Source organism: Ambystoma mexicanum, chromosome 1q (genome assembly GCF_040938575.1).
Source record: "Ambystoma mexicanum isolate Mex_15411 chromosome 1q, UKY_AmexF1_1, whole genome shotgun sequence".
Taxonomy (NCBI): Eukaryota; Metazoa; Chordata; class Amphibia; order Caudata; family Ambystomatidae; genus Ambystoma; species Ambystoma mexicanum.
In genome coordinates, this window is record NC_090922.1 from 220165603 (window position 1) to 220742318 (window position 576716).

At 46.6% G+C, this 576716-nt stretch overlaps 1 protein-coding gene across 1 annotated transcript; it reads right to left on the reverse strand.

Moving 5' to 3' along the window:
- Positions 1-52645: 52645 nt before the first annotated feature.
- Positions 52646-440279, reverse strand: LOC138526811 (sulfotransferase 2B1-like). Its single transcript, XM_069637513.1, has 7 exons — positions 440182-440279; positions 335595-335737; positions 296959-297161; positions 123534-123660; positions 68415-68509; positions 56711-56891; positions 52646-53286 (listed from the first exon to the last, which is right to left on the reverse strand). The coding sequence occupies exons 2-7, from the start codon at positions 335728-335730 to the stop codon at positions 53171-53173; spliced, it is 858 nt and encodes a 285-aa protein (XP_069493614.1). The 5' UTR covers positions 335731-335737; positions 440182-440279; the 3' UTR covers positions 52646-53170.
- Between the last annotated feature and the right edge of the window lie 136437 nt (positions 440280-576716).

A 576716-nucleotide genomic window follows, 5' to 3' on the forward strand; every position in this document is an offset into this window, starting at 1 on the left:
CATACACATTTTTCACACCCTGAGGGAGTGCCAGGGTGCGAATAGTGATACCCCTGTGTTCAGAGGTGATCAGGGCTGTTACCAGTCATGTGCCATTGCCGAGACTGCCGCTTCACTTGTGCCTACATTAGTCTCACATTGGAGGGCCAGTACCAGCCCCCTATGCCCCTAAACATGGTGGGTGATTGCTTATTTCAATCTTACCATCGCCTTTAGTCTGTACCTGTAAACTAGCACTGGTGCCCCCATCTGAAGTGTTAGCGTACATTAAAAAAAACTGTGCATCTCAAACAGGTCTATGCATGTGCATTGTAGTACAATAGACAACTGTGGAGTGTAGTCAAATCAAAATGGCACTCGAAAGCAGAAATAAACATCTCTGGAGTTTTTATGGTGCTGCCAAAACCCTGGTGAAGAACCTATGATTCTCTAAAGATGCCTGTGTGTTCCCCTCTCAGCCCTTCCTCTTCTAAAATGCTGCAAGCCTTAGAAACCCAGCACCTTGTGGGGAGTGAAACAAGAAGCAGAACATGGTATCCCACTGGGGTGACTAATGCCGCCTTCATTTTAGCCTCCCATCCAAATGCTGATGCTGGGCGATATATAGTCCGTGGTTACAAACCCTTTTGTTAGGGTGAGTGTTGGGGAAAAAATTAAATGAGCATCGCACCTTTCGTCTACATTGTAAACATAATTCTTAAGACCCAGCATCGCTACCCGCAATTTATGTATGTATTCGGCAGAACCATCCAGACTTCGAACACGACCGCTCGCACTTCATTTGATTTCTATACCTATGTCATTAGACACGCACTTTTACACATTGATATTTTCCCGTCATTTTTTCTGCATCACTGGCTATTACATTGTCAAAGGACTGCAATTCACTTTCAACTGTATTGATATAAATTATATTTTTCCTCACCTTGGCATGCCAACACACACTATAAATAATTGGAAAAAAATATGAAATATGTATTTCTTTAGAAAATAATGATTGAATTTGGCCATTTTCATTTTTGGTGAAACCGATTCCTGGAGTGCTAGATATCCAGCACAAACTCCACCTAAATGATCGACTCAGGCTCAAGAAATGACATTGTACTAAATACTACTAGCTGGAAAATTGCGTATTAAGTTATAAAATAGTGGAATTACGTTCTCAATATTATGGTATTACAGTGCACACAGAGAGGTCAATCACCAAATCCTCTGCCATCATTTGAAATCAGTTGCCCACTTTTCTGAAAAAGCAACTAACTGGATTAGCTCCTTCCTGGACAATAGACAGGTGAGAGTATTCTCACCTACCTCATCGGCAGATCCAACCCCGGTCCCCTGTGGAGTCCCACAAGGGTCTTGTGTATCCCCTACACTTTACAATGTATTTATCAAACCTTTGTTTGATGTGCTTGACTATCTGGGTGTCACCTACACCAACTACGCTGATGACATCCAGATACTCATCCCTATCACTGGTGACTACATAGCTGACTCTAAAGCCTTGAATGACATCTACCAAGTTGTCCAAGCCTGGATGGCCCAACACGAGCTCTGTCTCAACGATGACAAGACAGAGCTCCTCATCCTGGGCACCCAACAAAGACTCAATAAACTTGACCCCTCGTTTAACACTTTCAATATTGATGGCAACTCCATCAAAGTATCCAAAGATACTAAAACTCTGGGAATTTACCTCGATTTTACACTCTTCTTTAATAGACAAACTAGCGCGGTTGTCGCTGCCTCTGCTTACACATGTAAGATGATCACAGCCTGCTGTCCATTCCTATCCATGATACAAAGGGGGTTTGTCCTAACGTCTGTGTTTCTGGGGTCTACTTGTTGAATGCAGTAAACCTAGACTTGTCCTGTCATGTAACTTACATGCAAATGCATTCTGTTTGTAGTAGTACTCATAAAATAGAGAGTGCAGACAAAGATAGAGGATACAGCTTTTATTTATTTGGCTCTTTCATGCATTTCTTAATCATGCATTTGGAATTCTTTAAGATTGTTTTGTTGAGATGCATTATATTAAGGATAGTTTGTTCTTAACATTCAGGGAATGTTAACCAAACAACCAAACAGAAAGCAGTGTTAGGTCACCCTCCAGCCTGGCTATGTACAACCAATTGTGACACCATTTACTGCTTTCTGTTTGGTTTTATTCTGTATTTGAACTATCACTTGTCACTAAAGGTGGTGGTTACACATTAATTCTAAAGCACTACTTTGTTTTAGCTTTGCACAACTTTATTCAGTTGCCATTTCAGCTATGTTAAGGTTCTCTGAATGTTAAGAACAAACTATTGCCTTCACAGGCCATCTGATCTTCTCCTCCTCGCCAATCTGCTTGCCAATCTGCACTGCTATGTACTTTACTGTTCTTGAATGTAATTGGTTGACTATAACTGTATTCCATGCCATTCATATACCTGTTGCTCTAAGATATGCGCCCGGCTGCCCTCGCAACCGCCATACAAATAAATAAAATACCAATACAAATACATAGGTTTCTTCTGAAGGACACCTGCATACACTCCAAAACGCAAGAGATCAATCTTTGGGGAGGGTGCTAATTTGGAAAGTACAAAACTAGATTTACCATTAAGCAGCACCCCAATAATTATAACTTGATTCAAGTTGTCTCGTTTTCAGAGTAGTGTGTGACCTGTTCTGCCCTCGTTAATTTCTGTGCTACAAAGTTTGACCAACTAGACAGTCCACAGTTGGTAGAATTCAGGCGAATTACATGAGATGTCCTTGACAGAGCAAATCACAGGAAAGGAACTAATCACATTGTAATCGGGTGAAGGAATTGTTATGTAAAAATGGGTCAGGGGATTAGAGGAGAATGACTATTGACCAGAGGGGAATGTCCTATGGGATATTCCTATTCCACTTCTCCATGGTCCTTCGTGGATTCACAGTAACAACGTTCACAGCATTATTTCTGGAACATGGATGAAGAAAGGTGAATTTTGGTCTGAGTCCAGAAATTGGCGGCATGCAGACCTTTCAAAATGGCAAAATGATTCCATAGCTAGGGCTTGTGATTTGCAGCTCGTCATTGTGATAAGGTCCAAGAGTGATATTTTATAACGCGCTTAATACCCAATGGTTTCTAAGCACGGACCCGGGATCGAACCTGTGGTGCTCTGTGTCGTCTTGCTTCCAAGGCAAGCACGTTGCCCCTGAGCTATCCTCCCAAGACAAATTAATTACCCTAGCATACTTTTTCAGCAAATATTAATATAAAAAATGTACTATAACTTAATGGCGATTAGTAACAATAAAGGGGTTTGAAATGGTTCACCTTTGAGGAACAAACTGTCCACAATAAGATTGTTACTGAGTGGAAGCAGCTTAATCAGGTATAATAAAAATGTGTAATTTATTTTGCGCTTTCGTCCAAGCTCTATACATGGTACATTTATTATTATTTGATTATTATGGTATTTATTGTGCGCGGACCTAGCTTCGAGAAGCGACGGAGCACTTTAAGTCCTGAGGGGGGCAGTGGCTGGGAGGATGGGTCAGGAGGGTTATGCGAGGGGCCCTCATTATTTAAAAAAAAGTAAACGTGAAAAGCGACAACGTAGAACCGTTTTTTGGATTATGTGTTGTAAAAAGAAATACATTTGAAACATGAGAGGTTATCCTTTGTACTCACTGTTGTATTTTGTGGCAATCACTGGCTACTTATAACATAAGAACATTTACATGATTTACTTTTCAGATCCGCCAGAGCACCTGGAGACCGGGTAAGGGGTACGTGGTATAAAGCCCATAACTTCTCCCAGCTCGCTTCCCTGGCCCAACTGATTATATATTCTCAACTAGGCCAGAGAAGCACATGACGCAAGTTCACTTCCCTGGCCAAACTGATTCTATGGCATGACAAGGAGGCTCATATTATGTAAAACAATCTCTACTACTGACACATAGCAGCAAAGAGAACTTTTGTAAAATCAATAACTTTTCTTTAAAAACAGAAAAAACACAATGGGCCTCATTACGAGTCTGGCGGTAACCGAGCCAGAAAAACCGACAGGTTACCGCCGGACCCATATTACCATTCCGCCTCCGTGATTCCCGGAATTGTGCAAATCCCCATTCCCATGGAGCCCCTTAGGTCTCCATGGGGATGGTGACAATGGAAACACTGGTTCCGTCTATGACAGAGCTGGTGTTTCCATGTCCGCCTGCAGGCGGGTGGTGTTAAACCCGTCAGGTCAGACCTGGCGGGAGTGACACCTCCCGCCTGCAGGACTCTTAATCAGCCGGTCTGGAAAGAAAGGTGGCGGCGGTTTTACCACCACCGTTCTTTCCGGACCGGCAGGGTCATAATGAGACCCAGTCCAAGATGGGGCTCAGAACTAGCCCATGTAACCAATCAGGGTGAACCCACCACCATAAATGTCCCTTCCTCTAAACACAACTCCTCTTTCTTTGCTGCTGACACATTCAGATAAGTTATTTCGTGACACGCTGCATACTTATTCTGTGTGAATTGTTTTGTGATACTTTGTATCTGGGGTTTAATTGTTCCATTATTGCTTGGCGGCTGCGGTCGCTTGCTACATCGTTTGAGAGACATTATAATTGTTCCTCTGAACATTCGCTGTGAGGCGGAGTCTTCCCCTCAACGACGCCCTGTCTGGGCCTTCCCCCCTTTTTCCCTCACTACCCCTGCTGTGTCTTATTTTGCCTGCTCGGCGTTGTGTGAAGTTACACTTTTGGGTTAATTTATGCGCTGTGTGCACCGACCCTCCCTTCCTTCCCCCATTACACGGCCTGCTCGGCAGCGTTTGTGATTGTTTAGGTGGAGCGCTCGCCTGCTTGGGAGCGGCTCGAGCGTATTACAGCTCTCAATACCTTCTGTGTGGAGATTTTTTTCTTGAAAGGTTCACTTGCTCAGCCCCTCACACACGTGTTTTTTTCCTGCATTGCTAATGCTACAATTATAAATTTGTGTTGCACACGCGTTTACAGGCCCAGTGTGACAGTGTCTCCATATCAAATTTTACGGTCTCTGTGGCCTGACCTGCTTGGTTTCCAGGCTCAACCTGGTCAGTTTTAAAAGCTCCAAAGGGGCTGCTGGTTGGTCTGCTGCACCTGTTTTCCTCCTCCCTTGTTCAGTTATTGCCCATACTGTTGGGGTACATTGTGCCATATTTATTCGTATTTATACTTTATTCAAATGACCATGCAGTCAGCCAAAGGGGCAGAGGGGTCCCCTTAGCTGATGCTAGCAACCAAGTTTTTCCTGCTTCCAAGAAAACGGACAGGTCTGTGGCAGAGGAGGGTATGAGGGGGTTGGGGGAAGCCTCCCTGGTTCCACCCCGTCTGTCTCTAGAGCTTTTAGGGACTCTATGGACACTGCCCTGTTGAATTTTAATTCCACTTTGGCCCTGGCATTTGATAGGTTAATAAACAAGATTGCCGACTATCATCCCAATTCTGATCAGGGTCCTTCTGTAGCGCCCAGAAAGTGTACAGCCAAGTCTAAACATTTGCAAGGGCAACTAAGCCCTGTTCAGAGCTCTCCCTCTTCTCCCATTTCCCCGGTTAGGACCTTGAAGCGTAAGTTTGGGGAGGGTCTTGCGCAATCTTCAGCTCCAATTAGGGTTACCTCTACCCCCCCTATCCTCTGCCTAAGCGGCTTAAAAGGAAGGTTTCTTCTGTGGGGTTATCCCAGGCAACTCAAGGGCAATTGTTGAATGACAGTGGGGTCCCTTTTTTCGACCCCTCTCTCATCCAACACCCTAAATCGGTGGAATGGTGCCCTTCGGAGGCGGTTTCCTCATTCCTGCATCATTGGATCAGGAAGCCCCTTCCAAAGGAGGACAGGAAGAAGTTAAGATCTCAATGTCCTCACCCTGTCATTCCTGATAAGGTGGCTGTGACCCCAGTGATCGATCAATCTATGGTGGCTTTCTTGTCACAAAAGGGGTAAGATCCAAAAAAGGGAGTTGACGTGGCACTTCGGGGCTGTCAGGATAAATTGTTGGACATGTTGGGGCCCTTCACCCAGATCTTCGAGCTGGCGGAGGAGGCCGCTCATAATGATTCCCAGATTGATGTCCAGGCGCTTAGGGGCTCGGTGCAGCGTTCCTTTTTGGCTGCTCGGCAATGCCAATACCAGAATACCTAGAGAGAGGCGCAAATCTCTCCTTAGGCGCATTGTCAAGGCACTCTGGTCCAAGGCACATGAGCGACGCAATACCAACCACCCCCGCTATGGTCGTGGAGCCTGCAAGTCAAAGCTTACACAGGCGACCTGGACCAGAGCACGGAAGGAGGGTTAGGGTCTCGATGGTTGGATAGGTTTGGGGGAGTTTAGGGAAACCGGATTGAGGGTTGGGTAGAGGTTGTGGGTAGGAAGGGGAATTTTAGGGAAAGGGCTGACTATTGCACACTTTTGATGTACTTGGTACCAGGTAGCTGTTCGCACATCAATACCACATTGTTAGGAGTTAGGCCCCCTCACTGGTCAATCTTACAAGTCTAACCCATGCACTTAGATAAGTCCACAACTAAACAGCATTGTTTCCCAGCATGCAAACTTAGCTCTGGCTTTCAGTGTCCAGTCTGTAGTTGAGCCGTCAAGTCCAGTGGCAGGTCCGTGGTGTTTCACAGCTGGTCCAAGCTAAAAGAAATAACGCATGTTAACATTTTGTCCTCTGAGTTCTGGTAACATTCACACTCATTCCTCATACACATTCAAACTATTGAAGTGGGAGAATGGAACAAAAAACTCCCACCAATCCCCTCACGCCACTGGCCTAGAGGATCGCGGCCCAGACACCCGCCACGAGAGGAGTTTGCCTATCTACCAGACGACCAAATACCCTGGTACAGGAACATACGGATGTGCCCACCAGCCTGCCCACCAGCCTGCCCTGCCCATGCCGACACCTGCGGCATGGATGAACTCGACTGAACCATTCAACAGTAAATGAACACATTGTTAGAGATGCCATGACGACCTAGCCAACGGTCGGCACACCCGTGCAAACATGCACACTGGACACTCCCACACCAATCCACACGAAGAACATATTCAGTGCTATGACGTAGGTGACGGTCACACCCACTGACGCGCATCTTTATTATTTTTCACATAGGTTTTTCAAAATGCAGAAACACAAGACGCACAACGAACTCATCTAAAATGCTTGCTGACGCTTCTCCTAACCCATGCATAGCAATGATAAATATAACGAAGACACGATACTGGGGATAAGGCAATATGATACCATAACCTAAAGCGCCGTGCATCAAACATCCCCACCTATGCACCAGGCCAAGTAGGCCACAAGCAAGAGCCTCCATGAACATTGAACGAGCAAGAGTACAATTGATGACCCTGCAGAATGAGCCCGGCGAGAACAGACAGTCAAGGGCGCAATGTTGCAAACTCGCATCCCACAAGCCGAAGCCAAGGTCACACCTGCAAACTAAGCCAGACACACAGTGGAAAATGCAATATTAAATGTGCAGAATTCTGCCTCAACCACGGTCTCTCCTCACGTGACCAAGCCGAACCTGACAGGGTGCCAGACCCAGGAGAAAGGAGGCGCCTGGATCCCACGTTTTTGAGACACAAGCAGCAACAATGAAGCGACTCAATGGACATCTGCGGCGGTGGGAGTAGTCTGCCCTCCAGCATATGAACAAATCTTCGCATTGTCTGCACATACCCATAGTAGCGCGTCATACTAAGGTAAAAAAGGGCCTGCGAGCCCCACGAAGAGAGAGAGAGTCAGGACGGACGCGTACGATCCTTTACCCATCCCTGCCGTTGTTTAATAAACAGCAGAACCACCTTGCTTCTTGTGTGTGCCTCATACTCATTTTTGGGATACGCGGGAGGAGTTGGGGCCTCCCTGCCCGGAGGTCCGCGGACGGCCCAGCTGACCCTGGGAGAATTTCCCCCCGACACTATTCAACGTTCATCTGCACCCATCCATGCCCTGAATCATGCGTGGATGGTTATGCCAAGGTTGTGCCACTCTTTTTGGGGCGTTTTCACTGGTTCCTGATAATGTAACTGCCAGCGCTAGTCTCCCACAGTAGCCTTTCTTCAGGCTGCCGCGGGCAATTGTCACGTATGTTTTCGCCTCATGTGCGCCTCGTTTTTCCAGGTCCCAGGAAGCGGGAACACACAAAAACTTGGTGCGGGTATTTCCGAACACTTTCGCTTCCCCACAACAATACAGGCGCGATATGGCAGCGTGCAAAAAACACGCCCACTTATCTCTTTGGAAGGCGCAGGGGCTTGGAATGGGCGAGCGATAGCCCCCTGCACTTCGTCTCCGATCCCTCTGATTCCCAAGGAGGTGAAATGAACTTATCTTGTGGGAGCGAGGGGCCGGGCTGCTTCTCCGGTGGGGCTGGGCCCCTTGCGAGTGATTTAGCCAGAGCTGCGGTCTGCACGTCCTCTCTCCCTGAAGTCTCAAGCGCAAACCCCATGCCTCGGGGCTTGCGCATGCGCGTAGACGAGCCACACCCGGCTGGGCTTCTGATTGGTCCATAGCGACCCCGGGCATGCTGGGAATTGTAGTTAGAAGACAGCTTCTGCTGGGAAGTGTAGTTTTTTAGGGCTGCTTTTCTACAAAGGGGCAAAGCAGTCTTTTATATGGATACAACTTCCTAGGAACTTCCCTTAAACCCTGTCTAAGCATCACAATCCCCACTACACCCCTCTGTGCCCCTTGTCTTGGTCCAGTTTTGGCTTTAGCCCTGACACGCATAGACCCTAAACTGCACGATATGGCTGAGGGGGAGGCTGGCCCCAAAGCCCACAGTAATCTCTTTGGTGACAAGTTCATTAAGTACCTCTCAGCATATGTCCATATCTTTACTGCACTGGACAAAGCCCAGGCAAACATTCAGAAGGTGTTTGCGCCTAGAGTTTTTGACAAGGCTGGAAGAGGAAGAGCCGCTCTTCAGGTCATTCCTCTTTCAGGGCATCTACCCACCTGCAGCAGTATGCCTCCCGGGTGGCTCATCACTCTTCTCAGGGTTCTCAGATGCCCTTCTACCCCCAGAGAGGAACTCAGTGGAGAGGTCGCAATGGCAGAGGTGCAAATAGAGCGAGATCCGCTCCAGGTTTTGTCTCGTCTCGTAAATGTTTCTTCCCACAGAGGTTTGGGGGGCATGTTGGCACGATTTCTTCATCGGTGGGAGGGGCTCACCTCGGGTCCTTGGGTGTTACAAACCGTTCAGGGTTTTCAGATAGAATTCTACTCCCCTCCCTGTCAGCTCTCTCCGCCTCCTCCTCGTGTGTTCGATCAAGAGAAGCAAAGCTGGTGGATGTGGAGATTCGAGATCTCATTTTCAAGGGTGCGGTGGTTCCGGCCACCTTCAGGGCCTCCCAGTTCCTCAGCACGATTTTTCTGGTTCCAAAGCCCGAGGAGGGCTTTCGCCATGTGATAGATCTCAGAGCCCTCAACTCATTTGTAGTTTACCATCATTTCAAAATGGAGGGCATTCACCTTCTAAGGGACACCCTTCTTCCAAGGGATGGATGATCAAGTTGGACCTCAAACATGCATACCTGGTGGTTCCTGTCTTTCCCCCACATCAGGAGTTTCTCCAATTCTCTTGGGGGGGGTCGCCTTTGGCAGTTTGCCTCTCTCCCGTTCGGTCTGTCGTCAGCCCTGTGGTGTTTCACCAAGCTAATGAAGCCGATGATGGCATTCCTCAGATCGAAGGGGGTCCAGAGTATAATGTATCTATCCTGTGCCAGGAGCATGCTCCTGGCACAGGATCTCCAGGTTTCCATATTCTGTCCTACTCAATGCATCCAATTTCTGGGCTTCAGTATAGATTCAAGGCAGTGCATCCTCCTTCTTCCAGACAGCAGACTCTCAAGAATTCGGAAAGAAATTCGCTTTATCCTAAGCAAGGGGATTGTGCCTCTCCGTCAGTTAGCAAGGGTAGTGGGAATGTTGTCCGCCTCCATTCAGGCTATCTTTCCGGCACCGCTGCACTACAGAGCGCTTCAGCGTCTCAAGGGGAGGCATCTGTGCAAAAGTCTGTCATATTCTCAGATGGTAGTGCTGTGTCCCGAAGCCAGTTTGGAGCTTCTATGGTGGCTTAAGCATATGGACGCCTGGAATGGCAGAGCGATCTTTGGGCCATCCCCAGATATGGTTTTTGAGTCCAATGCCAGCAGAGCCGGTTGGGGGGCCAGAATAGGTCACACTTCCACTGGAGGGAAATGGTCAGATACAGAGAAATTACTTCATATAAATTGTCTGGAGTTGCTGGCGGGTTCCTTCGCAGTCAAGAGCCTTGTCAAAGACCAAGGGAACTGCTGTGTCCTGCTCCGGATGGACAATGTTTCCGCAGTGTGATATATCAAGCACCGGGGGCCCTAGCCGACTTAGCAAAGGACTTTTGGCATTATTGCCTGGACAGGAACATTCTTTTACAGGCAGAGTATCTGCCGGGAGCCAGCAATTTGGTGACGGACTGGAATTCCCGTTACCTTCAGGACAGGAGCGACTGGATCCTGAACAAGGCGATTTTTGCCTTGATTCAGTTTCTTTGGGGTCCCATTCAGGTAGACCTTTTTGCTTCCCGTCTCAACTGTCAGGTTCCTCGGTTTTACAGTTGGAGACCGGACCCCTAGCGCTAGCGACCAATGCGTTTCTCCAGGATTGGTCAAGCCCTCTGCCCTATGCCTTTCCTCCATTCACCATGATACCCAGGGTCCTGGTGCAGTTGCGCAGGCAGTTCGCTACCCTGGTAATAGTGACCCCGTTTTGGCCCTCTCAGGTGTGGTTTCCCGCTCCTGGAGTTAGCGGTAGATATTCCTCGTCTTCTCCCTCTCTACCCCCGGATCCTCACGAACCTGTCGGCTCTCCCGCACAACCTGGTCCTTCAGGGGCATCTCTCCCTTATGGCCTGGAAGAATTCAACTCTTTCTGGTGCTTCAGAGGCCTTTCTCAGGACTCTATTAATGTCATCAAAGATTCCTGGGCATCCTCCACCAAGGCGGGGTATTCCTCAGCATAGGGCCACTGGGTTAGCTGGTGTGTGGCTAGGCACCTCAATCCCATTTCTGCTCCTCCAGTGAATGTTTTGGTTGAATTGTTCAAAGAGGGCAAAGCCTATAGGACAATTAATGGGTTTAGGTCGGCGATCTTGGTCGGCCATGTTTTGGTTAAAGGTGAACTGGTTGGAAAGCATTTCCTAGTGAGGAAAACCCTTAAGTCAATCAGAGTTAAAGTTCCTCCTAAAGCCAGGTATTCAGTTCTGTGGGATGTTAATAAAGTGCTGAATTTATTTCTCTCTTGGCCTCATAATCAGGAATTATCTCTGCAACAACTTTTTTCAAAGCTAGCCATGCTTCTCTGTCTTGTCTCCATTAAGAGAGTGTCTGACATCAGAGCTCTTGACGTGGACAACACGGTTTTCTCTCCTCAAGGGGTGACTTTCTTTGTGACCAAATGAACTAAGTGCATGATTTCTTCTGTTTCTTATCCTGCGTTTCCTGAGAATGTTAAATTATGTGTGGTACAGTGTTTGAGACAGAAGGGCTTCGCCCCCCAGGTACCTCTCAGCTGCTTATTTCCTACCGTAAACCCTATAAGGCAGTGTCCTCAGCTACTTTGGCTAGATGGGTTAGGTGGGTTATGGAAGAAGCTGGGATTGACATCTCTTCCTTTGGGGCACACTCTGTAAGAGGAGCTATGGCCTCAAAAGCGGCCTTCCTCGGGGGAGGTTTGGAGCAGATTCTAAAAGCAGCTGACTAGTCCAGGGAGTCTACTTTTAAAACTTTCTATCATAAGCATATTGATCATGTGGTATTTAATGTGATGCAAGGGCTTTGAACTTGCATAATATAAGCCTCCTTGTCATGCCATAGAATACCTAATCCCTCACTATCGTGAGTGGGGGTTTATATTCTATTAAAGACAAGGAGGCGTGTATTATCCCACCCACCAACCCGTTGCTAATATTTCTCTTATTCACAGCTTCGGGTTGAGGAGTTTGAAGAAGATCTCTGGAGTTCGTGCCTTAAGAAGTTGGCTGAGCTGTTCTTCGGTTGGACTGTGGACCTTACTGTTTTGCTTGCTATGGCGTCAGATTGCAGCTTCAGAAGAGGAGTTGTGTTTAGAGGAAGGGACATTTATGGGGGTGGGTCCATCCTGATTGGTTACATGGTCTAGTTCTGAGCCCCATCTTGGACTGGGTTCCTGAACTGTGTGTGCTTATGAGACATTGGGCCTCATTACACGGATGGCGGAGAACCATGGCGCTATTAGCGCCATGGTTCATGCCGGTAAAATACCGGCACCGCCTTGGCGGAAAGGGGAATTACCGCCCCATTCCAAGGTTGGCGGGGCGGTAATTCCCCCTTCCACCATTGCCCTTCCCCATTCCCATTTTTGCCCCATAGGGCATCATGGGAATGGGGAAGGCGCTAATTACGGTACCGCAAATTGCGGTACCGTAATTAGCTCCCTGGGTCCCTTTGCGGGTTGGTTTTTAACACCTGCAAAAAGCAGGCGTTAAATTCTCCAACCCGCAAAGGGACCTCGTAGTAAGGCGGTAAGGATTTACCGGTACCGTTAAATACCGGTACCGGTAAACCCTTACCGCCATCCGTGTAATGAGGCCCATTGTGTTTTTCTGTTTTTGAAGAAAAGTTATTGATTTTACAAAAGTTTTCTTTGCTGCTATGTGTCAGTAGTAAAGATTGTTTCGCATAATACTCGCCTCCTTGTCTTCAATAGAATCTAAACCCCCACTCACGATAGTGCAGGGGAATAGGTATTATATATTCACAACTAGGCCAGAGAAGCACGTGACACAGTCTGGCTTCCCTGGCAAAACTGATATATATATATATATATATTCACAACTAGGCCAGAGAAGCACGTGACGCAGTCTCTCTTCCCTGGTCAAACTGATATGTATTCACAACTAGGCCAGAGAAGCACGTGACGCAGGCTCGCTTCCCTGGCCAAACTGATGTATATTCACAGCTAGGCTATAGAAGCACGTGACGCAGGCTCGCTTCCCTGGCCAAACTGATGTATATTCACAGCTAGGCTATAGAAGCACGTGACGCAGGCTCGCTTCCCTGGCCCAACTGATATATATTCACAACTAGGCCAGAGAAGCACGTGACGCAGTCTCGCTTCCCTGGCCAAACTGATATATATATATATTCACAACTAGGCCAGAGAAGCGCGTGTCGCAGTCTCGCTTCCCTGGCCAAACTGATATATATATATAGGAGGATCAGTTGAAATCCATTAACCCTAGTGCAGAGGGTAAAGCCATAAGAACCAACATGGAAAAGGGCTTTAAAACGTTTGAGGATGACATCAAGTTGCGCAAACAACGCAAATTTATACGAGATAAAGATGATTATGAAAAAGGAAGAGTATTCACCTTCGCCAAACGCTTCGATACCCTGAGACTCAAATTACCCACAGGTCCACAACCTACAGTGCCAGAGCCACTGGCCGCCTGCTCATCCTCTGAAGTGGACACCACAGAAAGTGAAAGCGAACAACCTACACGTAAATTGAATTTTTTAGAGGAGATGCAGTTGCTGGGGATGGACGTGCGGAACAGCAACAAAAAACTAAGAGGCAAAGGCCGGGGAAAATCAATGGCACAAAGAGGAGGAAGAAAACGAGGAGAGGTAACAGATTCGGAACCCGGAGACAAGGATCAGGCAGCACGGAAGACTCGCTCTGGAACCAAGAACTTATAGAAACCAATATGGAGCAACAAGATTTGTCTATAATCAACCTCTCCTCGCATACACTCTCCACAGACCATCAAAAAGTATTACGACTGGGACTCAACTTTTGCCCTACAAGTTATTATAACTATGCCGAGACGCGCATAGATTTTGATAAATACATGCGCAAAGTACGGCTAAAAAAGTTTTTTGCAATGAATCCGTCCAAACAATCAGCTCAAGAAACACCAGGAGGGTATACTCCTGTTACCATTGAGGATATGGCAACATTTGGTAACCTTATCAGCCTGGGATCTGAGTGCACACCATCTGAGGACGTCAGTGATATAGACTGGGATTCCATGAATATACATACAGATTGGCCAGGGACCAGTCTATTAAGGTGCAAATCCAGATTTAATCCAATGTTTAATCCAGGAGGACACATTGAGGCATTCCAGGACCTAGTAATAAATGATCTGAAAAGGATCAGGCAGACCAAATGGAATCACAAAGGAAATCTCACCCATCATGAACAAAATGTTTTGAAAGATCTCAGTACCCTGTCTAACTGTATTATTAAACCCTCGGATAAGGGCACTAATATTGTAGTGATGAACCGTGCCGATTACATCAAGGAGGCTTCTAGACAATTGAACGATCGTTCCTGTTATGCAAAATTGGACACAGACCCCACAGCAGGTATGACCATGAAACTTTTTGATTTGCTAAACATATATAGGGAGAATGGGCTACTTGAGGACGATATGTGCAAATTTTTACAACCAAGATTCCCTGTTATGCCTACAATCTATTTCTTGCCCAAAGTACACAAGAGCATGAGTAAACCCCCAGGACGTCCCATTGTGACACTCTGTGGGGCTTTATATGAGAATATCTCCAAATTTGTGGACGAGACTTTGGTGTCTTTTGTTACTACATTACCATCGTACTTGAGAGACACCAAGGATTTTTTGAACAAAATAGATGGAATTACTTGCGAACCCACATATCTACTCACCACCTTAGATGTAGTATCCCTATACACCTCCATCAAACATGCAGATGGTCTACGAGCATGCGAATACTTTCTTCATACAAGGTCTATGAACTTTTTGTCACACAGCCGTATGATATTGGACATGACTCATCTCTGTTTGACAAACAATTGTTTCTTATTTAACAAAGAATATTATGTGCAACTTCAGGGAACTGCCATGGGGACCACATTTGCTCCGTCCTATGCCAATTTGTTTATGGGATGGTGGGAGAAGTTTGTTGTTTGGGGTACAGAGAATAATGAGTATGCAGCCAAAATAATACTCTGGTTGCGGTACATAGATGACTTATTCATCATTTGGGATGGTACTAGCTCAGAGTGGTTAGAATTTGTCCAGAGGTTGAACATTAATGAACTAAATCTCCAGTTTACGGAAAGCCACCACAAGACTGCCATCGTATATCTCGATATTCTTGTTAAGGTGGCTCAGGAAGAACTTACTACAGAACTTTATCGCAAACCGACAAGCTCAAACATACCACTACATGCGAAAAGTAATCACCCTACCTCCCTCAAATGGTCTATACCATATGGCGAATTTATTCGCATAAGAAGGAATTGTTCCAAACTGGAGACGTTTGATGCAGAATGTGCATACATGGCTCTTAAATTTAAACAACGGGGGTATCCCAAACGCATACTTGAAAGAGCCTTTCACAAAGCTAGGGACCAAGACCGTTCCTCACTGTTAACTACTACAGTGCAGTTACCATTAAATGACCAAACAAGTGAGACACGACTCATACTCACTTATGGTACAAATTCCCAGCAAATACGACGGATTATGCGGAAACACTGGCATATCCTACAACTGGATGAACATTTAGGAACGATCTTGGGCGACAAGATGAACATTACATTTCGACGCTCTGTCTCACTTAAGGACAACCTTGTCTCTAGCTTCATGAGCCCTACCACTCCATCCATAGGCTCTACTTGGCTAAATACACCAACTATAGGCTTCCGTAAGTGCAGGAAATGTAAGGCCTGCAAATATGCAACAGATGTCTCCAATTATGAACATCCGATTTTGGCTAAGAATATTTCTATTATGACACGTATCACTTGTGACACTGAGTATGTGGTTTATGTGCTCAGGTGTCCTTGTGACAAGTGGTACGTAGGCAGTACTATAGGCAGACTCAAGCTAAGAATGCTACAGCATATCAGGGCGATCAAAAATGTGGATGTTACTTACCCCATGGCAATGCATTTTCAAGAAGTACATAACAGCAAATTGGATGGTTTTACATTCTTTGGCATTCATACCATAGCTAAACATCCGAGAGGTGGCAACAGACAACTGGCATTGAGACAATTGGAAACCAAATGCATTTTGGACCTAGAAACTAAAAAACCAAGAGGCCATAATTTGGATGAAGAACTTTATACCTTTTTAGGAACTTAATTATGATTTTTATGCATGTTTCCTTGATTACATATGACACCATTTTGTTGATGTATTTTTCTCATGCTACTGTAAGAACTACTAGATCAGCAAATTATTTTTCTCTTGTTCCACCTTTTGATTGATTTTTTGTAGGTGATTTTTTGTAGGATTTTTTGTAGGTGATTCTTTGCAGGTGATTTTTTGCAGGGGATCCCTTGTAGAATTTTTTGCAGGACAACTTTTCTGGTTGTTTATCATTGTACTATTATGTATAAGTTGTAATTTAGTTACGCACTCTAACTCTGGTTCAAATGTTGGTTGAAGAGGTTTGTAAATCATGATGTTGGGTTATTATTGCAGTCTGTACATTCAGTCTGTTCTCTCCGAGTTGGGTTATGTGTCTCCTAGTCCTGGGCCGTTCAGGTTCTTTGTAACTGGAGGGTTCATAAATGATCGCACTGTTTATGTAATGGGGTACCTTCTCTTTTACATTTTAGGTTGGTCCATTGCTCATGGCATATTTGTTGTCATCCCCTTTACATAACAGAGGAAAATATGAAGCTAAGGAGGGGTTTTTTTAAATTAGGACATACGTCCGCATGTCCTATCTTAAACATCTATTTAATTTTTCTGTTCCTTGAACAAGTGTATTTGGGCTCATACATTTTTAGGTGTATACCTTCTTTTGAGATTTTCTTCTCTCTTTCCCCTGTCCTTCCCAGACTATTTGATAATCTTTTCTTTTAGATTCTATTCCATTTATAGGCTTTTTTTGCATATGCTTATGTTTGATTTTGTGGGACCATGTGGCTTTGCTGTTCAGGCTGTCCTGGGTTAATATTTTTCAAGCAGTATTGGGCACGATGGAAATAACAGGCATCATATGTATAAAAATATCTTTTTTGCTTTTTTGTACAGATCAGTTACTAGATGCTAACTAGCTGTTTACATGCACCATGCACTTTATCATGCAAATGCACTATGCACTTTATTACATCTAACTCTAGCATCACATCTAAGACTAGGTTGCTTTGCATATTTGCACGGATTCAATATTTAGGTATTGAATGCACTGAGCACTTTAAATACCTCTATGTAGGACACATCACTAGTTGCCAAATTGCTAATTGCAGTCTGACCATAGGGGCTGGTTATTGCAAATTCGCACATCCAGGCATTCGCATTTTTTATTTTCCTACATAGGGTACATTTAAAAAATTGCTGTAACATGCACTATGCACTTTATTAGCAATAGACTGGTTTATGCTGGCAGATACCATCATCCAGCTAAGTATTAGGCATTTTATTTATTGATGCCAGTAATAGAGGTTTTTCCATTGGTTACCCATTTGTTTAGTACCAAGTGATAATGGCAAGTGACTTCATAGCCAGCATCTATTTTGGGGCTATTATGTTATGGTTCCCATATTTTACATGTTGTCATGATTTTCTTGACATTATGAGTTGTTTGGCGCAAGTGGCATCTTGAATCATATCGCTCTAGAGTAGCATTTCTGTACATCAGCTTTTAGAGTTCCACTGCCTGCACTAATTATCAATGCTCGACAAATGGTTTGTAATTTACGAATGTTGAGAAATGTTTTGAATTTAGCATTTCATTACGCACTTGTGAGCATTTGGTTCTGCAATTATTTTACGCAAACAAAAACTACAACAAAAACATGCAAAGTGCTGAGAATGAGTCTGATATGTATTTATTATGGGAATCGTGCAATGTTTTGTAAGTGTTAAGATGTCTGCCATGTTAGGATTGAGACAGCAGTCAATTGTCTTGGAGACATTCTACATTGCGAACAGGGAATAGAGATATATGAGTCCATATATAGTCACCTTGTCTATGTTTACACTGTTCTACGTGATCAAGCGGTCTGTGTACCGTGAAACGCGTTGTGTTTTGTGCTTTTTCTCATCCATGCTGACTTTAAAATAAAGGCATGTCAGTCTGGACCAACTTGGGTTTTTTTTGCTTAAGTATAGAGAGTCATTAAGGCCTTCTCTATTCGTTTTCTTTGGGAGTGCATTCCGCTTATCTCATCCCGTTTCCATTCCGGATCGGGTAATGGGTTTTTTAAAAATATATATATATATATTCACAACTAGGCTATAGAAGCACGTGACGCAGGCTCGCTTCCCTGGCCCAACTGATATATATTCACAACTAGGCCAGAGAAGCACGTGTCGCAGTCTCGCTTCCCTGGCCAAACTGATATATATATATATATATATTCACAACTAGGCTATAGAAGCACGTGACGCAGGCTCGCTTCCCTGGCCCAACTGATATATATTCACAACTAGGCCAGAGAAGCACGTGACGCAGTTTAGCTTCCCTGGCCAAACTGATATGTATATATATTCACAAGTAGGCCAGAGGAGCACGTGACGCAGTCTCTCTTCCCTGGTCAAACTGATATGTATTCACAACTAGGCCAGAGAAGCACGTGACGCAGGCTCGCTTCCCTGGCCAAACTGATGTATATTCACAGCTAGGCTATAGAAGCACGTGACGCAGGCTCGCTTCCCTGGCCCAACTGATATATATTCACAACTAGGCCAGAGAAGCACGTGACGCAGTCTCGCATCCCTGGCCAAACTGATATATATATATATTCACAACTAGGCCAGAGAAGCACGTGTCGCAGTCTCGCTTCCCTGGCCAAACTGATATATATATATATATATATATATATATATTCACAACTAGGCTATAGAAGCACGTGACGCAGGCTCGCTTCCCTGGCCCAACTGATATATATTCACAACTAGGCCAGAGAAGCACGTGACGCAGTCTCGCTTCCCTGGCCAAACTGATATATATATATATTCACAACTAGGCCAGAGAAGCACGTGTCGCAGTCTCGCTTCCCTGGCCAAACTGATATATATATATATATATATATATATATATATATATATATATATATATATATATTCACAACTAGGCTATAGAAGCACGTGACGCAGGCTCACTTCCCTGGCCAAACTGATATATATTCACAACTAGGCCAGAGAAGCACGTGACGCAGTCTCGCTTCCCTGGCCAAACTGATATATATATATATTCACAACTAGGCCAGAGAAGCACGTGTCGCAGTCTCGCTTCCCTGGCCAAACTGATATGTATATATATTCACAACTAGGCTATAGAAGCACGTGACGCAGGCTCACTTCCCTGGCCAAACTGATATATATTCACAGCTAGGCTATAGAAGCGCGTGACGCAGGCTCGCTTCCCTGGCCAAACTGATATATATATATATTCACAACTAGGCCAGAGAAGCACGTGTTGCAGTCTCGCTTCCCTGGCCAAACTGATATATATATATATATATATATATATATATATATATATATATATATATATATATATATATATATATATATATTCACAACTAGGCTATAGAAGCACGTGACGCAGGCTCGCTTCCCTGGCCCAACTGATATATATTCACAACTAGGCCAGAGAAGCACGTGACGCAGTCTCGCTTCCCTGGCCAAACTGATATATATATATATATATATATATATATATATATATATATATATATATATATATTCACAGCTAGGCTATAGAAGCACGTGACGCAGGCTCACTTCCCTGGCCAAACTGATATATATTCACAACTAGGCCAGAGAAGCACGTGACGCAGTCTCGCTTCCCTGGCCAAACTGATATATATATATATTCACAACTAGGCCAGAGAAGCACGTGTCGCAGTCTCGCTTCCCTGGCCAAACTGATATATATATATATATATATATTCACAACTAGGCTATAGAAGCACGTGACGCAGTCTCGCTTCCCTGGCCAAACTGATATATATTCACAACTAGGCCAGAGAAGCACGTGACGCAGTCTCGCTTCCCTGGCCAAACTGATATATATATATATTCACAACTAGGCCAGAGAAGCACGTGTCGCAGTCTCGCTTCCCTGGCCAAACTGATATATATATATATTCACAACTAGGCTATAGAAGCACGTGTCGCAGTCTCGCTTCCCTGGCCAAACTGATATGTATATATATTCACAACTAGGCTATAGAAGCACGTGTCGCAGTCTCGCTTCCCTGGCCAAACTGATATATATATATATATATATATATATATATATTCACAACTAGGCTATAGAAGCACGTGACGCAGGCTCGCTTCCCTGGCCCAACTGATATATATTCACAACTAGGCCAGAGAAGCACGTGTCGCAGTCTCGCTTCCCTGGCCAAACTGATATATATATATATTCACAACTAGGCTATAGAAGCACGTGTCGCAGTCTCGCTTCCCTGGCCAAACTGATATATATATATATTCACAACTAGGCTATAGAAGCACGTGTCGCAGTCTCGCTTCCCTGGCCAAACTGATATGTATATATATTCACAACTAGGCTATAGAAGCACGTGTCGCAGTCTCGCTTCCCTGGCCAAACTGATATATATATATATATATATATATATATATATATATATATATTCACAACTAGGCTATAGAAGCACGTGACGCAGGCTCGCTTCCCTGGCCCAACTGATATATATTCACAACTAGGCCAGAGAAGCACGTGACGCAGTCTCGCTTCCCTGGCCAAACTGATATATATATATATTCACAACTAGGCCAGAGAAGCACGTGTCGCAGTCTCGCTTCCCTGGCCAAACTGATATATATATATATTCACAACTAGGCTATAGAAGCACGTGTCGCAGTCTCGCTTCCCTGGCCAAACTGATATATATATATATATATATATATATATATATATATATATTCACAACTAGGCTATAGAAGCACGTGACGCAGGCTCGCTTCCCTGGCCCAACTGATATATATTCACAACTAGGCCAGAGAAGCACGTGACGCAGTCTCGCTTCCCTGGCCAAACTGATATATATATATATTCACAACTAGGCCAGAGAAGCACGTGACGCAGTCTCGCTTCCCTGGCCAAACTGATATATATATATATTCACAACTAGGCCAGAGAAGCACGTGTCGCAGTCTCGCTTCCCTGGCCAAACTGATATATATATATATTCACAACTAGGCTATAGAAGCACGTGTCGCAGTCTCGCTTCCCTGGCCAAACTGATATATATATATATATATATATATATATATATATATATATATATATATATATATATATATATATTCACAACTAGGCTATAGAAGCACGTGACGCAGGCTCGCTTCCCTGGCCAAACTGATATATATTCACAACTAGGCCAGAGAAGCACGTGACGCAGGCTCGCTTCCCTGGCCAAACTGATATATATATATATATATATTCACAACTAGGCCAGAGAAGCACGTGACGCAGTCTCTCTTCCCTGGCCAAACTGATATATATATATATTCACAACTAGGCTATAGAAGCACGTGTCGCAGTCTCGCTTCCCTGGCCCAACTGATATATATTCACAACTAGGCCAGAGAAGCACGTGACGCAGTCTCGCTTCCCTGGCCAAACTGATATGTATATATATTCACAACTAGGCCAGAGAAGCACGTGTCGCAGTCTCGCTTCCCTGGCCAAACTGATATATATATATATATATATATATATATATATATATATATATATATATATATATTCACAGCTAGGCTATAGAAGCACGTGTCGCAGTCTCGCTTCCCTGGCCCAACTGATATATATATATATATATATATATATATATATATATATATATATATATATATATATATTCACAGCTAGGCCAGAGAAGCACCTGACCCAGGCTCGCTTCCCTGGCCAAACTGATATATATATATATATTCACAACTAGGCTATAGAAGCACGTGACGCAGTCTCGCTTCCCTGGCCAAACTGATATATATTCACAGCTAGGCTATAGAAGCGCGTGACGCAGGCTCGCTTCCCTGGCCAAACTGATATATATATATATATTCACAACTAGGCTATAGAAGCACGTGACGCAGTCTCGCTTCCCTGGCCAAACTGATATATATTCACAACTAGGCTATAGAAGCACGTGACGCAGTCTCGCTTCCCTGGCCAAACTGATATATATTCACAGCTAGGCCAGAGAAGCACGTGACGCTTCTCTCGCCTAGTTGTGAATATATATCAGTTTGGCCAGGGAAGCGAACCTGCGTCACGTGCCAAAGCGCAGGTTGGCCATCGAGGCCTTGTCACATTGCTCCTATGAAAAGGTGGTTTCCTTTTAGCCTCAGGACCAAACTGAAAGCCGAAAACAAGTATAGTGCGGTGCTAAGACCAATCTTTCGTTTTATTTTACATCTAACAACAAAACAGAAGTTAATCCGATTTGAAAGAGCCTCAATCTCTTCTACCTAGTAGGGAGTACTATTACTGCAACAACAACAAAAAACCTCCGATCCTTGTCACGTTCGCTGCTTGTTCCGTTGTGAATATTCACATAGCAATAGCGCCTCCAGGTGGAGGAAGGTGTCGTTTTCACGACAGAGTTACAATATCTTCTTCTGGGCGGAGCACGCCTTCTGCTAGCCCTTCTGATCTACTATGTAAATAATGTACATAAACCCGGGTACGCATCAATGTACATGTTATCAAATGAGCATTCCATAAAATACATGCTTACATTAAATATCTCATTGAAACTGCCTAATCATCCAACATAATACAAATGTGAGCTAGTGTGTGTGTACATTAAGAGCCTTTATAAACCACATAATCCATACCTCGAAAAAAATAAGCATTAACTAAGAAATAACTCTTTTATCTTTCTTGATCATATTATAAAGACTAATAACCATCACTGGCGTGAGGGGAGGAGTCGAATCTTTCAAAGACACAGACGGGAGTATTTTGCATTATTCACTTTACCCTCCACTGCTTTTCATATTGTTTTTTAATGTGTTTCACTCCCTTGTTCCCTCCCTTGTTCCCTCCTATGTCCTTTCACTTTGAAACTGTATTTTACTTGCTGTATAAGCGCCTAACAAGTGAATAATAAATAAATATGTGGCCAGCAGCAAAAAAAATGTGTATGTATATAAATGTATACAGGATGCAACAAGACTGTAACTTCGGAGTTTGGGGGGGGGGGGCTGAAGGGGAGACTTTCAGTCGCCAGGGCAAATTTACTTGTAGGGTGACCCATTCCCGTTTTCCCAAAGTAATATTTTTGGAAACTAGTGTCAAATTAGCAACCAATGGTGCAGTAGCCAGTGATATTGCCTAAAAACATGATATGTTTTAAATTCAAAATGCACATATTGGTGGTAACTGCAAACATGGGGATGCTTTGGTTGTGTTGTGGTGCGTTGTTCAATTTGTCAGTTGTTATTTCATGAAGCTTATCTAGTTGCATTGGACCTTAATCCCAGGCAAGACACACTGTCTTTGAGGTGTCAGTGGGCAGTCCGAAGGGAGGTCACAGAAAACTGAATAGATACTGTGGTCCCTGATTTTTTTGTCATGGTATAGTGTCACCTGACATAGCATCCACTAACCTCAGAACACATCTGAACACACCCCCCCAGCAGCAAAACTACTTGAAATGTACACCAACTGAAGACAAAGTTCTATACTAAATTTCCCTCAACACAACATTTACCCACCAGCAATAAACCAACATATTTCTCCACACTCCTTACACACCATTCTGACGGACATCACAGTCAACGACACAAAAACAATTTATGCTAGCAACCTGGAGCACAAATTAACCAAAGCTCTAAACACGTCACACAATTGCTTAAACTCACACTACAGACAGCCTTAGCTTTTCAGATCTGTACAGATCAAGTTTGACACAACAATCTTGCCTTAACCTGTGTTAGTCCCCTACCCATGACTAACACAGGTTAACTGTAAATAAATGGAGAAGGTGTGTTATGCAAGACACAATAACATAGCTTTCTCATTGACAAAACTCTCATTAAAGTCTCTGAAAATGTCAAAACCTTGGGCGTCTTCCTGGATGCAACACTCTCTCTCAATAAACCAATCAATTCCATAGCCTCATCAGTCGCGTACAGAGCTAAATGTAGCACAGCCTGCAGGCCCTTTCTCTCCCATACCAGTGGTATCACCCTGGCTAGAGCATTGATACTTTCAAGATTGGATTACTGCAGTGCCTTATACATCCGTACTAGCTGTAATAACCTCACAAACTACAAGTTCTATAGAATAACGCATTAAGAGCGCCGCTCAGCATCCCCAAAGCCAATCACATTACTAGCACGAGACACATGGTTCTCTGGCTATCAATTAAAAACAGAATAGCCTTTAAAACACTATCTTTAACACACAAATGTCCGGCTGACAAAACCCCTAAATATCTAAATTGAAAATTCACCAAGACCCAATTAGCTAGACCCACTAGAACTGCCCATGTAAATCATCTACAAATACCTAGATATAAGCCAGTCTTAGCATCCAAACAGTGGAACTATCTGCCACCTAGCATTAGAAATGAGACGTCGTACTGGACCTTCAGGAAAATACTAAAATCCTGGCTATTCAAGCACGGAATAGTTTGGTATCCAAGCACTAGAGTAGCACCACAAGTGTACCACCGTCATCCTCTTGTCTAGTTTACACACCTTTGCCAGGCTCTCCTGCCCATTCTCCCTAGCTCACTACTGTAATTAAATTGTAACATTATTGTAAATGTAAATATTCTACTAATGTACAGACTCGGATCAAGTTATGTTGATACCGACTATCCTGCAATGACGTCATGTAAATACTATGTTAAGTTAATAGACCTGTACTGTCTATTATATTTTGTAAGCATACTCCCAGATACCTTTGGGTTAGGAGCGCTATATAAATAAACAAATAGCATAACTGGGCATAGCAAAAGGCTTCAACCATTCTCATCTGGAGTAGAACAATGAAAGGCCTCAGCAACTTCAGAGAGTGATGGCAAGAGTGCAGGAAATAACGTTAGTCTGCAATAATCTTGTTGAGGGGACTTGCTGGTTAGCCTTTATTTATGCCTGTCAAATTAAGTCATGTCGGAACTGAGGGACAGTCACTGCAAAAATAATGCAATTCTAGGTGGCGGCCTCAGGGGGCCACTAATGGAGGAGCACAAGGAGACACCATTTTGTCATTAAAATCGTGAAATCTGCCCCACTGTAAGGCAGCCTTTTTTTAATAGTGTAAACTTAATCGCTGCTAAGGGCCCAATTTTCTACACTTAAACCACAGTGAACTTACACACTTCGTTTAAGCAGTGAATTTAGGATTTCAAATCCTGCAAATCAAATTAGGCCTTTGACCACATACCTTCTGAGCCCTACTTGGTTCAAATATTTAAGTGTTGGCAATTAGGAACTACAGTAACACTCTCATAGAGTTTTGTCGAAAATTACCCCAATCCTACATTAAAGCAACCTGATAATATGCAAATACTTATTATTGAAACATGTTAAGCCAAATCCTTTCGTTGTGCTTCTATTGTCCACATCCTGAATGGAAAACAACATGTCCTAGAATGCAAAATGATGATCGCCTGAAAGATTTCAGCACCTAAAGAAATACAGCAGGTCCTTTTACTTAAAAATGTAAATTGCATGGAGGGAATTGGTTACATTTGCCTTTGCATGCAAATAGTCCCCTGCATGCAATTTCTTTTAATTAGCACTCTGAAGCATAAAAAAAGGGGTAAATGCAGGCGCAATCTCCTGTCTGCCTTAGGTTATTCACTTTGCAGTGCACATTGTGTAAAGGCCTCTTGCTATTTACACACGTCAGGCATTGTTTGCAATGGAATCCTATGGAATCTGCCTGCTTTTAGCTGGCGCAAAAAGCAGTCAGAATCCATAAGAATCTAAAGCATTTGTGGCAGCATGAACATTTCACGCTGTTATAAATGCTTACTCCTATGTATGACGGAGAGGGTGGGGATTGCGCAAAAGTCAATTCCGTCATGTACCTTCTCTCCACCATGCAAATGAATGAAAATATGGCACAGAATAAAAAGCACACATAAAATGTATGCATATACATTTTTCACATTCTTTTTACGCTATGTCACAATAAACACGGTCCCCACTTTAAAAGAAATTGAGTAAACAAGTCACCTGGTATATGTCACACACTTCCAGCTAGCAGTAATGCATGATGTTCAGAACTTTTCTGTTATATCCTGCTTCAGTCCCTGGATGCGTCAGGTGATGTCATGGAGAGAATGTTCTCCAAGTGAGTGCAATATTGTTGACTGTGTGTTCATTTGATGGTGTGAGTTCCAGCTCAGGCAGTTATAACCATGTAGCCTGCGGTGGGGGGTGGGGCGGGGGGGGGGTTACTGGGCTCATCGGCCGTCCTGCTCTAAACTGCTGCCCTACTCTGTTCCTAGTGCTGTAACCTGAAGACCTCAATAAAGGAACTTATACCCAACCGCACCTGCTGCCTCAAGAAGTGTAATTTTTAATAGTTTCATATCCACATCAAATTAAACCCTTTTTTTGCACGTCAAGGTACTTTCTGGATATCATGAGTGGAAACCAATCTTTAAAAGGGAGCTTTATGTTCACACAGTGTAAACAGACACCGATTTGCTAGGAAAGAGAAGCTGCATGTGCCCCATTGCAGCGCCAGTTGCCTAAACATTAGTGCCAAAGAAATGCACTACTGAGTACAAAAGGAAAGTAATTGGACAGTCACAGACTCTGTTGAACATCTACATTTCGTCCTCTTCAGGATGACTCCGAAGTAGGGTCGGACTGGGCCATAAAAGTGTCTCGGGCACCAATGAAAAAGTGGCCCACAGTTGCAAATGGGTATTCATTCCTTTTGTGACACTATTTGCAATAGTACCCAAGGCAGAGTTTTTGGATCAAATGTGATGCAAATTGTGCATTTTAAAGAATATTTATTCAGCAATACTGGCCAAAACTTCTAGCCACATGGTGAAGTAACTCATCAAACTGGCCGACATAAGCCCAAAAAGTGGCCCACACCAGCATTTTGCGTTTTTGGTTTGGCCATGGGCCTATTGCCATATAGGCCACGCCGGGCCTGCTCCGGAGACCTGCCAGTCTCTTTCGCAGTGGCCTGGAACTTTGGTGGGATCTGGGTGAGCGCTGCAGCGCAAGTAGCCCAACGGTGTTGCGCCCCTGATATATGTGTGTCTGCATGTAAGCATGTGAGTGTGTGTATGCATTCATGTATGGGTGTTTATCTAGGTATGTATTTGATATATAAAGTGCAAATCTAGCTTGAAAGCAAGGGAGTGCAGTACACAGCCGACATACCCAGCCGCTCGGGTGCAGAATTAGCAGAGGAAGCTGGGATGAGTGAAGGGGTTCTGCGGGGATGGGGCCATCAAGATTCTTATGTAAATCTCAATTCAACACGAGGAAAAGCAGTTTCGGATTTCGTGACAAATCTTGATCCTGGGACCAGCAATCACGATGTATGTGACGCTACACAAGGCCATGCTCCATGCCCTTCTTATTATTCTGAAACCCACGTACTCGCAGAAACAGCCACCAACACCAGGAAATAATAATCCAGACAGATGGCATAGGCCAGGAAATTGTAAAGACCTCAGCCGTGTTTTCTTTCTCGTGCAAGTGCTGTTAACTCCAAAGCAAACCACAAAGGGTAGGTGGGAGGGATAATACTTGCCCCTGGGTCATTAACAAACTCTGCAACTCCTCACAGTGAGGATAGTTACTATCCACTGCCCTCATCACCCAGTGGCCAGGGGAGATGAAGATGCCAGGAGGTGAGGCCATCTGTAATAATCAGCTGTTGGGAAGCTGTCCGAGGATTAGAAACAGCTGCTCTATGCATAGCTTTTTTGGATAAATGAATGCCCCTTAACTGAAAACGTGTGATAAGAAACTTCATGTGGCGGGGTGGCTGAAACCCTCTTGTCAACGTCAAGAGCCTTAACAGAAGAACGAGTGCAAATGCAACGTCTCATATGGAAAGATTGTTATTATCAAGCCAGGACAAACACATCCAAACATCCCACAACATAGAATACTTATGATTTGGGGAAATGTGCATTCATATTGATTCTAAAACCTTTCTAAGTGAGAGAGCTGTATCCACTGGGTCACCTCTTACTGGCCTTCCCCGAAAAGAGAAGCCAGGTCACTTGCGCTACAGGAGAGGCGGCAGAGTTATTGAGATTCCCATCCACTTACCAGCTGAGCAAGCATGTCCCTGCTGACCCCTAAAAGGTTACATAGTGATCAAGATCCCATAATGACCTACAAAGACATGTAATCTTCCAGCTCATTAGAGTTAGTTAGTCCTGTAACGCTCACCTGATTCTCGCAGAGGCGCCGGTCTTGACTGGGCGACTACCGTATCTTCAAAGGTGATGTGTAGCACCCGGTTGGCTCTTTGGGCTGGACCTCTGTGCACTGTATGCCTGACGTGTAGAGTAAGATGTCTGCAGATAGAAAATATGGGGTTAATGAACTGGGGTTATTGGGGTGTCCCTATCTCTTTCCTCTTCTCCTCTCCTGTAGACCCCCAAAGGTTAACGCTCTCACCTTAGGTAAGTGAATGCCGAGCTCTCCATCTGCCTCGGGGCAGGGTGCTGTAACCAGTTTCTTCACTGGATAGGTAGCGCAGGCCTCTTGACTTCAGAGGACTGCTGTCCGTCGTTTACTGCACGAACGGTAAGTTTCGAGTCATTCAAATGTCTTTAAAGTCTTTAGTAATGATGTCTCTTGTTTTGCAGGGTTCCGGCGATGGCGGATGACGGGCTGAAGTGAGTTGAAGATGGAGCCCGTGTGATGAATAGAAGCGCCTGGAAGCACGTAAGTAAGCGCTTGTTGCCTGCTTCACTATGCGCTCTAACTGTCTTTTTATTTTGCAGGTACGAGTTCGGAGCGGCTGCAGGGTGCCGGAATACCCACTGGATTAGATGTGGAAAGGAGTAATGGCACGTGAGTATTAAAGTTCCCCAATGTCTTTAAACGCACCTTGTTTTGTCTTTCAGATGCCGGAATGCAGTGTGAAGACCTCCGGAGCGCACGAAGAGTAGGTAAGCCTTTGCCTTTCAGATGCCGGAATGCTAACCTGTTCTTTCTTGTCTTTATAGGTGTTGCTGAAGACTGGATTCAGGATGGTAAGCCTTTGCCTTTCAGATGCCGGAATGCTAACCTGTTCTTTCTTGTCTTTATAGGTGTTGCTGAAGACTGGATTCAGGATGGTAAGCCTTTTTCCTTAGGCCCAGGACCGGATGCAGAAGACACGATGAGCGTTCTGCTGCAGAGGTTGCAGAATAACGCAAAGCAAGATTCATCCACCGGGTGTGGTTTAAATAGCCTCCTGTAGTGCTTAGGTGTCTCCTTCCACAGCCACGCCTAAGTAAGAAAAGAGTTCCTGGTAAGAAAAGAGTTCCTGCCTTCCAGAAGAGTTCCAGTGTTCTGAATCTAGGGAGTGGCTCCAGCCCCACCCAACAGGAAAAGTAGTTCCAAACAGAAGAGGATCAGAGGCTCAACTGGCAGGCAAGTAAGCAGCATGGTCTGCTGAAGGTAAGTCCACCCAAGCATTATGAGCCCGGCGCTTCCAGCGCTGGGACTGGGCATATTTATGAGCCTGGTGCCACTGGCGCCAGGACTGGGTCCAAAAGGTCCCAATTGGGACTGGTTGGCACTCGGAACCTGGGTTATGGATCTGCTTCCAAGGGAGTTGGGAAAACCCTGACCTTTTGGAAGCAGAGATCATGACAGTACCCCCCCTCAAGGCCCCTCCCAAACCGGGCTTCTCCGGGGGTTTTGGCTTGTCAGGAAATGTTCGGTGAAATCTTTTGATTAGGCGAGGAGCGTGGACATATTCAGCAGGTTCCCAGGATCTCTCTTGGGGGCCGTAGCCTTTCCAGTCAATTAGGTAGAATAGTTTAGATTTGGAGATCTTGGAGTCCAGAATGCTTTTGACTTCAAACTCGAGTTCTCCATCCACTAGGATAGGTTTTGGAGATTTGGTTAGTCGGGTTTGAGGTTGCACGGGTTTTAATAGAGAGACGTGGAAGACCGGATGTATCTTCATGTGCGGGGGCAAGTCCAACTTGACCGCTACTGGGTTTACTATGGTAGTGATGGAATAGGGACCAACGTATCTTGGGTTGAATGTGCGTGGCCCTTTTAGAGATAGATATTTGGTGGATAACCAGACTTGATCCCCTACTTGATAGTGAGGGGCTTCCTTCCGATGTTGATCTGCTCCTTTCTTGTATTGTTCTTTAGCCCTTTGAAGGTGAGAAACAGCTTCCTTAAAGGCTTGGGTGATTGTAGAATGCAGGTAGTCTACTGCTGGTGTTTCAAGATCTTGGAGGGGATCCAACTCCGAGGTTCGAGGGTGACTGCCGTACAAAAGAAAAAACGGGGTTTTCCCAGTTCCCGAATGGACAGAGTTATTCCAAGTTTTTTCAGTTTGTAGCAGCATGCACCGTAAATACTGTTCCAGAGTTTGATTGGTCCTCTCGGTTTGTCCGTCGGTCTGAGGGTGGTGACTGGTCGATAGTCTCACATCAATTTGAGCCGACCGACAGCAACTTCGCCAAAAATGAGAAATAAATTGACTACCTCGATCCGAAATTAGAACCGAAGGAAAACCGTGCAGTCGGACGATGTTTTCGAGAAATTCTCGGGCCAGAGTTGCTGCTGTTGGCAAGCCTTTGAGCGGAATGAAATGCGCCATCTTGGAGAATAAGTCCACGATTACTAGAATCGTATTGTATCCGGAGCATGGAGGTAGATCGGTGATGAAGTCCATAGAAAGCGTATGCCAAGGGCGAGGTGGGATGTCAATAGGGCGTAAGAGGCCTGCTGGTCTTTCCTTTTGACTCTTGTTTTGGGCGCATACTCCACAGGACATTATAAAGTCTCTGATATCTTTTTTCCAAGACGGCCACCAGAAGTAGCGCTTGATCTTTTCTGAGGTCTTGGCTATACCGGGATGACCTTCCATTAAAGAGTCGTGATAACAAGAGATTACTTTTTTCTGTAAATCTGTGCTGGGTAGGTATAATCGTTCTTGGAAATACAATAAGTTGTCCTTTACTGCAAAGTCCTTTCCCTGCAGATGCCAATTCTGTATGTCTGCTGGAGTTACAAGTTGCCTGGCTTTATCCTTAACTTCCTCTATGGATTCTGTGGCGATTACACCCAGAATTCTTTGTTCGGGAATGATTGGTACAGGTTTAGGGTTGACCAAGTGTTCTTCCACTCCCATCCGAGAAAGGGCATCGGCTTTACCGTTCTTTGTACCAGGTCGATAGGTAATTATCAAGTCAAACTCGGCAAAGAATAATGCCCAACGGAGTTGTCTAGAGGATTGGGCTTTTGCGGTCTTCAAATATTGCAGGTTTCGGTGATCCGTAATCACAGTAACGGTGTGTCGGGCCCCCAGCAGATAATGCCGCCAAGCCTTAAAGGCAGACTTGATAGCCAGAAGTTCCTTGTCAGTAATCGTGTAATTGATTTCAGGAGGCGAGAATTTGCGGGACCAAAATGCCACGGGATGCAACTGATTGGTTACCGGGTCCTTTTGTGATAGAACTGCCCCCATGGCAAGGCTTGAAGCATCAGTTTCCACGATGTAGGGGAGTTCGGGGCGAGGGTGTTTTAAGATTGGTGCAGAGATAAATGTAGTCTTCAAATCCTGGAAAGCTTGTTCCGCCTCGGTAGACCATTCAAAACGTTTGTTTTTCTTTAACAAGGCAGTGATGGGCTGGACTATTCGAGAGAATTCGGGGATAAACCTGCGGTAAAAGTTAGCGAAGCCTAACATGCTTTGCACACCTTTTACGGAGGATGGTGATGGCCATTTGAGAACTGCATCGACCTTCTTTGAATCCATACGCACTCCGCCAGGTGATAATATGAATCCCAAGAATTCAACTTCAGTCACGTTGAAAACACATTTTTCCAACTTAGCGAAAAGTTTGTGTTGACGCAATTTTTCGAGGACCATTTTCACGTGTTTCCGATGTTCAGATTCCGATGAAGAATAAACGAGGATGTCGTCAATGTAAACAACAACACACACATCTATGAGCTCTCTGAGGACATCGTTCATAAAATATTGAAAGGCGGCCGGGGCATTGCAAAGTCCGAAGGGCATGACCTGATATTCAAATAGCCCATACTTGGTGCGGAAGGCCGTCTTCCATTCATCGCCCTCTTTTACTCGTACCAAGTGGTAAGCTCCTCTAAGATCCAGCTTTGTATATATGCATGCTTTTCTGACTTGGTCCAGGAGTTCAGGGATCAAAGGTAACGGATATCTATTCTTAATGGTGATCTGGTTCAGGGAGCGATAATCGATACAAGTTCTAAGGTCTCCTTCCTTTTTTGGAATGAAGAACAAAGCTGAAGAAGCAGGGGACTTGGAAGGACGAATAAACCCATTTGCCAGGTATTGATCCAGGTATTGTCGAAGGTGAAGGTTCTCAGGCTCGGTGAGGGCATAAATTCTACTACAAGGAGGAGTAGATCCAGGTATCAGGTCTATCTGGCAGTCATAAGACCTATGAGGAGGTAGAGAGTTAGCCTGATCCTTCCGGAAAACATCTTGGTATTCTAGGTATTCGGGAGGTAACTGGGGAGTCTCTGAAGAAATTGCGGCCAGTGCAACACCAGGTGGAGGGTGACAAGTAGAGACACATTCTGGAAACTGGACCGTTCTTGCTCGCCAATCGATCAGAGGATTGTGTTTCTCTAACCAAGGTATTCCTAGAATAATCTGAAACTGAGGGGCCTTGATCACATCGAACACGATCTTCTCATGGTGTCCATCTTGACTTACTAGCGTCACCTCTTGAGTGGTATGCGTTACTGGCCCGGAGGCTATCTCCGTACCATCCACCGTAGTAATGACGTCCTTTACAGCCTTGGGACAAAGAGTTAGATTCATCCTCAAAACCATTTCATGATCCACATAATTGCCGATGGCACCGCTGTCGACGTAAGCTTCAATTGCATGTAATCGATCCGGATTATCAGGGCTAATGAGGACCATAGGTATCACGAAATGCGAGGTCACGGAACTGGTTTTCACGCTCGGCAAGAGGACCTCTATTCTTGTCGGGCGAGGTCGTTTCCCTGCTCAGAGTTTGTAACTTTGGTAACTGCAGCTCCTACTGCCTTCTTGGCAGGTTTCACCGGACAATCTCGAAGAAAGTGCCCTGAGTTTCCGCAATATAGGCATAATTGCAACTGTTTCCTCCTTTCCCGCTCCCTTTGTGTTAGAGGACCTTTCAGACCCCCTATTTGCATGGGTTCCCCGGAGTCTACTCCTTTGGAAGGAGTTGGCGGTTTGGAAAATACTCGAGCATCAAACTTGGAACGATCGGCCTTCCTGTTCTGCAGCCTGTGATCTATTTGAACGACCAAGTCTATATAATACGAACAGTCTTGTGGGGGATTCACGACTTGGGCTAAAACATCTTTGAGCTCTCCACGTAGACCTCTATAAAACAGCGTAATCCTTTTGTCCTCAGGCCATTGAGTTTCCACTATTAGTCTATTGAAAGATGCAATATAAGCCAAAAGGTCTTGATTACCCTGTCGCAACGAAAGAAGCTCATTGTCCAAGGCCTGCCCCTGTGAATGTCTTGCGAACAGTTTTTCCATACTAAGCTGAAAGGCTTGAAAATCATGGAGAACCGGATCATCTTGATTAACTAGAGGGATCGACCAGTCTGCCGCATTGCCACTAAGGTACGAAAGTACAAAAGCTACTTTTGCTTGATCAGTTGGAAAGGCTGCTGGCCGGCATAAGAAGTGCAACCGGCACTGATTGATAAATACTGCAAACCTCTTTGGGTCACCAGAAAATCGTTCGGGCGGAGCCAGAGGTACATTCCCAGGTAGGTTGATCTGCACTGGATTCATAGAGGATGTTGAAGGAAGATTTGCCCCTGATGCGGGTAACGGGGTCTGTCCGGCTTGTGACTGTAGCACTTGTCTAGCAAGATTGTCTGTTCTCTCCTTGGAAATAATTAGTTCCCTTCTTAGAGCATTCGTTTCCTGACGAGCTGCATGCACTTCTGCCCTTAGTTCCCCAAGTAACCGGGCTAGGGGGTCAGTATCCGAAGTTTCCATAGCGCCTGGGCGAGAGTTTTGCGGTAGGCTTTGCGTTCTGTAACGCTCACCTGATTCTCGCAGAGGCGCCGGTCTTGACTGGGCGACTACCGTATCTTCAAAGGTGATGTGTAGCACCCGGTTGGCTCTTTGGGCTGGACCTCTGTGCACTGTATGCCTGACGTGTAGAGTAAGATGTCTGCAGATAGAAAATATGGGGTTAATGAACTGGGGTTATTGGGGTGTCCCTATCTCTTTCCTCTTCTCCTCTCCTGTAGACCCCCAAAGGTTAACGCTCTCACCTTAGGTAAGTGAATGCCGAGCTCTCCATCTGCCTCGGGGCAGGGTGCTGTAACCAGTTTCTTCACTGGATAGGTAGCGCAGGCCTCTTGACTTCAGAGGACTGCTGTCCGTCGTTTACTGCACGAACGGTAAGTTTCGAGTCATTCAAATTTCTTTGAAGTCTTTAGTAATGATGTCTCTTGTTTTGCAGGGTTCCGGCGATGGCGGATGACGGGCTGAAGTGAGTTGAAGATGGAGCCCGTGTGATGAATAGAAGCGCCTGGAAGCACGTAAGTAAGCGCTTGTTGCCTGCTTCACTATGCGCTCTAACTGTCTTTTTATTTTGCAGGTACGAGTTCGGAGCGGCTGCAGGGTGCCGGAATACCCACTGGATTAGATGTGGAAAGGAGTAATGGCACATGAGTATTAAAGTTCCCCAATGTCTTTAAACGCACCTTGTTTTGTCTTTCAGATGCCGGAATGCAGTGTGAAGGCCTCCGGAGCGCACGAAGAGTAGGTAAGCCTTTGCCTTTCAGATGCCGGAATGCTAACCTGTTCTTTCTTGTCTTTATAGGTGTTGCTGAAGACTGGATTCAGGATGGTAAGCCTTTGCCTTTCAGATGCCGGAATGCTAACCTGTTCTTTCTTGTCTTTATAGGTGTTGCTGAAGACTGGATTCAGGATGGTAAGCCTTTTTCCTTAGGCCCAGGACCGGATGCAGAAGACACGATGAGCGTTCTGCTGCAGAGGTTGCAGAATAACGCAAAGCAAGATTCATCCACCGGGTGTGGTTTAAATAGCCTCCTGTAGTGCTTAGGTGTCTCCTTCCACAGCCACGCCTAAGTAAGAAAAGAGTTCCTGGTAAGAAAAGAGTTCCTGCCTTCCAGAAGAGTTCCAGTGTTCTGAATCTAGGGAGTGGCTCCAGCCCCACCCAACAGGAAAAGTAGTTCCAAACAGAAGAGGATCAGAGGCTCAACTGGCAGGCAAGTAAGCAGCATGGTCTGCTGAAGGTAAGTCCACCCAAGCATTATGAGCCCGGCGCTTCCAGCGCTGGGACTGGGCATATTTATGAGCCTGGTGCCACTGGCGCCAGGACTGGGTCCAAAAGGTCCCAATTGGGACTGGTTGGCACTCGGAACCTGGGTTATGGATCTGCTTCCAAGGGAGTTGGGAAAACCCTGACCTTTTGGAAGCAGAGATCATGACAGTCCTGAAGGACTAACGTCTGCAGATAGTGCCAGGGGTCTGTTAGGAGGTGAGGATGTGATAGAAAACCTGGGAGACTCCACAGACTGTTGCAGAAGAGTTGGAAAATAAATGTCAAGAGGCCAAAATTGAGTTAATGAAGCCAAAGTGTGAAGCTATCTGTTGAGTTGTACCAGTCCTGAAGAAAATGATCTATTGTGCATCTAGACACAGGCCCAGCTGATCAACTAGTGCACCTGTCGGATGTTTTAATTGAGCGACATCTAATTCAGGGGAACTCTTCACCCACTCCAAACCAGGTGCCCACATTTTTCCTTTATTTGATAAAGTTGTTTTTATGAATCTGGGAGCGGCCATTTAACAAAATTGGTTCCTTACAACTTCCCTCCCCTTCTGGGACAAGAAACACACAGGTCTGCAAGAAGGTCTATTTATTAACAAAATAGGAATAATTAAATCATTTTAAAGATAAATACGTTATACATCCATGACATTCTACTGTCAATGATACAAATGAATTAACAGGCTAGTCACCTTAGTTTTCAAAGCTACAGTTATAGAGAGAGCCTTTTATAACTCACACATCACAACTTATATTGTAATTGTAATAGTTTATTTGTATAGCCCTTATACACAAGTGAAGTGCTTCAAAGCGGGAAGGGACGTCATTCTTAGGCCATGAAGATTCTGAATGATCTAACAACAATATCTAGCAGACTTGGCACAGAGGCAAATCTGCTAGTGAAGTGCTTGACAAAGGGTGAGGGGATGAGAGAGGGAACAAACAGATCATGAACAACATGAACTACAGTACTGGTCTGGTGAACAATTCAGATTGCTTGGAGGTTGGTCATCCAGTGCACCGCTGCATGAGTATTTCAATCACGACCAGAACTGGGGAGGAGGGGCAAGAGGGAGTATTGGACACATACTTCAAGTTTGAGTAAGTGGGCAGAACAGGAAGTGTGAGGGAGGGGGAAACGTGTGCCCAGTTCAGCAGGGCCAGGATGGTTGCCCCTATCGTGGGGCATATTGCAGTAGCGCTAGAGACAAGTGCAGAGGCCCGGAGGCAAATGCAGGACTGGTGGGGGAGCCTGGGACCTGTGAGGTTCTGGAGGTGCACCAGGCAACCAATCCGCTAACTGAGAAGGGGGGATGAGAAGGAGGGAGGGAAACTAGCGGAAAGAGGGGGATTAGCAGGGGAGAGGGAGATAGAAAGAGGAAGAGAAGAGGAAAGTCTTGAGGAGTTTCCAGAACTTGAGGAGGTCCAGCTTAAGATGAAGAGAGGTATGGAGGCTGTTCCAGAGGGAGGCACCTGCAGAGGATAGGGATCTACCCCCAAATCTCTGTTTGGAGATACGGTTCACCCGCAGAGAGTTGGAGGAGGCCGAGCTAAGGGCTCTAGAAGGAGAGTATTTGGGAAGACAGCATTGTAGATAGTAGGGCCCAGGCCCCGGAAAGCCTTGTGAACTATGCAGAGGGTCTTGAACTTGATCATTGCTGCCACTGGGAACGAGTGGAGAGATTTTAGCACCGGAAAGATGCAGTCCCCGGGCTTGAGGCTAAGGATAAGTCTTGCTGTTCTGTTCTGGATAAGTTGAAGAGGGTGGAGAGTAGAAGTATGCAGATTGAGAAAGAGACTGTTGCAATGCTCAAGTCTGGAGAGAATCAGGGCTCTGGATACAGTGAGCCTCTGGGGGAAGGTGAGAAAAGGCAGAATACATCTGAGGAGGTGTAGCTGGTGGTGGGACATTTTGGACATGTCCGAGATGTGAGAAGAGAAGGAGAGAGTAGAGTCGAAGATGATGCCCAGGTTTTTTGCCTCACTGGTAGGTGGGGACTCATGTCCCAGGGAGGCCAGCCAGAGTGAAAGTGGGAAAGTGGGAGCGGGGTCCTAATGAGGACGATCAATCTCTGTCTTTCTGGCATTAAGGCAGAGGTCGTTAGTAGCACACCAGGACTACATTGCGGACAGACAGTCAGAAATGAGGGAGGAGGAGGAAGAGGCCGAGGGTAGCCAGAAAGAGAGCTGCTCGTCATCCGCATAGCACTTAAAGTTGGAGGTGAAAGCAGAGATTGTGTGGGCCAAAGGGGCCATGAAGACATTGAAAAACCAAGGGGATAGATTAGATCCCTGGGGGACACAACAAGTAGAGAGGCTAATAGAGAGAGAGGTCCCAAGTTCCACCTGGGAAGGACGATCAGAGAGCAAATACACAAGCCATGCCAGAGCATGATCTGTGATGCCCAGGGAATCATAGAGACGGGAGATCAGGATGTTGTGATTTACTGTATCAAAAGCAGAGGAGAGGTCAAGGAGAATGAGTACAGAGGGAGAATTTGAGTCAAGGTTTAGGATCAGGCCTTCACAGGTGTTCAGAAGAGCAGTTTCCGTGCCTCTGAATGCTCTAAAGCCAGACTGATGTTCATGAAGACAACCAACAGATTCAGTGTGGAGGGTAAGTTGAGAGATAGCCAGCTTCTCCAGGAGTTTTCCCAAGAAAGGGGTGATGGAGATAAGGCGATAGTTAGCCGGAATGGAAGGGTCAAAAGAACAGGGTTTTCTGGAGCAAAGGGTGCACATGAGAGTGCTTGAGAGAAGTGGGGAAGACTCCAGGTGCAAAGGAGAGACTGCATAGGTCTGCCAAGGCTGGAGCTAGGGAGTCAATGTTGTCCTTGATGGTTTTGGAGGGGCAAGGGTCCACCTGTTTAGAGGAGGCTTTCATAGACCAGAAGTGTCTAGAAACCTCATCAGGTGTGCCAGCAGAGAAGGAGGAGAGGAGGGGGGAAATCAGTGGGGGAAGCCGAGAGGGGCCCAGAAGATGATGGTGCACTAGTGGGTGCGGTGGAGAGAGAGGAACGGTTGTCCTTTGTTTTGGCGGTGAAATGTGCAGCCCCAAAAATGTGCTGCCCTTTGCAGGGCACCGCAAACGGCCTGGCTGGGTGCAGTAGAGGATGAGGCTGCAGTAGGGTTGGCCAGCTCCTTACAGACTTTGAAAAATGTGGCCATATTGTTGGAAGCCACAGAGATACAGGCTTGAATATGGTCTCTTTTCTTGTGCCGGATACAGAGTCTAAATTGCCTTTGCAGAAGGCGGCAGGCCAGTTTATCAGAGGGTGCACCTGAAGATCCCCATTTCCGCTCCACTGCCCTTCACTTGCATTTAAGGTCAGCTAGATCAGAGTCGTACAAAGAGTTACACTTTTTGGCAGGCTTCACTCGGACCCTCATGATAGGGGCAAGGATGTAGAGCGTATTTGTGATGGAAAGGTGCAAGTTGGAGAGGGCTCTGTCATGGTGGGTGTCAGCTGAAAGAGTAGGCGGAGGGGAGTAGGTGGAGGAAAAATGTTTTGTTTACCCTGGTCCTGCATTCACCATTGATAAAAAATGCTTCAGAGTCCAGGATAAGACTTTCATTTGTTAACAAAAAGAAATGAATTCTAAACATGCCTGCCACCAATTCTCTCTACTTCACCTTCATTGCAAATAGATTCAACCACCCCTTACTCAATAGACATGTCAGAATTTCAACAGAATTCCACAAACTCAATTTCAACCAAATTATGGAACTTCATGTATGTATTCGTATTTGCATTTTATTAAATTTGTATAGCACTTTTGCCAAAAGCTCTAACACAGGAACAGAAGAAGACGGAACAGTTCAAAATGAACAATGCATTCCAGATAAAAATCAGAAGAGGGAAGAAAGGTAAAGCTTAGTTATCGAGAGGAGATGGAAGGTGAGCTTTGAGATTAGACTGAAAAGTAAAAAAGCAGGGGGAGCAATGAATAGAGAGGGGCAGGGAGTAGCAATGTTTAGTGCGAAGAAAGAGAAAGGCACGAAAGCGAGAAGACACACATGAAGGTTTAGGAACAGAAACAAGGAACTGGCTCTGGGAACGGAGGGGCCAACATGTGCAATAGAGTGAGATAAGAGATGAGGGATAAAGATGAGCGAGACCATGGATACACCTAAAGACGATCAAGAGAAAATGAAAAAAGGAGACAAGACTCGAAAGGGAGAAGGGCTATCGAAAGTATGCAAGGTGTGATCGAAGATCAAGGATAGAGAGAAAACAGAAGAGTTATGAATTGAGCAAAGAGGAAGAAGATGGGAAGCAGGAAGACCAAAGAGGAGAGATGAACAGTAATCGCTATACGAGAAGACTAAACAGGAAAGAAGAAGCAGGAAAGAAGAAGCTTAGTAGCATGAAAAGAAAGATAAGATTGGGCACAACGATTATTAAAAAGAGCATAATGACAAGATTAAGTGGTAGAAGAAATAGGAAAAGAAACGGAAAATGAGGGGTCAAAGATTACAATCAAGTTTACGAGCAGAAGAAGAAAAAGAAAGAAGAAGGGGGGAAAGAGAGGAAAGGAGGAGGACCAGGGGGTTAATCGTAGTGGCAGTAAAAAATAGAATCTCCGTTTTTGAAGGATTAAGATGGACAAAGTGTGAGGACATCCAATTCTGAACTTTAGAGAGGCAGTCACAGAAAGTAGAGTGTAAAGTGTCTTCAAAACAAGAGAAAGAAAAGAAAATGTGGTTATCAGCATAAAGATGAAAAGAGAGATTAAAAGATTAAATGAGGGCAGAAAGTGGGCAGTGCAAAGGGAGAAAAGCAGGGGACCAAGAACAGACCCCCGAGGAACATCATAAAGAAGAGGATGAGATGGGGAAGTGTGTCCAGTCCACGTAACTGAATAAGAGTGCTGGGAAAGACAAGAGTGGAACCATTTGAGAACCGACTTGCCGCTTCATTCCTGCAGCGTTGGCAGTTGCCGTGGAGACATAGCGTTTACCGGGCCAAGATTCGAACGGGTCACATGCCCAGTCAGCTGATCGGGATGCAGCAAGGCAGACTCCGCCCCTTAGCAAACATACATAAGCGTTTGCTTCCCGGAAGACGCCACTTCTAATTAGCGTTCTTCTGTCCTACTTCGTTTTGGACTGATTCATTGTATTTTGGACTCTTTGCTTGCCTACTCGACTTGCTACAGCCTGCTCCTTCTGTGTTTTGTCGAACCGGACTTGCGTCTTTGACGCATTCGAGCTTTCGTTCATTGTTCATTACCTGCGTCTCTCGGGGCGCTCTTGTTTCCTCCTGTTCCCTCTGGTGGTTGGCTCCCTACTCCGCTCTTGGGGACGAGTTCTTGCTACCTGGGAAACCATTCCACTTCGCTACATCTAGATCAGTGTACAACTCTCCTTCCATTTAACTACTGTCTTCCGCTCCAACCAATTCTTCTCTCCTGTCTGGACATCCTCTTCTGGGGTAATCATACGACCCAACCCTGCTGCAGCTCTGTTTGGATACCTACATCTTTGGAACTATACTATACTTTATTTGGATTGTGCTGTTTGATAAAGACACTCTTGGAACCAACGTGCACTCCTGGACGCTACCCTGATTTGTGCACCACCCCGACTCTAGTTGGCGACCCTCGTGCTGTCCGGGAAGTAGTACCCTTACTAACCCTTCCTTTTTTTTATTTTGTACCTCTGTTGTTTCCCTAAGTCCTTTTACTCGTCTACATTGGGTAAGCTGATTCAGTGTTGATTACTATCTTTCTGACTTATTAGATAGACAACGTTACCCATCTTCCTTTCTCTTTTTAGTTGCAGCTCTTCTAAAAAGGCACTACCCTTCTGTTGTTCTGTCCAACCCTACCAGGTAGAGCCACTCTTTTAGGGCATCCTATTGAAGAGGTTATATCATCCTGATATCTAATATCTCACATTTTTTCTTACAGCATTGGGACTGCGGTGTGGACATCCCCGCTCTTTTGAGGAATCAACTCCTCTGTCTGGGTTTCTTAAGACAGAGGGGCGTATTGCCTAAAAGAGCTCCTCAAGTTGAGGAGGCCTGGTTCTGGGGATCCCCTAGTGGGATCACCCCAGCTTGGGCTGAACTATTCAACTTCGCTCCCTCTTGTCTGTTGATTAGAGGTGGGAGCAACGCCCCGGCCTGGCCATCACAACCGCGAGTAACACCGAGCCAGATAGACCAAGGGTGAAAAGGGAAGAAATGAGAAGGGAGTGGTCGACAGTATCGAATACTGCAGAAAGATCCAAGAGGATAAGGATAGAGGAGCACTTGGAGTGGTGAGCTGTAAGAAGAGCATTGGAGATGAGCATTGGAGATGTGCAAGAGGGCAGTCTCAGTTAAATGAGAAAATCAAAAGTCAGATGGAAGAGGCAGAACAAGAGAATGAAGATTGAGGTGGGCAGAGACTTGAGAGTAAGCAGCATGTTCAATACATTTAGACAAGAATGGAAGAAGAGAAGACAGCCAACAGTTAGCAGGATAGAGGAATTAAGAGATGCTTGTTCAAGAATGGGAGAATGAGTGCATTCTTAAAGAGTGAAGGAAAGCAAGAATTAGAGAATGAAGGAATGATATGGAAAGTAAGATAGGGGAGAAGATGCAGATACATTTGGGAGATGATAGTAGAAGGAAGAGGGTCAGAAGGTGAGGCAGTAGGGTAAGCACAAGAAAGAAGAGCAGAAGTGTCAAGGTCAGATAAAGAAGATAAACATTATGGAGAGTAAATGGGTGGGTCTATAGGGGAAAAGTAAGCCAGGGTAGGAGTAGTAAAGGAAGAGTGCAGAGTAGCTACTTTAGATGTAAAGTAGTTTGCAAAATCAGAAGATGAGAGAGGTAAGAAAAGAGGTATCAAGAGGTTGAAAGAGACAATGAGGATGATGGGAGAGGGAAAGTCTGAGTTTGGAAAAGTATGATTAAAATGCAGCAAGCAGAGCAAGATCATAAGAAGGGAATTGTATCAATTACTATGACTCTACAATGTCACCCGGTATGGAAATTGCACCTTTGTGCACTTCAAAAATCCTGACTCCCATTACTGCACCCAAGCAGAGCAGAGGTTGCAGGGGTGTCCCCCACTCTCCTTGGTCACACTAACAGGAGTCAGGTTTGCGGGGGTGTCCACCACTTACCATTATGGTAAGCGGGGGACAGGAAAAAGAAAACAATCAATTTAAAAAAAGAACCCAGCGGCATCAGCACCGCCCCGCGTAAGTGGGAGGAACTGACGCTGCAGGGGTACAAGGGAGTCAGTGCGGCATTATAGGTAAGTGGGGGCTTGGAGGATTGCGGGCAAAAGTGATCTATCTGATCACTGCTCTGTGCCGTAATTGGCGTCAACATTTTCATCGGCACAGTTACGGGTGGCGCAGTGAACACATAGATTCATAATAAGAGTGTAGAGAAGAGAGTGCAGAATGATAATCTGGAGAATGAGACTTTTTTCACCACCATTCAGCTTTGCATAAATGGTAAAGGAGAGAGGTAAGAGCCAGAGTAAACCATGTTTGAAGGGGATTCCTTAGTAGGTAAGAAGGGATGAGCACAGTAAATAGAGTCAAGAGCAGATGGTAAAGTGGAGTGAAGAGAACTTGCAGCATCATCAGGAGAAAGAGAAGAAAAAGAGAGAATAGAAGGGAGGCGGAATGAAGTAGAGAAAGAAATGAGTCAAAGTTAAAGGAACCAATTTTACGATGAATAAAGGTGGGCATAGAGAGAGGGGGTGGACTGAAAAAGGAAGGGAAAAGAAAAAGAAAGTAGATGATGGTCCAAGGAATAAAGAAGGTGAGCAGAGACAGAACCAGGAAAAGAAAGTGAAGAAAAGATAAGATCAAGGCAAGAGCCAGATTGATAAGAGCGGGAGAGGGAAGAAGATATAATTGGGAAGAATCAATGAGTGACAAAATCGAGGAATAAGTAGAAGTGGTAAGAAGAGCGAGGTTAAATTCACCAAGAAGAAAGAAGGGCATAGGTGAGAGAAGAATGGAGGAAAGAAGGAGGTCAGGATGGTCAGTGAAATCAGCAGATTGCCCAGAAGGTCGATAGATGGTGAGAAACAAAACAGGGAAAGAATTACAGAAGGAAGAAAAATGATACCCAAAAGAAGTAAAAATAGGGGAGACCAGAAGGAGGAGGTAGGAGAGTCCAGGAAGAGTAAAAGAGAATACTAGTGCCACCACTGCACCCAGAGAGGTGAGGGGTATGGGAGAAGTGGGTAGACGAAGTATGAGAAAATGCAGGAATGGAAATGCGGTCAGGAGTGATCCGGGTCTCGGTGAGAGAGAAAAAGTGTAGGTTAAAATGAAAAAGAGGTCAAGAATGAACTGAGACTTATTACAAACGGAGCAAGCATTAAGAATACCATAGCTGAATAAGTAGAGAGAGTCTGAAGAAATAGGATGAAACGCAAAATTAGAAGGATCACAGGTATGAGTATATGAAGGCTGGGGAAAGAAGTGATGGGAAACCCTAGAAGCAATAGAGCTTGGCATGAAAAGCAGCAAAGAAATAATAAGAGGAATTAAATATGTAAATGGCTTATGGAAAGTAAACTGTGCTCAACGTGTATGTATGCTAGATTCCCTTCAGTGATGTTTCTATTTAATTGCTGTGTAAAAGCATACATTTTTCACTTTTAATGGGCAACTTAAAAGCATGACAGTGGGTTGTGATTAATCATCTTTTCCCTTTTGCCTGGAACAACTTAGCATTAATAACAATATTCTAATTGATGGCACACCCAGGAATTACTGCAATTATATTCTTTTTCTTGGTCTGCACACAGTGAGATGTCCAATTAACGCTGCAATAATTCTTCTGAGCTAGATGTCACTACATGGCAAAACCATGGCACCTAGTCTATAAAATATATATTTTTCCAGGAGCGCATACATTTGTGAAATGTTCACTAATGTCTCGGATGCCCAATCAATTCATATATTGCCACCCGGTATCCGGTTATTTTTTCGAAAACATTTTTTCGAAATACAATTATGTCGAAAACATTTTGCTGAATTTTTTTTTCGAATGTCTTTTTTTAGTTTATAGTTTTTTTGTTTGTTTCGTAAGTAAAAAAAAAGGTTTTAAAAAAACATTTGAAATATTTTTTTTAGGCGAAATGTTTTCAACATAATGGCATTTGAAAAAATGTCATTCGAAATAATCACTATAAACCTTGCCACCCCTCAGTACTGACAAGTCACAGGGGCCAGGGTTTAATCTAATTCCCTTTATAGTATCGATCCCTTAGATTTATTTCCCTTTTGATCATACTCACATATTCATCTTTGGCTGTCTCACAGAATTGTCGGCACCATCATAAGGACTGGTTCAATTCTCCCACTCTAGGAACAGGTGGGAATAAATCAGCAAGATGGATCAGCTTTCCTCCACAGCCTGTCTGCTGCCGCTTCCTCTAAATAAGGCCTAGGACTTTTACTCCTACTAGGCATACTAGTAGGGCTCTGGTACAAATCCCAAAAGTGTCCAAAACAAGAGAAATGAATGCCTTTGCTTTCCTGTTGTTATCAAGTCTCCTTCTTCCTCTACAACAGTCAGTGAGTGAGCGAGTAAATCTGTCCCTAGTGAGTGTGTGTTTGACCTTTTATAGAATGAAAACTCCTCCCATTCGCGGTGTGTATAATTTCTGCAATACAATTGGTCAATGTATGTGATTGGAAAGTGTTCCAAAAGGGACATCCCAGTAGACCTACGCCTCTATGATAATTGGGAATATTAATGAAGGGGCAGTCTGATGGGAGTAACGTCTACAACCAGCTTCCCTCCCATTTAATGTGATGTCCTCTTAGGGATTACTTGCTGTAACCATTGTAACTTGTTGAAAAATTAAATTCCACCCATATGACCACTTTACTAATGTGCTCCCCAGATTTCTCTGTCTAGCACAAATCAAGCGGCACAATGTTTATCACCATAGGACAAATGGTTAATGACTTCCAGCGATGGCTTATAACTTGCTTATACTTTTCATACACAAATTATCTTTCCATATCAAAGTAATGAGCTCGCCAATGCGGACACTTGGACATTTATATCACTGGAGTGCGCAGTTTTGGCTTAACAAAAAACAAATTCACCTAATTTGTGTCTTTGCTGTTAGTTCAGAGCTAAAGGTATTTATGACTTCAGTGTGACAGTGGTACAGTCTGAAGTTCCTGGCGGTTTCCAGGGCCTGGCAGATCTTCGATAAAACATTCTGTGTTTCCAAGAGTCACGATTCCTTTCCTCAGGAATGCCTGACAGATTGAAATAGCAGATTAGACAAGACAGATCCCCTGGTCAAGCTGAATTCTTAATATTTTTGTTTTAAATGTTAAGCCCACCATACACAGATGCAGGCCAGAAAGAAGGCCCCATAGAATGTATAGCAGGTTTGGCTTCCCTGTAACCTAGTCACAGGACAATCTTTATAATTATGACTCAGCTTTAACTGAATTCCAACGGCTTGACAGGGGAAATTATCTGTATTCCAAACGTGTTTGCTGAGGTTGCGGAGTTGAACAGAATACCATAGGTCAGAGTTCCTGGCTTCCTTTAATTTGGTCACATTCAAAATTGCAGCTTTTAAATGTAAATGTTTCTGTTCTCCTAGATTTCCCCGTTTCACCAAACATTTTAGTTAATCTACTGTATTGGTTTATCAAACTCCTATGAAAGGTCCACACATTCATAATCTGTAGGTTTCCTCATCCTAAATCTTCATTTCTGTAAAGGAAAACAAACAGCAGCAGAAAATGCACATTTGTTTTTCTCTGCCACTTTTGAATGCTGTGAGTTTCCACTCAGATTGAATAGTTCTCTATTTTAAAAAGGGTTGCAGGATATTTTTTTGTACTTGAAAATATTTATCTCTAGCCTTGTCATTATATTTTGGTTGGACGGCTGCAAGATATTGCACATTTTGCATGCATGCATGTTTTTCACATGCTGTGCGCAGGCCACAGTTTACAAGTTTGTTTTTAAAATGACACCTTGCTCAGCATCTTTTGATATGAATTAGATTTCCCTACAAGCCTGACGTTTCCGGCGAGGTTCAAACAGAGCCACATGCAGGTGATCCCATTCCAGCTGAAAGGAGAGAAGTGTAAAGCACTGTCCAGCCCTAAAACTTTTCCTTCACTGAAGGTATCTGGTGCGGCTGCCTGTCGCAGCCATAAATAGACATGGAAGATATTCCGGAAGTATTTTAGTCCAGGCAGAAAGGCCAAAAACACTCTGCTACATAAGCTCTCTTATTTGGTTACCCCCACATGGTTTATTTATTCTGTCTATGAAATGCTTATGGCACAACAATGTATCTGATCAGTCACTCAACGTTTAATTGCAAAGGAACCTGCAAGCACTCTAGGAAACTGACACATTTGAAACACGCACTCCACCTCTGCCATTTTCTCTCCTGTGAAAAAATCTCCCCTTCTCTCACCCTAACATAAACCGCTGGCATTGGATTTCAGTACAATATCCGTAGAGGCATCCAACATTGCCCATTCTGTTCATAGGCTTCAGCCACTAGAGGCGTTCCTCTCTGGCAACCATATCATGTGGAAGTTAAAGAGCCTTGGAATGGAGGGCACCTGGACATATCGCCTGATTTGAAGCAGAGAGAATCCCTGCTGCATGATCAAAGATCATCTAGAATCAAAGACATCCTTTTTCAGAACTAGAGTTATCTTTTTCTTTATCGCTGTAATTCACAAGTATAGAAGATGAAGAACATATCACATTAAATTAACAACAGAGCCTAGAAAGTCAATGGACTGTGTAGGAACCATAATTGTTTTTTGTCATTTACGACAAGCCCCAGATGCTCAAGGACATTGTCTTCAATATGTGGGGTTTATTGTAAATGACAAAAACAACTATGGTTCCTACACTGTATTTTGGAGATGCTGCCTCAAGGCCATGTTGCCCTCCAGGGGTCTGCAACCTTTGGCTCCCAGATGTGTTTGGACTACCATTCCCATGATCTCCTGACATTGACTATGCTGTACAGGCCGGATGGGAATGGTAGTCCAAACACATCTGGGAGCCAAAGGTTGCAGACCCCTGCCGGGCGAACAGCAACATGTTATTCTGATGGACAATCAACCACACTCCTCCGGTGGGGTGCACATTGGCTATGACTCGGTAAGGGAGTTTTAAGAAACACACTGGGACAGATGAAAGGCTGAATGGAGGGCACGAACCTTATCAGGCCTCTCACTGCCAAAGAAACTGGAGGCATTCTTGATAGGGGAAACCACTAGATAAACACCTTTCAAATCCACTTGTGCCGTCCAATTCCAGGCAAGAAGTGTATCTCTAAGGAGATGAATAGCCTAGATTATGAAGTGTTGTACGCATTAACCGTGTTCAGGGCTGTTAAATTGATCACTGAGAAATCCATTAATCCAATTTTGAAATCAGAATAAATAATATTCAAGATGCGGGTTGCAAAATCAACTACTGGAACTGCAACCTCCTTGTCTGACACGTATTCAATCGCATTGTCTACAAGAGTATTTTGCTCCTCATTGAAATAAAGAGGTTGGATCAATTGGGAAGGAAGAGAATAATCTCTATTTCATTACCTTCATCATTTTGAAAAACCGTCTCTGGAGTGGTTGTTTTCCAGTGGTAAAAGAAGCATGCAAGCCTCTTACGCCACCTTTCTTGGGGTGACACATTGGAAGGTATAAAATTCACCTGTTGATGGACCAGTTCAATCTTGGTTCCTCAAATGATCTTCTCATTGTGGAAAGAAATAGTGTTTTTTGCTGCATCCCTGTATGACAACAGAGTCCACAGAAGGAGTACTGAGAGAAGTGGTTGGCACAGCAGACGAGGCCTCTTCCCACCGTGGTGAAAATGCTGTCTGTGAGATTAAACACAATTTCATAATTCTTACCACTTTGATAATCCAAATCTGGAGCTATTGTCTCACAAAATGGGCTCCACAGAAAGAATACTCTGAGAAGAGAAGTAGTTGAAAGAGCAGGCCCTGCTTCTTCCCGCCATGTTTAAACACAGGGGGAGAGAACCTTCCTAATAATTGTCTGTGCTTTGTCTAAAGTGATGGAAGTGTGCATTAAGGTAGACATATGTTTGACATAATTTGTGCATAACTGGCCTCTTGAGCGTTACGGCCCACTTCTGTAGGAAACATCTACATTAATTTTGGATTAACGAGATAAGCAGAGCGTTACAACTGTCCCCAGAAACGGTTGTACTGGTGTCGTAAAGCAGGTGAATAAAACTTTGTATCCAATCTTTGGGGGTGGAGAAATCTAAAGGACTGTTTTCCCACCATACAAACCTTCATCAACTAAAATAATCTGTTTAAGGGCCCAACACATTTAAAGGCCTGTCTCCTGTTGGTGCTTGAGAGCTTTCGCAGTACACATTTTGGGTTCCTTAATGTTCTTTGAAGAAAGTCACCAGGGACCGGTCTAGTGCAAGAGTTTGGAAGGTCTCATGGTGGATAATGAGCTAAGAGAACTCCACTCATAGTTTACTCTGTATATCTCTATCTATGAGTTATGGAGTCTATCTCTAAGAAATTGAGTGACTGCATTTAAAGGATGTCGGAATGGGGGTCTTAAGTAGAGGAGGGTTTAGAGAATGGAGAGGCAGGGTCATTTAGAAAAATATTGTCATTGGAACTAGACACTGAGGAAGGGACTTAATGGAATTGTTTTTCTTTTAGAAATCGATTCCGATTAGAGGCTGAACCACTAAAAGAATTCTCATAGATGAAAGTACACGAGATGGAGTCTGCGTGCTTTAATCCTCGCTAGGAGGGACCAGTTCCTAGCTTTTCCATTTCAATATGTTCCCCATCTTGGTCCTTTGCAGAAGGCGCAGAATAGCCCCAGGGAATTCTTAACACATTCTCCATCCATGGCCAAATATTTATATGTGAAAGAACGATAGTGGGATCTTACAGCAACTTCATTATCCAAGTGTCGCAGCAGAATACAAAATGCTTTGGTATCCTACTACTTTTTAATCAACCTATCAAAGGCAGATGAAAATTATTATTGAGCTCACGCATAAGGGAAACCATGGAGTCTTGCAAAACATTGGCCACACCAATGGAGAGATCGAAATACGGATTTGATGAGCTGGAGATAAAGCAGCTCCTCGGTATCCGGCATAAGAAATAAAGCAGGAGATACCTCTATGTGACAAGAAGCTAGTACAAAGCGACTTGCAAATCAAACATTTATAAAATGCACCCTAAATCAAACATTTATAAGATGCACCCTATAACTATTTGTCCATAATCTACGACCCGCCATACTTTAACACCCATCTATTTGTGTCTCAATTCTGCTTTATACACATGAACTCTACATGTTTAGGAATGCCAGCGAGGTATGTTTGTGGGGCAGCAGTTGGTTTAGGGAGTTAAAAGTAGCTCATGGTAGCTGTTCGTGTCAAGTTAACAAGACGCGTTCATACTGCAAGCAGGAGCTAAATAGCTCCCAGGCCCTGGCAATTTTGAACCCTGCAGAGTCTAATCCCTTAATGGAAGGAGGTGGCGCAAGAGAGCCGACCGTAATGGCTGCTGCTTCTCACTGAGCTCTGTTGCTCTGGAGAGCATTTTCTAATAAATCCTGCTTAAATCCGATTACCCCGTTGTCGTGAGGAGATGTGCGGTGCTCTTAGGGTCCTGCGGCACCGATTGCGGTACAGTGTAGAAGGGTCAGAATATCGCTTACCTGACACTGCCTCATTGACACTGTACTTCGCTGATCCGGCGGGCCTGTTGTGTTGGATGTGAATGCGGCCCAAAGCCTCCATTGGAAGAGGGGGCTGAGGTATGTGGGGCCCGGCGTGGATTGTACCTGCGAGGGGCTGTGCTACTGGTGGCCCAGACTGGCGTGCAACTTCGAGGGTCTGTGGTGCTGGTGGCCGTAAGCAGAGAGCAGTCACTGTGCTGGTGGGTCCCAGCGTGTGTGTGGCCGCATCTCTTTGTGCTGTGGGCTTCCGAAGGACGTCAGAACGTGTCAGTCGCACTGATTAGTCGCTGCAGGCCCCATAACTTGCAGCAAGACTGGATCTTTGGAGGACGGTGTGCCCCCTTCAGTGGGTGTTGGAACTCTGTGTTCTGCTGGGGGTCATCGGTTGGAGTGAGGAGGCTGCAGGGAGACACCGGTGTGCACTCGGGACCTGGTTGCAGGTATTGTATGTGGCGGACAGACTGCGAGGGAGCTATGGCCCTGTGCAGGTAGCGCTGTAAATCTGAGGGAGGCTGGCTACGCATGCTAGAGTTGCGGCGTGGGTAGGAGGATCAGGCGATGTGATCCAGGCCTAGCCTATCTGCTCTGGAGGAACACTACTCAACTATGTGGAGGTTGGTTTACCTGTTTCCTTAGTGTGAAGGGTTCATCGCGAGATCTCTGGTACACTGCCAGTCCTGTTAGGGTGGGTGGGTGTGTATAATCCCCTTGAGGAAGCATTGTGGTGTGGACTGCATCTCAACACGAACAATGGTGGCCCAGGGGTGGCACGGCGGGCAGCATGGTTAAAGGCCACCAACAGCAACAAACATTTAAGCAATGTATGGGGGGGTAAACTGAAGCGGCCCAAGTCAAAAATCCCTCTGGTGGAGGAGAGTAAGGGGCTGGAGCTGATGGTGAGGTGACTATGGGTCAGCTCCCGGAGGGCAATACAAAACACATGGACGTCACTGGAAGCCAAGGTACAGGCGGTGGACATCATGCTGGTGAGTGCTGACTTCCAGAAGATGGGTGAGCGTGTGATGGAGGTAGAACAGAGAGTGGGGGACACAGAGGATACAGTGAGCATGTTGAAGGCCCATGTTGATGTGCCCACGGTGGCCACAAGGGCACTGGAAGTCTGGGCTGAAGATGCAGAAGGCCGCTTGCGACATAGTAACATCTGGGTGCATGGGATAGCCGAAGGACAAGAGGGCCCGAGCGTAGAACTATATTTGGAGCAGCTTTTTGTGGACACTTTGAAGATCAGGGATCTCTCAATGTGGTTCACCGTTGAGAGGGCCCACAGAGTCCCTGAACGGAAACCTCCTATTGGTGCCCCGCCACGGGCAATAGTGGCAAAATTTAAGAACTTCTGTGACCGAGATGCAACCCTTCAGGACGCCAGACGAAACACAGTCTACAAGGTTCTTGGGATGAATATATTGGTGTTCCCTGCCCTCACACAGGAAATGCAAAAACAGTGGAAGTCATATGATGGAGTGTGAAGGAGATTGAGGGAGCTTGATTACAAGTACATGATGGTTTTCCGGGCAAGGTTGAAGGTACTGGCGGAGGGTCGCTCCCTCTTTTTTCACCGACCACAGGAGGTCTGGGACTGGTTGGACACAGTGTTCCCTGTAGAGAAAACTCATGAGGTCAATGCTTGACAACAGTTTTGTCTGATTCCCTTCACTGCAGGCAGCCGATGACAGATGTCATTTTACTAAAGAGCCTTTTCTCTATGGTGAGGCAAAGCCTTTTAAACAGCTACAGTGAATGTTGCAGCTCAAACCTTTTCATAACACTTCATAGGCAGCCCACAAGGAATCCAATTTTACACATTTGCCCACAGAAATGTTGAGCTTGCATCCGGAAAAATAACCCTGTATTTTAGAAGGAGGAATACAACATATCGCTGGGTTCCGTGAAGCGATCAGCCCATTGCATGATTGACTTAGGTGTGTGTACCCCTTAAAGGATTGGCACACATTATCACGTTTAGCAGCTGTGTCTGATAAATCAACTCAATTTTTAAAAACTTTTTTGAAATTTCATCAGCACGTATTTCGATATGAGACGTATATTTATATGCAAGATTGAAAGTCTGTCCTTATCCCAGTTATCAAGAAAAAAAAAACATAGTCTTGCAAAGCCATGGAAAGAGATTGGAAACTTTACTAACATAGCCTTATAGACTGGGGGAAGGGCCATTATCGTGGGATAAGGACCCGCCACTTTGCCTCGGGCCAGAAGTTGTAGAAAGGTCATTACCTCAAGCAATAATGACCCCTCCCGAGGTCTGGAAGGCTATTTTGGAGTTTCAGTGAAGTAAAAAAACCTTAACATTCTTAAGTAAAGAGTCAATTCTGTTAGTAAATTAAATGTAGTTTTATTTTGTAGTATTTAAATAACAAGGTTGTCTTCATAAGCATTTTATTTGAAAAGGTGGTTACAGGAAAATGTTTAACATGAGCATACATTAGCTGTAGCATAAAAGTAAATGATTTATCTTAAATGAAAGTGGAAGCATTTTCCCAAGTTTTAGCTTCCCCTTTGGTGTGTTAACGTAACTGTTCCAGTGAAATAAATATCTTCATAGAAATAGAGAGGGGGTGTATTTTTGAAAAATATATTGCCCCAAAATTGCATTGTTGTTTCGCTGTCTGCTTTAGAAAGCGAGTGTGTCCAGAATGTTGTCAATATCAGTAGTTATTGACTGCTCTCTGAACATTATGGTTGGCTGGGAGGTCAATAATGATCTTCATGTGCTAATCATCTTCGACAGTGAAGAGTGAGAGCATTTATAGAAGCATCAATACAAGCACATCCAATAAAATCATCATAAGTAGGCAATATGTAGGCATTGACAACTTCCAAATAAAAATGCATGTGTGCTATTGAATAGCATTTTTGGGCATTCTTCAAATTCATTTCTTCTCCCAGAAGAAGTTAAATCCACAATCTTTCATATGTTCTTGGTAGACTTTGTCAAAGTGCTCATTCTGGGCCACGGTGAAGTGGTTTTTCCAGTCCCCCGAGATTCCTGCAGAACCCACAAAGAAAAGAGACTATTTAGCAGGGCATGTTCAGAATGTATCACATGTGACCATCAATTAAGGACCCCCGCCAGTGGTGCTTAACCACAACCAGGGGGCAACCAATTGCTTCTTAAAGGCACTGTTCAAACATCATTGGTCAAATATCAATGGCCATAAACACAGGTTCTGAATCCAAACAAGAAGAAGCCAAGGCACTACGATATTTGCTCCTCGTGCCACTTTTGTCTGTCCACATTTGTGGCGCGATGTTTCCTTTTCTTGCCACAACCTGTTGACCTCAGTGCCACTATATCTAGGGGCCGGGAGGGTTTTCTGACTAAGAGTGCTTCCTCTGTGACAGCATTGGGTCAGGGGGCACCCATTGCCTTTCACATAAAGCAGCCTTTAGAAATACTGACACCAAAGCATTACCGCCTCTTGTTAAGTGACATAAGTGCTTTGAGAAAACCTGGCATTAAGATGAAGCACCTTCTACTAGGGCCAGTGAATACCTGGTGCACCGAGAGTGAGAAGTAGTGGCCCTGCTGTGTCATATCAGAAGGCACACAAATCACACAAACACCAACGTTCCCTGGGGGTGCGGGGTCCCTCAGAGAGAGGCATAGTAGGTCAAGTTTGAAAAAGACACTCCTGCATTTACAGACGGGCCCCTTCCATTCATGCTAGAAATCATACCAAAATGTGTCAAAGTGTACATATTGGGGTACAAATGGCAACCAGCACATCACCAAAATTCTGACCTCCCCTTTTTAAAGTGCAAACCGCTCGCTATCGATGAGGATCTTCCCTCCTGACTTCAGGACACCTCCAGTAGGGCCAATTAGCACCATATGCAGAGAATAATTACCAACAGCCCCCCCCCAATCTCTTGAAGGACAGCCCCCTGAAATAAGACACATTTATTTAATTGGTTCTTTATAACGCGCTTAATACCCAGATGTTTCTAAGCGGGACCGAGGGATCGCACCTGTGTTGCTCCGCATTTTCTTGCTTCCAAGGCGACCATGTTGCCCCTGAGCTATCCTCCCGAGTGAGACAAGCTATCCTCCCCTGCTCTATACCTGCATGGGATTTCATGATTCTTTTAAGAACTGCATAACCTTAGGCTGAGGGGCAATGCAGCCTGCTCCCTGCGATACATTGAACACCCTCTTGCCGTAGCCTCAGCCATAACCTGGCACCAGATGTGGGCATCCTTCACATTCCTTGCCTCTTGGGCTAACACATCGTGTTCTTGGTTGCATTTGTTCTAGTGCCTTTTGCCATGGTCCATTCCTTAGCGCCTGCACAGAGCTTTCTAATGTGATCTGTCAGATGCCAACACGTAGTGAGGGTCCACAATGCTGCAAATACAAGATTGCTGTGCTGGGGGATTGCCATCCTACCCTACAACCTCCTTTCTTTCACTGTCACCATGCTTTGCTTCACCTTCTTGCCGCTGTGGCACCTTCTTTAGGAGAGGGGATGGCTGACTTAGTTTTGTGGACCACGTTAAGGACCCCACACTCCACCTTTCATCTTTAAAGTTCTTCAAGTCATCAAGCTCCTTGTGAAGAACCCCCTGGCGGGATGCAGCATCTCTCTGACACCTGAAAGTTATGGGGTTACCTCACCTCCCGGAGCGGGCAGGTTCTGGGATGCATTTTTGGCCCAGTGCTGTGGGAGGGTGGGGATTGAGTCCTTTTGGGAGAAACAGGCAGGTATTTTGGCCGCAACCCTGGTTACCGACAGAGTTTCCTAACAGTAATTGTCCGATAATCAAAGGTCCCAGACGGGGCCACTAAATGCAGCACCTGTGGAACGTAGAATGAGGCTCTCAGCCTGCCAACCAGCATACTAAGGACGGTGATGTGCATGCCTGGGGTTTTCGTATCGCAGGCAGCCCTTTCTCTGAACCTAAAGCTCATGCCTCCCATAAGCCTTGCAACTTCGCTTAGGTTAATAAGTAGAGTCTTCCGTCAGCCTACTCCCCATATCTGCCAATTCCCAGTTCCTACTTGCACAGAGTGTAGACTGCATCTCTAAAAGAGAAAGGGAGAGCAAGTGAGAGAGAGAGAGAGAGATTTTGACAGTGGCAAAGCGAGAAAGAGAAATGGCAGCCGTCTGCAAGGTCCAATGGTAGAAGTGTGGATAGACCATACTGTTAAACTTGTTTTTCCTTTTTATGCTTTGCTATGACTTCTAATGTTCTGTTATGTCTTGCCATGCCGTAACCATGCCGTGCAGCGTTTACCATGCTATATGTGCTTGATTGCATGCCTCATTCAGCATTGTAAGTTGTAACTTTATACTATACTGCCCCTTGGTATCCCACTGTGATCTCACCACCTGGTGCCCAATGCGGTGTGTACTCTATTGTGGTTTGGCTTGTCATTCACGTGACTGGCTCCTAGATATCGCACCATGCCATCGTTGCATGCTCAGCTGTTCCTAGGAACCCGACTGCAACTCAGCCCTCTCTTGAATGTCTACTCTGAACACCCCACAGAACTATTCCCACCTACTATCTATTTGGTAACCACTGCTGCATGCGCTACCTATATTTTCCACGTCTCCCAGTTCTTCCCCATCCTCACAAAGTGCCAGTCGCGGCACATTGTCCATTTCCAAACATACCAGCCCACTCCTTGGAGCCTCAGGACGTCTCACAAGTGCCTTGTCCCACGGTCACCACTAATGAGACATGTCCCAAGGGGAACGGTTACCAAGAGGTTGCCATGGCCACCCAGGAGGGATGCACCAAGTTGGCCAACAGGCCCTCTATCCTCCTCCCCACACAAGCCATTGCAACCTCTATGCTCCAGCACATGCTTTCCAACTAAGCCACTTGCACATGGCAATTGAATAACTCTCCCAGCAGACATATAAATACCGTAATGCTACACCTCTACAATAAAGCTACATATCACCGTTCTTGCCCAGGCTATGCTGCAGACATAACTGCGCTCGACGTACTTTCCAGCCTCCACGCATCAGCACAACAGCAAAGCTTTCTTCCATTTCCCCCTCTCCCCACTAACCTGCCTCACGGCCTCCCTTTCAGAACCACATGAGCACCTGAAAATGGCGGTCGTGCATGGCTTAAATCCCAATATCAAAGCATAACACAACATAGTTAAGTGGTGCAAAGAAAACGAAGTCTTTCTGGAGAAATTGAGCAACAAAGTCATTGTAAAGCAGTACGGTTTGGGTTAGGGCTTGTCTCACGAATTGGGGCTATTATACCAGCCATCGATGGACTTATTTATTTATTCTTGTCTTTTCATCAAGAAGCACATGCAATCAGCTTTGCAGGGCTTGCCAAGGCTACAAAAAGTCCCCTCTTCTGCAAGTACTCAGACCATCTGCCACTCATTCATGCTTTTCCATATATGCGGATAGCAAACAAATATGTTAGATTAGTCTAACCTTTTCGGTAGAAAGCGCTTTTTGATTCGTCTATGTAATCAAGTTTCAAATGACTGTAGTTGGACATTTCATTCTCCTTCATGGCTTTGAAGGTGGAATTCTCCACCACAGAGTCGATGGCAGCATCATCCAGGTCCTTTCCCAGGAAATTGCAAATCCGAACCACGCTGTCCCTTGGGTCCTAGGAAAGTGAAACGGGACAGAGATGGAGAGCAGGCATCAGTGAACGATGGTCTACAGATTGCAATCCGGCCCAACATAGAGACCAGGGCCGGTTTTACACCAGATTGCACCTCAGTCAGGAAGCATTGTTGGCGACCCCCCACCGAAAAATTACATAACAAACATTGTATGTTACAAATGTTGTAAACAGGGCACTCGATAAAGAACTAGCTCTACATAAACAACATATAATTTCAACATAATGGTTGGGGGCTACCTCCCTAGAGTAAAAACACTCTGAAGCACCCGGGTGCATTATGCATACATTGCAATGGCGAAAAAGATCGGGTTAATAGCTGCTGATTATCACGAGACAGCCAGCCGCCAGGGAGCTTAAAGATGAAATGCCCACTGAAGAGCTATAAACCCTTCTTTGTCAGCAAATGGAGTACAGACCTTGATAAACCATGGTTTGTTATGTTGCTACAGAGCAGAGGTATTCAAAATCTCCCAGGGGCGTGAGCCCCAGCCTGAAAAGTAGATACAAAATAAAAATAAGTGTGTTTCTGATTTTTCTAAGGAGCAAAGAAAATGCGAGGCTGGGGGGAGCCCTGGGCAGGTGTAGCTTGTCCACAATGGGTGAGGGGCGGAGACCCAGTGGCCCCCCCACCCATTGTGGTGGAGCTGAGGAGTCAGCCCAGTGAAACACTGAGTGCTCCCTAAGATGCTTTTTTCAGCTGAGGGAATGCTCCTTGGCTGGGTGAGCTGTCAAAGGGGAACACTGTTTCACTTTGACAGCTCAGTTCCCCAGCCGTACATGCTCAATAAGCCATCTGAGGATCGGGGTGCTTTGCTTCGCCAGCCTTGCATAGCTCATTGGAAATGCTGGCTGGGGAACTGCATGTCTGTATGTGCGAGCGGGTGCTCCTGCACCTCCTTGCACATACAGACAGGGCAGGCTGTAGCAGGGCGTTTCAGCATCCGCAGCTTTTGCTTCCCGATTCCTGTTCATGGCACAGGAGCTGGAATGCTGGGGAGGAAACTTCAGGACCAGAGCAGGAGGTAAGTTTATGTTTATTTTTTATTTTTTTATTTATGTGTATGGGTGCGTGTATGCTTGTGTTATGAGTGAGTGTATGATGATGGGTGCTCGTGTGAATGATAGAGTGCTTGCTCTTTGAATGTGTGTGTGTGTGTGTTTGTATTGGTCCGTGGAGCTGATTTTGGCGAGTGGAGGGGACGAGGTTGTAGAACAAAGGCATTTTAGAAATACGTTTGTTACACAATCCCCTTACCCACCTGCTAAAGTCAGCTCTACTTATGGGGCGCTGTGGAGCACACGGGACAGGGATGATATCTTTTTTAATGGATATCTATTATAGATGTCAAGTAAAAAATACCATGCCTGCCCCTTAGGCCCCCCCAGTGCCAATTGCAAATTGTTTGGCTTTTTACTGAATGCAACATTTTGACCCAATGTCCCCCAAACTCCCCTTGATTGGTTAGGGCTCCCTCAATGCTATCAGGTGCTGTGGCATATCTGGGAGAAATAATTATGCCCCTCCACTTAAAAGGTCCACCAGCTGCCACTGGCCCTGCGACTGTGCTGGGAGCGGCATGGGGCGAGCCCAGGGACTGTGAAGGGAGTAAGACACGGGGAGCCATGACATAGTGGTGGAAGGAGGATGGGGGAAGCCCAGGGACATTGGTGGGAGCAGGGTGGAGAGGGCCCAGGGACATTGGTGGGAGCAGGGTGGGGAGAGCCCAGGGACTGGGTTAGGAGTGGAATGAGGAAGCCAAAGACTGTTATGGGAGCAGGTGAGGTAGCCAAGGCACTATACTGGGAGTAGGGTGCAGTGACCGCGCGCAATAGTTCATAGCCATTTGGACCTACTGTCCATTTGCCATTTTCGGGATGCTTGGCCTGCCCACATTTTGCTCAGGGGGGGCGAAGCCCACAAAGTTTGAAGACCACTGCTATAGAGTGTTGTTTATCCATGTGCACGTGTGTGTATATTTGTTCCTGCAAGGAGGGGGCAAATATTTTCTCACCCAGGATACTGCCTGGGCAAAGTGCAGCTGTGCTAAGCGGATAGAGTCAGCAGCAATTGTCTGAGTGGCCACAAAACCTCTAAGTTGCTAATGTAAAGGTCCAAAAGTGATTTCGTTTATCAAGGCCTATTCCCTAAAGCCTCTCTATGCCATGTAAACAAAACATGTAATTTATTCAAGTTAACCAGCAGCCCATCTGGCCAAAGTACATCAACACCAGATCATAAGCTGATGACTTGTTACCAAGTGCAAGTCAGATGCAGGCAAGTGGTGCAGGGCTGCTGAGTAGGAACACAGAAGACAGTGTCATGGATAGTTCTCAACAAAGAGAGCTGACTGAAGTTCGCAATAACATGGAGAATGTGGTTAAACATTACTGAATCTCATTATTAGAACACTGGGTGCAGAGAGGGAAGTTGTTCACTCAAAACTGTTCATAGATATCCCGCGGAGTAAAAATACCATTTTAAAAAAAGGGTCCTAGTCTCCCGCAGAGCAGAAGCGGTCCCTCAAAAAGCAGTTTACTTCCCAACACTGGGAAGCAGATTACTTAAACATGTTCATGGCTCTTCCACAGTCCAGGTCCATTCCTACAACGTCGTCTTGGCACTCTCACTGATGAGATTTGCTCCCTCAAAACAATTTGATCTTTCCCACAGAGGATAAGCACATCCTCAAACGCCAGCCTCTGTCCCGCCCCCTTATCTATTTACCAGTGGGTGGGATGTCAGACTAGTAGGTGTCTCTACAATGCAGGCAATGCACGCAAACTGTGCCTGCGTGTTGGAACAGGTTTAGCTACTGGATACCAACCTATGGAGCTTTTCTGGCTGTGCTTCTGGCGAAAGCTCACAGTATTTGTTTGCACGTTCCACCGCAGCAGCCCGACAATGTGGCGGTCACATTGCGTGCCTGATGCTACTAGCAGATGAGTTTGCTTGGTTTCTCAGGCCCTTTGGCTGTCTTTACACCCCTAGGCCCCACTGGCACCATGGTTTTCCCTGCTACCTGCCTCTGATTAGCCTTGCCAGCCCTCGTTCGATCCCCGCTTCCTGGTCTCCCACCTCCCGCCTCCCATCCCGCCCACCGACCCTGATTGGGCCTGGCGAGAGGGTCCAACCCTCATTGCTAGTCCCCCCAGGGCAGCCCTCTGCCCGGCAGCCCATCGGCTAAGGACCTGAGGCAAAGGACGGTGACAGCGCCAGGTCGTATCTGCAGGTATCCGCAGGAGAAGCAAGAAGCCAACAACAAGTAAGTGTGGCAAGGGCGGGGCCAGAAGCAATAGCCTCTCTGAGAAAAGTTGCATTTAGAAGTTATACCCAATAGCATATGTGTGTATTTAGAAGTTGTGCCCAATAGCCTCTCTGAGGAAAGCTGCATTTAGAAGTGTACCCAATAGCATATGTGTGTATTTAGAAGTTGTGCCCAATAGCCTCTCTGAGAAAAGTTGCATTTAGAAGTTGTGCCCAATAGCCTCGCTGAGAAATGTTGCATTTAGAAGTTGTGCCTAATAGCCTCTCTGAGAAAAGTTGCATTTAGAAGTGTCCCCAATAGCATATGTGTGTATTTAGAAGTTGTGCCCAATAGCTTCTCTGAGAAAAGTTGCATTTAGAAGTTATGCCCAATAGCCTCTCAGAGAAGGCTGCATTTAGAAGCGTACCCAATATCCTCTTTGAGAAAGCTGCATTTAGAAGTGTGCCCGATAGCCTCCCTGTGAAAAGTTGCATTTAGAAGTGTATGCCAATTGCACTTAGAATGGTACCCAATTGCACCTAGAAGCTGTGCCCAATAGCCTCCCTGAGAAAGTTGAATTTAGAAAGTGTTCCGAATTACACTTAGAAGTGTACCCAAGTGCATCTAGAAATTGCATAACCGCCCTGAGAAAGTTACACTTGGAAGTATACCCAATTGCATTTAGAAGTGTACCCAATTGCAGTTAGAATTATAAACAATTGCTTAGAAGCACCAATCAATCTTTGACTAGTTGATCCTGGAACTGTACCTAAAAGCGTGAGTCACCGATCCTAGAACTACAACCAGAAAACCCTCCTAAATCAACCCAAAGCTCACACCAATCATGAGCGCACCAACTCCACCAGTGACTGTCAGAAACAACTCCCGTGGACCTCCTCCATTCTCCGATCTGCCTTCCTTCCCACCACCCCCCTCCGCAATCCCTGCCATCACCCTCTCCAAACACCAAGCCAGGGGGGCACCCCACCCCACGACCTCTCATCCCCTGAACCACACCGCCAACCCGCCAGCACCGCCCATGCCCGCTCCCCTCACTACCACACCCCACCCTGCAATCACCCACCCCCCGCCTTGCCATCATACCCCTGCCATCTTCCCCCCCGACTGCACCCTTTCCCCTCCCTAAAAACTGCGCACCTAGCCCTAGCGAGAACCGAAGCTGCCTCCCTCTCTCCCTCTGACCCCCCTACCCTCTCTCTCACACCAGTCGCTGCAAAGAAACTAAAGAGGAAACGCTCCTGGTCCCCCTCAACCTCTCTGCTCTCCTCGCCTCCCTTGTCTCGACCCACCAACTCTCTCCCACAATCGCCCCCCTCTCCCTTGACCTCTCCCTTTCTGAAACCCCTCTCCCTCGATTTCTCCTCAACTGCAACTGAAACTCCCAACCGCCCACTCACCATCCTCAAATCCCCCACCCCAAACCCGATCATCCTATCACACACAGCCACCCAACCCCGCCCGAAACCTGCAAAACCTTCGGCTCGCCCAAACTGACTCTCTTACAGCCAACCGACAATCCTCCACCCGTACCAGCCAGCCCGTCAGCTGCAACCTCTACCCGACCAACGTTCGAATCCTTTAGTCCAATATCACCAGAACAATTTCTCAAACTTCTATCTGCCCGCAAACCATCTGGATCCCCCCTGTCCAGCCACAACCCTTAAAGAAATTTTTGCTTCCACCTGCGCTGGAGAACACGCAAGATCTATCATAAATGCCTCCCTTTCCTCCAGTATTTTTCCCGAAGCATTCAAAATGGTACATGTCAAACCTCTAATTAAAAAAGCTTCGCTCGACCCTCTCGAGCCCAAAAACTACCGACCAATCTCAAACACCAGATTCCTTGCCAAACTCATTGACCGAACCGCCTACTCTCAACTAAATGCCTTTGTCGAAGCCAACAATCTCCTCGACCCCGCCCAATCAGGTTTCAGAACACGTCACGGAACTGAAACAACCCTAACCTCGATCTGGGACGACCTTAAAATGACAGCTGACTCTGCGGGATGTGCCGCTCTAATCCTTCTCGACCTATCCGCTGCCTTCGACACGATCAATCACTCAATCCTCCTAGACCGCCTCCACTCCCTAGGAATTCGTGGAACCGCTCTTAAATGGATAGCTTCATTCCTCAAAAACAGGCACCAAATAACGACACTCTCCAGCTTTACCTCCCAAGCTCGACCAGTCGACACGGGAGTCCCTCAAGGAGCGTGTCTATCCGCCCTCCTGTTCAATCTCTACCTGATCACCCTCCCACCAATAATTCGTTCTCACAACATCCTTTGTTACAACTACGCCGATGACACTCAACTAATTCTAAAATTCCTGAACTCAAAACCCAACTCCCGACCCGACCTGGCATCCTGCCTCCTTAACATAGAACGCTGGATGACCCAAAACCACCTCTTGTTAAACCCCTCCAAAACTGAAATCATGGTTTGCGGCAACACCAATCTTCTTCCTCACCCACTACCCTGGCCACCTGCCATGGGCAACTCACCTACACCCTCCAACACAGTGAAAAATCTTGGGTGCACCCTGGACTCCGACCTAACACCCTCGCGCCAAGTCAACAATGTCTCAAAGTCCTGCCACTACCACCTTAAAACCCTTTCCATACTCTTTCCATACCTCTCATTTCTCAACAGAGTCTCCGCTGTCCAATCAATCGTTATTTCCAGACTGGACTACGGGAACCCCCTTTACCTCGGAATCCACGCCTACCAACTGAATAAACTCCAAAGAGCACAAAACGCGGCAGCCAAAATGCTACTTTCGCTCGGTCCAAGATACCACGTATCGCCAGCTCTTAAAACACTGCACTGGCTTCCAGTAGCCCGTAGGGTGGCTTTCAAAACCTTATGCCTCTCCCATCGAGCACTGCATAAAACTGGACCTCAATATCTTCAAGACAAACTAATACCTTATCATCCCACTCGCACCCTAAAATCAAGCTCAGCCAGTCTCCTGGTAATTCCCAAGACGAACTCAGTCAGGCTAGGCGGATCATCATTCTCAGCCCTGGCTCCAACCCTGTGGAACTCACTCCCACCCCACATCCGCCTAACTGAGGACTTAATGTCCTTCCGCAAACTACTGAAAACCTGGCTCTTACCCTAAAACCAAGCTAGCATCATCACAATAATACCTACCCAACAAACTACCTGAAGCGAGAAAGGACCGCCAAATAAACTCGAATGTAAACTAGAAAGACAAACGGATAATATGAATGAATCAGTGAAAAATGAACCGATGTAGTTGAGCAGTGGAGAGCGACTGAGTGTATAAAGCGACTGAGTGTATAAAGCGACTGAGTGTGTAAAGCGACGGTGTGTGTAGAGCGGAGGAGTGTGTAGAGCGGAGGAGTGTGTAGAGCGGAGGAGTGTGGAGAGCGGATGAGTGTCGAGAGTGGATGAGTGTGGAGAGCGAAAAAGTGAATGTGTAGTGTGGATGAGTGTAAGGAGTGGATGTGTATGTGGAGCGAATGAGTGCTTGGTGCGAATTAATATGTGGAGCAGACAAGTGTGTGAAGCGGGTAAATGTGTGGTGCAGATGAATGTGCGTAACAGATGATTGCATAGAGCGGACAAATATATAGAGTAGGTAAGTGTGTGGAATGGGTGGACATATGGAGCAGACGAGTACTATTGTCAAGCCGACTAGTAGTATGTTGTGCCGATGAGTAGGTGGACCGGATGATCATTGTCGACTGAACGAGTGTCTAATCTGGACGAGTATGTAGACTGGACGAGTGTGTAGACTGGACGAGTGTCTGGAGTGGACGAGTGTCTGGAGCGCACGAGTGTCTGGAACCGACGAAGGTCTGGAGCGGACGAGGGTCTAGAGCAGAGGAGTATTTGGAGCGGACGAGTGTATGAGGAGCTGACGAGTGTGTGGAACGAACGAGTGTGTGTAACGAATGAGTGGAGCGGATGAGTGTACAGAACTGATGAGTATGTAGAGCCGATGAACGCATGGAGCAGATGGGTTTGTAGAGCGAACAAAATGCATAGAACGAACCTACCCGGACGGAACTGTGTGACATACATATTATGCCTTGGAATGAAGGGAACATTTGAAAAACATACTTCATACCACACCCCACGCTTACTCTCTCCCTTACACCACCACTCAACTAGAACACAGAGATACTATGACACCATTCGGTATAACTGTTCTCATATCTACATTCTCACGCTCACTCCAAATCACTCTATGTAAACATTGCTGGTTTTACACCCCCCAGCCAGGCGTCCTCCTCAGGCCTAACGCAGCCACACTCATTCTGGATAAAGCCGGCCAGACCGAACACATACTCCTGATCTCTCAACCACCACACCTACCGCTAAGAAGCAGCTACCACTTGAATTCCGCACCAGCTGCACACATACCTGGTGCACACACGCACCTTTTAGACTCTCTCTACTCTCTATACTGACCTAAACTTCGGTTCCCAAGGGCGTTCAACCTACCAGCGCCTTCAGACCATACCAATGGTATATAAGGCGCTATATAAATGCAAAATACCATAACATAACATAACAGATGCGTGTTCTGCATCCCTTGAGGTTGCTTTAGGTTCATCGCCGCAGGGAGCATGTGGTGTTTATATCTTGGAGTGTTCGGAATGTCTACCACTCTGGAGGTGCACAGGGATGAGCAGTAAAATAAAACTCCTACTCTGCCCCACACTACTACTAAACCAACAGTGATCTCAATCAAGCAGGTGAAAGAGGCACTGACCGACAAATATACCACCTTTCCCTCTTTGGCTAATCTGGGCCGAGAGCAGGCCTGTCTCTTCAGAAGAGGTGTGAGCTGGGACATAAGCAATCAAAACAACATTATTTATATATAAAATTAGAGTACTTAATTAAGCTATCAATACACTTTAACCCACCCCTGTAAATGATAAGTCAGAGAATGGAGTCTTTAAGAAAAAGGGCACTCAGGGTTGATAGCGGTTCACAGGCAATGATGTTGAAGAGGAGTTTAAAAAGGCAGACTATGGGGACTTAGATGGCTTGAGGTACAATATATTCTCTGGGTTCTTCTGGGCTACTAAGTTGCTGGGGACACAGGCCAGGATACAGGAAGCAAGAGACATCTTCATTCTTCCCTTCCATGCCAAGACGGTCACCAGAGGGCACCTACAGGGATCCTTCACGTTCAAGGATCAGGATGTGTGTCCAGTGTTTACTCTGCAGATAGCCCTTGGGCCACAGCAGGTACCCGTAATATTCCCCCGGGATTGTTGGGGGGGAAGAGCTTGCCTCTCGGTTGGAGATACTGGTCTATACAGCTCTGGCAGAGGAGGACATTGGATTAGGCTGAATTCCAAAGTACGTTCCAGATGAATCCTTCAGATGACTCAACTAAGGAGAGGACCTGCCCAAACGCCACAATGGATTGGTCCATACCAAGCCTGCTGAAAGGGTCTAGTCCTGGCAGCTGTAACACGTGTCCTTTGCTTTCTGATGTCTTACCCAGAGTGCTCTGTCTGCAGAAAGAGAGGAGGAGGCCTGGACGTTTGGGATTCCTGTCAAAATCCAAGATGATGAGACCCATCTGTGCACGGACACTATCCCCTGGACTACAATAACTCTGCCCCCTTACTCTGTTTGCCTACAAAAGGACTTCAGGTCTCTGGGAATTGTGCATGGCATACTCATCACCCCCATGTTCCTTATCCCAACCCACCATTCCAAAATCATCACATTTATGTATGGCTTGTAACAAAATAAGACCACTTTTATAGAGCATATTTGCATTAATTAAGAGCACACAAAGGGTTAATTACAGTATTATTTGAAATCTGTTGTTCCTTCTTGAGAATCACAGGATTCTTTGGCAGGTTTACACAGTGTCTTACCTCACGCAAGGTGAAAGGGTGACTATGCACTGAACTGCATTAAACATCGCCATGCTGGAAGGAAGATTTTAGAACTGTCCAGACTGCAGACAATTGGGAAATCAAAAAGAGCAGGGACTATCCAAGCATGTCAAATGGAGTGCATGCTCACACGGCTTTCAATCTCAGGCTAAACCACAAATTCATTCTCCCTCAGCTGCTTCTCATTTTGGGAAATTATTGGTTAAGCTCTAATAAATGCACCAACCCATGCTGAAAAATGCTGCGTGAGAGAACTTGATGCCCACCGATGAGATAAAAGACCCAAACAGCAACATTTTGAGCAGGTTGAAACAATGGTTTACGGTTTGTACTTTACATTTAAGACCTACGAAAATGGCAACAGGTATGCCCAGACGTGGGTCCCGTGCCTGCTGAGCATAGAAACCCAAGCTACTCCTCACTCACGAGGCCTAATGAGGCTGAAACATGTCTGGGGAGGCATGTGGTCTCCTGCAGAAGGGATGTGACCAAGCAGTTCGGTCTTTCCCCTTTTGTAATGGCTTGGTAGGCGAAGAACGATCGTCTGGAAAGTTGCCCAGAGCAATGCCAGCGGTTGGGATAATTTCCAAACCTTCTAGCCATCACCTCTTTTGTATTGAACAAATTTACAATAACACCTGTTACACCATGGCCATAATCAAATTAGTGTGAAATTAGATTGTACCAACAGCACCTGTAGCATTGCTTCACTACTTAAACTAATCATACTTTGCAAGAAGTGACACTTTCACTTAGAACTCTAGTCACCACAGCAAACGTCTATCCAGTGTTTCTCACAGATGCACAACATATTACAACTAAAATTAATTTCTGAATATCTGTTAAATATTGTATTAATTTGTGTTTCCTTTCAATCGCAAAACATAGAGGAGCTCATTTTCTCATGAGCCGTAACATAAACGTGTGGCGTAAACGCCTTGTTAGGGCCTCATTACAACCTTGGTGCTAAGTGCACCAACTTTACCACCATGGTGTAAACTCCGTTTACACCATGGTGGATGGCGGATTTACCGCCCCATTCCAAGGTGAGTGGGGCGGTAAATCCCCATTTCCCATTTTCCCTTCCCCATTCCCATTTTTGCCCCATAGGGCATAATGGGAGTGGGGAAGGCGCTAATTACGCCACCGTAAATTACGGTGGCGTAATTAGCACCATGGCAGGTTAGAATCAGGCGTTAAAATCAGAATCAGGCGTTAAGGGTTAACGGTGGCGTTAACCCTTAACGCCTGAGTTGTAATGAGGCCCTAAGTCTTTTACGCCAAGCATTAATGTCACAGCTAATTTTAACCTATTTCTATTGTGGAAAGGGGGGGCGCAAAGCAACTTGTGCTACCGCCGCCTCCCTTTCTTTCCTTCATACAAATGCCCCAGCATTTGCACTGATATGCATTTTCATTCCGGTGCAAATGTTGGGGATCCCTATGGAGCCCTCCAGTTTTATGCACCTGCATAAAGCGGGTGAACTCCATAGGAATCCATTGTAAACGCTGCCTGTCATGCACGCATGGCAAGCAGCATTTAATTGTAATTGTAAATGCTGCAAGCAGGCAGCGTTTACTCATTTTGAACGTAGAGTGCAAAAGTGCATGGCAAATGGCGGCGTACACATTTGTGCACCGTCTTTTGCCCTGCACTTTTGCATTCTGGCTGCAATTGACCAACATTTTGCAGCAGGGAGCCATTAACGTTGCATTGCTAACACAACAGCTCGCTGCTAGCAAATTATGGCCTGGAGAAAAATGAGCACCAGACTAATCCAACTCGCATGAAAATCAGAAGAGAGCTTGTCTGACACAAGTAAACCAATACACACAATTTTGCTCCAGCAGCTCTTACTAAGAAAGCAAAACACTGATTAATATTTAGATCAGCAAAGCTCAAGAAACCCATGTCACTCCAAAATATGCACTTAGATTATTTAGATTATCAAAGTCAAAGAAATATAATGGTATACTGTTGGCCATTCCCAAAATAAATCCCATGACCACCCTCTATGTCCTCTGTGTACAATCATACCCCATGTCAGATGGAGTAATGGGCTGACCTTATTAGTATCTTCCCTAGACAGAGGTTGTAGAAATGATTAAGGATGTTGTAAAGGCTGACAAGCTGAAAGACATGCTCTCATTTGGTTCATGTACAAAGCAAGAATATGCGACTAATAAACTGATATCACTTGGTATATAGTGATTCGCGATGGATACGCCCTGCTTTAAAGGAGGTGCCATTGTTACCATATTAATGGAATATGTATAACTAGGGACAGGTAATAAGTGCCTATGGATAATAGCGAGTTCCGGGTTTGGCCCACACTTCACCTGCAGGAGCTCCTCATAGGTGATGTAGAAGAAGTTGCCCTCGTTCTTCATCTTCATCCAGCCTTTCACGTGATCAAACCAGCTGCCGTAGAGGACTGAAAGAGAGAAGGGCAGAGTGGTGAGTTTCCAAGAGTGAGGAACTCCAGAATGCCTTGAGACGCGCATGTGCAACTCCAAGATATTGTTTGCCATTAGACACCCCACAGCAAGGCTTAGCCGACTTCACGTGGAATTCAGAGGAATGCAAGCAGGCAATACACCAGGACACTCACTTAACCAAAAACTGGGTTAATACTGCAGATTGAAGCAATTTAATTCTGGGGGTTTCTGCTTCAAGGGCACAACTAATCTATAACAGGTGTCAGTCCTCTGAAGACATCAGGTGGTGACTAATGTGCGTCCAAGCTGATCCCCAGCACCTTCAGATGTAAAACTGAATTGAAACATCTACATATTGGGCTCGTTATAAATCTGACAGCATTAATTCTGCAGACAGAAATAACATTACCACCAAAGAGGTCTGCAGAATTAGTGCCATATTCCGAGGCCCTGACCATGCACCAATCGACGTAGTTGTAAAAGTAATTCCAACTTGCTGAATTAGCACCAAAGACCTTACCGATTGCCAATAGCATCACAACCAAAATGGGAAGCTGCGCAGCAGCCATTTTGAAAAGTCCAACTAATGCAAAGTCACCCTTTTGCAAGTGTCATCGGAGGCCAAAAGATGGCCAAATCATGTCTGCCCAAAAAATCCAAATGCAAGGTATCGAGAATACGGCTCAGAACACCAAAATGCAGTGCTGTGCTGGCAGAGCATGTACTGGACAGGCAGGCGAGCTGTTTAGAGGCCAGAACAAAAAGACCACACCTCAGAGGGGCACAGCCATCTGGGACAAAATGTGCAACAATGTGGTGGCTATGGGGACAGTTTCCTGGGACTGTGAGGACTTATGGAAAAGGTGGAATGACCTCAAGGCCAGGTTCCATACCATTATAGCCTGTCACCGGAGGAGGTACAGTGAAGCCCCTGCACCAAACATCATGGGAGGAAACGGGCAGCAACATTCTCCACAAAGTGGCACGTGCCCAGGGCGCTCCCCCTGGTGGGGGTCACACCTGGCTGCCTGCGGAAACGAAGTCAATTTAGATTTTGTATAAAATAAATAACATGTGAAGATGTTGTACAGTTTGCTGCTGAGGTACTAAGCCTGCTGCCTGTTTGTTTGATTAATCCTGTAACACATTCAGTGTTCACTATAGTACATACAGTTTGTACCTTCAATGTCGCACAAAGTGTCTAACACTCTCACCCTCTTTGGGGATACATTGATCACCTGCAATATCTGAATTTGAAATGCATATTCATAATTTTGAGTGTCAAGATGGTTCCGAAAATATGTAGCTCAGTGTGTTAAGCATGTGTTGCAGAGATCTGAGATCATATGCCAGTTTACAGATCCAAATCCTAGCTAGAAAGACTCATCCTTTCCTCTTTCTGTGGCGGATACCTTGAGTATAAGAACGAACTCCAGGCGTGTCACAAAACAATGTACCAACACCAGGAAGCACAATTCATAAAAACGAACATTGTACAATCATGAGGAATATAAAGTGGGTACCCCCAATGGGGAACACAATGAGTTTGTCGGCAGAGAGGATTAGGTACCACATGGAGACAATGGAACCAAAGTGTGGAAACTCATAACCCGGCTTTGCCACCGGATGATAGTGTGATCCTGGACAGATAATCTTATCACAATATGCAGTACAGTGCTGCCATCAGTGATAGCCGGGTGGCATTGTTTAGCCTATTGCATGCTCTTTCTTTGGCTGGGTCCTAATTTCACAGATCTTATCGTGCAGTTTCTTTTGTTGTGGGTTTTTAAATCTGTAAAACCCAGATGAGATTTTTATGCTCACATCAGTTGGTATTCTGGCACTTGCAGACTTACATTTATGACAGACAAACAAGCTACGATAACTTTCCGGTTTGCAGATACGTGCGCCTTCCTGGTCATTCCTAATCCGTGTCCTCGATCTATGCTATAGTGTGTGTACCTTCCTGGTTGCTTCTAATTTGCATCCTGTCTCCATGCTCGAGCACTTTTACATTCTGCAAGGCTGCTACTGCGCGTCCAGCATCTATGATCTATTTGTGTGTACTTCCATTATAGCTCCTAATCCTTGTACTCAATTTGCAGTACAGCATGTGTACCTTTCTCATGGCTCCCGATGAGTATCCTGTAGCCATGCTAAGGACATTAAGCTTTGTGTGGTTTCTGAACTCATGAATTAAAACATAAACTCTGGTATGTGGCCTTTGCAATGCCTACTCTGAGTTTTGTGCATATGCTTGCGGATGTGTACCATTATTCACATGGCTACTGATTTGCGTCTATGCTACAGCCTGTTTAACTTCTTGGTGTTCAAATGTGCCCTTTATCTATGCTAGCACACGGGTACTCTCATCATAGACTGCTAAACATGCCCTCGAAATGCCATTTGTTTATTATTTTGATTCCAGTAAGGCTATTCAAGGGAGTTCCCATGCTTACTTCAATACCTGACAGTTCACTTAATCAGACTATGGCCCTCATTACAACCCCAGCACTAAACCATGGTGCTATTAGCACAATGGTTTGTGCCGGTGTTGTAACCAGTCCGCCATGGTGGAATGGGGAAATACCACCCCATTCCAAGGTTGGCGGGGCGGTATTTCCCCATTTCACCATGGCCCTTCCCCATTCCCATTTTCGCCCCATAGGCCTCAATGGAACTGGGGAAGGCGCTAAGTACGGTACCGCAAATTGCGGTACCGTAATTAGCACCGAGGTCCCTTTGCGGCACCCTACTTTAACGGCTGGTAAAACAGACTATGGCCCTCATTACAACCCCGGCACTAAACCATGGTGCTATTAGCACCATGGTTGGTACCGGTGTTGTAACGAGTCCGCCATGGTGGAATGGGGAAATACTGCCCCATTCCAAGGTTGGCGGGGCGGTATTTCCCCATTTCACCATAGCCCTTCCCCATTCCCATTTTCGCCCCATAGGGCTCAATGGGACTGGGGAAGGCGCTAAGTACGGTACCGCAAATTGCGGTACCGTAATTAGCACCGAGGTCCCTTTGCAGCACCCTACTTTAACGGCTGGTAAAACCAGCCGTTAAGGTCGGGTCCCGCAAAGGGACCTCGTAATCAGGTGTGAAGGGTTTAACGGCGCCAACACCTTTTACGGCACCGTTAAACCCTTAATACCAGGGTTGAGTTGCAATTGCACCAAAGGAGGGCTTTGGACAACCAGAGATCTGAGCCCCTAATTTCTTTGGTTCAGGTCGGGCACCAAATTGGTCTGTGCCCCAAGCCCAACATTTCCTTAAGAATGCCTTTCCTTGAGGGGGTTGGAGCGGCGGAACTTGGAGCAGCCAACCAAGAAAAGACATGTGAATAGAAATGTGGCCATTAAGGCAATGCTCAGACCTTAATTCTATGGCAAGCCTTATGCTTGCTGTCACCCTGCAGAGCCTGCGGCAGGCAATGCGCGTGCACAATTAACCCAATCAAGGCATTCGGATCAGTATCTAGGTCCCAAAGCAGGTGATTCCCTGAAAAGAGAGTTTGCAATGAGAAATAACCAATTGTAAATGTAGAGCACTTGCCTGTGACATGTTGCTTCCTGTATCCTGGAGTGTCAGTGTGGTTCCAAGTCCATCCCTAGGCACCATTGACAGCGACTCTCACACCCAAGTAGCCTCAATGCAGGCTGGCCACTGAGGCCCCAAGCTGACAATCCAATATGCCAAACAGCCATATGTTGAACATATGTCAACTCGGCATGCACCATCCACATGGACGTCAGATGTGCAGACTACAGATGCTAAAGTGCGTTAGGAAAAAGCCCTGTGTGTGATATGATCCCCGCTAACAAAGGGTCACTCCATGACTGGTCCAAGCACACCTCACTGGTGACAACACTTTGGATCACCAACAACGTGCTGGGTGACACCCGTGTACATGGCCAACCATGAGCATGACCAAGCTCAAAGTTCCACAAGACCACTCAGCTGCAATCCAACAAATTCCCAATCTATGCCATTCAAAAGAACCACCCAGCACGTTACCCTGGATGCCAATCCAAGATGCCCCATGTGTCATGTCCTGACTCATCTCTTCAGGAGTTGCATGTAGCTGGCTCAGAATACGTATACAAGTGATGCACACTCTATAACAGTCCAGCAAAGAAAATTACAGCATGTCCCATTTCTCCCAAGAGACACACAGGGCAGACAGGAAGGCCCCAGCACATCCGGAACTCCTGCAAGTCCGTACCCCGCTCCAGACATTGCTGACTTGTCCGGAGATACAGAACGCAGAAAGGCAAGTAGCCTGGAAACAAATGGAAGACACAGTCTGGATCCATTGTCCAATGAGCACGACACCAGCAACCATTGAGCCCACAGGTAACAACCACTGATGTTATGGCCACTAATGCTGGCTAAGGGGAGCCAACCAGTGAAGCACCCCCACCTCTGACTCCTGAGAGTCTGTATTTCAGACCACCACTGACATCTCCAGGTCAAGGGAGTCTGTCCGCCCACCCACCAGTGAGGTAACCACCATCTCACCTTCCTGCCTGCCTGACAACAGAGCCACTCCCAAGCGCTGAGAGACGCTGTGCATGGGGCCTACAGGAACATGGCACCCCCGTTGGACAGGTTGTGCCCGTGTCTGTTGATAGCACTGCTGCCAGGAAAGCCCGTTAGGACAGTTGTAATGCTGAAAACCACATTACACAAATAGCAGCAGCAGAGCCTCAGGAATGTTCTTAAACGGTTGTATCGCTGTTGCGTTTCCTTGACGGAATCCGAAAGACCTTCTTAGACTGAGAACCTTGAAAATCTGACTAGTCTGCCATATATTTAGTATTTAGACGTCAAAAAAGGCAGACACAAGAATTTACCTTGCAACTCACCCAAGTACACACATCCATTTTTAACGTGAATTTGAAATGTATGCATAGGTGTTCAAAATGTTAGGCCTGTGATTTTTTGACTGAAGCTTTGCCAGGAGTATGGTCCCATCACCAGTGCTTGGGTGGGGAGGTGTTAAACAGCAAATATGACCAAATAAGATTTGAGGTGCTGAGAAATGTATTTATAATGTGGCTAGCAGTGACATCTGAATTGGATATTTATTAAATGCAAACAAGCAGCTACCAAATGGAGGACCAGTATTCAAGCCTACAGTGAAATCCAAATGTCAACAACTGTTTTGACATTAATATATGCATGGCTTACATCAAGACAGAGTTGTTTTACTTGTTTCATTATTGCTTGTATTTCCATAGAGAGGACCTCATTAGTAATCTGTATGTGCACAAAAAATATGTTATGCGTTTACTGGGAACCACTGGTGGAAGGCGTTGATGGAAGAAAAGTGTTGCTGGAAGGAAAAAAATCACATTGGGTGTTGGTGTTCTTTTAAAGTATTAACCCATTTGCAGGCATACAGTCCTGTATACAGGGTTCTAAATTGATGGGAACTGGGAGCTCTGCTTACAGTCTAGAGGAACCTGGTTATCTGAACGCCAACAGTTAACAGGAGCTAATGTTGTCTCTCAAGGCCAACTGATGCCAAACAAACACAACTATGTGAATTTAAAAATGTGCATGTGGGACAACCGAGAAACATTATGACACTTCTATATGACATTTAAAGCATAAGGGTTCATACACATTGGATGATACAATGATATGTTACATTTTATGTGGAAGTTGGATTTGCATAATGCTATGTACTAGCTCCTCATTCCCCAGTGGAAGCTCCTGGTGACTGATTACTGCTGGATACCAAGGAGCTGCTTGTAGCTCCTGATTATCCAATCTTAATTTTGAGTGCTGCATATATATGATGTGTCAGTTTTACAAGCAAAGATTAATTCATTAATCTTTTATAACGCACTTAATACCAAAGACCAGTCTCCAAGCACAGGACCGGGATTCAAACCTTGGTTGCTCTGCGTTGTTGTGTTTCCAAGACTAACGTGTTGCCCATGAGCTATCCTCCCGGCCCTCCGTAGATAATCCATACATACTTTTTATTGACCAAGTTGTGGCTATTTGTCTTGAAAGAGTCCCATGTCCGAAACATCAAGCAATCTATTTCATAGTTGAGAAGCTTGCTGTGATTGTGTGTGGTTTAGGCGTGACCACAACTCCCTTATTGGCACTTCTTGGAAGGCTGCGCCAATTGACCCCTGGTCATCATTCATGTCTGGAACATATGATCCCCTATCTTCTGAGTGGTTCTCATCATTAAACAAGCTAGAGCAAAAGCAGACATAACATAGCCTCACACATAGCTCCTGCTAAGCTACACTGCACTACACACCTCTCATTATACTTTATGGTAGTGGGGGAATCCCTTTGTGACTCAGGTCTTAGGAAATAGAATCCACAGGCATCTGCTTTTTTGGACCTCGCTGTGTGTCTTTCCCTTCTACCCAGCCCCTCTCACTTCAAAGCACAGGCAAGTCTGCTGGCCTCCCATGAGTCAACAGCCGTGTAACTTTCTTTATCAAAGGTAGAAATTTGTAATATTACAGAATCACGTTCTTCTGCATGTTAGAAGGCTTTCTGTATCAAAATGTTAAATCTCCTTAAATGTTATCAGGTGCTTCTCTCTCTAAACTATGGCACTCAGATTTGTATATTTGGAAAGTGCTCATCGCAAATGTTTGCATCAACTGGCAACTTCCGGTTCTTGAGTGTAGCGGATAACAATAAGCCGTGCACTGCTAAAAGCTGCCAACTGACCTCTTGTGGTTACGCTGCCAGCTAAAACAGGAAACACACCATTTCCTTGTTCTTAGCTAAACTGGAGTACATACAAACACTTTGCAAGTTTGGGGCCCTGTCTCACACATGCTTTGTTATAGCGCTGAGAAGACATAGCATATGTATGCTCCTTTAAAGTATGCCCGTAAGTGTTGGCCCCATCCTAATAGTGCACAGGTTATGTGGTCCATGAAAGCTGTCTTAAATTGCTATTGGTTCCTGATGCATGTCACCCCCCTCAAGAAAGCTGGCAATAGATCAGAGTAGTGCTTTGAAACTCTTGACACTTTTAGGAGCTATATTTGCAAATAAATACTGTGACAAAATAAAGCATGAAAAAATACTGTGCAAATAAAAGCATGAACATTGTAGCAATTGTGATTCATAGTTACCGCATATAGAGATAAATAAGCTGCAGTGTGCATACCTGAGCACCTAGAAATATTATACGTGCTAAGAAAAACATACATAAATAAATGTGTCTAACATGAAGAGTTGAGATTAATTCCTTCCAGTGGTTATGGCTAAGAAAAGAACATAAATTAATACATGTACTCAGTGTGAGGTATTCAGATTAATTCCAATTCCTACTACTGGCCAAAGCTAATGAAAATACATAAATGAATACATGTATTTAATGTAAAGTATTCAGATAATTCCAATTTCTACTACTAGTCATAGCTAAGAAAAAACATAAATGAATACATGTATGTAATGTGAGCTGTTCAGATTAGTTCAAATTCCTACTACTGGTCATAACTAAGAAAAAACATAAATAAATGCATGTATTTAATGTGAGGTACTCAGATTAAATTCCAAATCTACTACTGGACATAGATAAGAAAAAACATAAATTAATACATGTTTTAAAGTGAGGTATTCAGATTAATTCCAATTCCTACTACTGGCCATAGTTTCAAGGTAAGAGGGGTGGGATTTTTTAAGAACCCATTAGAAATGAACATCCAGCACAAATTGGCTCCTGACTTTCTGAACCAACAAGCCTTGTAATGTGACCTTGAGCTTATGGATGCTTGAGTAGGTTGTCCAAAGTTTACATTGGTGATCTTTGAGGTAGACCAATACATGAGTTGCTCTGCCACGCACAGTGATGCGTAGGTAGAGGTCATCCAATAGTATGGCGTGTGTTCAAACATGGGCCTTGAGGTACAATGTGATATATTTTTAGTTCATTGGAACCAGATTGTGTTTCCAAAATTGGGGGATTCCGCAATAGTTCAGGCTTTCTGAATTCAGTTTTTCTTACTAATCGTCTCTTGATGTGTGTCAGAAAGCAAAATAGTGATGGAAACAGAATTTGCATCACAGCTTTCTGCAAGGACATGGGCATCGACTGGCTATGCTAGGCATTCCTGCAACCAGAAGTATCCATCACCTGTCTCAAATCTGTCGGCTCTTTGGGGCCCAGTGTTAGAGAGAAAGCAGGTGTCATCTGGTATCTGGCTTAACTCAGGCTTTGCGTCTGTTCCACTTGCTGCTGCATTGGTCTCATGGAAGACCTAACCCTCGTTTTCGTCACCTGAGCAGTCTTTTTGACCAATTCCCATGGTGAGCCTTGCCGGCTGGAGGGATTTCAATAAAATCACAGTTGAACACTCAGCTAAAGAATCTCTGGATCCCTCTGGACATACGTCTCTGTGCTTGGACAGGTTTTGGAGAGTCGACCTTGCCAGGCGCAATTCTGTTTAGTTATACTCTGACCCCTACATTCTTGGTGAGAAGCAACTCCTTGGAACATACCATCCATCCATCCATCCATACCATCCATCCGGCAATGTCTAACACCGTTGACTTGTTCCTGATCAATGAAAAAATAAAATGCTTTTGAAATTGCACACATTTCTGGTTCCCCGGATGTCTGCATAGTTCTGCTCTCAACCAAAAACAAGTTGCCTCAAGGTGCTGCAGGTCACAGACATTCATGATTCAGTGTCTAAAGCTGCATACATGAGAACGTCCAAGTATTAGCAGCAGTCCACACAGTGAACCAATCGGCGAATAAGTCAGTGTCAAATTACTGCATTGAGCGCGGTCAGGCCTTTTATAGGGTTTTTGTAGCAACCACAGTGACCAAAGAGAAAACGGGATTTATTCCTGTTAACCGTGAGCTGTCGATTAAAGAGTGCATGGCCTCTTCCACTGTATCTTTAAAGGCTATGAGAGATGCAGTCAGTTTGGCCACTGTGGAGATCGCTTCGAGATAAGACTCCTCACTGCTGCACACTCTTAGACAAATATTTGTAGGCATGCCAAATACAAGCTCAGTTTTGGAAATTGTAAGGGCCTTAACTTGTGGCTTGGCCAGGGTAGGAATCTGAATTGTGATGGACTGGGTGGATTCTAAATAAACCCACAACATTTAACTTGTGTACTTACAGTGACCAGGGTTGGTACTCCCATTTTAACATTATAACAGGATTCACTGAACTGTACAAGATATGAGCCATTTGATACACTATTTACTTGGCTGTGGAAAAATGCAATTGGTGTAACATGGAGTATGCATTCAGTGTTATTTTCACAGGAATTTACATGTGCAGCATGCGCACAAACTATGCGGGTGGAACCTTGGCATTTACATAATGAGTACAGTGTTATTTCAGGACTTGAAGGTGAAACACAAACATGTGAATAAGGCACTACACAGTCCTCCCTAATCCAAATGTTATTACTAAAGTGCACATTACCCCAGGAATGTAGTTCCTGGTAAACCATGGAACGTATAGTTTCAAAGGGTATATTTAAAACAGTATGCAAAGTCCAATTAGTTAATCCCGGTGCACATGCAGATGATGCCACAAAACTTCTGTAAGTACACTAAGTAACAAAAAGGTAGAGCCTGATATTGCCTGGCATGTTGCAACCATGGACAAGTTACGTGCATTTAACTGTTCTGGTCATGAAATCACATTCCAATCTGGGACTTCTCTGCTAAGAGCATCTCGAAAGTCTGTTACAACAGAAAGACTTACTGCTGCTTCTTGGTCACTTCTAATGATAGACAGGTCATTTTGCACCAATCCTACTACATCTGTAATACATTCCTTAGCGCATAGAAGCCCCTCTCTAGCGCATGATCATTAGTATCTGATGGATGGACTCCTTTCGGTCTGCATGATTTGCATTATTGCTTGTGATCAACTGTAAGTTCTACCTGTTACTGACGCTTGTTCCACCTCACAAGGTATTTTAGTGTCAGAGGTGGCACAGGTAGCTGATCTCGTGACACGCCCCTCTGTATGCGCCTCAGAACAGCAGCTGTCTGCATTATAGATGACCAATTCTTTTCTTATATAAAATGATCTAGAGATTGCATAACCTCATTCAGGGGAGATTGTGAAAGCATTTCTTAACACAGCTTACCTATTGATGTAGCTTGTGTGAGGGAAATGTTATGGGAATTCCAAGCATGCTGGTTCCTGTTTTTCTTTTATTGCATTAATTTGCCTGAACAGCCCACAATACAGGATACCCTGATGCATAGGTAATATGCCTGGTGCCATTGTGTTCATTTTCATTTCTATATGACGCACTGCAGAACTCATCTTCTTCCCTTGTCCATGCAGAGTAGAAGCTTAAGTTACTATTACTGCGAGTGGTCTGCAACTGTGTATAATTTAAAAACGACATCAAATGTGGGAATCTACATGCCATGTCTAACTTGTGAACATCTTCGATTTTCCATATTTGCTGACCCCAAGTGGACCAAAGAGGGACTGTTTCCGGCCATGTTTGTCTAGTCATGTTTAAAATGTTTTTTCTGTTAGACACAATGGAACCTGCAACATACATGTACTGTTCATTATCTGGCTCTAGTCGGAACTTATACTGATTTTCAAACTTGTAATCCACTGCTTGGTATGGCTTCAGTGAAATATATGGAAACTGTGCTAGGAATTCAGGACTATCGGTTTGGAGAGGTACTGCAGAGTGTTCCCGGAAAGTATATCTGGGCCACAGGATGTGCTCACGTTTGACAGACAAAAAGGCATTGTAATATCTCACAGAACACACATGGGACCCCATCTCATGGAGATCTTCAATATCATCAAAAGCTCAAACAAAGCATTTTGCAGAAATGTCTGCAGCCTAGTTCTTAACAGTTCACTATATGTTCTGGATACAGGATTACTGGGTGCAAACACTCTGGATTCATCAATCACAGAAAAAGTTTGAACTTGCAGCTGCTTGGCTTGGCCTTTGAATGTTTTAAACAATGGCATCCACAAGGGACCCAGGGTTGGAGGATACATTTGTATTGAGGCTGGAGTTCCTGGCTCCTGAAGCTCTCCTGTCTCTCACGTGTATGAATAACTCAAAGGCTTTTAAACAACTTCTGTGCTTTCAGGGAGAGTGGAAACCTTGCTAAAAAAAATGCCCCAAATCAGTCATATGAGAAATACAGTGAGGCTCAAATACAGCAGAATGAAGTAAACTGCTAGAATTTATGTAAAACCGTTTCGGTAAGTCTGTCCCAAAAAATACTTTCATCATTTTAGAAACCAACAAGGCTTTCTGCTTCCAAATTGGCAGACCTACAGTACTTTCCTAGATTGTGGAGTTGTAGTCAAGTGTGCATATTCTTCATCATCTTGCACGCCAATCATCATCATTTGTCGGATCTCCATCTCTTCTCCTTCTTCCTCAACTGGAAGAAGATGATTGCATGGAAACATCCTAGTAACCATCGGGAGCAGGTTTCAGGTGATCCTCAGAAACTTGTCTGGTGTCTCTCTTGGGTGGTCTTGCGAGCAAGACAGCAGTTCAGGAACCTTTCAGTCTGATTACTTGCACTGCCGGTCTATAGAAAAGGCCAGAGTATTGTCATGGATCTTCTCCAGCACTCAGTCTCCTGCTTTGAGGGTTTCCTCAGGGGTGGCCTCTGCATCTTCCACTTGGATGGTGTTGTCACCAGCAGTTGTTCATGTCTAGAGAGAGGGCTGGAGAAAGTGTGCAGATCAGGCATAAACATTTTCCTTCCAAACAGGAGTTCAGTGGAGTCTTACCGCTGCATAAAGACTGGTGTGGTAAATTGTTTACACTTCTGATCACTAGAGGCACACGGTCTACCCGGTTAACCGCCAAAAGGATGCATTTAGTCAGGCACAACATTATGGAGTGCTTTGCCCTTTCTATAACCTCATTTGTCTCAGGGAGAAACTGGTTACAATAAAGTGCAGCTCTGATCCCCAAGCCTCTAATGCTTTTCTCAGAGCCCGCCCTGCGAATGCTGGACCATTATTAGCCTGCAATGTTTGAGTTGCTGTCATGGCTACTACACTCTGGAGTGCTTGTATGACTGATTTGCAGCAGACTGCTCTTTTCTGAGGAGTCAGTCGTGGGAACCTAGCGCAAGAATCCACTATTACTACAATATATGTGTACTTATCTATTGCTGGTAGTGGTCCTATGTGATAGATATTGCATCTCAAAAGGCAAGGTTGCCATTTTTAAAGGAGCTTCTCTTGGTTTTCTGCAGTGATCCACAGTCATCTTCACACATGTGTCACTGTTTGCTATGTATACTTTAACCTGTTGTCTTAAACCTGCCCACCATTACCTATCAGGAAGCAGCTGTGTGGTTGAAGTAACTCCAAAATGGCTAGATGCAAGTCCAGCATGCATGGCAGCAATTATCCTGTCCCTATCTTCTCCACTGGGGATTAATCTTTGACTAGGATCTCATGTTTTCATAGCAATTGTATCTATTGCTTTGTTATTCTCAATGTCAGAAATGTAATTACTTGGAAAGCCTTTTGGCCTGGGTAGAATACCCAACAATTTTATTTCCTCATCCATTGCAGTTGCTGAGCAAGTTATGGCTGGTACTGTTTTTCTCACTGTGTGCTCTTTGGCATACTTGCCAATGCTATGAATGTGCCTTTTGGTATGTGTTCTTGTGTGCATCAGCCATAGTAAAGGGTGAGTCTGTTTAAGGTCCCAAACTTTTCTCCAGCGCTGTCTGGAAGCAATAGTTTTATGCCTGATGTCTCTAGAGTAATTTTGAATCCATCAATGCAAATCCATATTATAGGCCCTAAAAATATAATCTGAATTTGAGACCGCTAGTGTGGGCTTCTCTGAGTCTGCTTGGTGCAATGCAAGCAACAATCCATGCAATTCAGCAGTCTGGGTGGACATGTCTCCCAGGTGCTTTGCTGCAATATCTGTATGTATCGATTGTTCTTCATGTGTAAAATGTCCTACTTTGATTGTGCATGCATCTGCATACTTGGAATGTGTTCCAACAGCTGGCGTTGTGGAGCCATCACAATAAATTACTTGGAAATAATCAAACCATAGGAGTTCAGGCAATGAGCTGTCTGGCTCTGCAGCCATTGTCCAGGTCAAAGCAGTCATTCTTTGCAATTCTACTTTATAATGATATTTTATATATGGAGCATGTTGAGATGCTGACCATTGAATCCATCTAGTGTGTAATGCATTTGCATTGGGGATGCTAGCTCTTGCAGCAGCCTCAAGTTGAACTAAAGATGTATTTGTGTGTATAGTTATTTTCGCTGCTATGAACCTCGCTTTCTGAATGATAATCTGAACTGCAGAGAGTATCGTCTCCTCAGGTGTAAATCTTAATTCAGGTGTGGAATGCACATGCGATTTATAAGCAATTGGTTTAGTCTTCCCTTAATTACAAACTGTATATGTGAAAACATTAGGGATAGTTTGAGTTATTGATGAGTACACATGGTGCAACATGTGGCAACCAATTAGCAGCTTTGAAATTTCTTTTTTTTTTAATCAAAGCATACAATGGTTTCACTAGCTCTACAAAATTAGACATGTGTCCTGTGTTAGGAGGTCATATCCAGGCACACTTCTGAAGTAAATGTGCTGATTACCCTTTGCCCTTATCTGTAAGAGTAAAACCTAAGAAGGTAACCTCACAATGAGCTAGTCCTGAGTTCTTGAGGTTGATTGGGTACCCTTTTGCAGCCAATGTGTGAATGACCAAACCTACTTGTTGCAAGTGTTCATTGAGATTCTCAGGTGTGATTTAAATGTTGTCTACATATTGCCAACAGTTAGGAAGTTTGCCAGAAAACGCTGTATTCTACTTAAGAGCGTACTCCGGGAATTCATATACAATTTCATTATTCTAGTGAATTTAAAATGCATTCCCTTAAAAGTAAATGTGGTTTATTTCTGTCTTACTGGACTTAAAGGTTGTATAAAAATATCCATTACCTAGATTGAGGTTTGTTTTGTATTTGCATCTGTGTAGGTTGACTAGGAGTCCGAGCTGTGCTGATTTTGTAGTGCTCTGTTTTACAATGGGAATTTTAAATTCTATAATGCAGTACAAAACAATAAGTATCATCTGTATTTAAAACATGTAACACTGGATTATTATGTGGGCCTGTTTGCTTTATAATAACCCATTGGTGTTTTAATTTGAGAATCTATGTGAGGGGAGAGGCTGGCATGGAGTTTACTTGTTCTTGAAGTTGGGGCCTCCCCACTGTGAGCTTGGTCAATTGAACTATGAAAAGTATACTTGCCACCCAGGATAAATGTTGCCAGTCCTCCCCTTCTCCCTTGGTCCCTGGCACAGCGCAGGAACAGTAAGAGAACCCCTTGTTATGGAGCTCCTACCCAATGGAGAGAGTCTGAAGAACTGTCTAAGCAGAACAAAAGCCCTAAAAGAGAAAAACAAACACTGCCCTTTATCCAGAGTCAGTTACATTCGCCTGTTGGTAATAGCATTTGTTCTGATACTGTTTCATGTCATTCAATCACATCAGAAGATTTATTTTAGAGCCCTGACAAGATGCTCCGGGAGCTATTGAGGCCTGTACTTGATACAATATTGCAAGTTCACAAGATGCTCGAAGATCCACAGAGTCCCATGCATCATAGAAACAAGTTTGCAGTTTACCCCACCATGGGTTTCCCCACATATGAATGTAACCCCATGTGGGGGTAAATGAAAAGAAAAGAGAAGAAAAAAAGAGTAAAGGACCCCTGGTGTGTGCTGCCTTGTGGGGGAATTCTTTAATAAGGAAAAAAAGAAAAACCGTTGCTCGCTGGAGCACCGTTGGACAGGGGAAAATCTCAACCCTCACTTCAGAGGGTGAGACCGGCACTCCCCTCTGTGTGGAATTGCTGAAGTCAATGCCACAACCTGGGATTCATTTGAGGCGCTCCCCTGACAGCCAGTGAAGCACCCAAATGCACAACTGCCTCCCGGTGTCCCTGTCACCTCCATGGCCCAGCTTAATGGTTATTCCCGAGCAGGGTGCGCCTCCAGTGACCAGTGCCTCTCGAGGACTGCCTCAGTAAAACGCATCTCTCTCTGTAAAAAAGAGGGGAGCAATGAGTTAATTGAAAAAGAGCCTGCCCTCTGTGTAGACAGCCACAAGTACTCCCCGGATCCGCTTCCGGATGCAACCTTGGTTCAGAAAGTCCCTTGGATCCCCCCACATTGCAATCAATGCCGGGCTGTGCCTGGCATATACCCGGCTATCGCAAATAAGGAGACTCCCCCTCACACTGCTGTTAAATTGCTGGGATGCACCTACCATAAGCCGTCCAGCCAACAAAGCCTTTGGGCCCCCCCCCCGACATGCTACTGCTGCTTTACCTGATGGAACTAATATCTTAAAGAAGGGAAGAAAAGGCTGCAGTACATAAGGACCTTGAGATAGCCCTAGCCAGGCTGCCTCCCAAGTAAGGTGTTATATATAGTTTACAGTGCGCTGCATAGAGACATTTTAATATTTTTTACGGACTTAATATTATATTCTTAAAGAACTTTTCATATTTTTTCAAAGGCTATTGTTAAAGTTTTAAAGTCTTCAATGTTCTTAGTTACGCATCTGCTTAAGGTATAAAGATAGTGTGCATAGTGTCTTGTGATTCCCCGATTTTGCTATTAAAACCTTAAAAAACTGTTGAAGTACTTGGAGAATAGAAATATCTACTTTAACATCCTAAGAAATCATGCACCAGCATTTTGTTTTCTGACTTTCCTGCTGTGTGTTAAAAAGTTATTATAGCCAGTGTTCCTTCGCTAGATTTTTTGGGGAGAATCCAGTCCTAACCTTTGCCTTTTCATCCCACGTCTGCTTCCCACAGAGGTGCACAATGTGACCCAGAGTTTGTGTAAGTGGGGGTTGGAGGAAGGCAAGAGGCGGGTTAAGTGTTTAGCGTTAAGATAAAAGTGTATTGCTGTGCCCACCTACACCCGCCTCCCAGTAAGTGTGTTGGACCCATCCCCCGCTAAATGAAGCAAAGTTACCAATTCATTGTTACCCACCAGAGAGTTCCATCACTGTGGATACAAAGTTGCAATTCTAAAGTGAACCAGCAATTTATATATATTCAGGAGATAACGTAAAAAAAATCATATGCTATAGGAACAGGAGACATGTGCCCTATACATTTAGCCCAATAAATGGGCATAGAGGAAACCTGGAAAACAAGATTGCACACAGGAAAATTTAAGGCTTGGTCCTTGTTAGGAAAGAGTTCAATGTATATGTAATGTTTCCCTCCAGTTGTGGAACCCCCAATGTTTTGCTTTTGTCTGATCATCCTAGCCTGACCTTTACCAGTGGAGCCCGGCCTTCTGCTGTACTCTGCTGGGCTTTTGCTCATCTCATTAAGGGCAAACTGACATACCCTTCAGGTTGTCAGTACTGGGAGCCTTTGTTTCTCTTAGTCTTGCACTTTGCCATTTCTTGATAACTTTTTATCAGTGCACAATGTACCTTCCAGTAGAGTGTGCTGGGGTCCCTTTTTAATTTTGAAGGCCCTAGACACCCTCACAGGATTTTTGGTGAATGTATAAGTGTGACCAGGATGGAGTTGGTGGCACCAGTTACTTTTTAAAGAATTTTGACTCTTTTCAATGGTCCAAACCGCATTTACTGCGTTTGTCCCAGGAAGGTGGCCAGTGCCTAAAATGGCCATGCAAGAAGTCCTTTGTTCTGTCCTTTGGCCATTTTGTCACTTTGCCTTCTCCAGGTCGAGCCAACCAAGGAAATTCCTTATTTGATTCTGCAGGTCCCCGCACAAAAAAACAAGCTTTCACGGCCTTCTGCATGCCTTGTGCTTGTGCACCCAGGATGTGGGCTGGAACTGTTTACTTTAAATACACATCCTGTGCCAGGATGTCTGGTGTGCTGGGATGACTGGGACTACCAAGGTCTGTGATTGGTCCATTTCTGGGATGGTTGAATCTGAGCATATCTTCCATTAGTTGCCCTTCATTTTGGCGTGAAGCAAACTTTGGATGAGAGAAGGCACTCTGCACCCATTCCAGGTTGATTTTCTGAGTTCTCACTGAAGTTAGTAAAGGAGCCAAGTACCCTGAACTGAAGAAACAGATCTATGGAACCGCTGGAGACCCGCTGGAAGGTTTGGCACCCAGACCCCGCTGTAGTCCCATCGGAGCCCCTGTTTCTCATTGATCATAGAAGGCCTGCAAGGGTGCTTCAACCCTTTGGAGTAGTGGTCCTAACTACGCTCGGCACCTCCTGCTTAACCTGCAAATGAGCCCCTTTGGAAAGTGTTCCTGGATCGCCCAGTGAACTGACCAGCTTGCACAGGACCTTTGCTCTGGAATCGTTGCCGTCACAAGTCTTGAGACTTTGGGAACCGTAAGTTCTTGGTAGAATGCACTCTCTCACTGACTTTCGTACACCTAGCATTCCAAGGTCTGGAATTAGGAGAGTCCTCCCAAACCCGAGCCTACGTGGTACCTGTGTCACGCCACTGTGGTGACGAGCTTCGTGGGTACCTTGCTGCTGTGCCCTCCTGTGCCCTAAGATGTCCTGCAGTGGAACTGGCCCGATCCCTTGCCCAGAAGTGAAGAAAAGGCACTTTCCCACCACCAACTGAAGTCCCAGAATGGGGCCCCTGAAAGTCAGAGAGATGCACAACTGCTGGACTCGAACCTGTAAGCGAACTGGACTAGACTGGTGAAGTTTGGTCCAGACTGCATCAAGGGTCGGTGAGTACTTGCAACACTTATACAGTGACCACGAGGTGCATCAATAGACTTTTATGCACGAGTGTCCTCCAAGTGCCACTCCCCTTAGTTATGGTAGTTTGAGCAACCATCCTATTCCTGATACCTGGAAATTGTTCTGCCCTCTTGTGGAGATCCTCCTTGAATAGTGGAACTCTATTCTTCATCACCTCACCCCTCTTCCGGAGACGCTACAGCCTCTTGAAGAAGGCCTTTTTTGTACTTTAATGCACGATTGAGCACATCCGCGATAAAATACTTTTGAGCACAAGGCTCCACACTCCGTAGGGATTGAACTGGCTATTAGTTAGGGTTGTGATCCCTGAAGAATTGCCTAAAGTATATTTGCACTGTCTGACCCTCTTCTGTGAAGAGGTTGCAGTTGCTTAACATTGCTTTAGAATAATAGTTAATGTATATATGTCCACTAGTATAAGGTTGTATTAGAATTGTTGATATTACTGAAGTTTCTTCTTGCGTTTGATTTAAAAGGCCTTTAATAACTGTATATGTATTTTTGATATATACACCTGACTGAGAGTCATTTGTGTTGTTGTTTACTGTGTGTGCTCATTGTAGGCCTTCGATCACTCTCACCCCTCCTAAGACCTAGTCCGCCAATGCTACCTTGATTGGTCTGGCTTGTCTAGAAGGTTATCCTGTTCCTAGAAACTAGGCTGGCCTTCTGAACATCTGCCCATCAGGTCAGAGTTCAGAAATCCATCTTAACAGCCCTAACTGCTCAGCCCAATTTGAGGCCAAATGCACCCAGGAGCAGGAGCCAATGTCAATCCTGACCTAATTACCAGACACAGATGCAGGCAAGCCCAACCAAGGTAGAGAAGTATACAACACAGAGATCCCAGTCATCCACAATGGGCTATTAAAGAAGCTTGTGGTAGGCAGTTGAGGCTGTTGGAGAGTGATGCGAGGAGGAATAAGATGCTGAAGATGTCATGACCCATAGAACTTGCCCTTTCTGGACTTCCTGGTCCTTATCGCGACGGGGCTTGTATTCTTTGTTACTCCCAACATGGCCGCTCCAAGCGACTTGCCTCGCACCAGCCTTCACGTCGCACACGGCACGTTCTATAAATTGGTCACGCCCCCGCGCGTCTCAACGCTATCAATAGGTAGTGACTTGACATGTGTGTGCTGTTCAGCGAATCCACTATTCCTTGTTCCTGGTTCCTTCTTCCTTCCCTTCACCCCTTTCCTCTAATTTGCTCCCAGAATCCTGATTCCTAGCGACCGCTACCTTTTTCCTGGACATCCTGGAACAGCGGCATTTCCGGAACTCTGAACGCGCTCTGCAGCCGGACGAGACTCAAGCGAGCCTATACAAGACCCGATCCGTCCACAAGAGGAATCCTCCCGCGGAACAGAGCAAGAAGCGATCCCAGGTGAGACGGGGGGAGATTTACGACAGTTTGAGACGCCAAGCGACCGACACTGATACTGCTATGGAGAAAGCAGTCCAGGATCTTATGTGTGGCATGCAAGAGCTCACAACTGAAGTACAGAACTTAAAAGCTGAGAATGCTGCGTTAAGGCAGCTTGTTTTGTCTCCCGACCCCGCTAACAGGGACAGTGTTTTACTGGGTGGAGTGGTAGACAAATATGATGGCTCAGCAAAATCCTTATGTGGATTCCTGGATTCCTGCTTGGTGCATTTTACTTTTAAGCCCTATTATTTTTCAACTTCTAGGGCGAAGGTGGGCTTCATAATCTCGCACCTCCGAGGGAACACGTTGACCTGGACCACTCCCTTAGTCAACTCAGGGGATGCCCTCCTGGATGATTATGACGGATTCATTCAGGCACTCAAGACTATGTTCGAACGCCCAGAACAGGTTTTTGATTTCCGACAGGGTACTCAGGATATGCTAACGTACGTTACTAGATTTAAACAACTGGCCAAGGAAGCGGATTGGTCCTCAGAAGCAAGTTTCCCTCTATTTCGCAGGGGTCTAAATGAGGACGTTAAGGATGAATTAGCCAGGGTGGCTCGTCCTAGTTCATTCCAGGCTCTTATGGATCTAGCCATGCAAATAGACTTCCGAATCCAGGAAAGAAAGGCTGAAAGAAGAAAGACCAAGACACCCTTTCAAAAGAATTCCCTTGAGACATCTGTTAAATCCGATTCTGCCCCAACCCCTGACATAGATCCGGAACCCATGCAAATAGGAGCCTTCCGTGGGCCTATTTCCCCTCAAGAAAGGATGAGAAGGATCCACACAGGCCTCTGCATGTATTGTGCCTCGGATAAACACCTTGTTAGAGAATGCCCTCTAGCCCCTCCACGGCGTTCGGGAAACGCCAGCTCCCAATCCTAGATGGAGCGAGGTGTCGGGAGAGAGATGTTTGCTCCACATCAATTCCATCCTTGAAGTCTCCTGGACAAAACAATTTGGTGATACTACAGGCCTTCCTGTCGCCCTCCAAAGACAAGACCTATCCCATTCTTGCCTTGGTGGACTGCGGAGCTATGGGAATTTTCATTGATCAAGACTGGGTTGTTAGTCATCATATTCCGTACGAGACACGAAACACCATGCAGCCGGTGGAGGCAATTGACGGAAGACCCCTCTCTTCAGGACCCATAAGCCTGCAGACTAAAGAGATCCAACTTTCCATAAACCATCATCAAGAGCGGATTACATTCGACATCATTAAGTCAGCCCATTACCCCATGGTTTTGGGTATGCCCTGGTTACAAAAGCACAATCCGTATATCAATTGGACAGCAGGATCATTATTCCTGGGCTCAGAGTTCTGTATGTCCAACTGTCTATCCCTGGATCCCTCCTCGATAACTCCTAAAGAACCACCAAGAGACCAAAAAACACCACTCATGGTTTCCAATATCATACAAGTTCCAGAGGCCTATCAGGGATATGCTGATGTATTTTCTACTGCCATAGTCCAACCCTTACCCCCTCACAGGCACGAAGACTGTGCCATAGATACAGATCCCTCAGCTGTAATTCCCTTCGGCAGAATGTTCATTCTTTCCGAAACCTGAGAAAAAGGCCCTTTGGGAATACCTAGACACCAATCTTGAAAACGGCACCATAAGACCTTTGAAATCTCCAGCGGGTGCTTCGTTGTTTTTCGTTCCCAAGAAGGATACCAAGGAACTGAGACCTTGCCTAGATTATCGAGTCTTAAATCAATGCACCCTCAAAGATCGGTACCCACTACCCCTTATCTCGGATATCCTGGAAGCTGTGAGAGGCACCGTAATATTCCCGAAGTTGGATCTCCGGGGTGCCTACCACTTAATCCGTATCCGGGAAGTAGACGAATGGAAGACAGCCTTTAGAACACCCTTTGGTCACTATGAATACCTAGTCATGCCCTTTGGACTTGCCAATGCTCCCGCAGTCTTTCAGCGTTTTATGGATAGGGTGCTCTCTGATATGTTGCTCCTCTTCGTCATTGTCTCTCTGGATGACATATTGATTTTTTCCAAGGATCCTCTAAAACATGAAGAACATGTAAAGGCAGTACTACAATGACTTCGTGAACACAAACTGTTAGCCAAACCCGAAAAATGCTTGTTTCATGTTACTTCGGTTCACTACCTAGGATTCATCCTTAGCTCAGAAGGAATTGGTATGGATCCTTCAAAGGTAAAGGCCATACTGGCCTGGCCCGCTCCCACTTCTGTGAAACAAGTTCAATCCTTTCTGGGGCTCGCCAACTTCTACCGGAAGTTTATTTCTACCTTTTCCGAGATCGTTCAGCCGATCGTTGCTCTATTGAAGAAAGACACCCCCTTTATCTGGTCTACGCCGCAAGATAAAGCATTCCAACGATTGAAGACAGAGTTCACGCAAGCCCCCTGTAACGCTCACCTGATTCCCGTAGAGGCGCCGGTCTTGACTGGGCGTATACCGTATCTTCAAAGGTGATGTGTAACACACGGCTGGCTCTTTGGGCTGGACCTCTGTGCACTGTATGTCTGACTCGAAGGGTAAAATGTCTGCAGATAGAAAATATGGGATTAAGGAACTGGGTTATTGAATGTCTCTCTCTTCTTCCCTTTCTCTTCTCCTGTAGAACCCCAAAGGTTAACGCTCTCACCTTAGGTAAGTGAACGCCGTGCTCTCCATCTGCCTCGGGGCAGGGTGCTGTAACCAGTTTCTTCACTGGATAAGGGGAGCAGGCCTCTTGACTTCAGAGGACTGCTGTCCGTCGTTTACTGCACGAACGGTAAGTTTCGAGTAATTCTAATGTCTTTAAAGTCTTTAGTAATGATGTTTCTTGTTTTGCAGGGTTCCGGCGATGGCGGATGACGGGCTGAAGTGAGTTGAAGATGGAGCCCGTGTGATGAATAGAAGCGCCTGGAAGCACGTAAGTAAGCGCTTGTTGCCTGCTTCACGATGCGCTCTAACTGTCTTTTTATTTTGCAGGTACAAGTTCGGAGCGGCTGCAGGGTGCCGGAATACCCACTGGGTTAGATGTGGAAAGGAGTAATGGCACGTGAGTATTAAAGTTCCCCAATGTCTTTAAACGCACCTTGTTTTGTCTTTCAGATGCGGGATGCAGCGCCGAAGGCCTCCGGAGCGTGCGAAGAGTTGGTAAGCTTTTGTCTTTTAGATGCCGGGATGCAGTGTGAAGACCTCCGGAGCGCACGAAGAGTAGGTAAGCCTTTGTCTTTCAGATGCCGGAATGCAGCGCGAGGCGTTGGTGACAGCCGATGGACCAGGTAAGTGAAGAGCTGTCACTGAAGACCGTAATGCTAACCTGTTCTTTCTTGTCTTTATAGGTGTTGCTGAAGACTGGATTCAGGATGGTAAGCCTTTTTCCTTAGGCCCAGGATCAGATGCAGAAGACACGATGAGCGTTCTGCTGCAGAGGATGCAGAATAACGCAAAGCAAGATTCATCCATCGGGTGTGGTTTAAATAGCCTCCTGTAGTGCTTAGGTGTCTCCTTCCACAGCCACGCCTAGGTAAGAAAAGAGTTCCTGCTTTCCAGAAGAGTTCCAGTGTTCTGAATCTAGGGAGTGGCTCCTGCCCCACCCAAAAGGAAAAGTAGTTCCAAACAGAAGAGGATCAGAGGCTCAACTGGCAGGCAAGTAAGCAGCATGGTCTGCTGCAGGTAAGTCCACCCAAGCATTATGAGCCCGGCGCTTCCAGCGCTGGGACTGGGCATATTTATGAGCCTGGTGCCACTGGCGCCAGGACTGGGTCCAAAAGGTCCCAATTGGGACTGGTTGGCACTCGGAACCTGGGTTATGGATCTGCTTCCAAGGGAGTTGGGAAAACCCTGACCTTTTGGAAGCAGAGATCATGACAGTACCCCCCCTCAAGGCCCCTCCAGAACCGGGCTTCTCCGGGGGTTTTGGCTTGTCAGGAAATGTTCGGTGAAATCTTTTGATTAGGCGAGGAGCGTGGACATATTCAGCAGGTTCCCAGGATCTCTCTTGGGGGCCGTAGCCTTTCCAGTCAATTAGGTAAAATAGTTTAGATTTGGAGATCTTGGAGTCCAGAATGCTTTTGACTTCAAACTCGAGTTCTCCATCAACTAGGATAGGTTTTGGAGATTTAGTTAGTCGGGTTTGAGGTTGCACGGGTTTTAATAGAGAGACGTGGAAGACCGGATGTATCTTCATGTGCGGGGGCAAGTCCAACTTGACCGCTACTGGGTTTACTATGGTAGTGATGGAATAGGGACCAAGGTATCTTGGGTTGAATGTGCGTGGCCCTTTTAGAGGTAGATATTTGGTGGATAACCAGACTTGATCCCCTACTTGATATTGAGGGGCTTCCTTCCGATGTTGATCTGCTCCTTTCTTGTATTGTTCTTTAGCCCTTTGAAGGTGAGAAACAGCTTCCTTAAAGGCTTGGGTGATTGTAGAATGCGGGTAGTCTACTGCTGGTGTTTCAAGATCTTGGAGGGGATCCAACTCCGAGGTTCGAGGGTGACTGCCGTACAAAAGAAAAAACGGGGTTTTCCCAGTTCCCGAATGGACAGAGTTATTGTAGGCATATTCGGCTATCCAAAGGATGTCTTTTCAAGTTTTTTCAGTTTGTTGCAGCATGCAGCGTAAATACTGTTCCAGAGTTTGATTGGTCCTCTCGGTTTGTCCGTCGGTCTGAGGGTGGTGACTGGTCGATAGTCTCACATCAATTTGAGCCGACCGACAGCAACTTCGCCAAAAATGAGAAATAAATTGACTACCTCGATCCGAAATTAGAACCGAAGGAAAACCGTGCAGTTGGACGATGTTTTCGAGAAATTCTCGGGCCAGAGTTGCTGCTGTTGGCAAGCCTTTGAGCGGAATGAAATGCGCCATCTTGGAGAATAAGTCCACGATTACTAGAATCGTATTGTATCCGGATCATGGAGGTAGATCGGTGATGAAGTCCATAGAAAGCGTATGCCAAGGGCGAGGTGGGATGTCAATAGGGCGTAAGAGGCCTGCTGGTCTTTCCTTTTGACTCTTGTTTTGGGCGCATACTCCACAGGACATTATAAAGTCTCTGATATCTTTTTTCCAAGAAGGCCACCAGAAGTAGCGCTTGATCTTTTCTGAGGTCTTGGCCATACCAGGATGTCCTTCCATTAAAGAATCGTGATAACAAGAGATTACTTTTTTCTGTAAATCTGTGCTGGGTAGGTATAATCGTTCTTGGAAATACAATAAGTTGTCCTTTACTGCAAAGTCCTTTCCCTGTAGATGCCAATTCTGTATGTCTGCTGGAGTTACAAGTTGCCTGGCTTTATCCTTAACTTCCTCTATGGATTCTGTGGCGATTACACCCAGAATTCTTTGTTCGGGAAGGATTGGTACAGGTTTAGGGTTGATCAAGTGTTCTTGCACTCCCATCCGAGAAAGGGCATCAGCTTTACCGTTCTTTGTACCAGGTTGATAGGTAATTATGAAGTCAAACTCGGCAAAGAATAATGCCCAACGGAGTTGTCTAGAGGATTGGGCTTTTGTGGTTTTCAAATATTGCAGGTTTCGGTGATCCGTAATCACAGTAACGGTGTGTCGGGCTCCCAGCAGATAATGCCGCCAAGTCTTAAAGGCAGACTTGATAGCCAGAAGTTCCTTGTCAGTAATCGTGTAATTGATTTCAGGAGGCGAGAATTTGCGGGACCAAAATGCCACGGGATGCAACTGATTGGTTACCGGGTCCTTTTGTGATAGAACTGCCCCCATGGCAAGGCTTGAAGCATCAGTTTCCACGATGTAGGGGAGTTCGGGGCGAGGGTGTTTTAAGATTGGTGCAGAGATAAATTTAGTCTTCAAATCCTGGAAAGCTTGTTCCGCCTCGGTAGACCATTCAAAACTTTTTTTTTTTTTAACAAGGCAGTGATGGGCTGGACTATTCGAGAGAATTCGGGGATAAACCTGCGGTAAAAGTTAGCGAAGCCTAACATGCTTTGCACACCTTTTACGGAGGATGGTGATGGCCATTTGAGAACTGCATCGACCTTCTTTGAATCCATACGCACTCCGCCAGGTGATAATATGAATCCCAAGAATTCAACTTCAGTCACGTTGAAAACACATTTTTCCAACTTAGCGAAAAGTTTGTGTTGACGCAATCTTTCGAGGACCATTTTCACGTGTTTCCGATGTTCAGATTCCGATGAAGAATAAACGAGGATGTCGTCAATGTAAACAACAACACACACATCTATGAGCTCTCTGAGGACATCGTTCATAAAATATTGAAAGGCGGCCGGGGCATTGCAAAGTCCGAAGGGCATGACCTGATATTCAAATAGCCCATACTTGGTGCGGAAGGCCGTCTTCCATTCATCGCCCTCTTTTACTCGTACCAAGTGGTAAGCTCCTCTAAGATCCAGCTTTGTATATATGCATGCTTTTCTGACTTGGTCCAGGAGTTCAGGGATAAAAGGTAACGGATATCTATTCTTAACGGTGATCTGGTTCAGGGAGCGATAATCTATACAAGTTCTAAGGTCTCCTTCCTTTTTTGGAACGAAGAACAAAGCTGAAGAAGCAGGGGACTTGGAAGGACGAATAAACCCATTTGCCAGGTATTGATCCAGGTATTGTCGAAGGTGAAGGTTCTCAGGCTCGGTGAGGGCATAAATTCTACTACAAGGAGGAGTAGATCCAGGTATCAGGTCTATCTGGCAGTCATAAGACCTATGAGGAGGTAGAGAGTTAGCCTGATCCTTCCGGAAAACATCTTGGTATTCTAGGTATTCGGGAGGTAACTGGGGAGTCTCTGAAGAAATTGCTGCCAGTGCAACACCAGGTGGAGGGTGACAAGTAGAGACACATTCTGGAAACTGGACCGTTCTTGCTCGCCAATCGATCAGAGGATTGTGTTTCTCTAACCAAGGTATTCCTAGAATAATCTGAAACTGAGGGGCCTTGATCACATCGAACACGATCTTCTAATGGTGTCCATCTTGACTTACTAGCGTCACCTCTTGAGTGGTATGCGTTACTGGCCCGGAGGCTATCTCCGTACCATCCACCGTAGTAATGACGTCCTTTACAGCCTTGGGACAAAGAGTTAGATTCATCCTCAAAACCATTTCATGATCCACATAATTGCCGATGGCACCGCTGTCGACGTAAGCTTCAATTGCATGTAATCGATCCGGATTATCAGGGCTAATGAGGACCATAGGTATCACGAAATCCGAGGTCACGGAACTGGGTTTCACGCTGGGCAAGAGGACCTCTATTCTTGTCGGGCGAGGTCGTTTCCCTGCTCAGAGTTTGTAACTTTGGTAACTGCAGCTCCTACTGCCTTCTTGGCAGGTTTCACCGGACAGTCTCGAAGAAAGTGCCCTGAGTTTCCGCAATAGAGGCATAATTGCAACTGTTTTCTCCTTTCCCGCTCCTTTTGTGTTAGAGGACCTTTCAGACCCCCTATTTGCATGGGTTCCCCGGAGTCTACTCCTTTGGAAGGAGTTGGCGGTTTGGAAAATTCTCGAGCATCAAACTTGGAACGATCGGCCTTCCTGTTCTGCAGTCTGTGATCTATTTGAACGACTAAGTCTATATAGTCCGAACAATCTTGTGGGGGATTCACTACTTGGGCTAACACATCTTTGAGCTCTCCACGTAGACCTCTATAAAACAGCGTAATCCTTTTGTCCTCAGGCCATTGAGTTTCCACTATCAGTCTGTTGAAAGACGCAATATAAGCCAAAAGGTCTTGATTACCTTGTCGCAACGAAAGAAGCTCATTGTCCAAGGCCTGCCCCTGTGAATGTCTTGCGAACAGTTTTTCCATACTGAGCTGAAAAGCTTGAAAATCATGGAGGACCGGATCATCTTGATTTACTAGAGGGATCGACCAGTCTGCCGCATTGCCACTAAGGTACGAAAGCACGAAAGCTACTTTAGCTTGATCAGTTGGAAAGGCTGCTGGCCGGCATAAGAAATGCAACCGGCACTGATTGATAAATACTGCAAACCTCTTTGGGTCACCAGAAAATCGTTCGAGCGGAGCCAGAGGTACATTCCCAGGTAGGTTGATCTGCACTGGATTCATAGAGGATGTAGAAGGAAGATTTCCCCCAGATGCGGGTAACGGGGTCTGTCCGGCTTGTGACTGTAGCAATTGTCTAGCGAGATCATCTGTTCGCTCCTTGGAAATAATCAGTTCCCTTCTTAGAGCGTTCGTTTCCTGACGGGCTGCATGCACTTCTGCCCTTAGTTCCCCAAGTAACTGGGCTAGCTGATCGGTATTCGAGGTTTCCATTGCGCCTGGACGGGAGTTTTGTGGTAGGCTTTGCATTCTGTAACGCTCACCTGATTCCCGTAGAGGCGCCGGTCTTGACTGGGCGTATACCGTATCTTCAAAGGTGATGTGTAACACACGGCTGGCTCTTTGGGCTGGACCTCTGTGCACTGTATGTCTGACTCGAAGGGTAAGATGTCTGCAGATAGAAAATATGGGATTAAGGAACTGGGTTATTGAATGTCTCTCTCTTCTTCCCTTTCTCTTCTCCTGTAGAACCCCAAAGGTTAACGCTCTCACCTTAGGTAAGTGAACACCGTGCTCTCCATCTGCCTCGGGGCAGGGTGCTGTAACCAGTTTCTTCACTGGATAAGGGGAGCAGGCCTCTTGACTTCAGAGGACTGCTGTCCGTCGTTTACTGCACGAACGGTAAGTTTCGAGTAATTCTAATGTCTTTAAAGTCTTTAGTAATGATGTTTCTTGTTTTGCAGGGTTCCGGCGATGGCGGATGACGGGCTGAAGTGAGTTGAAGATGGAGCCCGTGTGATGAACAGAAGCACCTGGAAGCACGTAAGTAAGCGCTTGTTGCCTGCTTCACGATGCGCTCTAACTGTCTTTTTATTTTGCAGGTACAAGTTCGGAGCGGCTGCAGGGTGCCGGAATACCCACTGGGTTAGATGTGGAAAGGAGTAATGGCACGTGAGTATTAAAGTTCCCCAATGTCTTTAAACGCACCTTGTTTTGTCTTTCAGATGCGGGATGCAGCGCCGAAGGCCTCCGGAGCGTGCGAAGAGTTGGTAAGCTTTTGTCTTTCAGATGCCGGAATGCAGTGTGAAGACCTCCGGAGCGCACGAAGAGTAGGTAAGCCTTTGTCTTTCAGATGCCGGAATGCAGCGCGAGGCGTTGGTGACAGCCGATAGACCAGGTAAGTGAAGAGCTGTCACTGAAGACCGTAATGCTAACCTGTTCTTTCTTGTCTTTATAGGTGTTGCTGAAGACTGGATTCAGGATGGTAAGCCTTTTTCCTTAGGCCCAGGATCAGATGCAGAAGACACGATGAGCGTTCTGCTGCAGAGGATGCAGAATAACGCAAAGCAAGATTCATCCATCGGGTGTGGTTTAAATAGCCTCCTGTAGTGCTTAGGTGTCTCCTTCCACAGCCACGCCTAGGTAAGAAAAGAGTTCCTGCTTTCCAGAAGAGTTCCAGTGTTCTGAATCTAGGGAGTGGCTCCTGCCCCACCCAACAGGAAAAGTAGTTCCAAACAGAAGAGGATCAGAGGCTCAACTGGCAGGCAAGTAAGCAGCATGGTCTGCTGCAGGTAAGTCCACCCAAGCATTATGAGCCCGGGGCTTCCAGCGCTGGGACTGGGCATATTTATGAGCCTGGTGCCACTGGCGCCAGGACTGGGTCCAAAAGGTCCCAATTGGGACTGGTTGGCACTCGGAACCTGGGTTATGGATCTGCTTCCAAGGGAGTTGGGAAAACCCTGACCTTTTGGAAGCAGAGATCATGACACCCCCATCCTGACCCAGCCCGACATAAATCGCCCATTCCTAGTGGAAACGGATGCCTCTAACTACGTCATAGGGGCGGTTTTGAAACAGGAACTCGAGGATGGACTGGAGCACCCCATTGCTTACCTCTCACGAACCCTGACTCCCAGCAAGACACACTATTCCGTCCTGGAGAAGGAACTGCTGGCCATTCGCCAAGCCTGACTGAATGGTAACACCTACTTCTGGGTGCTAGATATCCAGTTCAGGTCCGCACAGACCATCGGAATCTCCAAATTCTACAGTCCTTGGAGTGCAGGAACAGTCGTCAGGCGCGTTGGGCCTACTTCTTTGCCCAGTACCAATACCAAATCACTCATGTTCCTGGATCACAAAACATGATTGCTGACGCCATATCTCGACGTCCTAACTACGTAGCCACTGAGGACAAGGCCTATCCTAAGATGTTTCCCCACCCTATCTTTGTAGCTCAAGCAATCAACCTCCTGGAAGAAATCCGAGTGCAAACCCAGTCCTCTGACCTCTGGAAGGATATTTTAAGGAAGAATCCATGGAATCAAAGAGTTAAGGAAGAATATCTATTCAAGGGCAATGCACTGGTCATTCCTACGCAGAAATTACAACACAGGATAATAAACCTCTGCCATGATACCCTTCACTCCGGTCATCGTGGTATAACTAACACCCTCCGTCTTATACAAAGACAGCTTTGGTGGCCTTGAATGAAATCCGATGTACAACAGTACGTCAAGGCTTGTGAATCTGCAGTCAAAACAAACATGATAACAAGAGACCGGCGGGTCTTCTACTGCAACCATCGCTGCCAACAAGACCATGGGAGTTTATTGCTACAGACTTCATTGTGGAATTACCACCTTCCCGAGGATGCACGACCATCATGGTAACCATAGACTTGTTCACTCATATGGCTCATTTTACACCTTTGTATAAACTACCATCCTCCTCAGAACTTGCTGGAATCTTCTTGGAACATATTTTCCATCTTCATGGACTTCCTTCCAAGATCATATCGGACCGAGGACCTCAATACGTCTCACAATTCTGGAAACATCTGTGTCGTATTCTAGGGATCCAACGTGCTCCCTCATCAGGTTATCACCCACAAACCAACGGAGCCACGGAACTTGTAAATCAAACTCTGGAGCAATATCTTTGTTGTTTTGCCACCAAGGTTCAGGATGACTGATCTCTCCTCAGACTCCTGGCCGGTTTGCCTACAACAATTCCGATCACTCAGCACTCAAGGTCAGCCCTTTCTATTGCAGTCAAGGTTTTCACCCGTCAGTTTTACCTTCTGTTCTTCCACATCCCACTCCAGTACCTACTCTTGACTCATGAATACAGACTCTCATCAACATACACAAGGAAGCCAAGGAACAATTGAAAGAGGCTCAAACACGCACTAACCTTTATGCAGATTCCAAAAGAAGACCAGCGCCTTCTTATTCTGTTGGTGATCAAGTCTGGTTGTCCTCGAAACTATTACTGTGACATCTACGGCCAAACAAATTGGCCCCTCAGTACTATGGATGTCATGATGCCTACCCCCGGCGAACCATACCAGGTCCAGCAACCCCGGAAGCAGGCATCAAGTTATTTTGAGCAAGCCCAAAAACCCCTGCTAGGGGCTGTTTGGGTGCGGTCCTGGCACCTATGGTGCCAGGTTCATACGGAGAGTCAGTCCTGGCGTCATAGGCGCCAGGCTCATAGAGTAGAACTTACCTGATGCAGACCATGCTGCAAGCTTACCTGATGCAGACCATGCTGCAGAGCTCCAAGCCAAAGGAGGCTTGGAAGGGACTATTTTACCTAGGGACTATTTTTTACTCGGGTGGGGCTGGGGAGGAATACTTACCTGGGACTACTTTGGAGGCTATTTAAACCACGCCGAAGAGCAGCACACGCTTTGCGTTATTCTGCATCCAGCAGCGTAACACTCACCGTGTCTGCAAGCCTGCATCCAGTCTTCTGCCACGCCCACCTCGAGTCTGCAGCTCCTAGAAAAAGGGAGCAACAGAAGAAGAAGAGGTTATAATAAGAGCAAAACCTTCGATCCTTACCTGAATTCCGGATCCACCGCGCCTTTTAGCTGGAAGAAAGAAGCATTTTACGCGCGCCGCCTCGCCTGCTGCAGCGCTGCGCTGAACTCACCGGCCTTCGCAGCATCGTCACGATCCACCGCATCCTTCTGCACCTTCCCGCCGCACTCTGGCACCTAAGGGGAACACAAGAACAGCAAAGGTGAGCCAAGGGAATAAACAGAGGCAATAGTAACTACCCCCATAGACTTACCTAATTACCGCCGGGGGTACTATTCCTCTTCACAGGTCGGCGCAGTATCCATTGCATCCTCGCCGTACCCCGGCCTCTAAGGGGAACAAAAGGACAACAAGGTGAGACGAAAGGACAAACAAGGGGAACTCTTCTCACCACAATAGACTTACCTAATTTTACCGCCGGAGGCATTATTCCCCGAACTTCATATTTTCTCTCCACCCCTGAATAAGGGAGCAAGCCACAGGTTACATTCTGGCCTTATCTTATTGAACTGTGTAGGATAAGCCAAATCCTTACCTGAACTTCGCCAGCTACCACGAGGAACTCTTTGCTGGGGTCAAGCTGCAAACTGCAAGGAATCGGACAAGAGTGAAAGTCAGACATGTGAACTCTTACGAACTACCTACTTTTCGGAATCAATATTGTTCTGGAACTCATCAATTCCTTCGAGCCAGTGAATCAACTGGTTATCAACGCGCCCCTGCGCTCAATGCAGGATGGAGAGCTCATCTTTTCAAACCATCAGAAGAATATTCCTACGGGCCAAGCAAACGAAGCTAGGTGGGCCAGTCCAGTCCATCATCTCGGCCCTACGCGTCACATTGGTTAAGACCGCAGCTGTCCAGTTCCGATCGACGCCTCTGTGGGAGCCAGGTGAGCGTAACAATGGACCATTTTCCATAAAGGAAATCATCAACCCTCTCTCATTCCGACTCAAGCTACCCGATTCCTGGAAGAAAATACACCCGGTCTTTCACACTTCTCTATTGAAACCTTGCATCCAATCCACCCGAAAATCCTGCAGAACCAGTCCTATTGTTGTGGATGACCAGCTGGAATATGAAGTGTCCAGAATATGCGATTCCAGGTATAAATGGGGTCGACTTCAATACCTGGTTGAATGGAAAGGATATCTTCCTAGCGAGAGAACCTGGGAACCAGTTTCTAACTTAAATACCCCTCGACTGCTTAGAAGATTCCATCTCATACACCCGGGCAAACCTGGTGGAACAGGTCTTCGGAGGAGGCATGCTGTCATGACCCATAGAACTTGCCCTTTCTGGACTTCCTGGTCCTTATCGCGACAGAGCTTGTATTCTTTGTTACTCCCAACATAGCCGCGCCAAGCGACTTGCTGTCATGTCTCGCTGGCGCCGCGGCTCCCTTTGGCGGCGCTGGAGAGTGCAGACTATGTCTTTGTTTCCCTCTCCCAGCATGGCTCCTGTTACTACGGGTAGCGGTGCAGTGTTTCCGTCTTCAGTCAGACGTCCTCTGACGTCACCACGCTGTTCCAAGGATCCCGGATATGGTGCAGCAGAACCACAGCTCAGCGCGTCGCTTCTCTCCCCAGACGCTCCATAGGTTCGCAGCTAGGGTGCATGTTACCTACATCCTCGCCTTAAAACTTACCTTCTCTCTCTACCTACCTAAGACTTGTGTCCTTATCCAGCCTCCCACTCCCGACATCCGAGACTCCTCAAGACTCTTCATCCTTCCAACTCGCTGGGTACTGCTCTTTTCTCACTCCTGTCTCATTTTTCTATGACTATACTTCAGCTCATACCCTGTTTGTTTAATTAGAATACAGAAGCAGTCAGAGTCCCGCGAATAGAATCCTTCCTGCGTTGAAGAGCAGCATACCGAGGACGATTGGATCCATCTTCGTTCCGGCAGGGTTTTCTCCCCCAGGAGGGTTTCCCTGGGATCCCTCACAAAACCCCTTTTTTCCTTTCTAGGAGAGGGGAGGTGTCAGGGTCCCTAGGGGGCTCCCCAACTGCCTCGTTGATTGCTGCACCATCAGGTTAGTAATTGAAATTCTTACAGCAAGCGACGTCCCATAAAAACAAGTCTCATTATGACAACGCTGCAAGCAGCGTTAGACCAGGTGCAGCAATTAACGACTGCGGTACAAGGTTTGTCCCATGAGGTACAAGCCTTGAAACATGAAAACACTTACCTGAAACAGCAAATATCAGTGAAGCCTCCCACAAGTTCTGAAATCCCTCCGGGTCCATTACCAGGTGGGAAATACGATGGGAATCCTCAATCACTAAGGGAATTTCTGGACGCCTGCACAGTGCAATTCGCATTTAAAACATCTTTTTTCCCCTCAGATAGAGACAGAGTGGGATACATGATTTCCCATCTAACAGGACCCGCACTAGCCTGGGCCACACCTATTGTCACTTCTAATAACGCCATTCTTGATTCAGTGCCCGCTTTTACTGCCAGCCTGAAGGCTATGTTCTCAAGAAAGGAGTACCATGTCTCCACTCAGGAGAAACTGCTAGATATCAAGCAAGGATCCTTAGGTATTCTAGAATACATCACTCGATTCAAACAACTGGCGTCCGGCACCTCATGGGCTCATGACGCTCTGATAACTTTGTTTAGAAGGGGGCTTCATGATGAGTTAAAAGACGAACTCGCACGGGTCTCTAGACCCAATACACTTGCGGAATTGATCTCCCTCACCATGCAGTTGGACTATCGGCTACAAGAACGGCAAGCTGAAAAGAAGAAAGGGAGAAGTCACCGCTTTGGGCCAGACATTGTTTCAGTTCCCAAAACCACTACTCCAGATGAACCTATGCAAGTGGGAATTACTCGGGGACCTCTTACTCCAGAGGAACGTGCTCGCAGGAAAAGTCAAGGGCTATGTATGTACTGCGGCTCTTCCTCTCATACCGTACAAGAATGCCCTATCGCTCCTCTTAGACGGCAATCCCGTTCGGGAAACGCCAGACCCCAGCCACAAAGGGAACAACGGTCGGGGCAACGGGTGCTGGTTCCCACTCTCCAACCCTGATTCCTCCATCATTAGACATGGTAGTTTTACGGGTCTCTCTTTCCTTACCAGATAGAACCGTAGTAACGGTGCCCGCCTTGATAGATTGCGGTGCAGCGGGACTGTTCATAGACGATTTATGGGCTAAATCACAGAATTTACCTCGCTTTCCCAAAGCCTTCGCTATACCAGTGGATGGTACGCCTCTGGTTTCAGGACCCATTCGGGAACAAACGTTCGCTTTAAAAATGTCCATCGGTTCCCACAGAGAAGAGATCATATTTGACATTATTAAAGCCGCCCACTATCCCATCATTTTGGGGTTGCCCTGGTTAAAGCTACACAATCCCTTCATAAAATGGTCAGCCGGTTCCATCTTCTTGGGGTCAGAACACTGTGTTCAACACTGTCTCGCAGACAGCTCTGTAGGATTCTTCACTCCTCCTTCACCTCCTGACAGATCCCATAAGATTGTGGACCAGATCAGCCTTCTTCCTCCCGAATATGAGGAGTTCCAGGACATTTTTTCTTCTCCTCGGTTCTCGGAGCTTCCGCCTCATCGAAGAGACGATTGTTCAATTCGTCTTGAATCTTCACAGCCCATACCTTTCGGTAAAATGTACATCCTTTCGGAGAAGGAAAAATCGGTCTTAAGACAGTATCTTGATACCAATCTTAGGAACGGACTGATAACGGAATCAATCTCTCCGGCAGGGGCATCTTTGTTTTTCATAGCGAAGAAGGACACAGACGAATTAAGGCCCTGCATCGATTATCGGGGTCTTAACAAGATCACCATTCCCGATCGTTATCCGATGCCACTCATCCCTGATATCTTGGAGGCAGTAAAGGGAGCCACAATCTACCCAAAACTGGATCTCAGAGGAGCTTATCACCTCATCAGGATTAAGGAGGGGGATGAGTGGAAAACAGCCTTTCGCACCCCCTTTGGTCATTTCGAGTACCGGGTTATGCCCTTTGGTTTATCAAATGCTCCTGCTGTTTTCCAGAGATTTATCGAACACATATTTTCTGATCTCCTTCTCCACACAACAGTCGTCTACCTCGATGACATCCTGGTGTATTCCAAGGACCCTAAAGAACATCACCAACATGTGAGTCAGGTTTTACACAGATTACGGAACAACCACCTATTCTGTAAACCAGAGAAGTGCAAATTCCATCAGACTACAGTTACTTATCTGGGGTTCGTCCTGTCCTCCTCTGGGATTTCAATGGATCCCAGCAAAGTAACAGCGATTCTGGAATGGTCTCCACCCCGTACCGTCAAAGAACTCCAAAGCTTTCTGGGATTCTCAAACTTTTACAGGAAGTTTATTGCAGGATTTTCTTCTATTGTTCTGCCACTAACAAGGCTGCTCAAGAAGGCGAAGACTTTCGAATGGACAATAGAAGCCTAGTCAGCCTTCAATACTTTGAAAGCCCTTTTTACGTCGGCCCCACTCTTGCGAACTCCAGACCAGAGCCTACCCTTTATTGTAGAAACAGATGCCTCTCACTTCGCCTTGGGAGCCGTGTTGAAACAGGCTCAGGCACATGGACCAGAACATCCTGTGGCCTATCTTTCTAAAACCTTCTCTCCCTCTGAAATCAACTACACGGTTTTAGAAAAGGAACTATTGGCCATAAAACGAGCATTTCAGGAATGGAGACATCTCCTTTTGGGTTCCCAACACCCTATCGAAGTACGCACGGATCATCAAAATCTTAAAAGCCTCCAATACGCAGAAACACGTAACAGTCGGCAAGCTAGATGGGCACATTTCTTTTCTCCCTAAAACATAACATTCACAATCATTCCTGGTAACACCAATCTACAAGCCGATGCATTATCACGCAGAGATCCAACCTGCAAACCTGGTTTTCAGACCGAAAGACTGTTTCCTCGGGCTACATTTATTGCTGTAGTCCAAGATTTCCTTCACTCAATTGCATCCCAAACTTGTCTCGTCAAGGATTCTATCAGTCTTCAAATGGAAAAGTGGGGTCTCTCCTTTGAAGACGGATGCTTTTATCAGAACCATCGAGTCTATGTCCCTACTCTCCAACTCCGTAACGAAGTGATGCATATGTGTCATGATTCTGTCATGGCCGGACATCGCGGTATAGCCAGTACTCGGGAGCTTGTATTAAGGCATTTTTGGTGGGAAACCCTGAGAAAGGACGTGAAAGACTATGTTTCATCGTGCATGGTTTGCCTCCAAGCCAAATCCCCTCACAGCAAACCTTTCGGGAAGTTGGCACTGGTACAGATACCTACCCGTCCCTGGCAACTGATTTCCACGGATTTCATTGTCGACTTACCTACGTCTAAAGGTTGTACCACCATTATGGTAACAGTCGATTATTTTACCAAATTGGCCCACTTTCTGGCTTTGCCCTCCATACCGACAGCCCCACAAATGGCCAGACACTTCATCAATACCATATTTTCTCAGCATGGTCTACCGGACAGTATAGTGTTTGATCGAGGTTCGCAGTACATCTCCCGATACTGGAAGCAAGTCTGTTCCACGTTGGGAATTAAAAGAGCCTTAAGTTCGGGTTACCACCCTCAAACTAACGGACAGACCGAACGCTTGAACAGACTCTGGAAACTTACCTGCGTTGCTTTGCGTCTGCGGCTCAAGATAACTGGATGGAACTGTTACCCTTAGCAGAGTTTGCCTACAACAACGCTCCTCATGCATCCATTAGGACAAGTCCATTCCATTGTACCTATGGATACAATCCCTCCTGTTCTCCTTCCTCCCTTCTCAAAGCTTTGGCATTTCCAGATGCCGACGCCCTTATGGGCGACATCCAACAGGGACACCTTCTGGCCAGGACTGCTTTGTTAGGAGCTCAGGAAAACTCCAAACGCTTTGCGGATTTTCATCGTTCACCATCTCCCGAGATTTCTCCGGGGGATTTGGTTTGGCTCTCGGCAAGATTCCTTCCCAGACACTTGATTCCTTCTAAATTGTCTCCTAAATTCTTTGGACCTTTCACAGTTTGGAGGTCGACGGGCTCTCTAGCCTTTGAATTGCAGCTTCCACCATCTTGGTCCCGAATCCACCCAGTATTCCATGTGTCCCAACTCAAGCTCCATGTTCCAGATCAATTCGGCCGTTCTAAGGTCTGTCCTCCACCTGTGTCAACTGATGATGGTCCCGAATTCGAAGTCTCCGGTGTTTGTGATTCTCGTTATCATCATGGTCGGCTTCAATATCTGATCCACTGGAAGGGGTACACTGTAGCGGACCGTTCGTGGGAACCAGCCTCTGCTGTCCACGCACCATTACTTGTTCGCCGCTTTCATAGGTTGCACCCCGACAAACCCGGTGGGGGGGCCCTTAGAGGGGGGCATACTGTCATGTCTCGCTGGCGCTGCGGCTTCCTTTGGCGGCGCTGGAGAGTGCAGACTATGTCTTTGTTTCCTTCTCCCAGCATTGCTCATGTTACTATGGGTAGCGGTGCAGTGTTTCTGTCTTCAGTCAGACGTCCTCTGACGTCACGATGCTGTTCCAAGGATCCCGGATATGGTGCAGCAGAACCACAGCTCAGCGCGTCGCTTCTCTCCCCAGACGCTCCGTAAGTTCGCAGCTAGGGTGCATGTTACCTACATCCTCGCCTTAAAACTTACCTTCTCTCTCTACCTACCTATAGACTTGTGTCCTTATCCAGCCTCCCACTCCCGACATCCGAGACTCCTCAAGACTCTTCATCCTTCCAACTCGCTGGGTACTGCTCTTTTCTCACTCATGTCTGATTTTTCTACGACTATACTTCAGCTCATACCCTGTTTGTTTAATTAGAATACAGAAGCAGTCAGAGTCCCACGAATAGAATCCTTCCTGCGTTGAAGAGCGGCATACCGAGGACGATTGGATCCATCTTCGTTCCGGCAGGGTTTTCTCCCCGAGGAGGGTTTCCCTGGGATCCCTCACACAACCCCTTTTTTCCTTTCTTGGAGAGGGGAGGTGTCAGGGTCCCTAGGGGGCTCCCCAACTGCCTCGTTGATTGCTGCACCATCAGGTTAGTAATTGAAATTCTTACACTTGCCTCGCACCAGCCTTCACGTCGCACACGGCGCGTTCTATAAATTGGCCACGCCCCACGGCCCCGCGCGTCTCAACGCTATCAATAGGTAGTGACTTTACGTGTGTGTGCTGTTCGGCTAATCCACTATTCCTTGTTCCTGGTTCCTTCTTCCTTCCCTTCACCCCTTTCCTCTAATTTGCTCCCGGAATCCTGATTCCTAGCAACCGCTACCTTTTTCCTGGACATCCTGGAACAGCGGCCTTCCCGGAACTGTGAACGGGCTCTGCAGCCAGACGAGACTTGAGCTAGCCTATACAAGACCCGATCTGTCGACAAGAGGAATCCTCCCGCGGAACTGTTAGGCAGAAACATGTGCAGTTCCCTTAGGGACCACTGCAAAAGATTTAGGACTACAGGTGGTTGGCAGTAAACCCAATTGGTAGCAGTCTGTACCACCCAGATTTATCTGGTAGCTTTGGCTGAGCAGTCAGACCTCTCTCAAGATGAGTTAGGCAGTATGCAGAGTATACACAATAGGTACAGAGACACAGTAGTACAAGCAAACACTGACCAGAGCTTTGGTGTAAAAGTATATCATTATTTATTTAAAGACACACTTGTAAATTACACTAGCACAAAAAAAGGTAAGTAAATTCAATACACAGTCACTATTATTAGATGTACATCCCTTATTCCTTATTAGACAAGTCTTAGTTAACACCACTTATTTCCAGACAGAGGTGAACGCTTAACTAAAAATGATGCTACAATAAGTTAAGAAAAAGGGAGGGAAAAGGCGGAAATTAGGAAAAGCACACAACACAATACTTTAGAAGCACCCAGCAAGGCAGGAAAGTCAAGTCTACTTGTGAGCAAAAAGTTCAGAGGCCAGGCTCCCTCTTAGAGAGAACAGAGCACCAATGCGCCCAAGATCACACAGTTTAAAAGTCTTGAAAAGTCTTGCAGGGAGTTCAGAAAAGAATTAAGTCAGCTCAGAAAAGTTCAGTTAGCCAGCCTAGGGCCAACCCAAGTGGTAAGTGGAGGCTTTAAGAGTCACCCCACACAGGCCGTTGTGAGGGAGGCCAGGCGGACACAGTACCTTCAAAGTGGAGAGGATCCTCCAATGGGGGTAGTTGTTCCTGGCAGCAGGTTCAAGTCACGGCGTCGTCCAGAGGAAGTGAAGGTCTCGACGTGGAGGAAAGCTGAAGGTCGTTGCACTGCCAGGGAAGAAACCAGCCGCAGAGTTCTCGGGTTAAAAGGTATGACCCTTTTATTCGCAGAAGATGGAAAAACCGTGGTATCCCGGTTGCCGGGGTGCTTGGCACAGGCAAGGCGGCCACGAGATGATCCAGGAAGGCGAAAAGACAGGCAAACTGGTTATCCCCACCAGTCAAAGGAAGAAGACGCTCCGGGCTGGAGATCTCCTCTGTCGTCGGGAAAAGTGGTGAGACGGTTCAGCAGGGCTCCACCGGTGGTGTCATCGTTGCAGGTCGGCTCAGCTTCTCCCTCTTCGGATTCTTTAGGTCCTGTGGCGACTTCTGAAGTTCCAGTCCCCAAAGCCCTGCTTTTATGCAGCAAACCCCCATTCATTCAGCCTAGCTGTCAATCAAACATGCTAAGTGGTGAGCCAGGCGTCTCACCACTTGGGCCAATCACACAAGAGTACGACTTGAGTTGCCAAGGCAACTCAGTCCAGGGTGCCTAAACCCCCTCCCACACCCCCTGTGGTACCCAGACAGAGTGGCACCACTTTTGGAGGCTTCTGTGGAGAAGCCTGCCAAAAAGTGGAACAAAGGGCCCAACGTGGGTTGGAGTCACAGAAGCGAACACAAACGCCATTTTGGAACTGAGTTTCGGCAAAAAATACCAACCAGTGATTTTATATTAAATTAATAAACCGCCGCTATGTTCGAGGCTATATTAAAAAGTGGTAGCCTCGAACAATGGGAAAAACCCATAGGAAAATATTCGCGGTCGAATATAAAAAGTAGTATCCACTGCCACCAGCCAAAACTTGATCAGGGGAGACGGAGACGTGCCCCCTCGAACAACAGACCCCGGGGCAATCGAATTGCCCCGACCAGTACGTCCACAATATGATGGTTTGTACTGGTTTCTGTTCATAATTTGGGACTAGTAAAGCCAATGGTGACTTTACATGCCCTGGGAGACAGTAGTCAGTCCCAGGGTATGGAGTCTATGTTTGGGGGTCACTATGACACCCCTGGGTTACTGCACTGAGGGTGCTGTGTAACCCACATACCAAAACCACATGAAGCCCTATGGGGTAAAGGATCCCATAGCCCATAAAACACATTCAAAGTCAAAGGAACACCTCAACTCATGTCTAAGAGTGGGAGTAAAAGAGTCTCACTCTTAGCAGGAGAAAAAAATAAACCCCAAAAATCCAGCAAAGCTGCTGGGGGACTCACTAGGTTTGGGAAATTAGCCTTAACAGAGAATTCTCCCTAACAGGAACAGAGCAAGAAGCGATCCCAGGTGAGACGGGGGAAGATTTACAACAGAAGACAAGAGAAGAATAAGGCACCAGTCAAGGAAGAAAGTGGCCACAACAGAGGAAGAGGAGGTTGTAACAGCAGTAGTGATAACAGTGGAAGATAACCCCATAGCCAGACAAAACAGGCAGCTACCAGGAGTCCAGGCAGTACCAAGGCAAGCTGATGAGGTGGGTCGAGGAACAAGGGCACCGCAAGGAGGCCAGAAGAGCAGTAACTAGGATGACTCTGAGTGGGAAACCCCGGGCTCTGTGGAAGGAATTGAACCATTTGTAATGGCAACTGGAGTGCTATAGAAGGTAGGTGTCGTGCGCTGCCCGTGGTGGTGTTGGCAGCAGTGGAAATACCTGTAGGGTGGTGCTTCAGTTCTAGCTATCTCAATGGTCTAGTCTTCTACCAACATGGCCGGAGTTCTTCCGTTCTCTTTCCTTGCATTTGTTTAACTTTTCCCTCTAAGGTTGGTTTAAGCCCGAACCTCGTGGTTCCCTGTCTGTCTACCCGCACTCTTGCGGCTTTCTTTTTCCATTTTCTCTTGTTCTAACTACTTTCTCTCTTATTCTTCTCTTTCGCCCGTATCCTTTCTGGGGTGGTTTCTGACTATCCTAAGTCCATTTCTTTGTTTGTTTGTTTTATTATTTGTAATGCGCACCAGACCCAAGGGTATCAGGGTGCAGCCGGTACAAGAATATGCAAAGCTTAGTTACGGTGAGTTACAGGTTACAGGCAGTTGTACAAAGCAATACATCACTATACATATTATACAAGCAGGGGTATGCAGATATTTACAGTATGTTACAGGTATTGTACATAGAATGAGGTTAGCGTCAAGGGATTATTAGGTAGGTGTTGTGCGTTGTATTTCAGATACATAGACGTGCGGTTATTGGTCAGTGGATTTTAGCCATAGGATGGTGCTGGTTCTGAAATTCTGATAGGGCTGGTCTACTCTTAGGGAGGGAGGCATGGAATTCCAGAGTTTGGCCGCTTTAACAGGGAAGCTGTTGCCACCAATCGTCGATCTTTGAATTTGGGGATGGGCAGGCAGTCCAGATTTATTGATCTAGTTAGTCTAGAGGATGTCCATTTGTGGAATCTCTCAGAGAGATAGAGCGGTGCGGCATTGTTGAGAGATTTGTGAGTGAGCGATGCAGTTTTTAGTATAATTTGTCATTGGTCCGGAGCCAGTTGTTTTGTTGTCTGCTCTCGGAGAGGTGTTCTCTTCTGGAGAAAACCTAGGGCTGCTCTAAGGGCTTTGTTTTGTAGGGTTTGGATTCTGGTGATGATGAATTTGTTGGAGCCTATGTATAGGGTGTTGCAGTAGTCTAGACGGGATAGGATGAGGGCTCTGGCCAGGATGGTACAACTGTTATTCGAGAGAAATGGCTTGCCAGTTCTAATGAGTTTGCACATGTACTCTGTGGAGGACGCTAGCATGCTGACCTGTTTAGAGAATGATAGGGTGGAATTGAGGAAAAAGCCTAGTGTTTTTACTTCTTGTGCTACCTTAATGAGGTTGACGTCAATTAAGAAGGAGGTGTAGTCGGGTCCTCATTTTTTTAGGTTAGTGGGGGTACCCAGGATGATGAGTTCTGTTTTATCATCATTCAGGCATAGACCGTGTGTGGCCATCCATGCCTGGATGATGATGTACACTCTATTTACCAAGGCAAAATCCTCGTCGTAATCCCTTGTAAGTGGGAGGAGGATCTGAGTATCATCAGCATTGTTGGTGTAGGTGATACCAAGATGGTCCAGATCATTGAAGAGGGGCTTAGTAAAGATATTGTACATTGTGGGCGAGATGCTGGACTCCTGTGGTACCCCGCATGTGATAGGAATGGGATCTGCCGCTGCTAAGGGCGAGAAGACCCTCATTGTTCTGCCGCTTAGGAAAGATCTAATGCATGTTATGGCATCTTTAGAGAAGTGTGCTGCTGTGTCGAGATGGTTACATAGGATTGTATGATCTACCAAATCGAAAGCAGCTGAGAGGTCTAGGAGTAACAGTAGAGCTAATTTGCCATTGTCTCTAAGCTCATCGACTTGGGTTTTTAGATCGATGAGGGTGGTCTCAGTTCCATTTTGTGGGTGGAAGCCTGACTGTCTGGCTCCTAGCAGGTGATGTAGTTCCAGGTATTTTTGAATTTGCATGTAGGCCACTTTATCTAGAATCTTGAGAAGGAACAGGACTGTTGTGATTGGCCTGCAGTTGGTGGGAGTTAATGGATCAAGAGTGGGTTTCTTCAGTAGTAGGAGTAACCACGATTCTTTGAGGTTAGTGGGATGGTGCCGGTGGCAAAGGATGCGTTGATGAGCTTGGATATGAAAGGTGACAGGTCTCGAGCCACATTTCTGATGAGTTGTGCTGGGCAGGGATCACCCTGGCAATTGGTTGGTTTGAGGGATAGGATAATTCTTTCCACCTCTAAGATAGATACTTCAGAGAAGTTAAAGCAGATGGGATGGTTTTCTACGTTGTTCACAGTGTTCAGTGTTCCCTCTTGAGGGTACTGCTCCTTTTACTTCTACTGCATTTTGTTCCGTATTAATCATTTTTGTTCTTACAGAGCTCTCACCGGTCTTCTGGCTTATAGCTACACTCCAGTTTATGTTGCTTCATACACGGGATGGTTATCTTTAAGTGTCCTTCTCCGCTGTGCACGCTTTATTCCTTTCTTTTGCTCACACAGGGTATCTCTTGGCCTTGCATTGCTGATCACCCCAAACAGCACCCATCATTGGTGTCCAGGGACCTCAATCCAGGAGGTCTGAACCCGACTTGGGGAGAAACAGCTTGCTTACCTTCATATCAGGTCTACCGCATTTGCAAAAAGGGAGCTCTCGCTCTGCTTAGACTTTATTCAGCATGAGGAGAGAGGTTTCCACAGCGGAGCAATTCTTCCCAGTCAAGGTCTTTCACAAGGGGTCTCTGAACTACTTGTCATCCAGGGTTTTTTGTGCCAAGGAGGCTTTTCCCTGCATCTGGGGGCTTGCTCCTTCGAGTTCCTCTAGGCTTGGGTGAGTCTTCAGGTCTAGGTGGCCTCCGAGGGAGCTCACCCCTACCTTCATCAAAAGAAGGAGAAGAAACCTAAGGAACCACGTCGGAAGAAGGAATGCGAAGCCCAGGACAGCTCTGTGGAAGACACAGGTGAGGAGGAAGCACAGGAGGGATCCCCAGGGCTTGATAGTAGGTGTCACCTCAGGCCCCAACTTAACTCAAAAGAGAAGCTACATCCATCACACCAGGCTTATTTGGGAAGCCCATATCACACCTAGTGTGAGAGACCTGGTTTTTGAGAACATTGCTTCTCTGTTATTCTATCTTTGTTTGGCTTACCCACAAATAAATCATTTGATCCATAGTTCCCAGGTCCAGTTCCTTGTGCACTCTGTGTAAATCCCCTAACCCTACCTAGGAATTAGGAAGTCATGGGAACCTTGTATGAATAAGCAGGCTAGTAAAATGAAACAAGCAGACAGGGGTATATTAAGGTACACCAGGACTATTGGTAACCACTCTGGCAAACAATTTAAATTCATCAAGCCAAAAGCATAACTCTGGGCTGCTATGGTTCCTCTGTCTCGGGGTACACAGATTCTATATTACTGCAGTGAACTGTGAATCCATTGCTTCCCAACTAATGGAGACTCCGAGGTCTACCTCAACAATTATTGTACCTGCTGAACTGGAATTTGCCTATTTATCCACCCTCCTATCGCCTTGCCCATTGTTTTTTTTCTTCTCACTGTGGAACAATGGATGTGTCATTTTGACCAAACAAATTATTAAAAGATGGGTCTCATTAAACGGTAGGAGGTAACCATGCCGCTATTAGCGGCATGGCTACTCCCTTACCGCATACCGGGTCCGGGTAGGCGGTATGGGGACTTACCGGGTCATTCCGACCCTGGAGGACCAGGTAAGTCCCCATTCCAAATACCATTCCCCATTCCAATTTGAGCCCCCATAGGACCCAATGGGAATAGGGAAGGAGCTAATAACGGTACCAGGCGTTAAGGACGGGACTCGCTGAGGGACCTCGTAGTAGGGCGCTAAGGGATTACCGGCACTGGTGACCTTACCGCTGCCGGTAATCCCTTAGCGCCTACCGTGTAATGATGCCCATTGTCCAATTTCCTGACCAATAGGATTCAATGGGGTCATTCCGAGGTTGGAGGTAAGTACCGTGCTTTACCGGCATGGAGCAAATAACATGTCCGATCTGGTAACAGACTGCTAATAGCGGCCTATTACGACTTCGCGGGCACAAGCTTTGCGCCATGCCGGTAAAGTACCTAGCGCCATGCCGCAACAGGGCCCAAAAAGCCCTTACCGGCATGAAGAGCCCCGTACTTAACACTACCGCCATAGAATAAAGTGGAAACAGCGATGCCCGTAAATAACGTTGCCCGCTAAATAACGGAACCGGAAATATCGTCATCACCCAGGAACGGTAAGGAGCGAGGCGACCATCTTTAAAAACACAGTCCATTGCCATCCTCACCAGGTAGGACCCCTGGGACCATTTTGAACCTTGGGAAAAGCCATCAGAAGCAGCAGGAATGCCAAAAGCACCCAAGAAGACAGCAGACCGGCTCCGCAAGCAGCGATTCAGCCCAGACGAATTGCAGATCATGGTGGACACCCTTGAGGAGCATGCCGACATCGTCTTCAGCAGAGACATGCGGAGAGAGCCGGTGCTCAGGAAGAAGAACATCTGGGCACTAGTGGCCCAGAGGGTGAGCGCAGTCAGCAGCACCCCCGCACCCCTTAGGGCTGCCGCAAGCAGTGGGATGACCTGCGGCTGAGGGTGCGGAGCATCCTCTCGGCCAACCGCAGCCAGGCACAGGAGACCGGAGGGGGCCCAAGTTCCCCCATGAAACTGATGCCATGGGAGGAGACGTGTGCCGGCTTGATTGGACAGGAATCAATAGAAGGTGTCGGCAACATGGAGTGTGGGGCACCGTCGTCCGCTGATGAAGGTGAGTGTCCAAAGTCAACACTGCCAATGCCAATTTCATGATATACACTTGAAAGGCCCGGCCAAGGAATCACAGCATTGTGCCCCCCCCCCATTAAAATCATGCCAAAGAAACTGCGACCCAAGCAAGTTGATGGTGCAAGGGCTTAACGCACATCACACATACTGCATGAAGTTGCACATCCCATGAGGCACACTGTGCAGCTTGTGTGGTCAGTGTGCTAGTCAGACAGCACAGTACCCGGGCCAAGATGAGTGACACCGACACCTGCATGTATATCCCACCCAAAAATTGAACGTAGTGCTGTTGCATACCCAAATGCCCATAAACCCCAAATGACTGAATATATGAATGTAGCCATGAATGAAAGTTGCGTCTCAAATCATCACTCATGCCGTCTCTCTCTTCTACCCCCACAGGCAGTGAGCATGACAGCAAGGACCATAAGACCAGCTGTCCCACCACCTCCAGGGGCAAAGGCAGGGTCCGCCGCATCCCAGTCAGGAAGAGCACACCTGGGACTGGTACACCGGCTCCTGCAAGGTCCATGGAGGGTGCGCCACCCCCACCCCTCCCTGCATTGGCGTCGGGAACATTGTCAACCCCAAGGTCCGAGGAGTCCAGTGTCGCTGGGGAGGTGGCAGCCACGGCCCCCCTGGAATCTGTAGACAGTCCCTTTTCCACCTGTGGAGCGGCAGAGGAGGACACATATTCAGTTGTCCACACCCCAGAGGCCAGCACCTACCCGCAGGTCTCATGCAGCAACTCGGGGGAGCCAGACACACCTGGCAGATGTGCCCGTGGACCAGCACAGGAACAATCCAATCCTGTGCCCAGTCCCCCAGGCGAAGCCCTGGGAAGGCAGGGCAGCCCAATCCCCTGCAGGGACAACACACCATCAGCTGATGCGCAGCGCAGCTCACCGCCCTCATCACCAAGCTGATGCAGGACAATCGGCAGGGCAGGGAGGAGTGGCAGGAGGAATTAAGGACAATGCGGCAGATGGTGACGGACAGCACCAACCGTCTATGTGATGTCCTCGGACGCATTGCTGATGCCCTTGAGGCTGCACATCTTTCTCAGCAGGCTGAGCATGAGGACACCCCGTCGACCAGTCACTCAACCCGGACGAGACCACTGCATCGTTCACTCCGTTCCCAGTGCCGCTGGGACATGGCCCCCCCGGGCCCTGGGTGTGCGGAGTAACTTGACTACCTGCCACATGTGGCCTACATGGACACCATGGGACTAGTGTTGGGGAGTTGGGGGTGAGGGGGAAGGCGGTGAGGGTGTGTTGGGGAGTTGGGGGGACGGGGAGAGGGGGGAAGGTGTGTTGGGGAGTTGGGGGGAGAGGAAGGGGGGTGAGGGTGTGTTGGGGAGTTGGGGGAGGTGGGGGAGGGGGTTGGGGTGGTGGAGGGTTTGTTATACACTTATGCTCGTACAATTTCAATACACTGTTTGTGTTGCAAAGGTAAACCAGTGTGGACATTCATCATTGCGCATGTGTCTTCTGATATCTGATAGTGCATGGTGTACATGTATCCCCACACCCAGTGCCCTATGTCCTCATGTCATGACACCCTCTGGTGACTTGTGTTTCAGTTTTAATGTCCAATCAATGCCTGCCACACAGCAGTCCCTCCTGTGCATCGGCACCATGATGCTGTCCTGCCCCTTCTTCCTCCTCCTACCCTTCATCATCATCTGGTGGTAGCAGTCCCATGTCAGGAGACAGGGGCACATTCCAAGGGATGCACATATTGTGCAGCATTACACATGCCTTGGGGGTCTTGGACACCTTCTCATGCGTGTAGATGGGTGCCCACCCGACCGGCTGAGGCAACAAATTTGTGCCTTCAACAGGCCAAATGCCTGCTTAACCACCACACATGCACGGGTATGGGCACGATTGTAGGCCTCCTCGTGCCTGTTCTGTGGGTTTCAGACAGGGGTCCTGAGCCACGGCATGAAGGGGCAGCCACCATCACCTGCATGGGAAGGGAATGAAGGTGAGTGTTTGTACTTTCATGGTGGACAACTGAACTAGTCTTACATGGCAGCAGGTCATTTCTGCCCAAACGCACATGTCCATGGATGCATTGACCCATTCCTGGCCCCGCTATGTGTCGTGTGCAATGGAATGATGGAGGGGGTAACATCTTCGAGATGGTCTATGGACTATGGCACGAACATCTTGTAGAAGATGCATTGTTTATGCATGCAGCAGTCTTGGAGTAAGATCATTGAAGTGCTGTGTTCTGTGAGATTCGGTAGTAAGGAGTGTTGGCTGTAGTCAGTAGCATATTCATCAAACTGCTCTGATCCGTACTATGGTGACTTCCAGCACTCCTATGGGTGTGCAGAACCAGTGACGCGGTGTGGTATCCCTCTTGGCCTCAGTTCAATGCACTCCCAGGGATGATTCTCCGGTGTGATGATATGCTGGAGGCAGCCACATGGTGCATATGCAGTGCATATTGCTAGATGCCCTTACGGTGTGTGTGGACCGCCGATGAGTGGTGCATGTGTTGTGGATGTGGCCTGGTCACCTGTTGGTCATGTGGTGTTAGGTGTGGGCCTTACTTCATCACTGTGGGATTCGGTAGTCATGTGCCGTTTCACTGGCTCTGTGGCACAGTGTTTGGTGGGGTGCGCATTGTGCACTGGCGTCAACATTTCCACCGGGGTTGAGTATGCAGGCACCCACCTCTTAACACTGATGCACTGCCATGGCCCAGTCAGGCAACTCACCAAGCAGCCAGGCACGTCGTCCAGCATGTCGCTCCATATAGCGTGGTAGCGTGGAGTTCCGCAGGACCATTGAGTCATGAGTTGATCCTGGATGTCGGCCCCACCTATGTGTGATGATCTTGCTTGTGTTGCATAACATCTGCACGTTGATGGAGTGGTATTGCTTGCGGTTGCGATACGCCACCTCCATTGTATGCGGGACCGCCAACTCCACGTGGGTGCAGTCAAGGGCACCTATACTTTTTGGCATGCCTGCCAGTGCATGGAAGGCATCTTTTGTATCGTATATCTCCTGGGTAGTCCATGGTAGGGATTTGTAGTCCCTTGTGTGCTTGAGGGGGTCATCAGCACTTGGTTCAGTGTCCGTGAAATGAACGGTTGTGATATGCCATGCATGTGCCCCACTGTGTGCTGGTAGGTGCCTGTGGCATGGAAGTGGAGCACAGACACCACCTTCAGTTGAGGGGGATGGAGGTGCATATTTCTATGAGGCTCACTATGTCGTCAAGTATCAGGTCGACCATGGTGGTGATGGTGTCACAGTCAAGCCGGTACAGGGTGTGGATCTGCTCAGGGGTTAGGTTGAAGGACTGGACCTAATGCAAGGGATTGGGGGCTGCCAGCGTGGTAACGGTGGCTGCACTGGTGGTGCATGCTGGGCCTGTCTCACACTCATTCTCCTCCTGTGTCTCCTCTGTGGTGGTGCCTGTTGTTGTTGTTGTAGTTGAGGCCTTGCAAGCAGGGCCTCCTGCTCCAGTAATGCTACCACTATTGGTATCATCTTGGTGTGGGAGGGGGTGTGGTGTGTGGGTGTGCTCCTTTTCTGCTGTGGCAGACTCCATTGCCTACACCTGTGCTGGTTGTATGCACCTGTGGCTCTTGGAACCACTGCTCAGGGTTCTTAACACCTTCTCTGAGATGCCTGTATGTACTCAATGCCGCTAAGGTACTTAACGGGCTTCAGGAGGCCGTTATTTGCATGTGCGCATTACTTGTGATCTGCTCCGGTTTACGCCATGGCGCTAATATCGGCATGGCATGTCGCACGCGACCCTAGACCGCTATTTACCGCATCATACTTTACGGTACCGTAAATAGCGGTCTGATTGGTCAGAATAGCTCGTAGAGGTAAGCGATGCCGGTAATCCTTTACCGGCATCGTTTTTCCCTTACCTTCAACCTCGGAATGACCCCCAATGTGGCTATCATACATCAAAAGTAATCTTTCAAAGCCGAGGCTGGCACATTGATTTGAGGACCCAAACGGGATCCCCACATAAAGGAAAATGTGGAGGAAATCTTTTATCAGCATTGGCAGATAGCGAAATCCCAGCTGTGCACAAAATGATCAGTCAGCCTTAATGTGTCATTTGCACAACCCATGGGCATTGCGGATATTTGACTAGACCACAGGCATAGAGTTCCAAGCATATGTTTCAGGGTGGATTTGCTGCAATTAAACTCTTTCCAATCCAGTTGGCAAAATGGTAATAGCCTAAATTATAGCCATGTAGGTAACAGTGAATAAGAACCAGTCGTGCATGTCCTTATGTTTTGTGATTTATATGGCACGATTAGGAAGCAAACCATTTCCATGTTGTGTTGCAGTAGAGGAATCACCAACTCTAATCAAACTCTAATGGCTGTAGCATGATTGACATTACTCCTGATCCCTCTTAGCTTTCTTTCCCTTAGCTGCCTTTTTGACTTCAGCATTGACTCTCAGGAAGAAAGGTTTGTGAAACTGAACTGATGTATTGATGTTGCTATCACTAGGCTTTCTTGGCCCACCATAGTTACTAGGGCCTCATTACAACCCTGGTGTTAAGGGGTTAACGGTGCCGTAAAAGGCTGCGGCGCCGTTAAACCCTTAACGCCAGATTCACACTTTAACGCCTGCTTTTTGCAGGCGTTAAAGTCCATCCCGCTAAGGGACCTCGGTGCTAATTACGGCACCGTAATTTACGGTGCCGTAATTAGCGCATTCCCCATTCCCATTGAGCCCTATGGGCCAAAAATGGGAAGGGGCCATGGTGAATGGGGATTTACCGCCCCGCCAACCTTGGAATGGGGCGGTAAATCCGCCATCCACCATGGCGGAATCCGGCATGGACCATGGTGCTAATAGCACCATGGTCCACCGCCTGGGTTGTAATGAGGCCCATGTAGAGATGTAACATGTAAATTTAAGTTGCCAAGTTGTCTCTTGTTATGGATGTTTATATTTGTAAGGATGGAGGAATGTATTACCTGTGACTGTGTGTGGTCTACTTATTCACAAGATGGATTGCTGGGCATCTACAATGTCTTGGTACAGTTTACAGCAGCGAAAGAATGGTATGTCAAATGTTGAATTGTACAAGCTACACTTTTAAACCTGGCAAATGGTTTATGGAGTGATACACTGAATTCTGCATCTGTTGTATTTTAATTGTTCTTTTATGGAATGATTTTTCCAAAATGAAGATTTTCAACTGATTGATTGATGAGTCATCGGATAATTGTATTATAATCCTTAAGCGCGCAGATAACTAACCCTGTGCTTGGTAAGTGGTCCAGTCAGTGGGGTAGTGCAATATTTTTTTACGCATTTCTAGACCTGGAATTTAGAGTTGATGGCAGTCCCATGCTGATGCATTCTGAAGCGGTGGACAGGAGGACTGGTGGGTCTAGCAGTTTCCTCGAATACAGGTGCAGTGAGGCTGATTGGCTCAGTCAAGCTATTAATGCAGGCTGGATTAACAGCTCAACAGCGCCATAATGATGCCGTCATAGAATGTATGCATTATAATCTCACCACCTGTTTTGGCATCAAAGGTTATGCAAAAGAGACTTTTGCTGTACTAAAAAAAAAGAGGATAATGGAATTCCCTTGGCTTCTCTGTTCGTTTTAACCATGAGTGATTCAAGTTTTAAGGACATCTGATGTTAACATAGCCATATGTCTGACCCATCGACTTTGGTCCGCGAGACATTTTCAAGATGGTCAGATCTGTTTTAACTCCACATTACCACTACACGATTTTGGATGACCCAAAGGACTGGAGATGTCACACCTTCCAGGGAAATGTGTGTGGGATTTCAACGATCGTTATGGTGAAGAACATCATTTCAGAAATGATCCTAATAATTTGTGTTCTTATATAACAGGTGCTTTAATTACCTCATTTTCCGGCACCTTATGGAAACCTATGTGAGTCAATGGCTGTCTTGAGGGTGGAAGTTGTTGCTTGCACATTTAAGGGGACATTTTCAACTGTGCATAGCAGCAGCAGCAGCGACCATAAACAGGGTTGTCACAAGGTGTGGTGAGTCCCGGGGCAAAACGTTTGGTGAGGTCCCCTTATGATTTTTTTGTACTGGGCCACCAGCGGTGCCGCCGCCGCAAACAGGAGATGCGATAAATCTCCCCTGGTATGTGTGGAGGAACCCAAATATGGTTAATTATTATGACAGCAAATCAACTACAGCTAAGTTATGTTTCTCTACTGAAGACGAGTTCACTACAGACTAACATTTTTATGCATAAATATATATAGCATGGCATGACGGTGGGTGGTGTGACACCAGCTTTAGGGAGGACTGCCCTGCCCTGCCCCTTTGTGCACATTAAAAAACACATCATACACAGTGACAGGTAGATGATGTTCAGTGGCGGCTGATTAATTTTTTAACTGAATAATGTCCATGCAGACTGCATCAATCTATTGTATTTATTTATTCAGCATATGTAAAGCGCGCCAAACCCAAAGGCATCTGGGCCAGTATTACCATATAAGGACTCACAGACACTAAAAAAAAAAAAAACATGCCACGGAATGTATATCCAGACTAGCTGCGCACCATAAGTGTTATTACTGGCTAGACTGCCCAATATTCAATGCAGGCCAGTCTAGCCACCTGATAACACTTATGTTTAGGCATGGCTGAAGATGAGTTGGTGCCCATTTCAACATGACGGTTGGGTGCCCCACATTGCTTAGAGCGGAAAACAGTCTGAGGCACCCGTTCGGTGCATACATTATGATGCAGACAAAGAAATACAGCTAGGAGTTAATAGCCGCTGATTATCACAAGACAGCCAGCCAGCAGGGAGCTGAAACACAATGCCCACTGAAAATCTTTAAATCCTCCTTTGTCAGCAAGTGGTTGATGTGGAGGAACAAGTGTCAAAAGGCAACTTTTAAGGCAAGCATTTCAAAGCACTAATTTCATGCCCCAGTGAAGGCCCTGCATAAGTCTCGGTACAGAAAGGTGCAATGTGGCAAGTTACATTGGTCATGGTATTGGAACTATGGCTAACATTCATACTTTCAATGCATTTTCGCATCAGGCCAATTCATTGCCCATGGAAAATGCCATGACCTATTATCAATAGGACAAATATGGCCCTGGGGGCCACAATGCATTAAAAGAACACTTATTTTACTGGGGTGGATTTTGCCGTAGCGCATCACTGCACTTGCACCAGTGTAAGTTTAATGAATCCCACTCTGTCTGTCTATATTTCTAAGTGAAGCACATACGTGTAGTGTAAATGAGGTGCAACAACTTGCATTTTTGACACTCAGTGCAAAAAATATTACAGGCGTTGAAAGGCAAAAACGAAGCGTAAGGCTCATGATTGCCATGAACATTTCCATTCCAGGGATGGCCATGGAAGCCAGGGTACGAAAAAAAAGACCCATTTCTGAATCGTGCTTTCTGCTGGGCCTGGCCTCCAACAGGGCAGACCATATCCAGTAGAAGAAGCCGCAGATATAGGGTATCCCATGCAACATTATTTTATGAATAAGGTATGCACTCAGGATGGAATATGCTTCCCACTCTGCTCGCACACCACATTCATGTGTATGTTTTAGTGTGAACAACAGGGCATGTGCCAAAGTATTGTCCGCCCCGCTCCCCCACCATTTATTCATCAACTTATTATTTATCTTGTTTCTCTCCTATGCTCTGCACTTTCCACTTTCTCCCCCCTGCCATGTACTGTCCCCCTTTTTCCCTTCCCCGTGCACTTGCGCGTTCTCAATGTCACTGGGCCTAGTAAGATCATTTGTTTTAGTTTTCTCCCCTGTTCCCCTTCCCTTTGCCTGGTCACGCTCTGAAACACCTGTGCATGAGCGCGACATAAATAAAATGAATCATATCATGTATGCATGCTGTGCGTTGCGTGGAACTTTTTTGAAAAATCTTTTTTTTTGTTGATCTTCTCTTCTGCTGCAGCCGGCAGCAAATGACATCTCGCACAACGAAATGCCATCCAGACGGCCGCGAGCCCCCCCGCCCCCCCTGAGCGCGAGGCCCGGGGCAGTCCCCCTCCCCCCTCCCGCCCCTGCACCCTCCTCGTGACGGCCCTGAGCATAAAAGGCATGCATAGGATACACGTGCCATGCATGGGCCATGTCAGAAGGCATTTACGAATATTTATGTTCATGTGTGTCAACTAACGTACACCCATTTGCAAACAGCACAGAGGGGATCGCTTCGGCAAGAGTAATCAGAAGCACAACTAAAACGACCCCTTCATGACTGTTCTGAGAAAGTGACCACAAGTTCACATGACAGGTAGCCTGCCAGAAAACGGTGGCCCTCGCTTCTGATGGGGAACCCTGTGAAGTTCATTTCTGCTCTTCAAGTGATTTCAGTGCTGTTGTAATTGACATCGATGCGGGGTATGGCTGCTTTTATTGCCATGTATACCTATGTTCGTTTTGGAATCAAAAAACGAATATTTTAGTAGGTGTGCTGTACATAACAGGGCAGGTGTGAGCACTTTTATCAGATAGTTGCCTAGTACAATATTTGCTCATTTGTATACGAGCGCCTGGTGACCATGTAAATGTCTGCAGCACACAGTACAAATCCTAATAACATAACACACACAGAAATAAGTGTACCATTGAAGGTGTTTACACAATAGAACAAAATGGGCTTCGCCATCCCCCGCTACATGTATGTAATTAGGTCAATACTCAGTGCTGTTCGCCCCAGTGGTTATTTTCCCCCTTCCTATATACATTCTCTTAAATTGTGAAGAATGCACCGATAGGATTGCTAATGCCATGCTTTCTCCCACGGACTCTGCTTTTTTGGGTCAAAATACGTTTGCTTTTAAAAAAATATAATGCACATTCTCCTTGCATTCTCCTCCTTCAGGAGCCTCATTCATGACAGCATCATGAGGCCTGCTCCTAGGAAGAAGTGTATATCCAAAAGCATTGTCCTTTAATGCTATCTTTAGGGTTAATGGTGCCTCAAACAGTGTAAACCCTAACTGTTGCCATCTAGTTCCAGTTCCAAAAGAGTTTGAGACTTTTCTAGTAAAACACTGAGCTGTGTGCACTGTGAAAGAACATGGCCGATATTATAATAATTGCCGGATGAAAGTTTAGTCTGTCTAGATCCACCAGCACTTCAAAGACAGCAGATTCAGTGAATGATGGTGAAGTGTAATCACTGGAAGGGCAGTCGATTACACTTTCTAGTCAGCAATAGAAGGACAGGAGGTTGCCTAGATCCACTCCATAAGTCCTCAGGAGGTAGTACCTGCAAAACGAAACAAATGCCGCCGGCACCATGTATCATCCACTTCCAATTGGACAACAATTACTGAACCATGAAAAATCATCAAAGACACACGAAACGAAAGACAATGATCATGCCAATTTTACTTCTCACCATCCCCTTTCAGGAAGTCCTCTAGGAGCTGCTCAAAGGTTTCTGGATCTTGGTAGCAGCAGACCGACTTTGCAAAAAAGAAGAGAGAAACCATCACATCTTTTGGGTTCCGAAGTGTGTAGATAATCTAAAGAAGGGGATTGTAAAAGAAAATAGAGTGCGATTAGTAGAAGGAATGTGTTATCGACTGTAATGGGACATATTCTTAAAAACTTTTTTCAAACATGTGAACCCATTTGCCCCCGTGTTATACCCCTTCTGGTTCAACTTTCTTGCATACAGTAAATGAGACAGCTCAGCAAAGGGGCACCTGTAGAAAGAAGACCAAAGAATATGAATGTCTGTTTGTACTGTAACTATTGAAATCTAAGACTTCCATTACGCCACTAAGTTCACACCTGTGTTTCAACATGATGCCAGGGACGTCAATGCACCAAATTACCTAGGGTAGTGAAAAAGATATCATAAGCCCGCTGGCATAAGAGGAAGTTATATAACATGACCTTTCACCCTAATGACATGATAAGAAGTGACTTCTCATGGCCTTCGACCCTGATGATGTCCCTAGAAGTGACATTTCGGATTTAAATTAAAACGTAAATAAGCTTGCATTTAAGTTCCTAACTGACCGCTCGTCCCAAGTCTTCCTGGGCATCTTCTCCTCTCCTACTTCCTTCTCCACCTGTGGTGTCCACCAGGGCTCTATTCTCTCGCCTTGGCTCTTTAACATCTACCTTACTCAGCTGGCACTTCTCATCACCTCCTTCTCCCCGAACTTCCAGTGTTATGCTGATGACAAACAACTTTTCTTCAAACTTCCTGCTGACCCTCTTGCACCTTCCATGATCTCTGACTGCCTTTCTGCCATCCAGGCCTGGTGCACTTCCAATGATCTCTGCCTCAATGCCAGCAAAATGGAGATCCTGCCGATTGGGACCCCTGCAACTGACTTCTTCCGTTCACTCTGGTCTTCTTCCATGGGCTCTCCCCATGCTCCCTATTCTGAAGCCAGAAACCTTGGAGTCATCTTTGACTCCTCTCTCTCCTTCCTCCCTCACACTCAGGACATTGCCAAGAAGTCCACTTTCAGCTCTTCCTTCTCAAAGGAATTCTACCTTTTCTCACCTTCCCCCAGAAGCTCAATGTTACCCAAGCTCAGGTTCTCTCTAGACTTGACTACTGTAATAGCCTTCTCTTGAATCTACCCTCTTCCTCTCTACGACACCTCCAGCTAATCCAGAATTGGGCAGCAAGACTTATCCTTGGCCTCAAGCCCAGGGACTGCTTCTCTCCTGTCCTAAAAAGTCTTCACTGGCTCCCGGTGGCTTGACAGATTAAACTCCAATCCCTCTGTTTCATCCACAAGGCTATCTTGGGCCAGGGACCACACTATCTGCAACTCTCTCTTACTAAATATTCCCCCCGTAGACCTCTGTGCTCCTCTGCCACCAACTCCTTGTGTGTAAAGCATTTTGCTAAACAGAGGGCAGGAGGTTGATCACTTTCCTCAGCTGGCTCCCTTCTCTGGAACGGCCTCCTCCTCCCTCTTTGTCTTGAGCAGGACTTTCTTAAATTCCAAAAGATACTCAATACCTTCCTCTTCACTGCCTCCTCCTTCCCTCCCTCTCTCCTCTTCTAATGTCACAGTTGCTTGTTTGGTGCTCAGGGCCCTTATGCATCCTCGGGGCCCTGACCACCCACACTGAATCCCCCCAGCTTCTGTCTATCCTCAGCACTTGCCTCGGCTCACCCTCTACGTTTGGAGGCTTGCACTTACCTTGCATTGCACTTCACCTGTTGCTCACCCATGAGCACCCCAGCACCTATCCCATTCCCTCTCCCGCTTGCACTTGCACTCACAAGGAATAGTAGATTTGTCCCCCTCTCATTGTATTTCATATCTTTTTAATGCATTTTAATTGTTTCTCATCCCCTGTCTCCTCCCTGTTGCCCTGTGGGTGCATTGAAACAGTATTTACTTCCTGTATAAGCGCCTAACAAGCGATCAATAAATAAATAAATAATGCCAAATAATAATTGAGGCAGGTGTAACGCCAGAGACGGACAGGGCTGGGGGGCAGAATGGCAGAATCCCCCATGGATAGGCTGTCCTCTTTGAGATGCAGCTATTCCATTTAGCCTCCCATTGTGTGGGAGGCAGGTAGGCTGGATTGCAGCGTGAGGTGGCTGACAAACTCAGCCTGCAGCATCAAATGATGTAAGTGCCGGTAATGCACCATTGTTGCAAACTAAGCTGTGCCGGAGCTTGCCTTTCCTGTTGCAGATGGTGCGCGGGCCGCTAGAGCTAGGCTTGTTCAATTTCCAGTTATCAATAACAAGGACAAGCGAGGCGACACCTTTAGAGATCACTACTAGCCTCGGGTTGAGGAGTTGAATTTTTCCAGTAAGAAGCTACTTTGTGAGTTATGGCACATGAGCAGAGCACTAAAAGTCATCACAACATGACCAGATTGTGTGTGATTTCTGCACGTATTTTCAAAGCCATCACAGATTATGCCAGAAGAATGCATGTACTGTCAAATGGAGTCTAAGAAGGCAGCAGATCAAGGGGGCTCTGTTAGCACTGTAACCAGTGGGGTCTGTAGAAATCAATATTAGGGGAGGCAGACCAGGGGCAAAGACAGAACATGAGGGGGTGGTGGGGTAACACATCAAATACAGGTCAACAGGGCAAACTGGTTTCAGTAAATATTTTTTTTAACAAGCTGGTTAAAAAAGATGACATTAGGCAAGTTTAGAGTAGGTATAAGACAATACATGTTTTGCATCAGGTTAATCTATTTATCTATCTATCTATCTATCTATCTATCTATCTATCTATCTATCTATAAAACAAAACAATATGTTAGTTTGTTTCTTATGCAATTCCACACCAATCTGCACCAAATTCTGCATAATTGCCTGTTAGGACCTTCCGTACATTAATGGCTACATGACATCTGGACACCTCGCCCCTTTCCCTGGATTTCAGCCCCTCCATATATGAGAGGGTTGCCTGCAATCAGTGAAACATCCATGTGGTCGTAGAAGGACCGGGCAAAGCTCATTTGAACCCTCTCTATGCGAGGAATAACCGTTCCCGAGATATTTGCACCACAATGCACTGCACCGCGCCAGGATGAGGCGAGAGGTGGCGAGAGCACACAGAACATCTCATATGCTGCTGCAGGCCACCTCCTTATCTGCTCTGGGGTATGTCAGCCAGCCACACGCGCTCATCCACAGTGCAGTTTACTTCAGAGTGCAATGCACATCAAGCGATAAGCGACTCAGAACAGCGACCTACAGGATAATTGATTTTCAACAATTGATGAGAGTGTTGGAGTATGGGTACTTTTTGCTAGTATCTCTCTCTCTCTCTCTCTCTGTATATATATATATATATATATATATATATGTTTGTTTCCCCTGGATTTCAGCCCATTCACACAGAAGACAGTTGTCTAAATCAGTGAAACATCAAGGTGGTCGTGGAAGGGCCAGACAAAACTCATTTTAAGCATCAAGATGCGAGGAACAAAACTGGCATGGGACCTTGAAAACCAAGTTTCAAGGCACTAGGATGCACCATTTCTGAGATTTTTACACTGCAACACATCGCAAAGCACTACACCGTGCCGGCGTGAGGCGACAGGTGGGGAGAGCGCACAGAAGGTTCCACTATACTGCAGCGTGCCAAATTTCGACCTCCCCTCCACATCTGCCACCTACATATACATTATAGTTTTGTGTAATGTTTCATTCTCTTTGCAGATGCCTCCCAAAAAGCTTTTGGGCAAATGAATCCAAAATGAAAGAAAGTAAGATTATTAAGGGCACCTGAGACACCTCAACAGTGTCAAACCTGACTTGAACAACAACGGATAAGGCAGGTTGAGTCATCGGCTGTGGCAACAATTGAGCAGAATCAGCACTGGTTTGAACAATGGCGAATAAGGATGGTGTCAAGGAGTTCCCCCTTCTCACCTGAGTCCGATCTTTGCTGGATTTCTTGGTCGATGCCTTCTTGCAGACGGACCGGTCTTGAATAAGGCTGCACGAGTCTCTTCCGACTCCACTGTGCGTTCAAAGTTCCAGGATACAACGATCCAGGAATCCGGGAAAGTAAGAGGGTGCACTACCCAGCACACGAGTCCAGGCGTAAGAAGGAAAGGAGAGGGACTAGGAATGGAGTTTAGAAGTGACAGAATCAGGGAAAACAATACCGCGAGCTACGGAGCAAACGTCTGGTCGCTACTTCGCAATAGCATTGAGCCGCGCGGAGCCGCGGGGGGCATGGTCTATTAATAGAACAGGCTACATCCAACGTGTGAAGCGAGGAAGGTGTTTCACGATGGAAGGCCATGTTGGGAGTACCAGGGAGTGTAAGCCCCGCTGAGACAAGGACCAGGAAATCCAAAAGGGGTGCATTCTGTAGGTCATGACAGCATGCCTCCTCCGAAGACCCGTTCCTCCAGGTTTGCCCGGGTGTATGAGGTGAAATTTTCTGAGCAGTCGAGGGGTCTTGAGATTAGAAAGTGGTTCCCTGGTTCTTTCACTAGGTGGATATCCCTTCCATTCAACCAGGTATTGAAGCTGACCCCGTTTATAACTGGAGTCGCATATTCGGGACACTTCATATTCCAGTTGGTTGTCGACCAGTAGAGGAGCGGGTCTGCAGGATTTCCGAGAGGATTGGATGTAGGGTTTTAATAAGGACGTGTGAAAAACTGGGTGAATTTTCTTCCAGGAGTCTGGTAGTTTGATCCGGTATGAGACTGAATTTATAATTTCTTTGATGGGAAATGGACCATAGTACCGAGGGTCCAATTTGTTTGGCCGTAGATGTCGGGGAAGTAATTTCAAGGACAACCAGACTTGATCACCAATAGCATAAGAAGGCCCTGGTCTTCTTTTGGAATCTGCATTACTCTTAGTCTGTGTTCTTGCCTTCTCTAAGTTTTCTTTGGCCTCCTGGTGTACGTTGATGAGGGTTTCGATCCAAGAGTCGACAGTAAGTACCGGCATGGGATGAGGGAGAACAGAGGGTAGAACCGATGGATGGAAACTGTGGCTACAATAAAAGGGACTGGTCTTAAGTGCTGAATGATCGGAATTGTTGTAGGCGAATTCAGCCACGGGTATCAGGAGCGACCAGTCATCCTGAACCTTGGTGGCTAAACATCGAAGATACTGTTCAGGGTCTGATTAGCATGTTCTGTGGCCCCGTTGGTTTTGGGATGATAACCTGATGAGAGGGCACGTTGGATTCCCAAAATGCGACAGAGATGTTTCCAGAATTGTGAGACGTATTGAGTTCCTCGATCAGGTATGATCTTGGAAGGAAGTCCATGCAGACGGAATCTGTGTTCCAGAAAAATTCCAGCAAGTTCGGACGAGGATGGTAATTTACACAGGGGTGTAAAATGAGCCATATGAGTGAACAAGTCAATGGTAACCATGATGGTCGTGTATCCTCGGGAAGGTGGTAATTCCACAATGAAGTCTGTAGCAATGAATTCCCATGGCCTTGTTGGCAGTGTAGGTTGCAGTAGAAGACCCGCCGGTCTCTTGTTATCATGTTTATTTTGACTACAGATAGCACAAACTTGGACGTACTGCTGTACGTCGGTCTTCATTCCAGGCCACCAAAACTGTCTTGTATGAGGCGGAGGGTGTTGGTTATGCCACCATGTCCGGAGAGAAGGGTATCATGACAGAGGTTTATTATTCTTTGTTGTAATTTCTGTGTGGGAATGACCAGTGCATAGTCCTTAAATAAATATCCTTCCTTGACTCTTAGATTCCATTGATTCTTCCTTGAAATATCCTTCCACAGATCAGAGGATTGGGTTTTCACTCGAATTTCTTCCAGGAGATTGACTGCTTGAGCTACAAAGATCGTGTGGGGAAACATCTTAAGGTAGGCCCTATCTTCAGTAGTTACATAGTCAGGACGTCGAGATAAGGCGTCAGCAATCAGGTTTTGTGATCCGGGAACATGAGTGACGTGGTACTGGTACTGGGCAAAGAAGTAGGCCCAACGCGCCTGACGACTGTTCCTACACTCCAATGACTGTAGAATTTGAAGATTCTGATGGTCCGTGCGGACCTGAACTGGATGTCTGGCACCCAGAAGTAGATGTCGCAATTCAGTGAAGGCTTGGCGGATGGCTAACAGTTCCTTTTCCAGGATAGAGTAGTGTGTCTCACTGGGAGTCAGGGTTTGTGAAAGGTAAGCAATGGGGTGTTCCAGTTTATCCTCAAATTCCTGCTTCAACACCGCTCCTATGGCGTAGTTAGAGGCATCCGTTTCCACTAGGAATGGTCGATTTATGTCGGGTTGGGCTAAGATGGGGGCTTGCATGAACTCTGCCTTTAAACGTTGGAATGTCTGATCTTGCGGTGTAGACCAGATAAAGGGGGTGTCTTTCTTCAAGAGAGCAACGATCGGCTGAACGATCTCGGAAAAGGTGGATATGAACTTCCGGTAGAAAATGGCAAGCCCCAGGAAGGATTGAACTTGTTTCACGGACGTGGGAGCGGGCCATGCCAGTATGGCCTTTACCTTTGAAGGGTCCATACCAATTCCTTCTGGGCTAAGGATGAATCCTAGGTAGTGAACAGAAGTAACATGAAACACACATTTTTCGGGTTTGGCTAAAAGTTTGTGTTCACGGAGTCGTTGCAATACTGCCATTACATGTTCTTCATGCTTTAGAGGGTCCTTGGAAAAGATCAATATGTCGTCCAGATAGACAATGACGAAGAGGAATAACATGTCTGAGAACACCCTATCCATGAAACGTTGAAAAACTGCGGGGGCATTAGCTAGACCAAAGGGCATGACTAGATATTCATAGTGAGCAAAGGGTGTTCTAAAAGCTGTTTTCCATTCGTCTCCTTCCCGGACACAGATAAAATGGTAGGCACCCCGGAGATCCAACTTCGTGAATATTACAGCGCCTCTCACAGCTTCCAGGATATCTGAGATCAAGGGCAATGGGTACCGGTCTTTGAGGGTGCATTGATTTAAGCCACGATAGTCGAGGCAAGGTCTGAGTTCCTTGGTGTCCTTCTTGGGAACAAAGAACAACGAAGCGCCCGCTGGAGATTTTGAAGGTCTTATGGTGCCATTTTCGATGTTGGTATCCAGGTATTCTTGGAGGGCCTTCTTTTCAGGTTCGTAAAGGATGAACATTCTGCCAAAGGGAATCACTGCTGAGGGATATGTATCTATGGCGCAGTCTTCAGGTCTGTGAGGGGGTAAGGCCTGGCCTTTGGCAGTTGAAAATACATCAGCATATCCTTGATAGGCCTCAGGGACATGTATGATTTTGGAAACCATGAGTGGTGTTTGCTGGTCTCTTGGTGGTTCTTTAGGGGGTGTCAAGGAGGGATCCAGGAATAGACAGTGAGACATACAAAACTCCGAGCCTAGGGATAGTGATCCTGTTGTCCAGTTGATATACGGATTGTGCTTCTGTAACCAGGGCATACCCAATACCATGGGTTAATGAGCTGACTTAATACTGTCGAATCTGATCTGCTCTTGGTGATGGTTTATAGAAAGCTGAATCTCTTTAGTCTGCGGGCTTATGGGCCCTGAAGTGAGGGGTCTTCCGTTGATTGCTTCCACCGGCTGCATGGTGCTTCGTGTCTCGTATGGGATATAATGACTAACAACCCAATCTTGATCAATGAAAATTCCCATAGCTCCGCAGTCTACCAAGGCCAAGATCGAATAGGTCTTATTCTTGGAGGGCAATAGGAAGGCCTGCAGTATCACCAAATTGTTTTGTTCAGGAGAGTTCAAGGATGGAATTGATGTGGAGCAAACATCTCTCTCCCGAAGCTCTGCTCCATCTAGGATCGGGAGCTGGCGTTTCCCGAACGCCGAGGAGGCGCTAGAGGACACTCACTAACTAAGTGTTTATCTGAGGCACAATACATGCACAACCCCGTATGAATCCTTCTCATCCTTTCTTGCGGGCATATAGGTCCATGGAAGGCTCCTATCTGCATGGGTTCTGGTTCAGTGACCGAGCCTGGGTTTGTGTCCGTCTTGGTGGTACTCTCAAAGGACACTTTCAGAGGATTTCCTCTGGATTTCTTCTTCTCTGCCTTCCTTTCCTGGATTCGAAAGTCTATTTGTATGGCAAGGTCCATTAGTGCCTGGAATGCGTTTGGGCGAGCCACTCGGGCCAACTCATCCTTAATCTCCTCATTCAGTCCTCTCCTGAAAAGGGTAAAACTCGACTCAGGGGACCAATCAGCTTCCTTGACTAATTGCTTGAATTGGGTTACAAAGGTGAGCATATCCTGGGATCCCTGCTGGAAGTCTAACAGGCGTTCCTGGGCACTGTAGACCTGCTCTGGGCGATCAAGCATGGTTTTAAGGGCCTGTATGAACCCATCATAGTCATCTAGGAGGGCATCGCCGGAATTAACGAGGGCCGTAGCCCAGGTTAATGCATTTCCTGAAAGGTGAGAAATTATGAAACCCACTTTAGCTCTGGGAGTCGAAAAGTAGTAGGGTTTAAAGGTAAAGTGGACCAAACATGAATCCAGGAATCCACGAAGGGTTTTTGCTGACCCATCGTATTTGTCAACTATGGCGCCCAGCAAAACACTTTCTTTTGTGGCAGAATCACGGGATAGAACCATTGCTTAAGAGTGGCGTTTTCCACCTTGAGATTCTGTACCTCGGTTGATAGTTCTTGCATGCCACGCATCAGGTCCTGAACTGCCGCTTCCATGTCCATATCGAGTTCGGTTGGGTGGCATCTCAAACTGTCAAGGAGTTCCCCCCTTCTCACCTGAGTCCGATCTTTGCTGGATTTCTTGGTTGATGCCTTCTTGCGGACGGATCATGTCTTGAATAAGGCTGCACGAGTCTCTTCCGACTCCAGCGTGCGTTCAAAGTTCCGGGATGCAACAATCCAGGAATCCGGGAAAGTAAGAGGGTGCACTACACAGCACACGAGTCCAGGAAGTAAGAAGGAAAGGAGAGGGACTAGGAATGGAGTTTAGAAGGGACAGAATCAGGGAAAACCATACCGCGAGCTACAGAGCACACGTCTGGTCGCTACTTCGCAATAGTATTGAGACGCGCAGAGCCACGGGGGGCGTTGTCTAGTAATAGAACACACTACGTCCAACGTGTGGAGCAAGGAAGGTGTTTCACGCTGGACGGCCATGTTGGGAGTACCCGAGAGTGTAAGCCCCGCTGAGACTAGGACCAGGAAGTCCAAAAGGGGCGCGTTCTGTAGGTCATGACAGATGGCTAAATCAAGGGCTGCTAAAACAGGTAAGCAGCATCAAGACCGGCTTCAAATCGACTGTATGCAACATTCACAATCAATGCAAACATTTAGCTGATCTGATTGAAAATTAGAGGCATTTATGTATGTTCGAACTTACGATTATTGAGTGCATCCGAAAGTTATAATTGGAAAAAAGGCTTTGATATGCAATCACTATCAAGCAAAACATTGCCTTTTGCATTCGCAATGACTATAAACAAAGCTCAAGAACATTTGCTCGGGATAGCAGGCATTAACGGAAAGTCCATGCTTTTCACATGGTCAACTATATGTTGCTTGCTCCACAGTGGGCATGCCTAACCTTTCATACGTGTATGCACCAGAGGGAAAAAACAAAAAAATACTGCGTATCCCAAAGCCGTCGATTAATAAGATTGGCAAGTTTTAAAAATGCATATATGCACTTACTGGACAAGAAATAAATATTACTGAAGTTATTTCACTTCACGCATTTTTTTGAGAATGTATGAATGTTCGTCATGCAACCCCTAACCTATTGATTGATATGAGATGGAGAGGGACAGACCGGGCCACATATCTATATACATAAATAACCGATATGTGTCCTCATAACATGACAAAGTGTTCACTACTAAAAATTACTTAACAGGTTATTTGCGAGTGCTTGGAAACAGAAAAAAAGATATCGATTTCCAAAAATTGGATAGAGTGTTTCTTTATCTGTCTACAGAATTTGAGCGGGGTACGGGTACTTTTTTCTAGTGCACCCTATAAAATGAACTCATACTCAACAGTAGCGAAAAAAACCTAAAAAACCTCCAAAGTGATTTAGTGTGTGTTTTTATTGAACACATTTATCATCATTTGTTGCTTTATCTTTAAAACAATTACTGAAAGATTACATAACAAATAAATTAAAAGTCTGAAATCCCCCCTATGGTATCCTTTTATCAAGAACAATTAAGGTCCAACCCACAGCACCAAGAATGGCAGCCCAGCTAAGCTTGCATGCTGCAACTCCAAAATTAGAGTTCAACTATCTTCCTTAATGTGCCATCTGAGTGTTTTAAACAGTTCATCCATACCAATGTTCTTTCTAACCCTGGTTCATTATATCAAGTTCAACAATAATAATCATATCCTGTTTTTATTTAGTGCTTCATGGCAGATACCTTTATTTATTTTATTTATTTGTAAAGCATGTAATCACAGGCCCAGAGGCATAATAGCGCTAAGACAAGACAAACAACACGTAACATAAAAGCAGGTCAAAATCTCACATCACCATGTTAACATATAAACAGAATGGTTTTCAGTCTTTGCTTGAAGAGTGCAGGTAAGGGGCATGATCTAAGATCAAGCGTAGCGTATTCCAGATCTGTGGAGCTGTGTGTGAGAAGGATCTCTGGGCTATGTAAGAGAGTCTGGTTCCAGGGACCTCCAGAAGACAGGTGTTATTGGATCTCAGTGTTCTACGAGCTGGCAGCAGTGAGATGTAAGTAGATAAATACTTAGGAGCCGGCCCAAAGAGCCATTTATGCGTAACACGTGGAAAGTGATTCTGCTACAGACAGGAAGTCAGTGAAGAGCCTAACTGGCCGCAGAGACATGGTCTGTTCTATGTAAACCCTCAACAATGCATACAATGTTGTTTTGAACAACCTGTAGGTGATTGAGATGGTGTTTTGAGATGCCAAGCAATAGACTGGAACTGGTTCAGTTTGGCACCCATAATTGCCTGTGCATTAAACAATTTCAGATGGTAGCAAGTACTGGACATAAGACTATTTACTTGTCCTTTCATGGTCAATTCTTAGTCTAGTGTGACCCCCAAGTGTTCTGACCTTGGACTGGGTAAAAATACCACAGACAGCAATTTTGAAAGCTATGTACTCTGAGCTAAGCTTAAGCAACTGTGTCACAGTGCCCAGGACCATAAGTTCTGTTTTTGAACTGTTGAGGGCGAGCTTATTTGCTTGCATCCATGTTTTGAAATGCTCGTAGGTGGAGATCAAAGCAGTGGAGTCAGTGGTACAGTCTCCTGAGAGAGAAACAAGGCATTGGGTGTCATCTGTGTAATTCGCGTATATAATGCCTGCCCCTTCAAGATGTTCAAACAACAGGAGTGTAAATATGTTAAAGAGAGTTTGTGACATGCACGAGCCCTGTGCGACCCCACAAGTGACAATTAACTCCTCTCCTTGGGCATCCTTTAAGAAAATCCTAGCCCTACGTTCAGCCAAAAAAGATTTTAACCATTCAGCTGCTGCTGTGGAGAAGTGTGTTGTGCTACATAGTCCCCCTGCCAAAAGGGTGTGACCCACCATATCAAACGTGACAGAGAGATCAGCAGCACAAGCAATGCAGTATGTCCACCTTCCATAGTCTGTATTATGTTCGTTTTTAATTCAAGCAGAGTGGACTCAGTGTTATGAGCACGTCCAAAATCAGATTGTTTGTGGCGAAGAATTTCATGTTGTTAAAGTATATTTCACATAATACTGCCTAGAAACGAACATTGGCCTAAGCACATTCACATCGCATTGAAAATCGGATTTGAATGAACCTGACTAAGGCTGACTACGCTGCCATTTTAAAGTCATCTGCCATTTTGATTAACTCCTGCTTTCTGTCTCATGTTAACTTTGTGTTTTTGCCTCCAACAGAGAAAAATGAACTTTGTACTGGGTCAACGTAGATAACCATGTTGAAGCTGCTGCAAGTGGATTGTTTGTCCTGCACTAAGAAACCTTGGAGCTAAACTAGAGTTGAACTGAACAGTAATTTAGTGCAGAAATCTGTGTGTTCGTTCCTTGAAACTGGATTAACTTTAAGCTTGAAAACAAATCTTACCATTGTATCGTATGTGCAGAAAAACATGTCTAATGGTTGCGGAAAACATTTAACAATTTATAGTTGTTTAAACCTGTATTAATTATGGGAACTGGCTACGAACCCTAGTGAATGTGTAACACAAAGAGTGGCTGGACGATGTGTCCGAGATTATGAGAAAATGTATAAATACTGATGTTTTCGAGATGTCCAACACTCTCTCCCCTCACGGTGTCGGCTGGTACACACTGTGAGGTGCTGGGTGCCAGATAGCTATCTGACCAATAAACTGCATATGTACTTTTGAACTTGTGACAGGCGTATTTAATTTTTGGTGGTATTAAGCCTCAATATTTCTTTTGATCTTTCAATGTTCAGAGGGGGAAGCCTCAATCTGCAGAGGTGCCACTCTGTCCAGTATTTTAAGCAGATAGGGGACATGGGTTAATACTTGACTGGCAGGCTGGGGTCAAGGGAGGGGTTTTTGAACCATGGGCAAATCCAAGCCTGTTTGATACCACTTGGAACACGGTTTTCCCTGAATGAGGCATTCATAAATTTAGTAATGAGGGGAACCAGCAGCGAGGTACAAGACTTTACCGTAATGGCTGGACAGGTGTCTCCTTTACAATTTGTGGGCTTTAACTTACTCAGAATATCAGTGAGATCATGCTCAGAGATTGAATGAAAATGTAATTCAGGACAAGTCCTCTTAGAGTTAAATAATGTCGAATTATTGTGTTCTCTGTTGCCTCAGACATTTTCGCTTTAAATGTTAGACTGGATGTTTTTTAGTTTGCCCAAAAAGGTTTTTTGAATAGTATTACACCACTTAGTGTCTTTGAAGACATGTGATGGAAGCGGACAGGGATCTGGAGGCAGCCTCAAGAATACGTTGGTTGTAGTAATTTACCTGCAAATAATAGGTGGATTTATCCATGTCAGATTTCGTTCTTTCCTGATATTTTAAGGCAATATTGTTGTGGTCTTGTATAGTACATCTCTGAAATGTGTGGTGGCCATTTGGCATGTGGTTTGTCCGGAACAAAAGAGGGCATGGTTATAAGGGAAAGAATACCCTTGGAGATTTTGACAAGCCCAATCTTTGGTGCAATCCATTACTTATTGACATAACAACCCCTATATTGATCAAAAACACTGTTTTAAAGCTAACACAGAACAAAATGGAAAGCAGCATGTCTGCGGTTATGAGTAGGTACTCAATGGGCCTCATTACGAGTTCGGAGGTAGCCATGCCCTTAATAAGGGCATGGCTACCCCCAAACTCCGGTCTGGCTCCGGGTCCTGTAAAAGGGGACTTACCGGGCCATTCCGACCTTGGAGGGCCCGGTAATTCCCTTTCGCGGGCCCCGGAGCCGGTATGTCTCCATTCCCATTTCAGCCCCCATAGGGTGCAATGGGAATGGGGAGGATGATAGCAGCGGTACTGTTCATAACGGTACTGTTGCTACCATCCTGGTCTGCTTGCGGGTGCCGCTCTGCACGCCTGGTCTGACCAGGCGTCCAGAGCGGCACCCGCGAGCAAACTCGTAATGTTGCGGCATGGCAACAAAGGCGCCGGTAGCACTACCAGGGCTGCTGTTGCCTTACCGCAACAGTTGTAATGAGGACCAATATCTGGAAAATAAGCCTGATTTTGGCTTTTAGGGTTACCTACACTGTATTCACCTTCCTAAGCTAATACTTTATACTTGGAATTCAGACTGGGTACTCTCTGGGTTGCTATATTGACCAAGACATGGGTTAGCACTAATGCTAGCACCTGTCCTACATGTGGTTGGTATGAAGAATCAGTACCCATTATTTATTGTTCTGTGCCACATTGATTACTCTGAGAAGAGCTCACTTAAAACCTTGGTTTCATGTTAGGAACATTCGCGTTGTTGCAGACGCTCTGAAGCTCCGATGTTTGGGCCTCGTAACGCTGTTCCCACCTCCTGATAGGAGAAGCTCAGAGATAGAAGTCAAGAGAGAAGAGGTTCGGTCGGCCCACTCAGATAGGAAGAGGGAGACCTGCGCAGGGGTCCTGTAGATAGTAGCGAGAGTGATCAAAAGGCTAGGAAAGATGCAAAGCGTGCAGACAAGACATTCAAAGGAGGAGTAGGATTGGATGGGAATTATAGAGGCAGGGATCCATTGAGGGAAGACAAGGCCACTCTGCCACCAGGCTGGTTAGGCCTGGAAACTTGGAGCGGATCCTGTAGCCCTCAGGAAGAAGAGTGTCAAAAGCAGTGACAGAGCTGGTATTGAACCACATCGAGGACATTGAGGCCAAAGTCTTCAAGGAGGTGACATATGTCACAGGAATGTTTGACAGCAGAGAATTGAGGGTATCTAAGTGAAGTTTGGTTGCCACATTTAAAGGTTTTCCGAGGAGGGGTACAGGGTACCACCACTAGAGGGGGGCAAGATCACAAGCGTTAAGCATCCTTACATGGACTAATTTTAGATGTCCTGTAATATTCCCGCTAGTTATACATGGGATAGTCACCTGCTTTTTGTTTGGAAAAGGCATGCAGCTTGTTGTTTTGGGTGATGTGCATACAAGCAGGAGACAGGATACATGTAATGAGAAGACATCACATTGTTTGACCACCTAATAGTTTGCACTCAGCAAGAGACAGTTTCCTTTTGACTAAACAGCTATCACTCCAGCCTTGGATTCAAATAATGTGTTGTAAGAATGGTGGTTAGCACTCCCAGTACAGCTTCAAATATTACGCACTCAAAAACAAGTCAGTCTAACAGTGTCAGTCTGGCTGCAGAGGAAACAACATTAACTTCAAAGTCATGTATATGAACTGCAATGTTGATAATAAAGTGATCTTGAGCACAATATGGGATCCAGAACTGAAGTTGAATATTTAGAAGGCAAAGTGGCACGCCTTAAAGTAGAAAGCTACCAATGTAGCTCAGTATGTTGAGTGACTTGTTGAGATGTTATACTTTTAAAGCTGTAAATCTTACTGCTTTTTGCAATTCCGTATAAATATGGGTGGTGTAAAATGCACTTTTTGGCCAGGTGATCGGTTGGGGGGGCTACTTGCTCCTGTTCAGGGCAGGGCTCGGGGGGGATGTATTCCCCCCATAGTGAAAATCAAACGCTAGACACCATGAACCCACAGCTCCGTTTCCTAATAATTGCTGTCAGCATGATAGAATCAATTACTTTCAATTTGGTAGTTTGACAAACAAATAACATCTTTAGAAGTATGCCTCACCATAAACCTCAAAGGTAGGTAGGTGAACACAAATCACAAGGTATTTGTGGATCTAGTCCAATAAAAAACTAAACGCAAAGCTAAAGAAAACTGGTAGATTCAAGTTTGGGAAGCACGTTTCACTTTGGAAATGTCTTCTTTTAAGGTTTCAATGACATTGCAAGCTGAACCTTGCCAAACAATGCCCAGCATGTGGGAAGCCTGCTGTTAGCATAGCGGCCTCCACACCTGTGATTTTCATGGACCATCCATTCCTCCCTTCAGGCTAGAAGAAAGGGCAGGCTCAACAAAGAGGATGTAAATATGTGACTGCCCGCAGCTGTTCAAAAGGGTTGTGTGCTGGGGGGATGAGCACCAATAAGCAATTAGGGAGGGCCATCGCCCTCCTTTGCCACCCACTAGGGACGCCTGTGACTCTAACTGTGAAATGTAATTAAAGTGTATTACGAGCATGTGCTGCTCGGGGACGTCATTTCACCAAAATGCCTGGGGCAGCGGAAGTGAAATCACATGACCCTTGACATCTGATGACATCACGGGAGGTGATGTCATTTGACCCCACCCCGAAGTGACATAATGGGAAGTGATGGCACATAACCTTTTTCCCCTTGACAAAACAGGTAGTGGCATCACATAGCATTGTTCCTAAGTAAGCTATGAAAAATATCGTTACAATATCACTGTAACGTGATAAACATTTCATACAAGAATGGATCCCCATATGTATCGGCAGAAAAAAACATGCTATAACTGCAACTTGCGAAAAGCAAAATACATAATGCGAAATGGCTGCTTATTCTACTCTAAATGCTTTTTGGAGTATTGTGTCTGTGAATTTGAGGTGTTTAATAACAGACTAAATCAGTGACTCACCCCTTGAAGTGAGCCTGAAACAAACCTATAATGAGTCTAGTAATTATTGTATGGAATTCCAAAAAGACACATTATTTGTTATTCCAATTCTTTGTTATTAAGGGTCACTGCGCAAAGTGTTACACTTGTGGAACCCCCTGTTTTTGAGGCCTGCACAAGAAAGCCAGCCACTCTAGAAACAAAGAGCCACATGGCATTGGCCACAGTACATTAGCTTCAATTTGTAAAGTCCGTGAGCTTCAATGTTTTAGGGGTAGCAAAGAAGGCTGCCGGGGTAGCATGGGAGACCCCAGGGAGACCCCTAAATGACGTCACTGGTGCTGCTGTGCATTACGACAAAGCAGCAAAGGAAAAGATGGCGCCGTCCACAAGGGCAGAATACAGAGTGAGTGAGAAGGCACAAGCTGCAGTGTTTATCCGCAAAAAATCAAAAGTGGAAACATGGAAATTTGATCAGACTTTCCTAAAGCAACAGGATACCTGTAAGCATGGTGTGAGGATATCCTGATGTAGTGAGTCTGGCAGCTGTTCTCGGGGGTGGCCTCTAGACACTGATTTGGAGAAAAGAATTTGCAGAATACTTTGTTGTATTTCTTTGCAAACGATTCATTGCACCCGAGTCTATTTGCGGCACAGCCCCTTAATGGTGTACCCTTCCATTCCCAGTTTTTGTTTTAATGGATTTTCATTAAGGTATTGAACAGGAGTGCATGAGCCCCCCCCATCAATCACTGTGTAGAGCAGTGGTCTTCAAACTTTTCAGGCCTGCCCCCCCCCCGACACCCCCCCGAGGAAAATGTGGGCAGACCGGGCCCCTCCACAAATGTCAAATGGACAGTAAGTTCAAATGGCTATGAACTATCACGCGCTGTCACTGCACCCTACTCCCAGTATAGTCCCTGGGCTCCCCCGCCTGCTCCCATCACAGTCTCTGGACTCCCTCATCCCACTCCTAGCGCAGTCCCTGTGCTCTCCCCACCTCACCCCCTGGCTCTCCAAACCCTGCTCCCACCACTATCCCATGGATCCCGCCCATCCTGCTCCCACCACAGTCCCTGGGCTACCCCACCCTGCGCCCAGCACAGTCCCAGGGCCAGTGGTGGCTGGTGAATTTTTTAGCTGGAGGGGCATAAATATTTCCAACAGATATGCCATAGTGACCGAACACAGTGAGGGAACCCGAACCAATCAAGGGAGATTCGGGGGATTTCCCCAGTACATTTATTTTACATAATGGTTTAAAATGTTGCATTTTAGAGCAAAATGGGCAAAAAGCCAAACAGTTTGCAATTGGCACTGGGGGGGCCCAGTGGATGGCATGAGATTTTTTTTTTCATGCTGGGCTCTCGTGCCCCCGGGGATGCAGCTGCACCCCCCAGGGGGGGCGTGCCCCACAGTTTGAAGACCGCTGGTGTAGACTGGCAAAAAAGAAAGCAGACCAATCCCAAGAAGGGTGGTGGCTTACATGGTGCGGTGAAGGTGAAGATGCTCATCTGTTAAACACCCTGAACCGCCTATGTGACTCTTGAAATTTAAAGTGATAACCGAGTGGCAGTACTCAGGGCTTAAAGAGGATTTTGGAAGGCCGTAGAAAATTTATCGTTTTTTTGCACTGCGCCAGTAGAACCACATATAGGAGAACGGCACATTCTCGCTTTTAAGTTAATGTGTGGATGGCACTGATATTTTGATGAGGCCCTGTGGGCAAAGCTATAGTCTTGCTGCTGGTCCATGGCACCTACCATACAAATTGTTTTTGTATGGTATATCTCGAAAACTTGCGAAGAGCATGTCATGGTTGCACAACATAGGTAATCTTTCGCCGGTATCTAAGGTCATGAGCCTACATTATACACTACTATACCAAGGTACTGAATTCTTACTCTTTGTCATTTTTATTTCCCACCCCTTATGACCATCTCCCTGTCTCTCTCTCTCTCTCTCTCTCTCTGTCTCTCTCTCTCTCTCTCTCTCTCTCTCTCTCTCTCTGTCTCTCTCTCTCTCACCCCCCCCCCTCTTGCTCTCTCTTGCCGACAGTAAGGAAGGTAGGGGTTGTTTTTGGAGGGAGGACTTCCGATAAAGTTCAAGTCTTGTGAGGGAGGAAGTTGGCGGCAGGAGTCTTGTTGGGAGGAAGAAAGTGCTACAGGGCAGGACACCAGACGGGGTCTTGTGTTGTAAGTGAGGTGGGTGGGGAGACATATTTGTAAAGCCATTAGTTTGGTGGTGTGGCTCGTGTGTGGCTCGTAGAGCGAAGAAAGACCCCCTGACTCGGATCTGTGCTACACTCATCAATTCTATTCTTTGATTTTGTAGGTGTCAGATTCTCCCTGAATCTGTGCTTGCAGGTCCTTGTAGGCAAACACAAATTAGCTAATGGGGGTATCTCACTTCTCAGTGAACTATGGAGGCAATGGTCCTGTCACTCTGTGAAATATTTATGTCACAAAATCATTCTCCTTGTCACATTATGGAAGTGAGTTCTACTTTTATGCTAAATTTTCTAAAGCAAACTCATGACAGACCGTTGGAATGAATTCCCACTCTGCAGTGGGACCCCTCGACTCTAGCATACGTCATTTACGTCATCAAATGGGTTAATCATTCATCTCAGATAACTTCACATTAGTGCAATTATTAGAGGAAGAAGGATGCCCATTTTTCACATTGTTTTTATCAGGGGAAGGCACCAGCCAATCAAAAGCACCAGAACATGTCATTTGATTTCCAGACAACTGCCTGCATTTGCTCCTCCTGGATGTTGCCTTCTTCACTGGCCTCCATATCTTGGCCTGCACCCACCCGGATCCCGGCTCCCTCCTGCCTTACCATGTCCACTCCCCTCTACCCAGAAATAAGTCTTTCCTGCCTGCTCCTCATCACACACTGCATGTCCTCGCTGTCTTCTCTGGGTTTGCCATCCTTCGCAGGCAAGATCTCCACATGTGAAGGAACAGGAAAAGGGGCTCCATAAGGAGCCCCAGCTTCCAACTCCATGGCGGTCATGTATTTTTGTTTTACCCACGAGTCACGTTCTTGCCGTGGCCTATGGAATAATATTTTAAACAGGCCCTTAGCAGTCAGAGGATTTACCCTGGGATGATAATAGCAATAATAATGGTTTCCAAGGGAGTACCGTCAATAAAGTCCCTTGCTTTGATTGGGCCTAATAACTCTGGATGCAGGCCGTTACCACCTGGTACCCTATATCCATCTGGCTAAATGATACAATACAAATCTTGGTATCTTAAGACTTGGATCATTAGTTTGGCTGAATACAAGGTACACTGCAATTCAATTGGCGGACATTAAAACCGTCAGTTAGCAAAGCGGTTGTTTTCCTGCTCATCTTTTCAACAAAAGCAGGTATACTGCTTTGCCATATCTGTCATTTTAGAGTTAGGCAATTGGTATCTTCTGTATCTACCAAACTGCACATTATAGAGCACAGACACTCAGTGTGACCCCTGCGAGGCTACACTCTTACAAAACAACACTTTTGTGTTCAAGTTTGAAGCGTTATCAATGAAGGTTAATTTTGCATGGTGTTTAGTTTTTTAAAAATTATTATTGGTTCATTTTACTATGGAAGTAATATGTTTGACTCTGGAAAAGATTCCTATTGCCCATTACAGGCACAACTGTTAGTCCAGGATGGCCAATTAACTATTTATTTTCCCTTTTCTCTGTTTGTTTTCTAGGCGTCCTCAAGATGCATGATTTGCTTTTGGGTTGTTGCCCATGGCAGTGGGTGGGGCATTGCCCAGTGACTTCCAGGTGCAGGATTGCATCTTTGGGGGTGCGATAAGCAGTGGCAGCTAAGGTGCCTCGTTGCTATGCAGACTGGCATACAGGAGGCGTATCCACACCAGTGCGGCAGTGCATGCAACATAGGCCGCACAGAGCACCCCGATAACACATGTGTCTTAGCATTTGCATTGTGCCCACCACAGTATGCTGCCTAGACACCTAAACGATTGTAGTAAACATTACCTGGAACATATAGGGTTGCGGCTGGGTCAGGCTCAGCAGCTGTGTACCAGTCTGTGTTTTGTAGTACATATTGCCTGTTCTGCCTGAAGCTGGCAACGCAGTGTGAAGTAAATGGGTCTGTTGTGCGGCAGAGGATACCAATACAGGATCCTTAAATAAGTAGCTTCAATGTTCGTTGGCACACCAGACACAAAGCATCCACAATAAGGTACGTTCTTGCTAATGGGTAACTTGACACAGCAACATTGACAAACTACTGGCCATCCACACCCTAGCCAGCCCCAGATGTAACTGTCACTCTGTAAAACATTGATTCTGATCCACACAGAACCTTTCACTCAGACACATTCCATTCTGACCTCACAGTCATGGCAGCCACCAGATACAACACATTGTCCTGTAGGAATATGTAGGATACTGTGGTACATGGCATTATTTTCAATGAAGATAATCAGTAAAAATAAGGGCAAATAGAGACAGAAAATTATTTAGTGCAAGTAGAGGCAGCAAATTAAAAGGTAATACATTAGGTACATGGGGGGTAGTGAATTAGACTTTCAATGGTGTCAGCAAAATGGATGCAAAGACAGCAGATTTAAATGCACTGAGCACGTGTAAAACATGTTCCATATTATAAATGAATTCGGCATCTGTGTAGTTTTGCATTGAAAAACTAACCCAGATTAATCCATTAACAAGTCCCTATTAAATAACATTAAACCCTAATTAGTGTTCCCTTTAACATTGAAATGCAAGGTGGCTCAGATGTAAAATTCTGTTTTTGTTCAGTGGAAATGTGAACGTGCAAGAAGATGTATTTGCTGTATTATTCATTTTGAAAGCGCTATTGTCCTGTGCAAGAAGCACAATTGACACATTTATGCCTTCGCTGGGTGATTGGACCGAGAAATGCTATGGTTCTAGAAGCTTACTGGGGTGATAGAAGACGTCAGGAAAAGGGCAGGAGGTAGTTTTGACTGACAGGGCTGATCGATAAATGAAGGAGGCAGAAAAAGGTGGGACGGCCTGTTTTTGCTGTCCGGGGAAGAAGGGGAGAACAGAGCAGATAGAGGAAAGAGCCGGGCTGTCCAGGCCTTTAGATGAAGCTGGGGCTGTGAGCTGACCTTCGTGGGTGGCAAAATCAACATTCCCTTTGCCGATAACCTCGTCGGAGAGAGGGCTTCTCCTGATAACAGCACAGCGACTTCACAGTTTGATGTGTTTATCTGTGGAAATTGAGGAGAATGCGGAGAGAGTGTAACCTTTTCAGTCAGATAGTCAGAATTAGACTTTTATTTTAAACTGAGCTGTTATTTCTTTTCTCACACTGTAATTGAGAACACTGTGGTTTAACAGAACAAAATGAAAAGTGGCTTGTGCTATATATGTTTGTGTCTTTTCTCTTAGAAAGTACGCTCTGTAATCGCATCGTGTTTCAAGCTTTGGTAAGAAAAAAGATATGTTTTCACTGTGTACAAGATGGCTCATGTATTTTCTACAAAAGTGTTGATTGTGTAATATATGTATCGCAACATCTATTTCAAAATGCTACATGCATAAAAGAAAATAATCGCACACAAATCGAAGCGGTGGGACTGCAATTTTATGTCTCTGTTGGTTACTTTGAATGAGGGGAATAATAGGGAGATGTCATAGTGCAACCGACAGCGGTTAACTTTTTACTTCATGTGGTAAAGTGAAAGTAAATGTTGGAGGACCAGATAGCAAGCTAGAAACCCTGTGATGCATGTGTGTGTGTGTGTTCAGCTGTGCATGCTGGAAGCTGAACAGATCCATTACATTTGGTAGGCCGATATCGTAAATAAGTTATTGGTAAAACAGCTGGGGCTGTTTGTTATGTTCCAGTATGTGTAAGGTCCAATAATCTGCGCTTAGAGTCAATCCCAAACAGAATATAAATATAAGGGTTAGAAGATTTGTCTCATCATATAGGGCAGTACTATAGATTTGCTCACCACTGTTATACCACAATAGTAAAATACCGCCACTTTACTGCCAATTTACCACAATACTAAAATACCACCCAAGTTATGTAATAGCCCTATGACAAAAACCATGTTGTCAACACAGTCCACTATATCGCAAATAAAACTCCGCAGAGGACGGGCAAATTGCAACCAGAATTTGGATTTATTCAATGCACCACTTGCCATAAATCTCTCACTAAAACATTCACCCAGCATCAGGAAGAACATGGCTAGCGTGACCACCCTCAACAGCACAGAGTTCAGCTCCACATGCAAGAGAACCACATAAATCAGGAAATACAAAAAGGTAACCCAATGCATGCAGCCAGAACCCTATAATGAAAAGGTCATCCAATAAAAATAAACTGCCACCCACAGTTGACATTAAAGCAAACAGACTAAGGCTACAGCTCAAATGTGTTCCCTTATTCACAGAAAGTGGTGCCCACAATGAGATGTAACCAGATTGAACAACCTAGACCACGCCACCTTGCGTTCCAGAAAACAAATATCAAGCCAGGCTATATATCAGTAGCCACCAGCCCTTGCAGGTCCTCACTGCAACTGTGAGCACCCACAGAACACCAATCCTAGCCATGTAGAACTCAGCCACATATAAATAAGTCACAGGCCCTTGCATCCTACCACCACAATCCATGATTGTCCCATAGAACATCTAAACCAAACCTCAAAGCACAAAACATACAGCACTTCACTAAACTGATCCATGTAAACATATACCAACATCCATCCATAAGCCAATGCAGCGCCTTGCTGTCTGCAATGCAATGCACACGGCATAAGCCTCGGCCCAAAGAGACCAACCTTCCAGCAATGCACTGCAAGTACCTCAACCCAACCCAACCAGACAGCAGCCTACCACTACCAGTGATTTATGTGGCAACAAACACACCTTGATACAAAAACATACATGGAAGCCAACCATCTATAAAACTGCACAGACACACCTTTCTTCATTCAGCCATGACATTTTACACCCCCAACTTAGACATGTGGTGCACTAGGAAACGTGCAAACACTTCCTCTCACACTAAATAAATGCAAATACATCCTCCTACATACAAACCCGACCAGACTTTTGCATAAGAGACCCTACCAAACTGGACAAGACTAACCAAATAGAACAAACCACAATTAGCACCCTTGGCAGGTGCGTCAGCCAATCAGGTTGCTCCACATCCAGGATGAATCTAACGATCCAAGCCCAGGTTCGGTAGCAACCTCTGTCATGCTTCCTCCTTCAGCCATGGAAATGGAAGAGGGACTCTAAGCAGAGGCCCCCCTTCCATTTCCATCTCCCTGGCCGCGGGCAACAAAGCAGCATGACCAGGTTTTTCTTATTGCTTTTAGCAGCTTGATGTTTTGTCTTGGGGTGCTAACGGCAATAAACCCGCGTTCGGTGGGCTTTGGCCATTACCGAAGCCCACCAAACACATGATTATTGCCATAATGTAACATTACATTACCACATTTCCGTACAGTCACAAAAACAGAAAACCCATGTAAATAGCCCTGCAGCCACATGTCCGAATTCTGATACGATCCAAACCACCCTGCACCCCATGTCCAAATACCAACAAATGTGGACCACCCCACACCCCCATGTCTAGATTCCAATCTATGTGGACCATCATGCACCCACATATCCATACATCAAATAAATTGGACCGCCATGCACCCACATGTCTATATTCCAATTCATGTGGACAACCCCACACCTACATGTCTGTATACCAAATTAAATGTGGACCAATGTCTAGATTCAGATCCATGCTGACCACCCCTCACCCAAATAGCCAGATAACATATAAATGTGCACCACACATCACCCACATACCCAGATTCTGATTTGTTTTCCCTAAAACCCTAAAAATGACTACTGTCCCTGTAGGGAAACAGTGTGCCACTAATTTCAACAGAGATGGTGTGCCACTAATTTCAACGGAGACAGCGTGCCACTAATTGCAACAGAGATGGTGTGCCACTAATTTCAACTGATGCTAATATTACAGCACATTCTGTGTGTGATTTGGTATATTAGTAGTAATGTGTAGCATTGAGGGTAAACCAAGGGGGGGGGGGATTAGATCTGGGGGCTGGAAGCCTTAACATAGCTTACACCCAAAGGCATCATGGCACTAAGGAAAAAAACGGAGAAAACGGGAGCAAAGAATTCAGGAATTACTGAAATAGAAAGGTTTTGAGATGGCGCCGAAAGGTCAAGTGGTCTGTGATTTCACAAAGATTAAAAGGAAGCCAGTTCCATATCTGAGCAGCCGCAATGGAGAAATCTTTGCCGCCTATCCTACCTCGACGGACTCTAGGCACTGAGATCCGAAAGTCCAAAGCAGAACGAAGTGGTCAGGCAAGCACGTAGTGACAGAACTTTGGCTACAGGTTCTCAGCACCTTGGTTATTAAAGGCACGGTGGACCAAACATAGGGCATTAAGCTCAACTCGATGTGCTACCGGGAGCCAATGGATGCTTTGGAGCCCAAGCAAAATATGATTGCGTGGGGAGAACCCAACGACAGCCCGTGCTGACATATTTTGTAGCACCTGTAAGCGATCCAAAAATAAAGTGCATCGCAGTAGTCAAGTGTACTCTGAATCAGCAAAGCCACCAGAGGTGCCCATAGATGGTTGGAAAGAAACGGGAGCAATTCTGGCACATCCAATCCCCAACAGACTTTAGACAATTGTTAAAATTAACAGCCCAGAGCGATTGTTCAGTTTGAGGGGACCTATCATCTGCCTGTCATCTGCATACATATAGCACTGCAGACCAAATGACTGAATAAGATGAGCAAGAGGCTGGAAGTATTTGTTAAAAGAATGGGCGGGATTCCAAGATGGCCATCGAGACCGGGACAGGGTGAAGAGAGAGCTCCTCCTGGCCACCTCAAGAAAAGGGATGAAGGCGCCACCCTGCATATGTGAGGAATACCATGGCTACTTCGTACTAGCCCTGCGACGGAGGAGAAACACGTGAAGGTGACATTTGGTTTTGCGGTGGCAATAGTAGATTGCGTGTTATACGAGAAGCTGACTGGGCGTGGTACCGACCCGAGCGATCTGATGCGAACCGCTCCTGTTTAATTCACGCAAATCCTGCATTACTGCACCTAAGCTGACAACCAGTGGAACATAAAACAGCACAGCCCTCTCAGTGGTAGGGTAGATGTGCGCCCTTTTCATCAACAAGGGCCCAAGGGCACAACTACCCGATCTGGGGCATCAACAGCAGATTTGGAGCAGCACGCACATGTGTGCATTTGTTTGTCTTTTGGGGGAGAGCAGATATTAGGAAAGTGCTGATGCAGAGGTGGAGTGCACGATAACATAGGTCAACAGATGAGTTGCTGTCAACGTTGCTAGGTGCTAGAGGATCTCTCCCGTGCTCAAGGCCTACACTGCTTGGGAGAAGGTGCGCAATATTACCCAAGAACAGTTTGGTGTGTTAATAGCAAAGACTCCCACGGTTAGAGGCCGTTCACCGCAATTGAGGTAGGCATGCTCTTTATTCAGAGTCTTCTACTGAAGCTCATATACAGCTGGTATCACATAAGAGTCTCTAGCGAACCGATAGGTGGATTGTTTTTGGATTTTGATAAAAAAATATTGGGATAATTTGGCCCGAGAATCATTACGGGACAGGACGCTATAGGACCTAGAAAGCACCTCTCATGCATATGGGACGATCCTAGGTAGTGATTCGTACCTCACATGAAAATAAGCAAACATTTGGTGTTATTGAACAGACAAAAGGGAAAAGAGAGGGCCTAAGGTTTGAAAAAGCTGAAACAATAAGTGGTAATAGAACACCTTTATAATGTCCCGGAACAGATCTAAAGAACCAGTTGAGGGGGTTCCTACGCCAAAGCTCCAAGAGAAAAAACAACAGGAGGGGGCTATTTTGAAACTATGGTGCAAAGAAGGAGAAGAGGTGCGTACTGGTGAAAGCTTACTAAAGCCCCAACAATCAGGACCTGTTTCAACGCTGAAGATACTAGAGCAGGACTCAAACACCAAAATAATAAAGAACAAATGACAGAAATGCTTCAAACACCACTCGCTGTCATAAGAGCCAAATTAGCACAATCATTACAGGAGGTCAAAACGATGTTATTGATATAGCTGATCGTGTAGAAACGAAGGAGACTGCGAACCAAGACATATCGGAAGATACACGCAAAATAGATCTACTGACAGATCAGTTGGCAACAGCTACTCAAAACATTGAAATACAAATGGAAGATCTTGAAAATAGACGAAGGAGATCCAACATTCGGGTGAAATTGCTATCCGAAACAATTGAGAACGGGGAATTAAAATCAACAATGCAACAGGTGTTTGCTGATCTGTTAGATTTGGACAAAAGCGAGGATGTCCCGATTGATCAAATTCATTGTATTGGCCCGAAGCGTAAAGATCCAGGAGCACGGCCCAAGATGTAATTGCTGCAATCCAAAGGTATGATCAGAAAGAGGCAATTTTGTTGGCAGCTAGGAAGGCAACCCCTATTAAGCTCAACGGTTTAGAAATCCAATTGTACCAAGACATGGCGCAAGCCACATTGTTGAAACGAAGATTAATGGGTCAAGTAGTACAGGTTTTAATAAAAATCAGGTTTGCTATAGAATGACATTCCCTTTTGAACTTTTTTATATAGTAAGGACAACAACATAGAGTTACTTTGTGCGAAGAAGGCATGCAAATATTGAAGATAGAACAAGAAGATGAGGAGCACCTTCAGAAGGAACCTCAAAAGGTCCAATAAAAAGGGAGATTCAGAAGATGGGAAAGGACTAAATCGGCTCAGGACAAGAGACTGTGAGACGAATATCAAGGAACTGGTGACCGACTACAACTTCCAAGGTCGCAGAGAGGGTAAATGTGAAAATGTTTGTATTATGTACAATAACCAGTAAAATATGGGATTGCAAAGAGGGAGGTAAAACATGGCCATGTAGTGGGGGACAAAAACTTTAAGCAAGGACGCGGCGGGAGGAAGGGATATGTAGTACTTGGCGCTTGGAATCGAGGGGTGTTGGGTACAGGTAGACCCACACAATTAATCCCTGGGTGGTTAGTGGGGCTCGATGCGTGGAAGGCAGGGGAATAGGTTGGGTACGACCGGGGGAAGGAAAGGGAACAGGGAGAGTGGGCTTGGGAGGGGGAGCGGGTAGGTTGGTTAGGGATATGGGTTATAGGGTTGGGGGGAAGGGGTTGTGAGGGGGGTCAGCAACCTAAGACACTTTTAGCCTATATTTATCCAGATGGGAGGTAAGCGTGTAATCCAAGTCCTGACTTTGAACATTACTGGCTTAAATTTGCCAGTTAAAAAACGCAAAGTCGGCTCTTATTTGAATCGAGAGAAGCCAGACATAGTGATATTCCAGGAGACACATGTGGCAAGGAAAGATGTGGATAAATTACAATTATGTGGTTATCCATATATCTTTCAATCTGGTAAGAAGGGAGGGCTCTTGATCGCACTAAAAGGTTGGGTTGGACATAAAATATTAGCCAAAGAACTGGACAAAGAGGGAAGATAGCTATTTATCAAATTCCAATTGGAGAGAACACGATTTACGATAGCTAAAGTATATGCTCCTAATTCAGGACAAGATGCATTTTTATAAGGGGTCCTCAATAAGTTAGAATTGTCCTGACGGGGGGGTTTTCATATGGCCTGGAATCTCCAGGCTGATAGGAGCACAGTAGGACAGATATCGCAATGACCCCCTACCCCAAGTTAAAAACAATCATGAATAATTTGTCATTAGTAGACGCATGGAAGGAAACTCAACACAAAGACAAAGGGTATATGTTCTACTCCTCGGTCCATAGGACATTTTCTAGGATAGATTATGTCTGGGTCTCAGCTTCTTTACTAGGAAGAATCCAACAGATGGATATGGGCCCAATATCTCTTTTTCACCATGCACCATTAAAGCTAACACTTTTCCAAGATCACAAAGGGTCAGGGTTCTGGCAGTGGAAATTTCCAGAAGATATTTTAAACGATCAGAAAATGGGGGATGAAATTAGGGGCAAAATAAAGGAATATTTTAAATTGAACAGGACCCAAGGTACTTCAGAAAGATGGGTATGGAATGCTTTCAATGCGTCCATGAGGGGAGAACTAATAGCAAAAAAAGACTGCAGGGAAAAGATACTAGCAGCTGCCCAATTGGGGTTAGAAGCGCAATAAAAAGGAGATAGAAACAAAGGGGTACAAATCCAGAAAAAAAATATGGGTACCTCAGAGGAGAATTAGACTTATTGCAGACAACACACGAGGAGAAGGCTTTGTTGTATTTAAGGCTGAGCTGCTATGTAAGGGCCAATAAGGCCAACCGCCTTCTGGCACATCAAGTCCGAATGAAAGAGGAAGCTACGATTATCCATTCGATTGTCACTGGGTGGGGTAAAACAAGTTAATCTACTAGCAAAATAACTGAAGCATTCAAAGAGAACTGTTTAGAGATATATTCTTCGGACTGCCCTGATCCTCAAAAACAAACCGAGTATTTGCGACAATGTTGGTTAAATAGACTAGAGGCAGGGGATAGGGAAGACCTAGAATGAGAGATTCAAGTAGATGACGTACGAGAAGCGATTAAGTCTCTACCTCTCAACAAGGCACCTGGACTGGACGGTTTCCCAGCAATTTTTTATAGGACCTATATGGAAGAGTTGTCCCCTATATTTACTATATTGTTTGATTCTTTTAGGTGTGAGGGGTGTATTACACCCTCAATGGAAGAGGCGAAGGTGGTGCTTTTCCCAAAGCCAGGGAAAGACAAGTCTCAACGGGGGTCCTATAGGCCCGTAGCTCTGATCAATATAAATGCCAAGTTGTATACGAAAATATTAGCAACCAGATTAGGAAAGTTAGTATCACAATTAATTCACCCCAACCAATGCGGCTTTATTTCGGGTAGGCAAACATTTGATAATATTAGAAGGGTGACCCATCTATCAGAGAAAACCAATAGGGCTAGATTATCAACAGGTGTGATAATGGATGATGCCGAAATGGCATTTGATCGAGTTGAATGGTCCATCTTATTTTCGACAATGCAAGCCATGGGGTTCAGTTCTAAGTTTTTACAAATGGTAAAAGTAAACCATAACCCTCTGTCTCAGGTTAGCTATTAATGGAGGCTTCTCCCAAGAGGTAAGGGTCACCCGTGGGACTAAACAAGGATGCCTGGTGTCTCCGATACTTTATGCAATACATCTTGAGTCACTGTTGTCAAAAATTAGGGCATAGGAGAAAATCTAAGGAATTCAATTTGGGGGGAAGATCATAAAGTAACGGCCTTCGCCGATGACCTATTGCTGACGGTAACTGATATACCCTCTTTGCTACCAGCCTTAGCATCAGCATTAACGCAATTTGGTGAGGTGGCGGGCCTAAAAATTAACATACAAAAATCAGTAATGATGACATTTCAGAAGGGGAAAACAACAGGAAACAGAGAAGGGCACAAAAAACTATTTGTATTGACGGAACAGGGTACGAGATATTTGGGTGTACAATTAACCGACTACTTGGAATCAATGGGGTCATTACAAGGTTGGATGTAGCCATGGTGTTAGTAGCACCATGGCTACCCCCTTACCACATACCGGGTGCGGGTTCCTCGAATGAGGAATTACTGGGCCATTCCAACCTTGGAGGACCAGGTAATTCCTCATTCAAGGAACCCGGACCCGGTACCTCCCCATTCCCATTCGAGCCCCAATAGGGCTCAATGGAAATGGGGAGCATGCTAATAACGGGCCCGTTAATAACGGGCCCGTTATTAGCATGCTGGTCCTTTAGCGGCTCCCACTAAGGGCGTCTGGTAAAACCAGCCGCCCTTAGTGGGAGCCGCTAAAGGACCTCGTAATGCGGCAGTAAGGGGTTAACGGCACCGGCACCATTACCGGTGCCGTTAACCCCTTACCGCCAAGGTCGTAATGACCCCCAATGTATCAAGCAAATTATCTCCCTCTCCTGGGGTCAGTTAAACAGTGGCCGTAGAGATGTAATTTTCTTTCTATATCGTGGATCGGAAGAATATATGTAATCAAAATGATGGTTCTCCTGAAAGTGTTGTATTTCTTCCAGGCATTATCGATAAAGGTTCCTCTGAAATTCTTTGAAACACTCAATAAGGTAATGAGAGGTATCTGGCAAGGCAAGAAACCCAGGGTCGCATGGAAGATACTAACAGCACCAGTAGCGGTGGGATGGGTGCCCCAGACTTTAAATTATACTATCAAGCGGCCCAATTGAGAATTACTAGAGAATGGCTTAAAGGGGACAAGGAGAAAATATGGGTGCGAATGGATAGAGCAGTTGTGGGCAAACCCCTCCAAGAAGTACTGTGGTTTCCAAAGCGTGATTGTCCAATTGATATGTATCAAAGCAAAATCACTGCGCTGGTGGCACAGGTATGGGATGCGGTGGTGAAACAAGTAGGCATCACTACATTCCCCTCGCCTTTTACGCCTCTTTTTCGTAATCCCCAGTTTACCCTGGGAATAGAGTGAAATGCATTAAGAGTGTGGGAGGAAGCAGGGTGTTTGGAGATGGATGACACATGGCAAGAGATCAGAAATTTTCAACAATGTAAGTTGGCGTTTTTATTGAATGTAAATAAAAGGATGCAGTATGTACAGCTTCGTCATTGGCTGACAGTTAACAAGTGTTTCATAATAAGAGATGTAACCCCCTTTGAAAAATTCCTTTCTTCAAACTCAGGGGACAAGCATGTGGTTGGGGCATTTGTATAGGATATTTGGAGAGAACACAAGTCGAGTGGAATGGGGTTTTATGAAGCTATGGGAAAAAGACATAGGTAAAGCCATTACGGAGACCCAATGGTGGGCGGTATGGAAGGGAATTCCTAAATTGACGCGGACGATTCAAGTTTGAGAAATGTGGATCAAGGTAATGGTACAATGGCACCTTACACCGGAGAAACTATATAATTTTTGTACGAAGGAGTCGGGGGAATGTTGGCGGGGTTGCAAAGCAATGGGAGCTTGGGTTCATGTATGGTGGGAGTGTCCAAAATGCAAATTTACTGGGAAAATGACAATGAAGCAATGTATGAGATTTTTGGCCCCCTGATGCAAAGGGACATGGGGGAGTCTATGATGGGCCTTGGTGATGTTCTGGAGGTTTTAACAGAGAAAAAACTGTGGAAAGCATATATGATACGGATGATTGCTGCTGTCTCACTAATTGCTAAAAAAATTGAAGCAACCTTCACCCCCAACAAAACAGGTGTGGCTAATGAATATCTGGCATTATGTCTTCTTCGAATGGGTTACTTATGTGCTACAAGGCGAGCAAAGTAAATTCAGGAAAGAATGGCAGTGTGTGTTGCACTTTCTCCACTAAGACTTTTGTGAAAACGGGTGCCTGCAAAGAATACAGATTTTGGACTTATTTAACTATAATATACTGGCCCTCATTACAAGTTTGGCGGTAGCCTTGCCGGGAAAAACCGGCAGGCTGCCGCCAAACTTGCACATTTTTCTGGCCCCTTGCAATGGGGAAATAGAGGGCCATTACAACCGTGGCGGTCCCTGTATTTCCCCATTGCCAGGTGCCGGAAACTTTTACTCCCCATTCCCATTGAGCCCAACAGGGCTCAATGGGAATGGTGAGGTAGGTAGCACTGGCACCATTCACAATGGTGCCGGTGCTACCGGCAGTGTCTGCTCGTGGATGCCAGTACGCCCACCAGGTCAGACCTGGTGGGCAGGTAGGCACCCGCGAGCAGGCCTCGTAGTTTGCCGGTCTGGTAACAACAGTACCGGCAAGCTTACCGGTACTGTTGTTACCGGACCGGCAAACTTGTAATGAGGGCCACTGTCTGGTGTACAAATGAATCTTTTTTCTGTATCCGGTAGCTGCCCAAGCGGGGTGGCAGGGGGACTGGGGAAGGAAACTGGGGAGTGGGGGATGGGGGGTGCTTATTTTATATCTTATACTGATTCAAATGTTAATAAAAACAAGATTAAAAAAAAAGAATGGGCGAAAGTGCTGACCCTTGAAGTACACCACGTTGAGGGTGAAGTGAATGGATGAAAAGAAACCATTTGTGAACGGTCAAACAGAAAGGACCAAAACCAGTCCAGCACCGCACCAGAGATGCCAGCCACCGACAACCGGTGAAGCAAGATGGCATGATCAATGGTGTCGAAGGCGGCTGACAGATTTAATAAAATCAGCACACCTCCTCCACCCAGATCAGCCAGCGTTCCAAGGTCATCCATGACCAAACCAAAACCGACTTGGTGCCCCGGCCAGGCCTGAAGCCTGAATGGAATGGGTTTAAAAAAAAAGAGTTTTCCAAAAACGAGCTAAGTGTAGGTGCAACTATGGATTTTATAAGCTTCATCAAATAGGAAAGCAATGAGATAGGTTGCTAGCTAGATGAGAGTAAAGGATCAAGTGAAGCCTTTTTTATGAGTGGGATTACCAAGGCGTACTTAAGAAGATTAGGAATGGAACTGGAAAGAAAAGATTGATCAACAGCCGAAGCAACAAGAGGTGAAATGTAAGGTATCACTTGTTTCAGAACTTTAAAGGGGATAGAGTTCAGAGGACAAGAGGACTTAAACTTCAGAGTATCTTAGATTATATCGTCTGAGCCCACCAAAGAGAAAGCACACCGTGATGAGAGATTGTTACAAACTGCTTTTTGAGCAGGACTGTCCACATGCAAACTGGGTAGTGATGTCAATATAGTCCGAAAAATAAGATTGATTTTATCAACAAAGATTGTGGATAAAGAATCACACAAAGATTGGGTAGGAGGAGTGCTAGTAGTAGGAGAGGGTGCAACAGACATATGGGCCTCATTACACGGTAGGCGGTAAGGGTTTACCGGTACCGGTAAGGGCACCGGTACCGGTAAACCCTTACCGCCTTACTACGAGTTCCCTTTGCGGGACCTGACCTTAAAGGCTGGTTTTACCAGCCGTTAAAGTAGGGTGCCGCAAAGGGACCTCGGTGCTAATTATGGTACTGCAATTTGCGGTACCGTAATTAGCTCCTTCCCCATTCCCATTATGCCCTATGGGGGCAAAAATGGGAATGGGGAAGGTCCTTGGTGAATGGGGAATTACCGGTCCCGCTCACCTTGGAGTAGGCCGGTAATTCCGCCATCCACCAAGGCGGACACGTTAAAATACCGGCGGCAACCATGGCGCTAACAGCGCCATGGTTACCGCACAACGTGTAATGAGGCCCATAGACTTATCATACTTAGAGGGTTCTCTGGCTGGTTGAGGGTGTTTGTAATTTGGCCAGAAAAGAAGATGCATTTAACTTTTACAACGGCCTGTTGATAAATATGAGTAACCTTCAGAAAAATAGCTTTAGCAGGAAAAGAGTAGTCAATCCGCCATTTCCTTATAGCTTGCCTGTGGAGCAAACAATGCTGCGCCAAGTGAGAAGAAAACCATGGCGCAGAGGATGTAGAGGGCGTTAATGGGGCCAAAAGAGCTGCAGTTGTATTAAAAGCAGATATCAATTGTGACAAGTTAATATGTCACCCTTCACAAAGCGAGATCACCTTAGCTGAAATGGTAGGAGGACAAATAGCTGCCCAACTCTGCTTAAAAGATGAAGGTTGAGTAGTACGATCAAAAGGGACAGAGCAACTAATTAAAAAAGGAAGCACAAAATGGTCAGTCCACAGAACATTATAGAAAGGAAAAGTTGTAATCAATGTAGATGCCGAGAAGGCAAGATCAAGCCTATTACCCTGTATATGAGTGGGGCCAGAAATATGCTGCAGAAGATCTAAATCATTAATTGACTGCAGGAAACATATCAGGAGTCATTTGTAAAGAAAGCAGGTTAATGGTATGTGCATGGACAAATCAGCTGTGCTTGTAAGGGTTGGATTCAGCAGAAATTAAAGGTCGAACGTCCTGCTTTGCAAGGCAAAATGCACAATGTAACAAGATGACAGGCCTTAGAAAATAACCATGGTCTTTGTCCTGTGATGAGCGCAGCAAGAGAGAATGGGTTGTTTCATTTTTCTTCCAACCCCAGGAAGTAATTGTGGGTAAGAGTGCAGCTTGCCAAAACCAGAGGGGGCGAGATGGGTGCTAGAAGGCACTGGAATATTCCCAAAGGCTCTGTCATGTTTTGAAGTTGGGAGTGACACAAGAAATGGGTTGGAGTGAAGGAAGTGAAATTGCTAGAGAGATGGATGGAAATGTGCAGAATCTATAAGGCTGATTCATGGAATTAATGTGCGCTGAAATTTTCAGCACAAGCGTGCGAAAGCGTGCGAATCACAGTGCCAGTACGAAAATCGCAGCGAAACCCACGCACAGCGATTCATGGAAGTCCGTGCGTGTGGAAATCCCAGTATGTGCGCCAAAATTCTGCGTGGCGCACGCTGGCGCACACGTCTACAAACAGCGTGCGCTAAGCGCACAGCGAAATCGCACATAGCGCGGCACACACAACAAAAGTAGGAGGAACAGGGAGCGTGACACGCGGAATGGGGAACAACTCGTGAAAATGTGGGCGTCACGGGGAAGTACAGGAGGCAAGTGCGCGGAATGCCCACACGCACGTTCAAAACACGTATTCATGGAATCGAGCGGGGCTAAGGCGTGCGCCAAAAAAGACGTGCTAATCAGGAAACACGTACGCCAGCAGGAAGCAGGCGTACGTGGACCCGCGCAGCATAAAAGTGCACGCAAACAACAAACAAGCACAGACACCTGGATGAATATACAGCTCCTAGCAGCAGTGGTCGTGGGATACCGCAGGAGGAGGAGGAGGAGGATAGTCAGGCCCAGAATTTTAACACCCAGAACCAGCCTTTTTGGGATGCCTGATGACCAGGTGTATGGGAGGTACAGGTTTCCACCTCACATAATACTTGACCTGGTCAGTGTGTGGGAGGATGACCTCACATAACCCACCCTGTGCTCCCAAGCACTCAGCCCCCTGCATAAGGTCCCCAATGTACTGCACTTCTTGGCCACTGGATTATTTCAACAGACAACTGCTATAGTGGGGGGGGGGGGTGTCACAGGCCACGCAGTCACACTGCCTACACCAGGTCTTGGCCATCATGACTGCACGCCCATCAGTCCGCAGGCACATATACCTGCCCAAAACACCTGCAGAAAGGCAGGCTGTCGTCCAGGATTTTTACGGGGTGGCACACTTCCCCAAAGTGCTAGGTGCCATTGACTGCACCCATGTGGCTCTACGTCCCCCCAGGGCATCAACGTCCAGGTAGTATGTGATGCCAAGGGAATCAACACCTCAGTATATGCCAACTATCCAGGGTCCACCCATGACAGTTTTATTTACAGAATGTCAACCCTAAACCGGGACCTAGAAGCTGGGCGGCATGGCGATACATGGCTGCTCAGTGAGTATAACTGCCACAGCACATGCATGCATGTCAGATACTGAGCAATGTCACAACCCCACTAATGATACCCAACACCACCTCCCCAGGGGACAGTGCCTACCCTCTGAGCACCCACATGATGACGCCAATTCGGAACCCTACCACGCTACCCGAGGTAAGATACAAGACAGCCCACATTGCAACCCAGGGCATAGTGGAGCGCACATTCGGAGTGCTCAAGTCTCGCTTTCGCTCCCTTGATCGTTCTGGCGGGCAGCTGTTATACGCTCCCCCAGTAGTGTGCAGGATCATAGTGGCAGCATGTGTCCTGCACAACGTTGTAACACGCCGGGGCCTGCCCGTGGACATGGTGGTGCCCCCACATCCTCAACCACATGCATGCCCGCTGCGCATGGGAGGGGAAAGGTCATGGGGTGAAGCAGCCCGTACGCAGCTGGTGGCTAATTACTTCACCTAAAATCACACCCCTGTGGAGTGCACACAGCCCTGGCACATACCAGCTGACAATCAATGATGATGACATAAGGGACAGTCAACTGTCACAACCATACCAGCCTGAGATTGGTCACCTGGAAGTGTTACATTGTGTGCATCCCTACCTACACATACACCACCAATGCTGCATCATCAAAAGACACACTTCTATGCTGCAAAAATCATTACCCCCTTGCAAAATACAACATGACAACAGTGCCATGTCACCCAACCCCTCCCTAGCACCACCACCTACACACCATGGCATGTCATGCTATGTGAGAGCAAACAAAGCAATCCCCAAAACATGACACAAGTGTCAAAGTACAGTGTCCTTAATGGAAACTGCCCACACACAATATGCTCCCAGTAATGTAGAACTAACAACACACATGACCAAATACTTACCAACAATACAATGCAGCTACACAACCTCAAACATAGCATAAACATGACAGGACGAAGTTAAAGTAATGGTAGTCTTACAACCTGATCATGCCAGCACATCGGCCACTTCCAACTGTACACTGCTGCTGCCACGCAAATGTCCAAGTGCACTGCTTACAACATAAACTCCATCTCCTAAGTAGACGGCCTTGTGAAGACATGAGGAATTAACCTGAAAATTAGGCGAAAGACATGGATGCACAAGCACATAGCAATACACCATGCAGTGTACAATTCAACAACAATATCCACTAGGAATGTATACACAGTATTGACTACAGACTGCCCACACAGCTCATGGGAGTCCTACGTCACTGTGCAAGTCAATGTCACTTGGGCACACCCTATGCAAGCCCATGGAAACGGAAAGCAGCAGGGGTGTGTGTCTCACGAACCCAAGCATCTAACCCAAACTCAGGACAAGCCTGCATGTGCCCAGCCGGAATACAGTGGAAAAAAATCAAAAATCAAAAATGGCCATGTGGGGGATGGGGGGGGAGGCCACCCAGGAGGTCCGAGGACAGGGTGCGCACCAACACCCACCTGTGTGGATGTTGGGAAAAAAAACACCTCCATGGGCTCATGGCCTGCACGGCTATGCCAATGTGGGAGAACAGCTGCTGTCGCTCTCATCACCCTCTGCTGCTGCCACAGGAGGTGGTGCTGCCACAGGAGGTGGTGGTGCTATGGGAGGCAACCCACGCAAAGCCCTGGTATGGTCCTCCAGGGTAGCAAGCATGCGGGTGTGGAAGGTCTCGTTCTGGAGGATTATAGTGTGGAGATCCCCATGCAGCACCTGACGTGATGCCCGGATCTCCTCCCGAGTTGCCTGCATCTCAGCTGAGAGCGAACGTGCGAGCCGCTCCAGCTGCTGTTTTGTCCTCAAGTTAGTGGAAGCCTCAAGGTCAACAAGAGTCTCCCTGAGGTGATGGAGTTCTACCCTCAGGGCTTCCCTGTGGCCCTGGGACTTTATTGATATTGATTGGCGTAGAGTCTCCAGTGCCGCCCGTCTGTCCCTGTTGGACGCCAACATGTCCTCCCTGTGTGATTGGCAAATGGAGTCTGTTGCCTGCTGTAGTAGCTCCATCTGCCTTTCAGGGGGGACAATGGAAATGGCCACCCTCTCCATTGCTTGAGCCATCATCTCAACTGATGCTGCCTGTTGGGTTGCCATACCGTAAATGGATTGTTCCCATGCGGTATTGCCTGGTGGCATACGGCCACCACGTCGGCGGGCACCACACCTGTTTGGGGCAAGGCGATCTGCGCCTTGCTGTGCCAGCACTGCCTGAGGCTGCAGGACTGCATTCCCCCTCTGATCTGCTGGCCCAGGAACAGGATCAGATGTTGTGGAGTGTGACCCTGCATCCGTAACCGCCAAAGGTGGACTTACCAACACTGACATCCCCATAGAGGTACAGGTGGGTTGGACAGAACAGAATCCCTGCCAAGAACACTTACCTGCGACGCCACATAGGTCTCATCATCCGAATCAACACCTGAATAGAGGTCTGGGGAGGTGCACCCAGAGACACCCTTTCGACAGAATGGTCTGCAGCAAGATTGGGTTCTCACCCACCACCACACCACGTCCCCCACTGGTGCCCGGTCGTGCCTGAGATTCCTCCTGGGTCTGCAACATCTCCTCAACCTCAACAGCATCAAGTGCGTCATCCCCTGCAAAAACATGAAAGACAAAAAATGGAAACAGGCATTAGCACCATAGCACACAAATAGGCCTGACAAGCTACAGAACCAGTACATGATTTACACATGTCCCACATGACTATAACCCTCCCATGCATGCACTGTCACTGAGTTTGAAGGGGAAGCAAAAGGCAGACACTGATGACACCAACATGGAAGAGCAACACATTTGCAGTATGCTGGGTAGCACTGCCATCACACATTGGCCTGTGAGTGGCATGTCCAATACACATACATGACACATGCCATCACACAGATGGCATGTACCCTAGCCAGGGTACATTCCACAAGTACATACATATGTCAGTGAATGAATACTGTCAGCCATCCATGTAAGATGGACATGATGAGATGAAAAATGCTACATAGTGTGACAAAATAGGCATGTGCCAGCCACACACTGCAACACATCCAGTGTACAAAAATACAGTGATTTCAGGCCTATGTACACATCAATGGTTTGTCACTTCAACATGACAGGAAACAACTATCATGTTCCACATTCAAACAGGCCCCAACAATTCCTGTGATCAGGCCAATACTCAATTAGCCTGAATGGTCAAATCATTCATCCAACAAGGTAACACATGTGGTCCAATGTGGGGTTCATCAATGACAGAAGCATGTCACAAATGTGACAATAGGGCTGAGGAATGCGTAGCAAAAGTGGGAGAATTGAAACAATCAGCCTGAACGAACACTGAAAAATACAAACAATGTTGTTGCAAGATGCCACTTCAAGGGCAACTGCTGTAATGTTGAGCCAAATTACTAATGTGGGCAGAAGGGATACTGTCACACCCAAATCCAATGTTTTGGATGAAGCACATGGGTGACCCATACCACTCAGGCACACACACCCTCAACTGGCACTCAATCGGAACCCGTCACCCAAACAACATACACATGCATTACACACACATGCATGGTCACTCACCGGACAATGCATCATAATCAGGTAGTCCTCCCACACCTTGGATCTGTTCCTCTGTGACGAAGGCCCCAGCAACAGACTCATGTTCAGTGAGTTTGTTGTCCTCTTGCGGAGACCCACCGCCAGTCACCAGAGTAGCGGCATGATTTGAGGCCAGCTTGTTCTTTGCTCTGCGTTTCAGGTCATTCCACCGCTTGTAGCAATCATCAGCTAAGCGCCTCTCAAATCCAAGGGCACTTATGCGGTCGGCGATGGTCTGCCAGTGTGCCTTACGTTGACCAGGTGTGGTCTTGCACCCTGCAGTCACCAGCATTTCGTGGCTATGTGCCGACACATAGCCCACAAGTGCATTAAGTTCTGGATCATTGAAGCAAGGCTTCCTTGAGGTACCGGAGTGTGTAGCCGTGTCTGGGGTCTCAGCCTGTTGTGCCAGAGCACCCTTCTTCCTCTTCTTTAAAGGTGGAGCAGAGCCAGAGTGGCTTACGCCGCTCTGGTCAGTAAGGGCAGAATCACCGGTGGACTGGGTAGTAGGAGTGTGGGAATGCACAATGACCATAGGTCTTGATGCAGGCATTGGTTGCAGGGTAATGTTGGCAGGGGGAACGTCAGTTTGATGGACTGGGACTGACACTGTCCTGGCTGGGAGAGTCAGAGCTGGGGCGGATGGAGCTGCAGCTGCCCCTGCAGCCTCCCCACCCTGCATACTTGGGGCAGCAGATGACATAGCTGCCCCAGATACACATGGATTGGTGACAACAACTTGCACTGCCACACATGGCCTAGACTTGCTGACCTGGAAGTCAGCCAGGGAGTCATCCTGTGCCAGGTCAGGTGCCACAATGGGCTGGTCCAACAGGGGCTGAGCTTGGATGGTGTCAGCCACGTTTCCCTCAACAATGGGGGGGGGGCATGGGTGTCCCTGATTGTTCCTCCACACATGGGGGCATAGGGGCACCCTGCAAATCCCGGCCACGTCCCCTACCGCGCCCTCCACGGCCACTTCTTGAGGGTCGGCCACCTTTGCCTCCCTTACCGCTTGGTCGCCTCCCAACCATGGCACTGATGTTGTTGTGAGTATGGGAGTTGCAGTAAACTATTGTCCTGGGCAATTGGGGGTCAAAGGGGTAGGATACCAGATGGAATTCGTACCCTAGTGCTCTAACAAGGCTGTCTGTGACCCCTGGGGGAAGATGACGGGTCACGCAACGCACAGGCAGCCCAAAATCAAAAAGTAAACGTGTACGCAACCCCTCATAGACCACGTGCGTGAAAAAATGAACCCGCACTACGCTGTGGCATCCAGAAACACAAAAAAAAGCGTACGCGTAATACACGCAGCCTACAATGACCTCTGAAGGGGAACGCGACACACGGGGCAAGCACAGTTGCTAAGTACGTGCGGAACTCACCGTCTGCCTGGAAAAAGAACGTGAAAAATACGCACGTGTGCGCGTTGGCAACACCCCCGCCAAAAGAAGAATTGTACGCTGTCTGAGGAGACAGGACAAAAGGAGAAGTGAACTCTGTTTGAGGAAACAGGCCCAACAAAAAATCAGAAAAGATCTGTCAGAGGTAACAGGGAGTACAAACTAGAAACGCTGTGAAGTAATCGGGTGTGAACCAACAAGAAGTACCCACTCGCTCTCCATGAAAAGCACGTACAAGGAAATGGCGTCCTACACGCAGCTTTTAAACCGGCCCACACGTACAAGTCAGAGACGCGTGTAGGCAGGCGTTTTCATCCAATTACACGCGATGACACTCAGACGTGCAGTTTTTCCACGTGTGCTCTGTCATCATGTGCTATGAGGGAAACGCCCGCGCGCGTAATGTAACTTACGCGCTTATGCGCTAAGGGCCTTTGGTCCAATGGAATCGCGTGCGTGTGCTGACGCACTCACGCGCTAAGGCCCTTTCCTTGAATTACAGGCTGACGTGCAAGATTTTCACGTGCCAAAACACTCTGTATCAAGCTGGCCACGCGAAAACACACGGAAGACCACGCTCCTGCCCTGAAGGCCATTTTCCTGCCCCCCAGAGCCCTGAGCACGCTCCCACCTGCCATCTGCTGCTGCCTGACTGCCTGCTGCCCACGTGCCCTGCTATTTGGTGCCTGCACATCAGCCATCTGCAGGGGTCCAGTTGCTGTGTCCACCCCTGCTGCAACAGAAGACTCCCGATTGGGATACCATCGCTCCACAGCCCAGCCCCAGGACACAGTTGCCCACCCACGCCTGCCTCGGGGGTTGCCATGTCTTCAGTTAGAAGGAAGTTGGTGTCCTGGTGGAGCATGTCCTGGGGCATTATGATGCCCTCTTCGGAACATCACGCGCCAACAAGGAAGGATGGTATAGGATCTGGGACGACTTTGTGGTTGCCATCAACGCGGAGGGGGTGGAAACCCGCAACATCAAGCAAGTCAAGAAGCGCTGGGAGGACTTGAGGTCCAGGACCCTCATAAAGGCCCGGCGCCTCGTGGAGGGGGGCCGGGGCAGCATGAGTACCATCCAGATGAGGGTCCTGGAACGCGTAAGCCCAGCGCTCCACGCCCAGATCCTCCGGAGGCAGACCCGTCTCGAGTTGAGCGGTAAGTGGCCAAGCATTGCTGTGTGAGACAGGGCATGTTGCAGGGTGCTGGTTGTCTGATACTTGCCTGTATGTGTGACATAGGCCATGTACGTATGTGTGTTGCAGGGACATCATGGTCATGCATGTGAGACCAGTAATGTGTGAACCACATGGTTGGTGCATGTGTTAAAATGCAACATGCGGAGCAGCATGCGGAATGCACACATTAATGCATGCCTGTCTCTGTTATTGGACATGGATGGGGTGTGAGAGATGGGTGCTGCTGTCATGGACATGTATGGTGTCCGTTTCTGTGTGTCTGACTTGCATGTCTGTGACTTGTAAATGCCATGGATTCATGACACATGTCTGTGACAATGTTCAGATTCACTGATGCAGCCTACTCATCCTTGTATCCACTGTGTCTGGGGTGTACGAGGCCAGGCATGACCCATGATGCATGGGAGTTTCAAACCAGCATTGTATGTTTCAAGAGTCCCTTGGACATGTATGCTAATGTTCACAGCATGCGCCATGCCTGTTACTGCATGTGTTTTGACTGCACTGACCCATGTGTTGTGGAGGGACATGATGGAAGTGATGTTTGACAGTGCCACTCATCTGCTATTGCTTCCTGTTTAGGGGACCATTGTACAGTACCCTGATGCTTGTGTTTTATGTCTCCCTCTACACAGCGGCAAGTGATGAAGAGGGCAGAGACGGCGCTGTGGAGCAAAGCGGCGGGGAGGCCCCCACCGGCCATCGACGCAAGGCCCAGTCACCGTCCTAGAAATTACCATCGTCCGGGAGTGAGGGGACTGGTGCTGCATCTGCCACTACGGCTGCAGCAGAAGGGGTGGGTGAGCCCCCACAGGGGCTTGCAACGGCGGAAGATGGTGTGGAGCCATCCAGGTTGGTGGTTTCCACAGAGGAGGAGGAGGCCACTACTGAGACGCACATGGGGCCTGGTGGGGGTGGTACCACTGGTGCAAGTGGTGCAGTCCAGGGGCAGGAGGCAGCACAGGTCGCCGTGGAGGGGCCTGTGCATGTCACTGTCCCTGACACTGTGACTGCACCACCATGCACCAGCAGGGATGCCCCATCCCAGGCCCGTCCGCAAGTAGGGGGGATGTCCATGTCATCTGACACTCCTCTACCTGCGGACGAGGGGACCCCTGACCGTATGGAGAAGGTCCTGATTGGTGTCGCGTTGTACACGCGTGACATTCGTGAAGACGTGCGTGCTTCCCGGGGGGGCACGCACATCATCATGAAGAGCAGCGTGCCAACGTGGCCCAGTTGGGAGTGTCCATGGTCGGGGGTTTTGTACATGTGTCGGCCACTCTGGCGGCCCTCTCCTCCTCTGTGGAGACTATGCGCCAGTCATTCTCCATGCCGTCTTCCGGCCCAGATGCCACCAGGGCCCCCTGTGGACCTGCCCTGACCAACGCAGCCAGCTCGGTGGGGATCCCATCCCTCCCACAGTCGGGAGTCGGAGGTCCAGCGGGGGTGGACACCCCAGCAACTGGACCCCAGCAGATGGAGGATTTGCCGGCATCATCGGGCAGGGCGCGTGCACGACGGCGTCGGTGGATTCCATCAGCCTGGATGCCGTCGTGCTGGCAGAGGCAGTTACGTCGGAGGCAGCGGCAGGCTCAATGTGGGAGGCATCATGGCTCGGGGCCATCTACATCAGAGGGGCAGGCATCGGCCGGAGGGCAGGAGGACCCTGGAATGGGAGTGTCTTCCGTGTGGCAGCGGATGGGCCAGCGGAGCGGCGGCGGGTGGAGGAGGCACAGCTCACAATGGTCAGGGCGGAGAACTCCATGCACAGGGCGCTGAGGGGGGCTGAGTGCCTCGAGGGAATTCGCAGGGAGTTGAAGGTGGACATGGCGTTATCCCTGCGAGACCTCGGGCCAGTGAACAGGCCCGCCTCCAAGACATTGAGCAGGAGTTCGATGATGCCCTGGCCCATGACATCAACAAGTGAGCCGTTGGACTTGCCCGCCGCCATTGTATATAGTTAATTAGTGTTAAGTTTCATTTCTTTTTTCTTTCATTTGGGGCGCATGGACTATGCCCCACATTTTTGTATATAGTTAGTAATTAGGTAGGTTTCATTGTAAGTTTCATTTATGTCGTTGGGCTCATGGACCCTGGATTTGCTATTTGTACATAGTTTTACAGTGGATTTTTCTCCTTCATCTTTTTTTTTTTTCACCATGGAGCCATGGATATTACACTTTTCTTTCCCTTTGGATTTGCTTTGTTGGACGGTGACTTTGGACACATTTTCATTTGGATTAATTTGGATTCTCATTTTATTTATTTATCATTTTTTGGGACATGCTGCATTTTGATTATTATTGGCATTATTGTGTGTTTTGATTTCATTCCCTTCATTTTGACTTGAATACATTTTTGTTTCTTACTTCAATGTGTGGTCTTCTCTCATTGGTTTCATGCATGTCACAATGTGGGTTTTCTCAGTCATGTGTTGCCATTGTGTGGGTCTGACAAACTTGTACTCATGTGCATACTGCTTATTTGTGATCTATCATGTAATGGGGATTTCAATTTGGAGTGGATGTAAAGCTTGGTTGGGTGTTTGGACTGGGGTGGCGTGGGGTGGGATTTGGGTGGCCATAAGAGCCAGGGATCTGGATTGTGATGACGTCTTGGCTGGGGGACCTGAGTGGGGGCCTGCTGGCAGGTGCCCCTCACTGTTGGGGGTGTGGAGGGGGCTGGGGGACATGAGTGGGGTCCTGCTGGCAGATGCCCCTCACTGCTGGGGGGTGGGGGTGCAGGGGGACATGAGTGGGGGCCTGCTGGCAGGTGCCCCTCACTTCTGGGGGGTGGGGGGGCTGGGGGACATGAGTGGGGGCCTGCTGGCAGGTGCCCCTCACTGCTGAGGGGTGGGGGTGCTGGGGGACATGTGTCAGGGCCTGCTGGCAGGTGCCTGTCAATGCTGGGGGGGTGGAGGGGGCTGGGGGACATGAGTGGGGGCCTGCTGGCAGGTGCCCCTCACTGCTGGGGGGTGGGGGGGGCTGGGGGACATGAGTGGGGGCCTGCTGGCAGGTGCCCCTCACTGCTGGGGGTGGGGTGCTGGGGGACATGTGTCGGGGCCTGCTGGCAGGTGCCTGTCAATGCTGGGGGGTGGGGGGGCTGGGGGACATGAGTGGGGGCCTGCTGGCAGGTGCCCCTCACTGCTGGGGGGTGGGGGTGCTGGGGGACATGTGTCGGGGCCTGCTGGCAGGTGCCTGTCAATGATGGGGGGTGGGGTGGGCTGGGGGACATGAGTGGGGGCCTGCTGGCAGGTGCCCCTCACTGCTGGGGGTGGAGGTGCTGGGGGACATGTGTCGGGGCCTGCTGGCAGGTGCCTGTCAATGCTGGGGGGGTGGGGTGCAGGGGGACATGAGTGGGGGCCTGCTGGCAGGTGCCCCTCACTTCTGGGGGGTGGGGGGGCTGGGGGACATGAGTGGGGGCCTGCTGGCAGGTGCCCCTCACTGCTGGGGGGTGGGGGTGCTGGGGGACATGTGTCAGGGCCTGCTGGCAGGTGCCTGTCAATGGTGGGGTGGGTGGTGGGGCTGGGGGACATGAGTGGGGGCCTGCTGGCAGGTGCCCCTCACTGCTGGGGGGTGGGGGGGGGCTGGGGGACATGAGTGGGGGCCTGCTGGCAGGTGCCCCTCACTGCTGGGGGTGGGGTGCTGGGGGACATGTGTCGGGGCCTGCTGGCAGGTGCCTGTCAATGCTAGGGGGTGGGGGGGCTGGGGGACATGATTGGGGGCCTGCTGGCAGGTGCCCCTCACTGCTGGGGGGTGGGGGTGCTGGGGGACATGTGTCGGGGCCTGCTGGCAGGTGCCTGTCAATGATGGGGGGTGGGGTGGGCTGGGGGACATGAGTGGGGGCCTGCTGGCAGGTGCTCCTCACTGCTGGGGGTGGAGGTGCTGGGGGACATGGGTCGGGGCCCGCTGGCAGGTGCCTGTCAATGCTGGGGGGGTGGGGTGGGCTTGGCGACATGAGTGGGAGCCTGCTGGCAGGTGCCCCTCACTGCTGGGGGCTGAGGGTGCTGGCGGACATGAGTGGGGGCCTGCTGGCAGGTGCCTGTCAATGATGGAGGGGTGGGGGGGCTGGGGACATGAGTGGGGGCCTGCTGGCAGGTGGTCCTCACTGCTGGGGGGTGGGGGTGCTGGGAGACATGAGTTGGTGATCATATTGCAATGTGACATGTGGATTGGCTGGGGGGCATGCCCATGGTGGATGGGCTGCCTGCGGGACATGACCGGGGTGCAGGGTAGACCCTGTGGTGTGGGCTGCCTGCAGTGGCCATGGAGGGGGTAGAGGGGACACCTGGGAGGACCCACACTGCCAATTCACATGTAGGACTCCCCGCGCACTCCCGAAATACACGTTCCCCGCTCTGACAGCAAAATCGTGTGTGAAACTTCATGCGCAGCCCAGTAATACACGTACCCTGCTCCAATCGCGTGTAAAACTTCCCGCGCACCCCCGAAATACACGTACCCAGGCCAATCGCATGTAAAACTTCCCGCACACCCCTGAAATACACGTACCCAGGCCAATCGCGTGTGAAACTTCCCACGCACCCCTGAAATACACGTACCCAGCCCAATCGCGTGTGAAACTTCCCACGAACCCCTGAAATACACGTATCCAGCTCAATCGCGTGTGAAACTTCCCATGCACCCCTAAAATACACGTACCCAGCCCAATTGCGTGTGAAACTTCCCGCGTACCCCCGAATACACGTACCAAGGCCAATCGTGTGTAAAACTTCCCGCGCACCCCTGAAATACATGTACCCAGGCCAATCGCGTGTGAACTTCCCGCGCACCCCTGAAATACACGTACCCAGCCCAATCGCATGTGAAACTTACCGCGCACCCCTGAAATACACGTACCCAGGCCAATCGCGTGTGAAACTTCCAGCGCACACCTGAAATACACGTACCCAGGCCAATCGCGTGTGAAACTTCCCGCGCACCCCTGAAATACATGTACCCATCCCAATCGCATGTGAAACTTCCCGCGCACCCCTGAAATACACGTACCCAGCCCAATCGCATGTAAAACTTCCCGCGCATCCCTGAAATACACGTACCCAGCCCAATCGCGTGTGAAACTTACCGCGCATCCCTGAAATACACTTAACCAGGCCAATCGCATGTGAAACTTTCCGCGCACCCCTGAAATACACGTACCCAGGCCAATCGCATGTGAAACTTCCCACGCACCCCTGAAATACACGTACCCAGGCCAATCGCGTGTGAAACTTCCCGCGCACCCCTGAAATACACGTACCCAGGCCAATCGCGTGTGAAACTTCCCGCGCACCCCCGTAATACACGTACCCCACTCGCACAGGCCCTTTCGCGTGTGAAAGTTCCCGCGAACCCTGTAATACAAATCGCGTGTGAAACTTCCCACGAACCCCAGTAATACACGTACCCCACTCGCACAGGCCCTTTCGCGTGTGAAAGTTCCCGCGAACCCTGTAATACAAATCGCGTGTGAAACTTCCCACGAACCCCAGTAATACACGTACCCCACTCGCACGGGCCCTTTCGTGTGTGAAACTTCATGCGCACCCCAGCAATACACGTTCCCCGCTTGGCTTTGCTGTTTGGCAGCCCTGTAAACTGGTCCAGGGTTAGTGCAGCCCTTTGCTCTGAATTGGGAATTTTGATGGCTTTTCCTTGCGCGAGGGCGTTCTTGGGGGCGTAACTGGCACTGCTGCAGGGTCGCTGCGCCACTCTGCGCCACGGCTGGTTTTGGAGGCTAAAATCCATGAATACGCTGTGCGCGGAAATCGATTTTAGAGCATGCAGCTGGCGCAGACATTCGCACGCGCACACTGTGCGCCAGCCGCGTGCGCCACTTTTGTGCGAAATTCTTTGAATTACCCTGTATATGTGCTGGGCTGGGTTCTGGAGAAAGGCATATAATGGGACTGTCAGCTGGAAGGCAGGACGGTTTGACTGCTTTTGACCTGGGCTTTCTGCATAAGTCTGTGGCCTGGGTTTTGCTGCATGACAGAGCCTGCTCTGGGCATTGTGAGAAAGTGACTTTAAAAAAAAACTGGGGCAAGATTTAAAAGTCCTGATTACGAGCAAGGGCTGGGGCTGTGTTTTTTAATTTTGGAAAGAGATCCTTGAGTGAGAGAGCCAGGCTGTTGTCTGTAGCTGTGCTGTCCGAGCATAAAGGTATCTTGCCAGCTCTCTCTGGGGCCTTGAAAGCTGCTGTGAGTGAAGGCGTTATCTGGCTGGCTGGCTGGCTGGCAGGTTCACAATAAATCTGCAGATCACTTTGCCAGTACTGGTTGGACATAGAGTGGGGTAGTCAGTTTTTCTCAATTGTGTATTTTTCTGTTATTGTGCCTCCCGTTTCGAGACACTGGCCCCCGAAAACAAAAATTTGAGAGAGAGTACCTCAGTAGAGATAACTGGCTGGCAACATGACAGAGTTTCAAACAGTGTAGAGAATCCTAAAGTGTCCTGGGCTGGATGATGGGGGTAGCTGCCGAGTGAAGCTCAAACTGTGACCATGCCGGAAGAGCTGGGGCCGAAACAGTATTAATTGAGTATTAAAAGAGACCAAAGTAACTGGAATCTCTTGACAGGGTAATTTGGCTGGGTCAAACTGACCCAAAAGACATAGCTCCCTTTATTTTCTAGGTACCCGGGGATCAAGGAAGTTGCCTGAGTAAAAGTTGGTTGTGGGAATAATTCTGATATGCAAGCGAGTCCATTGTCTCTAACCTCAGACTAGCCCAACCTTAGTTAAGGGGAAAGGGGTAAATAGGAGTTGAGGTATATCTAAAATCTGTTTGCTATTTTAAAAAGGGCAACTAAAGTGCTTACCAGATTGTGCGCTAATTTCATCTCCAATCTAATCTACCAATAGTAAACAAGGGGGACACATTGTTAAGGAATGCCAGTTAAGGTTATTCCAAGAGAAAAAGAAAACTATCCATGTGGAAGCCTATGTTCTATTTTCCTTCTAACACCACGCACAGATGAATTTATGTTTTGCGGGTTGATTTTGTGATGTGTTTCATTTTTCATTTTGAACATGTTTTGTTTTCTTACTTATAGCCAATGCAAATAGAAAGGTAATCACCTTGTTAACAGATCTAAAAATCTTAACATAAAAGTATGTAGTGGGAGCCTGTGTGATGGTCTGTTATTGTATGTTCTATTCAATTTATGACCTATAGGGGCTCATTACGAGTCCGGTGGTAGCCGTACCTGTAAAACCGCAGGTTGCCGCTGGACCCATAGTGAATAACCGGCACCAGAATTACCGGGGCATTACAGCCCCAGTGGTCTGGTAAATCCGGCTCCGGCAATTCTGTTAATCCCCATTCCAGTGGAGTCCCATAGAACTCCACGGGAATGGGGACCATGGAAACACCAGCACCATGTCGTAATGGTGCCGGAGTTTCGGTGCACCTCTGCGGGCTGGTGCCGTTCCAGCTGCCAGGTCAGACCTGGTGTGTGGGACGACACCCGCCTGCAGAACTCATAGTTTGCCGATCTGGAAAACGGTGCCAGTACGGTTCTACCGGCACCGTTAATTCCGGACAGGCAAACTTGTAATGAGGACCATAGTGTCAAAATCTGGTGTATGCCTAATGTAGTACTGAGACTTCTGATGTCTAGCCAAGCAGCCCATGATCTGAATTGAGAGAACAGAAAAGTGACAGGAAATATATATTTTACATCCCCCACTTAACCTAAACCTGAGGCCACAACTCAAACATTCACCAATAATAGAATATGCAGGCCTCAAAGCCTAACATGTATCTTGGCCGATTGCTTGCGCTGGTAAGGTATTGTTTAAGTTGCACAGCACATTTACTTCCACTGGTCATCCTAGTGGTGAAGGCCAAGGCGATGGACTACGTTGCCTGCAATCACCTACACCTCTGATTGCATAAGTGAACACAATGTTCTATATGTTGTTTACTTTAGTGATCAGAATTTTTATCTTAAAAAGTACTGCAATTTTAGTGCTCACTATCCCCAGCAACCTTCCAGCTGCAGGAGAGAATCCTCACATCTCAGATATTGTTCATTTACATTTCCATCCATCCATAATCACAATCTTGTGTATTCATCCATTCGACCCTCGCATTTAATAATGTACCCATTCATCCTCATACTTATTGTTTCACACTTTCGGCCTTACGCAAGGACACACGAGAACTCATTTATCCATCCATCCTCACACATTTATGGCTATACCTCTTTATACAATCATTCACACCCTTTCAGATGGTCATCAATCCATCCACCCATCAAGCCTCACATTTGTATTCATTCTGCTACCCAGCCAGGTTCTCACTTGATTCCTTACTCCAGATGCTCATCCATCCAAATACAAAGCGACAATAGATAAGCAGACAATACAGAGGCCAGATCCATTGACTTTGCCAATCTCTGTTTCTTGCTGTCAGTAACAGGCCCCCATTGTATGCCGGGCACTGGAATGTAATTCGGTTTCCAATGCTCATAGATCATCATGACTGCCAAAATATAATCAGTTGAGGACAATCAAGGAGAAGTTCTCTCAGGAATTTTATTGACCCAAAGGATAGGAATGTATTTTTTAGCATAAATCCATGAATCACATTTATTTTTCCAATACTTCTTACTGTTGATTTTCAGACATTTAGACATGAGCCGCATGGGTCAGAACACACCCCTCAAGCTGACATCATCAGATATACCATTAAGTGTACGCTCATTGTCACCACACCAGTGCACATCTCAATCAAAGGTCCTCTGTGTGCAATCTATTGACATGGCTCCATGGAAATTCCAAGACGCCTCTTTGCTTTATAAATGTCAACAAAGCCTTTCTGATCAGATAACATTGGAGTTTCTCCTGTCTTCTTGTCCATCTATTTCATTCCTCCACGACTCCTTTTTGCTCTGGTCAGCTACCTGACAACTTTCCCACATATGATTTTCTCCTTCAATGCTCAACAATGATGGCCTCAATTGAACCATTCCTTTACGAGCCTCGGTATAGTGAAGTGTAAATGCGTGAGAGAGAAAGACGTCAAAAAGATGGTGACTCGAGTGAAAGTGGTGCCAATCAGTCGCAGGATCCTGATCCTCGTTGCATGGAAAACATTTCCACTTGCTGTATGTGCCATTGATGCGAAATAATGCCAACTTTGGTGGAGAACACTTGCTGCCGAGAAAACTCTTGCTGCTTGACTTATATAGATGAAGAAGAACCTCCACCACTATGCATTATCCAGCTGCATGACTTCAGGGCAGCCTGCCTTACAAGATCCGTGTTGAAAATGCTGATGGTGCAGATACATAAACTTATAGCAACCGTACGCCCTCGTGCTCTTAGTAATGAGTAAGTATTGTGTATAACAGTTTTATCTGTGCCAACCTTGCACTATATAGCCTTTTATGTTTTATGTTTTTCTCTAAGTCCACTGGAATATCATGAGTTCACTCACAAAATACTTGGATATTTATATTTGGATATATTGAAAAATGTATTTTTCTTTGTTCATGCTCAACGATTCCATTTTCTATTTTGAGAATCAACAATATTTTTTTGATCAATTACAAGCTATGACCAAATTATCATCCTATCTTGTTTTTTTCAAAAGTGTGCATACATTGTTATAATACCCTTATTTCTAATATGTTCCACTGTGACTACTTTACTCACAAAGTATGTTTTTGAATTCCTACTGAATTCCTACCTATGCCTTATTGTTTCCAAGATAGGCCAAAAAAGATACATATAATTATTCGATTCATTCAACAAAACTATTTATCTTTTACTCAAATGGTACAGGTTTGTGGCCTATCGAGTGTTTACTTGGTGGATTCATGGACGTTAGGGAGAATTTTCATTTCTGTGCAAGTTCCCTTTAACCTTAGAGACCCCCAGCTCTTTTGCCGGACTTTAGGACTTTTTCATTTTAACCCTGGAGTGAGTGAGCCCTTTTTCTCACTCTCTCATGTGTTTTGAACCGATTTGGATTCTGTTTCCTTTGTTATTTCTGACAAACTCCATAGGCATCTACTTTTTGTATGGTGACACACAGCACCTTCAGTGCAGTGTCACAGAGAAATCCTTTAGATTTCTCCTAAGGTTTAAATACCTTTTCTTGTGAGAACTACTGTTCCCAAGAATAGTAAAGTGAAATTGACTGTACTTACCTTTTCTCTTTGTAGGTCCAGCACACCTCATTTTATGTAGAGTGCTGGGGGTTACTTAGTAGCCCCTTTTTCCTACCTACTAATGTAAATAATTTTATGTTACCCTCACTACGTTAAATGGCTGGTGGCAGTGGTTTAATTTTCCTACCATTGTGCTTTTCTACCGCAGGCTGAATCCTCAGCTGCAGTATAGCACCCATGGGTGACCATTTTGTCAAAATGGCCCTGGTCTTCTTTTTTTCTGTTTTTGAGGTCTTGCTTGGGTTTTACTCTGTGCACCAAGCCAGGTTTGAGCCCTTTGTTCATTTTGCCTTTGGGGGGCTTCAGCACTGAAACCCACCTCTGGCTCCAGTGTGTCTGGAAGGGCAGGAAGTGAGGGAGGTGCCCGAAACTCCCCTGTGCTTCATCTCTAGGGAAACCTGAATGCACCTAGTCCTCATTTTTCAGTGACAGCTAAGCTGTGTATGAATGGGAGAAACCTGCTTAAAAGGCAAGGGTGTTGGGACTAGAGGCAGAGTCGACCACTGGGAAGAACTACCCGACAAAGAAACCATGAGCGAAGCTTGCTGCATCCTCCTGGATTGTTGAACTGCCTGGTGAAGCCCTGCTGCTGTGCTGAAACCCCTTTTTCTAATCGACAAGAGAAGCTCCGGAAGGGATGACTTCTTTCTTCCCTTGGTTTAGTGGGACCAACTAACCCTGAGACAAACTCTGCTGGAACAACTTGCCCGGCTGGGTATACTTCTTTGCTGCTGCAGGAACCGAGTGCCAAGGATCGAGAAATCTGTAGTCGAGTGCAACATCTGTAAGCCGGACAAAGCTCCAGGTGTCTCCCCAGGACCCTCTAGAAGCGGGACAACCAGAGCTCGAGTCCCCTGTAGGACTCAAGTCGAGTGCAGGACTCAAGGTGTGAAGGAAGCCCATCCGGTGTCCAAGATCCGCGGTGGTGCTGTTTACGGAGCGCTGAAACCGGCATGTGCCACTAATTCGAAAAGAGACCGTAGCTGCCGCCGACCTCCGAATTGCTGCCGCAGGAGTACCCAGACTTCCTCCCTCTTGTCTCCATGCCTGAGGCCCAGGAACACAGGATCTGCATCGCTGCAACCAGACAGAAGCCAGCTAGACCCTCTTCTTCTAACAAAAGGTACTGTTCTGACTTGGGGTACTTACCTCAGTGTCTGTAGCTTGTTCTTCTCAGTTGAGAGTTGCAGTAGCTGCTTTTCTAGAGTTGATTTAAACTCTAACCTTCACAAGTGTAACATCTTATGACCCTACAGTGATTTTTCTTCAACAAACTCTAACATCGTGCAAGACGTTTACTATCTAAGAAGTCCTGGGTCCCTACAGACTCTTCTGTTACATTTAACTTTGATTCTTACTCTCCCTCATAGGTGATGCATTGATTTTAAACTAATATTGCTGGGATTTTTTTTTATCTAGACTTCATTGGAAGATTGAAAGTGCTCACATGCTTTGACTACCTGTTTAACCTTTTTCCTTCCTTTAACCTTTCCTTTCTGCCAACCTCAGAATTTACAAAGTGTACTAGTGATATATAAATGCAATTACTGTCCTAGTTAGTGAAGTCACATCAGGGAGTAGGAAGTGTCTAAAAAGCATCACTAAAGAGTATCTACGAGCTTTGTATTGATTCTGTAAAAGTATTTAAAGTATATTTGATTATTGCATACATTGCCCTTTTAAAAGAATGCTTATTTAAAAATTACCGTTAAATAAATACATTATTATTTTAACTACAAACCTTGAGTGTAAGTGTTAGTTGGTTACTTGTATTGGTGTATTTCATTGCTACAGCTCTACTGCTCACATTTACCCCTCTTGAGATAGGTCTGGCTGCTCAGTTACACTACCAACTTGTGTAGTAAAGACCTATACCAATAGGTGGGTTACCTAATACCAAGACGACAAGTGTTGTGTAGTCTCCCACAGGGTTACTAAATCAATTCTTGCCTAACAATGGAAGACTGGGATTCCGCGTTTGACATGTCATACCATGCTCTCCTGTGTCGTTGGAGCAATCCATGAACAATTTCCCAGTGCCTACAGACAAAACACAGGATTTTTACAGACAGTACCACTAAAAGACACGTATAACTTCTAGTTTGCATATACCTTCGTAATTAAAAAATGCAGTTTTTATTAAAATATGTTCCTTTCTATAAAATAAAATATATCTTTAATAATTTTGAATTGTTTACCTTCTAATTATTTCAAGTTAGTGGGCCTCATTATGACCCTGGCGGTAGCCGTGTTGCTAAAAACGGCACGGCTGCCGCCAGAGTCGTTTTTTTTCTGACGCCTGCAATGGGGATTTACCGGGGCATTACGGCCCCGGTTCACCCGGTAATTCCCTATTGCCGGGCACCGTAAAAAATTACTCCCCATTCCCTTTGAGTCCAATAGGACTCAATGGGAATGGGGAGGGCGGTAGCACCGGAACCATTCAGAATGGTGCCGGTGCTACCGTCAAGGTCTGCGGGTGGGTGCTGTTCCGCCTGCCAGGTCAGACCTGGCGGGTGGGACGGCACCCGCCCGCAGAACTCGTATGCCGGTCCGGTAACAACGGTGCCGGTAGCTTACTGGCACCGTTGTTACTGGACCGGCATACTCATAATGAGGCCCAATGTATTTAATTTCATGTTTTTAGTTTAACAAGCAAATTTCAAGTTTTTCTCACATGTTCCCAAACTGAATACAACAAGCCACAAACCCGAAAGTCCCAATACCAAATATGCAGTACTTGCATTTTAAGGGGGATTGTATTTCCTATTCTTTTTATTTCTTCACATGCTACTTCTTTCTTTCAGGTACTCTACATTTTATTTGATTGTACTTAGGAATACAGTCTTTCATTAAATGTTAACAATCCTCACACTTGACTGTGATAGGAAATAAAAGCAATGATGTAATATGATGAAAAGTGAATGCAAGTGTTGTCCAAGTCACCAACACCACCAAGTCTACGAATAAAAATTGTGTGCTATAGCAGCAAGATCAACAAAGTTTATTGCCACTGCCCTGAATGCGTTTCCAATATTAATCACACTTGATCATAGTCTATCCAAACATTTCTCCCTTATCAATGCACGGTTATCACTTTGTCCATGCCTTTATGTTTGGGTTGGGTTTTGGGCTAGCAGATACACCAGATTATAAGTGAACGTGCAACTCAATGTGATCTTGCGTATATCGACACTTGTCCACCCACGACCCAGTGTCTCCATTCCCCCCTTTGAAGACCCTGTCCCTGCAATCATGATGTCTGTGTGCCCTTTGACAAGGTGCTGGGCCTATTTTGCTCGCTGCGTCCAGACCCACCCACTTCCTTATCAAAGGCAGTTCTCACTTGAGCCATGCGCTCAATGGGGATGGGAATGCACAAGGTGCAGAATACCTTGTACAACTCAAAGGGGTCTTTCATCTGGGGACCATTGGCCAGATGGCACCCTAGTCCCTGTGTCTCCATACTCCCCTTTGAAGAACCTGTCTCCGCAATCAACATATCTTTGTGTCCTTTGACAATGTGCTGGGCCTATTCTGCTCGCTACTTCCCGGTCCATCTCGCTCCCTTATCAAAGGCAGTCAGTTCTCACTTTGGCTATGCGCTGAGAAGGGGTTGGATGAATGGGAACGCACAAGGTGGTGCTGAATACCATATACAACTCAAAGGGGTCTTTCACATGGGGACCATTGGCTTCATGGCCTCCCTTGACCCTGTATCTCCATACTCCCCTTTGAAGGCCCCGTCCCTGCAATCAAGATATGTATGTGACCATTCCCGTTGCCCTAGACCTTTTCAGCTTACTTCAGGAAACATCAATGTCTGTTCTCACTTGGGCTATGTGCTCCCAATGGTTGTTGGCATGTGCCCATGTTTTTAAATATAATTTGATATCAATCCTTCAGCTTCCTTAATCTTTACACATACGCAAATATGGCTATGTCCGATAGAATATCACACCCATAAAAAAGCGAAATTCAAGGGCAGTCCTTCCCAACTACATGTAATATAATTATTGCTTATTATAGTTTACTTATTTTCAACTTTGTACATTTGTGGTGTGTTTTAGCCAATTTGAATCACATTTTTCTTTTCATATATCGCAATTTTCTTTACATTTTCAACCTTTCAATGGCCCTCATTACGACCTTGGCGGAGGTCCATGGTGCAATTTGCACCATGGTCCATGGCGCTAAGCTGCCAACTCCGCCATGGGGGTTGGCGGACTTACCGCCCCATTCCGAGGTTGGCGGGGCGGTAAGTCCCCAATCCCCATTTACCCTTCCCCATTCCCATTTCTGGCCCCATAGGGCATAATGGGAGTGGGGAAGGCGTTAATTACGCCACCGTAAATTACGGTGGCGTAATTAACAACAAGGTCCCTTAGCGCCATGGATTTTAACGCCTGCAAAAAGCAGGCGTTAAAATCACCATGGCGCTAGGGCAACTCGTACTCAGGCGGTAAGGTACGCCATGGTTTACGCCGGCGTAAACCCCTTTCCGCCAGGGTCGTAATGAGGGCCAATGTATTTTATATCATGAAGTTTGTGTACAGACCACTGACATATCAAGGGGTTGCTAGCCTGGCGGGTCAGACTTGCTTATGTGCGGCAGAACTCCTGACAACCAGACACGGAATAAATGCAACCGTCTAGGGAAAAAAGCTTGGCACACCTTTTGCAAGGACAACAAGGTTTTACTTCCAAAAAGAAAAATACATGTCAACAGGGGCATTCAAACCCTACTGCCATGGAGCGCACTGGTTAGTTCAAAACAGACACAGCATTTTAAGGCACTACAACATCACTCGTAACAAAAAATGTATACAGTATCATCTCATCATTATCATTGGTGAGGCCCCTATGTACATACAATTGGCCCCTTATTGACCACCAGATGATTGTCTGCCATTGCTTGTGTCGATCTTTTTCCATGTGGACCTTCGCCTCGATAAGTTCACACCCTAGCAACATGATTGATTCATTGGATGAATAGGCTTTTATTTTCACATTTTAACCACGTGATGTGCACCTGGTAATTTAAACATGAGCTCAATTGATGCTCTTAAGGTCAAGATAGCCCTCAGAAATGCGAGAAGCTTTGTTGGATCCCAGACGGGCTGGTGCCCCTGCCATGCCTCACCATCGTTGTCCTAAATTTGTTATGCTCAACCCACGCACCTCGCAGTACAAATCACAGGGCATTCTATTTGGGTTCCCCCTCTGCATCTGTCCCCTCCCTGGGTTGCCTCTAGCAAATGCACTAATCAATCGACAGTTGAGATATTTAGGAGTTTGGATAGTGGGCCTCTGGTAGTTCAAACAGAAAGGCTGGGGGTCTGGGGACTTTGGTGCTCTAAATCTGGGATCCATGTTTTGGCAGCTTCAGACCTCTGCCCTGCTTCTCGTGAGATCGTCCTTCGAAACCAGGCACATAGCTACCAACTCCTAGTTGGGCGCATTCCGTTCAGATTACATGGGCCTACAGTGTGAGACAAGAAAGGGCTCTGTTCCTAATTAGTAGAATAACCTTCTATGCTATTGTCTGGGGTGGGAGCCGGGGTGGGGTTTGGTATTCTTGCATAGGTTTAAGGTCATTATTCTCTAGTACTGGGTCATGGTCATGCAGGGCCTAACTTCCAAAATGACAGTGGTTCACTGCTCCTTCAACACTTAGAAAACCTAATATCTACAAACTCTACAATCCATGGGAGCTCTATTATCCCTTCTATACATCACCCCCTCCCTCCTGCCACCACAAGCCATTAGGTGCGTGCACTCTTAGCGTATTTCTCTCAGTCTAAACCTTTTGGTGGGACATGGGAGCTGGGCTTTTACTTACAGGGCAGTTCAAAGCTCTAAAGTGCTTTGTGTTTGAGAGGATTTAATTGTTGTATTAATCACTGTCATACTTTAACAATTTTTTCTTTTTGTAATTTATTAACTAGAAATTTCTGATCATAAAACAATTCCTTCCTGTTTTATTTTGGGTTGCCCTAATATCAGCCATGATAAGACTCCTGGTACAGTCATGCACATTTTCCCTAAGGACATGTCGTTGATACGAACATGGTTGCTCAACTGTGGATTTCCAGTATCTGAGATTGACAGCAGAGTCAAGGATGTCTTGGAGGACTTGAGGGGTAATCGATTCTGTGGGTGTCATTACGACCATGGCGTTAAGGGTTTAACGGCGCCGTAAAAGGTGTCGGCGCCGTTAAACCCTTAACGCCTGATTACGAGGTCCCTTTGCGGGACCCGACCTTAACGGCTGGTTTTACCAGCCGTTAAAGTAGGGTGCCGCAAAGGGACCTCGGTGCTAATTATGGTACCGCAATTTGCGGTACCATACTTAGCGCCTTCCCCAGTCCCATTGAGCCCTATGGGGCGAAAATGGGAATGGGGAAGGGCCATGGTGAAATGGGGAAATACCACGCCGCCAACCTTGGAATGGGGCGGTATTTCCCCATTCCACCATGGCGGACTCGTTACAACACCGGCACCAACCATGGTGCTAATAGCGCCATGGTTTAGCGCCGGGGTTGTAATGAGGGCCTGTGTCTGCAGCATGCACATCTTGAAAGATATGTATGAAACTAAAAAAGGGTCATCCCAGACTCACTCGTAAGTTAGTTCCCAATGCGGTTCCGACTGTGTTTCATCACATATAGAGTCAAGTGAATGGTAACCATGATTGATTATTGTATGTTTATAATATGCAGTAACCCTATTACGCTGCATTACCACTCCGCCCAATGCCGAGTTTGTGTGGCAAATGGGAGGTTTACCTCCAGCTTTTTACTGGAGGTAAAAACCTGCCCTTGCTGCCCATTGTTTGGTGCTATTACTGCCTGTGCTATTACCGCCAGTAGTAATAGCACCGAAAAAGCCCCATAGAGTTCTAAAATGGGGATAAATGGGAATTAACAGTGCCACCGCAACTCGGTATCTGGCGCAAATTGTGCCGCACCGAGTTGCAGTAGCGTTAATAGCATTGGGCGGTATGCTGTCACATTTACTGCTGGAATACCGCCCAACTCGTGAAGAGGCCCACAATCTCTTGAACATCTGTGCCAATTGCTAATGGGATGATAGGCTCAATATTCTTTTTAATACTGTTATTTATTTCTTGTTGACAATTGTTTATATTATTTTTAATTATACTCAGAGCTTCAATATATTCCAAATGTTTGGATACACAAAAAGTTCACTTCAATGTGACCCTTTATTGCCATCCATGAATAGCAGTATCTGTACTTTGTCTTATGTTTATAATTTATTCATTAAAATGTCTTTAATGATGTAGAGCACACTGATGGAAGTTCAGTCTATTACCTCTGAAGAAACAAAAGACACTTTTACTAACCAAACGGTGAGCCCAGGTGCCATGCACGGAAACTGCTATAGAGTGTATTAAATTGTCTATGTTTTAGAAATAATGTATTGTTTCTATTGACTATTGTCATGAACATATCAACTGAATAAAGGATCAGACTTCATCATCAACAACGATTCCAGAATCAAGAGAAAATTCACTTCGCTTTCAAGTAATATTTTTTTAATTCTAAATTTGTCTTCAAGTAAACTATAGATGTCTAAGGTCAAGTTCAACTGAATATTATTGATAATGTATCTTTTTGTCAATATTTAGAATTTAGTATCTTTCGACAGTGTTGATTTTCTTTTAATTTGATTTATATTGATATACTTTTCTTCAAACATAATTGTAAAAAAAATCTAATATTACATACAGAAGGATGTCAGTACTTAGGCAGCTTACTCATCTTCATTTGGAACCAGTCAGGCAGAGGAGGTATGACACATGATACAACAACATTATTGAATGATATTCTTTTAAGTTGGAACTACTTTACTCAAAATAATAAAATGTACAAGAAATGTATACAAGCTCTCTTAGATTGTGGAATTAATTGAATATTAAACATGTTGTTTACAATCAGTAACAGTATGGAAAAATATGAATCCATGCAATCGTCAATGTAGTGTCATGCACCTTCCAACGTGCACGAATGTCAGTAATCCCTACATAAAACTATGATTGTAGATCAATTTCATGGATTCTGTTATTCTCTAAATGCTCTTTGTATGTTTCTATATATTGTAGAACTAAAGAGCGAGAAATGTAAATTCAATTTATAATACTACATATTTGTGGTATAAATAATTATTACACATTTCTTTAAAGGAGAGTATTGTGCTAACTCTAACGCCAATTCCCTGTGACATCAGTGATGTTCAGCATGTATTTTTCATAATCAATTAATATTCCAAATTTGAGATGATTATAATGCTTGACTTTCTATTTAGGAAAATTCAATGTTTTTCAAATGATAAAAATGGGCATCGTTTTCAATATCATTACCTTGCTTTGGTCTTTGCATCACTTGTTGTTGAAATTCATCATGCATCAAAGATAACTTATCAAGATGTAATTTCTGTTATCAAAAACGTTAACATTTGCATAGCTATTTATTATCCAATGTTTATTGCATGTGTTTTAATGTACTAGGAGTCTACTACTAAATTGGTCGAGATGGAAGAGACTCAAGGACCACAGGTATAAAAATAATACTGACAGTCATCATTTATCATCCTTTGGAATTGAATGTTCATTTACTTTGTAAAGTGTTCATCAAAGTGAAATAGTGTTCTTGTTGTAATTGTACTTTTTTTATTTCTTGGCCTTGAGGATATTACTTTTTAAAGTATTGAGTAATTGAAACTTGATTACAAATTATATATTTAGATTTCTTATTTGTGTTCAATCCATCTCACTTTCTTTATCATTCTGAAGAGGACACATTAGTAGAATCCATGCCATCCATTATCCATGACACTATTCATGGTCAACAGTCATATAACTAAATGGTTTGTGGTAAATTCTATGGCCAAAGATAAAAGTATTGAATGTTAAATCAGAAAGTATTTTTTCCTACTGAAAAGCATTGTCTGATCCTTACTTTGAGTAATTATTTGTAATACAATAGCTTCATAGTAAATCTATTTTCTAATATGTTATACTTTCTTAGAATTGATATAAAAACGTACTTGCATTTTACGGATTGACTCACAATGCATTTGATTAAAAGGATAAACAGCAAATTATGTAGCTATGATATATAGATCAAGAATACTGCCAATCTTAATCATAATATAACAAATTATCACTAGTAGTATAATAAACTTAAATTTGAGAATTTCGAATACATTTACAAATAGTTTGTCATTCAATTATTTTCCTGCTTTGGATGGATTAAAGCACTCTTGTAGTTGACCGTCCACCAACAGAAGGAGTAAAGGTACCAAAAATTCCATTAACGGTAGTTTACAACTTATTGTGAATGTTTCTGTTACAGGTGAGAGAAGAACTCGGCACATCAAGCTTGACTGCATCAAAGCTTGCTAGGAAAACCAAGATAAATATGATTCAGGATTAAAAAACGTCTTCAAAGTGGTTATTTTGGAATGTGTTATTCATTGTTAAATTAAAAGGTTGATATTCAAATGATTTGGAAGTGTGAAAGAAATAATGCTATTAGAGGCATAGGAAGAAGAACAGGAAGACTCAGACCACACCACTAACCAAGATGTTGCTTGTCAAACCAATGTCCCTTGGGAACAACTATTTTTTGATGTTGCAAATGCTCATCCGTATGTTCCGAATCGGAATACTGATGTACAGTGCCCAGAATTTGAACTGAATATCTCCAGCAAACCATGGAAACTAACAATGGATAATTTGCATAGCCCAGAATATCGACTGGAATTGACAGACACCACAAAATGTACTTCAACATTAGTTTCTGATCCTCTGACTAATTATGTCAAAGAAAGACATAATCTTCCCTATTTCCCCAATACATTCTGAAAATCTAGGAATATCATAGCTTGAAATCACTGAGGCATCTTTGGAATTTATAGATGACGATGTGCATGACCCTGACTACACCATGGGTAACGCGGGGAACTTATCCTCCACCATAGAATCTGACACCACTTTATCGCAGGACAATTAGCTATTGAGGGAACCAAAATGCATTCTTTTTGACAACTGCCTGATTGAGAATATAACAATGATGAAATGATACTATGGCAAACTTGGTAGGATTTGTGGGGAGCCATTGGTGATGTTTACTCGAGAAGTCAAAGGCCTCACCCTGAAGATCAAGGGGAGATGTATGCACAAGCATTCAACATTTTTGTGGTCCGCTAAACCCATTCTTGGAAAAGTACCAGCAGTAAATGTAATTAGTTCTTGTGCTCTGTTGTTCAGTGGATCAACGTTTAGTAAGATCTCACATTTCTGTCAATTTTTAGTTAGGACTTGAGTTCATTGCAAAAACTGCATACTACAAATATCAGAGACAGTTCTTGTTCCCAGATATTAGTCCGGTCTAGAATAAGGAACAGATAGCCATACACAGTGCTCTCGCAGGCAAAAGGATTAGGCTTGCTGGTGATGGACATTGAGACAGTCCTGGATTCTCAGCGAAGTACTGCGCTTACCACTTCCAGAACATGGGCACCCAAAAATCAGTTAGCTCTGTCATTGCGCAAGTGTTCGAATGTACAAATATGATTTCATTAAATCCATTGAACTTCTGTAATCAAGGGGATTGCAGATAGAATTGATAGCCGTGAACAAACATGTGGGAATAGCAAAGGTCATGTGAGAGCAGTTCCCGAATATAAATCATCAAGCAATAAGGTCTGGGAGCCCCTCTACCGAGAACGAACATGGCCCAATAAACTGTTGAATGGGAAGATGCTCACTCGGGTGTATCTACAACCACGTTTTAGCTCACTGTACCTTTCACAGAGCAGACATATCAATTTTCGTATTAGTCTGGTCCCACCCACTTGGGCAGTTCAGCACCAAATTACTAGGCAATTCTCCTCTGAACAAGAGTACCAACAGCAACCACAGACAGGTGTTTTGGCCTAGTCGGGCCTCACCAGTGAGGGGATGCTGTGCCTCTCTAAGCACAGTGAGCAAGGTGTCCACGCCTGGATTACCCTGGGTAATTTATGGTGAAACCCCAAGTTCCTAAAAATTCACAATAAGATCTGGGAGCCCCGCTACCGAGAACAAATATAGCCAAATATTCTGTTCTATGCAAAGGTGCATTGAGAGGGTCTACAAACACATTTTTGTTCGCTGTACCTTTCACAGAGGAGAAAAATACATTTGCATATGCTGAACAATTCTCCTCTGAACAAGAGTACCAACAGCAACCCCAGACACGTGTTTTGGCCTAGTTGTGACTCATCAGTGAGGTAAAGCTGTGCCTTTCTGAGCTAAAACGTAGTTGTAGACCCTCCCAAGTGGGTACCTTCCCATAGAATGGGTTATTTGGCTGTGTTTGTTCTCGGTAGAGAGGCTCCCAGACCATTTTGTCAATTTGATGTATGGCATGTCACCAAATCAATAGCCCAAAAAGTAACTGCTGCTGATGGAAAAAGGGTCTGAAGAAATTTTAAAATGCTCACAGTCCATCAGCAACCATTTATGGTGGTGTTCAAAAACTTGTGATGGTTCATTCCAGATTCCAGTTGAAAAATGGCGTTCTCTGCTCCCTTAAAGTTCAAGCATACACGCAAATGTTGAATACAGAGCATTATCACAAGTGTGCACATGGACTTACAAGTGAAGAGCAGGATTGCAGAAAAAGTGGTTGGTGCACAGCTCTTCTCCTCACATAGCCCTTCAAAAGATTGTGTGCGACACATTGCTTACCAAAGATTTGAAGGGGCTAACTGAATTTTGCCACACTGGGATTTCGAGTTTTTCCAAACACGTGCCTAAAGTACTCACAATGAGAAGGTTGGTAGGGAACATGCAAGAATAGCCTGTGCTTTTGGTATGCTTCAATACACTGACGTTCACACACCAAAAAAACGATGGGTGGCCAAGCCAATATTAGAGCGGACGCAATTTGACTTTCTGAAAGATCTGACTTTGACTGTGCTGGCCATGTAAACGCATGGAATAACAACCGATTATGTTGCCAGCAGACAGTCTATTCCGAAGAACATTGCACATTTGGTTTGTCCTCCAAATTCTGAAATTGTGGAAAATATCACATCAAGATTTAAGTGAAGTGATGTGATCTATAAAATGGCTTCCTGTTTTAGTTTGAATAATGATTTACAAAACAATATTTTAATCGTCTTCAAAATAATAAGGGTTAATGAAAATGCTTACTGTACATCGATTTTTGTTTTTTAAAATTAAATAATTATTTTTAGAAATATTTTTAGTTTTTCATTTTATTGATTATGTATATCAAATACATGTGAGTCTATCATTTTTAGATATTTTTCCTCCAAAATAATGTTTTAATTTTTAAGAATAAATGTGAAGGCAATAATAATGGGCCTCATTCCGAGTCCGGCGGTAAGTAACAGTTATTACCGCCATGGCGTAAATACCATGTACGATGTGGTCGGAAGGCGCTATTTCCACCATATTCCGACTTCGCGTGCACGAGTATTCCGCCATGGCGGTAAACTCCCTTGCGGCATAGCGCAAAAGGTCCCGTCAAACCTCTTACCGCCATAAACCTAGACGTAATTAACACCATCGCCTTCGATGGAATCCGTAATTAGCGGAGACCGTAATTTACGCTAGCCGTAAATTACGGCCACCGTTAAATACCGGAAACGCAAATAACGTCATCGCACAGGAACGGGAAGCATCACGGCGGCCATATTTAAAATCAGAATCCATTGCAATCCTCTCTATACAGGACATACAGGACTCCATACAGGACTCAGATCGACCAAATATACAACAGAGAAGATCATCATGCCTAAAGTTCTGAAAAAGGGCGCTGCGCGCATCCGAAAAGAAAAATTCACCCAGGATGAGTTACAGGTCCTGGTCGACACTCTGCTTGAACATGCAGATATCGTATTCTGCAGCGACATGCGTAGGCCCACCATCCTCAGAAAGAAGGAGATATGGGAGTTGGTCGCACAGAGGGTGAGCGCCGTTGGGAACACCCCCCGCAGCACAACGCATTGCCGCAAACGCTGGGATGACCTCCGTCTCAGGGTGCGGGCCATCATGTCAGCAAACCGTCAGCAGGCCCTGGAGACAGGAGGAGGCCCAGGCTCACCCATTAAAATGATGCCCTGGGAGGAAACATGTGCGGAGATGATGGGCACAGAAGCCATCGAAGGTGTGGGCGAAATGGATTGCGGTGATCCCTCATCCGCTGATGCAGGTGAGTGTCATGAGTCCAAACAGTACATGCATCCCTAATGTAATTCACCGCAAAGGGCCGGCCAAAGAGTCACATCATGTTTGCTTCGTAGCCCCCCCCCCCTGCAACCATGTCGTAACAAGTGGGACCCAGGATGATGTCAGGTGCAAGGCTGACACCCATATTGGCCATGCCACACAGAAAGCTGGTCAATGTCACTCACCACAGTACTCCGCCAACATGATTGACCCCGCCAACAGTATGCTTTTACCATCCAAGTCAAGTTCACTCACCGACCAAAATATCACCAAGACGCTGCTCTCCCAATGTGTTACCATAGGCTTGAAGTCATGATGACCCCCAGATCATTGATCATTCTGTCTCTCTCTTGCCCCCCACAGGTAGCGGTCATGAAAGTGAGGAGCAGGAAGGCTCCCGGCCAAGTACCTCCCGGGACAGGGGCAGGGTACAGCGCATACCTGCTGGCAGACATAAGGCCCATACTACACCACCTGCTCCAGCAACCCCCATGGAGGGTACACAACCCCCACCCGCGCACCTGGACATGGCTGCAGTTCCGCCGGAAACATGCCCCACGCTGCACCCTGAGGAATCCAGCATGTCAGGGGAGAATGCTGCCATGTGCCTCCTTAGTGTGCCAGACAGCCCCACATCCTATTCCGTGGTCAACATGGAGGAGACCAACGTCTACAGCCCTGAGTCACCATCATACAGCCAGGTTGCACACAGCGACTCCGGGTCGAGTGATGGCCCAGGTCTCACAGGCGAAGGGGTAACACCTGTCTCACATCAGCCCACTTCCCCTGCCGAAACACCTGAGAGGCCTGCAGGCCCAATACCGAGCCTGCCAACCACATCCCCTACATCGGCCGCAGAAGCTGTGCACTCCCAGAACCTCACGGCCATGATTGAGGAGTTTCTCCGGGACAACCGGGAATCAGGGTTGGTGCATCACAATGACCTGCAGGCTCTGGGCGAGGTCATCACTACATCCACAAACCGGCTCTGTGAGGTGCTCGGCAGGATTGCTGATGCCCTGGAGGCAGCAACCCCCAGACCTCAGCCCCAGCAGGAGGAACCACCCTCCCAGTGCTCCTCCACGCAGACCAGCCCGGTCCGCAGGTCACAACGCACAATGCGAAAATGATTCCTCATGCTCGGGGCGTGCCCATTGACTATGAAGCCACACACATGTGGCCTATGTAGTATTGATGGGATCATTGTGGGGCTGTTGTGGGGGGAGGGTGAGGGGACTGAGGGTGTGCGTGGGAGTTGGGGGGGAGGGGGGTGAGGGTGTGCGTGGGAGTTGGGGGGGAGGGGGGTGAGGGTGTGCGTGGGAGTTGGGGGGGAGGGGGGTGAGGGTGTGCGTGGGAGTTGGGGGGAGGGGGGTGAGGGTGGAGGATTATTTGTACACGTTTTCACATGATTATACAATACACAGTTTGGTGTATCCTGGAAAACAGAGTGGACATTGATCATTGTGCATGTGTCTTTTAATGTCTCACAGTGCATGTAGTACATGTATCCCCACACCCAGTGCCCAATGTCCTGTCATCCTCACCCCCTCAGCTGACTTGTGACTCAGAAATATTGGTCAATCAATGCTTGTCGCACGTGACGTCCCTCCTGTGCATCGGCCCCGTGATGCTGTCCTGCCATTCCTTCCTCCTCCTCCTCCTCTGGTGGTAGCAGACCCACGTCAGAGGGCAGTGGCACGTTCCGATGGATGCACATGTTGTGCAGCATTGCACATGCAATGATGATCTTGGCCACCTTCTCGTGGCTGTAGATGAGGGCCCCACCTGACCGGCTGAGGCAACGAAATCGTGCCTTCAAAAGGCCGAAGGTCTGCTCTATCACCAGCCGTGTATGGGTATGAGATCTATTGTAGTACTCCTGGTGCCTGTTTTGTGGGTTGCGGACCGGGGTCATGAGCCACGGCTTCAATGGGTAGCCAGCATCACCTGCATGAGAGTGGAATGAAGGTAAGTGTTCGTGCAATCATGGTGGAGAATTGGGCTAATCTGACATTGCAGCAGGTGTTCACTGGCCATGCACACATGTCCCAGGATACAGTCACCCCATTACATCGTACAATGGCGTTGACTGTCCCACCCTTATGCATCTCTCTATCCCACCCTTTACCACCCGGGTGGAGTATGCTGACAGCCTACTCACAGCCCCAATGGACTGCCATGGCCCATTCCGGTTACTCACCAAGCAGCCAGGTACGTCGTTCAGCATGTCGCTCCATGTAGCGTGGTAGTGTAGAGTTGCGCAGGACCAAGGAGTCATGAGTTGATCCGGGGTATCGGGCATTGCATTGTGTGATGGCTTTACTGGCATTACACACCATCTGGACGTTGATGGAGTGATATTGCTTGCGGTTCCGATACGGCACCTCCATGGCATGGGGAACCACCAATTCTACGTGGGTGCAGTCGATGGCACCTATGCAATTTGGCATGCCTGCAAGTGCAAGGAAGGCAGCTTTGGTATCATATGTCTCCTGGGGAGTCCGGGGGAGGCATATGTAGTCCCTTCTGTGCTTGAGGAGGGCATCGAGCACTTGGTTGAGTATCCGGGAAAATATGGGCTGTGAAATGCCATGCATGTGCCCCACTGTATGCTGGTAGGTCCCTGTGGCAAGGAAGTGGAGCACAGACACTACCTTTAGTAGAGGGGGGATGGCAGTAATGATTTCTATTAGGCTCACTATGTCGTTATGTATCAGGGCCACTATGGTGGTTATCGTGTCCCAGTCAAGCCGGTACAGGGTGTGTATCTGCTCTGGTGTGAGGTTGAAGGAGGTGGATCTGATGCGTGGAATTGGGGGCTGACGGCGTGGTAATGGTGGCTGCACCGGTAGGGCATGCTGGCCCTGTCTCTGCCTCCTTCTCCTCCTGTGTATCCTCTGTGGTGGGGGCTGTGGTTGCTGTTGTTGATGTTGTCGTCGTTGCTGCCTTGCAAGCAGGGCCTCCAGCTCCATGAATGCTGCGAGAATTGGTATCATCTTGGTGTGGGAGGGGGTGTGGTGTGTGGGTGTGCTCCTTTTGTGCTGTGCCTGACTCTATGGACTCCACCTGTGCTGATTGGGTGCACCTGTTCCTCTTTCTGGCACTGTTCAGGGTTGTTAACACCTTCTCTGCGATGCCGGTAATTACGCCATGGCGTTAAGGTACTTTGCGCCCTTGTGGAGGCCGTTTTTACCGTGTCCGCTTTACTTGGGATCAGCACTGGTTTACGCCTTAGCGTTATTTCCGACGTGGTGTCTCGGGCGCGAGACACTGGTCCGCTATTTACGCCGTCGTACTTTACGGCGGCGGTAATCACGGTGTGAAGGGTCGGAATAGTCCACGGCGGAAAAGGATGGCGGAATTACTTTACCGCCATCGTTTTTCCATTAGCGCCGGACTCGGAATGAGGCCCAATGTTTTTGTACTTCTTGGTCACACTCTCTAAAGGGTATATTTATTGTTAAAAGAAACATACATTTGTGTATTGTTTTATTTTGAAATTTTAATTGTTTCTTTTCAATAGTCAAAAATGAGAAAGGGCACATAGATGTCAAGGACAACATTGCATTGATGAATTCGAAGCATTAGACTCATACTGGTGACAGAAATGACTTTACGTGTTTCTTTTTATTTTCATAATGCATGTGTAAGGAACACCAGAATATGTGTTTCCCACCTCACAATATATATATCAATAAATCAGTACATCTTAAACCATATACACAAGGGAGAACTTGACACTGTTAGCCTGTGGGGCTTGTGAGGCAGGCATGGTATCACAAGTAAGGACACAGACACAAAGGTACAAGTTTCAAGATCTTTATTAAGTTTGACTGGGGTTGGAGACTTCCTAGCTGGCTCTAATTCTATAATGTGAGTAGTCTCAACCATCAAAGTAAAACAAAATGGTCCAAGTCAATCAGTCAATCAAAGCCAAAAGTCTGTGTCAGAAACCTATACTTGCCCTCACGTTTCACAATAACTAAGTGTGGGAAAAGATATGAAAATAAAGAGTGTGTTAAAAGTATTTCAGAATGGCAATACAAGTGGCTCACCACTCCCTTCTCCAAGTTCAGTTTAATGGGGTTCTTACAAAGTTTCTTCAAAACGGGTAGTATGCACAATTCAATGATTTCCCATAAATCTGTTAGGCTTCCCTCGCCTATTTCAGTGTCAGTTAAAAATACATCATAGTTCTCTTCAATAGATTCTTTTGGGTTTCCCTCATAATTGTCAAATAAACAGATATTCACAAAGTTCCTTCTTGGTTACTTTCACAGGCTGCCCTTGCCTGTCTTTCAAACACTTAAACATGGCTGAAACACTTTCCAGCCAAACAGCTACGCTGCACAGAGCTCAGAGAGTACTCGCTTCCCCAACCTTTGTACTTCTTCAAACACAATGTTCACCATATGGGGTTTCACCATAGGTTACCCAGGGTAATCCAGGCGTGGACACCTTGCTCACTGTGCTTAGAGAGGCACAGCATCACCTCACTGGTGAGGCCCGACTAGGCTGAAACACCTGTCTGTGGTTGCTGTTGGTACTCTTGTTCGGAGAATTGCCTAGCAATTTGGTGCTGAACTGCCCAAGTGGGTGGGACCAGACTAATACGAAAATTGATATGTCTGCTCTGTGAAAGGTACAGTGAGCTAAAACGTGGTTGTAGATAGTCCCGAATGAGCATCTTCCCATACAACAGTTTATTGGGCCATGTTCGTTCTCGGTAGAGGGGCTCCCAGACCTTATTGCGAATATATCAAATTGATGATTTATATCCGGGTACTGCTCTCACATGGCCTTTGTTATTCCCACATGTCTGTCCACGGCTATCAATTCTATTTGCAATCCCCTTGATTGCAGAAGTTCAATGGATTTAATGAAATCATATTTGTACATTTGAACACTTGCGCAATGACAGAGCTAACTAAATTTGGGTGCGACATGGTATATTCACCCTCATGCATGACAACTCCTTCAGCAGGGCCCTTATTATCGCCTTGCCAGAGACCTTTGCAACTGCCAAGTATTCTCACCCCTATGTATGACCACTCTGACATTTGGTTTAATAGTATCTGTGCCTCTTGCACTCTGTGCCTCTTGCACTTGGTTTCGCAGAATGAGCCTGCAGACACTCTTTTCCTCGTTTCACAAAAATATCCATTCATTTTCACATTAGCCTTTCTGGATCTCTGCACTGTCAGGCTGCGGGTCCTGAGGATGATCCGGTAAAAGAACTGGAAGCGTCACTGTAGAGTTCTTCCTACCAATGTACCCCTTTGTAATTCTAAAGAAACTACAAAGGGATCAATTAGCCGAAAGATGGGGATCACTGCATCCGTAGTTTTGCAAATTCAGACACCTTTGTTACCCTCGGGTTGGAGACTCCAATACTGATGACTGCCTAAATAGAAAGACCTGAATTCAAAACAAGGTAGTCTCCCAAGAACAATAACAAGAACATGAATACCAGAACCAAGCAAGAACATGAAATAGCCAGGGGGCAAGAAGAAACAAGGAGATTAAGTGTAGCACACTTAACACTGTGGTCTATGGTGAAAACACTACCGAGGAACCCGTACACCATCCAACCTAACCCTTACACCTCGCCGGCAAGAGGGCCCCTATGAAGAAGTAGTCTCTAGTCCAGCGTACTATCCCGATGAAACGAGGATGCCTAATGGCTAATGCGCCAATGATCACATTCTCTAGTCCAGGCGCTTTAGCAATGGGATGGTGTAGGTTCTCTCTAGGCAGTAGTGGAGGCAAAGCAATCAAGGCCACCCAATCAGCCGTAGCGGATTGGAAGCCGTTCCCCAGTCGATGGCGTGTGACGGATGGAGATGAGGCCCGAAAAGAGGAAGCAGGTCGTTGGACGGTCCGGGGTCAAGCAGCGTGCAAGCAAACAGGTAGTATCCGTACAGAGGAAGCAGTTTGATGGGCGGACAGGAGTCAGCAGCGTGCAATCAAAATAAGGTAAGACAAATCCACAATGCAATACAGATAAGAGGAACAGTCCGGAGTAGAGTGCCAAGGGGAGAGCAATTAGACAAGAAGGGCAAGGGGGGAACAAGAACAAGAACAAAAGTTCGAACAACACTAGCCTTGATTAAAAATCAGAAGCAACTAGTGCGGCAACCCGGAAGAGATTATAGCGGGTGATCGCGGTCTCGCTTTCGCTTGACTCCTCCACTGCGGAACGCAATAGCGTTATGCTTGTGGAGGGGATGCCACAATCGCCATGGCAACGATGCTGTATGCGTCCTGAAACGGTTGTGGATGTAGCGGGAATCTGAACGTGACGTGAGTGAGGAAGGGATTCTGCTGGGGATACTGCCGGGTGACAAAAAGGGCAATGAGTGTTTGTGGCCAATCCTGACAGTTCCCCACCTCAAAGAAGACCTCCCTCTCCGCGACCAAAAGTCAGAAACCAAAAGGGGAGCATGGATGTTGTTTGTAGGCTCCCATGTTCTATCTTCAGAACCGTAACCCTTCCAATCCACCAGATACAACCAAACCCCTCTCCTGACCTTTGTATCCAAGATACGACTGACCTCATACTCATCAGAACCTTGCACTTTGAACAAGGAAGGACGCAAAGGTAACCTAGTAGAGGGAAGACAGGGTTTCAGTAGTGAAACATGAAAAACTGGGTGGATGTGCCAATTGTCCGGTAATTTCAAATGTACAGCCACCGGATTGATAATGGCTGTAACCCGGTAGGGACCAACAAAACCTGGCAAAAGGAAGCACCAGCATGGAATATGCAAATTACATGTGGCCAACCAAACCCGGGTACCTACCTTGTAAGCGGGTGTAGAACTCTTATGCGAGTCAGCATGTATTTTATGTTGCAATTTGGCTTTATGCAGTTGAGCAAACACTTCATCTCGAGTCTTGTTCAGGTCACGCACCCAAGCATTCGCAGCAGGGCTGGAGACCGATAGGTCAGGTTGTGTGGGAAGGGTGCGTGGATGCCGACCGTACATAGCGAAAAAAGGTGAAGTTCCTGTAGAGGTATGGAGTGAGTTGTTGTAAGCGAACTCAGCCATACCTAACAAGGACAACCATGAGTCTTGCTATTGCACAGTGAGACATTGCAAGTATTGTTCAAGGGTGGCGTTTAGCCTTTCAGTCTGACCATCCGTTTGTGGATTGTAGGCAGAGGAAAAACGATCCTCGCTGCCTAAAAATGTGGTCAGGGCACGCCAAAAACGAGATGTAAATTGGGACCCACGATCCAAAACAATAATACGAGGAAGGCCAAAAAAATGAAAAACATGATGCATAAAGAGCTTGGCTAAAGCAGGAGCCGTAGGCAATCCCTTGCAAGGAATAAACAGGGCCAGTTTAGTGAAATAGTCTATAACAACCCAGATCGTATCGTAGCCATGGTTGCAAGGCAATTCCACTATGAAATCCATCAATATCATAGTCCAGGGTTCTTTAGGAACCGGTAATGGTTGTAACAAACCGAGAGGTTTAGCTGGAACTGTTTTGCACTGGGCACATGTAGCACAAGAAGCCACATAATTCAGTATGTGTTTAGACATCTGAGGCCACCACGACCATCGTCATAATAGTTCCAGGGTTTTCCGAGCTCCAGGATGAGCTGAAAATTTGGTGTCATTACACCAGTGCATAGCAGTATTACGAGTATCTTTATCAGGAAGGTACACCATTCCATTATGGTAAGGAAGACCATGCAGCAAGGTCAAATTCATTTCGTGAATGCTTTGTGGGTTTACTTTAACCCAGTCTGTTAGAGCAGAACATAAAGGAGAATGAATACCACAAGCACAAACCACCTGAGCAGGAAGAAGAACGGTGCGTTCATCCGTGGGAGGCGGGGAGATATTATGCATCCTAGAGAGAGCATCAGCTTTAGAGAGCCGTGCGCCAGGCCTGTAGGTTGCATGAAAGTGAACATCGAGAAAAACTCATGCCAGCGAGCATGTCTAGCAGCAGTGCAATTCAGTGATTGTAACGCCAGAAGGTTTCGGTGGTCTGTAAAGACCTGAACCGGCATGGCAGTCCCTAGCAGGTGGTGGCGCCATGCAAGGAAAGCATCCCGGATAGCCAATAACTCCTTCTCTGTGATTGTGTAGTGTGATTTGTAGGTAGTGAGTTTTCTAGAATGAAAAGCCACAGGGTGGAGTTCTCCACTTTCTCTACACTGCTGAGAAAGGATAGCGCTGACTGCGATATCCGAAGCGTCTGCCTCTACCACAAAAGGCAGATCTGGATTAGGATGCACCAATACCGGGGCTGTGGTAAAAGATGACTTGAGACTTTCGAATGCTTTCTGAGCAGCAGGATTCCAACCAAATGAACGTTTTGAACTGGTCAGGGATGTGAGCGGGGCAACAATATTCGAAAAAGACTTGATGAAGCGTCGATAATAGTTTGCAAAACCCAGGAATGATTGCAACTGTTTCAGATTCGTAGGCGTTGGCCAGTCCAGTACTGCTTTAACCTTTGTGTCGCTCATTTGGATGCCTTTGGCAGTGATATCATATCCCAGAAACTCAACCGAAGTGACATGGAATATGCATTTCTCCAGTTTAGCGTACAAGTGATTGTCACGAAGTCTCTGCAGAACCATAGAGACGTGCTCTATGTGGGTTGAGTAAGAGGGAGAATAAATCAAGATGTCGTCTAGATACACCACCACATAGGTATCTAAGAGATCCCGAAAAACATCATTTTTTTAATCAAAAAATGTATTTGGTTTTCAAGCATGAATAAACATTGCAAATAACTATACATTGCAGGGAAGGGAAAGAAAAAGGAGGGTAAGACAACAACGGGGAAAAGGGAGGGGTAAAGGGGATATAGGGCCTTAGCCCTTGGGACCATCAAGTTTACGATAAGGGAGCACATGAAACAGTTTGTGCGTACCGGGCTCGCTAACCAGGCGTCGCCTCGCCCAATTAGTACATCTTTGCTTGTGTCATCTCGTCGGGAGCTTAGCTATCCTCATCCCATCTCTGCCATAATTCACTCGCTTTTTGCGGGCATCTCTTCGCAGTGCACACCCTGCGTTCCATTATTACACAAATGTCCACATCTGTGACCCATTGGTCGTAGCAGGGTGTTCTCTCCGATCCCCATAGCTGCGCAATGTTCCTTCTGAGAACTGCTGTTGCGGTTGACCAGAGCAGTTTCTCATAGCGGGTCAGATCGGAAATCCCTAACAGACGCTGTTTTGGTCCCCTTTGTATTGGCTTGCCCAAGACTCTGGAAAGTTTGTCACAGCATTTCCTCCATAGTTGCTGTATTTTGTCGCATTCCCATCCGAAAAACATCATTGATGAAGTGCTGAAAAGTAGCAGTATTCGTAAAGACCGTATTTGGTTTTGAATGCAGTCTTCCACTCATCCCCTGCACGCATCCTAACAAGGTTGTAGGCAACCTGCAAATCGAGTTTCGTGAATATCTCAGAATTGCCTAACTGATCTAACAAAACCGAGATCAAGGGAATAGGATACTGGTTCCTAACAGTAATGGCATTTAACTCATGATAATTGATACATGGACGAAGAGCCCCTTCCTTCTTCGGTACAAAGAACATAGGGGAGGCCGCAGGAGACCGAGACGGGCGAATAAAACCCGTACTGAGAGCCTTGTCAATGTATTCTTTCAGGATGGCATCTTCTCTGACTGTCAAAGAATACACCCTGCCACTTGGTATCTTTGCACCAGGAACCAAATCAATAGGGCAGTCATAGGGTCGATGAGGTGGCAAGACTTCAGCTCCTTTCACATCCAAGACATCTTGAGACTGGCAGTATTCCGTGGGTAATGTGGTAGAAACCAAAGCCCCCACTGAGGGTGCAATGTGAATGAGAGCACGACATGGATTTTCAACAAGACATTGACTGCTTTGACAATGTACACCACAGAAGGTAGAATCAAAAACTACAGTCCCCTTGACCCAGTCGACAGTTGGATTATGCCGCTTAAGCCAAGGTAAACCCAAAATGAGCCGAAACTGGGGTGCGGTAATAACATCAAATGTAATGATTTCCGTGTGCCCGGAATCCGTGATCATTGACAAAGGTTCTGTTGGCTCAGTAACCAAACCAGACTAGAGGGACATTCCATCAACCGCATTAACTACCTCAGTATGACTTTTGTCATTGAAAGTAACACCATTTTCCTGAGCGTAGGAAAGGTCGATGTAATTCCCAGTGGCACCTGAATCTGGTATTGGTTCCCCAATCCAAGAGGGTCCTGACAGAGGCTAAAAGAAGCCTTGAGCGTGACTAGATTAACAGATACAGGGTCCTGAGAGGTGTGACTCAGTAGCGGAACCCCACCTACTACCGAGTCATGGAGTTTCCCGACTTCTTGGGTTTCTTTGGGCACACTTTTAGGAAATGTTCCACTGAACCGCAATAGAAACATAGATTGTTCAATCGTCTCCTCTCCAGTTCACTAGATGTCAGTAGTCCCTTAACGGCCCCTATTTGCATTGGTTCAGGAGCATTGGATGAGGCAGGAGAGGGAGTGACTAGAACTGGCATTATGCTCCTTTTTTCTCCTTTCCTTTCTGCTCGCTGAGCATCGATCTGTAAGACAAGATCCAAAAGTTCATGAAACGCCGTTGGTACCACTGGGACTGTACTTAATGTGTCTTTAAGGGAATCAGACAGACCCTTGTAGAACAGTGAGGCTTTCTTATCCTCAGGCCAGCCAGTCTCTGCAATCAATTGATTGAACTTGGCTATATAATTCAAGAGGAGCGAATCGCCTTGTTGGATTGCCAGTAACTCTAACTCAGTTGCTTGGGTTCTGTAACGAGTATCGAATACCCGACCCATCGCCTCCAGCAAGGCATCGCAATAAAACAACAAAGGGCTACCATCCTCCAATAATGGGTTAGCCCAAGTAGCTGCAGTACCGGCCAAGTGGGATAAAACAAAAGCCACCTTCGTGGTTGAATCAGGAAAGGCCATAGGACGACACAAAAAGTGCAAACGGCACTGATTCAAGAAGGTGCGATATAATCTGGGGTCACCTTGAAAACTCTCGGGATGGACCAACGGGAAATGTGTGGCCATAACCACTGATGGTTGGGTGGCTCCTTGGGGATTAGGAGCAGTAGAACTGGCAGCTGCCACAGGAGGGGGTACCGGTGCTGAAGGTGAGGCCTAAGCCTGCAACTCATCGATTCTCCTTTGAGTAGCAGCGTGTGCGGCCGTCATGTCAGTTCGCAATTCTGCCATGAGTTGCATAAGGTTAACCAGGGTATCATTAACATCCATCTTTCAGTATGTATGGCTTCTGATTATGTCAGACTGCTGGTCCTGAGGATAATCCGGTAGAAGAACTGGAAGCTTCGCTGTAGAGTTCTTCCTACCAATGTACCCCTTTGTATTTCTAAACAAACTACAAAGGGATAAATTAGCTGAAAGATGGAGATCACGGCATCCTTAGTTTTGCAAGTTCAGACACCGTTGTTTTCCTCGGGTCAGAGTCTCCAATACTGATGACTGCCTAAATGGAAAGATCTGAGTTCAAAACAAGGTAGTGTCCCAAGAACAATAACAAGAACATGAATACCAGAAACAAGCAAGAACATGAAATAGCCAGGGGGCAAGAAGAAACGAGAAGATTAAGTGTAGCACACTTAGCACTGTGGTCTATGGTGAAAACACTACTGAGGAACTCGTACACCATCCAACCTAACCCTAACACCTTGCCGGCAAGAGGACGCCTATGCGGAAGTAGTCTCTAGTCCAGGGTTCTAACCCGACGAAACGCGGACGCCTAACGGCTAATGCGCCAATGATCACAGTCTCTAGTCCAGGCCCTTTAGCAATGGGATGGTATAGGTTCGCTGTAGGCATTAGTGGAGGCAAAGCAATCACGGCCACCCAATCAGCCGTAGAGGATTGGAAGCCGTTCCCCAGTCAATGGCGTGTGACGGATGCAGATGAGGTCCGAGAAGAGAAGGCAGGTCATTGGACGGTCCGGGGTCAGCAGCATGCAAGCAATGTAGGTAATATCCGAAAAGAGGAAGCAGGTCGTTGGACGGTCCGGGGTCAAGCAGCATGCGAGCAAACAGGTAGTATCCGTACAGAGGAAGCAGTTTGATGGGCGGTGCGGAGTCTGCAGCGTGCAATCAAAATAAGGTAAGACAAATCCACTATGCAATACAGGTCAGAGGAACAGTACGGAGTAGAATGCCAGGGGGAGAGCAATTAGAGAAGAAGGGCAAGGGGGGAACAAGAACAAGAACAAAAGTTTGAACAACACTAGCCTTGATTCAAAATCAGAAGCAACGAGTGTGGCAACCCAGAAGAGATTATAGCGGGTGAGCGCGGTCTCGCTTTCGCTTGACTCCTGCCCTGCGGAATGCGATAGTGTTACGCTTGTGGAGGGGATGCCACAATCGCCATGGCAACGATGCTGTATGCGTCCTGAAACGGTTGTGGATGTAGCAGGAATTTCAACGTGACCTGAGTGTGGAAGGGATTCTGCCGGGGATACTGCCGGGTGACAAAAAGGGCAATGAGTGTGTGCGGCGGATGATGATTTGAATATGTTTATTTTCTTGTTCACATAAGACTGTTCTGAACAAAACATTGGGCCTCATTACGAGTTTGGAGGTAGCCATGCCGTTTTTACCGGGTCCCAAAAAATGGGAATTAGCGGGCCATTCCGACATTAGTGGGCCCAGTAATTCCCATTTTCGGGACCCGGTACGTCCCCATTTGACCCCCCATAGGGCTCAATGGGAATGGGGAGGATGCTAACAACAGTCCCATTAATGACGTGACCTTTGTTAGCATCCTGGTCTGCTCACGGGTGCCGCTCTGGGCGTCTGGTCTGACCAGGCGTCCAGAGTGGCACCCGCAAGCAAACTCGTAATGTTGGGGAGAGGTAACAACGGCGCCGGTAGAACTACCAGCGCAGTTGTTGCCTTTCCGCAACACTTGTAATGAGGCCCATTAAATGCAATGCTTGTGTAGCCTTTCAGATGTGGATGACAATGTTAAAATAAATGGAATTTGGAACATGCCTGAGATTTTACAATTCTGGGTTTGATCAAATAGGACTGAGAGTATTACATGGAAATACTTGGAGCTCTATTATAGGCTTACCTGATTGGACCTGCTTATTTTTCACCACATCTAAGAAGAGTCAAATAAAAATCCAAAATCGCCCAGAATTAATTTTGCTGGAACTTAACTTCAATATATTAAAAATCATTTTTTTTATATGTACTATAAAGTAATATGGAGGTATAATTTTGAAGATAAAACTAGATTATTTGTGTAATGAAGTTAACACTGAGCATTACATTTCTAAAAATAAAGCACGGAGAAAGCTATCTTAAAGAATGAAACAGAGAACCAACTAAAAGATGTATGGATTGTAAATTACTTAGCAAGTAGCAGTTGTGCTAAAATGATGAGGATTGAAAGAGACCAATAGTATATGGGACACATTGGCGCCAATATTAACAGCAAGAGTTGACACTGGGCCAATAACCATGCATCTCGGCCATAGCCGCTTCTCCATCCTAATCAGTCAGTGTGTAAGCCCATGTGTAGGTACACCGGAAACATTGCTGAAATTGAGGCATGTTTATATCTCCATCTTCTAAGTAGCCTTGCAAGGGATTGAAGCCCTATAGACTGGCTCTTCCTCCCCTCTTCTTCAATACATCTATGACATCAACCACTTCCTCTTGTCCATTTATGATAATCTCCCTCTATATCTATCCATCCATCTCTTTTCATCCATCTCTATCTATGCATCTCTATATCTCACTGTATCCATCTCTCTCCATGCCGACCTGTCTTTGCATCTCCCTGTATGAATAGTTCCGTCTAGCTCCATCTTTATATACATATATTCAGGTGAACAAGCGCTCAGTTGAGCGTGAAACGCGTTGTGTCGCAGGCTATGCCCTAGGGCGTCCTGCCTCTGTTTTTTTGTTGCTATTCTAGCTGTTTCATTTTTAACTTATTAAATTGCTTCTACTCGTATCTATCCCAGATGTGAGTCTGTTTGCTTTATTATTTTTCTGGTGTTGACATTTGGCTCACGGAGAGTGCGTTTTATTTTTCCTTCTTTTTCTCGATATATACTCCATCTACCTATCCATCTCTGGCTCTACATCTCTATGTATCCATACTTCCCCCTCTATCAATCTCTCTATCTATATTCATCTCTGTATGGCCAACGAATATTTATATACATCTATCTTTTTGCTTCTGATATATCTATCCATCGGTTTATAGTGATATAATCGAAATCAAAAAGTCGATTTTATTGTTTTTATTGTTTTACCCATTTTTTTTATTCCTGGACCCCAAAATAAATATATATTTAAAAAAAAGAGGAATTTGACTTTTTTTTTCGACATTTATTTTTCGACATTTTTGTCTTTCGACCTTTTTTTCGATCTTTCTATGTCTATCACCCTCTATGCATTCTCCTATTTACCTATCTACCTATGTACTTATCCATACCTCTATATCTACCTATCCATCTCTGTATGTCTATTTTTTTACATTCCCAACTTTATGTATCTCTCTATTAATATCTCTCTATACATATTACTCAATGTTTCTCTTTATCTATAAATATCAATCTATATATGCATCTCTGTCTATCTGTATACCTTCATACATCTCAAAATATGCATTTCTCTATGGATCTCTGTCAACATACTTCATAGCACAATGGTTCATATATATGGTTCATATATGACTCTAGCCTTTCTGCTCTGTCTTGATCAGCTCCAGCTTATGAAGACGCAGTGTTGCCCAGTTAGTAACTTTTCCTTCCTCCTGCCGCCCCGTCATGCCCCATTTCACTCCACTCATCCCCTAATTGTCTGTGTCACAATGTAAGAGAGTCCTTGGACTTTGCAATTGTAGAGCAAGATGACTCTGTTTTGTGAAACGTTACTACTTTATTCGAATACCAGAATGCACTGTTTTCAATTATCATTGTTATTAAAGTAACCTGTTTTCCTTCTTGAGTTAAAAACAAGTTACTCGTTATTCATTTTACCCAACAATGTGACTGGGAAAACCAGTTCTAATCTCTTTGCTATGTTAAAGTGCAGACCAGAAAGAACACAAGAAGACAGTCCTGCATGTGCATGTCATCTTGTATGCGTATTTCATAACCATTTCACATGGTTTGATTGAGAATATGCATATTAATATTATCTATTTAGTGTATTATGATGAGGAGAAAAAATATTGTCTTCTTTTTTATCTGGTTGTTTAAATAGATATAGGAACATAATATTTTTCATTGCTGCAGTAAAGGCGAAATCAAAAGTCACGGGGACCTCGGAATTTTGGACATCGAATGAAAAAGAAGAGGCTCATTATAAATTATCCCTGAAATGGACGAGATTAAAATTACAAGAATAACAGTTAGTAACTGAGCAGAAAACAATTTGATAAAATGAACTTCAAAGCAACACATCGGGCAAAACGTTTCTATTCTGAATAGCTCTCGAAAGAGAACAACCTGCATTTTATATTGAAAGAATGTACAGCCAACAATTCATGTAAGTTTTGTTTTCATAATTATTATAATATGTGCTTGACACAAACCAATGTTGTACATTTTTTTTCAACTCGACGCAGACTGCATTTTAAAATAAATTAGAATATAAATTAGAATATAACGTGTAGAAAGAATTTTTAAATACAGAATACCCCTCAACACAAGGGCAACTGATATCTTCAAAATGCTACAACTTACATGTGGCCGTCGAATTGCGCATCGTGGTTTTGTCTTCGAATTGAATGATGGAACTTGTAGTTTAGTCAGCAAATTATAATTGCACATTGTAACTCAGGACTTGCTTGAATACACCCCACGTAACATGGAAAGTTGAGGTATGCAGTAAAGTCTGAAAATAATGTATTGCCATACTTTGATATAAACCATATATATTTATTGAAAAGAACAAATCAATATCTGAGGCACTTATATGAATCATTTGTATATGTAGAATAAATAAAAATGTATGTTTTGTTTAAATGTAGGTAATATTGTTAATTCTTTTCACAACGGGTACTAAAATGTATTTGTTCTTTATTACATCTAAATAGTTACGTCCTAAAAATGAGTGTATGTCATGGTCACCATTTGCCCTTGGATGGGTTCTTCAACCATAATTGGACATCACTATCACAAACTGAACTGTTATCCCAATCTTGTGGTACAACCATGCGGCTCCTCTTTGCCAATTTGCGGTGCCCATTATCAGGACCAATCTGGCCGCGCTTCACCAATGACAACATGCGGAAAGCAATGTTCTATTATGGATATGTAACAAATCATTTTTTCTCTCAAACGGAACACCATGTCCTTCGAGGGAAAATGGATAATGGAACTGCATTGAATTCTATGTTACTCTACTGAACTGTCACTTGCAAAATTCAAGTACTGGGATTAAAAACTTGAAGAATTAAATCTGAAAGTTTGGATGGAATGTGACCGTCAGCCTAAACATCATTAATATGGCTTGGAGTCATACAACTAACCTGTTCTTCCATTGATTATGTGTAAAAAATAATTGTAATAGCTGCGTTGCAACATATTCAATTGTTTCCATTGCAAAAAAAATATTCAGACTTATTAAATTCCCGTCTTTGAGTAATTATTGAAAAGTGTAACTTATCTTCTTCATGTGAAAGGTGAGTAAACATTAACTGTGTGTGTTGTGATGAACCCCCGGATGTCATCACTTCTCGCCTAGGGGGAGCCCCGTTCCATGAGGCCAAGGAGAAGAGGCCGCTACCTGATAGTGTCAAGGTTGGCTGGTTTCTCCCCCTACTCCTCACCTGTGTCTTCACGTGAGCTCTCTGGAGTTTCCGAACGCCTCTTCTGTCTTGTTGTCTTAACTTCCTTGCCCTTCTTCTCTTTTTTGTGATGCAAATAGGGACGAGCTCCCTCGGTGGCCACCTTGACCGGATTGAGATCCAGGTCCAGGGGACCGCCGAGGAGCAAGCCCCTTTCAGGGAAAAAGCCTTCGGCAGAAAAAACCCTGGGTAAACAGATCTCAGTCCACTCTCTTCTGTTGGGTGTCTTGGTTGTGTACTGAGAAGCAGATAGGTCCTCCTTAAGTTCAATGAACAGTACGGAGGTACAAAGTTCAGAGGAATCAGCGCTGAACAAGAGGAGGAGCCAAGTGGTTGGGTCTGAAGTACGGTCCAGCCGGAGCAAGACTAATACTGCAGAAAATACGGCTACAGGGCTGCTTGCAAGTAAAAAGGTAAGCAGGGAAAGATCAGAGAATAAGACACGAAAGCAGACTAAAAGCTGAAAAGATTGAATCACTAGCGGAAGGAGGAGCCAAAGACTCTGGCAAGACAACGTGAGTAAACAACAGAGAAATGCTAAGACAAATGGTTAATAGGAGTAAGTATAGATGAAATCTAATAAACTGCAAAGAATAGCCCAACAAAAAAGCTGTAGCAATAGAAGCAGCGTCAAAAGGACAGAAGTATAGGAACCCAAAGAATGGGAAAGGCAAGAAGCTGAAACAGTAAGAAAGAGAAATGCCCGGCAGTGGTGCCGGGGAAATATATTATGAAAGCGAAAGTAACCAAACTTCTGACAAAGCAAGAGAAAAGATCCCCGAAATGTTACCTTAAAATGGAGGCAGATCCCGACTGTGTCGGAAGACAGGGAATGGAACAACAGACGTCTGAAAGACGGCTGCGGGGGAGAAAAAGTAAGTGAGTCACTGGAAAACACAGAGACTAGCAGCGTATGGATACTGAGACGATACAACACACTGGCTCACAAGAGGAATGGACGTAAATACAATCCGGCGGCCATCTTGGAAATTGCATAGACCATCACATTGGAACCCATGTTAGGTGTATTTCCATTTATGCCAGTACTTCCAGGTCTGATGCATGACAGTATGCCCCCCTCAGTGCCTACTTCCACCCGGTTTCCCCGGGTTTAATCTGTGAAAACTTTGAATTAATCTGGGTGCATGTACATGAGATCTGGGTTCCCAAGTCCTCTCTGACATGGGATAACCCTTCCAAAGGGCCAGGTATTGTAAGATTCCATGTCTATAGCGGGAGTCCACCAACCTGGAAACCTCATATTCTTCTGTTTCGGTAGGTGTGGGAGTCTTGATCCATTTAAGAGCCTTCTCAAAGGGATCTTCCTTGTATGCCTTCAGCAGTGATGAGTGCAACACGAGGTGAGTTTGTTTTAAACTGCCAGGCAATTTCAGTTTAAGGCAACTGGATTGATCTTAGAAAGCACCTGATATGGCCCAATGTAGCAAGAGGAAAACTTGCCGAAGTGCACCCACCGTGGCAAATACTTGGTTGCCAACCACACCCGCATTCCCGGACCCATTGTGGGTTGTCACCTCGTTTGCGATCAGCTAACCTCTTATAGGATTTTTGGCTATCCTCCAATGAGTGTAAAGCTTCCTTGTAGATCCTGTCAAGATCTGACAACAAGCCGTCTACAGCTGGTGCCTTGGAAGCAAATGAACTTATTCCTGGAATATGATGCGGATGGTAGCCATAGGTGCATATGAAGGGGCTCATTCGAATGGCTGTGTGGTACGTATTGTATGCAAATTCTGCCATCGGAATGTAATTTGCCCAGTGGTCTTGCTCCTTGTTACAAAAACATCAAAGGTACTGTTCTAAACTTTCATTCAGCCTCTCTTTCTGCCCATTAGACTGCGGGTGATAACCTGAAGAGAGTGCCCTTTGAATACCAAACTTTTCACAGAGGGAGGCCCAAAACCTGGATGTGAATTGAGTACCTATGTCTGAGATCACTGTCTGTGGAATCCCATGCAGTCTTACAATATCTTGAAGAAATATGGTTGCGGTTTCAGAAGCTGTGAGAACGTCAGGTAGCACAGAAAAGTGGGCCAACTTAGTGTATGAGTCGATAGTTACCAGTACGACCGTCTTCTCATTAGATGGAGGTAAATCTAGCACAGAATCCATGGAAAGATTCTCCCAGGTTCGAGAGGGTAAATCTGCTTGCTGAAGAAGACCTAAAGGTCATTGTCGGGATACCTTACACCTTACAAGAGGCAAAGACTGGGCATGAAGCTACATAGGATACCACATCCTGACGCACTGTTGACCACCAAAAACTTCAGATGATTAATTCGTACATCACCTTCTGACCCTTGTGTCCTGCCAAAGGTGTATCATGACATGCTTGCAGAGCTTGTCTTTGGAGTGTACCAGTGGGTAGGAAAAGAGCAGTACCATGAAGCCATAATCCGTTCTCCTTCTGCAGATGAAGTGACTTCAATTCTTTTGGAGTATAGTTCCTCAAATCAGCTTATATAACTTGAAGGAAGGTATTTACCTCCACAAGAAACTTGTGTTCAGGAAGGATTCTTTCCATACCTGATATCCCCTGGTGACCCTTCGGCCAGCTTCTTGACAGAGTGTCGGCAGCACTGTTTTGTGTGCCAGGGATATAGGTAACACTGAAATCAAAGTTGGAGAAATAGTAGGTCCATCGTGCGTGTCTGGAATTCCTACACTCCATCTGTTGCAACACCTTAAGATTTCGGTGATCAGTTCGTATTATGAAGGGATGTGCGGCACTTTGCAATAGATAAAGCCATTCCTCGCAAGCCAAACGCATAGCCAATAGTTCACATTCTAGGACAGAATAGTTCTTTTCACTTGTAGATAGAGTACGTAAAAAATAGGCTATGGGATGTTCCTGCCCATCTGATCTTCTTGGATCAAAACAGCACCCAAAGCACCTCCTGAGGCATCTGTCTCCAACACAAATGGCTTAGACTGATCCGGTTACATAAGAACAGGTGCTGTGGTGAATGATTGCTTGAGACTTAAGAATGCCTTGTGAGCGTCCGTTGTCAATTCAAAGGAAACTCCCTTCTTAAGCAAAGAAGTGATGGGTAACACCTTGTCTGAAAAATGTGGAATGAAACTGTAAAACCAGATAGTATGGAGAAGTCTGGTTTGTTATTATTACTGAAACATTACCCATTGTTAGAGAATCATTACCCATTTAGGGATCCAGTTATGCATCATTCATTCTGATTAGTAGTGACATGAAGTAGTGACATCATTAGATTATCCACATATTATGTAGGCATTTGTATTTGCTATAGAATGAGGCCTGTTATATTTGATGTGCCATGTAGAGACACATGTTATATTTGTAGAGACATGTAGACACATGTAGAGATATGTTATGTATTATGTATGCATTTTAGAGAGACACGCATGAGTGTGCACTTAGAATATGCATTGAGTCTGCATTATATATAGCGCTTGGGTTTGCGAGAGAGAGAGTAAGCACTAGAGAAAGCATGAAGCCATTCCATTGAGACACACAGAAGCGCCGCGGACTGCGGAAGTTGTTATGAGTTAGTGTGAACGAGGAATGCGTAAACAGTTTCTTAGGAGACAGAGATAACGTGACTCTTGTCCGGGTGGAGAAGGGCTGGCTTATCAGGCCCTGGGTTGTGCTTCGCAGACAGAGATGGTGGGGGCCATGCAGGGAGTGCTTTGCTTTGCACAGAGAGACATGCAAGGATAGAGGGATTTCAATGGAGTGAATGGAGAAATATGAGTAGATGGTAGGATGGTGAACGCAGACAGAAGAAGACATAAAACCTCATTACGAGCATGGAGGTAATGAAAAAAGGAAGGCGGAATGGTATTACCGGCATTTTTAACCAGTCCGGGCCATTACGAGCCTACAACCCGTTAATGCCGCCCCCACCCGTACCGTGCCCCTTCTTACCGGCATGTGCGCGTACATGCGCCCCTTTGCGGCGGCAATACCGGGATGCCACTAACAGGAGGACATCACAAGACACGCGGGCATGCACTTACCGGTGTCCTGAAGGCAGTAAATAGGGCCTGCACGATGGCGGTATCACAGGCATCGCGTACCACCCGTAAATAGCAACCTGCAGTGTAGCCAACTGCCACAGGTGCACACAATGACCACAGGTGGAGCCAATGGAGCCTGTCCCAGCACAAAAGGAGCACATGCACACACCACACCCCTTTCAACACTAAAATGATCCCATTAGCTGTAGCAATCCTGGGGCTGGAGGACATGCCTGCACTGCTACACCAGCAGCAACAACAACAACAACAGGCAGCACAGAGGAGACACAGGAGGAAAAGGAGGCTGAGACAGGCCCAGCAGGTCCCACCAGTGCAGCCAGTGTTACCACGTAGGCAGCCACCAATACCTCGCCTCAGAGCCAGTCCATTCAACCTAACCCCCATGCAGATCCACACCCTGTACTGTTTGGACCGGGACATCATCACCACCATAGTGGACATGATAAACGACGACATCGTCAGCCTGATAGAAATCCGCACAGCCATCCCCCTCTACTGAAGGTTGTGTCTGTGCTCCACTTACTGGCCACAAGCACCTACCAGCACACATTGGGCCAGCTGCATGGCATATCACAACCACTCTTTTCACGCATGCTGATCCAGGTGCTTGATGCCCTCCTGAAGCATGCAAGCATCCACATATCCCTACCATGGACTGGCCTGGAGCTCGCTGACACTAAAGTAGGCTTCCATGCACTGGCAGGCATGCCCAATTGCATCGGTGTCCTCGACTGCAACCATGTAGAATTGGTGGCACCACATGCCAATGAGGTAGTGTACCGCAATCGCAAGCAATACCACTCCATCAATGTGCAGATGGTATGTGACTCCAGCAAAATCATCACACATTGTTGCACCCGATATCCCAGATCTACACATGATGCCATGGTGCTGCGGAACTCCACGCTAGCCAGCTACATGGATCGACATGCTGGATGACGTGCCTGGCTGCTTGGTAAGTTGCCTGACTGGGCCATGGCAGTGCAGTGGGTTTGTGAGATGGGGGGGTGCATACTCCACCTTGATGAGATTGGGGGGGGATGCATACTCCACCTGGGTGAGATTGGGGGGATGCATACTCCACCTGGGTGAGAATGGGCGGAGAGTGGACAATGTACTTACAGCTATACACTGTTCGCCTGAATATCCCAACCTGAACATGACACATCAAAGCCATACATAGGACCAATGCTGCACAGCAATGACAACATGCCAGACGCACAAGCAGGCCACCATGTGCATGTTAATACCAAATAGCTGCAGCCATGGCAGTCATTCCTAAAGGTGTCAGGTGACATTTTAACTCACACATACCTCATTGTGCTCACATGCAGGTGATGGAGGCTATCCCTTGAAGCCGTGGCTACTTACCTCTGTACGGAACCCACAGAACAGGCACGAAGAGGAGTACAATCGGGTTCATATCCGTACCCGTGTTGTGATTGAGCAGACCTTTGGCCTGTTGAAGGCACGGTTCCTCTGCCTCAGCAGGTCTGGTGGAGCACTCCTTTATGGGCCTGAGAAGGTGGCAAAGATCACCATGGTGTGTGTCATGCTGCACAACATGTGCATCCGGAGAAACGTACCACTGCCACCTGACATTGACCTGCATGCACCGGGTGAGGATGATGAGGATGATGAGGGAGGAGAAGCTGCACCCCTGGCAGTTCGTGATGCACAAGACGGCCGTGCTGTGCGCCAATCACTGATTGACGATTATTTCTGAACCACAGGGACGTTGATGGATATGTGTCAGTACTACATTGGGCACTGGGATTGTGTGGACATGGACACAGGGTGTGTAGGGAGTTGGGCACTGTAAGCTGTCATGAATTGATTAAACACACACGAAATGAACAATGTCCAGTCATGAAATGAATTTGCACACAACGGGTGTATTACAAAAAATAACAATAGAATGCATCATCCCTCCACCTCTCACACACCCTCCCCCCTCCCCCAAATACCCCCTGACACCTCATACCCCCCCAAACACCCCTAACACCCCCAATAAGCCTTGTTCTATCGAGAGAGGGGCGCCAGCTACCTTTGCAAACCAAATTTCAAGGAACCTGGGATTGGTAACCCTAGGTATCCTGGGGGCAACCAGACGTGGTCTCCCTCTCACTGTGCTTAGAGAGGCATCAGCTTCACCTCACTGATGATCCCCAACAAGGGTGAAACACGTGTATGGGGTTGCTGGTGGTACTCTCGTTCAGGTTGGAATTGCCATTGCATTTCGGTGCTGACTGCCCCTGGGCAGGACAAAGACTGATATGCAAATGGGTATTTCCCATCTGTGAAAGGCACAGTGAGAAAAAGCAGTGGCTGCGAACTCTCAAGTGGTTAATAACCACTGAACAGGTTATCAAGCCTTGTTCTATCGAGAGAGGGGCGCCCGCTACCTTTGCAAACCAAATTTCAAGGAACCTGGGATTGGTAACCCTAGGTCTCCTGGGGGCAATCAGATGTGGTCTCCCTCTCACTGTGCTTAGAGAGGCATCAGCTTCACCTCACTGATGATCCCCAACAAGGGTGAAACACGTGTATGGGGTTGCTGCTGGTACTCTCGTTCAGGTTGGAATTGTTATTGCATTTCGGTGCTGGACTGCCCCTGGGCAGGACAAAGACTGATATGCAAATGGATATTTCCCATTTGTGAAAGGCACAGTGAGAAAAAGCAGTGGCTGCGAACTCTCAAGTGGTTAATAACCACTGAACAGGTTATCAAGCCTTGTTCTATCGAGAGAGGAGCGCCCGCTACCTTTGCAAACCAAATTTCAAGGAACCTGGGATTGGTAACCCTAGGTCTCCTGGGGGCAACCAGACGTGGTCTCCCTCTCACTGTGCTTAGAGAGGCATCAGCTTCACCTCACTGATGATCCCCAACAAGGGTGAAACACGTGTATGGGGTTGCTGGTGGTACTCTCGTTCAGGTTGTAATTGCCATTGCATTTCGGTGCTGGACTGCCCCTGGGCAGGACAAAGACTGATATGCAAATGGATATTTCCCATCTGTGAAAGGCACAGTGAGAAAAAGCAGTGGCTGTGAACTCTCAAGTGGTTAATAACCACTGAACAGGTTGTCAAGCCTTGTTCTATCGAGAGAGGGGCGCCCGCTACCTTTGCAAACCAAATTTCAAGGAACCTGGTATTGGTAACCCTGGGTCTCCTGGGGGCAACCAGACATGGTCTCCCTCTCACTGTGCTTAGAGAGGCATCAGCTTCACCTCACTGATGATCCCCAACAAGGGTGAAACACGTGTATGGGGTTGCTGGTGGTACTCTCGTTCAGGTTGGAATTGCCATTGCATTTCGGTGCTGGACTGCCCCTGGGCAGGACAAAGACTGATATGCAAATGGATATTTCCCATCTGTGAAAGGCACAGTGAGAAAAAGCAGTGGCTGCAAACTCTCAAGTGGTTAATACCCACTGAACAGGTTATCAAGCCTTGTTCTATCGAGAGAGGGGAGCCCGCTACCTTTGCAAACCAAACCCCCAATAAACACCCTAACACCCCCAATGAACACCCCTAACACCCCCCAATAAACACCCCCCAAACACCGCCAACCCCACCTCCCCCTCACCCATTGTCATCCCACACACAATGTGGGTGGACCGGCTATTTCCAGCCTCTTTTTGAGTCTGGGGGCGACATGTCTGTGTACCTTGCGCTGCACCTCATCTTCCGCACAGGGCTTGAGGGAGTTGAGCTGGCAGGTGTGGATGACGGGGTGGAGGTGGTTGGATGTGGCACTGCCGGTGCAGGTTGTTGCTGTTGAAAATGGTCCAGCATCCTGCTAAGGACCTGTGTCACCACCCCTAGACTGTCACGGATGAGTATGGCGTTTGTGTTGATGGCATTTATGGTAGCCGCATTTGCCTCCCTTATTTCTCTGCGTGTTTGCTCACCCTCAGCCACATACTGGCAGACCAGTTCAATCATGGAGTCCTGGCGGACCTCTACCCTGGTCAGGCGTGCCTCCATGTCAGTGGGGGCTGTGGAGGTGGATGGTGCTGTGGCTGGGTGGACCATTGCAGGGCTGCCCTCTGAGGTGCTGGATCGATACGGACTCCTCAGCAGAGCCTCTGGTACCTGCATGGGGCATGCTGGTGTGCCCTGTGTGGAGTGGTGGGGGGTGAACTGGGGGCTTGGTGTATGTGGACATTCCACATGGATGGTGTCGTCAATGTCCTGGTATTCCTCAACTTGCACATCCAGGTCGCTGAGGTCGGCTGTGGCTGCTGCCTCACCTCCCGAACTGGTGGCAGCGGACTGGGTACCATCAGCCTCTCCCTCTGCAATTGTTCCCGACTCTGTATTTGCAGTCTCGTCGGCTATTGTGATCTCCTCCTCAGCCGGCCTGGCCTGCACTGGTGCCCTGGGTTGCACTCTGGCCCGCGGTGCTGCCCCGGAGGTGGAAGGCCGAGTGCACTCTGGTCTGGCTCTGGATGACTTGGAGTGTGCAGAAGTCCTTGGGGCAGGGTCCTGCCCTTCACTTTCTGCATCAGTGCCTGTGGGGGAACAAGAGATGCAGGGCATCAGTGATGGTGTTACATGCAAGATGCATGAGTTGGTGCTGTACAGTATTTCATTTCTCATGCATTGCATTCTTATAGGTGTATCACACAGGGTACTTTCAAGGGGTGGGTTTATTGGCAGAAGCTGTGGCCTCTCCATTCGGTACTGATGTGTACCAGGTGGCATACCGTTGTATTGCAGTTTGTGTAAGGTGTGACATGCAAATGGTCCCTGTGTGTTGGGTGTCTGTTGGTAATGGGATTGGCACGCAGCATGCATTTCATTGTGCCAGGGTTTGGGCCTCCATCTCGACATGGATCTTTATATGTGTGTATGATGGGCCATGCATTGGATTGGCCCACTTTCACATCTGTTGTACTACGTCATGGGGCTAGGGAGAATTCTCTGTTAAGGCTAATTTCCCAAACTTAGTGAGTCCCCCAGCAGCTTTGCTGGATTTTTGGGGTTTATTTTCTTCTCCTGCTAAGAGTGAGACTCTTTTTCTCCCACTCTTAGACATGATTTGAGATATCCTTTGACTTTGTAATGTGTTTTATGGGCTATGGGGTCTTTTACTCCATAGGGTTTCATGTGTTTTTGGTAAGTGTGTTACACAGCACCCTCAGTGCAGTAACACAGGGGTGTCATGGTGACCCCCAAACATAGACTCCATACCCTGGGACTGACTACTGTCTCCCAGGGCATCTAAAGTCACCATTGACTTTACTAGTCTTCAATTGTGAACAGAACCAGTACAAACCATAATATTGTGGAAGTGCTGGTAGGGGTAATTAGATTGCCCCTGGGTCTGTTTTTCGAGGGGGCACTGTGCAGTCCCCCCTCGTCGAGTTTCTGGCTGGTGGCAGTGGTTACCACACGAAGTATTCCACCGGAATATTTCCTGTGGGATTTTCCCATTCATTTTAAACGCACCACTTTTTTGGTGCAATGTTAAAGATACCGCCGGGTTATTTATTTAATATTTATTCCCCGGTTGGGTCTTTTTTGCCAGGACTCGGTTTTAAAATGGCGTTTGTGTTCGCCTCTGTATCTCCAACCCAAGTCGAGCCCCTTGTTCCACTTTTGGCAGGCTTCTGCACAGAAGCCACCAAAAGTGGTGCCACTCTGTCTGGGTCTACAGGATGTGTGGGAGGGGGTTTAGGCACCCTGGACTGAGTTGCCTCGGCAACTCAAGTCGCACTCTTGTGTGATTGGCCCAGTGGTGAGCCACCCGGCACACCACTTAGCATGTTTGAGTGACAGCTACGACTGATGAATGGGGATTTTCTGCATAAAAGCAGGGCTTTGGGGACTGGAACTTCAGAAGTCGCCACAGGACCAAAGAATCCGAAGAGGGAGAAGCTGAGCCGACCTGCAATGATGACACCACCGGTGGAGCCCTGCTGAACCGCCTCACCACTTCCCGACAACAGAGAAGATCTTCATCCCGGAGAGTCTTCTTCCTTTGAACTGGTGGGGATAACCAGTTCGCCCTCTTTTCGCCTTCCTGGATCGTCTCATGGTCGAATCGCCCGTGCCAAGCACCCCGGCGGCCGGATAGCCACGCTTCACCACTACCGCGAATAAAAGGGTAGTACCTTTTAACCGGGAAACTCCGCGGCTGGTTTCTTCCCTGGCAGTGCAACGACCTCCTGCTTTCCTCCACGTCGAGATCTTCTCTTCCCCTCGACGAAGCACTGACTCGCACCCGCTGCCAGGAACAACTGCCCCGCTGGAGCTTTCTCACCATTTCAGGTACTGTGTCCCACCTGGTCTCCCTTGCAACAGACTGTTCAAGGTGTCCCGGAAATCCTTGACTCTCTATCCTGGGGTGACCTGGGATCTGTTAACTAACTTTCTCTGAACTGATCCAACTCTTTTCAAACCATCTGCAAAGACTTTTTAAGTATAATTCAACTGTGTGATCTTGGACACATTCCGCCTTGCTCTCTCCAAGAGTGAGCCTGGTCTATGAACGTTCCTGCTCTACAGTAGACTCTGCCTTTCCTGACTTGCTGTGGTTCTTTTAAAAGTGTTGGTATTGTGTACTTTCCTAATTCTGTCTTTTCCCTCCCTTTTTAACTAACTTATTGGAGTGCCATCTTAGGTTAAGCGCTCACCTATGTCTGCAAATAAGTGGTGGTTTAACTAAGACTTGTTCAATAACTAATCAGGCATGTATATATATATTGATAGTGATTGTGTTTGAACTTGCTTGCCATATTAGTGTTAGTGTTTTTTACAAGTGGGTTTTTAAATAAATAATTATATACTTTTATACCAAAGCTCTGGTCAGTGTTTGCTTGTGCTACTGTATCTTTGTACCTATTTTGTATACTCTATATACTGTCTAACTCTTCTTGAGAGAAGTCTGGCTGCTCAGCCACAGCTACCAGGTCAATCTGGGTGGTACAGACTGCTACCAATTGGGTTTACTGCCTACACCCGTAGTCCTAAGCCTTTTGCAGTGGTCCCCAAGGGAACTGCACAGGTTTCTGCCTAACACATGGTTTGGCCTACTGGGGTTTGCGGGGTCACTCGCCTCCATCTCCCGATGTCGCTGCACCCATCTCCATTTCACCAAAACCCTCTATGGACTCCATATGTATGGTGGTGCTGCAGGTCTCTTCCCAGTGCATCAATTTTACTGGTGAGTGGGCACCCCCGCCTGTGACCATGGCCTCCCTGCGATTAGATGCCAGGATGTTACGGACCCGGAGACGTAGGTCACCCCATCGCTTTTTACAGTCTTTGACCATGAGGGGGGTGGTGCCAACCGCTGTCACCTTACGCACAACCTCCTCCCTTATTTCTTTTTTTCTGAGTTGGACTTCCCTTTTGAGGTTGTTTGCGAACACCTCATCTGCATGGGCTGCAAGAGTATCAGCCAGCATGTTCAGCTCCTCGTTGGAGAAGCGCTTCTTGCGCAGGCGGGAGGTAGTCTTTCGGGTAGCCTTGGACATGCTGGATGGTATGGCCCAGCTCTCTACTCTGTAGCACTGCTGGATTGTGAGGATTGCAATGGATTATGTTTTTAAAGATGGCCGGCGGCGCATTTCCCGTTCTGACGCGATGACGTTACTTCCGGGTCCGGTATTACGAGCCCGGTATTTGCATGATGTTATTACCGGGTCGTTATAAAGGGGTTGCTCCTTGGCGGAGGTGGTATCGGCGGGTACCGTGATGGCACTATCGGGGGTTGGAGGCCCTTTAGTGGCATGGCGGTGCAGCCATTACCGGCATGGGGGTTCGCACGTGCTCGCGCGTTAATAATGAGCCACTATTAGCGGCGTCAAGGGTGCACTGATGCGCTATTACCACCATGCCGGTAATGACTCCATTTTTAGCGGGATTCTCATAATGAGGCCCATGGTATAGATATGATGACAAATTTCATAATGACCAGAACACGCAGTGATTGAGTAGAACTCGCAATGCATCATAGACTTTTAGGCATTGCTCAGATTTAGAAATGCTGACAGATAGATAGACAGAGAGGCATTTTAGCTTAGAGAGACATGTAACCATGGATATGTATTTACGTCATTGAACAGTATAACGAGAGGCAAGGCTTTGGGAGTTTCTAGTTGTTGGAGATGGAGTTTTGGATGGAGCTGCTCTCTGAGAGATTGAGAGATTGAGAATAGAGATGACTTGGAGAGGCGTTTGGGAGTGATTGGATGTACTTCGAGAAGCGGTTTGGGTGCAGCAGAATCGGATGGCTTTGGCTGATAAGCAAAAGGGGAAGCATACTGATGAGAAGTGATGAGATCGATCTGGCAGAGAGAGACCAAGGAGAGGCCCTGACTGACTGGCTGGTTGCAGAGTTAGCTGGAGAGGAGAGACAGACCAACACAGAGCAAAAGGTGAGTATTGCTAAGACACATGCATGGGGAATTAGGACAGACACTCACACAGAGCTTTGATGACATGATAGATGGGGTAATCAGACAGGGATTGTCCTAGAGAGAGAGTGTGAAGTATGGTGTGGATTGGAGAGGAATGGTGTGGATTGGAGTTGCTATTAGATTGCTTGCATTAGAAGCCTGTAAGGCTTACAGTTATTGCAATGCATGGTAGATTTGCACCAAAAGCAGAAAAGGTGCAAATTCGAGATTTGCATAATAGTAGTGTTTGCATAATGCATTGCTGTGTATGAATAAAAGTGTTTCTATTGTTGAATCGATTCATGTTTTTTCTTTGTGTCATATGTTAGTGTGTCCATAGGAGTAATTTAGGAGTAACACAGTGCACAAAGGCCCTGAGATACAAGAGCAGGGGGTGGGGGGGCATAGTGATCCACACACCCCTAGGAGATTTGCTTGGGTGTGACGAAACGGCGATAGAAATTTGCTAATCCCAAAAAACGTTGCACCTCTTTAATAGTAGATGGCGCAGCCCATCAAGTGATTGCCTTAGCCTTATCTGGGTCCATACGTGCTACATTGGCAGATAATATGAACACGAAGTATGGAACTTCAGGAGCCTCAAATATGCACTTCTCTGGCTTTACATACACCTGATTCTTCTTCAGTCGGGTAAAAGTACCTATGTTACATGGAAACGGTGCTCCTCAAGATTTTTGGAAAATATTAGTATATCGTCCAGATATACCACCACAGAGACATATAACATGTCTGCAAATACCTTATCGATGAATCTTTGGAACACCGCTGGGGCATTCACCAACCCAAAAGGCATGACACAATATTCATACAGCCCCAACAGTGTTCTAAATGCTGTCTTCCATTCATCACTGCTCTTTATTCACAACAGATGATATGCACCCCTTAAATCTAATTTCGTGAACACCTGAGAATCACAAACTGCCTCTAAGACATCTCGAATAAGTGGCATTGGGTATCTGTCCCAGATTGTTATACTGTTGAGGTCTCGGTAATCAATACAAGGGCGGAGTTCATTTGAATTCTTCTTAGAGATGAAAAACAAAGAAGCATATCCTGATGATTTAGATTCTTGAATAAGTCCATTCTTGAGATTGGCTTCCACATAATCCTTCAAAGCTTGCTTCTCAAGCAATGATAACGGATACATCTGTCCAAATGGAAGTGGAGCTTCTTCCTTGAGGTCGCAATCTTCTGGACGATGAGGTGGGAGGAGTCGAGGGACCACGTCCTCAAAAACTTCGGAGGAGGCTTGATACTCAATAGGTATTGTCAAAATAGATTTGCACTGTAGAATCTCTGAGAGATCTGCATGTACCTCTAATTGGGGTTCCTTGATACAATGTCTGCTGCAAAATTCGGAGTCAAAGTTCAACTTGTTGGATCCGCAAACAATCTGAGGGTTATGTCATCTTAACCAAGAGATTCCAAGAATTATTGGAAAATGAGCTGCACGTATGACATCAAATGTAAGGGTCTCAATATGGTTACTCATGGAAATCTGAATGGGTAGAGTCTCCCTTGTTATGGGTCAGGAAGACAAAGGGCGACCATTTACCCCTTCCACGGGTACAGCCCTTCTCTTTTCTTGAAGAGGGATGTGGTTTTCTTGTGCCCAGGAAACGTTCATAAAGTTGCCAGCTGTCCCGCAGTCCAACATAGCTAGAACAAGTATAGGAGGTCCGGATTGGACTACCAAAGAGAGCTTAAATACCATGAGACGGTTATCTTCTATTCCCTCCTTTACTGCTTGGGTACAGTTGCAAAGGTTTGTGCTGCTTCCCCCGATATCTCCCTTGCATAGATACGGGGTTCAGCGTTTCCCGGACGTCGTGGAGGTACTTCAGGACAATTTCGTAGTAGTTGTTTAGAGGATCCGCAGTACATACATACATTTGAATCCCTTCTTCTCTTCCTTTCCTCTGGTGTCAAAGGGTCTCTTGCGGCACCAATCTGCATTGGCTCTTCAGTCTGTGCCTTTTCCTTCACCATATAAGGGGGATTAAACAATGGTAGGTAATTACGGCATTTCTTCCGCTTGTGACGTCTCTCTTGTAGTCTGAACTCAATCTGAAGTACTAGCGTCACCAATTATTAGAAGGAGTTAGGTCTTGCCACTCAAGCGAGTTCGTCCTTGATGTCATCCTGTAATCCTCTATGGAAGATGGTTTGTTGAGCTGTTTCTAGCCATCCGGCTAAGGATGCTAGCCTCTGAAACTGAGCCACATATGACTGGATATCCTGTTTCCCCTGCTTAACATCCAATAACGCCTCATGCGTAGAGTACTGCACTTCTGGACGGTCAAAACGTGCCTTGAAATTTTGGACAAACTAATCATAATCATTGACCGATGGGTCTTGATTGGTAACCTATGGCGTTGCCCAGGCGAGGGCGCTTCCAATCATGTTAGATATGGCAAACTCAACTCGAGACTTTCCTGTCTCGAAAGCCTTGGGCCTGAAAGAGAAATACACTGCACAAGCATTCAAGAATTCTTTCAACATCTTGGGATTCCCATCATATTTACCAGATGGGAGTGGCATCGGTGGCAGGTCACTTCTGCCTTCATCTCTGGCAGCCACCTGTTGTCGTAGGGTCTGATTCTGGGCTTGAAGGGTTTGCAACTCTGCTCGTTGCCCTTGGATGGCGTTACAAAGTTCCTAAAATTGCTCCAAGGATGCCATTGGTTCTTCGTGGTGTTGTATACTGTCAAGGCTGGCTGGTTTCTCCCCCAATTCCTCCTCACCTGTGTCTTCACGAGAGCTCTCTGGGGGTTTCCGAACTCCTCTTCTGTCCTGTTGTCTTAACTTCCTTACCCTTCTTCTCCTTTTTGTGATGCAAATAGGGACGAGGTCCCTCAGTGGCCACCTTGACTGGATTGAGATTCAGGTCCAGGGATCCGCCGAGGAGCAAGCCCCTTTCAGGGAAAAAACCTTTGCCAGAAAAACCCTGGGTAAACAGATCTCAGTCCACTCTCTTCCGTTGGGTGTCTTGGTTGAGTACTGAGAAGCAGATAGGTCCTCCTTAAGTTCAATGAACAGTACGGAGGCACAAAGTTCGGAGGAATCAGCGCTGAACAAGAGGAGGAGCCAAGTGGTTGGGTCTGAAGTACGGTCCAGCCGGATCAAGACTAATACTGCAGAAAATACTGCTAAAGTGCTGCTTGCAAGTAAAAAGGTAAGCAGGGAAAGATCAGAGAATAAGACACGATAGCAGACTAAAAGCTGAAAAGATTAAATCACTAGCGGAAGGAGGGGCCAAAGACTCTGGCAAGACAAGGAGAGTAAACAACAGAGAAATGCTAAGAAAAATGGCTAATAGGAGTAAGTATAGATGAGATCTAATAAACTGCAAAGAATAGCCCAACAAAAAAGCCGTAGCAACAGAAGTAGCGTCAAGAGGACAGAAGTGTAGGAACCCAAAGAATGGGAAAGGCAAGAAGCTGAAACAGTAAGAAAGAGAAATGCCGGCAGAGGTGCCGGGGAAATATATTATGAAAGCGAAAGTAACCAAACTTGTGACAAAGCAAGAGAAAAGATCCCTGAAATGTTACCTTGAACTGGAGGCAAATCCCGAGTGTGTCGGAAGACAGGGAAAGGAACAACAGACATCTGAAAGACGGCTGCAAGGGAGAAAAAGTAAGCGAGTCACTGGAAAACACAGAGACTAGCAGCGTATGGATACTGAGACGATACAACACACCGGCTCACAATAGGAATGGACGTAAATACAATCCGGCGGCCATCTTGGAAATTGCATAGACCGTCACATTGGAACCTAGGTATCCATGTTAGGTGTATTTCCATTTATGCCAGTACTTCCAGGTCTGATGCATGACAGATAGTCCCAGTGGGGGTGGTGCTCAGCAGGTGGATTGGGATTAGTTGTATGTTGCAGTTACAGAAATGGCTTTGTTACAAGTTGCTCCAACAGGCGACTCCTTACAATCCCTTAAGATTTCACATAGGTATTTATTGATAAGTGGCCACAATCGCTATGACCGTTCAACAAGTACTGTGAATGTCGCAGGTCACTGGATTCAGACGGTAGAAAAGCCTAACCGTCAACCAAATACAGTACAGCAAAAGGAGACTCCAGGACTTAGCGCTATCAGATGTATGTATGCTTGATTTTACTGGCCAATCAAACAAAAAGTTATAGCCCTTTTAAGGTTGATTACACGTGTTTCAGTTCGCCTGAGCCTTTCTCAAATCTGGGCTACATACACCTGATGTCGCTTAGTTGTATGTTGTATGAGAGTCTTAGCCTTGGGTTAATAGGAATTTTGTGCATTACTTAGCAGTGAATTTCCTCACTTTCCATGCAGTAAGGACTGCACCTAAATCCACACTTAAATTGCAGTATCACCTAAATTTGAAATTGTGCCAAGTGTTTTGATCAGACTTGCAAGCATTTCTATCTTGCTCAGTCTCTTTTTCTTACAATCTGCCTGTGCATCTCACCACTTTGCCGGCAGCCGTCCTTCCAACTCTAAGCTGATTGCACTTGTTGTAGTTCTCAAGAACTGCATCTGCCAGCAACACCAGTCCTCTTAAACATGTCAGCGGTGCGTTAGCGCCGGCGCGTTTGAAGAGGCCAGTTGTCGCTGGTTCTTGTCCCAGTATGGCTGGGCCTGTGAGCTAAAACACTCAGGTAAGAACTTGGTTCTCTCTCTGCATTATCATCATGCCACCTGGCAGTATCAGGTCAAAGACATCTTCATTAAAATATATCTGAAATTAGCCTTGAAACCAAAAACAATCTCTGACTCTAAATGAAACTGAACTATCTCTCTACTCGCATACATCACAGGTTGCAATGCCGCCCCAAGATCACTCTTATGATAATTTTGGGAGCAGGCACTGTGTTACCAACACTGCTTATAACCCTGATCCTCAGCAGTCACTGCCTCAATCCCCTTCTGCTGTGTTGGTGGAGATTAGCAGTGGTATATCGGACATCCAAGAAGTCCCCTCACTGCTCCTGCAACCTGCGGCAGCTAGTCCTGCTACCACCGATAACTGCCAGATCATATCCATGAAGGACGTATTCTGTCCACATGAGGTTGTGCCGGCTGTAGGGGTTTCCCTTACTAAGGTGGACTCTGTGGACGGCGCTCACAAGCAGGCATTTCAGCACCAATTGGTAAAGCATCTACTGAGGCTTATACCCAAGACAATCTGAGTACTTGTCACAATATGGCCTCCTAGCATAACAAACCAAGCCAAATTATAAAAAACCCTCATGCCGAATCCCACACTGGTCTGCGGGAGAGAGGTGGCAAAGACATCCCCATGAAAACCTTAAAATGATACCTCGTAAACACCAGATCTTTAATAAGGCACTCAACCGAGGTGGCTGACTATGTCACTGATAATGAGTTTGATTTCTGTGCCATTACGGAATCTTGGCTGCATGCTGCAGCTGCTCCTTCCTTTAGTCTGGCGTTACCCCAAGACTATAATATTGAGAGAGCAGATCGACTAGTTGGAAAAGGAGGAGTTGCCATAATTTTTCACAAATCAATCAAAGTACATCAGGTCAGGGAGGTCAGTGTATCTGACTGTGAGGTCTTACAACTCAAGCTGTCCATTGAGCACAATACCACCTTAAATATCTTTCTCATATAGTGGTATCCAAACACTATGCCAGACTTTCTAACACATTTTTGCGACTGTATCGCCTCCACAATCAAACCCCAATCCAAATTGATCATTATGGGAGACCTAAACATAGATCTAGATGACCCTATGAACAAACTTGCTAAAGCCACTCAATGAACTCTGGAGGGACTTGACTTTATTCAGCACGTTACACAAGCAACCCACACGGGGGGTAGAACCTTGGATTGGGTAGTTTCTCATGGGACCCCAGTAGAGAATATAAAAATAACCCCATGTCTCTGGTCATATCATTCATTTATTCAATTCCAGCTCCCCTAGATAAAATTTGTAAGAAAACCCAAAGGTCTGCCATCAAAAACAACATGCCGCAATCTGCGGAAACTTACTCCATCCTCTATGTTGCCCTTCCTTACCCCCATTTGGACAACCTGGTAAATTACAACTCAGCTACGGAGCTGGCTAACATTGACCATGACACACTGGCCATAGCAGTAAATAAATTAGCCCCACAGAAATCTAGGTTGATGAGATCGCAAACATCGAAGGTGTGGTTCTCTGAGGAACTCCTGAAAACTAAGCACCATAACAATCAAGCACTCCAGGTTTGAAAAAAGTCCTTGTGCCTGGAGGACAAAACAAACTATGGAATTGCTTCTAAGGCATATAAAACTACTGTCTGTTTAGCAAAAACATTGTCGTATGACAAAAGAATCAAGAGGCATCATCGGATTCGAGGGAATTATTTAAAATTCTGAGAGAACTGGAAGAACCTCAGCCTATTGCCCCCACAGTTACCAAAGATGTAAATTGGTGCACTGCCATCCAGAATACAATGATACAAAAAAATCAAAGGGGAATTCTCGGTTAATCTAGGCACTTTAAACAACCCACCTCTTGTAGATAAAGGTGGCAAACGTCCTAACTCCATACCTTAGTTTAAATTCAGGGAGGTTGGAGAAGCAGAGATGCTGCACATTCTTGAGAAAATAAAAACTACTAACTGTAGAGGTGACGTCTGCCCGGCCAGCATTGTGAAATCCTGTTCCTTTTCTCTTGTTCCCCTTGTTCACCAAATGTGTAAACGTTTGTTTTAGAAAGAATTACATTCCCCCAGAGATAAAACAGGCATGGATCTCTCCACTTCTGAAAAACCCCTTGCTGGATCCAAACCTCCTGGCCAACTAGCGCCCTATTACACACTCACCATTTCTCCTAAGGATACTGGACAAAACTGCCAACTGCCAAATTCAAGAGTTCCTGGCCCTACATAATATCCTGAGTCCCAGAAAGTCAGGCTTCAGAAGCACTCACAGTACAGAGTCCACTGACCTGAAAGCCAACATCTTCCAATACTGTGATAAGGGGAACATCTTGCCTATGATGTTTCTGGATCTAACTGCAGCTTTTGACTTGGTAGTTCATGCCACGCTGGTCACAAGATTACAGGACTCTGTCATTTTCATGCGAAGCATCCTCCTGCGTTCACGAACAGGACGGCTAGGGTCCATTATTAAGAAGCTATGGCAAAGGGGTATGTGCCTTGATGTGGGGTGCCACAAGGGTCCTGCATGTCACCAACATGTTTAATCTCTTTACTCTGCCTCTGTTTGAGCTGCTGGATTCTAAGGGTATAACCTATGCCAAGTATGCAGATGATACTCAGTGCCTTATTCCACTCACAGGTAACCATACTCGTGACACCCTGACCATCAACACCACGTATAACCACATACATCTATGGATAATGCGCAATGGGTTGGCTCTTAACAATGTGAAGACAGATTATGGTTTTTGGTACCAACTACGAAACCTGAATGATGCCTATTGTCCCTTCCAAATTGCAGAATGATCACTGGAGACACTTCTCTGGGAGTGGTCCTTGACCAAGAACTTACCAATGCGGATCAAATCAGAAGCATTGTGTCAAGCACATCTTACTATATAAAGCTTTTGGCTCACATTAGACCTTTTGACACATCGAGTTGTGCCGCTCTAGCCCGTGCCATCATAGGAGCTCATCTGGACTACTGTTCCAGCATGCTCCAGGGCATAGGGAAAGGTGAATAAATCAATTATAGGTGGTACACAACAATGCAGTTCGAGTGTTCAAGGGACTCAGAAAAAGTGCCCATGTCACAGTGGCGAGAAGGGCCTTACACTGGCTACCTATTGGTAAGCGGATTGCGTTTAGGACACTATGCATCACACATTCATGCCTCTATGGGAAAAGCCTGGTCTACCTCTCTGATCGGCTCTCATGGCTTTCCATTAGGCACACCCCGAGGTCCAACAACTCATGCCTCCTGCAGACCCTGAAAGCAAAACTGTCCTTAGTCTTAGCAGGGTGCTTCCTCACAGCCGCTGCTCGTCTGTGGAACACCCTACCTCCTGACCTTAGATCCTGTGTCTCCCTTTCAGCATTTAAATGGAGGCTGAAGACCATTCTTTTTGAATAGCCCGTCGTTCTAAATTGATAAACTGATGCTTCTGCTAATTAACATTACTGTTCTGTTTTGTCCTAGCGCTTCCATGCCTACGGGCTCTGTTCCAGCGGTTTATAAATAAATACATTTTTTGAAAGTGACGACCTGGGGAGATCATGGTATCCCCACAATCCACATCACCCTATCCTACCTTCCTCACAAACCCATGTCAGTACCATTTCCACTGTTCCCACGTGTTTCTGTTACACTTCCTTTATGGGAAGTACTAAGACGAGAAAGAGGAACAACTACCCAAATAGAGTTCCCCTTCCTAATACCAAGACGAGGATGAACTCTATTCATTCCTGGAAGACTGACCCACTTTGTATTGAGATGAGGAAGAGGCACAGTGTACTAACAAGTGACCCGCAAAACCAAAGTGAGCAGTCTAGTAAGAATCGACTTGTTTGGTGCATAAGAAGTGAGGACGGACTCAGACATGAGGCAGACCCTCCCTGAAGGAGCACTGAGAGTCTTAACGGACCAGCAGAGAAGGTGGAAGCTGTCCGGGACACCAAGAACAGAGAGAGAGAGTCTGAGGCCTGTCCAGGACGTAAAGACCATACAGCCACAAGGCGGGCTGTCACTCCGGGCATCCCCAAGCCCTGGTAAGCCCGTAGTGAGTAGAACATGATACCGGGAAGCAGACTGCAGAGCCGCCACAGATGGAAGGAGAATCCAGAATGCCACCGGAGCCCCATGACTGAGGCCAGATACCTTCGAGGTGCTGATACCCGCGTAGACCACGTAAACAGGTACAGGGGTAATCAGAGAGGTGCTCAAGTTCTGGGAAGACCGTGGTATGAGAAAGATTGGGATAAGAGGGTCTGGGACTCTATATCCATGGGGGTGACGCCAGAGTGGACACTTACTTGGTAGTAGAGTAAACCAAACCGACAAAGGGAGAATTGGAAATCAGTAGTAACGAAATAACATCCTCACGACTCTTCATAGTCACAGTACCTGGGAGAGAAGGAAACCAGGTGGGCTGTGAGGGAAGAAATTCAATAATAGAATGTGGTTTAGGAACCCAAACGAAGAAGAGGAAAAGATCCTCATATGTGCATCTTCATAGTCACAGTATTAGTGTCTGGCAGGAGAGTATACCAGACCTCTACTTTGTGAGCCAAAGAGGCAGCTCACATATTAAACATGTGAAAGGCATGGGGAAGGAGACATTCCCACTAGTGCTTGGAACTTTGTTTTGCATCTTTGTAAAAGCCAGAGAAAGGCCAGGTGAAGGGAGAGATTCCCCCTGGCATTGATAACTTTGGAGACAACCCCCCCCCCCACGCCGCACATTGAGAACTTTGTTTTGGTACCTTTGAGATCCTGAGAAGGACCAGAGGGAAGGGAGACATTCCATCTGACAATGGGAACTTTGTTTTATAAAGCATACAGTCCTACAGAAAGGAATTGAAACTATCTTTTGTGTTAGTTGGAACACTGAACTGTGCATCCTGGGACGTTCAGTACCTCCAGAGAGAAACATCTCTGCCTGCTGAAGGGAGTCATTCTTCTGGACCAACCTCCCCCCTTTCTTTGTTAGTTTACTTAAGAATTAGATGTAAGGGAAAGCGTGAGGTTTGTGCACAGAGGACATTGGACTTTTATGATTTCAAACATCCAGACAAGATCCTTAGTGTTTACTTTGAGACAGAGAAATCCCCTCTTAGAGTTAGGGATAGGTAGGTTTTCCTTTGCTTTTTTTAAGCTTAAATAAAACTGATTGTTTAAACATGTCACCTGTGTGTAAGTTTCCTCACTCTGCACCCTTACAGTGTGTCTGTGTATCTTCCGCGTTTTGCATTAGGTAATGTGATGGCGTAGCTGCTGATAGCAGACGTTTGGCTATGCCGTACACCAGTGTCCTGATAAAGGGCATAGCATATCGGTTGAGGTACGTATGTTATGATTTACTACTGCAATGGGCACTTGAACTTAGTGCGCTTGATCAACGGATAAGGTTATCACAAGATGGAGGTTTCCAACCAATGTCATTTTCATGTCTAAATGTCAGAAAATCCAAAGTAGGATGTATTGGAAAAAAGATTTGATCGGTAGATTTATGCTAAAAAATACTTTGTATCACAATATATGACATATGCCAGTTGCTTTTATAATTATTTGTTTCTGAATTATATAATATTATAAGCATTTCAAAATAAATCAGTTTTCAACTGACTGACTGACTTGTGCTATTTAACCTACCAATAACGCCATACTATTATTAAAATCAGGGACCTTGAGCTTTATTAGCAGAGAGGCAAACAAATTTGCCATTAAAGTGACGTCTATGTAATTCGTAGGGTACATATTTGCATTGCTTATAATTTGTCTCAGCCTTTCATCATCCTTAAGTCTATAAGGTGAGTATGATTACAGTGGCCATTGTTAACTCTTGATATCCAAGCACTTAGAGATAATAAATACATTGGGCCTCATTACTGGTCCAGCGGTCACCGTGCCAGTAAAATCGACAGGTTGCCTGTAAATATTTACTGGCTCCTGACTTGCCGGTAACACTGGAGGATTACAACCCCGGCGGCTGGGAAGTGAGACGCCAGTAAAATGTTGTTCCCCATTCCCATAAAGCCCCATAGGACTCTATGTAATAACGGTGCCAGTGCTTCCGTGATACTCTGCGGGTGGGTGCCGTTCCGCCCAGCAAGTCAGACCTGCCAGGTGGGAGGGTGTCACGCCGCCTGCATTGGGGTCCACTTACCTGAAGCGGCGCGCCCCATCCTGGAGGATGTACCCGCGCTTTCGCTTGGGGCTTCCAGGGCTGTCCAGGTCCTCGGGCGCTTCCGGGTTCCCTGGGCATGCTGGTCTGCGCATGCGCGGGCGGCCGTTTCGCGTTCTCCGCGCATGCGCACTGCACGGGGCTCTCGGTTTGGACAGCCTTGCGGTCCACGCCTCTCTCCAGGCTAACCAACGCCTGGGAGACAGCACGGCTTGCGTTCCAAGCCTCCCAGGTGTTGGTAGCCTATTTAAGGAGCCCGGCCATTCATTCAAACCGCGTCTCAACGCGGTTTGATTTGGATCGTGTTCCTCGCCGGTTCCTTGTGCCTTCCTTACCTGTTACCTGATTCCCGTTCTTTCTTGTTCCTGATACCGTGCTGGTACTTGCTGGTACTTCCCGTGGTTCTGTTGTCCTGTCCTCTCCTTGTCCTGTGGTTGGGGCCCCCATTCCTTCCTTCTAGTTGGGTGGTTCCCTTCTGTTCCTTTTAGTTGGCTCTTGCCCCTTGTACCTTGTCTGCCTGCCCGCTCTGCCTCCCTTGTCTTGGTGCCTTCCTTGTGAGCCAACCTCTACCTTCCTCTGCCGGATCAGCCTCCTGCTAACTTCCACTGTGACCTGATCCTTGGGACTTCCACCTTCCGGATCCAGTCCTCCTTGGGCCTCAGGCGTCATCTGGAAAGGCTCCCCCTGTCAGTGCTTGCACTGTCCTGACGCCACGCTAATCAGGGGAGAGCGCACCCGTGGCGATGGGAGCTGGTTCACCTCCAACCCGGTTCCACTCGGGCGGGAGCTGGGCTGGCTTCCCGCGTCATCAACTACATCTCCGCAGGACTCCTGACAGCCTGGCATCATCTTCAAGGTCTTCAACCGGACGAACAGGTACGCAACGTCCTCGTGACGCAGTCTATAACAGAGGGCACCCACTGGGCAGACTTATACTTTGCCGGTCCGGAAATAACAGTGCCGGTAAGCTTACCGGCTCTGTTGTTTCCGGACTGGCAAGGTTAGAGTGAGGCCCATTGTGTTTGTCCTGTAGAAATTGTTGTTGTTATTACTAACCCTCCTCTAATCACCAATAATACACATGAAGAACAAACACATTTAACAGTGATTACTTTTTTAGAATATATCACATTCTGTTGCTGGCACCACTTTCTGTAGCTAAGTCCTCCTCTGACTGTGTTATGTTGTGACCGACAAATAAAATGAGTGCCAATATTGAAAAATGTTAAAAGTACTATTGATTTGAAAAAATGCATATGTCAGTCTTTTTTTGCTAACAACACAGACCAATTTTTGAAAAATACCACATTGGTTATGCTTTTGTTTTTTAAGTGCCATACAGCTTTAGATGCAGTTTCTCCTTAAGCAGAGGTATTGCCATGCCAAGTAGAGAAGGGGAGGGGAGCAGGACCATGGATGGGCATGAAGTTAAGAAGAAGGAATTTGTAGATGGACATAATGTTCATGAATAAGCAGCCAGCATGCAGGCCAGTGGGAGAGGGTGGAGAGAAGCAAGCAGATTGTACAGGGAGCTGGTGGCAACGGGGAAGATTTTGTCAAGGGAAGCAAATGACTAGCTAGGGAGGCCCAGGAGTAGACTAGAGCAGCAGGCAAGTGACTGAGGACCTTGGTGGAGACAAAAGCCTTTGTAGAAAGAAAAGTGAGGTGGTCATACCTTGTGAATTTTAACGAGATTGGTTCTAGGGGCAGCGGCTGGAGAGGTGATGAAGAGCTGACGCTTTAGTTCTCTCCCTGAAAGAACAGCATGGCTTGGGGAAAGGCACGAGGAAGTCAGGGGGAAACAATTGAGGAACGGACAAGAGGAGAGGTGTTAGAGGTTGGGAGATAAATGACTTCAAACTTATAGGAGTTGAGCCTAAAATACCAAGTGGCATCTAGTGATTAATGGTGGAAAAGCTGTTGGAGATCCTCTGGGAGATGTCGGGGTGAAGGAAAGGAAGGTGAATATTAGCTTACCAAGGGTGGAGGTGCTGAACATGAACAGCCATGGAGACAGGACTCAGCCTTGGGTGACTACTTAAAGGAAAAGTGTAGGATCAGATGTGCCAGTGTTCCAGTAAATGAAGAATGACCATCCTAGTAGAAGGCAATGAGGGGGAGGGCAGTGCCCTGCATTTCGAGGAGGGAGGAGAGCTAGGTGTGGGGAGCACAGGACGATGTCAGCCACATGGGCCATTGCAGATTCAGTGGAATGATAGCAGTGTTATCTGTATTGGAGATTGTCACTGAGACAGTTAGTGGCAAGGTAGTTATTGTACTGCTTGAGTCATTCTCTCTCCCTGGAATTTTGGAATAGTGGTGTAGGAGAGAGAGAGGTTGGTAGTTGTTAGGGCAATTATGGACCATAGAGCGCTTCTTGAGGATAGACAGTAAGGTACAGAACAGAGGGAAAGATTAAATCTGGGTGAGAGATAAGCGCACATTTTTGGGGGTAGCTCTGAGAGTTTGCAGAGCAAAGGGGTCGACTTGTGTGCACAAAGATTTGGCTCTCCGGAAGAAGGGAGCCAGCAAAATTAGTGGGGGTGGGGGGTGAGACAAAGAGCAAAGGCTAGTAGGGGTACTGATGAAGGGAGGTGACAGCAAGAGCTGGGAGGGGGAATTAAGTTAAGGGTGTATAGTGTGCCAAAGATATTAAGACATTTTAGAAGAGAAGCTGAGGGTGAACTCATTATCTGGAATGGAAGAGGTTGCAGTGGCAGGACGAGGCAGAGCCAGCACAGCTTTAAGTGTACAGGAGAGATTGTAGAGGGGAGACCAACAAAAGTTGGTATACAGGCAGAGAAATATTTGGCTTTTGTGGAGATTAATGGGGACCTTGTTACATGTTGTGAGAAGTGGAAAAGTGTGAGATTTGCAGCACCAGCGAAGGTGGAGCTTCATATTAGTTTTGACAGCGGTCCATGAAGAAGTCCTGTAACCTCTTCGGCCCAGGACATCCATCAGGCGATACGAAAGTCTGCATTGCAACAGAAGATAGACGCAATAGGCGAGGACGTGGGAATCCTCAGGCAGGATCTGTGCAAGATGTCTTCGAGAGTGTGGGAAGCAGAGCAGAGGATTTCTGACAATGAGGACACGCTGGGCCCGGTTAAGAAAGATACCGTTGAGCTCAAGGACTGAACCAAATTCCTGGAGTCAAAGGCCAAGCATGCGGAAGGTAGGGCCCACCGAAATAACATACGCATCCTGGGTCTCCCCGAGAAAAGTGAGAGAACCTCCATGGAACTCTTTCTGGAGGGGTAGGTGAAAGAATGGATGGAACCCAACTGACTCTTTTTCTTGGTGGAAAGAACTCATAGGATTACCAGCAGGGGGGCTCCCCCCAGTGCCCAGCCGAGGCAGGTTATTGCTAAACTCCTCAACTACAGGGACGTCATCCTGCAGGTCACTCAGAAAAAAGGTCCCATCCAGGTGAATGGGGCAATGGTGGTGGTATTCCCATACTTCGCCAGTTCCATTCAAAGAGCGAAACAGTCATTCCATGCAGTGAAAAGATGGATGAGATTGACAGAGAATAAATGTGCCATGTTGTTCCCTGCGACCTTCTGTGTGATAGGGCCAAAGGGTCATTTTTTTTCACAGACCCAGCGGAAGCTTGGGACTGGCTTGATGGGGAGGTTCACCCATCGGAGGGCTCTTGCTGCAAAGTGAAGGATGTTCTGAGTGGCTGAGTCCTCCCTAACTATGCATTGAAATTAGATAGAGGTGCAGATGTCAATGTGGACATGCTGGGCCTGCCACCCTGGCGTAGCTTGTTGGTGCAGTCCCGCTTGCCAGAGCGGAGCAAGCTCTTGTCCCAAAGTGCTCCCCCCTTAATGGGCATTTCGTTTTTTTGTGTGCACGTTATGGTTTATTCATATATGGTTTGAGTTGGCTCGTCAGGTGCTTCAGGTTGCAGAGAAGCATGGGGTTGGGGAGGGGCTTTGGGCTGGTTGGTGAATGTTTGGTGGGAGCTCATTGGTTTAAGGTACACCTGGAGCACAAGTTCGCTTTTCAGATTTACAGTTAAGGGGGAATCCCCAGGACTCTCCCCTAGATACACCCACAGATGGCTAACACAGCAGGGGTGCACGGCAGTGGTAGGGCTGCCACTTTTAACTGCATGTCCTGGAATGGGAATGGGCTCCTAGAATAAAATTAAGCGAGAGTTGGTCTCCAACTTCCTCAATGTACACAAAGCCGACATAGTGCTATTGCAAGAAACACACCTGTTGGGATCGGTTTGCACCTTTTTGACGAGAGCTAGCTTTGACGATGTTGAACACGCAAGATTCTCCAGGTGTTCTAGTGGGGGGTTACAATTCTAGTTAGGAAGACCCTCCCACTGATAGTGTTGTCGGTAGAAAGGGATGAAGATGGTAAATATTGAATGATCAATGGCACGCTTAGGAGGAACCATTTGTATTATTTCAGTATGCGCACTGCCCTTCCTTCAAGCTACTACCTATATCAGAATACAGCCTTTGCTAGCTAAACATGGGGGAGACATCATGATAGTGGGATGGGACTTCAACGATACAGTGCTACCAGAGCACGATAGATCATCCTACATAGAGGCGTTGTTGGTAGGACTTATATCCAACGACAAAGGGCTTCTCTTTCTATTCCAATGCACATAATACCTTCTCGAGGACCGATTAGGTTTTGGCTCATGCCACGATTATTGACGGGGTAGCAAGGGCAATGCTCGTACTGCGTGGAATTTCGCATCACACCCTTCTCCTTATCACAGTTGAAGGGAAGGGATGTAGGTAAACCGTGGAATGGAGAATTAATATGTATTTCCTTTGTAATACTGAGATAGTGGATTGGCTAGTGCAATCGACGGAAGAGTAATATCAGCACAATGAAGGGTCCGTAGGGAACCGCAGAGTGTTGTGGGAGGCGTGTAAAACGGTTTTGCGGGCGAGATGATTGCAGCTATAAGCACCACAGGTGGGTGAGGCAGTCCCATATGGTGGAAAGGGAGGTGGTTGAGGCGGAGATGGATCATATGAACAGCAGTTGGAGGAGAGTAGAAGCGAACTACTGCGAAGCACAGCCCAGCTTAGATCTTTAGTGAGGGAGGAGGCTAAAACAGCCCACTGGGATAAGAAGGCTACACTTTACGAGATGGGGGACAAGTATAGGAGAATGTTGGCTTGGCTGAAGAGGAGGGATGAGGGGAATAGATGGGTTAGAGAAATGCAGACTGAGACCGGGCAAAAGTTGACGAAGATGGAGGATATCGATGAGGCGTTTGCTCAATATTATCAGGAATTGTACAGGGAGAGAGGTACTAAGGGAACAGAGAGATTTATTTATTTATTAATTTATAGGTTATTTGTAATGTGGCTACACACAAGTGTTTCGAGGTGCAACAAGGTAAGGGGTAGGGGGGGAAAGGGGGCCAAGCAGGGTAGCGATCTTACTAGGCCTTGTGACATTCAGATCGTGCAAGTGCAGTAACGAGAAGTGCAGAGGGGAGAGAAAGGGGGGGAGTGCGGGAGCAGGGCATAAGAGCCCGTTAGAAGGAGAGTGCCAGGGGAGGCCAGGTGGACAGGACCAGTGGGAGCAGAGAAAGCAGAGGACATGAGGGTCCACAAGCTAAGTGCGAGGTAAGGGGCTGGAATGGATCCAAGGGTGAATGTCAGTCAGATAAGTGCAGGCAGGGGGCCCATAGAGGCAATTGAAAGGTGATAGGTGGAGGAGGTGGTGGGTCTGGCGAGACCAAGTGCACAGGTAGACTGCACAGAGGGGGGCCTGGAGCCCTGTATGACTCTTGAATGAATCAGGCCGCCAGTCTAGAGCAGAGGGGTGTTTAGCAGGGGAGGGGGAGAGGGAAGAAAGAAGAGAAGAGGAAAGTCTTGAGGAGCTTCTGGAACTTAAGGAGATCTGGCTCAAGTCTGAGAGTGGCAGGGAGCCCATTTCAGAGGGAGGCACCTGTGGAGCAGAGCGATCTACTCCCACTCTTTGCTTGGCAAAGTGTCTAATCTGCAGAGAGTTAGAGCTAGACGACCGGTGGGCTCTAGCAGGGAGGTATTTAGGCAGAGCGAGTTAGATTTAGCTGGGTCCCAGGACCTAGAAAGCCTTGCGGATGATGCAGAGGGTCTTGAACTTGATCCTTGCAGCAACCGGGAGCCAGTAGAGAGATTTAAGGAGTGGATAGATGCAGTCCCTGGGCGTGAGGCCAAGGATTAGTCTTGCAATCCTATTCTGGATTAGTTGAAGGGGGTCAAGGGAGGAGTTAGGCAAATTGAGGAAGAGGCTGTTGCAGTAGTCAATCCAGGAAAGAACCAGAGCTCTGGAGACATTGAGTTCCTGGGGGAAGGTGAGAAAAGGGAGAATGCCTCTGAGGAAGTGTCATTGAAAGTGGCCTATGTCTGTGACGTGAGGAGAGAAGTAGAGAGAGGACTCAAAGATGACACTAAGGTTTTTTTGCTTCGCAGGAGGGTCAGGGGAGGGGGCCCATGGAGGGTGGGCAGAGTGTAGGAGGGAAAGAGGGAGCAGGGGTCCCAATGTGAAGAACATCTGTCTTATTAGCATTAAGGTGGAGATCATTAGTATTGCACCGTGCCTGAATAGCAGTAGACAGTTAGGAATGAGATAGAAGAGGAGGAGGGTGAGCGAAGCTTGAAGGAGGGCTGCATGTCATCTGCATAACACTGGAAATTAGGAGAGAAAGTGGAGATCAAATGGGCTGGAGGGGCCAGGTAGATATTGAAAAGCCAGGGTGAGAGGATAGAGCACTGAGGGATGCCACAGGTGGAGAGTGAGATAGAGAGCTATCTAGCTGCAATAGAATTGCCTAGGGTTGACGCGGTGGAGAGTCGGTCTCTGGAGTTGCATTCCACTGAAGAAGAGATTCAGGGAGCGATGGGGCAGCCATAATCGGGGAAAGCCTCCAGTCCAATTGCTTCTCAATCAAGCTTTGGAAGGCTGCAAGGCAGAAAGTGGTGGCAGCAATGGGGGAATGTTTCTCTGGCAAGTGCCCTGGGGATGAGGCACTTGCCAGCAAACCTCTGAAAGGCCACGATAGTGGTTGTCCATAAGAAGGGTAAACCCCCAGAGAAGTGCGCCGAATATAGACCAATTTCCTTGCTGAACGGAGGCAATAAATTAGTGAAATTGTTGGCTAAAAGATTACTTAGAGTCATAGATAGACTGAGTCACAGTGGTCAATGCAGATTTCTGCCAGGGAGGGCCACTCAGATACATCTCAGGAGAGTACACAATACCCAAGGCATGACTTCAGGGTTAGAAGGACCACACACCCTCATAGCCCTTGACTCGGAGAACACCTTTGATTCCGTGCAATGGAGGTTTCTCTGAGCAGGTTTTGCACCCAAATTCCAGACGTGGGTATAAGTAGATTGGGTTTTGCACCCAGATTCCAGAGGTGGGTGAAGTTGCTCTATGCCAATCTCACGGCAAGGGTGAGAGTGATTGGGGTGTGCTCCAGAGAGTTTTTTTCGCTGCAGAGAGGGACCAGGCCGGGATGCCCTCTTACCCCCTCTTGTTTCTACTGGCAGTGGTACCTCTGGCTGGGAAGATTAGGGTGGACCCTCACATTAAGGGCTTTCGATGGCTGAGCAGTCAGGATGATCCAGTGTCCCTCTATGTGGAAGATATTTTGACCTACCTCGGGCGACCCAGGAAGTCTGGTCCAGTGGTGATGGACATGGTAGGTGAATTTGGGGAGTAAAGTGGCCTAAATATCAACTGGGAAAAGTCAGACCTGCTACGAGTGACGGGTGGGATGGAGGCAGTTCCGAAGGGATGTACCCTTACGGTGGCACAGGGAACGATTAAATATCTAGGCATCAATATTGGCACAGACGAGCACGGTTTCCTCCAGAATAATCTAGACCCATCCTTGTAAAGGCTAAGGCAGATGTCAAACACTGAGCCACCTTCCGGTCTTGTTTCTCGGAACGGCAAACTTGTTTAAGATGATGGCACTCCCAATGTTGCTTTACTGCCTTCAGAACACCCCGGTCAATGTCCCCCGAAAGGTTTTCCACACCATAGAGGGTTTGCAGAGGGAGGCATTGTGGGGCAAGAAGACTCCAAGAATCACACTAACCACACTGGTCATATCAGTGTGGGAGAAGGAACTGGGGGTCCCTGATGTCAGAAAATATTACTGGGCTTCCCAATTGGCATCAGTAAATGAGCAGCTCTTCGACGACGTGGACGACTCCCCATGGCACTAATAGTATACCAAAACCTCTGCAGGGTCTCACTGCCACTGCTGGGCCAGCACGCAGTCAAAGCTTGGTGTGCTGCTCTTAGGAGGATGGGCAGCGTGAGGTGGTGATGTTGGAGGCATCTATATGGGGTAATCGGGATCTCCCAGAGGTAGGGAAGGTGGGCTACCAAGCTAAATGGGTAAACAACTTCTTCACACCACTCCTACAAAAACTGCGGGACAAATGGGAGAGGGACTTGGGAGTGATGGAAGAAGAGGACTGGATGGGGGCGTTGGGATCCCCTAGGGAAGCTCGTATATCCAGTAGACAGAGTCATTCAGTATAAAATATTTCATAGAATCTATTATACTAGAACAAGCCTGCATGCTATGGGAAAGCTGGAGATCCAAACATCCTGAGGTGCGGGAATATTGAGGCTACTTTCCTACACACCATCTGGGAGTGCTCCAGGATGCAGTCCTTCTGGAGGTCTGGCAGAAATGCTGTGCTAGGGATCCTGGGGAGTCCACTACCGGACTGTCCTAAATTATGCCTGTTACATATTTGGGGAGATACAGCCTTTTCCCACAAGAAACAATGCCTGATCAAAACAGCGCTGATGGTTGCCAAAAGGGAACTGGCAGCGGGTTTGGGTGGGCAGGCAAGCCCGAGGTTATCGACATGGTAAGAAGGAATGGACTATTGCTGCAAACCAGAACCAGAGACAGGGGTTGTCCCTTGAAACATGGTCAAATATGGAACAAATGGCTAGATGCAATTTAAGGGTGGGCTGTGGGGGAGGGTGTAGAAAGAGCTCACTCGGATAGGAGAGGAGACCAGATATTGCGGGGAGTGGACATATGGGATGGAGATCTGGAAGGGGTACATACCACAGTGATTTTATATCAGGAGTGACGCACTGGGCATGGTGAGAACATCGTAATGTGAAAAAACGTATTTCTGTGCAATTCTGCTATTTGCTTTGTACCTTTTTATTTGAAACTAAATAAAAATGTTTTATAAAAAAAATATCCTCACTTTAATACAGTCGTACAAAAATCTTTGTTTGGATGAAACACACTATACTTACAACAGAAAAAAGGAGTTAGAATGAGTGTGAGTGGAAAAGGTGTGGAGAGAGGTCAAGGGGTGGCAAGAAAGAAAGTGAAATTCAAGTTGGTAGGGGAGGGGATTTTTTTCAATCCCCTCCCCCAGGAGATCAGTGGGGGCTTCTGCTATGAATGAGTGCAGAAGAAGGTTAGGATCAGTGAGAAGGAGTTGAGTGACCTGTGGCCTATAGATAAGGCTAGTGAGGAAAGCAGGAAGGGGAGTTGAGTGACAGTGTACTCAAAGGAGAATGGTAAGAAGTCAGATGGTGGGAAGGTGGTCAGGGAGATTAAAGCTGTTGATCATGGGACCAAGCATATTGTTGTGTAAGTGATGTCATTTCTTCCTCCCTCTATCTCTCTCCCCTCTTTGTTCTCCCTCTCCCCTCTCTATCTCTCTCTCTCTCTCTCCCTCTCTCCCTCTCTCCTCCATGCTCTCGCTCTCTCTCTTTTTTTCTCCTTCTCTCCCATTTACAGATTTTTCTTTCATGCATTTGTTAGGATCCCACATACCACACGTGAGAGAAAATATAAACTAAGAAAACCCATGAAGCACGAGTCAGGAAACATATCAAAGTCCAAAGGTACAGGCCGCAAGTAGATTACCCTGTCTTTTTCACCATATTAATTTATTGAGTGATACCGTGGAAAGTAGCCCATGCATACACACATGTGGCAACAGATGAAAAGGTAGGTGCCAGTAAATAGGCTCATTAAGCAAGAAGTACGATAGAAGCTAGAGCAAACATGTATTAGACAAGCACGTTGCAATAGATTCGGGTTATCAACACGACATACTAGCAGCATGAATAGTACTTGCTAATTCAAGAAAGGGATAGCAGCCAGCAAGATGAACATGCACAGATAAGAGCATTCATTTACAGGCTTTGCCACCCACATAATGGTAATGATGGAACACTATAGGAACAGATGTAAGGGCCTAACCAAAGCACACTTGTACACGGTAGCATAGATAGCATGAATAAATGAAGAAAATACACTGGGCCTCATTACGAGTTGGCTGGTAAAAATACCAAACTACCAAATTACTGGCATGCTGGTGCAACCGTGCACTGCTGTCGGAATCAACGGTTGATTCCGAGTCAGTGGGCACGTGCATACCGGCATGCCGGTAACGGCTGCACCGGCATGCCGGTAAGGCCCTCCAAACCCCTGATAGCGGCATCATCATGCAGCAGGCACGGGCTCTGGCATCCTAGATGCCGTAAAGAACGGTACCGTTGATACCGACATCGTAAATACCGGCACCGGAAGTGGCGGTACCAGAAGCAACGTCATCGCCCCGGAACGGGAAATGTGCTGGCGGCCATCTTGCAAAACACAATCCATTGCAATCCTCTGCCTTACAGGACCTACATTTGCATACTGTGTACCCTGCCAGCAAGAAGATGTCTAAGGCTACCCGTAAAGGTAGTGAGCTAAAGACTCTGGGTAAGTCTCTCGTAACCAGGACTAATGTCTGGCAGAGGGACTCCCAGGACCCCCCTTGTTAAATCTGCATATTTAAGTAACTTTGGGTCTCACCCTAAGTTACTAGGGGAATCCAGACGTGGACCCCTTGCTCACTATTCTTAGAGAGGCACAGATCCACCCTACTGATGAGGTCCAACCAGACCGAAACACGTGTCTGGGGTTTCTGTTGGTACTCTTGTTCAGAGGAGAATTGCCTCGCATTTCGGTGCTGGACTGCCCCAGGGCAGGACAAAGACTGATATGTTTGGGATATTTCTTCTCTGTGAAAGATAGTGAGCTAAAGACTCTGGGTAAGTCTCTCGTAACCAGGACTAATGTCTGGCAGAGGGACTCCCAGGACCCCCCCTTGTTAAATCTGCATATTTAAGTAACTTTGGGTCTCACCCTAAGTTACTAGGGGAATCCAGACGTGGACCCCTTGCTCACTATTCTTAGAGAGGCACAGATCCACCCTACTGATGAGGTCCAACCAGACCGAAACACGTGTCTGGGGTTTCTGTTGGTACTCTTGTTCAGAGGAGAATTGCCTCGCATTTCGGTGCTGGACTGCCCCAGGGCAGGACAAAGACTGATATGTTTGGGATATTTCTTCTCTGTGAAAGATAGTGAGCTAAAGACTCTGGGTAAGTCTCTCGTAACCAGGACTAATGTCTGGCAGAGGGACTCCCAGGACCCCCCTTGTTAAATCTGCATATTTAAGTAACTTTGGGTCTCACCCTAAGTTACTAGGGGAATCCAGACGTGGACCCCTTGCTCACTATTCTTAGAGAGGCACAGATCCACCCTACTGATGAGGTCCAACCAGACCGAAACACGTGTCTGGGGTTTCTGTTGGTACTCTTGTTCAGAGGAGAATTGCCTCGCATTTCGGTGCTGGACTGCCCCAGGGCAGGACAAAGACTGATATGTTTGGGATATTTCTTCTCTGTGAAAGATAGTGAGCTAAAGACTCTGGGTAAGTCTCTCGTAACCAGGACTAATGTCTGGCAGAGGGACTCCCAGGACCCCCCTTGTTAAATCTACCCGTAAAGGTATACCTCGGCTGCGTAAGCCCCGTTTTAGGGATGATGAGCTAAACATGCTTTCCGACACCCTGGTCTAGCATGCGGATGACGTGTTCTGTCCAGACCTGCGCCGTGCCGCCCAAATAAGGAAGAAAAACATCTGGGAGGAGGTGGCCCAGAAGACTCCACGCAGTGTGAAAGACTGGAGAAACCATGAGACGATCTGCGGCTGCGTGTTCAAAACATCTTGTCAGCAAACCGCAGCCAGGCCCAGGCAATAGGTGGTGGAGCAACATCACCCATAAAGCTTGCACAGTGGGAGGAAACCTGCAGCTCAGGCCATAGTGGGAGTCGGGCATTCAGAGATGGGAGACGAATCATCGGACAATGTCGGTGAGTGACCCTTAGCGTAATACAAAAGTCACCACACACGCCTAATACCCCAAGTATCATCTTGGTGTCCAATTGGCAAGTAGATGAGAGCAAATACATGGGCCATCACCTCCCACCTGAAGTCAGCCCTAACTCAAATCCTACATCTCTGCCACGAAAACACACTACAAACCCCACTCACACAAACCATATGAGTCCACAAATGTAAACACAAGCAACAAATGCATGCACACACACATATACATCACCGTCGAGATGCAGGCCTCACCACTGTGCCATCTCAATGCATGGTGCACACATCTCCAGTACCAATTGCACACTTGAGACACAACCAAACAGCACATGGCACACAGCCCCCGAGGCATGGCTACATCACGCAAGCCACGACACACCTGTAGATCACCAAACAGACACCATGGACATCATGGCTGTGCCAGAAGGATGCCCAAACAATACACCCCCCCCCAATTGCTGTAAGCACCATGGCCGCCCCTCCAACATGCGCACGACAATATTCATGACTCGAAATGTACTAACATCGATGTACGTAGGATGTACGTTCACCCATGACTGATGCCCTGCCTCTCCATCCCTCACAGGCACGGAATCAGACAGCGATGCGGAACACACCGCAACTACCAAAAAAACACCTGCACGCATGAGTAGAGGGAACGATGACGCCGCCAGGCCGTCGACGTCAAGGGCTTGACCAAGGAAAACCACCACTCCCAAACCAAAGCCCACCAGCCAACAGGGTGCACAGGCCTGAGACCAAGAGGAGCAGCTAGCTCCGACACATAGTCAGGAGCCCTAGCCCGGACACATTGGTGCCATCAATGCACGTATGCCAAAAGGCACACCGGCCCCAAAGGTCACAGCCAGGAAACCTCCGGCCCCCCAGCAGACACCTCATGTTGAGGAGGATGCATCACCTGCAGCCAGTGATGTCGAGGGGCCACAGTAAACGGCCACGAGTGACATGTGTGAGGCGGCACAATCCACCCCACATAGTGCGGAGGAGGACGAGGAACAGGATGAGGCAGACACTGCAGGCCTTTGCATGTCAGAGGTAATGCCACACACCCCTACCATGTCGTCTACACCAGTATTCTCCTCCGAACCTGGCTCGGATGGACGCAGCACTACGGAGGACATCCCTGTGGTAGCACGCATCCCCGGAACCAGGCAGACACCACCACCACCTCCCGTGCAACCACCAGCTGCGGAATCCATCCGGGACTCGGAGGGGCGGTTAACCCACATGGAGAAGCGCCAGCAGGCCATGCAGGATATGGTTAGACAATACATAGCAGAAGGTGAAGCCACATGCAAGGCCATGGAAGATAACACCAACACAATAACCCATGCTGTGTACCGTGTGGCCCGGGGCGTGCGTGAGGGCATGGCAGCGACGACAGAGGCGGTCACACAGGTGGTGGAGCAACATCAGCCATAAAGCTTGCACAGTGGGAGGAAATCTGCAGCTCAGGTCATAGTGGGAGTCGGGCATTCAGAGATGGGAGTCCCATCATCGGACAATGACGGTGAGTGACCCTTAGCATAATACAAAAGTCACCACACACGCCTAATACCCCAAGTATCATCTTGGTGTCCAATTGGCAAGTAGATGAGAGCAAATACATGGGCCATCACCTCCTACCTAAAGTCAGCCCTAACTCAAATCCTACATCTCTGCCACGAAAACACACTACAAACCCCCACTCACACAAACCATATGAGTCCACAAATGCAAACTCAAGCAAAAAATGCATGCACACACACATATACATCACCGTCGAGACGCAGGCCTCACCACTGTGCCATCTCAATGCATGGTGCACACATCTCCAGTACCGATTGCACACTTGAGACACAACCAAACAGCACATGGCATACAGCCCCCGAGGCATGGCTACAGCACGCAAGCCACAACACACCTGTAGACCACCAAACAGACACCATGGACATCATGGCTGCACCAGAAGGATGCCCAAACAATACACCCCCCCCAAATGCTGTAAGCACCATGGCCACCCCTCCAACATGCGCACAACAATGTTCATGACTCGAAATTTACTAACATCGATGTATGTAGGATGTACGTTCACCCATGACTGATGCCCTGCCTCTCCGTCCCCCACAGGCACGGAATCAGACAGCGATGCGGAACACACCGCAACTACCAAAAAAACACCTGCACGCATGAATAGAGGGAACGATGACGCCACCAGGCTGTCGACGTCAAGGGCTTGCCCAAGGAAAACCACCACTCCCAAACCACAGCCCACCAGCCAACAGGGCGCACAGGCCTGAGACGAAGAGGAGCAGCTAGCTCCAACAGATAGTAAGGAGCCCTAGACCGGACACATTGGTGCCATCAATGCATGCATGCCAAAAGGCACACCGGCCCCAAAGGTCACAGCCAGGAAACCTCCGCCCCCCAGCAGACACCTCATGTGGAGGAGGATGCATCACCAGCAGCCAGTGATGTCGAGGGGCCGCAGTCAACGGCCACGAGTGACATGTGTGAGGCGGCACAATCCACCCCACATAGCGCAGAGGAGGACGAAGAGCAAGATGAGGCAGACACTACAGGCCTATGCATGTCAGAGGTAATGCCACACACCCCTACTATGTCGTCTACACCAGTGTTCTCCTCCGAACCTGGCTCGGATGAACGCAGTACTACGGAGGACATGCCTGTGGTAGCACGCATCCCTGGAACAAGGCAACCACCAGCTGCGGAATCCATCCGGGACTTGGAGGGGCGGTTAACCCGCATGGAGGAGCGCCAGAAGGCCATTAAAAAACCTAATGAAGCACGAGAAAACCCATGAAGCACGAGTCAGGAAACATATCAAAGTCCAAAGGTACAGGCCGCAAGTAGATTACCCTGTCTTTCTCACCATATTCATTCATTGAGTGATACCATTGAAAGTAGCCCATGCATACACACATGCGCTGTAGGTATAGCTGTGGCAACAGATGAAAAGACATCATGAACCAGCAAGTATGTGCCATTCTTCAAAATGACATGCACATAGGGGTAGGTGCCAGTAAATAGGCTCATTAAGCAAGAAGTACGATAGAAGCTAGAGAAAACATATATTAGACAAGCACGCTGCAATAGATTCGGGCTATCAACACAACATACTAGCAGCATGAATAGTACTTGCTAATTCACGAAAGGGATAGCAGCTAGCAAGATGAACATGTACAGATAAGAGCATGCATTTACAGGCTTTGCCACCCACGTAATGGTAATGATGGAACACTATAGGAACAGATATAAGGGCCTAACCAAAGCACACATGTACACGGTAGCATAGATAGCATGAATGAATGAAGAAAATACACTGGGCCTCATTATGAGTTGGCCGGTAAAAATACCAAATTACTGGCATGCTGGTGCAACCGTTTCCGTGTTGCACTGCTGCCGGAATCAACGGTTGATTCCGAGTCAGCGGGCATGCGCATGCTGGCATGAAGGCCCTCAAAACCCCTGATAGCAGAATCATCCATGCCGCAGGCACAGGCACTGGCATCCTAGATGCCGTAAAGAACGGTACCGTTGATACCGACATCGTAAACACCGGCACCAGAAGTGGTGGTACCGGAAGCAACGTCATCGCGCCGGAACGGGAAATGTGCCGGCGGCCATCTTGATAAACACAATCTATTGCAATCCTCTACCTACAGGACCTAGATTTGAAAACTGTGTACCCTGCCAGCAAGAAGATGTCTAAGGCTACCCGTAAAGGCGTACCTCGGCTGCGTAAGCCCCGTTTTAGGGATGATGAAAACATGCTTTCCGACACCCTGGTCTATCATGCGGATGTCGTGTTCTGTCCAGACCTGTGCCGTGCCGCCCAAATAAGGAAGAAAAACATCTGGGAGGAGGTGGCCCAGAGGGTGTCCGCGGTGGGGACAACGCTACGCGGTGTGAAAGACTGCAGAAATCCGTGGGAAGATCTGTGGCTGCGTGTTCAAAACATCTTGTCAGCAAACCGCAGCCAGGCCCAGGCAACAGGTGGTGGAGCAACATCACCCATAAAGCTTGCACAGTGGGAGGAAACCTGCAGCTCAGGCCATAGTAGGAGTCAGGCATTCGGAGATAGGAGTCCCATCATCGGACAATGACGGTGAGTGACCATTAGCGTAATACTAAAGTTACCACACACGCCTAATACCCCAAGTATCATGTTGAAGTCCAATTGGCAATTAGATGAGAGCAAATACATGGGCCATCTCCTCCCACCTAAAGTCAGCCCTAACTCAAATCCTACACCTCTGCCACGAAAACACACTACAAACCCCACTGACACGAACCACATGAGCCCACAATTGCAAACACAACCAACAAATGCATGCACACACACATATACATCACAGTCAAGATGCAGGCTTCACCACTGTGCCATCTCAATGCATGGTGCACACATCTCCAGTACCGACTGCACACTTGAGACACAACCAAACAGCACATGGCACACAGCCCCCGAGGCATGGCTATAGCACGCCAGCCACGACACACCTATAGACCACCAAACAGACACCATGGACATCATGGCTGTGCCAGAAGGATGCCCAAACAATACACCCCCCCAAATCCTGTAAGCACCATGGCCGCCCCTCCAACATGCGCACGACAATGCACATGACTCGAAATGTACTAACATCGATGTATGTAGGATGTACGTTCACCCATGACTTATGCCCTACCTCTCCATCCCCCACAGGCAAGGAATCAGACAGCGATGCGGAACACACCGCAACTAACACACCGCAACTACCAAAAAAACACCTGCACGCATGAGTAGAGGGAACGATGACGCCACCAGGCCGTCGTCGTCAAGGGCTTGCCCAAGGAAAACCACCACTCCCAAACCACAGCCCACCAGCCACCAGGGCGCACAGGCCTGAGACCAAGAGGAGCAGCTAGCTCCGACACATAGTCAGGAGCCCCAGTCCAGACACATTAGTGCCATCAAGGCACGCATGACAAAAGGCACACCGGCCCCAAAGGTCACAGCCAGGAAAACTCCGGCCCCCCAGCAGACACCTCATGTGGAGGAGGATGCAACACCAGCAGCCAGTGATGTCGAGGGGCCGCAGTCAACGGCCATGAGTGACATGTGTGAGGCGGCATAATCCACCCCACATAGCGTGGAGGAGGACGAGGAACAGGATGAGGCAGACACTGCAGGCCTTTGCATGTCAGAGGTAATGCCACACACCCCTACCATGTCGTCTACACCAGTGTTCTCCTCCGAACCTGGCTCGGATGGACGTAGCACTACGGAGGACATACCTGTGGTAGCACGCATCCCCAGAACCAGGCAGACACCACCACCACCTCCCGTGCAACCACCAGCTGCGGAATCCATCCGGGACTTGGAGGGGCGGTTAACCCGCATGGAGGAGCGCCAGCAGGCCATGCAGGGTATGGTTAGACAATACATAGCAGAAGGTGAAGCCACACGCAAGGCCATGGCAGATAACACCAACACAATAACCCATGCTTTATACCGTGTGGCCCGGGGCGTGCGTGAGGGCATGGCAGCGATGACAGAGGCGGTCACACAGTTGGTGGCCACCATGGCCCAACATCGGGGCTGCAGAGTCCGACCCTCAACGCCCCACACCCCTCGACCAGCTCAACACCGGCAAGCTCTGCTCAGATGAACCCCGTGCCCAGGTCAATGTGCTGTCTGCGCCGGCCAGGTGTACATCCCCCTCCACCCAAAAGCGGGCATCAGTAGCCTGACACAGTTGACCTTGAAATGGGTGCAGGGGGTGGGGGGCATGTGTGTGTGGGGATGTTGGGGGGAGGGGGTGGTGGGCGTCGGTGTGTGGGGATATTGGGGGGAGAAGGGTGGGGTGTGTGTGTGTGTGGGGGTGTTGCGGGGAGGTGGTTGGGGGATTAGTTTGATGCATATTGAGGGGTCCCTGTTCACTGTACATAGTTCTGAATCATTTAATACATCTGGTGTGCATGAGAAAAACACATGACTGGACATTGCTTATTGAGTGTGTCTCAATTTATTTCTTAACAGTGGCCAGTGCTCAGTGTCCCCCATTCCACGTGCCTTGTGTAACCCAGTCCATCAAAAGTAATGTGCAATCAAAGTTTGCTGTACTACACGTCCTTCATTCACATTGTGCCGTGGTCGATGTACATCTTCTCCACCAAGATCCTCCTCTTCTGGTGGAATCTGGTCCGTGTCAGGGGGCAGGGGTATGTTGAGCCGGATGCACACATTGCGCAGCATGGCGCATGCCAACACTATCTTGCCCACCTTCTCAGGCCTGTATATGGGTGCCCCACCCGACCTGCTGAGGCAGCGGAAATGGGCCTTTAACAGGCCATAAGTCTGCTCAATCATGACACGAGTGTGTGCATGTGCACGGTTGTAGTCCTCTTCGTGCCTGTTGACTGGTTGCCTGATGGGGGTTAGGAGCCATGGCTTCAGGGGATACGCGGCATCACCTGCACAGGAGCAATGGAAAGTGTATTTGTGAACATTGTTGTCATTCCTTGTGTGCAATGCCTGTACAGTGTTCATGGTCACATGCCACAGATTCATCATTACTGCACTTGTCATTCCCTCATAGTGAGACCCAGGTAAGTGCACTTAGGGATGACTCATGCTTGTGGGGTATTTGTGCCATTCACGTCTAAGGGACCTTTCCATCAGTTGAGGCACTCACACAAATGAGTTGATATTGACCATCATCTGCCGAAATCTGATGGGTGTGATGCATTTGAAATTCGTACTATACATGTGGAATGCATCATGACATGTTTGCCTGATGTGCCTCATGATACACTATGGTTTTGTAATCACGTTCACGACTACTTGATGTCGCCATGTACTTGTACATCACTGCCTTCCCCCATATGACCAAGGCCAAATGGCAATGGTGGTATGGTCCGCCAGTGACGGCAAACATTACTGTGAGGGGGATGGGTGTGTACTGCCATGGTGGAGCAGAGGTACTGTGGATGGGTCCTGCGCCACTCACTCATATGTTAGTGGTGGTAACTGATTGGTGATTACATAAGTTACCTTGCTTGCACCATTGCAATTGTAAGTGTTCCTTAGGGATGCCTGGGCGGGTATACTGGTGTGCAGTCTACCTGTAGGGTGGGTGCATTGACAGAGTTTTCCATGTGTGGTAGTGGATTTGCCCCAAGCATGGCTGCATGTCCCGTGATGGACTTTGCTCCACTCGTATTCCAGGCATTGTTCCTGCAGGTTGGTGCATTGTTGTAGCCGTGGTTCATCATGTCTGATGTTGTGCAAGGTGCATGTGCTGGGGTGGGCGCTGTGTTTGTTGCTTCCATTTACACACAGCTGTGTAGGCATGCCACATATGCATCCATTGGCTGTGTCGTACATTCTGTTGAGGTGATTGGGGTCACAGTTTTGCCACACAGGTCGCTGTGCCCCCCCGGCAACACCCTTCATGCCCCAGCCAGCAGACAGGTTACCTATGATTGTGGTCTCTCCCCCTGGCTACACCCCTCATTGCCCTGTTATTGGACTCACCCAGCAGCCAGGTACATTGTGCAGCACGTCGTGCCATGTAGCGGGAAAGCGTGGGGTTGCGCAGCACCATGGCATCATGTGTGGATCCCGGGAATCTTGCACAGCAATGAGTGATTAATTGCCTTGCATCGTACACCATCTGGACATTCAGTGAATGGTAGAGCCGGACTACCAGCTCCACATGGGTGCAGTCGATGGCACCAATTACGTTAGGCATGCCTGCCAGTGCATAAAATGCTATTTTGGTATCATGCACCTCATCCACAGTCCGTGGTAAATACATGTTTCAGGAGGGCATCTAGCACCTGGTTGAGCACACGGGAAAAACATGGTTGTGAGATGCCATGCAGCTGGCCCACAGTGTGCTGGTAGGTGCCTGTGGCAAGGAAGTGCCGAACAGACAGTACCTTCAGCAAAGGGGGGGATGCCTGTCGGATATTGATGAGGTTTACCAGGTCGTCATGGATGAGGTCCACTATTGTGCATATGGTGTCCCTGTCCAGGTGGTACAGGGTGTAGATCTGTGCAGGGGTTAGGTCAAATGGACTGGCCCTTAGGCGAGGTATAGGTGGCTGCCTGCAGGGTACAACTGCCTGCCCTATTGGCATGTTAGCCCTGTTTCAATCTCCTTTTCCTCCTGCGCCTCTGCTGCATTCCCTGGTTCAATGCCTGCTGGGGTAGTAGCAGTGCAGGCATGTCCTCCAGCCCCAGTATTGCAACTGCTAATGGTAGCATTTTCTGTTTGGGGTGTGGTGTGTGGGTGTGCTCCTTCTGTGCTCTGCCAGACTCCATTGCCTCCACCTGTGCTGATTGTGCGCACCTGCGGCAGGTTTCAACACAGCAGATTGATATTAACGGCTGCCCCGCAATGTAATGTGCACTTGCTTACGGCATGCTGTTGTTACTTGCACGGCTGCCGCGTGCCCACACCCATTCCGGGTAGGTGCTACCCGGTCACAACGGGTCCATGCAGATGTCGGTAGCACCAGCATCGTGGGTCATAATGCACCGGTCCGGTAAATGATGCTGGTATTCCCTTACCACTATCGTTATTACCTTACTGCCAACCTTGTAATGAGGCCCATGAGTAGTTAGGAGAATGTGATAGCAACACAAAGTAACCTAGTATATAGAATATGGTACAATACACGGCCTGCGGTAGCGGCCGTGTAGTTATGGTTAAGTTGCTCAGCTCATAGGAAGAGCACTTTTTGGGCGGCTTATAACTTCGCTCCTCCTGGACGAATCCTCACCAAACTTTGCAAAAAAAGTATATGGCCCGCTTTGAATTTCTTTCGCAAGGTTGGTGAGGATTTGTCAAGGGGGGACAAAGTTATAGGGGGGTCCCAAAAAGATTTTTTTTTCGATAGACTGAATGGAAAAAAACTTTGCTCATGCCTACAGCCCAAACCGCTGGACGGATTTTCGCAAAATGTGCAGCAGGCGTGGTGGCGTGGTCCCGAAAGCGTGCTTTTGTAAATTTGGTGGAAATCTGTCCAGTAGTTTTTTAAAAAATATGACCAAAACGTAGGTCCCAAAAAATGTGTGATATCTGTGTTCGGTCCGCAAACCCATTTCCCTGTTTGGTCCACGGACAGGCATCCGATTGGCCCAGAGGATGCTAGGATGTCCGCTGACATCGGACGCGCCCACTGATTGGATGGTAAAAAGCGTGAAGTACGTCAGATTTTTGGGAACGCCCGCCAAGTTTGATTCGCGGACATCAGCCGGTGTCTGCGGACATCGCGGTAAAGACCTATAAAAAACACAACAATGCACTTGTCAAACTTATCAAACAATCTCTGGGGAGGTGAGGGGTTATGATGATGGGATGGGATATGGCCATAAGAAGCCAAAAAACTGGTGTTTTTCACCGATGTTCGCAAACAGTCCTGTGAAGGTCGCGGACACTTACAGGGTTTGGGAAAAGTAATTCTTAGATGGCTTATAACACCACCACTCAATGAAACCGCATAGAATTTTGGAATGTCATTCATGACCCAGTACTGAAAGGTTTTGCATAGTTTTGTGGGATTCTGTGATGAGGGGGCAAAATTAGAGCGGGGGTCCCAAAATAATGTAAAGGCTTATAAATGTGGTGCCATCTGACGAATCTGCACAAAAGTTTGCAAAACGATTTAAAATCTAGATATAAATATAAATGTTTTTGTAAAATTTGGTGAGATTTTCTCAAGAGGGGGCTAAATTAGAGGGGGGGTCGCAACATTTTTAGCAGGCTTATAACTTTGTTGCCGTTTGACGAATGTAGACAAAAGTTTTCAGAAAGATTATAGACCCAACCTTGGATGTTTGTGTAAAGTCTGAATGGATTTTGTCAAGTTGGGGACTAAGTTATATGACTATTGTATGTACATACATTTTTACAATTTAAAAAAAATAAAACATGGGCGGATTTGAAGCAAACTCATGTAAGGAGCATTGGCAAGGACCTGAAAGATTGGTTTTGCAAAGGTGCCCATGTTTTATTTTTTGACAAGTGTCATAATGTAGGTACAAAAAATAGTGATATACCTTTGGTGACTGAGCTATAGCCTGTGGCCATGGGCAGTGGCCAGATTGTCCGGGTCATGGTATAAGGTCATTACTCAGACAATCTGGCTACTGGCCATGACCGCGAGGGGCCGAAAATGGGGTTAAAGTGGCCATGTCCACCTGGGAGTTATTCGAAAGTGGGATAGGTTTGAAAGGGAACAATGATGTGCTTGTGGTAATATGGTCATAGGGTTCTGTCTTCGTCTTCTGCAGGCTGCCATGGAAAGGGAAGAGGGGCTCTGTATGGAGCCCCACCTTCCCTTTCCATGGTGGCCATCTTGGAAAAGGATTTTCCTTCCTACATCAGGAGAAAAATCTATTTTTTAGCACCCTGGGTTCCCGTTTTGGGAACCAGGGTTGCTAATGGCCTTTATCCCCCATCCCAGGGCCTGGAATAGAGGATAATGGTACGGAGCCCTCGTCATTTATTTATTTATTAGTGTTTCTCATGCCCCTTGATTTCAGCTTAAAAAATGCTTTGAAATTGCTTCCCCCTCCAGAGTGGTGTGTTGCAGTATATAAAGAGGACTATTGTCTTTGAAAGATATGCATCAACAGCTTCTTTTATTGCTTGCAAGGTAGCTGGTGGGACTTTGTGTCCCACAGAAGTAGGCTGTGCGGTTACAGTATTGGTTGAGGAAGATGATGTGGAGGAAGACAGCCTACTACTTGCTAAGAAAGGAACAATCTTTCTGAGAGCATTGCAGTGGTTGCATTTGGTGTGGCGGCGCATGCAGGTGGTCCCGTAGGAGTAATGGCCAGGTAGTTCACGACTGAATACAAAGCTGCACTCAGTGCATTTCACTTTTGTAGCTTTAGCCTTTGGTACATTCCTAACAGTGGTAAAGAACGGCCACACCCATGATTCTCTCTGGGTGCTAAAGGTAGGCACTTCCTCTACCTCATCTTCTTGGTTCTCTTCATTGTCTTTGGAAATACAGCGCGTTTATTGTTGTGTGGGTCCTCCAGCTGGTGGTGGTGGTGGCTCTTGGGGAGGAAGGATGGCAATAGCTGATGCCATTTTTAAGATAAATAGCAGTTTTGCTACTATTCTTCCAATGATGTGCTTTGTACTAGATTGTAAATTGATAATGAGTAAGAATAAGTGTAGGAGCTGTGCAAGGGTACATTTTGAGCTTGAAAGTTCTTGGATCAGTAGAAAATGCAGTTCTGAACTGTCCTCGAAGCAAGGACCTGAACGCAAAGTGCAAACGTGTTCATGGACACGTCATCATATCACACGCGAGCGCATGGTCGCGACTGTCCGGGAGGTCCACTATGACGTCAGACGTTCGTAGACGTCGACGGAGGCAAAATCAGTGGAAAAAGTATAGAAGTGTTAAAAATGATGCTAGAAGGTGGGAAATGGCAAAGGTTTAAGGTGAAATTTTGTAAATTGGACAAAAATTGCTATATTGGGTAAGTATAATAGTATGCACTGGTAAACACCCATAAAGAAACTCTCTGAAAAAAAAGCTTTTGTCGTAAATCTCCCCCCGTCTCACCTGGGATCGCTTCTTGCTCTGTTCCGCTGAAAGATTCCTCTTGTAGACGGATCGGGTCTTGTATAGACTTGCTCGAGATTCGTCCGGCTGCAGAGCATGTTCAGAGTTCTGGGAAGGTCGCTGTTCCAGGATGTCCAGGAAAGTAGGTAGCGGTCGCTAAGAATGGGGATTCCAGGAGTCGAAAAGAGGGAAAGGGAGAAGGAAGGAGGAAGGGAACCAGGATCTTGGATAGAAGAATCGCCGAACAGCACACACACGTCAAGTCATTACCTAATGATAGCGTTGAGACGCGCAGGGCCGCGGGGGCGTGGCCAATTTATAGGACGTGCCGTGTGCGACGTGAAAGCTGGTGTGAGGCAAGTCTCTTGTTGCGGATGTTAGGGAGAATTCTCTGTTTAGGCTGAATTTCCTAACCTAGTGAGTCCCCCAGCAGCTTTGCTGGATTTCTGGAGTTTGTTTTTTCCATCCTGCCACTCTTGGACATGAATGTGTGTAATTCCTTTGAATATCAATGTGTTCTATGGGCTATGGGGTCTTTTACTCCATAGGGTCTCATATGTTTTTCTATGTGTGTTACACCGCACCCTACGTGCCGTAACACTGGGGCGTCCTAGCGGACCTCCACCATAGACTCCATACCCGGGGACTGACTACTGTCTCCCCGGGCATGTAAAGTCACCATTGGCTTTACTAGACCTAAATTTACTAACAGAACTAGTACAAACCATCTTATTGTGGACGTAGTAGTAGGGGTAATTCGATTACTCCTGGATCTGTTACTCGAGGGGGCACTGTCCCGTCCCCCCTCGTCGAGTTTTGGCTGGTGGCAGTGGAAACTACTTGTTATGTTCAACCCCGAACATAACCCTATGGGATTTGTCCCATTGTTGGAGGTTGATACTTTTCCTCGTTAATCTCTAACGTACCACCGGTCTACTTATCGTAAATAAGTTTATCGGATGGTATTTTCTGCCAGAACTCGGTTTTTAAAATGGCGTCTGTGTTTCGTCTCTGTGACTCCTAAACCAAAGGTTGAGCCCTTTGTTCCACTTTTGGCGGGCTCTGTCCAGAGACCCTCCAAAGTGGTGCCATTCTGTCTGGGTTACCACAGGGGTGTGGGAGGGGGTTTAGGCACCCTGGACCGAGTTGCCTTGCCAACTCCGGTCACACTCTGGAGTGATTGGCCCAAGTGGTGAGCCTCCCCGCTCACCACTTAGCATGTGTTGATTGACAGCTAGGCTGAATGAATGGGGGTTTCTGCATAAAAGCAGGGCTTTTGGGACTGGATCTTCAGAAGTCGCCACAGGACCTAAGAATCCGACGAGGGTAACGCTGAGCCGACCTGCACGACGACACCTCCGGTGGAGCCCTGCGGAACCGACTCACCACTTCCCGACGACAGAGGAGATCTCCCTGCCGGAGAGTCTCTTCCCCTGACTGGTGGGAACAACCAGTCCCCTTTGCTTTTTATTCGCTTCGGGACGCAGTGGTCGAATTGCCGTGCAGAGCACCTCGGCAACCGGATAGCCACTACCCCTGTACCGCGACCAAAAGGTGGTGCCTTGTGACGGAGCACTCCGCGGCTGGTCTCTTCCCTGGTGGTGCACCGGACTTCACTTTCCTTCGACGACGAGAACATCTCTACTCTTGGCAAAGACCCGACGTGCATCCACCACCAGGAACAACTGCCCCCGCCGGAGCTGCCCTCCACAACAAGGTACCGTGTCCGCCTGGCTTCCCTTTCGATCAGTTCGAGTGAGGTGTCTTAATCCTCTCCTTTCCGTTGGGTCGCCTCCAAGCTTTCTCACGTATTGTTCTGAACTGCTTCAATCTGCCGATAACAATTTGCTACAAAGACTCAAACGCATTTCCTCTAGAGACTTTTGGGACATATCGCCTTGCCTCTCTCCGAGTGGGCCTGGCCTCTGGACTTTATGATCTATTGTGATTCTTGCCTTCTTGCCTTGCATTTTTCCCGTGAAGTATTGAACTGTGTGGCTTTCGTAACCTGCCTATTTTTCTCTCCCGTCCTAACTAATATTAGAGTGCCATCTAGGTTGAGGCATATACCTCTGTCTGTAAATAAGTGGTGCTGGTAAAACCTAGACTTGTTGAAATATTGCTAGGGGGATCAATCGTTTCTTCTTCGTAGAGTAATTGTGTTTGATTTGTTTGCCGTGATAGTGCCATAGTGTTTTTGATAGATGTTTCGTTATAAATAAATACCTTAATATCTTTACACTGAAGCCTTGTTGCGTGTTTGCTTGTCTTACTGTGAAGAATTGTCCTATATTGTATACTCCACATACTGCTTAACTCTTCTTGAGAGAAGTCTGACTGCTCAGCCACAGCTACTAACAGTGAATCTGTGTGGTGCGGACTGCTACCAAGTGGGTTTACTGCCAAACACCTGTAGTCCTAAATCTTTTGCAGTGGTCCCAGAGGGAACTGCACAGGTTTCCGTCTAACACTGGTGTACAGCGGTGGGATTTGTATCGAGTATACAGTTTAGAGTGCTTTTCGTCACTTTAGGATAACTAACCACGAAATTTAGCACAAAAAGCAACTTTAAAAAAAAAACATGTCTACGATGGAAACTTACAGTCAAGAGTCCTTGTTAGGTGAAAATACTGAGAGTTTGCGAGCTCTCTGTAGGCGAGAGAATCTTCCTGTAAGAGGCAAGAAGTTGGAACTAATAGAGAGATTGCTGGCGAACCAAAGTCTGGGTACTGGTTCAGAGGAATCAATTACGCCAGCAAATGTAGAGAACAGCGATGGTGTTGATCTAAATCGTAATTCTGATGATAGCGATGAAGAGGCTGAAGAGGAAGGAGAGGCTAACGAAACTGTCTCCCCTGCTCCTCTACCTGCCTTACTAGCTGTGCCTACAGGGCCCATACCAGGTCCCACAAGTAACCCTGCTTATTTTGAACTTGAAAAAATGAAGCTCGAATTAGAATACAAACGGTTCTTGGCTCAATCTGAACGAAACCAAGAGCTCGAGTTCAGACGGATGAATGCCCAGGCTGAGCAGAAGCAAGCTGAGTTAAGACTCAGGGAAATAGAACTTAATCACGAGTTAGAGATGAAAAAGTTGTCTATGGAAAATGCTTCTCTCTCCTCTGGTTCCTCTAGTACCTCCAGTCCCAAAAGACCCCGGATGCCGAAGGAATTAGTGGGTATGTATGAACCGAGATTGGATGTGTTGGATTGGTTGAAACTGTTTGAGTACAATCATGGGCTCCAGGACATCACCGGGAATGATTTACTTCCCTGGTTGTTCTCTAGGCTCCCTCCTGTTGCGACTGATGTGGTAATGGAGTTGGGGGAGGCGGATAAGACGGATTACGAAAGTGTGAAACTGGCTTTGATAGCTAGATTCGGGAAGACCCCTTCCCAGTATCTTAAGAGGTTTAGAACCCTCAAAAAGCATGATGGTACCCCTTGGGCTACCTGGGTGAGTGAAGGGTTGGAAAACTTAGAGGGATGGATTAAGGGTTACAAAGTGAACACTTATGAGGGTATGAGGAATCTTTTTATGTTGGAGTCTATTTATGATGCCTGTTCCCCTGAGCTCAGACAGCACTTGGCTGATTCGAAGGAATTGGATTCCCGGAAGCTAGCTAAGGCTGCTGACTTATGGGTGGCCAACCGGGCTACTCCAAAGGATTCTGGGGCAACTCAGAAAAAGGATGAGGGAAAACAGCCTAAAAAAGACTCAAAAGAGAATTCTAATAGCTCAAATTCCAAAGAGGGCCCCAAACAAAACCAGAAGGGTAGCCCACAAGGAAAACCACAGCAGAATAGTGTGTCTTCTGGTGCCAAACCGGAAGGAGGTCAGAACAAGCCACCATTCCAGAAAGCATTCGGTAAATGCTTTGTTTGTGGCTCGACTGACCACGTGAAAGGAGATCCCAGATGTAAGGGTAAACCTTCAGGGGTCCAGCTTGTCTCCTTAGCCTTCGCTCCAGAGGAGGAAGTCCAAATGGCAAATGGAAACTTTCTACTGCTAGCTGACGAACCAATTGGAGTCTCAGCCAGCGTTTCTTTAGTATCTCTGGGGTTGTGGGAACAACAGAATTTAGATGTCTATAATTCTATCCCCGATAATACTAAAGAGTATTATAAGGACAGTGTCCAGGTGAATGGTCAGGAGACTCCTGCCATTAGGGACACTGGGGCCAGCATAACTGTGGTGGATAAATCGTTTTTTCAGGCTGAGGATGTTGCTAAGGCACCCAAACGCCTCTCCAAGTTAGCTGGAGGGCCTGTGCAGATGCTTCCCCAATTACCAGTTCTCATCCAGTGTAATGACATGACTGTGAAGATACCTGTCAGCATACAGAGTGAGGTACCAGGACATGTACTGTTGGGTAACGATTTGAAAACTCTCGGAGTTGTATCGCATACTCCCAGACCTCCTAGTAAACGGTTACAGGAGCTAACCAGACCCGCAAGATAGAGGACCATGCGTGGTACTCTCCAGGAGATGATGAAGAAAGAAATGGTTGCGGGTCAATTGGTCGAAAACATTTGGTCGACGGGACAACTGGTCGACACCATTTGGTCAAATGCCAAATGGTCGAATTTTGTTTTTTTTTTTTTACCCCTTTTTTGGTTTTTTTTGGGGGGTCCCCCCCCCCAACCCCCTTTTTTTCTTTTTTTTTTTTTTCCCCACACGAAAACCCACAAAAAACATATATAAATAAAAAAAAAAAAATTCGACCATTTGGCATTCGACCAAATGGTGTCGACCAAATTGCAGTCGACCAGTTTGTTGTCGACCAATTGACCGGACACCGAAAGAAATCACTCCTGCTCCACTGGAATTGTCGGCCGCTGTCTCCAAGAAATCAGAAGCAAAAGGGAAACCTAAGACTTCTATCCCGAAACCAGCAGCCAGCATTCCAGTGAAGCCAACACGGACTTCCCCGCGGTTGTCCAAAGTTACACCCGTAACTCCACCTCCAGTCGAGGCTGAGAGGGAGGTACAACCCTGTGTGGTAGAATTAGACTCTGAGGAAGAGCTAATGGAAGGCCAGGAACTCATTGGAGATCTGGATCCTGTTGACCATCCTGAGCTGCAGTCTTTACTGGCAGAAGGTGGGCCCAGCAGGGCAGACTTCAGTAAGGGACAGAGGGAATGTCCAACTCTGGAAGGTCTTCGCCACCAGGCAGAAGCTCAGGCTGAAGGGCAAGAGCCTGGGAAATACAGGTTGCACTGGGAAGATGCCCTCTTCTACAGTGAACCGACCAAGTCTGCACCTGGAGACTACAAACGACTTGTAGTACCCCAAGAGAACAGACCACAGTTCTTGCAGTTAGCCCACGAGATTCTTTTGGCTGGTCACTTGAGTTTCAAGAAGACTAAGGAAAGGCTCTCACTCTACTTCTATTGGCCAAAGATGGGGGCAGAAGTAGAAAAACACTGCAGGAGCTGCCACACCTGCCAGACCTCTGGTAAGGTTGGCTCCAAGAATGTGGCACCTTTAGTGCCTCTCCCAGTCGTGGGAGTCCCGTTTGAGAGAGTAGGGATTGACATTGTTGGTCCCCTTGATCCTCCAACCTCCTCAGGCAACAGGTTTATACTTGTTGTAGTAGACCATGCTACTAGGTATCCTGAGGCAATTCCTATGAGGACTGTTACAGCTCCCGCTGTGGCTAAGGCCCTCCTTGGTATTTTTACTAGGGTCGGGTTTCCTAAGGAAGTAATCTCTGACAGGGGGTCAAACTTTATGTCCCACTACATGAAAGCCATGTGGAAAACCTGTGGAGTTACTTACAAGTTCTCAACAGCGTACCACCCACAAACCAATGGGTTGGTAGAACGGTTCCACCGAACCATGAAGAGCATGATAGGTGCTTTAGAAGAACCCCTTAAGCGTAAGTGGGACCTTCTACTGCCATGCCTTCTCTTTGCTTATAGAGAAGTCCCTCAGGAGGGAGTAGGTTACTCTCCCTTCGAACTACTCTATGGTCATCCCGTCAGAGGTCCATTGGCCCTGATTAAGGAGGGGTTGGAGAGTGCTCCTTCCCCCAAGCCAGTCAGAGTGACTGACTACGTGATAGGTCTCCGGAGGAGAATGTCACACATGATGACGGAAGCAAGCGATAACTTGAAAGCTGGACAAGCATTGGTCAAGCACTGGCACCATCAAAAGGCTAACATGGTTGAGTTCGCTCAAGACCTTGCAAGACAAGTGGATGGGGCCCTTCAGAGTTGTGGGTAAACTCGGAGAGGTCAACTATCTGGTGGACTTGGGCAATCCCAAGGAGGCTCCGACAGTCTTTCACACCAACCGACTTAAAGCGTATGTCTCACGACCTGATGTAGGAGCGTTGCTTCTAGCATCATCCGAGGAAGAAGAAGAGAGTGAAGCTCTTCCGGATCTCCTCAGCGGCTTACCTTTAGAAGAAAAAATTGAAGGAGTAAATCTCTCCTCCAATCTGACACCCGAGCAACAAGAAGAGTGCAAATCTATGTTGAATCAGTTTGCCTCTCTGTTCTCGCTTTTACCAGGCTTGACCCCTTGGGGCCAGCACGACATACTCACTGGTGACTGTCTGCCAGTCAAAAGCAGAGGATACCGAATGTCAGAGAACGTACGAACCCACATCAAAGGTGAGGTCCACAAGATGCTTGATCTCGGAGTAATAGAGCCCTCTACTAGTCCATGGTCTAGCCCAGTTGTGTTAGTACCAAAGGCCGGATCTAAAGAACTTAGATTCTGCATGGATTATAGAGCTCTTAATGCAGTCACCAAGACTGATGCCCACCCTTTGCCAAGAACAGATGAGTTGGTGGATAAACTTGGCGCCGCCAAGTTCCTCAGCACATTTGACTTGACGTCAGGCTATTGGCAAATAGCCCTGACAGACCATGCCAAGGAGAAAACTGCATTTTCTACCCCTGTTGGCTTATACCAGTTTAAGGTAATGCCTTTCGGATTGAAGAATGCACCTGCTACGTTTCAACGGATGGTAAACCAGGTTCTGACTGGGATGGAGGACTTCTGCATGGCATACTTGGATGACATCGCAGTGTTCAGCAATTCCCGGGAAGAACATGTAACCCACCTGAGAGATGTTTTGCAGGCTCTTGGATGAGCCAATCTGACCATAAAGGCGAGTAAATGCCAACTTGGACAGAGTAAGGTAGTCTATCTTGGACATGAGGTAGGAGGTGGAGAAATAAGGCCTTTGCTCAGTAAAATTGAAGCTGTGCAAAATTGGACAACACCGACTACTCAAACCCAAGTGAGAGCCTTCCTAGGCCTCACTGGGTATTACAGGAATTTCATAGAGAACTATGGGACCATAGCTTCTCCACTGAATGTCATCTCCTCGCCCAAATTTCCTAAAAAGGTTAGATGGAACGAGGAGTGCAATCAGGCTTTTGACAACCTGAAAAAGGCTCTTTGCCAAGCCCCAGTACTCAGAGCTCCTGATTACCGCCAACACTTCATTGTGCAAACAGATGCTTCAAATGTAGGAATAGGTGCCGTACTCAGTCAACTGGATGGGAAAGGTAGGGAGCACCCCGTTTGCTTCATCAGCCGCAAGCTGAAGGATCCTGAAACAAGGTGGGCAACAATCGAAAGAGAGTGCTTTGCTATCGTGTGGGCTCTGAAGAAGTTTAGGCCGTACTTGTATGGTTCTACTTTTGTCATTCAGACTGACCACTAACTCTTGAGATGGTTAATGCAAATGAAAGGGGAAAACCCAAAACTATTGAGATGGTCGATCGGGCTGCAAGGGTTTGATTTCACCATTGAGCACAGGTCAGGATGTCACCACCAAAATGCTGGTGGTCTCTCTAGGATGTATGTCATCGACTAGAGGTATGAGATTCATCCAGGAGTGGATTAAATCCTCCTGTCCCTTAGTCTGGGGGGGGCGAGTGTTAGGGAGAATTCTCTGTTTAGGATGAATTTCCTAACATAGTGAGACCCCCAGCAGCTTTGCTGGATTTCTGGAGTTTGTTTTTTCCATCCTGCCAAGAGTGAGACTCTTTTCCTCCCACTCTTGGACATGAATGTGTGTAATTCCTTTGAATATCAATGTGTTCTATGGGCTATGGGGTCTTTTACTCCATAGGGTCTCATATGTTTTTCTATGTGTGTTACACCGCACCCTACGTGCCGTAACACTGGGGCCTCCACTAGCGGACCTCCACCATAGACTCCATACCCGGGGACTGACTACTGTCTCCCCGGGCATGTAAAGTCACCATTGGCTTTACTAGACCTAAATTTACTAACAGAACTAGTACAAACCATCTTATTGTGGACGTACTAGTAGGGGTAATTCGATTACTCCTGGATCTGTTACTCGAGGGGGCACTGTCCCGTCCCCCCTCGTCGAGTTTTGGCTGGTGGCAGTGGAAACTACTTGTTATGTTCGACCCCGAACATAACCCTATGGGATTCGTCCCATTGTTGGAGGTTGATACTTTTCCTCGTTAATCTTTAACGTACCACCGGTCTACTTATCGTAAATAAGTTTATCGGATGGTATTTTCTGCCAGAACTCGGTTTTTAAAATGGCGTCTGTGTTTCGTCTCTGTGACTCCTAAACCAAAGGTTGAGCCCTTTGTTCCACTTTTGGCGGGCTCTGTCCAGAGATCCTCCAAAGTGGTGCCATTCTGTCTGGGTTACCACAGGGGTGTGGGAGGAGGTTTAGGCACCCTGGACCGAGTTGCCTTGCCAACTCCGGTCGCACTCTGGAGTGATTGGCCCAAGTGGTGAGCCTCCCCGCTCACCACTTAGCATGTGTTGATTGACAGCTAGGCTGAATGAATGGGGGTTTCTGCATAAAAGCAGGGCTTTTGGGACTGGATCTTCAGAAGTCGCCACAGGACCTAAGAATCCGATGAGGGTAACACTGAGCCGACCTGCACGACGACACCTCCGGTGGAGCCCTGCGGAACCGACTCACCACTTCCCGACGACAGAGGAGATCTCCCTGCCGGAGAGTCTCTTCCCTTGACTGGTGGGAACAACCAGTCCCCTTTAGTTTTTATTCGCTTCAGTACGCAGTGGTCGAATTGCCCGTGCAGAGCACCTCGGCAACCGGATAGCCACTACCCCTGTACCGTGACCAAAAGGTGGTGCCTTGTGACGGAGCACTCCGCGGCTGGTCTCTTCCCTGGTGGTGCACCGGACTTCACTTTCCTTCGACGACGAGAACATCTCTACTCTTGGCAAAGACCCCCAGGAACAACTGCCCCCGCCGGAGCTGCCCTCCACAACAAGGTACCGTGTCCGCCTGGCTTCCCTTTCGATCGGTTCGAGTGAGGTGTCTTAATCCTCTCCTTTCCGTTGGGTCGCCTCCAAGCTTTCTCACGTATTGTTCTGAACTGGTTCAATCTTCCGATAACAATTTGCTACAAAGACTCAAACGCATTTCCTCTAGAGACTTTTGGGACATATCGCCTTGCCTCTCTCCGAGTGGGCCTGGCCTCTGAACTTTATGATCTATTGTGATTCTTGCCTTCTTGCCTTGCATTTTTCCCGTGAAGTATTGAACTGTGTTGCTTTCGTAACCTGCCTATTTTTCTCTCCCGTCCTAACTAATATTAGAGTGCCATCTAGGTTGAGGCATACACCTCTGTCTGTAAATAAGTGGTGCCGGTAAAACCTAGACTTGTTGAAATATTGCTAGGGGGATCGATCGTTTCTTCTTCATAGAGTAATTGTGTTTGATTTGTTTGCCGTGATAGTGCCATAGTGTTTTTGATAGATGTTTCGTTATAAATAAATACCTTAATATCTTTACACTGAACCCTTGTTGCGTGTTTGCTTGTCTTACTGTGAAGAATTGTCCTATATTGTATACTCCACATACTGCTTAACTCTTCTTGAGAGAAGTCTGACTGCTCAGCCACAGCTACCAACAGTGAATCTGTGTGGTGCGGACTGCTACCAAGTGGGTTTACTGCCAAACACCTGCAGTCCTAAATCTTTTGCAGTGGTCCCAGAGGGAACTGCACAGGTTTCCGCCTAACAGCGGCCATGTTGGAAGTAACAAGGAATACAAGCCCCGGCTCAATAAGGACCAGGAGGTCCAGAAGGGACAAGTTCTATGGTTCATGACAGCATGCCTCCTCCGAAGACCTGTTCCACCAGGTTTGCCCGGGTGTATGAGATCGAATCTTCTAAGTAGTCGAGGGGTATTTAAGTTAGAAACTGGTTCCCAGGTTCTCTCGCTAGGAGGGTATCCTTTCCATTCAACCAGGTATTGAAGTCTACCTCGTTTATACCTGGAATCGCATATTCGGGACACTTCATATTCTAGCTGATCATTCACAACAACAGGACTGGGTCTGCAGGATTTTCGGGAGGATTGGAAGTAAGGTTTCCATAGGGAGGTGTGAAAGACTGGGTGTATTTTCTTCCAGATATCGGGTAGCCTGAGTGGGAATGAGACAGGATTGACGACTTCCTTTATGGAAAATGGTCCATAGTACCGAGGAGCCAATTTGTTTGGCCGTAGATGTCGGGGTAATAGTTTCGAGGACAACCAGACTTGATCACCAACAGAATAAGAGGGCGCTGGTCTTCTCATGGAATCCGCATAGAGCTTAGTGCGTGTTTGGGCCTCTTTCAATTGTTCCTCGGCTTCCTTGTGAATGTTGATGAGAGTCTATATCCAAGAGTCGAGAGTAGGTACTGCAGTGGGATGTGGAAGAACAGAAGGTAAAACGGACGGGTGAAAACCTTGACTGCAATAGAAAGGGCTGACCTTGAGTGCTGAGTGGTCGGAATTGTTGTAGGCAAACTCGGCCAGGGGTATGAAGAGAGACCAGTCATCCTGAACCTTGGTGGCAAAACATCGAAGATATTGCTCCAGAGTTTGATTTACACGTTCCGTGGCTCCGTTGGTTTGTGGGTGATAACCTGATGAGAGAGCGCGTTGGATCCCTAGAATACGACAGAGATGTTTCCAGAATTGTGAGACATATTGAGGTCCTCGGTCCGATATGATCTTGGAAGGAAGTCCATGGAGACGGAAAATATGTTCCAGGAAGATTCCAGGAAGTTCTGATGAGGATGGTAATTTATACAAAGGTGTGAAATGAGCCATATGGGTGAACAAGTCTATGGTTACCATGATGGTCGTATACCCTCGGGAAGGTGGTAACTCCACAATGAAGTCTGTAGCGATAAACCCCCATGGTCTTGTTGGCAGCGATGGTTGCAGTAGAAGACCCGCCGGTCTCTTGTTATCATGTTTGTTTTGACTGCAGACAGTGCAAGCCTTGACGTACTGTTGTACGTCGGTCTTCATTTGAGGCCACCAAAACTGTCTTTGTATAAGACGGAGGGTGTTAGTTATACCACGATGACCGGAGTGAGGGGTATCATGGCAAAGGTTTATTACCTTGTGTTGTAATTTCTGCGTAGGAATGACCAGTGCATTGTCCTTGAATAGATATTCTTCCTTGACTCTTAGATTCCATGGATTCTTCCTTGAAATTTCCTTCCAGAGGTCAGAGGACTGGGTTTGCACTCGGATTTCTTCCAGGAGGTTGATTGCTTGAGCTACAAAGATAGTTTTGGGAAACATCTTAGGATAGGCCTTGTCCTCAGTGGTTGTGTAGTCTGGATGTCGAGACAAGGCGTCAGCAATCATGTTTTGTGATCCGGGAACGTGAGTGATTTGGGACTGGTATTGGGCAAAGAAGTAGGCCCAACGGGCCTGACGACTGTTCCTGCACTCCAAAGACTGTAGGATTTGGAGATTCCGATGATCTGTGCGGACCTGGACTAGATATCTAGCACCCAGAAGTAGGTGTCGCCATTCAATGAAGGTTTGGCGGATGGTCAAGAGTTCCTTTTCCAGGACGGAATAGTGAGTCTCACTGGGGGTCAGGGTTTGTGAAAGGTAAGCAATGGGGTGTTCCAATCCATCCTCAAGTTCCGGTTTCAAGACCGCCCCTATGGTGTAGTTAGAGGCATCCATTTCCACTAGAAATGGGTGATTGGTGTCGGGCTGGGTCAGGATGGGGGCTTCCGTGAACTCTGTCTTCAATCTTTGGAATGCTTTATCTTGCGATGTAGACCAGATAAAGGGGGTGTACTTCTTCAATAGAGCTACGATCTGCTGAACAATCTCGGAAAAGGTAGAAATAAACTTCCGGTAGAAGTTGGCGAGCCCCAGGAAGGATTGCACCTGTTTCACAGAAGTGGGAGCGGGCCAAGCCAGTATGGCCTTTACCTTCGAAGGGTCAATGCCAATTCCTTCTGGGCTAAGGATGATTCTTAAGTAGCAAACAGAAGTAACGTGGAACAAGCATTTTTCGGGTTTGGCTAAGAGTTTGTTTTCACAAAGTCATTGTAGTAGTGCCTTTACGTGTTCTTCATGTTTTAGAGGATCTTTGGAAAAAATCAATATGTCATCCAGATAGACAATGACGAAGAGGAACAACATATGAGAGAACACCCTGTCCATAAAACGCTGAAAGACTGCGGGCGCATTGGCTAGTCCAAAAGAAATGACTAGGTATTCAAAGTGACCAAAGGGTGTTCTAAAGGCTGTCTTCCATTCGTCCCCTTCCCGGATTCGAATTAAATGGTAGGCTCCCTGGAGATCCAGCTTCGTGAAAATTACGGCTCCTCTCACAGCTTCCAGGATATCCGAAATCAGAGGCAGTGGTTATCGATCTTTGAGGGTGCATTGGTTTAAGCCTCGATAGTTGAGACAAGGTCTGAGTTCCTTGGTGTCTTTCTTGGGAACGAAGAACAACGAAGCACCCGCTGGAGATTTTGAGGGTGTTATGGTGCCGTTTTCAAGATTGGTGTCGAGGTATTCCCGAAGGGCCTTTGTCTCAGGTTCGGAAAGAATGAACATTCGGCCGAAGGGAATTACAGCTGAGGGATCTGTATCTATGGCACAGTCTTCAGGCCTGTGAGGGGGTAATGCTTGGACTATGGCGGTAGAAAATACATCAGTAAACTCCTGATAGGACTCTGGAACTTGTATGATATTGGAAACCATGAGCGGTGTGTCTTGGTCTCTTGGAGGTTCTTTAGGAGTTACCGAGGAAAGGTCCAGGGAGAGACAGTGGGACATACAGAACTCTGAGCCCAGGAAAATTGATCCTGCTGTCCAATTGATATACGGATTGTGCTTTTGTAACCAGGGGATACCCAAAACCATGGGGTAATGGGCTGACTTAATGATGTCGAATGTAATCCGCTCTTGATGATGATTTATGGAAAGTTGGATCTCTTTAGTCTGCATGCTTATGGGTCCTGAAGAGAGGGGTCTTCCGTCAATTGCTTCCACTGGCTGCATGGTGTTTCGTGCCTCGTACGGAATATGATGACTAACAGCCCAGTCTTGATCATTGAAAATTCCCATAGCTCCGCAGTCCACCAAGGCCAGAATGGGATAGGTCTTGTCTTTGGAGGGCGAGAGGAAGGCCTGTAGTATCACCAAACTATTTTGTCCAGGAGAGTTCAAGGATGGAATTGATGTGGAGCAAACATCTCTCTCCCGACACCTCGCTCCATCTAGGATCGGGAGCTGGCGTTTCCTGAACGCCGTGGAGGGGCTAGAGGGCATTCTCTAACAAGATGTTTATCCGAGGCACAATACATGCACAGGCCTGTGTGGCTCCTTCTCATCCTTTCTTGAGGGGAAATAGGCCCACGGAAGGCTCCGATTTGCATGGGTTCCGGATCAGTGTCAGAATCGGTTTTAACAGAGGTCTCAAGGGAATTCTTTTGAAAAGGTGTCTTGGTCTTTCTCCTTTCAGCCTTTCTTTCCTGGATTCGAAAGTCTATCTGCAGGGCTAGATCCATAAGAGCCTGGAAGGAACTAGGACGAGCCACCCGGGCTAATTCATCCTTAATGTCCTCGTTTAGACACCTGCGAAATAGAGTGAAACTTGCTTCAGAGGACCAATCCGCTTCCTTGACCAGTTATTTGAATCTAGTAACGTATGTTAGCATATCCTGGGTACCCTGTCGGAAATCAAGTAAGCGTTCTTGTGCACTAAAAACCTGTTCTGGGCGGTCGAACATAGTCTTGAGTGCCTGAATGAATCCTTCATAATCATCCAGGAGGGCATCCCCTGAGTTGACTAAGGGTGTAGCCCAGGTTATCACGTTCCCTGTGAGGTGCGAGATAATGAAGCCCACCTTCACCCTAGAAGTTGAAAAATAATAGGGCTTAAAGGTAAAATGCACCAAGCAGGAATCCAGGAATCCACGTAAGGATTTTGCCGATCCATCATATTTGTCCACCACTCCACCAAGTGTTCTTGTTAGCGGGGTCGCGAGACAAAACTAGCTGCTTTAGCGCAGCATTCTCAGCCTTTAAGTTCTGTACTTCAGTTGTGAGCTCTTGCATGCCACGCATAAGGTCCTGGACTGCTTTCTCCATAGCTGTATCTGTGTCGGTCGTTTGGCGTCTCAAACTGTCATAAATCTCCCCCCGTCTCACCTGGGATCGCTTCTTGCTCTGTTCCGCGGGAGGATTCCTCTTGTGGACCGATTGGGTCTTGTATAGACTCGCTCGAGATACGTCCGGCTGCAGAGTGCGTTCAGAGTTCCGGGAAGGCTGCTGTTCCAGGATGTCCAGGAAAGTAGGTAGCGGTCGCTAAGAATGGGGATTCCAGGAGTCGAAAAGAGGGAAAGGGAGAAGGAAGGAGGAAGGGAACCAGGATCTTGGATAGAAGAATCGCCGAACAGCACACACACGTCAAGTCACTACCTAATGATAGCGTTGAGACGCGTGGGGCCGCAGGGGCATGGCCAATTTATAGGACGTGCCGTGTGCGACGTGAAAGCTGGTGTGAGGCAAGTCGCTTGTTGGGGCCATGTTGGGAGTAACAAAGAATACAAGCCCCGGCGCGATAAGAACCAGGAGGTCCAGAAGGCACAAGTTATATGGTTCATGACAGTTTTGTTAAAGAGACTTTATGGTTAAGTTGCACTAATAAAAACCGATGAAATTCAATGAAAAAGCTTTGTCAAAGGGACGTTATGGTTAAGTTGCACTAATAAAAAACCTATGAAATTAAATGAAAAAAGTTGTTAAAGGGACGTTATGGTTAAATTGCACTAATAAAAACCTATGAAATTCAATGATAAAACTTTCTTAAAGGGATGTTATGATCAAGTTGCACTAATAAAAACCTATGAAATTCAATGAACAAACATTACGGTTAAGTTGCACCAATAAACAACTCTAAAATTCACTGAAAAAACTTTGTTAAAGGGAGGCTATGGTTAAGTTTCACCAATAAAAACCTATGAAATTCAATGAAAAAACTTTGTTAAAGGGATGTTATGGTTACAAGTAAAATTGAAAAACCTCAGAAATTCGCCAGCTATGGTAAGCTAAGCAACCATAACTCGCATCAACCACTGTCCACTGCTAAGACTGTTGTTTCATTGAATATATGCCATTATCAGCATTCGTAGGTGCATAAACCTTAGTAGGCCTCAAGACTAAAGACATGGCCTAAGCCTATAGAAGAAACATCAGACATTTTTCCACACAGCCAAGGCAGTCAATTTAGGACATTGCAAAGTAATGCAATTGAAATATCAGCAGCCTTGAGCAAAGTGTAAAGTCACGAAGTGATTGGTCAGAAGTATGAGGTGAAGCCCTTTCCCTCTTCTTGCTCCCTCTATCTCTCTTCTCTCTCTATCTTCCTCCTCTTCTACCTCTCATCTCTCTCTCCTTCTCTCTCTCTCTCTCTCTCTCTCTCTCTGTTCACCCTCTGTTCTCTCTCCCATGCATAGATTTTTCTTTCATGCACTTCTTCCCCTCATGTACAATACCTTTCCTTTCACTTCTATTCCTTTCACTTTCAGCATATAGTTGTATAGTCTCGGGAGGATAGCTCAGTGGCAACGTGCTCACCTTGGAAGCAAGATGACATGGAGCAACAGAGGTTCGATCCCCAGGTCCATGCTTAGGAACCTCTGGGTATTAAGTGGGTTATAAAAATAACCTATCATATCATAATTGATGCCCCATCTCTCTCTGTCTTCCTTCTCCTTAGCCCCTCTTCTCACTCCCTTGATATCTCCTCATTCTCCTCTTTCTCTTCCCTCTCTCTCAATTATAAATTTGCCTTTCATGCATTCCTTCCCCTCATGTACAATACATTTCAATTCATTTCTATTCCTTCCACTTTCCTGCATATAGTTGTATAATTGATGCACCATCTTCCTCTAGCTCTCTCTCTCCCCCTTTCTTCTCCCTAGATCCTGCTTCTCCCTCTTCTCTCTCCCTTTATCTCTCCTGTCTCTCTCTCCTCCCTCTTCTCTCTCCCTTCTGTCTCTCCCAATTATAGATTTTTCTTGCATGCATTTCTTCCCCTCATGTACAATACATTTTCTTTCACTTCTATTCCTTATACTCTCCGGCATATAGTTGTGTAATTGATGCACCTTCTTTCTCTCTCTCTCGCTCTCTCTTTCTCTCTCTCTCTCTCTCTCTCTCTCTCTCTCTCTCTCTCTCTCTTTGCCTTTAAAGCTAAGCTCCTCCTTCTCCTCTCTCTCCTCCCTCTTCTCCCTCTCCCCTCTCTCCCTATTACCCAATTATAGATTTGTCTTTCATGCATTCCTTCCCCTCATGTACAATACATTTCCTTTAATTTCTATTCCTTCCACTTTCCATCATATAGTTATATAATAGACGCCCCATCTTCCTCCCTCTCTTTCTCTCCCTCTCTCTCTGTCTCTCTCTCTCCCTATCTTTCTTTCTCACTCTCCTTTCTTCTCCATAGCTCCCGCTCCTGCCTCCTATCTCTCCCTATATCTTTCCTCTGCTTCCCCTCTTTCTACTTCCTCCTCTCACTCCCCTCTCTCCCCTCTGTCCCTCCCAATTATAGATTTTTCATGCATGCATTCCTTCCCCTCATGTACAATACATTTCCTTTCACTTCTATTCCTTCCACTCTCCAGCATATAATTGTATAATTGATGCACCTTCATTATCTCTCTCTCTCCTCTTTCTCTCTCTCTCCCTCTCTCACCTCCTGCTACTCCCTCTCCCCTCTCTCTCTCCCTTCTCCCTTTCCTCGCTCTTTCTCTCTCTTCTCTCTCTTCTCCCTCCCTCTGCTCTGTCTCTATTCTCTCTCTCTCTCTTTCTCTATATGTTCCCCCTCTCATCTATCTGCCCCTCTCTCTCTCTCTTATATCTGCTCTCTCTCCCTTTTGTATATTTTTCTTCTCCATGTCTCGCTCTCTCTTCTCCCTTCTCTTCTCCTTCTCCCTCTCTCGTCTCTCCCCCTGCTCCTCTCTCTCTCTCCCTCACGCTCTCTTTCCCACCTCTTGCTTCTCACTCTCCTCACTCTTCTCTCTCTCTTCACTTACTTTCTCTCTTCTCCCTCTCCTCTCTGTCTCTCTCTCTCTCTCTCCTCTCTTTCTTCCCCCCATCTCTCTCTCTCTACTCCCTATTCTCTTTCTTTCTCTCCTCGGTCTCCTCTATCTCCTAATGCTTCTTTCCCCTCTCTCTCTCTCTCTCTCTCTCTCTCTCTCTATGGGTGTAGTATTGTGCAAGTGTGATGAAAAACAATTGTTCCCACACAATACGGATTCTGCTGTCACTGAGCACTTCAATGACAGATGGGGTTCTGTGATTAATTTGTGGAAAGGTTTGAGCCGAATAAAGCAAAAAGGCATGAAAGAATAAACCGGAGGCACCCTTCTCTCTGATTCAGACTGCATCACGAATTGTACAAAGCAATCCTGGAATGTCAGGGGCCTTTGGGAAATCATGGAACACAGAAATAACAATCGCTACTTTTATGACTAATAGCTATTTGTAAGTAAAAGACAGTGTGCCTAACCTAGGTGTAAATACAGTCTTTGCCCTACCTATCTTGCTCTAGAGCGTGTGAGTCTTGGCTGCAACTATCCTTCTTGTTTTTGTCTTGGTCTGGGATTTGGCTCTTCCCCTTGCCTCAAATTGCTCTCTTTTTCTTCACGACTGGGAGAGGTCGCTGCCCAACAGAGTTTCATGTCTTCAATGTCAAAGTAGTGGTGGTGCTAAGTGATTTTTGTTGGCATCTGAGATGTTGTCCCAGATGCCACTCTTCTTTGACCTCACCGCATGCCTGCAGTTGGGGAGAAATAAAAGGCACACTAGCCATCAAAGAAGCCACATATTCACACATCTCACTACCGAAAACATCAGAACAGAATGTGCATCAGTTAAAGCCTTAGTGGGAGGAACCAGAGGGAGTCACATGCACCACCCGGTTACCACCTTGTGTGCCGTTAAATGATGGTCAGACCCAGGCTGGTTGTGCAATGCGAAAAGGGTGAAGGGCATACAATGGAACAAACTCTTATTTAGAGTTGGTTTTATTTTAGCTATTTTTTCTTTCAACAGGCCGTTTAGGCATTCACACACTCCATTCACTGGAAAGCCTATGCTGTATCCCTTGTAAAGTTGTGATGTGCTGGAATACTTCTTTGGCAATGTGAGGACCATTGTCAGACCACAGGACCTCACCCCCCCAGCATGGGAAAACCTCTCTAACCAAGAATCTTGCAGCTCTAAGAGCATCAGGGTGCGTACAAGGGCCTTCCTCGAACAATCTGGAAAATGGGCACACAACCAAGAGTATATAGCGGTAGCCCTGACATACTTGGATCATATCGATGTAATCTACATGGAGATGTTGTAAAGGAGCTAGTTGATGAAGCATGGCTCCTCTCACTACCTTTAAGGTATGCCCTGCAGTAAAATGTTTAAAGGTGATACAATTATCTACAAAGGCAGTCACATGTTCCGCTAAATTGGGACGAAACCACTCTTCCCCAAAGTGAGCAGCAAGTACATCCTTCCCTATGTGGGTATGATGGTATAGTTGTAGGAGTGCAGTCTGTAATAATGATAGTGGAATCCCCAGCTTGCCTGTACTTTCCTGTCGCCATAAGGCATCTGACGGAGATATAGAGCATCGCCTTCTTACCCATAATTCCTTTTCTTCTATTGGAGCACTTCCCTGTAACTCCATTATCTGTGTCACTGGCAGCGGGCTGTACCCTTCCTGTAACAGCATTGTATGCACACGACTACGTGTGTGGGATGGAGTATCAAAATCTGAAATATCAACAAAATATGCTGCACGCTTTGCTTCTGCATCTGCTGCTACATTGCCTCTGGAGACAGGGTCCACCCGCCTTGTGTAGGTCTTGCACTTCATGACCGCTATATCTGCAGATACTGTAGACGTCACATAGGCGGAGTCCAGATACACTCTCACTTCCTGGTCCTTGCTCTGCTCTAATATCCGTATAAGAGCCCCTAATTCTGCTGTTTGCACTGATAAATGTGATGGGAACAGTGTGCTTGCTACTACTTCAGATGCCCTGTCTGTCTTTATCTTCACTATTGCCGTTCCTGTGTGTCTCTCTCTCCCATAGTCTGGTCTATCGTTGAAGAACCGTCAATGTAAAGCACTTCTCCCCCTCAACTGACTTTTCTCCTACTTTTTGGAAGGTCGCCATGCTGCTCCATGTATGTGGTGCAATCACGCATGTAGTCTCCCTCCTCTATTGGTTCGGCTACAAATGTTGCCGGGTTCACAGTCCTGCATCTTATTATCTTTATGGCTGGATTTGAGAGTATTACCTCTTAACCTGAAGCCCTCTGTGTGGTCAGAGTACTCTTGGGCCATTTGAGCATTGCAAAGAGAGCATACTCCACATAAAGAGTGGTGCTGCACCCCATCGTGATACTCACTGGCTTCTCTACTGTGAATGCAGCAGCAGCCAGTGCTAGCTTGCAAGGGCAATGTCCCCTCATCACTGGATCCAATTTCCCACTATAGTATGCCAATGGCTTGTGTCCTAAAGTAGTCTTCTGTATGAGTACTGCGGTTATCTCTACTCCATTGGAGTGTGAGAAGAGATAACATTTGTCCTGGTGATCTGGTATCCCTAACACAGGAGCTGTGTATATTGCTTTCTTCAGCTCCTTGAATGCAGCTCCTTCAGCTTCTCTTCAGCTCCTCTAAATCTGCCTGCCTCTACTCTTCACCCTCTACAACTTATCCAGAACAGGACTGCAAGACTTGTGCTTGGCCTCAAACCCAGGGATCTTATCTTTCCAGCCCTGAAATCTCTCCACTGGCTCCCTGTGGCTGTGAGGATCAAGTTCAAGACCCTCTGCATCATCCACAAGGCTTTCTGGGGCCGGGGACCACACTACATCCAACTTTCTCTTCCTAAACATCTTCCTTCTCTAGCCCTCCACTCATCCACCTCCAACTCTCTGAAGGTCAGTGTTACACTTCGGGCTTCCCCGCGGCCTCCTTGCAGAATACGACCTCTTTACAAGCTCCTCTGTGGACCAGATACAGGCTGCCATGGTGCCTGTGCAAACTATGACGGACTCCGGGTCAGCTGACACGTCTTGTACGTGGAAGACATACGGCGAGACACGCCCCTTTATGACTATAAAACCACCGTCTTTCAAGGGGCTCATTGCTGCTAATTAGCGTTACAAGCTACACGCGGTTACGTCTGTTATTTCTTCGTGTCTTCCACACGATTCCTCATCTGAACTCCTGGTTTTGACCCTTGCCTGACTATTGGATTGGCTTGTCTCCTCATTTATTCCTGTCGTGCTCGTCTGGTTTGTTGACTCGGAACGTTACTGGATCCGGCTCCCTTCTGTCTCTTGCAGTACTTCATTCCAGGCTGCCGCTTCCACATACGGAACCAAAGCAGAGGACTTGCTTATCAACTATCCGGAAATTTTCTACACCTACTCTGGATGCATGTGTGCTCAGGTACATATTGAATTGGCAAATCCCATCTCTGCTACTATTTTCTCTCCACGACTTGTTTGGATATTTGTCTCCTGTTGGATTCTGGGACATTGGGTGACTATCCTGTTAACTTGTCTTCAAGTGCATATAAACGCTCTGCTGAAACTGCACCAACCCGGCACTAGTGCGACCCTCGTGCCGTCCGGGGCTACTTCCCTATACTAACATTCCTGTTTGTTATTTTCTCCTTTCGTTGTCTTCTGTTTCCTGGATTCCTTTCCTCAAAAGTTCCTTATTCAGATTAGTCGTTACCAATTCGATATAAGTTGGGACTGATACTTTAAAAAGGCTCTTTAGACCATTCCCATTCATTTGTGTTATTTCTTGTAGATCCACTCCGGGGAAGCTCCACTCCAATACTTATCTAGGTAGTTTCCCATTAAATTCAACTGTTCTGATTATTTTCCTTAACTTCAACACTGTCTAATAACTTTGTATTCCTTTGCAACATTGGTATTGGCGGTGTGTGTTCTCCCCGCTCTTTTATTCAATTGACACCTCTGTCTTTCCCAACTGAAACAACAGAGAGGTACATTGTAGAAAAGAGCCCCTCTTTGAGGAAGCCTGAGTCTTGTACTCAGGGGAGCTGGGATGGAAGGCTGAATATCGATTCTTGTACCACCATCATCTCCAAGGTCACTCCTCTGCATCTCCGGCCTATTGCGGAGTGGTGAGTAACAGACTTAGCAGCCACGAACAATGTCCACGGAGGCCAGTGATGCTTTGACTCAAATCGTGCAAATGGTCACAGATCTACGAACCGACTTGACCAATGCACAAGAGGCACTGCACCAACGTATGGACGCCATTCAGGCCTTGGTTACCACACCAGCGCCACAGATGGCTGGTGCTGGTGCTACAGCATCAGGATCAGGGTTTCCACCTCCGCAGCAGGAATCAAACCCGATCATGCTTACAACCCAGTTCCCTCTAGCTCCTCCTGAACGCTTCCTAGGCGATCCTAAACAATACTGAACATTCATTAACCAATGCAAACTGCATTTTTTGTGCTGTCCCGCTTCGTTTCCAACCTCTACAACTAAAGCGGCTTTTGTCTTGTCACATTTAGGAGGCACTGCAGCCGCATGGGCTAACCCATTGTTAGAATCCAACAGTCATGTTCTCTACAATTGTGATGCCCTTCTTGCTATGATGAGTAAAGTATTTGATACACATTATACCACTCAAGCTACTGACCTGGAACTCTTAAAGCATCGACAAGGGAACAATTCCCTATTGGTCTATTTGGCCCGGTTCAATCAGTTGGCAGCAGAAACTGACTGGCCTGAAGAAAAGAAGACAGCCGTCTTCTATCAAGGCCTCTCGGATGAACTAAAGGACATCCTCTCCACTGTTCCTGTAGTCCCCACGGCATTCGGGGAACTGCTAGATTTAGTCCTTCAGATTGATGCCCGTAAATCCGAAAGACGTGGCGAAAAGAAACCAGCATTGTTCAGCACGGTTTCAGCAGAGGCCTTGTCTTCTTAACTTACTGTGCCAGAACCTATGCAGCTTGGTGTGGTTAGGGGACCACTTACCCCTGCTCAAAGAGAATATCGTAGATCACACAATCTTTGCATGTACTGTGGGGCCTCTGACCACTTATTGCCTGAATGTCCCAAAAAACCCAAAAGAAAGGCGAGAAACGCCAAATCCCGACAGTAGACAGAGTCCCTATGTCGGGAAACTCACCTTTGGACTCTACATTACAGAATTCGAGTCATCTAGTCTGCCTACCTGTTACATTTTCCCTAAATCACGGTGTATCATTCCAGACAACAGCCGTGATTGATTTAGGTGCAACAGGTAATTATGTTGATCAATGCTTTGCCTCTGTGTCAAGAATACCATTGGTTCGGAAAGCTATACCTGAAACAGTGAATGCAGTGGACGGTTCAATTCTTGTGTCAGGAATGGTAACTCACCAAACGGTTCCACTACATATGAGTACCGATGAAGGCCATACTGAAGAGATATCATTCGATATCATCAAAGCCCCAGCCCTCAAAGTCATTCTAGGTATTCCATGGTTGAAGCTTCATAACCCTGCCATTGATTGGTCGACATCTCAGATTCAGTTCCTTTCCAATATATGCAATACCAGATGTACCACATTACTTGGAATTCACCAGGATAGTCCAGTCAGGGCACTGGTTTCTCCTACTATGCATATTGGAGCTGTTTCTAAAAATGTTGTCTCTATGGTACCTTCTCAATATGCAGATTATGCAGATGTTTTCGACAAAGGGATGGCGGAGACTCTACCTCCAGATAGAGCCTATGATTGCCCAATAGACCTAATACCGGGAGTAAAGATACCATCCGGCAGAGTGTATTCCCTCACTCTCAAAGAAGATGAAGTCCTTAAAGATTATATAGACAAGGCCTTAGCCATGGGATTCATTCGTCCATCCAAATCACCAATTGCATCACCACTTTTCTTTGTTTCTAAGAAGGAAGGGGATTTACGTCCCTGTATTGATTATCGTGCTTTGAATGCAGCAACCATAAAAAACCAGTACCCTCTTCCTCTGATCTCTGTCCTCCTTGATCAATTGGGTTCTTCCAAAGTATTTACTAAGGTCGATCTCAGAGGAGCTTATAATCTCATCCGTATGAGAGAGGGGGATGAATGGAAGACCGCTTTCAAAACACGTTACGGTCTATTTGAAAACCTTGTCATGCCCTTTGGCTTATGTAATGCCCCGGCCACCTTTCAGGCATTCATGAACGATTTGTTTTATGACATCCTTGATCAGTTTGTTGTTGTCTACCTGGATGACATTTTGATTTATTCACAAAACCAGGAAGACCACGAAATACATGTCAAAACAGTGCTCCAACGCCTGAGAGATCACAAATTGTTTGTAAAAGCCGAAAAGTGCATATTTCATGCCTCAGAGGTGGAGTTTTTGGGATATGAGCTTACTAACAATGGGGTGCGCATGAGTCAGTCCAAAATTAGTGCTATCCTGGAATGGCCTGTGCCCAATTCAGTCAAATCTTTACAATCATTCCTGGGATTTGCAACCTTTTATAGACGCTTCATCAATGGTTTTTCTGAAATCTCTGCACCTCTTACCTCTCTGACAAGTGCCAAGGTGCCATTTGTATGGTCTTCAGAAGCTCAGAAAGCTTTTGATCAATTAAAATCAGCCTTCACTTCCGCCCCTGTCCTCAAACATCCCGATCCCGAGCTTCCTTTTTTTGTTGAAGCTGACGCTTTGGGTTATGCTCTTGGGGCGGTGTTCTCACAAACCTGTCCTCATTCGGGCGAGATTCATCCTGTTGCATACTTCTCCTGTAAATTGACAGCTTACGAAAGAAATTATTCCATCACGGAACGCGAACTCTTAGCCATCAGAGACGCATTCTTGGAATGGAGACATCACCTTCTGGGGGCCAAACACCTTGTAACAGTATACTCGGATCACTGCAGTCTGTTAGCCTTCAAATCTATGAAATGTCTTACAGCTAGACAGGCGCAGTGGCATTTATTCTTTTCACAGTACCAAGTTGTTATCACTTACCGTCCTGCTAAAGTTCAAGTTTCGGCTGATACTCTCTCTCGCCTACATGCGGATGGCCAGTCCCAACAGATCGAAGCACTTCCTCTCCTACCAAACAGAGTTGTTTGTGGTTGTTCGGTTCAGCCCTCTTTGCGTTCAATCATCCTTGATTGGGTCTCAACCCATCCAAAAGAGATCACTGACTTCAACCTGGAAGTAATTCAGGGTATGCCATTCATTCAAGGGCGCGTCTATATACCCTCAGGTCAAGCTAGAGAGTTAGCGCTCCAGTGGTCTCACGATTCTTTGATTGCTGCACATCCAGGAAGTCAAAAGACTCTTGAAGCCTTACGGCGTTGGGCTTGGTGGCCTTCCATGGTTTGTGGTGTAAAGGACTACATTATGACTTGTTCCTTATGCACTCAGTGTAAAACCTCTAGAACCAAACCAGTAGGCTTGTTACAACCTCTTCCTGTTCCGTACAAACCTTGGCAGATGCTGTCAATGGATTTCATTGTGGAACTTCCTGACGTTTAGGGCCATGACACCATTTGGGTGATTGTTGATTACTTCACAAAATATGCATTGTTCATACCTTGCTCTGGCTTACCTGCGGCTCCGGAATTGGCAAGACTGTTCTTGACGAATGTGTTTCGTTTCTTTGGATTACCCTCGGTTATTGTTTCCGACCGTGGTACACAATTTACGTCAAGATTCTGGAAGGCTTTTACAGCTTCTCTAGGTATTGAGGACAGGTATTCTTCGGCTTACCATCCTCAGACTGATGGGCAGACTGAGAGAACTAACGCTACTATCGAACCTATGCTGTTTATGCCTTCAGTTCCAACAGTCTTGGTTTACTTCTCTGCCTTATGCGGAGTTTGCATATAACAGCTCTATGCATACATCAACTGGGTTTCTCCCTTTTTTGCCCTGTATGGTGGTCATCCTAGGGCACTCCCACTTGATCCGGTATTACCGGCCGTTAATCCAGCAGCAAGAGATTGTATAAGAGATCTCGATAAGATTCATCGGGATGTACGCTGTCATTTACTCCGAGCTCAAGATCGTGCCAAGAAGTATGCCGATGTGCATCGATCCCCTGCACCAGTCTATCGGAGTGGCATGAAGGTGTGGTTGTCGTCCCGTAATTTACGAATTGCGGGCAAACGCTCGCTTCTGCCCAAATACGTGGGACCCTATGCCATTACTGATGTTATCAATTCCGTGGCGGTCAAGCTCTCCCTGCCGCGCTCATGGCGGATACATCCAGTCTTTTACGTCTCCCTGATCAAGCCTTTCATCCAGGGGACCCGTCTGCCTACACGTCCTTCGCCAATCTTGGTGGATGGAGAGGAGGAATATGAGGTCTTGCGTATTCTGGACTGCAGGGTGTCTAGGGGTACGTTGTTTTACCTTGTGGATTGAAAGGGTTATGGGCCTGAGGACCGTACATGGGAGCCTCTCTCCAATTTACATTGTCCGGATCTTCTGAGGAGTTTCCATTCTGCCAGGGGGTTGCCGGAGTCTTTGGGGGAGGATACTGTCACACTTCGGGCTTCCCCGCGGGCCTCCTTGTAGAATACAACTTCTTTACAAGATCCTCTGTGGACCAGATACAGGCTGCCATGGCACCTGTACAAACTACGACGGAGTCCGGGTCAGCTGACACGTCTTGTACGTGGAAGACATACGGCAAGACATGCCCCTTTAAGACTATAAAACCACCGTCTTTCAAGGGGCTCGTTGCTGCTAATTAGCGTTACAAGGTACACGCGGTTACGTCCGTTACTTCTTCGTGTCTTCCACACGATTCCTCATCTGAACTCCTGGTTTTGACCCTTGCCTGACTATTGGATTGGCTTGTCTCCTCCTTTATTCCTGTCGTGCTCGTCTGGTTTGTTGACTCGGAACGTTACTGGATCCGGCTCCCTTCTGTCTCTTGCGGTACTTCATTCCAGGTTGCCGCTTCTGCATACGGAACCAAAGCAGAGGACTTGCTGTCAACTATCCGGAACTTTTCTACACCTACTCTGGATGCATGTGTGCTCAGGTACATATTTAATTGGCAAATCCCATCTCTGCTACTATTTTCTCTCCACGACTTGTTTGGATATTTGTCTCCTGTTGGTTTCTGGGACATTGAGTGACTATCCTGTTAACTTGTCTTCAAGTGCATATAAACGCTCTGCTGAAAACTGCACCAACCCGGCACTAGTTCGACCCTTGTGCCGTCCGGGGCTACTTCCCTATACTAACATTCCTGTTTGTTATTTTCTCCTTTCGTTGTCTTCTGTTTCCTGGATTCCTTTCCTCAAAATATCCTTATTCAGGTTAGTTGTTACCAATTCGATATAAGTTGGGACTGGTACTTTAAAAAGGCTCTTTAGACCATTCCCATTCATTTGTGTTATTTCTTGTAGATCCACTCCGGGGAAGCTCCACTCCAATACTTATCTAGGTAGTTTCCCATTAAATTCAACTGTTCTGATTATTTGCCTTAACTTCAACACTGTCTAATAACTTTGTATTCCTTTGCAGCATTGGTATTGGCTCTTTTATTCAATTGACACCTCTGTCTGTCCCAACTGAAATAGCAAAGAGGTACATTGTAGAAAAGAGCCCCTCTTTGAGGAAGCCTGAGTCTTGTACTCAGGGGAGCTGGGATGGAAGGCTGAATATCGATTCTTGTACCACCATCATCTCCAAGGTCACTCCTCCGCATCTTCGGCCTATTTCGGAGTGGTGAGTAACAGTCAGACGCTTCTCCAGGCTGAGAGTGGGGGTAGATCTCCGTCTTCAGCTGGAACTGCCTCCTTGCCTTTCTCAAACTTGGACAGGACCACCTAAGGTTCCGGAAGCAACTCAAGACCTTCCTTTTCACTTCCACTTTCTCTCTGCCTCTCCCTTGCTGAGGACCCTGTCTGTTGTGCATACTGGTTACCTGGCCACCCTCTATACTTACGGGATCAGGCTCCAGCATGATCGGTTGCCCTTGCACTGCCTCCGGGCCTCCCATCCACTAAAAGGACTGTATCTGTAACCCTACAGTCAGCTGACTCTACACTTACGAGCCACCTCACGGCTGCACTTACTAGTTACTTTGCACTCTCCCCTCCCTTTTCCCCCCCCTGCCACTTCTCGCGCTCCCTCCCCCACACTTGTGTAATCTGAATGAAACATGGCCTAGTAAGATTGTTGTTTTGTCCTCCTGTCCTCCCTTGTCTTGTCGTGCCTAGAAACACTTGTTTAGAGGCATGATGGAAATTACTTATTATATCATATCATCTGTCATCTCTACTGTCCATTGTAGTGTTGCCTCCCCACTTTGTGCTTCTATGAGTGCACTTATCAAAGTTCTTGTGTATGTGCTCTAGTCAAACACCCAAGTTCTGCAATAACTACAGAGACCTAAAAACGGTTGCATCTGCATTACTGTTGCAGGTGTCAGCGTCCTACAGATTGTCTCCGCCCTTTCCGCTGTCACTCTCTACCCTTCCTGCGAGATTAGCTGTTCAATGTACAGCACCTCCCTCTGGCAATACTGTAATTTTGCCTTACCTACCTTGTACCCCTTCTGTGGGAATGCTACATAAAATTGTTGCTCGATTTGGAACTAAAGGAAATTCTGCCTCAACAATCTGTTTCAAAGGGTGCAAGTCCTGCATAAAATGCCCAGACCCCCCTGTTGCCTTTTTCACAGCGTACACTGCGTTAATGCACTGTGATTCTGATGGTACTAGAATGCCCTGTTTCACTATTGCTGCGATTGTCTCATAGATGCACTCATCTGCATCACTTGACAAGGGATACTGTTTTTCCCTTGGTAAAATTGCTCCTGGTTTAACCTCTATCTTTACTGCCCCTATCTCTTTCAGTACCACCACGTCATAGGGACTTGTCGTCAATAAGACACTGGGTACCCTCCCCAAGTCTTCCTCAAGAAATGGTCATGGTGCTTTCTGATACATAGCCATTCTCTGAGGTACTTCCCTGTAATGCAGGGGTCTCCAACCTTTACGTTAGCTAGAGATACTTGTAGTGGAGGCCAACAGTGGAGAGCTACTAGCGGGTGATATCGGGGTGGGGATATTTATAAATCTCAGAATTTTTACCAATATTTTTTTGGCTCGATTAGTTCCCCTCTATAAACAGATGGAATAACATATGCCTTAACGAATATATTAAGAAATTCAAAAACCTCTTTGTTGCATTATTATTTATGAGTAGCTGTCTCAAAAAGACAGATATTTGTTGGACTACCACACAAATATCCAGTAATTTTTGGGCCCCTTCTTTTGCGTTTTATGCAGGCTTTTTACATGCTAGGCACACTATTGTTTTCCAAATGTGCATTTCACACTTCCATTAAAAAAAAAAAAAAAATCCTAATTGAAAAATGCTGCTTGCGTTCACAAGTTTTCTTTGAAATGTTTTTTTTGTCAGACACCACAGATGCTTCGTTATTTGCCGGTAAGGTAGCTCAGCGGGTTGAGCGCTCGCTGGTGCGATCTGAGTGTAATCTGCAGGTCGCAGGTTCGAATCCCTGCAAGGCCAACTCAGCCTTTCATCCTTCTGAGGTCGATAAATGAGTACCAATTTCGGTTGGGTGATATTGCATGTAAATATGTGCTCTGTAAAGTGCTTTGGATTAAGGCGCTATGTAAATAACACATCATTATCATTATTTGTGTGCCCCTCTGTGTTTTAGCACAGGTTATATTTATAAAGATGTTATATGCTTGTCAAACTGGTTAATCACAAATAAATGCTTCTGTTATGCTGACAGCATTTTTTAGGAAATTAAACTGTGGGTTCATGGGTGCCAACTTTTGATTTTCACTACAGGGGCAGAAATATCCCCACCTCAGTCCTGAATATAAGCAAGCGACCAGCCCAACCCATACCCTGGCCAAACACATTGTATAGCACTTTTTTTATAAGGCATTGCAAAAAGTCATGCGATTAACAACCTGTAGTTTTGAATATATAACATCTCAGCATCGGTCTGTCAACCTGCTGAGTTACCCTGGTAGGCTTCTACTGTACAGTGTGTCTATGGATCGCTTAATGTACTAAAAGTGGGTGTACCTGTGTCATGGAAGTGAATTAAAGTGGAAATGTACAGTGTGGAATTTAGAAAGAAGCCACATGAAAGAAATTGCACCATTTTAAAAATATATTATTTTGAACATTTCCAGGCGAGCGGCAGTGCTACTGTGATATTTTCATTACGTAGTCACAATGATCCTGATCCTGCCCCAGCCCCTCCAACATCTCTGGCAAACAAGAGTAGCTTGCTTAAGCAAGACAGTGTCGTGGGGCCGCACAAGGCAACTATGGTACTACAGGCGGCCTGCAGAAGCAGAACGTGATACTGACATCTGTCAGTGGATTTACAAGCAGCTCCAAGTGGAACAGCAGCCAAGCTCTCTGCCTGCAATTGGGATGACCAGGGTTCGGATCCTGAACACGGAAAATAACTGCAAACCGCGCCATTAAATAATATAACTTAGGAGAATGTTTATTTTTCAGTATCTTCAGCGCGTGCGACTGAAAAGGCTCAGGCGCGCTACTAGTCACCCGCGATCGACTGTTTGGCAACCTCTGCTGTAGTGTATTCTCACCCAATATGTAATGCTGATGTCAAACACCACTTTGTGATCTGATCGATCATCCTGGAACAGTTCCTCATCAGTCACGTCAGTCAATCTGTACCCTTCCTCCACTGCAATCACTGTTCTCCGGGATCATCCTGTGTCATCTGTCCCATGCAATGTTATCCTGTCTTCCCCCACTATTACCGCCTCCAGCTCAATTGGGACCACTTTCCCTTCAGGCTCATCTAATGGAACTTCTGGTGTGAATATATACTCATTAGGTAATCACCATAGCTTTCCCTGAATATGTGGAAGCCATGCTATCTACCCTGTATTGAAATTGCTCCATGTCTGCTGGCAACACGCTTTGTACTGTGTGCACCCAATATGCCTGGATGATCTTGCTCACATTCATGTAATGAATTCCTGGAGTCAAACACACTATCCCCTCATTTGTAAACGAGATTGTCATATTGAGTTTACTTATTATGTCCCTTCCCATTATGTTCACTGATGTCTGTCGGGAATACAATAGTGGCAAAGCTAAGTCATGCTCCCCTATAGAGAGGAACCAAGTCTGTCACCCCAGAACATCCCTGCGCATTCATGGAATGCCTGACATTGAGTATCTCCCTTCCCTGATACAGGATCTACTTGCCCCCCTGTCCAGGAGAAAAGAAAAACGTGCCTCAAATCATCATCCCTATACCTGGTTCCTCTGCCGGGTTGGGTGTAACTGATAGGATTGAATACATCAGGTCCGTCTGTGGGCTGTCATATTGTGGGTATAATGACATCCCTGTCCCGGTGAATGGGTTGGCCCCCACAACAGCCCCCCCTAACTTCCAAATGGGATTCAATCCCATGGAGTTTGCAAGTGTCAGTGTCCCAGTATCCTGCTCTGCTGCTTTTGGTGGCTGCATGTGTCTCTGCATCTGCGGGACAGGTTGTGCATGTAGGTATGGCTGTATGGGTCCCTGCATTTGTGGTGCCTGTATCATAGGCTTATATGTTTGCTTATATGTTTGCATGTGTGCATCTTGGGTCTGTGCCTGTTGCTGTGTTTGGTCCTGGGTATAATAGTCTGTTTGTTCTGGGTTGGTGAGGCATTCCACCATTCTGTTGCATCCCACCTCTGCTTCTACACACTCGAGAAATGTGCCCTATCTGTCTGCACACCCAACAATGTGGTGCTACCCCCTTTGGTCTCAGATAGCCCCCCTGAAATCCCTCTGGCCCTTGCTGCATTTGATGTCCATACTCTCCTTCCCCTCGGTGCTCTTCCTCTCCCTCTAAACCCTTGGTGCATGTCTCCCCACTCCGCAAAGCCTTCCCCGCTGGTGGCATTCTGTACTGCGCATGCAGCATACCAGCTCCTGTCCCGCTGGTTAACATCGCCCCTTCCATTGCATACTTTGATAATTTTTTTCTGCACTAGTTTTGCTTCCTCCTGCTTCCTGTCCCCACTCTTCTTTCTTGTGTTCTCTTGCATTAGCCTAAAATAGTGTGCTATAGTCAGTTAAATTTCTGACCAAGGTTTGTCCTCCATCCCCATTAGTTTCTTAAGCTGCTTTTGCACCTGTTCATTTAACCCCAAACACAATATATGATAAAATAATCCCACTGTTTTGTCCCATGGTTCACGCATTTCCAACCTCCATTTCTCTTGAATAGTCTAAATATATTGAATGGGATCCTAGTCCTCCCTCATCTTGCGTGCCGTAGTCATGCTAATGTCCGAGGAATCTGGGTACTCCACCCTTAGAGCGTGCCACATGGCCGCTCAACAATTATTGAATGGCAAACCGTCACTCCGGGGTAACCAGCTCTTTTCCCCACATCATCTGCTACCTCCCTGAGAATTGCTGAAAGCAAACTCTTCATGTCACCCACCACCAATGCTGTCCCTGCTGGCAGTCTCTCTAGCTCATAGATCAATTTCCCAGCCCCAGCAGTCAACAACGGTAACTTACATCTCAGATTGTCTTTGTCCATCTGCTGCCACGGTATGTATTGATGTCGCCCTTCTCTAATAGTGGGCACTGTGTCAGTGCCATTCCTCTGCTTTATCTCCCAATGTCTTTGGTGGTGGTAAATGCCCTTGTCATTGCTCCTCTCCTCTGCCCAGCAAGTCCCTAAGCTTCTGCACATATGGGGTATTGTTGCCTGTGCTGCATGATATACCTTTAGGATGCTGCAGCCGTTCCCCTAGTCTTCCCTCAGTCTGTCCACATGTTTGTCATCTCCCCACAATGTGTCTTTATCTGGGCTTGTCCCTCGGGAGCGGCGACAGGGTCTCTCCTCTTCATCATCCTCACTCCCAATTAAATCATTGTCTGACCCTGTGTCCTCATCGGTACTGTCACTGTCCTCCTCAAAGCTAAGCCTCTTCAATACCTCATCTCCCTGCTGCTTTTTTCCTGATTGGCCTGTACTTCCACATTCCCCCCTCATTGAGGAATCAACCTTGTTTCTGTCTATCCATAGGGTAGTCCTGCAGCTTTTCCCACTTCGGTCTCGTTCTTTCCTCCTCTGTGTCTCCTCTTCCTCATTATCCCTTAAGCATGCTAAATCCCCTTTAATTTCTTCTACTTTTAGAGAGTGTCCCTCTTCATCTCTGTGCTGTTGCATCCTTTTGTCCTTCTTTATTTGCACTTGCCATTCCCTCTCTTCCTCTGCCTTTCTTTCTGCTATATCCTCAAGCTCTTGCTCTCTCTCTCTTCTTGTTTCCCTTTCCTCTCACTCTCGTGCTTCTGCTTTTTGTTTCCCTCTGTGCACCCTTTTGTACTCTTTCTCTTCCCTTTCCCGTCTTTCCAGTGCCTCCATTATTTTTGCCCATTCTCTTGCCTCTTCTGCGTCCTTGTTACTTGTGACTTACCTGTTTGCGCACCCTGTCTCTCCTGCAACCTTCCCGTCCAGTTTAAGCAATATCTTTTTTTTATTATGTTGTTTTTGATGATACATCTTTACAACATATAGATAAAAAAAAACATTTAGTTACAAAATACAAAAATACACTTTTTCTTTTTTACCATAAGAATAAATTCACCTAAATAAAACATTGTCATTATTTACACAATATAAAAGTTAGCAACTCAAGCTCTTCCAGGTTTGTGGTGTAATTACAATACACAACTCTGCATAATTATACATTTCATATCCAATTTGTTAGGAGCATTGCCTTCATTCACTCCTATCATTGGTTTTAAGAATTCAATGCCTTGTAGAAGAACTCAAATCAGTTCGGTTGGATACTGTAACTAAATCAAGTTTATTGTCAATAATTAACAGAAACTGAACCAGTGCAAGTACCAATGATATCCTGAAGCCCCACATACATTGGACCCAAGGAGTTTCTAGGGCATTGCCATTAACGCTGGATACATACTTTCCCAGATAATTCTGTCTGTCTTTTTAAAAAAATGCACAGTACAATACCAGATGTTTTAAGGTTTCACGCGCCCCGGCCATGCAAAATCTATAATTCACCCCAAGCTGTTCGCTGCTGGTAGTTTTCCAGAATTTCATACGGTCTTAAATTGCTAACAAATTAAATTTGAATCGCATGTACATTGATCTCACCAGATCACTGGGCACCTGCCTAATATATAGGAGGTAAGGTTTCTGCTTGTGGCGAAAATTAGAATATGCTCTGTAAGTTTTATATTGCCCAATTAGGTCTGCCGTATTTGCCCAATCATAAATGTATAACTTTGTTTTTACAATTTGCGGCCAGGTAACCAGATCAATTGTACTCTGCGCAATCAAATCCAAAGTCTGTTATATCTCTTTATGTGCCTTATGCATAGATATTGGTTTGCCATTCGTTACCATTACTGCCAAATCCTCATATAGTGAATTTTGCATTGGCTGTAGAATTTTTGCAAAATTTGCTAGTCTACGCCATAACAATTTGGAAGCTACGGATGACTAAGCAATATCTGTCCGCCTACCAATTCATTCAGCATTATCGGCTCTTGCCCCTCAATGCTTCCCTCTTTTCCTATGTCATTTTCTTTCAACCTTGCCTGGGTCTCGCTACGCTCCTTGCATTCGCCTAGTTGTGGAGGTGGCACTGGCATACTCTACCGCTCTTCCCTCTCTGCTATCTCTTCTCCTCTTACTCTTCTGTCTTATTCCTCATTTGAATTTATATATAAAATCTTCTTTAAGCCTTTTCCTATTTCATTTATCGTTGTGTATTGCTGCCCTGGTTCTGCTGGTTCTTTTGGTGAAGACATTGATCACCTTTTGTCTCACATCTTACCTACTCCTACCCTCGTTGTACTATTAGGTGACTTTAATCTGCACCTATCCTCAACACATTCTACTTTTCCTTTTCTCTCAGTTCCTGACTGTCACTTTCTTCTGCATCTTGTGACCCCTCCATCTCACATGTCTGGCTCCTCTCTTGATCTGATTTTCATCTCAACTTTCACTGCTTCTCCTGTGTTAGCCCTCCCTGTTTATCTTTCAGATCACTATCTGCTTTCAGTATCTCTACTTCCCCCATCCCCTCCAAGTTCCCCGGTTCTCTCCCCCGTCAACATTCTTTCGATGTGATCTACGTAATGTCAACCCCACACTTTTTAACACTGCTTGCACCTCTTTTCTCTGTTCTCCCCTTTCCTTCTCTGCTCTTAATGCTAATGAGGCTGGTCTGTTATTTCATCATCTCTCTCTATCTCTGTAGACCAACTTTATCCTCTGTCCTCCTTTGACCCCACCCAAAAACCATCCCAACCTTGGTTATCCCCTCATCTCCATTCAATACGCCATTTTCTTCGCCGTCTTGAAAGGCATTGGCTTAAGTCTAAATCAACGCCTGATCATTCTTCTTACTTTCTTATCATTCTCTTTATGATAAATGTCTATTTTCCACAAAGCGTCTTTATTTTTCTGATCTCTTGCACACTCAATCTACTCACCCTAGGCGTCTCTTCCAAACCCTTGCACAACATTTTTCTCCTCCTACGCTAGATCATTCTGTTAATTCCACTCTATCTTCTACTGACTTTGCTAATTTCTTCTCTTCTAAAGTTCTCTCTCTTCGTCGTGACATCGAGGCTTCTCTTCCATCCAGTGCGTCACCTCCCCCATGTCCACTTCTCATGCTTTCATTGCTCATTTTCTCCAGTTTCCAAAATTATGTTCTTCTTTTTCTAGATAAAGCTTCTCCTACTGATCTGATCCCTTCTGCATTAATCCCTAAGGTCTATCCTTTTCCTGCACCCTACCATGTTTCCTTTTTTAACATCTGTCTTTCTATCTCTATTTTTCCTACATCTTTTAAACATGCATCTATTATCCCCATCCTAAAGAAACCCACCACCGATCCTTTGACTGTTTCCAACTTTCGTCCTATTTCTCGCTTACCATACCTCTCTAAACTGTTAAAACGCCTTGTCTAATCCCAGATTTCTTTATTTGTTACTAACTCTTCTCTTCTTCCTCGATTTCAATATGGTTATCGTTCCTTTAATTCTACAGAAACTGCTCTTGTTTCCATGATAAATTCTCTTCTCTCAGCTCGCTATTCTAAGCACTCATCCTTTCTTATTCATCTAGATCAATCAGCTGCCTTTCCACTGTTGATCACTCTTTACTTCTGATGTCACTTTCTTCTTTTGGTCTTACAGGTTCTGTTTTGTCTTGGTTTCACTCCTATTTGTCTAATCAAAGTTTTCGGTCTCCTGGGCAGGCAAGTCTTCTATGTCTCTCTCGCTTGCCCATGGAGAACCTCAAGGGTCCGTTTTAGGCCCCTTTCTCTTCTCTTTGTACACATAGTATCTCAACTATTATTTCCTCTTTTGGCTTATCTCATCCCTTTTACGCCGATGACACCGAACTGTTTCTATCCTTTTCTTCTTTTTCTCCTGAAATTCATCGCACTCTTTCAGCTTGCTTAGTTGCTATTTTATTAAATCTTGGATGTCTTTCCACTTTCTTACTCTTAATGCTGGGAAGACTGAAGCACTGTTTTCTTCATGCCCATTTTCCACCTTCTTTCATATCTTTTACTCCTTCTAAGCTCCCAATCTCATCTATGGTTCATAATCTTGGTCTCTACTTTGACTCAAATCTCTCCTTTTCTCATCACATTTCTCTAGCCTCTCGCTCTTGTCGTTTTTATCTCCACAAAATCCGTAAGGCTCGCCCGGTTCTCACATTTCAAGCATCTAAACTCTTAATAGCCTCTTTAATCTTGTCTCAACTTTTCTACCCTTGTACTGTTCTAGTTGGGCTCTCTAATTCTCATCTTGCTCCCCTTAGATCAGTATTTAATTCTTCTATTAGTCTACTGTGTCTTCTCACTTATTGTGATTCTATTCCTTCCTCTCTTGCAGCACTCGGCTGGCTGCCCTTTATATTTCAAATTAAATTAAATGTTCTATGTCTTGTTTTCAAGTCTCTCCATAGTCTTGCCCCTATCTACCTTGCTGCATTAATATCTTTTTACAGTCCCTCTTGCTCTCTTCGGTCTTCTTCTCAGTTCTGACTTTTGGCTCCTAGTCCTCCCTGTGCTCAGTCTCGTTTTTGACCTTTTGAACTTCTTGCCCCCCTTCATTGGAATGCTCTTCCACTTTCTCTTCATTCTATCTCTGTCTACTCTCTCTTCCAAGGTTCTCTAAAATCTCACCTACTTTAACATTCCTGAGTGATAATTTCCTGGACCGAATTGCTTATTCGTTTTTTTATTGTACTGTTTCTCATTTTTAGGTTCAGCACTTTGGCTTAAAACGCTTAATAAAAGACAAATAAAATCCAAAATACAAATCCATTGCCGCCGTGCCAGATCCCCTTCCTCGTCCTGAAGCATTTTCCATAACTCTAATATGGCCATTTGTTTGCTTAACCTTTTCCCTTTGTAATATTTGTGTATGTGTATGTGTAAATGTTGCTGGTCACATTGGGAAAAGCTCCCCTCTTTAGGCCAGGGCTTTGCCTATTTGCCCTCTGTGCCGTAAGTCCTTTCCGCACTATATTTAAAGATTTTGTCCTTATCTCACTGGAGGGACTTGCACATACGCGGTAGGGGTGTGTCCATCATGTTTTTACCTGAATACATCATATATCAATATTTACTTGACCTCAAAGCAGGATTTTGACACATCCACCTTTTAAGATACACTGAATTTGTTCACCTCGATATCATGTAACAAATACCATTTATAACCATTAAATCACCACATCAACCTCAGCCTCTCCAGCTCTTGACCAATGCCACGGTTGTGCTCTGTGCACCGCCCTTCTGCAGTTCTCCATCCCAAAGGCTTAACTAACAACTCTGCTCATGCGCTTTCCATGTTCCGCCCCAAAAACGTGACCACTATTTCAAAACTCAATTTATAGTCTTCCTCTACCTAAAAGCTCTGCATCTCTTGTGCAGCTTAAGTTCTACACAACAACCTCACTGGTAACGTCACCTCTACAATGAAGAAGACATCGCTGATACCTGCCCTTTCAATATGTCTGCCTATTACCCCCCCCCCCCAGAACTCAGTTACAGACCTGGCAGAACATAAATAACATATACAGAGCCGCCTTCCTATGTACCAAACAGGGAAAACCAATAATTCACGTGGTCCCATGCCTACAGCGTCGACTTATACATAAAACGTCTCCTTGAGACTTAACCAGAAGTGCAACTTCCCTGATACAAGCCAGCTTCATCTGCTAAGCCCTATACACAGGGATACCATCATCCGTGACCCAAGCTAAAATGCTTAACCCACAGGAAGTCTGATAGTTACATACCTTTTGTCATCCATACCCTTAAGTCAATCGTCTAAGCTGACTGCCCAAACTGATTGCCCCCCAAAATCGAATGTTCCCTAGCCAAGAACAAAAGTTAATCAACAACACTCCTTACCAAACCAAAACTCTGACACGAACATCAAGCACAACCTTTCCACACCCTCCCCTTTTTGCCATATAGCTGAGTCTATACTTACACTCTGTGGTCCGCTGATGTCGTTCAGGCACCAACGGTCCCTCAACCTGCCACACTGTCTTCCCAGTCTGCTGGGCATCCCACAGAAAGCAAGCAGGAATTACCCTCAGGCGGTACCTGATGATCTCTTCATGGTGTACACTTGCTGTGTCACTCTCAGGTTCCGCGGGTCAACTCACAGGCCTCCAGTCATGCAGCAGGACGAGACAGCCTCTTGTCGATCGAACGTAGTGACCATCATCTGCTGCCAGCTGTTAAGGACATGCAGATGGGACCACATAGCATTTGTCCAGATACTTAGCAGAGAAACACGGGCCCATCAAAGACTCCCCACTGCAAGAGCAGAAGACTCAGCCATGGGGCAAAGTATACTGGGCCTCATTACACGGAAGGCGGTAATCCAGGGTGCTATTAGCACCCTGGACCATGCCGGTAAATTACCGGCACCACCTTGGCGGAAAGGGGATTTACCGCCCCATTCCAAGGTTGGAGGGGCGGTAAATCCCCCTTCCGCCATTGCCCTTCCCCATTCCCATTTCTGCCCCATAGGACTCTATGGGAATGGGGAAGGCGCTAATTACGGCACCGCAATTTTGCGGTGCCGTAATTAGCTCCGAGGTCCCTTAGCGGGTTGGTTTTTAACGCCTGCAAGAAGCAGGCGTTAATTCCTCCAACCCGCAAAGGGACCTCGTAGTACGGCGGTAAGGGTTAACGGTCACCGTTGCCATTAACGGTGACCGTTAACCCTTACCGCCGTCCGTGTAATGAGGCCCACTGTCTTTATCATCCAAAACAGACAGGTATCACACAGGAAAAGACAATTCTATGAAATTCTCAGCTTCTAAGCCTGTGTCACATGGTTTTATACAATTATGATGTCACAAAATCGGGTCTACCCCAAAAACCTACAGGGTGTCCCCATTTGACAGTTTGTGCTAACTACAAAAACTATACATTAGTATATTCATTGGTTCCCAATATAAGGTGGCTCCATCTGAGAATACCCTTAAATATTACAAACTACACTATTGCAGGTTCCCAGGAAGACCATTGGCCTGTGCAACATTGTATACAATCTCACAAAATGAAGCTTCTGGATTGGCTAAAGCCGGTCCTCCCAGGCCTGGGACCCTGTCTGGTCGCAGAGCTGAGTGTACCTTTTCAAGGTGATCGGAAAGAACATGGAGGGATGTGTGTTCCATATTGTTACCACTGTCTATTCACCAAATCCTGAGAGAGTGCCTGCAGGTTGCAGTTTTGGTGGGCAACACTTGTATCATGCCACTCTGTCTCACTGGGAATAGCTTCTCTTCCCACCACAAGTAAATGAGCATTGTCCTGTTCTGCTGGGTCACGTGGGGGAGGACAGCAAAACAAAGCTCTTCTGTCTGCAATTATGAGGATTATATTCTGAATTCTTGCAGGTGGCTTGCTGCCTCGGGAACCAGGAATTTTCCACCCGTCCCTGTCCTTGGCTGTGAACACCAGATCTGCACCTCATGCTGCAGGGATCATGTCTCCCCTTCCATGTATCTGAGGCCTGTCTTTCCAACCAGATCCACTTCAGTCACCCTATAGGTTCCCTATGTGTCTTCATGGCTTCTTGTAGTTAGTGGCAATAAAGCATATGCAAGCTTGGTCTATGTATATTCGGCATCTTGCTGTTTCGCTTTGGCGAATGAAAGGAAAGATTCTTAGCATTATTTAAATGCATCTGTCCTCTATCTACAGGAGTTATAAGCATGTTTTTCATGTCTACAAGCAATAAACTAGTGCATGTTTGTGTAGCTTCATGAATGGATGCATATTTGCTTCATGGCTCACGCAGCTATGTTGTGATGTCCCTAATGGCGTCATCGATACCTGGCTTTATTGTCAGTCGACCTGGCCCATTGATGAGACCTCTGTCTCCTCGAAACTATCAACTGGATACAGTTTAAATGGCTATCTGAGAGAATATCTCTCGTCATATCTGTGATACATTGGTTAATTCTTCATTCTGCAAGTCGACCATTGCATAGGGTCATAAAGGCCATTCCTGGGACTCTCTCCACTAACCCAGGTGGAAGAGATATTTGCATGCCTTGGACCTCATGATAGTACTTGGAAGGAGAGTGAACCAGGTCTATCCAGAAGGAGGGTCACACAAAAGAAGCGAGTCTGGAACATGCACCCATAAAAAAGGAAGAAAGATCCTCAGTACCTCTTCATATGCATGGTACCTGGAGAGTGATAAGCCAGGTGGGCTGTGCATAATGAAAGGTAAAGGAAACCAGGGGAAGAAGCGATTCCCCCTGACAACACAAACTGCCAAGAACCCTGAGAAAGGCTAGGGGAGGGGGTATTCCCCCAAAAAGCATTGTGTAATCTGAAAAGCCGGAGAAAACCAGGCGAAGGGAGACATTCGCCAGCAAGTATTATATTATTTCAGAAACCTGAGGCAGACAGTGGAAGGGAGACATTATCCATACAGAGACTTGCGTTAGGGGGAGGAAGCCATCCCCCTAAAACCCTTTGGCCAAAGAACTGAAGAATATTATATGCCAAAGAAATCACAGTGAAGACAACTGTGATAAAAAAGGAACATTTCTTGTGAACTGTGTTTTGGAGAAACCTGGTGAACCTCGAACTTTATTTTGTTTACAAAAGGCACTATAGCCTGAGGGTAGAGAGGCATCCCTTCAGTCCGCAGTCACAATGTGGAGCCACTGAAAACCCCTTACTTCTTTAGTTTAGTTCAAAGAGTAAGGGAAGGAAATAGGATTTTGACACAGGATGGTGGACTCTTTACTTCGGACAGCCTGACAGATTCCATAGTATTTTTAGTTGAGGCAGGGAAACCGCTCTCAGTATTACGGATAGTTAGGGTTTTTCCTCCTTTATTTTCATCTAATAAAAGTCTTTGCCAACCATCATGCCACCATTATGTCGGCCTCGTACCTCTGCACCCTTACACTTGCCAGCAACTTGTCATAAGTTGGCCAGACCGATCTTCAAAAGACTTGTACAAGGAGGCTGGGCTCTGGCAGTGGTGGGCTCCAAATATTGGAAACATCTGTCAGCAGAAAGAACTACTACTGGAACCTTGCTAACTGACATTTTAAAATAACTAAAAACATGGATGTAGGAATGAAAACTTTCAAAGGATAATTAACCTGTACTTTCACAGGCCTCGCTGCAGCCGTAGAAGATCATTAGCCCACAGCAACGGATTACTCCGCGGACCACACTCATGATACAAACCCTATCCTATATGAGCCCATCTTACACACTTCTGGACGAAGCACTTACCCTATGTACTTCATGCACTTCTTTCTCCTTGCTGCTGCCGCGCTCTGCATTATCGCTAACCAGGAATTTCCCTCTCAAGTACTGTAAAAGGTCAATGTGAATGACAAACTCTTTCCTCCACCGTCACTGGGAGGTAAAAGCATGTGTGAAGATGAACCCAAATCGAACCCTTCGCTTTTCTCCATGCCTGTTGCTGTATTACCCTCACCCTCCTACTTTACCTACAAGAGGTTTCTACTTGTTGGTGCATTGAAAACTACACAGCAAAATACATTCGGCCTCATTGCGAGTTAAATGGAGTGGCAAAAAAGTGGTGGTAACGGAATCACCACCACATTAGCCTACCCCCACCTAATCCCAAGATTTGCCTTGCAGTGAAGGATTTACCTCCAGCATTGTTCTGGAGGTAAATCCTCCACCTTACCTCCCTAATTCATTGGAAATACTGCTGTGGTATATCTGCTGAAATCCCCATGGAGTTCTATGGGCTGCAAAAAATGGCGATTTACACCGCCTACCACCAATGGGTGGAAGGGGCAAATGGCTCCTGTGGCTTCAAGGAGTATGAAGAGAATTGAGTTCTCTTATCTCCTGAAATGTGTGCAAGCTTTCCCTCTTCTGCTTTGCAGATGGAGGAAAGTGTACATCTCTGACCTAAGAAAGGGAAACTAGTCCTCCGTTTGTGCACTGAATCACTATCACATTACAAGAATGGCGGTGCTGGAAAAAATGGGCAGTAACAGAATTACGAGTATGGCCCAGGAGTGGGATATTTACCTCCAGCATAATGCGTAGGTAAATCCTCCCACTTTCTGGCGAAAATCGGAAAAATCAGCAGAATTACTCTAGCAGGAATTCCGCCAAAAATGTCCCATAGAGTCCAATGGATTCTCAAAAAAGTGGGGATTAACTCTGCCACCTCCACTTGTAATCTGGCGGTAATTCTGCCGAACCAAGTGCCGGTAACAGTAATTCCATTGCGCAGTATTCAGGCGGATTTACTGGCAGAATGCTGCCCAACTCGTAATGAGCCCCCAAGTGTTTTTGTCTTAAATGCTCGATTGTAAACTTTTGAGTGATTCATATTCTCATACCCATGAACAGTGACCACGATTCTCCTTGCGGTTTGAAAGTGGTCTTATCAGCCTCTGAAATGTTTGGTATTCAGCGAGTTTCTTTGCCAGTGAGACTACAAAATCCTGAATCTCTCCACTGGTAGACTATATATCTTGATATAGATCAGGTTGTTGTCCGGGCTCCTCCTCTATTCGTGCTGAGAGTTATTTTTCATATTCACATAAATCTGGACATTTTCCATTCTTTTCTTTCTTAGTGAACCGATGTTGAGAAGCTGGGAGGATCATCGGCAACCAGAACATTTGGATGGCTCACAGTTTTTACTTGGAGCCAACTTATTTATTCTCAGATATCGAAGTTCTACAACAGACACAGGACATACAAGATTTTATTGCTTGCTAAACGGTCTCTTATATTCTAGAGTACCTCAAAGTCTGTGGGACTTCTTTAAATAGACATAAGACATTGACATGCTGCCAAGGTCATAGCATTTCAATGCAATCTGTCTCTTGAATTGATATGCAAAGCAGCCACATGGGCAAAATCAGAGCCCTTTTGTAAGCACAATAAGTGTAATGTTTGCTCAAGTGTCACCGCTCAGTTTGGTGGGTCTTTACGTAAAAATGCATTTTGCTATCAACTGACTCCTGCGTTGGATTTTTCTAGTTTTGGAATCCTTACCAATAGCTTGCGGAAGGACGACTAAGGCAAAGGAGTAAAAGTAGGTTACTCCTTGTCCCACAATATTTGTTCCTCAAGCATATAAGTGCCATCCCCGCTCTCCAGCTGATCAAACCCTATACAGTGAATCAGTGAACAGGAAAGTCGATCGGCATATTGAGGCACGAGGACCAGGCATGGGTGGGTCTACAAGTCCACCCTTATTTCCAAAATTATTGGTTTTTAGGCACTGCAAACGTGTTCTGTTTTTCTCCCAGTCGAGAAGGACGCAGGTTTAGGAGGATAAAAGATTAAGGGCCTCATCACTATTAGCGCCAGATCATGGGTTTGGAGGAAAGGTTATTGCCCATTCCCCATTGGGCCCATTCGGGAATTCCTCATTCCCCATTGGGCCCAATGGGGAAAATTTGCGCTATTACAGCCGGCGGATTTCCCGCCGGTGGTAATCAGGCCAAAAATCGGCAATTTTGCAGCAGATTTCCCCCCCAGCTCAGAGCTGGGGGGAAATCCGCCAAAGGCATGAATGATCTGGCGGACCCTTAAATGTGGCGGTAATAGCGCTACCGCCGCATTTAAGGGTTACCGCCAAACTTGTGATAAGGCTTTAACTATGGTAAATCATTTGTATTTTAGCTTTTTGAGAATTCTTTGCTTTTTCTCTAAATAAGTTGCTGTTTTTCTTTTCTTTTATCATGTTCCAAGACATTGGGTCACACGTCCCAGTGCTAAGAAGATAGAACCTATCCATCATAGTAGAAGAGTCTAGAGGTCAAAGAAACCCAATACACAACCATTGTGTCAGTAAAGGCCTTCTATGTTGGTAACCAATCTACCAACAGTTAGAGCAGTGCTAACCTGTTGATGTTTAAAATGTTAGCTCACCGGCTGACTGAGTTAAAACATGTATAGGGTGTAGCCCCTCTTTAAAGTCATAGCAACATTTTACATACAGTACAATAAACGTCTCAGCAGGACCTGTGCTAGAACGTTTGTAAACTTAAGTAAAGTGACATATTCCTGCCCTTCTTCCCCCCCCCCTCCGCTTGCTCACTGATTCCCGACTACCGGGCACATTTCCTGCGCTGTCAGTGCATCCCTCGCTGGCTACTATTTGCAAGCTGTAGAACCAGCCCTGCTACTCAGTCAAATATATAAACTCGCCAAAGTGCCAATGCTTGAGGGAATAGAGCCCTTTCAAGGTACAAAACATGGCAAATGGTTTCTTGGTGGTTTGTTCTGTACCTTAGCTTTGGAACGGAAGACGGACTTGCAAAACAACTGACGGGGAAGATGGGAGCAGAGTGCACGTGGTGGTTCAACACCCTTAATTTGGGCATCCACGGCTTCAATCCAAGGAGACCGCAACCAGAGGGGGACACTTCGCGCCCACGCTGGATCTCCATTGGTGCGAATAAGGCTCAGGATTTCCAAGATCCAGTGGGTACCTGCAGGAAAATAGAAAAGGCAAATCATCATCCTGGCTGGGGATCGCACCATGGACATTAGAGACTCTCTACAGCACTGCACTGCCTGATTTAAAGCACTAGCTTTTCGGATCATTTGTGTTGGTTTGACACAAAAATTGCACTGTCCACCGTGATCTTAATTTCACCTGCCAAAGGAATCCCTGCTTTATTTCTCTGAGCAGTCTGTAGGTCATGTGGAATTCCAAAGCTGCTACCCAGTAAGGTGCTAAATGCCCTTCTGTTTCGTGCTCCTTTCTGCTAGAGGCCTATTGGGGTTTGTAGTCTATCCTGGTGCCAAGTTTTTATCCAGAAACATCCAAGTTGATTAGAACAGAGACTGTGCAGGGAACAGCTTTCGCCACCCTCACTACAGACCAGAAGCAATAGCCCATCACTTCATCACAACATCAAACGTTTTATTGAGCAATAGACCCAACAGGAGACATCCCTCGCTCCAAGCAAAACGCACAATGCAACCTAGAGATCAAGCATCTACCATCAGTTTCATACATTCCGCTCAACCTCTAGGCCCTCAGCACATTCCCACCTTGAACTCCCTCTATCAAACAACCATCGTCTCTCGTCTACCTCTACCCCGAAATAGCTGATCCCTTAGTCTTATAGGCAGGGGTGCTCACACCATTTTCTCCTGTGCCCATGTAATTTCCACCACAAAAACAAAGGTGCACTACCTTGAACTGCATCATCTGCAACCTGAAGCAAACCACAGCGGTGACGTGGATTGTGCAACCCTCATCAAATATAAAGCAAAACATTGCTTTGACCACTTTCAAATATCACTGGACTGGAAAAGTCCCCTTTATGTAAAAGCTCATTATGTCATTTTGATGTTACCAAATCTGATCTCTCCTGGAGAAACATTCTGTGAAACCTATACCCAATTTAAAGTACATATTTGGTATAGCAGTCCTCTTAATTTCAACCTCATGTGGTTGGACATGTTATGCCCCCATCCCGGATGCATACCTGCCTGGTCTCCGGGGCTTACCCCGGAGACTCCGGGTTTTTACGCTCTTCTCCGGGTCTCTGGGGAAGAGCGCGGAGTCTCTGGGATTTTCCGCAATCTAAGGAAATCTGCCCATGCCTTGATGCGATTGACTACAAACACACCGTTTGTGGCCAATCACATCGAGCTGTGGGCGGAAACAAAGGATCCCCGACCAATCTGAAGGCCGTTGCCCAGTTAGCAGCATCTCCTGCACTGATTCGAAGAGAGTGACACCCGCGCACATGCAAAAAAATAAAGACTGCTCTTTTTCTTTTGTTTGAGTGTTCACATGTCTCTCAGCCCTTTTTTGTTTGCTTTTAGAGTGGTCGAGTTGGGTGGGCGGGGTCTTGGGGAAGGGGGCAGGTTATCTGTGACGTCATTCCCCGGGTTTTGTCATGCCATAAATCAATGGGGCTGTTTTTCTGCCAGTTTGCGACACTGTCAAATAGATGGCCGAGTATGAATATCGCAAGCACTCAAAACACCCCACAGCAAAGGATTCACATTTTGTGCTTTTACTCTGCAGCCATTAAAGGCAGCGTCTTCCCTTTGTGTCTTATTCCAGACATTTCCCTCTTGGGCTTCCAAACATGTATACAAAGATACATTTCTAATTGCTGCAAATAGTTTGGAAATGGGTATAATTTAGAAAAAGACATGAGATAAGGAAACATACATGCCAAGTGAATATCATCTCCCGTTACTTGTCAGGAATCACCCCTGCACTCTTCCATATAAAGTTTAAAGGAACTGATTCCTGACAGAATGTCTTGGTCATGTTACCACAAAACATTCTAGAATATACTGCAGTCTGTGTAGGCCAATAGAAGCTACAGCTACCGTCCCATGGAGGTAAAGGAAAGATATATCAGTTTTCATAGTTGTATACACCTTGATGATGGTGTCCCATTCTTACACTGGAAAACTGTGCTTTAGGTTCAGGAGATGAGCCAGAGAAAGGTAGTACACAGGGTACCCAGAGGGTGTTGTGCACCAGCTGTACTGGTGAAGGAGGGAGATACTTAGGAAGAGCGTGTTGGAGGTAGTGCAGACCCAAGCCCCAGAAAGCCTTGTGGACAATGCATAGGGTTTTGAATTTGATCCTTGCCACCACTGGGAGCCAATGAAGAGATTTCAGAGCTGAAGAGAGACGATCCCTGGGCTTGAAGCCAAGGACAAGTCTTGCGGTCCTGTTCTGGATAAGTTGCAGAGAACAGAAGCAGGACGATTTAGAAAGAAGCTGTTGCAGTAGTCCAGCCTAGAAAGGCCTAGAAGGAAATATCTACCTAGTCAGATCTGCTGGTAAATGTTAGCGATTTATTTTCCACTGAAAATTAAGTTATTACCTGCAAACCATGACGGCAGACTTTATCACATTTGTTGAAAGATCAAGGTTCCTTATAAATGTGGTATGAGCATTAATGTGGCACTGGAGGGATATAGGGGTTCTCTCTCTTAGTACTGCATTATCTCCATGAGCCACACCCGGCATACGCAGCCCACCAAAATGGGGAAGATCCAGCTTACTACCAAACAGATTCATGCAGACGCTGCATGTATGAGGGCTCTGGAGGTGTGCATATCTCTAGAAATGGACCATCGCCCCTTCCTCTGACAATGAAAACCATAAAGTAAACCTCTCGTCATGCTATCTTTAACTTCTTGGAAAGAGATATCCCTCTAAACCTAATGTTTTTAATCCACCTTGTCTAAGTAAGTGTTCAAGTCATCATCTTTACCAACGTTTGTCATCCACATACTACCAACAATTTGAAATACCTTCTTAAGTGCTCTGTATTCTAATTGGCTACTTGTGTAAGCCTCTGGGATTCTAGTGCAACAATAGTGTTTTCCTTTAAAGGTAAAGGCAGTTTATGTGTAACTCTCTGGATGTAAGGGTACGTGAAGCAACCGTTCCCGAAATCTAGAACAGTCATTTCCTTTCACCCCTGAATGTTACACAGAAGAGAACTGTGTAGATTCTGAGATACTGCAGTAGGTTTCTATGCATTAAGTCTATAACCAAATGGTAGGTTTTGTCTGTCCTGGCTACTGAAAATATGGATGTTACATGGACTTCCCTATTGTATTAAAACTCTTTGGTCCAGCAATTGGCCTGCTGTTGCTTTTTGTGTGTGATAGCCTATACTTTAATGGGTTACTGTTTCTGCTGACATTTAGTACCATGAACAACATGGCTTTTGAATAGTTGAACTGTTCCTATCCTAGAACACCCCAAGATTCTGCATATCTTTATCAAGTGTTCCTTCTTTTGAACGCTGGTTCATTACTTCTGCTCCCCTAGGAAATTCTTGAACATAAAATCGGGGCAGTCTTGAGGTGCTGAAAAAAGACACTTTTTTTATATGGAATTTGGGCCAAATACATTTCAATTTCTTTTGCTGGTTCCCTGCCTGTTTGAATTGCCACCAAGTCATCTTCATAGTTTTCTACTACCTGTCCTATGGGAGTAGTTATTTCTACTTGGTTACGTTCTGCTACATTGATCAAGTGTTTTTGTTTTTCTCCATATGTAGAAATGTCTGAACCACAACCAAAAGGACCTCAATCCAGCCCCTTGGTATCCAGTGGTTGTACAGCTGCACCATTGGTAGTTTGTAGAAATGGAGCCCTTTTCTCGCCCTCCATTTTTTCCTTCCTGACAGATTTCTGCCCCTACTTGAATGATGAACTCTGTGTGTTTACTCCTAAAATGCAGTGGTCACGTGGCCCACAGCATATTATTGAAATAAAATGTCAGCGCTAGGTTGTGTAGAATTACCTCACTGATGCTTATGAAAATGTAAACATTTTCATTTATGTTAAATGGAAATGCAATGCAAACTTTATTTCTTGTGAAATGGAAATCGAAAATGCAAATGTATTTAGTGTGAAAATGTACTATTGTAGTTGTAGTGTAATTGCACCCTGACAGTACTCTAACTGTAATACATTACCTGTTTTTCCTGTGTAAACATTGCAACATGTGGAAAACACAGCTTGCTAATCAAGCATCGATTTTAAAACATGGCTCAACTATCTGAATGGCAACTTCAAATTACTACCTTTAGCGTGTCCCGGTTTCAGAACCTCTGAAAGGGGGATAGACTGATGGTTTTATACCGTATTTGAAAATGTATAAAATGACCTTTGGTTCGGTTTTATGTTGTGATTGATGAAAAATGTTTTATTATGAAAATGCTGCGAATTGTACAAGATGGAAAAGGTTTTCATTTGTTTTTTCTATAAAAAAAAATAGCTACACGTTTGCATGATCAAACTAAAGAGCTAATAATTTTTTTAAAAGTAGTTATTCGTTAATGATCAGACAAATGTCTATACAATTTCCAGACAACCCACGGCGTGTTTGAGTCCACAAAATGACTTAATTCAGACATACAGAATGAGCCGTGTTCACCAGAATGTTCATACAGCACATCAGGAAATGCCAGTGTGCAGCTCTGATTTGCACCTGATCCCTTACGCCTGATTCACAAAGTCCGAAGCTGGAGCAAACCCGAAGATGCCTGGAGCCTCTCTGAGATACGCTTGAGGTCCTGCTTGCATCTCAAAGAGGGGAGGCGGCGGGGCGAGGGGGTGGAAATCCTCCCGATTATTCTCCTGGTCTCGGATAGATTTACACCCTGATTCATGGAATTATTTGCACGTAAAATGCACATTTGCGCGCCATTCTTCTCGAAAATCCCCATACTTCAAACAGGGATTTTCGGGCAGAAAGGCGCGCAAATGTGCGTTTTACACGCAAATAGTTCCATGAATCAGGATGTGTGTCTCACCTATTCCACAGGCGGCCATTTCTGACTTATTAAATGGCCCTAGCTAGTCTCCAAGTAGGCCACAGAAGAAAGGGCAGAAGAGCCCTAACTGCAAGCAGAGCGGACAATATGGGACATGAAGAATACAAAGAAATGTCCAAATTACCAAACATTTACGAGGGATTAAGAAGAGCCCTTGAATGTGAATAAACATTAGCACAAGTAGGGTGGGTTTCAGATTAACAAAATTGCATCACACCAGACAGAACCACCATTATAGCCATTGGATTACACATTTTTCTATGCTCACTGTTGTATATAGGTTGTGTTATTGAAGTGTTTATATGCAGAAACTAGATGTATTATGTCAGTGTATTGGCTGGCGCTAGGCTGGTATCATTCTAGGTTGGAACCTCATCTATGTCATTAGCTGTGCATCAGAATGTTGTTCTTTAACTGTGAGCAGTTGGACCCTGGACACTGCCTGTGCTGGGGGTCTCTCACGTTTGCTTATTACTAAGATAATAAAGCCGACATAATACATCGATGGTGTGATCTGCAACTTTCATTACAATGGCGACGAGGATGGGATGACATTCCCTCGCGAAAATCAACTGGATTTCTAACGTAACGACACCTATCGCAACAGAGACCCCCAGCCTGCAGGATCATAAGTTTGGCCGTAGCACCAGAGGAACCAAGGGAAGGGAGAACGCCTGTTTAAGAGGCTGCAGTTCAGGGGCTGTCGAGTATTTGGCTCTGGTGTGTCCTACGAACAAGCCGTGGCTTTTCGTCTCTAAAGAGTGGAATGCATCAGCTCACCAGCACAGGCGGGCGACGGCGCTGACCGTTCCGACTGCAGCAGTGCAGAAGGAAGTCCCGAAGGAACCAGGAAGCAACCCTGCACTACGCGGACCAAACCGCGACACAGAAGATCTTCCGAATCGCTATTCCGCAAAGGTACGTGCGCAGCGAAATCCGCCGGCGGTGGCAGAGGCGAGTTTTTGGTGCGAAGGTGCGTGCCCAGCGAAACTAGCCGGCAACGGCAGAGGCGAGTTATTTGTCGACCCCAAAAGGTACGTTTCGTTCACCACACGGAAGCGGCGTAACGCAACGTGGATGCAAGTCCCTCAGAGAGAAGGTTGCTGATTGGCCCAGTATCGAAGCTCACTACGTCTCAGAGTCACGGGGTTTTCAACGCAGGGAACAAGGAAGTGCGATCTCCCAGTGCAACTCTTGAGTTTAACGTGGTTGCTACACTTTGGGAAAAGCAGAGTTTGTTTTTAAAATTTGCCCTGGGCCCTTGCGGGAAGGCAAATCAGGCTTGGATCACAGGTGAGAATCGACACATTATCTGTGTGCCTACAGTTCTCTGCCATTAACGGAAATTATGGCATTGTCTGGAGTTCCGGGTCCACAGGTATTCATGCCCTCACCAGGTCCCCCAAGAATTAAATGGGTGCCTTGGAAAAAGGGTTTTCTTCACTATGTTAAGGCTACATGCGGAAATGGCATGTCTGTTGAGCGCAAAGTAGCAATGTTGTTGCATTTTCTGGGCTATGAAGGGCAGAGGATATATGACACTTTGCCTGAAGTTTCGGAATTGGATGTGGAAGAAGGTGTAAATGACTTTGATCTTGCTCTGATTAAACTTGATAAACATTTTGAAACTAAGACTAGTACAGTATTGGAAAGATATCATTTTGGTATGAGATGCCAACATGAGGGAGAATCTGTTGAAGATTACGTAACTGCTTTAAGACATTTGTCTCTACATTGTAAATTTGGGAGTGGCTTAGATGAACACATAAGGGATCAGTTTATGTTACATTGTGCAAATGATAAGATTCGTGAAGAAATCTGGTTAAAAGATGATCCCAATTTAGATGAAGTTATTAGCATTGCGAAGAAAATTGAACACACCCTACAATGTGTGGCAAAGTTGGCTGCCAAAGAAAATAAGTCAACAGTAGGAACTGAAGTGTTAAGAGTGAATGATAAAAGGGGAACTTGCCCAAAAGAAAAGAAGAAACAGAAAATCAGACCAAATAGGCGTTATGATGGTAACCAAATGAAGGGTGGGGGAGCTGAACAGACCAATAAATATGTCCAGAAGGATAGCTCACAGTCCAATGTAAAGAGGGAAGATAGGTTATGTTTCCGTTGTGGGAGTGCACGCCACCTATCAACATCTCCTATATGTCCAGGGAGGCGTGCCAAATGCAATATATGTAAAAGATGGGGTCATTTCGAAAATTGTTGTAAAAATTATCGAATAGGAACAGATGGTAAAGGAACACTCATTGTCGAAGAATATGATGGTCCTTCCTCAGAGGAAGCGGATATTTCTGAAAATGAGATTGTCACGGTCCATATGGTAAAATGTTTAGAAACTGACGAAAGTGAGCATCCTTCAGCATGGATAGAAGTTAATGGTCATTATGTGAAGATGCTTGCTGACTCTTGTTCTAAAATCACGTTGATGTCCAAGATGGTTTTTGAGAATGTGGTTGGAGGTGCTATTGAACAGCTGTGCCCGTCTGATAAAACCCCAGGGGGATATAATGGTGATAAAATAGAGATATTAGGATGTTGTGAAGCTGAATTAAAATTCAAAGGGAGAGTAGCGCAAGGAAGGATATATGTCACAAAGAGAGGAGAAACATTGTTAGGTTGGAGGGAACAAAGAGCGTTAAAAATCAAGTTAGATCCCAATGGTGAGGAACAAGTTTTCAATGTGGGCTACCCTTCTGAGTCCAATGATAAAATTGCCAAATGCGAAATGATAATGAAATATCCCGAAGTATTTCAGGAAAAGGTAGGATGTCTTAGGGGTATGGTTCATAAGATTGTCATAAGGGAAGGAAGTAAACCCATTGCATCAAAACTTAGGCCGTTACCGTTGTCGATGCGGGAAGCAGTACGGAATGAATTAGTAAAGCTTGAGAGGGAAGGAATTATTGAGCCAGCCAAGGCTGTAGAGTGGATATCCCCGGTGGTGGTCGTAAAGAAGGGAAGTGGAGATTTGAGGGTGTGCATTGATTTGAGGGAACTTAATAGATGTGTTGTGGCAGACCGCCACCCATTACCCAATATGGGTGAGCTTTTAAGTAGGATTGGGGATGCGAAGTGCTTTGCAAAACTTGACATGGCGAGTGCTTATCATCAAATTGGTTTGGATAATGAATCTCGCAAGTTAACTGCTTTTATTACATATGAGGGCATATATCAATTCAAACGCATGCCATTTGGATTGGTATCGGCTTCCTCAGTATTCCAGAAGGTGATGGATAAGTTACTAAAGGAAGTAAATGGGGTATGGTGTTTTCAAGATGATGTCCTAATCTGTGGTAAAGATGAAGAAGAACTGAGATTTAGACTCGATATGGTTCTAAGAATATTCAAGTCGAGGGGAATAACTTTGAGGAGCAAGAAATGTGTTTTCATGACTCAGGTGGTCGAGTATTTAGGTCATGAAATATCTGAACAGGGTCTCAGGCCGAAAAAGAGTTTAGTAGAGTCGATTATGAGGACTCTGCCACCAAAGAACAAAAGTGAATTAAGGTCATTTTTAGGTACCCTTGAATTCTATCATCGTTTCGTAGAGAATTACGCGGATTGCATAAGAAATTTGAGGTCATTGCTAAGGAAAGGCGTAGAATTTGTATGGCACAAGGAATGTGAGAAGGAATTTGAGGAGGTAAAGAAGAAAATAGATATGGCAAAACCCCTATCGATGTTTGACACCAGGAAGAAAACAATTTTATCTGTAGATGCCAGTGACACTGGCATAGGAGTAGTTATGTTACAACCAGGTTTCGACGAAAAAGAGATGGTGGTGATGCATGCATCCCGCATGCTGAAGGGTGCAGAATTAAATTACTCAGTGTTGGAAAAAGAAGCCCTGGCATGTCACTGGGGAATTGAGAAAATGAAGAATTTTGTATGGGGACAAGAATTTGTTCTAAGAACAGATCATAGACCTCTCAAATCAATTTTTGAAAATAAGGGACTGGATAAGGTATCAAGGAGAGTGGCTGGATGGGTGACAAGACTACAGTGCCATAAGTTCATAATTGAGGTGGTTGCGGGTAAGGAAAATGTCAAGGCCGATCATGCCTCAAGAGTGAAAGTTGAAAATGCTGTGACTGACAATGATAAAAACCTTTATGGTGAAAATGAGATGGTGTTTGCTACATTGGAGGGCATAATACAGAAACATGAATGGATTCAAGCGTTGAGATCCAGTGAGATATGGAGACGGATTATGGCTTTTGTAGAAAGTGAATGGCCAGAGAAAACATTATTATCGAGTGAAGAAAGGTCAATGTGGGAGGTGAGAAATGAATTATCATTGAAGGGAGAGTTATTATATAGGTGGGACAAATTGGTTGTTCCGGGATGTTTGAGAAGTAAACTAATAAGTCGGGCACACCAAGGTCACATAGGGATGTGTAAAACCAAAGAAGTAATTAAAGGTGATTACTGGTGGCCAGGGATGGATCATGAAATTGAGAAAGTTGTAGGTGCTTGCGCTGATTGCATCAAGTCGGGGAAAAGTTTACGTGCTAAGTCGCAACCAATGGAGAAAACTAGGACCCCAGTGGGTGTGTGGCAGGATTTAGCTATGGATATTTTAGGTCCATTAGATATGGGTGCAGGTAAAGGAAGGTTCACCATAGTACTTGTTGATACATTTTCTAGATGGACTGAATTTAGGATTGTGAGGGAAGTTACCTGTATGCGGATAATAGAATTTCTGGAAGATGTTTTTGAAAGAGAGGGTTTACCCAGTAGTGTACTTACAGATAATGGCCCACAATTTGTGGGAAAAATGTTTTTAGAGTACCTTAGTAAATGTGGTATCGAACACAAAAAGACACCCTTGTATTACCCACAAGCGAATGGAATGGTTGAGAGGGTCAACAGATCTATTATGGATGCTATTCGGGGAGCGAATGTAAGTGGACTTGACAGGAAGGTAGCTGTGAGAGATAGACTGTATGCGTTAAGGATGGCTCCGAGGATTGAGACAGGAGTCAGCGCATTTGAATTGATGAGAGGACGGAAAGCTAATACCTGTGTATCTCCCGCCTGGTTGGGTAAGGCGAGAGAAACTAATACAGTGGTGAATGAGGTGAGGAAAAAGATGGATGCCGACAAGGAAAGGTGGGTGAAGAGGGTTAATAAGAAATATCCAAAGAAGAAGACTGTGGTTGTTGTTGGAGATTCTGTGCGGGTAAGGAGGGCTGTGGTCTCTAAGAAAGGGGAACCTTTATATTCAGAACCTGTTAGAGTGACAAAGATTTACAAGAATGCGGTATGTGTGGAAGGTGGACAAGTCTGGAGCTTATCCAGAATTGCGAAGGTAAAAAGATGAGTATGTAATCTTAAAGAGAACATTTTTTTTGTAACATAAATGTTGTAATTTCCCCAATAAGTTTGATCTGGTAATGTTAAGATTGAAAGCATTAATGTGAAATAAAAGAAGTTTTTTTTTTTAGGGGAGGGAGGTGTGTTGTATATAGGTTGTGTTATTGAAGTGTTTATATGCAGAAACTAGATGTATTATGTCAGTGTATTGGCTGGCGCTAGGCTGGTATCATTCTAGGTTGGAACCTCATCTATGTCATTAGCTGTGCATCAGAATGTTGTTCTTTAACTGTGAGCAGTTGGACCCTGGACACTGCCTGTGCTGGGGGTCTCTCACGTTTGCTTATTACTAAGATAATAAAGCCGACATAATACATCGATGGTGTGATCTGCATCTTTCATTACACTCACCTATTTGGGCGCAGTGAAACTGATTGAGCTGCAACATCAGCGCCCCCTGGCTGCATGCAAAGGCATCCCACCACTCCATGGTGTATAATGGTAGTTCTTTGGTCTGCTCAAACTTTTATAAAAGTAACACATATTTGTAGACCACTTGAAGTAGGGCTACAAAGCCTGCGAAAAACTCACAGCAGGGTTGGAAGGAAGAGTTTCCCTATGTGTGCACCATGATACTCCAACCACACACCCTTCTACTGAAAGCATTTACTTGTGCCGCTGGCCCACAAGACAGTCCTTGGGCCTCATTACGAGTTAGCTGGTCCGTAATCTGTTGATTCCGTGATGACGGTGACACCATTTCCGCAACCGCAAGCTTCCGGAATCAATGGCAGATTACGCTTGTCGATCGCGCGCACCAGAACAATGCGGAAACAGTGTCAATGCCGGCACGGAAACACCCACGGACACGGACATAACGCCAATAATATCAGTGGAATTACCGCGACCGCACCCGCCAACACGGACATGGAAATACCGGAAGCGGAAACATCATGATCGCAAAAACTGGAAAGAGAGAGGCGGCCACTACTTAAACCACAATCCACTGCCATCCTCACAGACCACAGGCCACATCACCTCCTTCAGTTGGAAAAACCAACCACCACAATGGTATCCGGTATCCCTGCTACAAGACAACGCAAGGAGAGGTTCAGTGATGCGGAGCTCACAGTGCTTGTGGAGCACATTGTAGGGAATGCAGACATGCTTTTCAGCGCAGACCAGTGGTGCAGCCTCCAGCAACGCCGTAAGGAGGTCTGGGCAGAAGCTGCACGCAGGTGCACAGCCGTTGAGGTGACCATACGCACCGTAAAGGACTGCCACAAAAGGTGGGATGACCTACGGCTGTGAGTGCGGAATCTTATTGCTGCACACGTCCAGCGCAGCACTGGCACCGGTGGAGGGCCTGCATCCTCGTTGAAACTCCAGTCATGGGAGGAGCAGTGCAGCAGTATCCTGCACCTCAATACAATTGTGTATAGGCACGTTATAAATGCCATATAATATCATATCATATCATAAATGGCGTCGGCGAGGCAGAGGTTGGAGTATGCCCACCTGCTGATGCTGGTAAGTGCACAGAGTAACAACGTATGGTTGTGACCCCCCCCACCAATCAGGGCAGGAGTGACCCAATGCATCTACCAATGAACCACCCCCTCCAACCAGGGCAGGAGTGACCTAATGCATCTACCAATGAACCCCCCCCATACCAGGGCAGGAGTGACCCAATGCATCTACCAATGAACCCCCGCCAGCCAGGGCAGGACTGACCCAATGCATCTACCAATGACCCAGACGACAAGCAACACACACTCAAGACATGCCCCCTGGACATGCACACAGTGCGTGACTGAGTACAGGCTGAGACACACACACCTGAGTGCTTCACCTGTCAAATGTGTGTACATGCAAGTGGGTAGACAACGTTCAGTGTGATGCATGTGATGGACCCATCAAATTCCACCACACAACTAACAGCATGCCCTCTATTCCCCCACAGGCACCTCCAGTGACAGTGACACGGCACAACAGACAATGCCACACCAACCTGCACGTGACCGATGCAGCCGTCCTGCCCAGGATGCCGATGCCAGCACCTCCGAGACACAGGCACCAGCACCAGCAAGATCTGGCATGGATGCCCAAACCCACGTAGCCAACCCTGTACAGCCAGCTGCCACACAAGTAGCACCCAGCACCACCGTGGCCACCGAAACCATCGATCTGGCAGTGTGCACTGAGGAGGATGCTGCATCCTGTGGCGACAATGCCCCAGTCATGCAGTTCGAAGATGCAGGACTGGAGGAGGTGGATGACATGGGTGACATCTCATCCCTCCACAACCTGCAATTGGCTGAGTTAAGTGCACGCATACAGCACATGGAGGAACAGCAGGCCAGCCTTGCATAGCTAGTGGAAAGCCAGTTGGAGGAGGCTAGGCTGCGACGGGAGGAGGCGATGCAGCAGCGGGAGGAGGCGAGGCTGCAAAGCAAAAGCACTGCCACATCAGTACGTCGCCTGTCCAGGGCCATCGGCCATTTTGCCACACCAATTGTGACCTTGTCATGCCATGTCAGGGAGGGCAATAGCATAATGTCCACCATTGCTGAGTCTATGTTGGTGGCCCACCAGTGCCATCCACCAGCACCACCAACTCAAGTTCCATCTCAGGCAGCCCACAGAGGCGCCCTGGTCAGCTGGCCGGCCCCTCTGGCAAGGACGCTACTGCACATAAGCGCAGCCGGAAATAGTGCCCACTATGATTGACTGTCCACAAGACATTTTGGGATCATTGGGTGTATGGGGGTGGGTACGTTTGGGAGTTGAGGAGGTCCATTATGGGGGTAATGTGTTGGGGCCTGGGTGGGGGTGGGTACGTTTGGGAGGTGGGGGAGGTCCATTATTGGGGTAGTGTGTTGGGGTCTGGCTGGGGGTGGGTACGTTTGGGAGGTGGGGGAGGTCCATTATGGGGGTAGTGTGTTGGGGCCTGGGTGGGGGTGAGTACGTTTGGGAGGTGGGGGAGGTCCATTATGGGGGTAGTGTGTTGGGGCCAGGGCGGGGGTGGGTACGTTTTGGAGGTGGGGGAGGTCAATCATGGGAGTAATGTACCTGGGTGGGAGTGGGTATGTTTGGGGGGTGGGCGGGCATGGTTGTACAGCTTTCCTGTCGATACCACCTTCTTTCCTGCTTTGTTAACATGAAATCCTGTTGAAATTGAAGGGACGAGTGGGCAATAGTTATTTGATGCACAGTGACTCCATTTATTGTCGTGCTACATTAAATGCATGAAGTGCTGTTCATGTAGAGTCTCTCAAAAGAAACTGCAAATGAGTGCATCCTGTGCAGGTTGTCCATCTTGTGCACCCCTGCCAGGGAGTGCAGCCATCCCATCCCCATTCCCATCGTCATCTTCATCATCCACTTCATCATCATCCTCTGTGTCTTGGGGCAGAAGGACGTTCCTGCGCATGCACAGATTATGCAGCATGGCACACACGAGCACTATTTTATCCGTCTTCACTGGCTTGTACAACAATGATCCCCCAGATCTACTCAAGCAGTGGAACCTGGCCTTCAGTAAACCAAATGTCCTCTCAATCATGCCACGTGTGCGAACGTGTGCCCTGTTGTAGGCCTCCTCATGCCTGTTCCTTGGCCTCCGTATGGGCGTCAATGGCGTGAGTGCATATCCTGCATCACCTACATGGAATGGGAAGGAAGGGGACATGTCATTGTTAGTGGCATCCATGTGTGGATAAGATGCAGTTCATTCATGTACCATTAGTTATTCATTCATATGGGGCATTGCGCTGATCTAACTAGTGGGTGAATCCCATTCCTGGGTCATTGTTTTCCACATTGGCACTTGACAGTGGTCAACAACTTGCTGTGCATTGGATGATGGCCTTATGCTCATTTGTGGTAGGTAAGTATGGCAGTGTGCAGTGATGTACACACGCAGAGCAGTCTGTCAATGGTCACTGTGTTAACGTGGTTCGATGCACAATGTCAGATATGCATCATGTGCATTGTGGGGGCACATTGGTTGTTCATCTCCTTTGGCAGGGTTTGTACAGGCACAGTGTGGCCATCTGTATTGTGAAGCGTTGCAATGTGTGGAGTGTGGAGACTGTACGTTGCATAGGTCAGGCGGTCATGCATTGGCAGTTGTAGCAACCCAGACACACAGGTCATTGCCCTGGCCACCCCACCCCCCTTTCACAGGGTTCACACATTGACAGTTGTACTCACCCAATAGCCATGTGCTCTGTCCAGCATTGCGTTCCATGTACCATGGCAATGTTGAATTCCGCAGGACCATTGAGTCATGTGTCGACCCCGGGAAACGTGCACAGCAATGGGTTATCACTTGTGCAGCATCACATACCATCTGTACATTTAGTGAGTGGTATAGTTTCCTATTGCGGTACACCAACTCCAATGCACATGGTACTGTCAGCTCTATGTGGGTGCAATCTAATGCACCGATGCAATTTGGCATGCCAGTAATGGCATGGAAGGCCATCTTGGTGGCAAAAACCTGGGCAGGGGCATGGGGGAGGGCAATGGGTTCCGACGCATGGCGCAGCAGGCATCCAGTACCTGGCCTAGTATGATTGAAAACAGGGTTGTGACAGCCCGTGCAGCCCACCAACAGTGTGCTGATACGTTCCAGTCCCTAGGAAATGCAGCACCGAGATTACCATCAGCAGGGGTGGAATTGCCGTCTGCATTTCAATGTGGCTGCTGATGTCGTCCTCAATGATGTTGATGATGAACATGATTGTTGGACCGTCAAGCCGATATAATGTGTGGATCTGCCCTGGGGTCAGGTTCCAGGGTGATGCCCTGATGCGGAGTATATCAGGCTGCCTGCGGGGTTGTGCAGGCTGCACATTGGGATTTGGTATGGGTGCCAGGTTTTCTATCTGCTGCCTGTGCCTCCTCCGCCTCTGCCTCCTCCGCCTCTGCCTCCTCCTCCTCTGCTGCATTGCTGCCACTATGTCCGCTGCAGCCTGTGGGTTCATTAGCACCAGGCCCAATGCTGCTACAGCGGCTGCCTGCATGGTTGTGTCTGGAGTTGGCCTGGGTATGGGTGTGGCCCTTTTGTAGGCTCCCACTGGCCTGCTGGGTGCAGCTGGGCTCATTTGGTGCTCCTGTGCCCTGATTCAGCTCACCTCCAACTGTTTACCGACATGTCCGCTGTGGAGGCGGTACGGCCACAGTGTTCACGGTGTTTCCCCAACATCGGTGGTAGTGTTTCCATATCCGTGCTACACGTAATGTGCACAGTGTTTCGTGTTGCCGCTAACAGCGGTGTCAACGCACAGTGTCCCCCGATGCTTTTTCTGGGTGCGTTGTCTGCGCGGGGTCGGATTCGGGGTGATGGTGTTTCCAGAATCGCAGGTCAGAATGAGCCGATCTGGTAAACGTCGCCAGTACGGTTTTAACGGCAAGGTTAAATCTGGACCGGCAGACTTGTAATGAGTCCCCTTGCTTGCAATACACCACACAATCAACTCATCAGTCAAAAAACTGCACGAAAACACCTTAATTTATAATGTAGAGCAATGCACCTGCAGCCTGGGAGTCTCCAATGCCTCTCGCCGTTTGGCGTTGCGTGCAAAAAGAAAATAGGTATTCTAACGCCGAGAGGCCTAACACTGAACATAGAAAAGCTTGTGTGTTCATAGCTAAAGGGACACCTGTATGCCCTGGAGTTAAGTGGCCCTCATTACCAGTTTGGAAGTAGTAGAAGTGTTAATATTGCTAAACGGATTTACCACCCTTAGTAACAGTGGAAAATACCCCAGTTTATGAGGTGTGGTTACTTTCCGTTGTGTGCATTGGAGGAATTACTGCTCAGGGGAATTCCACCGGTGGTAATTTCGCCATTTTTCTGAAGGAAATCCGTCCATGCAAGAGCTGGAGGGATCTCCTCCCACCAGGATCCAGATGTATAATTAGGGAGACTGAAAAAGACAGGCAGTAATTTTGTTACCTCCATTTTTCCCACTCCTCCCGCAGCTCATATTGAGGGCCGTTGTGTTAAATTGTCTACTCTGGAAATATTTTTCTTATTTTTTGTAGGGTGTGTAGGACTAGAAACAGAAAATCAAAAATAAAATTTCTAACGGGGGTAATAAGGTGCATCTGTGTGAGGGCCTGCCTAGAACCCTGCAGGGCACAGAGGAATGTTGGGGGGCTCTGTGTTTGATATCAACCCACTCACCCAAGCAGTGCCCTCCTCCTTGAATATTTCGGCTGAAATCACGGACAAAGTGTGTGAAATCTGTCCACTCTGGGTGAAGAAGTCACGTTTGCATTCTCCTCCTGGCTTCCATCAGTCTTCTAGTTGGATCGTTTATGCTTTATAGTATATGATCTGAGACTCTACAGTCAAGAACGTGGAAACCGCAGGGGTGGGAGACACCCACATCCCCATCTCCTGGGCAGCAATTATGCTGCTTTCCCATATAATAGGGACAAAGCTCAGAGATTCAAGATTTCAGTGTGATAGAATATTCCTGTAGTTACACTGCCATCTCGTGGCTAGCAATTCAAACCTCATCTTAATCACTCCAGTCACTACGAGTTTCCCAGTATCCTGTGAAATTGCCGGAAATACTGTTTACCGGCAGTTATACAAAGGTAGCGGGCGCCCCTCTCTCGCAAGAACAGACATGATAACCTGTTCAGTGGTTATTAACCACTTGAGAGTTCGCAGCCACTGCTTTTACTCACTGTGCCTTTCACAGATGGGAAATATCCATTTGCATATCAGTCTTTGTCCTGCCCAGGGGCAGTCCAGCACCGAAATACAATGGCAATTCCAATCTGAACGAGAGTACCACCAGCAACCCCATACACGTGTTTCACCCTTGTTGGGGATCATCAGTGAGGTGAAGCTGATGCCTCTCTAAGCACAGTGAGAGGGAGACCACGTCTGGTTGCCCCCAGGAGACCTAGGGTTACCAATCCCAGGTTCCTTAACAAATAGTTATACAAAGGTAGCGGGCGCCCCTCTCTCGCAAGAACAGACATGATAACCTGTTCAGTGGTTATTAACCACTTGAGAGTTCGCAGCCACTGCTTTTACTCACTGTGCCTTTCACAGATGGGAAATATCCATTTGCATATCAGTCTTTGTCCTGCCCAGGGGCAGTCCAGCACCGAAATACAATGGCAATTCCAATCTGAACGAGAGTACCACCAGCAACCCCATACACGTGTTTCACCCTTGTTGGGGATCATCAGTGAGGTGAAGCTGATGCCTCTCTAAGCACAGTGAGAGGGAGACCACGTCTGGTTGCCCCCAGGAGACCTAGGGTTACCAATCCCAGGTTCCTTAACAAATAGTTTTACAAAGGTAGCGGGCGCCCCTCTCTCGCAAGAACAGACATGATAACCTGTTCAGTGGTTATTAACCACTTGAGAGTTCGCAGCCACTGCTTTTACTCACTGTGCCTTTCACAGATGGGAAATATCCATTTGCATATCAGTCTTTGTCCTGCCCAGGGGCAGTCCAGCACCGAAATACAATGGCAATTCCAATCTGAACGAGAGTACCACCAGCAACCCCATACACGTGTTTCACCCTTGTTGGGGATCATCAGTGAGGTGAAGCTGATGCCTCTCTAAGCACAGTGAGAGGGAGACCACGTCTGGTTGCCCCCAGGAGACCTAGGGTTACCAATCCCAGGTTCCTTAACAAATAGTTTTACAAAGGTAGCGGGCGCCCCTCTCTCGCAAGAACAGACATGATAACCTGTTCAGTGGTTATTAACCACTTGAGAGTTCGCAGCCACTGCTTTTACTCACTGTGCCTTTCACAGATGGGAAATATCCATTTGCATATCAGTCTTTGTCCTGCCCAGGGGCAGTCCAGCACCGAAATACAATGGCAATTCCAATCTGAACGAGAGTACCACCAGCAACCCCATACACGTGTTTCACCCTTGTTGGGGATCATCAGTGAGGTGAAGCTGATGCCTCTCTAAGCACAGTGAGAGGGAGACCACGTCTGGTTGCCCCCAGGAGACCTAGGGTTACCAATCCCAGGTTCCTTAACAAATAGTTTTACAAAGGTAGCGGGCGCCCCTCTCTCGCAAGAACAGACATGATAACCTGTTCAGTGGTTATTAACCACTTGAGAGTTCGCAGCCACTGCTTTTACTCACTGTGCCTTTCACAGATGGGAAATATCCATTTGCATATCAGTCTTTGTCCTGCCCAGGGGCAGTCCAGCACCGAAATACAATGGCAATTCCAATCTGAACGAGAGTACCACCAGCAACCCCATACACGTGTTTCACCCTTGTTGGGGATCATCAGTGAGGTGAAGCTGATGCCTCTCTAAGCACAGTGAGAGGGAGACCACGTCTGGTTGCCCCCAGGAGACCTAGGGTTACCAATCCCAGGTTCCTTAACAAATAGTTATACAAAGGTAGCGGGCGCCCCTCTCTCGCAAGAACAGACATGATAACCTGTTCAGTGGTTATTAACCACTTGAGAGTTCGCAGCCACTGCTTTTACTCACTGTGCCTTTCACAGATGGGAAATATCCATTTGCATATCAGTCTTTGTCCTGCCCAGGGGCAGTCCAGCACCGAAATACAATGGCAATTCCAATCTGAACGAGAGTACCACCAGCAACCCCATACACGTGTTTCACCCTTGTTGGGGATCATCAGTGAGGTGAAGCTGATGCCTCTCTAAGCACAGTGAGAGGGAGACCACGTCTGGTTGCCCCCAGGAGACCTAGGGTTACCAATCCCAGGTTCCTTAACAAATAGTTATACAAAGGTAGCGGGCGCCCCTCTCTCGCAAGAACAGACATGATAACCTGTTCAGTGGTTATTAACCACTTGAGAGTTCGCAGCCACTGCTTTTACTCACTGTGCCTTTCACAGATGGGAAATATCCATTTGCATATCAGTCTTTGTCCTGCCCAGGGGCAGTCCAGCACCGAAATACAATGGCAATTCCAATCTGAACGAGAGTACCACCAGCAACCCCATACACGTGTTTCACCCTTGTTGGGGATCATCAGTGAGGTGAAGCTGATGCCTCTCTAAGCACAGTGAGAGGGAGACCACGTCTGGTTGCCCCCAGGAGACCTAGGGTTACCAATCCCAGGTTCCTTAACAAATAGTTATACAAAGGTAGCGGGCGCCCCTCTCTCGCAAGGATATTTCCCATCTGTGAAAGGCACAGTGAGTAAAAGCAGTGGCTGCGAACTCTCAAGTGGTTAATAACCACCGAACAGGTTATCATGTCTGTTCTTGCGAGAGAGGGGCGCCCGCTACCTTTGTTAAACTACTGTTTACCGGCACTTGCAACAATCTGGCAAAGTATGGGTTCAACACAATTCAGTTGCCGGAATTACAGGGCGCTGATAACACCTCACCCGCTATTACGGGCACTGGTAACACAGGCAATTGAAATACCGGCAATGCCAGAAACATGTGCCATAATCACCAGCACATTATGAGCATAGAGTTGCTGGTAATACTGGCAGAAAATCATTGGTATGACCAGTTACTACCACCACAGAGCTGCCGGTAAATTGACCTAGATGTAGGAAATAAAGCCACAGGTGCACCCAATCCACCCAGCTGCACCCAATGCACACTGGAAAAGTACTAAAGGGCCACACCCACCCCAAGAGCACGTCCCAACGCAACCATGCTGCCACTCATTGGGCCTCATTACGACCCAGGCAGTAAGTTACCGCCTGGGTCGTACCTTTACCACCATGGCGTAAAGTACGTTTACGCCATGGTGGTTGGCGGACTTACCGCCCCATTCCGAGGTTGGCGGGGCGGTAAGTCCCCAATCCCCATTTACCCTTCCCCATTCCCATTTTTGCCCCATAGGGCATAATGGGAGTGGGGAAGGCGTTAATTACGCCACCGTAAATTACGGTGACGTAATTAACATCAAGGTCCCTTAGCGCCATGGAATTTAACACATGCTAAAAGCAGGTGTTAAAACCTCCATGGCGCTAAGGGACCTCGGAATCAGGCGGTAAGGGTCGGCGCTGTTTACGCCGCCGTAAACCCCTTACCGCCTGAGTCGTAATGAGGCCCATTGTCGCCAACATGGACCTGGATGTGCTGCATGCTGATGTTCAACAGCAGCAGAGGCAACAGGAGGAAGGCCAGGGATAGAAAGAGGAGAAGAAGGAGGAGAAGGATGATGGGTATACAGGTGGTGCAGGTCTCGAGGCAGAGGCGTGCCATGATCCCTTGCACAAGGGCCACTCCCTGGGCCCTTACAGACAGCCAGATACACACCCTGTACCGCCTCAGCAGGGAGACAATTCATGACCTCCTGACCCTAATCCAGGATAACATTGAGAGCAGGATCGGCATCAGGACAGTCATACCATGACTGTTGAAGCTGGTGTCGGTCTTGCACGTCCTGGCCACTGGCACATTCCAAACACTCCATGAGCGAACTGTAATGGAATTTTCCAGCCTGCCTTCTCCAGAGTGCTTGTGCAGGTACTCAAGGCCCTCCTGCACCATGTGCGCCAATACATCGTCCATCCAACAACCCAGGCACAGGTAAAAACCACCAAGGCCACTTCTATGCAATTGCAGCCATGCCCAATATGTTGGAAGCATTGGACTCCATGCACATAGAGCAGGTGCTCCCCACACCTCACAGGAGGACTATAGGAACGGGAAGCAGTTCCCTTCCCTCAACGTCCAGATCACCTGTGACAGAGACCTGACCATAACACACTTCTGTGCCCAGTTCTCGGGATCAGCCCACGACTCCATGGTCCTGCGGAACAGCACCCTACCAGTTTACACGGCGCATCACAGAAAAAGGACCTGGATGTTGGGTGAGTTCATGTACTTGTACACCTACATTTCAGCATGGGTAACAGGCAAAGGGGAGGGGGACTATGTCACAAATGCATGCCTAGCAAGCACCCTGCACATGCACGACCAATCAGCGCATGCCTCAATTGACAGGCCACAGCACACCGGAGTAGCACATGACTGGACATATGATATGATATGGCATTTATAATGCGCATGTACACAAGTGTTTCTAGGCGCGACAAGGAGGGGGAAACACAGGGAGGACAAAACAACGATCTTACTAGTCCCTGTGTCATTCAGATCCTGCAAGTGCAAGAAAGTGGAAGGATAGAAGTGCTGAAGGGACTGGGGGGAGAAGTGCAGGTAACTCAAAAGTGCAGCCATCGTGTGGCTCAGAGCAGGAACTCAAAAAGTGCAGCCAAGGGTTGGCTCATAAGTGCAGAGAGAAGGGACTGTAGGGTTGCAGGTACAGACCACAATTTTTACGGGATCAGGGAGGCAGTGCGAAGTGCAACTGGACAAGCATGAGCCTGGTCCCAAGTTCAGAGGGTAGCCAGGTGGCAAGCAGGGTCGGACTGGGACAAGAAATAGGCCCGGACACACAAAAAAAAGTGGCCCACCTCTCGCCTCAAAAAAGTGGCCCACCCCTTGCCTCAAAAAAAGTGGCCCTAAAACCATCATCCGTGAATCGCGTCAATTCACAACTTTACAGAAAATGCTACTTTTGGAGGGTTCATGTGTTTGTTACATCACAACACAACTCATAAAATAACATAACTCTGCATACAGTTCTGTGACAGGGTCCACAGCTCCGAGGCGCAGGAGTGGCATGAACCAACCACCCACACTGAGGTTTTGGGGCCTGCTGCTAGTCGATGCTTATACAGGGCTCCGCAACCCCAGTATGGAAGGAAGGTTAGGGTGACGATGGTTGGATAGGAAGGGGGAAGTAGGGAAACCGGAAAGAGGTTTAGGGAGAGGTTATGCATAGGTTGGGGATGTTAGGGTAAGGTTTTGATAACTGCGCACGCTTCCAATGAGCTGTTACACTCATAGAAATATGACATTTTATAGCACTTACGCTTAAGCTCTTTTTTATTGAACAAATATGCATACAATATCACCCAACCTGTGTTGGTACTCATTCATCGACCTCAAAAGGATGAAAGGCTGAGATGGCCTTGCTGGGATTCGAGCCAGAAGATCACACTCACATCGCAGCAGTGAGTGCTCAACCCACTGAGCTATCATATCGGCTATAGTAAAATTAGCAATTATTCTGTAATGGAACCATTAAACTGGTAACTGAGATTTAACAGCAGACCATTTAAGTTGATCTGCAGGTCTGGTGCAAAGTTGACCACATATCAAGCCTGCGTGCATCTTTCAGGCTTCAGAGGTTGGCAAAATAGGGAAAGCGGTGCACTCACAGGACATCCCATACTCTGAACACTCGTTACCTCATACATGCAAACAAACATCCTGAACATCATGCCAGGGAGTTGGGAAAGAGAGACACATTACAACAAAGCATTCATTGCTGCACAATGAAGTCAATGGCCACTTGATGTGCTATGGTTATTGCAGCATTTGGGGGAAGCGTCTGCAACGATGCGCCATATACAAAGTGATCGCATTATGAAATATACAAAAGGCAAACATTCACAGGACGACTATGGATTTCACTGAGGTTTAGAACGGGGAATACTTGCTACGCTAAAACATATGGACTGTGTTTTTTGCAACCATTCATCTATATAGCGCCTAAATCGGTGGGGGCACATGTGAATTAGTGTGTCATTGTCCCCCCTCAGCATGTAGCTTGATGCAACCTCACGTTGCAATCACCAGCCTTTCGCTCCTCTTAAGGGCCATGCCCAGGACCATGGCCACCGACACACCCCTACCATTACCTGCCAACACCTCTTTGCCTACACAAGCTCCCCTGTGCCCACAGCAATTCCCAGATTGCTGCCCTAATGCTTGGGAATGGGCTTCGTGTGCAAGCAGTCCTTTGAAATAAACAAATCTTAGCCAGCACTTTAGAGTAAGAATAATGAGGTTTAACAGATGGTTGTTACGGGGCAGAGCCCAGGTTCAAATCCCCAGCAGGGGGGAAATTATAGAAAAAAAAAAAGTGGTCATTCCTACCGTCCTGGCATTGTATACCAGGTAACATACAGTAGGGGAATAAGGGAATGAAGGCAGATTACCCTGAGAAGTAATGTAAAGTCCTGTACCCTTTAGTTCACTCCCACTTTGCCCTCTGCTATAAGCAAACCAGATGCAAATGGGGGAAGCGTAATTTCCCAAGCACAGGAATGTGTAGGAGAGAGGCTCCAGCGTTGCGTCCAAGTTGCTACACTTTTATCAGTTCCACAGTAAATATTGTCATGGAATTTGATCATTAATTCATCTTGCAATTGGGGTTCGTCTCATTTCTGATTTGCTTGGAGAGAAACGTATATTTAACTGTTGAGTGCGCAGCACGGTGCAGCATTCCTCTCTGACTGTGCAACCCTGCCGTCTGCCCTCCTCTCACCCTCAGTGTTTGCTTGTTCTGGAGTTTTGTTGATGCAGACTTTTGCTCAATGGCCGTGGACAACAAAAGGATCTCAGCTCGGGCCAAAAAAGCATTTCTGTTGCTCAGTGTATTGAGCGATATGACGAAAAACATTTCACATTTTGTTGTTCCATAAAGACTGTGAATGTTTTTCGGAATAATTAGCATGACTGTTGGCCAGCAGAGAAAGATTAAAACAACATAAGATGTCTTTGTAGCAAGCAGCACCCTGGAGCTTTACCAAGAGCCCCAAGGCCCTGCCTCCCTACCCACCTGCACAGCACTCAGGCCACCCACCGTTACTCACCTCTTTCTGGCAGGAGGGGGAATGTCCACGGTCAGGTGACGATGGCTGTGTCTCCATGCACCACAGCCAGGTCCTCCACCAGCACGGCTTCTGGCAACTCCTCATCAACAGCAATCTCAATCACCTGAAGGCCCAACTTCTGGTGCAGGATGCCCGTGTAGACCATACTGCCGGTGGGCCTTAGCCAGATCCACTGGCTCCTCTGCAGCCCGCCTGTGTGTCGGTGATGTGAGTGACCCCGGCTCACCCACTGCTGCAGATTCTTGGCCCAGAGATTCCAGGATGGCCCTCTCCTTTCTTGCAGGAAACCCCCCTTTTCTCCTTTGAACTGAAGTGGGAGCAGCTGGTCTGCTCTCTCTCCAAAGTGCACTGATGGGCAGCAGGCTCTGGTGCAGAGGGCACGGAAATCAAAGGCAGGAAGGGAAGGGGTTGCAGGGTAGCCGCTAGTCGGGTCTCCCTGCAGGAAAGTGGCCGCAGCAGGTGGAGACGTAGGGATGTCACGGTATTGATTTTTTGACGGTATGATTACCTTCATGTGACATAACGGTATACTGTGGTTATCACGGTATAGCACATACGTGTGTTTAACCATTATCTTAAATACTATTTTGCCAGGAAAAGTCACACATTTTCAGCAAGACACAAAACACAAACAAGAGACGCCACTGTTGTCTTAGTTCTTCTTACATTTTTATTTTAGTTCAACTCAGCAGAGGGGAATCTATGCATTTAGCTGCTTTGATAATTGTTGTATGCCATGGACAGCAACTTTTGAAAGATATTCTTGAGAAACAAAAGTAGATTGTACACCATAACACTTGTACCTATAAGGCCATGCCACAGTAATACATCACTAGACTGGCTGCACCAAAATGCCAGTGTAGCCTTGCAATAACAGATGTCATACCTACTTTATTATGGATACCCATTAAAAAAAAAGTTGAAAAAAAAATAAGGTCTCTCATGCCACAGAAATAAGTGGCTACACTACTAACTGTACAAAAATGCTATTCCAGTCACTAAACACATATGCTGAAGAAAAACAACGTGTGCACAACTGCACATAAGCCCCTACACTCAGATGTGAAAGTACACATAATGTGGTTATAAGGGTGATGTGAGCATTTGATTTTGCGGAGGAAGATGGGCAGTGGAGGCTTTGAAAGTAGCAGCTTTAAAGGTTCACTGCGTTTGTGCAAGTACATTTTTCTGCATCTGCACAAACACTGTAAAACCTGAATGCCGCCAGTTTCAGGAAAGGCTTCCCTCCTCACCTGTCTGCCATACGCAAATGAGCACATCAGGTCCTTCGAGGGGTGCACGTGCGCCTGGGCTAAAATTGTGGGGTCGGCGGAGCTAACCCTTCAAATGTTGGTAGAGGTGCTAATTTCAGAGAATGTGGGAGAAGGGAGAAACTTCTTTAAACATTCCAATGAGACTATTCTGGTGAAGTCTCAATGTTAAAAGCTGTTAGGCTCTGTCCTTTACCTCTGAAAGCACCCACTTACGGACTGCTGTGAAAATGGACAGTCTCCTGTACCCCCTCGACCCTTCCAATCACTCACCTGACATACAAGTGCAAACCCCACTTCACGATTTCAATTGCCTAAAAATGTATGCATAACTGGTCTCGTAATTTGCTTCTGTAAATCATTTGACATGGACATTAGAACATATATAACATTCCTCATATGACAATGTGTCTTCTTTCATTGTTCGGTGTGTTACCTTTATTAAATGTAGTGGTTTTAGTGGTGTATCTGGAAACACTACAATGCCTTAAGTTACCCTCTTTGTTCTGTAGTGATTAGGTTCTTTTGTGGTGGTTCTACATCTAATATGTATTAGGTGCTTCTGCAAGTTTTTCTTGGCAAACATTAGTTGCTATTTACCAAATTCAAAATCTTCCCATAGTAAAGGCAAACATCGGTTGCACTTTACCAACAAACATTTTCCAATAGTTGCCAGCATTTCTTTTACCATTGCTTTGATTTTGCAATTTATTTCTTCACTACCCATTGCCTGCAGGCACCTCTCGCCTTAATGTGCAGCCTGACATTTTTCTCTTTTTAATTGTCGAGTTGATTTTATGGACAGGGATGCTGGCCACCCAAAGGTTAAAAGATGGCAGCAGGGATGTCACTTTCTCACTGCAAACTTTTCCCCCATACTTGGTTTCTCCTTGGTAAAGAATCCACCATGGCCTCTCTGGGAAGCCCTCTTGCAGCACAAAGCATGACCCTGCCTGCCCGAAAAATATAAAAAGAGCAGAAATGCTACACATTGCTCTCCAGACAGCCAACATCAAAATATGAATATGCTGTCTAGTCAGCAGAAATACATACCAAAAAGAGTCTTCCAGAAATGTGCTTTGTTTATTAATCCATGTCCACATCATACAATACATTTGCCATCTGGTGGTACCAGTGAATTATTGTAAAGCCGAAGCTAAAATGGGACACAACCCCATAACGACCTCATTTGGATATACCCCCACTTCCTCACCAACATTTTGTTTGGCCCTCCTGAAAAACAGTTTATAAAAATAATAATGTATTCTACATCCCATCTGCTTGTGGTTTTACTAACCATTCTGTAACCCATATTGAGTGACTGGTATGTTTGTTGTGTAGCAAATATGCTTCTCAAAAACCGCTCCAAAGAATATAAACATAGTCTAAATTATATTTTACAGAGCAATGCAAAATGGCTCAACATGTATGAATGAACTTCCAAACTTTCCACTTTCAAAACCTAACACTCAAAGCACGGTGGGCTACTCTGAGCGGTCATCTCTTAAAACAAGTTGGAGGGCTATTCCTAGAAAGTTGCCATCTTTTGCATCTTGGAATGCGTATGGAGCATGAAGAACAACACTAGCCAAGGAAAGTCTCTATCTCCCAATCTATTACACTCTTTCGTGCTTTCTCTCGCTCACACACATACAGGCAGTCACACTCATTCTCTAAGAAGCTTAACCATCTTGCACATATCCTCGAAAGACAGCGCCACTGTTTAGAGGCATGGTAAAACACAGTTCAACCCAGTGATTTATGTTGCACAGTACACACGAATGCAGGTGCACGGCTAACAGTGAAATGCGCTGTGTTAGTAATTGCAGTGCCTCTGTTTACACGAAGCCCAGGCGCCTTTTAACTTATGTGTCATGTCGGTCCAGCCATGGCTGCAGGTCAGCCAGGTCAAGTCAACATCACACAAACTTTCATGGGGGTGGGGGAGAGCTAAAGCCCAATCAACTCAATGGTGTTGCGCCACTGCTGAACATAGTTTTCACATACCAGGGGCGAGCACAAAATACAAAGGACTCGAGAGAGGTCTTGACTCCGGAAACTCACCTGAACTAAGAGCAGCTAGCTGCAGATAAGGGTTCAGCAGGGCTCCCACTCCAATGCTGGTGTGTGCCACTAACGCTTCCAGTGACTCGAATCTTCTCTGGAACTATCTCTCTGATTACAGCATGGGGTGGGGGGGAGGGCATCCCAGCCCAGGCAGACTCCCTCTGCGCTCTCACGCTCAGCCTCGGCCCTCGGGTGGAGAAAGGAGCACAGAATCCAGTGCCTGTCTGTGCCCACGGTGCTTAACGCCACTCATTGTGCACAGAGACTGCACAGTACACTGTGCGCATGCCGCACATGTATTAAAAGGAAGGTAATTCTGTATACCATTGCAAATAAAGTAACGGTAATTAAATACAAATGAAAGTGATGATGATATTTATATTGGTACGGAATACCGTTACATGCCTAGTGGAGAGAGGAGAAGACGAGAAAGGAATGGGGCACAGGGCCTGCAAAGGCAATGAATCACAATAAAAGGAGCGGCTCCCCCAGTAGCCGCTCCTTTTGTTTTGATTAATTTCATTTGCAACAACTGGCGTCACGCCGGCGCCAGATCGGCTCAGGGCCCATGGCACTGCCAGGCCAGCAGGCCTACAGCTACGTGATACATTCATCAAATAAAGGTAACACTTCTGTGTTACCTTTCTTTAATGAATGCATCCGCTGTGGCGGGTGGTGGCTGCTAAGCGGGCTGCAGGCAGCCTGCAGGCAAGCCAGCCAGTGCCCTGAGCCAAGGTAACCTGGCAAACCGGCCCATATTAGAAGACCGGCCCCCAGGGCCTCAGATCTCATCGGCCACGGGCCGATTGGCCGACGTGGCCAGTCCAACCCTGGTGGCAAGTGCGTGGAGCAGTCGGTACATCAGCAGCAGAGAGAAAGAGTGAAAGTGGAAGTGAAGAGGAAGGTCTTGAGTTGCTTCCGGAATTGGAGGTGGTTCTGCCCAAGTTTGAGAGAGGCAGGGAGGCTGTTCTAGTGGCATGCCCCAGCCGAAGATAGAGATCTGCCCCCAGTTCTTGTAAAATTGACTGACACTCAGAGAGTTGGATGAGTGGAGAGCTCGAAAAGGGAGATGTTTAGGAGAGAGTTTGAGGTAGTGGAGTCCCAGGCCCTAGAAAGCCTTGTAGACGATGCAGAGGGATTTGAACTTGATCATTGCTGCCACTGGGAGCCAATGAAGAGATTTCAGAGCTGGAGAGATTCGATCCCTGGGCTTGAGGGCAAGGACAAGTCGTGCAGACCTGTTCTGGATAAGTTGTAGAGGTCGGAAAGTAGAGACAAGAAGATTATGAAAGAGGATGTTGCAGAAGTCCAGCCTAGAGATGACCAGAGCTCTGGAGACAGAGGGCTTCTGGGGGAAAGTGAGGAAAGGAGAACACCTCTGAGGAGGTACAGCTGATAGTTTGACTCCTTAGAGACATCAGAGATGTGAGGAGAGAAGGAGAGGGTGGAGTTGAAGATGACCCCAAGGTTCTTAGCCTCACAGGTAGTAGCAGGAAGGGGGCCCAGAGTGGGTGGCCAGAGAGAGAAAGGAAAGGAAGGAGCTGGTGTTCCATTGAGGAGGATCTCAGTCTTACTGGCATTAAGGCAGAGGTCATTGGCGGCACACCATTCCTGAATTGCGGTTAGACCATCTGGAATGAGAGAAGGAGAAAAGGCAACTGAGAGGCAATGTAGAGATGTAACAGGGGGTTTGTTTAATATATGATGAGAAGTGTTTGAACGAGCATCGGTCTGCAAAGCCCGGTTTCCTAGCTCAAAGTGCTTTAGAAGGAGTCATTTCAAATCCCAAGTGGGTACTTAGGTGGCACATAAAACAGGTTTTACGATAGGTAATAACTCAACCTCCAATCAGAGTATTTTAGGGTCGAAGAAAAAAGGGGTATCATGATGATATATTTGTAAAGTCTACTAGTTTGTCGGTTTGTGTATTTTGAAGTTGAAAAGAGAAGTGTCGAAAAGCGACAAGAGAAAACTGTGAGATTAAAGAAGAGATAAAAGTTATCTGTCTTTTAGTCATTGTCGCTGCTGACTGAAAAGGTAGATTGAAATAATTGAGAAGTAGAGGCTTTGAGCGGCGAGTATTGGATCGCGCTCATATTTGTTGTTTTTCTGAAACGTATTTGTGTGACTAACGGTAACTACTGACAGTCAATTGAGACTTGTCACAATGGGAGATGTTACTCCACTGATACACCTGTGCAAGACGCTGCTAAAACATGCACCCAACCTTAAACAGTATAGTGCGGAATATGTCAAGGGTACAGCAGACAGTGGGCTTCCTTACGAGTCCGGCGGTAGCTGTGCCGGAAAAACCGTCAGGCTGCCGCTGGACCCAGAATGAATTACTGCTTCCGTGATTGCCAGAATCACCAGGGCATTACAACCCTGGTGAGCCGGTAATTCCGGAGGCATACTTCCGTTAATCCCCATTCCCATGGATCCCCGTAAATAATGGTGCTGGTGTTTCCATTTCCGTCTGCATGTGGGTGGCGTTACTCCCGCCATGTCAGACCTGGCGGGAGTGATACCGCCCGCCTGCAGAACTCGTAGTCTGCCGGTCCGGAGACAACGGTGGCAGCGGTTTTACCGCTACCGTTGTTTCTAGACCGGCAGTCTTGGAATGAGGCCCAATATGTTCATGCCCTGGCCACACGGGGGATCGCTGTCAAAAGCGGTTTGCAACACATGAGCACATACTTGCACGCTGCATACCCGAGGAAGAAATTGGAAAAGAGGTAAGATATTTTAAAGCTTTGGAAGATGTACCACGAGGAACGGGAAGACCCTCCTCCTGAGTACTGAATGCTTAATCAGTGTAGGGAGGAAGGTGATGAAGTAAATGACGATAGTACTAAAGATGAAAGATTGTACCCATTAAGGGAACTAAAAGAGTCAGCAGGATATAGTAATCCTATACATTAATCGCCTGCTTATAGTAGTGACCAGAAGAGAGTAAAGGAAAGGAGGTGATCTTTAAGGCCTTTAAGGACAGAGAGGAAAAAGAGTGAATGACCAAATGTATCAGTAGAAATAGAACAAGAGATTAAGAGATGGAAGGGAGAAAAGGATGAAGCTGACGAGGTAACGCTCGTACAGAACGAATGGATGGGTGGACAGATATTGCTCAAGCTCAATGGGAAAAGGATTAAGGAAGTAAGGCAAAAAGAAGATTATACGAACAAGATAGAAAATACAGGGAATGAGAGAGACGATTGAAAGAGGATGAGCACAAAAGAAAGAGCAGGCAGAGATGAGAACAGACATATCAGGAGGAGCAGCAAAAGAAAAAAGAAAGGCCAGAAGAGCAAATAAAGTATGATAACAGATAGAGAGCAATCGAAGAACGAGATAGGCAAGAAAAAAAGAGAAAAGTGAAGGAAGCACAGAGATTATGAGATACAGGAATGCAAAGACGAAGGGAAGAAGAAGAGCGTAGAGCGAATGAAAGAAGGGAAGAGAAAACACGAGAAGAGGAAAGGGTTGGGTGGGAAACGAGAAAGCAAAGGGAATTAGACAAAGAAAAGGAGCAAAAAAGGAGGCAAAGGGAACGTGATATTGATCACATTGAGAAAGAATTAATGGAACCGAGTCCAGTAATATCCTGGAGCCATATATTGCAGGGAGCAAAGTCAGAGCTATCTAAAGTTACATTAGATTAGAATTTCGAGATAGGAAGCATTGGAGATAGGACCGATAAAGTCTATCAAGAGAGGAGGACAAGAGGTGAATAGGGAAGCAGACGAAAAGAAGATCGATCTATAGTTGCCCAATCACAAGGTGCAGTCTCGAGCATAGAGCCTTGTCCTTAGACAGGCTGACCTTAAATAGGGATGAAAGAGATGAGTCATACTGGTTGGGGACTAGATATCTCAGACGAAGACAGGGAAACCTTCTGTGGTGAGGAGGGGGAAAGTGCATGCGGTCCTGAGGGATGTCTGCAGAAAGAGAAGGAAGTGAGATGGTCTGATATGGAACAGCCTAAAGATAGGACGCCAGATCTGGCGTACCCAAAGCGACCTAAAGGACAATCGTGTAGCAGGAAGGGAAAGTTGCCACCATATGTGGACAGGCTGAGGTCATTGCCAGGTAGAAAGCAATCAGGAACCATTGTCCCCGCTATGGATAGGCAGGTGATGGGAGCCGACTGCAGATTTGGGTTCATGCTGTTCCCTTTATTGGAGAAAGGAGGGGCCAGACTGCAGTATATCCCCTGGCCACAGAAGGATAAGGATAATTTAAGATGTAAACTTCCTAGTTTAATGGCGGGTGTGGGAAAATTGATTTATGAGCTCGAGAAAATGACAGGAGGAAATACTCTGGCAAAAGGGGACATTAAGGGTCTCCTAGAAGCCATTCTTGGGGAAAGGGCTGATGACATTTAGAAAAGAGAAGATTATTCAATTGTCACAGCGCAGAACACAGCTCATGACGGAGCACTATTTAATGATAGTCGAGCAGATGTCTGGTGAGCACTCAGGGTACAGTACCCTGATATGGTTGCAATTATGGCAAGTAAAATGAAAGATGACGAAGATCTGCTTGCTTACATTTAAAGTATTCAGGAATGCTGGACCGTGGAAACGAGGGAGCCTTGGGGGAAATAAGTGCCAGTATTTTACCACATTCTGTGTCAGGGATCGCCAGAACAGGTGCAGAGACAGCTCAAGAACTTAGTGGGAATAGAAGCAAATGCATGGACAGAGATACAGTTGACTATAGCGCATCACTCCCGGTTGTTGCAAGAGAAAAATAAAAAGAAGGAAGATGCTAGAAAACTTGAGGAAGCCAAGTTAGTTCAGAAGAAATTGTCAAAGAACGCCATAGAAGGGGCAGTACTGACAAGCAGAGAAGGGCTGGGAATACTGCAAACAGTAGGTACATCACATGCAAATAATCAATGTCAGATGGACCATGGAGGGAATGGGTTTAGGCTGCGAGGCAGAGGAATGGCCTACAGAGGAAGGGGTGGCTTTAAGAATAATCAGGGAGGTTTGCAAAATAACCAAGGTGGGTTTCAGAATATGCAGAATGATAACCAAAATGTGCAAGGAGGATTTAATCAAGGGGGGCTAGTCAGAAGAACTCCTTGTGTATGTTCGACATGTGGAATGACAGGGCACATCACCCAAACATGTGGGAGCCAACGGTATGTACAGAATGGGCAGTTCTCAAGAGCGGAGACAGCTTATCCTCCAGCATATAGCTCAGAAAATAGGGATGGGTTTGCAAAAGATCAGACAGTGTATCAAGCACAAGCGCTGTAAATGCAACAGGCATTGCAACCACAGCAAGCACCATTGAATCCGCTACAAGGGCAGTCATAGCATGCACCCATGCAGATATAGCAGAATGCAAACACAGGTCAGTTATTGACTTAGAGGGGTGTAGCCCTGATCTTTCCTGAGTGGATTCCTGCCTTTATCATTCCCATGCAGGCTTACTCCTCTTTTGAATGCCTTGTCTGCAGGCACTCTCTCTCTCCTAGCCACTCTTACTGTTGCTACTCTCTACCACCCTCTGGTGAAATCACCTAATTTCTCTCTGAGTGGGTGGACCTCTCCTCCTCCCTCCTGGTCTCAACCACTCAACTCCTCCTCCTTGGTGACCTCAATATCCATCTTGATTCTCCCTGTTCCTCGTCTGTGCTCTTTCGTGACCTCTGCGATTCCCTCTCCCTTTCTATCCTCCCCTCTGGCACGACTCACTCTGCAGGACACACACTTCATGTCTTGATCTCCTTTGGCCTCCCCCTGTCCATCCCTCTGACCACTCCTCTCTCCTGGAGCGATCTCTCCCTCCTCTCCTCTCATCTCTCCCTCTCTTCCCCCCAGGCAAAGCCTACCTCAACACTGCCACCTGCCTTCTCGGACATCCGTCCCATGAAGCGTGTGTCAGTTGAAGTTTTTGTCGCTACCTTCTCTCCCCCCCGCCACCTCTGGCTGACTCACATCTGACACAGCCCTGTCTATGCTCTACTCCTCTATCTCCATTGCTCTTGATTCTCTTGCCCCTGTCATGAGGATCCGCTTGAAGCCCAAAGCAAAATGCAATTCTTGGTATGACTCTAACCTTGCTACACTCAAATGCAAGTGTAGGGGGGCCGAGAGGAAATGGAGGGCCTCTTGTTCATCCTCTGACAAACTGGCCTGTTGCCTGCTCCAAAGGCAATACCGACTCTCTGTCCACACTAAGAAGAGAGCCCACATCCAAGCATGTGTCTCTGTGGCAGCTAACAACTCAGCTGAACTCTTTCAAATCTGCTGCAGTCTGTACCTCTCCTGTTGCTTCCCAGGCCCTTTGCATGGCCCTTGCCTCCCACTTCATCTCTAAAACTCAGGATATCCTGTCCACCCTCTCATCCTCTCCCCCTCACCCCCTCTCTTCTGTGGACTCTGGTGTTCCTAGAGCCACCACCCCACCTTCCTTCTCGTCCTTTCCTCTTTTTTCCCCGACGAGGTCTCTAGACAAGTCCGATCTATGAAATCCTCATCAAAACAGGTTTTTCCTTGCTCTTCCAAATCCATCAAGGACCATATTGACACCCTTGCTCCTGGCCTGGCTGATTTCTGCAACCTCTCCTTTGTCTCAGGAGTCTTCCCCTCCCCCTGAAGCACTCTCTTGTGCACCCTCTTCTCAAAAAACCCACAGCCGACCCTTCTTGCCCGGCTAACTATCACCCAATCTCCATCACCCCCTTTCTGGGAAAACTCCTTGAAAAGCTGGCCGTTTCGCAGCTTAACCTTCACTCTGATTCTGTTGGATGTCTCCATGACCATCAATCTGGCTTCAGAGCTGCCAGAAGCATGTAAACTACTCTCCTGAACATCTGTGAAGATCTGCTCTCCAACCTTGACTATAATATCAGCTCTGTTCTCATCCTACTTGATCTCTCTTCTGCCTTCAACACGGTCAACCATAACATCCTGCTCAACCATCTCCGTGACAACCTGGGTATCACTGATCAAGCTCTGGCCTGGCTGACCTCTTTCCTCTCTGATCGACCCTCCTAGGTTCACCTTGGGTCCTTCCTTTCCTCTATCTCCCTGTCTACCTGTGGTGTTCCCCAGGGGTCGAACCTCTCACCCTGGCTTTTTAACCAATACCTGGCAACTCTTGCTCATCGCATCGCCATTTTCTGCTCCCACTTTCAGTGCTATGCTGACGACACTCAACTCAGTAACAGGCTTCTGTCGGCCACCTCCTCTCCTTCTCTCATTTCCAATTGCCTATCTGCCATTCAGGATTGGTGTGCCGCTAATGATCTCTGCCTGAATGCCAGCAAGACGGAGATCCTCCTCATCTGCATACCCTCACCCTCCTTTCTGCTCACTCTCTGACATGCCTCCCTTGGCCCTCCTCCTACCACTACCTGTGAGGCTAAGAACCTCAGGGTCATCTTTGACTCCATGCTTTCCTTCTCTGCCCACGTCTCTGACGTCTCTGAAAAGTCAAACTTCCTACTACATCTCCTCAGAGGTATTCTGCCTTTCCTCTCCTTCCCACAGAAGCTCACTGTCTCTCAAGCCCTGGTTCTCTCTAGGGTCTCCGCATTTGTCACTACATTGTCTGTTAGCGCAGTGCGAAGTGCGACTTGCGAAGCCAGACCTCTGGGATGCAAGATTTCCCACTTCCTGCCATGTCTGCAATCTCAGATGGCGTGGATAGCAGCTGGAAGTGGGTGATTTCAAGTGGATTCATTTTTTCAAAATAGCTTCCGGCGAGCTTCCCGTTCCTGCCATTATGCTATTTCCGGGGCCCGGAATTTCATAGACGGAAACAACGGCGTCAGAAATACCGGCAATGGTGATTCTGGCAGTTTGGGTGCCAGTATCATTGTTTCTGGCAAAATTCCATTGTAAACAAAGGAATTCAGTAATTCAGGCATATCGGTACTACAATTTCCAGCAATGGGGGATGTGCGTGCCTTCAGATTTATAATTTTCTGGTAACTCTGGCAGCCTGCCTGCCGGAAACGGTATTATGGACACGCTGGAATTACCAGCATTTTTCCGGAAAACTTGTAATGAAGGCCTTTATCTTATTTATGGTGCACACATTGGGTGCCGACCTTTGATTTTGGGGGGCACATTTTTTGTTTTGGCTACTAGGTGGTACTAAAGAGTCATCTATAAGCCAACATTATTGGCTTACAATGTACAGCTAGAAAGAAGGTGACATGTGACAAGGGACAACAGTTTATAGCTATTTGGTTATTTACCCACCTATTGAATGCCCAGGCTAATCCATATTGACATTCCCACCCACTATGTGCCCAACACATCCTCCTGGAATCTCAAGCATCAAGCAGTAAAATTAAAATGTGGCCTGCTAGTGTTATTTCTAAGCAGTCTGCTGAGAATGATTGATTAATTGCAGCCTCCAATGCATAACTTGTGTAATCAGAATATTGTATATGCATCAGGTAGTGCCATTGTGAACATGTCTGGAAAATGCCTGCCCCTTGCCTTCATGAAAGCCGAAACTGTTTGCTTTGCCAATGCTTGTTTATGTGCACATACTGAACCCCTAACCCTAATGCTTTAAAAGCATGATGATTTGAAATACAAAGCTGTGACCACCTTAAAGTAGTTAGTTAAAAGATGTGATTATTTGTTGAGGTGTCTAAAGGAACATACATGTAGATTGTTTTGTAGCAGAGTAGGTGTTACTATCACGAAAGCGCTGAAACAGCCTCTCCCAGAATTCAAACATATACATGCAGGTTGCACAGGATTGTTCACGATATCTGGAGACTTACATATAAGTGCACCCGGTCCCATTGAATGAACCCGCTTTATTAGGAGACATAAGGCCCTGATTCACAGAACGCTTTCCAATGGGGTTTTGCCATTTTAAAACGCTTATGTGAATTAGACCCTTAATGTTTACACATAAGCCGCAAAACAGTAATCTACATGTGTACATGCGAAGTATCTGCCCAAAATGAAAATTCTGAAGCCCACCAAAACTAATAGTGCACGAATAGCCACTGTCCACTTTCTCACTTAAAATCAAAAGTTGCGGCTGGTGAATGTTTTGATTGGAGGGACATAGACATTTCCCATGAATATGCTGGAATGACCAAGCATAGCAAGGGAGCCCGAACAAATCACAGAGTGCCTGTGTCCCCACAGAATATTGTTCATAATAATGGGTTAAAAAGGTGCATTTTTGCAACACTCGTTATAGGAAGAATTGGTTTAAAAGCAACACAATTTACAATCAGTTTTGTAAGGTAACACATGATAAAATCCAATGGATGCAAAGTCACCAACACTGCATAGGAAGATATTTTAACGTCATTTCAGATTTTCATGATGTCTGGGTCCAGAATACATGCCAGCATTCTGCAAGTATGAAAAAACATGCTCATGATAGCTGTGCCCATACATGTCTATGCTGGCTGCACCAATACATGTCAACATATTCCTGTTTACTTTATGTATAATGCCAGAAATGCTAGTATAGGAAAACATGCCCATGCTGGCTCTGCCAATATATGCCAACATCTCCACGTGAGAACATACACCTGTTGTCCTTGCCCATAAAAACTGTGAAAAATGTCATGCCACTGTAAGAAAACATGTCAGCACTGGCTGCCCCAATGTGCTCCCTCACTCCCCTTGTAAGAACACCCAAGTTGGCTTTAACCATAATGCCAGTAAACCATCACATACCACTGAAAGACTATTTCCGTACTGGTTTCTCCAATGCCACACCACAACATCCACAATTCTCGCTCATTCCCATGCAAACAAACAAAATATTCAAAGTGCACTCTTATCTTATTCACACACGAACACATTCACACCCTTGCACAACATTCCCACTGCATTCTCATTCATTTGTGCACTTACACAGACATGATCCCTTGAATGCATGCTTGCTTATAAACCCTGGCAGGCATGCATCAACATACACAAATGCATTTTTTCTTTCTTGCTCCCTCATCTTTTGTTTCAGCGCCACCACCAAGCTGCTCTCCAGGAACTCTGGCTACTGAGCACCACCTTGAAAGGAACCAAGAAGCAGGGGGTGGAGGGAGTGCCATTCCTTCTCCCTGACATGCACAAGGAAGCCAGAGCACTAGAAACTCCTCACCCCAGGATACCTCAAAGTGATGGGAAGCACAGGGGAACGTCCGATGCACACTGGGGTTGGCCGTTTCCCAGCCTGTTTGCCCAATGACCATGCAATGCTGGCAAAGCAAAATGCCCCACCCTTGCATGGTCCATTGGCAATGCAAGCTTGGGAAATGCAAAATGTGAAGTGCAACTACCCTGCATTTACTCCTCCATGATGAGTGGTGCGCCGGCTTCCCATCATGGATGAGACCCCACTGAAAATCATTAACACTATTGTTTATTTAAGACATGCAGAAAATAACTGGAAAGCCATTTTCTGTACATTTTCTGTTAATATTGGCATTTTTAGCACATGTCATTTTGCATTCCTTTACATATTTTAAATTCCTGGCTACAGGTTCCAGAATGCAAGATGCTGAAGGGCCCTTACTCCAGGAATGGTAGATTGTTTCACACCTGACATTGGACAACTTCAGAGCTCCATAAACTGTTCTACATGACTTACTGAGTTCAAGACTTGGAAATCCCCAGAAGAGCCTTTATGAAAAACTGCTTGCAATCACTGTTTGAAACGACATGTATGTTGTTTTTATGCACAATGTGCACAATATTTGCAGATCAAACAATCCACATTAAGACTCAACAAGAGCTGAGATTTGAAGAGGAAAGGGCTATTCTTAAGCTGTTCACAGTGCCTTCTTCTGCCCATTAGTGGTGCATTCGTAGACCCAAAAACAGTATGAATAATAAAGGATTTGACGCTCATGAGGCCAGCAGCAGGAGCAGCTGGGACACTTTCTAACCTCTGCAGGCCCTTCCGGGTGGGTTTTTCAGGTGGCAGCAGCTGGGGAAAAGACCCTGTGTATCTTCACTGAGGAGCCTGTGCAGGATTCCTCATTCAAACTTTCAAGATCTCCCCTGGGACAAGGTGATTCTCCAGCCCCCATTTGCTCAAGAGCAACAGGGGCAGTTGGCCTCTTTACCTACATGTACTCGGTACCCATGGTGCGCACTTATCTAACGGTTCAGTAAAATTTAGTGAGCAACATCAATGTTGGACTCTGGCTCACTCTTCCCCCTCCACCACCTCTACTCTGTTCCCCACATTATGCCCCACCCCAACAAGGTATCACAATACCTGATTTTGGATACGTCACGTTAAAGACATCACTGTCCAGTGCCTGAAATTGGTTTTCGGCGAAGTCGAGGCTCTCGACTGAGTAGATCGGCAGGCTGAAGTTGATCCCTTTGTACTGAAAGTGCTCGACTGCCATGTTATGGCTAGAAGGAAAGAAAACAGCGTTATTAAACACACAGCTCTTTTATCATGACAGGACACAACAAATCACGGATGAGCATTCACCCCAGAACCCTACTTCATACTTGCCAACATGCCCCATTATGTTTGGGAGATGCAAGTCCAGCCCTGGTTTTGGTTTGGTTTTCCATTCTGGGACTTGTAGTCCCGAATTTACAAGTTATAAACACTGGACTACAAGTCTCAGAATGTAAAGTTAATACCAGGACTGGACAAGCATCTCCTAAATGGAATGGGGCATGTTTGCGTGTATGCCACGTTATGTATGTTATCCCTGCCACCCTCTGTTCCACATCACAGCATACACCAACACCGGAGCCTCCCATGGCCCCCCTTCACTTACCCTTTCTTCTCTATCACCCATCACACCGGATGAGGTCACCAGACAAGTCTCATCTATGAAGGTTTCATTCAAACAGGTGGACCCCTGCCCCTCCAAAACCATTAAAGACAATATTGACTCCCTCTCCCCAGCCTTGGCTGACCTCTGCAACCTTTCCTTTTGCACTGGAGCTTTCCCAACCGCCCTGAAGCACTCCCTTGTGCACCCTCTGCTCAAAAAAACTATCTGCCGACCCCTCCATTCTGGCAAACTACCACCCTATCTCTATCACTCCTTTCCTGGGCAAACTCCTAGAGAAACTGGCTTTCTCTCAGCTGTCCCTCCACACGGATTCTATTGGTTGCTTCCATGACCATCAATCTGGCTTTAGAGCATCCAGAGGGACAAACACTGCTCTCCTGAACACCCGTGAAGATCTGCTCTCAAATCTTGATAACACTAACACCCCCTCTATCCTCATTCTCCTTGACCTCTCCTCTGCCTTCGACACGGTTAACCACAACATCCTGATTGCATGTTTCCGGGGCACTCTGGGAATCACAGGTCAGGCTCTGGCATGGTTAACCTCCTTCCTCTCTGACCGCCCATCCCAGGTGGAACTCAAAGCCTTTCACTCGACTATCACTCAACCTGTGGCGTCCTCCAGGGTTCTAACCTATTCCCCGGGTTCTTCAACGTCTATATGGCTGCCTTGACACGTGTGATTACCACTTTTACCTCTAAACTCCAATGCTACACGGATGACACACAACTATCTTTCAGGCTACCCTCAGCCACCTCCTCCTCCTCACTCATATCTAACTGTCCGCTATTCAGTCATGGTGTGCTGCAAACAACCGCTGCCTCAACGCCACTAAGACTGAGATTGTTCGCATTGGGACCCCTGCTCCCGCTTTCCCACTCTCCCTCTGGCCAGACTCCCTTGGCCCTGCGGCCCACACCCACCTGCAAGGCAAGAAACCTTGGGGTCATCTTTGAATCACTCTCTCCTTCTCCTCCCACATCTCAGACATCTCTAAAAAGTCTAACTTTCAGCTACACCTCCTCAGAGGTACTCTACCTTTTCTCACTTTCCCCCAGAGGCTCACTGTCTCCAGAACCCTGGTTCTCTCCAGGCTGGATTATTGCAAAAGCCTTTTCCTCAACCTCACTTCTGCTGCCCTGCGCCCTTTGCAACTCATCCAGAACAGAACCGCAAGACTTATCCTTGGCCTCAAACCCAGGTACTGCATCTTTCCAGCGCTGAAATCCCTTCACTGGCGCCCTGTGACTGCAAGGATCAAATTCAAGACCCTTTGCATAATTCACAAGGCTTTCTGGGGCCTGGGACCTACATACCTGCAATGCTGCCTGCCTAAATACTGTCCCTCACAAGCCCTCCACTCATCTACCTCCAAACTTCTCCCAGTGAGCCGATTCTCCAAGCAGAGATTTGGAAGAAGATCCTTATCCTCAGCAGGTACCTCCCTCTGGAATAGCATCCCTGCCGCCTTCCATCTTGAGCCGGATCTCCTTAAATTCCGGAAACTCCTCAAGACCTTCCTCTTCTCCTCTTCCTTCTCTCTCCCTCTACCCTGCTAACCTAGTTCTCTGTTCTTTCCCTCTCTCCCTCCTCTTCCTTACAGCATGCTGACTGATCGCCTGGTGTACCTCAGAGTCTCACTGGTCCCCGGCACCCCTGCCAGTCCTTGCCTCAGGGCCCTACACCCCTCCACATTCAATGCACTTGAGACATTAACCCAAGACAGTGGCTCTCTCTGCACTTACCCCAGTCACAACCGACCTGGTGCACTTGATCCTCCCAGGGGTGTCATTTGGGGGTGACCAGGGGGCCACAACTGCGACCACTGAGGTCTCCCTAGCTACCCCCTGTGGTCTCCCTTGCTAACCCTAAAAAAAATAGACACTTTATTATAATTCTTTTTATTTTTTTTTATGGAAGGTCCAGGGCTGTGGCCAGCACCATGTGGCTCTTTCTTTCTGGAGTGGCTGGCTTTCTCGTTCAGGCCTCTTTAAAAAAACAGGGGGTTCCACAAGTGTGACACTTTGAGCAGTGACCCTAAATAAGAAAGACTAGGAATACCAAACAGTATTTCTGGAATTCTATACAATAATTGGTTGACTCATTAAAGGTTTGTTTTAGACAGACATCAGGGGGTAAGTCAGTGAGTTAGTCTGTTTTTAAACACCTCAAATTCACAACGCAGACACAAACTATATGTATTTTACTTTTTGCAAGTTGCAGTTATAGCGTCTTTTTCTGCCGCTGTCTCTGTTACGATCATCACAAGACATTCCATCTCAGTGTTCTCGGTCACTTGACAAAATCCTTGTGCCTAAAAGCTTGTGTACAGTGTAGAAATGTTTGACCATAGTTCATCAAGTGGCCCGTGATTTCATTTTGCCACAATTAATGCTTTGCTTTAATGTGTCTTATCTTTCCCCTCTCCCTGGCACGCTGTTCAGGATATTTGTTTGCATGTATGAGGTAACGAGTGCCCAGAGTACAGTATGCCGTGTGAGTGCGCTGCTTTCCGTGCGGTACTCTAAATTCTTTAATACACAGTTATGAACCCTCCCAATGGTATGTATTTTGTCTACCTGTGAAGCCTGAAAAGTAGATCCACGTAGGCTTGACATGTGGCTGCCTTTGCACCAAACCTGCAGATAAACTGGCCTGCCGTTAAATCTCAGTTACCAGTTTATTGGTATCCACTACAGAGTGTAATTTGTTTTCTGACTTTGAGAACATTCAGACATGTAATTGCTCATTTTACAATAACCGGTAAAATAGGGTAAGATAGCTCAGTGGGTTGAGCGCTCACTACTGCGATGTGTGTGTAATCTGCAGGTTTGAATCCCGACAAGGCCAATTCAGCCTTTCATCCTTCTGAGGTCTATAAATGATACCAACACAGGTTCAGGGTTATTTTAGGTAAATGTGTTCTATATAAAGTCCTTAAGTGTAAGTGCTATATAATAGCACATCATTATCATTTGGCCTTGGGTGTCTGCTTGTATTCACAGTCATTTCGTAATATGGGCCTATATACACTGATATTAATGATACATATGGTGATTCATTCTTTTATGAAATGTATATCACATTACAGTGATATCGTAACCATATGTATTACAGTGTGCTTAGGAACAATGCTATGTGATGCCACTTCATGTTTTGTCAAGGGGTGAAAGGTTGTGTTCCATTGCTTCCAGTGATGTCACTTCGGGGTGGGGTCAAATGACACTGTGATGTCATCAGAGGTCAAGGGTCATGGGATGTCACTTCCGCTACCCCTTACATTTTGGTGAAATGACGTCCCTGGATCCTCCCCCTCCCTCTGACCCGCTCTGCACTTTTCAATCCGTACGCACCAGGCCCGAAGAGCGTCTGTCTGTTCTCTCTTTTCTTCACCCCTTAATTGCACTGTTAAAACTGCAGAATCACTGCCAGGCCTATTTGCTGTATCCCAAACTGTTAAATGTATTTTTACGCACTTACTCTGTGTGTGCAGACTATTAACTGCTCAAAATTTCGAGGGCTCTGAGCGAGTGTTGTTTTTTCCCCTTGTTCTCACCCTCCTTGAGCACTTTGAAACACTTGCCTGTGTATAGGCGCTATATAAATAAATAATACCATGCCATTATGTCATTGGGATAGGTGCTGTGCCCTGCTGTCATTTTCATGGTCACCAGGCACTGGAAATGGAAAATGGAAAAGAGGGTGCTGATTGGGGAGTAGAAGGAAAAGACAGGGGGTGTGATTCACACACACAACATTTTCCTATGGGACTGCACCAATATAAAGCGCCTCTGTGAATCAAGCCCAGGTTGTTTTGCTTAACTGTTGTCATGTGTAGAACCAGAAGCAGTTGGCGTCTGTGCGAATGTAATTTACCTGGTGGTTTGTACTCAGGGGACGTTTTCTTTCCAAACTTTGGGAGTCTGGGAAGTCTGAGGAGAATCTAAAAGTTTTGGTCAGTGGTACGGGTTTTCAAGTTGATTTCGGAAGTGTAGAGTTTGAGACTATGTTGGTCCGGGTTGACAGTTTGTGTTATGCAGCGTCAGTTGACGAGTTGGTGAGCACATTGTAAGGGTGGATGGAGCATGAGGTCGTTCGTGGGTTAACCTCTTTGCACATGGGTTGCTGTGCTTGGGTTTCTTATTGGGCTTGGTAGTGGGGAACGATTGAGAGAGGGTTCCGGTTTGTAGGTTTCTCTTTGGGGTCATATTTGAACGAACATGGGGTTATTCGTTTTATTTTTAATTGGCTGAGAGGTTTTTGAGTCAGTGCTTGTATTTCTGTGAGTTTGTTCTTTCATGTTAGTTTGTTTCTTTTGTTCTTCCTGCTGACATTTTCTAGATGGGTGTGTGTCGGGTTTCCCCAATGGCGCTAGTGGGTTGGGTCTGTATGGCATGTTGTACCACCCTGACCCTATTTCTCGTCCCAGTTCCTTGTGCGTGGTAAGTTGCACCGCTCAGACAAGCATAAAAGGCAAGTCTTCTTTTCCTTTCCTCAGGACACTGTTCTTACTCCATATAGGTGCCTTTCTCCCGACACCATTCCTGTTGTTTCTGTCTTCCAGAGAGGTCTGGGAATGGTGCTGGACACCTTTCTCTGTTCTTACTCCAAACAAAATAGTGGTTTCCAGCAAGGAGGGTGCATTACCTAGCCAGCACCTCTTAAGGTAGACCGTCAGGCCAGAAGTCACAGGTACAAACGGAAACTTCTTTATTCTCTAAACAGCAGGTAACAGGTAAGTCAGGTCCGCTGTAAGACAAGCAAGCGAACTTCCAACGGTGCATCCTCTCCCCCGCTGGAAGACAAGCAAGGGAACTTACTTCCACCGGTGCACCCTCTCCCCCGCTGTAAGTCAAGCAAGGGAACTTCCAGTGGTGCTTCCTCTCCCCTGCTGTAAGACAAGCAAGGGAACTTCCACTGGTGCATCCTCTCCTCCACTGTAGGACAAGCAAGGGAACTTCCACTGGTGCATCCTCTCCTCCACTGTAGGAGAAGCAAGGGAACTTCCACTGGTTCATCATCTCCCCCGCTGTAAAACAAGCAAGGGAACTTCCACTGGTGCATCCTCTCCTCTACTGTAGGACAAGCAAGGGAACTTCCACTGGTGCTTCCTCTCCCCCGCTGTAAGACAAGCAAAGGAACTTCCAGTGGTGCTTCCTCTCCCCCGCTGTAAGACAAGCAAGGGAACTTCCACTGGTGCTTCCTCTCCCCACTGTAAGACAAGCAAGGGAACTTCCACTGGTGCTTCCTCTCCCCGCTGTAAGACAAGCAAGGCAACTTCCACAAGTACATCCTCTCCCCCACTGTAAGACAAGCAAGGTAACTTCCACCGGTGCACTCTCTCCCCCACTGTGAGACAAGCAAGGGAACTTCCACCGTTGCACCCTACCCCCCCACACTGTAAGACAAGCAAGGGAACCTCCAATTGTGCACCCTCCCACTCAGCCAGCCTCTCTCCAAGTGTCATACTTAGAATACTCAGTAGTTCAGCACCTACACAGCACTCTACAATCAGAACACTCATGACACCATTCCTGCAGCCAAAGAAAACAGAGAAGCTAGGAAGAACAACACAACTGCACCTTCCACAGGTGACATGGTTCATGGACTGAGCAGTTCCTGTATGTTCCTCTCCCAAGAGCTCGTATTGGGGCTGTGTCCTCCTTTCACTTTCACACTAAGTGTCAGTCCACAGGTGATGCGGAGTACTGGAGTATTTAGGAGATTGGAGTGCCATAAGTAGATAGTGCCATTACTGGCATTACTCAATTACTTTTTTTTTTTTTATAAAACCAGTGTTTTGCCAATGCAGCATGGGTAAACGGAAGGCCTAAGCCAAGCACCTTTTTTCCAGAGACGAAGGTGGGCAGTCACCCACCCCAGACTATGGATCACACGCCCGACTCAGGCGAGGGTGCCTTGCCTTAGCTTCTCTTCTAGCCTCATTACCCAGAGCTGAGTTGAGGTCTGCTGTAGAGGAAAGCCTTTACTCTCTAGACGGGAAGGTTGGGACCATGTCACATTATAAGGTCCCATTGGGCTCTCCTCCATGCCCCAGTTCTTCTTCATCCCCTTGTTCTACTCACAAAGAACACCAGGCTCCTTTGGATGGGGAATATGGAAAGCATGTCCCCAAGGAACACCTATGCATCCTTAATCTTCCACACTAGGTGATACTGTGCTTTTCCTTCTCCTAGCACTGTTGCAGTGAGTGCCCCAGACATATCTGGCAGATATGAACACCCACAGGCTACTTCACTTCCACTTCCTCCCACCATTTTGTATGATCAGGCGAGAATAGAGGGATATGGCCGTACTTCCGATCTCGAGTTTTATGGCCAAATCCAATGCCCTAGAGACTGCTCAGAGAGACTTCCGGGTCACTATTTTCCATTGACACTATGCGGTACGTCCTTTCTGGTAAACACTCAGTGGCATGAACAGAAATGACCCCTAAAGGCCAGTCAGATTGCAAAACTAGCCTGCACTCCCATGGGCTTATACCAGCTCTCCCCTGGCCACCCGAACAATGATCCAAGTGGCCTATACTGCTCACTCCCCCCGAGAGACGTGGCTGCTTCGTGGAATGTGATTCAGGCAGGGACAGATTGCTGGGAGATCCTATCAAAAACAAAACAGCCAATGGGGGTTCATTTCTGATGTTGTCTTCGATTTCATCAGAGCTACTGCTGTCGCGTCAATTGCTTCAGTAGCCTCAAGAAGACACCTGTGGTTGAGAGGCTGGTTCGCAGGTCTGGCCCAAATCCACCGTGCTAAAGATCCCTTTCTGGCACCCCTTTCTGGCCACTGATCACTCTTCTGAGCCTACCTAAAAGATATGGTCATGAGGATCTCAAGGACAGAAAACACATTCTCCCTTTCCTGGCCAGAACAAAGTCTCTTCTGTGCAGCCTCATCTGACTTTTTCTCGACTAGCTCCCTGTGGCAGACCTAGAGGACGAGGAACCTTTAACTTAACCACCTGCGCATTTAGCAATCCAGAGAATCCTCCAGTGCCACCAACTCAGCATCTGACTTTTCGTGTTCCCTCTGCATTTCGGTGGGAGTCAGAAACAGCTTCTTTTAAGATCTATAGCAGAGGTCCGTATCAGATGCATGAGCACTGGAGATTGTTTCCAAGGGGCACTCAATCAAATATGCACATTGGGTCTTTCCATCAAATGTGCACATTGGGTCTTTCCAGGTCTGTACTCAAGTGGATTAGGTCTCAGCTCTCTAATCGTTCTTCTTTGGTCCCTCTCTCTTCTTCCTGTCCAATTCTCTTCGGGGAACCCCAAGGATCGGTCCTTGGCCCAGTTCTTTTCTCTCTATACACCACGCCCCTTTCTGTGCTCATCAAATCCTTTAATCTTTCATGTCACTTTTACGCTGATGACACACATATTTTCTACTCCTTCTCTTCCTCCCTTCATGATGCTGTTTCTTCCTGCTGTCAAGGCTTGGGTGGCCTCTTGTTTCGTCCACCTCAATCCAACCAAGACCGAGATCCTCTACTTTCCTTCTACCTCCCCTTCCCTCTGGTATCTATTTCCCTCCGCACAATCTTGGGGTCATCTTTCACCCTTCGCTCTTTTTGCCTCTTCACAGCTCGGCCACTGCCCATTCAGCCCGTTATCATCTCTTTAACCTTCGATGACATCGGCCATTCCTCTCTTTTCAGGCTACAAATCTCCTGGTTTACTCTCTATGTTTTCCCCTGTCTTAACTACTGTTCTGTACTTCTTCTTGGTCGTCCCTTCTCTCATCTTGCCCACTTGTGTTCTGTTTTTAACTCTGTTATCCGGTTATTGTTTTAGCTCCCCCCCTCCTATGGCACCCCTTCTCTTATCTCGACCTCCCTTCTTTCATTTGATCTCTATCTTCTCTTCCATTTTCTCCTCTTACTCTTTAAATCTCTGCATGGTCTTGACCCCTCCCCCACATCTGTTATTTGGTCTCTTTATATGTTCATGCCCGGTCTCTCCACTCTCAGTCTCTCTTTCTTCTTTCTTCTTTCTTCTTTCTGCCCGTAAAGCACCCTATGCCTCCTGTTTGTTTGTTTGGGCATTTATAAAGCGCTATGAACCCTCAGGTTTCTGAGCACTGCTTATTTCCCATGGTGTGTGGTGCTCATTTATCGACCTCGGAAGGATGAAAGGCTGAGCTTGGCCCCGCCAGGATTCGAACCTGCGTCAGCAGGCTCTGCACGGATGTGAAAGCGAGCGCTCTACTCGCTGTGCTATCTGACCGGCTCACTTCCGTTCATTTGAGCTCCTTGCTCCCAAACATTAGAACTCCCCTCCACTCCCTATCCATTCCTGCCCCGTCTCCATGCCTTTCCCACCCAGCTCAAAACCCATCTGCTGGGTCCTTATCCCAAACTTGATTCTGTTTTCCTGTTTTTCTGACTTTATTTGCTGCTATTTGTACATTTGTTGCTTATAAAGATTGTTAAAGCGCTTTGGTGAAAGCTCTCTATAAATATAATAAAAATACAAACATTCACCCGAGCATGGAATCACTCCAAGCCACCCGGTCTTAGTGCACCAAGTGGAATTTCTGTCAACCCTCGAACTCGGGGACACACATCTGCATATCCCCGTCGCACCTCCACATCTATGTGTCCCCCCAATTAGCGGTGGGTCGCCCAATGTTCACAGTTTGGAGTTCTTCCTTTTGGACTCAGGTCAGTGGGCAGGACTTTTAGCCATGTACCCGCATCCCTGGTGTGCCTTCTACACGATTGGAGAGTGCTGGCACAACCCTACCTTGAGGATTGACTGGTGTGTTTCCCTCTTGACAAAGCATTCAGCAGCATGGCCCTTGTCTGCACCCAACACCTTGAAGGACTACGGATTCCTCACAAACCCCAAAAGTGTTACCTGGTGGAATTTGACCAGAGGCATGACCTATAATACCAATTTCCTTGTTATCATCCCTTCGAATGACAGTCACAATGGATGTAGAGCAGTCCTAGGAACGGCCCAAGTGAACGGGCGGTGGGGTGCAAAGGAGGCCCGAATATATTTGAAGCAGGTGGAGCTAACGGCAGTGTTCCAAGCACTCCATTGTTTTCTGGCTCTGGTTCAGGGCCAGGCAGTTCATGTCTGAATGAACAATCTTAGTTCCATGTACAACATAAAGAGACAGGGGAAAACCCAGTCATCAGCTGGCAGACCGTGCTCACCAGATTGGACTTTGGGTGGAGCAACACCACCTCTCCCTGTCTGCCTCACATCTCCTTGGTCTGAAGAATATTCAGGTGCATCTCCTCAACTGGGGGTCCCTGTTCCCAACTGGCCTGGCCCTTCTGAACGCTACCTTTCAGGAAATCTGTCTTCACTTTGGCACCCTGTGTATAGACCTTTTCGCCTCTCATAGGAACACTCTTCTCCCGGTGTATTTAACCCACTCCAGGGAACCGCTGGCCTAGAGAATCGATGCACTGTCCTTCAGCCTCTAGGTCTACTCTTTCTACATGTAGAAGGGCAGTTTCCCTTTTCAGAAAACTAAAGTGTGGCTATGTGGGCAACCCCCTCGACACTTATCACCTATTACTGCCTTCATGTTGAGGATGCTCCAGAAACTGCTTTTGATATTTGGGTCGAGAGTACTAAGGTCCTGTAGGACTTCTGCAATAAATGACTTGCGTGTTGCATGGGTAACCAATAGACTTCTGTTCTCATTTAGTAGTTCAGATAGTTGACCGTGCTAGGCCCAGCTTCTTGTTGCATGTTAAAGCCTCACACATTAGTATCAGGACGAGAAAGAGGAGCGGGTGGTTATGCATGGATTACTTACCAGAAATCTTCCTTACAGGTAGTCCTAAAATGCCTCGTACCAGTCCTAACCTGTCAATCATCCCTCCTAACTGCTTGCCAGGCAGACAAGAATGGTGCTGGCAGTGAGGGCCCCTCTATGGTGTAAGGATAGGGTCCTAAAATAATGGGAAAAAAGAATTTGCCTTTCTTATGCATTTCGGAGAGGTGCAGCGTACTTGTGATAAGGAAGAGTAGGAATAGCATAAGGAAGATTACCGGTAAGTGCTCTGTTCGTTGACAGCTGAGAGCAAGACGAAAGTACTTTATTACAATGCACCTGGGTGTGCGGTTTGGTTTGGCCTTCTAGTTCATGCACCCATGTGAAGCCACTATGGTGCCATGCTAGTGCCCTATGAACTTTCTTAACTAAAGACAAAATGACTGTACACGTTTTAAGGAAGGCATGGTATCAAAAGTACGTCAGACACAATAAAGCCTAGTTCAAGGGTGTTCATTGAACTTAGCAAGGGTTGGAAAAACGCCTATCTAATTCTACCGATGGGAGCAAGCTACGACCGACCATCAAATAAAAGATAACGCTGTCCTAGTCAAGTCAAATCAAAAATGGCCTATACTAAGAAACCTATTGCCAAACCCTACTCTAAAGAACAAAAAGGGGTGTGGGATGTTGCAATGTGTAAAAATAGTGAGTAATAAACAAAAAGGTCCAGGTACCGTGGTAGTACAGGACTGCTGAACTGTAGCTTCCCCTTCCACGCGTTTCAGCACAGGACAAGGCGGAACAATATAGCACCTGGACCACACTCTGACTTCCTTGGCACGAGGAGGCAGTCTCTAAGGCACACCAGGACCTTTCAGCATAGCGTACTTTTTGTATCATATTAAATCTCTCTGTGTCGAAATGCCTTAGTCCATATATATTACAATTTAAACCATTTTACGTTCTCTTCTCTTGGTCTCCCTCAACTGGGCTCAGACCTCTTTCTCTTTCTTCTTCTCAATGGAATCTCCCTCAATTGGGCTTGGATTCCCCTTTTCTCAGAATACACAAAAGACCCTCCTCTGCCGGGCTCAGACCCTGTCTTTCAAAGAATGCTACACACATTTTCTCTTATCAGGACAGACTCCCCTCAATGGGTGCAAGCCTGCGTTACTTTTAGCCAAGTTTATAAGTTCAAAGACTTTTGATTGTGCATGGTTTTCCAGCTAACCGGTTGTATTGCTCTCCTCTGAAAAGTGCACGGAACTACCATAAATCACCAATCCAATTATAGAGCAAATACTTCAACCCAAAAACAGACACAATAATTCACAGCCACGCACACTTTAGAAGATAATCAGCTCTTTACGGCTATTTATTCAAAGCTTACAGGTACATAGAAATAACTCATACAACTCACATGGACATAGATCACAGAAAACATAAAGAAGTCAAAGAAAGAATACATCACCGTGGGCGTAACTTAATGAAACTTCATCTCGCCAGAAGTGGCTGAAAGACCCCGATAACAGCCAGGCCGAGAGCACAACAGCCCACAGGAGTGTCGGACCGAAGCGTCCCCACTCCGACTGAGGTCTTTGTGCTTATCCCGTCTGACCGTTGAGGGGTTCCGCATATATGCCCTCCTCAACAAGGGGTGGCAACTTCTCGAACCTTCTGGCAATGCGCTTGCGCATTGATGGGTGACCGTTGGTTGCCAGCTGGGTCAACTGACAGTAACCTCAAGGAGCAAAGCGCTTCCCTCTCCTAAACGCCCCGGAAAACAATTCCATAACTCATCTCAAAACCTTGGCGCAGGCATAGCAAACCAAAACAAACTTCGCTATCAGGTAGGTACCAGCCGGCACCTGCGGATCTTAGCTTTCCCAGCGCCGTGTCCTTGGCTGAGAAGGCCTGCATTCCAAGCCCATCAGCGAATAACGTTGAAAACATGTTGTTTCGCAAAGCAAGTGTAGCTTTCCACTGAGGCATGGATAAATATCCATTATGGCTCTGAGTTCCCCCAGAATGCACTGCACACCAGCGCCATGTTTTAGCTCAACCATCACACCGGTGCAGAACCACTTCGACACTTTCACTTCCACAGCCTTAACATCTTTCCGAGATACTCCTTCCATAGACCTTCGAATGAGCACCCACGGATGACGGACCACTCTGTCACAATGTATATCTTCTATTTTAGTTTCAAAGGATCATTTCCTTTCGCCTAAGGCTTTCATCTGCATTCTCTATTCATCCACTTCATAGCACAGTTCAATTTATCATGTTATCGCCGCTCACAGCCTTTGTTTCACTGCCATCCGGTATCGTAATGTTGCCTCCAACTCACCAGCTAATCTGAGCTGCTTGGTCGGCGTCTGTTTCTGTCGAGCCATGGACGATACTTCGGCAGCCGCAGCTCCTCCCCGCTTCACCTCACCATGCAGGAGGGCCTTGGCCAGTCTGCACTTGTAGGACGCCAATTCTTTGTTGCTCCAGCTGTTATCCGACTGTTCAGTTTCGACCAATCACAGGGGGACAGGGTCAAGGGCTTCTCCCTGCTTGTAGCCCCGTCTTGACTTGTTTGTCTTACCTTCGTTCGTCGCCAGCGTGACAATCCTGCTCCGTTATGCTTTTTGTCTCTCTCTCCTCGTCTTGCTCTTGGTGTGATATCATGCTCTGCCTGTTATGCGTGTGGGGAAAGGTAACAGGACTCAGGTGCGAGTCGTTAGGGGTAATTGCCTGACTCTGCCTGACTCTGAGATTGGGATATGTTGCATGGAATGGTTGGGTGTGAGTCTGTCTTCCCCCAGAGTGTTCAGCCCGTGTAGCAGTGTTTGTGTAGAAAGGGGCTGGGGTAAGGTTCCCAGATAGCATTTGAGATGGCAAGGGGTAATATGAAAATAGGGAAGGAGATACTGCGTCTCTCCATTGAGTGCCCTACTCCCAGTTCCCTGGGTTACCCGCATCCAGGTGATCCACCCGCACTGGTCCACCCCAGGGGTCTGGATCCAATAGCGAAGGCTGTGCACCGGCCACCTGGACGACAGGCACCAGTCTGTGAGACACCCTCTGGTATCCCACAATGCACAGTCCATTACAGTGATTATCACACCTAATTTTGGTGAATGTTCTGATTTAATTAAATATGGACTGACCTGCGCACTCACATACTTTTTTAAACATTACCACACAGAAAGTGATGGCAGATTAGAACCACAGGGAAGATCTATGCAGCATTTTTCCCTGGCCCTTGTAATACCTTAAGCACTGTAGTTTCCCGGTCTGTTTTTTCTCATATGTTTACTTCACTGAATCTTTCTAATATGCAAGCCATCTACCGCCAAGGCTGTCAAAGTGACTATTCTACGCTGCTGGGATACCTCACACTGTAAGAATTTATTTTTGTTTTTATATTTCTAATTTCTATAAATTCAAATGCAGCCCCTCATTCAAAGCCCAGCCCAAGGAGAGGGAGTACTGCCTTGCAGGAACTCAGGAAACTAGTTAGTTGTGTGTGAGCTCGTAGAAGGTGGTTGGAGTGGTTGGTTGGATAGACCTGGAGGAGGGTGCGAGACCAAATGCAGAGGAGAGGAGCGGTCAGAGAGCTGAGTAAGGGAAGGAGCTGGAGGGAGACTGTGAAGGAGGTTGGTGTCCTGAAAGGGAGAATATGTATTTATTCGAAAAACAGGGGTGTACATTTCAGTCAGAACTAACTTATAATGACACATTTATACATGTCGTAGATATACCCGGGAGGGAGCTTTACAATAGGACAAAGATGAGAACAAGCAGTGAGCAAATATATGAGGGTGTGAACAAAGTGGGATGCAGACCAAGGACAAAACAAACCAAACCGAACCCCAAAAAAACTATAAGAAACAGGTGATTTACAAAGGTAGTATAACTTAGCGGGGGACAAGTGCTTTAAAGTAAAGAGGAAAGCTGTACAAATATACAAACTTATATCATTAGCTGGCACTGGAGGGAGTGATGTGGTCAAGTAGTGAGAATGGGGGTGGGGGTAAGTGGAGCTGCCTCTCTGGCAAGTAAATTAAGTTTATGCTGAGCTTTGAAGCAATCCACCGTCGAGCCGGCTTTGATGGACAATGGGTTCCTGTGCAGCGGGCAAGTAAGAAAAAGGAGCGGACATTAGAGGAGGCACGGTGGCATGTGGAATGAAGTTGCAAGGAGGAGCAGAGGGAACGAAATGGTGAGTTGAGAAATATACATTCAGCTAGGTACTGAGGAGTAAGACCATTGATGGCTTTGTAGATTTGGAGAAGTAACATTAAAACGGAGCAGTTGTAAATGGAGGTAGGTAGAAGTGGGGGAGAATCTGTGAACCTTGTTGATAGTGTGGGTAGCGAAGTGGAGGGCTTTTCTTAGAGGGAACAAGGTGAAGAGAGAAAGGCAAAGGAGTAGGTACTCGCAATAGTCAAGTTTGATGAGCAAAAGGGGGTAGATTTGAGTGATAAGTAAGAAATTGATTATTTTTTCGAATGTTGAGAAGGTTAATACGAGCAGCAAGGGTGATGGTAAATGTCATTGCTTATTTATAACGTGCTTAATACCCAGAGGTTTCTATGCACAGGACTGGGGATCGAACCTGTGTTGCTCCGCGTCACCTTGCTTCCAAGGCGAGTGCGTTGCCCCTGAGCTATCCTCCTGGCCCTATGGTAAGGATGCACCTTTGCAGTCAGAGGTTCATGATCAACGAGAACTCCATGAATGCGTGCCTGGGTAAAGGAGCAAGAAGTTCAGACGGGAAGGTGAAAGAAGAGTGTAGGCTAGGGAAGGGATGGTGTTGGAATCCGGGAGAAAGATTACTACAATTTCTGAACAGTTTAGCATGAGACAGTAGGGAGTCATTTAGTGACTGATTGCAGCAAGATAGTTGGTAATCCATTTCAAGATGGCTGAGGTGAAGGCAGGAAAGGAGAAACATATTGAGTTTCATCAGCAAAGAGGAGGTAATGGAAGCCAAAGGACGATATAAGTCTACCTAGGGATGAGGTATAGTGGTTCAAGAGCAGAGGTTCAAGAATTGATCTTTGTGGTAGTTTGGCAGAGAAAAGGGAGGGGTCAGAGGTTTGTGAGTTCCAGGAGTGTAGTGTACAAAAACTGTTAGTTACAACCTTAGAGGTGACAGATAATTAGAAACATGTGTGCATTTGTGGTAAGGGTTAGAGGTAGTGATTTAGTCTCTCCGCTTGTGTCGATTTATTCCATCACATAAACTATAGTATCTGATGCTGTCACCCGTGTGTTTCGTCGCAGCCCGCTGGTCACTCTGGCACCGCTGGTGGAAGAAGGGATGGTGCGTGTGTCCATCATGCCAGACGTAAAATGCCAGTTGGCGGTTTAGTCTTGTCCAAGATGGCGGATGCCGCTCCACATCGAATCAACATAATGCCAGCTACACAGCTCCACTCTGTGCAACAATCCTCAGATTCTCCCTTTTGTCTGTGGGTAAGACGCTCGTTTGTTCATACTTTTCCTTTTGAATCTATTCTAGTTCAGCCCCTCCCGTATCTGTTTCCCTCCTTCTCGTGTTCCTGGTCTCCAGTCTACAACTGCTTCCTTGCAGGGATGTCATTTGGGGGTCACCAGGGGTCGCTGCTGCGAACCCCGAAGTCTCCCTTGCTACCCCACTGTTCTCCCTTTCTACCCCTAAAAAAAGAAATACGTGTTTTTAATGTAAGCTCCTGGGCTGTGTCCAGCTCCATGGGGCGCTTTATTTTTGGAGTGGCTGACTTTCTTGTTCAGGCCTCTTAAAAAAAACAGGGGGTTCCACAGGTGTAACACATTGAACAGTGACCCTAAATAAGTAAGAATAGGAATAACAAATAATTTGCCGTTCTGAAATCCTATCCAATAATTGCTAGACTCATTAAAGGTTTATTTCAGGCACACTTCAGGAGGTGAGTCGCTGATTTAGTCTGTACTTGAACACCTCAACTCAGCCTTTCATGCTTCTGAGGTCGATAAATGAGTACCAACACAGATTGGGTGATATTGTATGTATATTTGTTCCATATAAAGCACTTAAGCGTAAGTGCTATATAATATATCATTATCATTTGGACTTAGACGTCTGCTTGCATTTACAGTAATTTGGTAATATGGACCTATACACACTGATATTAACGATACATATAGTGATCCATTCTTGTATGAAATGTAAATAACATTATAGTGATATTGCAACCATATTTTGTGTAGTGTACTTCGGGACAATATTTAATGCCACTTCCTGCTTTTCCTGTTTTGTCAAGGGGTGAAAGGTCATGTTCAATCGCATCCTGTGATGTCACTTCGGAGTGGAGGGTCAAATGACATCACTTCCTGTGATGTCATCGGAGGTCAAAGGTTGTGTGATGTCATTTCCGCTACCCCTGGCATTTTGGTGAAATGACATCCCGGCTTTCTTGCCCTTACTGGTTCCTCCTCTGATGCTGCCCCTCACTGCTACCATTGCTTTGTCACCTGATTCAACCAAGGAGTTTTTTCTGTATGAAGGATTATTCTACTTATTCGTAGCCCAACCCTATGGTTTCCTCTTTTTCTTTCCTGTTCACAGCAGGCACAGTGGGACGAGCGGTAGAGATTGCCCCTACCTCTACATGCTCCGGTCTAGTTCACTTTTGATGATTTTGTAACCACAAACAGGTGTATGATAAGTTGGAGTGAGGCATACACCTGCTGTTTGTGGTAAAGAAAAATCAGCAAAATCAGCAAAAAGAAATTCGGTGAATTTGCCATTCAGTAAAATAAATGCAGCAAAGGTTCATAGAACCACATGCACCAGCTACATTACAGATGCCCTTTCATCAGAGGGTCGATCACGCAAAGAGTCATCACAGACTCAAGATGAGAATATGTCGCATAAATGCATCATTACGGTAAGCAAATGTATATAAAAGTTGGAGTCTATGTAAGGCTTCCGGTTTTATGGTATTTATTTTTCTGCCATTTCCATCTGTATTTCTGTGTTCATCCATATTTATTTTTTTGCATTTTATTCTGTATTTATCCACATTTATTTTTTGTCATTGAAAAGGATAATGTGCAACCAGTATTTTTCTGCATTCATTCTAATTTAAAAAATGCACTTTTTAAAAAACACATGCAGCCATATAGGAAAGAAATGCTAGCTAATTGTTTTTCTCCAAAACAATGAACGGTTGCGCCTGTGACTGCTGCTGCCTTAAGATATATGCTGTCAGCAATTTGAAGAACTTCAATGCTATTTTTACACAACTTTTACATTCTCCATACTGCCAATATGCAATGCTATTGGCCTGTGATGTATGAGTGGCATCATAGAGAACCAGACAGAAAGACGTGTTTTTCCGTTTTTTTCCCCATTTTTAAACATAAATACAGACAGAAAGTAAATTGATTTCCCTTTGTATTTATGAGTAAAATTCAGTAAAAACGAAAAACTGGAAGCCTTCAGTCTAAGACATGTACTTCAAGCTATGGGGCAGGTAGTGAAAGGGGAGCTCTAAATAAATTATTTTGTTTATGTTGTTGTGGGTTTGCATTTGAGATTGGACATTACACAGCCACGTTAGTTATAGGGGGGGGTCCCAAAATGTCTTTTTTTCCCATAGACTGAATGGGGAAAAAACTTTGCTCCCGCCTACAGCCCAAACCGCTGGATGGATTTTCACCAAATTTGCGGCAGGGGCAGCGGCTTGGTCCCAAAAATGTGCTTTTGTAAATTTGGTGAAAATCCGTCCAGTAGTTTTTTTAAAATGACCAAAAGTAGGTCACAAAAAATTAGTGATATCTATGTCCGCTCCACGGACACACTTCCCTGTTCGCTCCGCGGACAGTGTCCTGATTGGCTAATCGGCTTGCGTCATGTCCGGGGACATGCAACGTGTTCGCTGATTGGATGGTGAAGAGCATGAAGTGCGTCAGATTTTTGGAAACGCCCGCCATCTTGGATTCGCAGACATCTGCCGGTGTCCACGAACATCGCGGTAAAAACATGATAAAAAACACAACATTGCACTTGTCAAACTTATCAAATAGATGAGGGGTGATGAGGATGGGATGGGATATGGCTGCAAGAAGCAAAAAACAGGTGTTTTTTGCCACGAAAGTTTGCGAACAGTTTGGATGTTCACGAACAGTCCTGAGAAGTTCGCAAACACCTCAGCATTACAGGGTTGGTGAAAAGAAGTTCTTGGATGGCTTATAACTTTGGCGCCACTTAATAGAACTGCATGAAAGTTTGCATGTATATTTCTGAGCTGATACTGAGTGAGTATGCAATGTTTGGTGGGATTCTGTTATGAGGGAGCAAAATTAGAGGGGGCGGGTCCCAAAATATTGTAAAGGCTTATAAATGAAGTGCCATTTGATTAATCTTTACTTAATTTGGGAAACTGATAATACATTTAGATATTAATGTTTTTCCGAAGTTTGATGGGATTTTGTGAAGAGGGGGCAAAATTAGAGGGAGGGTCCCAGAATAATGTAAAGGCTTATCAATGAGGTGCCATTTGACGAATCTACACTTCGTTTGGCAAACTGATAATAGATCAAAATATACATGTTTTTGCGACGTTTGGTGGGATTCTGTGAAGAGGGAGCAAAATTAGAAGGGGGGTCCCAAAATATTGTAAAGGCTTATAAATGTGGTACCATTTGACAAATCTACAGAAAGGTTTGCAAAAAGATTATAGATCTAGATTTAGATGTTTTCGTAAAGTCTGAATGGATTTTGTCAAGTGGGGGCTAGGTTATATGACGATTGTATGTGCATACATTTGACACTTGTGAAAAAATAAAACATGGGTGGATTTCCAGCAAACCTACGTAAGGAGCATTGGCAAGGACCTACAAGCATGGTTTTGCAAATGTGCCATTGTTTTATTATTTGACAAGTGTCATAATGTAGCTACAAAAAAATAGCGGTATACCTTTAGTGACTGAGCGGTGGCCTGTGGCCATGGGCAGTGGCCAGATTGTCCGGGTCATGAAATAAGGTCATGATCCAGACAATCTAGCTACTGGCCATGACCACAAGGGACAAAACATAGGATTAAAGTGCCCATGTCCACCTGGGACTGGCTTTGTGGTAAAGTTATTAGAAATTAGGATAGATCTGAAAGGGAAGAAAAATGTGCTCGTGATAATATGGTCATAGGGTTCTCTTTTTCGCGAAGAGGGGCCCTGTATGGAACCCTCGCCTTCCCTTTCCATGGTGGCCATCTTCGTAAAGGAGTATCCTTCCTGCACCAGGACGCCGTAGGCCGTAGGCGTCCCAGTGTAGGAAGAAAAATCCTCTTTTTTAGCACCTCGGGTTCCCGCTTTGGGAACCTAGGGTGCTAATGGCCTTCATCCCCCATTTCAGGGGCTGCAATGGGGGGGGATAATGGTCCAGAGACCTCGTTATCCACCCTCGCTTCGCTCCGGCTGATAACTTGGGCTGCCAGGCTGGTATCCACTGTTCCAGTCCCTGGAACGGAGGAAGAATGCCACAATATTTCCATTAGCATAACACAAAATGCAAATGGAAATGTTGGAAAATCTTATTGAGTCTATGTACTTTACTGAGAAATATAAAGTAGATGGAGTCTATACATGTTTTTTCAGTTCTATTTTTTAACTGTGAAAGGTGGTTCCTAAAGGAATACGTCTTTTGTTGTTTTTGGATGTATTTTTTTTTGGCAGGAGATCTGAGAACGAAAGGTGGGGAGAGAAATGAGGGAAGAGGAACCAAACACTAATATGGAGGGGTAGGTGGACAAGGGAAAATATTGCGCATGTGTTATTTCTAAGGTAAGGGGCAGTGTTTCTCATGCTCCTTGATTACAGCAGTGGTGGTGGCTCTTGGGGAAGAAGAATGGCATTAGGTGATGCCATTTTAAGATAAATAGCAGTTTTGCTAAAAGTATGTACTGTGTACTAGATTGTTAATGGATAATGAGTAGGAATAGGTGTTGGAGCTGTGCAAGGGAAATTTTGAAGTTGAAAGTTCCTAGATCAGTAGGAAAGGCAGTTCTGAACTATCTGCGAAACAGAGATCTTATCGTGAAGTGCGGACGGGTTCTCGGACACGTCATCATGCCGTGCGCCTGGTATGGTCATGTGGCACTGTCTGGAAGGTCTGCTATGAAGTCACATGTTTGTAGACATCCATGGATGCAAAAATAGCTTAAATAGTTGCAAAAAGTGTATATAAGTGTTAAAAATGATTCTAGAAGGTGCGAAATGGCAGAGTTTTAAGGTGACACTTTGTAAATTGGACACAAATATTGCTATATTGGGTAAGTATGATATTAGTAAGTTGTAGGAAAATAGCATGCACTGGTAAAAACACATGAAATTCAATGAAAAAACTTTGTTAAAGGGACGTTATGGTTGTTGCACTCATAAAAACCTATGAAATTCAATGATAAAACTTTGTTAAGGGGACGTTATGGTTAAGTTGCACTAATAAAAACCTTTGAAATTCACTGAAAAACTTTGTTAAAGGGACGTTATGGTTCCAAGTAAAACCAAAAAGCCCCTGATATTCACCAGTTATGGTAAGCTAAGCAACCACAACTCGCGCCACCACCATGCAAATCTAAGACCAACACCCAGGACATCAAAGATGACATCACAAATATCATTGATGACATCACTGATGACATCACATGTGCATTTACTTTTCATACAAGGATTTGTGAATGTAATGTTGGCAAAAATGTATCAGGTATTATCGGGAGATGTGTAATAAACTACATACTTCATTACGCAATGTAGTGTTCGAAAGAACATCCCATTGCAGTGTTCTTTCTAGTACAGGAACCTACTTATACAGAAATGTAGGTATTGGCTGCAGCATACACCATAGAGGTGCAATAGTTGTAATTTTCCAAAGCTATATAATAAAACAGTGAATGTTTCTGTATCAGACTTTTCCGTACTGTGAAACATGTACTAAGTAGCTAATGATGCGTCACTTACTACATATTTCTACTAATACACACAAAACATAAATAGACTACAATGCATACAAATATGGGGCTTACATATGGAGAGTAAAGTAAGCAAACAAGAGGCAGTACCATTAGCAACTGTGTATATTCTACATGATTGTATTCACGCACAAAAATGATTGCTGTGTTTCAGGCCTGCTTCTTCCTGTATATATGTACATCATAAGATGCAATTAAATTCTAAGGAAAGTAGTGTATGGTTCCAAGTAAAACCGAAAAACCCCTGAAATTCGCCAGTTATGGTAAGCTATGCAACCATAACTCGTGCCACCTACGTGCACTGCTAAGAGTAACACCCAGGACATCAAAGATGACATCACAAATGTCATTGATGACATCACTGATGATATCACATGTGCATTTACTTTTCATGAAAAGATTGTACAAGGGATTCTTATTATAATGTTGACAAAAAAATGTGTCAAGGATCATTGGAATAGATATCATGAGCTATGTAGTGCATTAAGCAATGCATTTATATAAATAGTATTCTATTATGAAGTTCTTTCCAGTATACTAAGCTATTCATGTATAAACATAAGCATTGTGTGCAGCATACATGATGAAGGTGCAATGTTCATAATCTTCCCATGTTGAATGGTGAAATGATAAATGCTTTCTTATTAGAGTTTTGTGTACTGTGCAACATGTAATAAGTAGCTAATAAAACCCACTTACTACATAATTTCATTATTACCTACAAAACACAAAGACACAACACATACAAATATGAGTATATAAAGGGAAAGTGAAGTACGCAAAAAAAGCAGCAGTAGAACCAGAAAGTGTTCATAACCTGATTATCTTTATGCACAGAAATGATTACTCTGCTTCAAACCTACTACTTCCCTATGTTACATGACGTGACTGCACCCTAAAGAAAGTAATGCAAATACAAATATGAGCATATCCAGAGAAAGTACAGTAATAAAAAAACAGCAGAACAATAAGAAAGTGTTGATAACCTGACTGATTAAAAATGTCGAATTTTTTTCGATTTTTTTTCGAATTAATGTTTAAATAAATAATTAATTAATTATAGTTTATAAAACATAATTTTTTTAAATGGTTAAAGGTATATCCATGGTGGGTGGGGGGGATGGGGAGGAGGGGGGGGGTTGGGGTAGGGGTTTGGGATGGGTTTTTTTAATAATTAATTATTTAATTAATGTTTTATTAAATACTTTTTTTGAAAAATTAAAGGTATATCCATGGGGGGTGTTGGGGGGGATGGGGAGGAGTGGAGGGTTGGGGTAGGGGTTTGGGATGGGGGGTTTGGGGGGGACCCCCCTAATAAAAAACATTAGTATGTGTGACATTTTACATAGTTATTTTAACATTGGTTTTTCGATTTTTTTTCGACATTTTTTTTTCGAATTAATGACTTTTCTATTATATGTATGTGTTTTCGACATTTTTGCATTCGACATTTTTGCATTCGACATTTTTGTAATTCGACATTATTTTTTCGATATTATGACTATAAACCATATATGTTTCATATGCTTTGAGTGGACCCTGAGTGAATTATTATAAGAACATATTTGAAGTATAAGTCTACAAATATAGTACTTTTTGATTTTTTTTGTTCCTAACTATTACTGGCCAAGATATATCACTAAAGGAAAAAAGAGCGAGTCAGACATGTGATGTCATCAATGACATTTGTGATGTCATCTTTGATGTCCTGGGTGTTAGTCTTAGCAATGCACTGTGGTGGTGTGAGTTATGGTTGCTTAGCTTACCACAACTGGCGAATTTCAGGGGTTTGTCGGTTTTACTTGGCACCATAATGTCCCTTTAACACATTTTTTTTACTGAATTTCATAGGTTTTTAGTAGCTCAACTTAACCATAACGTCCCTTTAACAAGTTTTTTTACTGAATTTCATAGGTTTTTAATAGCGCAACTTAACCATAACCTCCCTTTATCAAAGTTTTTTTTACTGAATATACATATACATAGGGCCTCATTACGACCCTGGTGTTCCCGTAATGAAGGGGGCCGGTACGGGACCGGCCCCCTTCATTACGGGAGCGCCGATTACAAGGTTCCCTTTGCGGGACCCGGATCAGATGCCTGGTAAAACCAGGCATCCTTTCCAGGTCCCGCGAGGGGAAGAGGGAGGTAATAACAGGTTAGATGTAATCTGCCCGTTATTACCTTCCTCCCCATTCCCATTGAGCCCTATGGGGGCTCAAATGGGAATGGGGAATGGTTCTTGCAAGGAGGAATTACCGGGTCCTCCTATGTCGGAATGACCCGGTAAGTCCCCATTGCAGGAACCCGGTAATGGAGCCCGGTTTGGAGGCCCATAGTGTGAATTTGATAGATGTTTACTATGATTCCCTTACTTTATATACATGTAACATAGAATATACTGAACCCCTGCTAGTGATTTGATGTCCACGGATGGACGCGGACAACATCAACACTACCCAAAAACTCAGTTCTATCATGCCATGTAAACACTGAACAAGTTCAAAAAGCAGCACATGAACACATTATATGTAATAATAAAGAAGTGGAACCTATATATGTAACACATCAACCGTCCATTTAAATAGCATGTGTATTAAAATGGTATATACCAAAATAAAAAAGATATGCCTCCAACATAATTACCTCACAGAAACTGCACAGCAAGAAGCAACAGCAGACCTACACAACAGTAACAACAAAATATACCAGAAACTAGAAAGTAAACTTCATTTTTCTTATATATTTCTAAACTTTCTGTATTAGGTACACTAAAAGTATTATATTTTTTTTTACACAGAAATGTCCAGTACTTTGGAATGGCTTGAAGAAGATTTCCCACGTGATGAAATGAGTGAAGACAGTGTTACTAATGGTAGACACTTCTCTATATAAGCCAATTAATAATCATTACTTTATGTGTACTTAACACATTTTTTTTTAACAGACCATACAAACAGTGAAAATAATATAGCAAAAGAGACATTACAAAATGCTCTGCAGCGCATGGAACAAAAAATGGATATGCTAATGGAAATTTAAATCTTTTAAAACATTTTGTGGAGGACCACATGAAAGAAAAAAATAAATATCATTGTCCCACATGTACCTGTTCCCCCTCTCCATGTCCCAGTCAACTATCCCCAAACCCTCACCACCAAGAAAAATGTTATGATGAGACTTCCATCCCTTCATCCCCTCCCATCCATCCTCTCCAAACCCCTAATTCCCCTGTATTTGTGTCAGTTTCTGCTTCCCCCTCTCTTTCATAAATTTTATATTCGTATATAATAAAAAAAAAATATTATGAATGTTTTAATTCAGTCCTCTGTGTCTTTTTTTTTTTTTTTAAAGGCAGTTAGGGTGTCCGCAGACAGCGCGGGTGTCCAGAATGTCCGCAATTTACCAAAATGGAGTTGTCCTAAGGACACTATACCTGTCCGTACTGTCCGCAATCAAGATGGAACTGTTCTTAGAACACATTCAATGTCCGGAATGTCTGCAATTATCCAAAATGGAGGTGTGCTAAGAACACTATAACTGTCCGTACTGTCCGCAATCAAGATGGAACTGTTCTTAGAACACATTCGATGTACGGAATGTCCACAATTAACCAAAATGGAGGTGTCCTAAGGACACTATACTTGTTTGTACTGTCCGCAATCAAGATGGAACTGTTCTTAGAACAATCTCGATGTCCGGAATGTCCGCAGTTAACCAAAATGGGGGTGTCCTAAGGACACAATACCTGTTCGTACTGTTTGTAATTAAAATGGGAGTGTCCACACTGTCCGTAGAACATCTACGCACATGCGCACCACACCCATAGGCCGTATGAACATTCCGCCTATCCATAATTGTCCGTCGCACGTGTGTCGCACTTTTAATTAGTTTGAGGACCCAAACACTATCCGTAGAACACCCGCCCATGCGCACAACCATCCCTGCACATTTGGTGTCCTGCAGACAGCCATCCCATTCGTGAATGTGTTTGCAATGTCATCATGTGACCGCACCCAAGCTGAGCATGTGTCCTGATTTGCGGACACTGTCCGGGTCCCCGAAAATTTTAAAAGTACTTATTTGGACAATCCAAAGTATTTTACAGTAAAGGTCCACCATTTCACATGTCCCAGACAATGTTCCTGGTGATCTACATACTTTTTGGAACTTTTTGAGCCTTTTTTTGGTGTTCGAAGTGTCCGCGTATATCCCGGCTGTCTGCGAAGCGCTCATCAGCACCCCTATAAAAGGCCACACCCTAGAATTGCTCCTCATTGTGCTTCTAGCTACCTGACAGAGCATTGCTTCTGACCTGCATTGACTGCTTGAATTGCTGGTGACTTCTACCTGCTGTCTTCCAGATGGCAACCATGGCTGCTTCAGCTGCATCAGCACCCCCTCCACCACCACCACGTCCCCAAGGGCCTGTAGAGGGGAACAGGCATGAGGATGTAGAGCAGATGGATGTAGAGGATGAAGAGGTTGAGGTAGAGGAAGTCCCTACTACCAGCACTCGCCGTGATCCTTGGGTGTGGCGGTTGTTTACCACTCTTGATGGAGTGCCAAAAGCTTGTGAGAATAAGGTGACCTGCAATCAGTGCAAAATGGTGCTGAGTCGTGGAAGGTCTGGTTCGTATAGCTTTGGTACGACATCAATGAAGCGAAACCTAAAGTCGTTCCACAGTGGGGCTATTCTCAAGGTTGTACCTTGTGATAAACATAGTAGGTTGAGTTCCTCTACAACATCCTCCGTTTCCGCTCCTGTCACCACAAGCTATACTCCTGTGGTACAGCACATCCCTCCAGCTGCCTCACAGGCCATTCATGATGCTGTTGACCCTTACCTTTTGAGGGTCACAATATTGTGTATGTACTGCGACGCAGTACTCTGTAGGGGGGAGAATCTTCGGAGTGCTTTTGAGACTGAAGTCAAGGAGCATGAGAAGGTCTGCTACCTACCTAAATAAGGCCCACCCTACATATTCCTCTCTCCACCTGCCCTTTCCTATCCCCGTGGTTGGTGTCTCTTCCTTACCCTCCTTTCCCCTCCTTTCCTTGTGTGTCATGTTTAAAAGAAGAAGTGATGGCTCTGAAAAGAGCCTTTTGGTGGGGTTTTTTTGTGTTTCAAAAACTTCATATGATTAACACCTACTGAAAAATGTATTAGTGTAATTACAAAAAAGGTTGCAATGCATTTTGTATATTTCACAGAAAAATCTGATTGCCAGCATAAGTAAGATGTACTCCATCTCTACGAAAAATGTATGTGCTACAAAACATATTTTCATTGTGAAAAGAGGACATGCCAACATCTCTTAAAAAGGCACAAACAGCCTTTTTGGCATTGCGCCTCGCTTTCTCCATTTGTGGACCAACTGAAGAAGAATGCAGCCACATTTGTCTCTGCGCAATACAAGAGAAAATTACTTGTGAATTTGGGAACTTGTCCATGATCTTCCCAAGTCCTTCTTTCATTGCAAATTGCAAAGAAATTCCAGACACATGTCCTAAACTGTTCCATCCACAAGGAATTATTATGTCTGGATGACGCTGTGTTTCCAAAGTAGCACAGAGAGGTACCAAATCCAGCCACTTCATTCCACGCACTCTATACCAGTGCACTTCCACATGAGGGAATCCAAGATTTGCAGCCCCTCCACAGCGTTCTGCTTGCACCTCCAACCAATGTATCCATGAGTCTCCCAAAATCCAGATAATCTGTTTTCTGAAAGACACAGCCATAGCTATCTGTTCTTGTCTCAGGAAAAATACTTTCTGACAAACTCTCTCCTTATACAACACACCCAGTAAACCTTATTGACCAATCCCTTACTCTGCTCATTCTCATTTGCATGCCTCTCAACCCCAAAATCCTCATATGTAATCCCCGTATGTAATACGCGGTGTCCGCAGACAACCGCCATGTCCGCGGACATATCAAAAAATTTGAGGGTGATGAATTTAACCTTAAATAATATACCCCATTTCCCCTTTGAGGTTGGCTCTGAAAAAAAGCCGTTTTTGGGGGGTTTTTGCAGATGCTTGCGAGACACCTGTTATTTTGTATTGTTCTTTCTTTTTTTTCTTACTTTACTCCTAAAATCTTCACATAAGCTTCTCCAAAGCAACCCTTATATTCCAAAACAGCATGGCATTTTCCATAAAAGATAAAGAAATGCCATCTTCTTTAAAATAAACAGGATTACTAGAATCAATGTTCTCATTATTACAAAAGAACATACCAGCTCTAAGCATGAAAGCAAACATGCCTCAGTTGATTGCACACCTAGCAAAGTTTTGCTGAGGACAAAAATCAGAACTATTGTCTGATATTGCCCTAGGTACTAAACCAGAAAAAATAACGTTGGCATTTGGAAGGACGTTCATTACTGCTTGAACCAAGTAAGCTACCACATGGGGACTGTTCATCCTACCCATATCTTCACAAACTTGTACAATTCCATGTGCATTGCTATCAGACACAGTGCTCCACACCACCTCCACTCCTTTAACATCAAAATTGCTTGCCACATTCCTGCATTTAGCATACTGCTCTAAACCATGCACAAACATATCTCCAACAACCTGAATTTCTCCACCTCTGCCATCTTCACTACACACAGTCTCTTTCAACACAAATCCACAACCTCAACATCTGATTGGATAATGCCTAAAGTCCCCTTTCCATGCTGGATTTGCTGTAAAACCCCGGATGTGGCACGCCCTGTCCGCAGACAGCCGCAGTGTCCACCGAGCGGGCAACTCTTAGACAGCCCTTCTACCCTTTCCACTTCGCTCTCTGTGCGATTCCCTCATTGGATACAGCTAAGCAGTCACACAACCATCCACCAATCACATCCAAGACCTCTACATCTAACTCAATCATCATAGTTCAGCACTTCAAATGTACTTCAAATGTACTGTTGATCACTCTGAGTACAAGTCTCATGTCATTGGAAAGCACCTAACAATAACTACTGTAAAAGTCTCCAAGATTTCTACTTGCAGCTGCATGCATATCCACATGCATGAATACAAACTACAAGTATGCATATTTTCTGCACAGTACATGTACAACTCTTATAAATGCATATAAACAGGGTAAGTGCCGCTTAACCTGTATAACCTATAAAATAAACTTACTGTCATTTTTCCCACCTGCTATAATCAACTGTCACTTCCAAACCTGTCTGCTATCTAAATACTTTTTTTACACACAAAGCTATTTAAAAAAGTGTAATTTAGTATTAAAAGATGGGAGAAATAACAGTATAATTGTAGAAAAACACTTAGTAGTGTATTATAAAATTACACACAGCCAGGATGAGTTCATGCATCTTTATACACTCACACAGATAGACACTATCATTAGACAAGCTCCCATCTGAAATAACACCACTGCCTCTACATCACATCCTTCTGCTTTATTACCCACACCTTCACCAAAGCATACATTCCATGCTTTTCTATACAGTTCTGCCATTTACCCTATAAAAATAGCAAAATAAGTATATGATTATTTCTTCTATCTCCTAACATCCAATAACACAGCCCTAAGAATCCAAGTAAGTTTCATACGCTTAGTATTATATTCTTTTGCAAATCATGTTCAACTAATTGTAAGTAAAATATAAAGGTTGCACATAGTCAAAGGAATCTGCATGCACACACTATGTTCAGTTATCAAACAACAATACTACAAAAACATAAAAATCACCGTCTAAATTAACAACAGTTCTATAAACACACACAATTGCTAACTTCTTTCTTTTACAATTGCAGTGGAGACCACTCTCGTAAAAAGCAACAGCATCTGAAATACAAACAACAACTCAGAAGAAACCTGCTCATTCCAAACAAAAAAATTAAGTACAATGCTACCATAATGTTCTAACTGTTACTCAAACACACTGTGGGGTTGATTCATGAAATTTGTGCGCAGAAAAACACAGATTTGTGCGCCATTCTGCCCACAAATCCCCATTTGTTAAACAGCAATTTGCGGGCAGAATGACACACAAATCCCCGTTTTTTGGTGCACAAATTCCATGAATCAGCCCCTAGAATGTTAGTAATGCAGAACAAAGAACTGTTTTAATTCTAAACCATTAGATTTAGTATTAGTGCTTGTCCTCACCACTAGCTTCCTTTATATTGTCATCTGAACCCCAGTATAGTAACACACAAATAAAAGAATAGCCTACCCAACTAGTTGTAGGTGCCCATTGCACAATCACACACCTCCACATAGATCCTTACCATCATGCTCAGACACTCATGCACACAGCACACATACATTGCAGAACAGCCCAACACATACTGTCTTTTTTTTCCAACAGACCCCAAAGAATGCCTACCAAAAAGCAAGTCTGTAGAAAGCAACGCAGAAGTAGAGCAAATCAAAATAAAAGTGTCCAAAATAAGCATCCATCTCTAGCAGAATTTGTAAAAAAAAGTTCAAACAAAACATCTAATACAGTCATTAAGCGAAACAAAACAAGCTTCCAGTACAGAAACTTTGCCTCCTCTTTCAAAATGTAAAACGAAACAAAAAGTGATTAACAAGAATTCAGCTACCACTACTGCTAACACTGCTCCTATAAATCTTGATGTAGTGGCAAGTAACCATACTAAAAAAAGTATTTTACAAAAAATGTTCCACCACAGAGTCCTTCAGAATCTTATAAAAACAGGACAGAAATCATGCACAATCCTTAAAACCTAGCATAGAAAATGTATCTTAGAAGATCTCATAGACAGTGCAATCCTTCTCAAAAGGAAGTTATTTATTTAGTGTTAAACATAATGAAACCACTAACAAAACTAACTACTGAACTACAAAAAAAATGATTCAATAAACGGAATGTCAACAAAGATTCTTAAATATCTGTGGAGGTGAATGGAGTCACAGAACCATATTTCAATGAAGAAGCATACAAACAAAAGCAAACAAACACAATTGTGTAACACTCACCCTGTATCCACGGGGACGTCACTCAGCCTGTTCTAACCTCTTACGACCTCGAACCCTTCCCTGAAGGCTATTCGACTGGAGACTTGGCCTGAAACACAGGATTGGTAGAGTTTAACTCCCTATTGTCTCTGTGTGCTTGAACCGCTTCTTCCCCGGGGTCCAACCCTTCCCTTTGATCCACAGCTCACCTTGTTTTCTTGGATAGTGTGCTCTCCATCCTGCCTTCAGCGCAGGGGCGCGTTGATTGATGCGGGCTTGTTGCTGCCTAGTTACTTCACTGGCAAGAGTCCGACAGGTAAGTATAATGAATCTTTTGAACAGTTCTCTAACTTCGTTCCTTTCCTTCCTTAGATGATGGCCGGCGACCGGTGATGGCGGCGTGCTGCTGAGATGAGTAGCGCTGAAGGTGAGAGCGTGATGCGCGATGCACCCCTTTCGTATTTGCATTGAACTGTGTTCTTTTTCTGTGTCTTTTAGGTGCCGCGACGTTTTCAGCGTGGATGCCGGTTATGAAGAACAAATGCAGTGGGTAAGTGCGGTATGCAGCACCTCTAGATGTTTCGATGCTAACCTAGAGTGTCTTTTCCCTCTTGCAGATGGATGAGAAGTTCCGGAGACAGTGTTCCCCCAGAGCGGCTAGGATTCAGGTAAGCATTTGAAGCTCGTACAGTATTTAAAAATAAGCAAAGATTTGCAGAATGCTTACTAATGCCTTTTTTCTGTTCTTTTCCCTTTTCCTTAGGAAGCATTGTGCCGGGATGGGAATGACACAGCCGAAGATGCCTGCAGAACAGAAGGAGCGATGACTGATGGGCAGAAACTGTCATACATAGGTATTCCCTATGGAGAAGGTGGAGAATACATCGGTAAGCCAAGAATCACCTCCCCAACATGGCGGATTCTTTTCACTGCGATTATTTTAACATCTTCGTTGGTCTAGTCTCTTCCAAAATGGCCGCTTCTAACTCCTCCTTTATTACTAGCTTTCCAACCCAGAACGGCGCGTTACTTCAAACTTAACTCTGTGAAACTAATGGATCTCCGGGCGAAGTAAGTGCTATCTCCTTTCCTTTTTTCCTTTCTTTTCTCATTCATTTCTCCCTGCTCTGTAACTCGAGCTGCAGCACGGCTTCCCCGTGGCTTGCTCAGCACTTCCCATTCGCTTAGTTTGTTTGGATTACGACTCCGGAACTAATCTTGGGATCCTTTCAAAGTTTGTTCCCGGCGAGACTTTGGCTGCAGATACTCCGTGTGTATATTAACACATAATTTCAAACGGAAAAGCAGTGCCTTTCATACTCACTGCCATTCTGCCACTCTGAACTCTTATTGTAATTCTAGTCAAAATTAAACTAGGAATACGCATCTAAAACCCTTCTTGTTGTGTGACTTCTAACACAGTGTTTCCAAGGGGAATTTCTTTCTGAACTCGTCGGATTAACCCTGCATTGGACTTTTTGCCAATCTGTTTAATTTGTCAGACAGTCAATTTATATTTGCTATAAAGGCAATCACCCTCTCACAGACGCCAGGACAATCTACTACTTTGTGCATCACACCCGATCAAGACTTCCTACTTTGCGCAACACGTGCACCAAAAAGTTAATTTAAAGCAAAGGATATCTTGCAACTGGTAAGTCCACTGACTGCTTTCCTGAATTGTTTTGGCTGCTATTCTCCCTTGCATACCCCTTTATCCTTGTAACAAGAATACTAAGAAGGTTCTCTTTCTCTTTATGCGTCTGGACCCAGAACACTGCAAATCCGCACAAAACTCTGCATCGCTCGTAAAGATAGGAAACTTTGCTTCCGGACCTACAGTCTGACTCTACGTTTGGGTTTTCTTCCCCAGGAGGGTTTCCCCTGCTTTACCTAGGATCTTGTTTTCACCTTATCGAGGTCACAGGTGGAGCTGGGAAAGCTCCCCACTGTTCATCCTTACCCATTTCCCTCTTCGCAGGTAAGGGTTCAGTGAACCTCTTTAAAAATATATTCATAGAAACTTTGTTGTTAATAAATAATTGCAAGAGTCATAACAGAAAGTAACGCCTAAAATAATAGAATAAATGGACCAACAAATACAACAAATGATGGCGGGATTGCAAAATCTCACCACAGAGGTCCAGACCCTAAAAAACGATAATGCCGTTCTCAGACAATTAATGATGCAACACCACGACTTACCACCAGGCCCATTACCGGGCGGTAAATATGATGGTAATCCAAAAAAACTTCGTGAGTTTTTAGACTCATGTGTAGTGCAATTCGCCTTTAAACCTGCTTATTTTCCTACAGACCGCATTAAAGTAGGCCATATGATTTCGAATCTTGTAGGAGCTGCCCTCGCTTGGGCGACCCCACTAGTGATAACCAATAATCCAATTTTAGATTCCTATCCTGGATTCATCAATAGTCTGAGGGCAATGTTTGGAAGACAAGAAGTAATCATATCAGCACAAGAGCATCTATTAGACTTTCGACAGGGGTCTATGGAAACTTTATCTTTTATAACCCAATTCAAACAAATGGCCCATGAGACTGCCTGGTCTGATGATGCCTTAATTACCTTACTACGTAGAGGACTCAACGAAGATCTAAAAGACGAGATTTCTAGACTGCCTCGACCTGGGAATTTCGCGGAAATGATCACTATGGTTCTCCAACTGGATTACCGCCTACAAGAACGTAATACAGAAAAGAAACGATCCAGAAACCCCCGCTTACCTGAAAATACTAAATTCCATCCCAAATCCTCCAAAGAAGAAGAACCCATGCAAGTAGGATCTGCAAGAGGCCCCTTAACCACAGAAGAACGAACCAGACGCCGTACTTTGGGTCTCTGTATGTACTGTGCCTCCAAAGAACACGAGTTAAAGGATTGCCCATTGGTCCCTCCTAGAAGATCGGGAAACGCAAATTCCCGGTCATAAGGGGAACTATGATCCGGGAAGGAAAACACAGTTCTCCAATTTCTACCCAAATGGTGCTCATCAAAATATCATTGAGAGTGAAAGATCACCTACTTGACAACATCCCAGCTCTGATCGATTGTGGAGCCGCAGGAAACTTCCTGGATGACCACTGGGCCCACAAGTATCATATCCCTCGTAGATCACGTTCTACATTCATCCCCGTAGAAGGAGTGGATGGTACCCCCCTCTCTTCGGGACTTATCAAAGAAGAAACCGAACTGATAAACATGACTATTTCGACCCATCAAGAAGACATAGCTTTCGACCTCATAAGAGCAGCCCACTATCCCGTGATCTTGGGTCTTCCATGGCTCCGACTACATAACCCTTTTATCAATTGGACAGCAGGAACTCTTTTTCTAGGTTCAGAACATTGTGTAAACCATTGTTTAAATGAGGGATCAGTAGGGTTTCACACCCTCCCGCCTATACCTCAGTCTCAGGAATCAACCTCCATCAAAGTGATGACAACCTTGCCTAACCATTATCATGATTATAAAGAAGTTTTTTCTGATCTTGAGTACAAAGAGCTCCCTCCCCATCGTCGGGACGATTGTTCCATTGACTTAATTCCAGACCAACCTATTCCTTTCGGTAGGATGTACATTCTGTCTCAAACAGAAAAAAATGTCCTACATGAATACTTGGAAAGCAATCTCCGTAACGGACTCATCACAGAATCTCATTCACCGGCAGGTGCGTCGTTATTTTTTATCCCAAAAAAGGATACAACTGAACTTAGGCCCTGTATAGACTACAGAGGGTTAAATAAAATAACCATTTCGGATAAGTACCCCATGCCCCTTATTCCAGACATCCTAGAAGCCGTGAGAGGAGCAACCATATTCACCAAACTCGATCTGAGAGGCGCCTATCACCTCATCCGAATACGCAAAGGCGACGAGTGGAAGACTGCTTTTAGAACCCCATTCGGACATTTCGAATACAGGGTTATGCCATTTGGTCTCTCCAACGCACCTGCCGTTTTCCAAAGGTTTATAGACCATGTTTTTTCAGACCTCTTACTACACACGGTAGTGGTATACATCGATGATATTTTGATTTTCTCCAAGAACCTCCCTGATCACATCATCCATGTTCGGGAAGCATTAAGAAGACTTAAACAGAACCATCTTTTTGCCAAACTAGAAAAGTGCGTATTTCATCAACCCCAAATCCCATATTTGGGGTACATACTATCCGCACAAGGGACACAAATGGACCCCACCAAAGTACAAGCAGTTCTAAATTGGCCCATACCACAAACCATAAAAGAAATTCAGAGTTTTTTGGGGTTTTCAAATTTTTACCGCAAATTTATTCCACAATTCTCACGTACCATTCTTCCCATCACTAAACTTCTTAAGAAGAATCACAAATTTGACTGGACTAACGAAACCCAGGAAGCCTTTTTGAAATTGAAACAGGCCTTTACTACAGCCCCCATCTTGAGACTACCAAATCAAAAACTACCCTTTATAGTTGAATCCGATGCCTCTAACAAGGCCATAGGAGCGGTACTAAAACAGATGGACACGGCCGGAAGAGAACATCCTCTCGCCTATCTGTCCAAGACTTTATCCAACTCAGAGGTCAATTACACCGTCCTAGAAAAGGAACTTCTGGCCATAAAAAAGGCCTTACAAGAATGGAGACATTTACTGATCGGAGCCCAATTCCCCATTGAGATAAGAACCGATCATCACAATTTACGAGTTCTACAATATACAGAAACACAAAATAGCCGACAGGCCAGATGGGCTCATTTTTTCTCATCTTATCGGATAAATTTCACTTTTATCCCAGGCAACACCAACATCATGGCAGATGCCTTATCTCGAAAACCCATCACTCACCAACACTCCTTTCAAAAAGAAAAGATGTTCCCAGACTCTACTTTCATCTATCTTGTTAGAGATTATTTATCCACTATCAAGGATGTAACTTCCACAATGGAACCCCTTATCACCATTGACAAGCAAAGATTCAATCTCATCGCAGAAGATGGATTGTACTTCCATGATTCCAAATTGTATCTTCCCACGGAAGAATTAAGAAAGGAAGCTCTACAAATGAATCATGACTCCGTTATCGCTGGACATCGAGGCGTGAAAGGAACCTTGTTGCTAATTAACCGACACTTTTGGTGGCCTAAAATCTCTCAAGATGTGCAAGATTATGTAAATTCTTGTGCAGTATGTAGCCAAACTAAGACGTCCCGCCATCATCCCTCTGGATTACTGGTTCAACCTTCTCTCCCCACCAAACCATGGCAACAAATATCAACTGATTTCATTGTTGATCTTCCACCTTCCAATAATCACACAGCCATAATGGTTACTGTTGACTACTTCACCAAGCTTGCTCACTTTGTAGCCATTCCCAAAATACCAACTGCAGCCCAAATGGCCACTATATTTCTCCACTCAATCTTTTCTAAACATGGCCTTCCTGACACCATAATCTCGGATCGCGGATCCCAATATACATCTCGGTATTGGACCCTGGTCTGTAAAACCTTGGGCATCAAACGTGCCTTAAGTTCAGGGTACCATCCCCAGACTAACGGCCAAACCGAGAGACTAAATCAAACCCTTGAACACTATTTACGATGCTTTGTGTCAACCCTTCAAGACAATTGGTCAGAACTCTTACCCTTAGCAGAATTTGCATATAATAACACCCACCATAGTTCCATCAACACCTCCCCCTTCTGTTGCACGTATGGTTACCACCCTTCCAGCATACCTACCATCACTCCCTCTAGTCCCCATAGTCCCTCGATAACTTCCTTGATGGATTCCATTAAGATAGGTCATTCAAAGGCCCTTACCGCTTTAACCCATTCGAGAGAACAACAAAAGGTACAGGCTGACAAAAAAAGAATGTATACTCCACCTCTTCAAGTAGGGGACCAGGTCTGGTTAGCTTCTAAATTCCTCCCCCGCCACCTGGTACCTTCCAAACTCTCACCCAGATATTTCGGACCTTTTGTTGTTTTATCAGCCATTGGAACCGTAGCCTACCGACTGAAACTGCCAATTTCCTGGTCCAGAATACATCCTGTATTTCACGTATCACAATTGAAACCCTATATTCCGGATCGATTCCAGAGAAAGCACATAACATCCCCACCGCCTGTCGATACTCAGTCTGGGCCTGAATATGAAGTGGCCGGCATCTGTGATTCCCGTTACTTTCGTGGTGTACTTCAGTATTTAATTGACTGGAAAGGATATGCTATATCTGATCGTACATGGGAACCTGCTTCACAGGTCCATGCTCCGGATTGTATTCGACGTTTTCACAGGTCACGTCCCTGGAAACCCGGTCCTAACCCCTCACAAGGGGGGCATACTGTCATACATAGGTATTCCCTATGGAGAAGGTGGAGAATACATCGGTAAGCCAAGAATCACCTCCCCAACATGGCGGATTCTTTTCACTGCGATTATTTTAACATCTTCGTTGGTCTAGTCTCTTCCAAAATGGCCGCTTCTAACTCCTCCTTTATTACTAGCTTTCCAACCCAGAACGGCGCGTTACTTCAAACTTAACTCTGTGAAACTAATGGATCTCCGGGCGAAGTAAGTGCTATCTCCTTTCCTTTTTTCCTTTCTTTTCTCATTCATTTCTCCCTGCTCTGTAACTCGAGCTGCAGCACGGCTTCCCCGTGGCTTGCTCAGCACTTCCCATTCGCTTAGTTTGTTTGGATTACGACTCCGGAACTAATCTTGGGATCCTTTCAAAGTTTGTTCCCGGCGAGACTTTGGCTGCAGATACTCCGTGTGTATATTAACACATAATTTCAAACGGAAAAGCAGTGCCTTTCATACTCACTGCCATTCTGCCACTCTGAACTCTTATTGTAATTCTAGTCAAAATTAAACTAGGAATACGCATCTAAAACCCTTCTTGTTGTGTGACTTCTAACACAGTGTTTCCAAGGGGAATTTCTTTCTGAACTCGTCGGATTAACCCTGCATTGGACTTTTTGCCAATCTGTTTAATTTGTCAGACAGTCAATTTATATTTGCTATAAAGGCAATCACCCTCTCACAGACGCCAGGACAATCTACTACTTTGTGCATCACACCCGATCAAGACTTCCTACTTTGCGCAACACGTGCACCAAAAAGTTAATTTAAAGCAAAGGATATCTTGCAACTGGTAAGTCCACTGACTGCTTTCCTGAATTGTTTTGGCTGCTATTCTCCCTTGCATACCCCTTTATCCTTGTAACAAGAATACTAAGAAGGTTCTCTTTCTCTTTATGCGTCTGGACCCAGAACACTGCAAATCCGCACAAAACTCTGCATCGCTCGTAAAGATAGGAAACTTTGCTTCCGGACCTACAGTCTGACTCTACGTTTGGGTTTTCTTCCCCAGGAGGGTTTCCCCTGCTTTACCTAGGATCTTGTTTTCACCTTATCGAGGTCACAGGTGGAGCTGGGAAAGCTCCCCACTGTTCATCCTTACCCATTTCCCTCTTCGCAGGTAAGGGTTCAGTGAACCTCTTTAAAAATATATTCATAGAAACTTTGTTGTTAATAAATAATTGCAAGAGTCATAACAGAAGCGCCGCAAAGAAAGGCTGTTCCTAACGGTGTTCTTGTTCTTGCGGGAGCTGAGCGCAGAAGAAAGATGCAGGCCTACTGGAGACCGATCCGAACGCAGGTGCAGAAAACGCAAAGCATGTTTCTCAGCCTGGGTGTGGCTTAAATAGTCTCTGGGTATCCCAGGTGCCTCTGGGCTGAACCACACCCAAAAGACTAGACCACACATGCAGTTCTGGGAACTGAAATATGTGGGGGCATCCATCTTGTCCCCATCAATGCACTACAAGTCCAATCCCCAATGTTATCCTATGGGAGTGAGTGAGTCCGGTGCCGCAAGCGCCAAGTCTGACTCCAAGTGGGTCTATGGAGGGATGGAGAGGCCCGTGAGGGCCATGTAGGTGATCGTAGCCTGGCTCCAGCCTGACATCTTGGAGGGCTGGGGACATGAGGGGGAGGAATCATGACAGCACTCCCGCCCAAGGCCCCTCTCAAGGTGGCTCTTCTGTCTGGTCCTGGTTTTGTTGGATGGTTTTGATGAAATCGTCTAAGCAAGCGAGGTGCATGGATGTACTCACAAGGCTCCCATGTCCTGTCTTGTGGACCATACCCCTTCCAGTCTACTAAGTAGTATAATTTGGATCTGACGTACTTTGAATCCAGGATCTCCCTGATTTCGAATTCTAGCTCCCCGGTGACTACTACTGGCTGCGGTGGTGTTGCTACCCGGGTCCCAAGTTGAACAGGTTTAAGGAGAGACACATGGAACACAGGATTAATCTGCATGTTTGACGGCAAAGCTGGTCTGACCGCCATAGGATTTATTACAGAGGTGACGGTGAATGGACCCAGGTATCTTGGATGGAAAGTTCAGGTTCCTTTAATGGACACGTGTGTAGATGCCAGCCAGACTTTGTCTCCCACTTGGTAGTTGGGGGCCTTTGCTCGGTGTTGGTCAGTAAACTTCTTTTGGCGATTCTTAGCTTGAAGTAGGTGTTCAGCTGCCCTTTTAAAGGTTTGAGAAATGGTCGTGTGCAAGGTTTTCACTGCTGGCATTTCCAGGGTTGTAGGAACGTCCAACTCAGAAGTACGTGGGTGCCTGCCATACATGGTATAAAAGGGTGTCTGCCCAGTGCTGGTGTGTAGGGAATTATTATAAGCATATTCAGCTATCCATGATAGGTCGAACCAGCTTCCTTCACCTTGGTGTAACATGCAATGCATATACTGCTCGAGCGTCTGATTTGTCCTCTCAGTTTGACCATCCGTTTGGGGATGGCGACTGGTGGATAGCCGGATGTCGATCTGGGCCATAGAGCAGCATTTTCTCCAGAAGTTAGATACGAATTGAGTACCTCGGTCTGAGACTAAAACTGCAGGAAACCCATGGAGCCGTACAATGCCTTCAAGAAAGACCTTTGCCAGAGTGGAAGCATTTGGGAGCCCCTTAAGAGGAATGAAATGTGCCATTTTTGAAAATAGGTCCACGACCACAAGAATAGTGTTAAACCCTTGACTGGGTGGTAAGTCAGTAATAAAATCGAGGGACAACGTGTGCCAGGGTGCTGGTGGGATTTCCACTGGTTGTAATAGCCCAGCCGGTTTCTGCTTGAATGACTTGTTTTGAGCACACACTCCACAAGATAGGATGAATTGGATAATGTCTTTACACCACGTGGGCCACTAATAGTTTTGTTTTACCTTGGCTAGGGTTTTAGCGATTCCGGGGTGGCCCTCGATCAAGGAATTATGATAACCGGACATGACTTGTTCTCGTAGTTCTTAGTTTGGTAAGAATAAACGATCCTGAAGTAGGGCAACTGATCTTTTATCATGTAATGTTCTCCTTGTGACCTCCACACTTGTAATTGCTCCGGACTCATCAGGTTTTGGATTTCTTCATGTAATTCTTTCTGAGTTATGGTTGCTGTGATTCCTAGGAGCTTAACCCCAGGGATGATTGCTATTAGGTCAGGGGTCTGATACCCTTGCTCTTCCACCCCCATACGGGAAAGGGCATTGGCCTTCCTGTTTTTCACCCCTGGTCGAAATCTAATCACGTAGTCATATTCAGCAAAAAAAAGAGCCCAACGTAGTTGTTGTGAGGATTGGGCCTTTGCCGTTTTTAGGTACTGGAGGTTCCGGTGGTCAGTTATTACGGTGATTGTGTGTCTGGCACCCAAGAGGTAGTGCCGCCATGCCTTAAAGGCTGACTTAATGGCCAGGAGTTCTTTGTCTGTGATAGCGTAATTGAATTCAGGGGGTGTGAATTTACGCGACCAGAAGGCAACAGGGTGTAACTGGCCAGTTTCAGTGGTCCTTTTGTGAGAGGACGGCTACCATAGCCATGCTTGAGCCACCAGGTATGGGAGATCAAGGCGAGGGTGTTGTGTTATGTTATGTTATTTTGCATTTATACAGTGCCTTATATACCATTGGTATGGTCTGAAGGCGCTGGTAGGTTGAACGCCCTTGGAAACGTTCATCAGGTCAATAGAGAGAGTAGAGAGAGTCCTAAAAGTGCGTGTCTGCACCAGGTATGTGTGCAGCTGGTATGGATTTCATGTGGTAGCTGCTTCTTAGCGGTAGGTGTGGTGGTTGAGAGATCAGGAGTATGTGTTCGCTCTGGCCGGAGTTATCCAGATCGAGTGTGGCTGCGTTAGGCATGAGGAGAACGCCTGGCTGGGTGGTGTGAAACCAGCAATGTTTACATAGAATGATGTGGAGTGAGCGGGAGATGTTGATATGAGAACAGTTATACCGAATGGTGTCATAGTATCTCTGTGTTCTAGATGAGTGGTGGTGTAAAGGAGAGAGTAAGCGTGGGGTGTGGTATGATGTATTCTCTTTCAAATGTTCCCTATATTCCAACGCATATTATGAACGTCACGCATTCCGTGTGTACAGGTCCGTTCTATGCATTTTGTTAATTTCAGGCGTTCATGATTGCCTTACACATTCATCTCTGCTTGACATATTCACGCTCAACATACTATTCATCCGCTCTACGTACTCATCCATTCAGCATACTCGTCCGTTCATCATATTCATCCAATCTATAACTCCAACCGCTCTATGCGTTCATCCGCTTCGTATACATTAGTTAGTTCCACATACACTCATTCGCTCCATACACACTCGTCAGTTCCACACACTCGTCCGCCCCACATACACTCGTCAGCTCCACACATTCGGCTGCTCCACCCTCTCGTCTGCTCCATACACTCGTCGGCACTACACTCTCGTTCAGTCTACACACTCGTCCAGTCCGCAACACTTGTCCATTCCACAACACTCGTCTGGTCCACAACACTTGTCCGCTTAACAATACTGCTCGTCTGTACTACTCTACGAATCCATCCGTTCGACACACTCATCCGCTCTATGTATTTATCCGCTTCCGACACCCATCTGTTCTACACTCTCATCCGCTTTATACACACAGTCGCTTCATACATTCATCCGCTCCGCACACTCATCCGCTCCACACACTCATCCGCTCTCCTCACTCATCCACTCTCCACACTCATCCGGTCTCCCCACTCATCCGCTCTCCCCACTCATCCGCTCTCCCCACTCATCCGCTCTCCACACTCATCTGTTCTCCACAGTCATTCGTTCTCCACACTCATCTGCTCTCCACACTCATCCGCTCTCCACACTCATCCGCTCTCCACACTCATACGCTCTCCACACTCATCCACTCTCTATACTCATCGGCTCTCCACACTCATCCGCTCTCCACACTCATCCGCTCTCCACACTCATCTGCTCTCCACACTCATACGCTCTCCACACTCGTCCGCTCTCCACACTCATACGCTCTCCACACTCATACGCTCTCCACATTCATACGCTCTCCACTCTCCGCATTCATTCGCTCTCCGCACTCATCCGCTCTCCGCACTCATCCGCTCTCCACACTCATACGCTCTCCACACTCATCCGCTCTCCACACTCATCTGCTCTCCACACTCATCGGCTCTCCACACTCATCCGCTCTCCACACTCACCGGCTCTCCACACTCATCGGCTTTCCACACTCATTCGCTCTCCATACTCATACGCTCTCCGCTCTCCGCATTAATTCGCTCTCCGCACTCATCCGCTCTCCGCACTCATCCGCTCTCCGCACTCATCCATTTTCTGCACTCATCCGCTCTCCGCACTCATCCGCTCTCTGCCCTCCACACTCGTCCGCCCTCCACACTCATCCGCCCTCCACACTCGTCCGCCCTTCACACTCGTCCGCCCTCCACACTCGTCCGCCCTCCACACTCATGCGCTCTCCACTCTCACGCACTCTCAACTCTCGTGTGCTCTCCACTCTCATGCGCTCTCCACTCTTGTGCGCTCTCCACACTCATCCGCTCTCCACACTCATACGCTCTCCGCTCTCTGCATTCATTCGCTCTCCGCACTCATCCGCTCTCCACACTCATTCGCTCTCCGCACTCATCCGCTCTCCGCACTCATCCGCTCTCCGCCCTCCATACTCGTCTGCCCTCCACACTCGTCCGCCCTCCACACTCATCCGCCCTCCACACTCATCTGCCCTCCACACTCGTCCGCCCCACACACTCGTCCACGCCCCACATTTGTCCGCCCTCCACACTGGTCCACCCTCCACACTCGTCCACCCTCCACACTCGTCTGCCCTCCACACTCACGTGCTCTCAACTCTCATGCGCTCTCCACTTTCATGCGCTCTCCATTCTCATGCACTCTCCACTCTCGTGCGCTCTCAACTCTCATGCGCTCTCAACTCTCATGCGCTCTCCACTCTCATGCGCTCTCCACTCTCATGCCCTCTCCACTTTCATGCACTCTCCACACTCATGCGCTCTCCACTCTCATGCACTCTCTACACTCAAGGGCTCTCCACTCTCATGCACTCTCCACTCTCATGCGCTCTCCACACTCATGCGCTCTCCACACTCATACGCTCTCCACACTCATACGCTCTCCACACTCATCCGCTCTCCACAATCATCGGCTCTCCACACTCATACGCTCTCCACACTGATACGCTCTCCACACTCATACGCTCTCCGCTCTCTACATTCATTCGCTCTGCGCACTCATCCGCTCTCTGCACTCATTCGCTCTCCGCACTCATCCACTCTCCACACTCATCCGCTCTCCACACTCATCCGCTCTCCGCCCTACATACTCGTCTGCCCTCCACACTTGTCCGCCCTCCACACTCATCCGCCCTCCACACTCATCTGCCCTACACACTCGTCCACCCTCCACACTCGTCCACCCTCCACACTCGTCCACCCTCCACACTCACGCGCTCTCAACTCTCATGCGCTCTCCACTCTCATGCGCTCTCCATTCTCATGCACTCTCCACTCTCGTGCGCTCTCAACTCTCATGCGCTCTCAACTCTCATGCGCTCTCCACTCTCATGCGCTCTCCACTCTCATGCCCTCTCCACTTTCATGCGCTCTCCACACTCATGCGCTCTCCACTCTCATGCACTCTCTACACTCAAGGGCTCTCCACTCTCATGCGCTCTCCACTCTCATGCGCTCTCCACACTCATGCGCTCTCCACACTCATGCACTCTCCACTCTCATCCGCTCTCCACTCTCATCCACTCTCCACTCTCACCCGCTCTCCACTCTCATTCGTTCTCCACGCTCATCCGCTCTCCACGCTCATCCGAACCCCACGCTCATCCTCTCACTACGCACATCTGCTCTCTACGCTCATCTGCTCTCTACGCTCATCCGCACTCCACGATCATCCACTCTCCACGCTCATCCCCTCTCCACGCTCATCCACTCTCCACGCTCATCCGATCCCCATGCTCATCCTCTCTACCTGCTCGTTTGCTCTCATTCGTTCGTCTGGTCAAACGTTCATCCAGTCAATACGTTTGTCTTGTTCGCTTCTCTGTATTTGCGTAATCGTCAACTCTACACGTACTCATCAACTCTGTACGTTCAACCGTTCTACACAACCATCCATTCTATAAACTCATTGGCTTTATGCTGATCATCTATTTCTTCCAATATTTATACTCATATGGTCTTTCTAGTCGTCTGTTTTTCCGCTCATGCACCCTTCTACTTATTTTGATCTATTTTACTCGTTTAGCTCTGTTTGTTTGTTTTTTGTTTTTTTTAACATTCGAGTTTATTTGGCTGTCAATATCTCGCTTCAGGTAGTTTGTTGGGTCGGTGTTATTGAGATGATGCTAGTTTTGAAACCGGATGGTTTTATGGGAAGAGCCAGGTTTTCAGTAGTTTGCGGAAGGACGTTAAGTCCTCAGTTAGGTGGATGTGGGGTGGGAGCGAGTTCCACAGGGTTGGAGCCAGGGCTGAGAATGATGATCCACCTAAGCTGACTGAGTTTGTTTTAGGAATTGCAAAGAGGCCGGCTGAGCTTGATCTTAGGGTGCGAGTGGGATGATAAGGTATTAGTTTGTCTTGAAGATATTGAGGTCCAGTTTTATGCAGTTCTCTATGGGAGAGGCATAAGGTTTTGAAAGCCACTCTACGGGCTACTGGGAGCCAGTGCAGTGTCTTAAGGGCTGGAGATACTTGGTCTCTTGGACCGAGCGCAAGTAGCATTTTGGCCGCCGCGTTTTGCGCTCTTTGGATTTTATTCAGTTGGTAGGCATGGATTCCGAGGTATAGGGGGTTTCCGTAGTCCAGTCTGGATATAACGATTGATTGGACCGCGGAGACTCTGTTGGGAAATGAGAGGTATGGAAAGATGCGCCTAAGGGTTTTAAGGTGGTAGTGGCAGGACTTTGAGACATTGTTGACTTGGCGTGAGAGTGTTAGGTCGGAGTCCAGTGTGCATCCAAGATTTTTCACTGTGTTGGAGGGTGTTGGTGAGTTGCCCATGGCGGGTGGCCAGGGTAGTGGGTTCGGAAGAAGATCGGAGTTGCCGCAAACCATGATTTCTGTTTTGGATGGGTTTAACAAGAGGTGGCTTTGGGTCATCCAGAGATCAATGTTTAGGAGGGAGGATGCCAAGTCAGGTTGGGAGTTTGGTTTCGAGTTCAGGAATTTTAGAATTAGCTGAGTGTCATCGGCGTAGTTGTAACATAGGATGTTGTGTGAGCGAATTATTGGTGGGAGGGTGATCAGGTAGAGATTGAACAGGAGGGCGGATAGACATGCTCCTTGAGGGACTCCCGTGTCGACTGGTCGAGCTTGGGAGGTAAAGCTGGAGAGTGTCGTTATTTGGTGCCTGTCTTTGAGGAATGAGGCTATTGATTTAAGAGCGGTTCCACGGATTCCTAGGGAGTGAAGGCGGTCCAGGAGGATTGAGTGATTGATCATGACGAAGGCGGCGGATAGGTCGAGAAGGATTATTGCGGCGCATCCCGCGGAGTCTGCTGTCATTTTAAGGTCGTCCCAGATCGAGGTTAGGGTGGTTTCAGTTCCATGACGTGTTCTGAAACCTGATTGGGTGGGGTCTAGGAGATTGTTGGCTTCGACAAAGGCATTTAGTTGCGAGTAGACGGTTCAGTCAATGAGTTTGGATAGGAACCTAGTGTTTGAGATTGGGCGGTAGTTTTTGGGCTCGAGAGGGTCGAGCAAAGGTTTTTTAATTAGAGGTTTTACGTGCACCATTTTGAATGCTTCGGGAAAGATACCAGAAGAAAGGGAGCCATTTATGATGGATCTTGCGTGTTCTCCTGCACAGGTGGAAGCGAACATTTCTTTAAGGGTTGTGGCTGGGCAGGGGTCCATTGGTGATCCAGATGGTTTGCGGGCAGATAGAAGTTTGAGAAATTGTTCTGGTGATATTAGACTAAAAGATTCGAAAGTTGGTTGCGTAGTGGTCGCAGCTGATGGGCTGGCCAGTACAGGCAGCGGGTTGTGAGGTGGCTGTAGGAGAGCCAGTTTGGTGTTTAGCGTTTTTGTCCTTTCAATAGCCATGGTGTAAAAGTGGAGGGAGAGTGTGTCGCACAGTGATTGTGACGGAGTCGGGACGGTTGTATTACAAGCTGGATTGGTGAATTCGGAGATGATTTTGTGGAGTTCTTTGCTTGGGTTTTTGCTGTTTAGGATTCGGGTGTTGTAGTGGGCTTTTTTTGCTTTCCGGATTTCGGCCTTGTACCGATCCAGGTTCGTGCTAAGGTGGTCCTGCTCTCGTGGGTTTTCTCTTTATGCCAATTGCGTTCAAGGTGTTTGTAATGTCGTTTAGTGGTCTTCAACTCAGGAGTGAACCATCTGGGGAAAAGGCCATGGCGGGATGATGGTTTGCACGGGGGGGTGAGTTGCATCAGAGATGCGTTGAGCCATGAGTCATAGGCCTCAGGGGTTAGATGGTTGTTGGAACGGCAGGTGGGTGGTGGAGATTGGAGGAGTGCCTCGGCTAGGTTCGGGGTGATTATTAGTTTTTTTCCAGCATTTGCGTAGGTTCGGAGTTTGCAATGCGAGTATGGGAGGGGGGCCGGGTGAGTGGATGACGAACGAGAGAATGAAGTGATCGGACCAGATGATAGGGGTGGGGGGGTTTAAATGAATCAGGGTGTTGGAGCTAAATATGGCATCAAGACTGTGTCCTTTATAGTGAGTCGGGCCGTTTATGTGGGGACGGAGATTAATTGCATCTAAGCCGTCAACCAGGGCGTGTGTCATAGGGTTGGTGGGGATGTCGAGCCATATGTTGAAGTCTCCAAGAAGGGTGAGGTTGGGATGGTTTAGTTTGAGGGGCGATAGAGTCGCACAGGTTGTTTGCAAATTGTTTATCATAGCCAGGGGCCTGTAGATTATTAGGAAGCTGTGTGAGAGCGACGGGGAGAGGAAAGATTAACGAGGAGAGCTTTGCAGGCTGGAATGGAGGGTTGGTTGTCCATGATTGAGGCGCAGAAGAGAGATTTGAAGACGAATGCTACCCCCCCTCCTCTAGATGGACGGTTCAGTGGGATGAGGCAGTAGTCAGGGGGAAAGGCTTCTTTAGCGATTGGGCTGAAGTCATCAGAGAACCAGGTTTCAGTGATGAAAACTAGGTCTGGTTTGACAGAGGCGAGGAGGTCAAAGATGCAATGTCTGTTTTTTGCTACAGATCGGGCGTTGAATAGGATACAGTTTATATCGGCAGGCAATGATGGTTTTGGTGCTAGAGCGGGATGGGGCGGAGGCGGGGCGAGCGGAGGGAGAGGGGTAATGTTAGTGATGCTGGGGAATAGTGGGCGTGCAGATAATTTGGCTGGCTTCGGGCAGGGTTGGGTGGCTGCGTGTGATAGAATGATCGGGTTTGGGTTGGGGGATTTGAGGATGGGTTGTGGGCGATTAGGAGTTTCAGTTGCAGTAGAGGAGAAATCGAGGGAGAGGGGTTTCAGGAAGGGAGAGGCCACGGGGGAGGGGGTAGAGTGTGGGAGAGAGGTGGTGGGTCGAGACAGGGGAGGGGAGGAGTGCTGAGAGGTTGAGGAGGACCAGGAACGTTTCCTCTTTAGTTTCTTTGCTGCGACTGGTGTCGGAGAGAGGGTAGGGGGGTCAGAGGGGGAGAGGGAAGCAGCTTCGGTTCTTGCTAGGGCTAGGCGCGCAGTTTTTAGGGAGGGGAAAGGGTGCGGTCGGGGGGAAGGTGGCAGGGGTATGAGGGCAAGGCGAGGGGTGGGTGATTGCAGGGTGGGGTGTGGCCGGTATGATAGTGAGGGGAGCGGGTATGGGCAATGCTGGCGGGTCGGGGTGGGGTTCAGGGAATGAGTGGTCTTAGGGTGAGTGGCTTGCCATCGTGCCCCCCAGGCTTGGTGTTTGGAGAGGGGAATGGCAGGGGGTGGGGAGGAGGTTGGGGTGATTTGGGAGGGGGGGCAGGAGGGAAGGCAGTTTGGAGGGAGCGGGTGGTCCACAGGGATCGTTTCTGACAGACTCTGGTGGGGTGGGTGCGCTCATGATTGGTGCGAGCTTTGGGTTGATTTAGGAGGGTTTTCTGATTGTAATTCTAAGATCGGTGGTTCACGCTCATTAGGCACACTTCCAGGTTCAACTGGTTAAAGACTATTTGGTGCTTTCTAGATACAATTGTAGAGGGAGATGATATTCGTTTATTAGGTACACTTCTAAGTTCACCTGTACACAGAGATGATATTCGGTCAGCCTTAAGATTCAATTTGTTTAGAGGGGGTATTTAGATTATTAGTTACCGTTTTAGATTCTACTTTACACAGCTATACTGCTAGTTATACTAATATGATTGAGTAGGGCACGCTAGTGGGTGGACTTCTTTCAATTCACCTTTATACAGGGAGGGTATTAGGCATGAATCTAACTGAATTTCGTCTTAGATTATTAGTCGCCGTTTCAGATTCAGCATTAGCCTCTTGATTCAATTTGTTTATATAGGGAGGGTATTAGGCGTGAATCTAGATTCAGCTTTCCTCAGAGAGGCTATTGGTCACAACTTCTATATGCAATTGGGTGCACTTCTAAGTTCAGCTTTCTCGGAGAGGCTATTGGGCGCAACTTGTAAATGCAATTGGGTGCACTTTTGAATTCAACTTTCTCAGAGAGGCTATTGGTCACAACTACTAAATGCAATTGGGTACCCTTCTAAAATCAACATTTCTCAGATAGGCAATTGTGCGTAGCTTCTAAGTGCAGTTGGGTACCCTTCTATAATCAACTTTTCTCTGATAGGCAGTTGTCCGCAACTTCTAAGTGCAGTTGGGTGCACTTCTAAATTCCACTTTTCTCAGAGAGGTTATTGGGTGCAACTTCTATATGAAATTGGGTACACTCCTAAATGCAATTGGGTACACTTCTAATTTAAACTTTTCCTCAGAGATGCTATTGGTCACAACTTCTAAATGAATTTGGGTACACTTCTAAATGCAACATTCTCAGAGGGACTATTGGGCGCAACTTCTAAATGCAACTGGGTACACTCCTATATGCAATTGGGTAGACTTCTAAATTCAGCTTTCTTAGAGAGGCAATTGGGTACACTTCTAAATTCTGCTTTTCTTACTCCTAAATGCAAATGGGTACATTTCTAATTTAAACTTTTCCTCAGAGATACTATTGGTCACAACTTCTAAATGAATTTGGGTGCACTTCTAAATGCAACATTCTCAGAGGGACTATTGGGCGCAACTTCTAAATGTAACTGGGTACACTCCTATATGCAATTGGGTACACTTCTAAATTCAGCTTTCTTAGAGAGGCAATTGGGTACACTTCTAAATTCAGCTTTTCTTAGAGAGGCTATTGGTCACAACTTCTAAATGCAATTGGGAGCAACTTCTAAATACAATTGGGTACACTTCTAAATGCAATTGGGTTCAACTTTCTCAGAGAGGCTATTGGTCACAACTTCTAAATGCAATTGGGTGCACTTTGAATTCAACTTTCTCAGAGAGGCTATTGGTCACAACTTCTAAATGCAATTGGGAGCAACTTCTAAATACAGTAGGGTACACGTCTAAATGCAATTGGGTTCAACTTTCTCAGAGAGGCTATAGATCACAACTTCTAAATGCAATTGGGTGCACTTTGAGTTTAACTTCCTCAGAGAGGCTATTGGTCACAACTTCTAAATGCAATTGGGAGCAACTTCTAAATACAGTTGGGTACACTTCTAAATCAACTTTCTCAGAGAGGCTATTGGTCACAACTTCTAAATGCAATTGGGTGCACTTTGAGTTTAACTTTCTCAGAGAGGCTATTGGTCACAACTTCTAAATGCAATTGGGAGCAACTTCTAAATACAGTTGGGTACACTTCTAAATCAACTTTCTCAAAGAGGCTATTGGGTGCAATTTCTAAATGCAATTGGGATCAACTTCTAAATACAGTTGGGTACACGTCTAAATGCAATTGGGTTCAACTTTCTCAAAGAGGCTATTGGGCGCAGCTTCTAAATGCAGTTGGGTGCACTTTGAGTTCAACTTTCTCAGAGAGGCTATTGGTCACAACTTCTAAATGCAATTGGGAGCAACTTCTAAATACAGTTGGGTACACGTCTAAATGCAATTGGGTTCAACTTTCTCAGAGAGGCTATTGATCACAACTTCTAAATGCAATTGGGTGCACTTTGAGTTTAACTTTCTCAGAGAGGCTATTGGTCACAACTTCTAAATGCAATTGGGAGCAACTTCTAAATACAGTTGGGTACACTTCTAAATCAACTTTCTCAGAGAGGCTATTGGTCACAACTTCTAAATGCAATTGGGTGTGAAGTGGGAGAATGGAAAACCAGGCTCCCGTCCTTCACCTCTCGCGCTTGGCCTAGAGGGTCACGACCCAAACACCCGCCACGAGAAGAGTTTGCCCATTTACCAGACGACCAGATACCCTGGTACAGGAACATACGGATGTGTCCATCTGCTTGCCCAACAGCCCGCACTGGCCATGCCGACACCTGCGGCACGGATCAACTAGACTAAAATCTACACGTCGTTAGAGATGCCATGACGACCTAGACAACGGGAAGCACATCTGTACAAATATACACACTGGACATTCCCACACCAACCTACACGAAGAATATACTCAGTGCTATGACGTAGGCGACAGGCATATTCACGGACGTGCATCTTTATTATTTTTATATAGGCTTTCAGAATGCAGAAACGCAAGACGCGTCATGAACTTTTACTAGCTTGCTCACGCTTCTCTTTGAAATCAGGTACAACGATGAGAAATATAATAAAGACAATACCGATTATGGAATTATATGCTCCTATAACCTAAAGCACCTGTGCACCAAACGAACAACTTATGCACCGGGCCAAAGTAGGCCTCAAACAAGAGCTCCCGTGGACATCAACAAGACAAGAGTCAGTTGCTGATCCTACAGAATGAGCTTGGCAAAGCAACCAGCCAAGGTCGCAATGTTGCAAACCCACGTTCCAAGAGCAAATCATCAAAGGCACGATGTTGCAACCTCGCACTCCGCGCACCAACGTTAAAGTCACACCGACAAATTAAACCAGACGCACAGTAGAAAAAGAATATTAATTGTGCAGAATTATGCCTCTTTCACGGTCCCTCCCCACGTGATCAAGCCGAACCTGACGAGATGCCAAACCCGGGAGAACAGAGGCGTCTGGATCCCTCGCTACGAGACACTGGCAGATACACTTGAAAGGCTCAATGGACATCTGCAACAGTGGGAACGGTACCCCGTCTAGCTATGAATAAGTCCTCACATTGTCTGCATGTACCCATAGTGAAACATTGTTGCAACTTACAGGTACACCGAGAGCTGGGAACGACGGTGGTCCCAGGCTGGGAAGCTCACGGGTGCACCAATCAGAACATGGGGCTCTTATCACTGACGCCAGCACATTTAGCCAATCCTCAGGAGCCTTCATGTAACAATTTTCATGTATCTAATTGTAGGGACAACCCAGATATACCACCTGACTACACCTTGTCCACTAATATCTTTCTCTATATGTGTGCTATACTAACCCTACCACTCGAACACCCAATTAAGAGTGGCGATAGGTTTTTTGTTAACTTTCTGAAGTGACGCAAGTAGCGCGTCATAATACAGTAAAAAGGGCCTGCGAGCCCCACAATTGAGTGTGTGTCAGGACGAACGCGTGCGCTCCTTGACCCATCCCTGCCGTTTTGTCTAATAAACAGCAGAGTCACCTTGCTCCTTGTGTGCGTCTCATACTCTATCTCATCTTATCTGGGATACACACGGGAGGAGTTGGGGCCTCCCTGCCTGGAGGTCTGCGGACGGTCCGGCCGACCCCGGCAGAATTTCCCCCCGACAAGTTGGAGGCACTGCTGAGATCTGTTTAAGATCGACTTTTATTTTTACTTTTTCCAGGCACTCCCGTTGCGAGGAGGCCCGGCGGCGCGGCCCCCTCTGCCGTTGCCCCCTTCTGAGGACTACAGGACCATCGCGGAGCTGCGAGAAGACCGGACAGCGCAATCCGGATATTGGCCCTCGGGAGCCGGCTGAGAAGTATCCCGCCCGCGGTTGGCGAGTGTCCAGACGTGGTCCAGCATGGGGAGGTGGCGAGCCGCTTGGAGGGGTGCACGCAGTCGAGCGGCCCTGCATCGAGAGAACTTGGTGAGCATGACACACACAACGAGCAATGCGAAATTTTGAGGGAGGGGGGAAGGATTAAACAAGGGAGGAGGGAGGTGTTGCACAGGTGCGCGGCGAAGGTTTGACAATATAGTGTTGGCAATGGAATGAAAGGGAGTGAAAAGAGTGCGAGAGCAGTGACGTGAAAGAGGGGGGCGGAGCACGAAACATCACGTGTGGCCGCTCGTAGACACTGATTGGCCTAAATCGCGACTAACGTGTAGGGGTGGGCGTGTGTGGTTTCCTACGATTTGGCATTTATTGATCAATGAGTAGATGAGGTTCCCTATTGTTCGAGCAAGAAACTCGATAGGTAGATGAGGTTTCCTATTGGTCGAGCAAGAAACTCGATAGGTAGATGAGGTTTCCTATTGTTCGAGCAAGAAACTCGATAGGTAGATGACGTTTCCCTGTAGGGGGTAGCTAGTTGCATAGTTGCCAAATACGGAAGATAATTGGCTGGTTAAGCCCTCCTGTTGAGGGGCGTATCACACGCGAGGCGACGCAGCGTGTGCAGTCCAATTATATTATTGATGAGATTACCTTGTTCCAGGAGAGACAGGAAGACAGCTGTAGGGTTAGCGGGGATAAATTGCAAGTGTATTTTGAAACTAATAATGAGACTGTACTAGTAGCGTAGAGACATCGGTGACGTCACCAGTAGGGATTTTATAGGATATCACGAGCACAAGGAACATTGAGTTTTGAAAGTGGTGGGGAAGAGAAAAATGATGAGGGAGCGGATAAGAAGATAAACAATAAACGAGTGGATTGGAAGAGGAGAAGGGGAGAGGGGCGTGGCTGAGCACGGAGAACGCCAGCCACGGCAAATGTAAAAGGGGGAGGAGAACGAGGAATAAGGACGACTGTATAAGATCGTCGTAAGGGGTACGCAGTCACAGGGGGCTGCGTGCGCTTCGGCCGCAGGGGGCCGTAGGGGAAGGAATATACAATACAAAATTATACATATATATATATATATATATGTGTTTTATTATTTCTTGGTTTTTTTTTTTTATTTATTTTTTTTATTATTATTGCATACTTTGTAAAGGATTGTCGTAAGTCCCCACACTTACGGGGCCAGGTAAACAATATAAGGTTGTAAATTGCAAACTGATAGCGAAGGGAGGAGTAACAAGTAGGGCACAACTATGTCATATGGGACAGGGTCGGGAGGGTGGGGGAACACCCTCACTACCCCACTACAACACATATGCACAACACTGCCACCCCATAGGGAAAAATTTATTAAGTACAGCATAGAGTGGACCCAGGGGACGGATAACAAAATGTTAACACCATGGCCGCCTAATGGTAGTTTCGATCCATATGCCCAACATTCATTGCTAAACCATCTGCACAATACATACAAGGGGAAGAAGTTGGCGAGCCATATGGAGGTGTTTAACTTATGGAGGATGTTCCAGGGATCCCGACCAGGACCAAATGGAATGTTTTCTATGGGAGAAACACCGGAAGTAAAGGAGATTATGAAAGAGGGAACGGATGGGGAAAAGGGGTGTGAAAGGAAAAAGAATGGGGAGAATGAAGGAGAGGGAAGAGAAAAGATTGACAAATTGAAGACATAAAAAAGGAACCGAGCAACGAGATACCCATAACACCGGGAGTGAAAACAGAGGGAGAAGGGTTGTACCCTTTAAGAGAACTAGGAGAAATGGAAGGACAGTTAAGGGCGGCTGAAGGATACTCAAACCCGGCATACAGCCCTCCACCATATGTGGCTCACAGGAAGATAGTGGGGGAGGGGAGGATTGGAGAAGAGCAGATTGTAGAGATAGGACATGATGAGTGGGTAGCTGCACAGATATTATTAAAATTACGGGGTTCACTAACGGGAGAAGAAAGGGAGGCTGTAAAGAGAACAGGCGAGGATAGTAGAAGGGAGAGTGAGATGAAGGGGGAGGAGCTACTAATACAAAGAGAAGAGATTTTGGAGGAAAAATTGGCAAAACTAAGGGATGAGCAGAATGAATTACTAACACAGCTTGAGAAGGGGGAAAAAGAGAGAGTGAGGAAAAGGAAAGAGGGTAAAAACGAATTGGACAAATTAAGGGAACGAAATGAGGAGCAAAGGATAGAAGATGGAAGGGTAAGAGCAGCAGCAGAAAGGGTGTCAAGAGTAGTATTGAGAGAAAAAAAGAAGGAAGAAGAGGACAAGGAAAGGGAATTGGAAATATGGAGGAGGAGGGTAGTATCAGAGGCAGCTAAGAAATATGAAGAAGAGAAAGAAATAGAAAGAGAAAGGGTGAAATGGGAAAGGAAGAAAGAAGATGAAAGAATATTGGAACAGATGAGCAACGAAGTGATGGAGGAATTAAAAAGGAAAAGGGAGGAAAATAGTAGGGAAGTGGAGGAGAGGAGTGAAGAGGAAAGAGGAGGGAGAAATAAGGAGAGTGAAAAATGGGGGGATGTATATAGAAGTAGAGAAGTAGCAACAACATCAACACCAGGGGGAACAGTTGGTAACAAAGGAAGAGGAGAAATGGAGCTAATAGACTTAGAAACAGTAACAGTAAAGGGGAAAAGAACAGAGTGGGGGATACCATCTATGACTGATTTTTGCAGTGAGGAGGAAGAAGGAGTAGAAAGGGTAGGAAGAAAGAGTGAAAGGGAAAGCTTAGATAAGCTGTACCTCACTAGAACCAACATAGACTCGCCATGGATCCGTAAGAGAAGGGAGGAGCTGGAACAAAGTGAGGAGAGGGTGCAACAACTAGTGGAAAAACAAACCCATGAAGCCACACCATCGCCATCTCCATCACGCCCTCCCCCATCGCACCCTACATGCTCAACCACCACACGCACGCTGCGCAAAATAAAGCTTGCGCCATTCATGGACGAAGTGACTCCCTATGCGTGCCGGCTTAGAGACCTCCCTAGCCGCAGGCAAGACAGACAGATAAACATACCAATATTAAACACAGGGGATGACGAAACAAGGGGAAGGGACGGAGAGGTAGGTAGGAGGAGGGGTAGCAAGGAAGAATTTGAAGTGGTAAGGGAAACAGGGGAGGAGGAGGGGTGTGAGGACTCAATATTATGGAACATAAAGGGTGACACAAGACACAACTTAATGCCACTGTTGGAGAGAGGAGGGGTTAGACCGCAGTATGTACCATGGAAGCATACGGATAAAGAAAATATAAAATGTAGGCTCCCATCACTAAGTGGAGGTGCGGGTAAGTGGATATATGAAATGGAAAAACACACCGCAGGGCAGAAACTAGCAGTAGGAGATGTGAAAGGCCTGTTAATATCAATATTAGGGGATAGAGCGGACGACATCTGGAAGAGAGCGGGATTCCATGGGATAACAATAACGAACACATCGCATGATGGGGCGCCATTTGCAAACTGCAGACATGCGCTATGGCAGGCACTGAGAGTACAGTACCCAGACACATCAGACATAGGAGCAATTACTTCCCGTAAGATGCGTGAGAATGAAGATCCCGTTGATTATATACAGGATATTCAAGAGAAGTGGCGCATGGAAACTAGAGAACAATGGGATAAAACACCAGCCATATTTTATCATATACTAGTACAAGGGCTCCCAGAAGGAGTCCAGAAACAACTAAAGAAAGTAGTGGGAATGGAAGTAAAACCATGGCCTGAAATACAGCTGACAATAGTACATCACTGCAGGATATGGCAAGGAAAAATGAAACAAAAGGAAGAGGACAGGAAAACGGAAGAGGCCAAACTAGTACAGAAAAAACTAACTAAATATACAATGGAGGGGGCACTAATAACTGCGCCCACAACAATGGCCCAAAGCCCCACGCAAATAGTGGCTGCACAAGACCCAGCTCTAATAGCACCTCAACAAAGTATGATACAGCAAATGCCGCCACTACAATTACACGCACAAAACGTGGGAGGAGGGTACCAGATGCAAGGAGCTGGGTATTATGGTTATAACAGAGGGAGAGGAGGATTTATGAGAGGGAGAGGATACGGATATAACACCCAACAGCAGGTGGGGGGAGTTGGAAGTTCATACCCCACAGGGCAACCGGTATACCAGGACAACACAGGGAGCTTTCCATGGCAAAACAGAGAACCACCCGTGTGTTGGAGTTGTGGACTACTAGGACACATGTCACGCACGTGTAGGGTCAGGCCAGGAACACCAGCATGGAATGAGCAGGCACAACCTAGGCCACCACAAGAACAGCAGGGCATGCAGCAACAGCAATTAACACAACAACAGCCACTGCAGCAACAGCAATTAACACAACAACAGCCACTGCAGCAACAGCAATTAACACAACAACAGCCACTGCCACAACAACAAGTAGTGATAACACAACAACCCCAAACTGAACAAACGCAATTGGGTAGGGTGACGGTATTGGGACACAACCCTTACACAGGAAATGGCCAATCATTGTACCCCCAATAGGACAGCCCACAGACGGCCTTGGTGTGTCCCATCCTGTCAGTAACACCTAATAGTGCGGAGGAGCCACGCATAGAGGTAACGATAGGTGACAAAAAGTTATCATTCCTTGTTGACACCGGGGCAACCCGGTCTTGCATAAGGGAAGGTAAATTTAAGATGTCAGGCGAAGCCATGAACACCCAAGGATTTTCTGGGGCTAAAGGATTGGTTCCTTTTACTGATAACGTTCCCTTATCTATCGGAGATTACGATCTGTCAGTTCCACTCTTGTATTATAGTGCCTCACCAGTAAATATACTGGGGAGGGACATAATGAATAGGTTAAATATGACAATCTCCTTTACAGAGGATGGTATAATTTGCTCTACTCCAGGGATTAACATGCTAGCAGCACGACAGATTATGCAAGCATACTGTGGGCAGACAGCGATTAGGGCGGAACCAGTAGATGGCGAGATATTCCAGTATGGAACAGACATGGCAATTGCATGGATGCCAGGGATAGAAGGGAAAATATGGAGGAGGCCAGCAGCTTACCTGTTCCGACCAGAAACACCTGTTAATGAACAAGAAGGAAAGGTGTTTGCAATAGACATTGAAAGCATTATTACAACAGCTGAGTATATTGCTGTGCACGCCCAAGACAAAGAAGGAAGAGCATGGAGGGCAGTGATAGCACTAGCAGAAGGATGTAGGTTGACCCAGGTGTCAGATGAGGAACTGTTTTCAGAAGAAAAAGAGGAGGGGGAAATGGTGTTCATGATGAGTGTAGAAATATGGTTACGAGTGGCTCACAAACATATAGCGCAGAAAATTGCTATGGCACTTGAGGCACCTGCATGCACCCCAGTCCCCTTCTTTAAGGAGGATATGTCAAAGGTGCCCAAATCATTATGGACCATTAGCCCTTATGACGTAGGATGCATTAAAAGCATAGGGGGTGTACGGATAAAATTGAAAAAAGGAGCAATACTACCAAGAGTAAAACAGTACCCATTGTCAAAAGAGGCAGATGAGGGCATATATGAAACTATAACGGCCCTTATAAACAATGGCATATTGGTCCCCTCAGAATCACCATGTAACACGGCTGTGTACCCAGTGCGCAAGGCTAAAGGGGGGTCTTGGCGCTTCATACAGGACCTAAGGCCCTTGAACAACATAGTGGAAGCAGAATATCCAGTAACAGCAAACCCGGCCACAATATTGTGTGGCATTCCAGCAGAGGCATCACGATTTACAGTAATAGATCTTAAAAATGCATTTTTCTCAATACCATTACACCCCGACTCACAAGATCTAACAAGTTTCACTTACCGAAATACTAAATGGAAACATACCAGGTTACCACAAGGGTATTGTGAATCACCCTCAATTTTCAATAGAGTGATACAGATGGATTTGGGTAACGTTGAGGTGGAAAGCACAGTGTTACAATATGTGGATGACATAATAATTTGCAGTATAAACGAAAGTAAATGCAGAGAGGACTCGTTAAAAATGTTGACTATATTGGCTGAAAAGGGGTATAAGGTAGACATGGAAAAAATTCAATACTGTCAGGAACAGGTACTCTACATTGGCCAACTGATATCCCAATATGGAAGAAAGATTGCACCACAAAGAGCACAGGCCATCTCAAGCACTCCCATGCCACAGACTGTGAGAGAACTGCAGCAATTTCTGGGGCTATGCAACTACTGTAGAGCATGGATATTTGATTACAGCTCATACATAGGACCCCTGCTTGAGGGGTTGAAGGAAGCAAATAAAGGGGAGAAAAGGTTGGGGTGGACTATCGAAATGAGGGAGGCATTTGACGAATTGAAGGACGCGATATCAACAGCTCCAGTACTGGCATCCCCAGACTATGAGCGACGATTTTTTATATTTTCACATTGCGACTCAGCAGTAATGAAAGCAGTATTGGCCCAAAAAAGAAGCATGGGCTATAAACCAGTAGCATTTTATAGCGGCCACTTAGACCCCGTGATGTTAGGGCATTTCCCTTGCGAACAAGGCCTCGCTGCAGCTGCTTTTGCAGTAGAAAAGGCATCAGCAATAACCATGGGGTGTCCAACTACACTGTTTGTGGAACATGCATTATTTGCAATATTGAATAAACCCAAGTCCACACTAACGACACAAAGGGCATCAGGCTATGAGATCATTTTGTCTAGGGCTGAACTAGCGATTGTTAGATGTAGCACTGTTAACCCTGCAAGATTTCTAGCAGAAATAATTGAGGAGGGAGATTACGCCCACGACTGCACCCAACTAAATGAAATATATTCATGTACTAGAAAAGTTGAAGAGAATGCACTAGAGGGAGGTGAGCTTTTGTTTATTGATGGGTCATCAACTATTGATCAAGGAGATGGGATACGGAGAACTGGGGCAGCAGTGGTAAAAATGATGGAGGCTCCGGTGTGTGTGGCTATGAAATGTGTACAGTTACCACAGCATTACTCTGCTCAAGCCGCTGAACTAGTTGCACTAATATTGGCATTGAAAGAAAGTTTTAACAAACGTGTAACAATATATTCCGACAGTGCATATGTTACATCCACTGTCCACTCAGGGCTAACAAAATGGAGGAGAAGAGGGTTTAGGAGAGCTGACGGCACTCCAGTGCAACATGCCCTCTTGTTGGCTGAATTAATTGAAGTAATAAACGACCCCCAAGAGCTAGCCCTAGTAAAATGCACCGCACACACCAATGGTGAAGACCATGTCTCAAAAGGGAATGCAGCAGCAGACGCACATGCGAAATATGCTGCATACTTTGGTGAGATATGGGACCCCACAGACTCACAGAGAGGGAGAGGGAGGGGAATGGCTAGGGAGATGTTAATAAGAGAAGGGTATACCCATCTCCCAGCCACACAGATTATGGAATTACAAGCAGCAGCACCAATGGCCGAAAAGGAAATATGGGTAAAAAGAGGATGTACAATGTCACCAACCGACGCACTATGGCGCCAGAGTGGTACTGGGAAAGTTGTAATACCATTGGCACTTTTAAATACCGCCCTGAGCCAATTACATCACCCAGCCCATACAGGCAAGGAAATAATTGCAGCACGAATTAGAGATGATTGGTTCTGTCCCGAGTTAAATTCTCATGTTTCAAATTTTATCAGCAATTGTCTCACATGCCAACAGTTTACGGCCGGTCATACCCTAAAAGTGATAAGAGGTACCATACCCCGGCCAGAAGGACCCTTTCGGCACCTCCACATTGACTATGTTGATATGATCAACATATGTCAAGGTAATAGATACATGATTGTAGTAGTATGCCCATTTTCTAGGTGGATTGAAGCAGGGCCCTGTTCACACCCAGATGCATTTAGAGCAGCCAAATTCATAGTAAGGGAGGTCTTCCCCAGGTGGGGAGTGTGCGAAGTATTAAGATCAGATAATGGCCCACATTTCGCAAACGAAATGTTCCAACATATCACAGCCCTGCTGAGCATAAAGCACAAATTTGCATGTGCATATCACCCACAGGCTAATGGCGTATGTGAACGCCTAAATGGCTTATTGAAGGAGGCAATTGCAAAGATACAACAAACAACAAAGAAAAGTTGGTTGTATTGCCTTCCGTTAGCATTGTTCGAGCTGAGGAACAGGCCAGGGTCCGACCACCACCTCACCCCACACGAGGTGGTTACTGGACGTCAAATGCGCCTTCCTCTAACGCCAACGTCAAGGGCATTCACTGACCACGAAAGTTCAGCGAGTATACTAGGTGATGAAATGTATCAATATGTGTCATCTTTGATTACTAGTGTTGTGTTTGTGTCTCAACAGCTCGAGCGCACGCGGGGCGGGTCCACCAGAGATAAAGAAGAAGGCGCCAGTACAGAATTAGAAAAAGAGAACTTGTGCAAACTTGCCAAAGGTGACCACCTGCTACTTTGCAATTTCAATAGAAGGTGGAACGACAAAAGGTTCACCGGTCCACATCTGGTAGAAGACGTATCAACAAGAGCAGTAAAACTAAAGGATAAGCGTGCTTGGAACCACCTACATGATGTAAAGATATACAAACTGCAGACCCGCCCCAGCGCCAACGACAGGTCCATTGGAACAACAGCAACAACATCCCTGACAGCGGAAGGAAGTTCTACCACAGACAACAACCCAATTGTTCCCTTACCTCCTCACTACCCAGACACCCCAGAGACAACAACTGACGAAGAAAGGGGTGATCACTACACTGCCCACCCCATGGTCACACGTTCAAAGAGTAAAAATAATTACGCCATCCCCCCCCCAGGACAGTTGTAACATAAACTGAAAGACATTGGCCGCACAAATACACATGTAAACACGTGAATGTTCTCTTTTTTCTCTCGCACATACAGGAACTGCGTATTATTGTATTATTAAGTATAAAGCTAACTAACAAAGTCCACTGTCCAGGCGTAGATGGTACTCCCAGACGATAACTACCCAGAAGAATTGTCACACCAATTTGTATACGAAATAAAAAGGCCAACATACCTAAAAAGAAGAAGGGTACGTGTTTACTACACAGCCTTCCTCCTGGCCATAGAATATTACATGCCCCACCTCCGCCCATACTTGCCGGTCTTAAGAGACCAATCACTTAGAGTAGCGTGGGAGCAGCTCTTCGCCTGGGCACTGAATGACTATTTGATAGGGAGAGCTTAAACAAAACAAAACTAACATTTAAAAACGAGCATTTCTGAGAATTTTTAGGCGGGCAACTTTAACGTCGCAAGAATAAGCTGCCAGGACTGCAGCAAGGTAAGAGCAAAATGCCGGTGAGATTAGCAATTGTAATAAAAATAATAGGGATTTTGATAATCACCGGATTTTTGGCTGCTTCTGTATGGCAGTATAGCTGTGCTATCAATTTTGTTGCTGCACCCAAACCTAATATACCCCCGTTCCTTGCTGCAACAGGTGTTACGTCAGGTGGTAGTAGTAATATTGCACCAAAGAAAAATAGAATTAAACGCAGCACATACTCAGACAATAAAGGTATTGATAGTTATGTACAAGATTCAGCACATGTCACAAACAATATATGGTACCAACACATGACCCGCATTGGTAAGCAGACAACTGAGGATAGCTGCTACGTCTGCTCATTAATACCATACGCCATGAGTGCTTCACGAACATTTGTTGCCACAGAAATAAATGAGAAGATAGCACAGTGCATAATATACTTAGCACTGTTCCAGACGAAAGGAAGATTTCAAGGAACTGTAGTGCACATGACATGGAAAACACGAGACTCATACCCATATGAAAACAACTTCCTCAAGACCTACTTGAGTTATCACAAGACCAGTTTACATGCTGAAGCATTCAAATATATAACAAGTGGCCCTGCAAAAGGAGAAACACAGAAAGTAACACTGAAGTATCTACCATGTGATTGGTACGCCACTGAAATTCCGGGTAAACAAGGATGCTGGGAGAGGCCGCTACTGACGATAACAGGAAAGGTGTATCTGGATAACAGCTGGGAGATAGGAGTGATTGGCAGCAACATGGTAACAAAAGAAACTATCTCAACCATCGAGACACACAATCACCGATGTTGGACGACGTGGATCAAGTATGTACCAATGCTCACATGGGTAGAAGAAGATGAAGACCCAATAACGATACTACCGTTGACTGCGCCCAAGGTATGTTACCAGCATAAAGGAGAGGTGGACGTAGGATATAACACCAATTGCGCAAGTGTGACAGAGTTACCTGAGGGGGGAGCAGGAACAGCAGTAATAATGGATCATTATTGGGCCTGTGGAGAAAAGGCATACCATACACTGCCTCCCCTGTGGAATGGTGTGTGCACAATGGTACACGTCAATGTACCATCACTAGTGGTACCTAAGAAGCACGTCGATGTGGCGAAATTTCCTAGAATGAATGAAGGGGATAAGAGAAGAAAGAGATCTGCACCACTCCAGGAGGAGCAAGGGAACAGGACCAACAGTAATGACACTGTCCTAAATAGAAGAAAAAGACAAGGAGAGCCGCTGACAGGAAATTACCTATGGGGAAGGTCGGAAACGGCACTAACATCAATACCGCCAGAACACAGACTATTCAGCAGAGCAGCAATGTTCTTCTCCTCAATAATACACCCGGGATTACAGGCTTACGCAAACGCAAAATGGCTCCAAATAACTAGATGGGAACTAATGATGACCATCAATTCTACTGTAAATGGGTTCAACGCAATAAAAGAGGAGCTGCGAGCTGTAAGGATGGTAGCACTACAGAACAGATATGTATTGGACCTTCTCACAGCAATGGAAGGAGGAGTTTGTGCAAAGATAGGACAATCATGCTGCACGTTCGTACCTGCCAATGATGCTGACAATGGTACACTGACAGAAGCAGTTTCACAATTAGCCCAGATGCACTCCAAAATGACGGATGAAAGCAATGGTGTGAACAAGGATGAGAGCTGGTTTTCACTATTATGGTCATGGATGCCATCCTGGCTGTCAGATGGACTGAAAATAATAGTGGGCTGTACCATATTGGCTGGAGCTACCCTGATCATAATTAGATTTTGGAAGGCACGAAAGGCACGCACTACTGACGAATTGCTGGAAATGGTGGGAATGCACCCCTTGATGCCAGCAGATGACGGCCAGCATACAGGTGTAATTATACAGGAAAGGGAGAAGCTGCGCACCCAAATAATTACCAACCATCTAGACCCACCGTCAGTAAAGACCGAGAACCCAAGAAACCCCAGGAGCTACATAGGAAGATGGGTATATTGTACTCCTGGGGGTACCTGTGAATATATGTATTGGTCATTTGAAGATCATGTAAACCACTATGGACATCTCGGAGGAATAACCAAGATATGGCGAGTAAGAGGAGATAACGAGAAGGATATGTTTGTGGTCGACAAGTCGACCAGAGGGGGGACTGAAGTGGGAGAATGGAAAACCAGGCTCCCATCCTTCACCTCTCGCGCTTGGCCTAGAGGGTCACGACCCAAACACCCGCCACGAGAAGAGTTTGCCCATTTACCAGACGACCAGATACCCTGGTACAGGAACATACGGATGTGTCCATCTGCTTGCCCAACAGCCCGCACTGGCCATGCCGACACCTGCGGCACGGATCAACTAGACTAAAATCTACACGCCGTTAGAGATGCCATGACGACCTAGACAACGGGAAGCACATCTGTACAAATATACACACTGGACATTCCCACACCAACCTACACGAAGAATATACTCAGTGCTATGACGTAGGCGACAGGCATATTCACGGACGTGCATCTTTATTATTTTTATATAGGCTTTCAGAATGCAGAAACGCAAGACGCGTCATGAACTTTTACTAGCTTGCTCACGCTTCTCTTTGAAATCAGGTACAACGATGAGAAATATAATAAAGACAATACCGATTATGGAATTATATGCTCCTATAACCTAAAGCACCTGTGCACCAAACGAACAACTTATGCACCGGGCCAAAGTAGGCCTCAAACAAGAGCTCCCGTGGACATCAACAAGACAAGAGTCAGTTGCTGATCCTACAGAATGAGCTTGGCGAAGCAACCAGCCAAGGTCGCAATGTTGCAAACCCACGTTCCAAGAGCAAATCATCAAAGGCACGATGTTGCAACCTCGCACTCCGCGCACCAACGTTAAAGTCACACCGACAAATTAAACCAGACGCACAGTAGAAAAACAATATTAATTGTGCAGAATTATGCCTCTTTCACGGTCCCTCCCCACGTGATCAAGCCGAACCTGACGAGATGCCAAACCCGGGAGAACAGAGGCATCTGGATCCCTCGCTACGCAGACGCCTCTGGCAGATACACTTGAAAGGCTCAATGGACATCTGCAACAGTGGGAACGGTACCCCGTCTAGCTATGAATAAGTCCTCACATTGTCTGCATGTACCCATAGTGAAACATTGTTGCAACTTACAGGTACACCGAGAGCTGGGAACGACGGTGGTCCCAGGCTGGGAAGCTCACGGGTGCACCAATCAGAACATGGGGCTCTTATCACTGACGCCAGCACATTTAGCCAATCCTCAGGAGCCTTCATGTAACAATTTTCATGTATCTAATTGTAGGGACAACCCAGATATACCACCTGACTACACCTTGTCCACTAATATCTTTCTCTATATGTGTGCTATACTAACCCTACCACTCGAACACCCAATTAAGAGTGGCGATAGGTTTTTTGTTAACTTTCTGAAGTGACGCAAGTAGCGCGTCATAATACAGTAAAAAGGGCCTGCGAGCCCCACAATTGAGTGTGTGTCAGGACGAACGCGTGCGCTCCTTGACCCATCCCTGCCGTTTTGTCTAATAAACAGCAGAGTCACCTTGCTCCTTGTGTGCGTCTCATACTCTATCTCATCTTATCTGGGATACACACGGGAGGAGTTGGGGCCTCCCTGCCTGGAGGTCTGCGGACGGTCCGGCCGACCCCGGCAGAATTTCCCCCCGACAGGTGCACTTTGAGTTTAAATTTCTCAGAGAGGCTATTGGTCACAACTTCTAAATGCAATTGGGAGCAACTTCTAAATACAGTTGGGTACACTTCTAATTTAAACTTTTCCTCAGAGATGCTATTGGTCACAACTTCTAAATGAATTTGGGTACACTTCTAAATGCAACATTCTCAGAGGGACTATTGGGCGCAACTTCTAAATGCAACTGGGTACACTTCTATATGCAATTGGGTAGACTTCTAAATTCAGCTTTCTTAGAGAGGCAATTGGGTACACTTCTAAATTCAGCTTTTCTTACTCCTAAATTCAATTGGGTACATTTCTAATTTAAACTTTTCCTCAGAGATGCTATTGGTCACAACTTCTAAATGAATTTGGGTGCACTTCTAAATGCAACATTCTCAGAGGGACTATTGGGCGCAACTTCTAAATGCAACTGGGTACACTCCTATATGCAATTGGGTACACTTCTAAATTCAGCTTTTCTTAGAGAGGCTATTGGTCACAACTTCTAAATGCAATTGGGAGCAACTTCTAAATACAATTGGGTACACTTCTAAATGCAATTGGGTACACTTCTAAATGCAATTGGGTTTAACTTTCTCAGAGAGGCTATTGGTCACAACTTCTAAATGCAATTGGGAGCAACTTCTAAATACAGTTCGGTACACTTCTAAATCAACTTTCTCAGAGAGGCTATTGGTCACAACTTCTAAATGCAATTGGGTGCACTTTGAGTTTAACTTTCTCAGAGAGGCTATTGGTCACAACTTCTAAATGCAATTGGGAGCAACTTCTAAATACAGTTGGGTACACTTCTAAATCAACTTTCTCAAAGAGGCTATTGGGTGCAATTTCTAAATGCAATTGGGAGCAACTTCTAAATACAGTTGGGTACACGTCTAAATGCAATTGGGTTCAACTTTCTCAAAGAGGCTATTGGGCGCAGCTTCTAAATGCAATTGGGTGCACTTTGAGTTCAACTTTCTCAGAGAGGCTATTGGTCACAACTTCTAAATGCAATTGGGAGCAACTTCTAAATACAGTTGGGTACACGTCTAAATGCAATTGGGTTCAACTTTCTCAGAGAGGCTATTGATCACAACTTCTAAATGCAATTGGGTGCACTTTGAGTTTAACTTTATCAGAGAGGCTATTGGTCTCAACCTCTAAATGCAATTGAGAGCAACTTCTAAATACAGTTGGGTACACTTCTAAATCAACTTTCTCAGAGAGGCTATTGGTCACAACTTCTAAATGCAATTGGGTGCACTTTGAGTTTAACTTTCTCAGAGAGGCTATTGGTCACAACTTCTAAATGCAATTGGGAGCAACTTCTAAATACAGTTGGGTACACTTCTAAATCAACTTTCTCAAAGAGGCTATTGGGTGCAATTTCTAAATGCAATTGGGTGCACTTTGAGTTCAACTTTCTCAGAGCGTCTATTGGTCACAACTTCTAAATGCAATTGGGAGCAACTTCTAAATACAGTTGGGTACACTTCTAAATCAACTTTCTCAGAGAGGCTATTGGTCACAACTTCTAAATGCAATTGGGTGCACTTTGAGTTCAACTTTCTCAGAGAGGCTATTGGTCACAACTTCTAAATGCAATTGGGAGCAACTTCTAAAGAGACCCAATTTCTAAATGCAATTGGGTCCACTTCCAAATCAACTTTCTCAAAGAGGCATATTCTAAATGCAATTGGTATATTTCTTAAATGCAATTGGGTATACTACTAAATGCAATTGGGTACACTTCTAAATGCAATTGGGTACACTTTTAAATGCAATTGGGTTCAACATTCTCAGAGAGGCTGTTGGTCACAACTTCTAAATGCAATTGGGAGCAACTTCTAAATACAGTTGGGTACACTTCTAAATCAACTTTCTCAAAGAGGCTATTTGGCGCATCTTCTAAATGCAATTGGGTACACTTCTAAATGCAATTGGGAACACTTCTAAATGCAATTGGGTACACTTCTAAATCAACTTTCTCAAAGAGGCTGTTGGGCGCAAATTCTAAATGCAATTGGTATATTTCTTAAATGCAATTGGGTATACTTCTAAATGCAATTGGGTACACTTCTAAATGCAATTGGGTACACTTCTAAATGCAATTGGTATATTTCTTAAATGCAATTGGGTATTCTTCTAAATGCAATTGGGTATACTTCTAAATGCAATTGGGTACACTTCTAAATGTAGTTTTTCTCAGAGAGGCTATTGTGCGCAACCTCTAAGTGCAATTGGGTACACTTCTAAATGCAATTGGGTTCAACTTTCTCAGAGAGGCTGTTGGTCACAACTTCTAAATGGAATTGGGAGCAACTTCTAAATACAGTTGGGTACACTTTTAAGTAGGGTTCAACTTTCTCAAAGAGGCAATTGGGCGCAGATTCTAAATGCAATTGAGTACACTTCTAAATGCAATTGGGTATACGTCTGCATTCAACTTCTAAAAGCACTTCAAAATCAACTTTTCACGGAAAGGTACACTTCTAGATTCGCTTTCACAGAGAGGCTATTAGAGATTCCATCTAAGTGTGGCATATGCTAACAATCACACTTCGCCCAGAGGCGACGCAGGCTAATCTGTGTTGTTCTCTCGGGCTACTGTACTGGTTAACATTAGACTGCAGGCCATTGAAAGGTAGGTTAGAGTGGCAGGAGCTTTCTGGAGTAGAGTAATTGCTCTACCCCCCACCCAAGCCAGCACTTACAGTTTTGTCGGTGTCTGGTGGCTTCCTTGGCTTCCCCTGGGACACCTGCTGACACTTCCTGGAGCCACTTCTGTTGGAGCTGCCCTTGGCCTTGGGGCCCTTAACCGCTGGGGGCTGCCGGTCAGAGGGCTTACCTGGGAGGAGCAGTGATGAAGGGCGCGATGGGCTGGTCGGGATGCGGGAGAGGGCGGGACCAGGAAGGGGAGGCTGGGAGACACGGGGCAACACAGGGCCTGGGCACACGATATCTTAGTAAAATACAAGGAAAAGGGGCACGGATGGGCAGGCACACTCACTTGCTCCTTGGGTGAAAAGGGAGCGGGTGCACCGACACGGGTCGCTAAACCCAGGCAGCAACTTGGAGGAAGCCAATCAGGGGTGGGGGGCGGGCTGGGAGGCGGGCGGGCGAGGGAGAACAAGGAAGGGGAGGCCGGGAGACACGGAGCAACACGGAGCCTGGGCACACAATATCTTGGTAAAATACAAGGAAAAGGGGCGCGGATGGGCAGGCACACTCACCTGCTCCTTGGGTGAAAAGGGAGCGGGTGCACTGACACGGGTCGCTAGACCCAGGCAGCAACTTGGAGGAAGCCAATCAGGGGTGGGGGGAGGGCTGGGAGGCGGGCGGGCGAGGGAGAACCAGGAAGGGGAGGCCGGGAGACACGGGGCAGCACGGGGCCTGGGCAAACGATATCTTAGTAAAATACAAGGAAAAGGGGCGCGGATGGGCAGGCACACTCACCTGCTCCTTGGGTGAAAAGGGAGCGGGTGCACCGACACGGGTCACTAGACCCAGGCAGCAACTTGGAGGAAGCCAATCAGGGGTGGGGGGAGGGCTGGGAGGTGGGCGGCGAGGGAGAACCAGGAAGGGGAGGTCGGGAGACACGGGGCCTGGGCACACGATATCTTAGTAAAATACAAGGAAAAGGGGCGCGGATGGGCAGGCACACTCACCTGCTCCTTGGGTGAAAAGGGAGCGGGTGCACCGACACGGGTCGCTAGACCCAGGCAGCAACTTGGAGGAAGCCAATCAGGGGTGTGGGCGGGCTGGGAGGCGGGCGGGCGAGGGAGAACAAGGAAGGGGAGGCCGGGAGACACGGGGCAACACGGAGCCTGGGCACACAATATCTTGGTAAAATACAAGGAAAAGGGGCGCGGATGGGCAGGCACACTCACCTGCTCCTTGGGTGAAAAGGGAGCGGGTGCACTGACACGGGTCGCTAGACCCAGGCAGCAACTTGGAGGAAGCCAATCAGGGGTGGGGGGAGGGCTGGGGGCGGGCGGGCGAGGGAGAACCAGGAAGGGGAGGCCGGGAGACACGGGGCAGCACGGGGCCTGGGCAAACGATATCTTAGTAAAATACAAGGAAAAGGGGCGCGGATGGGCAGGCACACTCACTTGCTCCTTGGGTGAAAAGGGAGCGGGTGCACCGACACGGGTCGCTAGACCCAGGCAGCAACTTCGAGGAAGCCAATCAGGGGTGGGGGGAGGGCTGGGAGGCGGGCGGCGAGGGAGAACCAGGAAGGGGAGGCCGGGAGACACGGGGCAGCACGGGGCCTGGGCACACGATATCTTAGTAAAATACAAGGAAAAGGGGCGCGGATGGGCAGGCACACTCACCTGCTCCTTGGGTGAAAAGGTGGCATAAGATTGGAGCAGATGTGAATCTTGCTTTGAGTTCCTGGAAAGCTTCATCGACTTCTGTTGTCCACTGGAACTTATTGTTGTTTTTCCTTAGCAATAACGTGATGGGATGCATGATTTGCGAAAATCCTGGGATGAACCGGCGATATAAGTTTGAAAAACCCAGCATACTTTGAACCCCCTTGAATGAATTTGGGGATGGCCAGTTCAGGATAGCATCTACCTTGTGTACATCCATTCGGATTCCATTCGGCTGAGAATAAAGCCCAGGAATTCCACCTCGGAGACGTGGAATGAGCACTTTTCGAGCTTGGCGTAGAGCTGGTGTTGACGGAGTTTCTCCAATATGGATCGCACGTATTTAACGTGGTCCTGCTTTGATGCAGAATATACTAGAATATCGTCGATGTACACTAGAGCACAAACATCAATCAATTTCCGTAGGACATCGTTCATGAAGTATTGAAATGCTGCAGGTGCTTTTGCAAAGGCCAAAGGGCATTACTTGATATTCGTACAAGCCGTATTTGGTGCGAAAAGCGGTTTTCCATTCGTCCCCCTGTTTTACATGAACAAAGTGATATGCCCTCCTCAGGTGTAGTTTTGTGTAGATTTGGGCATCTTTGACTTGATCAAGCAATTCAGGGATCAGTGGCAGGGGGTAGCGGTTTTTTACAGTAATCTGGTTCAGTGCGCAATAGTCAATGCACGTTCTCAAGTCCCTCCTCCTCCTTTTTTGGTACGAAGAATAGAGGACTGGCTGCTGGAGACTTCGAGGGATGGGTGAACACGTTGGCCAGGTATTGGTCAAGATAGGCCTTCAGGTGCTGGTTTTCTGGTTCCTTGAGTGCGTAAATTCACTGACAGGGGATTTGTGCGCCGGGTATCAGGTCGATTTGGCAATCGCATGGTCTATGCGGTGGCAGGGTATTAGCCTGTTCTTTCTGAAAGACATCTTGAAAGTCCTGGTATTCACTTGGTAGGGTGCCGATTGCCACAGTCGCAAGCGTGGAGGTTCTGGTGTCTATTGGTTGTTTCTCTTGGTGATAACATGTGTGGGCGCAAGTCTCGGGAAAGGCCTATTCTTTTGCTCACCAATCGATTCGAGGATTGTGAGCTACCAACCATGGCATTCCCAAAATCAACCGGAACTGTGGTGCCTTAATGAGGTTGAAAACGATAGATTCTTGGTGTCCATCCTGGCACAGAAGGGTTAAAGCTGCAGTGCATTGGGATACTGGACCAGAAGCTATTTCTGTGCCGTCGACAGTGGTAACAGTGTCGGTGGTTGATTTAGGGCGTAACGGAAGCCCCATCTTTGCACAAAGATCCTGGTCGATGTAATTCCCAACGGCTCCACTGTCAATGTACACTCTTACTGCATTCATCCGAGATGGTTGTTGGTGATTGATCAAGACCACAGATAGTGCAAAATGGGAGGTCTGTAGTTCACTTTCTTCGCTCGACAAGTGGACCCCTACACTTGCCGGGCTAGGGAGTTTTCTTATTCCTTGATGGTATCTTCCTTGTCGGTGGCCCCTACCGTCCTCCTCGGTGGCTTCACAGGGCACTCTTTAAGAAAATTACCTGACCTTCCACAGTACAGACATAACTGCTGCTGTCTCCTTTTATCCCTTTCCACTTTAGTCAAGGGGGATCTGACACCCACGATTTGCAATGGTTCTCCTGAACCTTCCATTGTGCAGGCAATATTGTCCTTTGAACACACATACATAGGGCGAGGGTCCGGTCTGGTTCGATCTGCTCTTCGGTCCTGCAACCTATGATCCAGTTGAACAACAAGGTCAATGAATTCTGAGCAGTCTTTTGGGGGTTTCACTAACGTGGTTCTCTTCTCCACTGGCCATTCTGCTTCAACTACGAGTCTATTGAACATGGCTATGTATGTTAATAGGTCTTGATTCCCTTGGCGTAGGGACAGAAGTTCATTGTCGAATGCCTGCCCATGAGCACGACGGGCGAACAGCTTTTCCATCTCCTGCTGAAAGCCCTGAAGTCATGCAGCAAAGTATCGTCTTGGGCCACAAAGGGTACAGACCAGTTTGTGGCGCTACCACTCAGGTAGGATACCACAAAAGCGACCCGTGATTGGTCATTCGGAAAGGCCCCTGGTCTACAAAGGAAGTGCAGGCGGCACTGGTACAGGAACATTGCAAACCTCTTGGGATCCCCCGTAAATGGTTCGGGCGGGGCCAAGGGAACTGCACCAGGAAGGGTTACCTGAACGGGATTGGCTGATGGTGCTGGGATCGAGGGCACGCTTCCAGGCAACGGTGCATGCCCTGCTTGTGACTGGAGAAGTTGCCGGCTTAAATCATCAGTGCATTCTTTGGCTACTATCAGCTGTCTCCTCAGGGTGTTGGTCTCCTGCCTGGCTGCATGTACTTTGGAACATAGCTGCCCCAAAATGTGGGCTAACTGGTCGGTTTCTGACGTTTCCATGACGCCCAGGTGGATTTTGATGTGAGGCTTTGTGTTCTGTAACGCTCACCTGGTATCCACGAGGACGTCACTCAGCCTGTTCTGACCTCTTATGACCTCGAACCCTTCCCTGGAGTCCACTCGACTGGAGACTGGGCCTGAAACACAGGATTGGTAGAGTTTAACTCCCTATTGTCTCTGTGTGCTTGAACCCTTTCTTCCCCGGGGTTCAACCCTTCCCTTTGATCCACAGCTCACCTTGTTTTCTTGGAAAGTGTGCTCTCTGTCCTGCTTTCAGTGCAGGGGCGTGTTGATTGATGCGTGCTCGTTGCTGCCTAGTTACTTCATTGGCAAGAGTCCGACAGGTAAGTATGAGTCTTTTGAACAGTTCTCTAACTTCGTTCCTTTCCTTCCTTAGATGATGGCCGGCATCCGGGATGGCGACGTGCTGCCAAGATGAGTAGCGCTGAAGGTGAGTGAGAGCGCGATGCGCGATGCGACCCTTTCATATTTGTATTGAACTGAATTCTTTTTCTGTGTCTTTTAGGTGCCGCGACGTTTTCAGCATGGATACTGGTTATTAAGAAGAAATGTGGTGAGTAAGCGCGGTATGCGGCACCTCTAGATGTTTCCATGCTAACCTGGATTGTCTTTTCCCTCTTTCAGATGGATGAGAAGTTCCGGAGACAGAGTTCCCCCAGTGCGGCTGGGATTCAGGTAAGTGCTTGAAGCTCGTACAGTCTTTAAAAATAAGCGAAGATTTGCTGAATGCTTACTAATGCCTTTTTTCTGTTCTCTTCCCCTTTCCTTAGGAAGCGGCGTGCCGGGATGGGAATGACACCGCCGCAGATTCCCGCAGAACAGAAGAAGCAATGAATGATGGGCAGAAGCGCCGCAAGGTAAGGCTGTTCCTAATGGTGTTCTTGTTCTTGCAGGAGCTGAGTGCAGAAGAAAGATGCAGGCCTACTGGAGACCGATCCGAACAGGTGAGTGTCACGCTGCAGGTGCAAAAAACTCAAAGCATGTTTCTCAGCCTGGGCGTGGCTTAAATAGTCTCTGGGTATCCCAGGTTTCTCTGGGCTGAACCACACCCAAAAGACTAGACTGCACATGCAGTTCTGGGAACCGAAATATGTGGGGGCATCCATCTTGTCCCCATCAATGCACTACAAGTCCAATCCCCAATGTTTTCCTATGGGAGTGAGTGAGTCTGGTGCCACAAGCGCCAAGTCTGACTCCAAGTGGGTCTTTGGAGGGATGGGGAGGCCCTTGAGGGCCGTGTAGGTGATTGTGACCTGGCTCCAGCCTGACATCTTGGAGGGCTGGGGACATGAGGGGCAGGAATCATGACAACTAGTTAATGGAGCACTTGGTACAATTGTTGGCTTTCAAACATACCCACGTGACAACAACATTCAGTTTGTCAATATTCTCTTTGAAAAACTATCAGAAGTTAAAAGGATAGGACGCTCACAGCCCGATTCCTTCTTTTCAAAGACATTTATGTAAGCAGAGAAAAATGTTTTCTAACTCTAGCATACGCAGTCACCATTCATAAATCACAAGGTCTTACTCTAGATAAAGCATTGATAGATATTGGGAACACAGTCTTTAAAGAAGGCATGAGCTATGTAACACTATCACGCTTACGTACACTTGACGGTCTATTTCTAATAAACTTTGATGCAAGTAAAGCAAATGCTGATATTCCTTGCATTCTAGAATTCAATAGACTATGTTCACTGTACACCCCCCATCTAAAAACATACCCTGTTCCACAAAAAGCAAAATGTTGTAAAAGAAAACTACTTCAAACAGAAACGAAACAGGATCTCACAGCAAATCCTCCAAAGAGAGTAAAAGAAGCTAATACTTCATCAATTACTGCAACCAAAGAAGAATCTACTGCTCAAAGTAACTCAGTTACTTCTTCAAAGAAGCAGCACACACTCCGAAAAAATGACTTGGACACAGAACTATCAGGTCCATTCAAATTTTCAAATATAACTGGTGTAAATTGCTACGCAAATGTAGCAATAAATATTCTATTCCAATTGCCACCAATTATTGACAACATTTACTTACACAATACAGACCAATTGTGTTTGGAAATGTTAGTCCTTCATAGAAATGCAACCAACAATCCTGACAACACCTACAGTGTTAATGGAATAAGACAAGAATTGGACTACTGTGCTGGAATGGTCAAATTTACTGTAAACTCACAAGAAGATCCACAAGAATTTCTAATGTACTAACTACAAGTTCTGGAAAACAAAAACATACCTATGAATGAAATCTTTCAGATTTTATACATGTGGAAACATACATGCACTCTCTGCAACCAGGTGGCACAGGAACAAATCCCCAATGAACGCTTTATGTATGCATCAATACCTAACTGTGAATCCATTCCATTTCAGCAACTTGTACAAAATGCAAACCATGGCAGATTATGTACTACTTGCAATTCAGATAATCGCTCCACCTTACAAATACAAACACATAGTAAATACGTAATACTAATGCTTTTATGTTACAATGCAGATGGTACCAAAAACAACTGCAAGCTGACTGGATTCACACATGATCAAGTATCACTTGGTAAGAAAACCTTCACAACAATAGGTATAATCTACCACACAGGAGCCACAACCAATGCAGGTCACCACACTGCATATATAAAAAAGAATTGTGGATGGTTCAAATGTAATGATATTACCATTACTCTAAACCAGAGATTACCAGCAAATCTTATAAATGCTTATTTAATATTCTTAAAACCAAAATTTAATAACTAACCAAAAGTGCATAAACATTAACAAAACTTCAATTAGAAAACTATAAACAGTTGGAATACGCCAACAGCTATCTAACTGCCCCAAGATTCTGCAACAACCAAACAGATAAATCAATACCACTAAAACATAAGAAGAAATAAACAGTTACAATACCCCAACAGGTATCTAACTGCCCCCAAAATCTGCAACAACCCAACAGATAGATGAATAACTTGAAAATATAAATTAAAAACTATAACCAGTTAGAATATGCCAACCAGTATGTAACTGCCCCAAAAAATCTGCAACAAGCCAAAAGATAGAATATTAGCATACAATTATAAGTAAACAATTAGAATACACCAACAAGTATCAAACAGCCCCAAAAATCGGCAACAAGCCAACAGAACATTAGCCAGAAACAACAAATAAACACTGAAAACAAAGAAAGAAATATATTGTACCATAACAAAAACTTTTAATCCAGCATGTTTTTATTTTCCCACAGACCCAATGATTTAATAAACAAACACAGAAACTAAACAAATTGCACCGTACACTGGTTTGTAAACTACTTAATATGAGGGTCGAGATAATGCAGAAATGGCTATTTTGCAATGCAATAACTCATTATGAACCACTTACACTAACATGTGATCTTTTCTTTTAACACAGTGATTGAAAATAAATGACTGCTCCAACTAACCATGTCATGAATAAACTGCATACAATCACAAAAAATCAAACAGTAAGTATATAAAAATTCAACTCACAAATACTGCTCCATAACACAACCATTGAAGCAAACATCTAACCACAATCCAAAATGTTTACTTCCATGGGTATGTTATATTGCAGTGCTTGTTACGAAACTCTACAATCTTAATTGCATGACTTAGCCAAAACTTCACATACAAACTATACAAATCAGACCTTCCAGGATTTTGCAGCATGAAATGGCAAATTTTGCTGCATGAAATGGCAAAATTTGCGGCACAAACCTTTATTTATTGCAGCATTTTTGCGGGACATTTTGTATTCACTGGAGGGTGTAAGATTGCCATATTGCAGGAAATGGGCAGAGTGCAAGGCTACAAGAGAGCCAGGGTATCATTATTATGTATCTTTTGTATTAATTTAATAGGAAGAGTCCCAGATGTCTCTGGCTTGGCAGAACATTGTTTGATTTGGCTACATTTCTGGTTTAATGGTCATGCCTATTTAATAGTATTAACTAAATTGATCATTATCAATTGTAATGCTGAAAATATTCCCCTTCTATGTTCTCCAATCTCCCAAACACCCACACACCTCTCTCACCAACACACATGTCACCAACTCTCCATCACAACTTACATTCCTTAACCTCTCAATCTGTCATACAAATACTTGCGTGCTATGTCACACTGTCAAGTCACAATTTGCACTGCCCAGCCCCTGCCACACTCCAAATCGTACTCCCAACTCACACCTTACACTCTACAATTCCTCCCGCAATATACAGTCCTTCATTCTTTTGTGCTGCTTCTGCATCTTGCATCCTTTCTCCCATTCTATCGCATTCTTCCCTCATCCTTTTTCCCAATATGCAGCTCACTGCCTCTTTCTGGCCAACCACTTCCTCTCTGATCTCTGGCTCACTGACCACACGCTCCCTCTACTTTCTGTACCTCTGCTCGCTCTCAGATTTCTGGCCCACCGCATCACTGCTTCCTCTGCTCTCCTGTGCAGCGCTTCCTCCTCTGACCCACTGCTCTCCCTCTGCTTTCCTGCCTATCACTTCACATCTCACCTATCACTCTCCCTCTCTCTCAGAGTATAATCATTTTTTTATTTTTTTTAAATGTACATTTTGACCCAGTTCCTCAAATAATGGGGCATTTAAAAAAAGAACGGAGGATATGCTATTTTTAGACAACCCATTTTTGGAAATGAGCAGGTCACCTTATTCTCAAAGGTGACTGGCGCATTTCCACAGGCTTGAGCTGTAGCGCAAATTGTGCGCTGGCCAGCTGCTTTGAATGGTGTTCTGGGTTGTTTCACCGAAGTGTAATTATTTGCGGAGGAATTGACCGTAGTCAATTTCGCTGCGAATTGATTTGCACTTCAGCCAAACAACCCAAAATGTACCTTTCACCACCACCCCATCCTCTCCCCTACTTAACTGCTTGGTCGCTGCCGCTTCCCCTGCAACTCTGCGGTGCCAGATCAGTCCCTCTAACGTGGGTCGGATCCGACTCCGCAGGGTCCCTTTTTCGTTATTTTCCTTTTTTTCTGTCCCCGCCTCCAATTTTGAGGAAAAAGGGGAAAACACTTCTGCAACCACCCTAGACCGAAAATACTGAACATGGGGAGCGGATGACACCCCCGCAACACATGTTCAGTATTTATAAAAATCAATTGAATAATACTGGACGAAATAGGTAAAATTGTAACATTCGATCGATTTTTGTCATCAAAATGGGCAGTACTTTGAATAGAATCGCTCTCCCGACAGTGTTCTGCAAGCTCCCAGCGCCTTTCACAGGGACAGGCCCTCCAGGTGCCTGCCGCTGTAAAATGCGACCCGAAAAATGCATTTTTATCCTGTTTGAGGAACAGAAATGCAAGCGACACAGCAGCGGTTCATACCTTAAAAGAAATGCATGACAGGGTCAGGAAAGACCCTGTCATGCAGTGGCAGCCCCACTGCCACTGCAGTGCGCGTAGGGTTGCCTACAATTTCTGCACATTTAAAAGTGCATCTTGCTTGGGAATGAGGGATGCGCTTTTAAATTGACAGAAGCGCCACTTTATTTGATCAAGGAGGTGAAAAAGACCATCTGAATGGGCGTGCATATAAAATGTGCCCGTTCATGTGTCCCTTGTGGATTGGGCTGCACTTTTTTGGGGCGCAAGTGATGAGGTGTTAGCGCATTTCATTTCTTGTGTAACAAAAAAGTTGAGAACCTGGAACCCTGAGTATTATTTTTTTAAAACAGTAATTTTTGCAGATTGATTTTTTAAAAAAAGTTACAAAAAATACTTTTTTTTTTAAAGATGTGGTTTTTGCACAAAACGGCAGTTTTGCGGCATTTTGCGCAAACCGGCCGTTTTCGCAGCATTTTGCGGGATCGCAAAATCGCTATAAGCTGGAGGGTCTGACAAATCAAAGAGTACACAAACTTTAGATTTGTGGATATTTGATGGATGTTTGATTCTATGGGTGTGTTATGCTGCAGTGGTTGTGGCCAGGGTCTAGAGTCTTGGGTGCATGGCCTGCCTGCAGCCTTTGGCCATGCACCCAAGACTCTAGGCCCTGGCCACAACCACTGCAGCATAACACACCCATAGAATCAAACATTTTAACTGTGCTATATGGGCTACTTATACGGGATATTAATTACAATCAGCGCTGTACTAACAACCCAAAACCAATATCATACTAAAGACAAATAGTCAGAAGTGCAGTTTATTATGTCTGCGGACAGTCGCGGTGACAGCGGACATGACAAACACATCAGGGGCACCTGCCACCTAAACAAATACAGCATTTGACCCATCTCTTACTCCCCACCCTCTCCAAGCACTCTTACACACCGACACACTCCCCAAAGTTGTATTTTTACCCGGTTCGTCGCCGCGCTGTCTGTGGATCCAAGATGGTGGATGCATCAAAACAATACAACGCACCTCACGCTTCAACCCAGCCAATCAGCGAACACGCCGTATGTCCGCAGACATAACGCAAGCCGATTAGCCAATCGGTGTCCTGTCCGCGGAGCGAACAGGGAAATGTGTCCTCGGAGTGGACATAGATATCACTAATTTTTTTAGTCCTACTTTTTTGTCGTTTTATAAAAACTACTGGGTGGATTTACACTGAATTTTAAAAGGTGCGCTTACGGAACCAAGCCGCTGCTCCTGCCACAAATTTGGTGCAAATCCATCCAGCGGTTTGAGCTGCGGGTGTGAGCAAAGTTTTTTCCCCATTCACACTATGGGAAAAAAGAAATATTGGGACCCCCTTGTAACTTTGCCCCCCTGCACAAAAACTCACTAAACTTTGCAAAACATTCAGAGTGGGCCATATAATTTAGTTGCAAAGTTTGGTGAGGATTCATCCAGGAAGAGCAAAGTTATAAGCCACCCAAAAAGTGCTCCTTGTAGTTATGGTTAAGTTGCTGAACCCATAGGAAGAGCACTTTCTTTTTAGGGTGGCTTATAACTTTGCTAAAATGTATATGGCCCACTCTAAACCTTTCTGCAAAGTTTGGTGCAGTTTGGTTAAGGGGGGGCAAAGTTATAGGTGGGGTCCCAAAAATTATTTTTTCCTTTAGACTGAATGGAGAACTCACGCATAGAGCCCAAACCGCTGAACAGATTTTCACCATATTTGTGGCATGAGCGACGGCTTGGTCCTGAAAGCATGCTTTTGTAAATTTGGTGAAAATCCGTCCAGTAGTTTATTTTAAAACGACCAAAATGTAGGTCTTAAGAAATTAGTGATATCTATGTCCGCTCAGCAGACACACTTCCCTGTTCGCTCCGTGGACAGAACACCGATTGGATAATCTGCTTGCATCCTGGCCACGAACATATGACGTGTTCACTAATTGGTTGGGATGAAGCATGAGATGCATCACATTATTTGATGCGTCCACCATCTTGGCTACGCGGACATCCACGGACAGCGCAGCGTGGAAGTGAGCATACATCCAACTTTGGGGAGTGTATTGGTGTTTAGGAGTGGTTGGAGAGGGTGGGGAGTGAGAGATGGGTCAAATGCTGTATTTGTTTAGGTGGGAGAAGGCCGTGATGTGTTTGCGGTGTCTGCGTTCACCGCGGTTGTCCGTGGACATATCAAACACTGGGCACACTACTGGCTATTTCACTTTACTATAATGTTGGTTTTGGGTCATTACTAGAGCATTGGGTGAAGAGGGTATGTGTTGAAGAGTTTGTGCATTGGTTGTAATTATTATTTTATAATGTTAATTGAAATGGATAGGTTTTGCGGTGGATGTGTTATGTTTTTGGGTTGTGGTCATTCGATAGGTGTTTGTTTCTATGGGTGTATTATGCTGCAGTGGTTGTGGCCAGGGCCTAGAGTCTTGGGTGCAAAATGCAAGTGGTTGTGGCCAGGGCCTAGAGTCTTGGGTGCAAAATGCACCCAAGACTCTAGGCCCTGGCCACAACCACTGCAGCATAACACACCAATGCTACCAAACATTTTGACTGTGGTATGTGGGCTGCTTAGGGGATATGTTTTCAAAAATGTGAGTACTGATTGGCAGTAGTGTAATAGTGTTTATAGGATAGTGAGATGATGTGTGTTAGTTTGTTTGTTGGATTGTGTTCAGAATGTTGGTATTGAAGACTATGGCATTTTGGGTTGTATTTATTGGTGAGGTGTTCGATTGTATGGCTGTGTTATGTTGTGGTGTTTGTGAGTCTAATTATTATATACTTACTGTTTCCTTTGTTGAGGCTGTATGTAGAGTTTTGGCCAGGGCATGGAGTCAAAGATTGTAGTGTTTGGTAACAAGCACTGCAGCATAAGATACCCATGGAAGCAAACATGTTGGATTGTGGTCCATGGTCAGGTGTTTGCTTGAATGGGTGTGTTATGCTGTGGTGTTTGTGAGTCCAATCATTATATACTTACTGTTTGACTTTTTGTGATTGTATGCAGTTTTTACATGACATGGGTAGTTGGAGCAGACATGTTTTTTTCAATTACTGTGTTATAAGAAAAAATCACGTTAGTGTAGGTAGTTTATAATGAGTATTTATTTGCAGAGTAGGCATTTCTGTATTTTGTCGACCCTCATAGTTAGTACTTTAGAAGTACTATTGTTCAAACCAGTGTACTGTGCAATTTCCTCGGTTCCTGTGTTTGTTCATTAAATCATTGGGTCTGTGGAAAAAAATCCATGCTGGATTTTAAAAAACTTTCTACGTTGTGGTACAATATATTTCTTTCATTGATTTCAGAAGGAGGAATTGAAAAGCTGTATGGTTTTTGATTTGGAAGTCATGGTAGTATTGTTGAAATTAGATAGCAGTTGGTATATTCTATTTGTTTATTTATTTTCCATTTTAGTGGTATTCATCTATCTGTTGGCTTGTTGCAGATTTTTGGGGCAGTTAGATACCTGTTGGCGAATTCTAACTGTTTTCTTTCTTGTTTCATTTTAGTGGTATTCATTTATCTGTTTGCTTGTTGCAGAATCTTGGGGCAGTTAGATACCTGCTGGCGTATTCTAACTGTTTATTTCTTGTTTCATTTTAGTGGTATTCATTTATCTGTTTGCTTGTTGAATAATCTTGGGGCAGTTAGATACCTGTTGGCGTATGCTAACTGTTCCTAATTTTGAAATTGAAGTTTTGTTTATGTTCATACACAGATTAGTTATTACATTTTGGTTTTACGAATATTAAGTAAGCATTTACAAGATTTGCTGGTAATCTCTGTTTTAGAGTAATGGTAGTATCATTACATTTGAACCATCCAAAATACTTTTTTATATATGCAATGTAGTGACCTGCATTGGTTGTGGCTCCTGCGTGGTAGATTATACCGATTGTTGTGAAGGTTTTCTTACCAAGTGGAACTTGACCATGTTCGAATCCAGTTTCTGAAGCATCTTCAAAATAAAACAAAAAAGGCTCTTTTCAGAGCCAACCTCAAAGGGGAAATGGGGTACACTATTTACATTTTCATTCCCCACTCTCAGATTTTATGATTTGTCTGTGAACACAGCGTTTGTCTGTGGACAGTGTGTATTATATACAGGGATTTTGAGGCTGAGAGGCAAGCAAATGAGACCGTGCATAGCGATAGATTGGTCAATATGGTTTACTGGGTGTGATGTGTAAGGAGAGACTTTGGCAGAAAGTCTGTTTCCTCAGAGGAGGGCCAGATAGCTATGGCTGTGTCTTTCAGAAGGCAGATTGTCTGGATTTTGGGAGACTTGTTGATACATTGGTTGGAGGTGCATGCAGATCACTATGGAGTGGCTGCACATCTTGGATTCCCTCATGTGGAAGTGCACTGGCATGGAGTGCGTGGAATGAAGTGGCTGGATTTGGTACCTCTTTGTACTACTTTGTTGACACAGCGTCATCCAGACATTATTATTATTCATTGTGGAGGGCACAGTTTAGGACATGTCTCTGGAAACTCTTTTGCAATTTGCAATGAAAGAAGGACTTGGGAAAGTCATGGACATGTTTCCAAACTCCTGAGTAATTTTTTCTCCTATTGCGCAGAGACAAATGTGGCTGCGTGCTTCTTCATTTGGTCCACAAACGGAGAAAGCGAGGCACAATGTCAACAAGGTTGTTTGTGCCTTTTTGAGAGATGTTGGCCTGTCCTCTTTTCACAATGAAAATATTACTATGTTTCGTATTACACACAATTTTCGCAGAGATGGAGTCCATCTTACTTCTGCTGGCAATCCGATTTTTCTGCAAAATATACAAAATGCATTGCAACCCTCTTTGGAATTATAACAATTTTCAGAGCCACCACTTCCTCCCGGAGAAGAGTGAAAAGGTTTTGATAGGACAGCACTGCAAAAAATGTAAATGTCCGCGGACTGTCCGGCACTTTTAATTTTGAACAGTGAAAGGCAGCTCTGAAAATAGCCTTTTTTTTGTTTTGTTTTGTATTTCTTTTGGTTTTTCAGACATGACACATAAGGAAAGTAAGGAAAGTAAGGAAAGTAAGGGAAGGGAGGGTAAGGAAGGGGCACCAACCACAGGGATAAGAAAGGGCAGATGAAGAGAGGAAGATGTAGCGTGGGCCTTATTCAGGTAGTGGGCATTCCTTTTCATGCTCCCGGACCGCAGCCTCGAAAGCACTTCAAAGGGTCTCCCCCTGCAGAGTACTGCATCGCAGTACATACACAATACTGTAACCCTCGAAAGGTAAGGGTCAAACAGCATCATGTATGGCCTGCGAGGCAGCTGAAGGGATGTGCTGCCCCACAGGAGTGCCTCTTGTGGAGGCTGGAGCGGAAACAGAGGATGCTGCAGGGGAACTCAACCTACTACGTTTAAAACAAGGTACAACCTTACGAATAGCCCCACCGTGGAACAACCTTAGGTGTCGCTTCATTGCGGTGGTAAAGTAGCTGTACAAACCCGGTTTGCCACGACTCAGCACCAACTGGCACTGCGTGCAGCACACCTTGTTTGCACAAGCTTTCGGTAATCCATCAAGAGTGGCAAACAACCTGCACACCCAAGATTCACAGTGAGTGCTAGTAATAGGGACTTCCACTACCTCATCCTCGTCATCCTCTTCATCCTCCTGTGCATCCTGACGCCTGTTTCCCTCTGCAGGCCCTTGGGGAGGTGGAGGTGGTGGTGGTGGAGGGGTTGGGGGTGGGGGTGGTGGTGAGGCAGAAGAAACTGAAACAGGAGCAGCCATGGATGCCATCTCCAAAGTTCTCAGGACCCACCAAGAAGTCAGCAATTCAGGAATACAAAAGAGCAATCCAGCAATGTGGAGTAGTGTCTCTCCTGGAAGTCCAAAACAGGATGAGGAGCAGCTCTGGGATGTGGCCTTTTATAGGGGTGCTGGGGAGTGCTTTGAACACCAAAAAAGGGCTCAAAAAGTTCCAAAAAGTATGTAGACCACTAGGGACATGGCCTGGGACACCAAATGCGCGGGGTCGGGTGTACAAAAGTGTGCATGTGTTCTACAGACAGTGTTAATGTCCCCTAACTAATTAAAAGTGTGACACATGTGCAGTCGACAGTTACGGACAGGCGTGATGTTCGTAGGACCGAATGGTGTAATACGCATGCGTGCGGGTGTTCTACGAACAGAGTTCAGGTCCCCGAACAAATTAAATGTGCATCACAAATTTGTAGACAGGCGGACGGGCTATGTGTTCTACAGACATATTCATTCTGGTCGTGGACAATGCAAACAGGGGGTGTGTTCTAAGGACACCTTTTTTTGAATAGTTGCGGACATGCGGACGTATTTAGTGTCCTGCGGACACCTCCATTTCGATTGCGGAGAGTGCGAACATGCATAGTGTCCTTAAGACACCTCCATATTGGTTAATTATGGACATTCCGGACACCTGTGCTGTCCACGGAAACCCTAACTGCCTTTTTTTTTAAAACAAAACACAGAGGAATTTAGTAACAGCACACATAATATTTTATTATTGTATAAAAATATAAAAATTATGAAAGAGAGGGGGAAGCAGAAATTGATACAAATACAGGGAACAAGGGGTTTGTACATGTTGGACGTAGGAGAGGAAGGGATTGAAGTCTCATCATAACGTTTTTCTTGGTGGGGATTTTTCGGGGATGGTTGGTTGGGATATGGAGAAGGGGTACAGGTACATGTGGGACAGTGATATTTAATTTTTTCCTTTATATGCTCCTCTACAAAGTTTTTCAAAATAATGAAATTTGTGATTAATCGATCAATTTTTTGCTCTAAACGCTGGAGATGATTTTCCAAGTTGTCTGTTTCTGTATTATTCTTATTTTCTGTATGGTCTGTTAAAAAAAAAATATATGTTAAGTACACATAAAATAATGGTTATTAATTGGTTTATTTAGAGAAGTGTAGTGTCTACCATTAGTATAACTGTTTTCACTCATTTCGTCCAGAGGAAAATGTTCTACTAGTCATTCCAAAGTACTAGACATTTCTGTGTAAAAAAAAAGTATATATTTTTCAGTGTACCCTACTACAGAAAGTTTATAACTATATGAAATTAATGTAGTGTACTTAGCAGTTTCTTTTTTAGTTTTGCAATTACTGCTGCATAGGTGTGCTGTTGATTTTTGCTGTGCAGTTTCTGTGAGGTAATTCTGCTGGAAGCATATGTTATTTTCTTTTGGTATGTTCCATTATGTTGCATATGCTATGTAATTGGACTGTTGGTGTCTTACATATATAGTTTGTACTTCTTATTTACTATTGAATGTAATTTATTTATATGGTGCTCTTTGAACATGTTCAGTGTTTTTACTGCATGATACAACAATGTAAGATACCCCCTGAGTTTTTGGATAGTGTTGATGTTGACCGAGTCTGTTTGCGGATATGCGCACGGTCTGCAGACATCAGAACCAGTAGTGTGGGACAGGGGATTCAGTATGTTCTATGTTACATGCATATAAACTGAGGGAATTCTACTAAACACGTATCAAATTCATGCTATCTATATCTATAGTCAGTGAAAAAACTTTGTGAAAGGGACGCTATGGTTAAGTTGTGCTCCTAAAAACCTTTGAAATTCAGTGGAAAAAACTTTTTAAAGGGACGCTAGGGTTAAGTTAAACTACTAAAAACCTATGAAATTCAGTGAAAAAACTTTGTTAAAGGGACGTTATGGTTAAGTTCCACTACTAAAAACCTATGATATTCAGTGAGAAAACTTTGTTAAAGGGACGTTATGGTTAAGTTGCGCTAGTAAAAACCTATGAAATTCAGTGAACAAACTTTATTAAAGGGACGTATGGTTACAAATAAAACCGAAAACCCCCTGAAATTCGCCAGTTATGGTAAGCAAAGCAACCATAACTCGCGCCACCACCGTTGCACTGCTAAGACTGTAGTTATGGTTAAATTGCTAAACCCATAGGAAGAGCACTCTTTCGGCGGCTTATAACTTCGCTCCCCCTGGTGGAATCGTCACCAAACTTTGCAAAAAAAGAAGTATATGGCTGGCTCTGAATTTTTTTGGCAAGTTGGGTGATGTTTCGTGCAGGGGGGGCAAAGTTATAGGGGGGACCCACATTTTTTTTTCTCCATAGACTGAATGGGGAAAAAGTTTGTGCATTGCTACAGGCCGAACAGCTGTATGGATTTTCACCAAATTTGCGGCAGGAGCGGGGGCTTGGGTCAGAAAGTGTGCTTTTGTGTTTTGGTGGAAATCGGACCAGTACTTTTGTTGAAAAGAACTGAAAGGTACGTCCCAAAAAATTAGTGATTTCTGGGTCCCGTCCGCAGACCCAATTCCCTGTTCACTCAGCTGACCCAAGTCTCATTGGCCTCTGGTACGCCATGCTTTCGGCTAACATTGGACACAGCCAGTAGTTGGCTGAAGGGAAGCGTGCTGTGTGTCAAAGATTTTGGGAAACGCTGCCATGGTATATCAGAGGACAGCACGGCACCGGAAGGGACTAACAAACATACTTTACGCCATGTGGTGGTGGGAAGAAGGGAAGGAGAGTGTGGGGGAATGAGAAGTGGTTCATGTGATATATGGCAGTAGGTGGAAGTAGACGGTTGTGTGTCTGCAGTATCCGTGCGCATTGCCCCAATTTGTGGCTGCCTCCACAGATGTCTACCTTGTGTGGGGACTGCAGGCAGTCTGCATTACAGCATCGTAGCTGGTGAGGCGACCTGTTTCCGTGGTCACCGATGGCACAGCAATGTATACAATGTTCGTTCCATGGGTGTGGGAATTGATAGAACATCGTAGAGTGTCTACTGCATGCCTGGACCTCATGACGTGAACTGTCATGTAGTGTGTCCACTGGGTGCAGTGGTGAAGTACTGGGTGCTTAGAAGTGGTAGGGTTGCACGGCATGTACCTGGCACTTGTTCACCTGCATAACTCTGTTATGTTCTGTTGGGTGTGGGCAAGACCTACACTGGCGGGTGCATGGTGAAAGGACATAGGCCAGGCACCGAAGAGCCTAGGCCTGCACCGTAGCCATGGCACCATAATGCAGGCATGCAGTTTAAAGTATGCATGTCTCTGAGGGAGGTGACGTTTAAAGAATGCTGGGGCAGGAAATTGTAAACGTGGTAGAAGAGCACAAGTAAACTGATATGCATACAGTACCATATGGTGTACATTATTGCACATATTGCACAGTAGGTAGCCACATGTCGCCATTTGCCTTTGGTATGGGATGCCCTTTATACCACCCATCGTATGGTACATTTCTAGATGCGGCATGCAGCAAATTTTCCCATTCCTGGCACCAATAAATTGTAAGGGTGCTGGGCAAAACGTACACTTTTGGGTACATGGCCAAGAGTAGGCCTTGGCCACAACCAGCACCACAGAAAGCCGCCATACAGGGTTAACTCTGCATCTCCCCGTGGATGGTGACCTTTGAAGAGTGGTTGTCGAGAACATTTTACACTTGGTGGAAAAAGCAAAGGGAGGTAGTATGCGTTCACTTGCACATGGTGTAGGTCAGTGAACACGTTGTACATTAGGGACCAATTTCTTAATATTTCTGTTTGGTATGGTTTGCCCAATACAGGACACTTGCTTGAAGAAGTGTCTTAACAGATTGTGCCATGAGAAGAACTCATCAGCATCACTAAGTGCACATGTACTGTGAGTGTGTAATGGTACGTCTGGAGTGCTGTACAGAAATTATAGTGTTCAATGCAGTGGTCTTGCATGTGATTGCTACATGCTTGTGTGCCTATTTCATTCTACCTAATGAGGGAGTGTTGCAAATGTAATAGTGGAAACAGAAGAAGGACTGTGTCTGCTTTTCTGGGGTATGGCCCTCACTGTAGCTGGGAAGAGGCACGTGGTACAATCTGCCCTTCTGAGCATGGTGGCCTTGCAAATGGAACTGTGGGGATTATCCAATGAGGTGTGGAGGGTGTGGTTCACAGGAAGGGGCGGTAACATTTTCACCCAAAACGCGATGCAGTGACATTGGCAGAGATGGCGAGATGCAGAGTGCTAATCGTGGGTGATACCTTTGTGCAAGATCTGCACATGTATGCCGCAGAAAGAGGCTCTGCTGCTAACTTTCAGTTGGAAGGAGTTGGGGATTTTCGGGGCACAGTCTATGAGTGGGGTTTCAGGTGCATGGATCTCCTTTGCACATGTGTGGCCTCTGTCAGTACTGTTGATGTGGTGGTCGTGCATTTTGGAGCACTACATTTGCGGTACATGTCGTGCTCACGTTTGCTTGCTTGCCCAAACAAGTTGATGACAGCAGTGATGCAGATGTTTCCCACTGACAAGGTGATTTGCTCAACAATAATGGGAGGTCGGGAGGTGTTGGATAAACAGAAGCATGTGTGACTTTATGTGCAGTGCTGAGATGTTCTGCACTGCCTATGAAAGCATTAATAACCAGCAAGATTTCCAATGGTTCCAAGGAAATGGCATTTTTTTTACCTCCATTGGCAATACTGTTTTGTTTGCCACTCTGCACGAAGCCTTGCAGAGAATCCTATAGAAATATAAGGGAAGCGTTGACCTTCTGTCGATAGAAATGTCAGGACGAGAAGCAAACAGACAGTCAGCGAAAGAGAGAAAACACACAAAAAATGTATGCACGCATGTACATAACAAAAACACGACAAAAAAAACCAAAAACAAATAAGTCTTTTCAGAGACAGTACTAAAGACACACTCCCCTACTCTGTTTTACATCCCCTCCCCCTTCTGTTTGTAGCACAATAATTCTGTGGATTCCACAATACTTTTAGGATTAGACGTGCCACAGCCGGCTCTTTTCAGGGTGCTGCTATGGCATTGGCACTGTTGATGCTAAAGCATTGCACAATGGGGTTGCTGGTTGTGGTGTGTACACAAACACTGTGGCAGAAGGTCTGTTTGTACTGAGAAATATAGGAGGCTATGGTGAAAGTGTGCAAGGGAAGTGGCAGGCATCCTGTTTGTATGCATGCACTGCACGCACTTGCTTAACATTGCTAACATACATTCTGTGCTGCTTTTGTGGGAGCACTTTTTAGTACATGGATTACAGTGGCAAGACCATTCTGTGAAGTCTACAAGGTATGTGGGAGGCATCTTGTTGTTATGAATGCAGTGTGTGTATCATATGATATGCTGTGATATGGTATGCTGTGGCATTTGTACCGCACCAACACACAAGTGTGTGAAGGCGCGACGAGGAAAGGGAGGTGGAACAGAGGCCACACAGAGACATTGATCCCACTAGGCCAGGTGACACTGAGAGTGCACAAGTGAATGGGAAGGGGGAGGACACAGTGGAGTACACGGGAACAACAAATAATACCAATAACTGCCACTACGGCCGGTGCTGGCAAGTGCAAGGGTAAGTGTAGACATCAAGTGGTGGTTGGACTGTTAGGGTTACAGAAAACATTCCCCAAGTGCCCAAGTGCAGGGGTTGGCAGAAAGCCAGTGCAGGGTTGGAACTATCGGGAGGGAGGTGGACTGGGGCACAGATTAGAGGGTGGGTAGGAAACCAGTACACAAGCAGTTTTAGGCAGGAAGTGAACAGGGTAGAGGAGGGAAAAAGAAGAAGCACATGGAGAGGTTTTGAGGTGCTTCCAGACCCTAAAATGGTTCTCCACAGGTTCCAGTGAGGCAGAGAGCCTCTTTCATAGGGAGGGCCAAGCAGAAGAAATACATCTACCTCCAACTGCTTGCAGGCAGAAGCAACTGACCCTGAGGGAGTAGGAGGCGGGTGAGGGAAGAGCTCGAGCAAGGAGACATTTAGGAAGTTAGAATTAAGGTATTGAGGTCCTAGGGACCAGAAGGCCTTGTGCATAATGCACAGGGTTTTATTTTATTTCTTGCAGCCACCGGGAGGTATTGCCGACATTTTAGTCCAGTAGAGATATGATCCCTGGCCTTCAGACCAAGGACAAGTCACGCAGTCCTCTTATGGATGAGTTGCTGAGGGGGGAAGAGTAGAAGCTGGCAGATTTAAAAAGTGTCTGTGGCAATAGTGCAGCGTACAAAGAACCACAGCCGTGCACACACAGACCTTTTGGGAACTGCCTTTAGATTGGTAAGCCACATTTCACTTGTGGCTTTGGTGCCATAATTTTATGATTTATGTAGGAGATGGGTTAGTGGCGAACACAATTCGTAGCATAGTGGAAGGAAAGAAGAGAGTTCATGTTTCGCGAATACACTGTATGATATGGCTAAATGAAAACGTTGCAAACCTATACCATTGAAGTGCCACTTCATGGTAGGAGATGGGGGAAAAACCACTATGCTTTTCAAAAACATAATGGACGCTTAGGGGCAGATATCGTGCATAGAGGCACTTATAACAGAGTTGTAAATATACTGCCAAAAAAATCTTCATACCTTTATTTTGTGGTGATGGGTGCTCATGTGGATGAATGTGCATGCGCAAATCCTGCAATGTTACACTGAACTTTCCACTGGACGTGCTTTCCAATAACAGCACTCTTGCAGGCTGAATTTGTAACTGCCCATATGACGTCTTGTGGAGAACTGACAGTGTTAGATGCTGACGTCTTGGATGGCATTGATGGATGCATGTGTGACTACTTAACAATACCCAATGAGGTTGTGGTGCGAAGATGATAATGGAAAGGGAAGAAGGACTGTTTGTGCTTTACTGGGGCGTGGCCCTCACGGTACTTTGTTAAGCGCACGTGCCACAATCTGCGCTTCTTACAATGCTGGCCAATGGAAATGGCAGTGTGTGGGTTATCCAATCAGGTACTGAGGGTGTGGGTCACTGGAATGGACGGTAATACCGGTATTCATTACTGTGCATAGTGACGCTGGTGGACATGCAGAAACGCATTGTGTTCACTTTTGGTGATGCCTTTGTGATAGATTTGCGCAAGTATGCCCAGGAAAGACACTTTCATGGCAATTTCGGTTTGGAAGCAGTGGACGCATTGTGTTGCGCTGTTGATGACCTCAGTTTAGCCAATATGCATGCACTTTGCAGAGACCTGGCCACTTCCGCTACTGTGCATGTTGTCGTCATGCATTATGATGGCTTGCATTTGGGTTACGTGTCTTATTTACATTTGCTCCGTCAACTCAAGAGGCTGATGAATGCAGTGAAGAGGCTTTTTCCCAACGGCAAGGTGGTTTTCTCCGCCATACCACCAAGAAGAGTATGGACCACTTATATTGTCTGTTCTACCCAGCCAGAGGCTGGAAGGTGTCTGAGTAACAGAAGCATGTCTGAATTTCTGTGTGCTTGTGGCATGTTTTTTGTAACAATGACATAATTAGTTCTGCAAATGCGGAGGTCTTGCTATCAAATGGCATTTTCGTTGTCGTCCATTGGTAATGGTGTTTTGTTTGCTCATCTACAAGATGAATTCAAAAGGTTCCTGTAAGAATCTGAGGACGAACAGAAAACACTATTCTAAGAAACTGAAAACAAGCTCTTTTTCTTGGAAGCAGATAATAAAAAAATAAAACATAATTTTTTAAAACCCACAACGGCTCTTTTCAGAGCCACCCCTACAGCCGAAAGCCCTTACCCTGATTTACATTTCTTCCCCATGCACGCCGCATCTATGGATTTTCAGAATGGTGGCCATGGAAATGGGACTTTGGAGGCTGAGAGATTGCGCAACAACATTTCTGGGTGTAGTATGTATGCAGGGGACTGTTGTACAGAACTGCTAGTGTTACATGGAGAGCGCACATGCCACAATCTGCACTTCTCACCATGTTGGCCAATGGAAATGTGATTGTGGAAATTGTCGAATCAGGTGGTCAGGGTGTGCGTCACTAGAAAGGGCAGCCATATTTTGTTTCATTACTCTATGTAGTGAGGCTGGCAGAGAAGGCAAGATGCACAGTTTTCGTATTGGGTGATCGCTTTGTGCTAGATCTGCTCCAGTATGCTGTGGAAAGAGGCTTTATTGGCAATTTTAATTTAGAGGAAGTCGTGGCTTTGTGGTGCAGTGTAGATGTGTGTAGTTTCGGACACTTGCTTGCAGAATGTTGATGAGTGGCCACTTGCACAACTGTACATGTTGTGGTCGTGCACTATGGAGGCTTGCTTTTGGGTTCCATGTCTTGCATGTACCGTCAACTCAAAAAGACGATGAAAGCAGTGAAGCGCATTTTTCTCACTGCGAAGGTGCTTTTCTCATCTATACCACCAAGTCCCGTATGTAACTATTCTAATGAATGTTGTCATCAGCCAGATTACGGAAAGCGTCTAATCAACAGAAGCATGTGTAACTTCTTGCATGCTGCTGGGATGTACTCCTGTGAGAATGACAAGATTGGTTATCGATATGTGCACCTTCTCAATGGAAATGGCATTTCTTTGTCGCCCAGTGGCAATGGCATTTTGTTTTCCAATCTACAGGCTGCACTGAAGACACTATTGTAAGAATGTGAGGCGAAGTACAGCAAACAAAAACACTTATAAAAACCAGAAAATAAATTATTTCTATGGAAGCAGCTTTTAAAAAAAATACAAAACAGCTTTTTTGAGAGCTTCTATGGAAGCAGCTTTTAAAAAAAATACAAAACAGCTTTTTTGAGAGCCAGGGTAGGGGATACAAACAAAATCCCCTACCCTGGTGTCACGCTCACCTGTCTCCCACAGGGGCGTCGATCCGAACTGGACAGCTGCGGTCTCCACCAATGTGACGTGTAGTGCTAAGATGTCAGACTGGACTGGCCCACCCAGCTTGGTTTGCTTGGCCCGTAGGAGTATTCTTCTGTAAATGGAGAAAGGTAATTAACCACCCGTGGAGTTGTGAGTTAACCCCCACCTCCCTCTGCTGTTCTCCCCACTGATCGCCTATAATGTCTCTTCTTAAAGTCTCACCTGATGGTTTGGAAGTATGAGCTCTCCATCCTGCATCGAGCACAGGGACGCATAGATAACCAGTTGCTTCTCTGGTTGAAGGAATTGGTGAGTTTCAGAACATTGTAGTTCGTCAGAGTTCAAGTGTCTGACTTTCACTCTTGTCCGATTCCTTGCAGTTTGCAGCTTGATCCCAGTGAAGAGTTCCTCGTGGTAGCTGACGAAGTTCAGGTAAGGATTTGTCTTTTCCAACACAGTTCAATAAAAATAAGGCCAGAATGTAACCTGTTGCTTTCTCCCTTATTCAGGTGCGGAGAGAAAATATGAAGTTCGGGGAATAATGCCTCCGGCGGTAAAATTAGGTAAGTCTATTGTGGTGAGAAGGATTCCCCTTGCTTGTCCCTTTGTCTCACCTTGTTGTCCTTTTGTTCCCCTTAGGGGCCAGGGTACGGCGAGGATGCTATGAGACTGCGCCGACCCGTGAAGAGTAATAGTACCCTCGGCAGTAAATCAGGTAAGTCTATGGGGGTAGTTACTATTGCCTCTGTTTATTCCCTTGGCTCACCTTTGCTGTTCTTGTGTTCCCCTTAGGTGCCAGAGTGCGGCGGAAATGTGCAGAAGGATGCAGTGGATCGTGAGAATGCTGCGAAGGCTGGTAAGTTCAGCGCGGCGCTGCAGCAGGCGAGGCGGCGTGCGTGAAATACTTCTTTCTTCCAGCTCGAAGGCGCGGTGGATCTGGAATTCAGGTAAGGATCGAAGGTATTGCTCTTGTTCTAACCTTTTCTCCTTCTGTTTTCCCCCTTTTTCTAGGAGCTGCAGACTTGAGGCGGGCGTGGCAGAAGACTGGATGCAGGCTTGCAGACACGGTGAGCGTTACGCTGCTGGATGCAGAATAACGTGAAGCATGTGCTGCTCTTCGGGCGTGGTTTAAATAGCCTCCAAAGTTGTCCCAGGTAAGTATTCCTCCCAAGCCCCACCCGAGTAAAAAATAGTCCCAAGGTAAAATAGTCCCTTCCAAGCCTCATTTGACTTGGAGCTCTTGCAGCATGGTCTGCATCAGGTAAGTTCGGCTCTATGAGCCTGGCGCCTATGGTGCCGGGACTGACTCACCATATGAGCCTGGCGCCATAGGCGCCAGACCGCACCCAAACAGCCCCTAGCAGGGGTTTTTGGGCTTGCTCAAAATAACTTGATGCCTGCTTCCGGGGTTGTTGGACCTTGTCTGGGTCCGCGGGGGTAGGCATCATGACACCTGGTTGACATTTATTACCCACTCCGGTGTGCACAGCACGTTAAGTCTATGGACATCGCAATAGATACAAGGTTGCACGAGCCACATCCGACAAGGTTGCACGAGCCACATCCGGCCCTTTTGCAGATGGCGGGCATAGCAATGGCCCTGTGGACGCGATGGTATTGCTGAATAAGGTTTCTGGGTGTGGCTTTTATGCAAAAACTGTGATACACAGTGTATTTGTCGATACAAAGGCGGAAGTTGCGGATATGGCTGTGTGCTTCACATGCCACAGTGTACGGTTTTTGGGGGAGTTTGGAATACATTGATTGAAAGTGAATGGAACGCACTGTGCATTGGTTGCTCATTTTGGTTCTACTATGTGAATTTGAACTGGTATAGGGTAACTGTAATGCAGTGACTGCTTTTGGTTTGTGTTTGTGAGACTTTGGTGATGCACAATCATGCCGCCATTTTTGTTCTTCATTGTGGAGGGAAATGTACACAATATGTTACCGGAGTTTCCATACTGTTTTCGATGAGGGAAGCATTTGCCTAGGTCATGTGTATGTTTCAGATTTAATGCATACCTTTTTATCTCATTCCACAGACACGGATGTGGCTGCGTTATTTTTCATTTCGTCCGGCAATGGAGAAAGCGCGGTACATTGTGAAGACGTCTATTTGTGCCTTTCTAACTCTGAAAGCAGCTTATTTCATTAAACTTTTTTTCTCTTCCAGTTGCTTTGCATTTATTTTGATCTTGTAACACACCACACAGAAGGAAAGCAAGGCAAGGCCCGGTACGGAAGGGGCACCATCTACAGGGATAAAATAGGGGAAGTGCACAAAGAGAAGGAAATGTTGGGGGGCCCTCACTTAAATAGCCATCAGTCATTGTCATGTTCCCGGACCGACCCTTCCCAAGCACTTCCAAGTACTTCCCCTTTGTAGAGTCGTGCGTCGCACTACATGCACAATACAATGCCCTTTGCCAGGTAAGGTAAGGGTCTGCAGGGCAGCCTATGGTGTGCAAGGATGTGCTGCCATACATGACTGTTCATTTTGGTGGCACAGCGGAGCAGCTGTGTAGAATGCTGTACATGAAATTATCCTCGTGCACTGTTGGAAGGGCAATATCCTGCCCACTGGTCCCTTGTGCTTCGATTTCAGTTCTCATCACATGCAGTACAGACACTTCATGGTACACCATTAGCCATAGGACCAGTATTCACGGACATGAATACATTCTGAAATAAAAGAATGCTTACAAAAAGGTGAAACGCAGCTTCATTACGCGGAGCAGGAAGAGAAGTATTCAGCGAGACCCATGCAGCTACACTACTTTTCTAACCACCACTGATATACTTTGCGCTCCGAAGAATGTGCTATTTGTTTACTTCTCTTTACATGCACTTGTATGTGAGTGACTAAGGCGCACCAGCTTTGCCAATTTGCAGACTCACTGCAGACTGTTACACCTGCAATTAAATGTTTACTCCACTGTTCGACCCACCGGCAAACCCTTGACACTTTCCGTCATAGTGCTCACTGCAGAGACGGTGTGTCTGTTTCACGGGTCATGGAAAGGCAAGCAGCACATCAATCAAATTAATGCGACATTTAACACACCCACCGTACATTGGAGGTTGCTATTCCTTTTTTTCCAGTGGGCCTCATAGAGCCAGGCAAGCTGCAGCCATACATTGGTAGGTCTGCACAGCAACCCACGCAGTCGCCATGACTGCTTGAAATGCCTGCCTACTGTATGAATCCGTAGGCCTGGCGACAGGGGAGGTGTTACCAGTACACAGAGAATGCCCTACGCACATGAATAGCTGTGCAACAGACAGACGTGCACTCCCACAACTACTGAAACGTGCATTGGAAGATGCGGCCAGTAGTGTAGTCCTACGGAAACTTGCTTTGTGATCGCACATATGCCAACCAGGTGCGGTATCCCTAGGAAACCTCCATATTACTCCCCTGCAGCCATCTGATACCGTACTGTGCACCACAGACTCACCATGCATTGTTAACAGAAAAAGAAAAACCACTCAAACACTCCCCAACATTTAACATGTACACCTTCAATTTCTAAGATCCACAGACACTGTTAGCAAAGGGAAGGGGCAGAACAAATGGATAAATACACAGGCGATTTTTGCCCTTTCAACAAGTTTGTCATGAGGACAGCCAAGGATTCCATGCACAAATGTTGTTAACAGCACATTATGGTTCAGTTGCTCTAGCACAAAACTTTCACCTTCACAGAAAACACTATTCGAAAGCAACGTTCTGATTACAGTGCCCTACTAAAAGCCTATCAGATTCACTAACAAAAAACACTGCTAACGGGATGTTATGGTTACGTTGTGCTACTAAAATCGTATCCCCTTCAGTGAAAAAACAATGCTACAGGAACTTTCTGGATACACTGCCCTACTAAAAACCAATGAAAAACACTGTTAAAGAGACGTTATGGTTAAGTTGCACTACTAAAAAACCTCTGAAATTCAATGGAAAAACGTTGCTATAGGGACATTATGGTTACAGATAAAACCGAAAATCCCAGAAATTCGCCAGTTATGGTAAAGTACGCAACCATAACTCGCGCTACCACTGTGCACTGCAAGGACTAACACCCTAACCTCAAAGATATCATATCATATACATATATATCATATCATAAATGCTTTCATAAAGTCTATATAGTTTTTGTCCAGTGGAGGCTAGGTTAAATGACTATTGTATGTGTATACATTTGACACTTTTGAAAAAATAAAACATTTATGGATTTCCAGCAAACTTGTGGAAGGAGCATTGGCAAGGATCTGAAGGCATTGTTTTGCAAATGTGCCCGTGTTTTATTTTTTAACAAGTGTCATAATGTAGATACAGAAAATAGTGATATACCTTTTTGGTCACTGAGGTATAGCCGGTAGGCATGAGCAGTGGCCAGACGGTCCGGGTCATGGAATAAGGTCATGATCCGGACAAGCTGGCTACTGGCCATGACCACGAGGGACAACACATGGGGTTAAAGTGGCCATGTCCACCTGGAACTGGCTTTTCAGAACGTAGGGTGCGAATGGCCTCATCCCCCATTACAGGAACTGGAATGGGGGGATAATGGTCCAGAGACCTCGTTATCCATGAACGCCACAATGTTTCCATTAACATAACACAAAATGCAAATGGAAATGTTGGAAAATCTTATTGAGTCTGTGTACTTTACTGAGAAATGTAAAGTAGATGGAGTCTATACGTTTATTTTAGTTCTATTTTTTAACTGTGAACGGTGGTTCCTAAAGGAACATTTCTTTTGTTGTTTTTGGATGTATTTTTGTATTTTTTTTTTTTTTGGCAGGAGAGCTAAGAACGAAAGATGGGGAGGGAAATGAGGGAAGAGGCACCAAACATTCATATGCAGGGGCAGGTGGACAGGGGAAAATGTTGTGCGTGTGTTATTTCTAAGGTAGGGGGCAGTGTTTCTTAGGCTCCTTGATTACAGCAGTGGTGGTGGCTCTTGGGGAGGAAGAATGGCAATAGCTGATGCCATTTTAAGATAAATAGCAGTTTTGCTAAACGTATGTACTGTGTACCAGATTAATAATGGATAATGAGTAGCAATAGTTGTTGGAGCTGTGCAAGGGAAATTTTGAATTTGAAAGTTCCTAGATGAGTACAAAATGCAATTCCAAACTGTCTGCACAGCACCAATCTTATCGTGAAGTGCGGACGGGTTCTCGGACACGTCATCATGCCGTGCGCCAGCGTATGGTCATATGGCACTGTCCAGAAGGTCCGCAATGAAGTCAGATATTCGTAGACGTGAAATAGTTGCACAAAGTGTATAGAAGTGTTAAAAATTATTCTAGAAGGTGGGAAATGGCAGAGTTTTAAGGTGACACTTTGTAAATTGGACACAAATATTGTTATATTTGGTAAGTATGATATTAGTAAGTTGTAGAAAAATAGCATGCACTAATAAAAACCTATGAAATTCACTGAAAAAACGTTGTTAAAGGGACGTTATTGTTAAGTTGGACTAATAAAAACCTATGAAATTCACTGAAAAAACTTTGTTAAAGGGACGTTATTGTTAAGTTGTACTAATAAAAACCTATGAAATTCAGTCAAAAAACGTTGTTAAAAGGACTTTGGTTATGGTTACGAGTAAAATTGAAAAACCCCTGAAATTCGCCAGTTATGGTAAGCTAAGCAACCATAACTCGCGCCACCACCGTGCACTGCTGCGACTAACACCCAGGACATCAAAGATAGCATCACAAATACCATTGATGACATCATTGATGACATCACATGTTTAGCCCCTTCTTTTTTGTTCACTGCCATATATAGAAAGAATAGGAATAACAAATAATTTGACTTTCTGGGATTCCATACAATAACTACTACACTCATTAAAGGTTTATTTCAGGCACACTGGATCACTTTTGGACTATGTATTTTGCTTTAGCAAGTTGCAGTTGTAGCATGTTTTTTTTCTGCCGCTGGCTCAGTTACGATCATCACAAGGCATCCACAGGGCCGTCACAAGGGGGGGGCAGGGGGGACAAACTGCCCCGGGCCTCGCGCTCAGGGGGGGCCTCGCGCGAGGGGTGCGGGCGGCTTGAGCGCGAGGCCCGGGCGGCTTTGTATTTTATTAAACAAAACAACATCTCCTCTCCAGTCCCAGAATTGTTTGTTTTCCCACAGAACCTCGGGGCCTTGCGAGTCGCGCGCGCGGCGCCGGCAGCTGTGCATTTTACAACATGATGCATCACATCGATCTGAGATCTCCAGTCCCAGTGACAGACATCACAATTGTTTGTTTTTTCTCTTTCACGCAGAACCAGGGGTGGAGGGGTTGGGCTGGCTGGGGCAGGGGGCTGGGGGGGGGGGGGTTCAGCATAAATCAACAAAGCAAGGTAACACTCATTGTTACCTTGCTTTGATTTGCAGCATGCATGCATGATGTATGCATCATAAATTATGATGCATGCATCAGGCAGCATGTATTTGCAAACCAATTATGCAAAATTGCAAATTGCAAACAACAAGAGGGCCTGGGCCCGGGTGCGAGGGACGGTCTGTCTGGTGCTCAGGAGTCAGGCCCGGCTTCCGCTCTGTCGGAAGAGAGACAAGACAACAAGTGTTTCTTTGCAATTGCAAAGATACGATTCACACCTGGCCCCTCGGCAGCAGGCTGCTGGAGCCAGGCTGCCTGCAGGGGAAAGCGGCGCAGGTGTGCACTGTGCACATGAAAGACTTTGAAAGTTGCTACTTACACTTGCTACTGCAACAAATGGCCAGGCCAAATTGAAATGCCAGGGCGCCCGCCCCTATATTATGCCCTCCCTCTGACCCTTCTGCCCTCCCTGACACAGACTAGTAGCTGTAGCTGGCATTCAACAGGTGCTGCCTGCTGTGCACATAGAGGACTGGGCTGCAGTCATAGCCTCAGCCACGCACAGAGGAGGACTAGTGCCACAGCCAGGACTCAGGATTCCTGTCCACCAGGACAGACCACCAGGACTCAGTGGACCAGGTCAACTTCGAGGAGGCAGCCAGGAGGCCAGGCCGGGTCCCGGGGAGTCCAGGAGAGAGACCATCGAGCCAGGCACAGGACCACCTACGGTACCCCTGCCCAGCCCAGGAGGGCATTCAGCGGCGCCGGCAGTCGGCACTCAGGCAGCCACACCACCACACCCTGACCCAGGCCGGCCGCGGCGCTGGCACAGGCGAGGCGAGGGCAGGCGATAGGCAACAGCAGCCAGTGTCAGTGACAGACACTTGGAGGTAAGAGAAAAAATGTCTGCCTGTTGCTCTATATGGGGTAATGTTCGTGGCTCTATCTCCCCCTCCTGGTCTCTCTCTCTCTGTCTCTCTCTTTCTCTCTCTCTCCCCCCCCTTCTGGCCCCACCCATTTCTCCATTCAATCTCTAGTTGCCATGCATGTCATACCTGCCCACCTTCTCTTCGGCCCCTCTGACTGTGCATATAGTGTTCCCTGATGTCACCTCTGCACCTGTCCTTCTGTCCGTCCAGCCATTGCATCGTTCGTGACTTGCTCATGCACTCTGCCCTCCTCTGTTTGTCCGCCTGCTCTTTGCTCTCTCTGTCTGTCTGCACCTCTCTCCTCCTCTGGTCTTCGCATATTCTGCCTGTCTTCCAGGCCATCTTTTCTGCGGCCTTGTCTGTTGGTCTGTCCATCCGGTCCGATGTTTCTGCATATCTCTCCCCTAAACCTTCGGTCACTTTCTTCTGTCAGCCTATCTATCTTCTGTTTACTCTGTCTCTCTCTTTCTCTCCTGCCATCCATCATTAAAATCTTCCATATGTCCATCTGCCCATTCGGCAATACTTTTGTGAATCTGTCCGTACACCCATTCTTCACTCACGTGTCTGTCCGTCCGTCCATCCATCCATCCGTCCCCGCTTGCTGCATTGCATCTGTCCACTTATCCGTCCAGCCCTCAACTCTTTCCCCATCCCCTCTCCCATCCGCACCTCTTTCGAACCATCATCCATGCATCTGCTCACCCATAAACACATGCATCCACCCATGCATAAATCCATTCATCCATCCATCCATTCACAGGGCTTCCTCTCACCCCTGCTGGCTGCTACGAAGGGACTGCATTCAGTAAATCGCCTCGTGCAGAGATCTGTGTGCCAGCTGCCGAGCAAGTTGCCCACCCACTCATCCTTCTCAGGTCCATCAGTAGTACTTGCTTTGTTGGATATAGCGCTTTCTGCAATCTTGTTTGCCCTTCGTAACGCTCTAAACACAGGCTTTGCTATTACGTTTGCAATGGCGCTAAACGGTGAGTGCGGTTCACTTCAGAAACAGTATCGGCTATTAAAGCCTTTGCAAACCTTCGTATAGTCTAGGCGCTATATAACCTAACAGTTATTGTGAAAATAGGAAGTGTCACCAGAGAGCTTCCATAAAGAGTTGCATGACAGTCGGTACAAAGAAGTACAGTGCAGCTTCAGAGTATAGCTTTAAGTCAAAATTCACTAGTGTATTTAGTATCGGTGAAAAGGGCAAAACGGCGGGCCACCGTGCCTAAAACCCTCCCCGTGCCCTCCCTGATCTGTTCTATACGCTATGATGTTTGGATACTGACATTGTTGGCATTAGTATGGGCACGGAGAGTGGTGACCAGTCGTGCAATTCTCTCCTGTAGTGAGTGATTCGTGACGTGGACACTCACTAATGCACCCTATAGTAGCAGCGAGGACAGGGATGCAGTTAAGAGTGTTTAGGGGTCCCACAAAGGTTACTGTCTGACTTGTTGCAAGCTCTGTGTGCAGTGCAAAATGTGGCAAAGTCTCATGCCTCTCGTTCTCACAGTCATCTGTCATGACTCTCTCATGCCTCTCGTTCTCACAGTCATCTCTCATGACTGTCTCATGCCTCTCGTTCTCACAGTCATCTCTCATGACTGTCTCATGCCTCTCGTTCTCAGTCATCTCTCATGCACATGGACCTCTCTCATGCCTCTTGTTCTCACAGTCATCTCTTATGCACATGGGCCTGTCTCATGTCTCCCCTTCTCACAGTCATCTCTCATGCACATGGACCTCTCTCCTGCCTCTTGTTCTCACAGTCATCTCTTATGCACATGGGCCTGTCTCATGTCTCCCCTTCTCACAGTCATCTCTCATGCACACAGGCCTCTCTCATGTCTCCCGTTCTCACAGTGAGTCATCTCTCATGTACATGGGTCTCTCTCAAGTCTCATGCCTCTCGTTCTCAGTCCTCTTTCATGCACACAGGCCTCTCTCATGCCTCTCATTCTCAGTCATCTGTCATGCTGATAGGCCTCTACTAAGTTCACAGACCCTCATCCTCATATTTCTTTGTGCTCACAGAGCATGCTTCCCCAAGTGCCTACTTATTTCTCTCTCTCTCTCCTCAGACCTCTCTGGGTTTGCAGTCCTAGCTCATGGTTTTCAGGACTCTTTCTCGGTTTGCAGTCCTCTCTCAGGCTTTAAATGCCTCTCGCTGGGTCATTCCTCTGTGCTTGCAAGCCACCCATGCTCGCTGGCCTCTCGCAACCTTGCAGCCCTCTTTCATGTCCAGGCCTCTCTCTGTGAGATCACAGGCCTCCTTCTGAAAATGTAGATCCCCTCCTGCTTTTCATACGAATCAGACCTGCCTTAGGTATTGCAGATCTCATTCATGTTCCCAGACCTCTCTCTGGATTTGCAGGGCTCTGTGTCCAGATCTGCAGGCCTCTCTCTGGGGGATTACTGTTGCTCAGCTCAACCTCAGTACCCAACGTGCCAGGCCTGCCTGAGTTTACACTGTCTGAAGGGAACACCTCACCAAGGCTGGTGAGGTCTAGAGGTGCGGTTTCATTTTGGCTTTCCGTGTGTGTCATTTGGTGATTTGGAGCTCGCTTATAGCCACTTTGTCTCGGCTGGAGGAGGAGGAGACTTCTCTCAGTGAGTGAATCACCTTTCAAACTATGGCGGGCACTTTTCTCTCGCCTCCTGTCACCCGAGTGTGCAGCTGGTCTTTTCTTCTGTTGCTGCTGTCCCCTCAAAACCAGCGCACTGAGAGGCAAGAGGGCCTAGGCAGACTTCATCTCCCCCCGGATGGGGGAAAAACAGACAGCACAAGGCCTGGCAGCTTAGATATTTGATTGTTATGTATCATATGATATGATATTTTATTTGTATCGCGCTCGTACACAGGTGTTTCAGAGCACGACTAAGCAAGGGAGGGGAAACAAGGAGAACACAACACATTATCTAAATAGGTATGAGAGTTGCCAGGTAGAGGGAGCAGCAGTGAAAATAGCAGATGTGACAGTATATGGTATACGATACTGTTTGGCAACAGCAATGAGTCATCCTGTGCTCACAGTAGTGTTGCAAAACACAGACCTATTTACTGACCCTCGCAGGTCTCATTCACATCACTTGGACCGCAATTAGAGCAAGTTTAACAACTCACAAATCACAGCGTCCTTATAATTACAAGTTTGTTAGAAAATAAGCAACAGAGTGGAGAGCGGGAAAGGGCAAGAAGCGTAGGCATTTTGTGGACATCGACAGGCACTTAATTTAAATAATAACAGCATGATATATTAACATAAGCTCTGAAGTGAAGCACAGAGCTGCTGATAAGACACAGTGTGATTAAATGATCTGCCCAGGATCACACACTTTGGTTAAATGGTGAAACCGGGATGGGGACAATTTAAGCAACTGAGCCCATCTTCACAGGTTTAGTTGCAAGTGCTTGAAGACAATGCATTCACTTCTTTCAACAGTGCAAATGCTTTGCTGTGACTCGTGTGTCTTGTCTATGACAAACCAAGTCTGGAATAAACCTTTCTTCAGCTTAGAAACATGGCTTTGCTTTAGTTGATTTGCAGTCATAAGACTAAACCATATTCGAGTTCTTCCATAAATAAACTCAAGTAGAGATTTCTCGCTTCACTTATTTACGGTGCCACTGGCCAAGTGCAAAAAATGAAGGGGCCTCACCAAATGTTTTGCCCCGGGCCTCACCTCACCCTGTGACAGCCCTGGGCATCCATCAAGGTGTCCTCGATCACTTGACAAAATCCTTATGCATAACAGCTTGTGTAAAGTGTAGAATTGTTTGACCATAGCACGTAAAGTGGTCCTTGATTTCATTGTGCCACAATTAAAGCTTCGTTGAAATGTGCCTATCTTTCCTATCTCCCTGTTCAGGATGTTTGTTTGCGTGCATGAGGTAACGAGTGTCCAGAGTACGGGATGCCATGTGAGTGTGCTGCTTTCCCAGCGCTAGTCTAAATTCTTTAATACACAGTTCTGAACCCTCCCCATGGTATGTATTTTGCCAACCTCTGAAGCCTGAAAAGTAGAGTCATGCAGACTTGACATATGGCCACCTTTGCACCAGACCTTCAGATCAAGGGGCCTGCTGTTGAATGGAAGGTTCCAGTGTAATAGTAACCACTACAGAGTGTGATTTGCTTTCTGACTTTGAGAACATTCAAGCATGTAATTGCTCATTTTACTATACCCGGTAACATAGCTCAGTTGGTTGAGCGCTCACTGCTGAAAAGTAAGTGTGTGTGTGTGTGTGTGTGTGTGTGTGTGTGTGTGTGTGTGAGAGAGAGAGAGAGAGAGATCTGCAGGTTCCAGGTTCGAATCCTGGCAAGGCCAACTCAGCCTTTTATGCTTCTGAGGTAGATAAATGAGTCCCAACACAGGTTAGGTGATGTTGTACTGTATATATTTATTTTAGATAAACCGCTGAAGTATAAGTGCTACATAATAACACATCATTATCATTTGGCCTTGGACGTATGCATGCATTCATAGTAACTTGGTAATATGGGCCTATACACACTGGTATTACCGATACATATGGTGATACATTCTTATATGAAATGTATATCACATTACAGTGATATCGTTACTGTATTTTTATAGTGTAGTTAGAAACAATGCTATGTGATGCCACTTCCTGGTTTGTCAAGGGGTGAAAGGTTGTGTTCCATTGCTTCTGTAATGTCACTTTGGGGTGGGGTCATCGGAAGTCAAGGGTTGTGTGATGTCACTTCCGTTACCCCAGGCATTTTGTTGAAATGACGTCCCTGCCCCTTTCTTGGGTTTTTGGTAGAGCTCCTACATCATTTGGGGCATTGCGTTTTAAATGGTTCCCATTGGCCTATTAAGCCTTCTTGTCTGAGAGTGTTCTCGGGGATGGGGCCCATTTCCTGTTGCAGGACCCATTGCATTTTAAAGAGACACTTTGCAGGGATGTTTAAAGCTGATACCTGGATAAACATCACGGGCATTTTTCGAACATTGTAAAATCTCTAGCATTTGCAAAAATAGGACTGCAGAAGAGTAAAAAAAAAAAGTCCTTTAAAAAATGTGGAACTTAATATTAAAGTGACACATTTACTGCGGGCGCTTGAAAATGCCCACAAGCCATGGCACGACCAAGAACAACATGTATTCATTCACCAATAAGCAAAATCCCGGCATGCAGTTATTAACATATGCAAGTGGTTAGTAGTTATCTACCCAACAATCTCACATTATGAGCAAAGACTGGCTGAGATATGAGGGAGCAGATGACAGTTTCATTCGACACGCCTTGCTGCCGTACCTACTCTGCTGCATAACGCGTAGCCTCGAGGAGTCAGCACCAGGTCTTACATCAGTGTTGATCTAATACATTACTGCTTGTAAGTGCATTGGGCACACTTCTCAATTGCCATATCTTGTACAGCTCTCGTGTGGCAATGCACAAAAAGGGGGATACACAGGCCAGAGCATGCACTCAGAACAACAGGCACTGGGAAATGGAAGAACACAAGAACACACAGGGGCTGATTTACAAAAGGGCTTTTCAATGTGAAAATCACTTTGTTCAAACCTACACATCCACACAATTTCAAAAATATTCAGGGATATGTATATATATATATATATATATATATATATATATGCACACCCACTCATTATGTTTTAAGAATTGCTTACCTTCAGTTTTCCAAGTTTATCTACTCTGAGGCTCCAGTATCTCAAGTCGGAAGCAGGATCCAGAGAGTGGCAGTCCACACCTGTGACAGGAACACTTGTTAGGGGCCAGGGATTTTTCATTCAAGGCTCGTTGCAAAGCAACCGTGTCTGTTCCTATATAACCTCTTCTTGACCTCATAACAATACGTCATGGAAATGTGTTTCTGGCTGAGCTGAAACAAGTCCAAGGTGCAGCTCAGTAAGAAAAGAGCAAAAAGTACAACTTTTAAGCTCTGCTGGAGAAATCGGCCCGTTGAAAAGCACATTCATTTCAGGAAATGACCGAATTCCCTAAAGACTGGTCCAGAGGCAGTGGCAGAGGTTGCAATGGAATCACGAGGGGTCGCAGCCCAAATGACGTCCATGTCATTAGGGATCATCAGTGGTGGGTTTAAAAGGCTTGAAATAAAAAAAAACCCTTCCACATGAAATGTGAAAGCAGAATTAGCCATTTCAGCCAAGTCACACACAGCACAGCGACACCCAATAGCCATCACTGAAAGTTCACCTTGAGTTAATAGTCAGATGGGAAATGCACTGTGGCTATGAAAATGTGCTCAAATGGCAAGCCTTTGCATTTGCTTGATTAATGAAACGGCCTGTGGTGGTGGCTGTATACTTAGAGTTAAGTTGCTCAAGCCATTGGAAGAGCACATTTTGGGTGGCTTATAACTTAGCCCCCCTGGACGAATCATCACCAAACTTTGCAAAAAAAGTGTATGGCCCCCTCGGATTGATTTTGCAAAGACTGGTAAGGTAACATCTGGGGGGGAGAGGAGGCCAAAGTTATAGGGGGGTCACACAATTTGTGGATATTCTCATAGATGCAATGGAAAATAAATGTTGCTCATGCTTACCGTCCAAACCACTTCACGAATTGTCACCAAATTTGCAGAACAAGCGTCGGCTTGGTCCCAAAAGCATGCTTTTGTAATTTGGTGTACATCCGTCCAGTAGTTTTTTAAAACATTGCCAAAAAGTAGTTAAAGCAAATTAGTGATATCTGGGTTTGGACCGCAGACTCCCTTCCCTATTTGATCCACAGACACCCTCCTGGGCCAATCAGAGAATGGCGTGATGTCTGCGGACATCATCCGTGCCCGCTGATTCGATGGTGAAAAACTTGAGCTCCGTCAGATATCTTGAAATGGTTGTCATGTTGGATTCACGGACAGCTGGCGTTGTCCGCGGATGACGCAGTTAAAACACATTAAAAAACACAGCATTGCACTTGTCAAACTAATGGAACAATCTCTGGGGAGGTGAGCAGTGATGAGGATGGGATATGGCCATTAAAAGCCAAAAAACAGGTGGCTTTCCACCTTTGAAGTTCGGGACAGCTGTGTAGTGTTCCCGAATATCTCAGATGTTAGGGACCATCCATATGTATTTTTGTATTAAAGGGTTGTTGAAAAGCAGTTTTTGGATGGCTTATAACTTTGGTGTCATTGAATGAAACTGCATGAAATGTTGTGATATCATTTTAGATCTGACCTTGAATGGCTCTACAAAGTTGGGTGCTGTTTTGCCAAGACGGAACAAAATTATAGGGGTGTCCCAATATATTTGAAAGGCTTATAAATTTGTGCCATTTTAGGAATCTACACAAATGTTTGCAGAAAGATTTAAGACCCAGATTTGAATATTTTTGCAAAGTTTACTGGGATTTTGTGAAGAGGAGACACAATTAAAGGGGGGTTTAAACATTTTTAGATGGCTTATAACTTTGTTGCCATTTGACGAATGTGTACAAAAGATTTTAGAAAGAATATAGACCCAACCTTGAATGTTTGTGCAAAGTCTGAATGGATTTTTTCAAGTCGGAGCTAAGTCATATGAATATTTTATGTACGTACATTTTTACACTTTTGTTTAAAAAAACAAAACATGGATGGATTCGCAGCAAAGTCGTGCCAGGAGAATTGGCAAGGACCTGAAAGCATGGTTTTGCAAATGTGTCTGTGTTTTATTTTGTGAAAAGTGTCATAATGTAGGTACAAAAAATAGTGATATGCTTTTGCTGACTGAGGTATTGCCTGTAGCCATGGGCAGTGGCCAGATTGTATGAGTCATGGACTGTGGCCATAAGGCCATGACTCAGACAGTCTGGCTACTGGCCATGACCACAAGGGACTGGCAATGGGGTTAAAGTGGGCATGGCCACCAGGGAATGGCTATGTGGTAAAGTTTTTCAAAATCGGGATAAGTTTGAATGGGAACAATATTTTTGCATGTGCCTAAAGTTCTGCCTGTGGCTACAGCTCAAAGTGCTGCACAGGATTGCATCAACAGATCGCTGTGACTACTGCTGCATACACTGCGAGACAATGCTAATTAGCAGATAGTTGCAGAGGACACCAAACCAGGTGCCCAAGTGGTCACCAGGCCACCCCTTCAAATAATTAACCACCTTTATTTGCAATCATACTGGGACAAGATATTGGGATTGCATGCCAGACTCATGTCCAGAACCTCGCAGCAATGACTGGCCCACAGTCCACACGCATTGAGAAAGACCCTAGAGAGTCGAAACACGTGTCGGCTGACTTCTAACAATAAATATAGCACCAACAATGGTTTTCAAGACTGCTTTATTACGACAATAGTTACTTATTAAATAACCCTCCTGGTCGTAACCTAACACTTGAAGAAGGAAAGGCACCTACACAAAATAACCCCATCACTAGCAGCAGGGTAATCCATTTAAGAAGTAACCCATTCTACCGCCCTGCAATTACTTGCTTGATAATTGTGTACTCTGATTATTGGGACATGCAGCATGGCCGAGGCCCTAGGTTTGAATGGGAAATATATTTTGCTTGTGTATACAGCCTGAAGTGCTGAACTGAATTACAACAAACCTGCATGGGCAGCATCAGGAAGGATCAGAAAGCATGCTTTTGCAAATCTGTTTTGTGTTTTATTTTTGCAAAGTGTCCAAATTTAAGCACAAAAAATATTAATATAAATTTGGTGCATGGACACTGGGCCTAGCCCTCGGCAAGGACGAATGCCTACTCTGATTTACTTACTGGGGCATGCAGCATTTTCAGCCAATCTAGGGTGTTTCAAGCCTCCCACCTTGGCATCCCTTGGCACTTTCCTCCTGGCTCCTATGAGCACTTGTCCATCCGTAATGCCCCTTTTATTTATGGAGTCTTCTCACTGCACAATGCATATGTGCATTTATTAGAGCACTATGTATCATTCTTTTGGTATAAGTATGGAAAATGGAGATGCAAAGGATTTGTAGAACATTGTTAAGTGGCAGTTGGTGGGTGGAAGTTTAATATGTTGATAGGCTATATGTAGAGTTTCTTAAGTGATTGGTGGATATCTGTATGAATGGTTTTAAGCAGGCAATGAAGGAGTGTTACAAACATAAAAGTAAAAAGAGTACATGGGCTGTCTTGGGTGCTGGTGTGCATGTACAATCCAGGTTTTCTAATAGGGCATGGGCTAGATAGGGGAATGCAGAGACCGTGGATAATCATAAAGGGCAATTGAGTATGGTGTTTATTGTATACAAGAGAGAAGAATTTCAAACAGAAAATTGTTTCTGTACTTTTTTCTTTTTCTCTAGTATACAATTGTCAATTATTTCCATAGTAGAAAATGCTAACCGGAATGTTGGAGAATCTTATTGAATCTAAATACTTCACTGAAAAATGTAAAGTAGATGGAGTCTATAAGCTTATTTTTTTGTTCTATTTTTTAACTGTGCAAGGTGGATCCTAAAGGAACTCTTTTAATGTGTTTTATTTATTTATTTGCAGGAGACTTATCTTACCATAACTGCTGAATTTCTGTTTTTTGTTTTGGTTTTACTTGTAACCACAATGGCCCTTTAACAAAGTTTGTATATATAAACAGTCTCATGTTTTAAAGTGGTGTGGAGAGGTTGTTTGTTGTGAAAAAGCGGCGAGTTGGCCGCGAAACGCGTCACGCCTCGAGTGTTGCACTTGGGAGGACCCACATTGGGGTCATACTTTCCACTTTCTGAAATGGATTTCCATGATTTTTAAATATTTTTTTCCCGTGTGGATCAATAAAAGAAGAAAATTAACAAAACGGAAAGCGGTTGGTGTGGAGTTTTATTCCCCCCCCCCTCCTTCTTTTGCTGTTTGGTGGAAATTGGGCAAGCATGGCTTTATGGAGAGTGCAGCTCGACTTGGCTACCTTAAGGTAGAATTGATAATATATATATATATATATATATATATACATACATATATGTGTGTGTGTGTATGTGTGTGTGTGTGTGTGTGTGTGTGTGGCAACCAGTATCAAGCGCTATAGGAAACCAATTGAATTGCTATTATTTTTTCACTGGCATGTCGTATTTGGCTAATATTCTGCACACAAAAGGTTGGTCACTGGCCCATCCGGACTGGTTATTTTGGGAAAGATTTGTTAAAGAGTTATTAAAAAAGCAACAAAATGCTGTTTTCAGCCTACTCCCATTCATTTCTACATAGAGAAAAAAATAAAAATGTCTGCACAGCGCACAGCAAAAACAGCTGGACGGAATTGGACCAGGTACAAAACAACTTGGCCATGAAGCGTTGACTTGATTTCCGGGAGTGGTCTGGGGATATTCCATCCAGTAGGTATTAAAATATTTGACAGAGAAGGGAGTGCCCCTTCTACCAAAATTATAGCTATGCATTTGGCCCACATTGCATCAGAAAGACTTTTCGGAAACGAGATAACAGCGTTATAACGGGTATAACCGAGGTTAGCCGAAAGCATGTTGTACCTCGATACTGAACATGTCCTGAAAGTTACCAACTGGCTGAAGCAGCTGACGATGTACATTCGATACATCGATGATATTTTTGGTATTTGAAATGGGTCTGAGAACAAACTGAAGTAATTATTTGCAATGATGAACCAAATGCATCCACGAATAAAGTTAACCAGCAAATACAGCAAATCTAAAATCCACTTCTTAGATGTGGAAATCTACAGCACTGAAAGTGAATAACACACAGGGATTTTCACCAAAGCTACGGATAGAAATAGCCTGTTGGCTCCCACTAGTTTCCACCCCAAAAGAACGATAGACAGTGTTCCAAGTCAGTTCATGCGATTTAGAAGAAATATCTCAGAGGTGGATGAATATAGAAGACAAGCGGAAAGTCTGAAATCGAAATTTCATGAGAGAGGCTACAAAACTGACCATATAGAGAAGATATCAGCTAAAGTAGCGTAGATGCCAAGGGAATCCTTATTGAAACCCAAAACAATGAAAGGAGACAAACCACTGGTGTATGTAACCACACACTCGCTGCAAAGCAACAAAATCAAAAACATAATCAAGAAAAACTGGCCTTTGCTTAAACTGGATCCAGTCCTTAATAGAACACTGTCGGAACTTCCAATGTTTGCTTTTAGGAACAGCAAGGCCCTCCGCAACACGTTGGTGAGGGCAGAGATGACTGGGAAGAAAACATCACAAATTACATTCCAGGGTATGATACCTTGTCAAAATTGTCAACATTGTGATAGTGTCATGAAAGGAAATGATATTAGGCATCCATACTCAGGGAAAGCTATTATGCTAAATCACTTGTGCACTTGTGACTCCAGTAATGTAGTCTACGCCTTAAAATGCCTGTGTGGTTTGTTCTATGTAGGGATGACCACACGGAAAGTCAAAATCAGATGGACTGAGCACAAATCAAACATAAGGACTAGAAACCTTAAATCACCAGTATCTTCCCACTTCATAGAAGCCAGACAAAACATCACACAAGTGAAGTGTGTAATTTTAGAACAAGTCAGTATTAGTAAGAGAGGGGGTGATATGAACAAGAAGTTTCTACAAAGAGAGATAACGTGGATTGAGAGACTGGACTCCCTCGCCCCTATCGGGATGAATTGTGAGTTTGACCTCATGTGCTTTCTTTGAACAGTGTGGTCGCTAGATGTGGATCTAAAAATGAATGTTGTAGTGACTCACTCGATGGGAATGTGGCAGTGAATCACTTTATGGAAATTTGACCATACAAACTTGTGTGAATGTGATCCATGAAGATGGAGAGAGCTATAATTAGGATGGATTTTCTTGTGTCAAGGTCAACTTTAATGATTATGGTAATGTAGTGTACTTAGTTTATGTATGTTATGGGAAAATGGGTAAATGTCTTGACGATTGCGAGATGGAACTCAGTCTAGAATGTGAGCCATGGGGCTGCCCATGGACATATGTTAATTATCAGTATGTATATAGCAAACTGCACACAATATAAACTATCTAGCTATTTGGATGCAGGAAATAATGAAGTCAGGAAATCCACACGAGTCGTGAAGTTATTGTTATAATTATGCCTGAGAAGAGGGCCTGAGGTCGCGATCTTAGATGGCGACTGATTCATATCACCAACTCGGGCATACATTTCTGCAATGTATCTGAATAGAACTTATAACAGCTAGATGTCGTTGTTTTCTGGCATGGCATAAATATCCTTTTCTTTTTCGATAAAGAAATCTACAATAATCCCCTAGCAAGATGGCTGCACATTTCCATCGCACGTAGAAAAGTGTACATTTGTGATGTCATCTTTCATGTCATGAGTGTTAGTGTTAGTGTTAGCAGTGCACAGTGGTGGCGCAATTTATGGTTGCTTACCTTACCCTAACTGGCGATTTTCTGGGGGTTTCTGGTTTTACCTGCAACCATAACGTCCCTGTAGCAACGTTTGTCCATTGTATTGAATAGGTTTTTATTAGTGCAACTTAACCATAAGGTCCCTTTAACAATGTTTTTTGTCAGTGAATTTCATAGGTTTTTAAGAGGATTGTCTTATTTGTATAGATATACTGTACAGCATTCTAAAGCCGGTTCCTCCATACTCATAGCCACAGTGGTTGCGAACAGTGCGTCTGTTCGCGGACATCGAGTGGCATCCAACCTGCCGATAAAGGGCAGAGTGGTCGAACAAAGTGCTACCATGCAGCAAAGACAAGAAACGTATACAAACAGCAGCAAGTTTGGGAATGGTAAGGGAAAATGCAGTAGGTGCACAAAGTCGGTACTTTAGCAACAAACAGCGCAAAAGCATAGGGTATGCAGCGTAATGGAATGCACCAACAAGAGAACTAACATCTGCCTTCAACAATCTTACCGCACACCTGCTTCACATTCCAACAAAGCACGAAGAGGCAGAGTTAGGAACGCCAACTACGGAGAGCAGAACATAAGTGCAACATACTAAGTACACTAAAGTTTATGTTATACGTACACAGGTCCTGTAGTGTACAATAGTAGGAAAGCATAATGTTTTTTTTGTGCACAGCAATGGCAACCACCCTAGAATGTGTGGAAGAGAATTTCCCACATAAAAAAATTAATGAGGACGATAACCCCATTGGTAGGCACCGCAGTGTCAAAAGGGAAAGAATTACTGCAAGTGCGATCACCCTAGAATGGCTGGAGATTTTCCCGCATGATGAAATGAGTGACCATAGTAACCCCATAGGTAGGGAACGTAGTGTGAAAAGTAACACAATTACAATATATTGCTTCATGTATGCAAAAAACATTTGTTTTTCTTTAAAAGAGCATTCAGGAATATAAAGGAGTACACCAAAAGCGGCACATCTTCCATAGCAACATACGGCCACAGAAACCGAAGGAAATGCTGTAAATATGAAAGCGGACTGCCTGGACACCAAAATGGATTAATTGCTGAACAAATGTGCTGCCTTGCATAATTTTGTACAAGAACATAGTACGGAGAAAATCAAACACCACTGCCCCATCTGCACATGCTCCCCTTCCCCATTTCCCAGACCCCCAACCCTGCAAAGTGCGTGTCATGAGAGACACTTTGATGAGACCTCAATCCCTTCCTCCCCTCACCACTTGTAGAAATGCAGAAATCTCCACTATATGTATCCATTTCTGGTCCCCCTTCCATTTCCGAATAGTGGCTATGAATGTGTGCAAATAAAGGATAATATGTAAAGTGTTACTGAATTTATATTTCCCGTTTCCTTTGTTGTAAGAAGCCCATTGAAACTCTGAAAGGCACGGCACTAAATGATTTGCCAACAGTACCACCAAATAAATTGAAATGAGCTCATACTGCAGCAACTACCAAAAGCACAGACAAAAGGAGTAAAGAAGACAAGACATACCCAACTGCATACATACAGAAAAGTGCCTCTTCAAACACACAACGTACCCTTCCATCAAAGTACTCAGACACAGAAGGAACTGGTCCAATCAAATTGTCTAATACAACAGGTGTCAATTGCTATGCAAATGTCACAATAAATGTTGTAGTCCAAATGCCAGCAATTGCGCAAAGCATTTATTTAAATGGCGCAGACCAGTTGTGTTTACAAATGCTGGTCCTGCACAGGAATGCAGTAAGTAATCCTGACAACATTTACAGTGTCTCAAGAGTAAGGCAAGAATTGGACTACTGTGTTGGAATGGTGAAATGCATGTTAAACCAACAAGAAGATCCACAGGAATTTGTAATGTACTCACTACAAATGCTGGCAAGCAAAAACATACTCATACATGTCTTTCACATTTCCTACATGTGGAAACATACATGCAGTTTCTGCAACCATCTCAGTCAGCAGCAAGCCCCCAACACATGCTTTGTTTATGTACCAATACCTAACTGTGACTCCATTCCATTTCAGCAACTAGTGCACAGTGCAAATTATAGCATATTGTGTACATCGTGCAATTCTGATAATCGGTCGATGGCACATATACTCTTACATGGTCAATATATAATTGTAATGCTCTAATGATACAATGGCGATGGAGGCAAAAACAACAGCAAACGTACAGCCGTCACACATGGTCAGGTATCAGTTGTCAAGAAAACCTTCACAGCGGTAGCCATATTCTACCACACAGGCGACACCACCAGTGGAGGGCACTCTAGAGCCTACATTACAAAGAAATGGTCATGGTGGGAATGCAATGATACTTCCTTCATTCCAAAGCATAGAGTACCTAGAAATCTTGCAAATGCCTACTTAATATTCCTGAAGGCAAAATGTAGTAATTGATGTACAAAACTTCTATACCTTACTCCCCAAAAGGAACCAGTACCCTCGTAAAGGCACAAATTAAGAATTACCTTCTACACTGTCACCCTAAAGCAATTTACCATACAGCACGCATTCAAGAAATGCATTAAAGTGTGTGTTGGATAATTTTATCCCCATTGAACCCAATGAGTACACTCAGACAAACAATACGTGTACACAAATGCCAGTAACACTATTGTTCACATGATACTTAATAAAGAAAGTACTAAGTATGAGGGTCCAAAACTATCTTCAGTAACTTCTGAAAACACCAAGTACGCAAATGAGTTACCACCTCTCTAAGAATACACATACAAATGCTGTACGTATGGAACTATCACTGCGTAAATCCATAGAGATACACCACCACTTCAGAATGTACACAGATGTGAAAGTAGCAACATGAATGCACAAGCTTGTAAACCTACCCTACAGGAATGGGACACTGTAAAGAGTTAGAATACACCACCTGGTTTGTACCTTAAACCATAATAGTACAATGTTATTTGCAGCATTACAACAACCCAACTCAACCTTCAGCAACCACTGTGCTACAAACATATTCTCAAACACTTCCACAGTATGAGCAGTTACAGTACACCAAGAGGCATGTAACTACCATCACAATTCTGCAAAGCACAGTACAATGGCACAATACTTGCAAAAATGTAACGCTTACCTCTGGTGCCCTGCAGAAGTGCCTGGTCCGGACTGTTCTAAAGCATTGCCCTCTCACTCGGGTTAACTGTGCACTGAAGAATACCCCAGCCACTCTCTTCCCCAGCGGTCTGCCGGTGGCTTTAACCTCCAGAGGACCGTGAGGCTGGGAGGGACCTTGATGAACGTGGTTCCTCTGGAAAATGGTCTTTGGGGGGTCTGGATAACCTAAAGGTAAGTGTATGTGTTTAGTATTGGTTTCTATTGCTTTCTCTCCCTCCTCCTGTCTCTCCCCTTCCCTGAGGTAGCTGACTGCTTGCACGTTGTGGTTTAGTAACAAACCCAAACAAGGCAACATTCTCAAACCTAATTCCAGCCAGTGGCCAGACTGTTACCTCCAAGGGCCCTAGCCATGCACACAAGGCAGTAGGGGCGTTGCAGGCACAACACAACATAGTACAACAACTGGAAATGTCTTCATAGTGTCTCCACAGCACTGCCCATTCCCAATAGAGTCTGCCTGCACTCACCAAAGAATGATAGTCGCCTGTGCAGCAACCCGCCATTGAAGTATATGTCAGTAGCTGCGTGAATGGTGCATATCGCAAAACTGTGAAGGTAAAAAAATCCGTACATGTCCCAATGTCTTACTACACTCCCTGAAGCAAGGCTCTGTTGACGGCCACACCATTCCAAAGGGAAATACTGGCATGGCGCTCCACTGCTGCTGTAGGAAGTCTACCATGTCCTCCACAATGATTCTACAAACGTGGACACTTCCATATTTATAAGTGTAAGGGATGTAAGAATGTATAGTTATAATAACTTATCAAAATGAGTTAAGGCAAAAGTAATCCACTCTGTATACATGTGTGTGCAATGCTCATACCTACACCACTGTGCTCCCATACATGGCCGCATTGTGTTGCGGGGGTTGTGGCCAAGGTCTAGCCTCTTGGATACATGCGGAGGCCTATGGCTTCCGGCCATGCACCCAAGTGCATAGTCCTTGTGCACACCCACTACAAGGCAAAAGAGCCATGCATGGCAACATGTGGCTACGTAGCTTTCCTGACTACAGGTACTTATGGGTATAGTAACAAACCCAAACAAGGCAACATTCTCAAATCTACTTCCAACCGGTGTCCAGACTATTACCTCTAAGGGCCCTAGCCATGCACACAAGGCAGTAGGGGCTTTGCAGGCACAACACAACATAGTACACAATCTGCAAATATCCTCATAGTCTCACCAAAGCACTGCCTATCCCCAATGGATTCGTCCTGCACTCACCAATGAATGATAGTGGCCTGTGCAGCTACCCGCCAATGAAGTATATGGGAGTAGCTGCGTGAATGGTGCACATGGCCAAACTGTGATGGTAAAAATCCATCCATGTGCAATGTCTTACTACCCTCCCTGAAGCAATGCTGTGCCTGAGCCCTAGCCTCTTGGGTACATGTGGAGGCCTACGGCCTCCGCCCATGCACCCAAAAGCCTAGCCCTTGGCCACAACCGCTACACGGCTATGGAGGCATGCATGGCAACATTTGGCCATGTACTGTACTTGCCAAACCTACCACTGCCACTGACACCCCTACCTACCGCTACCACACAATGGAAACCCACAAAGACAACATAATCACTGACATCCCTAGGCAACAGCATCATTCATTGTCAATTTCTTTGCATCATCTGCAATGCAGACCCCATCCCAATGGAGTGTCCATGCAGTCGCCACAGAAGGTGGTCGCCTGAGGAGCTATCCGCAAATTTCTGCATTGCTCATGTACACCCCTCGCACACCACCGTCTTCTTTGACCTAAACAAATTAATCATATGTGCCGCTTTTGACTCCCTCAACCTATTCATGCCTTCTTTCACCCACCCGATCCTACAAACCATATTTTCCAACCCCTTCCGGCATGGCAAAATTGCCACATTGTTCGGTTGCACCACTTGCACACCACCGTGTTCTTCGACCCAAACAAATACATCATATTTTCTGCATTTCACTCCACCAAACTTTTCATCCCCTCTCTCTCCCTCCCGATCCTGCTAACCATGTTTTACAACCCCTCACAGTGTGACACTATCCTAGGATACATCCTGGCAGCGTTTCCCAAAAACTTTGACACACAACACGCTTTCCTCCAGCCAATCACTGGCTGCGTCCAAAGTTCGCCGACAGCACAGCATACTGCAAGCCAATGAGCCTTCTGTCCACAGAGCCAACAGGGAAATGGGACCGTCGAGCGGAGTCAGATATCACCAATTTTTTGAGACATACATTTCTATTCTTTGCAACAAAAGTACTGAGGGGATTTCCACCAAAGACACAAAAGCATGCTTTCTGACCCAAGCCCCCGCTCCTGCCACAAATTTGGTGTAAATCCATCCACCATTTGGCCTGTGTGCAAAGATTTTCCCTTTCTGTCTATGGAGAAAAAAAGAATGTGGGACCCCCCTATAACTTTGCCCGCTCTGCACGAAACCTCTCCAAACTTGCAAAAAGAATTCAGAGCGGGCCATATACTTCTTCTGCAAAGTTTGATGAGGATTTGTGGTGATGGCCAAAGTTATAGGGGGTTCACAAAAAAATAGTTTTTTCCATAGACTGAATGGACAAAATCTTTGCGGACGCGTAAGATCAAACCGCTGGACGGATTTTCATGAAATGTGCGGCAGGAGCGGCGGCTTGGTCCCAAAAGCGTGCTTTTGTACATTTTGTGATAATCAGCCCTGTACTTTTTTAAAATTAGGTGAAATGTGCCTCTCAAAAAATGTGTGGTATCTGGCTTCACTCTGCGGTCTCATTTCCCTGTTCGCTCCGCGGTCACAATTCTGATTGGGCTGGAGTGTGGTGTGCTGTCGGCAGACATTGGACGCACCTGGTGGTTGGCTGGAGGGAAGCGTGATGTGCGTCATCATTTTCGGTAACGCCGCCATGTAGTATCTGAGGACAGTGTGGTGCCGAAATGGGCTGCAATACATACTTTGCAGTATCTGTTGGTGGGAAGAGGGGATAGAAAGGGTGGGGGAGTGAGAAGTGAATCATCTAATATATTTCATTAGGTGGAAGAAGACAGTGGTGTGGCAGCGGTATCAGTGCCTACTCCAGCAATTTGCGGGTACGTCCTTAGGCGAGTACCTTTTGTGGTGAATGCGGGTAGCCTTCGTTACGGCTGCATAGGTGCTGAGGCAACCTCTTTCTGTTGTTACTACTGGCAGGCTCCATTGCAGATGGCGAGTGCATAGCACATGGCATGAGAATTTTTACATAGGGTGTAGTATGCTTTGTTGTGTGTGGTAAGCTCCTAGTGCCTTGGATGCATGGCGGAAGGCTGTATAGCTGCAGTCCTTGCACTGAAAAGTATGTCCATTGGTTAGTATGTTTCACATTGTTGCCTTGGGTGTGTGGTTTGTTAGCATTGTACACATTGTTGGTTGCATAGGTGTGGTGATTGTTAACACAATCTCCAGTTTTGGGTACAGGGCTGGAGATGGTGGAGAGAACAGTCCTGCAGTGTGTCCAGGGGGAAAGTGTTGAAATACTGTGTGTATAGAAGTGTACAGGGTCCCAGTGGATGGTGTACGTGGTTGGGTTGTCGTCATTGTGCAGATTACTCAGTAGTAAACTGTATTATGCTTTAGTGGTTCTTTGTAGTCAATAGAGTGTTGAGGCCAGGGGCAATGTTGTGAAGATTTTGTGGTTTGGTTGGAAGTAGTAAAATGCTATGTGAAGGAAGTCGCTAGGGTTGCCAGAGGCTGTGTTATGTTTGTGGGTTCTGGTACTTGGTTCCATGTTTGCATGCATTGCTGCATGATGTTGTGCGGGTTGGGTAGGACTGCCGGTGTCTGTGTTATGTTTCTGAGTTGTGGTACCTGGTCACTATCTGGCATGCATACCTGCATTACGCTGTGGTGGGTGTGGCCAAGGCCTAGGCTCTTGGGTGCATGGCTGAAGGCCGTAGGCTGTAGGCCATGCTCATAGGAGGGTAGGCATTGGCCATACCCACTGCAACCTAATGCAGCCATGCATGCTAACAATGCTATACTGGTGTATGGATGCCACAAGTATGTTTATGTCATTTATTTCACCTTCGCTCCTTTGAGTAACTTGTTATAACGATACGTTGCTGCTTCGTGCACAGTTACAACTCTGCATCTCTCCGAGGGTGGTCACCTTAACTGAATGGTTGTGAAGGACATTTTAGACTTGCTGGAGCAGTAGAAGGGAGTTGTTAAGCGTACACCTCTATATGGTGTAGGTTACAGTACTTGTTCCACATTAGGGAGCAATATGCCACTACTTGAGTTTGCTGTGGTTAGCCCCTGAAGAGACCCTTAGTTTAGGCAGTGTAGTAAACTATTGCGAAATGAAAGGAGTTGCTCTGCATCACACATTTAAAATATGCAAAATGCACACAGCCACCCACATATAGTTGCGGTTATGTAGAACTTACTTTAACATACATGGAGAGAAGCTACTACCTTCCACATGAATGTACAGCTGCTGCAGTATATCAATGTACATTTATGGGCCCTATCTGCTATCTCTATGTGTAGAGTGTTACGACTGAACGGTATTGGTTGGCTGACTGTGTGTGCATGATGGATGCGCATACATGGGTGGTATGGCCATCTTACGCACTGTAGTGCCTTTCGGTAAGGACACTTAACACCCACTTGTTCACGAAACGAAAAAACTCCTGTACCGATTGTACTTGATTTCCAATGTCTGCTTTGCAGTGAACTGAACTGATTGTGTTGCCTGTGTGGGAGATTATGGCCATTTGTGAGAAGGTTTTGTTGGCAAGTGGTACCTGTCAGTGTGTGAAGGTTGTAAGCGTGCAGTTATTTTTGTTGCCATCTGCATTACATGTTGAAAGCATTCTTATTATGTATTGCATATGTGATTGTATATGTAAGGTGGAACGAATACCGGAATTGCAAGGCCTACACAATATGGTATCGTATGCATTTTGTGCCACTTGCTTAAATGCCATGGATTCTCAGTTAGGCATAGATATATAGAGAAAGCGTTCGTTCAGGACTTGATCTGAAATGCCATGATTTCAGAGGTGCATGTATGTTGCCACATGTAGGAATTCTGAAAGATTTCATGTATGGGTATGTTTGTGTTTCCCTATATTTGTACTAACTACATGAGAACTTTCTGCGCATCACCTTCTCTGTTTAACATGGCCTTACCATTGCAGCACAGTAGTCCAATTCCTGTCTTAATCCTGAGATTCTACAACTGCGTGTAGGGCTGTTTGCAGCACTTCTATGCAGGAGAACCATTTGTAAACACAAGTGGTGAGAGCAGTTTCAAAAATTGCTGCCATATGTAATACATCGTTGATTGCTACATTTGCATAGTAATGTACACCACTTGTATTGCAGAATTTGAATGGACCAGGTAGTTTTGTGTTTGAGTACTGTTTCCTTAGAAGACTTTACAATGGTGTGTTGCTAACAATTTCATGTGGTGGAAGGTACTTTTGCAAGCTGGTTCAGAAATGCAGCTTACCAACTGTACTGGTACTCATGTGTATTTCTGCACTGGACAGGAGTTAAGAGTTTGTAGTATATTAATTTGTCCTTTCTCATTGCCTTTCATGTGGTAGTCGAGGAACTGCTGCAATGACTTGATAGAAGTGTGCCTCCCGTTACATATTGATGTGTACTCTGGGTTGCATTTTCAAGGTGAAACGCCACTGCCTTTCAGAACAGAGGTGCTTACGGCAACTGTGAAAGAATACAGTAAGAAAATATGTTTCTTAATGGAATACTGAGTGCATTTGGAGACTACAGTACTTAAAAGGGTCATGGATGTGTTGGCAGGAAGACATAATGTGTATGTGTAATGGATGGCTTTGTATATGAATGGGAACTGGGCAGCATTAGTACTGTTGGTGAAGGGGCAAATGCTTCACTTGTGAGTGTGTTGTACAATGAGCAGTTTAGCACGTGTGTTCATTGCTGTACAAGTATTTACTTTGCAAATGGTTTATTTGTTCTTGTAGAAGGGTGAGAAAAAGTTTCGGAAAGGTGTTCAGTTCGGAAAGGAAAATTTTTCTGTGTGTGAAATTTCATTACCTTTTCTGCGTATATATGCTTTCCACATGAGTGGAGCAATTATTTCACTTGTTGGTTTCATTTATCCACATTTACGATTGCTAGTGATGCACAGATAATTTATTTCTGCTTTTATACATAATGTCATACTCTGTGCAGTGCGCAAGGTAAGTGGCAGTCACCCTGTTCTCATGCATGCAATCTATGTAGTTGGTTTGTATCATAAGGGTGCATTAGGTGCTCCTTTGCTGCAACCATTCTACGAATGTTATACGAGATACGTTAGTGCAGACAACACTTGTACAATTGCCAGAAGAAAAGAAGAGATTAACTATTTGGATATTGTAACGGTTGATATGGGTAAATGAAACATTTGAAAGGCCATACCATTGCAAGTGGTATGTGATGGGAGAAATGAGCGTATGTTTCCTGAGTAGCTTAGAGGCACTTATACCAGATGTGCAAAAGTACTGTATACAATATATTGATAACTGTCCTTTCTGCTGGTGAGTGTCGATGTGCATTAATCTGGATGCATACATTTTGCATACTTTTACAGAAGTTTCTACTGCAGGTGCTTTATGATGACACTAGACTTGTACTGTGAGTGGTTTACGGCACATATGGCGTGTTGCGTAGAAATTATATTGTTAGCTGCCGAGGTCTTGGATGTGAATGGTGGATGCATGTGTAACTAATTAACAGTACCCTATGAGTGAGTGCTGGCAAAAGAGTAGTGGAAAGGGAAGAAGCACCGCTCCTGCTTCACTAGGCCATGGTCCTTGCAGTAGTTGGGGAAGCGCACGTGCCACAGCCTACACTTGTCAGCATGTTGGGCGTGCAAATTGGAATGTGGAGAGTATCCAATCAGGTGGTGAGGGTGTGCCTCACGGGAAGGGGCAGTAACACTTTTTTTCATTGCTCTGTGTAGTAAGGATGGCAGAGATCATGAGACGCACTGTGTTGCTCGTTGGTGATGCCTTTGTACAAGATCTGCACAGGTATGCCCTGGAAAGAAGCATTTCGGTATGGAATGAGTGGAGGCTTTGTGGTGGGGTGTGCGTGTGTGCAGCTTCGGCACTGTAGTTGCACTTTGCAGACATGTGGCCACTGTCGCTACTGTTCACTTTGTCGTCGTGTACTATGGGGCGTTGCATTTGGGTTACATGCCTTCTGCACGTTTGCTGCGTCAACTCAAGAAGTTGCTCAAAGCAGTGAAGTGGATTTTCCTCACTGCCACAGTCATTTTTTCATGTATACCACCAAGAAGAGTATGAAATTATCCAAATGTAATTTGCCCGCAGCCAGAGGTCGGAAGGTGTCTAATTAACAGAAGCATGTTTGAATTTTTGTGTGCATCTGGGATGTTCTACTGTGACATGGACGTACTTAATCCTAGAAATGTGTACTTTTTACATGCTAATGGCATTTCTTTGACCACCAGTTTTGTTTTACAATCTACAGGAATCTTTGAGGAGGTTCCTGTAAGAAGGTGAATTCAAGGATGAGAAGAAAAGGAAAATCGCAAAAAAAACTAAAAAAAGAAGGTGTTTGCTTTCAAGTAACTATATAAAAAAACAAAAAAAGGCTCTTTTCAGAGCCACCACTACAGACAAAATCTGCTACCCTGGTTGAAATGTGTTCCCCAACGTTCGTATACAGCACAAAATGTCTGCAGATAGCGCTTTATTTGCAGGAACGCACACACTTCAGCCGGGATATTTCAGGATGGTGGCATGGCAATGGGACTGTGGAGGCTAACGGATTGGTCAGTCAGGTATCTGGGTGTGGTGGGCAGTGATGCAAACTTGGCGATGTTCTCCCTGCATTTAGGGGAAATTACAGCCCCCTAGCGACTTTGCACTGTAAAAGTGGCTACCGACAAATCTACATACTTTCTGTCATTGGTTTGGAAACATACAGAGGCCGATTCATGGAATAATTAGCGCGGCGCAAGTGGCCAAAAACGTGCGAATCGCAGTGGAATAGCGAAAATCGCAGTGCAAGTGCGAAAATCGCACGAAAAGCAGCGCACATCGATTCATGGAAGGCCGTGCGCGAGAAAACCATCGGATGTGCGATAATAAAGTGCGCGGCGCACGTTAGCGCACAGGCCATCTAACTGCGTGCGCCAGGTCACAGCGAAAATCGCACAGGCCACAGCGAAAATCGCACATAGCGCGGCGCACGCTACAAAAGTAGGCGGAACACGGGGCGTAACACTCGGAATGGGGAACAACTTGCCAAAATGTGGGCGTCACGGGGGAAGTACAGGGTACAAGTGTGCGGAACGCCCACACGCTCGCCTACAACACGTATTCATGGAATAGAATAGGGCAAAAAAGCGCACGCTCAAACCAGCGCACAGGCACAAACACGACCGCCACAAGAAAGCAGGCGGTAGCGTCTCTGCGCCTGTAAGAAATGTGCGCCAAAAGATGCGGCAAAAAATAGCACCTATATACTGCCATGATGAATGTCCCATACTGTGGCCCTCCAGGACAAATGACGTGCAAAGGGGTACCCACAAACACGGCCACCCGCTGACAAAAAATACGTGTGCGTGTGTACCGGGGTGCGCGGGAAGTCTCACACGCAAATTGGCAGGGCATGTGAATTCCAGGGGTTTGCGGGAAGTTCCACACGCGATTTGTCAGGGTACGTGGATTACAGGGGTGCGCGGGAAGTTCCACACACGATTTGGCCGGGTACGTGGATTTCAGGGGTGCGCGGGAAGTTCCACACGCGATTTGTCAGGGTACGTGGATTTCAGTGGTGCGCGGGAAGTTCCACACGCGATTTGGCCGTGTACGTGGATTTCAGGGGTGCGCGGGAAGTACCACACGCAATTTGGCCGGGTATGTGGATTTCAGGGGTGCGCGGGAAGTTCCACATGCGATTTGTCAGGGTACGTGAATTTCAGGGGTGCGCGGGAAGTTCCACACGCGATTTGGCCGTGTACGTGGATTTCAGGGGTGCGCGGGAAGTCCCACACGCGATTTGGCCGGGTAAGTGGATTTCAGGTGTGCGCGGGAAGTTCCATACGCGATTTGTCAGGGTACGTGGATTTCAGTTGTGCGCGGGAAATTCCACACGCGATTTGGCTGTGTGCTCCCAGGTATTCCCTGTACACCCTCCACGGCCCCTGCAGGCAGCACACACCACAGGGGACTACCCTGCACACCTGCTCATGTCACCCAGCACCCCCACCCCCCAGCATCCAGGGGCACCCTCCACCAGGCCCCCACTCATGTCCCCCTGCACCCCCACCCCCCAGCATCCAGGGGCACCCTCCACCAGGCCCCCACTCATGTCTCCCACCCACCCCCACCCCCCAGCCACCAGGGGCAGCCTCCACAGGCCCCCACTCATGTCTCCCACCACCCCCACCCCCCAGCCACCATGGGCAGCCCCCACCAGGCCCCCACTCATGTCCCCTATCACCCCCACCCCCCAGCCACCAGGGGCACCCTCCACTAGGCCCCCACTCATGTCTTCCACCACCCCCACACCCCTGGCAGTGCAGGGGCAGCCTCCACCAGGCCCCCACTCATGTCTCCCACAACCCCCACCCCCCAGCCACCAGGGGCACCCTCCACCAGGCCCCCACTCATGTCTCCCACCACCTCCACCCCCCAGCAGTGCAGGGGCAGCCTCCACCAGGCCCCCACTCATGTCCCCCTGCACCCCCACCCCCAGCAGTGCAGGGGCACCCTCCACCAGGCCCCCACTCATGTCCCCCTGCACCCCCACCCCCCAGCATCCAGGGGCACCCTCCACCAGGCCCCCACTCATGTCTCCCACCACCCCCACCCCCCAGCAGTGCAGGGGCAGCCTCCACCAGACCCCCACTCATGTCTACCACCACCCTCACCCCCCAGCCACCAGGGGCACCCTCCACCTGGCCCCCACTCATGTCTCCCACCACCCCCACCCCCCAGCAGTGCAGGGGCACCCTCCACCAGGCCCACACTCATGTCTCCCACCACCCCAACCACCCAGCCACCAGGGGCACCCTCCACCAGGCCCCCACTCATGTCTCCCACCACCCCCACCCACCAGCCACCAGGGGCAGCCTCCACCAGGCCCCCACTCATGTCTCCCACCACCCCCACCACCCAGCCACCAGGGGACCCTCCACCAGGACCCACCCATGTCTCCCACCACCCCCACCCCCCAGCAGTGCAGGGGCAGCCTCCACCAGGCCCCCACTCATGTCCCCCTGCACCCCCACCCCCCAGCAGTGCAGGGGCACCCTCCACCGGCACCCACTCATGACCCCCTGCACCCCCACCCCCCAGCATCCAGGGGCACCCTCCACCAGGCCCCCACTCATGTCTCCCACCCACCCCCACCCCCCAGCCACCAGGGGCAGCCTCCACCAGGCCCCCACTCATGTCCCCCACCACCCCAACCCCCCAGCCACCAGGGGCAGCCTCCACCAGGCCCCCACTCATGTCTCCCAGCACCCCCACCCCCAGCAGTGCAGGGGCAGCCTCCACAAGGCCCCCACTCATGTCCCCCTGCACCCCTACCCCCCAGCAGTGCAGGGGCACCCTCCACCAGGCCCCCACTCATGTCTCCCACCACCCCCACCCCCCAGCAGTGCAGGGGCAGCCTCCACCAGGCCCCCACTCATGTCTACCATCACCCCACCCCCCAGCCACCAGGGGCACCCTCCACCAGGCCCCCACTCATGTCTCCCACCACCCCCACCACCCAGCCTCCAGGGGCACCCTCCACCAGGCCCCCACCCATGTCTCCCACCACCCCCACCCCCCAGCAGTGAAGGGGCACCCTCCACCAGGCCCACACTCATGTCTCCCACCACCCCCACCACCCAGGCACCAGGGGCATCCTCCACCAGGCCCCCACTCATGTGTCCCACCACCCCCACCCACCAGCCACCAGGGGCAGCCTCCACCAGGCCCCCACTCATGTCTCCCACCACCCCCACCACCCAGCCACCAGGGGCACCCTCCACCAGGCCCCCACCCATGTCTCCCACCACCCCCACCCCCCAGCAGTGCAGGGGCAGCCTCCACCAGGCCCCCACTCATGTCCCCCTGCACCCCCACCCCCCAGCATCCAGGGGCACCCTCCACCAGGCCCCCACTCATGTCTCCCACCCACCCCCACCCCCCAGCCACCAGGGGCAGCCTCCACCAGGCCCCCACTCATGTCCCCCTGCACCCCACCCCCCAGCATCCACGGGCACCCTCCACCAGGCCCCCACTCATGTCTCCCACCATCCCCACCCCCCAGCCACCAGGGGCAGCCTCCACCAGGCCCCCACTCATGTCTCCCACCACCCCCACCCCCCAGCAGTGCAGGGGCAGCCTCTACCAGGCCCCCACTCATGTCCCCCTTGCACCCCCACCACCCAGCAGTGCAGGGGCACCCTCCACCAGGCCCCCACTCATGTCTCCCACCCCCCCCACCCCCCAGCAGTGCAGGGGCAGCCTCCACCAGGCCCCCACTCATGTCTACCACCACCCCCAGCCACCAGGGGCACCCTCCACCAGGCCCCCACTCGTGTCTCCCACCACCCCCACCCCCCAGCATCCAGGGGCACCCTCCACCAGGCCCCCACTCATGGCCCCTATCACCCCCACCCCCCTGCCACCAGGGGCAGCCTCCACCAGGCCCCCACCCATGTCTCCCACCACCCCCACCCCCCAGCAGTGAAGGGGCACCCTCCACCAGGCCCACACTCATGTCTCCCACCATCCCCACCCCCCAGCCACCAGGGGCAGCCTCCACCAGGCCCCCACTCATGTCTCCCACCACCCCCACCCCCCAGCAGTGCGGGGGCAGCCTCCACCAGGCCCCCACTCATGTCCCCCTGCACCCCCACCCCCCAGCATCCAGGGGCACCCTCCACCAGGCCCCCACTCATGTGTCCCACCACCCCCACCCACCAGCCACCAGGGGCAGCCTCCACCAGGCCCCCACTCATGTCTCCCACCACCCCCACCACCCAGCCACCAGGGGCACCCTCCACCAGGCCCCCACCCATGTCTCCCACCACCCCCACCCCCCAGCAGTGCAGGGGCAGCCTCCACCAGGCCCCCACTCATGTCCCCCTGCACCCCCACCCCCCAGCATCCAGGGGCACCCTCCACCAGGCCCCCACTCATGTCTCCCACCCACCCCCACCCCCCAGCCACCAGGGGCAGCCTCCACCAGGCCCCCACTCATGTCCCCCTGCACCCCACCCCCCAGCATCCACGGGCACCCTCCACCAGGCCCCCACTCATGTCTCCCACCATCCCCACCACCCAGCCACCAGGGGCAGCCTCCACCAGGCCCCCACTCATGTCTCCCACCACCCCCACCCCCCAGCAGTGCAGGGGCAGCCTCTACCAGGCCCCCACTCATGTCCCCCTTGCACCCCCACCCCCCAGCAGTGCAGGGGCACCCTCCACCAGGCCCCCACTCATGTCTCCCACCCCCCCACCCCCCAGCAGTGCAGGGGCAGCCTCCACCAGGCCCCCACTCATGTCTACCACCACCCCCAGCCACCAGGGGCACCCTCCACCAGGCCCCCACTCGTGTCTCCCACCACCCCCACCCCCCAGCATCCAGGGGCACCCTCCACCAGGCCCCAACTCATGGCCCCTATCACCCCCACCCCCTTGCCACCAGGGGCAGCCTCCACCAGGCCCCCACTCATGTCTCCCACCACCCCCACCCCCCAGCCACCATGGGCAGCCCCCACCAGGCCCCCACTCATATATCCCACCACCCCCACCCCCCAGCCACCAGGGGCAGCCTCCACCAGGCCCCCACTCATGTCTCCCACCACCCCCACCCCCCAGCAGTGCAGGGGCAGCCTCCACCAGGCCCCCACTCATGTCTACCATCACCCCCACCCCCCAGCCACCAGGGGCACCCTCCACCAGGCCCCCACTCATGTCTCCCACCACCCCCCAGCAGTGCAGGGGCAGCCTCCACCAGGCTCCCACTCATGTCTACCACCACCCCCACCCCCCAGCCACCAGGGGCACCCTCCACCAGGCCCCCACTCATGTCTCCCACCACCCCCACCCCCCAGCATCCAGGGGCACCCTCCACCAGGCCCCCACTCATGGCCCCTATCACCCCCACCCCCCCGCCACCAGGGGCAGCCTCCACCAGGCCCCCACTCATGTCTCCCACCACCCCCACCCCCCAGCCACCATGGGCAGCCCCCACCAGGCCCCCACTCATGTCGACCACCCACCCCCTCCCCCCAGCCACCATGGGCAGCCCCCACCAGGCCCCCACTCATGTCTCCCACCCACCCCACCCCCCAGCCACCATGGGCAGCCCCCACCAGGCCCCCACTCATGTCCCCCTGCACCGCCACCCCCCAGCATCCAGGGGCACCCTCCACCAGGCCCCCACTCATGTCTCCCACCACCCCCACCCCCCAGCAGTGCAGGGGCACCCTCCACCAGGCCCCAACTCATGTCTCCCACCACCCCCACCCCCCAGCAGTGCAGGGGCACCCTCCACCAGGCCCACACTCATGTCTCCCACCACCCCCACCACCCAGCCACCAGGGGCACCCTCCACCAGGCCCCCACTCATGTCTCCCACCACCCCCACCCCCAGCCACCATGGGCAGCCCCCACCAGGCCCCCACTCATGTCCCCTATCACCCCCACCCCCCAGCCACCAGGGGCACCCTCCACCAGGCCCCCACTCATGTCTCCCACCACCCCCACCCCCAGCAGTGCAGGGGCAGCCTCCACCAGGCCCCCACTCATGTCTCCCACCATCCCCACCCCCAGCCACAAGGGGCACCCTCCACCAGGCCCCCACTCATGTCTCCCACCACCCCCACCCCCCAGCATCCAAGGGCACCCTCCACCAGGCCCCCACTCATGGCCCCTATCAACCCCACCCCCCAGCATCCAGGGGCACCCTCCACCAGGCCCCCACTCATGGCCCCTATCACCCCCACCCCCCTGCCACCAGGGGCAGCCTCCACCAGGCCCCCAACCATGTCTCCCACCACCCCCACCCACCAGCCACCATGGGCAGCCCCCACTCATGTCTCCCACCCACCCCCACCCCCCAGCCACCATGGGCAGCCCCCACCAGGCCCCCACTCATGTCCCCTATCACCCCCACCCCCCAGCAGTGCAGGGGCACCCTCCACCAGGCCCCCACTCATGTCTCCCACCACCCCCACCCCCCAGCCACCAGGGGCACCCTCCACCAGGCCCCCACTCATGTCTCCCACCCACCCCCACCCCCAGCCACCATGGGCAGCCCCCACCAGGCCCCCACTCATGTCTCCCAACCACCCCCACCCCCCCAGCCACCATGGGTAGCCTCCACCAGGCCCCCACTCATGTCTACCACCACCCCCACCCCCCTGCCACCAGGGGCACCCTCCACCAGGCCCCCACTCATGTCCCCCTGCACCCCCACCCCCCAGCATCCAGGGGCACTCTCCACCAGGCCCCCACTCATGTCTCCCACCACCCCCACCCCCCAGGCCACCAGCGGCAGCCTCCACCAGGCCCCCACTCATGTCCCCCTGCACCCCCACCCCCCAGCATCCAGGGGCACTCTCCACCAGGCCCCCACTCATGTCTCCCACCACCCCCACCCCCCAGCATCCAGGGGCACTCTCCACCAGGCCCCCACTCATGTCTCCCACCACCCCCACCCCCCAGCCACCAGGGGCAGCCTCCACCAGGCCCCCACTCATGTCTACCACCACCCCCACCCCCCAGCCACCAGGGGCAGCCCCCACCAGGCCCCCACTCATGTCTCCCACCCACCCCCACCCCCAGCCACCATGGGCAGCCCCCACCAGGCCCCCACTCATGTCTCCCAACCACCCCCACCCCCCCAGCCACCATGGGCAGCCTCCACCAGGCCCCCACTCATGTCCCCCTGCACCCAGGTCCTCACAATCACCAACCATGTGCGTAATGGTCAGCCTCCACAGCCAAAAGGCCCTACCAAGTAACCCATTCACCCACATGGAAATTAAAATTACATGTTACACCCCCAACGTACATAAAGCAAATGAACCCATGTCTGTCACACACAATGGTTGCAAATGAATTTGAAAACACCCAACATGACATGCATGAAACCAATGAGATGATACCACACAGTGAAGTATGAAAACAAAAATGTATTTTAAAAATATGAATGCAAATGAAATGAAACAAACTACAATGCCAATGAAAAAAAGAAAAGGTGCATGTCCGTCCCAAAAAATGAAAAACACAAAATCCAAAAAAATGTACTTCAAAGTCACATTAAAAATTAAATCAATCCGACAGAAAAAAAATAAAATCCAAACACCATTGCTCCATGGAGAAGAAAAAATAAAATTTAAAAATAAAACAATCCAATGAAGAACTATGTACACAATATCCAAGGGTCCATGAGCCCAACTGAACAAAGGAAACCTACTAAAAACCCTAACAAAAAAGCAACTATATACAAAAAGTGGAGCTGTGTCCGTCGACTCAAAATCATAAGAATAAACAAAGGAAACCTAAAACTAAAGAACTATATACAAAGGCGGCGGGCAAGTCCAGCGGCTCACTCCGTAGTGTTCCGGGCCAGGGCATCATCAAACTCCTCGTCTATGTCCCGGAGGCGGTCCTGTTCCATGGCCCTGAGGGTCCGCAGGGACGACGCCATCTGCTCCTCCAACCCCCTGTGGATTGCCTCGAGGCACTCGGCCCGCCTCAGGGCCCTCCGCATGGAGTTCTCCGCCCTGACCATCGTGAGCCGCTCCTCTTCCGCCCGCCGCCGCTCCGCACCTATCTGCTGGCCCAACCGCAGCCACAGGGAAGACACTTCCTGTCCTGGGTCCTCCTGCCCTCCGGCCGATGCCTGCCCCTCCGATGTTGATGGCCCCGAGCCATGATGCCTCCCACGTTGACTCTGCTGCTGCCTCCGACGCAACTGCCTCTGCCAGCACGACGGCATCCAGGCTGATGGAATCCACCGACGCCGTCGTGCACGTGCCCTGCCTGATGATGCCGGCACATCCTCCATCTGCTGGGGTACAGTTGCTGTGGTGTCCACCCCTGCTTGACCTCCGACTCCCGACTGTGGCAGGGATGGGATCCCCACCGAGCTGGCTGCATAGGTCAGGGCAGGTCCACAGGGGGCCCTGGTGGCATCTGGGCCGGAAGACGGCAAGGAGAACGACTGGCGTATAGCCTCCACAGAGGAGGAGAGGGCCGCCAGATTGGCCGACACATGCAGGAAACCCCCGAACATGGAAGATCCCAATTGGGCCACGTCGGCACGGTGCTCTTAGTGATGATGTGCGTGCTCCTCCCGGGAAGAACGCACGTCATCACGAATTGCACCTGCGCGCTTCGCAACCCCAATCAGGACCTTCTCCATACGGACACGGGTCCCCTCGTCCGCAGGTGGAGGGGCGTCAGGTGACATGGACATCCCCTCTACCTGCGGACGGGCCTGGGACGGGGCAACCCTGCTGGTGCATGGTGGTGCACTCACAGGGTCAGGGACAGCGACATGCACAGGCCCCTCCACGGTGACCTGTGCTGCCTCCTGCCCCTGGCCCTAGACTGCACCACTTGCACCAGCAGGGATGCCCCCACCAGGCCCCATGTGTGCCCCTGTGGCGGCCTCCTCCTCCTCTGTGGAAACCACCAACCTGGATGGCTCCTCACCGTCTTCCACCATAGCAGGCCCCTGTGGGGTCTCACCCACCCCTACCGCTGCAGCCGTGGGGGCATCCCCGTCGCCTTGCTCCACAGCGCCGTCTCCGCCCTCTTCTTCACTAGCCGCTGCGTAGAGGGAGACAAAGAACACAAGCATCAGGGTACTGTACAATGGTCCCCTAGACAGGAAGCAATAGCAGATGAGTACCACTGTCAAAGTACACTTCCATCATGTCCCTCCACAACACATGGGTCAGTCCAGGCAAAACACACACAGTAACAGGCATGGTGCATGCCATGGACATTTCCATACATGTCCAATGGACTCTTGAAACATACAATGATATGGAACTCACATGCATCATGGGTCATGCCTATCACATGCACACACTTCACCTCAGTCACATCCATCTGGCCCCATACACCCCAAACACAGCGGATACAAGGGTAACTAGGCTGCATTAGTGAATCTGTGCATTGTCACACACATGTGTCATGCATCCATGGCATGCACAAGACACAGACACGCAGGTCAGGCACACAGACATGGCTACCATATATGTACCTGCCATCAGCACCCATCCCTCACCCCCACCCATGTCCAGGAACAGAGACTGGCATGCTCTCATGTCTAAAATCTGCATAGGGCTTCCCATGTGGCATTTAAACACATGCAACAACCATGTGGTTCACACATCACTGGTCGCACATGCATTACCATGATGTCCCTGCACACATACATGCATACATGGCCTAGGTCACACATACAGGCAAGTATCAGAGAACCAGCACACCGCAACATGCCCTGTCTCACACAGCAATGCTTGGATACTTACCGCTCAACTCCAGACGGGTCTCCCTCTCAAGGATCTGGGCGTGGAGCGCTGGGCGTACGCGTTCCAGGACCCACATCTGGATGGAACTCATGCGGCCCCGGCCCCCCTCCACGAGGCGCCGGGCCTTCACGAGGGTCCTGGACCTCAAGTCCTCCCAGCGCTTCTTGATCTTCTGGACGTCGCGGGTTGCCACCCCCTCCGCGTTGATGGCAACCACACAGTCGGCCCAGATCCTCTCCCGTCCTTCCTTGCTGGCGCGGGACGATCCAAAGAGGGCAACATACTGCCCCGGGACATGCTCCACCAGGACACCAACTTCGGTGGCAGTGAAGCTGGTGCCCCTCTGCCCCTCTGGCCTGGGGTTGCCACTGGTGCCAGATGTGGAAGTGCCCGACATGGCAACCCCAGACTGCAGATGTAATCCCGGTCGGGAGTCTTCAGTTCCAGCAGGGGTGGACACAGCAACTGGACCCCTGCAGATGGCTGATGTGCAGGCACCAAATGGCAGGGCACGGTGGCAGCAGGCAGGCAGGCAGCAGCAGATGGCACGTGGGAGGCTGCTCGGGGCACTGGGGGGCAGTAATTCGGCCTTCTGGGCAGGAGCGTGGTCTTCCGTGTGTTTTCGCGTGGCCAGCTTGATACGGAGTGATTTGGCACGTGAAAATCCTGCACGTCAGCGTGAAATTCGAGGAAAGACCCTTAGCGCGTAAGCGTGTCAGCACGCATACGCGATTCTATTGGACCAAAGGCCCTCAGCGCGTAAGCGCGTTTGTGACGTGACCCGCACGGGTGTTTCCCGCACAGCACGTGATGACAGAGCACACGTGGAAAGACTGCACGTCAGAGTGTCATCGCGTGTAATTGGACAGCACGTCAGTGTGCCATCGCGTGTAATTGGACAAAAGTGCGCGTACACGCGATTGGCCTATGTACGTGTATATCAGGGGTGCGTGGGCACTTACACACGCAAGTACGTCAGCGCACCTGTATCCCGGGGTGCGCGGGAATTTCCACACGCTATTGGACTGGGTACTGGATTTCAGGGGTGTGCGGGTCACACGGTCGCCTACAACACGCGCAACGCATAAATTTGCGCGCTAACAAAATAACAAGCTCAGACCCAGGATGAACATACCGTTCCTAGCAGCAGTGGGCGTGGGCTACCAAAGGAGGAGGAGGAGGATAGTCAGGGCCAGAATATTCACACCCAGAACCAGCCTTTTCGGGATGCCTGATGACCAGGTGTATGGGAGGTACAGGTTTTCACCACACATAATACTGGACCTGGTGAGTGAGTGGGAGGATGACCTCACATCACCCACCCTGTGCTCCCAAGCACTCAGCCCCCTGGAGAAGGTCCTCAATGTACTGCACTTCTTAGCCACTGGATCATTTCAGCGGACAAGTGCCATAGTGGGTGGGGTATCACAGGCCACCCAGTCACGCTGCCTACACCAGGTCTTGAACATCATCACTGCACGCCCATCAGTCCGCAGGCACATATACCTGCCCAGAACACCTGCAGAAAGGCATGCTGCCGCCCTGGATTTTTACGGTGTGGCACGATTCCCCAAAGTGCTAGGTGCCATCAACTGCACCCATGTGGCTCTACGTCCCCCCAGGGCATCAGAGCACATCTATAGGAACCGCAAGCACTGGCATTCCATCAACGTGCAGGTAGTATGTAATGCCAAGGGAATCATCACCGCAGTATATGCCAACTATCCCGGCTCCACCCACGACAGCTTCATTTACCGAATGTCCACCCTAAGCCGGGACCTAGAAGCTGGGCGGCATGGCGATACATGGCTGCTTGGTGAGTATGAATGCCACTGCACATGCATGCATGTCAGATACTGAGCAAGGTCACAACCCCACCAATGATACCAATCACCACCTCCACAGGGGACAGTGCCTACCCTCTCAGCCCCCACATGATGACGCCAATTCGGAACCCCACCACGCCACCCCAGGTAAGATATAACACAGCCCACATTACAACCCGGGGCATAGTGGAGCGCACATTCGGAGTGCTAAAGTCACGCTTTCGCTCCCTTGACCGTTCTGGCAGGCAGCTGTTGTACGCTCCCCCAGTAGTGTGCAGGATCATTGTGGCAGCATGTGTCCTGCACAACGTTGCAACACGCCGGGGCCTGGCCGTGGACATGGTGGTGGCCCCACATCCCCAACCACATGCACAGCCGCTGCGCATGGTAGGGGAAAGGGCACAGGGGGAGGCAGCCCGTTCACAGCTAGTGGCTAATTACTTCACATAGAAATCACACCCCTGGGGAGTGCACACTGCCCTGGCACATTCCATCTGACAATCAATGATGACTCAACCTGACACTGATCCTGAATGTCTGGAGAATCAACCGTGAAAACCATATCTTTTTTTTTTTTTATTATTATTATTGTTTTATCAAAATATGATTTTACAATTTTACACTTTTTGTAGTAAAACTACAAAGGATGATCAAAGGAAGACATGTCTTTGTTTTCTGTTTTGCAGACTTCTGTTTTGCTATTCATTGTTCGCGTTTAGTAACTTTGCATCGATATGTTCTAGCATTTTTGCAGTTGCTATTTGCCACGTTGTTTTGTCTCCCCCGATGAGTCTGCACCACCACAGTTGCTCTTCTGGCAGTGCGCTGAAACCTGATATCATTGGCAGATAGCACTGTCTGAGTGCTGCGGTCGCTGTGCATGTCATGAGTAAGTGTCTTATTGTCTCCGCCATATCAGCCTGAGATTGTCCACCTGGAAGTGTTACAATGTGTGCATCCCTACCCACACAGACACCACCAATGCAGTTGTGTGAAGAAACACATTCAAGCAGCTAAAATGAATACCCACTTGCAAAATGCAACAAGAGGACAGTGCCATGTCAGCCAACCCATCCCCAGCACCGCCACACGACACACCGTGCCATGTCATGCTATTTGCAGGTAAACAAAGTAATCCCCACAACATGACACTAGTGTCACAATGTACAGTGTCCCTAATTGAAACTTGCAACACCTGAAATGCTCACAGTAATGCAGGACCAACAACAAACTTGAGCAGGTACTACCATTAACATGACATCACAAATGTAATAAATTAGTAGTCTCACCACCTGGAAATGCCTGCACTCCCACCACTACCAACTGTGCAGTGTTGGCGCCATGTAGAGTTGTAGGTGCACTGCTGCCAACATGGACCCCATCTCCAAACTAGAGGGCCTTGTGTAGACATGAGGGAGGGACCTGCAAATTGGGAGGTAGACACAGATGATGAGTTACACATCAATGCAACATGCAGTGTACAACACAACAGCAATATGCACTAGGAATGTATACACAGTATTGACTAGACTACCCACACATGTAGTGGGAGTCCAATGTCACCATGTACGTCAATGTCACTTGGGCACACCCTTTGCAAGCCCATGGAAACGGGAAGCAGGAGGGGTGTGTGTGACTCAAACCCAAGCATCTGAACCAAATACATGACAAGCCTGCATGTGCCCAGCCACAATGCAGCGTATGCCCACAGGAACCACGGAAGGCAACAAATTGTCCCAAAAAAATTGGGAAAAAAATAATTAATAATAAAAATAAAATAAAAAAAAAATAAAAAATGGCCATTGATGGGCCCGGGGGGGTTGGGGAGGCCACCCAGGAGGTCCGAGGACAGGGTGCACACCAAAACCCACCTGTGTGGATCCTGGGAAAAAAAACACCTCCATGGGCTCATGGCCCACACGGCTACCCTATTGTGGGAGTATCACTGCTGTCGCTATTATCACCCTGTGCAGCTGCATCCGGAGGTGGTTGCACTATGGGAGGCAGCCCACGCAAGGCCCTAGTCTGCTCCTCCATGGCTGCAAGCATGCGGGTGTGGTAGGTCTCGTTCTGGAGGATGAGTGTGCGGAGGTCCCCATGCAACAACTCACGGGATGCCCGGACCTCCGCCCTCGTTGCCTGCATCTCAGCTGAGAGCGTACGGGTGAGACGCTCCAGCTGCTGTTCTGTCCTTTGGTGTGTTGAAGCCTCAAGCTCAACAAGAGTCGTCATGAGGTGAAGGAGCTCCTGCCTCAGGGCTTCCCTGTGGCCCTGGGACTCTATGGAGATAGCCTCCTGCAGAGTCGCCAGTGCCGCCCGCCTGTCCCTGTTGGACGCCAACATGTCCTCCCTGTGTGACTGGCAGATGGAGTCGGTTGCCTGCTGTAGTCGCTCCATCAGCCTTTCAGGTGGGACAATGGAAGTGGCCACCCTATCCATGGCCTGAGCCATCATCTCGGATGATGCTGCCTGTTGGGTTGCCATACCGTAAATGGATTTCTCCCATGCGGTATTGCCAGGTGGCGTACGGCCACCACGTCGGCGGGCACCACACCTGTCTGGGGCAAGGCGAACTGCGCCTTGCTGTGCCGGCACTGCCTGAGGCTGCAGGACTGCATTCCCCCTCTGATCTGCTGGCCCAGGAACAGGATCAGATGTCGCAGAGTGTGACCCTGCATGCGTAACCACCAAAGGCGTAGCTGCCAACACTGACATCCCCATTGAGGGTTCTGACCCTGGTGCAGGTGGGTGGGACAGAACAGAATCCCTCCCTGGAACACTCACCTGCGACGGCACGTAGGTCTCATCATCCGAATCAACACCTGAGTACAGCTCGGGGGAGGTGCAGCCAGAGACACCCTTTGAGAGCACGACCTGCAGCACTTGTGGGTTCTCACCCACCACCACACCACGTCCCTCACTGGTGGTTGGTCGGCCCTCGGACCCCTCCTGGGTCTGCACCATCTCCACAACCCCAGCAGTATCAGGTGCGTCTTCACCTGCAAAGACATAAAAACAAAGAAATGGAAACAGGCATTAGCACCATGGCACACAATGAGGGCTGAGAAGCAAGAGAACCAGTACTTGATTGACACATGTCCCACATGACTAAAACCCTCCCATGCATGCACCCTCACTGCGTATGAAGGGGAGGCAAATGGCACACATTGATGACACCAAGATGGAAGATGAACACATTTTCTGCATGCTGCCTGGCAGTGGCATCACACATTGGCCTGTGATTGCCAGGTGAAACACACATGCCATCACACAGATGGCATGTACCATTGCTATTGAGTGAAGATGGAGAGGAGGGCAGCACCTATTCATTCAGTCCAGTTCCCACATGTAATAGCTTTTCTAATTCAAACAGGTCAGATTTTTCACCTGGAGCTGCCAGTCCAAAATGGTCCAATTGCACAGGGACATGTGTGAACAAATGATATCCAGGTAACAAAGTCACTCCACTTTACCATAGCCATGTCAGACATGTGACTAGAGGACTGCAAAATGCCTAGTAAAAGTGGTGGAATGCAAACAATCTGACTGAATGAACAGTGAAAAATAAGCAACAATGTTGTGGCAAGGTGACACTTCAAGGGCAACTGGCGTGCAGTTGGGCTAGATGTCTACTGTTGGCAGAAGGGATACTGCTATGGCCAAATGCAGCTGCGCAGGATGTATTGCATGAAGCACATGGCTGACCCATATGACTCAGGCGCACACACTCTCACCTGGCACACAAACAGAAGCCCTCACACACACACCATGCACATGGATGACACACACATGCATGTGCACTCACCGGACAATGCCTCGTAATCAGGCAGATCTCCCATGCCTTGGATCTGTTCCTCCGTGACGTAGGTCCCAGCGACTGACTCATGTGGAGTGAGTTCCATGTCTACTACTGGAGACCCACCTCCAGTCACTAGAGTTGCAGCATGACTTGAGGCCAGCTTACTCTTTGCCCTGCGCTTTAGGTCATTCCAGCGCTTATAGCAATCATTGGCTGTGCGCCTCACGATTCCAAGGGCACTTACGATGTCCGCAACGGTCTGCCAGTGTGCCTGGCGTTGTGCAGGTGTGGTCTTGGATCCTGCAACAATGACCATCTCGTTATCATGTGCGGACACATACTCGACAAGTGCATTCAGTTCGTCATCCGTGAAGCTGGGCTTCCTCGACGGGCCGGACTGTGTAGCCGTGTCTGGGGCATCAGCCTGTGCCGGACGAGCACTCTTCCTCTTCCGCTTGGAAGGTGGTGGTGATCCTGAGTGTCCTGCGCCGCTCTGGACACTAGGGGCAGGAGCCCTGGTGGACTCTGTATCAGGAGTGTGGGATTGCACACTCAGCATGGGAGTTGGTGCAGGCATTGGCTCAAGTGTAATGGTGTCAGGGGGAATGTCAGCAGGATGGACTAGGACCGACATTGTCCTGGCTGGGTGTGTGAGAGCTGGGGTGGATGGAGCCGCAGCTGCCCCTGCAGCCTCTCCGCCCTGCCTACTTGGGGCAGCAGATGACCTTGCTGCCCCAGATGCACGTGGCATGATGACATCAACGTGCACCAGCGCACGTGTCATAGGCCTGCTGACCTGGAAGTCAGCCATGGAGTCAGCCAGGTCTGGTGCCACAATGGGCTGGTCCAACAAGGGCTGAGCATGGATGGTGTCAGCCACATCAGCCTCAATGGGAGGGGGGGGGGATTATGGGTGCCCTTGACTGGTCCTCCACACATGGGGGGACAGGCTCACCCTGCAAGTAACAACCACGTCCCCTACCGGATCCACCACGGCCACCACTTGTGGCTCTTCCACCTTTGCCACCCTTACGGAATCCTCGCCTCCCAGCCATGGCACTGATGTTAATGTGCGTATGGGAGTGGCTGTAAACTATTGTCCTGGGCAATTGGGGGTCAAAGGGGTTGGGTACCAGATGGTAATTGTACCCTAGTGCTCTAACAAGGCTGAATGTAACCCCTGGGGAAAGATGACGGGTCACGCTACGCACAGGAGCCCCAAAAAAGGGAGATGACGTGCATGCAACCCCTCCTAGACCACGTGTGCAGAAAGAAAAATCTGCACTACGCTGTGGCACCCAGTAACACAAGAATGAACGTATGCGTGTCACACGCAGCCTAGAATGACCTCTGAAGGGGTAGGCTACACACGGGGCAGGCACAGATGTTAGATACGTGCGTGACTCACCGTCTGCCAGGTAAAAGAGCGTGAAAAAGGAGTGCGTTTGGTTGGCAACACAGGTAAACCAGTAAAAGAGAAAAAAGAGAAAAAGCTGTCAGAGGTAACAGGGAATACGAAATTGAAACGCCATGAAGTAAATTGCGTGTGAAACGACAAGAAGTACAGAATTCACCCACTCGCTCTCCACGAAAAGCACATACAAGGAAATGGTGTTCTACACGTACCTTTTATACAGGCCCACACGTCCAGCGTCACTTACGCGGCTTGTACGCGCTAGGGCCATTTCCACCAATTACACGCTTTGTCACTGCCGCGTGTACGCGCTAGGCCCATTCCCACCAATTACACGCTTTGACACTCGGACGTGTCTTTCATTTTTTTAACACGCAACATTTTCAAACGTGTGCCCAATTCAACATGCACGTGACTTCATAGACGCGCATACGCTGGCGACGCCTTTACGCGCTAAGGGCCTTTGGTCCAATGACATCGCATATGCGTGCTGCCGTGCATACGCGCATGGCCCTTTCCTCGTATTACACGCGGACGTGCAGTTTTTCACGCGCGCTGAAATGCACATGCACGTCTGTACGCGTCACGTCACAGGGGCGCTTGCGCTTGAGGGGCCTTCTGTCCAATGAAAATGCGTATGCGTGCAGATGCGCTTACCCGCTAAGGGCCTTTCCTCGAGTTACACGCTGACGTGCAGATTTTTCACGTGCCAAATCACTCCGTATCAAGCTGGCCACGCGTATGCACACGGAAGACCACGCTCCTGCCCAGAAGGCCGAACTACTGCCCCCCAGAGCCCCGAGCACGCTCCCACCTGTCATCTGCTGCTGCCTGACTGCCTGCTGCCCACGTGCACTGCCATTTGCTGCCTGCACATCAGCCAGGGGTGCTGTTGCTGTGACCACCCCTGCTGGAACCGAAGACTCCCGAATGGGATTCCATCGCTCCACAGCCCAGCCCCAGGACCCAGTTGCCCACCCACTCCTGCCTCTGGGGTTGTCATGTCGGGGCAAACACCATCTGTGACCACTGACAACCCCCGGCCAGAGAGGCAGAGGGGCACCAGCTTCAGTGCCACCGAAGTTGGTGTCCTGGTGGAGCAAGTCCTGGGGCAGTATGATGCCCTCTTCGGAAGTTCCCGCGCCGACAAGGAAGGACGGACTCGGATCTGGACTGACATCGTGACTGCCATCAACGCGGAGGGGGTGGCAGTCCGCGACTTACAAAATGTCAGGAAGCGCTGGGAGGACTTCAGGTCCAGGACCCTGAACAAGGCCCGGCGCCTCTTGAAGGCAGCGGATGCCAAGGGGCGCCGGGGCCACTTGTCAGAAGAACAGATGAGGGTCCTGGAACGCATATCCCCAGCGCTCCACGTCCAGGTCCTAGAGAAGCAGACCCGTCTGGAGTCGAGCGGTGAGTGTACATGCATCCTGATTGTGAGCAGTGCGTGTGGTGATTATTCGGTAGTGTGCAGGTTGCACATCTGTTTGTATGGGGTCGAGTATGGCTGGGGGTGTACAGGGCCGTGGGGCTGACACATGCGAGGGCTGTAATGTGTGAGACATGGATGGTGCTTGTGTGTGTAGGCTTGCATGCCAAATGCAGTTGTGTGGGCACACATGTTTGGATGAATGTGTATGTAAGTAGACATGTCCGTGATGTCACGCATGTATGTTGTTTTCGGCTGCATGTATCAGCACTGTGTACATGTGCATGTGTGTGTATTTGACAAGGGTGCAACAGTGATGCAACATGGATGCATGTGACAGCGGTATGTGGAAGACTGATTGGCAGATGTGACATGGATGCCCGTCTGAACAGTGCAACACTTGGCAGAGGTGTACACATGCATGCAAGTGTGGTGGTGTGTGTACATGTGTGGTGCACTTCCTGTGTTGCATGTGATGTCGGGCTCACCTTTGGCTGCTCATGCTGTTGTATGTGTAGGGATGGTGGTGGCAGTTGCGATATGGCTGTGGTATGGCTCATGTGTGCGAGTTGTAATGACATGTGTGTTGGGGATTGTGATGACATGTCTGAGGTTTGCCAATGCCACTCATGTGCAACTGTCATGTGTGTATGTGTCCATTGTACAGTGCCCTGATGCCTGTGTTTTGTTTCTCCCTGTCTGCAGCGTCAACTGATGAAGAGGGCGGAGAAGGTGCTGTGGAGCACAGCGGCGGGGATCCCACCGCCAGCCGGAGACGCAAGGCCCGGCTCCCCTCCCGTGTTGTCATCTCGTCGGGGAGTGAGGAGTCCGGTGCCGCATCCCAGGCCGCAGCTGCCGGGGGGAGGTCCAAGAGGCGGAGGTTGGAGTTGGACTCCTCGGCAGCAGAAGGGGCAGCTGGGACCCCACAGGGCCCAACAGGGGAAGATGGCACGGAGTCATCCAGGTTGGTGGGGGGTTTGGTGGAGGAGAAGGCCGTGCAAGCACCAGAGACGGGGTCTGGAGGTGGGGATCCCACTGGTGCTAGTGGTGCAGTGCAGGACCAGGGACAGGAGGCAGCACAGGCCGCCGCGGAGGTGCCTGTGTGCAATCCTGTCCCCGATCCTGTCCCTGCATCATCTTGCACCAGCAGGGATGCCTACGTCCAGACCCGTTTTCAGGCAGGGGATGAGCTGACGTCAACTGGCCTTCCTCTGCCTGCGGACGTGGCTATCCAGGTCCGGGTTGAGCCTGTCCTGGCTGGTGTGGCTTTGCGTCAACGGGCCATGCGAGGTGACCTGCAGTCTTTTCATGGAGAGACTGCACGTCATCTCGAATGGCTCGTTGACCACGTCAGCCTGCTGGGACAGGTCACCCAGGCCGGATTCCTCCGTCTGATGGGGCTTGCTCCGACCCCCTCCTCAACTGGACCCCCTACGCGCCACTCATCCTCTGTGCCATCTTCCCACCCATCAGTCACCTGGGTGCCCTGTGGAGCTGCCTCTGACGGTGCGGCCAGGCTGGTGGAGGAGGCATCCCTGCCACAGTCGGGAGTCGGACGTCCAGCAGGGGTGGCCACATTTACGACTGCACCCCAGCTGGAGGAGGATGTGCAGGCAGCAGGAGGCAGTGCACGGGCAGAGGCAGAGCAGCAGCAGCAACATGGTGGGAGCCATGAAGGCTCGGGGCCTTCGACATCGGAGGGGCAGGCATCAGCCGGAGGGCAGGAGGACCCAGGACAGAGAGTGTCTTCCGTGTGGCAGCGGTTGGGCCACGCCATAAATGCAGAGCAGCGGCGGGCGGAAGAGGCGCGGCTCACAATGGTCAGGGCGGAGAACTCCATGCGGAGGGCCCTGAGGCGGGCCGAGTGCCTCGAGGCAATCCACAGGGGGTTGGAGGAGGACACGGCGTCGTCCCTGCGGACCCTCGGGGCCATGGAACAGGACCGCCTCCGGGACATCGAACAGGAGTTCGATGATGCCCTGGCCCGGAACACCACGGAGTGAGCCGCTGGACTTGCCTGCCGCCTTTGTATATAGTTCTTTAGTTTTAGGTTTCCTTTGTTTGTTCTTATGATTTGGAGTCGACGGACACTGCTCCACTTTTTGTATATAGTTGCATTTTAGTTAGGGTTTTTTGTAGGTTTCCTTTGTTCAGTTGGGCTCATGGACCCTTGGAAGTATTGTACATAGTTCTTCATTGGATTGATTTTATTTTTCATTTGACTTTGGACAGCATTTTTTTGGATTAGGATTTGCTGTTTTTATTTTTTTAAACGGACATGCAGCTTATGTTTTTTTCATTGCCATTGTAGTTTGTTTCACTTCTTTTGCATTCTTATTTTTTTTAATACAATTTTGTTTTCATACTTCACTGTGTGGTATCATCTCATTGGTTTCATGCATGTCATGTTGGGTGTTTTCCCATTCAATTGCAACCATTGTGTGTGACGGACATGGGTTCATTAGCTTTATGAACATTGGGGGTGTAACATGTAATTTCCATTTCCATGTGGGTGAATGGGTTACTTGGTAGGGCTTTTTGGCTGTGGAGGCTGACCATAACGCACATGATTGGGGATTGTGAGGACCTGGTGGAGGCTGCCCATGGTGGCTGGGGGGTGGGGGTGCAGGGGGACATGAGTGGGGGCCTGGTGGAGGGTGCCCCTGCACTGCTGGGGGGTGGGGGTGCAGGGGGACATGAGTGGGGGCCTGGTGGAGGCTACCCCTGCACTGCTGGGGGGTGGGGGTGGTGGGGGACATGAGTGGGGGCCTGGTGGAGGCTGCCCCTGCACTGCTGGGGGGTGGGGGTGGTGGGAGACATGAGGGGGGGGCCTGGTGGAGGGTGCCCCTGGATGCTGCGGGGTGGGGGTGCGGGGGAAAATGAGTGGGGGCCTGGTGGAGGGTGCCCCTGGTGGCTGGGGGGTGGGGGTGGTGGGAGACATGAGTGGGGGCCTGGTGGAGGGTGCCCCTGGTGGCTGGGGGGTGGGGGTGATAGGGGCCATGGGTGGGGGCCTGGTGGAGGGTGCCCCTGGATGCTGGGGGGTGGGGGTGCAGGGGGACATGAGTGGGGGCCTGGTGGAGGCTGCCCCTGCACTGCTGGGGGGTGGGGGTGGTGGGAGACATGGGTGGGGGCCTGGTGGAGGGTGCCCCTGGTGGCTGGGTGGTGGGGGTGGTGGGAGACATGAGTGGTGGCCTGGTGGAGGCTGCCCCTGGTGGCTGGGGGGTGGGGGTGGTGGGAGACATGAGTGGGGGCCTGGTGGAGGCTGCCACTGGTGGCTGGGTGGTGGGGGTGGTGGGAGACATGAGTGTGGGCCTGGTGGAGGGTGCCCCTGCACTGCTGGGGGGTGGGGGTGGTGGGAGACATGAGTGGGGGCCTGGTGGAGGGTGCCCCTGCAATGCTGGGGGGTGGGGGTGGTGGTAGACATGAGTGGGGGCCTGGTGGAGGGTGCCCCTGCACTGCTGGGGGGTGGGGGTGGTGGGAGACATGAGTGGGGGCCTGGTGGAGGGTGCCCCTGCACTGCTGGGGGTGGGGGTGATAGGGGACATGGGTGGGGGCCTGGTGGAGGGTGCCCCTGGTGGCTGGGGGGTGGGGGTGCAGGGGGACATGAGTGGGGGCCTGGTGGAGGGTGCCCCTGGTGGCTGGGGCGTGGGGGTGATAGGGGCCATGGGTGGGGGCCTGGTGGAGGGTGCCCCTGGATGCTGGGGGGTGGGGGTGCAGGGGGACATGAGTGGGGGCCTGGTGGAGGCTGCCCCTGCACTGCTGGGGGGTGGGGGTGGTGGGAGACATGAGTGGGGGCCTGGTGGAGGGTGCCCCTGCACTGCTGGGGGGTGGGGGTGATAGGGGACATGGGTGGGGGCCTGGTGGAGGGTGCCCCTGGTGGCTGGGGGGTGGGGGTGGTGGGAGACATGAGTGGGGGCCTGGTGGAGGGTGCCCCTGCACTGCTGCGGGGTGGGGGTGATAGGGGACATGGGTGGGGGCCTGGTGGAGGGTGCCCCTGGTGGCTGGGGGGTGGGGGTGCAGGGGGACATGAGTGGGGGCCTGGTGGAGGGTGCCCCTGGTTGCTGGGGGGTGGGGGTGATAGGGGCCATGGGTGGAGGCCTGGTGGAGGGTGCCCCTGGATGCTGTGGGGTGGGGGTGCAGGGGGACATGAGTGGGGGCCTGGTGACGGCTGCCCCTGCACTGCTGGGGGGTGGGGGTGGTGGGAGAGATGAGTGGGGGCCTGGTGGAGGGTGCCCCTGCACTGCTGGGGGGTGGGGGTGGTGGGAGACATGAGTGGGGGCCTGGTGGAGGGTGCCCCTGCACTGCTGGGGGGTGGGGGTGGTGGGAGACATGAGTGGGGGCCTGGTGGAGGGTGCCCCTGCACTGCTGGGGGGTGGGGGTAGCGGGAGACATGAGTGGGGGCCTGGTGGAGGGTGCCCCTGGTGTCTGGGGGGTGGGGGTGGTGGGAGACATGAGTGGGGGCCTGGTGGAGGCTGCCCCTGGTGGCTGGGGGGTGGGGGTGGTGGGAGACATGAGTGGGGGCCTGGTGGAGGGTGCCCCTGCACTGCTGGGGGGTGGGGGTGCAGGGGGACATGAGTGGGGGCCTGGTGGAGGCTACCCCTGCACTGCTGGGGGGTGGGGGTGGTGGGGGACATGAGTGGGGGCCTGGTGGAGGCTGCCCCTGCACTGCTGGGGGGTGGGGGTGGTGGGAGACATGAGGGGGGGGGCCTGGTGGAGGGTGCCCCTGGATGCTGCGGGGTGGGGGTGCAGGGGAAAATGAGTGGGGGCCTGGTGGAGGGTGCCCCTGGTGGCTGGGGGGTGGGGGTGGTGGGAGACATGAGTGGGGGCCTGGTGGAGGGTGCCCCTGGTGGCTGGGGGGTGGGGGTGATAGGGGCCATGGGTGGGGGCCTGGTGGAGGGTGCCCCTGGATGCTGGGGGGTGGGGGTGCAGGGGGACATGAGTGGGGGCCTGGTGGAGGCTGCCCCTGCACTGCTGGGGGGTGGGGGTGGTGGGAGACATGGGTGGGGGCCTGGTGGAGGGTGCCCCTGGTGGCTGGGTGGTGGGGGTGGTGGGAGACATGAGTGGTGGCCTGGTGGAGGCTGCCCCTGGTGGCTGGGGGGTGGGGGTGGTGGGAGACATGAGTGGGGGCCTGGTGGAGGCTGCCACTGGTGGCTGGGTGGTGGGGGTGGTGGGAGACATGAGTGTGGGCCTGGTGGAGGGTGCCCCTGCACTGCTGGGGGGTGGGGGTGGTGGGAGACATGAGTGGGGGCCTGGTGGAGGGTGCCCCTGCAATGCTGGGGGGTGGGGGTGGTGGTAGACATGAGTGGGGGCCTGGTGGAGGGTGCCCCTGCACTGCTGGGGGGTGGGGGTGGTGGGAGACATGAGTGGGGGCCTGGTGGAGGGTGCCCCTGCACTGCTGGGGGTGGGGGTGATAGGGGACATGGGTGGGGGCCTGGTGGAGGGTGCCCCTGGTGGCTGGGGGGTGGGGGTGCAGGGGGACATGAGTGGGGGCCTGGTGGAGGGTGCCCCTGGTGGCTGGGGCGTGGGGGTGATAGGGGCCATGGGTGGGGGCCTGGTGGAGGGTGCCCCTGGATGCTGGGGGGTGGGGGTGCAGGGGGACATGAGTGGGGGCCTGGTGGAGGCTGCCCCTGCACTGCTGGGGGGTGGGGGTGGTGGGAGACATGAGTGGGGGCCTGGTGGAGGGTGCCCCTGCACTGCTGGGGGGTGGGGGTGATAGGGGACATGGGTGGGGGCCTGGTGGAGGGTGCCCCTGGTGGCTGGGGGGTGGGGGTGGTGGGAGACATGAGTGGGGGCCTGGTGGAGGGTGCCCCTGCACTGCTGCGGGGTGGGGGTGATAGGGGACATGGGTGGGGGCCTGGTGGAGGGTGCCCCTGGTGGCTGGGGGGTGGGGGTGCAGGGGGACATGAGTGGGGGCCTGGTGGAGGGTGCCCCTGGTTGCTGGGGGGTGGGGGTGATAGGGGCCATGGGTGGAGGCCTGGTGGAGGGTGCCCCTGGATGCTGTGGGGTGGGGGTGCAGGGGGACATGAGTGGGGGCCTGGTGAAGGCTGCCCCTGCACTGCTGGGGGGTGGGGGTGGTGGGAGAGATGAGTGGGGGCCTGGTGGAGGGTGCCCCTGCACTGCTGGGGGGTGGGGGTGGTGGGAGACATGAGTGGGGGCCTGGTGGAGGGTGCCCCTGCACTGCTGGGGGGTGGGGTGGTGGGAGACATGAGTGGGGGCCTGGTGGAGGGTGCCCCTGCACTGCTGGGGGGTGGGGGTAGCGGGAGACATGAGTGGGGGCCTGGTGGAGGGTGCCCCTGGTGTCTGGGGGGTGGGGGTGGTGGGAGACATGAGTGGGGGCCTGGTGGAGGCTGCCCCTGGTGGCTGGGGGGTGGGGGTGGTGGGAGACATGAGTGGGGGCCTGGTGGAGGGTGCCCCTGGTGGCTGGGGGGTGGGGGTGATAGGGGCCATGGGTGGGGGCCTGGTGAAGGGTGCCCCTGGATGCTGGGGGGTGGGGGTGCAGGGGACATGAGTGGGGGCCTGGTGGAGGCTGCCCCTGCACTGCTGGGGGTGGGGGTGGTGGGAGACATGGGTGGGGGCCTGGTGGAGGGTGCCCCTGGTGGCTGGGTGGTGGGCGTGGTGGGAGACATGAGTGGGGGCTTGGTGGAGGCTGCCCCTGGTGGCTGGGGGGTGGGGGTGGTGGGAGACATGAGTGGGGGCCTGGTGGAGGCTGCCCCTGGTGGCTGGGTGGTGGGGGTGGTGGGAGACATGAGTGTGGGCCTGGTGGAGGGTGCCCCTGCACTGCTGGGGGGTGGGGGTGGTGGGAGGCATGAGTGGGGGCCTGGTGGAGGGTGCCCCTGTACTGCTGGGGGGTGGGGGTGGTGGGAGACATGAGTGGGGGCCTGGTGGAGGGTGCCCCTGCACTGCTGGGGGGTGGGGGTGGTGGGAGACATGAGTGGTGGCCTGGTGGAGGGTGCCCCTGCACTGCTGGGGGGTGGGGGTGATAGGGGACATGGGTGGGGGCCTGGTGGAGGGTGCCCCTGGTGGCTGGGGGGTGGGGGTGCAGGGGGACATGAGTGGGGGCCTGGTGGATGGTGCCCCTGGTGGCTGGGGGGTAGGGGTGATAGGGGCCATGGGTGGGGGCCTGGTGGAGGGTGCCCCTGCACTGCTGGGGGGTGGGGGTAGTGGGAGACATGAGTGGGGGCCTGGTGGAGGGTGCCCCTGGTGTCTGGGGGGTGGGGGTGGTGGGAGACATGAGTGGGGGCCTGGTGGAGGCTGCCCCTGGTGGCTGGGGGGTGGGTGTGGTGGGAGACATGAGTGGGGGCCTGGTGGAGGGTGCCCCTGGTGGCTGGGGGGTGGGGGTGATAGGGGCCATGGGTGGGGGCCTGGTGGAGGGTGCCCCTGGATGCTGGGGGGTGGGGGTGCAGGGGGACATGAGTGGGGGCCTGGTGGAGGCTGCCCCTGCACTGCTGGGGGGTGGGGGTGGTGGGAGACGTGGGTGGGGGCATGGTGGAGGGTGCCCCTGGTGGCTGGGTGGTGAGGGTGGTGGGAGACATGAGTGGGGGCCTGGTGGAGGCTGCCCCTGGTGGCTGGGGGGTGGGGGTGGTGGGAGACATGAGTGGGGGCCTGGTGGAGGCTGCCCCTGGTGGCTGGGTGGTGGGGGTGGTGGGAGACATGAGTGTGGGCCTGGTGGAGGGTGCCCCTGCACTGCTGGGGGGTGGGGGTGGTGGGAGACATGAGTGGGGGCCTGGTGGAGGGTGCCCCTGCACTGCTGGGGGGTGGGGGTGGTGGGAGACATGAGTGGGGGCCTGGTGGAGGGTGCCCCTGCACTGCTGGGGGGTGGGGGTGGTGGGAGACATGAGTGGTGGCCTGGTGGAGGGTGCCCCTGCACTGCTGGGGGGTGGGGGTGATAGGGGACATGGGTGGGGGCCTAATGGAGGGTGCCCCTGGTGGCTGGGGGGTGGGGGTGCAGGGGGACATGAGTGGGGGCCTGGTGGAGGGTGCCCCTGGTGGCTGGGGGGTGGGGGTGATAGGGGCCATGGGTGGGGGCCTGGTGGAGGGTGCCCCTGGATGCTGGGGGGTGGGGGTGCAGGGGACATGAGTGGGGGCCTGGTGGAGGCTGCCCCTGCACTGCTGGGGGGTGGGGGTGGTGGGAGACATGAGTGGGGGCCTGGTGGAGGGTGCCCCTGCACTGCTGGGGGGTGGGGGTGGTGGGAGACATGAGTGGGGGCCTGGTGGAGGGTGCCCCTGCACTGCTGGGGGGTGGGGGTGATAGGGGACATGGGTGGGGGCCTGGTGGAGGGTGCCCCTGGTGGCTGGGGGGTGGGGGTGGTGGGAGACATGAGTGGGGGCCTGGTGGAGGGTGCCCCTGCACTGCTGGGGGGTGGGGGTGATAGGGGACATGGGTGGGGGCCTGGTGGAGGGTGTCCCTGGTGGCTGGGTGGTGGGGGTGGTGGGAGACATGAGTGGGGGCCTGGTGGAGGCTGCCCCTTGGTGGCTGGGGGGTGGGGGTGGTGGGAGACATGAGTGGGGGCCTGGTTGAGGGTGCCCCTGGTGGCTGGGTGGTGGGGGTGGTGGGAGACATGAGTGTGGGCCTGGTGGAGGGTGCCCCTGCACTGCTGGGGGGTGGGGGTGGTGGTAGAAATGAGTGGGGGCCTGGTGGAGGGTGCCCCTGCACTGCTGGGGGGTGGGGGTGGTGGGAGACATGAGTGGGGGCCTGGTGGAGGGTGCCCCTGCACTGCTGGGGGGTGGGGGTGGTGGGAGACATGAGTGGGGGCCTGGTGGAGGGTGCCCCTGCACTGCTGGGGGGTGGGGGTGGTGGGAGACATGAGTGTGGGCCTGGTGGAGGGTGCCCCTGCACTGCCGGGGGGGTGGGGGTGGTGGGAGACATGAGTGGGGGCCTGGTGGAGGGTGCCCCTGGTGGCTGGGGGGTGGGGGTGGTGGGAGACATGAGTGGGGGCCTGGTGGAGGCTGCCCCTGCATTGCTGGGGTGTGGGGGTGGTGGGAGACATGCATTGTTAATCAGTAGTGCAAGGATGGGGGGCATGCCCATGGTGGATGGGCTGCCTGCGGGACATGAGCAGGGGTGCAGGGTAGTCCCCCGTGGTGTGGGCTGCCTGCAGGGGCCTTGGAGGTTGTGGAGCGTACACCTGGGAGGACCCACACGGCCAATTCACGTGTAGTACTCCCCAGAACCCCTGAAATACACATACCCTGCTGAAATCGCGGGTGGAACTTCGCGCGCACCCCTGAGATACACGTACCCTGCTGAAATCGCGTGTGGAACTTCCCGCGCACCCATGGAATACACGTACCCTGCTCGCACTGGGCCAATCGCGTGTGGAACTTCCTGCGCACCCCTGAAATACAAGTACCCTGCTGAAATCGCGTGTAGAACTTCCCGCGCACCCCTGAAATACACGTACCCTGCTGGAATCGCGTGTGGAACTTCCCGCGCACCCCTGGAATACACGTACCATGCTGAAATCGCATGTGGTACTTCCCGCGCACCCATGGAATACACGTACCCTGCTCGCACTGGCCCAATCGCGTGTGGAACTTCCCGCGCACCCCTGAAATACACGTACCCTGCTGAAATCGCGTGTGGACCTTCCCGCGCACCCCTGGAATACACGTACCCTGCTCAAATCGCGTGTGGAACTTCCCGCACACCCATGGAATACACGTACCCTGCTTGCACGGGGCCAAACGCGTGTGGAACTTCCCGCGCACCCCTGAAATACACGTACCCTGCTGGAATCGCGTGTGGAACTTCCCGCGCACCCCTGTAATACACGTACCCTGCTGAAATCGCGTGTGGTACTTCCCGCGCACCCATGGAATACACGTACCCTGCTCGCACTGGCCCAATCGCGTGTGGAACTTCCCGCGCACCCCTGAAATACACGTACCCTGCTGGAATCGCGTGTGGAACTTCCCGCGCACCCCTGGAATACACGTACTCTGCTGAAATCGCGTGTGGTACTTCCCGCGCACCCATGGAATACACGTACCCTGCTCGCACTGGCCCAATCGCGTGTGGAACTTCCCGCGCACCCCTGAAATACACGTACCCTGCTGAAATCGCGTGTGGAACTTCCCGCACACCCCTGGAATACACGTACCCTGCTGAAATCGCATGTGGAACTTCCCGCGCACCCATGGAATACACGTACCCTGCTCGCACTGGGCCAATCGCGTGTGGAACTTCCCGCGCACCCCTGAAGCGCACCCCTGAAATACACGTACCCTGCTGAAATCGTGTGTGGTACTTCCCGCACACCCCTGGAATACACGTACCCTGCTGAAATCGCGTGTGGTACTTCCCGCGCACCCATGGAATACACGTACCCTGCTCGCACTGGCCCAATCGCGTGTGGAACTTCCCGCGCACCCCTGAAATACACGTACCCTGCTGTAATCGTGTGTGGAACTTCCTGCGCACCCCTGGAATACACGTACCCTGCTGAAATCGCGCGTGGAACTTCCCACGACCCATGGAATACACGTACCCTGCTTGCACGGGGCCAAACGCGTGTGGAACTTCCCGCGCACCCCTGAAATACACGTTCCCCACTTGGCGTTTGCTGTTTGCCAGCCCGGTGAACTGGTCCAGGGTTAGCGCAGCCCTTTGCGATGATTTAGCGATTTTGATGGCTTTTCCTTGCGCGACGGCGTTCTTGGGGGCGTTACTGGCGCTGCTGCAGGGTCGCTGCGATTCTCTGCGCCACGGCTGGTTTGGGAGCCTAAAATCCATGAATACGATGTGCGCGGAAATCGGTTTTAGCGCACGTGCCTGGCGCAGACAATCGCACGCGGACACTCTGCGCCAGCCGCTTGCGACACTTTTCTGCGAAATTCTATGAATTACCCTGACAGTTTTTTCGATTAGTTTGCATACCCATACAAAAAAAGTAGCTAGGTTTTTTGGTAGCCGTGTGGCTAGTAGTTGCCCATTGTTTCTGAGTAAATACTGTGCAAACTGCACAAGTTGCATCACATTTTATCAAAAACTGACACTTGCCTAATAATGAAAAAGTCTGGCACAAAAAAGATGGAAGAGCCATTGCAACTGTGAGCCACTTTTTCATTGGTGCATGTGACAATTTCATGGCCCAGTTCAAATGTGATGCTCACCTAGCAGGGGGTTCTGCAGATCAGAAGCAGCTAGGTGAGGTGATTTGGCAGAGCAGTGCATTGTGTAAATACAGGAACTCTCAAGTTTTGGGTGCTTTGAGGTTTCATTAGTGTTCAAACCTGTACAGCTCTTTAGGGCTGCATTACTTTCTGGGCTGAAAGCAGACAAGGTCCCGGCAGAGGAATTTTATAACTTTTTATTGATTTCCTCCACATTACACAGCCCGCGCTAGCGGGCGTGTAGTTATGGTGAAGTTGCTCATCTCATAGGAAGACCACTTTTTAGGTGGCTAATAACTTCGCTCTCCCTGGTCGAATTTGTTTAAAACTTTGCAAAAAAAACGAAATGCTGCACTCTGAATATTTTGGGGAAGATGGGTGACATTTCGTGGAGGGAGGGCGAAAGGTATAGGGGAGGGTCCCACATTTTGTTTTCCCATACACTGAATGGAGAAAAACCTTGCGCAGGCCAACAGGCCAAACGGCAGGACGGATTTTAACCAAATTTGCGGCAGGAGCAGCACCTTGGTCCAGAAAGCGTTCTTTTGTGAATTTGGTGATAGTTAGTCCTGTACTTCTTTTAAAAGAAGGTAAAATGTTTGTGTCAAAAAGTTTGTGATATCTGGCTCTGCTCTGTGGTCCCATTTCCCTGTGTGCTCTGTGGTCAAAAATCTGATTGGGCTGGAATGTGGCCTGATGTTGGCGGGCATTGGATGTGCCTGGTGGTTGGTTGGAGGGAAGTGTGATCTTCTAAGTTTGGGTAATGCCGCCATGCTGTAGCCAAGGATAATGCGGCGCCGAAAGGGGCTGCAAACCATGCGTTGCGGGATATAGTGGAGGGAAGAGTGGAGGGAAAGGGAGGGGGAGTGTATCCGTATGTACTGCGCCAGTTCGCGATGACCTCCTCAGGTGACTAGCTTGTATGGTGACTGCAGGAAGCCTTTATTACAGCACTATACATTCTGAGGCAACCTGTTTGTGTGATGAGTGCTGGCAGGCTCAATTGTAGATAAGGAATGGATTGCACATGACATGAGCATTTTGGCATAGGGTGTACTAGGCTTGTGTGTGGTAAGCCCCTAGCACCTGCGATGTATGGCTGGACATGTGTTTGTGCATTTCCGATATTGTGGCCATTGCTCATATCACTTATTACTGTATTGTAATATGATGTATTGGTTCTGTGTACTTAATAGACTGCTGGGAGCAGGGGCAATGTTTTTAAGATTTTGTGGTTTGGTTGACAGTAGAAAAATACTATGTGAGTGGAAGTGGGTAGAGGTGCTGGAGACTGTCTTATGTTTGTGGATTTTGCTAACTACCTGCATGTTTCGATGGATGGTAGTATTATGGTGCAGGGGTTGGGTATCAGTGCTGGGGGCTGTGTTACGTTTGTGGGTTGTGGTACCTGGCCACATATTCACATGCATGGCTGTATAACATTGCCATGGGTGTGGCCAAGGCGTAGGCACTTGGGTGCATGGCTAAAGGCTGTAGGCCGTAGCAGTGCTGGTGGCTGTATAACGTTTGTAGGTGCTGGTACCTGGCCACATGTTGACATGCATGGCTGCATAACATTGCAGTGGGTGTGGCCAAAGCCTAGGCTCTTGGGTGCATGGCCAAAGGCCGTAGGCCATGCATCCAAGAGCCTAGGTTTTGGCCACACCCACCGCAACGTTATGCAGCCATGCATGGCAACCCTCTAATACTGCTATATGCATTTTCTTTTCAGAAGGTCTATATTTGGCGCAAATCATGCGTTCCACTGAAGCCTATTTTCAATTAGCTCTACCCTTTTGATAGAGAGGTATGGCAGGGTTGCATTTCCTGCCACCAATGCGGCTACAAAAACAAAGTCAGGCGGCAACGTGTTACCATGTCATTGTGCATTTCCGATGCAAAGTACTCCAGTTACATACACCTTCCTCGTGCACTAGTTGCAAGTAGGTTTCACATTGTTGCCTCATATGTGTGGTGTGTCACCATTGTACATATTGTTGGTTGAATGGGTGTGGTGATTTTGTTCCATCCTACAGTTTTTCCTCCATGGCTGGAAATGATGGATTCCACATTCCTGCAGTGTGTCCACTAGGTGATATGTTTGAATATTATGTTTATAAAAGTGTGTAGGGTTCCAGTGCATGTTTTATGTGGTTGGGTTGTGGCTATGAGGCAGATTACACAGTACTGCATGGTTCTATGCTGTATTGGGTGTGTGTGCATAATAGACTGCTGCGCACAGGGGCAATGATCTGAAGATTTTGAGGTTTGGTCGGCAGTACAAAAATACTATGTGAGTGGAAGTGGGTAGAGGTGCCGGAGGCTGTGTTATGTTTGTGCATTTTCCTACCTACCTACATGTTTGTATGCATGGCTGTATTATGGTGCGTGGGTTGGGTAGGAGTGCCGGTGGCTGCATTACGTTTGTGGGTTCTGGAACCTGGCCACATGTTCGCATGCATGGCTGCATAACGTGGTCGGTGTGCCCAAGGCCTAAGCTCTTGGGTGCATGGGCAAAGGCCGTAGGCCATGCACTGAAGATGGTAGGCCTTGGCAACTCCCCCCACAACATTATGCAGCTATGCATGCCAGCAATGCCATATACTGGTATATGGATTTTGTTTTTGAATTGCATAGAGCCTGTACATTTGGCACAATTCATGCTTAGCACTGAAGCCTATTTTACACTGAGCTTTTCCCCTATTGATAGAGAGGTACGTCAGGTTTCCATTTCCGGCCACCATGCAGTTATAAAGACAAAATTAAGGAGGCAACGTGTTACCATTTGATTGTGCAATTCCAATGCTAAGTACTCCACTTACGTAGATCTTCTCTTTACGTACATGGAGACATATTGGTACATTGTACATGGTGCAATGAATGTACAGCTGACACAATATATACATGTACATTTATGGCCCCTATCTACTATTTATATGTGCAGTAAGTTACGAATCAACAGTGTATGTTGGCAGACTCTCTGTGCATTAGGTGCACATATGTGGGTGTCAGGCCCATTTTATGGACTTTAGTGCCGTTGGGGAAGGAGGTTTTAGAACTGTTTCAAAGATTGTATGTTTGTTTGTTTGTTTTATTATTTGTATTACGCACCAGACCCAAGAGTATCAGGGTGAATAGCAGAAGATAACTTAGAGCTTAGTTACACATCAGAGTAATACAGCACATATGATTTATACATAAGAAGCACAATGTACATAGCATAGGACAACTTACAGCTTAGTTACACATCAGGGTAATACAGTACATATGATTATACATAAGAAGCAAAATGTACAAGCAGAGATCAAAAGGCAGCATGAACATTACTTAGTTAAAGATACTGACATATACCATGGATAAGAGTATGCCTAGTGATATAGGTGCCATGAGCAGGTAGAAATTAACTCATTTATTTACTAAATTATTTACATAGAGATAGAGAGGGCAGACCTTACTTGTCAGAGTCTTTGAACCCTCTTATAAGGTTCTGGCGGAAGTTTTGGTAGGATTGCACTGCTCTTAGTGGAGAATGTAAGGAGTTACAAAATTGGGCTGCCTTGACCAAGAAGCTACTGCCCCCGACTCTAGACAACTTGAATCTTGGGAGGAGGAGGCAATTAGTGTTGGAAGATCTGATGGGTCTTGTAGAGGGTTTTCTAGAGAGTCTTTCTGTCAAATAACAAGGTGCCACGTTGTTCAAACATTTATAAGTAAGTGAAGCGACTTTTAGCTTGATTTTATCATGTGCTGAGAGCCAGTTATTAGATCTTCGAATCTCGGAAATATGTTCTCTTCTAGCGATTCCAACTGCTGCTCTCAGCGCATTTTTCTGGAGGAGTTGGATTTTCTTGATGGTTTGTTTATTAGACCCTATGTATAGCACATTACAATAGTCTAACTTTGACAGTATGAGCACTCTAGCCAGGGTAATACAGCTGTTATTAGACAAGAAGGGTTTGCCTGCTCTAATCAATTTACAAGTGTAAGCCGTAGCTGAGGCCATGGCTTTGACTTGCTTGTTGAAGGATAGGGTAGAGTCCAAGTAAAAACCTAAGGTTTTTGCCTCCTTAGCAACGATAATGATCTTACTGTGCATGTTGAAGGCAGAGTATTTAGGACTCCATTTTTTAAGGGTAAAGGTTGTGCCCAAGATAATGATCTCAGTCTAATCATCATTCAGGCATAGTCCATGAGTGGCCATCCATGCCTGGATGATGAGGTAAACCATATTCATCAGGGTCAAATCCTTTCATAATACCCAGAAAGTGGTAGGAAGATCTGAGTATAATCTGCATAATTAGTGTAGGTGATACCAAGATGATCCAGATCATCGGAGAGGGGCTTTGTGAAGATTTTTTATAGGGTGGGTGAGACGCAGGATCCCTGAGGTACTCCAAAAGTGATGGGGATGGGGTCTGCAGCTGCAATGGGGGAGAAGACTCTATGTGCTTTCTAATGTATGAAGTGTAGTGACCTGACCTGGTTGTGTCACCTGTGTGGTACATTACGGCTATTGGTGTGAACGTTTTCTTGCCACACGACACGTGTATGGGAGTGAAGATAGTAAGGTTGTAGTTACTTTTTTTTCCAATCCGCATTGTACGTTGAAAGCATTCATGTTATGTGTTGCTGATGGTATTGTATATGTAAGGTAGAATGATTATGGGAATTGGAAGGCCTATACAATATGCTATGGTTTGCATTTTGTACCACCTGTTCAAATGGAATGGAATCACAGTAGGTATAGATACAGAGAGAAAGTCTTTGTTAGGGACTTCTTCCGGAATGACATGATTGCAGAGAGTGCATGTATGTTTCCACATGTAGGAAATCGGAAAGATTTCATTTATGGGTATGTTTTTGCTTTCCAATACCTGCAGTAAGTACATTACCATTTCCTGTGGATTTACTTGTCTATGTAATGTGCATTTTCTATTGCAGCAAAGTACTCCAATTCCTGCCTTATTTCTGAGCCCCTATAACTGTTTGCAGGATTGTGTGCAGCAGTTTTGTCCAGCCCTATTATTTGTAAACACAACTGGTGTGAGCCGTTTCAATACATGCTTTAAACACTTAGTGCCATTTACAATTCACCATTGCTGGGTGCCGATGTGGATGAATCTGGATGCACAAATCTTGGATAGTTTCAGTGTTAAATGGAGAGGTCTTCAATGTGATTGGTGGATGCGTGTGTGACTATTTAACAGTAACCAATGAGGGAGTGCTGCAAAGAAGCTTGTGGAAAGGGCAGAAGTACTGCTCCTGCTTTACTGGGGTGCGGCCCTCGCTGTACTTGGGGAAGCGCACGTGCCACATTGTGCACTTCTCAGCATGCTGACCAATGGGAATGGGCCTGTGGGGATTATCCAATCAGGTACTGAGGGTGTGGCTCACAGGAAGGGGCGGTAATACTGTTTTTTATTACTCTGCCTAGTGAGGCGGGTTGACATGGAGAGACGCTCTGTGTTGATTTTGGGTGATGCCTTTGTGCTAGCTCTGCACAGGTATGCCCAAGAAAGAGACTTTGATGGCGATTTCGGTTTGGAAGGAGTGGAGTCATTGTGGTGCGCTGTCGATGTCCACAGTTTCAGCGTTTTGCTTGCACTTTGCAGAGAAGTGGCCAGTTTCACTACTGTTCATGTTTTCGTTGTGCAGTATGGCGTCATGGATTTGGGTTACATGGCTTGTTCACATTTGTTGCATCAACTGAAGAGGTTGATGAATGAAGTGAAGAGGCTTTTTCCCATTGCCGAGCTGCTTTTCTCATCCATACCACAAAGAAGAGTATGGGACTATCCTAATGTACGTTGTCCCAGCCAGAGGTTCGAAGGTGTCTCATCAATAGAATCATGTGCACTTTTTTGTCCACTGGTGGGATGTTCTTCTGCAACAATGACATCATTAATTCTCGAAATGCAGATTTTTTTGCATGAAAATGGCATTTCTTTGTCGAGCATTGGTGATGGTATTTTGTTTGCCATTCTACAGGCTGTGTTGAAGAGTTTACTGTAAGAATGTGGGGAGGAGAAGAAAACACAAAACCCTATAAAAACCGAAAAAAGGTGTTTCTCTACAAGCACCAAAAATAAAAAGTCTCTCTTCAGAGCCACCACTAAAGATGAAATCCCCTACCCTGGTTGCAATTTATTCCCCCACGCCCGCACACAGCATGAAAGCCACATCCGGGGCTTTTGAGGATGGTGGGGATGGAAATGGGACTGTGTAGGGTAAGGGATTGCGCAATAACGATTCTGGGTGTGGTGTCTACGCAGAGGAGTGTTGAACAGAACACATTAGTGATGTAATCTTTAATGTCATGGGTGTTAGTCCTTGCAGTGCACGGTGGTGGCACGAGTTATGGTTGCTTAGCTTACCTTAACTGGCAAATTTCTGGGGTTTTTCAGTTTTACTAGTAACCAAAATATTAATAGGTTGTTATTAGTGCAAAGTAAGTGTAATGTCCCGTTGAAAAAGATTTTGCACTGAATTTGATACCTTTTTAGTAGGGCAACTAAACCATAGCGTCCCTTCAACAATGTTTTTTCACTGAATTTGATAGGTCTTTAGTAGCGCTACTTATCCATAACGTCCCTTTAACAATGTTTTTTCACTGAATATATATATATATATATGGATGGGGTCAGCAGGGAGAGGTGAGAAGGTCAGAAGGGGGAGCCCCCATTAAAAGAAGCAAAAGAAAGTCCAACTATATATCAAATAGATTGAATTAAATTATCATTATCAAAATTGTTTAGACGAAACTACATAAAACAGAGCCATACACATTCCTTTCTTTGAGCTGGTGACAAAAATGAGACATGTAGTAATGCAAATAATCTGTTTGCTTATTTTCCTCAAAATATTTCTTTATTGTCAAGTGTAAAATGAGGTCCTGTTTTTTAAAAAAAAGAGGGTGGAATGTGTAATTTGACATTTTAAAATATATGATTTCTATACATAACGTAAAACATATTTTAAGTTACTGATTGTAGCACAGGAATATAATAGGAAACATGGGTGTACATGACACCAGACTTACACAAGAATGTACACACGGCTAGTTTTGCTTTTTTCTGATTCTCATCATTTGGTTGCATATATTCTTCTACATATTGATATATTGATTGCAGCAATGTATGTATACATATAACCAACAAAAAACATTGTTAAAGGGATGTTATGGTTAAGATGCACTACTAAAAACCTATGAAATTCAATGGAAAAACATTCCTACAGGGACGTTGTGGTTACAGGTAAAACCGAAAACACCCAGAAGTTCACCAGTTATGGTAAGGTGCGCTACCCCTGTGCACTGCAAGGTCTAACACCCATGACCTCAAAGATGACATCACAAATGTCCTTGATGACATCAATGATGCCATCACATGGCTGGCTTGCTCTTTTTTTGTTCACTGACATATCTAGGGCAGGTGGTTTTATTCACTGACAGGCAGGAAGTGAACATTCAAAAGGTACTATATTTGTACACCTTACCCTTCTCATATGTCCTTACACTCTTTTCTTAAGGTTAAGTCACATCATGTGATACATGTACGTAGGAGAAGAAACAGGCCTGAAACTCAGCAATAATGTTTGTGCTTGAAGATAATCAGTTAGGCAAGTAACACACTCTGGCAACAAAGCTGCTTTTTTGCTTACTTTACTTTCCCGATATGTCGGCGTATTTGTGTGCGTTGTGCTCTCTTTATGGTTTGTGTGTAGAGGTGCAAATATGTAGTAAGTGAGGAGGTATTAGGTACTTATTACATGTTGCACAGTATGCGAGACTCTGAAAATAAAACATTCCGCAGTGCACTATGTAACATGGCAACATTTTGAATATTGGACTTCTATGGTGCATGTTGCAGACAATGCCTACGTTTCTGCATAAGGTGGTTGCTGTACTGGAAAGAAGTCTGTAGTGCAATGGTGTTTATAGCAATGGATTGTATATTCAAATATGTATCTTATGATAGTTCTCCCAATGACCTCTGATAGTTTTGTTGCAACATTATATTAACAATCCCTTGTGGAGGCTTGTTATTCAAACTAAAGGCACATGTGATGGCATCAGTGATGCCATCAATGACATTTGTGATGTCATCTTTGAGGTCATGGGTGTTAGTCCTTGCAATGCACAGGGGTAGCACAAGTTATGGTTGCGTACCTTATCATAACTGGAGAATTTCTGGGGGTTTTGCGGTTTTCCCTGTAAGCATAACGCCTCTTAAGCAACGTTTTTCCATTGAATTTCATAGGTTTTTAGTAGTGCAACTTAACCCTAACGTCCCTTTAACAATGTCTTTTGTTGGTTCATTTGATAGTTTTTTAGTAGGGCAGTGGATCTAGGAAGTTCCTTCAGTATAGATTTTTCAGTGAAGGTAATAGGTTTGTAGAAGCGCAACTGAACCATAACATCCCTTTCACAATGTTTTTTCACTGAATTGAATAGGTTTTTACCAGGAAGCCATTAGTTTGTGTAGATGTACCATACAGCATACGAAATTGATGTCTTATACCGATGAGCACAAAAACCACAAACTGTATGTCTGTGCGCATATAGCGGTTAGCATTCAAACTGCTGGAAACAGCATGAGTTCTCTTACATAATGCTACCATTCACCAAAGTGAATAAACATGTACAAATAGCACCAGGTATGCACATTGCAAGGAGAATAAAGTAAGTTAAGTGTGCAAACTCTGTACTTGTGAAAAAAACAGACCAAAGGCATAGAGTATGCACCATAATGCAATGCACCAGTACACAAAGTTATTTATTTTTATTTATTTTTTACATTTGTAGAGCGCACTGCAGCCCAAAGGCATCGAGGCGCTATTACATGAAAGTGCACGTAGGCGAGATTGTGATTACATAGAAGACATGAGGTACTTAGTTACATGTGCATCCAACAATATCACCACACTGCCGCTGTACATGGAAAGGAAGAAGCAAATAGCAGAGCAAGGAATGCAAAGTATTGAGAGCAGAACGTAACTGCAACGTGCTAACTGCACTGAAGTCTCTCCTATGAATGCAGAATTTCTGCAGTGTACCACAATAGCAAACCATGGTATTTGTTTTTTTATGCAACAATGCCAAGCACTCTAGAATGCATGGAAGACAACGTCCCTCTTCACTAAAGGAGTAACGATAGTAACTGCATTGGCAAGCAGCACAGTGTAAAAAGTAATGTAGTTAAAATGCATTGCTTTATGTACACTTTACACATATGTCTGTGTGTAACAGGACATACTTTACAATGAAGGAATGCATCAGCACAGCACCTCTTCTGCAACAGCATGTAGCCACACGTAATCAATGAGACGCTGTAAAAAGCAACGTACACAGCCTGTACGTAAAAATGGAAGAATTGCTAAACAATTACTAGTACCCCTACCCTGTTCTAATACTGGCGATACTTCTTACAAATTAAACGTGTACATATTAACTGTTTGTGAGTGTGTGTGTATTTGTTGCTTTGGTGCTGTAATTGCATTGTGAATCTATAGCGCACAGTGCTGCCCGAGATGCCTGCAGGTAAGCAAAATTGAAGTTTCCTCCTGAGAGTGCACCTGCCCGGCGTATGTCCAATAACAATGGAGGGGTGCATTCGACTACAGGACTGGTCTCATGTCCGCATCTTCTCATTCACTTTTAATTACTTGTGGCACCGGACGTCTGTCGGTTGCACAGCTATACGTCTGCGTATTCCATCCTCTGTCTCCTGGTAATACCGCCCCTGTCACCTACCCTACCGATTCATGCGACAGGCTACAGCATTTGAAACAGTCCTGCAGCCTATGGATTTCGTGTTGCAAAGATACCAATTTATAACTGCGTCACGCCTGGCTGCCTGAGGCCCATTGGGAGCAAGAAGCAGGATGCTCCAGTGTGCAGTGGATGTGTTAAATGGCCCATTGCCTTGATTGATGAGCTGCTTGCCCTTCCATGACCCGTGAAACCCACACACCATCTCTGCACTTAGCACCGTGAGGGTACGTAGCAAGTTGCTCACTGTGGTGTATACAGGTGCATGAAAGATTGCACTGCACATATGAGAATCCGTAGTGAGTATGGAAAATATGAACGCTGAGGCTGCTTGCTAACGTGCAGACAGTTACATGTAAGCACAGTAAACAACAAAATCTTCAATATGAAAGATTATCAGTGCCTGTTGCAAAGGTACTGTGGCCGAGTGGAGCCGCCTGAACAACTGTCTTGTTGCTCTCCCTAATGAAACTGCGTGTCTCCTGATGAAAAGCATTCCTATGCAGCAAAATGTACTCATCTCCATGAATGCTACAGATATGACTAATGGCGTACCATCAAGTGACAGTACTTATTCTTCGATGCACAGATTGCTATATTTGAAGACGTACAAATAGCAGTTTTGTGCTGTAATACATGTCATACAATATGCTGCAGAGCAATATTGTGAAAACATAAAAATAATATGAGGCCGGGAAGCCCAAAAAGAAACACACCAACCCAGGTTACAAAGTACATACAAGTGCTTTATTTAAAAGCTACAACAGTTACCAAAGTCAATTGACAAACGGATAGCTATTCGGCTCTCAGAGTAACGTAACGAACTTCAATGAAGGTTCGATGCATTAGTAAGAGAGACCGTACATTGGAATACTTGGGCTTTTTATATTGTTTGTCCAGCCCTTGGCCAACCCCCTCGCGGGTTAACCATTCTAGGGATCGGGCCTATGGGTTCCTAACCAGGTCAATCCTATAATATATGCATTTTGATTAGTTTCACTGATATAGTTGTACATTTACGCATAGGTCAACAGTAGGACAAGGTCTCAGTTCGCGACCCCGACAAGTGGCCTGCAGACATATTAATTATTCATGTGTACGGAGGTCACAACGGCCAGAATCTTACTCAGAATGTCATTCGGTCTCCATTTTGATGTTCAGGGTGACTTCCACATTACAAGAGAACCTAAAATGGCGGCTTAATCCAAGATGGCGACTTACATTACTTTCTCTAAGGTCAAGACCTTGCCGCGGAGTTTGTTCGCATATAATGTTTTAGACAACTTGGCGTAGGCCAATACACATACAATTGCTGCAATAGGAGGTATAATATTGTTTCAATTCCGACAGACCCTCCTTTTAGCCTATGCAAGTGCTAATATCATTTCTAATACTTTTGCAAATAACTCCATGCATTGTTGTCCATACATCCTGAATCATTATCTGTAATGTCTATAGCCATTAGGTCGTTCATCAGAACCTCTTTTAACACAAACTCTTTAGATGCTGTGTCTGGGGCGTACATTTTGTGCCCCACTGTGCTCACTGCCTGAGCACAGCATCCCCCTAGCATTGCACATATACTAGGTAGACTTTGAAAACAGCAACAAAGGAACAGCAGGATTCCCAAAATAACCAGGATAACAGAAAGCACCTTCCAACCCCAGGATCGTAGAGAATCCCAGAACCAGGCGCTAATATTCCAATCTCCCACAGGAACATGCACTTCAGAACTAAGGATGTGCAAGTTCTGTATTGCTTTGAAAATTGTCGGCGAGGAATCTGGTACGAAAACACAACAAGCGGACTCCACTAATTTGCATACTCCACCACGTTCTGCCAGAATGACATCTAATGCCATCCGATTTTGGAGTGCTACCAATCTTATTGCCTTTTGTTCTAGTGTCATATTGTAGAGTATATCCGTGGTCCGGTTGATGGTTCTCTCCAGTACTCTTGCTAGTCCCCTAATATTTTCAGAGTTTGCTATCTGTCCCCAAAAGGGCACAACTGATTTTGCTATATCTCCCAATACTTGCCCAGGGGTATCTCCTTTCTCGTCCCGCCATGGGCGAGCCTTAGAAACCTCCAATGTACTAGCTACAAATACCCCAGGTAACAGGATTCCTAAATAACAGGTTCCCTGCCAATCCTTGGGCAACCAGGGAAATGCTGAACTACCACAAACGAAATAAACAGGCCTCCCTACATACAGAGGCCTGTTCTCTCCGGTCAAATTTACAATGTTCACACAACCTTCAAAATCTCCCATTGACCGAGTGCCATTTCTTTGTACACAAAAGGGGACTGAATCAGGGCTATGATTAATAGAGTAGGAAGGAGGCATGGCGTCCTTATTGCCTATCAGAGCCATTTTAAAGGAAATTAGAGTTTGAAAAGGAAGAGATAGTTTATCAGACGGCCTAATAGAAGCAACATTAGGTTTACTTCTATTTGAAAAAAGCGAGCATCCCAGGGGAGTCAATTCACGTTTCTCAAAATCATTTAAATTAGTTCCATCAAAGTTCCCTGAGATGCTATCATTCCAACGGCCAAAGAATAGTGCTCTAAGAGAGGCATAGCAAGCAGTCGTTAAAGGTAAAGGGTGAATATAACATCCTAGCCCCTTGTTCCCATGTTGCGGTAAATGAGTGCAAATCCAACAATTACTCTTATTAAAAATGGCATGCATTGCATTCATTACTATCATTAAAGTGTTATTATGATACTTTCGTCTATGCTGGGAGTCTCTAGGTGACAGAGTGTGAAGGTGTACAGAGGGAGTCAAAGCAGTAGGTACAATCTCAATTGGCAGTAGAGGTTTAAGAGGGTAAATTTCTTCGAAGTACCAAAGTCCCACAGCAGTAATTATACAAATTCCAATTATTATTAACACAACACAGCAATATGTTTTCGGGGCCCAGGCACATTGTTCGTTGTCTGAGTTGGTCACCCCCTTTTTTACAAGTCCAGTGCGGGGAGCAGCGGTGGAGGTGGCAGGCATCGTAGTTTCTCAATCGACGACCCCAATGTTCGTTGCTGGCGACACTACGGTCGCGCAACTTCTTAGTCCTTCCCAACCCTAGCCAGCAGAATCCCTTTTTTTCCTTTTGTTCGAAAGGAACTTTCTTTTACAAGAGAAAACTTTCAATCACTTCTTCTTTCCAGATGCACAGGCAAAACCTGTGCCGTAGTTCTATTTTCTTCGTCGAAGGTCGTACCTGGTGGTACCCAAAACTGTTTGATCCGGAAACAAGGTAACGTCACTTCCTGAGGGAAGCGACGTATCGGAGACGACGGAAGTCGCAGAACTTGAAACAATGTTTTCCGGAAATTATTTTTCCAAAGAGTGCGGAGACGAAATGGACTGTTCACTAAGCTCTATGGGCTCAGAGAAATTCTCCGACGCACTCACAGCGCTGTTTGCTACTCCAAGATCAGAGATTGTAGCATCAGCGAGGGGTTCTGCTTCTTCTGTAACGTGTGGCGTCGGGTGAGGAAGTTTCTTGACATGCGTCGCGTGGATCCAGTGTTTTTTCCCAGCCACCCGCACTGCTGTCCGAGTGACCAACAGCACCTGGTAGGGTCCCCTCCAGCGAGGAGCGAGACAGGAAGACCTTTCGTAGGCCTTCACTAGGACCCAACTTCCAGGCTGAATATTGTGTCCTGGGCCCGTAAACCGTACAGCTAAAGCTGATTGAACCTGATGATAAATGAAATACAGGTTTTTAGTCGACTGGTTGCAGTAGTCTACAAGCAATACATTTTCTACCTCCCTCAGGGCTTTAGGCTTCGGAAGACCCCAAATGATAGCAGGTCTCCCCATCACTACCTCAAATGGAGAAAGCCCAGTCTTAGTTTGAGGTTTGGTACGCATGGCTAATAATACAATAGGTGAGGCATCTGGCCATTTCAATTTGGTGTCGGCACATGTTTTTGCAAGCTTATTCTTTAAGATACCGTTATGTCTCTCTACCAACCCAGCACTTTGAGGGTGTCTTGCTGAGTGAAATCATTTTTCAATGTGTAACGCTGTGCATATCTGCAAAATTACTGCTGCAACAAAATGGGGACCATTGTCCGACCAAATTACCCTTGGAAGCCCAAATCGTGGAAAGAATTCTTTTACAATAGTCTTTGCAGTGGTCATGGCAGTAGCATCTTTAACGGGGAAAGCCTCGACCCATTTACTAAAAGCACAAATAATCACAAGAACATATTTTAGATTGTTACACCGTTCCATCTCAACAAAATCAAAGTGGATGACCTCGAAGGGAACAGAAGGGGGCCCAAAGCTTCCCCTTGGAGTTACTGTCCCCTTCCCCACATTGTGCTGTAAGCAAATCATACAATTCTGAACATGTCGCTGTACAGTCTTCAAATTTTTATCATTCACCCAGACTTGTTCTAACATTTTCGTGATCTGCTGAGCACACACATGCGTAGGACCGTGTGCCATCGTAACCATTGCCAGCACATATGAATCAGGGAGCAACCATTTTCCTTCAGATTGATCCACCCAACACCCATTATCATCGAGTTTCCCCATTCCTTCGGCCCACCTTTTAGACTCTCCTATTGTGGCATCAGTTTGAATATCTCGCACAGACCCAATACCCTCATCCATTACATAGGCATCTTTTGTTTCCCTTAGAGCATACATGTCTGCGCTAAGGTCTGTGGCCGTTTGCCTGGCTATCTGGTCAGCGAAAGCGTTCCCTTTTCCCACATCATCTATGACCTTACGATGTGCTGCACATTTCATGATCGCTAACTGCCTAGGGAGTGAGAGTGCCGAGAGCAATTGCACTGTCAGGGGACCATGCTGGATCTTGGTCCCATGTGAGGTTAGGAACCCTCTTTCCGACCAGAGCCTCCCAAAGTTGTGAGCCACCCCAAAGGCGTACTGGCTATCAGTATATATGTTTACTATATGCCCTTCGGAGAGTTCACAAGCTCGGGTCAATGCTATAATCTCTGCGACCTGCGCAGAGTTATACGAAATTCTCTTAGTTTCAACAACCATGCTCAACGTAGTAACTGCGTAAGCAGCTGTAGATGTACCATCTGGAAGTGTGAAGCAGGAGCCATCACAAAACAGCTCCCCTTCTGCATTGTCCAAAGGAGTATCTATAATATCTATCCTGCTCTCTGTTTCCTGTTCAGTGGTATACAGGCAGTCATGTAATTCTTCGTCACCGCAAACAGTATTTTGCGGGAAAGGTAGAAGTTCAGCCGGATTAAGAACACAACACCTCTTAATTTGAATGTGAGGGGCAAACAGAATGAATTCACTCCTTGTTAGCCGTGCAGAGGTGAGGTCTTGCGTTTGGCCTAGGACCATTCCCTCCCTCTGTTTTACAGACGCGGCAGCAGCAGCGACAGCTCGCAAACATCTTGGCAAAGCGCATGCGACAGGATCAAGGGCGGAGGAGTAGTAGCTGCATGGCCTATTCTTCCCTCCGTGTTCCTGTGTTAACACAGCCAAAGCACATCCATCACATTCATGCACAAACAACACAAAGGCCTTGTCATAATTTGGAGTACCCAGAACCGGTGCAGAGCATAACGCGGTTTTGAGAAGCTCAAATGATCGTTGATGTTCCGATTTCCATGGCAGTGGCAGAGAAATGCCCTTCTTCGTCAAAGCCAACATCGGTTTTATCACTAGTGAGAAGTTCGGGATCCACAACCTACAGTAAGAAGCCATACCTATTAAGGCTCTGACTTCCTTCTGTGTATTTGAAACAGACATGCCAGAAATGTGTTTTATTCTTTCAGGTGTCAATCTTCTCCCCTCCTTTGACAGGAGGTAGCCTAAATATGCGACCTCCTGACAACAATATTGAAATATTTTGAGCGAAGCTTTATGACCATTTTTAGCTAGATGAACAAGCAACAGTACAGTGCCTTCTTTACAAGTACTTTCAGAATCTGCGGCCAAAAGCAAGTCATCGACATACTGGAGCAGTGTACAAGTAGGCGGCAATTCAAGGGTATCAAGCTGCTCTTTCAAAACTCTACTATAAATGCTTGGACTTTCAGTATACCCTTGAGGTGCACGAGTAAATGTGAATGAACGTCCCCCCAAGGTGAACGCGAACAAATATCTACTCTCCTTGTGTATCGGAATACTAAAGAAAGCATTCTTTAGATCCACAACACTAAAGTGCGTAGCTGTAGCAGGGATCATTGTTAATATCGTTGTTACATCAGGCACAATTGGAAATTGTGGGGCGACAACTTTGTTAATAGCACGAAGATCAATTATGAAACGGTATGGGATTGCATTGTCGCCTTTCTTGTATACAGGCAAAATCGGGCTGTTACATAAACTACCTGCAATCTCTTCAATCACCCCTCGATGCACAAAATCGGAGACAATGCACTTCAAAGCACGCTCGCCCTCAACTGATATTTTATATTGCGGAATGCGTGGTAGTTTAACTCCATGCTTCAAAACTATTTTAACGGGCTCAATCTGTAGCACCCCGACATCATTGTCGTCAACCGCCCATAAACATTCTGGAACAACACTAAACTCAGGAGGCAATGGTCGAGTCAGAAACTGAGAATTGGGAAGTTGCTGTGGTGAAACCGTCAGTCGTACTCCATCAGCGGAACAATGAATTACTGCATTTAATTTCTTCAACAGATTTAACCCCAGCAAATTCTCTCCACAGTCCGAAGTCAGAAGGAAGGGACAATGGTCCGTAAAGGGACCCAAAGAAACAGACACCGGTGAAGAAACCGGACAAACAATTGGTATACCAGAAAACCCTACAGAAACATTTGTTTGCCCTGACAGTGGAATGTTTGGAACCCAGGAATGATCAATGGAGCACTTCTGTGCTCCAGTGTCTATCAAAAACTGATGTTTCCAATTCCCCACTAACAATTCAACGTAGGGACTTTTCTGATTAGCGGGAATGGGTGAAGGTTCCAAACCCTGCTTCGGGCAGTCCTAACGAAATAAAATGTCATCGGAAGGAAGCTCTTCAGAAAGGTAGGCAGCAGAAGGGTGATCAAATATGTTTCTCGTGTCCACACTCGAAGTCTGATTTTCCCGTGAAAAAGGTTGCTGAGGATCTTGTGAAAACTGACCTCTATCAGGGCCCCCTGCTCCAGGGCGACCTCTAGGTTGTCTACCCATACTCCCAAATGCGTTGTTTGACCTTTGTCGAAGGACGGGGCACTGTGCTCGCCAATGACCTTCCTGGCGGCAATAGGCACATTGATTAACATTCACAGGACCCAAAGGAGCATTTCCTTTTGGGACATACTGACCTCTGATCTGTGAAGTACCTCCTCTGGGATTTCTATCAATTTGTTGTAACAATACTTTAATCTTCAAATCTCCTTTCCTCTTCTCTATTTTCTCTTTTTTGTTATTAACACGGTTCTCATAATACTGAGCCATGTGCAAAACTTCAGATTGGGATTTCGCCTGCCAAGCGCTTTCAGAGGACATAATCTGTGACTGGATGTCGAGCAACAATCCACATACAAATTTGTCTACAAACAACCTTTTCCCAGACTCTGTACCCAAGTCCTGTCCACTGAAGTCAGAGAATACCTGTTCGAATCTATTAAAGAATTCGGTGGCACCTTCAGTTTTTCCTTGAACACAGGCCGTAAGCTTGTCCCAAATAATTCTTTTCTCTGGAATAATAGTTTTCAATTTTGCGACAATTCTATCAGGCAAAGTAAGTATTACCTGAGGTGGTTTCTCACCAGCTGGTCTTTCCCTATCAAACCTAATCATGTTAGCCCATGTATCTCCTAATCCTGGCACATTGTCTATTGTTCGAACCTGCTTCCATAAATCTACGGGTAGGAGTACAGGGAATAGCAAGTCAATATCACTTAAGGTGAACACAGAGGACTGCAAAACGGACTCTATCTCTTTGTAAAACCCTGTCGGGTTTTTCCTGATATCGGGAATTGATTGTCTAATAGTGTTCACTTCCTGTCGTGTAAACGGGACGTGAACAAAATTGCGATACATAATGCGCAGGGATATCCACAGTGGGTGCACCAGTCCCAGCGTTAGCGGGAATCTCAACCTTTGGGACAAATGTCGGAGGAACCTCTCTCATAGGCAACTGAGATATAGGTAACTCCAACCGCTTACTAAGCAACAGAGCCAGGTCGAGCACTAAGGCAGTTGAAGAAGTGTCGGGCGAAAAAGCCCTTTTACAAATTCCCAATATCTCTATAGGACAACTAACCTTCTTCCTTACACATTCTTCCTGCAGGTACTGTATCATTACCTGAATCACCTTCCTTTGCATTTCTACTGTATACTGACTATACGTGTCATATACTTCATCTGGCGGTATCGATGAATCCGATATCCATCGAATCGCATCTTTGGTACAAATTCGTACTTCTTCAGGTGCCGATCTACGACACGGAAGGAACCGTTTCTGCACATACATACTATTGTCTTCATCATCCTCATCTCGTGATTTCTCAAAGTTCCTCCTATACTCAAACAATCTTTCAACATGACCATGTACTTTCTCCTCTGTGTCCCTCGAAAGTGCTTAAGCATTTAGATATCTCACCCCTTGTGGGAGATCCAAATTTTGTAATCTACCCCACATCACACATAAATGAGTCCCCAAACCTTCGATAAAAACATTTTTCTCGGGAAAACTGTTCAAATTTGATAATGTGGAAAAAACATTAACTTGATCACCTTTCTCCATACAGTGCATAGCTCATGCAAATAATTCTCGTTTCTTGTCTGCAGAAACAGTATTACAAGTGACAATCTTTGACCCCGCACCCTGATCAACTTTAGTCAATACAGAACCACTCAGGAGCGGAGATATGGGCAAATTCAATGAGGGTGCAACTATCGGCGCAAGAGGAAGGTGTGGTGCGATAGGTGGAGGAACAACAACTAGAGGAATAGGAACAATAGGTTGTACCGGGGGAACAGGAATAACAGCAGGAACAACAGCAGGAATGGGCAGAGCACCCGGGAGAGGATCATACGGAGGTGGCGCAGAGGCACCAGGCCTGCGTTCGTTTAACAATTTTTCAATAAATTCTTCAGAAACATGGAAATCTTTAGAGGGATACATTTTCTGGATTCCGAGTGAAAAAGCCCTATCCATATTTTTAACTGACTCTGAATGTTTTTCCTTATCATATTACAACGCCTTTTCGGCATTTGTTTTATGACGGCGTGCATGTTTATCCCTACTTTTAAGCTGCTACAATGCTTCTTTTTTCCAATTCTGCAAAACATCAAATGCTGCAGGTCTGGCCTTCTATTTTTAGCAAGACCAATTCTAGGTATTCAATACGGGGGATCTCAAAACTACCATTGATTGGCCACTGAAATTCGGAGGCATGTCTGGTTTGTCTGTGCCAAATATCATTAAATACTATACTTCCAATGCCATACTTACAGTACATAGTACATGCCGGCGACCCCTCCTTTGGTGCCGGGCGGCTAAATTCCAAAGATTGTAGATCACTGCGGAACAGAGCCCTAAAGCAGCTAGACAATTTCTCAGGCATTTCACAAAAAATTGGTGTTACCTGGTCAATAATTGTGTCTGCAGATACAATACGCCAAGTTCAAATTGTCAGGGTTAAATTAAGAGCCGGGTCACGACTGCACCTGACCAAACCTAAGGAGGACCGTACGGTTTACCAAAGAACTTACCTAACTAATTTTACCTTGTGTTTGGTGGTTTCGACAAATCTGCCCACCTCAAAAATGGACCCTCGTCAAGATGCCGTGTCAGACCACACGACTATCGTCCAAGGATCGGATCGTGCAGCGCTGCCGAGGTATCGCATCTCGTTCGGTCGGGCCCACAGTATCACACCAGCTGATCCCGGTTCGATAGTCTGCGTCAACCTTCAATGATCCGGCATCAATCTTGAGGGTCCCTATTCGGGCGCCAACTGTGAAAAAATAAAAATAATATGAGGCTGGGAAGCCCAAAAAGAAACACACCAACACAGGTTACAAAGTACATACAAGTGCTTTATTTAAAAGCTAAAACAGTTACCAAAGTCAATTGACAAACGGATAGCTATTCGGCTCTCAGAGTAACGTAACAAACTTCAACGAAGGTTCGATGCATTAGTAAGAGAGACCGTACATTGGAATACTTGGGCTTTTTATATTGTTTGTCTAGCCCTTGGCCAACCCCCTCGCGGGTTAACCATTCTAGGGATCGGGCCTATGGGTTCCTAGCCAGGTCAATCCTATAATATATGCATTTTGATTAGTTTCACTGATATAGTTGTACATTTAGACATAGGTCAACAGTAGGACAAGGTCTCAGTTCGCGACCCCGACAAGTGGCCTGCAGACATATTAATTATTCGTGTGTACGGAGGTCACAACGGCCAGAATCTTACTCAGAATGTCATTCGGCCTCCATTTTGATGTTCAGGGTGACTTCCACATTACAAGAGAACCTAAAATGGTGGCTTAATCCAAGATGGCGACTTACATTACTTTCTCTAAGGTCAAGACTTTGCCGGAGAGTTTGTTCGCATATAATGTTTTAGACAACTTGGCGTAGGCCAATACACATACAATTGCTGCGATAGGAGGCATAATATTGTTTCAATTCCGACAATATGTGCGAGAGCACATTACACGTGGTGAGACATTCACACATATGGCAGCGCCACTGCACAAGCTGTTTAGGATTAGTGCATCAGAAGTTGGATATATACATTCGCTGTTGTATTGTACAGGTCATAGCAACCTGTAGAGTGGCCCTTTGTTCACAGGCAAAAATAAAGGAACACAGTGCGTATTAGGACCGAGTTGCAGTCAACGGCTTTCATTTGCAATGCGTGTCCAAGTCCCTCCCCACCCTTTGCTACTGCAAATTACCAACTAGTAAGATTATATACAGTGTTATAATATTTAATTAGTGACTAGTTTGCAAATGTTACACTTCCAACACATTCTTGCGCACACCACACACACAAGCCTTATTGCATAATCTCTTAGCTTCCACAGACCCATTTCCATGCACGCCATTGTGCAAATGGGCTGGAAGTGGCAAGTAGAATTCCGGAAGTAACAGGGTTGCATCATAGTTTTTATGCAGTGTGCGGGCGTGGCGGAATACATTTCAACCAGAACTGCGGATTTCATAAGTAGTGGTGACTCTACAAAGAGCCTTTTGTGGGTTGTTTTTTAGATGCTTTTAAGCAAATACTCTTTTTGTGGTTTTTATAGAGATTTTTATTTTTCTGTACTATGCCCATTCTTACAGTGAGCTCTTCACCGCATCCTGCAGATGGAACAACAAAACACCATTCCCAAAATTGGACAAAGAAATGCCATTGTCATGGAATAAGTCCGCATTTGTGAAATCAATGATGTCATTGTTGCCGAAGAACATTGCAGCATCAGACAAAAAAGTTGACATGCTTCCATTGCTGATACACCTTCCGCCCACTCACTGTGAACAAACTACATTAGACAGGTGCATACTCGTCTTAGTGGTATGGATAAGGAAAGGATTTTTTGCTTTTTATACAGAATTTTCTTTTTCTGTACTGCACGCATTCTTGCAGTAAGCTCTTCAACGCATCTTGTAGATGGAGCAACAAAATGCCATTGCCAATGTTGAACAAAGAAATTCCATTGTCATGGAAGAAAACTGCATTTTTAGAACCAATGATGTCATTGTTGCAGAAGAACATTCCAGAATTGCACAAAAAGTAGCAATCTTTCCATTGATGATATACCTTTCACCCTCTGGGTGTGAAGAAACTGCATTAGAACAGTCCCACCTTCTTCTTGGCAGTATAGATGAGAATAGAATTTTCTCAGTGGGAAAAAAGAGCTTCACTGCTTTCACCAATCTCTTGAGTTGATGCAATACATATGAACAAGGGACGTAACCCAAATGCTGAGCTCCGTACTGTACCGCGACAACATGAAAAGGCGCGAAAGTGACCACTTCTTTGCAAAGGTCAATGACAACACAAAAATTGCAGACATCGGCAGCGCACCACAATGCCACCACTCCTTTGAACCCGAAATTGTCATGCAAGTCTCTTCCCTGGGCATATCTGTGCAAATGTACCACAAACGCATCACCCAGTAACAGCACTCTGCTTCTCTCGATTTCTACCAGTCAGAGTACACGAAGTACAGTAAGAATTTGTTGCCGCCCTTTCCTTTGAGACAGAACCTAAGCAGCTAATTGGATAATACCCAAAGGCACATTCCCATTGGCCAGCATGCGTAGAAGGGCAAAATGTGGCACGTGCGCTTTCCGGACAAGCGCAAGATCCACGCCCCAGTGAAGCAGGAGGAGTCTTTCTTCCTATTTGGTGCGCTTTCCTGTGATGCACACCCTCAGCACCTGATAGCACAATCCCTACAGTCCCATTTCCACAGGCCAGTATGGCGAGAAACACAGAATGTGGCACGTGTGGTTCCCCAAGTACGGTGAGGTCCAGCCCGTTTGAAGCAGGAGTCCTTTTTCCTATTGCCGCACACCCTATTGACCTGATTGGACAATCCCCACAGTCCCACGTCAATTGGGCAACATGGTAGGAAGGGAAGATTTTAGCATGTGCGGCTCCTGATGTTCTGTGAAGGCCGCACCCCTAACTGGAACAGTCCTTCTTCCCTTTCCACTATCTTCTCTACAGCGCTACCTCATCGGGTTACGCGTAAATAGAGAAACACACATCCACCAATCGCATGGAAGCCGCCATCATCCAACACTGTCACTCCTGTACAACACTTCAAATGTACTGTTACACAATTACAGTACAAGTGTTGTGCCATTCCAAAGCACATCCACTGCTAACTTCAGTAAAATATGCACAATTTCTCCATCCGCATACATTCACATGGCCACCCAAGATGTGGCACGTGTAATCCTCAAAGTACCGCAGAATGCGCTACCTTTTCGTGATAGTGAGGGTGGGGTGTCTGGGGGTGGCGGGGGAAGCAATGTCAAGCTGGGTAGGGGATTGAGTCTTCCCTTCGTAGATATATAAAGGTTAGTTTTTTTTTACGTGCAAGCAACTTTTTTTGTTTTGTCTCTTTGTACGTGTTTCTGTTTGCCTCTTCTCACATTTTTACCACATTATGGTCAATGCTTCTTGCACAGTGTAAAAGAAAACAGAATTGCCAATGGCGCTCAAATACATGTTATTTCCATGGAACCACTGCATATTTTGCCACCTCATGATCTCCTAATGGATGGAGAACATGCCAGCAGTCTGCATAAATTCACATATGCTTCTGTTTATAACACACCTTCCAACCTCTGGCTGGGGACAAATTGCACCGGTATGGGCCCACACTCCTCTTGGTTTTATGCATGAGAAAACGACCTTTGCAGTAGTAGAAAAACCACAGCACCGCTTTCAGCAACCTCTTCAGGTGACGGATTAAAAGTCCACACAACATGTAACCCAAATGTAGACTTCCATAGTGCACCATGACAAAGTCTGCGTTCATGACAGAGGACACACATCTGCAAATCCGACCCATCCCGCCGAAACTGCAGTCACCCTGACAGCCCCAGAAAGCGTCCACTCCTTCCAACCGGAAATTACCAGCAGCGCCTCTTTTCACACAACACCTGTGCAGATGGCACACAAAGTTATCATTGACGATAAGCACTGTGTGTCTCTCCATCTCCACCCACCTCACGACACAGTATTGGGAGGATATGGTACTGGCCCTTCCTGGCAACCACACCCTAAACACCTAATTGCCTATTTCCCACAATTCCATTTCCATGGCCAGCATGCTCATAATGGCGGAATGTGCCATGAAGGCGTGGACTGGGAACCAAAAGAGGCCCTGGAAAGGTTTTTTAAAGTGGTCCCATATTACACAGTGTGAGCAAGCCCCGTCCATTTCCCATGAGAAAATGTGCAAATAAAATAGGTAACCACACAAAAGAGGCCCATCAGGAAATCTCCAGAGTTCTGTGTAAGCCAGTACACCCCTAATATTCAGTACACCCAAAGTGCTGGTTCCATATCGTGCTTTGCATAAGCAAGCCTGCAAACAAATGATTAATTATCATATAATTGGATTGAAGCACAAGGATACTATAATGAGCCCAAGATCACACAGTTTTGGTGAAATGGAAAACCAAGACTGGTCTCATGGTCAAATGTTCCACATCTTTTCCTAGAGTTTGAGAGGAAGGCCAGCATGAGATGAGGATTGAGGGCTTTGTTTTTCTATAAAATACAAAAAGAATGTCTGGGGAAGCTCCAATGCTGCAGGGGTTCATGTTGGTAGGTTGTTGTGGTCCTGTCACACTTAAAGCATTTGCTGGAACATAAGTTACAGTTTTCTATATTCAAAACCTCTCCATCCAAACAGCGTACACACCCTCTGGTAACACGTTGCAGAAATGAATGCAAAAGGTTTTCATTGATCATTAACCCGTGCAAATGTGGTGGCTTTTCTTGCAGCATAGTTACACCACCAAACTCCCTCCTCAGTCATTGTGAATTTAACTGCGGTTAGTCTTCCTCAGCCTACATCAAGGCTAAATGCAACCAGCCTCCCAGACACGCATATGTGTCCCCCAAACCTCCTGCCTAATACAACCCTCTGAACAGAAAACTACTAAGACAGCAAACATTTATGGACACATGGTCACGACCTTTCGCTTCTCGTTGCTGCGGATTGTTTTTCTACTCTGCTGCCCCCTGCAATTTCACCACACGCTTCCCCAGGCCAAACAATGTCTTTCTGGGGCTGAGGCGGGGCAGCGGAGACTGTGACCCCCAACCAAACGATGACAGTTGAGCACTGTAAAGTGATAATACACGTTTTTCAGAGTGCTCCCAAAATGTCATCCTCTGGACATCCACGGTCACTGCATTTGTGTTAGTGGATTGCTTGTTTCACACAATGTTGGGAAAGATCAGCTTTTTCGGTTGCCCTTATTTTCTAACATATTTTTACAAGAATAAATGTGAGGCCCTTTGAAGTTGAAGGCTCCGCTCCCCTTAACTTGCATGGGATTTTAAAAGTCTGTAGAATTGATTGTATGCTTTAAAGGCCCAGGCCCTCAAAAATAAACATATCACTTGTGTTGTCTTTCGTGTTGTTTTATGTATACCTGTCTGAGTATTATGTTTCACTGGATATAGGTGTTTTGATGGATTAGATGAAGTATGATGCTTAAGATATTCTGTAAACTGGTTGCGATGATTTAATGTGAAGCATTATTTACTTAAGTGAAGTTATTACTGTTTATTGCAAACTTAATAAAGTGTTTTAAAAAAAAAATAATAAACATATCAGGGAATGCATTTTCTACACTACTGCATCAAGCCCATGCACTGCTGATTGGCAAGGCTGACCGCACGCATTCTTAGTTATATTCATGAATGACTTCATGACAGGAGGACTATATGTCCCTTTTAGCAATTACGTTGCAAGCGCATTATGCCGTAGGGAAGGCAGGTCATAAATAAACATTTTGAAGAAGCGCTGAAAGTTTTTGCTTCATCTTGCGCCTTGCAAGCCTCTAGATTGTATTTAAGGTCATCATTACTTGCCCAATTGTACTGTGCAATCAGAATCTACAACATCACTATGGGGCACATAGCCAGCATGTATCGATTCAGGTCACAATTTGATGTTTTTCTAACTTAAAAAAGAAAGAAAGTGTGGCGATAATCCTTACCTTTCAGGTCTGCTGCCCTCAGCCCCAGCCTCGAGTCGCAGCAGCTCGCCTGTTAAATGTGCTGCCGCCTGCCGAACGGATGCAGTTCGTCTTCCTGTCATAGGAGCACTGTACAGCACGTTGGCACGTTCATGAGCCGCACCATCACATGCAAACACACTGGGGCACAGGTGGCTTGCACGAGCCCAAATAATCCAAAGACGGGCACGCCGGGCAGAATCATGCAGCAATGCCCACGAACCACAACCAGGCTGGTTCACACTGGCCTGCGTGATGTGCCATGATTTGATTTATGCATCCTTCCCCCAAGAAAAGAGGCCCTCTGTCCCACGGCCTAGCGGGGAAACTCCTGATGTCCCGGTGGGCCAGTCCAGGCCGGGTGCCATGTGTGCTTTCCCATTTACTGTGAGGGCCACGGCCCAGTAAAGCACACACATTACTTCTTCCCTTTGCAGTGGCATTTTTGCAGCGTTCCCTCATTGAATGCTGTCAAAGTATCACACATGCATGCAGCTATCACATACAAAACCTCTGCATTGCACACTATTCTTTCTGTATACCACTGTTTTTTTTCCGTTGCACACTGTCAGTGCACGTTCCATTCCGTTTCATTCCAAAATCCCTCCACCAGAAACTTCTGCTAAAGAATGCACAATTGCAGCATTCACAAACATCCTGAGGCGCACACAGCAGACCTTTCTCCATGTACACAACAGTGCAGCCCTTGCCCACACCCACCACAACACTATGGATACATGCATGAGACCATGTGGACAGCTAACAATATGCACAAACATAACATACGTACTGGCACTTTTGTCTAACTCCCCCACACCATAGAACATCCATTCATGAAACTGTGTCACAATTATCAGAATCCACAAGCATACCACAGCCTGCACCACCTCTACCCACTGCCATTCACAAAGTCTTGTGTCACTGGCAGCCTAAGCATAACAGCTTCACAACAGTGGACCGACTTCAATAAATCTGCACACAGCACACTAACCAAGCACATATAACCTGCACTTCAACCATTCCCTCTTCCAGACTCACATTATATACACACTGCTCCCTGTAGCCACACTGCACACCTTCTCACTGCACCATCTCCTACCGCACACCAAATACTGTAGCATGTTGTAACTATCACCACACCCATGGAATGCACAATAAACGCTTTCCAACTCTCTTGTGCTGCTGTAGCACGTCTACAATGTGCTCCACACCCTTTCTCCAAACATCACCACCCTGTGCCTCATACACTGTCAACCCTACATTGCTGCAGTGGGTATGCACCTTGAAAACATTTCCGGGCACCGTAATGCATCCATCCATGTCAGCATGTTACCAGCTATCACTCTCCACATACACACCACTAGCACCACCACTCCTACCCAACCTCTGCACCGCAATGTAGCTATACAGCATCAAATGCAACAGTTACCATATTCTACAAACAGTATACTGTCTCTGGCATCCTTACACCCTTTCATTCACAAACAATGGTCTTACCCACTTCCACTCAGAAAGTATTGTGTCACTGCCAACCTACCCACAACCTGTTCACAAAATTGCCCCTACTTAAAGCAATGTGCACAGAGCGCACTATCCAAGCACATGTAAGCTACACTTCAACATACCCTCTTCCACACTGCCAATATGCAAACACTGCACCCAGATCCCACACTGCGTAAAGTTTCACTGCACCATCTCCAACCACACAGGAAAACGTTACCATGTTCTAACAGTGACCTCACCTGAAAAACCAAATGTTCTGCTGCTCTATTGCGTCTGAAATATGCTCCACAACCATTCCGTACAAGTTGCCACCCTCTAACTGATGCAGAGTCACAAATGCATCACTGCTGTGGGTGTGCTCAAGCCCTAGGCTCTTGAGTGTATGGCCTACAGCCTAAGGCCTTAGGCCATGCACCCAATAGTATAGGCCTTAAACCCACCCACCACAATCTAATGCCACCATTCATGTCACCAAACGTGTCACAATTAGCAGAATAAACAAACATACCACAGCCTGCACCAACCCTACCAATTGCCATCCACAAAGTATTGTGTCACTGGCAACCTGACCACAACAGCTTCACAAAATTGCTCCTACTCAAAGAAATCTCCACACAGCACACTATCCAAGCACATACAAGATAGACTTCAACCATAGTCTCTTCCATACTGACAGTATGCAAACACTGCACCCAGTGCTCACACTGCGTGACTTGTCACTGCACCACCTCCAACCACACATGAAAAACTTTGCCATGATCTAACAGTGACCTCACCTGCGAAACCAAACATACACGCATGCCAGCTCACTTCTTCTGCTCCATTGCATCTGAAATGTGCTCCACACCCATTCCGTGCAAGTCACCACCCTCTGACTCATGCAGAGTAGTATTTTGTCACTGGCAACCTAACCATAACAGCTTCACAACATTGGGGCAACTTCAATCTGCACATAGCACACCACCCAAGCACATATTAGCTGCACTTCAACCATACCCTCTTCCATACTCACTTTACAGAAACACTGCACCCTGTGTCCACACTGCACAACTTCTCACTGCACCGTCTCCTGCCACACACCAAGTACTGCAGCCACAACCATGGAACGCACAATAAACACTTTTCAACTCACTTGTACTGCTGCAGCACGTCTGCTATGTGCTCCACACACATTCTCCAAAGCTCAGCACCCTGTGCCTGATGCAGCGTTAAATGCAACATTTACCATAATCTACAAACGTTACACTGTCTCCGGCACACCTATACCCTTTCATTCATATAGTATGGTCTTACGCACTTCCACTCACAAAGTATTGTGTCACTGCAAACCTAATCACAAAATGTTGACAACATTGCCCCTACTCCATACAATCAACACACAGCACACTATCCAGTCACATATAAGCTGCACTTTAACCAAACCCTCTTCCATACTGACACTATGCAAACACTGCACCCAGTGCCCACACTGCACAACTTCTCACTGCACCATCTCCTGCCGCACACCAAGTACTCTAGCCACAACCATAGAACGCGCAATGAACACTTTTCAACTCACTTGTACTGCTGCAGCACGTCTGCAATGTGCTCCACACCCATTCTCCAAAGCTCACCACCCTGTGCCTGATGCAGCGTTAAATGCAACCATTACCATAATCTACAAACATTACACTGTCTCCGGCACACCTACACCCTTTCATTCACATAGTATGGTCTTACGCACTTCCACTCACAAAGTATTGTGTCACTGCCAACCTAACCACAAAATGTTCACAACATTGCCCCTACTCCATACAATCAGCACACAGCACACTATCCAGTCACATATACACTGCACTTCAACCAAACCCTCTTCCATGCTGACACTATGCAAACTCTCCACCCATTGCCCACACGGCGTGGCTTTTCACTGCACCATCTCCAACCACACATAAAAACTTTACCATGTTCTAACAGTGACCTCACCTGCGCAACCAAACGTACACGCATGCAACACACTTTTGCTGCACTATTGCGTCTGGAATGTGCTCCTCACCCATTCCGCGCAAGTCACTGCCCTCTAACTAATGCAGAGTCACAAAAGCATTACTGCCATGAGTGTGCTGAAGCCCTTGGCTCCTGAGTGCATGGCCTATGCCTACAGCCTTCTACTGTAGAGTCACATAATCATTACTGCCGTGAGTGTGCTCTAGCCCTAGGCTCTTCAATGCAAGGGCTACAGCCTACGGCCTTCAGCCATGCACCCAATACTCTAGGCCTTGAACACACCCACCGCAACATAATGCCACCATGCATGTCACCATGGCACCAACTACGACAATCCACATACACACCACTGCCACCAGCACTCCTACCCACCCTGTGCACTGCCATGGAGCTGTGCAGCAAAACAAAAGTGGAACCGTTACCATAATGTAGAGAGAAACCACTTTGTCCTGCACCCCTGTGCACTTTCATCCACATACTACAGCCGTACCCACTTCCATTCACAAGGTATTCTGTCACTGCCAACCTACCCACATACTGTTAGCAACATTGGCCCTACTCCAACCTATCTTCACACACTGCACTATGGACGTATCACCCTCTACCGAATGCAGAGTAAGACATCCATTGCTGCAGTGGCTGTGCTGAAGGCATAGGCTCTTGACTTCATGCCCTACGGCCTACAGCCTTGAGCCATGCACCCAATACTCCAACCCTTCAACAGACCCACTGCAACTTCATGCACCCATGCTTGCCAGTATGTGCCCAACTACCACAATTCATCTGCATAGCACAGCCACCAGCATTCCCACCCAACCTATGCCATGTGTAAATCACTCCCCTTCTGAAAATCACCTGCCACCACTCACCACGGAAACAGGTTGGTGCAAAGAGGTTGCGGCACAAGCTATCAGGTCGTTACAACAGCGGCCTCCAATCACCACACAAAATAGTCACCTGTCTAGGTACCTGTAATTTGGAGCAATACGCACAAATACTGCAGCCACTCCTCCATCTTCTTCCACCTATTCACAGATCTCACATGACCCACTTCTCACTCCCCCACCCTTTCCCTGCCTTCTTGCCCAAAACCTTTGACGCACAGCACGCTTCCCTCCAGACAACCACCGGCCACGCCAACTGTTTGCCGCTAGCATGGCGTACTGCAGGCCAATGAGACTTCGGTCCGCTGAGCGAACTGGGAAATGGGTCCGCGCAGTGGACCCAGATATCACTCATTTATTGGAATGTACATTTCAGTCCTTTGTAACAAAAGTACTGGTCTGATTTCCACCAAACACACAAAGGTATGCTTTCTGAGCCAAGCCCCCACTCCTGCTGCAAATTTTGTGAAAATCCATCCAGCCGTTCGGGCAGTAGCCATGCGCAAACTTTTTACCCATTCAGTCTATGGAAAAAAAGATTTTTTTGGGCCCCTATAACTTCCCCCCTGCGCGAAACCTCACCCAACTTGGCGAAAAGATTCAGAGCGGCCACATACATTTTTGCAAAGTTTGGTGAGGATCCTTACAGGGGGAGCAAAGTTATAAGCTGCCGAAAAAGTGCTCTTCCTATGAGTTTAGCAACTTAACTATAACTACACGCCCGCCACCGCGGGCCGTGTAGTATATATTTATATATTACACAGCCTGCGGTAGCGGCCATGTAGTTATGGTTAAGTTGCTAAACCCATAGGAAGAGCACTTTTTCAGCAGCTTATAACTTCGCTCCCTCTGGATGGATCCTCACCATACTTTGAAAAAGAGGTATATGGCCCACTCTGAATTATTCTGGTTAGTTTGCTGAGGTTTCATAAAGGGAGAGCAAAGTTATAGGGGGGTCCCAACATTTTTTTTTTCTCCATAGACTGAATGGAAAAAAACTTTGCTTACGCCTACTGCTCAAATCGCTGGACGGATTTTCATCAAATTTGCGGCAGCAGCAGCGGCTTGGTCCCGAAAGAGCGCTTTTGTAAATTTGAAAATCCGTCCAGTCCTTTTTTTAAAACAGGCAAAATGTAGGTAAAATAAAATTATATCTGGATCCGCTCCGCCAAACCCGATTTTGGGGAGTGTGTTGGGGGGAAGAGGGGCTAGAGAGGGTGGGGGAGTGAAAGATGCATCAAATGCTGTATTTGTGTAGGTGGAAGAAGGCCGTGCTGTGATCGCGGTGTCCGCGGACACCGTGGCAGTCCGTGGACAGAAGCGCCACTGGGCAGATTGTTGGGTATTTTACTACGTTATGATGTATTGCTTTTGGGTAGTTAGTAGAGTATTTGTCACGACCCTCAGCCCTGATCCCCACTGGCAAGCCCATTGGCCAGGTGGAATCAGACTTCGGATCGCAAATAAGGCCTGGCATCCGCTTCACAGGCCCTCTTGGGGCCAGTCCTGGCGCCTTTGGCGCCAGGCTCATAAACAGGGAAAGACATCAGCTAAAGGAACTACTTTATTCAGGCTTTCAGGCAACATGGAGGCATCCATATAGCTTGATTCCTAGAACCAAGCTATGCAGTATAGTGTTTTGGGTGCGGTGGCCTAGGGACTAATTTACCTGTACTACTTTGCAGAGACTATTTAAACCACACCCGAACAAGACAACACGCTTTGTATTACTTTGCTACTAGCAACGTGACGCTCACCGTGTCCAGCTTCTTATGAGCCTGGCAAGATCTGGACCTGCAGAAAACCACAAAGAACATCGTTAGCAGCAGAATCTTACCTGCAAATCCATCCTTCACTGTTCACAGCTCCTGGGCAGCTCCGTGTGGATGGTTCGCCACCCGGATTGAAGGACCTGAGAAAGGAAGAAAGACATCATTAAACAAGGCAGTAGATTACCTGGCTGGTGGTTGTTCGACCGGTATAGCTCCGGAAATCCATCCACACTGGGAGCACACCGCGACCTACAAAAAAGAGAAAACACAGGTCAGTGAAGACAAGACACCGCCGCGCTGCGCAAAGCGTTTACTTACCGCATCATAGTGCTATTGTGCACCATCATTTACTGGCGAGAACCAGACTACCCAGTTTGCCAACCAGACGCTGCGCTCACCTAAGGGAGATAAACAGAGACATTATCGAACAGAGAAAAGGCATGCAAGAATAACATCTCCATAAACCGCAATAAGACCTACCTGAAAGACATTACATGGGCCGCTGTCAGTGAAGTAACTGGACCGCACACGTCCACGAAAGACAACGTGCCCCTGCCCAGAAAGCACGATAGAGAGCCCACCAACTTCGATAACAAGGTGAGAAGAGAACCCAGAGGGGCTGAAATCACAAGAGAGGTAGGAAGGATTACCTTGGCTGTCCAGTCCTAAACATAGTCTTCATTTCCAGGAGGAATTGCACTGAGAACCGCACCAGGGAATCATTGAAAAGGGCATCAACGACCAACTGGCTGTGTGGCGTCCCCGGGGATACCAGGTGAGCGTAACAGTATTGGTTGGAGAGGGCATGCATTGAAGAGTGTGTGCATTGGCTGCAAGTACTGTAATAGTATGTCACATGAAGTGAATAGGGCTTGAGGTGGTTGTGTTATGTTTTTGGCTTGTGGTAAGGGGCAGGTGTTTGCTTGCATGGCTGTGTTATTCTGCGGTGGTTGTGGCCAGGGCCTAGAGTCTTGGGTGCATGGCCGAAGGCTGTAGGTCGGCGGCAATGCACCCAACACAGAACAACAATATTATATTGATAGAATAAAGTGAATTGCAGCAAGTGTGATACCAAAACACATCATTTTGGCTGAACACTACAATGCAAGGTATATCAGCGTTGACTTTACTTGCATCAATATTGACTAGAAATAGTCCTTCAAGTGTACGTAGGCATGACCATGCTATGTAACTCATGCCTGCTTTAAAGACTGTGCTGCCAATATCAATCAATGCTTGATTTAGGGTAAGACCTTGTGATTTATGAATGGTGACTGTGTATGCGCGTATGCTAGAGACAGAGAAAATTGTCCCCTGCGTACATTCATGTCTTTGAAAAGAAGGAATTGGGCTGTTGAGCGTCTTATCCTTTTCACTTCTGAAAAGTTTGTCAAAGTGAATATTGACAAACTGAATGTTTTTGTCACGTGGGTGTGTTTGGAAGCCAACAACTGTACTCCACTAACTAATCCTCGCTCCACATCGAGTTTACGCTTTAGCATAACTCTACAGTTTAAACACAATGTTAACATTTTCTCTAAACCAGCGGAGTTTTCTAAGGTATTTAGTCGTGCTGTGGCATGTTGACACATGGGTAGTGTCATACTGTGCACGTCCAGTTTGTCTGTGGAGTAAATTTGCACTATTGGTTGCATTTCATTTTTTTTAGCATTGTTTCATTGAATTGTGCAGAGATTGCAAGAGTTGGCATCAAGGTCATACAGTTTACATTTTTGTGTGCTAATTGTTCCATTCCATGACACAAAGTGTTGGAGGAACTTGCTGATGATTTTTATTAAGAATGTTTTGCCTGAACCAGCTTGACCACTTACATACAGCAGTATAGGTTTGTAGTCTTAACAGGTAGAAGTTTTAGTTTCGTGCTGCAGACCATTTTCAATTTGTTTAGTTACTTCTAGGAAATTGCTGCACTGTTCATTGTTTAATTGTGATTTGAGTATAGCAAAGTCTTCTGTAGATTGCTCATACTGACACACAGTGTTTTCTACTTCCGTCATGCCTAATTCTGCCTCATTTGCTATGAGTGGCTGTCCAAGTGGTTCTTGGCTTTCTGTTAGAGAAGGTTGACTGCTGTCAGGAGTGTCTATAATTAGTTTTGTCTGGAGTTCTTCTTCTTGTTGGCGTTCATTATCTAACATGGTTTTGTACTGCGTAAAATGTATATCTGTTATAGTGCTTTCATTTGCATTGAAAGCCTCTTCATAGGAGGCATGGTATCTAATACATCTTCTTCTTTTGTTTTAAAAAGTTGCAGTAAGGCCATGTAATACAGTTCTTTATGTTGAGGAGTTTTTAATTATAGTTTCATATGATTAATCAGGCTGTGTTTGGTAAGTTTAACCAGGCTCCCCTCACAACTATATATATTTATTTTCTCAACTGGTTTAATATTATTTTTGTTTGTGAAGTTTTGGGCTATGTGGTATAGACACATGGTTTCCAAAGCAGTTTTCCTGTTTTCGTAGTATGTGTCCAGTAACTTGTTTTTCAAAATGTCCTGGCTGTTGGGATCGTTTTTCGGCTATTGGTTCTATGTCTTGGTATGATATGAGAACTCTTTTTCTGGATGCAGCAGGACCAAGGCTTAGCCACACTATATTTTCAGATTTCCCATACAAGTTGCTCCCGGTTAAACAGTCTGCGGCTTTGAAGCAGCCACATTCTCTATGGGAGAGCATTTTTCATGCCAAAGCAGTACAATTTCGGTGACAGTGTTTTGTCAGATGATATGTCATCCCAGAGGTCTTTCAGCTCTGTTTTCTCTGCTTTGGTTAAGTAGGATGTTACATAGTGCGCAACTCCAGTGGAATTTTCTGCAATGTACTGCACATCTGTATTTGCATTCCATAGAAGGGCAATGATTGTATTGTAATCATTGATGTACTTTGATCCTTCTGTTCTTTTTATGCAGTATGTGTTTTTAGGGGATTTGCCTTTGACACTCTGTCTAACCGAAGACAGGAAGCTGTTCACTTGCCCTGTTGCTGAAAATGTTCTAGGGAAACTAAAGCGGCATTGGTGTAGTATTTCCCTTTGTTTTTATATTTGCGCCGACAATACTTGCCACACCTATGTCTTTGAAATTGCAAAATGTGTGCATGTTGGTCGCTATGTGTAATTTGTCAAGGGATTTCACAAATGACATGTTTGTGAATGAACTGCAAAACAGTGGCCTCACTGTCCTGACCAAATTTAGGAGCATTTTTAATCCCCAAAAGCATGTGGATGTGTGGTGTTCCTCTGGCTTGATATTTTTTTCTCCAAAAGAAGTGTTGCACTTCTCCAAGGGGAGGAACGGTTTTATTACAAATGAAGTGCAGCATGTCAATAATGCGATGATGGAAGTACCTTGATACATTTACAGGATCAAGAGAGCAGAGTTCTCCTGGTGTTTTTATGTCTATATTTGCTTTGTTTTCATTTGCTATACGTAGGAAATCATGCAAGTCTTCCTATGCGTACTGTGCACAACTTAACGTCACAAACGATGAGGGCGGGCCAAGCTTCCATATCATACAGCGTACATCTGTGTGACGTCGGAACCAGTATTCTTTCATACCACGCATGTTTGCTAAAAGATTTGTAATACTTGACTGTAAAACTTCATCTTTTTCTTCCACCTTTTGAAGTAGCTGTGTAGCAGACATATTTTGAAAATTGGAACCTGTTTTCAATGTGTGTGCAAATCCGTAACATAGAGTTTCTAGTTCACTTTCAAAGAGCAGGTGGAATATGTATTCAATGTTTTGTCTGAATCTGGGGTCTTCAGAATACATTCGTAAAGATTGGTATTCTGATGCTGTTATTTGTGTGGGTCTTTCATCGTACCTTCCACCTTTACCAGTAGGAAAAAGAAGAGGAAAGGCTTGTGCTTCTACACTTGTTTCCCATATTCTGATTGGAGATCCTTTGGCTTGACGCATTTGGTATGTTTCCAGTGCATCGTCTAGGTGTCTTTGGAGTGCAGTGGGTGAATTGTATGGTGGTCTAAAATATTGGATGCTGTAGTAGGATCTAGAAGTTGAAATTGGCCAGTTGCTGACCAGTCTTGAATTATTTTGGTGGTTTCTCTCAGGTTTTCTTCAATGTTTATTTCTTTGTAGTATTCATTGTTGTCTTTTAGATATTGCAAGGCTTTTCTAACTTTATGTAGGTCCACTAGTTGCTGCCAAATATTTTTGTCTTTTGTATGTATGCCATTCACTAGGATAATCAAAAATTGATCTATTGGCCATTGCACTCCCAGAGTGTCTACATTTTTCTTTGAGATCTAATGGCAAATAAACTACTTTGCCACAAATGCCTTTTAATAATTCAGAGGGAGGCAGTTTTGCTCTTTTTGGTTGAAGGCGTATTATTGCTTGAAATGGGTGCACTGTTTGGATTATAATACTCTCATACAAGTTAAGTTGTTGGAGTGGTTTTGGCAGTGGGAATATATAGCCTGTGAAGTTATTTGGTTGTTGTCAAGTTTTGCAGTGCAGTATCTGCAAAGTTTTGAGGGATTAGTAATATTGTATTTGTTTTCCGCTCTAAGATAGATAGCTAATTGGAACCAATGGGATTCCTCATTATCTTCTATTTTGTACATTATGTCTACAGTTTTGGTGCTGTTTTTATAAAAAGTTCTGCTGCAACACACACACACATGGTTTGGTACTTCAGCAGATGTGATTTTAAAGTTTTGTATTTCTTTTTTGTATGTGTGTAATAGTGGGTTGATATCTGCACAGTTGTTTCTACTCTGTTCTAAAGGTACTGGATTTTGTAAGTGGGTTTCACTTCCAAAAAATTTGCTTTGGATGTGTTCTTTTTCTTCGAGTAGTTCTTTGTATGTACCATGTAGAAGAATTTTATTTAAATGGTCCAGTGCTAAAGCAGGACTTTTTGCATAGTACTGTTTATGAATGAGATTTCGTACAGTTGGATGGTTTGTTGCTAACATTTTGATATGGTGAAATGTGCTTTTGCAAGTAGGTCCAGAAATGCAGGCTAATGAATGTCCTCGTAGTCCTGTGTATTTGTGCACTGGGCAGGAGTGTATAGTTTGTAATATTTCAATTTTTAATTTGTCTTCCACTTTAACATAATGATTGAGGAACTGGCGTAAAGATGTGAAAGATTATTTACGCACATTACACATTGATGTGCACAGCCATTTTTAGACTGGACGTATTGGTTCGGTGGAACAGAGAGTTGATTGTAAGTTTGCTGGGGATATTTTTGTCAGCAGCATTTATTGTTCCATAATGGTATTGTTAACCTTTCATACCCTCACTGCTATGTATGGCAATTGGGTTTGTTTGCTTTTGTTTGTATGCGTCTTCATTGAAATATGGCTCTGTGCTGGTGGTGTGACTCCACTCACCTGCACAGATGTTTACAAAGCTATCTTTGTTGATATTCTGTCTGTTGCGTAGTCCTTGCTGTAGTTTGATAATTAGTTTTGCTGGTGGTTTTATTCTGATTAAAACTAATTTAAACAATTTCCTTTTGAGAAGGATTGCACTTTCAATGAGAGCTTCCAGGATTCGTTTTTCTGCGGTAGATTTGAAGGGTTGAGCGTGTTCTGTCCCCTGTTTTTATAAGGTTCTGAGGGACTCTGTGGTGGAACATTTTTTGTAAAATAATTTCTTTGGTATGCTCACTTGTGGGTACATCAAGATTTATAGGTGCACTGTTAGCACTAGGGGTAGTTGCAATCTTCTTAATACATTTCTTTTTAGTTTTACATTTTGAAAGAGGATTCAGAGTTTCTTTACTGCAAGCTGCTTCAGTTTTGCTTAGTGACTGTATTAGCTGGTTTGTTTGAAGTTTCTGTACAAATTCTGCTAGAGGCAGATGGCTATTTTGTATGTTTTTAGTTTGATCTGCTCTATTTCTGCATTGATTTCTACAGAGTTGCTTTTTGGTAGGCATTCTTCAGTGTCTGTTGGAGAAGAAAGGAAACTGTGGGTTGGGAGGTTGTGCAGTGTAGATGTTTGCACTGTGCAGGAGTGTCTGACTATGAAGATAGGTATATGTATAGAGGTGAGTGATTGTGGAATGAAATTAAATGAAATTATATTTAATTTATATTGTGCTCACACATAAGTTTCAGTGCATGAGTAGACAGATGGAGCAGAACAGGGGAGATCAAAACAATGATCTTATTAGGTCTGGTGACATTAAGATTGTGCATGGGAAAGGGAAAGAAGGGGAAAGCGTGTGGTTGGGGGAGGAGTGTAAAGTGAAGAACAGAGAGGTGACAATAAATAATGAGTGAAATAAATAAGTAAAGATGATAAAAAGTGGTAGTGCAGCTAGTAAGTGGCAAGTTCTTGGTTAAGTTGATATGGTAAAATTTGATAAGTGCAGAAGAAAAGTGGGTGAGGGGACAGTATGGGTATAGATACAGATACCAGTGCAAAGGGTGGCCCGCAGGCAGTGTAGGAGGGTGGGAAGGTAATCAGAGACCTGCGTCCAAAGTACAGAGGGTGGCTAGGTGTACGGTGTCTGAGAAAAGAAGAGAGATTAGCAGGAAAGAAGATGGGCAAGTGCAGAAACCAAGAGGAAGGTCTTGAGGTGCTTCTGGATGGTTCTACATATGTTTCAAGGTGGCAAGAAGGCTGATCCAAAGGGAGGCCCCATCCGAAAAGTGAGATTTGCCTTCAGCTTGTTTCTTTGAGAAATGCCTGACCCTGAGGGAGTTAGACATAGAGGAGCAAATGGGCTGTTACTTCAGGTTGGGAAGGCTGTAGTGGTATTTGTATGTTTATGTACTGGTGTCAAGATGACAATAGAAAGTGTGCACCTGTTGAGGTGCAATGAGTAGGAGTGAAGTAAATTATGTTGGGTTGATACAATTCTGTAGCCTAGAATACAGGAGCACTGCACTGTCTGAGTAATAGGTCGAACAGTATGACAATATTGCACTTACTTTGTTGGATGTGAACAGTGGGTTTCTTCTGGGTTGTATTTTGAACTTTAGACGCCAGCGGGTTTCACTGTAATTGCAAAAGAAGGAAGTTAGTATACATGTGTGTTAATGGCATAATAATTGCACTTGGAGAACACATAATTTAAAGTTAGTGAAAGAATTATTGGTAGGAAGAGTTAGTCGGTGTGTGTGAAATTGCACATCTTTGTATATGAATGCACTATTCACTTTGAAAATGGATAAGTGCAAGTTGTAGTAGGGTGAGAAAAATGGTGAGAAAGATGTACAGATTGGAAAGTATTATGTTTCTGTGTGTGGAATTCCATTAGCATGCAGTTTTCTTTTTCTGTGTGTATTGCAGGCATTTTATAGCAGGTTTGTTAATGGGGGTGTGGTTATAAAAATGGCAGTAGGAATGAAGAGAATAACCGTTTGCACATTACAATTGGTCATATGGGTAAAAGAAAACTTTTAAACTACACAGCATTGTAAGTGCCACTTGATGGTAGGAGATGGGGCAAATTACAGTATGCGTATGTAGTAGGTTACGCAGGGTAAGTGGCATGTATCCTGTTCACAGTCACTTATAATAGAGTTGCAAATGTAGTGCACAAAATATATGCATACCTCTAGTTTGTGTTGATGGATGTAGATCTGGAAAAATCTGGAAGCAGATATGTTGGGGAGTTGTATATACTTGTAGCCAGACTGTTCAACAGTATATCTAAAGTGTTGAAGTGTGATCATAGAGGTAGATGTAGAGGTCTTGGATGTGATTGGTGGGTGGTTGTGTGATTGCTCATGTGTAGCCAATGAGGGAGTGGTGCAGAGAGTGATGTGGAAAGGGAAAAAGGGCTGCCCCTGTGTTACGGGGTCCGCGGACACCGCCGTAGTCCACGGACAGGGCGTGCCATATTCGGGGCTTCTCAGCATGCCTGGCATGGTAATGGGACTGGGGGGATTATTCAATCAGGGGTTGAGGGTTTGATTCATATGGAGAGAGGGTAATCCTTTTTTCATTGCTGTGTGTAGTGAAGATGTCTGTGGTTGGAGAGATGGAGAGAGTGAGTGTGTGGATGGTGGGAGATTGTTTTATGAGAAATCTGCAGGTGTGTGCAGAGATATGTGGCTTTTCTGCCAACCTTGGATTGATGGGAGGGGAGGCTTTGTGGTGTGATGTGCCAGGGAGAAATTTGCAAGGTGTATTTATAGTTTATAAACATATGGCTGTTTTCAACAATACAGATATCCTGTTGATTAATTGTGGAGGAATGTTTTTGGGGTATGTGAGTGCACTAACTTTGCAGGGTGATCTGAAGCAGTTCCTGAAGGCACTAATGCACCTCTTTCCATGTGCAAAGGTGATCTTTTCCCAAATACCACCTACGGGTGCATGGATGTGTCGTAGTGTGCTTAATCCTCAACAAGACATAGGAAGGCATCTTGTTAACCAAGGGATATATATCGTCTTTTATGTGTGCTGTTGGGATGTCTTCATTCCCAAATGAGAACATTTTGGAAAATAGTGCGTGTTATTTTTTTTTGTGATGCCATTACTTTGACGGATTGTGAGAATACAATATTTCTTAGTAATATTCAAAATGCAATTAGAAGGTTGTTGTAAAGTCATTATGTAATAAAAAAAAATCTGAAGAGCCCCAATGAAAAAACAAATTAAATTAAAAAAGGCTATTTTCAGAGCCACTATCAAAGAGGAAATGGAGTACCCTGGTTGCAATTTCTGTCCCCACCCTCACAGATTGCACGATATGTCCACGGACACCACGGTAGTCCACGGCTTGCACGTGCCACATCCGGGGCTTTTGAGGTTGGTAGGCATGGACATGGGACTGTGGAGGTTAGGGGATTAGTTAATAAGCTTTCCTGGGTGTGGTGTACAAGGAAAGACTGTGGCAGAAGGTCTACTTGCTGAGAGGAGTGCAGTTGGCTATGGCTATAGCTGTGTCTTTCAGGAGGCAGAGTGTATGGATTTTGGGGCACTCCTGGATACATTGGTTGGACGTGCATGCAGAAGACCGTGGAGTGGCTGCTCATCTTGGATTCCATCATGTGGATGTGCACTGGTATGGAGTGTGTGGAATGAAGTGGCCGAATTTGGTTCCTCTTTGTGCCACTTTTTTGTGACACTCCATCATCCAGACATTACTATTATTCATTGTGGAGGGAACAGTTTAGGACATGTTATTGGAATCTCACTGCAGTTAGCGATGAAGGAAGCACTTGGGAAATTCATGGACATGTTTCCAAACTCGTGAGTAATATTTTCTCACAGACGTGGCTGCGCTATTCTTTGTTTGGTACGCAAATGGAGAAAGCGAGGCGCAATGTTAACAAGGCTGTTTGTGCCTTTTTGAGAGATGTTGGTATGCCTCCTTCCATAATGAAAATATTATGTTTCGTAGCACGAATATTTTTCTCAGACATGGAGTCCATCTTACTAATGCTGCTCAGCTTTTTTGCGAAATATTCAAAATGCATTGCAACCCGAATTGCAAGTGTAGGAAGCATTTTTCTAGTAGATGTTGGACTGCTGCTTAACCCTTCCAAAATCAAACAAATCACACAAAAACGCTCTTTTCAGAGCCACCAGTTTCTCCCGGAAAAGAGTGCAATGTTTTTGAAAGTGCTGCCCCCCAAACATTTTTGAGGAAGTCCGCGGACTACTGCGCTGTCCGCAGACTACGCAGAATGGCCAGAGGCCTGCACCATTTAATTGGCACTTCTATTTTTAAACTGTGAAAGGTGGCTCCGAAAAGAGACTTTTTTGGGCAGGGGTTTGTTTTGTATTTTATTTTTATTTTTTTAGATATGACACATAAGGAAAGGAAGGGAAGGGAGTGTAGGGAAGGGGGACCAACCACAGGGATAAGAAAAGGCAAATGGAGAGAGGAAGTCGTTGTGTGGGCCTCACTTGGGTAGGTGGCACTCTTTCTCATGCTCTCAGACCGAAGCCTAGAAAGCACTCCGAAATAGTTCCCCCCTGCAGAGTACTGTGTTGCAGTACATGCACAATATAGTGACCCTTGAAAGGTAAGGGTCTACTGTGTCGCGTATGGCCTGCGAGGCTGGTTCAGGGACGCGCTGCCCCAAAGGAGTGTCTTTTGTGGTGACAGGAGCGGATGCTGAGGGTGTTGTAGAGGAACTCAACCTACTACTTTATTCAAAGGGGATGACCCTCCGAACTCCCGCCTTGTGGTTGGACCTCGGGTGTCGCCGCATGGAGATGGTCCTGTAGCTGTACAGACCAGGTTTGCCATGACTGAGCACCATTTTGCACTCAGTGCAGGTCACCTTGTCTGCACGTGCCTTGGGTACCCCTCCAACGGTGGTAAAGAGCCTCCACACCCAAGACGCACATTGGCTGGCAGTAGTAAGGACTTCCACCACCTCATCCTCATCTTCCTCTTCATCCATCTCTACATCTCCATGCCTGTTCCCCTCTCCAGGCCCTTGGGAAGGTGGTGGTAGTGGTGGAGTGGCTGGGGGTGGTGCTGAGGCAGAGGCAGCTGCAGTGGAAGAAGCCATGGTTGCCATTTGGAATAGTCCTCCAAAAGTAAAGTAGCACAGCACAGCACAGCAGGCACAGCTCAGCAGCAAATCCAATGTAGGAAACCAGCAATGTTGAGCAATGCTCTCTCTGGTAGCCAAAAACAGAATGAGGAGCAGCTCTAGGGTGTGGCCTTTTATAGGGGTGCTGGGGAGCGCTCCACAGACAGCCGCGTGCTCCGCAGACACTTCGAACATCAAAGAGAGCTAAAAAAGCTCCAAAAAGTGTCTAGGTCGCCAGGGGCATGGTCTGGGACCTGTGCAACGGTAAGGTTTTACAGTGAAACACCTTGGATTGCATAAAGAATCACTTTTTCGGTGTCCGGGGGCCTGGACACTGCCCGCAGACACGGGCCTACTCTGAGCGTGGGTGTGGTCACATGGTGACAACGTGGACATCCGTGAATGGGACAGGTGTCGGCAGGACACCTATTGCGGGGTAACGGTTGTACACGTGCGCATAGGTGTTCTACAGACAGGGTTGAGCTCCCCGGACTAATTAAAAGTGCGACACACATGCAGCGGACAGTTCTGGACAGGCGCAATGTTCTTAGGACTCCAAAAGTGGGATGCGCATGCGTCCAGGTGTCCTCTGGACAAGGCTAGGGTCCCCAAACTAATCAAATGTGTGTCACAACTTTGCAGACTTGCGGACAGGCTCTGTGTTCTACAGACACCTCCATTTTGATAGCGGACAGCCCAGACAGGTTAAGTGTCCATAGGACACCTCCATTTTGGTCAATTGCGGACATTCTGGACAGTCGCGCTGTCCGTGGACTCCTAACCGGGGTTTAAAAAACAAAATGCAGGCACATACAAGAACAGTATACATATAACTTTATTTACAGAAATATATATACAAATTATGAAAGAGAGGGGGAAGCAGAAATGGACACATATACAGGGGAATTGGGGTTATCTAGAGGTTGGGTGGTAAGAGAGGAAAGGATTGAGGTTTCATTGTAACGTTTTTGGTGATAGGGAATTTGTGGGGATGGTTGGCTGTGGCATGGAGAAGGGGTACAGGTGCAGGTGGGGCAGTGATATTTAATTTTCTCCATGATATGTCTTTGTACAAAGTCTTTCAAATCAGCAAAACTGTTCAATAAGTGATCATTTTTTTCTTCCAAGTGCACTAGATAATTTTACACAGTCTCACTTTGTTGTTCTATTTGGTTTTGCAGTTGTACATGATGTATTGTTTCTGGGCATTTTTGTTATTTTCTGCATGTACTGTTAAAGAAAAATAAATGTGTCAGGTACATTTGAAACAATGTGTATTAATTGGTTTACTTTGGAAACTGTACTGTGCACCAATAGTATCACAGTCTTCACTCATCAGTGATGTCATCAATGACATTTCTGATGTCATCTTTGATGTCAAGGGTGTTAGTCTTAGCAGTGCACAGTGGTGGCTCAAGTTATGGTTGCTTAGCTTACCATAACTGGCGAACTTCTGGGAGTTTTCGATTTTACTTGTAACTATGATATGGAGAGGTTTTTATTAGTGCAAATAAGTATAATGTCCTTTTAAAAAGGTTTTTGCGCTGAATTTGATAGGTATTTAGTAGCACAACTGAACCATAACATCACTTTAACAGTGTTTTCTCACTGATATATATATATATATGCACATGGATTGTTTGGGATCATCAACCAGATGTCAATCTGAATTTATGAAGCTAAAGCTGATTGGTCACTTGTATCCCTCGCTCTATAAGGCAGACATATACATGCATGCACACATCTGTACCCCTTTTCCTCACTCACTGGAAACATGCCTGGGAATTGGCTCAGTGCAGGGATTTACATGGGGTTCATAATGCAAACATCCCTGGGGTATAGACGTCGATCATACTAGAATCACTATGAGGCTGCCAGCAACCAGTGAATGCCACACAGCGAGATGCACAAAGCGACTTGCACATGTAAAAGAGGAGAGTTTGGGTATGCTAACCCTGAGGGCTTCAGGGTGCCTCAGGGGGCAAAAGAAATATGTATTCATGATGAGGTCTCAGTTAAGGTCTTGTCAGCGAACTGTGAAGAACCTGAGGGTGTCCTCACTTACTTCTCCTCACAATCCTCTGCTCAGGTTGCCCTGGGAGTGGATATGTGAGGGCAGATCACCTGGGTAGAGGAGACTTGGGGAATGTAAGGAGGATGTTCTGGGGTGAGACACTGTATCCCCCATTTCCATTTCAAGATCAACCTTCAGTCCCAGCAGTATTTATGGGGTATTGTCATCCTTTCCCCTTTTCGTCCTTTCAAGATGACCTTAGAAAATGTCAATGTATTGACTCTAGGAAGAGGTTAAATAGGAAGGTGATTCTTTATTCGGGAAAGATAAACACATCAATTCCCATTACCACTGTCCCATTTTTACTAAAAATCTTGGAGAAATCAGTTTATCTGCAAGTACAAAAATTCCTTGAAGAAAACCATCTTCTTGGTCTTCGGCAGTCAGGCTTCAGGCCAAAACATGGCACCGAAACGGCACTTCTTGACCTCAAGAACCAGATGGACGACCTCAGAGATGCAGGCAAACCTGCTCTACTCCTCCTTCTGGACCTATCAGCTGCCTTCGATCTGGTGGATCACAAGACCCTTTGCCACCATCTTGCCACCGCAGCCAACTTCTCCCCCATTGCCTGCAATTGGATAACTTCTTTCCTGCAGGACAGAGCAATGAAGGTCTTCTCCAACTCTTCTTGCGCTGACCCGAGCATCATCCAATGTGGCGTCCCACAGGGATCATGCATCGCCCCAACCCTCTACAACCTCTTCACGGGGCCGCTGTTCAAGATCCTGGATGCCCTGGGCATCTCATACACAAACCACATGCACTCTCATGCTTGCATTGTAACCACAGCATAGCATAACCTTTAAGCTCAATGTTTATTACCAATGTGAAATGTACTCTGTAACTCGGTTTACATCTGTAAACACATTCCTATGCTTGTGTCATGACTAAGTCTGCTGTAACAGCGCCACGATGCCCCAGGGCAGTTCTGTGCGCTTTATAAATGCAAATAAATAAAATAAAATAAAATATGCTGATGACACTCAGGTGCTTATCCCCCTCTCCGGGGATTACCTGTCCGACCTGAACACGCTCAATTCCATCTACTCTACGATCCAATCTTGGATGGCAGAAAACTGGTTATGCCTCAACAGCGAGAAAACCGAGCTTCTGCTGATTGGCTCCCCGTCCACCTTGGGCAAGCTGGACAAGCAATACAACTCCTTCACCATAGATAACATTCCAATCCCTTTTTCCCAAACGGTCAAGATCTTGGGTGTCTACTTGGACCCGAACTTGAATATGAACAGGCAGGTCAATGCCATTGCATCCTCCTCAGCCTACTACTCCAAACCTCTCAACGCAATCAACAGAATTGCCTCACTATCGCCAGGGCAATCATTGGCTCAAGATTGGACTATTTCAATGCCTTTCTAATAGGGACATCAGGAAAAAACCTCGCTAAACTTCAACTAGTCCAAAACAATGCCCTTAGGTCCGCCACTGGACTATCACACAGGGACCACATCTCTGACCTTAGGCGTCAGGTCCACTGGCTACGGTCAAGGAAAGAATCTTGTTCAAAACTCTTGCCTTCACGCACAAATGTCTTCACGATCAGGCCCCTAAATATCTCGTCCAGAGATTCTCTAAACCCTGTGCCTCCAGGCCCTCCAGAGTGGCCTACTCCAACTTGATAACTGTGCCAAAAACCCACAGAGTGCGTGCTGGTGGCACTAGTTTCCCCACCATGGCAGCCACCCTCTGGAATTCCCTTCCACCGCACATCAGACTACTTGACTCTCACACTGCCTTTCGCAAGGCCATCAAGACTAGTCTCTTCAAATAATGTGCCTGTTTTTTGTCCACAACCTAGGACCTATGTATATGTAACACTGTATGTATGTTCTAAGAACTCTTCTGGGGCGGCTTTTTTGTAACCCTTAATCAAGCCTTCCTATGCACCCCTAACAGCGCCTCAATGCCTGCGGGCTGTAGTGCGATTTACAAATGTAAAAAAAAAAAAAATAAATAAATAAAAATAGGAGAAGTGTACACTAACATTCAGTTACATCGCTCTGGTGACTGAGACGAGGAAGTGGCCTGGAAACTATTGCAAGGGTCATGCATGTCCCAAGAACATAAGTAATTGGATTCAGGCAAATGGGCTGGTGGGCTCGCACCTGCAACCTGTTAACAGGTGCATAAAAGGTGGAGCCACGAGCAAGGAAAGGAAGACCGGCAGGAGAGAAGCCGGTTCGGGAGGTACAGGCATCAGAGGGGAGAAATCCTGCTTAGAAAGAGGCTGCCGATGAGAGTGCTGCCTGGAGGTCAGGACGCCGGCAATTGTCAAGGAGAGACTCTGATGCTGAGGCCTGAGCAGACAGTGAGAGGGTCAAAGCTGCCAGAGCCTTGTTGGTCGTGTGCCCACAGCCAGAGCTGTGGGGCACAGAAGAGTCCGCAGTGCTGCAGGCCACCGGAAGCATCCGTGAGTGACAAGCAGAGCTACCCGGCAACCCACAGTGAGATTTCCAAAAGGCGAGAGCTGCTCGCAAAGCAACAGAGAAGGATGTGCGGAGCCGAGAACGAAGAGAGAAGACACCCGGAGAAGCTGCCAAGGACCAGTGAGTGATTCAAAGGGAAACACTCATACCAGGGAGCTCCTGGGGCTACTACTGGGCAAATGTTACTGCTGGATGAACCGAAATATATGGGCAGTTGAAAGTGAACCTAAAGTGAGGGGTTTGATTAAACAAAACGAGCAAGTTGAACTATAAGTGAAAGAATGTGAATCAGGCATTATTGAATACCGAACTAAAGCAAAGCTTTGATGAGCCTATGAATGGAATGAAAGCATGTGTGAAACACACGTAATGAACACTGAAAGACAATAAGAATGAATCTTACTGAATAAAGTGAAAAGCAAGTAATGAACATTGCTGAAGATTGTGAAAGTAAGGTGGTGAAAGAAAGTGAGTATCACAGATAATTGTGTGGAAGAACACACTGTGGCAAAGCCAAGAGACTGGCAGGGATAAACCAAATTGAATGGAAACCAGAGCACATGTGCACTGACAGAGAAACCTGTGTGGGCAAGAAGAAACCTAGGTTTATCGGTTGTGTGACCTGTAATGGGTGAGCTGTGTGGTCTGACAAGTGCACGTAGACCGAGGATACCCTGTCTGAAAAAGCCAAAGAAAAATACAGATAACGAATTTTCACTTGCAGAAGTGAATTCAGAAGATGGCAATCTGCATCAACTATTGAAGAGCCAGAAGGATTCTAAAGTCAACACAAGGAATTGGTTTTGAGCGTTAAGAGACTTGAACTGAGCGTGAGTTGGCAAGATGGACAAGCTGACGCCTTGGGGAAGGGAAACCTAAGACCTTTTTGGAACTGGGTTTTCTTTTTGGGGAAGACAACCCTGAGATCTTTCGAAGATTGCTTTGAACTTGAGCAAGGGAACCCCAAGGCCCTTTTGGAACTGTGTTGTCTTCTTGTGGAATGGAACCCAAGGTGTTTTTGGAACTGCTTTGAACTTGAGGAAGGGGAGCTGGAAAGTAAGCCAAGAGCTGGAAGAAGCTCAGAACTTTATTTGGCACACTACTTCATTTGTTGCTGACATTCCTGCACATTGTTTAACTTCAGTTGTGAGGGCAAGTATATGTTTTGGACACAGACAGACGTTTAAGTTGAACTTACTGACTATCCTTAGTTTCTTTAGGTGGGAAATCCCACCTTAACATACAGCAAGTTAGGCCTTACTCCATCCTGACATTTAATTTAATAAAAGTGTTCTGTTTGAACTTTGAATCTATTGTCTTTTTCTTGCTTCATGATGCCTTCACATAACATAATACCATGTAGAAACAGATGGATGAGTTGCCTCACACAAGAGTGCTGGGTTTTGACTTTCTGCCTCAAACATATTCTTCTGTGCTGTGAGTACATTTTTTATGGGCTTGCTGACTACGAGTCATTGACGACATTTGTGGCCAAGGCATCTAGAGGTCAAGTTCCCAATGTTCTTTAATAAAGAAAACAACATGTTTTGGGATTCAGTAGAAATGATTAAACATGTTGGTAACTTATACAAATTAATAATAAAGCAGGCTTTTCGGAGTGCCATTGCCCCCTAGTCCCACCCTCCTTCCCTTAGGTTCTGCCAAATGGAAAGCAAAGTGTAATTCAAAGTCTGTCAGATTCTTAAGTGCCCCAAAACTTATTTTATGGCTCTTGTGGTTGATTGCTGGTATTTCCTTTTACTTGTCAGGGTTTCGTTCTGTTTACGGGGGTTCTCACAGCCATCTGCACTTGGGAAATCGTTATTCTCTGGTGGATGTTTGTCAAGATCAGAGAATCAGGAATCACCAAGCATAGCCTTATTTCTACTGGATGCTAACCATGCCACAGTCTTCCACCCAGCACCTACTTCTCAATCACTCTGAAAGACACATGCCCTTAGACATGGGAACCTTTACAGCTGTCTCGTCTTCCTCATTATTTCTCTCCTCTCCCAACCCTCTAAACTGGATCTGCAGTCTCTCCTCTTTAGACAAAGGGAAAGAGAGAATTGATTACCCGCCTCTACTAGAAGCCAAGAGGTGAGAGAGTGGAGTGGTTTTACAAGCAAAAGAGCATTTGAAACAACTTTGTGATCACTAAAATTGAGAAAGTAGTATGACAAACAACAGGTTTTCAAAACACATTTTTTTAAAAATAAATTAATTTAATGATTGTTGTACAAAACTTAAAAGAACATTGCAAGGACAGACTAGACAAGTGAATGTATCAAAACACAAAATCACAAACTCTGGAACAATTTTAAAACACAAAATTAAGCAGGGGTGTAAATCGTTAGGTAGACATTACTTTGCACTGTTAATGCACCAGATCTTTTATACGATAGTCGACATGTTTCAGCCATGACTTGAATTGGACACTATCTCTAGTGTTTTTTCAGAAATAGACATAGCAGCCATCTTCAGGACAAAGGATTTCTTCCAGGAAATCTTCAATTCAATGATTTACCCCATATTTATGATGTATCTGCAACATCACTGATCTATAAAAATACAAACAGTTGGTTGTCAAATTAAAGTGATCTTGTATTTAATACACATGTTGTTAAGCATCTGCTATAATGCATTGGTTACAAAACAACCATAAAACTGATGTAGTAGCACAAGTTCAATACTAGTCAGAGGTTTATCTAGTTCAACCTAGACTTTTCATGATAACCACTTAGAGCATTCTGTATTGCTGGCTACGTAATTATTGTTTCATCAATAAACAAAAGGTAACACATAAATAAAGTAACCACACCAATCGCTTACTTATTTCTCCGGGCTCTGTGAGAAGTAATGGACGTACAATGCATCTATTAAAATATTTCTTTTATATGGGCGAGCGGTGCAGCAATGCAGAGTCGTCCTTGTGGCAAGGGAAATTCCCAATTTTGTCCTGCAGGATAATGATAGAAATGAGTTCCCTTACTTAGGGTATTTATAAATATTGTGTTGTTTGAATAGTAATACAGCTAGACATTAGTTTTAAATCTATTTTTAATGTCAATAGGAATTGGTTGTAGACTGTCGAATGTTTATATCATCATTTCTCATAGCTAAAAGACTATGCACAAAGTTGGAAGCAATCGAGTTATAGTGCTGCTGATCAAGGTCATCAGTTGTGAGCTATGCAGATAAATTACCTTAAAGGTTGCTTAGCATATCATCGGTGAAAGCTAAATGTGGTAGTAGAGGAGCAGAGTCAATGTGGCTGAGAAAGTCAAAACGTTCAGGCATAGGCTTCTGAGGACTCAGGGATGCAAGCGTCATTGGATTCCCAGCAGCGGGCAAGATATGAATTGTTGTGCATATAACTGATGCCCTCTTGTGAATAAAAAAGGTGGGGGGGTGAGATTTTATTATGACAGGCTGCGGTATATCATGCCTATTACACAGAAAAAAGGGTGTCCTTGATAAGGAGCACGGTAGACCTGGATTTATCTGCTCTAAGTATGAATGGCAGAGAGGAAAAGCTCAGTATAACGGGTGAGTTTACAGAGACTTAGTACAGTGTATCAGCATTAGGTGATTTGATCGTAACTCAAAAGATACTGGAGACGGATCTTAATGCTGTCAACACAGTGGGCCTCATTACGACCCAGGCGGTAAGTTACCGCCTGGGTCGTACCTTTACCACCATGGCGTAAACTACGTTTACGCCATGGTGCTTGGCGGACTTACTGCCCCATTCCGAGGTGAGTGGGGCCGTAAGTCCCCATTAACCCATTTACCCTTCCCCATTCCCATTTGTGCCCCATAGGGCATAATGGGAGTGGGGAAGGCGTTAATTACGCCACCGTAAATTACGGTGGCGTAATTAACAACAAGGTCCCTTAGCGCCATGGCGCTAAGGGACCTCGGAATCAGGCGGTAAGGGTCGGCGCTGTTTACGCCGCCGTAAACCCCTTACCGCCTGGGTCCTAATGAGGCCCAGTATGCCGGATTAAGCCTAAGGTCAAAGCGGTATCGAGGTCTAGTAGAAGAAACAAACGCAGAAAACAACCATAGTTTAATTCATTAAGCATGCCATTCAAAAAGGTTCTACGGATAAACTGAGAAAGGTAAGGGTGACAGCATACGTCAGCATGCAAAGGCACTTTCTTGAAGGCGCGAGCCGCAGAATTGCAGCCGTGTGAGGTTGGAGCCGGAGGAGACTTGCATCTGATTCTCAACTGTGTCTATTTAACAGGTCCGTGTAAAGAAGAAGCTTATGGCGAGTGAACGTGAAAGATTACGTGATCGCCCGGGACGTCTAAGGAATAAACAAACTTACTTAAAGGCACAGGATGGCCTGGGTGAGTGTCATGCCTGCCGAATCGTAGGCAGTACACTAAGAAAACAAGTAATGAGTGCGAGATTGTAAAAAAAACAAAAAGATGATAAGTGGGAAATACTCCACTAGGGTAAGCAACAAAAGGCAAATCACAAAAGTAGAAGAAGGGTAAATGGCAAATGAGCCACTGCACATGATGCCATAAAAAGTCAAAACACTCATAAACATGCCCAGAAATTCTAAATGAGCACCCCAGCATAATGCAGGAACCCATGGCGGAGATTAGCATATGGGGCCTGAAGATTCGGGGGGGTGGGGATATTTTTCTTGCTGATATCGCCGAGGCTTAGGCCCGGAGAATCAAGAAGAACTACAGGGGGGGGGGGTTGTTGATAGCCCAACAGGCTATTCCATTAAACCGATGAGTTTAACCCTTCTTGAACTGTGTTGAGGGTATAGATCCAACATTGCTCACATCGACTAAGGGCAATTTCCCTTTTACCTCGCCTAGCTGCAGAAGGGATTTTTTTGAATCACGAACCATTGAATGTCTGTGTATTTATGATTTTTCGGTGCATAGTGTGAACCAATGGTTTTTTATCAGTTTGTCTTTAAACAAGACCTATGCTCACATATGTGTTTTCTGACAGGTCTACTGGTTTTACCTATATATAGTAGGTTGCATGGGCATTTAATTCCGTACACTAACCAGTCTGTTGAACAGTTAGAAATGGACCGAAGTGCCCACATTTTACCATTTAACTCGACAGATTTTAAATTGTTGGTGAGAGTACAGACTGAGAATTGGCCACACTTATGGTCGCCCGTTACCAGTGGTAGGTGCCATAGTGTTGTCTGAGCTTGGGGTGCCTGTTCTTTCGGATATGTATGAACTAAGAGGTCTCTGAAGTTTTTTTGGCATTTAAAGGCAAACCTGGGAAGTGTCGGACAAAAGTCTGAGGTAGATAGAATATGCCAGTGTTTTTTTATTATTTTACGCAATCCATTGCTGATGGGGCTCAACGTGCTGACGCATGTTATTCTTTCCCCCTGATTTTTAGCTTCAGGGTGTAAACATCTATCTCTGTTGGCATGTTGAGCTCGTTTGTATGCCGACTGGATCGATTTTTTTTGGGTAACCCCGTGTTGACAAACGTTGTTTAAGGTCTTTGCCCTCTTTAAGGTAATCACTGATATAAGAACAGTTTCTTTTTACCCTAAGGAACTGTCCTGTGGGTAAGTTTTCCCATAATGCTAATTTATGGAAACTGTTGAATTTTAATAAGGTGTTCTTATCAGTGGGCTTACAGTACAGATTTGTTTGTAACCAACCTGAGTGAGGAAGTGATATGATTTGGCATTTGGCTCTGCCCCCAAGTGACATCACAGGAAGTGATGGCACATGACCTTGAGATGTGTCTAACACCTGTGTTTCCAGTCACACCCATACGCCTTCTATTGCTTCTACTCACACTGCATCCTCCACACAGGCACGCATCCACCCACCCAGAACATTCAAACACACACTATCATATTCATACTCATTTACCCCCCAGTCACTCAATCCAGAACATTTAAACTCACACTACCACATTTCTTCTCATTCACCCACCAGTCACTCACTCATACACCTTCTCTCGCATCCACTCACACAGCATTCTCCACACAGGCATGCACCCACCCAGAACAAACACACACTATCACATTCCTACTCATTCACCCATCAGTCACTCATTCATACACATTTTCTTACATCCACTATCACCGCATTATCTACACAGGCACACAAGCACCCACCCACCCAGAGCATTCAAAAACACGCTTTCACATTCCTACTTATTCACCCGCCAATCACTCACTCATATACCTACTCTAACATCCGCTCTCACTGCATTATCTACACAGGCACGCACCCACCCCCGAGAACATTCAAAAACACACTATCACATTCCTACTCATTCACCCACCAATCACTCACACATAAACCTTCTCTTACATTCACCCACCAGTCACTCATTCATACACCTTCTCTTACATCCACTCTCGCTGCATTCTCCACACAAATACACACCCACCCAGAACATTCAAACACACACACAATATCACATTTCTTCTCATTCACCCACCACACACTGAGCCATAGCACATACATACATCTGACATGCACTTCACACATGCAAAATACACATCACATTTTAAACAAAATAAAACTTTTGTACCTGTTTTTCTAGCTTTGGTCCCTCACTCCAGGCCACCCTCGGCTCCTATGTGTTGCTCGCAACCAGGAACCAGGAAGCTCAGAGAGGTTCCTGGTTACTGTATATGAGCTGCTAGGAACCAGAGGAGAAGGGACTGGAGCTGAACGTGGAATTTGCCATGTGACACGTGCCACATGTCACGGTCAGCTCCAACCCCTACTGAGCACTTCCTTCTCGCGCTGGTGACTTTGTAAAGTGGTGGGGCATAGATGGGTTTCTCTGATTTTAGGAGCAAGAAAGCGAGCCGATGCTCCATTAAGTGATTCAGGGGGTTTTCGGACTGAGAACATTTTGGAAAAATTGAGGCCCAAATTGTGCGATATATCACACAATTTCAAAGGAACATTGCCTAAAAAGCATCAGGGGTTAGAGGACACAAAACCATCTTTACAGGGAACACTGGATCTAACAGATAACAGAAAGTGTTAGAATAACCACTTGGATCATACTGCAGAGCATTTGGCACATTTTCTACAATGCTCTGAATTATGAAGGAAGTGCTTACTCACACATTTCCCCCTCGCGACGTACGCTCCTCAGTACAGAGCTTGGACCATGTGTCTCCGGTAGTGGGATTGCCCCTCGCCCTTATGTAAAGTTAACCACGGTTGACCGCTACATAGATGGGACTACTGAGCAGGACACAGGGCATCCATCTTTTGTGCCCCCTTTCAACTCCATCTTGGGTAAACAGGCCTCACTGCGAGTTTACCTGCATCTCCCAGCATCCTGGAGGGGCACTTGTGCCCTAGCCACACTTCACTCAGCACTAATGGTGATACCAGAGAGCCACGTTCAGTTTACAGCAAGGCCTTCGGATGACACATCGACAGCAGGCCAATCGGCTGACACATCGACAGCAGGGCAACTGGCTGAACCATCGACAGCGCCCGATGAGACGATCACGGAGCCCCCAGCATACGAACTATTGTCAGAAGAAACCTTGAAAACCAAGTTGTCATGCAGCAGAAGATCCAATTATATTTCGTCCAAATCGTCAGAACTCCTTGCTGAAATTCCACAGCAGTACAAGCTTTTCTCATCTGCAGAGACATTTTTTGCATCATTTCTAGCACCAGGCGTTCAAGCAAGGACAAACGCGAAATGTCTGCATATAACACGCTGGGAGCTCATCCAGCTGGCTAACGACACTGAAGAAGGATTCGACATCATAAAAATAGTGCTCTGTGCACTGCGCCTGATGACGATGCAAAACAGATATGTCTTAGATCTTATCACGGCGATGGACGGTGGTGTTTGCAAAAAAATTGGGGGGGCTTGTTGCACGTTCGTACCAACTTCAGATGCTGATAACAGGACACTGTCACACGTGATAACAGCAGTACATAATTTAGGAGGAAGAATGAGAGCAGAAGGTGGAGCAGATAACGATACGTGGTTCGACAATCTGTTCAGCTGGATACCATCATGGGGGAACATAGCAGCGGAGATACTCATTCCAATTATTGTCTCTCTTCTCCTAATATTCTGTGTGTGCCAATTGGGACTAAGATGCTGTGAAAATAATATGCCTAATTCAGCAATGATGATGGTAACAGTGGGCCGACAGACAACGGTGGCTACCATGATAAATGCCCAAGTACAAACTGGAGAATGCACCACACCGCAGTATAGGATGACTGCCATCTATAGGCAGTATGGGGACGTGATCGATAATCTACATTACACTGCCATTAAAGAACCAAAGAACTTGCTGTGGTATAATGAGGTTTGGATAGATTTAGATGGGGATGGTGGGATATACTTTATGGTCACCCCAGAAGAATACGCAAGAAGAGGTAACAGCTTAAGAAGTGTGTGCAAAGCATGGATGCCAATAAAGGGTACACCTGCTTGGGATGAGGCTGTGGCTGAAGCTGAGCGCTACCGAAGGGAGAACGGAAAGAACGAGATAAGTAGTTTGTTACTTTAGATGTAACGAAAGGGGGGAATCTATGGGAGCGAGGGGTTCCCAGGCCCCCTCGTGTCGTACGCTTCTCAGTACAGAGCTTGGACCATGTGCCTCCGGTAGTGGGATTGCCCCTCGCCCTTATGTAAAGTTAACCACGGTTGACCGCTACATAGATGGGACTACTGAGCAGGACACAGGGCATCCATCTTTTGTGCCCCCTTTCTAATTTTAAATCACGATACAACTTCACACCCACATTAGGGTGGACTTAAACTTTGCGCCTGGACCCAGAACCCTCCCATTGCCCCTCCCCCCTGCCCCCCCTTAGCTCCGTCCCCCTGAACCAGCGTCCTCTTTATTTGAGATAGTGCCCCCTCCAGCAGTCACTTCGATTGTGTGGAAATAACCTGGGCCAGACTTCACCGGGGGGAGTCCTCCGAGTCTGAAGATGCAGCAGTGTGCTCAGCCGCTTCGGCCATCAAGAACAGGGTTAATGGCCCCCAGATGTCTGGAGGTCGGGCGTGCAGAGGGAGTAATTTAATGAAATCCGTTTCCACATCCTGGTAATATAGCAAGTCTTTGCGCCAGGCGAGGGCCGACGGGGGGGGGGGCCTCTGCCCCATGCCATGGCCACCCTCCTGCGGGCCAGAGTCAACATTACCCCCGCCAGTTTCCTTATTGGTGCGGAGAGCAGCCTAGTCATGCCCAACAGGGCCGCTGTATGGCTTGGTTGTATTGGTTCTCCCACAACAGCCGCTGTCGTCTGTAGAACCTGCTTCCAGAAAGGCGAGAGTTCGGGGCACTCCCAAGCTAGATGAGTAAAGTTTGCAGAGATTAACCCGCATCTGCTGCATTTCGCTTCTGTGTCTGGGTGGTACTTGTTTGTTTTCGCCGGTGTGTGATATGTTTGATGGAGAAAGTTGAAGTGGATGAGTTTAAGGCGTGAGTTTAGCGCCACTTTTCGAGTTTGTTTCAGGCTATAGAGCCAGTCTTCATCAGAAATCTTAATCTGTAATGACTTCTCCCATCTAGCCTTTGCACCTGATTTGGCGACGGATGTGTGGGGGGTGAGGGCCTTGTAGATCTGTGATACCAGCCTGCCCTCGCCTTGTGCTTGGATGACGTTGTGTAGTAGTTGCCACGTTGGTGGCTGACTAGGGAAGTCTGGCAGTAGAGTCTGCATGGCATAGCGAGTTCTGAAGTAGATGAATACGTCCAGGGCCGTGTTTCCTCCTTTACTTTTTGCCTGCTGTGGCGTTAGAAACCCCTCCTCTGTGAAGAGATCCCCCAGTGTTTGTATGTTCAATTTGTCGACCCACTTGTGAAACACCGTCTCCGAGGTCAGCGGGACTCCGGGAATAAACTTGATGGGTAGGAGTGGGGAGTACCGTGACTGCACCTCCAGTTTCTGGGCCAGCGTCTTCCAGACTTTGTACGTTATGAGCATCACATTCATCGTGGCGCTGGGAACAGGCAATTGACTAAGGACGATTGCAGTTAGGAAGTTAGGTGTTGCAAGGGCTCGCTCCACTTGTACATGAGGTCGGATCGCTGGGGAGGCGTACCAATGGCTGAGGAACTGTGCTTGGGCCGCCCAATAGTATCTTTCCAAGTCCGGCAGAGCCAATCCCCCCATGGTGACTGGAAGTGTTAGCGTGGAGTATGCCACTCTCGCTGGTTTACCCGCCCAGATTAATTCAAGGACCAGGCTTTTCAATTTTTTCCAGAAGGATTGTTGCAGCAACATTGGGATGTTGTTGAAGAGATATAATAGTTTGGGTAAAATCACCATCTTCACCAGGGAGATCCTGCCCCAAAGGGTCAACGGAAGAGATTTCCAACGAGAGATTTTGTCCTGAAGTGATTTGACCACCACTTCATAGTTATCCCGGAACACTTCCTGCCGTTTTAGAGATAGCTGTATCCCGAGGTACCTAACTCCGGAGCACTTCCATGTGAGGTTGAAGTCGTCTGGGAACTGTTTTGTGGCTGGTGTTAGGGGGAATACAATGGATTTTGAGTGGTTGATTTTCAATCCTGACGCTGCTCCGAATTTGATGACTTCCCTCATGACTGGGTTGAGATTTTCTTCCGGATTTCGGATGAATAGTGCTACGTCATCGGCGTAGAGCGAGATGATGAGCTTGTGAGGGCCTATAATGAGTCCCCTCTGCTGTCTCTGTTCCCGCAGGTTGGAGGCCAGAGGTTCCATCACCAGGGCGAACACCAGGGCCGACAGAGGGCAGCCTTGTCTCGTACCTCGTTGCAGAACTATTGGGGCTGACTTGGCTGTACCAACAATAATGTTGGCACAGGGCTTGGTATATAGGAGAGAGACCAGGTTAATAAATCGGGCACCCAGGCCCATTCTAGACAGCACCGTGAACAGAAAGGGCCACTCGACCGAGTCAAATGCCTTTTCGGCGTCGAGAAGCACCGCCACAGCTTGCAGTGATGGATCTAGAGCGGCCATGACTCCGAACATTCTCCTAAGGCCAAACGTTGTGTTGCGGCCTGGAATGAAGCTGGCTTGGTCTGCCAGAACAAGGGCAGGCATTAATGGCATCAACCTCCTGGCCAGCACCTTGGCAAGTATTTTATTGTCTAGATTGAGGAGAGATATTGGTCGGTATGAAGAGCAGTCTTCTGGTGGTTTGCCAGGCTTGTGTAGTAGAATAACATTTGCTTCACAGGTGGTCGGGGGCAGATGTCCTTTTTCCAGCGCCTCCGCATATACTGCCTCTAGGAGGGGGGCCAAGGTTCCCGCGAAGGACTTGTAGAATTCACCCGTCAGTCCGTCGGGTCCTGGCGCTTTGGAGCTGGGGAGGGACTTTATGGCCTCTAAGATCTCTCCTTGCGTGATCATTTCGTTTAGAGGTTCTCGGAGGGAATGCTCGACCCAGTAGAGTTCCGTGTCCTCCAGGTACTCCAGTGGAACCGCCAAAGACTTGTCGAGTTTAGCACTATACAGTTCTTGATAGAAGACTCTGAACTCCTCCGCTATCTGTTCATCGGTATAAACTGTCTCGCCCGTAGCGGTCCGAATCGACTCAATGTGAGCAAGTCTGTTGTCGGCTCTGAGTAAGTTTGCTAGAAGGGCCCCGGGCTTTTGGCCTTCTCCGTACTGACGAGCTTGGCTATTACGATTCAGGAATTTGACCTCACGGTCAGCTGCGAGGTTGAATTTTGTCAGTTCCTCCTTCAGAGCTGCTGATATTTTGGGATCCGCCCCGTTAATGGCTTGGCGCTCAAGGTTCTTTAGTTTCCCTTCGCTGTTTGTGAGCTCGCGTTTGATGAGCTTGTGGATGCCATTTTCCTTGGCGTGGCAGACTCCTCTAATAAAGCATTTTAGTGACTCCCAGATTGTGCCTGCGGATGGGACTGAGCCAGCGTTGGCATCAAGAGACTCCATGATCTCGTCTCTTAGTTCGGAAGCAAACACTTCATCCCTTAGCGCGCCGTTCTTGAAGCGCCATCTCTGCAACGGTGGTGTCGGAGTGGATGGTTTTAAGTTGAGGACGATAGGGGAATGATCGGAGAGAGTTCTCGGATGTATACAGCATCGATCACCTGTCAGGGGGCCGTTTGCAGAGACGAAGAGATAGTCGATACGTGAGCTCGAGTTGTGTACAGGTGAATGAAATGTGAATTCCCGTGAGTCGCCATTGGAGACCCTCCAGATGTCTATCAGGCTGAAAGCGTTGCAGATCTCTTTTATTTGTAGGCCGGCTTTGGTGGAAGGCAGTGGTGAAGCTTTTGATCTGTCCTTTAGTGGGTCAAGTACAGTGTTCATGTCTCCCCCCCAGATTATGGTCGCAGGGTCCTGCTTGGAGAGTTGGGTGAGTACCCATCCAAAATTGTCAGGGCCGTCTGTGTTTGGAGCGTAGGAGTTGACAAAGGTCACCTTCTGTCCGGTTACGATCCCGCTCACCATGATGGCTCTTCCCTCCGTGTCTTTTGCCATGCGTATCAGGCGGAAGCTCATCCTTCTGTGTATAAGTATGGTGACTCCTCTGGAGTAGGTTGAATAAGAGGAGTAGTATCTGTGACAGCCCCAGCTTTTGGCCCACTGGTGCTCACTCTCCAGTAGAAGGTGGGTCTCTTGGATCATAGCCACGTCAATGTCGTGCCGCCTAAGGTATTGGAGAATTTTCCTGGTTTTGGCTGGAATATTGGCGCCTCTAATGTTCCATGTTAAAACGTTGAATGGTTCGAGTAAGGCATTCTAATTGTCTGCTTTTCGTTTACTGCAGTTGGTTGTGGAGAGGCACCGTGGAGAGGCTTGTTGGCTCTGTTGCTGATAGCATTGTAACTTGCTTGAATAGGCGACACTGGAATCTGCCCAGGAGACGGAGCGCGCGGGGGGGGTTGAGAGCTGGTGGCGCAGAACTTTCCTGATGAACCTTGAGGGCACCGTCTGTGGACAGTCCCCCACACACCCCTGGTGTTTCCCTCTTTCGGGTGGGCAACCCCCAACTGGCCCACAGAGAGAACCCACCTAAACCCTTTAAACCCAACAGCGTAACATTTGGAAACCATTCCGCTGTATAAACTGTACCCCCGAGGGACTCAGCCTAGGGACCTACTGGTAGCCGAGTGCACCCTGGGGGGTAAACTGGAGCTGTGCTAGGGGCGCATGGGGCCTACCAAGCCTCCCTGCCCCGCATTAAATCACTATGTGTAGAGCCTGTTTCCGACGTATCTACTTGCGAGTTTTCACTTCACCCCCGGTCACTCCGAGTTACGGCGGATTCCTGTTGTTTCTGTCTCTTTGGGGCGGGACGGTTGGGATTCAGGTCCGGGCAGCCCATCTGATCTAGGAACAAGCGTGCATCCTCGGGTGATTGGAAAAAGTGGACCCTCTCCCCATGCTGCACTCTGAGCCGTGCGGGAAAGAGCATCGAGTATGGTAATTGACTGGCCCGGAGCCTTTGTTTGATGGCGGTGAATGATTTCCTCTGGGTTTGTACCGTGGGCGAGAAATCTGGATAGACATGGATTTTGTCCCCATCATGAAGCAGCTCGCCTTTCTCCCTTGCCAGGCGGAGGATAGTGTCTCGGTCTTTGTAATTGAGCAGCCTGGCAATAATAGGTCTAGGCGGTACACCGGGGGTCGGCCGGATCGATGGGATCCTGTGCGCTCTCTCTACTATGAACATTGGAGACAGTGCATCTCTACCGAAGAGTGATGAGCAGAGCGACTCCACGAACTCCTCCATTCTACCTTGCGGCTGTTGTTCCCTCACCCCGACGATTCTTATGTTATTCCTCCTTGAACGACCTTCAAGGTCCTCGCATTTAGCTATTGTTGCCTTCATTTGGGCTTCGAGTTGCGAAACTTTGGTTGAGAGGGATGATGTGCCATCATCTAGATTTGACACTCTTTGCTCGACCTCGGTTAGACGTTCTGCGTGAGTATCGATGCGGTGTTGAAGTAGGTCTACCTTGGAGGCGAGACCATCCATTTTGTTGTTCAGGTTACCAATGCCTGCCTTCAGGTCTAAAAGGAGTTCTTTTATTTCACATGGATTACCCTCTGGCTCTGTCGGGGGAGAACCACTGGGAGCGGGCATTTGGTCTTCCCGTTGGACGTGGGATCTTGGAGTCGCGCCACCCTCAAAGGTTAATTTCCTCTGTGACTTGTCGCTTTTCCCCATTTCTGCTGTGGAGCCTGTGCACTTTAAGCGAGAGCCGCTGTATTTGTAATGTCTAGGGTGGGTAGGAGTGCTGCTTGGTGCTGGGCGGATTGTAATTCAAAAAACAAAAGGAGCCCCGCTTTTTGGATTGTGTTCTGTGAGCTCTCGGGGGCTGATCTGGTTTGATGTGGGTGAGGGGTTGGCGACTAGTTGTGGCGGCTGGTCCAGCCACTGGTGAACCCCCCCCCCGAGATAGTTCTGACACTGCGGTGGGGAGACAGAGGGTGAGGAGCCTTGTCAGGCTTGCTGTTGTAGCCTCCGTAGGTGGGTGAAATAGCTCTCCCGACTGGCAGTATGGTGGTTGACTGGGTGCCGGGGTGCCGGAGGGGTGCAGGGAAGTAGCGCCACAGGAGTATTGGACAGTCCGCCAGAAGCGCAGCACCGGATCGTGGCCTCCCGTGGCCGGGGCTAACTAGGCGAGGGGGTGGGACGGCCGGCTCGGAGCCAACTTCAGCGCGGCGCGCGATCCCCCCCCTTGTACCTGGTGTCTCTGCTGGTCTCCGGCCCCTCTCCTCCGAACTCCGGTGGAACGTCGGGGGGCTCCGCTGGGTGGTGGGTGGGTGCCGGTGTAGGCCACACGCCTGGAAGGCGGCTGATGGCCCGTTCCTCTGAGCCCCCGTCGCTCGTCCCCGCACGGGGGTGCCGCGCTCCGGACCCGGCCCTCCTGCAGGGCTCGGTCCGCGCTTGGATGTGGTCTGCGGCGTCGTCTGCCTCGGTGGTTCAGCTGTGTAGGGCTCCCCGCCTCGCACCCGGAGCCCCCGCTGGTCCTCCGGCCTCTCTTCCCTGGGCTCCGGCGGAACGCCGGGGGGCTCCGCCGGGTTGGGGGGCGGGCGCCGATGTAGGCCGCGCGCCTGGGAGGCGGCTGTCGGACCCGCTCCGTTGAGCCTCCGTTGCTCGCCGACGCCCGGGGGGCACCGCGCTCCGGATCCAGCTCTCCCTCGGGGGCGCGGCGCAGGCACCCTCGGGCCGCCGGCTGGACGTGGGCTGCGGCGTCTCCTGCTCCGGTGGGCAAGCTGTGTGGGGCACGGACCCAAGGCCCCAAGGGTCCCGAACAGGTCGAGAGAGGCCGATTCTCGTCGGGAAACCACTGGCCGGCAGCTGGGTAGATCAGAGGGTCAGGCGACGAGGGGTTGGGGCTGTGCAGTGCAGGAAACAGCAGGATTGTTAAGGATTTATGCGGGACATATGCGGGAGCTCAGGCCATGGCCGCCATCTTGGATGGCCCTCTAGCGCCCTCTCCTTTGTGCCCCCTTTCGACTCCATCTTGGGTAAACAGGTCTCACTGCGATAGTACAGCAATGCTCAGCTCCCCTTCCACCGCAGCAGCCAAGGACAGAGACACACACACAAGGCGCGCAGGCAGGCGCTGGCCCCCACCCTTGCACTCCCCCTACAAAGGAAAGCTCTGCGCTTCCATTCTCGCGCAGAAGCCGGAGAAAGTTGCAACAACCAATATGATACAGTTTTCTCCCTCTGAGATCACTGCTCGCCTGAGAACCAGCATGTGAACCAGAATGAGCTAAGCACTTTCTGCTCGATTCATCCTCATAAACGTGCAAGCCACCCACCCCCATTAGAACAATGTATTGCCATCCTGACCCTGCGCTCCGAGTAATGTATTTCTTTCAAGTACCAGACCCCCGCCTGTGCTGAAAAATCCACCCAACACACTCACTACTAACCTTAAGCATTTCTACTACAATATATGTTTTTACTAATAGGTCTGAAACTTAGGAGGGATGTGAAACAAAGCTTGATTCTTTTACATGCACAATAAGGTCAAGGCCCTCAATTACAAGCCACGAATGACTCAATTGTATTGACAATAATCATTGTGTGTGACTTATGTAGAAATGTGAAAAGTAGCATAAAATGTTTTAGATAATTTGTTATTTAATGTGTAATATATTAGCTTAGGTAGTGACCACGGTGACAGGACCCTAACCTGTGTGGAGCACAAGATGTTTGATGTCCGTCATCTCGTCAGCCACTCAGCCAACCAGGAGGAAGAGATGCCACCCACACCTACAGCACCATACCGCCTGGCCAATCGGGTCCATTTACCATTTTTTGTTAGTGTTACTTTAATTGATATAAATATAAGTGTGATGTAAATGAGGAGGTGGGAGTTTTTTTGGTTATTTCCTAGATGGAGAAATAAATCATCCTTTGAACTCTTGCAGCCGGGTCTCAGTGCCTCCTTCCCCGACAAGGGGTTGTGTCGGTATTTTATTTTCTCTCACACGTAGTAAGCCGGGGAAAGGCACCTACATTTTTGGTGACCCCGCAACGTGATTTAGAGAGGTGCCTCGAGGCCTGCACCGCCCGGCAGCGAGATCCAGGACGCCCCCGGCAAGACCATCGCCTCCGCGGTTGACCAGACTGTGCACATCAAGAAGAAAGGGTCAAGGGTTCCCGGTTGACGAATACCCGATCGAAAAGGCTGCTTCCCAAGGCAGGCCACGGCTTGGTTGGGGGACGGACTTGAGCGAGGTCCGGCCGTGAGCGGTAACCCTCGGAGTACCTGACTGAACACGTGGAGTCCCGGTTGCAAAGACCCCAAAGGAAGGTAAGGGGAAATACGGGAAGAAGGGAACGAGCAACAAAGGGAAGGTAGTTAAGAATAGGGTCTGCGTGAGTGATGGTGAGGCTTTTCTGATCTATCCTTTATATGGCCATTAGGTGTTGTAAGAAGTGAGAAGAAGAGAAGTGGTATCCTAGCCCATATGGGGTAGAAGGCGGCGCCGCATAGCATTTGTCCCGGCCAAGTGCAGAATAGAGATAAAGAGAAAAATAGTAGGGGTCTCCTGCAGGCTCGGAGTCGTTTTTTAGAATATTCTTTTTCCGTGAAGGTAAGAAATCTTGAGATATAATAAAGGTGAAAGGGGTGGGGAGTGAATGTGAAATAGTAGATAGGATAGGAAAGAAGAAAAACCAGGGACAGTAATGGGAATAGGGAAAGAACAAATGCGCGCAGGCAGTGCATGTGTATGTTGCATGATTATATGTTTGTTGGTCTGCTTTGTCTTGTTGAACACGCTAAAGTATTTTAGTACAAGTAATTTGTGATTGATATAAGATAAAGCAAAGAAATAAATTGTGAGAGGTGACCAGGTAACACCTCTCAGAAAACTAATGCGACATATGGTAATTGTGAGCATTGATAAAGAACGTATTATTTCCACATATTGTAACTGCCATACCAAGTGAGAGGTGGGAAGAGATTCAGGGGTACCAGAATACACAAGAAAGGAAAAGAAACATTTCCATGGGGGGAGTAACACCACTAGCACCTATTTGCCAACATCTTCCACTATATAGCGACGGGATACAGAAATATCACGATCAGTGGATCACTGAGATAAAAGGAGACGGGTTACACCAATTTGGCCAGAAAGAGGGTCATTTGACAAAAGAGTATTGGATCTAGTATCAACACATTTACTAGCACGATACAAAGGAAAACAGTTACAGAACCGAAGACAAGTATTAGATCTATGGCAAATGTTCAAGGAAATTGCCCCCACAGCAGAGGTAGGTACAAGCCGAATGATAGAAAAGCAGAAAAAACCTGAAGAAGTAGGCGGGACACCAAAAGGGGAATGCTCAACAACTACAATCGAAAACGAAGTAACAAACATCTATCCCTTAATGACTAGGCCAGCGGTAGGGTTTAGTGAACCCCTGTATATACCACCCACCGTCACTGCTCAGGGCGGGACAACAGCCCCCGAACCTCCACCATATGACAAAGGAGGCCTGTACCGCCCCACGAGTGCGCCTCCTGTGGACATAGCACGTTTAACGGGTGATTTGAACCGCCAGTTAGCACACTCACAAATGGAAATAACACGGTTAAGAGCTTTATGTGACAAAGGGCAAATGCTGCCAGGGGGAGGGGAGGTACCCCCGCTGTCACTGGCAGATCTCACACCCCCGATAGGGGCAGCAAGCAATGCAACCCCAGCAGCCTCGGTATCAGGACAATCCATAGCATCACAAGGGACGTCATCGCAGCAGAGACAAGAACAAGAGTGGCAATCAGGACAGTTCCTGTCCCAATTGAATAACAAACCAGTGAGAATTATACGCCCAGATACACCGGAGAGTCAACAAAGTGGAGATCAGGGTGAAAGACAAGGAAGTGAACCCAAGGAAAACTGTGAGGATAATAACGAGCTAGAGTCAGAAATAGAAGAAATATGGGATGATTTAGATGAATATGAAGAGGCAGCTCCCGCAGAGGGTTCCCCACTGCCAAACTGCTGTTACCCAGACACACTATCACCACCATTATGGCAAGGTAGATTAAGACAACGAACAGGGAGGACAGGGAACATACTGGTAAGTAAAATGATAAAAGGGAGAACGAGCAAAACAGGAAAGAAACAGAAACTACAAATGACACTGATACATAAAGGAGCAGGTAGGCCAAACTATATTCCGTGGGCCCAAATGGACAAAACCAACCTGTTAAAACTCCTCCCCCCACTGATGGGAGGGGCAGGTAAGTGGATACATATATTTGAGAAGAACACAGCAAGCGTGCCGTTAGCTATAGGTGATGTAAAAAGTTTATTAGTATCAGCAATCGGGGAACCAAAGCAGACACAATCTGGGAAAGAGCAGGGTCCCCGGGAGTAACAATGAGCTGTGATCGACACGATGGATCACCATTCAACAATGTTCGAGCACAAGTGTGGGAAGCATTGCGGCGTGCATTTCCCAACGTTCCAGATTTACATGCAGTGATGCAGTGCACGATGGAGGAGAACGAGGATCCTGCGCAATTCATTTTGCGAGTGCAAGACTTATGGAGAAGCGAAACTGGTACGGCATGGAATCAATCAACAGCTTTATTCTATTTTATCATTAAAAAGGGGTTGCCGAAAGAAGTGCAGAAGGCCTTGGATAAAATAGCTGGGATCGAAGCCAAAGGGTGGCCTGAAATACAGAGCATAATTGTACACCACTGGAGGAGGATCAAAGAGGAGGTCACGCAAAAGAGGCTGGCCGACGAAGCAAAATTAGTACAGATGAAATTAGTGAAGGTTGCCGCCATTACTGCCAGTGTAACAGCAGATAGAGGGAACGAAGGAGAGGAAAATGCGGGAGGAAGACACGTTGGGATAGCAGCGCAGTGGGTTGGAGAGGACCAAGGACAGTGGAACGGAGAGGAACAGCCATGCCAAGGATCGCAGTGGCAGAACAGGCCAGCCCAAGGAAGAGGTGGGTACTGCGGGCAGGGGAGGATACGGAGGAATGGGAAACAGAGGGTATGGTGGGCAAGAACAAGGGGAGGACAACAGGGGTCATGTTGGAATTGTGGAAGATGGGGACATTATTCACGAGATTGTAGAATGCGACCATTAGGTATTTTCAGCAACAACAGCAACAGCCCATGAACAATGAACAGGGATGGGGCTGTCCACACCCAGGTAGTCCTTGTGGAGCTCCAATGGGGAGAGGGAGACAACAAGATCAATACTGCTATGGCCCCCAAATGCAACAGAGACAGCCAGCCCCACAACAGCAGCAGCAGCCACAACAGCAAAACGCAATACAGCCCATGGCAAGACAAAACCCAGTAGGGTACATAAACAATAACCCTTTTGCAGCGGCCGCAAATGGTGCTCCTGCCCCATTCCGTGGCGTAACGATCGTAGGAGACAACGTTTTTTCAGTGCCAGGTCAGCAAAGATACCAAGACTAGGACAGCCCACAGGGAGCACTTGCATGTCCAGTCCCATCCACCACACAAAGTGCAAATGAGGAACCACTAGTGGCGGCAGAGATAGGCAACAAGCAGTTTATCTTTATGGTAGACTCTGGAACAGAAAAATCATGTATCACAGTATGGCGGTTTCATCTCTCGGGAAGAAAATTGGAGCCGCAGGGGTTCTCTGAGGCTATTTTAAAAGTTCCTTATACAAAAGATCTTGATGTTACAGTAGGGGGAAAAACAGTGCGCACACCCTTGTTGTATTATGAAGACGCGCCAATCAATTTGATGGGACGAGACTTGCTCAGTAAGTTAAACATGACCATAGCCTTTACTGAAAGAGGGATAGTGTGCTCGACGCCAGGGGTATGCCCCGTACGAGCACTCTTGATAATAAGCACGATTACAAAGGAAGTTGCAGTAAGAGGAATCCCCATTGACATGGACATGTTCGTCGATGGAATACAGGTATTAGCCCGAGTAGTGCCTGAAATAACACAAAAAGAGTGGAGAATACCATCAGACTTCATATTCCGCCCAATCACACCAACAGATGTAGTGCCAGGCACAATTATATCTATAGAAATTGAGGCAGTTCAAGTTTCCAACAAACGAATTGTGGTCATAGGCCTGGACGCGCAGGGACGCGAGTGGAGAAGTGTGCTATGCATAGAGCCAAACATACTGCTAAAAGATGTAACTGATGAAGAAATGTTTGCTGATTACGAAGGGGATGGAGAAATAATAATGGAAATAAGCATACCATGTGACATTATGATCCAATACAGAGAAATACACAACCCACTTATGGCTAACATAAAGGCCCCACTGACAATATTCGAGGAAGACATGGCCAGGGTAGCACCTGAAATTTGGACTACAGGGCCACACGATGTGGGATTGTTGCATGAGGTGACTCCCATAAAGATAAAACTGAAACCAGGTGCCCTCCCACCCAGAGTGAAACAATACCCAATTTCCAAAGAAGCAGAGGAAGGTATTAGAGAAACAGTGAATGCACTCCTAAACCAAGGTATCTTAGTGCCATCAGCTTCCCCATGTAACACAGCGATTTTTCTGATTAAAAAAAGCGAAAGGAGGGGTGTGGAGAATGGTCCAGGACCTCTGCCCACTCAATGCTGTCATCCAGAAAGAGTTCCCATTAGTGCCTAACCCGGCATCAATATTGTGTAGTATACCAAAAGAGGCAACTTGCTTCACTGTCATTGATCTGAGAAATGCCTTTTTCTCTGTGCCACTCGCACCAGAGTCACAGTACCTTACAGCTTTTACATTAGGAAACAGCAGATATGAACATCGCAGACTCCCACAGGGGTATTGCGAGAGCCCAAGCATTTTTAACAGAGTACTACAAGAAGACATTGGCAACATAGATGTAGGGAGCACCATTATACAGTACGTAGACGATTTACTCGTCTGCAGCAAAACAGAAGAAGAGTGTAGAGAAGACTCGATAACACTGCTTAACGTATTGGCTGCCAAGGGATACAAGGTGGACAAAGGAAAGTTACAATACTGCCTTGCAGACGTTGTGTATCTTGACCAGCAAATATCTAAAGATGGAAAAAGAATACTAACAGACAGAGCTGCTGCCATTCAACACATTATCATACCAAAAACAGTGAAGGACATGCAGAAATTTCTTGGCATATGTAACTATTGCCGAGCATGGATCCTCGATTACACAGCATTCACACGGCCAATGCTACAAGCACTGAAAGAAGCACAAAAGAACAGAGCCCCAATAAAATGGACACAGGAGACAATTGCCCAATTCTCTCGATTAAAAGACCTTATTTCAGACGCCCCAGTCCTTGCAAATCCATATTATGAAAGGGAATTTTTTCCTGTTTTCACACAGCAATGGAACACTAATGACAGCAGTATTGACACAAAAGACATCACTAGGCCACAAACCATTAGCGTACTACAGTGGAATATTAGACCCAGTAATGCAGGGACATTTCGCTTGCGAACAGGCCCTCGCTGCAGCGGCCTTCGCCATTGAGAAAAGTGCCACGATCGTAATGGGATGTTCAGTGATGCTATATGCGGAACACTCATTATTTGCTATCTTGGAAAGATCAAAATCTACTCTCACAACACAGAGAGCAACTGCTTATGAAATAATAATATCAAGTCCAAATGTACATGTGGTCAGATGCAAGACAGTAAACCCAGCCACATTCATTACGGAGCCATGCACAACTGAGGATTTACAGGAACCCGATTGTAGCACATATGAGGGAGAGGGCGATGACATTCCCAAAGCAAGAGAAAATGCCCTTACAGAAGGAGACATTTATTTCATAGATGGGTCAGCATCCATAAACTCAGAGACAGGAGAAAAACATGTAGGGATGGCAGTAGTGCGCATTGAAGAAGACACATATGAAGTGATTGTTCAAAAGCGCCTCCCCTCACACTACTCTGCACAAGCAGCCGAACTGACCGCACTAATCAGCGTGTTACACACAGCCAAAGATTGTGCCGTGACAATACATTCAGACTCAGCTTACGTCACCACCACAGTTCACTCAGGGCTATCACGTTGGCGAAGGAGAGGGTTCAGAAGAGCAGACGGGTCCCCATACAACATGACATGTTGCTAAATGAACTAATAGAAGCTCTAGCAGAGCCATCAGTAGTAGCAGTGGTTAAATACCAAGCCCATACCAATATCACAGACGCCGTCTCATTGGGGAACGTGGCAGCCGACGCAGCAGCGAAGGAAGCCTCGTACTTCAATAAGACACCAACATCAGAGTACATTGTAAAAACAACCACAGCAGAACAACCAGCAGAAGCCTACAGTAACACGCCCATAGCACAATTGATAGAACTCCAGAGAAGGGCCCCACCGGAAGAGCAGGAGTTGTGGGGCAAACGAGGATGTAAACAATCAGCCACATATCTCATTTGGAGACAGGAAACGACAGGCAAGGTATTGATGCCTGTAGAATTATTAGAAGTAGCATTCCAACAACTGCATTTCCCAGCTCACGTTGCAAAACAACACATTGCCTCAGATATTCAAGAGGATTGGTTTGTTCCTAATCTGCACAAATACTTGTCTAAATTTGTGATTGAGTGTACTACATGCCAAACTTACAATTCAGGGATGACATTACGAACTCTGCGTGGCACTTTGCCATGCCCTACAGGTCCATTTAGAGAACTACATATCGACTATGCCGATATGGGAGAAAGATGTAATGGAGCAAGATACTTGATTGTGATGATATGCCCTTTTTCACGGTGGGTAGAAGCGGGCCCCTGTCCCCATCCTGATGCAAAATGTGCTGCCAAGTTCCTTGTGCGAGAAGTATTCTCGTGGTGGGGAATCTGTGACGTGATCCGTTCAGACAACGGCACGCACTTTGTGAATGACCTCTTCAAGGAAGTAACCTCCCTTCTGGGGGTGAAACATAAACTATGTTCGATTTATCATCCAATGGCCAATGGAGTTGTGGAGAGGATCAACAGGCTGTTCAAAAGCAACTTATCAAAATTATGCAGCACGTTGAAAAAAAATTGGGCATATTGTCTGCCCCTAGCAAAGTTCCAACTCAGAAATCAACCATGCAAGGATCACCATTTAAGCCCGCACGAAATCGTGACGGGGAGAAGAATGCACACGCCGCTCTCTCCTGTTAGGAGGGCGTCTGATGCGCACAGGGCTGCCACAGTGCTGGGAGAAGAGTTTAAGGAATACCTAGCACAGCTAACACGCGCAGTTCGCAGCATAACAAAACAAATTGTTCCACCATTTACTGAAGATGTAGCAACAAACACCTCCATGCCGACAGCAGATAGCCCAGAGGGGCCTTTGATGCCAGGGGAACACATTTATGTCAGAAGTTTTGTAAGAAGGTGGAATTCACCAAGATTTCATGGACCACACACCGTGGTGTACAGTACCCCAACTGCAGTTAAAGTAAAGGGGTTGAGATACTGGGTGCACCTCTCAGATGTGAGAAGGGCGCACAGCGTCGCACTTCCCCAAAATGAAACCGACTGTGTGGATGCCATAGCTAACACAGTCTGACATGATGAAAACTGCAACTTAAACAGGGAAAGTATAGTGGAAAAGCAAAAGGTTTTTACATATTTTGTCTCTCTCTCTCTCTCTCTCTCTCTCTCTCTCTCTCTTTCTTTCTCTTTTCTTCTCATATAAATCGTGTTGTTTTTTTTTCTATTTTTCTTCATTATTTTTATGATAAAATGAAAAGAAATTGTTGAAATGCCTAACTGAATAAAGAAATGAAAAGGAATGAACAATTGCAAATATGTTTCTTTTCATGATGACTTAACGAATTTGTCTCACCCACATAGGTTCAACATGAGCCAATGCGACGAAACGGCTGAGCAGGCTAAAATGTTAGATAGAAATAGGGATGCCACTAGGGCCAGTAGATTAAGTAATTTGGAATGCATTATCAAATATGTTGCCATATTATTTGCAATAATGATGTTTTATTTTATTTGGTATAAGGTTGTTTTATTTGCGGCAAATGAAATGAACAAAGGGGGGAGCGGAACTGATATGACAAAACCAGGGTCTAAACTAATATGGACTGGAGTAACAGCTATATTGAAGGACACTTATAACATTGAATCGAATAGTATAAATACAACGTGTCCCTTTGAACAATTGCATGTAAACAAAACTGCTATTCCATTGTTGAGTAATACTATGGCCAAGGAAATAGAGCTTGGATGGAATGTAAATGATGATTACAATTGGTTGACTAACTCCAGAAATACAAGCATACACACACACACACAGCACCAGAAACCACCACTGAACACACACATGTCACCATGAACAACATAGATGATGCATGGTCCAGAATATCCCCACTGCAATATCAACGAGTTGGTACTCAATTAAAAAACAAAAGGAGGAGAGAAAGGGGGGTGGGAAAAAACAGATACGATATTTATCATAACCTGGGGTTAGATGAAATAGAGGACCCCCGACACCCTGATCAATCAAATAAATGGTATTCAGACATGAGCGCTGCAGCAAAGCAAGCAAGTAATGAAAGTTGCTACGTGTGCTCACTTATTCCTCATGCAACTGGAACCCCAAAAATGTTAATCCCACAGGAAATACCCTTGTCTGAGGCCCAATGTTTGATTCATCTGATGCTGTGTAGAATAAAAAAGACATTTCAAGCACACACAGTCACTATGGAAAAATTGGAAAACAAACAAACTTGCACCAGCAGACGACAAGGAGTAATCTACCTCCAAGAGCCATTTTTCATCATAAAAGGGACAAGGTATGCAGACGACAAGTGGCATGATGAAACGATTAAATGCAAAGCTGAGGGGCTTCGAGGGCTGCCAGACGAAACAAACGAGTGGGCAAAAGAAACGTGCATCCCCATCTGGTCACAGCATATCACCAAGCTGACATGGGTCACACCCCTGGAGAGGCCCATAAAGATTCAAAGAGAAATACTGCGCAAACTTTGCTTCCATGGAGAAGGGAAGGTGAATATGGCAACCGTGCAGCAATGCAATAAGACTTTAATAATGCCAGATATGAAAGAAGGCACTGCTGCATTAATGGACATATACTGGATCTGTGGCAAACGTGTTTACCTGCATCTCCCAGCATCCTGGAGGGGCACTTGTGCCCTAGCCACACTTCACTCAGCACTAATGGTGATACCAGAGAGCCACGTTCAGTTTACAGCAAGGCCTTCGGCTGACACATCGACAGCAGGCCAATCGGCTGACACATCGACAGCAGGGCAACCGGCTGAACCATCGACAGCACCCGATGAGACGATCACGGAGCCCCCAGCATACAAACTATTGTCAGAAGAAAGTACAGCAGTGGGGGGTGTTTTGGAATATCAACCATCAGTGTCCTGCGCTAGGTAAGCAGAGGTGGCAGCTGAACAGTGGAGTGACGAAGTGATAGACCCCCTACTCCGGTAAATATAAGTAAGTATATAGGGCTCAGAAAGAACCCTGCTCCACTTTAGGTCAAGCGCCATACAATAAAGAAAGTACAAGAGGTTGTCAGATTTTCATGAAGTATATTTAAACAGACAGTTGCCCTATAGAGACACGTGTTTCGGCGAATCATATCTTTGCAGAACTATCTAACCAATAATCAAATCCCTAGAGGACAACGAATTTTGATATTTCCAGACTTTACCAAAGATGATGACAAAGACCTAGCGGACCTTTGGGAAAGAAATTTGAACCATAGCTCAAAGACTATGATAGAATTGCTCGTGGAACATGCCACACGTGAACACAAGAGAGCCACTGAAACAATTGAACATTTGAAAAAAGAGATAGCAAACACACAAGCTTTGGAAGCAACAAAGGAACGAAATTTTGGAAAAATGTATGAAATACTCAGTGACTACCAAGAAGAAATCAAAATTCGTAAACTTAGAAAATATTTGCGAGATGAAAGAGATTATCGCGACGATCGTGTATATACGTTTCAAGACAAATACAATCAATTTAATAAACCGCTCTCAAAAAGCAGTACACCAAACACTTCATCAGGCAGCTCTGATGTTGAATCAGATCCTGAAAAAGATCAAGAAGCCAATATTTCAGAACAAGTAACTACCAAACAACAAGGCTTCCTCAATCAGATACGCAGATACAAGAAAGGAACTCGAAATGCAAACTTCACCAAACAAGTCCGTTTTCAACTACCGGCCCAACCGAACAAGAATTTATTCATACCAGGCGAAGAGGAAGGCGGGGGAAACCTAGCCAACACAAGCGAAACAAACGAAAACAGAAGACAAACACGAGCAAATACCAGAGAAGCAGCGCGCCGCAACAAATAACAAATTTAGTACTTAATCTTTCAAGTCTAAATCTGAGTAAAGAAGAAACCTCATTTTTAAACAAAGGACTGTCTTTTGCCCCTACACACGTCTATGACACTACGGAAGTACATATAGATCTTTTTCGATTTGTACGAAAACTAAAATTAAAAAAATATTTTGAAACTCTAGTATCAGAACAAAGACCTCAGGAACCATTACCGATTGAGAGTGATATAACTATTCAAAATTTGGAAAATGTCTTTGCAATCAGGTCCTTTCAAGAACCATCCTCTTATTCAATACACCAAACATTACAAGAACTGAAAATCAAGCCTATCAGCCTCATCAAAGAAGAAATGAAACCTCAATCTAAATTCACTCCCCAATTAAGTCCTGAAAATACGATTGATGCGTTCTATAAAGCCGTGACAGATGATCTTGACAAGGCAAAATTTATCAACAGAAAGAGATTAAGCAATCTGACCCAAAAGGGAATCTGGAGAAACAACTTAAGCCCTCTTGAACAACAGGCTATGAAGAAATGTAAAAACAACAAAAATATTGTAATTAAGGAAGCCGATAAAGGCGGAAATGTAGTAATTATGAATAGATCAGATTACCTGTCAATGGCTATTAACCATCTCAGTACACCAGGTTGCTACGAATTACTAGCAACTAATCCCCGACCAAATATACAAACTGAAGTAGAAGAACAAATTCAATCATGGTACAGGAAAGGTTTATTAACTGATCAAGAAAAGGCATGGATTTGGATCAAACAACCGATTACACCTATAATCTATTTTTTACCCAAGATTCATAAACCTTACCAAACAATACCGGAAGGTAGACCTATAGTCAATGGGATTGGTTGGGTCACCGAAAGAATTGCAGAATATCTAGATCATGCACTCAGACCCAGGGTATCGAAAATTCAGGCCTACCTAAAAGACTCTACAGACACAATCAGGAAAATTAGTGAAATTGAATGGAAACCTGATTATCTACTAGCAACTTGGGATGTCAAGGCGCTGTACACTTCGATTGAACATGAGGCAGCAATGATAACGCTACAATATACGTTTAGAGACGATTCCGCCTCTCATTATCATTTTGTAGAAATGTTAAAAGAAATGCTATCCTTAACCTTAACCAACAACATTTTCCTTTTTAATGACCAGTACTATCGACAAAAAAGAGGAGTAGCGATGGGAGTAAAATTTGCCCCAGCTATCGCTAACCTATTCATGGGAATGTTTGAAGATATACATATCTACACGGATACAATGTTCAATGAAAATGTGGTGATGTGGTCACGCTTTATAGATGACGTCCTATTAATATAGAAAGGAACACCGGAAGAATTGAACGAATTCATGAAGAGATCAAACTGTAATTCCTTTGGAATAGTTTTTACTGGTACGTCCAGTAGAACAGAAATTAACTTTTTAGACCTCACCATTTATGTTCAAGAAAACAAGTTACTAACAAAAACATATCGCAAACAGACATAGGTTAATTCAACCCTTTTTGCTATAAGCTGCCATTTTGATCCTGTGAAGAACAACATTCCTAAAGGCGAGTTCATCCGAGCTCGACGCAATTGTACTGACTCACAAATATTTGAACAAGAATGCGAAACACTACACAACAGATTCAAAGCACGAGGATATAAAACAAGATTCATAAAAGCAGCCTCCGACAAAGCCCATAAGATCACTAGAGATTCAACTCTGGAATTAACACGTCCAGGAACAGTTAAAAGACCTGACACTGTAAAATTCATCACCACTTTTTGTGCAAATAATGGGACCTTACGATCAATACTACGAAAAAATTGGCATCTCCTGAAACTAGATGAGCACATCTGTAAATACATTGACGATCACCCAACAATGATCTATAGAAGAGCCAGAACAATCAAATCAACTATTAGTCCTTCTATGCTACCAGAAGAAGATCAACCTCCAATACACACTTGGCTACAAACATCCAGTCTTGGGTTTAGAAAATGTGGATGCTGTACAATGTGCAAACATGCACATGGTTTCGTCATGAAATTTACAGACAGCTTCGGTATATCCGCCATGATTAAAGAGAACATCAATTGCAAATCCAAGTTTGTAGTATACGCAATTATTTGCATTTGTAATAAGATATATGTGGGTAGCACCATCCGTGAGCTAAGGATACGAATAAGAGAACACCTCTCATCAATAGGGAGTCAAGACTCCCTACTTCCACTTGCAGTCCATTGGCAACTGAACCATCAAATGGATGACAAAAATGGTATTCAATTCATTGGCCTCAAAAAAATCGGCATAGGAAGAAGAGGGGGGAATCGAGAACTATCTCTGAGACAACAGGAAGCCTGTACCATACGCCATTTCAGAGCAACGAAAGTGGGCCTGAACTCGGACAATGAGATGGGAGTTTTTCTTTGAATTAAATGATCTTAATACTGAATATCTATTTGATTGCAACTTGCTCCCACTAATTAACACTACAAAATGTTTTCTTTTTGTTTGCTGCTTTGATATATATACACTAATATGCAAGTGAAAATCTACCACCTCACATATAACATAAAACCTATTAGCAACAGGTTTTCATCTATGGTAACTTTATTGATGCTCGAGCTTTATTTTTATAATTTAAAATGAATGCAAATACTATTGCAAATTTATTTTCTGAATGATATTCAATACAAAAAACCTCTCCATTAACATGGAGAAAGTTTTCGCAAACATAATTATCTATTTGCATATTGTATAACTTCCGACTCTATTCGCACAAAAGCAAAACTTGAAACTTTTACACATCTATAAGATGGCGCTCTGCTTTTCGACCAACAACCGAAAGGGTAGAAGGACTGCCGTCACTATGGCGACGTCAGTTTTATTACCGATGCGAAGCGCGGCGTCTGTGCTCGCTTCCAGACGCCGACGCTTGTGAAGGAGACCACCTCTTGTGAGGTAAGCCCTAAGCCCTTCACCTTAGCATTAAATTGCTTTCCAAATGTATTCGTGCCAGCACTTTAGTGCACCAAGCAGTAGGACACGAAATGTGCGTTAACTACGCGTTGTCAGGAAAATAACATTCCCTTACTACTGTTTAGCCAAGTTTGACTACTGAGTACGTTTAGCTATTGAACCAAACAACATGGTTAAATAATGTACAATATCGGTTTGTATATTGATTAAGAAACCAGCTGAGCACTACGTTGCTGATTAGATTTGACATTAGTATCAGAGCACACATATTGTAATTATTCGTTTGGTGCACAGTGCTCGCTAACAACAGACCAACGTCTAACTAATATTTCAAATGAGTATGTTCACGATTGGGTATAATTCTTTAACAGGCGGGATTGATCCCATGAAATTCACTACCCTATTTGAATAAGTGAACTTTATCTCTCACCAATTAGGTAAGCAATCTCTCCGTATTTTAAAGACACCAATACAAATGTAATTTGTATACACAAAAAATCTAATGATTTGTTTCTTTTGCTTTTTCTCTTTTTGATGTTTTCTTTATTACTCCTAACAATCCTCCCCTTTTCCCCTCCTTTTGATCTCTGTCTCACTAATCAGCCCTGATTGAAAAAGGCGAGTGATTCGCCGAAACACGTGTCTCTATAGGGCAACTGTCTGTTTAAATATACTTCATGAAAATCTGACAACCTCTTGTACTTTCTTTATTGTATGGCGCTTGACCTAAAGTGGAGCAGGGTTCTTTCTGAGCCCTATATACTTACTTATTGTCAGAAGAAACCTTGAAAACCAAGTTGTCATGCAGCAGAAGATCCAATTATATTTCGTCCAAATCGTCAGAACTCCTTGCTGAAATTCCACAGCAGTACAAGCTTTTCTCATCTGCAGAGTCATTTTTTGCATCATTTCTAGCACAAGGCGTTCAAGCAAGGACAAACGCGAAATGTCTGCATGTAACACGCTGGGAGCTCATCCAGCTGGCTAACGACACTGAAGAAGGATTCAACATCATAAAAATAGTGCTCTGTGCACTGCGCCTGATGACGATGCAAAACAGATATGTCTTAGATCTTATCACGGCGATGGACGGTGGTGTTTGCAAAAAAATTGGGGGGGCTTGTTGCACGTTCGTACCAACTTCAGATGCTGATAACAGGACGCTGTCACACGTGATAACAGCAGTACATAATTTAGGAGGAAGAATGAGAGCAGAAGGTGGAGCAGATAACGATACGTGGTTCGACAATCTGTTCAGCTGGATACCATCATGGGTGAACATAGCAGCGGAGATACTCATTCCAATTATTGTCTCTCTTCTCCTAATATTCTGTGTGTGCCAATTGGGACTAAGATGCTGTGAAAATAATATGCCTAATTCAGCAATGATGATGGTAACAGTGGGCCGACAGACAACGGTGGCTACCATGATAAATGCCCAAGTACAAACTGGAGAATACACCACACCGCAGTATAAGATGACTGCCATCTATAGGCAGTATGGGGACGTGATCGATAATCTACATTACACTACCATTAAAGAACCAAAGAACTTGCTGTGGTATAATGAGGTTTGGATAGATTTAGATGGGGCTGGTGGGATATACTTTATGGTCACCCCAGAAGAATATGCAAGAAGAGGTAACAGCTTAAGAAGTGTGTGCAAAGCATGGATGCCAATAAAGGGTACACCTGCTTGGGATGAGGCTGTGGCTGAAGCTGAGCGCTACCGAAGGGAGAACGGAAAGAATGAGATAAGTAGTTTGTTACTTTAGATGTAACGAAAGGGGGGAATCTATGGGAGCGAGGGGTTCCCAGGCCCCCTCGCGTCGTACGCTCCTCAGTACAGAGCTTGGACCATGTGCCTCCGGTAGTGGGATTGCCCCTCGCCCTTATGTAAAGTTAACCACGGTTGACCGCTACACAGATGGGACTACTGAGCAGGACACAGGGCATCCATCTTTTGTGCCCCCTTTCAACTCCATCTTGGGTAAACAGGCCTCACTGCGATAGTACCGCAATGCTCAGCTCCCCTTCCACCGCAGCAGCCAAGGACAGAGACACACACACAAGGCGTGCAGGCAGGCGCTGGCCCCCACCCTTGCACTGCCCCTGCGAAGGAAAGCTCTGCGCTTCCATTCTCACACAGAAGCCGGAGAAATTTGCAACAACCAATATGATACAGTTTTCTCCCTCTGAGATCACTGCTCGCCTGAGAACCAGCATGTGAACCAGAATGAGCTAAGCACTTTCTGCTCGATTCGTCCTCATAAACGTGCAAGCCACCCACCCCCATTAGAACAATGTATTGCCATCCTGACCCTGCGCTCCCAGTAAGGTATTTCTTTCAAGTATCAGACCCCCACCTGTGCTGAAAAACCCACCCAACACACTCACTACTAACCTTAAGCATTTTTACTACAATATATGTTTTTACTAATAGGTCTGAAACTTAGGAGAGATGTGACACATAGCTTGATTCTTTTACATGCACAAGAAGGTCAAGGCCCTCAATTATAAGCCACGACTGACTCAATTGTATTTACAATAATCATTGTGTGTGACTTATGTAGAAATGTGAAAAGTAGCATAAAATGTTTTAGATAATTTGTTATTTAATGTGTAACATATTAGCTTAGGTAGTGACCACTGTGACCAGACCCTGACCTGCGTGGAGCACAAGATGTTTGACGTCCGTCATCTCGTCAGCCACTCAGCCAACCAGGAGGAAGAGATGCCACCCACACCTACAGCAACATACCGCCTGGCCAATCGGGTCCATTTAGCATTTTTTGTTAGAGTTACTTTAATTGATATAAATATAAGTGTGATGTAAATGAGGAGGTGGGAGTTTTTTGGGTTATTTCCTAGCCGGAGAAATAAACCATCCTTTGAACTCTTGCAGCCGGGTCTCAGTGCCTCCTTCCCCGACAAGGGGTTGTGTCGGTATTTTATTTTCTCTCACACGTAGTAAGCCGGGGAAAGGCAACTACAATATACAAGACTTTGACTGAGCAAACATTGGTATTAAATAAAGATCAAAACAGCAGCAGCTAAGTGCAGCTTCTGGGTACCAAGCATCGCCCAGCAAGAAGGTACTACAACTAGAGAATGAGTAGCTAGTAGATGGTGAAACTACCTTCTTGTGAGATACCATCCTATTACTTTGTGTGCTTTATATATGACCTATTGTGCTTTAAATGACTTCTAGGGGTGTCCTGATGATCCCTCCTACACATTCACAAACATACAGAGTTTATATTACAATATAGGTATATTTGTATTGCACCTCTAGTCCTGGGGAGTGGAAACTACTTCCTAGCAGCTGTGGGTATCAGGCAGCTAACCAGACTGTTAGGCTACAAACACGAATGCTAGCTCCCAGATACAGCCACTTACGACCCTGCACTAAGAGCAGACTGACTGATCGTCGCATTCATCCACACCCACATAACCTATCCTTGATTCCTGGAGGCCAAAGTTGCAACCACACGTCCCAGAAACTAAGAGTGCTGCGACTGGCCCCGGTCATCGATGCTTAAAACAGCACGAGTGCCTCTGCCATGTACTTTTAGAAACACAGATAACATTATATTGCAAGCTGTGTATGGGCTGTCTGGAGCAGGTGACTTCACAGAGTGCTTTACACATGTGCCAGATTACACCCTAGTGTGTGTTCTATATATGGTGCCTCTGCGCATGGGACATCATCAACTGCTTTATGCATGCTGGGGTGCAAAGCAGATGTACTTTAAATGGAGGTTTCACACATTAATGTAGGGTTTGGGGATTAATAGAAAGGTTGCATGAAAATGGAAGACGGGACTACCCCAAGAAGTTGCTTATTGTTAATTTAGATTGATTCTGATTAAGAGGTGTGTGATGTTTGGGGAGGCAGGCCTAAACCAGGATGGACTGCCATTAACTGATTACAAACAAAGGGATTACAGAAATAGTTGTACAGTAATGGACAAGGTAGTGTCAGGAGGAGCACAAACGTTTCCAAAAGCACAAATGATGCAGATGCTCAAATATTAGGACAGAACTGATTCAGTATGATGAATTGGCAGAAAGTCACAAAAACATGTTCAACTTCTGTCTGATTAATGAAAAAAAGGAAAAACCTTCTTCACATATTTGTCAGTGCCACAAAAATACTCGACAAAAGATTTCAATTGGTATTGACTTATATTTAATGCCCTTTATTATATTTAATGCCCTTTATGAGACACGTGTTTCGGCAAATTCTATGCCTTTTTCAATCAGGGCTATTCACCATTTCCTGGTTTGATAGTCTGACAACTTTAAATGTCTCTGATGGTTGCGCAAATCATAATGGGATTTAACCCATTATGATTTGCGCAACCATCAGAGACGTTTAAAGGCATAGAATTTGCCGAAACACTTGTCTCACAAAGGGCATTAAATATAATAAATGGCATTAAATATAAGTCAATACCAATTGAAATCTTTTGTCGAGTATTTTTGTGGCGCTGCCAAATTTGTGAAGAAGGTTTTTCTTTTTTTTCATTAATCCATTGACAACGGAGCAAGGGGTAGTCTCCGTAGCTTCACAGGCAGACGACACCTCTGTAGCACAGGGCAACCTTTGTTGATATCTCAAGACCCCAATATTTCTTCCATCTTCTATCTGAGTCTTTCTTTCAACTCTATCAAATCCATGCTGGGCTATAAACATTTACCCCCCAGATACAATAGGTGTAAATACAAACACAACTACATACACAAGGCATGCTGGATGGAATCATAGGGGAACAACCACAATGAACTGACTCTACCCATCTTCTGAAAAACTCATGCTGACGCTAAAGTCGGGTGTTAGGCCAGGTTTTCTATCCCCCTCAAGAAGATTCCAACTAACAGGCCAAACCAAATATTCTAATCTGGAATGGTAACTGGATGTAAAACAGAACCCTCACAAACTCCTGGGTTTTAAATCTGCCTACCGTGCCAATATCATCTTGCAGACTCTAAAATGGCCTGTGCTTCTCTACAAGCCCTCTATCATTAACTCCCATATGTTTTGTCCATTTGTTCTCCATTCACCATGTCACTGAAATGTGCTTGCTGTGTGAGCTTCCTACCCCCACACAGTTAATTTGTGTGTCTATTTATTTAATAGTACAGTATGCACTTGCCTGGCATCTTTTTACTTAGGGATTTTACCCCAGCAGCAAATCAAAAGGCAGCTTCACGCTATGGAAATATGTACTGTGAAAGACCCATCTTTCTGCTCCAGAAAGTCTTCTCCGTGCAGTGCACTTTAGAACTGTCAAGAGATACTGTGGCCACGATTATAGATTATATGTTTGTGCAACGACCATCTTTTAACATAATTGAGAAATGTGAGATTCTTAATCAATCTAATAGCTATCACAACCTCCTTACTTGCACTTGGAAGCAGTATTCGAAATTGTAAAGCCTGTCTTGTATCCTCATAGGCTGACTCTGTCAGGTGTAAGAAATAGATGTAAATGGACTGAAGAGAAGCTAGCAGTATTGAAATCCCATATGTATAACCAGAACATAAACTTGGACCAACACTTGACTCAAGAACAAGGCAGGTATATTGCTATAATGTCTTTATTTATACAAAATTCGGGGCTAAACTCAAAGCCCCGTTTTAAACGCAAGCACTGCTTTGATAGCCAAATAACGAAAAAAAAGCATTGCGTACAAATTTAAGGGATGCTGGTAGTCTGGCAGCGAACATTAGAGCATGCACAATTCAAAACTTAAAAACACAATATAACAACTGCCGAAAATCCCACCAAGCCCTAATGGTACAGAATGATAGCGAAATTATGCTTCGAGTAATCGCATCCATAAACAGTATACAAACCTTGGCCATCTTGAACTGTGCCCTTAATGATAACCAAAACCGTATCTTAACAATGCAGTACAAGATGCAACCTGGATTAATTATTATGAGGAACTCTATGGGTGTCCTAGAAAAAATAATACTCCTTATAATATGACAAGAGATCACAGAAATTCTGTGGTATTCGATAGAGAAGATATTCGCACTCAAGTAATTAAACTGAGCTCGCCACGTGCACCTGGCCCGGATGGCCTTACTAACGCAATGATGAAAGCTCACCCAGATACCTGGGCGGATATATTACACATTATATTCACTAATGTATTACAAATCCCACAAATACCACCATCGTGGAAAAAATCAATAATACCAGTTTTTAAAAAAGGAGACTGGGAACTCCCACAAAATTACCGCTGCGCAGCTCTTTTAGATGTTCCAGGAAAGATATTCACCCGACTCTTATTAAAAGATTTTACTAACTGGGTTACCATTAATCAACTTGCAGACAAATTTCAAACAGGCTTTGTACCAGGTTTAGGAACTTTAATCAATCAATTGGCCTTATAATTAATAAAAAAATAGAGGACAAACTACAGGCCAATCAATATATATGGCATTTATTGATTTTAAAACAGCTTTTGATGCTATCTCAAGGGATCTCCTCTTCCATAAATTAGAAAAAGCTAAATGCCCATAATACATTTTAACACTAATTAAACAATTTTATTCTGAAACTACAATACAAATTCGTTTAACTCAAGAAGGACACTTATCCAGACCGATTCAAAGTAACCGAGGACTAAAACAGGGTTGCATGCTAGCAGCAACCCTATTGAATTTTTTTATATCTGATATCGGTAAATCCTTAAAAAAAATAGGCTCCTCCCTAATATCCTGGCTATTTTATGCCAACGATCTCGTACTGATATCGAAAACTTTGAACAGGCTACAAAAATTACTCCTAGCTTTAGAAACCTAAACTAATTAACTTGCGTTCAACATAGAAAAAACGAAAGTGTTAGTCTGCCAAAACAAGAATAAGAGACATTTTTTTTAAAAATGTGATTTAATTAAAAAACATTTTTAGCAAAAGCAGAGTCCATGTTCTGCATTACAACGACATTATCAGTGGCTTCAAAGAGACAAGTACACAGAAAAAAAGAAAGAAAGAGAAAAAAGAAAAAAAAAGAAAGAAAGAACACCATTCCTAGTTAACAGGAAAAAGCAGGAAACGAACAAGAAAACGCATGTCTCCGGTTCTTCACATGTTGAGCAGAGGCTCCACCGATTTAATCAAGGCAATTACAAAACATGGCTTGTTACCTGCTATCAACAATGGCCACCAAGCATCATTCTACGTGCTCTGGGATTCTGATATTAAATGTCTGAAATGTTTTGTGCTCCTCTCCACTAGTGCTGGATAAGAGGTTACTAAGTGCTTCACTGATTCCACAATCAGAGTGTCTTTGCAGAACCGGCATTTGCTGGTATCAGATAACCCACAGATTGCTTGACTCTCATTCGTAGGTTAGAGGTTAGGGCGGATACAGAGGAATTGTTCCCTCAGATTTTGATCTGGTGATTGATTTAGATATCCACACACTGCATCAAGCTTCTGTGGTTCAGATGGGATGTGAGCAGTCCGTTTGTATTTCCCTGCTGAATAAAGGGTGTTTATCCAGTTCAGCTCTTGCAATTTAAGTTTGATCATCATGGGATTACTAAGAAAGACCTTGATTGAGCATCCAATGTCTTCTAACAGGGAACACGTTTTCCTTGTACAGTCCTGTAGCATGCGAGTATCCTTATGTAGCATTTCAAGAAATTTCAGGGGTGCAGGTAAAAAACACTTTCGCAGAAAAGGAAAGCTCTTCCAGTCAACAATTGATTTTAATGAAGACAGGCCTAACTTGCACCGTATTATTTGGATTGGTGTTGCTGACAGGAGACCCAAAACCTTTTTCCAAAAGAGGGCCTCTAATTGTGACCAGATAGCTGATGGAATGTTAGGCATTGCTTCGAATCCGTAGGTGATGGTCGGAACAGCCTTGTATTTGTAAAAGGAGAGCACAGGGTTAATGGATAATCGCACATACTTTTGATATATGGCACATGCTTGACTGCACAAAACCTTTGTTTTAGCTCTTACATAAGATACCATGGGTGCTTCAGTTATGGTGTCGCTAAGACAAACTCCCAGGTACTTGAAGATGCTTACGTATTCGATAGCTCCCCCCTCTAATGACCAGGAGTACTTGTGTTTTCCTTTGTTAAAGTTCCCCAGGATTAGGATCTTTGTTTTGAATGTGTTGATCTCCAAGCCATTAGTACAAATAAAGCTTGCCAGACTGTTCAGTTGCGGTTGAAGTCCTACAGGCGTCTGGTCTATAAGTACTATGTCATCAGACATAGAGTATGCGTGGTAACAAAACTCTGCCGACTGTAGGTGGAAAAACTCTTGATTCAGGATCCGATTTCTTGATGTCAGCCAGCAAAAAGTTAAATAGGGCAGCGGCCATTGGGCACCTCTGTTTTACTCCTTTGGCATTTGGGATTTTTTTCGAAAGCAGGAAGGATTTATTCAGTCATACTGTTAAGGTTGTGGATCAGTGCAGAGCTTTTATGGGTTCCAAAAGGGACTCAGGAAAATTCTTTGCTTCCAGTTTACTCCACAACTTCTGGCAGTCAACCTGGTCGAATGCTTGTACCAGATCGACAAAGGCCATAAAGATCTTGGGTTTCCCTTGTTTCACTCGACCTTTTAACATATTGAGGGTAAAGATGTTTGCAGTTGTCCCAATTCCTTTAACAAAACCTGTTTGCAGTGGGTCGTTGACTCCTGAGTCCTTGCACCAGCTGCTAAAGTGATCTAATATGATTGTACCGTACAGCTTTCCGATCACATCGAGAAGGGCGATGGGACGATAGTTCTGAGGATTGTGACGCTCTCCATTTTTAAAAATGGGCACTACGATTGCCGTTCACCAAGAACTCGGGATTCTGCGGGAGTTGGAAATCTGTAACAGCAGCGGGTGGATTAATGGTGCCCATATATCCTGATGTTCCTTGACTTTGAGATTTGTTAGTCCATCGGGTCCAGGAGCTCCAGGAGTTGTTTAACTTTGCAATTTGACTCTGGATATCATCAATGGACGGTGAGGAGACCCAAGGGATGGTTTCAGCAGTAGTGTGGTAAGGTATAGGAGGGTCTGAAGCTAAGGCGTATCAATTTGTGAAGTGGTCAATCCAAACAGATTTGATGATAGAATTTGTCTGGTCGTCGTTCGTCTGAAGTCCCACAGGTTTTATTAGGGACCAAAAGTCTCTCGTTTTTTTCCCAACCAAGATCCTGTGCATGGTTTCCGAATCTTGTGGATATAACTGTTAAGTAAAGCCTTTAAGCTGGTGCCAGCAATGCTTGGAATGTTATGAGGAAGTGATGACATATCATTCTGTGAAGGGAATGTTTGGTTATGAAGGAGGGCAGTTGGCTTGGGACACCGTGAGGGAAGGTTGGGGGTCTTATGCGTGCTACCTTCACTAAAGATAAAGCTTATCCTTCAACTACCACAAGGCTCAGCATCATACTTTACATTGGCGAGGAGGTAGTGCGACCCGTGACCCCCAACCTCTCTGAGTCTTGGATTAGAGGACCACAGGTGTGTTTCGGGTTTATGGATCGCCGGCGTCCTGAGGGCCTACTGTGTTAATTCCTGCACCTGGACACTTGAGCTGTGGAAGTTGGGTGCCCCTCCCACCTAAACCGCTGTTGCATCATCTGCCGAAGGAATACGGATCAGAAAAGTCTCTCATTTAAGCTCCGTTTTGCCTCCAACTGGTGGATCTAGCGCTACTTTTCGTGTGTGGATTACGCAAACAAGTGATACCAGTGGATTAAGGTACAGTTTCGGAAAACTTGTTGGATTGTGTCTGGCCTTTCTGGAAATTGCTTACTTTTGAACTGATCAGCCGAAACTCAGTAGAAGCGTCCTCTTCGTTCTGGAGCCCTGGTGGCGTGTCACGCCGAGAACCAGAAGAGTGAACGCGCTTCACGGACAAGCTGCCTCACAACGCATCTGAGGTCACATGATAAGGATATCCGAGTGAATTATTGAAGAAGGAACAGCACATCTCAGCGACTACATTTCGAATGCACGTAGACAGAGGAAACTGTGAACTTTGCGATTTCCCATTAAAGGAAGATGTTTTTCACAGTATAACCACAACGAAGGAGCTATAGTGGTACAACTATCATATAATATTTTTTTTCATTGGATGCATATGGTGTTCTATCACCCTATCGGTAAATGTGCTGTGGGGTTGAATTTGCATTGACAAAAATCAACTCTATGGTGGTATTGTGGTAGACACATTTTTTTGGTCTTCTAGCACATAGTTGTCATTTTAACTGGCAACATGGCAATGGCTGGTGTCCCGGGGCCCCAGATGTTCATGCCTATACCGGGCCAACCCAAAATCAAGTGGGGTCCCTGGAAAAAGGTTTTCTTCACTACATAAAGGCTGCATGTGGAAATGTTATCTCAACTGATCGTAAAGTGTCAATGTTGATGCATTTTATTGGCTATGAGGGTGTTAGGGAGAATTCTCTGTTTAAGCAGAATTTCCTAACCTAGTGAGTCCCCCAGCAGCTTTGCTGGATTTCTGGAGTTTGTTTTTTCCATCCTGCCAAGAGTGAGACTCTTTTTCTCCCACTCTTGGACGTGAATGTGTGTAATTCCTTTGAATGTCAATGTGTTCTATGGGCTATGGGGTCTTTTACTCCATAGGGTCTCATATGTTTTGCTATGTGTGTTACAACGCACCCTCCGTGCCGTAACACTGGGGCGTCCTAGCGGACCTCCACCATAGACTCCATACCCGGGGACTGACTACTGTCTCCCCGGGAATGTAAAGTCACCATTGGCTTTACTAGACCTAAATTTACTAACAGAACTAGTACAAACCATCTTATTGTGGACGTACTAGTAGGGGTAATTCGATTACTCCTGGGTCTGTTATTCGAGGGGGCACTGTCCCGTCCCCCCTCGTCGAGTTTTGGCTGGTGGCAGTGGAAACTACTTGTTATATTCGACCCCGAATGTAACCCTATGGGATTCTTCCCATTGTTGGAGGTTAATACTTTTTCTCGTTAATCTCTAACATACCACCGGTTTATTTATCTTAAATAAATCTATCGGTTGGTATTTTCTGCCAGAACTCGGTTTTTAAAATGGCGTCTGTGTTCGTCTCTGTGACTCCTAAACCAAAGGTTGAGCTCTTTGTTCCACTTTTGGCGGGCCTCTACACAGAGGCGCTCCAAAGTGGTGCCATTCTGTCTGGGTTACCACGGGGGGTGTGGGATGGGGTTTAGGCACCCTGGACTGAGTTGCCTTGCCAACTCCAGTCTCACTCTGGTGTGATTGGCCCAAGTGGTGAGCCACCCCGCTCACCACTTAGCGTGTTTTGATTGACAGCTAGGCTGAATGAATGGGGGTTTTCTGCATAAAAGCAGGGCTTTTGGGACTGGATCTTCAGAAGTCGCCACAGGACCTAAGAATCCGACGAGGGTAAAGCTGAGCCAACCTGCAACGACGACACCTCCGGTGGAGCCCTGCGGAACCGACTCACCACTTCCCGACGACAGAGGAGATCTCCCCGCCGGGAAGTCTCTTCCCCTGACTGGTGGGAACAACCAGTCCCCTTTGCTTTTTCTTCGCTCCAGGACGCAGTGGTCGAATTTCCCGTGCAGAGCACACCGGCAACCGGATAGCCACTACCCCTGTACCACGACCAAAAGGTGGTGCCTTGTGACGGAGCACTCCGCGGCTGGTCTCTTCCCTGGTGGTGCAACGATCTTCAACTTTCCTTCGACGACGAGATCATCTCTTCTCTTGGCAAAGACCCGACGTGCATCCACCACCAGGAACAACTGCCCCCGCCGGAGCTGTCTCTCACACACAAGGTACCGTGACCGCCTGGCTTCCCTTGTGTCGGATAGAGTGTGGTGTCTTAATCCTCGCCTCTCCATTGGGTCGCCTCCAAGCTTTCTTAACTTTCTGTTCTGAACTGGTCCAATCTTTCTATAACAATTTGCGACAAAGACTGGAAGCGCATTTCCACTGAGATACTTTTTGGGACATATCGCCTTGCCTCTCTCCGAGTGGGCCTGGCCTCTGAACTTTGTGATCTACGGTAGACCCTGCCTTACTTGCCTTGCATTTGTTCGTAAAAGTGTTGGTACTGAGTTGATTTCTTACCCTGCCTTTTCTCTCCCGCCCTAACGAATACTAGAGTGCCATCTAGGTTAAAGCATACAACTCTGTCTGCAAATATGTGGTGCCGTTGAACCTAGACTTGTCGAACTATTGTTAGGGGGATTGATTTACTTATAGTAATTGTGATTGAAGTTGTTGGCCGTATTAGTGCCAGAGGGTTTTCCGTAGATGTGTTTTTATAAATAAATAACTATATATCTTCACACCGAAGCCTTGTTACGTGTTTGCTTGTCCTGCTGTGTAAATTGCCCTATTTTGTATACTCCACATACTGCCTAACTCTTCTTGAGGGAAGTCTGACTGCTCAGCCACAGCTACCAAGTGAATCTGTGTGGTACAGACTGCTACCAAGTGGGTTTACTGCCAAACACCTGTAGTCCTAAATCTTTTGCAGTGGTCCCAGAGGGAACTGCACAGGTTTCCGCCTAACACTGGTGTACAGCGGTGGGATTTGTATCGAGTATACAGTTTAGAGTGCTTTTCAACACTTTAGGATAACTAACCACAAAGCTTAGCACTAAAAAGCAAATTTCAAAAACATGTCTACTATGGAAGTTTACAGTCAAGAATCCTTGTCAGGTGAAAATACTGAGAGTTTACGACCCCTCTGTAGACAAGAGAATCTTTCTGTAAGAGGCAAGAAGTTAGAACTGATAGCGAGATTGCTGGCGAACCAAAGTCTGGGTACTGGTTCAGAGGAACCAACTTCGCCAGCGAATGTAGATAACAGTAATGGTGTTGATCTAAATCATAGTTCTGATGATAGTGATGAAGAGGCTGAAGAGGAAGGAGAGGCTAATGAAACTGTCTCCCCTGCTCCTCTGTCTGCCTTACCAGCTGTACCTACAGGGCCTATAACAGGTCCCACACTAAGTCCTCAAGTCCTTGAACTAGAAAAAATGAAAATAGACTTGGAATTCAGAAGGATTACTGCTCCAACTGAACAGAAACACCAAGAAATGCAACAAATTCTTAGCCTCTGAGAAATGGAGCTCAAGCATGAGTTATAAATGAAAAAGTTGTCTGTCGAAACTGCTTCTGTCTCTGGCTCTTCTAGAAGCTCCAGTCCCAAAAGACCCCGGATGCCGAAGGAATTAATTAG

Bases quoted from the DNA above. Each gene is read 5' to 3' on its own strand.
- LOC138526811 (XM_069637513.1), bottom strand. From the start codon at position 335,730: ATGGCAGTCGAGCACTTTCAGTACAAAGGGATCAACTTCAGCCTGCCG. The intron at 297,162-335,594 runs GTATTGTGATAC...ATTTTCCTGCAG, and splicing joins CGTGACGTATCCAAAATCAG to GTACCCACTGGATCTTGGAA. The intron at 68,510-123,533 runs GTGAGAAGTAAA...TCTCTCTTTCAG, and splicing joins GGACTTCCTGAAAGGGGATG to TCCTCTACGGCAGCTGGTTT.